Raw genomic sequence first — 576,716 nt, forward strand, 5'->3', positions numbered from 1 at the left:
AACTATCCCCAAGAACCAACTACAAAGGAATGCCACTTCATCACCCAGTACCATCACTGAAATAAGGGACATCCTCCCCAAGATCCTTCTGACCCCTTGTAAACTGGTGTTCCATATCCCATCCAACCTCCACAACATCCTAGTCCATCCCTACACTACTCCCAATACCAACTCCTTTCCGTAGGGATCATATACCTGTTGAAGAGCCAGGTGCAAAACCTGCCCAATCCAGCCACCCAGGAATAGACATTTTACAATTTGATGTTAAAAAAAATAGTAAAGGTTTACATTTTGTTAATCATGTGCTACTAAAATGTTTTATAAGGGAAATCCAGCATGGAGTAATAACAATATTATGAAAAGGATAGATTGCTCCTTATCGTGTAGTGGAGATGTTGAGTCACACTCAGGCACAACATAAAGACTGCAAAACACACCTTCATCTGAATTAGACAACATACACGCAAATAAAACTGACACACGTGTCCACTGCCTTTAGTTGTTGAGGCTAGACTGTGAGCAACAGCACCTGATGGGAGAAGCAATCCGATCTGGGCGGTGGGCATAAGGAGGAGGCTGGGGCAGGGAGGGGGAAGGATAGCAGGGTAGTGACGAGGGACAGTAAAGTGCTGCTTGTGAGAGCATACAGGGACAAGGTGGAGGGAGGGCAGGATTGCTTGATGCAATTGGGAGACTGGACAGGAGGCCGGAAAGGGGGTAATGGGAAAGAAGAGAAATAAAAAGACTGTTAAGTGTGTTGGTGGAATAGAAGGCTGTGTAGTGCTGGAGTGGGAACAGGGAAGCTGAGATGAGGATGAAGGACAATGACTAACGAAGGTTGAGGCCATAAGGGTTAGGGGAATGTAGGATATATTGCTGGGAAAGTTCCCACCTGCACGATCCTAAAAGCTAGTGTTAGTAGGAAGGATCCAAAATGCCACAGACTGCGAAATGAAGAACATTGGGCTGGGCAGTGTGCTCAGTAAGTTGGTAGTCCAGCTGTTTCTTGGCCATTCGTGCGGACAGACAGCTCATTGGTTATCATGCCCACATAGAACACAGCACGGTGGTTGCAGCCTAGCTTGTTGTTCACGACTGGTTTCACACATAGCCCTGCCTTTGATGGGCTAGGTGATGCTCGTGACCAGACAAGCGGGAGCACTGTAGTCTCTCCTTTTTCGGTACTGCAACAACAACAACAACAACAACAACATGATTTGTTACCCAACTTTGGGATCATTCTGTGTAAACTCAGAGTATATTTTGGTGGATCCTAAGGTGACCATTTCAAAACTTAGTCATATTTGGTACATGGACACCTACATAAAAATGCCTAGTAGCATTGTCATAATTCTAAGCATTTTTGAGAAATTCATGTTCAGTGGCTTAATGGTGTTTAACTGATCATTAGTCAGGCACCAATTTCCCCATTTTCAGAGATCTACTACTTAGTAATGAGTTGACCTAGAGACCTCAATTTTTCATGCCTGTAGTAGGTAGGCCCTAAGGTGACATAATGTATAGAAACTAGCATACATTTTTCAGATTTTGTATGAAAAATGTTTGCACAGTAACTCTTTAGTCCCAATATTAAGTAGAAATAGTAATCAAAAGCAGCTGGCACTGCTATTAACAGTTCCTACCTTCCCCGATGTAAAATGACTCCATTGGGAAAAAAAGTCAAATTTGACAAACTTCAAAATCCTGGGGGGAGATGGGGTTTGTAGGTAGACAATCAAATCTCAACTTGATTTTTTTTTGCTAAGTGTTTACATATCTGGTGGCAATCATAGGTGCAAAGAGGAATATCCTACCTCACTTTATTCATTGGCACAGAATAAAATGAAAATTCTACTTACACATACCATCCACATTCAGTACTGCAGAGAACTGATAAATAAGAACTATGTATATTCCATGAAACATAATTCATAAAATATTTTTACAAGCAATAATGAGAGATGTTAATAATTTTTTACATAGATACTGGTATATATAGACATAAAAATTCTTCACAGAACAGTTTCACAAATTCAGATATAAAGAAGGAAACTTTTTTTATGCCTCTTCCATGTTACATAACATTGTTTTCCTTCAAATCTTGATCCAAAAACAAAATAAGTTCACTTAAAAGTGAGAGATACGATCTTCTAATCAATTTTCAAGTGTGACATTGTGATGATGGGACATCCATCTGACACATAATATTGGAGAAGGGGGCTCAAACAGCATCTTTCCTACTGGGCCATGAAAGGATTGCGATTCAGCAGGAGACATGCTGCTAATCTCGAAATCTGAATAATGTGTCCTACTTTTCATACATTATGTCAACTTTGTGGCCTGTGTACTAGATTCATAAAAAGATTAAGGTCATGTAATGGCCCTCTGAAAAAAATCGTCTTCAGCATGTTGCCTGAGCTGCCATCATATGAAAGTGCAGTGAGAACTGCCGATTCCCCTGTCGCATTCAACGGAAGAGTGACTGACATTGAAGCTGAAATAGTTTCCTTTATTGAAAATGATAATTTGGGTTAATTTTGATACAAAAAATGTACAGTCAATAAAATATACAAGGTGTGATCAAAAAGTAACAAATTTTTTTTAAATTTTGCAGACTTTATACCTCTGATTTTCAAATTTTTTATCTTGTTGCTACACATGTTCCTGATGTACTTTGCATTTTGAGCTATTTTAAATATTTAGTTTATTGTTGACAGTCGAATAGGTTATATACTGTATGTTTTCGAGTGGTCAGCAAATTTTTACTTTAAAAAAAAATGGGCCAAAGAATTTGCACTAAATTTTACTTGAAAAATTGAATAAAGTGTGGAACCACAATGAAATATTGCTGTAACTTTTGACAAATCTACTATGATTAAGGCAACAATTTACAAGTGGTGCAAACATTTCAAAGATGGTTGAGATTATGTTATTGATGATGGCCATCCTGGACACATTAGTACATCAGTTCCTGACGAGAACGTGGAAGAAGTGAGGAAAATGGTTCTGGAAAGTCTCCATCAGAGAGGTTGCTGATGATTTCAGCATGTTCTTTGACTCATATCAAGCAAAATTTTTTTTTTTTTTTTTTTTTTTTTTTTTTTTGGGGGGGGGGGGGGGGGAGGAGACATGTAGCAGTTAAGTTCATCCTGAAATTGTTGAATTTCAACCAATAATGATATCACACTTATCTTAGAAGGAAGATTAAGAAAAGACAAACCTACGTTTCTAGCATTTATAGACTTGGAGAAAGCTTTTGACAACGTTAACTGGAATACTCTCTTTCACATTTTGAAAGTGGCAGGGGTAAAATACAGGGAGCAAAAGGCTATTTACAATTTGTACAGAAACCAGATGGCAGTTATAAGAGTCGAGGGGCATGAAAGGGAAGCAGTGGTTGGGAAAGGAGTGAGACAGGGTTGTAGCCTCTCCCCGATGTTATTCAATCTGTATATTGAGCAAGCAGTAAAGGAAACAAAAGAAAAATTCGGAGTAGGTATTAAAATTCATGGAGAAGAAGTAAAAACTTTGAGGTTCGCCGATGACATTGTAATTCTGTCAGAGACGGCAAAGGACTTGGAAGAGCAGTTGAACGGAATGGACAGTGTCTTGAAAGGAGGATATAAGATGAACATCAACAAAAGCAAAACGAGGATAATGGAATGTAGTCAAATTAAATCGGGTGATGCTGAGGGGATTAGATTAGGAAATGAGACACTTAAAGTAGTAAAGGAGTTTTGCTATTTAGGGAGTAAAATAACTGATGATGGTCGAAGTAGAGAGGATATAAAATGTAGACTGGCAATGGCAAGGAAAGCGTTTCTGAAGAAGAGAAATTTGTTAACATCGAGTATAGATTTAAGTGTCAGGAAGTTGTTTCTGAAAGTATTTGTATGGAGTGTAGCCATGTATGGAAGTGAAACATGGACGATAACCAGTTTGGACAAGAAGAGAATAGAAGCTTTCGAAATGTGGTGCTACAGAAGAATGCTGAAGATAAGGTGGGTAGATCACGTAACTAATGAGGAGGTATTGAATAGGATTGGGGAGAAGAGAAGTTTGTGGCACAACTTGACTAGAAGAAGGGATCGGTTGGTAGGACATGTTTTGAGGCATCAAGGGATCACAAATTTAGCATTGGAGGGTAAAAATCGTAGAGGGAGACCAAGAGATCAATACACTAAGCAGATTCAGAAGGATGTAGGTTGCAGTAGGTACTGGGAGATGAAGAAGCTTGCACAGGATAGAGTAGCATGGAGAGCTGCATCAAACCAGTCTCAGGACTGAAGACCACAACAACACGATATCACATAGACATCAATCAGGAGTTGCCGAATGAAGTCAACAATGATTCAAAACTTCTGAAGAAGGTTGTAACTTGTAATGAAACACAGGTAGACAAGTATGACATTGGAACCGAACCCCAATCATGCTAATAAAAACTGCATGAAAAATCAAGACCGAAAAAAATTCGACATGTTTGATCATATGTGAAGGTTCTTCTCTGGAAGTCGTGCACCATTTGCATGGAAAAAATTCAAAGAAAATGAACAGAATTGTTCCAAAACCACTAGTAGAAATTGCATCTTGATATCAAAATGCTCCTTCTCACCCCTCAATACTTGTTTGTGATTTTTTGGCAAAAAATAAAGCCGTTATGTTGCCTCAGCCACCATATTTGCAAGACGTATCCCTGCAACATCTTTCTGTTTCTGAGGCTGAAGTGAACCATGGAACGACATTGTTCTGCCATCATTGATGAGACAGAAACAGAATTGGTGAAGGAGCTGAATGTCATAATGAAAATTGAGTTCCTGAAGTGCTTCCAAGACTGGGAAAGTGCTGGCAAAAATATATCCAAGGGGGATTACTTTAAAGAGCAAAAAGTTGATGCTGAACAATAAATAAGGATAATTTGAAGCCATAGTGACTGTGACTATTTCAAAAATATGAAAAGTTTTTTCAGGTATACTGGTCTGACAATTTGCACAGCCCACCAGAGGGCATGGACGTAGATTACAGCCACTAGACAGCACCCATGTAACCTGTGAGGGCAGCTGTTGCTGGCACAGCACTGTGCGCAGGCCACGCCTGCCACACCAGCCTATTGGCACACACAAGGCCCCTTCATTGTTGTTCAAAGCTGTCTTTCTGTGGGTTTTGGCGACTCATTGTTGACGCCCCCAGCTGACCAGCCCGCATTTCCTGATCATGTCAGATTCTGGTTACTAAAATTGGCAGCAAGGTAAAATGTTAATGGTGCAATATGGACATGAAACCTGTACAGCTCATGGAACAGTAACAGCTGCCCATGCAGCAGCAATTGTAACAGCAGTTCAAACAGCAAACAGACCTTTGCATCAGGAAATTCAGCTGCTGTCAGACCGATTACAGGTATAAGGTTCATGCCCCATTCTGACAGTGGTTACCTTCCAGACGGAGTCCCACCCACCCATATTTCCACCATTTAACGATGCCAAGGTGGACTGGGACACATATTTGCAGTGGCTGAAACAGCACTTCGCCACATTTTGTGTTTCTGATGATGCTCTCCAATGGTCGCTCTTCCTTTCTTGGGCTTCCCAGAGATATTCTGAGGCATTCATCTTACTTAAGAAGTTGGCTTCCCTCTCGAACCTGGTTGCACTCACTTTTCAGGAAATGTGTTGGTTGCTGTCGACCTATTATTTATAACAGTTTCATGTGGCCGCATCACACCTGGAGTTCCATCAACACCACAAGCAAGCAGGACAGTCTTACAGATTGTGGGTGACAGATTTGCAAGTCCTGAGTTGTCGTTGCAATTTTACTTGTGCCAACCCATCTTTCAAAACCTCACATGCCAATTCCCTGACCCATTATTTAGTTGTCCAATTGGCTCCTGATCCAGAAGTTCATACTGCAGCCCTCAAGCTTGACAATCCTTCCTTGGATGACATACTGAAAATCGCACACTCTTTCGAGATTGTGTAGGCAGCAAATGAATGTAGTGCAACCATCACTGCAGTTCAGCCACCACCACAGGGATGGAATTCTTGCTGTCCTTCTTCCCAACGGCAACATCGTGATTTTTCACTTTCGCATGTGTCAGTGACCTCCAAGTAACCAGTGTAGCCATGTCGACGCAACCAGCGGTGTCTGCCTTTTTGTCCTGACAGTTTTGTGAGCCACCAACAGGCAGACTGCCCCGATCATTGGCCGCACTGCACTCGTTGTGGCAAGAATGGACATTTCTGAAGTGTCAGCCGTCTGGTCAATCTAACCCCACTCCTAACTTGTATCACAGGACGGTGTGCATGAGCTCCAGGCTATAGTTCCCCAGGGCAAAAATTGTGCCCCCACATTGTTTATGGATCTCATGCTTTCGTGTTAGGACGTTTGTTTCCAAGTTGACATGGGAGTGATGGTTTCCCTGGTCAATCTAGCGACATATACTTGTCTGGGTTACCTGGTGTTGGCCCCGCCCTCTCCCAAGTTTGTTGCATATGCTGACGGCTCTGTTCCTCTCAGAGGTCAGTTCATCACTACAGCCACATAGCAAAGTGGTTACATGGCCGCTAATGTCATATGTTGTCAACATTCATTCCACTGGCAACCTATTTGGTCTGGATGCTTTCTTGCTGTTTGGGTTCTCCATCATGGATAAAGTTCAGGTCATCTCAGACATGGTCTGCTTCCAGGAACTTGGTGACTTTTGTGTCTGTATTGTCCGTTTGAGCCATCGAAAATGAGGCACAGATTTCTTTACGTCCAGATGTGATGTCCCGTTTCTGTTGTGCATATCCTCTTCCTGTCTCCTTATGGATGGCCGTTAAGCTCAAACTTGATTGCCTTCATGACTCTGGGGTCATAGAACTGTTGAAAACTAATGCTTGGGCAACACCCCTGTTCATTGTCCAGAAGTCAAATGGCTCCCTCCGGCTTTGTGTAGATATTAAGACAACAATCAGTACCCAAGCTCTTGTGGAAACCTATGCCATACTATGTCAAGAGGAACTCCTCTCAAAACTCGTTGGAGGTGAATGTTTTTCTAAAATAGACCTTGCTGATGCTTGCCTACAGATTTCACTAGATGAGGAATCACAATGCATTGTTATCATCAATGTGCCTTTTGGCCTATGCAAATACAAGTGTTTGCCTTTTGGGATCTCTTCTGCTCCAGCAATCCTACAGAGATATCTGGAACAGTTAAACATGTCCATCCCAGCTTATACCAATTACTTGGATGACTTAATTGTTGTGGGTACTACACGCCAAGACCACCTGCGTAACCTATGTACCCTCTTTACTACGTTTGCATGATGCAGAGCTCAAGTGCCGTCTGCACAAATTGTGTCTCTCACTAGTATTTACATTGCTTTCATGAACTGTTTCCTGTTCTTGCGTTCACAATGCCATGTGCAAATAATCAAATGAAGTTTCGCTGTCGCACGCTTCAGTTTCGCTATTTGAAAAAATGTTTCCTGGTGAGAATTGAGAAATTGCCTCATTGAGCACCATAAAATTGACATCATGAAAGTGACATAATGATTAGTTATATTACCAGTGTCATCATTTTTTGATAGCGGGATGCCATTGTTTCGGTATCAGTCAGCCAGTTCATGAGTTGGCGTGTTACCTTCAAATGTTGCCAAGCTTGGATTTTCAACATCTTGTCATATTGCATTTTTTAAAGAATTTTCAACAATAGCCATTTCTTTTGACTCCATTGTGAATAGTATTTAACAAAATCATGAAAAAAATCTTTTTTAAATGAAATTCTGTCTATCAGTTCCTTCCAACTACAGTAGATTTATCTGCATATTCACTAATGAACCTGATTATTATTTAACACATTGTTATAGAATTTAATGACTGTATACAAATTTTCATCTTTTCTTTAGAAATGCACTTTCCATAAAGGATATTAATTGGAAGGAAAAGAGATTATCTACTGCCAAGCACTGCCATATAAGCATACAGTGTAGCAGCTTCCTACCTTTACCACTAAAACCAACTTTCTTGGTGCATATCGTTTGTAGGCAGATTTTAATTTTAATTTGCTCCTTCACAGTTTTTCTTATTTACAATCTCATGGACATGTAACAGATACAACAGAAGTCTCATTAATTTCTTGTGACAATAAAATTAATCATTTATCTTAAAAAATTTTTGTCTCAACAACTGAAAGGTCTGTTCATATTCCGCTCCGCACCATCCTTTAAACTGTCACCACTGAATAGTGACATATGAGTGGGGAGACAAAATAATGGAAACTGATTAATATTTGCTGCTTGAATAATTAAAGAAAAATTAATTGGAAAAATGAAAGAAATTGTACGGTACACATATCATGGGTGAACTTTAACTGGTACTAATATCAACAGACCTTCAGTGTTAATACGTATAAGATCAATACTAACCATTTAAAGTTATGTACTTCTTCTCATTAATACCATTGTGCATACGGTAGGTCTGGTACAGGATCGCCCCTCTGCTGCTCACGCAAATTCCTCTTGTCTTCATCGAACCTCCTGATGCAAGATTCTTGACGCAGGCGAAATGATGCAATTTGTGTAAATATATATATGAATAAACTTGCCTTTCTAATAACTTTTATAACACTTTTTAATATACGTTTGGAATACACATTTTTTTAACAATACTGGCATGGCAGAGGTGGTCATACATCCACCCCACTACCACTTATAGAAACAAACAGGTGAAGATACAGAAATTAATCAATTGAAGAGCATATCTCTTCTCTTTTTTGTATGAAAACATTATCTCTGGCACAAAGCAGTTCATTAATTCATGTTTGGTTTGACATGTATAAAAAGGAAGGAAAAAATATGATCCATTACAAAAGTCTTTTTCAGCTTCTCGATATATCAAATTAAGAATCTATAAGATAGTATTATACTGTTGTGCCAGATGTAATAACACTTGTTGGCACAATGATGGGTTGTTTGATGTACTTCTGGGGGAGGCCAAGTTCATATTATAACACATACAAAATATTAGATCACTTCATTATAACTTGAACAAGATGAACTATTTAACTTCAAAGGAATCCATTGCCACAGGAGTGTCATGTATATTTGTTACTCTTACTGCACATTAACAAGTCACTGGATACAGAACAGATAACTGTATTTTCTCTTGAAGTACAATTGTCTATAAACTTTGATGTATTGTTCTGTCAAATAGAATTCTTGCAGTTCTGACTGCAGTGAGACAATGATGATGTCTTCGGTGACAACTGCAGATTGTCCTGAACAGCATTCTGCTCTCCCATTAGCAAGCCTTCTGCAGCGGTGGTATACAGTAACTCTCAAGGGCACATCTGTGCCAAAGTCTCTCATTTGTCACTGTGTCTAGCAACGACTGCTTACATGTGCTGTGTTGAAAGCGGATTGGGGGAGGCCTGAATGTGGACTTAGTGGGGAGACGGAATGAAACCAAAGCCGACGGCAGCTCCTTGTCTGTACACTGGTATCCATCTCCTGAGGACTGGGAACAGTGGCTGAAAAACCGCCCACAGGTTGCACGTCTGCATCCAGTGACACAGACTGTTTGGTCAGACAGACGGTAAGGGATCTCCTAGGGTGGTGTGATGGCAGTCTGGGGGCAGTGCCTTCGTCAACTTTGGCTCACGCTGTAGGATGGATGCCAATGTCAGTGACAGCAATGGCCGCTGCTGCAGGGACACAATGTCAATCTTCATGGGCACCACTCTGGACAGGGCCAGCCACTTGCGAGACATTTGTTGTGCTGAATGAAATAACACTCATCTGCATAGTGGTGGGTTCTTTGATTTACTTCTGAAGGAGAGCAAGTTCATACTATAATACATACAAAATATTGGATCACTTTATTATAACTTGAACAAGACAGAACATTTAACTTTGAAACAATTCATTGCTGCAGGAATGTGATGTTTTTTTGTGAGTGTCACTCACTTGATACAGTACAGATAATAATCTCTTCTGTCAATATAGACTTATAAACTTTGCTATATAGTTCTATCTAATACAACTCTTGCACTGACAACTGTAGGGAGACAATGCTAACATCTTCAGCGATGGTCACAGAATGGGCCAAGGGGCACTCCGTTCTGACATAAGCCAGCCTTCTCCAGCAGTGGCACATGGAAACTCTTGATGGTGTGTGTACGCCAAACCTTCTTTTTCACCATTGTTTTCAGCAGTTACTGTGATTACTTGTGATTTTGTTGCAAGGTACCAATCTTTCCTTGGGACCTCCTGCTACAGACGGGATCAAATATAGGAAGAGCAAGAAATAAATTTGCAGTCATTTTGTTCAGTTCAAAGTAAAAATAAAATCATTTTGCTGTAATAAAGTGCCAATTTCATAAAAACATATCAGTATAATACCCTGCAGGGTAAAGAATATAATTCTGAAATGAAGTAAGAAATGTTGCCTACAGTAAATGTTATCAAATAGAAATGTTTATCGTGAGGGAGCCCTTCAGACATGATGAGAAGAAAATGAATATTGATGAGAAGAAAATGAGTATTTCAAAATAAAATTTCCTCGCCTAATGTACTGAAATGTGGGAAACAAACCTTTGTCTTTTATGTAATAGAGGATGAACTTTGTTAATTAATAATATTGGCTTGCTGCTGTGGAGTTTCATTTAGTAGACTCATTTTTTTGGTACAAGATGGAAATCAAGATTTTTATGGTTAACAATTATACAATATTGAAGCAATGGTGAGATATAATGAGATACGTTAAGCAACAAAATGTAACAGAGTATTTGAAGCAATGAAGAGAAATCTAAAAGGTGGCATGTGACGCAGCAGTGTTTGAGGACATTAGGGACCCTGCCATTTAGGTAATTTATTTTTGTGGATGGACCTCTACAGTCATAAAGGTTTGTTAAAGAAAATATTTAATGAGAACACAGGCATAAGTAAGTAAAAAAATCTGACTATGTGCAAATGAAAATAAAGACAGATGGGAAAAGTAAGTAAACTGTTCATTATTTCAAAAGTAATCACCATTACTGTTAATACAGTTACCCACAGTGAGGCAAGACAGAAAATATCTTCATGAAAAAATGTTTGTAGGTGCCTACGTCACCTTGATTGCACCCAGGTGTGCACCTCTTCACCTGAAGCAAATCAACAGTCATGAATGTCTTTCTTCAGGGCTTCAAAAATGTGGAAATTACACATGGAGAGATTGGGACTGTATGGAGGATGTGCACAATCTTCCCAGTGAAACTTCTGCAGTGTAGCTGAAAGATCCTTGGCAACATGCCTCACGTGCTGCCAAGGTTGTTTCAAGTACACCACAGAAGTTTTGCTGGGAATCTCTTACATATCCTCCACACAGTCCCATTCTCTCCCCATTTAGGTTAGGTTAATTCTTGGAGTCCTGAAGAAAAACATTCATGGGTGTCGATTCGATTCGGACAAAGAGGTGCATGCCTGCACACAATCATGGTTCTGTAGGCAACTGCGAACATTTTCCCATGAAGGCAATCTTGTCTCAAAGTGGGACAAATGTATTAACAGTTATGGCAGTTACTTCTGAAATAATGCACAGTTTAATTTACTTTTTTTTTCCCATCTGTCTCATTTTGATTTGCACTTTAGAGAAAAAGTTGAATGAATGTTGACAAAGTTGCTAGCTATGTACTGCTGCATATTTTATTTTCTGTAATGTTAATATTTGCTATTTATGTCTTTGGTACCAATGGTTTCGAGTAATAATGCACTAAAGAAACACCTACTGATAGTTAACCATTGTCAACAAATGAACAGAATATGTGGTATTCTGACAGAGATAAAAAAAATAATCATAATTTCAGGAACATGAGTTAATTTTGAGAATTTCAATAGTATTGACTTTTATTTCAAAATTACTGCAGGACTGAAGACAGTTTCCATCCACTCTGTATGGATTTATCCATGATTCTGTAAAACTTTCATATGTACGGTAGTTGGAATCTATATTTCATTTATAATAAGGAACCTCCCATCTATTCATATTGCACTTATACTAATAATTATTTTTTTTCCTGTATTCATTATTTCATTTTGATACAGTCACCTACACAGTGTACATATAACATATGAATTAATATTTCAAAACATTAACTAGGATCAGTTTTATACTTGGGCTTATTGTTCAGGGCCTTATCTGTAATGGGCTGATTGTAATATTCATGAAAAACTTGTTGATTAAAAAATATGTACAACTGAACGTTTTAATGCAACATACAATAATCAGTATCTTGTGAGCTGACCTGGAGCTCTGATCATACTGACACCAACCATACAAAGATGTTCTTGAAAGGCTCAGGAAAAGGGTGAATTGAGTGAGACCTCACATTACAGAGAAGTGGATGCTGCACTATTACAATGCCCCATGCTCATGGCCATTTCCATCACAGAATTTTTACCTCAAAAGGTATGACCGCTAACTTCTGCATCTAGCGTCTTCCTAGAGCCAATTGACACTACCACACTCTAGCGCAAAACTAGAATTAGATAGAGGCAAATAGTTAATAACAATTATGGCTAAATTGAAAACGTTTTAAGCTCAATAATTTTTCAATAATGAATATGTCAATGTTTTTTCTAAGTACCAAAAATAGAAAACGTATAAAAAGACTCTTAATTTGGCTTTTTTAGGTACTTGATACTGTGATATGACAAGGTACCAATCATGCTCGATGAGGGGATCCTCGAGAAAATTTTGTTGGGAACCCCTGACCTAATCTGAACCCTTGTGACATTTTCTTTTCCTGAAATTGAAAAATATCTTAAAAGGACATCATTTTGGGACTCTGGAGAACATTAAAATGAATGTGACCAACATGTTAAAGGCTCTACCAGTTGAAGCCTTTAAGCACTGCTACCAAGACTGGGAATGATGACTCCAATGGTGTCTGTAAAGCTGCCGAAAGGAACTACATACCAAATTACTGTTAATATTTACAGTTATTCCCAAGTAGCAGAATACAGTGTAGTTATTTTTCAACTGATTATGTAGTTCTCAAGATCAAGTTAGAAACCACACAAAATTTTCAGGATGACTAGCTGGCACTCACAGAACACATATGCAACATCTTGGGAAACTAAGGCTAGTCTGAGTTCTGTTAAAGCTGATTCTTGAGCTCGTGGTCTGTCACAATAATGCTGACTTCCAGATGGAAAAGTTGTAGAACACTACTACCATGTTGACATCTGTACAACTATTTAGTGTTCATCAAGTTGATATGTTAACATTTCTATGGAAATCTTTCGATTGAATGTATATGAAAACTATGTATGTGTGGATTATGTTATGTACTTTCATCAGGCAGTGATTATGTTAATTCTTTTGAAGTGCTGGATGTTGTTTAGTATGGACTGTTATTGTGTTTTATGCACTGGATGTTTGCCATCATCTCAGCAACTATCTTAACAACTCCAACATGTACACTGTACACATAATCTACAGCCACTGTGATCTGCAAATATTTTGTCTAAAAAGCATTTATGTTATTAATGCCATGGCTGTCTGTAGTGCAATGGAGAGGCAGAGGTACCTACTTGCATAAAAATGTGATGCGAAACTTGATCTGGTCACCACAATGTTTGTGGTGGTAATAAACTTGGGAAAAAGTCACATTACTTGACAATCTATGTAGAGAACATCATTTGTACAAACCACAGAAATTGATTCGTAAATATTCTACAAGAATTTTATTATCAAGACTCCAAGGGCTTGATGGATAAAATGTCACAACTTTCCTCATCCAGTCACATTCCTGGATGCATGAACCCTTGGCCGAGGGACTGCTGACTTTGCTGTTTAGTCCCCTCCCCCAACCAACCTTTAACAGATAATATTTTGAAGATTCTGTAGTTATTTTGTAGCACCTTTTCCTCTTACTATCAGCATGTAAGCAGTTACTGTTAAAATGTGTGTGATGTACAGTACTGTGGAAATTTAATATATATGTTACACACTTTTTTCCTAGCATTTTCCCCTGCAGTTGAGTTGTGAAGTGCCTTTTGTCTATGTCTTTTGAACCTGGGGCCAGCTGAATTGGCTCCTTGCATGCTTTGACATAGTCATCTGCCAAGAAGTACTTATAGGCTATTGATAAGGAGTACTCAGTTGAAACGGTTATAGCTATCAAACAATTTTATGTGAGTATTGGCTGAAATCAACTTTATAGTAAAAGTAATTTGGTTGCTGGGGCTCTCTCCCAATAAAATTGCTAATATGAACAGTGAGGCTGTTGTCAATATGGCCAATATTTAAAGAGCTGTCTACAAGAGATTGTAGACTGGACCCACTACATAATCAATATTAGATGCTTCTGCACAAAGAACATTTTCTTCCTTGATGAAAAATTGTCCAAGAATAAGATACCATAAGACATTAATTCATTACATTTTTGACAATTTGATCTCCAAAGTCTGCTGTTACCTGCAAAGTAAAAGTAGGAGTGCTTATAGATTTTTAGCAAGATTTACAAAATGCATGAGAAAAGTACCTCCATAGAACTCCTTAAATCTCCTCAAACATCCACCCTATCTTTCTACTTATTTCCCAAAATACAAAAAAAATAATCAACTCAGCCATCTAACTGTAGCAGGTTTCAAAGCATCCACCAAACGCTTTTCAGCCCTGGCAGACCACTACCTCCAAAGCACCATGTAGAGCCTTCCGTCATCCTTCTACACAACTACTCAACATTCAAGTGGCAAACCTGCAAAAATATCAGAGGGATCATTACCAGCAGGCCCAGTTTGAGAACAGACAAACAGATTGGATCATTTCAAGTTACAACTCCATACAGCCACCATGTGATTTTAACAGCACTTCAGCGAACTTGTGTTTTCAATGTGTGTTACAAAAATGGAACAGCAGAATTTAGTGTAATGTTATGCCATCAAGTTTTGTATTAAACTTGGGAAATATGTGAGTGTGACCTTTGGAAAGTTGAAGCAGGCATATGGGGAACATTCCTTATCAAAGGCACAAGATTTTTGAATGGCAAAAATAATTTTTGCAAACCAAGAACATGTTGAAGGTGATCCCCACTCAGGGAGACCTTCAGCTTCAAAAACTGACAAAAACAATGAATGTGTGTATGCTCCTGTGAGGTCAGATTATCATTTAACAATAAGAATGATGGGTAACCTGTTAAACACTTCCACCATACATCAAATTTTGATCAGAGTTTTGCACATATGAAAGGTTGTGAGAAGCCTAAATTTTTCAGTATATTCTACGGCTGAGAGTGGATGGGAGGAATGGGATCTTTAGGAGAAGTTATGTACATTGAAGTGTCAAAGAGTTCATGAAACTCCTCTGCCACATACTCCTTATGGTCAGGTACCACAATTTTGAAGCCAGTGTTCACGGAAGGAAGATGAAAGAGCAGTTTGCCTTCTTGCCGCCAATAGCTTGTGAGTTGTTAAGTGAGGTTTGAGGTTTTGGTGGTCTTTGACAGAAAGACTTGGGGGCAATGCTGGAAGCAAGGAAAACATGGTGTCAATGGATTTCAGAAAGAGGAAGAGAATCTCTTCGAGCATTGGCTAGGGGCTGTTCTTGGCAGGATTTGATGCACATTCTGTTGGTTGGGTTTTGTAACTATGTAGGGAAGTAGTATTTCCAATTGAGGTTTTAGGTGAATGAGAGGAGATTATTGCCTAGGGCAGTGTGTTTGAATTTAAATGGTGGGACTGAAGCTTAGGCCTTTCAAAGAAGCAGATGCCGTTAGAGCAGAGAGGAATCCAGATCAGAGTTTTAGGAGAGAATGGGGCCCAGGATTGTGAAGCATAGTAATTTGATTACCACTATTTTTGGCCTAAGATTAAGGAGTTACATAGGAAGGTCAGGCTAGGCTTGTTAGTTGGCTAACAGGGGTGGGGCCGGGGTGGGGATTGAGGAATTCGATGTGAGTGAGTTGTGGATGACGGTTGCAGGAGAACTGTAGAAGACACCACTTTCGATGTATTTGAAAACAGGATGGACAGCTTCCTCAGGTGGTGTGAAGCATTTTATTCAGGTTTGTGGCTGACTTAAAGGAGAATTACAGTGAATGTTCTTGCGGGTCCAGGGGCTTAAAAGCAAAGAACTTTGAAGAGAGACAACAGCTATTGGGAGTGTTTGGCAGAGACAATGTAAGGTCAAGGACAACTTGGGTAAGGGCTGATGATTAATCATCTTGGTACTTAGAAGGTATTTGTGTAAAGATGGAATGTTGCCAGATATGTGAACTTTAAAGGTGCAGCTTGTAGGAACAATTTCAAAGGTTAAGCAGGACTGGAGCAAAAGTATGTGCGAGTGTTGTTTGGCTGTTATAGCAGTAGAATCGATAATGAGTTGTATGATTAAAGGAACATTGTGAGAATAGTGAAAAAAGTGGAGAAGACTTGAAGCTAACACTATGAAGAAGAACAAGAATAGGACAAGGTAAAAATTTTCCATACATAAGCAAAATGGCTGGTGGGAGGTATGCTGAAAATAATTAATGCTAAAATAATTTTACAACAAGAGATAGTCATTAAATATAGTGTAAATATCACTGAAAAACAAATAAGATGGCAAGGAGACAGGAGAAGATTGGAAAAAGGGGGGGGGGGGGGAGGAGAGATAAAGAAAGAACAATCACCAACATGGAGAGAAGATGAGTCAACAGTGAAAGTAATTTAGGAACAATGGAAATACATTGTTAAATTCTGAAAGAAAGCCAATGAGTAATTGGAAGAAATCGACAAATAAATAAAAAACATTGCCAAATGACAGAAAAAGATTAAAGGCTAAAATCTCAGAAAAAATTGGACAAAAGGAGAAGAATGGCAGAAAGGGTGTTAACTGTATCCTTATCCCCTTGTAATTTTTCAGTTTCTCAAATAAATTCTTCTATTGATGCAGCTCAGGTTGTTATAAATATAATCACACAATAATGTAATATATTACTGATTTTATTCATCTACATCTACATCTACATTGATACTCCGCAAGCCACCCAACGGTGTGTGGCGGAGGGCACTTTACGTGCCACTGTCATTACCTCCCTTTCCTGTTCCAGTCGCGTATGGTTCGCGGGAAGAACGACTGTCTGAAAGCCTCCGTGCGCGCTCTAATCTCTCTAATTTTACATTCGTGATCTCCTCGGGAAGTATAAGTAGGGGGAAGCAATATATTCGATACCTCATCCAGAAACGCACCCTCTCAAAACCTGGCGAGCAAGCTACACCGCGATGCAGAGCGCCTCTCTTGCAGAGTCTGCCACTTGAGTTTATTAAACATCTCCGTAACGCTATCACGGTTACCAAATAACCCAGTGACGAAACGCGCCGCTCTTCTTTGGATCTTCTCTATCTCCTCCGTCAACCCGACCTGGTACGGATCCCACACTGATGAGCAACACTCAAGTATAGGTCGAACGAGTGTTTTGTAAGCCACCTCCTTTGTTGATGGACTACATTTTCTAAGCACTCTCCCAATGAATCTCAACCTGGTACCCGCCTTACCAACAATTAGTTTTATATGATCATTCCACTTCAAATCGTTCCGTACGCATACTCCCAGATATTTTACAGAAGTAACTGCTACCAGTGTTTGTTCCGCTATCATATAATCATACAATAAAGGATCCTTCTTTCTATGTATTCGCAATATATTACATTTGTCTATGTTAAGGGTCAGTTGCCACTCCCTGCACCAAGTGCCTATCCGCTGCAGATCTTCCTGTATTTCGCTACAATTTTCTAATGCAGCAACTTCTCTGTATACTACAGCATCATCCGCGAAAAGCCGCATGGAACTTCCGACACTATCTACTAAGTCATTTATATATATTGTGAAAAGTAATGGTCCCATAACACTCCCCTGTGGCACGCCAGAGGTTACTTTAACGTCTGTAGACGTCTCTCCATTGATAACAACATGCTGTGTTCTGTTTGCTAAAAACTCTTCAATCCAGCCACACAGCTGGTCTGATATTCCGTAGGCTCTTACTTTGTTTATCAGGCGACAGTGCGGAACTGTATCGAACGCCTTCCGGAAGTCAAGAAAAATAGCATCTACCTGGGAGCCTGTATCTAATATTTTCTGGGTCTCATGAACAAATAAGGCGAGTTGGGTCTCACACGATCGCTGTTTCCGGAATCCATGTTGATTCCTACATAGTAGATTCTGGGTTTCCAGAAATGACATGATACGCGAGCAAAAAACATGTTCTAAAATTCTACAAGAGATCGACGTAAGAGATATAGGTCTATAGTTTTGCGCATCTGCTCGACAACCCTTCTTGAAGACTGGGACTATCTGTGCTCTTTTCCAATCATTTGGAACCCTCCGTTCCTCTAGAGACTTGCGGTACACGGCTGTTAGAAGGGGGGCAAGTTCTTTCGCGTACTCTGTGTAGAATCGAATTGGTATCCCGTCAGGTCCAGTGGACTTTCCTCTATTGAGTGATTCCAGTTGCTTTTCTATTCCTTGGACACTTATTTCGATGTCAGCCATTTTTTCGTTTGTGCGAGGATTTAGAGAAGGAACTGCAGTGCGGTCTTCCTCTGTGAAACAGCTTTGGAAAAAGGTGTTTAGTATTTCAGCTTTACGCGTGTCATCCTCTGTTTCAATGCCATCATCATCCCATAGTGTCTGGATATGCTGTTTCGAGCCACTTACTGATTTAACGTAAGACCAGAACTTCCTAGGATTTTCTGTCAAGTCGGTACATAGAATTTTACTTTCGAATTCAATGAACGCTTCACGCATAGCCCTCCTTACGCTAACTTTGACATCGTTTAGCTTCAGTTTGTCTGAGAGGTTTTGGCTGCGTTTAAACTTGGAGTGGAGCTCTCTTTGCTTTCGCAGTAGTTTCCTAACTTTGTTGTTGTACCACGGTGGGTTTTTCCCGTCCCTCACAGTTTTACTCGGCACGTACCTGTCTAAAACGCATTTTACGATTGCCTTGAACTTTTTCCATAAACACTCAACATTGTCAGTGTCGGAACAGAAATTTTCGTTTTGATCTGTTAGGTAGTCTGAAATCTGCCTTCTATTACTCTTGCTAAACAGATAAACCTTCCTCCCTTTTTTTATATTCCTATTAACTTCCATATTCAGGGATGCTGCAACGGCCTTATGATCACTGATTCCCTGTTCTGTACATACAGATTCGAAAAGTTCGGGTCTGTTTGTTATCAGTAGGTCCAAGATGTTATCTCCACGAGTCGGTTCTCTGTTTAATTGCTCGAGGTAATTTTCGGATAGTGCACTCAGTATAATGTCACTCGATGCTCTGTCCCTACCACCCGTCCTAAACATCTGAGTGTCCCAGTCTATATCTGGTAAATTGAAATCTCCACCTAAGACTATAACATGCTGAGAAAATTTATGTGAAATGTATTCCAAATTTTCTCTCAGTTGTTCTGCCACTAATGCTGCTGAGTCGGGAGGTCGGTAAAAGGAGCCAATTATTAACCTAGTTCGGTTGTTTAGTGTAACCTCCACCCATAATAATTCACAGGAACTATCCACTTCTACTTCACTACAGGATAAACTACTACTAACTGCGATGAACACTCCACCACCGGTTGCATGCAATCTATCCTTTCTAAACACCGTGTGTACCTTTGTAAAAATTTCGGCAGAATTTATCTCTGGCTTAAGCCAGCTTTCTGTACCTATAACGATTTCAGCTTCGGTGCTTTCTATCAGCGCTTGAAGTTCCGGTACTTTACCAACGCAGCTTCGACAGTTGACAATTACAATACCGATTGCTGCTTGGTCCCCGCATGTCCTGACTTTGCCCCGCACCCGTTGAGGCTGTTGCCCTTTCTGTACTTGCCCAAGGCCATCTAACCTAAAAAACCGCCCAGCCCACGCCACACAACCCCTGCTACCCGTGTAGCCGCTTGTTGTGTGTAGTGGACTCCTGACCTATCCAGCGGAACCCGAAACCCCACCACCCTATGGCGCAAGTCGAGGAATCTGCAGCCCACACTGTCACAGAACCGTCTCAGCCTCTGATTCAGACCCTCCACTCGGCTCTGTACCAAAGGTCCGCAGTCAGTCCTGTCGACGATGCTGCAGATGGTGAGCTCTGCTTTCATCCCGCTAGCGAGACTGGCAGTCTTCACCAATTCATGTGTTAGTTCTGGTGATGGGACTTGGTCATGTGCATTTCGGAATTGATTGTATTGTGCTTCATCTAAGTTCAGTGACGGACATTTGCAGGGAACCAGTTAACGAGTATCAAAATTTTATTTGCTGCTTCAGGTGTTAAAGTTTCTCCATTAGGCTTGATTACAATGCTTCAGCTTCTTGGATAAATGATGGCTGATAATTTATACCGGGTGTCCCAAGAGGAATGGTCAGTATTCAGCAATATGATAGGATCTCTCATCTGAAATATAAAACTTCAGGTGTAGACAATACAGACGAGCTCATGAATGCAAGTCTCCTTCCTCTATTGTTTAAATCACATATCAGCTGTCTGCTAAAGTTGTCAGTCTGAGGGATCTTCAAAAGCAATTCTGTTCACTTTCTAACTCACCAGTACTAGCAAAAACTTCCATATACAATTCTGCAAAACAGCTTGTGGTTGCATCAAGAGCAGAACAGTTCACACATGGGAGTTTCCTCCTGGTACACCAGCTACAGGCCACTTGCCACCTCATGTCGGACACTATCCAGCCACGTGATGGTAGTGCAGCATTATGAGTGTATGTATCAAATGTTGTTTTCTTATTTTATAGTATATATCTTGCACTTATTTATTGGAATTTGCATCCGTGAAACTAATGAACATTATTTAAGCAAGTAGAGTTGCATGTGGAAAATGGTGTACCATTTGCGACATATTGTTTACTCTTGGTTTAATAGTGGGGTGGAGGCAGCTCAAAACATTTCTATTGTGTATGGGATGAGTGCTTTTTTTGCAAAACATGCCAGAAATGGATTTTCTTCTTTGAAGATTGGTCTGCAAGGAATGATTTTCACGTTCAGACAGTCTTGAAAACTGACAATATGGTGAACTGCGAACAGTTAAACACTGTGTAACATACATGTTCAACAGGCAATGTGAAAAAGTCGGGATTAAGAATACTACCTGCTCTAATTCAAAGCAACAAAAATCAATTTGATGACTGTTGCCATTAATTTCACTCTGTTACTCCTTAAACCTAGTTCTTGCGGCGAATCCTCACCCATCTCCATTCTGAACAATTGCGCGCCAAATGATCAAATCTCTTACAAATAAAACAATTCTTTGGCACCCACTTCGTACAGTGTAATCTGTTGCCTGACAGGTTACAAAAATTACATCGTTTAGGTGCTATGTTATCATGTCCCCTATTTCCCCTGAATCCAGATAAATCTACAGGCCCCTCCAGCCTTACAAAAGACGTCTTTAAAAAGTCCATCCTAATTAACAAAAGAATGAACCATAAATCAAACATCACTCACCCCTCCACATTGTGCTTCTGAGCACGTGAACAATTCTGCTTTCTTCCCTATACTGGTAATAAGATGTGGTAGTGGAAACCCGGTATCAGCATTGAAACCGGCACCACTTCTGACTCCACTTTTGTGGGGTCAGTGTGTCAAACCCGAGACTCCAGTTGGCAGAGCTGAAGCCAGGACTCACCACACTGCATTTTGTCAGGAGGCTGAGCAAGTTCAAGAGCATCAAGGGGCAGTGCAGAGTGATACAGTGGTATTCGTAACATTCGTTTATTTTGCTAATTTACAGTACTCGATGGGTGAAGTGTAGTGTCAGCATGACGCCCGCGCGCTGTCCCGCGAGTCCAGCCTGCTCAGCAGACTTCTGGTATGCCGATGCTGCTGCTGCCATCATCAAGGTCGCCAGCCGATGGACTGTGGCTCCGCTCTCCTGGTCGCTGCCTGCCAGGTCGTTTCGTCTGGTGCTTCTCTGCTGCCCGTGGTTTCAGAGACTGCTACAGTCCCTGGACCTCGCCGCCCTCCACCCCATTTGTCTTGCTCTGCCCGATCGTGGGACAAAGGTGGGTGTACTGGTCCTGTGGCCCTTGGGCCGCTGCTGCTTCCAGGACAGGACTGGACTCGAACCCATGCCCTCCTGCACGTTGTGCTTCAACTTGCTGCTAGTGGTGCTTGCCGAATGGCTACACCAGCCGCCGTCTCTGGCACTGCTGCAGTGCTGCAGTGCCTCCCGCAGCATACACCTCGGCCCGGATCCCAGTACTCCAGGTGGGAAGAGAACGTGGCCCGTAGACTCGAGTGGAACCGAGCCCCTCCTGGACATGCTGCAGACTGCTGTCACTGGCCTCTTTCAGGCATACCATGCGATCTCCATGTTCCAGGCTGCTGTTCCGTCCTGCCCCAGTGCTGTGTCCCCTGAGGCAGAATACAGCCCGAACAAGTTCATAGAAAACAGAATACAAGTTTATGCAGGATACTTATAACATGGCCTCCAAACTGGCCCCTATAAGCAAAGACCAGCACAGGTCCATCCCAACGTTAGACTGTCCCAAGCTAAAATTGCCCGTCTATTTATACAGTGGTACAGGTTTCATTTGAAGCTGAAGCAGGTAAAGTATGTACTGTAGTAGTAATAGACACCACTGCATCGGGGAATGACAGTTCTTGGAATTTGTTTAAACAAATATGTGAGAAGGGTACACCTCCCACATTACCACTCCAGAAATGTAGGATTCTGGTGCAATAGGCACCAGGTCAAAGAATATTAGCTGGCAGCCTCAGCTGGAAATATTGGAGCTTTTACAGCACATTCCTTGTGGTTGAGAATCTTTCAGCCAACTGTATTACTGGTGTAGGATTTCTGCAACAGAAGGACACAGAAATAGACTTCTTGGGTTTGCTCGAAACTAAAGCTTGCCATGGCAAATTCTGCCAGCGAGTGAAAATCAATCTTCTGGCAGGTGGTAGTTCAATTGCTCTAGCTGATGTAACCAAGTGTGCTAATGTTGACAACAAGAAGCAAGATCTCGAGGGAATATTTTTAGGCAGCATTTTAGAATCATATTACGTAAGTCGGCTGCAGAGAAATGAGCTTTTTATTATATTTATAAATTATCTTCCTCTCTGTATGGAATATTGTAGATTCACCATTTTCGCTGATGACACTACACTACTTGATAATTCAGTAGATAAACTTGAGGTAGCAGCAAATAAGGTTTTAAATGAAAAGGTGAACTGGTTTAACATTAATAGTCTTTCTTTAAATTACTGTAAAACAAACTACATTCAGTTCCACACAACATCCAAAGATGAGGAAATAGTAGTAAAAATAGGTGAGCAGACAATAACCAGGGTAGACTGAATTGGTCAAACCATATCCTGGATCTATGCAAAAGACTAAGTTCAGCAACATACGCATTGCGCATTGTTTCTTCTCATAGAAATACGGAAACCATGAAGTCAGCGTATTATGGTTGCTTTCATGAAATGGCATTTGGAATTATATTTTGGGGAAATCAGCCACTGGCTAAAGAAGTACTGTCTGTACAAAAAAGAGCCATAAGGATCATGTATGGAGTCCATCCTAGAGCCACATGCAGGAACCTTTTTAAGAAGCTTGAAATACTTACACTGGTATCAAAATCCTTATAACTTTAGTTTAGGAACGACCAGTTTCATGGGACAAGTCTTTAGGTACTTATAAGGACAGAATACAAACAAGGATGCATTATCGAAGTTTGCAAAGAGCTGAAAGAAGGCTTTGAACGGATGTGTGACAAAGACAGAGACGACTAAGGTAAGTACAAATCATTATTTTTTAAGTTAAACACAAAAAAAATTTACATCAGTGGCACAATAAATTTTAGATATTTCCCGTTTAACAGATCCCTCAGGTGTCATAAAATAATCCGCTACATTTTTCATACATTATTTGCAGAAATTCCACCACATACACATTCACTTCATGTTATACTTTCAAGTCCAGTTATGGACAGAGTATCCTCCATGCTGTAGCCTTATTTTCTAAGAATGGTATTGTGCTAAACAACACGAGCCTTGACAATGTCAAGAGCAAAATCGGGTTTTAAATTTATAGTAGTGTGGAAAATCCTCCATTTATTAGTCAGTATCCCAAATCAAATGTCTACGTACATCCAGGCTCTTGACAGGCGATAATTGAACACTCTTTAAACAACTGTTAATTGGTGTCCAGAGTATGGCCATAGTAGGTGTTGATGCAGTCTAAATGCATCACCACCAATTAAAAAATAAGGTACCTTTTGACTTACTGTACTACGAAGGCATCTGTCTTCAGGAATAACCATTTTTTTCCATCAGTGATTTCCACAAAGAACATTCTTTAAATATAGTAGAATCATTTTCTTTGCCATAACCTCTAGTTTCCCGCTCTATCAGAAACAACAAGCTACAAACGTTGCAGTAAGTAGTCAATCACCCACTACCGACACACAGTGTTGCACACAAGCAGTGGAACAATTTTCAGGAACATCTTCTGGATCCCCACGCTTCATAAGTCTCTGAAAATTCAGTACCGGGTCGCTTAATGTTTAATGAATGTTTTAATTTTTTAAGATGATAAAAAAAATTGTACATCTTTTATGATAATAATTTGTTTTCTTAAATTTTAGCTATTGTTTTCTTTCCCACTCACCTGATTGTAATTGCCAACATATGTATAGGTTGGATACATTCTCAGAAGGATGTATTACGGCGTTGAATGAAACTCTTCATTAGTGCATGTAGATCGCCAAAAGTTTGTAAACTCATCCGAAAATAATTAAAAAACTTATCTTCATCTCCCCTTAATTCCTCAAAAAGAAAAAAAGAATGCACCCACTTTGTCTCTTCTCATATTGAGTGGATGGACCCAATCCACTGTTCTTCTTCTTCTTCTTTTTCTTCTTCTTCTACGTCTTTTTCTGTTTTCCGAACGTCTGTACAGGAGATACCACACTAATAGCTGGTCTTGCTCCATTTGTAGTCAAGTTCAACCGAATATGCACAAGACACGGAAAGATGGCACGGCATGCCGTGCGGCTGTCGTCCACGTTTGCCTGAAGCGATTTAAGGAAATCGCGGAAAACTTACTAAATCAGCATGGCCGGAGGAGGGTTTGAACCGTTGTCCTCTCAAATGCGAGTCCAGTTTAATAACCACTGCGTCGCCTCGCTCGGTTTGGAAGTATGTTATTCTGGTGTATTAGGTATCGCCTTACTAAGTTACGTTAAATGAAACTTTAAAATATTCTAATGTATTAACATCCATCAACGATTTTCTTAATCACGCTTTAGGTACATAGTTTTTATTTCAAAAATCATGTACAGTTTCGCTGTACCTTTCTGCTGTGATAGTCGCGCTGTTAAAACGCGGTATGAAAATGATTGAGGCCACTTCCTGCCCTACTCTAATACGGAGCCGGAAATAATTATTTGGATAACATAGAAATAACGGTATCAAAAATCGTAGTGAAACACGGTTAAGAAGTGCTGAGAAATAGATTGTTCGCAATGTTTTTGATAAATTCGCAGAAAAAAACCAGCTTTGAAGTTTTCCGAGGGGCTATATTTGATACAGTTGAGACACGAACAGACATGGCTTGTAGAAAATAAACTAACGCTAAATCGCAGTAATACTCAGTTTTTACAGTTTCTAACACATGTTTTAATTTCACAAAATGGACATATGCTTAGTGAAACTGAACAGTTCAAATTCCTTGGTGTTCAGATAGATAGATAGTAAACTGTCGTGGAAAGCCCACGTTCAGGATCTTGTTCAAAGACTGAAGTAAGTGATTATTCGACACGAAAATTAGTCTGCTTTGCTTGTTTTAATTCGATTATGTCGTATGGTATTATATTTTGGGGTAACTCTTCCGCCTGGCAGAGTAAAACTGTGTGCTGGACTGAGGCTCGAATATATTCTTTACTGTCGCATGTTGTTAACAATATCGGCTTATTCCCAAGAATAAGCAGCTTTCACTCAGTTAATACTCGGCAGAAATCCAACCTGTATTTGGATCGGACTTCGCAGGCCGCGGTGGCCGAGCGGTTCTAGGCACTTCAGTCTGGAACCGCGCGACTGCTACGGTCACAGGTTTGAATCCTGCCTTAGTCATGGATGTGTGTAGTGTCCTTAGGTTGGTTAGGTTTAAGTAGTTCTAAGTTCTAGAGGACTGATGACCTCAGATGTTAAGTCCCATAGTGCTCAGAGCCATTTTTTTTTTTTTTTTTTTTTTTTTTTGTCAGACTTCTTTAACTCTTGTGCAGAAAGGTGTGCACTATATTGCTGCATCCATTTTCAATGAGATACCACGAGAATTCAAAAATATTAGCAGTAATCCACGCTCTTTCAACTCACAAACTGAAGAGCTTCCTCATGGGTCACTCCTTCTATTCTGTTGAGGAGTTTCTTGAAAAGTTAAGCTGATTCTTATGTTATATTGTTGATTGCGTCTGCTTAAACTTATAGCTTGACTTATTTTTGGGTTCATAAACATTTTAAGTTGTAATTTTATGTACTAAGGTGTTCCATGACCTTGGAGATTTGCTCCTCAATTTGGTCCTACAGAACTTTTTGACGTGTAAATAAATAAATAACATGGGATATATAGCGTAATCGTCAGCGCAGTAGGTTGATAATATGCTGCAATTCGTGGATCGATAGTTCAAATAGCGCTTTGGTAATCCTTGTTTTTTCGTTCAATTTGAAATGCCGGGTTCTACATCTTGTAATTGTAAAATTCATCATCATTTTTTATGAATAATGCATGCCTTCTTGTTTCTAATTACATATTGCACTCGAAATTCCTGTTTCCATTTCAATTATAAATTCTTAATTATCGATATTTTATGAAAGATTGAAACTTCCTGGCAGATTAAAACTGTGTGCTGGACCGAGGCTCGAACTTGGAACCTTTGCAAAGGTTTCATTTCAGCGCACACTCATCTGCAGAGTGAACATCTCATTGTGAAAGGTTGTTAATAAAGGATGCTTAAATTAAGAAAACAATAATTTGATTTTTTTGGAAAAATGAAAAATCAAAAAATCTTTATTTCAACTATGTCCATTGTAGTAGTCTCACACGAACCAGATTGATAAATATCGTAGAAACATTAAAACAATTTTCACAGCATCGAGCACACCATGCAAATTCTGCATTTTTACATTTGCCACTGTACTATTACAATATGAGCTCAACAGAACTGATCTGAAACCAAGTTAAGGGATTTGTCACGAGAAATAACAAGACCGTTAGGCTACCAGACGTACAGAACTAACGCACGCACTTTTTCTATGTCATTGCCGAACGCTGGCAGGATGGAGAAAAATTTGGAAATTAGTGTTAAGGTCTTACGGGAGCAAACTTCTGAGGTCATTGGTCCCTAAGCTTACGCACCACTTAATGTAACGTAAACTTATGCTAAGGACAACATACACACCCATGCCGGAGGGAGGGCTCGAACGCCCATTGGCGGGGAGGGGGGTGGGGGTACACGCTGTCCGCGACAATGCCCCATAGACCGAACGGCTCTTCTTAAAGAAGTGGAGAAAGTGTGGCACCTGGATGACTTCAAGGATTCTGTTATTGATCGGATCGTTATCAATGTAGAAGATGGCAGTTCCAGAACTGAAATGTATTTCTCAGATTCGGATAAGGAAGGAGCTGAGAGATTACCAGACGACCGGCTAATTAATGCCTTCAGTGGCTTCAGTATTCAACAATACGGTGAAATCCCTGCAGTATGCTTTTTCATCATACATAGCTCACTCAGAAAAATTTCCCTATGTTTAACTTAGGAATCAGTCTTGTTTGTAGTTAGAAAACTATATTAGGTGAGAAAGAGAGCATTTTATGCTTTACGTCTGTTCACCTAAGAAGCGTGCGGTAGTGCTGGAGTTTTGTCAAATGTTGTTTCATTCTCTTTAAAAATTAAATGACATTCGAAGCTGTATTGTTTTCTGCTCATCTCATTTTTTATGTCTGAACTTCAACTGCTCACATCATTGCGAGTCAGTTGAACCGGCTGGCTGGTCAGTACTGTCCAAGTTAAATGTGCCGGTGAAGCTGTTGTCCCCCATTATCACTGAGTCTACGTGCTTTTAACACAGCGTAAAAGGTATCCTTGTGATCATACTTGACTGCTGGACACAACTTGGCTTCAGCTCCACGTGGAATGAAATCCAATGAGATCCAAAGAAATGCGGAAGAATACATGATGTGATGTTTACATCAGGTTCACTCATATGATGAACACATGGTGTATCAGCGATATTGGTTGGCGTGAGAGACGACATCGTGACACATCATGACGTCGTCTCTCATGCCAACAATGACATCGTGATGTCTCTTTGGCAATGTCGACAAAATCTCTCAACAGGTGCTTGTGCATTCCACGAACATTCCGTGACCAGAATCATTAAATATCTACCCAGGCTTGGACGATATTACAGTGCTGAATGACATAGCAACAATGCTTTCATTGTTCGCCACATCTTCGGCCCAATCTCGCATTACTGCTGATGTCAAGCAGCAAACTGTGTCACAATGAGTGTCAAATTTACCAAGTGACTTAATGATAAACATTACAGATTTGCACTGAGTGAATCTATTTGTGGCACTTCAGGCAAAAGTGCTGCATTGAATCACAATGAACAATGGCTGCCCACCTCCATAACAAATGTTAATCTAAGTGCCTTTGACCTTCACACAGGACGAAAGATAGCATGTTCCAGTGCTAGTGATTATGAGCCTTAACGACCTGAACCATGTGGACACCTCTCACAGTGTCACTACAGTTGAACAGAAATGGCGCGTGCCATACTAGACCATCACTCTGTTTCGCCACCCATCTGTCAGTGGACTGTCGGATCAAGCTTTACATCATCTTTCTGTACCTGTGCTTATCAATTTATTAAATCTAGCCCTGGCAACTAAATGTGAGTTCCAGGAAACAGACTATGATATCATCCACATCCCAGCTGCACCAACTGTGCCAGGCATCGCAACCATCCATCTTCTGGTCCAGCACCATGCTTCGAATGAGCATCACCTGCACCAGCACCAAAACCAACTATAGATTCTGAGAAAATGTTTCTCACAGCCTTGCCTCAGCGAGGTCAGGTACCATTGCCTCTTTGTTTGAGTGAGGTCACACCCTTGTCAGCTGCGTCACGAATGACGGCACATTCACATGAATGCCACGAGATACTGCTTGTGCTGCTGGAAAACAAAGGGACCATGCCTTCCTTCTTTACAGTGCCATGACCTCATGCACACTCTTACATACATTTTCGACCATTTCAGATGTCTACACTGGAAAAGTCATACCTACTGGGTCAGCCCCATAACGTAACTCACACATATGGCCGTTCTTCGAACAGCCACCCAAGTTCTATGCACATCATTGCGTGACACCGTCACCACCAACACCGTGATATGAATTACCTCATCACACACCTCCCTACGTTGAGTCGCATTTCTTTCCTATCTTGCACACTGCTGCTTATGTGCCTCCTGCATCTCCCACACTGTGCCATTCCCACCATGCGATAGCGTCTTACAATCAAACCACTGACGGCCATCTTACCATCCACCACTGTCTAAAACTACAGTTGTTCCACATGGATTCTTTCCCGATATGGTTTGCCCTCAGTGAGTGTCTAATGTCAAACAGTGGCATCATTGGGGATGACAAGAAGTTCAACACTCTTCTTAACCACCTCAGAGACAGTGTTCACGTTATTAGTGACTTTCTTTTGGATGTTCTGGCTTTGCACAAATACGAAACTGTCAAGACACTACTGCTACAACAACTAATATGCATGCCTGAACAGCAGCTACATCTTGTCACCAACTCTGGGCAACAGCATGCTGTCTTCGCTCTGGCACTGCCTGCAATTTCTAATTGGACCAACACTACTGCCTGATCATATGCTATTATCACTTTGGCTCCTAAAACTGCCAGACAACGATGCTAGTGCATGAGGAGGCATCTCTGCAGTTTAAACTTCGCCTCACTGACAGAATGTAGGCACTATCACAACACTGCATTCTAATCAACAATCAGCAGTGCAGTTGGTACCCAATATGCCTGACTGAAACTGATCTCGCACAATCCCAGCTGAGCTGCCTCAACATTCTACACAGTTGCGGACTACTCGACGACAGCTGAACCAACCTGAACCAAGTCCTGCCTCCCACCTCTACCAACCCCAGCGCCTCTCACAGCTCTGGCATACAACAATGGCCTACCGCAACAGCCTAGGTTATTGTCCCCCAGTTAGCCGCTGTCCCGACTCTGTCCCGAGTCTGTTCATGAACAAAAGCCGGGCCAACCAAGTGCATTACCTGCTTCCACACCCACCAACGCTATTGCTGGTTTCACACCAGATTTGGGCAGGATGCACAGCCTGCAGACAATCCTGGGCCTACCCAAACTAGAATTGCAACCTGTCGTAGGTGGACCCGGCTGCTCTCCATTAACAAGATGTCTCTGCACACCACAACAAAACAGCACTGACACAGCATTTCAATGGGAAAACGGTTGTAAACTATTCATCCATTACAGGCACCTGCACACATAATTCCTCGTTGATACTGGGAATGATGTGAGCACTCTACATCCTGCTCTCACGTCTAGTAAACTGTAGCCTTCAACACTGCAACTGAGTGCAACCAATGACACTGTTATCGCAGTTGCTGGAACTGCACACATCACGCTTGGCCTCAGAACAGATACACAAATATGGTGGACATCCTAGTGGCAGAGATGGTTGAACCAGTCCTGGGAGACGATTTCCTCCAGTGCTAACAACTACTGCTGGATTTAAATCACATCCTCCTAATATGACGGGAAGGCTAGCAGCCGGTCCATTATGTGTTCAGTGATAGACTACCTGCCAGCACAGTAGCACTCTGGATCACACTGTGGCCACTTGATACAGCACTCAACCTGAAGTTACAAAGAGAAGCACTTTTCAACCAGCTACGCTTAAAGGCAGCTGAGTACTCATCATTACATCATAACAACGAGGTCATGTGCATCAATAACAAACAACTATGGAGACGAAACATGGATGCCACCACATCACTACATGCAGCTCAACAGTGTCTAAATTACCTTTGTCATCTCAACACCGATCACTATCATGGCATCACTACTGCAGACACTTCTCAGGTTAGTGAAGCATCACAATCACCACTCAAGTATGCACCAGAGACAGTGCCACCTGATATTAATAGCAATGGTGAATCACGTTGCCCCTCACCTTCTGGACTCACTCCATGCTCCCCCATTAGACCACATACAATCTGTGCTGTATGGGACAGTACAGTCCACCACATTACAACCACATCAGGTCCTCATGTCTGTCACCAACCCCATTGCCTAGTTTCCCACAAACTTAAAGTGGCTAAAGCTGAAGTGGACAAACTTTTGGCACCGTCAGACCTCCCAATTAAACTATTTTCTAAAAAGAATGGTACTTGATGCCTATGTGGTGTTGCTATATGTCCATACAGTCATTGACAACTACCCTGTTCCCAACTTGCACAATTTTTCCCATATCTTGGCTGGGGCAAAAATTTTCAGCGTCATCGATTGCAAAATAGCATACCTGCCAATTCTGATGGTGGTTGAAGATGTACCAAAAACTGTGATAATCACGCCATTGTGTCTCTTTGAGTTCCCCTACATGCCATACCGACTACAAACCGGCAAAGATTTATTGACAGCGTACTGTTCAATGGGTCTTTTTGTTAGACCTATCTAGATGACATAATCTTTTCACAAAACGAGCAAGACCACATTGATTGCCTGTGTATCATACTTGATAAGCTGGCCTCTCATGGGATCATGACAAATGGTGACAAGGGCCAGCTTCAGCAACCTCACGTGACTTTTGTCGGACACTGTGTCAACATGTCTGTGATTCATCCTACTCCTGAGAAAACTGAACAGATACACCTCCTCCCACCTCCCAACAACTACCAAGAACGGCATAGGTTTTTGGGGGTCACAAATCTCTACAGGAACCAATTGCCATATGCCACTGAATCTTTACCACCACGAACACAACCATTGCACGGCAAGAATACAACTGGTAAATGATGCCTTGACTGGACACCACAAATGCAGATGGCCTTTAATAACATAAAAGAACACTTGTTATATGTCATGACCCTCACCCACCCATCGTCCAATGCACATCTAGCTATTGAGTCCTATGCTAGTGATCACATGATCGGGGCTGCTTTACAGCAAGAGAGTGGTGCCATCACACAGCCTCTCAGGTTTTTCTCATGCAAACTTACTGATACCCAGAAAAAATGATCCACATTTGATCATGAACTAATAGCCATATATGAATCAGTCTGTCATGTTCAAGATGATATTGAGGGGAGACCCCGTACCATACCAGGGTGTTGGGGTTGCCATTTTTTCTATCTATAAATCAACTAAAGCCATAAATATAACAAAATATACTATAGAATTGAGCTTTGAAGCTACAGCACTGGAAACTAAAATTGCTGGGAATTTATGTTGTGTATTAGGTTTGTATCAGTCACCAAATGGTGTAATTAAAACCTTCTTTGAACAGCTGGAAGATATAATCCAACACCTCTCAAAAACATATGCTTATGTGATCATTATAGGAGATCTGAACATAGACACGAGTAAAAATACAGACAATACCAAGACCCTACTGGACTTATTGTGCATATACAATCTAAAAATAAAAATAGATAAACCAACCAGAGTAACAAAGCATAGTGAAACTATAATTGATCATGTAATAACAAATATTCCTACATGCTATTGTGACACACAGGTAATAAACTCCACATTAGCAGACCATTTTGCAATCATAATAGACATAAATATAAAGACTAGTGATTCAGTGCAGAAGATATGGGAGATGAGAAGACAGAACTACCCACATAACATAAATCTGCTAAAAAAGATGTTAGAGGCAGAAAACTCGGAAACAATATATGCAGCTAAAGATGCAAACACCAAATGGAACTAGTTTTTTTCTTTATTCAATTATTATTATTATGATGTTACATGTCCTGTTAGTAAAAGGCTTGTCAAAAAGCAACAAAAAAAGAAAAGCTGGGTGACTGGAGAAGTAATCCATGCCAGAAATAATCTGAGCGTGTATTATGACCTCTCCAAACAAAAAAATACTGAGGCCTACAACACACTGTATAAAATAAAAAGAAAGAGTACTGTAGTTTTATCAGAGAAACTAAAGCATCATTCATCAGGATGTCTATAGATAAGGGAAAGAACTACTCAAAAGGTTTATGGTCCTTCGTTAATGAAGAGAGAGGAAAAGTAACAAATCGGGCAGAGGACATCTGCCCACTGATGAGTGGGAAAAGCAACGCAAACCCTCTAGAAATAGCCAATACTTTTAACAGATATTATATTACTGTAGCAGATGAATTAATAAAACAAAATAAAACAAATGCAATAAGTGAATTGTTAACCCCCCCCCCCCCCCACATACAAATCATACTATGGTTTTCATACCTACAACAGATACAGAAGTGTCAAACCTAATAAAACAGCTTAAAATTAAACATTCATCTGGCTTGGATAGTCTCACATCACATCTCATAAAGGAATGCAGAGAATGTATATTAAAACCATTGACACACATGCTGAATGCTTTGATAGAAAAAGGTATATTTCCAGATTCACTGAAAGTAAGTAAAGTGAAGCCACTATTTAAGAAAGCAAACAGGGATGAATTAGGAAATTACAGGCCAATATCATTGATCTCAACATTTGCTAAAATCTATGAAATGATGATAAAGAATAGAATTGTAAGTTTTACAACAAAGTACAGTATACTGCATTCATCACAACATGGTTTCAGAGAAGGGAAGTCAACAAAAACAGCATCAACAGATATAATTGAGCACATTCTTAACTTACTTGACAGGCAACAAAAGACTTGTGGGATTTTTATGGACCTATCTAAGGTGTTTGATTGTGTGAACCACTCAAAATTAATGATGAAATTATATGAGTATGGAATTAGAGGAAAATGCAATGACATACTTAAATCATACATTACAAATAGGAAACAATGCACAGAAATCAGACATACTAGTGGGGGAAATATAACAAAATACATATCAGAATTGCAAACAGTTAAACACGGTGTGCCTCAAGAGTCTGTGCTTGGGCCAATACTATTTATACTCTACGTAAATGACTTCCCTAGCTATATAAATCAGAAACTTATAATGTATGCTGATGACACAACAATCATTTGCACAGCTGACGCAAAGGAGGAGCTTGAGAAGGAAGCGCTCCTGAATATCGAAAATGCAAATAAATATTTAACACAAAACAACCTGTTTATGAATCAGTCTAAAACAATGAATGTAGTATTTCAGACCAAGCATAGTGAAAATTATAATATAAATGGAAAGACTATTAAAGAAGTAACCAGCACAAATTTTCTAGGAACTATAATAGACAAACATTTGGCATGGGGGGAGCACATAGATGCACTGTGTAAAAAGATAAACAAACAGATCTTCATCATGCATAAAACAGCTAAGACTGTGGATGATGAAGTCCTCAGATCAATGTATTATGGACTTGTCTTCCCACATTTGTCTTATTCAGTTCATATATGGGGAAGTGCACAAGCTGGCTACTTAAAAAGAATATTCACAATTCAGAAAAGGGCAGTGAGATGCATTGCAAAAATACCACCAAGACAGACCTGTAGGCAAGTTTTTGTACACTATAATATTATGACAGTATATTCACTGTACATATACCAAAGCATAATGGCGGTAAGATCAAGCGATAAACACCTCCTAAATAAAGATGTACACAAACACGGTACAAGAGGAAATGAAAATTACTACATGATAAACAGAAATCTAAAACTGTCTATGACTGCCACTGAAGAAGCAGTCAAAAGGTTTTTTTTAATAAACTCCCCAAAATCATTAAAAAAGAAACAGACCTAAAATGTTTTAAAAATCGTTTGAAACTATATCTCACAGAGAAATGTATATACAATTTGAGTGAATACTAAGATGGTGTTTAAATATGTTATATCATTACTGAAATGTACCTTTAAAAATGATCATTTCTGTATGTTGTTTGGATTTGCGTGTATATATAATGTGAAACATGTAATACCTTTGTTTGCTTATGGACTATTTCTGTTTAATTATTTGTTTCATTTATAAATAATGAAATCAAGTTTGATGTTAATAGCCTATTGTATGACACACCCAATACTCTCAGCTGGATTTTCAGCTGGAGTCCATGGGCAAAGAACAAATAAATAAATAAATATATACAGGCCATTCCCTATTGACAGACACTTCCGCAGTCCATGGCGGATTTTCATCCAGGAGATCCCGCCACTTGGATTTCATAGCACGGTTCACCACTGATGTGTGATACGTCAAAGGTGCCAATAATATTGGGGTGCACTATCTTCCCTGTATCACAGCTACCTCTGCCCAGATGGACTTCGACAGGATCGCAGATGCACAAGCAACGGAGGTCGATCTCCACAGATTGTTTAACAAACGAGACACCGGACTCCAATTGCAGCTATTGCAAAGCCATCCAGCACTACCAAACAAGCTGGTGTGATGTTCCAAATGGTCATGTCAGACCAGTCATCAGAGCCGATTTCGTATTCAAAGCTATATAAACAGTAACATTAGCAATGTAAGTGGGCTTTAAATAATTACATTTGTCATGGCATCTCTCAAGTTCAAAGTAGGTGTTCTGCTCAAATTTGAGCATTTTTTGTGCTTTCTCTGTGTTTTGCTGATTTTTTTGTTTATGGTTTTGTCTGAACACTCTTTACACAAAGGTTGATTTTATCCAATGAATAGATGATATTGTCCTGGCCTATGTGCATTTTGGTACATTGAGAATGCCAAGATTTTATGAAACCAGCCCATAGTCATAAAGGAAAACTATTTTATTGGTTACAAAATCAAACAACCGAACACAATAAGGGAAATGCGACCATTGTAATGAAGACCGAAGATTATGAGCAAAAGATCCAGGACCTATTAGATCCAATGACATATCGAAAACCAAGCACAGATCTGACGCAGCTTATCACATGGAATACGAATCAATTAATCAAGACATCTTCTCTGCGGGCAGACATACTGTGGAGCCTGCACAACACAGAAGCCCTACCACCTTGGCTGTATGGATTACCTGAGATCCACAAGAACAACATTCCACTAAGACTGATTGTTAGCACTTCTGTCTCACCAACGTATAAACTGGCGAAAAACCTGGCCACTCTGCTCCAGTCGCACGTGGGGAAGAATGACACATACATAAAGGACTCAGGACATTTCATTGAGAAGCTGAAGAAACTAAAACTTGCACCAAACGACATCCTGGTCAGCTTCGATATTGTTTCTTTGTTTACGAAAGTGTCACTCGGTGACTCTCTGGAGCACATTGGCTCCATTTTCCTGCAAGACATCACAAAGCTCTTTCATGTATGGCTCACCATGAGCTATTTCATGTGGAATGGCAGTGTCTACGATATGCTGGAAGGCATTGCCTCATGTAGTCTTCTTAGTCCACGGGACTTGGTGACTTGTAAACCTAAGGTGTGGTACAGATACATAGATGATAGTTTTGTTGTATGGAGCCATTGTGAAGAACACGATGACTTCCTAAGACATTTGAACAATCTCCATGTGAACTTGAAATTTACCATTGAAGTAGAGAACAAAAAACTACCATTTCTAGATGAGCAGTCACAAGCATGGGCTAAAACCTGGGACACAGCATCTATCAAAAACCGACACACACGGACCGGTACCTGCACAAACTATCAAACCACCATCAGAGCTAGAAAAGAGGCATAATTAATATGCTCGTAACATGACCATGATGAATATGTGAGCCGCAGCACCTCAGACACGAAATGCAACATCCGGAAAGTGTTCTGAGGAGCGATGGGAACTCCGTAAGTTTTATTAGAAGTGGAACGGAGCCAAAAACTAAGCGAAATGACTAATCATAAAAGGAAATGTTGGGTATGGCCTTTGTACCTTACATTCCCAGAGTGATGGAAGGAATCGAACGTAATTCGGCAAATATGGAGTAAAGATAATTTTCAAGCTGATGAAGAAGACCAAAGAATGTCTTAGATTAGCAAAAGAGAAAAGGGACATACCACATACCATGCACCTGTGGAAAATTTTATGTCATAATGACTGAACAATGAATCATCACCAGGATCAAAGGACATAAACAGCATTGGAGGTTGGGGCAGGTGGAGAAATCGGCCATGGCAGAGCATGCACTGTTTGAGACCGACCACGTAGTAAAATTCAGTTCTGGCTGTAGAGGATCAGTATCACACCCACTTGTTCAGAGAAGCTATTGAAATACAAAAATACAGGAATAGATCAATAAGAAAGAAGAAAGCCTTATGGTAAACGGATCCTGGCTTCTCGTGCTGCACCAAACGAGTAAGAGGAGAACTGGACCGGAAATGACTGCAGAGAAGCCCTCGGATGTTGGTGTGCCAGGTACATATAGTCTGCAGCCAAGAACTCGGCTCCAGTTCACCACCTGCAATGGAGGGTGAAGCTCCGAAAATCCCAGTCACTTATGCTGGCAAAACGCCAGTAAACATCAGACGAATGTCGGCCGAAGAATCTAGACAGAAGCCAATAGACAGTTTGTCACCATCAAGTTAGTTCTGCTATAAGGTAGATGCATTAGGCAGTGATTATGTAGTGCTCTCAACTCAGCAAGCACATCTGTAGGAACCAAATGGCTAAATCCCAAATCAATACCTTAATATCCTCCGTTATCTTGCCAAGGCCTGGTACACTGATTCTTAGATTACCTGCAGCTGTTGGTCTACGTCTGTTCTGTGGCTGCTACTTTATACAATACCTTTCATTTTCAAAGCATTTTCTTACCTCTTTCTTAAATTCTTATTAATAGTCTGTTGATCCCAACTTCCTTTTCTCTTTTTACAGCTTTTTACAGCTTCCCTTCTACAGGTAACAAACAGACTGTAACTATGACTAAAATGAAAGTAAACAGAATTATGAAATGCACTGTGGTATGGACATAATACATTCAGCATTGCATTCTGATTTTGGGTGCTCAACTCTGTTTTGGTGCTCAGTTTAATGGTGGCCATTCATTCTGGTAGCTGGTTAATGGTCATGTCCAGATAAAAAGCTATACAGAAGTTACATCAAATTTGCAAATTTGGTATCTGATTTGACTGCTCTCCCATGAGCTCCTATGTCTGGTGGGATGGGATGGGAGCGGGCAACATGTGCTGGGTGGGTACATGGGATAAGTTTGCATCTGGGTCTTCCCAAGGGGAATGAGCCTTGTAGCAAAATGTTCAGAGTAGGTGTGGGGTAGTGATGGACCAGAATATTTCATAGATTTGGTGAGTGATGGAATACCTTTTTCAGAATGGTGGGAAGGACTGTGCATGGGTATGAGGCCATCTTTCTGAGAAAAATGATAAATAGTAAACTCCTAATAAAGAAAATGGTTGAGTTGTTCCAGTCTGTGGCGATGTTTTTATTTAGTTATTTTCATGTTGTGTAGATCATAATTTATGTGCTTTCTTAAGGTGCTTTTTGTTTCTCTTTTTCCTTACATGCATCCAGGGATTTATACGTCTGTATCGCTCTCTTAAACACACACGCAATCTACTACACATCCCGAAGTTCTTCATTCTATGAAACATTCAGAAAAGGGTCAAGGGATTAGGAGAATTTATCAAGAAGATATAATTTTCATTTGTGTATGAAGTTAATTTTATAACCTTTAAATTCTTTGTATCACTGAGAAGGTCAAAGCTTTTTATGGGTGCGTAAATAACTCCTCCTGAGCCACTCTGAGGGAGGGATAGTGTAAATCATTTCCCCTTCAGCAATTTTATTTATGAATGTTACTGTTGTTTTAAAATTATGCTTGATCGTTGATAAATTTAAGGAAGTAAATGAACTGTGAGGTTGTTGTCAGTATTCCCAACTCTTTAAATTACTATTCATAAAAGGCACTAGAGTAGACACAACACATTTATCCTTATTACATGCCTCTCTGTAATAAACACTTTTTCCCTCAGTTAAGGGTTTATGCCAGAATGTGATGCCATATGTTGTTTGTGAATGAAAATATGAAAAGTAAATAAACTTTTTTACATTTTCATCTACAAAATCTGCAAAAGTTCCATAACAATTAAGAAGATATGTAACATTTGATCAGGTTATGGGGAATATAAACACCTAAAAATATATAAAATTTTGTTTCATTTATTTATTGTCCTCATGCACTATTCCTATTGGTATGGTCAGGACTTGGGCAGCACTGCATTGTTGTTGTCGTCTTCAGTCTTGAGACTGGTTTGATGCAGCTCTACATGCTACTCTATCCTGTGCAAGCTTCTTCATCTCTCAGTACCTACTGCAACCTACATCCTTCTGAATCTGCTTAGTGTATTCATCTCTCGGTGTCCCTCTACGATTTTTACCCTCCACACTGCCCTCCAATACTAAATTGGTGATCCCTTGATGCCTCAGGACATGTCCTACCAATCGATCCCTTCTTCTAGTCAAGTTGTGCCACAAACTTCTCTTCTCCCCAATCCTATTCAATACTTGCTCATTAGTTGTGATCTACCCATCTAATTTTCAGCATTCTTCTGTAGCACCACATTTCGAAAGCTTCTATTCTCTTCTTGTCCAAACTGTTTATAGTCCATGTTTCACTTCCATACATGGCAACACTCCATACACATACTTTCAGAAACGACTTCCTTACGCTTAAATCTATACTCGATGTTAACAAATTTCTCTTCTTCAGATATGCTTTCCTTGCCATTGCCAGTCTACATTTGATATCCTCTCTACTTCGAACATCATCAGTTATTTTGCTCCCCAAATAGCAAAACCCCTTTACTACTTTAAGTGTCTCATTCCCTAATCTAATTCCCTCAGTATCACCCGATTTAATTCAACTACATTCCATTATCCTCGTTTTGCTTTTGTTGATGTTCATCTTATATCATCCTTTCAAGACACTGTCCATTCCGTTCAACTGCTCTTCCAGGTCCTTTGCTGTCTCTGACAGAATTACAATGTCATCGGCGAACCTCAAAGTTTTTATTTCTTCTCCATGGATTTTAGTACCTACTCCAAATTTTTCTTTTGTTTCCTTCACTGCTTGCTCAATATACAGATTGAATAACATCGGGGAGAGGCTACAACCCTGTCTCACTCCCTTCCCAATCACTGCTTCCCTTTGATGTCCCTCGACTCTTATAACTGCCATCTGGTTTCTGTACAAATTGTAAATAGCCTGCCGCTCCCTGTATTTTGCCCCTGCCACCTTTAGAGTTTGAAAGAGAGTATTCCAGTCAACATTGTCAAAAGCTTTCTCTAAGTCTACAAATGCTAGAAACGTAGGTTTGCCTTTCCTTAATCTTTCTTCTAAGATAAGTCGTAAGGTCAGTATTGCCTCACGTGTTCCAGGGTTTCTACGGAATCCAAACTGATCTTCCCCGAGGTCGGCTTCTACTAGTTTTTCCATTCGTCTGTAAAAAATTCATGTTAGTATTTTGCAGCTGTGGCTTATTAAACTGATTGTTCGGTAATTTTCACATCTGTCAACACCTGCTTTCTTTGGGATTGGAATTATTATATTCTTCTTGAAGTCTGAGGGTATTTCGTATGTTTCATACATCTTGCTCACTAGATGGTAGAGTTTTGTCAGGACTGGCTCTCCCAAGGCCGTCAGTAGTTCCAATGGAATGTTGTCTACTCCCGGGGCCTTGTTTTGACTCATGTCTTTCAGAGCTCTGTCAAACTCTTCACGCAGTATCGTATCTCCCATTTCATCTTCATCTACATCCTCTTCCATTTCCATAATATTGTCTTCAAGTACATCGCCCTTGTATAGACCCTCTATATACTCCTTCCACCTTTCTGCTTTCCCTTCTTTGCTTAGAACTGGGTTTCCATCTGAGCTCTTGATATTCATACAAGTCGTTCTCTTATCTCCAAAGGTCTCTTTAATTTTCCTGTAGGCATTATCTATCTTACCCCTAGTGAGATAAGTCTCTACATCCTTATATTTGTCCGCTAGCCATCCCTGCTTAGCCATTTTGCACTTCCTGTCAATCTCATTTTTGAGACGTATGTATTCCTTTTTGCCTGCTTCATTTACTGCATTTTTATATTTTCTCCTTTCATCAATTAAATTCAATATTTCTTCTGTTACCCAAGGATTTCTACTAGTCCTTGTCTTTTTACCTACTTGATCCTCTGCTGCCTTCACCACTTCATCCCTCAAAGCTACCCATTCTTCTTCTACTGTATTTCTTTCCCCCATTCCTGTCAATTGTTCCCTTAGGCTCTCCCTGAAACTCTGTACAACCTCTGGTTCTTCCAGTTTATCCAGGTCCCATCTCCTTAAATTCCCACCTATTTGCAGTTTCTTCAGTTTTAATCTACAGGTCATAACCAATAGATTGTGGTCAGAGTCCACATCTGCCCCTGGAAATGTCTTACAATTTAAAACCTGGTTCCTAAATCTCTGTCTTACCATTATATAATCTATCTGATACCTTTTAGTATCTCCAGGGTTCTTCCATGTATACAACCTTCTTTCATGGTTCTTAAACCAAGTGTTAGCTATGATTATGTTGTGCTCTGTGTAAAATTCTACCAGGCGGCTTCCTCTTTCATTTCTTACCCCCAATCCATATTCACCTACTACGTTTCCTTCTCTCCCTTTTCCTACACTCGAATTCCAGTCACCCATGACTATTAAATTTTCATCTCCCTTCACTATCTGAATAATTTCTTTTATTTTATCATACATTTCTTCAATTTCTTCGTCTTCTGCAGAGCTAGTTGGCATATAAACTTGTACTACTGTAGTAGGTGTGGGCTTCGTATCTATCTTGGCCACAATAATGCGTTCACTATGTTGTTTGTAGTAGCTTACCCGCATTCCTATTTTCCTATTCATTATTAAGCCTACTCCTGCATTACCCCTATTTGATTTTGTGTTTATAATCCTGTAGTCACCTGACCAGAAGTCTTGTTCCTCCTGCCACCGAACTTCACTGATTCCCACTATATCTAACTTTAACCTATCCATTTCCCTTTTTAAATTTTCTAACCTATCTGCCCGATTAAGGGATCTGACATTCCACGCTCCGAAATAGAGTATTCCAGTCAATATTGTCAAAAGCTTTCTCTAAGTCTACAAATGCTAGAAATGTAGGTTTGCCTTTCCTTAATCTAGCTTCTAAGGTAAGTCGTAAGGTCAGTTGCCTCACGTGTTCCAACATTTCTACGGAATCCAAACTGATCTTCCCCGAGGTCGGCTTCTACCAGTTTTTCCATTTGTCTGTAAAGAATTTGCGTTAGTATTTTGCAGCCGTGACTTATTAAACTGATAGTTCGGTAATTTTCACATCTGTCAACACCTGCTTTCTTTGGTATTGGAATTATTATATTCTTCTTGAAGTCTGAGGGTATTTCACCTGTGTCATACATCTTGCTCACCAGATGGTAGAGTTTTGTCAGGACTGGCTCTACCGAGGCTGTCAGTAGTTCTAATGGAGTGTTGTCTACTCTCAGGGCCTTGTTTCGACTCAGGTCTTTCAGTGCTCTGTCAAACTCTTCATGCATTATCGTATCTCCCATTTCATCTTCATCTACATCCTCTTCCATTTCCATAATAGTGTCCTCAAGTACATCGCCCTTGTATAGACCCTCCATATACTCCTTCCACCTTTCTGCTTTCCCTTCTTTGCTTAGAACTGGGTTTCCATCTGAGCTCTTGATATTCATACAAGTGGTTCTCTTTTCTCCAAAGGTCTCTTTAATTTTCCTGTAGGCAGTATCTATCTTACCCCTAGTGAGATAAGCCTCTACATCCTTACATTTGTCCTCTAGCCATCCCTGCTTGGCCATTTTGCACTTCCTGTCGATCTCATTTTTGAGACGTTTGTATTCCTTTTTGCCTGCTTCATTTACTGCATTTTTATATTTTCTCCTTTCATCAATTAACTTCAATATTTCTTCTGTTACCCAAGGATTTCTACTAGCCCTCGTCTTTTTACCTACTTGATCCTCTGCTGCCTTCACTACTTCATTCCTCAAAGCTACCCATTCTTCTTCTACTGTATTTCTTTCCCCCATTCTTGTCAATTGTTCCCTTATGCTCTTGCTGAAACTCTGTACAACCTCTGGCTTAGTCAGTTTATCCAGGTCTCATCTCCTTAAATTCCCACCTTTTTGCAGTTTCTTCAGTTTTAATCTACAGTTCATAACCAATAGATTGTGGTCAGAGTCCACATCTGCCCCTGGAAATGTCTTACAATTTAAAACCTGGTTCCTAAATCTCTGTCTTACCATTATATAATCTATCTGAAACCTGTCAGTATCTCCAGGCTTTTTCCATGTATACAACCTTCTTTTATGATTCTTGAACCAAGTGTTAGCTATGATTAAGTTGTGCTCTGTGCAAAATTCTACCGCGTGGCTTTCTCTTTCATTTCTTACCCCCAATCCATATTCACCTACTACGTTTCCTTCTCTCCCTTTTCCTACTGACGAATTCCAGTCACCCATGACTATTAAATTTTCATCTCCCTTCACTATCTGAATAATTTCTTTTATTTCATCATACATTTCTTCAATTTCTTCATCATCTGCAGAGCTAGTTGGCATATAAACTTGTACTACTATAGTAGGTGTGGGCTTCGTGTCTATCTTGGCCACAATAATGCATTCACTGCATGCTGTTTGTAGTAGCTTACCCACATTCCTATTTTCCTATTCATTATTAAACCTACTCCTGCATTACCCCTATTTGATTTTGTATTTATAACCCCGTATTCACCTGACCAAATGACTTGTTCTTCCTGCCACCGAACTTCACTGATTCCCACTATATCTAACTTTAACCTATCCATTTCCCTTTTTAAATTTTCTAACCTACCTGCCCGATTAAGGGGTCTGACATTCCACGCTCCGATCCATAGAACGCCAGTTTTCTTTCTCCTGATAATGACATCCTCTTGAGTAGTCCCTGCCCGGAGATCCGAATGGGAGACTATTTTACCTCTGGAATATTTTACCCAAGAGGACGCCATCATCATTTAACCATACAGTAAAGCTGCATGCCCTCGGGAAAAATTATGGCTGTAGTTTCCCCTTGCTTTCAGCCATTCAGCACTGCATGTGTTGTTAAAAAATCTACTCACCAAGTGGCAGCATGGGAACACACATACAAAACGATTTAAATTTTTACAAGCTTTCAGAGCCAGTGGCTCCTTCCTCTGGCACAAGAGTTGAAGAGGAAGGAAGAGGGGTGAAGGAAAAGGACTGGAGATGTTTAGGGAAAGGAAAGTCACCCAGAACCCAAGGTTAAGGAAGACCTGCCGGACGGGATGAGAAGGAAAGACTGATTGTTGAGAACAGCACCAGACAAAAGGTGGGTGGCAAGAATTAAGTACATGCTGTTGTGCTAGTTCCCACCTGCAGAGTTCTGAGAAACTGGTATCTGGGGGGAAGAATCCAGATGGTGTGGGTGGTGAAACAGGTGCTGAGGTCATGACTGTGGTGTTGTACTGCATGCTCTGCAACAGGATATTGTGTTTTGTCTGTATAAATCCTCTGACTATCCCCGTTTATCCTGACAGTTAAATGGGTGGTAGTCATGCCAGTGTAAAAGGCCAAACAGTGTCTACATAACAGCTGGTATATGACGTGTGTCGTTTCACAGGTGGCTCTCCCTTTGATAACATATGTTTTGCTAATTACAGGGCTGGAATAGGTGGTGGTAGGAGGGTGCATAGGGCAAGCCTTGCAGCAGGGACGGTCACAAAGGTAGGCGCCATGGGGTAGGGAGATGGGTGCAGAAGGAGCATAGGATCTGACAAGGATATTGTGGAGATTGGGAGAGAAACTAAAAGCTATTCTAGGTATGACGCGCAAAACCTCGGGCAGAATGGACCTCATTTCAGCGCGTGATTTTAGGAAGCCATGGCCTTGTTGAAGTAGCTGATTGATACATTCAAGACCAGGATAATACTGGGTGACAAGTGATGTGCTCTGAAGCTGGTTTTTGGAGGGACCAGCAGTACCAGGATTGGATGTGATGGCCGGAGAAATCTGCTTTTGAACTAGGCTGTTGGGATAATTACATTGAGTGAAGGCTGAAGTGAGGAGAGGTGATGTATTGTTGTAAAGAGTCTGCATGCAAACAAATATGTTTGCCTCGAATGCCAAGGCTGTATGGGAGGGAATGTTTGATATAGAAAGGATGGCAACTGTCAAAATGTAAGTAGTATTGTTTGTTAGTAGGTTTTATGTGGGCAGAAGTGTCTGGCCTTCATTGAGGATGAAATCAACATGAAGGAAAGTGGCATGGGATTCGGAATAGGGCCATGTGAAATTTAATTGGGAGAAGTTTTTTAGAGGTTCCAGGAATTTTAACGGGTCAGTCTCACCAGGAGTCCATACAGCAAAGATGCCATCAATGTATCTAAACCAAACCAGGAGCTGAAGACTTATGGATCCCAAAAAGCCCTCTCCAAGTGACCCATGACAAGGTTGGCATAGGAAGGAGCCATCCTAGTTCCAGTGGCCGAACCACTCATCTGTTTATATGTCCGCCCCTCACAGGTGAAGTAATTGTTGGTAAGTATAAAGTTGATTAAGGTTAGCAAGAAGATGTCATAGGATTGGCATCAGGTGGGCATTGACTGAAGAAATGTTCAGCAACAGAGAGACCATATACATGGGGGATATTGGTATACAGGGCGATGGCATGAAAGGTGGCAAGCAAGGTGTGTGGTGGGAGTGGCACAAGCAATGATTTCAGACCGTTGGACTTTGCCCACTCATCGCTTATAGGGTGCCTAAAGGATGCTGCATTCTTGGAATACTATACAACAATTAAAGCAAGTAACATTAGTAGTTTTATTTCAATAAAGCAATTGACCATACTTATAAGTTACATTGTTTAACTAGTAACATGCAAACAGTAATGTTCATTGCTATAGACAAAGTCCAAGTAAGCACTTGATATGGATCACTACAATCTGTTCTGCAAGTACCAGTCTACAATCATCCACTAATGTCCATATACGGAGCCAATCGGAGCTCTAATGTCAAGCCGAGGCTGGCAGGAGTGGCGCTTGTATTCAGTTCTTGCAGATGTCACTCCTGGTGCAGTGCGGTCCTTCTCAGTGGGCTATTGGCTGATGTTTTCTCACCGCCTTCTCTGGTCTTGCGCACTTTGTCTTCATTCCGATCTAGGATATGGTTGGTATCTTGAAATAGGAGGAAAGTCTTTGTACAACGGGTTGCAGGTGTTGATCAACTAAGGCAGATATACGTTCAGTGGGTGCTTTGAAGCCAACAACTATATAACAGCCAGGATGACAGGGTTTGTGTATCTTTGTAAGAAGGTAAAGGTTGGTGGTGTGTTGTTTGGGTGGGGTAAGAAGTTCTATGGACTGAGGTGTAAGTCCTTGAGTGGGGCCTGAGGTTTTTAGGAGGGTCTGCAGGTCAGTTTGAACCACAGGGATGGGATCTTGATGGCAGATGCTGTAAGTAGAGGTGTCAGACAGCTGGCATAGGCTTTCACTAACATACTCCTGTTGGTCAAGTACCACAGTGGTGCTGGGAGGATAATGATGGAGTCATCAGTTTTTAGGAAACGTAGAGTCTAGAGTTCTGCAGAGGACAGATTAGGGTCATGTAGGGACCTGAGGAAAGGTTGTGAAGCAATGTTGGATGTGAGGAAGGGATTATTCTGAGGTAGTGCTGGTGGATCAAGTTGGGATCACGGTCGGAACTGTTCAAGGCAGAGTTCAATGTCAGGTTTGCTGTTGGAAAGGTTTTGGGATTGGGTTGCAAAGAGATATTTCCGATTGACATTATGTGTAAAGGGAAGTATGTCCTTCTCTAGAGCAGCATGGATAAATGCAGGTTAGGGCTGAAATTGAGACCCTTGGATAATACAGATAATTCATAGGAGTGTGCTTTGGGTGAGAGGTTGAGAACACTGTACTATTGTAACTGGTTCTTGTGATTATGAGTTATTACAGGTCCGGGAGGAAGTGGTGAAGGCTGTAGGATGTTAAGGAAGTTGGCCAAGCCCTGTTTGTTGGAGAGGAGTGGTGGTTGATGGTGTGACTGTTTGGGGAGCTGCAGAGGCACAGGAAGGAAGACGCCACTGTTGAGGTAGTTTAGGAGAAGGTGGGGTAGCATTTTGAGGTGAAGTCTGGCATGTTGTTGCAGTCTGAAGTTGGCCTGGCAGATGATACTGTCCAAGGAAACATGACTGGCAGATAACTGCAGGATTTTGTAGAAGGAGAGTAGTCTGGTGGAGTGGGAACTCGCAGATGAGGCATACAGGTCGCAGATTAGTTGGGTAAGTGCAAGAGATTGCTGTATTTAAAACTGTAAAAGAGTATGTTTCCTGCCTAGTATTCCAATCGTTTATTTATCTGTATCCCCCAGATTAATCAACACTTTGGCCCTGCATCTATGCTACTACCGGTTTTCATGCACATAGATGGGCCCATTGTTATTTGCGAATTTGCATATAAGAGTTCCACTGTTATTTAGGAATTTTCCTACAGTTCACTACACTGCAAGGAATTCTCCCGATTGCCTCTCGCCAATTTATTTTAAAATTTGAAAACTATTTTCTTTGCTACCTTCCACTTTTCCTTTTTATACGCAATTCTTTCACATTTTTGTGCATTTGCCTTTCGCAAAACCGCTCTGATCGACTTTTACTGCCGTCTCCTACATTACTATATTTGCCAAGCAAAGTTGTTTACATTATCTCCTGTGACTTTCTCTTTCTGTCTGGCCAGTTTCTAAAATTATGCCTCCTTTCACGACTTTGCCAGTAGTTTTTTTTTTCCAATCTTTTTTTTTGGATGACACATACCACTCTTATGGCGAGAAGTTCTCGCTTATTCATTGCCCCTTGTTAACCATTGTCTCTTATCACGATCTTCGTGCGAATTTCTATGATTTTTCCAAATTTTTTTCCCTTACCCCACCCAAACCACGCACCACCACCCAATCATCCTGGCCATCATATAGTTGTTGGCTTCAAAGCACCCACTGAATGTATATCTGCCTTAATTGATCAACACCTGCAACCCATAGTACAGACTTCCCTCGTATATTAAAGATACCAACCATTTCCTAGATCATCTGAAATCTGGGCCTGTATTATTCCCACCACACACCTTGCTTGTCACCATTGATGCCATCTCTCCCTCTATACCAACATCCCCAAATACATGATCTGTCTGCTGCGGAACATTTCGCCAGCCAATGCCCACCTGATTCCAATCCTATGACATCCTTCTTGCCCACCTTAATCAACTTTATACTTACCAACAATTACTTCACCGTTGAGGGACAGACATACAAACATATCAGGGGTTCGCCCAAGGGAACCACGATGGCTCCTTCCTATGCCAACCTTTTCGTGGGTCACTTGGAGGGAGCTTTCCTGGTATCTATAAGTCTTCAGCCCCTGGTTTGGTTTAGATACATTGATGGCATCTTTGTCATATGGACTCCTGGTGAAGCTGATCTGTTAAAATTCCTGGAATCTCTAAAAAACTTCTTTGAATTAAATTTCACGGGTTCCTATTCTGAATCCCATGCCACTTTCCTTCATGTTGATCTCATCCTCACGAAAGGCCAGCTACACACTTCTGTCCTCAACAAACCTACTAACAAACAATAGTACTTACATTTTGACAGTTGCCGTTCTTTCCGTGTCAAACATTTCCTCCCCTGCAGCCTTGGCATTCGAGGCAAACATACTTGTTTGGATGCAGACTCTTTACAGCGACAGACCACACTCTCACTTCAGTCTTCACTGGATGTAACTATCCCAACAGCCTAGTTCAAAAGCAGATTTCTCCGGCCATCACATTTGATGCTGGTACTGCTGGTCCCTCAAAAAAACAAAGTTCGGAGCACACCACTTGTCACCCAGTATTATCCTGGTCCTAAATGTATCAATCAGCTACTTCAACAAGGCCATGACTTCCTAAAATCATGCACTGAAATGAGATCCATTCTGTCTAAGGTTTTGCCCACCACACCTAGAATAGCTTTCAGTCACCCTCCCAACCTCAGCAATATCCTTGTCAGACCCTATGCTCCTTCTGCACCCGTCTCCCTACCCTATGGCTCTTACCTCTGTGACTGTCTCCACATCAGGACTTGCCCTATGCAACCCCCTACCACCACCTATTCCAGCCCTGTAACAGGCAAAACATATACTACCAAAGGAAGAGCCACCTATGAAATGACACGTCATACACCAGTTGTTATGTAGACACTGTTCAGCCTTTTACATTGGCATGACTCCACCCAGTTATCAGTCAGGATGAATGGGCATTGGCAGAGGGTGTATACAGGCAACACACAATATCCTGATGCATAGCACGCTGTACAGCATGACAGCCATGACCTCGGTGCCAGTTTCACCACATGCGTCATCTGGATTCTTCCCCCAGACACCAGTTTCTCAGAACTTTGCAGGTGGAAACTAGCATTACAACATGTGCTTGGTTCTCGCCACCCACCTGGCCTTAATTTAAATTAATTCCTTTGTCTCAGCATTTGTTCACAGCACTTACTCCTTTCTTCGCTACATTTTAGTTTCCTACATCTTTCATTTTCTGACTTATCTTTTTTTCACTGTCCTCCCTCCCACCTCTGTTACATACAATGCATTTAGCTTTTCACTCTTATTAACTTGAGCATGATGTTTTAGTGGTAGTCTCTGCCTTGCATATTAGCCTGTCTTCCACCTTTAAGCTCTCAGGTTTTCAATTCTCATCTGGTGCAGTCCCCAACAGTCAATCTTTCCTCCTGATCCTGCTCAGTAAGTCTCCCCTGACCTGGTGTTCTGAGTGGCCTTTCTGAACTGTACTCCTTTCCCTAAATGTCTCCAGTCCTTCTCCTTCACCCCTCTTCCTTCCCCTTCAACTCTTCTCCTAGAGGAAGGAGCCACTTGCTCTGAAAGCTTGTAAAATTTTAAACCTTTTTGTTTGTGTTCCCCTGCCACTGCTTGGTGAGTGGTGTTTTTAGCTATCCATTTATATTAATCATCAACAATTGATTATTTTTGTTGTTATATTTGGTACATAAATTATGTTGGTTAATGAGTGAGTGTTGTCAGAGCATTAGAGGCATGTGTGCATATGGAATGGGAAATCTTTTAGAGAACTGTGTTTGGATGATAATCCTTGTCTGTGAAGGTGATCTTGATGATACTGGGAAGAGACTGCTCATCAATGCAGGTATTCTGTTCACAGGTATGGAAGAATTTTTAGTGTGGCTTCGATGACAGCTATAGAAATGGAGTTAGTGTTGATGGTTAGTGGGCTTGATGTGGACAGAGGTTTATATGCCACAAGGAGGGTACAGCGTAAGCAGCTGGGATTGAGTAACAGAGCATCAGTATGTGGATTCTGTCAGCTACAGAGAAGGGCTTGTGTGAAAGCTTACCAACATCTTCAGTCTTATTAATGTGCCTATTGACCATGTAATTCCTCATCTATACAGGGAGTTGTTATCATTACTCAACCCATTACTAACATTCCACCGTAAAATCAAAACACTACTATTAATTATTTTCATGGAAATTTAATTTTTACAATACCCAGAAACATATCTTTAAAATTCAGACACCGAGCGAGGTGGCGCAGTGGTTAGCACACTGGACTCGCATTCGGGAGGACGACGGTTCAATCCCGTCTCCGGCCATCCTGATTTAGGTTTTCCGTGATTTCCCTAAATCGTTTCAGGCAAATGCCGGGATGGTTCCTTTGAAAGGGCACGGCTGATTTCCTTCCCAATCCTTCCCTAACCCGAGCTTGCGCTCCGTCTCTAATGACCTCGATGTCGACGGGACGTTAAACACTAACCACCACCACCACCACCACCAAAATTCAGACATGAGAAAGACAGTTTTTACCTTATCATTACTTGGAGTTCATCCCTTGCATGAGTAATGTTACAGAATAAACAAACATGATTTATGAAACATAGTACTTTATACAGTGAATGTACACTGAAGAGCCAAAGAAACTGGTACGCCTGAGTGATACAACTTAGGGCCTCCGCGAGCTTGCAGAAGTGCCACAACACAACGTGACATGGACTCAACTAATGTCTGAAGTAGTGCTGGAGGGAACTGACACCATGAATCCTGCAGGGCTGTCCATAAATCATAAGAGTACAAGGGGGGTGGAGATCTCTTCTGAACAGCAACTTGCAAGGCATCCCAGATATGCTCAATGATGTTCATGTCTGGAGAGTTTGGTGGCCAGCGGAAGTGTTTAAACTCAGAGGAGTCTTCCTGGAGCCACTCTGTAGCAATTCTGGAAGTGTAGGGTGTCACACTGTCCTGCTGGAATTGCCCAAGTCCATCGGAATGCACAATGGACATGAATGGATCCAGGTGATCAGACAGGGTGCTTACGTTCGTCACCTGTCAGAGTCGTATCTAAACGTATCAGGGGTCCCATATCATTCCAACTGCACACGCTCCACACCATTACAGAGCCTTCACCAGCTTGAACAGTCTCCTGCTGACATGCAGGGTCCATGGATTCACATGGCTGTCTCCATATCCACACATGTCCATCTGCTCAATACAATTTGAAATGAGGCTTGTCCAACCAGGCAACATGTTTCTAGTCATCAACAGTTGAATTTTGGTGTTGACAGGTCCAGGCGAGGTGTAAGGCTTTGTGTCATGCAGTCATCAAGGGTACACAAGTGGGGCTTTGGCTCCGAACGCCCATATCAATGATGTTTCGTTGAATGGTTCATATGCTGACACTTGATGGCCCAGCATTGAAACCTGCAACAATTTGCAGAAGGGTTGCACTTCTGTCATGGTGAATGATTCTCTTCAGCCGCCATTGGTCCCGTTCCTACAGGATCTTTTTCCAGCCACAGTGATGTCGGAGATGTGATGTTTTACCAAATTCCTGATATTCACGCTACACTCGTGAAATGGTTGTATGGGAAAATCCCCACATCATTGCTACCTCAGAGATGGTGTGTCCTATCGCTTGTGCACCGACTAGAACACCACATTCAAACTCACGTAAGTCTTGATAAACTGCCATTGTAGTAGCAGTAACACCTGTGCCATACACTTGTCGTCTTATATAGGCATTGCCAACCACAATGCCGTATTCTGCCTGTTTACATGTCTCTGTATTTGAATATGAGTGCCTATACCAGTTTCTTTGGCACTTCAATGGAAAATACAATGAAGTGCAGGTCATGTATAGCACTGAACACACAGAATGGACAACAGTAATACAGGTTACACAATAGGCCACGCACTCGTCTGTGATCGCTTATAATACTGTTTCTTTGGGAGCTCACCAGGGCGTGCCATGGGGCTGAACCAGGTGGCCTCTATAAGTGGGTCTATGAACTGTATGGATGCGTGATCTGAAATCGCGCGCATCGCAAGTGAAGGTGCATCAAGTAACACCTTCATTTTGCCTGCACGATAGTTTTTGTGTAAGCCAACACTAACACTATTAAATACTGAGTGTGTGTGACAGACAATTTTTCCATGCAGATGTTCAGACAGTCCCACTATACAGTACACCACTGTTACATTCCTGGTCCTGTATGTAGCAACTTCATTTTGACTAGAGGACAAATGAATGTACATGGACACTATAATTCAGTGTGCGTGTGATGAGCCTAAAGTAACTTTTGCTGCTTCATTCATCACTCTAAAACCACAAACTTTATTTGGTGATGCTTAACCAAGACCTATTATCATTTCTATAGAAAAATCTGTCTGTTGCATTTTAATATATCATTAAAGATTGTTTACAGCCAGAAACATATCTTCGAAGTTCAGACGCAAGAGAGACAGCTTTTAACTTATCATTGCTTAATTCCTCATGTTTTACTTGACATTCAGATTTCTCAGCCTCTGCTTTCACCTTCTGGCATAGGTATCGGAGTGAACTGTACAATATCTGCCATTGTTTTGTACGACTTATTGTACTAGAATTTACATGCCTATTTGATTCACTATTATTTATTTATTTACATTTTCTTTGCATGGAGCCATCGTAATGATGGCTTTTGCAAACGTCAGACTTAATACTATGGTTATATTTATACTTATAAAATACACTATATTCTGTAGCTGTTACTTCTTATGTCTATTTTTTACATTTATCACATTACAACTGATATGCTAATGCCTCATGTTACAATTACTATCTTAAAATTCATTGAAAGAATATAAACATTTTTCTATTAAAAAAGATTTTAATTTTGTTTTAAAAACATTTCCCGTGTACGTTCTTAGAGAGTTTGGTAGCTTGTTATACCAAATCAGACCACTGATATATGGACTTCTATCAGTCTGTTACGGAAATAGTTACACTTTGTTCTAGTGTTGTGATCGTGTACATCACTGCCCTTGATTGCTTCTGTTGGTTGACTTATAAAAAATACAACTATTTTGAAGATGTACAGAGAATACAGGGTGATTCAAAAAGAATACCACAACTTTAAAAATGTGTATTTAATGAAAGAAACATAATATAACCTTCTGTTATACATCATTACAAAGAGTATTTAAAAAGGTTTTTTTTTCACTCAAAAACAAGTTCAGAGGTGTTCAATATGGCCCCCTCCAGACACTCGAGCAATATCAACCCGATACTCCAACTCGTTCCACACTCTCTGTAGCATATCAGGCGTAACAGTTTGGATAGCTGCTGTTATTTCTCGTTTCAAATCATCAATGGTGGCTGGGAGAGGTGGCCGAAACACCATATCCTTAACATACCCCCATAAGAAAAAATCGCAGGGGGTAAGATCAGGGCTTCTTGGAGGCCAGTGGTGAAGTGCTCTGTCACGGGCTGCCTGGCGGCCGATCCATCGCCTAGTCAACAGCACCTCAAGCGAACAAATGTACAACTAAATGAAACTTTATAGCTCCCTTAATTCGCCGACAGATAGTGCTTAGCTCTGTCTTTTGTCGTTGCAGAGTTTTAAATTCCTAAAGTTGTGGTATTCTTTTTGAATCACCCTGTATATTGTCAGATATTCGTGCTGCACAAACACTTCACGACATGAATCTCTATGTCCCATCCCATGTATAAGTCTTATTGCTCTTTTCTGTAGTAGTAGTATTCTTTTTAAATGTACATCAGCTGCACAGCCCCATAGTTCAATTCCGTAATTGAGAAAGGGGTAAAGTGTTCCATAATATACTAATTTCACTGCTTGGCTAGGAGCTATCTTTGCGAGCTGGCTGAGGAGATATATGGCACTACTGACTTTTCCGCATACGAAATTAATGTGGTATGTCCACCGCAAATTTTCATTAACATATACACCCAGGAATTTACAGTTACCATTTTCTGTTGCAGAGATATTACACGCACAATTCATATTGTTGAGATGAGAACTGCCTGTTTTAAATGTCAGTAGTTGAGATTTGGTGACATTCACCTTGAGTTCCTGATCATTGAAGTATTTTGTTACTTCTGTTACACCACTAGTAGCAAGAGATTCTAGCTCTTTAGATTCGCTCCCATAGAATAATATTGACGTTCATCTGCATAGCTTACAATGTGGGAGTTGATGGGTTGTGGAATGTTGTTAATATAAAGGAAAAGAAAGGGTCCAAGGATTGAGCCCTGTGGTACACCTTGTAATACAGGTTCCCTGGTGGACTGGGAGTTCATGATTTTATTATCTAGTTTGTATGACAATTTAGTGCTTTGCTTACGATTCAACAGGTACGTGGTTAAAAGATTCATGGCTTGATCCCCAATACTATAAGATTTTAGCTTTTTAAGAAGTACCCTATCGTTTACAGTATCAAATGCTCTTGTCAGGTCCAAAAATATACCTGCAGTCTGCATCTTCTGGTCCAACAGACAGTAAACTTCATGGGTGAACTGTGTAACTGCTGTGGTTGTACTTAGCTCTTTTCTGAAGCCATGCTGTGAATCTACAAGCAGTTCATGTTTTGTGAAAAAGGCACTTAGCTGAGAAAGGATAATGCTTTCGAATATCTTGCTAAAAGTGGGAATTAATGATATTGGTCGATAGTTGGAGACTTCTTCCTTACTTCCCTTTTTATACACTGGTTTCACTACACTCGAGGAGATCACGAATGTAAAATTAGAGAGATTCGAGCGCACACGGAGGCTTTCAGACAGTTGTTCTTCCCGCAAACCATACACGACTGGAACAGAAAAGGGAGGTAATGACAGTGGCATGTAAAGTGCCCTCCGCCACACACCATTGGGTGGCTTGCAGAGTATAAATGTAGATGTAGATGTAGAACCATTGGATACATTTTTCTCTAATGCTGCAATTAATCAGGTGAGTAAGAGGTTTAGAAATTCCTTTTAAGCATGCTTTAGTAACAGCACTGGATATACCATCCCATCCAGATGGAAATTTTTTCTTTAGCATGTATATTGCCCTGCGAACCTCCTGCTCATTCACTTCCACAAATTCAAATTTGGAACACTGGGTGAGATGGCACCGGATCTCTGTCTGTGAATCTGTAATATGCGTTGATTGTTCACCAGAAATGTAGTAGTTATTAAAAATATTACGTATAGTATCTGGGTTTTTTATAATGGTATCATCGTGTCTTATGCTGAGTGGTTCCATGTTCATCTTGTTGGGACCTTTTCAGTATTTGTCAATCAGCTTCCAAGATGCTTTGCTTATGTTGTCAGACTGTTCTATTGGTTGCTGTTAATCTGCTTCCTTAGATTGACAATTTCAGTTTTAAAAGTTTGCTTGGCCCTATTGTATTTTTCCTTGAAAACCTGCATAGTAGTAGCTTTATAAAGCTGGTTTAGATCATGTACTTGCTGCCTGAGCCTAACCAGATTTGTTGGGAGTTTTAGTCTAGGATTACTTCCATTTTGACAGTGTTTAACTACCTTCTGGATTTCTCTGACTGGACAACTATATTCATAATGATGCAATAGGGTTGAGTAGAATTCATTCCATTTCTCATCCGACCCTTTTACCTGGTACACAGAATCTCATTTCTCATTCGCTAGTTTGTCTTTAAGAGCATTAATATTTGAGGTATTCAGCATTCGTTTCTGTAGCACAATTTTTGTTATTTTAGGCACAACTGAATTTTTGTATTCTATCACCTGACAGAAGTGGTCAGAATAAAGAAAATCTAAGTTACTGTAATTTACCTTATCTATAACATCTTTGTTGATTATAGCACAATCTATTCTAGTGGAACATGTGTCCGTCACTCTGGTGTCAGAGTTCACTATATGTACAAGGTTGTATGAGGTCAGTACATCACTGAGTTTCAAGTCTACTATACTATTTGAGTTTGCATCTATATTAAAGTCCCATAATATAGTAAGGTCATTAGAACCAGCCTGACCAGCAACACTTGGCTATTAGGTCAGGGACATGGCCACTGATGTAAAACATGCTGCATAGAGTACCGTTACAAGAAAAGACATTGAAAGCAAGGTAAAACTTATTATTTGTGTAATTCATTTAGTAGATTGCCTTTAATGCACTCTTCATTTATTGTAGTAACCTATGTTCAAGAAACTTTTCCTCTGTATCAACATTTGTGGCAATCCATGTATATCATCACTGTTGGAGATAGATCTCAAGAAAGGTAATGTTGTATGTGTTTTTCTCTCCATGTAGGCATATAAGAGAAATTAGGGCTCATGTGGACAGTCATTTTTTCCCTCACTCTATTTGCGAGTGGAAGAGGAGGGGAAATGACAAGTATTAGTACAGGGTACCCTCCGCCACACACCTGACGGTGGCTTCTGGGGTATTATGTAGATGCAGATGTTGATGTTGATAAGTATTGCTGAGTGAGAATCTTGCATTCTTTGATGATGCCAGTAACTGTTATTTCGTTGTATGTATAACATCACTGCAGTTCAAGAACATTGTTTAATTAATATTTTTATCACCACTCAGTTACACCAAAACATACGAAGTACAAAGAAACTAATAATATCCCTCTTAACAATTTTTGTTCTTTTTAATTTTAACACTTCTCAATTCTTTGTTTGTGGAAGCTTCAACATCAAGTATCTTCCATGACATTTTCTGTGTTTCTTTCAGTCTACTTTTTTGTTGATGGTTTCAGTGTGACAAGAAGGGTCTTCAAGGTGTCATGTGTGATCAGATGAAGTTATGTACAAAGAATGACTAACCATGTTTTTACCTACAATATTTCAGTCAAATCACCCTCTAAAAATTGCCTTTCCATTGAGTAATATTACCTCCTGTATTTCTGCCATTGTTGACATGTTTTGTAGAAGACACACTCTTTGATGATCTGAAGTTTTTTAGATAATGAATGAATAGACTGTATTTTCTAGAATCTCTTCTATTCTTTGGTAATGAGTCTCTTTCAGTGTGGTTTTGGTTCTGCTGAATAAGAATATGTCTACCTCAAACATACCAAGATAATTGACTGAATGGACTATAACAAATACGAGTACATACCTGTCAGATGTGGCTAAGCCATTTCTCCGATATATCATTTCTCCCAGGAGTGCTACTCCTGCAAGGTATGCTGGAGAACTTGTTTGGAAGGTAAGAGTGGGTCACGAATCTGTGGTCATGCCTCCTGGTAAGTACTTTAAACACAGGAAAAACATCCTAGAATTGTTTGCACTAGCATCTTGTACTCACTTTGCTTTACAGAAGCACTGCACTGTGCCAGAAATCTTCCACAAATACGAGGCCTGTTCAAAAAGTAAGGTGACTTTTCAAATTCTGCGGGCAACACACATTTGATTATCTATTTTTTTTTTTTTTTTTTTTTTTTTTGTTATGATGGTACACATGTCCTGAACATATGTTCACAGTTTGTTTTTGACAGATGGAAAGGTTAGACGTGTTTTAGTGTGCTCAGCAATTTTTGATTATTGTAAATAATTTGTGTGAAAAATGGAATCAAGTGTTCTAAAACAGTAGTATTCGGTGTGTCTGCTTAAAAAAATGTTTACAGGTGGTACAAGTCCTTCCAAGATGGCCGAGGAGATGCCAATGACGAACTCATGCTGGATGCCCCAGCACATCAACAACAGATAACATTGAAGCTGTGAAGAAAATTGTTTTGAAAAATCATTGAATTACCATAAGAGAAGCTGCTGAGGATACTGGCATATCGGTCGGCTTGTGTCACGCAATTTTTGTGAGACGTTTTGGGCATGAGACGTGTCTGCAAAGTTTGTTCCAAAAGTTCTCAATTTTGAACAGAAGAACTGTCACATGAACATCACTCAGGAGCTCTTGAACAATGTCAATGATGATCCTGATTTACTCAAAAGGATTATAGCTGTAACAAAACATGGATTTACAGTTATGATGTCGAGACCAAAGCCCAGTTGCTCCAATGGAAGCATCCCAGAGATCCAAGACCGGAAAAAACCACGCCAAGTTCAATCAAATGTCAAATGTCAAAAGTTTTGCTCACTGTTTTTTTTTTCCAAATACCGTTGTGTAGTGCATCATGAATTTTTGCCTCAAGGTTGTATGGTCAATAAGGAGTATTACCTTGACATTATGTATAGTTTGTGAGAAGCAATAGGGAAAAGTGTCTGGAATTGTGGTAAAACAATTCATGGTTTTTGCATCACAACAATGGACCCGGCTCATTCATTGTTGCTTGTGAGAGATTTTTTGGCCAAAAACAACACGACAATCAAGCCTCAGCAACCATATTTACTGGATTTGGCTGATTGTGACTTTTTACTGTTCTCAAACCTGAAGAGAACTATGAAAGGATGAAGATTTTCAACGACTGAGCAAATAAAAACTGCACCACTGGAAGTACTCGAGGCTGTACCAAAAATTGTTTACGAGAAGTGCTTCGAGGATTGGAAGAAGCGTTGGCACAAGTGTACTGTATCTGAGGGGGATTACTTTGAAGGGAACAACATGAATATTGATGAATAAATTAATATATCTAAAAATAAAGATGCTGTAACTTACCAAACGAAAGCATTGGTATGTTGATAGGAGACAATAAAAAACACACAAACACATACACACAGATTTCAAGCTTTCGCAACCCATGGTTGCTTCATCAGCAAGTCTTTCCCCTCCCGGGGTTAGAATGACTCCTTACCCTCTCCCTTAAAACCCACATCCTTTTGTCTTTCCCTCTTTCCTGATGAAGCAACCGTGGGTTGCGAAAGCTTGAAATCTGTGTGTGTGTTTTTTATTGTCTCCTATCAACATACCAACGCTTTCGTTTGGTAAGTTACAGCATCTTTATTTTTAGATAAACTTTTCCCACGTGGAATGTTTCCCTCTATTATATTCATACCATGAATAAATTAATATTTTTTGATAAAAATATAAAGTCGCCTTACTTTTTGAACACTCCTTGTATCACTGTTCCATTTACCTTTCTTAATACTGATTTTTTCTTATCACCTCACTTCAGATCCCTTCTTAGTATTACCCCTGTACACTTATATGATGTGACATATTAAAGATTTTCATCAATAATCTTGTAGTAAGATACTATATGATTCTAGCTTTTCGTTATACGTATTACCTCACATTTAAATAGAGCTGTCACTCATTACAAGAGAAATTTCATCTTTCTGCAGTTTCTTGAGATCATCTAATAATGATAGTTTCCTGTGTATGACACCATCATCAGTCAACAATCTCATAGTGCTTCTCATTCTGTTTGATAAATTGTTTCCGTATACTGAAAACACTGGAGGCCCTATTATGCTTCCTCTCTGCTTTCTTCGGTTTTGACACCAATCACATACTTGTACAATGAATGGGAGGTATGGCTCCATTCATTGACTAAATGTGTGACCAGAATTGTGGAAATTATAGTTAGTGTTGCACATGGCCCCTCTTATAGGTGCACAATTTCAAAATAGTTTTTCTGTAAGAATCCTTGTAATCCCTTTTGTAGTGAAAGTGTAGAATCCTCTGTTTTTACAACATTCTGCAAATATTACCGTTGAACTAGGATAAGTCTTTGCGATGTTTTATGACTTCTCTTGGAATGTAATTATCCATATCAGGTTTGAAAACATATTTCTGCTTTAATCACAATTGTTCTGCATTTGCCAGATATTAACCTAATGTTCTCACTTCTTCCGTTAAACAAGTTGATAATGAAACTCTATGAATTTGAACAAATACACAACTTGTATAAGTTTGTGGATTCCAAAATAACCTCAAAGAGTCTGTAAAGAAGGGTCACTATCTGTTGAGGTTCAAGCCAAATGGATTGCTACCACTCTGAAATAATGAAATATCATTCTCCCTGCTTACCACATGCCACCATCCATCACTTCAATCCCAACCATCTAATACGTAAATTATATATCCAGTCCTGAAATGAGCTCAATTGGCTGAAAATTGTTTTGACACATCCCAGAATGATCTTACATCATACCTCTGTAAAGTGCAGGAGTTGGAAAAAATAACCGATTACTCTCATACAAACACCATATTACTGAAGCTTGCTTCCTGACTCGTTTGTAATGTCCTTACATAGCCATCTTTTTCCTCTTGACTACACTGATGTGTGCGCCTTATTACTGAAGCTTGTTGTCTGACTGATATGCAGTGCACAAAATTGTCATCTGTTTACCCCATATAATAGGAATATCTTTGGAGAGAGTATAGTGTACTGAAAATGTTGCCAACATCAAATGGAAATTGCTACATAACTTCAGTGTAATGTAATTTATTTGTAATTTGTGCTAACATTGAAACTATAATATTACCCTTATTTTACCTGTTTTTACACATTCATTAACAGCAGTAGTGAATAATGGTTGTAACTCATCTTTAAGGAAGAAAGTCTTCATTGCACAGAAATGTGTTGTAAGAATAATATGTGGTGGTCACTTGTGATCATTTTGTAGACATCTGTTTAAGGAGTTGGGCACTTTGATTATTGCTTCACAGTATATTCATTCTCGTAGGGGTAATTATGCTGTGAATGATATAATTACCACATAAACTCACACATGCAAGTGATCTCTAAGTCTCTTTATTGAAACTCAATCAGTAACTATTAAACATCCGAACACATAAATTCTACATTGCTAATAAACGTTCTATGCTGCAAGATAGATCCTTTCTTTGTCTCTTGCTCCATTCATGCACAGTACATAATGTAGCCACAACAGCCACCCTCCCCCCATTTTTAAAACTGAGTGCCCAAAAATAATGGGGTACTGGCTGATTGCTGTCGTCCCGTGTCACTTTATTGGCCTCTGCATTGTTTTTTGCTGAAGGTTTGCTGCAGGCTGGTGGCAAACTGCCAGAATTGTGTTGCTGAAATTCTTGTCTGTCAAGGTAAGCAGGTTTTGATCGCTCTACCGAGACACTTTCATGCCTGCCCCTTTGATCAGTGGTGAAGGTGTTTTTCCTTTTGCTAGCAGTTTGTATCAGAAACTACACTCCTGGAAATTGAAATAAGAACACCGTGAATTCATTGTCCCAGGAAGGGGAAACTTTATTGACACATTCCTGGGGTCAGATACATCACATGATCACACTGACAGAACCACAGGCACATAGACACAGGCAACAGAGCATGCACAATGTCGGCACTAGTACAGTGTATATCCACCTTTCGCTGCAATGCAGGCTGCTATTCTCCCATGGAGACGATCGTAGAGATGCTGGATGTAGTCCTGTGGAACGGCTTGCCATGCCATTTCCACCTGGCGCCTCAGTTGGACCAGCGTTCGTGCTGGACGTGCAGACCACGTGAGACGACGCTTCATCCAGTCCCAAACATGCTCAATGGGGGACAGATCCGGAGATCTTGCTGGCCAGGGTAGTTGACTTACACCTTCTAGAGCACGTTGGGTGGCACGGGATACATGCGGACGTGCATTGTCCTGTTGGAACAGCAAGTTCCCTTGCAGGTCTAGGAATGGTAGAACGATGGGTTCGATGACGGTTTGGATGTACCGTGCACTATTCAGTGTCCCCTCGACGATCACCAGTGGTGTACGGCCAGTGTAGGAGATCGCTCCCCACACCATGATGCCGGGTGTTGGCCCTGTGTGCCTCGGTCGTATGCAGTCCTGATTGTGGCGCTCACCTGCACGGCGCCAAACACGCATACGACCATCATTGGCACCAAGGCAGAAGCGACCCTCATCGCTGAAGACGACACGTCTCCATTCGTCCCTCCATTCACGCCTGTCGCGACACCACTGGAGGCGGGCTGCACGATGTTGGGGCGTGAGCGGAAGACGGCCTAACGGTGTGCGGGACCGTAGCCCAGCTTCATGGAGACAGTTGCAAATGGTCCTCGCCGATACCCCAGGAGCAACAGTGTGCCTAATTTGCTGGGAAGTGGCGGTGCGGTCCCCTACGGCACTGCGTAGGATCCTACGGTCTTGGCGTGCATCCGTGCGTCGCTGCGGTCTGGTCCCAGGTCGACGGGCACGTGCACCTTCCGCCGACCACTGGCGACAACATCGATGTACTGTGGAGACCTCACGCCCCACGTGTTGAGCAATTCGGCGGTACGTCCACCCGGCCTCCCGCATGCCCACTATACGCCCTCGCTCAAAGTCCGTCAACTGCACATACGGTTCACGTCCACGCTGTCGCGGCATGCTACCAGTGTTAAAGACTGCGATGGAGCTCCGTATGCCGCGGCAAACTGGCTGACACTGACGGCGGCGGTGCACAAATGCTGCGCAGCTAGCGCCATTCGACGGCCAACACCGCGGTTCCTGGTGTGTCCGCTGTGCCGTGCGTGTGATCATTGCTTGTACAGCCCTCTCGCAGTGTCCGGAGCAAGTATGGTGGGTCTGACACACCGGTGTCAATGTGTTCTTTTTTCCATTTCCAGGAGTGTATATGGTGCACATAATGGCGGTTGTACGGTGTTGTCTCTGAGCCAGACATGTGATGTTGCACCCAGATTTTTGTGAATGAAGACTTTCCTTTCTCCACACCTGATGGGTGGAGCCTTTGTAGTTGCGACATGTGAGAGCTCAACTGTCAAGTGAGAATTGTCATTACTTCTGTTGATATTGAGTGAAGTGTTGCCAGTACAATAAGTTCTCATCATACCCACAACTGTTCTCCACAGACCAGTCAGTCATGTAAACACTGAGGATTGGTCTTTACAGCTGTTCCCAGGCCCAGCAATACAAGTGGTAGAGCATCTGTTCACATTGACAAGTAGCACACCATTGCCGCCTTTAATGTGTGGTGTAGCCTACCAACATCCCATTACTAGTTGGGTGGTAGCTGGTGGTGCGAAGGTGTTTGCAACCAAATAGCTCAAGGAGTACCTGAAATAGCTGCGACATGAAATGACATCCACAATCAGCGAAAACCATGGAGTAACCGAGCTTTTGCTACCATTTCTGCAGAGATGTCTAGTATGGGAATAGCATCAGGCCTCATGGTGAAACGATCAACTGCCATGAGCCAACAGTGGTGGCAATCCAATAGAGTAATCGCCAAACAATATCAAAATGTATGTGTGAAAATTTCATCATTGGTCCTGGGCACTGCCCCACTGGAGGGAGAATGTGCTGGCCGATCTTGTTGTACTGACATTCCAGACACGAGTGCATCCACTGTTTAGAGTCCTCTTATATTCCTGGTCACATACCCTTGCTTGCTACTAATTTAGCCACTGTCCTAACTTCCGGATGAGCCAGATCACGAAATGCTCAAAACATTCCACATTGATGTTCTACAGGTATGTATGGGTGTTGCTAGTTACGTGCTGTGCTGCGCCAAATGCCCGTGGTACAATATGACACTGGAAGCCAATTCAGTTGCAAAGTTGTGCGCTCACACCTGAGTAAGTCACTTCTTGTTATGCTGCTATTTCATTCCATGGCACTGCCAGCCTGGCTACAATTTTGTGATAAGCAATCTGCAATAACATTATGACAGCCTGAAACGTGATGCACATCAGTTATAAATTGTGCAACATATTCCACCTGTCTACACTGACTTGATGATCTGTCGCACATTGGAAGAAACTAGTGAGTGGTTTGCAATTGGTAGAGACCGTAAAACGCCTACCTTCTACAGATGACCAAAAATGCTTGACTGATTCGTACATCACCGACAACTCACAATCAATAGCATTCCAGTTTCTTTGCTGTGGTGTAAGGTTTTGTAATAAAACGCGAGTGGTTGCCAATGGTCATCCACCTTCTGCTGCTGTACTGCTCCGACATTGGTTTGGTTTAAGCCTACCATGAGAGCCAGTGGTACGTTAATGTGCAGATGAGCCAACCGTGCCATTTGCGTTAAACCTTGTTTGACTTTGCGAAATGTCTCTTTACTTCCTGGCTTTCTGGTTAGCAAATAATTTTTGCCTGAAAGTAGTACATTTGGTTCCTGCTGCTTTGCCTATCCAGAAATGTGTCACAGATAGTAATTGACCATCCATAAAAACTTGCCAAGCCCTATGTAGATTGTCGGCAAAGGCACATATTACACTGCTGTGACCAGATGCGGAAGTGGCGAGACACCTGCTGACATCTGTCTTGCCAAAAACACACTTTGCTGCATTAATAACTATACCATATCCTTGTAGATGCTTTAGAAGTTGTCTTAGGTGTGAGGCATGTTCTTTCACAGCAGCAGAGAATATGAAAATGTCACCCACGTAACAGAACAGAAATGTCAAACTGTGCAGCACGTCATGCATGAAGCGTTGTTACATTCGTGCTGCATTCTACAACCCATAAAGTATGAAGTTGTATTGGAAAAGGCCAAAAGTTGTTGTTACTGTGGTTTTCTGCACATCATCTGGTGCTACTGGAAATTGTAAATGTCCTTTTTTACAGTCAACTGCACTAAATACCTGAGTCTGTGCGATGGCACACTTAAAAGTATGAGAGGTACGGGATACCGATCAGGAATTTTTAAGAGCGTTCAGAGGCCCTGTAAACCCTGCTCAATCACCAGGACCTGGCTTTTTTGTGCAGCATTGGAGTGGGGATGCCCAAGAACTAGATCTGTTTGCAATAGCTGCTTTTGGCATCTCTTTGAAACCTGCATGCACTGCTGAGAGCTTGTGAGGTGGGATCTTCTTCAGCCGAGCAGCCAAATGGGGGTAAGAGATGGAAATTTGTGTAGCAGCTGACTGAATACATCGCTGTCCAGAACTGCTGTGACGATTTCCAATTAATGAAAAATGTTCCAGTCTTGCTGTCAATTTTCATCTGACACTTCATTTACCAATACCTTGATCAGACTGGTTCACCACGTCTGGTGACAGATTGAAATGCAGCACAAAATCTGGGCTGAGTATAGGATCGGCAACAACAAACAACCACCTACTTTTGTGAGGAAATCCTAGACTCTCCGTAAGTGTCAATGTGAGATCATTAGCAGATGTGAGCATGCGCTGCATCGGTCTGTTTATAGTACTGCACAGTCATTTGGCATAGATGCTAACTTCCGATCCTGAATTGATGAAAAAATTTTGGCTAGATACGCAATCAAAAGAAAACAATTGTGGACACACACACACACACACACACACACACACACACACACACACACACACACACAGTTGGTAATGAATGTCAGCAGCCACTAATGTTCATCTACAGAGTTTGGCAAGCCACAGGCACTGGTGCATTGTCGAGCTTCCTCCCCAGAACCCCTGTGCTACCAGCAACATTGTCATGAAGTTGCATCAAATCTGTGATGATTATCCTTCTGATGCCTTATCTGATGTTCAGAACACTTGCAGTGATGTTGGAAAATGTTCTCTTGTTATGATAGCTTCAAATTTAGCTGTGCAATCTGACCTTCCAACAGTTCCACTGTTTTTTCATGTGCTGGCGCTTCTGCACTCATTGCACATGATTCTGCCTCTGTGTTAACGTTTGCTGCTTTACTATTTGTTACGTGACTTCTGTCAGTTACATTTTCTGTTTTAACAACTGCTGCACTTGCAGGCAGTATAGTCACTATTGCATCAGTTTCCATCCATAATTCCCATAATGGCAAATCTTGATGCACTGACACAACTGAGCAGATGCTGACTGGTAATTTACAGAGCCACACCCCTAGTGTCTGTTCTGGCAGTAACCCTGGAGTAGCGAGAGCACTTAAAGCTCGCAACAACTGCAATGGCAATCTGTTGCCAATCTGCTTCTCGTTAAAAGCTTTTTGCAGCTGAATCTCCAGTGCCAATGTATAACATCACACCATTGTCTACTTTATTGATGAGTGGGAACATTGCTCTAGGATACCTTCTGTTTCCTCTATAACTGTTCTTTCTAAGTGTGCTACAATTACCATGCATTTGTCTTCATCTGTGCACACTTCATGTTGCTGGAAGATGCATTCTATTTGTGCCAACCATGTCTGTGGACAATTATGTCAGAATGGTAGGAGCTTGAAGTGAGCCACTCAGTTTACACTATACCTACATTGCTAATTACTGTCACCTACTGCTCATTGCAGCATAGCTGAAGTCATGTTTCTGTCTCCATCAAAAGTGGTAGTGTATCTGCCATTATTGTTTACGAAGAAAACAATTTTTCAGATCTGGCTCACGCCTTTCAAATCACTTTGCAGTTACAACTATGGGTAGTTATGCTGCAAATAATATAATTACCACATAAACTCTCTCTCTCTCTCTCTCTCTCTCTCTCTCTCTCTCTCTCTCTCTCTCTCTCTCCCTCACACACACACACACACACACACACACACACACACACACACACACACACACACACACACACACAGATATACATAAAAACAAAGATGATGTGACTTACCAAATGAAAGTGCTGGCAGGTCGACATACACACAAAATTCAAGCTTTCGCAACAAACTGTTGCCTCATCAGGAAAGAGGGAAGGAGAGGGAAAAGACGAAAGGATGTGGGTTTTAAGGGAGAGGGTAAGGAGTCATTCCAATCCCGGGAGCGGAAAGACTTACCTTAGGGGGAAAAAAGGACGGGTATACACTCGCACACACACACACATATCCATCCACACATATACAGACACACGCAGACATATTTAAAAACCCATATATATATATATATATATATATATATATATATATATATATATATATATATATTCTATTTTTGACATAGACCTTGTTGACCCAGCTAACTTTCTGACAGTCGTTTTGTTGTGCCTGTCTGTGACTCAGCATCTCGATTATATGGTGAGTAGCAACTATAGTTTTCATTATATTGCTATGTTTTAGTAACCACATTTTTCAATGTTCAGCTGAGGTGTGAACAGCATGCTTGCTACAAACAACGATTACCTTTGCCTTTTAGGATGTGCAAGCAGAAATAAATGAAAATCGAGACATCTCATTAGCTGCACCTATCTGCTGGATTGAAAAATAAAGCCACAGCTTTATAATAATATAACAATAACAATAATAATAAACAACATACCTAAACATTTGTCATTAAAATTTGTTATATTTTCTGTTTAAAATATACAAAATAATAAATGATAAAGGAATGCACACTTTAATGTACATTTTGAAAGTCACAATCCTGATAATTATTAGCATCATGACGAGGTACACAGTACTCAGTATGTGTATATATATACATGTTTATGTTACATGCTTTATCTGAAACCAACGTTTAAAGATCAGGCTCCAAGAAACCTTATCATCTGCATGTGACTAATGCAGAAGTGCTTTGTCTGTCAATGTTCGGCACATGGATTCAAGACATACACGGGCAGCATCTGCTTTGGCTGCATTTTGGTTGTTACTGGCAACTGCCGACTTGAATTCCTGTCCATTTACACACACCTATGAGGAAATACAGAAATAAATCCATCAGTCCAGACAAAAGGAAACAGTACACACAATATAACATATAAATTTTACATTACTAGTTTGCTGGTACAGTGTAGGGCAAAAATGATCCCCATGTTAGGAGAGAAAACTCTTACATTTTGAAAGGCTATACAAACTGACAGAAGCCATAAGCTCAAATGATTCTTTCATTCATAAAAAAACCCACACACAATGCAATGTTTAACTTTTTTAGACACAACATAAATCAAGTAGGGGTCACTCTGAATTAAAATTTCTGACTGTTTTCATGGAAATTATTGGTACTTTTCAAAGGCATCATAGATGGAAAGATGACAATGTGTCATGTTTGGTTTCCTTTTATTTATTAAGGAAGTTCTCTGTGATAAAGATGCTGTGGTTCAAACTGCCATCTGGCCATCCAGATTTAAGTTTTTCACAGTTCTCTTGCATAATTTTGAGTAAATGTCATGATAGTTCCTTTCAAAATGCCACAACTGATTATGTGTGCTGTCCTTGACCAACCTGTAATTTTTTTCTCTCTCTTAACAATTTTGTTGCTAATGGGGCATTAAGCTGCAATCTTTCTTTCTTCAGAATAAGGTACACACATAAAATATTCAGGATCGCCCCCAAGTAAAAATTCAGACCAACAACAAGTAAGTGGGCAAGGCAAGCTATGCAATGTACAGAGATCAGATGATTACTGAAAGTAGCTCTCAAAAACTAAGAGAGAGGACAAAGTGTTGTACATGATGGTTTCATATCGGAGGTAATGCCAACTGCATCCGTAGCATTTGATAATGCTACACATACACCTTTGGGCATGCCACATCATGATTACCTCTGGGTATTCAATAAATTTTAGTTGTGTATGGGTTTGGTGAACTATGGGTTTCCGCACAGGGGCTGTCTCTATTAAACTCTGGGGCTCTTAAGCAGACAATCTGACAATGCAGCTGTTATTACCCATTAGGTAATCATCTTGATGGATTGCTTTGTGGAGAACAATAAGTGGGCTGCACACAAGTCTACCCTGCAGATAGTGTGATAAGCAATGTCACAACCCTCTCAAATGGAATGGTTCAAGGGTCACACAAAAACCGTCAGACTGTTAAATGATACTACTGACTTGACAACTGAGGAGTTTCTAGGCATGTGATCAATATGAGAACTGGACTTCTTGATCCCCACTTGAGACTGGGCTGAGACTGCAGAACAACATGGACCCTTCTATTAAGCGAGAAAAATTTCAGAGCATTAGGATTCAAAAGATTTCTCGTTTTGGAAGAAGAGTTCAAAATGGCTCTGAGCACTATGGGACTTAACATCTGAGGTCATCAGTCCCCTAGAACGTAGAACTACTTAAACCTAACTAACCTAAGAACATCACACACACCCATGCCCGAGGCAGGATTGGAACCTGCGACCATAGTGGTTGCGCGGTCCCAGACTGAAACGCCTAGAACCGCTCGGCCACTCCAGCCAGCAGGCAGAAGAGTAAAATAACATCAAATGCAATGTAGCGTAATTATCAGAAGTATTGGGAAGGTGGGTGGAGAGCAAATAGTACTAAAATAAGCATCTATCCACCAATATGCTCACACTCCTGACAAGGACGAAGCATGTACTGAAAATTCAGTGGTTCAGTGTGCGATCCAATGACATGCAATCATCTTGCTATTGTGAAACAAAGAAAAGTGGCGGGCAAAGAAGAAAAAAGTGGGAAACTAAAGAAAAAGAAAAAAAAAAAAGGTGGTCAGAGAAATGCAACACATTGTTCTGGCCTAGAATGAATAAAGCAATGTTTCACAAGGAGTATAATTTGTTGTGACTTGGCAAGACAGCCAAGTCACTATGAGAGGAAGCCGAAAGGCACGTGTTAAGCTCACGCAGACTGGCGTGAGGTCTGGAACAGTTAAGGGAATTTTTAGTAGCAAATAAAGTACGTAGTTGATGTAATACTTAACTTTAATCCATAAGTGGTGTACATCGGTCTGACGGTACACACATTACAAGTTAAATATCTATTGATAATGGCGCCTTGCTAGGTCGTAGCAAATGACGTAGCTGAAGGCTAAGCTAACTATCGTCTTGGCAAATGAGAGCGTATTTGTCAGTGAACCATTACTATTAACGTCGGCTGTACAACTGGGGCGAGTGCTAGGAAGTCTCTCTAGACGTGCCGTGTGGTGGCGCTCGGTCTGCAATCACTGACAGTGGCGATACGCGGGTCCGACGTATACTACCGGACCGCGGCCGATTTAAAGGCTACCACCTAGCAAGTGTGGTGTCTGGCGGTGACACCACATAATTGTCTTAAATCATTCCCACAATAAGGTCCACCCTATGCACTATTCTCATTGTAGCTACTAGATGAGACAATCCTTGCCTCTAAATAGCCATAACATCCCAATTACACACTATGCTCCAGTTCATATTATTTTCCTTCAGTATGGTTCACATAACTGAGCCTGCGGAGACCACAAAACTTATCTAATGCACCTTCCTATCATTACCTGCATCATATCAAGCCCACCACTGGAACACTATACGTTATCAGAGTCATCTGTAATGGTTGGTTGGTTTAAAAGGGAGGGAAGGGACCAAACTATGAGGTCATCAGTCCCTTGTTCCTAATAAAACAATGGCACAAGTGTGAGAATAAAACGGATGAGACATATAACACAAAACAGAAAGAATGTAAAAACCACAAGAACGAAGGAAAGGCAACGAACACTAGAAGGAACAAAAGAGGACAAGAAAACAACAGAGAGACGCTAGAAACAGAAGAGAGTAAAACAAGAAAGCAGATTACAGTGGCTGGCTGACCACGAGAATAAAAAGGAAAAGCCAGCCAGTCTGCAACACATTAAAACTTCCACCCTAAAAGCACTAGAGTGGAGGACACAGAGGGACAAAGGTCATGTGCTAAAACCTACATAGAAGTATAAAATCCACTCTCTCGGATAAAATGTAAAACTAAAGCTGCTGCAGAGGCACCATCGCCCAACATCGAAGGTAGGGAGCTGGGAAAGTTAAACGTTTGCTGATGAGCGGCCAAAAGGGACAGTCTACCAAGAGGTGGATGACTGTCATTTGGGAGCCACAGTGACACAGGGGTGATCCTCGCGACAGAGTAGGTAACCATGCATTAGCCGTGTATGACCAACGCGGAGCCGGCAAAGGACAACTGATTTCCTGTGAAACTGCATGGAAAACTTCCACACATTTGTCGTCTCCTTAGTGACATGCAGCTTGTTGTGCATACTGTTATGCCATTCCGTCTCCCAAAGCCTGAAAACCCTGCAGCATAAGACAGATCGCAGGTCAGCTTTGGAGATGCCCATCTCCAGAAGCAGTTTCCATGTCACCTGTTTGGCCAACCTGTCAGCTAGTTCATTGCCTAGGATTCTGACATGTCCTGGGGTCCACACAAACATCACTGAACGACGGGACCATTCCAGGGCACAGATGGACTCCTGGATGGTCGATACCTTGTGGGCTGCTCAATGAGTTGGTACACAGGAGAAATGACGCGTCAGGGCATGAGCGGATGTGCTCAAGAGCACGAGATATGACCACCCGCTCTGCAGTGAAAACACTGCAGCCATCTGGCAAGGAGTGCTGTTCAATATGTCCTCCATGAACATACGTAAAGCCTACATGAACATCAGCCATCAAGCCGTCAGTGTAAACCATGTCAGAGCCCCGGAGCAAGTCAAGAATCGAGAGGAAGTGACAGTAAGTAGAGAGCGGCGGGGTTAACGGAGTCCTTAAGGTCATGCAAAAGGTCCAGACGAAGCTGTGGCCAAGACGTATACCAAGGAGGTGTACAAGAACAGACCGCAAGTAGAGGTGGTAAAGGAAAGGACTCCAGTTCGGAGAGAATGGACCGCACACAAACCGCAATCGTTAGCCCCGACCTGGGCCACTGAAACGGGAGATGGACCACTGTGGGCGGGAAAAGGAGATGGTAATTCGGATGCTCAGGAGAACTACGAATGTGTGCAGCGTAACTGATGAGCAGTTGTGCACGTCTGATCTGCCATGGAGGGACCCCAGCCTCCACCAGTAGGTTGGTCACCGGACTCGTCCTAAAAGCTCCTGTTGCTAGTCGAATCCCGCAGTGGTGCACAGGGTCGAACAAATGCAACGCTGAGGGCACTGCCGAACCATAAACCACACTCGTATAGTCAATTCGGGATTGGACAAGGGCTGTGTAGACCTGCAGCAGCACAGAGTGACCTGCACCACAACTGGTGTTACTCAGGCAACGGAGGTCATTAAGGTGCTGCCAGCACTTCCACTTAAGCTGACGAAGATGAGGAAGCCACCACGTCAATCAAGCGTCGCAAACCAGTCCTAAGAATCGATATGTCTCCATTACAGGGAGTGGATCATCATGAAGGTAAAGTTCTGGGTCTGGATGAATGGTATGACGCCAACAGAAGTGCATGACACACGACTTTGCGGCTAAAAACTGGAAGCCGTGGGCTAGAGCCCATGACTGCGCCTTGTGGATGGCTCCCGTAGGCATCGCTCACCAACAACAGTACAGGAGCAGAAGTACGAAATGCAGAAGTCATCTGCATACAGGGAAGGTCAGACAGAGAGCCCGATAGCTGCTGTTAGACCATTAACGGCCACTAAAAATAAGGGACACTCAATACAGAGTCCTGTGGGACTCCATGCTCCTGGATATGGGTGGAACTACAGGAGGCAACAAATTGACATGGAAAATATGAAGCGACAGGAAGTTTTGGATAAAAATCGGGAGCGTACCCCGGTGACCCCACTCATACAATGTGCAAGGATATGATGTTGCCAGGTCATGTCGTATGCTTTATGTAAGTTAAAAAAGACGACAACCAGGCGTTGGCATCTGGAAAAGGCTGGTCAGATGCCAGACTCGAGGGACACAAGATTTTCAGTGGTAGAGCAACCCTGGTGGAAGCCGCCCTGACATGGAGCCAGTAGGCCACGTGACTCCAGGACCCAACCCAACCACCGACACACCATATGTCCCAGTAGCTTACAAAAAATGTTGGTGAGGCTGATGGGAGAATAGCTATCTACATCAAGCAGGTTTTTACTGGGTTTGAGCACCGGAATGGTGGCCCTCTCCCGCCATTGTGATGGAAAGACGCCATCGCACCAGATGCGGTTGAAGATGACGAGCATATATTGCTTGTAGTCAGATGAAAGATGTTTAATCATCTGGCTGTGGATCCGATCTGGATCTGGATCTGGCCCAGGAGCTGTGTCAGGGCAACGTGCAAGGGCACTGAGGAGCTCCTAATCTGTAAATGGGGTGTTATAGGATTCACTGTGGCATGCAGTGAGTGAGAGCACTTTCCCTTCCAATCGGCGTTTGAGAGTACAAAAGGCTGGCGGGTAATTCTCCGACACAGAAGCTCGAGCAAAGTGCAAAGTGCTCAGTAATCGCATTTGCGTCGGTAGATAACACGCCATTTATGGTAACACCGGGAACACCTGCTGGGGTCTGGTACACAAAATACGTTTGATCTTTTCCCAGACTTGGGAAGGTGGCGTGTGGCACCCAATGGTCGAGACATATCTCTACCAACAATCCTGTTTCTGTCATTTGATAAGTTAGCGAACGTGGGCACGGAGCATTTAAAGGCTATGAGGTGCTCCAGGGAAGGGTGCCGCTTATGCTGCTGTAGAGCTCGCCGATGCTCCTTAATTGCTTCAGCGACTTCTGGCAACAACCAAGGGCCTGCCTTATGCTGGGGGCACCCTAAAGAGCGAGGATCGCGTTTTCTGCCACATAAACAATTGTTGTAGTCACCTGCTCAACCATGATATTGATGTTACCGTGTGGGGGAGAGTCAACGGTGACAGCAGAGGTGAATGTTTCCCAGTCCACCTTGTTTGAAGCCCATCTCAGCAGGTGTCCGTGGGCCTGATGCCGGGGCAGTGGCAGAAAGACGGGGAAATGGTCACTACCACACAGGTCATCATGTGCTCTCCAGTGGATAGAAGGGAGAAGTCCTGGGCTGCAAATTAATAAATCAATGGCCGAGTAACTACCATGAGCAACACTGAAATGTGTGGCAGCCCCAGTATTTAAGAGGCAGAGGTCGAACGAGACAGCAAAGTTTCGACATCTCTGCCTTGACCAGTAAGCAGGGTGCCACCCCACAAGGGGTTATGGGCGTTAAAATCTCCCAAAAGTAGGAAAGATTTAGGGAGTGGATCAATCAGTGCAGTTAATACATTCAGGGATACTGAACCATCTGGAGGAAGATACACATTGCTAACAGTTATTTCCTGTGTCACCATTGTTCTGAGAGCGACAACTTCAAGAGGGGTTTGAAGGGGCACAGCGCCATTACAGATTGAGATTAGGACATAAACGCAAACTCCCCCTGACAATCGCTTATAGTTGCTACGGTTCTTGTAATATCCCTTACAGCCACGGAGGGCAGAGGTCCACATTGCCAGGAACCAGGTTTCCTGGAGGGCAATGCAGATGGCAGGTGTAAAGCTTAACAGATGCTGTAGCTCAGCCAGGCGGTGGAAAAAACCGCCCACCCATCCTCAGACACTGAGCTTCTAGGTAGCGGTGGTGTGGGTGCCACCGAAATTTCCTTGGTCTTAGGGGTCTTCTTTTTGGATTTCCAGTGAGATTCGGTGCAAGAATTACATGGGTTAACCATTTAGAATAGTGAAAATGAAAGTTCCAAAGCTAACTGCAATAAGGTAATGTACATTTTAATATTTTACACAACAGGTCTGTTACAGCTTATTGCTGTTATCAACTGACGTCTAGTCAGAAGTGGTGACCCTGCTGCATATATAGTAAATTTTTTCTGACACATCTTCATATGCATAATATTTTTTGTAATTACGAAATGTAAAAAGATGTTTTTGTCAGATATTTTGACAATTCAGTATTAGTTGTTCTTATGATGCTATATGAAACATACAGCACTATAGTAAAGAACTGTCAAAATATTGAACTGTCAAAACAATGAACTGTTGAAATATCTGACAGAAAGTATTTTTACATATTGTAACTGCACAAAATATTATACTTAACAAGACTTGACAGAAAAACTTTACTATAGATACAATATGAGAATCCCTTCCAACTAGATGTTACTTGATAATGGCAGTGAGCCAAAACAGACCTATTGTGTAAAATATTAAAAATAAATTACTCTGCTCATAGCACAGTGCATGTAAAAGCACCTGTTCATCTGGATGACAGTGAATCCAGACACTATCATTGGCATTGGGTAACAAGAAAAGTAATTCATCTGACTCAGCAACACATTACCACTGATTAACAGTCCAATCTGATCTTCTGCTCGCTGCAATTCTAATGATGTCGTTGCATCATTGTGGGAACGCGCAGGGGTCTGCTGTGGAGCCCATGTTCAACAACTTGCATTGAATGGCATGCTCTATAACATTTATGCCTGCACCAGCACTGTACTCTGTTGTCAAATCTGCAACAGACTGCTGCTTATCCTGCTTTACTGAGCAGGCAAGCTTCCAATTCCCATGTTTTGTGGTGAGGTGCGCAAGTCCGACACCTTGTTGCCTACTTGTGGTTTCACTGACCTTCCACCATGTTCCATAGATGCTCACTACAGCAGCAAACAAACATGTGACCAACTTTACCATTTGCGAGATCCTCTTTCCCAGGTGCTCGATTGTAACAATCTGTCTTTGTCAGTCAGTTACATTCATGGATTTATCCACTTGTGAACAACAGTCTCACTTGAATGACATCCTATTCACCTCTACTTTGCTTTTGTAGTAATCTTACAGGATTGTATGCCTTATGACACTATCAGACAGTGTTCAATGTCCGGGTGGGCAATGGTCATAATGAATTGACTCATAAGTGTATTTATGTGCATGTCTGCTGCCTCTTTGTAACTATAGGCTTTTCCTATCTGTGTTTGATTATAGCTCCAATTTGGAGACCATTTTCTAGATACATTTAATTCAGATAACCTAAAAAAGAAATATTTTTCAATCATAAGCCATATGCACTTCAACATGGTGCCATATGTAAACCACAAAATTACAATAAAATAACGTATTTTATTAGTAACAACTTAAAATTCGTGTGGCAGAAAGTGATGATACCTAAAACCCAAACTACACACAAAACTGTCAATGTAAAAATGAACAAAAATGGCATATAATATATAAACATTACCTAAAAGTAAAAATACATGGTTATTCAAAAAAGACAATACCACTTTAAATAACTTTTACTTTATCCAATATAAATTAGATATGAATAATCTATGCACTGTTGAAAAGAAGGGGGGAACTAAAGTACTGATAATCATTGCTAGAGCAGTTGCTAGAGCAGTAATAATGGTGTAAACAGACACTAGAATGCTAGTGCCTACAGACAGCTGTGAATAAGGTGGATACATGCAGTAGCATAAAGTGAAAAGATCTCCTGATTTCACACCACGTGACTTTGTCTTGTGGGACTTCCAAAAGAGGCAGTCTGGAAATCTATCCCAATTTCGAGGAGTGATACATATTCCTGCGTCTTCTTACCAACAAATGAGCCTCGCAACCAAAAAGTTATCTGTGTAATAAGAAAGCACAAGTAACATGTCGAACATGAATGTTCACGTATTGTATAATGATTTTATTTTTATTTTGCATATGGGAGCTATATCGAGGGATGATTGCACCACCTCTGCGAGAGAAAATATCGCTTGGATGTGGTAATAAGTAAACTAGTGTCATCCTGCCTAGGAGATATGAGAATTCCCTAGAACTGTTACATTAAGACTGAAATGTGTGGTTTGGGAAGGAAGACAAAAAATTATACTACTCTTGCATAAAGAAGGATGATCGCAGTGGTTTAATGTGGTTGATTAAGTACATGGTTATCATGTCACCAGTTAGCACTTCTAGCTGGATTACAGTAACGTCCCTGCAGCCATAATTAGGAGGTTCCCAATGATGTGGAACATGCCAAAAAACATAACATTTGCTTAAAAAAGAACTGATGCACTTTTGTTCAGTTATACAAATCGTAAGTGAAATAGTCCAAAAGAACACGCGATAAAATAGATAAACGATACATTTTTCATTTAGAAATTAATTAAACAACCTTGCTGCAAATATATAAATTTAAACAATCTAAAGTAAATAAGATAATTCCTAGGCCAGCAATGTCAACACAAAAAACAGGTTACATGGCTTACTTACAAAGACTGCGTCACTGTACTGATATCAGGCATTACTTAGCTTTCATGTTAGGTTATGTTATTAATTAATACATACAGCAGCTGGTTCTGCTAAAAAAGTTTATCAGTGAAGTAGGAGCAGTTGGCCACCAATACATACTTTTGGCCCCTCATTAACCATTCTGTTAGAAGCTGAACTCTCTGTGGTTGCGGCAGGCTATTGCAAATGCGAGTTGCTGGACTACAGTGGATGGTTTTAACACCAGATAAAATTTTTTCTCCTTGTTCTTGGAACTGATTTCATGAACTTAACTGTTGATCTGAATGACTGATATACATTCTATATAAAAAAAGAGAAAAAGAGAGAGAGAGAGAGAGAGAGAGAGAGAGAAAGACAACAATTTCAGAAAAATTGGATGAGCATCACAAATTGAGCAAGTCAATAATGCATTGGTTCCTTCCTGGCCCTTACGCAAGCTGTTAGATGGCTTGGCACTGATTGACAGAGTTGTTGGATGTCCTCTTGAGGGATACTGTGCCAAACTCTGTTCAACTGGTGCATTTGATTGTCAAAACCCTGCCCATAATGCTCGAAAGTTCTCAATTGGGCAACTGGGGAGTTAAGCGGTAAGCTTGCTGGCATGAGCAGGATTTGGCAAGCACAAAGACAAGAAGTAGAAACTCTCGCCTTGTGTGGGCAGACATTATCTTGCTGAAATGTAAGCCCAGGATGGCATGCCCTGATGGGCAACAAAATTGAGCGTAGAATATCGTTGATGTATCAAAGTGCTGTAAAGGTGACATGGATGACAAACAAAGGGGTTCTGCTATGAAAAGAAATGGCACCACAGACCATCACTCCTGGATGTTGGGCTGTATGGCAGGCGACAGGTTGGTACCCACCACTGACCGGAGTGTCGGAAAATCATTTTTCAATGGAAGTGCACATACGCACCCTCCAGCTGCTCTTGGTGCTTGGGCTGTTTGCGACCCCAATCTCTCTCTCTCTCTCTCTCTCTCTCTCTCTCTCTCTCTCTCTCTCTCTGTAAAGCTGTTGTAACATTCTGGGTCAAAGGAAATATCGATATAGGTATTGCACTTGCCCATCAGCTGTCCCAAGTATATACTTTTGACGTAAGTGAGTTGAAAAAAGCAGTTACGGTGATAGGAGTTCAACAAATGACAATCTGCAGCATGTTTACTATTCTGAAAGTTGGTGTAAATGGAAGCAAGCTGAGATGAACATGACACTGCATACTTTTGATCGTAAGCCACCACTGAGGAGTGACTTTATTGAAGATACTCCTATTGTGTATAAACATCTGACTGATGACAGTTTGGTGGAGAGATGCCTTGGAGCCTATTGCCGAACAACAATAAAGCTCTGAATTCTTTAATTTTGAATTATGCTCCGAAACATTTTTTTGAGTGCAAAAGTCATTTAAATTGATAACAATTAAGTATGTATAATTAAGAATGATGGATTTAAGGCTGTCTTGCATAACATGAAAGTTATAGTTGCTACTGTCACCACAGCTTCTTCATTCACCATAAAAAGGAATGAGAAATGCCTGAAAAGTTTAGACCAGCACTTGTTCCAGAGCAGCACTCAGGCTAGAATTGTGGATAGAGAGACTGGCACTTCAGAAAAATGAGATCTTCAAAGAAGAGGAAGGTTTAAAGTATGGCCTTGGAATAGCAGATTAGTGACAAGTTGAAACATTTTAAAGTTATATACACAAAAATTGGACTCAAAATTTTAAATGCATATTTCTTGAGATAATGCTTTTAAACTGGTTTGTATGATTTTTAAAAAAATGACTAATCAGTAAAATTAGATGCTGTTTCAGATTTAATAAAATAGAAACTTGTAATTTTGCCATAAACCTATTAAAAATTTATAATATTTGTTGTTTATTTACACTTAAAAGTGGCAAAAATAGGTTGATTTGCAATATCTACATTTCCAAGTAGCCACTATTTTTAAATGCACTTCAAGAAATTTGAGTTTCAAAGTACGCACCATATAATTTAATTCTGATAACGTATACACAAGATGTGATCAAAAAGTAAAAGAAATGTTTTGATTTTGTGGGCTTTATACATCCAACTTTCAAAAAAATTCTTTTCTCTTGTTGGTACACATGTTCCTAGTGTAGGTCTGCATTTTCAGCTGTTTTGAATGTCTATTTTATTCTTGACAGTCAAAAAGGCTGTATATGTTTTTTACAGATCGGTGAATTTTTACTTCCGAAAAAGATGGATCAAAAAATTTGCAATAAATTTTGCTTGAAAAATGGAATGAAGTGCAGCACTGTTGACTGTGGCTTTAGGTGAATCTACTATGAGTAAGACAAGAGCTTACAGGTGATATAAGCATTTCACAGATGGTCGAGAAGATGTCGAAGATGATGACTGCCCTGGGCATCGTAGCATATCAATTACTGGTGAATGTGGAAGAAGTAAAGAAAATGGTTCTGGAAAATTACTGAATCACCATCAAAGGTTTTTGATGATGTCGCCATTTCCTTTGGCTCATGCCATGCAATTTTTTCAGATGTTTTGGGCATGAAAAGTGTAGCAGAAAAGTTTGTTCCAAGATTGTAAAGTTCAACAAAAACAACATCATCGCCTACACATTGCTCAGGAATTCAATGATCCAGAACTTCTAATGAAGGTTGTAACAGATCAGTGAAAAACTTGGGTATATGAGTATGATGCCAAAACTAAGTCCCAGCCAACCTAATGGAAACTGCTTAAAGAGCCAAGACCGAAAACAATTTGATTAGTTGGATCACATGTAACAGTTCTTCTCACTGCTTTCTTCAATTACCATGGGATAATGTATCAATGACTTCTTACCTTCTGGTCGTACAGTCAGAAGCAGGAAGTTAATGTACCGTTTGTGTGAAGCAATCCAGGGAAAACAACCAGAACTGTGGTAAAACCATTTGTGGAAAATGCATCATAATGATAATGCTCCCCACCTCAATGCTTGTTCGTGATTTTTTTGGTCAAAAACGAAAACCATTATGTTGCCTTAACCACCATATTTCCTGTATGTCCCCCCCCCCCCCCCCCCCCCCCCTGCGACTTCTCTCTATTCGTACAGTCCTGGGACTAAAGAGAACCGTGAAAGGACATTGTTTTGTCACCATTGATGAGATAAAAACAGAACTGTCGAAGGAGCTCAACAGCATAGTGACAAGCGAGTTCCAAAGTGCTTACAATACCAGAAACGGCACTGACATAAAAGTATTATATCTACTGGGGATTACTCTTTAGGGGACGGAGTTAATGTTGATCAATAAATACAGTTTCTTCAAGAAAAACAAAAAATTTCCATTACTTTTTGATCACACTTCATATGTTTAATTTTGATTAAAGACTTGTACTTCACTCTCAACCACGCAAATCTAACACACAAAAACTCTTCTACCTGCAGACTGTCCTGTTTTATGCAGATGTTGGGTGAAAAACTCTCACAGCATTTGGAGCGCATGTAAGTTGTTTCCCCCTTTCTTAAGTTTAATGATAATGAAATGGCTAGAAAACTTATATTAACGTCCATGAAAATTTGATTAACAGCTCTTTTTGAAACTATACCTGACTTACTGTTTATTGCAAACTTTGTATCATCTGTAAGCAAAACCAACTTATCATCTTATAAATTTAGTGGTGGAAGATGCACAAGCGAAAGTAAAGGCCTAACACAGAATCTTGTGACACATGGTATGTAATTAATTCTAATTCAGCTAAAGACTGTTCATTTAGTACACAACTCTTTTCTACAGTTATTAGCTGCTTTAAGCATACTATGTGCTTTGTTAATGTTCCACAGTTTTTCACTATTTTGAGTGGGGTAATGAAGATTAGAGTTTAACATCCTGTTGACAGCTCAGTCATTGAATATGGAACACAAGGAACCACACTGGCATTTGTCTGGAGCAATTTATAGAAATCACAGAAAATAAAAATCTGGATAGCTAGACAGTGACGATTAGGACCATTGTCCTCCCGAATGTGAGTCCAATGTACTAACCACTACACCACCTTGGAATGGAGAAACTGACGCTACAATGTTCATCTTTGGTATGCTAGAGGGGAAGGTGTCACAAGTTCTGTGCATTTCACATGTTTATTTACGTGTGAGACTGCATGTGCCAGACAGTTTCAACTTTAAAAATTAGATTATAATATTTTACTGTTCATGTCATTTTCTCATAAACTCTCTCTGACTATGTTATCATTTATGTATATCATGATTTATTGCATCATATTTTTAAATGTTTGAGAGTGCCACACAAAATACGTATTATACTGAAGAGCCAAAGAAACTGGTACACCTGCCTAATATCGTGTAGGGCCCTCGTGAGCTTGCAGAAGTGTCGCAACACAATGTGGCATGGACTCGACTAATGTCTGGAGGGAACTGACACCATGAATCCATTAGAGTATGAGGGGGTGGAGATCTCTTCTGAACAGCATGTTACAAGGCATCCCAGATATGCTCAATGAAGTTCATGTCTGAGGAGTTTGGTGGCCAGCAGAAGTGTTTCAACCCAGAAGAGTGTTCCTGAAGCCACTTTGTAGCAATTCTGAATGTGTGGAGTGTTGCATTGTTCTAGAATCATATCTAGATGTATCAAGGGTCCCAAATCAGTCCAACTTCACATCCTCCACATCATTACAGAGCCTCCACCATCTTGAACAGTTCCCTGCTGAAATGTAGGGTCCATGGATTCATGAGGCTGTCTCCGTACCCATACATGTCCATCTGCTCAATACAATTTGAAATGAGACTTGTCCAACCAGGCAACATGTTTCCAGTCATCAACACTCCAATGTCGGCGTTGATGGGCTCAGGTGAGGCTTAAAGCTTTGTGTCATGCAGTCATTAAAAGTACGTGAGTGGGGCTTCGGCTCCGAAAGTCCATATCGATGATGTTTCATTGAATGGTTCGCGTGCTGATGCTTGTTCATGGCCCGGCACTGAAATCTGCAGCAATCTGTGGAAGGGTTGCACTTCTTTCATGCTGAATGATTCTCTTCAGTCCCAGAAAGATGATGCCCGGGATAAAACTTCCGTCTTTACGTAAATCATACAATGTCCTGTATTCAGGCAGTGTTCTGTAGTTGCTGACTTTTCCGGTTGATGAAGGCGTGTATGACGCTGATGTTCATCACAGCGATATTGTACTGTGCAGCATGTCTGGCCTTTATAACGCTGTCCAACACTGACAAGGAATCTTGCACACACCACATTTCCTCAGTCCAAGGTCATCCTTAACCAAACCCAACAGGTTTGTCAGTTTTGCAGATGGTTGAAAAACACACTTAAGTCTGTATCTTCCGAGGACTCTTCCGATTCTTGATGACATGGCACCAAAATATGGCAAAAAGGCCAAAGGGGTGGGTATCTTCATTCTGCTCCATAGATTGAACTCGTCTGGGCCTGAATGCATTATGTATCTGTCTCTCAGCATAACCGTTTTGTCAGAACACTGTCTTTGGCCTTTTTGCCGTATTTTGGTGCCGTGTCATCAAGAATCGAAAGAGTCCTTGGAAGATATGGAATTAAGTGTGTTTTTCAACCATCTGCAAAACTGAGAAGCCTGTTGGGTTTGGTTAAGGATGACCTTGGACTGAGGAAATGTGGTGTGTACAAGATTCCATGTCAGTGTGGGGCAGCGTGTATAGGCCAGACATGCCGCACAGTACAAGAACGCTGCGATGAACATCAGCGTCATACACACCTTCGTCAACCGGAAAAGCCAGCAATTGCAGAACACTGCCTGAATACAGGACATTGTATGATTTATGAAAAGACAGAAGTTTTATCCCCAGCATCATCTTTCTGGGACTGCATCATTAAGGAAGCAACACATATCTGTGCAGCTGATAATCTCATCAACCAAGATACAGGATTTCAACTGAGCACAGCCTGGAACCCTGGATTGGCTGCTATTAAATCACAATGCAAAAATCAAGATTCTTCTATAACAGGCCCGTCATAACACTGGCCTAGTATGGTCGTTGGTGAGTAACGTCTGGCCACACTGTTGACAAACGCAGCGTACAGCGCACGTGCGGGAGAGCCGCTCTGCGATTTTCGGCAGAGGGAGTTTGAATATGGCAAATCACCGCGCATGCACAATTTCTGCGACTGCACATTCTTCGCGCGCGTTCTAAAAATGGGGTGTCGGTGTGCGAATCCATCAGTCATACCTAGCCACGAGCAAGGTTGAACCACCTGAAGGTGTTGGACAGTTGCTCTGAGGAAATATTGTGAAATTTGCATAACATGATCTGGTGGCAAACCCATGAAGACTATTTACAACACATCCGCTGGGAAAGCTTGAAGAGTCACAATAAAATTGTTGTGGGTAGCAGCAGACTGCCATCAAGTTTTTCAATCTCTAAGTAGGCACATAATGAGCAAAGTATTTCTCTCAGTTGACCTCCTATGGCAGCCCACTAGCCGAGAGAACAATGTCTCATGTCTCCACTCGTAACTTTCGACAAACTTCCTTTTTACACTGTTCAGTACCACAAAGAAATAACAATAACATCATGCAAAATAAGAACTCCTGCAACAGTAAAAATGATAAGAAACGAAATCACAGTGTGCAACAAACACGCAGGACAGCAAACAGTTTGAAACTCCAGCACAGTATAAGAAGGAACCATTATGGTTGTGGGGGTGAAGATTTGGCAACTGCGAGTGCCTGCTGCGATTGCATGTGTCATGGGATTGGCAGAATGTGTACTGTGTATCCCAAACGTGTTCCCCCTCTAATGCTTCTGTTGTAACTGCCAATGTAAAGTCTTTTTGAACAGACTGTAGGTGGCTGACTATGTGTAGATTCCACACCAAGGTTTTTAGGTCCCTCACCATCCAATTCTGATAATATTGGCTGTAAGACATCTCAGAAGTATTAGTGTGCAACCCAATTATTAGTGTATGACCCAAGTATTAGCGTACAACCATAAGAAATCCCCCCCCCCCCCCCATACATGATACGTTTATGTGATCAACTGCTGAAGCATTTGCAATAAAGGCTCTGAGTCTGAAGCAGTCCTAAAGGGGTGTGGAGCTCATATAACACAAGGTACAGAAAAGTAGTTAAATGCCAAAACTGGCAGCAATGATATTTTTGGGGAATATCTAAGTGTATAGTAGAAGGATTAAGTTAAGTAAAGGGAAATGGAAGTGGTTATTTGTCGCAGTACACAAGAAATTAAAATCCATCACAATAGAAACTGAGGCTGCATGCCAGACTGTCTGGGCACGACTACACGGGGAAGGCCTCAGACATGGCCACTGATTTGACTCATATTTGGCAGGTCACTTCTTTACAACTTAAATGAAATGACTAATGTATTTTAGCTCAATCCCCCCCTCCATTTTTGAGAAAAGCACCCCAAAAGTTCATGACATGTTACAGCTCAAAGTTGATGTTATTGAAAACTGAGCGTTTACATCATCTTATACGGGTATACAAACACGTATCCCAAGAAATCGTGAAAGGAAAGAAACTACTTTGACTGAGGCTTATCTACCTGTAAGGTAAATGTTGTTCAATGAAAGCACTGTTGGTGTGGTGACCAAGGCATCTAGCTAGAATGCAGAGAACCTGCAAGTGATTCCCAAACGCAGTCTGGCATTTTTTTCTGAGCGTGACAGGAACAGGCGGGTTAATAACGTAAGTTACTGAGTACGGAATAGCAACAAGGTATGAAATGTCTAAAATGACTTGGTTTGGTAAAGAATTAAAATTTTAAGCCTCACTGTATGAAAATAATTCTGGGTAAAACTGCTACAAAGATGAGGAATCATCATGTGTTATTGCATAAGGATAGTTCGTAGTCTACCTCATGTGACCCATTCATACAGGGAGCAATATTCCATCACAGCCTAAACTCTTCCTGTGCTTATAAGAAACTAATGATTAATTTGGTCTACAGGGTATAGAAGAGGTCAAGCATTTAACTGACTCCTTAAAAATATCTTGAGAAAATTTTAAAACCATTCATTGTCGACAACAAGATTTCTGTGATATTGAATTCCTTGGACTGACCAAACCGTAACTGTCACTTATGATAGCATTTTTACATATGATGATGATCAACTAACTTGTACGACAGGTATTTTTCCATCTTGCCCACCATGAGATATTTATTTTTATTGCCAGGTTAAATACTTTATTTTGAAACTTTAAAATTGATAACTGCTTCTGGAAATCCAGTGAGAATTGCATAACCAAACAGACACAATAATGATTCCCAACAAAATTCATGATAAACTTTCAGTACCACTTTTTCAGGCCTTGTTATCATATGCGTGGTATGCAACAAAATTAAGTCACAAAAATAAAATAAAACATATGATGAATCTTGGGAAGGAACGATGTAGTTGCATGAAGGGATGTTCTTGTGTTCTTGGTGATGCAAATATATTTGCTCTGAATGTTTGTATGAGAAATACCTTCCATATAATTGTTTGAAGAAAATTGAGGACATTTAATAATGTGTGTGAAAGAACCACCACTGGGAGGAAATCAGGATTAAATTCTTAATTCTTTACTAATTCATGTCATTTGAGGAATTGGTTTGCCTACCTCGTTATTATTTCTTAACAATTTCTCACTTTATTAACCATCCTATTCCTATAATTTCAAAACGGGGAAAAGTCTGGAGAATTATTTTTGGGAATGAAACACAGGTTCTCTGCTCCACAGTCTGATGCCTTGCTTACTACACCAGCAGCACTTTCGTTGGAACAGCTTTCACCTTATGGGTACATCAGAGGTAGTTTTAGAAGTTTCTTTCCCCAAATTCTAGGAATGTGTTTTTGCAGACCCCATATAAGATGATGAAAAATGTTCAATTTTCAATTATTTATTGACCCCGTCAATTTGTAAATGACTGTGTGTGACGAACTTCATGGCTTATTCAAAAACAGGGAGGGAAGAGGGGATGTTGTGTCTAGAAAAGTATGTGGACATAATGTGAAGGAGGGTGCAAGCATGTCACAGTGCATGAGGTGGAGCAACAGGGTATTAAATGTTATCCAGCACATGATTTTGATTTCAAGAGTGTGCAAAAATGTACATTTTCAGACTGCTTTTAATTTGATCATTGTTTTGTTTTTATCTCAGAGTAAGTTACTTGTTCAGCTTCATAAGAATTATTCTTTCATTCTCTGCTTGCCTTGAATCCAACCCCACAAACATTCACAAGTATGCAAGTGGTGTAAAACATTTTGAGCAGTTTATACAACCTGGTTTACAAGTGAAGTCTTAACCTTATGGAGAAAACAAGGTAGTACAGTAGTACATGGTATAGACAGAGCTAGAAAAATATAAAATAACAACAAATTAAATTTCAAGACACATCGATAAATTAAGAGAAGAATGGCTACATATAAATGCAAAGATGTGGAAGGAAATTTGAATAGAGTATATGAACACTAGAAAATTCAGAAATTTTTAACACTTTTAAATAAGGGAAAAGCCATTAAAACATTACAAAGGAAAACACACAAAGTCAATAACTGAAAAATGGGGAGAGGTTTGAAAGCAGAAAGGATACACGGAAGAACTGTATGATGGGCTGATAAGCACTCTGATAAGAACTCGTAGAGGAAGAACAGGAGGCACAGGAAAGATGAGCTTGAACACCAGCAACAAAAGTGAATTTCTCCAAGGACTTATTGAGCTGAAGTAAAAGAAAGCAACAGAGTTACTTAAAGTAGTAGAGTCTAACAGTAAGAAAAACTTATACAACATAATAAAATGTGCTCAACTGGTTAAGTCATTTAAAGACTAAGAAACTGTTTTAGCACTAGGTGCAAAAGATTAAGAGATTAGATTATATTAGATTAGATTAGATATACTATTTGTTTCAGTTGATCCATACTGAGGAGATTCTGTGGGATGTGGAACACTTAGGTGCATATGATAATTCTTAGTCTACTGTAGCCACACATCATTAAAAAAAAAAAAAAAACCTAGAACAATAAAAGAAAATAGAAAAATAAAAAAAGTAGAAAAATAAAAAAAATAACATCTTACAGGACTTATTTACAATGATTGCATTACTGTGAAAATTTTATACAGAAGTCAGATTTTACAGTATGTCGATAATTTTTATTATCAAGTATGGACCGTCTGACAGCAACTGAATAAAACACAATTTTAGTGCCATACGCGTTTCGCCTTTATTTTCTGCAAGGCATCCTCAGTGGCCTGGAATATGTACATATGTTTGCTATTTATATAATGGAAGGAAACATTCCACGTGGGAAAAATTATATATAAAAACAAAGATGAGGTGACTTACCGAACAAAAGCGCTGGCAGGTCGATAGACACACAAACAAACACAAACACACATACAAAATTCAAGCTTTCGCAACAAACTGTTGCCTCATCAGGAAAGAGGTAAGGAGAGGGGAAGACGAAAGGAAGTGGGTTTTAAAGGAGAGGGTAAGGAGTCATTCCAATCCCGGGAGCGGAAAGACTTACCTTAGGGGGAAAAAAGGACAGGTATACACTCGCACACACGCACATATCCATCCACACATACAGACACAAGCAGACATATTTAAAGACCAAATATGTCTGCTTGTGTCTGTATGTGTGGATGGATATGTGCGTGTGTGCGAGTGTATACCTGTCCTTTTTTCCCCCTAAGGTAAGTCTTTCCGCTCCCGGGATTGGAATGACTCCTTACCCTCTCCTTTAAAACCCACTTCCTTTCGTCTTCCCCTCTCCTTACCTCTTTCCTGATGAGGCAACAGTTTGTTGCGAAAGCTTGAATTTTGTGTGTGTGTTTGTGTTTGTTTGTGTGTCTATCGACTTGCCAGCGCTTTTGTTCGGTAAGTCACCTCATCTTTGTTTTTATATATAATATGTTTGCTATTTAATTTACATGTTGGTCACTGTACCTATAGGTTATGAACAGTTCTGGTGGTTGGTATTTCCTATTAAGTAATAGTGTTTTGAACTGTACTTACAGGTTGCGTGGATGATTTCCTACATATTACGCTCCTGTTGCATCTTTGGTGGTGTTCTTCTTCTTATAAATGCCAATTTGCAGTTTTTTCCCCACATTTTGCTAATTGGCATTTATAAGAAGAACAACAACACCAAAAATGTAACAGGAGCGTAATATGTAGGAAATCGTCCATGCAACCTGTAAGTACAGTTCAAAATACTATCACTTAATAGGAAATACCAACCACCAGAACTGTTTATAATCTATAGGTACAGTGACCAAAATGTAAATTAAATAACAGACATACATACATATTTCAGGCCACTGATGATGCCTTGCAGAAAATAAAGGCGAAACGCATATGGCACTAAAATAGTGTTTTATTCAGCTGCTGTCAGACTGTACATAAGTAAAAATTATCAATATACCGTAATATTACACACAACTGAGGACTGCAAAAGTTGAAGAAGTCGGATTGTATGCAATATTCACATTATATGATATTGTTAATAACATACATGTATCAATTCATTCTACTAAGAAATTCATCAATGAAGTAGAAGAAGTTGGCCACCAATAAATTTTTAACACTATGCTCAAACTGAACTTTATTATTAGTTTTATGGCTGCTGATATGTTATTGAAAATGTGCATAGCTGAATAGTGGACACCTTTCTGAACCAAAGCAAGTGACTTGAAATCTTTGTGAAAATTGTTTCTAGTACTGATTCCATGAACTGAGCTGTTGGTTTAAAAAAAATATTTTTAATGACAAATTTCATTAAGAAATAAATATATTGGGAAACAGTATACCCAGTTCCTTAAACAACCCTTGCTGGATGTCTTGAGTTCACTCCACAAATAATTTGAATCACTTGTCTTTGGTCTCAGAAAACTTTACCTTGGCTTGACGAGTTGCCCCGGAAAAAAAAATTTTGTATGACATTGCGGAATGAAAGTAAACATAATACAGATTTTTTATTTTTATGTCTCTATCAACATTCGCATAACCAGTGGAGATTTGTTTAGGTGCTTCAGCACTTCTGTGGTATGCTCCTCCCAGTTAAATTTATTAAGTTGTAATCACAAGAATTTAACACTGTCAACTCCTTCTATCTGCTTGCTGTCATATTTTAGGCATATACTGGCAGGAAATCTTTTACAATTTCTGAACTTCATATAGTATGTTTTTTCAAGGTTTAGTGACACACAATTGGCTAGGAACGATTTATTAATGTCCAAGAAAATTTCATTAAATGACCTTTTAAGGCTATACTTGATTTACTATTTACTGCAATGCTTGTATAATCTGCAAACAAAGCAAACTTGGCATCTGGTAATGTTACTGATGAAAGGTCTCTGATATACCCAAGATGCTATTGGTTCCCAATCGGATGATACCTAGTAGCTTAACATACATCTCTTTCCTAGTGACACCCTTTATTTTCTGTCAGATGTAGGATTTGAATCATTTTGCAGTTTTTCCTGTTACATCATAACATTCTAATTTACTTAAAAGGTACTGTGATCTACACAGTCAAACGCATTTTGATAGATCACAAAATATACCAGTAGCCTGTAATTTTTGTCTAATGAATTAAGTACCTTCTCACTGTATGTGTAGATTGCCTTCTCAATATTGGAATCCTTTAGAAATTTGAATTGTGACTTGGATAGCATTTTATTCGTGGTCAGATGGTTAAGGTGATGCCTGTATTAATTGAATTCTGGCTGGAAACATATTTTAAAAAGGTTTGTTTGGGTGTCTGTGCTGGCCACACCCCCACTTTCTAAGCTGTGATCCATATCTTCTCTATGCTAGAAAGCTTTTGTGCGTAAATTTTTCGTACACACAATTGAAACAAACTGCAGATGAGTCTAGAAGGCTGTGAGAAAGATTACCTTTGCTTGTTTCTTTGTTTAAAATGTGTTTTTTAATAGCATGTGGTACAAACTTATTTCAGTTTTTAGTTTTGCATATATCAACCTGTTTTGCTTGAAATGGTTTGCATCAGTGGGCACAACCAGGGATAACTTACATAGTGTGAAAACAATGCAGCAAGCTGTGTGGGAAATATTCTTTCACAACATTCCCTTTGTGACATATTGTGGTGCAAATATCTTCAAGCAGAGGCCAGTGGAAAGCCATACCCTCACAAATATGGTTTACCACTTTCAATGTTATAAAACCAACTTTCAGGTACCCAGCCGATCCATAACTGCTGAAAAAAATGTCTATGTGGAAAAACACAGAATACAAATGAGAGCTGCAATCACCTTATATGGATATGTATTCTGAATACTATTCTGCAGAGGAAGGCCAACTGAATCAGACACACATCTAGACAGGAGGACACCTCATTAAAAAACCTTTGTACAGCTGGCCCGGATGACAGTACTTATGCAGTAACTGAAAATAAATTAAAATAAAGTCATGACATGTTTACACTTCTATAAGCCACAGGGTCAGAACCGACTCATTGTGTTTCTTCATTTTTCTGGAAACCAAACTGATCTCCTTTCTGACTGGCTTTTACCAGTTGTTCCATTCCTCTCTAGATAATTTGTGTTACTATGTGGCAACCATGGTTTATTAAAGTGACATTCAATAATACGCACAGTAGCTAGCATCTTTTTTCTTAGGTGATAGCTTATCACAGTCTTCTTGAGATCTGAAGGTACCCTGCCTGTCATATATTCTGCATACTAGATGAAACAATTTTGTCATTGTTGGTCCTTCCAAGAATCTTAATAATAGAGAAGTAATGTTGTGTACTCCAGATACCTCATTTTGACTTAGGTCTTTCTGTTCTCCGTCAAAACCTTCTCATCATATTGCATAGCCCATCTAATATGTTCAGTCACTACCTCTATGTTTTCCATAATATTCTCTTCAAAATTCTTTCTTTTTTATAGCTCTTCCACATATTACCTCTATCTTTCAGACTTATCCTCTCTGCATAGTGCTTTTCATTACTGCTGGTAATGCAACCTTTAATGTGAGCTTTAATCAAACCTATCAGATTTTAATTGGAGTGATAAGGTGGCAATCTAATGAATGCACATATGTTTTGCCATCTCTTTGATTTCATATCTGGGGAACTGTGGTTTAAGGAGAGATTAGTTCTGTGAGCTTTCCTTTTTTTTTAGATTGTCAATTACTGCAGCTTTTAGATGCCTCAGTCAATCAATCACCTTCCAGTTGGCCACAGCAGGCATCTTCTCAACAACTACAGAATGGTTAAAAGCATTATTGAGAACAATAGTTGACGGTGTCCACATATTTGATGTTGGCAAGTCTAAGAACCAATAAATAAAAATATTATGATTCCTTTCTCCATGATAATCTATTAGTCTTTTGGTAGCATCTTTGGCTAGTAATCAAAATGCTGTGGGTCCCAGGTATGACCCAGCCACTGCTTTAATTCTGAGTAAAAATCATCAGATGGCTGAAGATTTTCCGGCATAAGAAACCACCCTCATTCTGCCAAAGACCTTGTCAAAGAAGGCAGAAGAAGAAGGCAGATTTTTATGGCATCTTCTTTCCTTTGAAGTGGGAAACTGCCCCTAAAAGGCAGAAGAATCACCAATGATCAATGGCATATGGATGCAGAAGGCAATGGGAACCACTGCTTTAAAGGTTTAATGTGTATCCACAGGAAATGTGGCTTATGACTGAAAAAGAGAGTCATAATGTCTCTCCATTAGCAAAAGATTCTGGATTAGTTTCCCACTCGGATCTCTGTATGGGGACTGCCAGGTGTCATAAGAAAGAAACTGAATAACTATCAAAAGTTTAACATTCAAATGGAGTGTGGAATGCCACAAGTCTGTATTTGGTAGGAAAGTTAGAAAATTTGAAAGGGAAAATGGAAAGGCTCAATCTGTATATAGTGGAAGTCTGTGAAGTGAAATGAAAAAAAAGTAATGATTTCCGGTCATGCAAATGTAGAGTAATATCAACAACAACAGAAAATAGCATAACAGAAATCACATTCATTATGAATAGGAAGTTAAGTCAAAGAGTGTGTTTCTGTGAACAGCTCTGTGATAGCATTAGTCTCATCAGTATCAACAGCAATCCAAAGCTAACAACAATAATTCAGATATACATGCCAGCATCACAAGCAAGAAATGAATAGACATCAAACAATGGAAACTCCAGGAAAAGACATATTGCTACTTACTGTAAGGAAGACATGTTAAGTTGCAGACAGGCAGAATTAAAAGACACCTACATAAAGCTTTCGGCCATAGCAAAAGAGAAAAACACACCATTCACACACAAAAGCAAGCACACTTCATGCACACATGACCGCCAACTACAACATCTCGGGCTGGAAAGCAACTATCACTTGGGATGAAAGCAGCAATATGGAGATGGCGAGGAAGGGGAAGGGAAAGTAGTGTATGAGTGGGGAGAGAGATATGAACGCTGTCTGGTGGAGTGTGCAGGGACTAGACTGCCAACGAGTACAGCATGAGGAGGTTGTGTGGCAGGGGGGTGGGGAAGAAAGGAGCAAAAAAAGAGGGGGAGGGGGTGCATTGGCAAAGGACAGCAAATAAACAGTGTGGGAGACGAGAATGGGGAGGAGAGGATATGACAGAAGTGGTGGAAACTGTTGGGTGGAGGGTGTGTTATTGTAGGTTGAGGCCAGGATAATTAAGGGAGCAGAGAATGTGTTATAAGGATAACTCCCACATGTGCAGTTCAGAAAAGATGGTGGTGGCGGGAAGGGTGTAGATGGCTTGGTAGTGAAGCAGCCATTGAAATCAAGTATGTTATATTCGGCCGCAGGGTGGTCTATTTTGCTCTCAGCCACAGTTTGGTGGTGGCCCTCGATCTTGGTGGATAGCTGGTTGATAGTCATACCAATATAAAAAGCTATGCAATGATTGCAGCAGAGCTGGTAAATGACATGGCTGCTTGCAAAGGTGGCCCAGCTCCTAATGGGGTAGGATAAACAGTCATGTGTGAATGAGGTGTGCTTGCTTGTGTGTGTGAATGGTGTGTGTTTCTCTTTTGCTAATGATGGCGGTGGCCAAAACTTCATGTAAGTGTCTTTTAATTGTGCCGGTCTGCAACTTAACATGTCTCCTTTAAGGTAAGTAGCAATCTGTCTTTTCCTACATTGTTAAAAAATGAAGAGAGAGAGAGAGAGAGAGAGAGAGAGAGAGAGAGAGAGAGAGAGAGAGAGAGAGAGGGTATTGAATGGGTAACTCAGTCTGCAGAGGAAGGGAAGGAACTGAAGACGGATTTACAGAAGAACATGGGTTTGGCAGTATGAGTGAGGTAGGAGAAAGACTATAGAGTTTTACTGTGAATTTCAGCTGGTAATGGTGAATACACTGTCTCTGATCACAATTTGTAATGATCAAGAGTACTCTGAAGTTTGAGAGAAACATCAGGAAGAATCAATCTGCAAAGAAATGGGATACAGAACTACTGAAGAATGATGATGCACTTTAGAAGTTCTCTGAAGCTGTAAATACTGTGATTATGAGTCCACAGTAGGCAGTTCATTTGAAGAAGAATAAACATCCCTAAAATATGCAATAACAGACTTTTTTTTGTGGTTTTAGGGCACACAACTTGTTGTAACCGCAGGAACAAGCCAAGTCTAATTTCAGTACCTTAAGAATAGTACGTAGGAGGAAGTTAAAATTGTAGCGCTGGACGCCAGGCGTGGCAGAAGGGTTAGCCGAGGCGGCACTCAAACTGCTGGGCAGCTGGGTGCTTTGATAAGAAAGTAAACAGCCAGTAGATACAAACGAAGGTCTGTGCAGGGACTCATGATAAGCATTCAATTAAGAATATCAACAGAAAGCATTCCTGGCTAGAGAGAGAGGTCTGGGAGTGGAGAGAGAAAGAAAGAGGGCCCTTGGTGGGGACCGCACTACGTCATGAGGAGCCAATGAAGGGCTCAGGACGCAGTGCGTGACCATATAGGGAGAGGCGCCTCTGCCCCTCCACTCAGCCTCTGAAGAACAATAGCAACAACAATGTTTTAACGATACCAAATAAGGACACGTTGCCTTCGACGCTACGTCAGGCCAAGCGCTGGCGGGGTCGAAGGGGAAACGCTAACAAAACCCGAGAGCACGCCGCTCTGGGGTCTTGTCTTGTCGTGTCGGGTCTTGTCTGGTGAGGGCGAAGAGTTAGATAGCAGCAGCCGACTTGGGCTGGGGAACGGGCTGTAGGCAGGCAGCCGGAGATAGTCGCTGGAGAGCGTCAGGGCGTAGCCGCGGGACTCTAACGTAGGGTGTTAAGAAACGTTGCAGACCTTCTAGTAGGCAGTCGGAACGGTGGAGTCAGTCACTGTCTCTGTATTAGACTTGGCCTTCCTGTGAGTGCAACCACCGTCAGATAGGGCGATTTGTATTCACTTAGAATAAACTGCAATTTATTAAAGTTATCACGACTTTAATTTCTATCACCTTCCTAGCCTTGTGAAAACCAGGGATTATACATCTTAGCCAGATCAAAAGTCTCCCTCTCATTACGGTCAACCGGCTAAAATCCCATCCACGAACCATGTCGCTCAATCCCTCGCAATACCCACGCTTGGGACGCGACATAAATAAAAACTTTTTGGTGCCAGGTGTGGGCTGTTATCACAAAGGCGCATAGGCTCCTACCTCCAGGAGACATTAGATTTTGCTACAGCGACTGTGGCAATTGGCAGGAAGTTGTGGCGACTCGCAACTTTCAGCATTAGTAACACCAGTACGTCAGAGTCCAGAAAGGTAGTCCTCGCGGGTGCAGGGCGACGCAGGACAGCGGCAGCGCGACGCGGAGCGACGAGGCACAGAGGTGCCTGAGCAGCCAGCGTTCGAGTCCGAGGGTCCGGGCCGAGCAGCAGCAGAAGCGGCAGCAGCCGTAGCAGCGGCAACCGAGGAGAGCGACGGGGTCGGCACAGCCCAGCAGAGCGGCGGCCGGCGCATCGCAGCAGCGCGGGACAGTGCGGGCGCAGAGACAGCGCGGAACAGCGCGGGCACAAAGAGAGCACGGGACAACGCGGGCACAAAGAGAGCGCGAAGCAGCGCAGGACGACGCGAGCCAACAGAGCAGACGGCGCACCACACGAGAAGCGGTAATTGTAAAACTGTATTAAGAATATTGTATTTTGTTGTGTAAAGTGTTAACTTAGTTAAGATGCCCCTAAATAATGAAGTTGCGTCATCCTCCACTAGTGGTAAGATGTCAGTGAAAGAGGCCCTATGTATTGTGTCGAAAGTTTTCGAAGGGAACAAGAAGGATTTAAGAGAATTTATCGAAAACGTAGATGCAGCTTTTGAATTAGTAAAGCCTGAGGAACACGAAACGTTATTGAAGTTCGTGAAAGCAAAGATAACCGGTGAGGCCAGGTCGAGATTGCAGGTGCGTGAACGCACAGGTACGTGGCAAGAAGTGAAACACGTTTTAGAGGAAAATTATGCCAGTAAGCGTACTATAGACTACTACGCATGTAAAATTTTCCAAGCCAGACAGGGACAAGGGGAACCGATAGCAATGTGGGCAAGCAGAATTGATGAAATGCAGAGAGACTTTCGTGAAGCGGTAAATAGAGTTACGGCCAGAGAAAACTTGAAAGGTGCAATAGAACTAGTTGACTCCTTAGGAAGAGCGTGTTTTATACAGGGTTTAAGTAATGACAGAATACAAACAATAGTGAGAAGCAGAGGCGATGAAATCACGTTGGCAGCAGCAGTGGAGTTGGCACTGCAGGAGGAGAGTGTGATATTGTCCATGAGAGAGCGGGGACTAGCCCCGAGGGTAACGTACACTCGAAATAAGGAAGCTGTAAAAAACGTGAGAGAAAGTAAAGAGTTGAAATGTTTCAATTGTGGGCTGAGAGGTCACATAGCAAGCAAGTGTAGGAAAAGCAGGCCAGAGCATAGAGTACGAGCCATGACAGGTAAAGAATTTACAAACTTTTGCTATGGGTGTGACAAGCCGGGACACACAGACATGCAATGCAGGGTGCGGTTAAGGAAAGTTCACCCAATAGATGTAAGGGAATTCAGAGGGAATCATAGAGAAACCGATGGAGGGTTACGAGAGTGGAGATGTCCACAGTGTAATTTACCAGGGAACTGCGGAGTTCCGTGCACAAGAGTAAAAGATGTCGCGTGCTTTAAGTGTAAGCGGCAGGGCCACTACGCGAAAGACTGCCACGAAGGGCCCTGGCACGCCTGGAGAAAAGGCAGGGTGCCAGTATCGAGCAAAACAGGAAAGGTAGTACAGGGAAACTAAGAGGCGGCAAGGCCGCGCAGTCGGGCCTTGTTGCAATAGGTAAACCCACAGTGAGGGTAATCGACTGTGCAACAGAAAACGACGTGGTAATGTTGTACTGCGTAGAACTAAAGAAGTACTTAAAGTTGCTAATAGACACAGGAGCACAATTGTGTTTGTTAAAGAGGACGAGCATTCCGGTAAAGAGTAGGCTGGGAATCAATGAAACAGAAAAGCTTTGGTTAAAAGGTGTAACGAGTGAAGCCGTTAGCACAATAGGCACGGTACAAATAAACTTAAGTATAGACGGATCGGAAGAGGTGAAACAGAAATTTCACGTGTACGGTAGAGGTTTAGACATTCCGTACGACGGATTGATAGGAAGAAATTTCTTAACACAGCATAGAGCTAAACTGGACTATGCAGGTAAAATAATAAGACTAAAAGGGCGAGATATACCCTTAGTAGTAAAGGAAGAACCAAAGGGACAAGAGATAGAAGCAGATTCAGAAATAGGCGGGGAGATAGGGCCCCGGGAAGAAAGAATAATGTTGTTGAAAGTGGACGAAAAGGTACCACGGGGAATCGAAAGAGAAATGGTCATACCGAGGCAGGAGATTGCACGAGGGGTGCATGTACCAGAGTCCTTAGTAAAAGTGCGAAATGGGAAATGCATAGTAAGTGCATTAAACGTGTCAGAGGACAGAGTTCAACTAGGAAATGTCAGATTAATAACGGAAGAGTTAGAAAGAATAGTGAAAGTACGCGACGTAAAATGTAGCACTGAAGCAGTAGGTAAGACGGAAAGTCGTGCTAGTGTGTTGCGAAGGCAACTCAGAATAGATCATTTGAATGTCGAAGAAAAGAGCGCTCTAGCAGAGGTCTGCACGGAGTACGGAGATGTATTTCATCTACCAGGGGACAAACTGTCCTATACTTCTGCAGTGAAACATAGAATACCGATTGCGCCGGAACACGCGGGGAAGGTAGTGAACGCTAGACCGTACAGGATCCCTGAAGCGCAAAAGGAAGTGCTAAAAGAGCAAATAGAACAAATGCTGTAGGATGAAATAATTGTCGAAAGCAAGAGCGCATGGAACGCACCGTTACTGTTAGTTCCAAAGAAGTTGGATGCAAGTGGCAAACAGAAATTGAGAATAGTAGTGGACTACCGACAATTAAATGACATCACGGTAGGTGATGCATTTCCACTGCCGAATATCTCTGATATCCTGGATCAATTAGGGCAAGCCAAGTACTTCTCGATGCTTGACCTCGCAAGCGGGTACCATCAAATATTGACGGACGAGAAGGACAGAGAGAAAACGGCATTCAGCTCAAACTATCAGCATTACGAATACAAAAGAATGCCGATGGGACTGAAAGGAGCCCCAGGATGTTTCCAGAGACTAATGAACACAGTATTGGCAGGTTTACAAGGTGTTAAATGTTTTGTCTATTTGGACGACATAGTATGTTATGGGAAAAACCTGCAGAAGCATAACGAAAAACTCCGGGAAATATTTGACAGGTTGCGAGAGCACAATTTGAAGTTGCAACCGGACAAGTGTGAATTTCTGAGGAAGGAGGTAATCTTCCTAGGTCATTGTATCACGGACAAGGGAATATCACCGGATATGGCAAAGGTGGAGAAGGTGAAGTTCTTCCCACAGCCGAGAACAACAAAAGAACTAAAAGGGTTTCTAGGATTGATAGGGTACTATCGACGTTTCATTGCAAATTTCAGCAAAATTGCGAAACCTCTCCAGGAACTCTTAAAGAAAGGAGTAGAATACCAATGGGGAGAACGACAGAAGAATGCGTTCGAGGAACTGAAAGAGAAATTAGTGAATCCTCCGTTACTTCAGTATCCCGACTTTACGAAACCGTTTATAATCACAACGGATGCGAGTAACGCAGCGTTGGGAGCCATGTTATCGCAAGGGAAAAAGATTGGCGAAGACTTGCCGATTGCATATGCATCCAGAGCACTGAACAAAGCAGAACTGAACTATAGTACAACGGAAAAAGAGTTGTTGGCTATAGTGTACGCGGTAAAACAGTTTAGACCATACGTGTATGGGCGAAAAGTCACAGTGGTGACAGACCATAAGCCACTAACATGGATATTTAGTGTGAAGGATCCGAGTTCGAGGCTCCTAAAGTGGAGACTGAAGCTCGAAGAGTACGACTACGAGGTAGTATATAAGCCAGGAAGGCTAAACAGTAATGCAGACGTGTTAAGCCGGATAAGGCATGAAGGAAAGGAAGAGATAAGTTCAAAGCGAAATGCGGAGGCAGAAAGAACCTCCGTAGCACAAGCTGAGGTGGAACAGAGTTCCGTAAACGTGCGGCAAGCGCAAGTGTCAGGTGAGATAGACCAGGAAACAAATAGTAATGAGGAAATTAGCCCCGAAGAAAAGGAAAGTATATTAAAGGAGATGCACGATAATCCCTTGGGAGGGCACCAGGGAATGCATAGGACATTCGAGAGGATAAAAGCGTACAAGCAGTGGCGCAGAATGAAGCGGGACATTGAAAACTATATTAGGAAGTGTCCATCATGTCAAAAGAACAAAAACACACAAATGAAAACAAGGATGCCTTTAGAAATTACAGACACAGCTGAAACAGTATTTGAAAAATGTGCAATGGATATAGTGGGTCCACTAGATGTATCTAGTACAGGAAAAAAGTACATGTTAACATTCCAAGACGATCTGAGTAAATTCACAGTAGCAGTCCCTATTGACAAGCAAGACGCTGAAACTGTAGCAGAAGCATTTGTAGAAAATATAGTATTAAGGTATGGGATTCCATCAGTTTTGTTAACAGATCAAGGATCAAATTTTCTGAGTGATGTGTTTAAAAGTGTATGTAAATTGTTGAAGGTAAAACGTATAAATACTACAGCGTACCACCCTGAGTCAAATGGTGCTCTAGAAAGGAGCCATAGAACAATTGTAGAATATCTCAGACACTTTGTAACAGGAGATCAAAGTTCATGGGACAAATGGGTGCCGTATGCAATTTTTGTGTTCAACACTACACCACACAGTAGCACAGGTTATACACCATTCGAGTTAATGTACGGAAGAAAGGTTAACATACCAGGAGTACTGCAGCAAGAAACACCGCAGGTAAGTTACGATTATGATTCGTATGCAAATAAGCTAAGAGCACGAATGCAGGAAGCCCATAGAGTGGCTAAAGATTCTATTATAAGGAGTAAGATAATCAGTAAAGGACAGTATGATTTGAAACAGAATCCAAAAGAATTTACTGTAGGGGACAAGGTGTTATTACACGACGAATCAGTGAGACGTGGTAGATCTCGGAAACTAGATTCGCAATGGAGAGGTCCATTTGAAGTGTTAAAAGTGGAAGGTCCTAACGTAGTCATAAGAGTTAAGAGAAATAAGGAAACAAAAGTACATGCCAACAGGCTGAAACAGTTCTTTTAAAATTTCAGGTATGGCACTCAAGTGGCAAGTGATGCAACTCATCATAGTGGTAGCAACATACAGCTTCGTTGCATCAGGATACGAAACGAACGAATTCAAAGTAACCTCAATACCAAGTTCATCAGGACTGTATTACGATCACGCAGGACAAATAGAGATATACAGTACCACATGGAGAATAGTCACATATGTTAACTTAGATGTAATAACAGAAAGATTTCAAAAAGCAGAGAGGTACGGTAAGGCAGCGGTACAGAGGTGCCGTGACACATTGAAACAACTAAACGTTGGATTAATAGAATGTAGAGTATTAGATCAGCAAGTTACAGATCACGTAGAAAAGATTACAGGGTTACAGCAACTCGTACAGCAACTCACAAAACACGAAACCAAAAGAAAGAGAGGAGTATTCAACTTCGTCGGACAGGTAAGTAAGATACTGTTCGGGACATTGGACAAAGCAGACGCAGCATACTATAAGGAAAGAATAGATGCTATGGAAAAGAACTCGGAAGGGTTGCTGAGGTTAACTAAGGAACAAGTGGCAGTGGTAAGGGCCACATTAGCAGGAGTAAACAGAACAGTATATACACTAGAATCAAACGAACACATTCTAAGGACAGGCATGCAGAGACTAGAGAGGTTCATGAAGGAATACGTAAAGGAGACAGATATAGGTTTCAAACGAGTAGCAACTTTTGCCACTGTAACGGAACAAGTATTACAATTAGCGGCAGTGTTTGGCCAAATCGAAGAAGAGTACGAGCAAATGATAAATGCCATTGTAAATGCTCAAAAAGGAATACTTCAGCCTCACATCATTAATCCAGTACAAATTGTGAAGTATCTAAGTTTAATCCGAGACGAATTAAAGGACGTGAAGTTTCCTGTTCCTCTCGCGGAGTCATCAGGCTACCTCTTGTTAAGAATAATCGATCTAGATGTTTTTATTTCCCGTAGCATACTAGGGTACGTAATTAATATCCCCTTAATAGACAATAATAATTTCAATTTGTACAGAGTTCTTCCATTACCAAAGGAGATCCCAAATATGAAAGGGAGGTACATATACATACAGCCAGAGAAAGAATTTCTACTGATAGATGAATCCAAAAGGCAGTACGCGAAACTTTCTGCGGATGATTTAAAATGTAAAGAATTGAGTAAGAACAAAAGACTGTGCAGACAGTCATTCGCATTGCTATCGACATTCGACCATGAGGAATGCGAAGCCAAGTTATTACAACCGGTAAGAGAAATTCCGGAAGATTGTGTGCGAAAATTAGTCGCACTGAATCAGAGCCTTTGGACCCATCTAAACAGTAATGAATGGCTATATGTAGCTCCTAAGGAAGAAGGACTGACAGTATTATGTGGTAAAGAACCCCCGAAGGATTTATTAATGAAAGGGGTAGGAAAGATAAGTTTTTATAGCAAATGTAAAGGGTATGGAACGAGAGTGTTCATACAAACAGATAGAGTAATTCATAGTAACGTAACAAAGAAGGATATAATACCTCAAATTAATTTAGAATTTGACTGTTGTGTAGTAAATGAAGAAAAGAAGAATGTATCAATGTTAACGCTAGATTTACCACTAGAGCAGGTAGTAACACAATTAGACGACTTGAAAGTCGCTGGGAAAAGGTTGGACGATGTCCAGCGGATGGCCGAAAGGCAGGAGGAGGAACTAAAATACTCCAGATACTTTACCCATTACTCAGTAACTACATACATAGCTATAGCAATAGTCATTGTTATTGTAATAACATGTTGTTGTAAAAATTGTAAATGCTGTAAGGAATGCTTCAAAAGTTTATGGAAGTATTTTGACGACAGTAACTGTTGTTGAAAAGTATGTATAAGAAACACTATAGTAAATCAATATTCAGAGACTAGCTTAAGCAGAAGACAAGCTAATAAAGACACTGAAGAGGTAGTAATATACGAAAGATGTGGGAAAAACCAAGAAGATTCAGTTCTGTTCAGAAACAGGCGTTAAGTAAAATCAAAAGATAAAAAATATTAGAGGTGTCTTATGAAGAGGTGTAATCTATTTTAGTGTTTTGTCCATTTTTGAAACTGTACGTATTTGTTGAATGAAAATGGTAATTTGTATCAATGCTTTTAAAACATGTACCTTGATTGGAATTGTATCAATGACTTGACAAAAAAAAAAAATGTACCTTGATAAATGTATGTTTGATAAATAATTGTTGTAGCAATGAATTGAAAAAAAAAAAAAGAGAGAAGAAAAGTCTATCTTGATAAATGTATGTATAAAATGATTGTGTCTCACAAAGAACTTAATGGAATTAAGTGTATACGAAAGATAGAGAAACATATGAAGTGTTGATGTAACAAAGAAAATGTAATCAATTAAAATGAGAGAATCACAATTGACGGTACTCTGAGGAGTAACGCCAATTTCCCTGGCGGGGGAGGTGTTGTAACCGCAGGAACAAGCCAAGTCTAATTTCAGTACCTTAAGAACAGTACGTAGGAGGAAGTCAAAATATTAGCGCTGGACGCCAGGCGTGGCAGAAGGGTTAGCCGAGGCGGCACTCAAACTGCTGGGCAGCTGGGTGCTTTGATAAGAAAGTAAACAGCCAGTAGATACAAACGAAGGTCTGTGCAGGGACTCATGATAAGCATTCAATTAAGAATATCAACAGAAAGCATTCCTGGCTAGAGAGAGAGGTCTGGGAGTGGAGAGAGAAAGAAAGAGGGCCCTTGGTGGGGACCGCACTACGTCATGAGGAGCCAATGAAGGGCTCAGGACGCAGTGCGTGACCATATAGGGAGAGGCGTCTCTGCCCCTCCACTCAGCCTCTGAAGAACAATAGCAACAACAATGTTTTAACGATACCAAATAAGGACACGTTGCCTTCGACGCTACGTCAGGCCAAGCACTGGCGGGGTCGAAGGGGGAACGCTAACAAACCCCGAGAGCACGCCGCTCTGGGGTCTTGTCTTGTCGTGTCGGGTCTTGTCTGGTGAGGGCGAAGAGTTAGATAGCAGCAGCCGACTTGGGCTGGGGAACGGGCTGTAGGCAGGCAGCCGGAGATAGTCGCTGGAGAGCGTCAGGGCGTAGCCGCGGGACTCTAACGTAGGGTGTTAAGAAACGTTGCAGACCTTCTAGTAGGCAGTCGGAACGGTGGAGTCAGTCACCGTCTCTGTATTAGACTTGGCCTTCCTGTGAGTGCAACCACCATCAGATAGGGCGATTTGTATTCACTTAGAATAAACTGCAATTTATTAAAGTTATCACGACTTTAATTTCTATCACCTTCCTAGCCTTGTGAAAACCAGCCAGATCAAAAGTCTCCCTCTCATTACGGTCAACCGGCTAAAATCCCATCCACGAACTGTGTCGCTCAATCCCTCGCAATACCCACGCTTGGGACGCGACAAACTTCAACGGTCATTAGCGCCCAGACTACGTTAGGAATGCACCGCGAGTCACAAGTTTAAAACAGCAACAAAACGGAAAACACGATAAAAGACAGACTGACAGACATAGGATTAAAAAAACAGCATAATCAAATGTCCTTAGAGAGGTTTGTCAAGTTGATAAAACAAAGAAAGCGAGCAGCTGCTCGTGGGTCATCCGCTAAAATGGCATCTAGAGTACATGGCAGGCCAAGATCAAGACGCAGTGTGTTAAAATCTGGACAGGACGTTAAAATGTGGCGGACCATCAGCAATTGCCCACATGGGAAGAACAGCGCCGGCGCAGCCGTCAGCAGATGGCGATGGCTGAACCGGCAGTGTCCAATTTGTAACCGGGCCAAAACGACCTCCTCCCGTCGAGAAGGGTGGGAGGAGAACGTCCAAGCTGCGGGAAGAGGTTTCAAGGCCCGAAGCTTGTTGCCCGTAAGTGCAGCCCAATCGGCATGCCACAGTGATAAAATGCGCCGACAAATGACCCTGCTACAATCTGACGAAGGGACACAACAAGAAGCTGTCCGAGGCTGGAGGACTGCAGCCTTGGCCGCGGCATCTGCAGCTTCGTTCCCAGGGATACCGACATGGCCAGGAACCCACATAAAGCTAACCGGAGAACCGACGTCCACCAGCTGCTGAAGAGAGCGTTGGATCTGGTGCACGAAAAGGTGAACCGGATACGGATCACTGAGGCTCTGGATGGCACTCAGGGAATCGGAGCAGATGACATAAGCAGAATGTCGGTGGTGGCAGATGTAAAGAACAGCCTGGTAGAGGGCAAAGAGCTCAGCTGCGAAGACCGAACAATGGCCATGGAGCCGGTATTTGAAACTTTGTGCCCCGACAATAAAAGAACACCCGACCCCGTCATTGGTCTTGGAGCCATCTTTATAAATGAAGGTCATATTAATGAACTTCGAACGAAGTTCGACAAAATGGGAGTGGTAGACCGAACCGGGGGTAACCTCCTTTGGGAGCGAGCTGAGGTCAAGGTGAACGCGAACCTGAGCCTGGAGCCAAGGTGGCGTGTGGCTCTCGCCCACTCGAAAGGTTGCAGGGAGTGAAAAATTAAGGTGCTGAATGAGGCGACGAAAGCGAACTCCAGGGGGTAGCAGGGCAGAGACATACAACCCGTATTGACGGTCAAGAGAGCCGTCAAAAAAGGAACGATAAGACAGGTGGTCGGGCATTGACAGTAGCCGACAGGCATACCGACAAAGCAGTATATCGCGCCAGTAGGTGAGTGGCAATTCACCAGCGTCAGCATGAAGACACTCAACGGGACTAGTATTAAACGCTCCGATCGCAAGTCGTAAACCCCGATGTTGTATGGAGTTGAGGTGGCGTAAGATGGATGGCCATGCAGAGGAGTATACGAAGCTCCCATAATCCAGCTTGGAGCGGACGATCGACCGATATAGACGAAGTAGGACGGTTCGATCCGCTCCCCACGACATACCACTGAGAACACGGAGGACATTTAGAGAATGGGTACAACGGGCAGCCAAATATGACACATGTGGAGACCAGCTAAGTTTCCTGTCAAATGTAAGACCTAAAAATTTTGTTGTCTCCACGAATGGGAGAGCAACGGGACCGAGTCGTAAGGACGGTGGGAGAAACTCTTTGTAGCGCCAGAAGTTAATACAGACCGTCTTCTCGGCAGAAAAACGGAAGCCATTGGCGACACTCCAGGAGTAAAGACGGTCAAGAGAACGCTGAAGACAGCGCTCCAGGAAACATGTACGCTGCGCGCTGCAATAGATGGTAAAATCGGCCACGAAAAGGGAGCCTGATACATCAGCTGGGAGGCAATCCATTATTGGATTGATCGCTATGGCGAAGAGAGCAATGCTCAAAACTGAGCCCTGTGGCACCCCATTCTCCTGGCGAAAGGTGTCTGACAGGACAGAACCCACACATACCCTGAACTGTCGATCCATTAAAAAGGAATGAATAAAAAGAGGGAGGCGACCGTGAAGGCCCCATGTATGCATGGTGCGGAGAATGCCCGCCCTCCAACAGGTGTCGTAAGGCTTCTCCAAATCAAATAACACAGCCGCGGTCCGGCGCTTCCGCAAGAAGTTATTCATAATGAAGGTCGACAAGGTAACCAGATGGTCAACAGCAGAGCGGCGCCTACGAAATCCACATTGTACATTGGTAAGTAGGCGTCGAGACTCGAGCAGCCAAACCAAACGAGAGTTAACCATTCGCTCCATCACTTTACAGACACAGCTGGTAAGCGAGATGGGTCGATAACTGGAAGGCAAGTGCTTGTCCTTCCCCGGCTTAGGAATCGGGACAACAACAAACTCGCGCCAGCATGCGAGAACATGTCCCTCAATCCAGATGCGATTGTAAGTACGAAGAAGAAAACCTTTACCCGCAGGAGAAAGGTTCTTCAGCATCTGAATATGAATAGAATCAGGCCCTGGAGCGGAGGACCGTGACCGGCCAAGTGCGTTTTCGAGTTCCCGCATAGTGAATGGGGCATTATAACTTTCACGATTCGAGGAGCGGAAGTTAGGTGGCCTAGCCTCCTCTGCCTGTTTGCGGGGGAGGAAGGCAGGTTGGTAATGAGTGGAGCTCGAAACCTCTGCAAAAAAGCGGCCGAAGGCATTGGAGACATCCTCAGGGACCACAAGGACGTCATTCGCAACCGTCAAGCCAGAAACTGGTGAGTGGACCTTAGTGCCAGATAGCCGGCGCAGGCTACCCCAGACAACAGAAGAAGGAGTAAAACTGTTGAAGGTGCTTGTGAAAGCAGCCCAGCTGGCTTTCTTGCTATCTTTAATAATACAACGACACTGTGCACATAATCGTTTATAATTGATACAATTCGCCACTGTAGGGTGGCGTTTAAAGGTGCGTAAAGCACATCGACGAGCACGTAAAGCGTCTCTACATGCTGCGGTCCACCAGGGGACCGGTACGCGACGTGGAGAAGAAGTAGGGTGAGGGATGGAATATTCAGCAGCAGTGAGAATGACTTCCATGAGGTGTGCGACCTGACGATCGCAGCTTGTGAAGGTTTGATCCTGAAAGGTCGCCCTGGAAGAGAAGAGCCCCCAGTCTGCTTTGGAGATGGTCCAACTAGATGTGCACGGAGAGGGGGTATGCTGCAGGAGATGGATAACACACGGGAAGTGGTCGCTCGAATATGTATCAGAAAGTGCATACCACTCAAACCGGCATGCAAGTTGGGTAGTACATATAGAGAGGTCTAAATGGGAATAGGTGTGAGATGTGTCCGAAAGAAAAGTAGGGGCGCCAGTATTGAGGCAGACAAGATTGAGCTGGTTGAAAAGGTCTGCTAACAGGGAGCCCCTTGGGCAGGATGCTGGAGAGCCCCAAAGGGGATGGTGGGCATTGAAGTCTCCAGTTAACAAAAATGGTGCAGGTAGCTGAGCAATAATTTGCATCATGTCTGCCCTGGTAACGGCAGACGACGATGGAGTGTAAAAGGTACAAATGGAAAATGTAAAAGTGGGGAGAGTAATTCGGATGCAACTGCCTGCAGGCTGGTGTGCAACGTGATGGGATCGTAGTAAATATCATCCCGGACCAGCAACATAACCCCTCCATGAGCCGGAATACCTACCACAGGGGGTAGGTCAAAACGCACAGAGGTGTAGTGTGCCAAGGCAATTTGATCGCATGGGCGTAGCTTCGTTTCCTGGAGGGCTACGACGAGTGGACGGTGCAAGCGGAGCAGCAACTTCAAGTCCTCTCGGGTGGAGCGAATGCTGCGAATATTCCAGTGAATAAGTGCCATCGTAAGAAGAAAAGGAAGTTGAAAGAATGGGTCACCTCGAAGGCCGCTGAGGGCCTGGCTTCGAGCGAGCACTGCCGCCGCTATCAGTAGGTGGACAGTCATCGTCCATTGGTTCTATAGGTTCATCGGCCATCTTGGTAAGATGGCCAGGAGGGGGAGCTTCCTCCGCTGGTGAACGGCGAGATGTTCAGCTACCAGCGGTGCGGCCAGGCGAAAAGGATGACGGCATGGGGCGGCAACCGCTGGGTAGCGCAGGAGAAGAAATGCGCCGTGGCGGAGAAGGAGAACTGTGCTTCCTATGAGCCTTCTTGGAAGGTCGTTTGGTGGAAGTACTGGTCGATGGCTGGGAGGTCGAAGTACGTAGGAAGTCTGCACGGGACGGTTCCTTCTTGAAGGCCCGTGCATCTGACTTCTGGGTCTTCGTCTTAGCAGAAGCTGATGAAGGGGCTGGTGTCTGTGGGGTGATGGGAGGAAGAGGAGACGTCGACCGCGCGATCTTAGCACTGGCCGAACGGACGACCGTGGTGCTGAAGGTCAGATCGCACGTCTGGGTTGCCACCTCCCTGGTAGTCCAAGGAGAGGCGAAGACAGTACTGTATTTCCCCGCTGGGAGCAGCGTGGGCTTCCTACTAGCTAATAGCTTGCGAGCAGCCGAGGTGGACACTTTCTCTTTGAGCCGAATTTCTTGGATACAGCGTTCTTCCTTATAGATGGGACAGTCGCGGGAGGACGCTGCATGGTCACCCTGACAGTTCGCACAACGAGGAGACGGAGGTGGACAGTCACCCTCATGGGCATCCCTGCCACAAGTGACACATTTAGCCGCATTGGAACAAGACTGGCGAGTGTGACTGAAACGCTGACACTGGTAGCAGCGCGTAGGTGTCGGGACATAGGGGTGAACAGAAATAACCACGTAGCCCGCTTTGATGCGCGATGGCAGCTTAACACTATCAAAGGTCAAGAAAAGTGTCCGGGTCGGTACAAGGTCATTGTTGACCTTTTTCATGACCCTATGGACAGCCGTCATGCCCTGCTCAGCGAGGAAAGACTGAATCTCCTCGTCAGTCAATCCATCGAGGGATCTAGTATAGACCACACCACGAGACGAATTCAAAGTTCGGTGAGCCTCCACCCGGACAGGGAACGTGTACAGGAGTGTGGCTCGAAGCAGTTTCTGTGCCTGAAAGGCGCTCTCAGTTTCTAGTAACAAGGTACCATTATGCAGCCTGGTACAAGATTTGACAGATCCGGCTATGGCATCTACGCCCTTCTGGATAACGAAGGGGTTGACAGAGGAAAAATCCTTTCCGTCCTCAGATCGAGAAATGACGAGGAACTGTGGGGCAGGCAGTAGTACTTTTGTCACTGGGGGCTGGTCATGTTTCCGTTTGTGGGCAGAAGTCGAGAGAGAAGAAGAGAAATCCATTGCGGAGGAATCCCCCATGCTTGCCAGCGTCGCCGATGGCGCGCTCCTTCCTTATGGGGACCCTCTCAGAGGGCACTCCAGCCTTAGGTGAATGTTTACACCTCAGGTCACACCTCCCAAGAAACAGACGGAGGGACCAATCGGCATGGTCAGAAGGTATCAGCTCAGGCAGTCACAACCTCCCTGGGCCTGGCCTTTACCAGGGGGTACGTGCGTGCCTTACTTGTCTACCCAGGGTGGGGAATTACGCGTTACCCCATCACCGGCTACGCGTGCGAACGCGTGGGTCGGCCTTCAGGCGCGCACAGGGAGGAAGGAAGAAGAGGAAAAGGAAGAGAGAGAGGACAGACTGTCTCAAACGCCGAGGCGGAGACCAGAGAAGGCAAGGAGAAGAAGGCAAGGAGAATAAGGCAAGGAGAAGAAGGCAAGGGAAAGAGTAAGGAAGACAGTGAGATGGAGAAGAACAAAGAAAGGAACCAACCAAAGGAAGGAAGAAACGAGAAGTGAAAAACCAAAAAGACCACAAATATAGGTCATGGAACCGTCCGTCTCCGGATGCAGGCGCTAACTACCCCCTTGAGGGGGATGGACTCCTCTTAGTCGCCTCTTACGACAGGCAGGAAGACCTCGGGCCTATTCTAACCCCCGGACCCGCAGGGGGAAATAACAGACGTGTGACGGACAATTAGAGGTACAAGGAAGGTAAATGCTAAGAAACCCTGAGTAACAGAAGAAATGCTTCAACTGATTGATGACACAAGGAAGTACAAAAATGCTGAGGAAAACACAGGAATACCACAACATAAATCACTTGTGAATGAAGTAAACACGGAGTGCAAGGAAACTAAAGCAAAATGGCTACAGGAAAATCTATATCCACATCTACATCCTACTCTGCAAGCGCAGTATGTGGCATTATGTGGCGCAGAATACCCTGTAACATTACTAGTCATTTCCTTTCCTACTACACTGTTAGAGAGAGAGAGAGAGAGAGAGAGAGAGAGAGAGAGAAATGACTGTTTACAAACCTCCTTTAGAGCCAAAATTTCTTCTACCTTATCTTCATGGTCCTTAAGCAAAATGTATGTTAGCAGCAGTAGATTTGCTTTGCAGTCAGCTTCAAATATTCTACATTTTCTCAATGGTGTTTCTTGATAATGTGGTCTCCCCTCCATGGATTCCCATTTGAGTTCCTTAACACCTGCACATTGCTCAAACCTATTGGTAAGAAATCTAGCAGCCCACCTTTGAATGTGACCTGGTATGGATCCCACACACTTGGGAAGTACTAAAGAATAGGTTGAACTAGTGTCCTACATGTGGTCTTCTTTACAGATGAACCACACTTTCCCAAAATTCTCCCAATAAACTGAAGTAGACCATTCACCCTATTTAACATCACTTTGCAACACTATGCCAAATATTTAAATCACATGACTGTGTCAAGCAGGACACTACTAGTGCTGTATCTGAGTGTTACAGGTTTGTTTCTCCAACACTCCATATTGACTTGCATATTTATAAATTAGAGCTACCTGCCATTCATCACACCAACTAAAGAAAAGAAATTTTGTCTAAGTCATCCTGTACCCTCCTACAATCACTCAACTTCGACACCTTCCCGCGCACCACATCACCTTCAACGAACAAACATAGACTGCTGCTCGACCTGTTTGCCAGATCTTTTATGAACATAGAAAATTAAAGCAGTCCTATCATACTTCCCTGGAGCGCTTCTGAGAGTACCCTCATCTCTGACAAACACTCACCATAGAGGACAACACACTGGGTTCTATTACTAACGAAGTCTCTGAGCCACTCACATACCTGGGAACCTATTCCACATTCTAGTACCTTCATTACAGCCGTGTGTGGGGCACTGTGTCAAATGCACTGGGGATGTGGTAACCAAAAGACTTTCAAATTGGTGTGTAGAATCTATGAATCTATGTAGAATCTATGAATCTATCTATCAAACTTTCAGAAAAATATCATCCACACAATTCTGAATATCCAAGATCACATAAATGCAAAAATTATCAGACAACCAGAACACAGCTCATGCACCCAAATAGCTGACGTACAGAACAATGGAAAAGAAAATTGAAGATGTCTTAGATGACAATCAGCCATTTCTGATGTTGCAACTGATAATGGAAGCAAGACTTAAGAAAAATACAGATAGTATTATGGAAGTATAGTTATTACTCACCAAATAGCAGAAATGCTGAGACACAGATAGGCACAAGGAAAATACTGTCACAAAATAAGAATTTGGCCAACAAGGCCTTTGACACGCACGTGCCCCCCCCCCCCCCCCCCCCCCCCCCTCACACACGACCGCAGTCTCTGGCAGCTGAAGCCACACTATGAGCAGCAGCAATAGCAGTGCATGAAGAGGGGGAGGGGGCAATTGGGGATAAGGAGGAGGCTGAGATGGGGAGGGGGGAGGGATAGCAGGGTAGTGCAGGGATGAGGTGGAGACAGGGTAGGGCAGCTAGGTCCAGTTTGGAGGTTAGACAGAGCATGGAGGAGAGGTGAGAGGGGGGGTTATGGAAAAGGAGAGAAGTAAAAGGACTGGGCGCATTGGGGGAACAGAGAGCTGTGTAGTGCTGGAATGTGGAATGGGAACAGGGAAGGGGCTAGACGGGGGAGGACATGACATAATATTGTTACATTCCATCCTGGATTTTCCATTGTTTGAAAAATATAGATATGTGCATAGACACTGTTGACCTACAAAAAATGCTTGACAATGTAAAATGGAGCAAGAAGCTACTTAGAAACATGGGTAATATACAATGTGTATATGAACCAAAAAGGAACAATAAGAATCGAAGACCAAGAATGAGTTACTTGGATAAAAAAGCTGCGAGACAGGGATGCAGACTTTCTTCCTTATTGTTCAATCTGTACATCAAAGGAATAAAAGAGAAATTCAGAAGTGGGATTAAACTTTAGTGTGAAAGAACATCAATGATAAGATCCAATGATGATAGTGATATCATAAGTCAATGTGAGAACAAATTACAGGGCATACTGAATGGAATGAACAGTCTGCTGAGTACAGAATATAGGTTGAGAGTAAACCGAGAACAGATGAAAGTAGAGAACTGAAGTATTTAATACATGGTTTTAAAGTAGAGAATCAAAGCATTTAATACATGGTGTTATAGAAAGATGTCACAAATTAGGTGGACCGATGATCTTGTAGAGGGTAAAAATTTAAGGGGAAGACAGAGACAGGATTGTAAGGAAATTCCTGAATGGAGAAATACATAAAATAAAGGAAAAATAATCCCTCACCTATAGCAGATCAATGTGTGGAGCCCAGTAATATGTAAGAGAACAGCACTCACAATAGCATTCCAGCAATAGCTGTTTTTCTAGCACAAGGACACACATACAACCACACACACACACCCAAATACACATTCCTGCAGTCACTGATTATTGATACTAGATTAATGCACGCAGTTGCCTAGAGTTGATAGAGATGGGGAGGATATAGGGAAAGACGCAAAGAGGAGGTCTTTGGACAGATGACTCTGCAGGCACACAACAAGGCAAAAAGAGTACAGAGGGTACAGCAAAAAGAGTGAAAGGGGGAGATAGAGGAAGGAGGGAGAAAAATGAGAGAAAGGTGAAGGCGATGAGGCAGAAAGGTATGGGACAGAGAAGGGAGAGGGGTTGATAAGGGGAAGAAGAGAAGGAGATGGGGAGAAGATGGGGGGAGGGAGGGGGAGAGGGAGAGAATGCTCACAGGAGGGATGGCAGGAGAGTTGTGGGAGAAAATAGGACAGAGAAGGAGTGATATGGACAAAATAGAGAAGGGAAAAGGTAAAATAAGGCAAGGCAGTGGGAACAGGTCAGGCCAAGGGGATTGTGAGAACAGAGAATTCTCATCTCTGTAGTTCAGAGAAACTTGTACTGCAAGGGAGTATCCAAATGGCCCTTGTAATGAAGCAGCGATTGAAATCAGTTGTGTTGTGTTGCAGTGTGCGGCATGTATGGCAACTGTATAGTCAAGTTTGAGGTTTGTCACAGTTGGAGCAGTGACCATTCATGTGATTGGACTGTTGGTTACTTGTCACGTCCACATAGAATGCTGTATAGTATTTGCAACATACCTGATATAAGTAAAAACTGCTTTCAAATGTGCCCGGCCTTTTATAGGGTGGGAAATTCCTATGACTGGAGTGCTATAGGAGATGGCAGGTGGGTGAGCGGATGGGTGGGTTAGTTTGGGACAAATCTTGCACCTGGGTCAACCACAAGGGAATGACCCATTGTGTGCAGGACTGGGAGTACGATTGGAACAGGGATGGACAATAATATTCTATAGGTTGCGTCAGTGGTAAAACATTACTTTGGGGGATGTGGGTAGGGTTTTGGGTAAGATATCCTCATCTCAGGGCACGGTGACTGGCATTCGAAGCCCTCGTGGATATAATTGAGGTTTTCCAGATCAGGGCAATAGTGCATGATCACAGGAGAGCTGATAAGTGGCTGGTTAACAGGTTTGCTAGTATTGGAAGCACAGACGGCACGAGAGATTCGTTGATGGATGAGTTGGATAGAATATTGCCTGTCAGACTCTGGAAAGATATCATTAAATTTCCACTGCAGATGTGGCATCCAAGGATGACGAAGATGTCAGAAAGTCTCTTTCTTGGAATGGGTGGCATTTGTCAATGTGGAACTACTGTTGGTGGTTGGTGCACTAGATATGGGTAGATGTGTTTATGGTGGCATCTGAGAGGTGGAGATTGGCGTCTAGGAAGGTGGCTTCATGAACTGAGATGGACTAGGTGAAGTGATTTGGGAATAAATATTGAGATTATGGAGGAAAGAGCAAAGGCTGTCCTTGCTGATGTCCAGATCATGAAAATGTCATCAATGAAACTGAACCAAGCAAGAGGTTTTAAGTGTTGACTGGATAAGAAGGAATTCTCCAGATGGTCCATAAATAAGTTGGCTTACGATGGTGCCATTGCAGTACCATGGGCTTGTTTGTAGACAGCCTTTGAAAGTGAAATAATTGTGAGTCAGGATGTGCTCAGCTAGGAGGATTAGGAAAGAGGTGTCGGTTTACTGTCAGGATGACACTGTGGGAGGTAGTGTTCCCTTGGCTGTAAGGCCATGGCTGCACGGAGGTGCTGATGTAGAAAGACGTTGCATCCACAGTGACGAACAAGGAATCTGGTGGTAATCGGATACGAAATGTGGAGAGGCAGTGAAGGAAGTGAGCGGTGTCTTGAACATATGATGGGACGTTACGGAAAATAGGTTGGAGCAGACGGGTAACAAAAGCATAGGTTCGTTCTGTGGGAGCATTGTACCCAGCCACAATGGAAACAATTGTCTGCAACCTCCTATCCTACATTTAAGGCTTGCCTCTCCATTGTATCCATTCCATTACCACCAGATTTCTTGTGACGTCCTTCTACACCAGCATCTGCCATGCCCATGGCCTTGCGGTCAAAGAAAACTTAGTACATGCATAGGCATGATAATGTTGCTTCACTGCAGGGTCAGTGTGGATACATCTTGGGCTGACGGTGGCTCGATAATAGCTGGGAAACTGGACCCCTCAAGAGGAACAAGAATTATCTGTGTGAGTGAATCTACAGCAAGCAGAGTCTGAAACCACTTAGCAACAAGCACAGTGCATGGGTGGTGTGGACAGCCAAAAGCGAAGCACTCGGCATTACACATGGCATGATAAGCTAGATGAGGTCAGCAGTAGGCCAACAGTCTACTGCTGCCTCCAGGTAAACATCTCCGGCAATGGGCCTGCCCATACTGTGTGCTGCATGAGCCCTCCACATCCCACTGCACTACCCATGCCGCTGTTAGAAATACCCTCCCCCGCAAAGGCCAAGTAGGTAAAAAATGACCACGCTTGCGCCATGAGCTCCAGTGTAGAATCAGAGAGGCCACTGGAGAATCTGACAGTTGACCAAGCTCCAAAGGAGGCAACATCAACACCAGTGGCTCTGTCAGACGGGTGGAAGAGCATGGACATTACAGCAACGGTGGGTCTGCTGATGGTAACAGAGGTTAAGCCACTTCCATCAGCGAGGGGAGGGGGAGGAGAGCCGATCAAAATCCATGGGCTCCTCATCAGCAGGTAGAGGTGCGGGCTTCACTGGAAGCTGCTACTGCAGGCAATGGGAGGACAGTGGAACATGGTGACAAGGCGGCAATGGGGAAGCACACTGCTGCAAATGGGAGCGCTCACTTAGTACAACATTGTGACTCAACTTGTCATCCAGCAGACCACCAGACTGCAACAGTTATGTCCCAACAGGGTGCACGCATAGTGGACTTGCATGACAGGTCAGTTGTTTCGAACCAACATACACCACAAACAATTGCCACTCTTTGTGGCCTACTGTGATACCCAGCTGCCACCCCTGCCTATGAAGAAACGAGCCCAAATGGCATTCTGGGAGGAAAATCTGAGAGTTCCTAGTGGTTCATGGAATGTGACTCAGGGTGCAGCAAATCCAGGAGACTCCATGGATGGCAACCATACAGCTGTTCTTCCAGACTGTACCTGCTGACTAATATTGCCTGGTATATAGCCAGGACCTCCCCACGCGAACCATGAACCTTGCCGTTGGTGGGGAGGCTTGCGTGCCTCAGCGATACAGATAGCCGTACCACAGGTGCAACCACAACGGAGGGGTATCTGTTGAGAGGCCAGGCAAACATGTGGTTCCTGAAGAGGGGCAGCAGCCTTTTCAGTAGTTGCAGGGGCAACAGCCTGGATGATTGACTGATCTGGCCTTGTAACACTAACCAAAACGGCCTTGCTGTGCTGGTACTGCAAACGGCTGAAAGTAAGGGGAAACTACAGCCGTAATTTTTCCCGAGGACATGCAGCTTTACTGTATGATTAAATGATGATGGCGTCCTCTTGGGTAAAATATTCTGGAAGTAAAATAGTCCCCCATTCGGATCTCCGGGCGGGGACTACTCAAGTGGACGTCGTTATCAGGAGAAAACACTGGTGTTCTACAGATCGGAGCTTGGAATGTCAGATCCCTTAATCGGCCAGGTAGGTTAGAAAATTTAAAAAGGGAAATGGATAGGTTAATGCTAAATATAGTGGGAATTAGTGAAGTTCGGTGGCAGCAGGAACAGGACTTTTGGACAGGTGAATACAGGGTTATAAATACAAAATCAAATACGGGTAACGCAGGAGTAGGTTTAATAATGAATAAAAAAATAGGAGTGCGGGTAAGCTACTACAAACAGTATAGTGAACGCATTACTGTGGACAAGACAGACACGTAGCCCACATCCACTACAGTAGTACAAGTTTATATGCAAACTAGCTCTGCAGATGCCGAAGAAATTGATGAAATGTATGATAAGAGAAATTATTCAGATAGTGAAGGGAGACAAAAATTTAATAGTCATGGGTGACTGGAATTCGATAGTAGGAAAAGGAAGAGAAGGAAACATACTAGGTGAATATGGATTGGGGGAAAGAAATGAAAGAGGAAGCCGTCTGGTAGAATTTTGCACAGAGCATAACTTAATAATAGCTAACACTTGGTTCAAGAATCATAAAAGAAGGTTGTATACATGGAAAAAGTCTGGAGATACTGACAGGTTTCAGATAGATTATATAATGGTAAGACAGAGATTTAGGAACCAGGTTTTAAATTGTGAGACATTTCCAGGGGCCGATGTGGAGTCTGACCACAATCTACTGGATATGAACTGTAGATTAAAACTGAAGAAACTGCAAAAAAGGTGGGAATTTAAGGAGATGTGACCTGGATAAACTGACTAAACCAGAGGTTGTACAGAGTTTTGGGAGAGCATAAGGGAACGATTGACAGGAATGGGGGAAAGAAATACAGTAGCAGAAGAATGGATAGCTTTGAGGGATGAAGTAGTGAAAGTGGCAGAGGATCAAGTAGGTAAAAAGACGAGGGCTAGTAGAAATTCTTGGGTAACAGAAGAAATATTGAATTTAATTGATGAAAGGAGAAAATATAAAAATGCAGTAAATGAAGCAGGCAAAAAAGAACACAAACGTTTCAAAAATGCGATCGACAGGAAGTGCAAAATGGCTAAGCAGGGATGGCTCAAGGACAAATGTAAGGATTAGAGGCTTATCTTACTAGGAGTAAGATACAAACTGCCTGCAGGAAAATTAGAGAGATCTTTGGAGAAAAGAGAACCACTTGTATGAATATCAAGAGCTCAGATGGAAACCCAATTCTAAGCAAAGAAGGGAAAGCAGAAAGGTGGAATGAGTATATAGAGGGTCTGTACAAGGGTGATGTGCTTGAGGGCAATATTATGGAAATGGAAGAGGATGTAGATGAAGATGAAATGGAAGATATGAAACTGCGTGAAGAGTTCGACAGAGCACTGAAAGACCTAAGTCGAAACAAGGCCCCAGGAGTAGACAACATTCCATTAGAACTACTGACAGCCTTGGGAGGGCCAGTCCTGACAAAATTCTACCATCTGGTGAGCAAGATGTATGAGACAAGCGAAATACCCTCAGACTTTAAGAAGAATATAATAATTCCAATCCCAAAGAAAGTAGGAGTTGACAGATGTGAAAATTACCGAACTATCAGTTTAATAAGTCCTGGCTGCAAAATACTAACGTGAATTCCTTACAGACGAATGGAAAAACTGGTAGAAGCCAACCTTGGGGAAGATCAGTTTGGATTCCGTAGAAATATTGGAACACGTGAGGCAATACTGACCCTACGACTTATCTTAGAAGATAGATTAAGGAATGGCAAACCTACGTTTCTACAGGGTGTTTCAAAAATGACCGGTATATTTGAAACGGCAATAAAAACTAAATGAGCAGCGATAGAAATACACCGTTTGTTGCAATATGCTTGGGACAACAGTACATTTTCAGGCAGACAAACTTTCGAAATTACAGTAGTTACAATTTTCAACAACAGATGGCGCTGCGGTCTGGGAAACTCTATAGTACGATATTTTCCACATATCCACCATGCGTAGCAATAATATGGCGTAGTCTCTGAATGAAATTACCCGAAACCTTTGACAACGTGTCTGGCGGAATGGCTTCACATGCAGATGAGATGTACTGCTTCAGCTGTTCAATTGTTTCTGGATTCTGGCGGTACACCTGGTCTTTCAAGTGTCCCCACAGAAAGAAGTCACAGGGGTTCATATCTGGCGAATAGGGAGGCCAATCCACGCCGCCTCCTGTATGTTTCGGATAACCTAAAGCAATCACACGATCATCAAAATATTCATTCAGGAAATTAAAGATGTCGGCCGTGCGATGTGGCCGGGCACCATCTTGCATAAACCACGAGGTGTTCGCAGTGTCGTCTAAGGCAGTTTGTACCGCCACAAATTCACGAAGAATGTCCAGATAGCGTGATGCAGTAATCGTTTCGGATCTGAAAAATGGGCCAATGATTCCTTTGGAAGAAATGGCGGCCCAGACCAGTACTTTTTGAGGATGCAGGGACGATGGGACTGCAACACGGGGCTTTTCGGTTCCCCATATGCGCCAGTTCTGTTTACTGACGAAGCCGTCCAGGTAAAAATAAGCTTCGTCAGTAAACAAAATGCTGCCCACATGCATATCGCCGACATCAATCCTGGGCACTATATCGTTAGTGAATGTCTCTCGTGCAGCAATGGTAGCGGCGCTGAGGGGTTGCCGCGTTTGAATTTTGTATGGATAGAGGTGTAAACTCTGGCACATGAGACGATACGTGGACGTTGGCGTCATTTGGACCGCAGCTGCAACACAGCGAACGGAAACCCGAGGCCACTGTTGGATCACCTGCTGCACTTGCTGCGCATTGCCCTCTGTGGTTGCCGTACGCGGTGGCCCTACCTTTCCAGCACGTTCATCCGTCACGTTCCCAGTCCGTTGAAATTTTTCAAACAGATCCTTTATTGTATCGCTTTTCGGTCCTTTGGTTACATTAAACCTCCGTTGAAAACTTCGTCTTGTTGCAACAACACTGTGTTCTAGGCGGTGGAATTCCAACACCAGAAAAATCCTCTGTTCTAAGGAATAAACCATGTTGTCTACAGCACACTTGCACGTTGTGAACAGCACACGCTTACAGCAGAAAGACGACATACAGAATGGCGCACCCACAGACTGCGTTGTCTTCTATATCTTTCACATCACTTGCAGCGCCATCTGTTGTTGAAAATTGTAACTACTATAATTTTGAAAGTTTGTCCGCCTGAAAATGTACTGTTGTCCCAAGCATATTGCAACAAACGGTGTATTTCTATCGCTGCTCGTTTAGTTTTTATTGCCGTTTCAAATATACCGGTCACTTTTGAAAATACCCTGTACCATTTGTAGACTTAGAGAAAGCTTTTTACTACGTCAACTGGAACACACTCTTCCAAATTCTGAAGGTGGCAGGGGTAAAATACAGGGAGAGAAAGGCTATTTACAATTTGTTCAGAAACCAGATGGCAGTTATAAGAGTGGAGGGACATGAAAGGGAAGCAGTGGTTGGGAAGGCAGTGCGACAGGGTTGTAGCCTCTCCCCGATGTTATTCAATTCAATCTGTATATTTATTTATTTATGCATTTATTTTACCTGGCAAGATTAGAGCCTTCAGGCCCTCTCTTACACCTAACCAGGCATACTCATATTGAACGAATTACATTTTCTGCAGAACATTAAGCACATATAATGTGTTATACAGTATTAATGTTAAAGAAAAAAAATAGAGATTATAACAGTAGTACAATGATAATTATAACAAGCAAAAAATAATTATAACAATCAATAATAATAATAATAATAATAATAGTAATGAATATGTATATGAAAGTAAACATATTTTTCTTTTATGAATGTCAGTCCTATTGCTAGTTGGGAATTTTCTCGTTATGTTTTTGCAGCTTGTGAGTTATTCTCATTGAGCAGAGACATAAGACGATAGAATGGGGTGAAAGAAATATAGAAGAGGTAGACAGATTAGAGGAAGACAAATAGAATGGTAAAATTTGAAGCTGTGATGGAGAGGAGAAAGAAAGAGATGAGAGGGGCACAACAATGGTGGCTATACCATCCCTAATATATAAGTTTTGAGTTCCCTCTTGAATGCTGAGTGGTTCTGGATAAGACGCAGATCATAGGGGAGTGCGTTCCATAGTCGTATGGCTGAGATGGAGAATGAAACGGAGAAAGATTTTGTGTTATGTGAAGTTACAGCCAAGATGCTAGACGTATCCGATCTGGTATTCCGGGTGTGGAATGATGATAGGTGTTTAATGTGAGAAGATAAGTATTGGGGGCACCAGTGGCTAAGAAATCGATGAAGTAAGCACATTGTGTGGAGATCGCATGCCTTATGAGGGCATATCCAACATAGCTGGGAGTATGAAGGACTGATATGATCACACAACCGTATATTGCACACATATCTAACGCAAGCATTCATCACTAGCTCGAGGCATCTCGAATTTTCACTATTTGTGCCGTGTTGAACTACATCACAGTAGTAAAGATTAGGCAAGACCAGTGTTCGGATTAATTTTTGTTTAACATGGGTTGGAAATATTTTTCTAAATTTTTGAACTGCATGTAGGGAGGAGAGCGATTTCCGGCAAGCTGTGACTGTTTGTTCTTCCCAGTTCAGGTGTTCATCCAAGATTATTCCAAGGTCTTTTACTGTTTTTTGGTACGGTAGTTGGGTACCATTGAGGAGTATTTGAGGGACTGTTTCGCGAAAGTACCGGCTGATTAACTTTGGATGAGATATAAGTATGACCTGGGATTTCTTGGGGTTTATTTTCAGAGCTAGGGTCTGTGCCCATCAAGAAACAGAGCAAAGATCTGCGTTCATACTCGCTACTGCATCAGCAATGTACTTGGGGCTTGCACTTATGTACAGTTGGATGTCGTCAGCATATAGATGGTAGTTGCAGGAGTGAATCACTGAAGAAATATCATTAATGTGCAGTGAGAAGAGTAATGGACCTAGGACGGAGCCTTGGGGAACTCCAGAGTGCACGTTTTTCCATGATGACTTTTCCGACCCACAAATGACTTGTTGACTTCTGTTTTTGAGGTAGCTGTCGAACCAGTGTATTGTGCTGTTTGAGAAATTCAGCTGTTTCATTTTAATTACTAATATATCAAAGTCAACTGTATCAAAAGCCTTGCTTAAGTCAAGCAGTGTTAGGATGGTAGCTTCATGTCTGTCCATAGCATGTTTAATGTCATCAGTTACTTTGATTAATGCAGTTGCTGTACTATGGTGCTTTCGAAAGCCTGACCGATATTTGTCGTGGATGTTATGAGTTTTGAGGTAATCCGTCAGCTGTTCATGGACGATGTATTCTAGGGTTTTAGATATTGCAGGTAGTATGCTGATCGGCCTGTAGTCACCTGGCGATTAGGGTTGTCAGTCTTGGGTATAGGTTGAATTAAACTTTGCTTCCACTCAGTAGGATATGTACTACTGATAAGAGACAGGTTGAAGATGTCTGTGATAACTGGAATAATAGTGTCTACGACGTTCTTAATCATGCCAATGCTCACTTCATCATTTCCTACTACCTCGGAAGAGATTCTCATAATTGCCTTGTGTACTGTGCCGGTAGTGACATGTTTTAGGAAAAATTTGTCTCTCGAGAGATTGATATTTTCGGGCTGGTATATTGAGCAAGCAGTAAAGGAAACAATAGAAAAATTCGGAGTAGGTATTAAAATCCATGGAGAAGAAATAAAAACTTTGAGGTTCGCCGATGACATTGTAATTCTGTCAGAGACAGCAAAGGACTTGGAAGAGCAGTTGTATGGAATGGACAGTGTCTTGAAAGGAGGATATACAATTAACATCAACAAAAGCAAAATGAGGATAACGGAATGTAGTCGAATTAAGTTGGGTGATGCTGAGGGAATTAAATTAGGAAATGAGACACCTAAAGTAGTAAAGGAGTTTTGCTATTTGGGGAGCAAAATAACTGATGATGGTCGAAGTAGAGAGGATATAAAATGTAGACTGGCAATGACAAGGGAGGCGTTTCTGAAGAAAAGAAATTTGTTAACATCAAGTATAGATTTAAGTGTCAGGAAGTCGTTTCTGAAAGTATTTGTATGGAGTGTAGCCATGTATGGAAGTGAAACGTGGACGATAAATGGTTTAGACAAGAAGAGAATAGGAGCTTTCAAAATGTGGTGCTACAGAAGAATGCTGAAGATTAGATGGGTAGATCACATAACTAATGAGGAGATATTGAACAGAATTGGGGAGGAGTTTGTGGTACAACTTGACTAGAAGAAGGGATCGGTTGGTAGGACATGTTCTGAGGCATCAAGGGATCACCAATTTAGTATTGGAGGGCAGCGTGGAGGGTAAAAATCGTAGAGGGAGACCAAGAGATGAATATACTAAACAGATTAAGAAGGATGTAGGTTGCAGTAGGTACTGGGAGATGAAGAAGCTTGCACAGGATAGAGTAGTATGGAGAGCTGCATCACACCAGTCTCAGGACTGAAGACCACAACAACAACAACACAGTGTCACAGGAAGAATCAGACATGGAATTCTTCATTTGGATCTTAAATATACAGGCAAAGTGCTCCACCTCTGAGTTATTAATAGAAGACGGGTGAACCAGAGTGGTAGTCAGATACCACTGCAAATGCAAAAGTCCTGAAACTCTCGTGACATAAACTGCTGACTGTTGTGATACCAGGATCCTGAGGAATCCCTCAATGACAAAAATAACAGATAGTGTGCAAACCATGGCAGTCAACAACATGGAGGACATTCTGGCTAAGTATGGGGAATTAGACAATGTATCAGCCACAAAAAGACCACATGCTGTCCAAAACGGGGCTGGTGAAATAATCGCACACATGTCCCAAGGAATCTCCAGGACCAGCTAAGGAAACAACTGGCACTGCACTGCAGCCTGCTTCTGTGCACCAGTCCTGATAGGACAAACCAGATGTTCTCTGTCACAGTTGATTGTAGGCCAGTAGATATGACATCAGACCAATGTCTTTATACAACATCTGTGCGATGCATGCAGCAACTGGGGTATGCGAGGACACAACACCAGAGGAATGACCATACAACAGCATTGCCCCTCTGTGGCGAGCACGGGAACTCCTTGAACAAAATTAAGCCAAACATGTAGGAAGAAAAATGTATTCCCCACCTGGTCTGCAGCCAGACACACCCGCTACAGCCAAACCAACTGGACCACTGAAATGATATGCCATAAAAATGGGTCAGTGGCTGTGGCAGTCACAACCGTGCGTGCCATCAATGGAAAGTCCAACAGGGCTTGCTGCAAGGCAACATTCAACGTGAACAGAAGACCCTCCAACCAAACTCCGGATTGCGCCCCATCAGTAGCTGTGATAGCACATCAGCATTGACTTGCTGGGTGTTGGAGCCCTAATGAATAACAATAGTTACTGAGAAAGAAGGGCTCACCACAACCGTTGGGCAGCCATATCTGGCAGTTTGGAACAATGGCCAAATAAGGTAACTAACAGCTTGTGGTCATGGATGAGGATGAACTGTGCACCGTAAAGGAGGACGTGGAACTTTTTAACCCTGAAAATAATAGCCAGCACCTCTTTTTTCATCTTTGAATAATTAACACTGAGCAGCAGATAGTGTCTTTGACGTGTAATCAATGGGCTGTTGGAAGCTGTTTGGGTTCCAGTGGGACAGGACAGCACCAATGCCATACAGGGATGCATCACAGGAAAGGGTTAAAGTTATGTGGCATAAATAAAGCCACACAGGGAGCAGAGCACAACTGCTGCTTGAGAGACTGAAAAGCCTGCTGACAATCTGCAGACCAGACAGACATAACACCCTTCTGGGAAAGCCGGTTACATGGCTGACAACCGAGCGAGGTGGCGCAATGGTTAGGCACTGGACTCGCATTCGGGAGGACGACGGTTCAATCCCGCGTCCGGCCATCCTGATTTAGGTTTTCCGTGATTTCCCTAAATCACTCCAGGCAGATGCCGGGATGGTTCCTTTGAAAGGGCACGGCCGACTTCCTTCCCCATCCTTCCCTAATCCGATGAGACCGATGACCACGCTGTCTGGTCTCCTTCCCCAAACCAACCAAGGCTGACAGCTGTGTGTGGCCCGGGAGATGAACTGAGCATAATATGAAATCGTATCCAAAAAAAATTGGAGCTTTGCAAGTTCTTGGCTACTGATAGGTTGATAATGGCCTTGATGTGGTCGCCTGTGGCTAAAAGACCATCTTTACTAAGCACATGGCCCAAAAAATGCACCTTCAGAAAGGAAATACTGCACTTCTCCGACTTGCAACAAATGTCATTGTCGAGGAGGTACTGAAAAACTGATTGAAGGTTTCATAAATGTTCCTCCGGAGTAGGGCCTGCGATCCAGATATCAAGGTAACTGATGGAACAAGGAATGTCCTGAATCAACTGCTCCAAGTGTGATTCCATAATCCCTGGTGCAGTAGAGATCCCAAAAAGCAAGCGAGTAACCTGATAAATCCCAAAGAGGGTGTTGAGGACCAGAAAAGTCCGAGAAAGCAAATCCAATTGCGGGTAGGGATCATACAAGTCGATGTGGGAAAAATACTGAAATACTGTCCCCCCCCCCAGTTTATCAGGAACTCTGCCTGCCACAGAACGATTTGTGGTCCACTGATTTGACAAAATAGGAGAAACAATGCACTGATCCAGACATCTCTGAGATTCAGCCTTTACCTTATCACGCAAGGTGAAGGGAGTGGGGTCAGGGATGACAAAATTTGTGTACTGCAGATCCTTTACAACAAACGTGCATCGAAATTTTCTGCTCAACTCAAGGTTTCTCAGATAGCAGGCTGTAGGGCTGCTGTAAGGAGTCCAAATTGTGAAAAAAACAACTGTGACACTAATTGGACTTCACCAACAATATGGAATCCAAAACCAGAAATTGCATTGACCCCAAAGATATTTTGCTCCAACGGTGAGTTGACGACTAAAAAGGTAGGTTGCCATTCCACATAATTATAATGTGCAGAAACGGAGAATTGCCCCCACAATGGAATATGCAATGTTTACTATAAGACACAACCTGACAGAGAGGTCGTTGCAACTCTGTGCAGCCCAAGAGCTGACCTTCGCTCCCGTGCCTACCTGAAATCCGACCGATCGCCCATCCACTACCATCAGCCAAATATACCGAGAAGACACGTGCAGAACATTGGAGGCAGCTCCCAAGTCCAGTGAAAACACAGGGGCATCCAATAACTGAGCCACGACCCGCTGCTGTCTATCACAAACAGTTGTCAAATGACCTATCTGCTGGCATATCCCACACATGGCCTCCATATGCAGGTAGTTGCAGAAAATATGCAAAAAAGACAATCGGGGTATGACCACTGTCTTGCTCAACATGCAGAATGAGAAAGATGCTGAGGACGTAAAAAACATCTCTGGTAGGAATTACGATGCTACAAGTGGTGTAAATGTGCTGAAATCGGCACAGGTGAGGATGGACACGTACACATCCAACTGAGCCATTTGTCAGTCATCAGAAAGGAGGGGCAGGGGTAAGTGTCTACGACTGATACTGCAATGACTCCTGGCGGGACAGAATCGACATACCTCTGCTATGTGATCTGCTTTTTTATGAAAAGAGGCATGCCCACCCATGCTATGTGAAGCAAGAGGGACATGAACAAAGTGACATTCGCTGTTCCTCTTGCCAACAATGTGTTTGTACATGACGGAGCGGTAGTCTTGTTTGTACTGTGGTTACCTCTCCTCCCCCAGTGCACTGTGTTTCGGGTGCTGTGGCTGCATGCTGTCAACAACAGTGATGTCACTCCAAGCCTTAATTGGTGGCCCATAAGATCAGAGACCTTGAATGACCGTGCAATATTCAACACCTCTTCCAATGCAGGGTCCTCAAGTTAAAGAGCGTGTTGATGCACCTCTTTACCTGGTGCCAAGCAAATGATTGTGTCTCTGACCAAGGCATCTGCATATGACTCCTGAGATCTATCTGTGACAAATGGACACTTACAACTGAGGCCATGAAGCTCAGCCACACAAGGATGATATGACTGCTGTGGCTGTTTGTGACACTGCTAGAATTCAACACACACAATGATCAGATCTCATGTGTATGCCTGGGGTGATGGGAGGACAGCAAATTACACATATAATCAAAAAAAGCAACACTGGTTTCCGTAGAGGAGCTAAGTGGCACAGTACGTGATACACACGGGAGGATATCCATGACATAAAAGAGCTGTACACACTTCCTTGTCAACCAATCAGAATGCAATGGAATTTTGGTGAAGCTGCTTCTCGTAAGAGCCAAGTCTTCTCTGGATTCATTATAGGATGGAAAATATGCTGGGTGAACCACTGGCAAGTGAGCCTGAGTCAATGTAGCCAACAACTGTTCCAACATAGCTATACATGGCTGCTGTTGTTGCAAAAGTGATTTGAGTAATGCCTTCATAGTTGAGATGAATGGCACAAAAACCACAGAATCCAAAACACAAGAAAATTTGACCCTTACTCATTGCTATTATGTTCTGACTAAGAAAATGAGGAAAAACATGGCCATAAAAGAAGCACAATTTATTGGATCACGAAGTGGCAACCAAACAGCACAGTGAAAGTAGAGTCACAGAATGTACCAATGTTCAGTTAATTTATAAAATACCTCATTCTTAATCTTCAGCTCTGAGGGGTCTGTGAACCCTCGACTCATTGATAATTAGTCTTACGCATGTAGAAGAATTCAACTTCTACCAAAACAGGACCCACCAACTCTCATTTATAGGAAAATTTTCATTATACCTTTAATTACAAAATGTAATTATTGGTTAATCCATTTGATAATATCATTTTTAACAAACTCCAAACTTCCAAAGAAGAACATGAGTATCAACACATCAGTATTTACATTGTAACTATAACCTTCTAGTCATTGGTATTCCTTGATGCCAAGTTTCATGCAGAAGATTCTTTGTTGCCTTTGATTAGTTTTCATGTCATGACGCCAAGTACAGCTTTAATACTCCTGGGATGGCACAGAGCTCATGCAGAGTACCACAGACAAAAATAATGAAACATATGAAACAAGAATTGCTTCTTAACAAATCCACTTGCACAATAATTGAACTTTTAAGTTCTGGGCTATTTTTCTGTGTAAACAGACAGATCTTCTGCTAATATAGCTTGGTCATTTATAGTCATAAATGGTGCAAGATTTCACCATCAATCAACAAAATGATTTATTTCCCAAAACTTTATCTACAAAAAATCTGGGAACTCTTGTACTCTCATAAGTGACAACAAAAAGATTCAGAGGATGTAGTTACATGTCTCGAAGACATTGACAACTGCTGGCCTGGAGGCCTGTGCCTCATGTACTTGTGGGTGCACCATTTGAATACACACTACACTTTGCCCAACTTATGCCCATTGTGGGTAGTAGGGGTGTAGTAATGAGACTGACACAAAGTGCAAAATGGTAAATGCAAGGCTATAGAAGGATGAATAACTAGAGGAGGAAAGAGAAAGACTGCCAGTAAGAAAATTAAAGAGTCCTTTAGAGAAACTGTATACATATCAAGAGATCAGATGGCAAGTCAGTGCTAAGCAAAGATGGGAAAGATAAAAGGTAGAAGGAATATGTAGAGGGTCTTTATAAGGAGAACAAAATTGAGAACAATTTAATAGAAAGAGAAGATGAAACAGATGAAGATAAGGTGGGAGGTACAATACTGCAAGAAGAATTTGATAGAACACAAAGACAAAAGTGGAAACATTTCCTCAGAATTACTGAGATCCTTTGGAAAACCAGCCACAATAAAATCACTCTACCTGGTGTACAATATAGAAAAGACAGGTGAAATACCCCCAGTCTTGGAAGGATGTAATAATTCGAATTCCAAAGAAAGCACATCTCTGACAGGTGAGAATACTACCCAACCATCAGTTCAATAAGTCATGACCACAAAATATTGACATCAATTAGTTACAGGAGAATGAAAAAACTGTTAGAGGCTGACCACGAGGAAGATTAGTCTAGGTTCTGGAGAAATGTATGAGTATGCAATGCAATACTGATGCTAAAACTTATCTGCGAAGATAGACTGAAGATATGCAAACCTATTTTGATACATTTGTAGACTGAGAGAAAGCTTTTGACAATGTGGACTGTTCTACACTCCTTGAAATTTTGAAGGGAGCAGAGATAAAATACAGGGAACAAAAGATTATTTACAACTTGTACAGAAACCATTAGAGTCAAGGACATGAAAGCGACGTAATAGTTGAGAAGGAAGTATGCCTCTCCCTGAAGAGTAAGCAAGCAGTGAAGAAAAACAAAAAGAAATCTGGAAAGAGAATTGCCAATGAAATTGTAATTCTGCAAGTGATGGCAAGCGACTTGCAAGAGCAGTTTTTGAAATGGATAGTGTCTTGAAAAGAAGTTACAACTTCAAGATCAAGAAAAATAAAACATGAGTAATGGAATGTATTCAATGTAAATGTGGGCAGCAACTTAACTGAAGATGGCCGGAGTAAGGAAGGTATAAAATGCAAACTGTCAGTAGCAAAAAAATGTTTTTGAAAAGAGAAACTTCTTAATGTCTAGTATAAACTTAAATGTTTGGATGTGTTTTCTGAAGGTATCTGTCTGGAATGCAACCCAGTATGACAGTGAAATGTGGACACAGGGAAATCAGAAAAGATTGAGACAGAAACTTTTGAAATGTGGTGCTACAGAAGAATAGTGAAGATTAGACAGGTAGATCAAGCAACGAATGGAGATGTACTACACTGAATAAGGGAAAAAAGAAATTTATTGGGACAACTTGTCTAAAAGAAGGGATCTCTTGATAGGACACATACTGAGGCACAAGGAATTAATTTGGTAATGGAAGGAAGTGTGGGGGATAAAAACTGTAGAGGGAGACCAAGGCTTGAATACAGTAAGCAGTTTCAAATGGATGTATGTTGTTGTAGTTATGCACATATCAACAGGCTTGCACAGGATAGATTAGCAAGGACAGCTGCATCAAACCAGTCTTCGGACTGAAGACCAATTAAACAACAACAACAACTATTTTGAAGTCTTAAGTCAAATAATTTTATGATGTCATTCTGAATTTTGTTTGCATTATAACAATCATTTTGCTAATGCACTTTGGATATCCAAGCAACTTTTACCTTCAATTTTTTAAAAATATTATGGTTATTTGATCTGAAGGTTTACTGTGTATAGTATGGCATTACTTTAACTTCTTTTGAGTTTTTATCTGGTTTTGTAAATTATTCATTGGATAATTAAAAAAAAATTATTTTGTTTGGGGAAGTTAGTATATGATGTAACAATAGCATTTATTTATTTATTTTTGTGTCTGTTTCCTTATTTTATTTTTGCTGCACACAACAACTGTTTTGCACAGACTGAATATTCCAGAGTAACTGCACACAAACAAAAATTGGTTTCCATTGCTACCAATACTACTTTTTTAAATAACAATGCTAGCTGCGGGGAGACACTACTACAGGAGAGTGAGAAGGTAGTGGTAGTTGTCTAGCTTTCCTATGGTTAACATTGCATTTCCACATCTGGAACAGTTTTCAATGCTAAACTATTAACTTTGTGCCATATATTAGTCAGCAAAAAGTTGTAAATTGCAGAATGGCAAGTGGTATTCTCATTTGTGTAGTTGACTGGGAGTGTATCACAGTGCATTTCTGCTATTAGAAATATTTTGCAATCAAAAACTTGGTTTCAATATCTCTATTGACCCATTGTAAAATGTGTCTGAAACATTTGTGGTTAATTTACTTTAAAAGCACAGAGGCAAAATTTGAGGAGAAGATTAGTGTTTAACATCCCTTCGACAATGAGGTAATTAAAGAAGGGAGCATGATCTCGGATTGGGGAAGGATAGGGAAGGAAATCAGCCATGTCTTTTCAAAGGGACCATCCTGGTATTTGCCTTAGCGATTTAGGGAAACCTAAATCAGGATGGTCGGATGCAGGTTTGTACTGTCATCCTCCCAAACACAAGTCCAGTATGCCAACTGCTGTTCTCTCGGTGGTAAAATTTGATTCCTTGCATTAATAAGTCTTATGAATATTATTTTGACAATACAGCAGAGCCAAATAACTTTTGGGCTCCAGTAGTCTGTTGAGCCAAATGTGTAAGATTTCCTTTTGCAGTTCCAATAACATGGTAGGAACCTAAAGATCGTGTAACAGACTGCTACTTCTAAAATATTCAGTTATTGATAACCATCTTCAGCCCGAAAAAAGCACATCACTTGTTAGTATCGCCTCAACTCTTATTATTGATTTTTATGTGCTAGAAGAATGAAGACATTATGTTGTTTTAGGTATGTGACATTTGAGGGTTGAGAAAAGCTGTGTCCTGTCAAGTCTGTGAGTTTGCAATGCCCAGCCAATTGCTGCATCACGGCTTGCAGCAAAGATAACAACTACGATGCAGTTGGCCACTACGAACATTTGCCAGTGACTGCATAGAAGAAACACTTACTGTTAAAGAAAGAATTAGCGTGGTATGTTTGTTAGAAGAGAATGTTTCTTGGCTTGCCCTTTGAGAATTTCAGGAGTAGCATCTGAGTATCGTTTGAGTAGTGAGCCTCAAGAGAGATTACCTCAAGAGTGTAATGAGATCAGCTCATACATACGACACATGAAGTAGTCTGCAATGGGGATAAAAGTCAAATGTGTCTGTTTAGAATGAGAATATTATCGGCATATGTAGGAAATGATTATTAGGTCGATCTTTGGCAGAAAATCTCCGATTCATTGAAGTGCAAGACTAGTTTCTCCTAGTTGTGAGTAACGGTGCGTTGTGCTGTTTAATAGCCACGTGATGGTAGGCGAATCATATTTCAATATTTTTGTGAGATTTCCTGTTGGATGGTGTATGTGAAGAGACATGTTCACGCAAAGTCGTTTAATTGTTTTGGGGTCGAGATTAAAGCACACACTAAGAGATAGCAGCGTTGCATTGTGTTATTATGGTTGTATAGGTGTACACAGGTACCAAGGAGTAGTGACTTAGCAACATTCGGGTTAGGATTTATTGTGCAACTTCGGCGTCAGCGTCGCAATATAGTAAATTCAGAAAATCTCATTGGATGTACTGAATGTGTAGTCTATATTAAAGGAAACGGGCATCTTGCACCATAGTTATTTATTGAGAAACAATCAGAAGTTTATTGAGAATGTGATAGCTTTTCCCCTTGTCCCAAAGCAACAAATCAAGAATCATTTAAAAGAGAACATGCTAATTCTCTCTCAAAAAGAGATCATCGAGTGCTGTCTATTGAACTTTACATGTTAGTGGGTCGCGGTAGTCAAAGGCTGAAGTGGTTAAGTTTTGTCTGATTCTTTGTTCATATAGCTGTAAAGTGGCGCTGACACTCAGGTTTTTTGTTTTATTTATTTTTTTAATTACATTTCTGCTTATTGGAGTTTCGAACAGTGAACCAGCACTCAAAAAACAAAATGCTGACTTGTACTGGTAGTTTATTTAACTGCAGAAAATAAAGAAAACAGTTTTAAACTGCAAAAGTCAGTACCCGACTTGTCTCTTATCCCCAAACTATTTCAAAATAATTACAAGAAAAAATAATCAAAGTCTTATTTGAATGCAGACTAACATCTGGAAAATATCTTTTCAGAATAAAGTAAACCCAAAGGCCAATGAAGTAAAAGACTGGATTATTGGTAAAAGCAAAGTTTGAAGAAAATAAAGAAAAGGAATAATATTTTTCAGTGAACGACTTGTAATGAAAAGAAAGATAATTAATCTTTAGACGGGGAAAGCAAGTTTGCACGTTATGGAAAAGTGATTAAGTATAAATAAAAAGTTAGTCCATTTAATTTCTGAAGGGCCGAGATTAATGAAATAGTTTATTATGATAAAATTTCAATAGAGTCAAGCGTAGTATTCTGCCCACATGGCTAATACAGGGTGCCTACGAAGCTGTCTTCTAGGATTGCTAGACAACAATTCAAGCACAACGTATTAATGGAGTTTATCACAGTAAGTTAATTTGACAATACTCAAGTCTGCATATTCACAAAGGTGTGTCGCAAGCAAATGACGACAGGCAAGTAATCAATGTCCTTTGGTATATATAATTTCAATGCAAGCAAACAAAACAGTTCATAAGTCACTGCTGTAGCATTTGTATGACGGCTAGTCTTCCACTCCCGCCGCAGTTAGCTGGGGTGGCACTTATATTCTCTTCATGTAGCTGCCACTCCATTCGTGGTGTCATCCCAGTCAGTTCTGGTGAGTGATACTAGCTTTGGTGGTAGTTTACCTTTGAAACCTAGTGAACCCTGATAGTCAGATGTATTATTGTAATTAATATCCAAATAGTTATCACTGACCCCATTCTACTACGAAAGGTTTTTTTGTGTCCATCTTTTCGTACATGGTGGTGATGTAGCGAGATAGAGTGTAATTTACAGTGTGAGAAGATAAACATAAAACCTTATGTGACGTCATCGTGTTAACATGGGTGATTACTTCAAGTCACACAGATTACGTCATTGAGTAAAGGCAAGATCTTGTCAGGATGAATTGTAGTATTACGAGAGTGAGCTACATTGGCTGACATTGTTTTTCCCTACATATTGCAGTGCTATTAGAGCCTGTCATTATAGTATATCTCCTACGATTGAAACATATTACGAAGTTGGCATTAGTGGTATCTAAAAGGGTGGCGCAGTAAAACTGCTACTTCTGCTTGACAAATATATCTGTAATTAGTTCAAAGTCCAAACATGCTGTGAAACTTCTGTCTTCAGAATCAGCAATTTGACTACTGTCTCATGGATAATGCCATCCTACACCACCTCCATCAGACAGAAAAAAGGTGAAAATATTTTGGAAGTGTTGATGCCACAGAACGATCCAGATTTTATGGAAGGAGTTGATGATCTCAAGCTACCTAAAAAAGTGAAGTGGAGTTAGTTAGTTATTTACTTTAAAGATTCAAAGGCTGGTTCCAGAGTAAGTAATGTCAAAAGGATTGGATTGGGTTGTTTTGGGGAAGGAAACCAGACAGCGAGGTCATCGGTCTCATCAAATTAGGGAAGGAAGGGGAAGTCGGCCGTGCCCTTTGAAAGGAACCATCCCGGCATTTGCCTGGAGCGATTTAGGGAAATCACAGAAAACCTAAATCAGGATGGCCGGACGCGGGATTGAATCGTCGTCCTCCCGAATGTCAAAAGGAATTTGAGCATTTATTTTCTGAGGAGGAGGACCCAATTTTCTATAATACTATTAAACCTTGATGGAGTCCCTTGGTGTTTGTTCTATGACACCTCAAAAACTGGCTTGAAAGCAGTCTTGCGTCAGATTGGAAATAAGTTTCCATCCATTCTTATACCTTAAACAGTTAGTTTGAAGGAAAGTTCCATGAACATGCATCTCTTGTTTTTCAATATCCAATATGACTACTGCTGCTGGCAGGCCTGATTATAAAGTGAAGCTATTATATTTGGATTACAACTTGGCTACAAGAAATTTTGCTGCTTCTTGTGCATGTGGGATAGTGGTGATAGAAGTGATCATTATACAAAGATGGCTCATCCATCACTTGTAAGTTCTGTCTAAATCTCATTGCTTTCATTGCACATCAAACTAGGTTTGATTAAGAATTTTGTGAAATCAAGGGATAGTGGTGGAAAGTTCCCTAAGATCTGCGAAGCAAAACTAAAGGGGGGCATATTGGTGAGCCCTCAAATTATGGAACTTATGAAAGCCTGTTAAATACGCAAGAATCAGCTGCACAGTTCTTTCAAAAACATTACTGTAACCTTTCTAGGAAACTATGGGTCTGAACATTATAAAGAACTTGTCAGAAAGCTGACTGAGAACTACAAGGTGATGGAATGTAATCTGTGATTGAAAATACACACATTGGTCTCCCACAGAAATTTCTTCCCTTGGTGCTGTTAGCAACAAACATGGCAAGTGTATCCAACAGGACATCGCTGAAATGGGAAAATGCTTCCATGGAAAATGGGCTTTAAATATGATCGTACACTATCGTGAACACTCATAAGAGATGTTTTTCTAGCCAAGTAGCCAAAAATTTGCCTCACACACATTTTACATAAATAAAATATCTTCCAGCTTAGGTTTTACATTTACTCAAATGTATAATTACCAGAAATATTATCAGTGTGATTACTCACAAACTATGTGTGATGGAATACGCCTGTAAAATTATTTGAAACCAACACAAAAAACTCAATAACAATCACCCATTATACTTCTTTTAATATGAAAAGAAATAATTTTGTTGATCAGTGTAGTTATTAATATTCAGTATTATTATTATTATTATTGATTCCATATACTCTCTTATCTATTCTACTTACTTTGAAAATGTGTTCGTTTCCAGTAGTGGGGCAGCTCTCAAATTCCGGTGGTTTCCACTGACATTTTATACATAGTTCATTTAATGCCAAAACGTCCTGTTCTCCTCCACCTGAAAATATAATCAGAAACCAAGTTAAAATTCTCTCAATAGAAATGAGGGCCATTTTATATTCTTAAGAAATTGTAGATGACAGGTATGTTTATTGTTTCCTGTTATAAGCTAAGTGTAGATATATTTTCTGATAATACATGGGGTGGGTCCATGATTATGACACAAACTTTCAGGGATGATGGAGAAGGGTAAATGTATCAGTCTGAGGTACGGGACAGTCAAAAGTTATAAGCAAAAATCATTCTAATAACTCTGCAGAGGATCTCTTCTACTGCAAGCTTTTTGTTTTCCATGTCTTGGGAGGAGTTAGTATGGACCAAAACAAGAATAAGATGTCCAGTAAACATGGACCCTGAAGTGCATACATTGAAGAGCTATGAGCAATCGTTCATCTTTGCAACTGTGAAACACATATCTTCTACCGAACAGGTGCTCATAGCTCTTCAATGTATGTTTTAGAGCCCAAGTTTACTACAGAATGTTCTGGTCAGTACTACCTCCTCCCAAAATATGGAAAGCAGAGAGCTTGCAGTAGATGAGATCCATTGCCAAAAGTTTCAGAACAATTTTTATTTAGAGTAGATGCACCAAACAGCTGCTTATAATAAGTGATCTTTATTTATGACAGACTATTTCATCTTTATCAATGTTTTGGGACATTTGTTGATGGTGTTAGGACAGCAACCAGCCACAAATTTACTTTCAATTCCTTTATTCAAAGGAAACTGATACCAGTTTCGAATCGTGATTCATCCTCAGACAGTTTACACGCTTTCTTTATGACATTTGGTGTGTTTTTACAGATTAATTGTCCTAAAATATAAATAAAACATAATTATAAACACGCCACACACAGATGGTTGTGTAACATGCTGTATAATAAACACCAAAATCTGGCTGGAAACAGTATATGCAGACACCCCCGTCGACAATAAAAATTATAATTATATGAAAAAGAAGAGAAAATGTGAACATCAGTGGAAGAAACTGAAAAATAATTTCGAGGTAATAACAGGAGGAGATGTAGCTGAGCAGTGCCAGACTACACATATAAAGGTCCAAGGTTTGATCCCTGTTCAGCCCAACAATTTTTTCTATCACTTATTGCTCATTCAACATTTTTAATGTGAAAAATACCAGGTTGCTATAACTGGCTGTGTAAGTCGCTTCAAAGATCTGAGGAGGGCAAGAGCATACTACTATGAATAGGTCCATGCCTAGTAAAGGACTTTGGCATTCAAATTAATGGGCTGTGGGTAGGTTTAACTAGAAGGAGGAGACATATGGTTTTCATTGCTCATTACTTAATCTTCCTTGTAAGCAAATACGAGTAATCCACTGCATTACAGACACGTATCGATAATGGCGATTTTGGAACATAGACTGTGTTCAAACAATATGAGTTACCTTGAAGAAAATTATTTATTGACAAACAGCTAACACTTATTCTGAAAATATCGTTCCTGTGAAACACAACAAGCTCTTTATTTACATGAAGTAATGAGTGCTACTGACAGGTGATATCAAACTGATTCCATATTAATAGATTTCCAGAAGGTTTTAGACACCACACACTTCACAAGCAACTTCTAATCAAATTGCGTGCCTATGGACTATTGTGTCAGTTGTGTGACTGGATTCATGATTTCATGTCATGAAGGTCACATTTCATAGTAACTGATGCAAAGTCATAGAATAAAACAGAAGAAATACCTGGTGTTCCCCCAAGGCAGTGTTACAGGCCCTCTGTTGTTCCTGATTAACATAAATGATTTAGGAGGGCATCTGAATAGCACTCTTAGATTTTTTGCATATGGTGGTGTCATTTACCATCTCATAAAGTCAGCAGATGATGAAAACAAAATGCAAAATGATTTAGGCAACATATCTGTACGTTGTGAAAAGGGGCAACTGACTCTAAATAATGAAAAGTGTGTTGTCATCCAAATGAGTACTAAAAGGAATCTGCTAAATTTCGGTTACATGATAAATCGCATTAATCTAAAGGCTGTAAATTCAACTAAATACTTAAATTGGGACAATCATATAGATAATGTTGTGCATAAAGCAAACCAAAGACTACGACTTATTGACAGAATACAGAGAAAATGTAAAACGTGTACTAAAGAGACTGTCTACTCTACACTTCTATGTCCTCTTCTGGAGTATCTGAGTAGAGACAGTCTGCAGAAGATTCATATTCGCGTAAGCTGCAGCCTGCTACAATTTTTGTCATTAATATTGCTGTTACAGATACTACTGCTGTAACAACAAATTAGTTGTATTTTATGTCTCTGAATGTCTTTTTTTTTTTCAGAAGATTCAATCAAAGAACTAAACTAAATACAAAAAACTAAACCTTGAATCTTGGTTTTTTTTAGTGTTTATTACCTTTTAATATATATAAAATAAAATGTGCCTGCATCATTTTAAATAATGGCATAAATGGTTTATTTTCGGAACCCAAAATCTGTCTCATTTGCTAGACCTCAAAGTGTCAAAAGCAAGAAGGTGGAGATGGAGAGAGAATCTGGGAGAGGAGCGAGAAGAGGGATGGAATCTGGGTGGGGGGGGGGGGGGGGGGAGGTGTAGGAGAGGGAGCTGGTGGGAGAAGGCAGTATGCAATTTAGGCAGGGAAGGAATGGTGTCAACAATGACAGAAGACAAAAGGGAAAGAGAAAAGGTAGAGTGAGGCAGTGAGAAACAGGTTACCAGATGTTTAACCAGGGGGATTGCAAGAACACAGGACATGCTGGGGGCATGATTTGCACCTGCGTAGTTCATAGGAACTTGTGATGCAGTGTTATTGTGTCCAGCTGTTTGACAACTGTATGGTAAAGCCTGCAGTTGACCACAGTTTGGTGGTGGCCAGACATGTAAGTAGACAGTTTGCTACTTGTCATGCCCACTAGAATGCTGCACAGTAACTGCAGCATGGCTGATGTATAACATTGCTGTTGCCACATATAGTTCTCCCTTTTATAGGCTAGCAAATGCCTTCTTTCATTGCCTTTACATAGTTCCCCATTACTACCAGACTCCCTGTTAATCACTGTTGAGGTGACCTCCTTGTACACCAAGATCCCCCATGTCCACAGCCTTGTTGCTATGGAACATTACCTTTCCCTGTGACCCCATACACCAAACCCACTACCTATCTGCTATTCCTCTTGGCCAAATACACCCTGACCAACAATTATTTAACTTTAGAGAGCTAAATCTAAAAACAAATCTATGGTACTGCCATTGGTATTCACATGGCACAATCCCATCTGGAATAGTCCTTCCTATCCAGTTAACAACTAAAACCTCCTGTCTGGCTCAGATTCACTGATGATACTTTTCCATTATCTGGGCTCATGGCAGGGACAATCTTTACTCTTCCCTCCATAACCTCAACACGTCCTTCCAAATCACTTCAGCTCAATAAGTCACCTTCCCAGATGTCAACTTCCACCTCTCAAATGCTCCATAAATACATCTACTCATATCAAGCACACCAACCATCAGCAGTACCTCCACTATGACTCTCCACAACCATTCCATGCCAGGAAGGCTCTTCCTTACAGCCTCGATTCCCATGGGTGCCGCATCTGCAGTGGTAAGCACGAATCATCTAAATATTCTGATAACCTTACCAGAGCTTTTACAATATCCCATGCAGTTCATCCACAAACAGATCTCCTGTGCTATTTCTCTGACACCAGTAAGTGCATTAACCAGTCACTGAACAGCATTCCTCTGACCACTCACTATCACCCTGGCCTTGAAAAGCTAAGCTCTACCACATCCTTCACCAAGGGTTCAACTAACATCATACCTTGAGATGAGGGATATCCTATCAACGTCACCCAAATTACAGTTCCACCCTTCATCCAACCTATAGAATATCACTTTCTACCCCTATTCCAATCCTGCTGCCAATCCTGCACCTCATGGGTCATTCCCTTGTGGACAACCCAGGTGCAAGACCTGTCCCGTACACTGACCCATCACCTCCTATTGCAGTTCAGTCACAGGCATTTCCTACCCTATCAAAGGCAGGCACCCATGTGAAAGCACCCATGTTACATATCTGCTATGCTTCAGTTACTGTACAGCATTCCTTGTGGGCATGACAAGTAAGCAACTGTCTACTCACACGAATGGCCACCACCAAAACGTGGCTAACCGCAAATTTGACCACCTGGTTGCCAAGCAGCTGCACACAACTACACAAATGACAACAGCTGCTTCACTACACATGCCATTTGGACACTCTCTTCCAGAAACTTTCTCTGAACTATGCAACTGAGAAGTCTCTCCAGGATATCCTGTATTCTTATAATCCTTCTGGCCTAAACCTCCACTACGTGTTTCCCACTGCCACATCTTTCCTTTTCCCTTTTTTCTTCTGTCATTGTCCGTATCACTTCTTCCCCCCCCCCCCCCCACTCTTCCTCCTCCTCCCTCACACCCATGTGGGTGTTTCTCTCTTTCTCTCTCTCTCTCTCTGCCCCCTTCCAGACCTCCTCCCTTCTCTCTCCCATCCCTTACTCCTTCTCCATCTACAGCTTTGACTCTTTTAAACCCCTCCCCCTTCTACCTCTGCCTGTATCTCTTCCGCACTCTATCCCCCTCAGAACTCCTTTTGTCTTGCTGTGCAGCTGTTGAAGCCTGTGCCTTTCCCACTTTTTGGTTGCCTTCCTCACTACCCCTCATTGACTCAAGCATCCTTCCCTACCCTCTCTCCGAATCCATCAGCCCAGGAAACTGCTCTCAATGACTGACAGTCAATAATCAGTGTCACTATGATAATGGCTCCTGAGTTGGTTGATTGGTTGGTTGGATGCTTAAAGGGACCACACAAATAGGTCATCAGTCCCTTTGCCCTCGAACAGCCAGGTCTGTATGACTGAAAATCAGAGATAGCCTACTGCGCAAAACCCAGGGGAAGAAAACACCAAGGTTTACCAATGGCAGCAAAGCTGAGGTAAGGGACAAAAAGACAAAATGGAGACAGACAATGCGGTGACATACATCCCCCCCTCCCCCTCCCTGGGGTCACTTACCAGAGGCACTCTGCTCAAAGATTGCCTTGGAAAGACTAGCAACACAGACAGGGCAAGAGAAGCAGAGAGAGACAAAAGATGAACAAATCTAACAGACAGCTAGAGAGAGAGAGACGGGGGGGAGGGGGGAGAGGGGGGGGGGGGGGGAGTGAAAGGGCAGGCAGGATGAGGACCGGGCTGCAGACAGCTGCACTCGCTCTGGGCAGAGCAGGCAATAGTGTTCTGTCAGCCCCTCAAAGGGCCAATAATGTCAAGCGGCCCTCCCACAAAGAGAGTGGTAAAAGCCCACTTCATGAATAAACCATAAAATTAAGTCAGCTGCTAGGGCATCATCTTCTACCACCAGGGTAGTCAGCCAGGGAGATTAAGAGTCCACCGGAGGGTGGATAGGTTGGGACAGTCCAGTAAAATGTGGACCACCATCAAACAGACACCACAATGACAGCGGGGCAGATTCTTGCTATGGAGGAGATAAGCATGAGTCAGCCAAGTGTGGCCAATTCAGCTCCAGCAACGGACAGTAGAGTCCTTGCAAGAGTCCTACTTGGAGGACCTCCACACAGATATGTAGTCTCCTTGATTACCGGTAGTTAGTTTGGTGGTGTCAAGTCCACTCTGCTCAAGGGCATGCAGGGAATCCCGGATAGCAATGACCAAGAAGTGACAAGGGTAGCACGGGTTAAGAGCTTGCAAACTGCTCACAGTGTTGCTGCAGATGAGAAAGGACTCACCACTGCAGGAACAGATAGCTCAAGAGCACAAGTAATGGCTACCAGCTCTGCAATGAAAACATTACAGCCATCTAGCAAGGACAGAAGTTCAATACATCTCACAAGAGTATAAGCAAAGTCTACACGACCTGCAAACATTAAGACATCAGTGAAGATGACTTCTAAACCCTGGGATGTGCCAAGGATAGAGAAAAACTGGTGATGGAAGGCCTCCGGTTGGACAGAGTCTCTCAGACCTTGTGATAGGTCAAGATGAAGTGTGATCGAGAGATGTACCACAGAGGTGTACAGGAATGGGTCCAGAGGAGAGCTGGAAGAGGAAACAATTGAAACGGATACGGATTGTGATCATAATCTCTGATTGGGGCTGCCATTGCGGGAGATGGGTTACTGTGTTTGGAAAGAGGAGATGGTAGTTCGGATCCTTAGGAGAGCTGCAAATGTGATAGCATAACTGACAAACTGTTATTGATGCCTGATATGCAATGGAGGTGCACCAGCCTCCACAAGTAAGATGTCCACAGGGCTAGTTCAAAAGGCTCCTGTTGCAACTTACACCTGGCAGTGGTGTATCGGATCCAGTATCCACAATGCTGAGGGTGACGCCAAACTGTATGCCAGACTCCCATAATTGAGGCGGGATTGTATCAGGGCTTTGTAAAGATGTAGAAGGGTACTGCGATCTGCATCCCAGCTGGTGTTACTCAGGTAGCGAAGTGTATTAAGGTGCACCCAGCACTTTCGCTTAAGCTAGTGAAGATGGGGAATCCATGACAACTGAGAATCGAAGACCAGTCCTAGAAAGTGATAAGTCTCCACAACATTGAGTAATTGGTTGTTGAGGTAAAGATCTGGTTGTGAGTGAACGTTACAACATCGACAGAACTGCATGACCCAAGTCTTGGTAGCAGAAAATTGAAAGCCATGAGTGAGGCCCCATGCCTGTGCCTTTTGTATGCAACCTTGCAGTTGACATTCAGTGACATCCACACTAGAGCAGAAACAGTAGAGGGAAAAGTCACCATCATATAAAGAGGCTGATACTGAGAAAGAGAGGGACACTCAGTACAGAGCCCTCCGGGACATCACTGTCTTGGATAAGCGAGGGTACTGTGCGAAACACCAACTCGAACCCGGAACGTAAGGTGGGACAGGAAGTTCTGGAAGAAAATTGAGAACAGACCCCGGAGACATTAACCGTGTAAGGTAGTAAGGATGATGTGTTGCCATGTGGTGGCATGTGCCTTTTGCAGGTCAAAGAACAACGCTATAAGGTGTAGACACTGGGCAAAAGCTGTTCAGATGGCAGACTGCAGGTAAACCCAATTATCAGTAGTGGAATGACCTCAGCAAAAACCACCCTGGGGAGGAGGTAGAAGACCCTGAGACTCAAGGAGCCAACAAAGCCGCCTGCTCACCATGCTCTCATGCAACTTACAGAGAATGTTGGTGAGACTAATTGGGCGATAAATGTCCATCTCTAGGGGGTGCTTATCCAGTTTCAGTACTGGGACAATGATGCTTTCTCACTAATGTGATGGGAACTCACCCTCACTCCAGATGCAGTTAAAGATGGCAAAGATATGACACTGACAATCCACTGATAGGTGCTTGATCATTTGGTTGTTGTGGATGTGTCTGCCACTGAGGCTGTATCAGGGTAGTGGGCAAGGACACTGATGAGAATTCCCACTGACTGAATGGAGGATAACATGGTTCCAGGTGGTGTGTAGTAAAGGATAATTGCTTTCACTCAAATTGCTGGTTTAGGACACTGACGCTTGAGCATAGTGCAGACCAAAATGTTTGGTGACTGCGTCTGGATCAGTGCAGACAGTGCAATTGAAGGTAATATCAGATAAACCTGCAGGTGTCTGGTATCCATAGAGACATCTGATCTTATCCCAAACCCGCGAAGGAGAGGTAAGTGGTCTGATGCTTGAAATGTGTAATTCCCAGCATTCTCTCTTCTATCTTTTTGTTAGGTGGTGGCTCCGGGCACAGAACCACTTAAAGGTAATGAGGGTGCTGCTTATGTCATTGGAGAACCCGCCTACAATCTCAAATGGCCTCTGCAATTTCAGATGTCTGCTGCTGGGGTAGGTGCAAGGAACAGGGGATTGCTAAATCAGCTGCCGAAAAAGTGGCTGTAGTTGTATTTTGGACCGCCTCATTAATATCTCCATGCGGCAGAGAGTCAAGGTCAACAGCAGAAGTGAAAGCATCCCAGTCACCACTGTCGAGAGCCCGTCTGGGCAGGATTCCAGTCGAATGACACTGAGGGAGGGGCAGGAAGATCGAAAAGAGGTCACTACCAACTAATGTTACTGTGGACCCTCCAGTGGATGGATGGGAGAGGACAAGGGTTGCAAATGGAAAGGTCTATGTCTGAGAAGGTTCTGTGTGCCACACTGAAGTGTTTGGGGGTATCTGTATTCAAGAGGCAAAGATCATGTTGTGCCAGTAAATTTTTGAAGTCTTTACTATGACCAGTGACCATGTCTCCACCCAACAAAGGGTTAAGGGCATTGGAATCACCCAAAATTAGGAAAGGTGGGGGAGCTGAGAAACCAACGAAATTAGTATTTTCTGAGACACTTAACCTCCCAGAAGAAGATTAACATTGCAGATCGAAATATCCTGAAAAGCCCTTACCTGAACAGCCACAACCTCCAAAGGTGTGTTAAGAGGCACAGGTTAACTACATAGATTGTCCAGAACACATGTGCAAAAACTGCCCAACACCCTGTCATAGGCAGCACAATTCTTGTAATACCCCCGGTATCCACGAAGGGCTTGGGTCTGCATTGCTAGAAACCAAGTCTCCTTAAGGGGAATGCAGAAGGCAGGTGATTTACTTCAAAGATGTCATAGCTCAGCCACGTGGTGGAAAAAACTGCTACAGTTCCACTGGAGAATAATGTGGTCGAAGTACAGTGAGGCCATGAAGGGACCAAGGGGGCAGGTCATGCCTTTGGGTCACCTGCTACCACTGGCTGAAGGGTTATGACATCAATGCACATAAGTTACAGGTTACAATGTGTGGTGCGAACTGGGGCAGATGCTGGTATCTCTGCCTTGCCCACAGGAGTGGAACAGGCAGGATTTGGTCGCATGGGGGCCATCGGAATGTCTTTCTCCTTGGAGGACTTTTTCTTGCCTTTCCTCTCTTTAGAGGATTCTAATGATTGTGAGGGCTTCTCTGAATCAGTTTCATGTAAAGAGGACAACACAAAGCCCTGCGACCAGCAGCCTGTGGCTCCTTCAGCCGCTGGCTGGTGTCCAGCTATGAACCAGTGGAAACCTTGAAAGAAAGTGTCTCGAGGGACCCTTTCCTAGCCAGAGGCAGGTGATTTGTATCTAGCTGGGAGGTGGAGACCTGGCCCCAAAGCAGGTGCAGGGCAGCAAGAGGGGAGCTCCCAAGCATCACTGGAGAAGGTACGATTGAGTGGCCCTGAAGGACCACTGCAGGAGATGTAATGGGCAGGAGTATCTTTGCCAAAGTGGCCAACATCATTGTAGCTCTAGCATATGACATTATTTGACATGATGGATGCAACTGCTCATAGTTCTTCTTGGCCTCTTGGTAACTGAGTTTGTCCAGAGTCTTGCAAGCTTAAATTTTCTTTTTTCTCTGGAAAACAGTGCAGTGTGGTGAGATGGGAGAATGGTGTTTTCCACAGTTGAAACAGATAGGGGGTGACACACAGGGAGCATCTGCATGCAGCACTCATCTACAGTCTCTACAGATGGAGCTAGTGTTGCAACGCGAAGACATGTGCCCAAATTTCAAACACTTGCAGCACCGCTAGGAGGGGGAGTGGGGGGGGGGGGGGGGGGGGCAATGTACAGTTTACAATGAAGCACCCTATCACCCTCAAAGGCCAAAATGACGTCACCAGTAGCAACCCTATTGTCCTTTGGCCTCCTAGGTACATGACGGCCAAAGTGTACACCATATTGCTCCAAGTTGGTGCATGTCTCATCATCAGATTGTAAGAGCATGTCTCTGTGGAAAATAATGCCCTGAACTAGATTTAGACTCTTATGGGCAATGACAGTCACCAGTATGTCACACAGCTTGTTACAAGCGATCAGTGCCTGTGACTGTGACTTTTCATTTTAGAGATGGCTGCTACTTCCCCAAACTTATCTTCCAAGTTCTCCACAGAGACCACGGGCTTTAAGGCCATGAAGGAATCACCATCACTCCCTGCACAAAACAAGTATTGCAAGGAGTATTGGTCTGCCTGCCGTTTAGCCCTATATTCCTCCCGTGGTGTAGCCAGGGAAGGGAACATTTTAGGGTTTTATCTCTCTGCACTGAAAGAGGACTGTCCTTTCATAGAGACTGCTGAGGGTTTATGGCCACCAGTGGGAGGTAACTTCATCTGCTTCATTTGTGGCTCATCCGCCATGGTGCCACCCACTCCGAACAGGGGCTCTCCCCACAGGCACCACCCAGCCTCAGCAACAGCTACCTGGCCACTTATCCATTGCTTGGAGTCCCTGTGCTTCAGTCACAACAAACACATATTCCTTGGCATGCATGGGCAGTTTTCAGCTCAGACACCATCAGAGCGATCCCTGCATGATCAGGGGGCTACCACTGTGCAGGTACTTTATGACCTCCCCATAACGGGATGGCTACTGTGCTGAGTTTTGGGTGTACTACTGTATTAAAGGGAAAGGTGCACAGATAGAAACGCACAAAGGTGGAGCACACAAAACATTGGGCGACCACCTCTGCATGATCCACATTTCTGGAGAAACTTGAAAATTGGTGGCAGGTCAAGCCCAAAGATGTTCACCATGTGTTTATTTGATGAAAAGTTGTGGAATACAATGAAAGTGGAAACTCGAGGCCCAATCATAAACCATGTCCAAGCAGGGTTGGCACCAAGAAAGCCATTCAATGGAGAGGCAGAGGGGAGAAGAGATAGTGGAAGTACAATATGCAGCATGGAAAGGAAAGAATGATGCAAAGGCTGGGGCCCTGTGATAGCCAAACATGTACTCAAGAAGAGAGCTGTGAGACCCCTGGGGAAGAGGGGTGGAGGGTTGGCCCCTGGATGGAGGATGCTGGGAGCGGAAGGTTGTGATCGGTTCATAGCACGCTGGCTATTGACACAAGCCCTGCCTCCTCCTCCTCCTCCTCCTCCCAAAGCAGTTGGCTTGTAGGTCATAAAAGAAACAAATATGTAATGGATTAATGAATTGTAGAAGTGACATGAAAGTCGATGGCGAGCTGCTGAAGGACCAGATATAGCCTCTTCGTTTATTTCTGTATATAGTATTAACAATCACTATGTACAACATCACACACAGCTCAACACTATAATCACACCAGTTACTTACTGTTATGGCATTCAAAACTATTACATAGCTAAGGCTGGGAACGAATGTGAACATTCTGGAGTGGCATGCTGTCAGATGACTTCCACCATTTATAGAGGGGACAAGTAAAAGCAAATGACTAGTAAATATGACTACATGTTGACCATTTATTTATTTATTTATTTATTTTTTTTTTGTGAGATTGGATTGCCTTTATTGGTATATATTAGTTAGGGCTTTCCAAACCAAGATTCTGACAACAGACCTTTACTGCTCACAATCAAATTTTATTAAGATCAATGCTTCAGGTCACATTATACATTATTCAATACTGTGTGACAAACTTTATGACAGCAAAAAGGCATTTTCCAGGAAAATTTCATTATGTATCAATGTCCCTGTTGGAGCATAAGATTATTTGAAATATTTCTGAAAGTGTTTTTATTTATTATTTATTGTAATTTTGTTGATATGTATGTTATCTGAGTATTTTATCTACATCATTGTAAATGATCATGCCAATGTAGTTAGAAGATGTTACAGATGAGTGTTTTGTTTTGACTGTTTCCATGAACTGAAGAAATACTGGCTTTCAGCAGGAAAACTTATGTTAAGGAAGGAAGCAACATCTGATGAGAGGACATGAATGTTAGGATGACTGTGCATTGCCTATGGATGTGGGCAAGTGCTGTGTGACACTGAAAATTTTTCAAGGTACTTAAGAAAGTGCTTCCTGAACATCCCTCACCGAGGCCCTTGACAAAATGTAAGCTTGCTCTTTCTTCTTTTTCAAAGTGATGAACATCTTTGCTTGAAAATGTGATAATGTTCAGTGTTCCTTTTTTCCTTCTTGGTAGGATTGAAATTTTGTATGTTTTGAAGAAGGTCATGTATTTAGATTTTTAAGGGTGATGCTAGGACTGGAAAATTTTAAGTGAACTGTATTACGTATACTCAGGAATGTTACTGTGTTGATGCCAAACAATAATACGTAATAACTTCATAAAATTTTCTCAGGATGTTTAGCCAATGTAAGTAATAAAGAATTTGTAGTGATTCAAATTTTGTCATGACTCCACAATCATCGAGAATATTTTGTGAATAACCTATTGGATAGAAATTACATCTTTGCACAATTTTTGAGTCAAACTCTTAAACGAAGCCCCAACAGTCACAGGTTTTAATACTGACACTGAACCTGGTCTTGCAAATTCTAAAGTTTTTGATGAGTGTATTTCAATTATTTTTTTTTTTTTTGAACTTATTAAACTTTTCAATTTTTCATATTTTGTGGCTTATTGTTCTTTAATGAACATCTATTGCTCTTAATGTTCTTCTAATCTTAACTGCAGGTACATGCCGATGGCAGTAGTCGAAACAGCATCATAAATGAAGAAATTTTAATAAACTATCCAGATGATTTTATTCATGAAATACTGATGTCAGCCTGTTCGAAACCATCACTTTTGTTAAGATTGTTTTGTATGGGATCATCCAGCATACGATTAACATAATATTCTGAATGAACCAATGGAGGGGTACTGAAACAAGGCACATTTAATCCAACCACTTCCAACCACTTACTATGCTACAATCAGTCCTCATTATCTCAATATCACAAATAAAGGATCCTGATTGCACTATAATTGTTCATGATTTTATCCAACTCTCAAAATTGATAAAATTTTTCATATTTTTATTACGTCAGTTACAATGTCACCATCTATGAACATGGTGGGATAATTGTTTTCACTTAATTTTAATTGATACCTTATTGGAAGATGATATAATTTCATTACCATACAAAAATATACATGACAAAATTGAAACCTAGGAACCAACAACCTAGATAGATTTGTAGAACAATTTTTCGTGATACTGAGAAAGCTGTTCGTTTAGCTTCAATTTCAGTCATTCAAAAGTTATTGATTAACTAAGGTAAAACAATGGAAACTCCAGGTAGGACTATCAACAATTTCAGTAAAGATAAGACTGCTACTTACTGTAAAGCCAACATGTTAAGTTGCAGACAGGCTATACTGAAAGACACTTACACAGAGCTCTCAGCTGCTGCGTTCATCAGCAAAAGAGAAACACACACCAGTCATACACAGAAGCAAGCACACCTCATAGACATATGACCATCATCTCGGGCAACTCGGGCCAGAATGTACGAGGGTCACTCCAAAAGAAATGCACACTATTTTTGTAAAAATACAGTTTTCATTCTGCATGTGTGAAAGTTTTACAGTGTGTAGATAGATCCTTCCTGCTTGTTTTCAAACTTAGTTCAACCTGTTCCCGTGAGTGGGGCCGTCACAGCATGTCTTCAAGATGGCTGCTACACTTGACATCCGTCAGAAGCAACGTGCTGTCATAGAATTCCTGTGCTGTGAAAACGAGACAGTGGGAAACATCCACAAGAGGTTGAAAAACGTGTATGGAGATGCTGCTGTCGATCGCAGTACAGTTAGCCTGTGGGCACGGCAATATTGAGGATTGTCCACATACTGGCAGGCCTCGTACTGCACACACTCCAGACAATGTGCAGATAGTTAATGGATTGGTGAAAGCTGACGCTTAACAGTGAATGAATTGCCATGCTACATTGGGATAGCGGAACGAAGTGTTTGCAGAATACTGAATGTGTTAATGGTAAAAAAGGTTTGTGCCGTGCCAGGCGGGTTCCCAGGATGTTGACAGTGGCTCACAAAGAAACAAGAAAAATGGTATGCAGCGAACTTTAGGAACAGTACGAGAATGGTGGAGATAAATTTCTTGCAAGAATTGTGACAGGTGATGAAACATGGCTCCATCATTTTTCACCAGAGACAAGGAGGCAATCAATGGAGTGGCATCATGGAAATTCACCCAAGAAAAAAAAAAATCCAAACCACACCTTCTGCTGGAAAAGTTATGGCTATGGTGTTTTTTGATTCCGAAGGACTTTTGCTTGTGGACATCATGCCAAGTGGAACCACCATAAATTCCGATGCATATGTGACGACACTGAAGAAACTTCAAGCTTGACTGAGTTGTGTTCAACCACATCGGTAAAAGCAGGATGTTTTCCTGTTGCACGACAATGCACGGCCACATGTCAGTCAAAAAACCATGGAAGCGATCACAAAACTCAGATGGACAACACTGAAACACCCGCCTTACAGTCCTGACCTGGCTCCATGTGACTATCATCTCTCTGGGAAACTGAAAGACTCTCTTCGTGGAACAAGATTTGAAGATGACAACTCTCTTGTGCATGCTGCCAAATAGTGGCTTCAACAGGTTGGTCCAGAATTTTACCATGCGGGTATACAGGTGCTGGTTCCAAGATGGCATAAGGCAGTTGAGAGGGATGGAAATTATGTGGAGAAATGAAAATATTGTTCCTAAAGGATGTAACTACACACTGTAAAACTTTCAAACAAGTAGAATAAAAGATGGATTAAAAAAAAAAATAGTGTGCATTTCTTTTGGAGTGACCCTCGTAACTATCACATGGGATGGAAACAACAATCTGCAGAGGCAGGAAAGAGGATGCAATAGTAGTTTACAGGTGGTGGGAGAGAGGAATGCTGTCTAAATGTATAGCGATTAGAATGCCAACAGGCACACTATCAGGAAGTTGTGGGGGAAAAAATGAATGAAAAAGGAGAGGAAAGAAGATGGGTGGGTGCGATGGAAAAGGTTGGCAAACAAAGAGGGCAGGAGACGAGAATGAGGAGGAGATGATAAGACAGACAGGGTGGAAAATGTTGGGTGGAGGGTGCGAAGACAGTATGTTACTGGAGGTTGAGGCTGGGATAATTTCAGGAGCAAAGAATATGCAGCAAGGATAACTCCCACTTGCACCGTTTAGAAAAACTGGTGGTGGAGGGGAGCATCCAGATGGCTCGGGTAGTGAAGCAGCCATTGAAATTGAGCATGTTATGTTTAGCTGCATGTTGTGCCACAGTGTGGTATACTTTGCAGTTGTCCACAGTTTGGGGATGGCCATTCATCCTGGCAGACAGCTGGTTAGTTCTCATACCAATATAAAAAGCTGTGCAGTGACTGCATCAGAGGCAGTAAACAACATGGCTGATTTCATCGGTGGCCCATTCCCTGATGGGGGTATGATAAACCTTCGACGGGACTCAAAACAGCAAGTGCTGGGTGGGTGCATTGGGCAGGTCTTGCACCTGGGTCTTCCACACGGAAATGATTCTTGTGGGAAGGGTCTGGCATTGGAAATGACATAGGGATGGACTAGGATGTTGTGGAGGTTGGTTGGGTGGTGGAACACCACTTTAGGAGGGATGGAAACGTTCCTGGGTAGGATGTCCCTCATTTCATGATATAATGATAGATAATCAAAGCCCTGACAAAGGATGTGGTTCTGTTGTTCCAGTCCAAGGAAGTATAGGGTCATGAAGGGGGCATTCCTTTGTGGGTGGTTATTGGGAGTATTAGGAAGGTAGTTGAAGTGAGGGAAATGCCATGAGGATCTGTTTGCAGGTTAGGTCTTGGGGATGGTACGCATCTATTAAGGCATTGTTGAGACCCTCAGCATACCGGGCTACGGAGTTTTGTCACTGCAGAGATAGACCACCTCAGGTAGACACTCTGCATTGGAGGAATTTTTTGGTGTGAAAGGTATGACATTTGTTCAAATATAGGTAATGTTTGTGGTTGGTGGGCTTAACGTGGATAGAGGTGCAGATGGAGCCATCTGAGGGGAGGAGGTTAATGTCTAAGAAGGTGGTACGCTGGGTTGAGAAGGACCAGATGAAGTGGATGGGAGAGAGCATGTTGAGGCTGTGAAGGAATGAAGACAGGATGTCTTGGCCCTGAATCCTGACCATGAAGATGTCATCAATGAACCTAAACCAGACTAAGGGCCTGGCATTTTGAGAGGCTAGGATAATCTCCTCTAGGTTGCCCATAAAAAGGCTGGCATAGGAGGGTGCCATGGGGATAACCATGGCTGTGCTACAGATATGTTTGTATACCTTCCCCTCAAAAGAGAATTAGTTGTGTGTTAGGATAAAATCAGTAAGTTGTATACATTTACATCTACATGGTTACTCAGCAATTCACACTTAAGTGCCTGGTAGAGGGTTCATCAAACCATTTTCATACTACTTCTCTACCATTCCACTCTCGAATGGCGCATGGGAAAAAGGGACACCTACATCTTTCCGTTTGAGCTCTGATTTCTCTTATTTTATTGTGATTATCATTTTTCCCTACGTAGGTGGGTGTCAACAAAATATTTTTGCATTTGGAAGAGAAAGTTGGTGACTGAAATTTCCTAAATAGACCTCGCCACAAAGAAAACCACCTTTGTTTCAGTGACTGCCACGCCAACTCGCGTATTATATCAGTGACACTCTCACCCCTATTGTGTGATAACACGAAATGAGCTGCCCTTCTTTGCACTCTTTCGGTCCTAAGTCAATCCTACCTGGTAAGGATCCCACACTGCACAGCAATATTCCAGCAGAGGGCGGACAGGTGTAATGTAGGCTATCTCTTTGGTGGGTTTGTCACATCTTCTAAGTGTTCTGCCAACAAAGTGCAGTCTTTGTTTCACCTTCCCCACAATATTATCTATGTGGTCTTTCCAATTTAAGTTGCTCGTAATTGTAATTGCTAGGTATTTAGTCAAACTGACAGCTCTTAGATATGTGCATTTTATCATATACCCAAAATTTATCAGATTTCTTTTAGTAACAATGTGGATGACCTTGCACTTTTCTTTCTTTAGTGCCAATTGCCACTTTTCGCACCATACAGGAATTCTCTCTAGATCATTTTGTAATTGGAATTGATCGTCTGAGGATTTTACTAGACGGTAAATTACAGCATCATCTGCAAACAGTCTAAGGGGGCTGCTCAGATTATCACCTAGATCATTTACGTGAATCAGGAACAGCAGAGGACCTATGACACTACCTTGCGGATATAACTTCTGTTCTACTTGATGATTTACCGTCTATCACTACGAACTGTGACCTCTCTGAGAGTAAATCACGAATCCAGTCACACAACTGAGACGATACTCCATATGCACGCAATTTGATTAATAGTCACTTGTGAGGAACGGTATCAAAAGCCTTCTGGAAATCTAGGAATATAGAGTCGATCTGAGATCCCTTGTCAACAGCACTAATTACTTCGTGGGAATAAAGATCTCCCTGTGTTGCACAAGAATGATATTTTCTGAATCCATGTTGGGTATGTATCAATACGTCATTTTCTTCAAGTTGATTCATAATGTTCGAGTACAGCATATGCTCCAAAATCCTACTGCAAATTGAGGTCAGTGATATGGGTCTGTAATTCAATAGGTTACTCCTATTTCCTTTCTTGAATATTGGTCTATAAGGAATGAGATAGTGGATTTGGGATCTGTAGGACATCGGGAAAAGTAGTGTTCAATAACAGTAAGACCATGGGCACGAGGGGTGTTGGTGGATAGTGCGGGTGAAAGAACTGGTTGTAATATTTGATGTAGGAGGGTAGATTATAGGGGACTGGTTGTAGGTGTTGGACGATGAGGTCCAAAATTCTTTCAGTGGGGGCACAATAACCGGCCACAATGGGACATCCAGGATTGTTGAGTTTGTGGATTTTGGGGAGCATGTACAAGTTGCGTGTGTGGGGTTTCATAGTGGTGAAGAGAGAAGTGGATTCAAGGAGAGAGGTTCTGGGAAGGGCCCAAGGCTTTAAGCAGGGATTGTAGGTTGTACTGGACTTCTGGGATGGGACCACTCTGCTAGAGGTTTTAGTTGGAAGAGTCAGATAATTGATGGAGGCCTTCTGACAGATAGTCACTGTGATACATAACAACAGTGGTGGAACATTTTTCTGCAGGTAGAATTATTAGGTTAGGATTTGTTTTGAGGTTAGGTATGGCTATTCTTTTTTCCTGAAGGTGACCAGTGGTTGGTTAGGTGGGAGTGTGGGAGGATCATGGTGAATGGTGGTATGAACTGGGACAGGGACAGGGTTCAATGTTGGAATTAGGTTGGTTTTGGTTGGGGGGATTGGCTACGAGTAAGTGCTTCCATTGCCGGGATTGGGAGAAGGAGAGTCGATCTTTGAGAAGTCCAGGATGGTTAAATTTAGGTATAGGGCTGAAGGTGAGGCCTTTGGATAGGTCTGAAACTTCTGCAGAGCTAAGGATTTTGGTTGTTGTTGTTGTGGTCTTCAGTCCTGAGACTGGTTTGATGCAGCTCTCCATGCTACTCTATCCTGTGCAAGCTTCTTCATCTCCCAGTACCTGCTGCAACCTACATCCTTCTGAATCTGCTTAGTGTATTGATCTCTTGGTCTCCCTCTACGATTTTTACCCTCCACGCTGCCCTCCAATGCTAAATTTGTGATCCCTTGATGCCTCAAAACATGTCCTACCAACCGATCCCTTCTTCTAGTCAAGTTGTGCCACAAACTTCTCTTCTCCCCAATCCTATTCAATACCTCCTCATTAGTTACGTGATCTACCCACCTTATCTTCAGCATTCTTCTGTAGCACCACATTTCGAAAGCTTCTATTCTCTTCTTGTAGAAACTGGTTATCGTCCATGTTTCACTTCCATACATGGCTACATTCCATACAAATACTTTCAGAAACGACTTCCTGACACTTAAATCTATACTCGATGTTAACAAATTTCTCTTCTTCAGAAACGATTTCCTTGCCATTTCCAGTCTACATTTTATATCCTCTCTACTTCGACCATCATCAGTTATTTTACTCCCTAAATAGCAAAACTCCTTTACTACTTTAAGTGTCTCATTTCCTAATCTAATCCCCTCAGCATCACCCGATTTAATTTGACTACATTCCATTATCCTCGTTTTGCTTTTGTTGATGTTCATCTTATATCCTCCTTTCAAGACACTGCCCATTCCGTTCAACTGCTCTTCCAAGTCCTTTGCTGTCTCTGACAGAATTACAATGTCATCGGCGAACCTCAAAGTTTTTACTTCCTCTCCATGAATTTTAATACCTACTCCGAAATTTTCTTTTGTTTCCTTTACTGTTTGCTCAATATACAGATTCAATAACATCGGGGAGAGGCTACAACCCTGTCTCATTCCTTTCCCAACCACTGCTTCCCTTTCATGCCCCTCGACTCTTATAACTGCCATCTGGTTTCTGTACAAATTGTAAATAGCCTTTCGCTCCCTGTATTTTACCCCTGCCACCTTCAGAATTTGAAAGAAGAGTATTCCAGTTAACGTTGTCAAAAGCTTTCTCTAAGTCTACAAATGCTAGAAACGTAGGTTTGCCTTTTCTTAATCTTTCTTCTAAGATAAGTCATAAGGTTAGTATTGCCTCACGTGTTCCAACATTTCTACGGAATCCAAACTGATCTTCCCCGAGGTCCGCTTCTACCAGTTTTTCCATTCGTCTGTAAAGAATTCGCGTTAGTATTTTGCAGCTGTGACTTATTAAACCGATAGTTCGGTAATTTTCACATCTGTCAACACCTGCTTTCTTTGGGATTGGAATTATTATATTCTTCTTGAAGTCTGTGGGTATTTCGCCTGTCTCATACATCTTGCTCACCAGATGGTAGAGTTTTGTCATGATTGGCTCTCCCAACGCCATCAGTAGTTCTAATGGAATGTTGTCTACTCCCGGGGCCTTGTTTCGACTCAGGTCTTTCAGTGCTCTGTCAAACTCTTCACGCAGTATCATATCTCCCATTTCATCTTCGTCTACATCCTCTTCCATTTCCATAATATTGTTCTCAAGTACATCGCCCTTGTATAAACTCTCTATATACTCCTTCCACCTTTCTGCCTTCCCTTCTTTGCTTAGAACTGGGTTTCCATCTGAGCTCTTGATATTCATACAAGTCGTTCTCTTCTCTCCAAAGGTCTCTTTAATTTTCCTGTAGGCAGTATCTATCTTACCCCTAGTGAGACAAGCCTCTACATCCTTACATTTGTCCTCTAGCCATCCCTGCTTAGCCATTTTGCACTTCCTGTCGATCTCATTTTTGAGACGTTTGTATTCCTTTTTGCCTGCTTCATTTACTGCATTTTTATATTTTCTCCTTTCATCAATTAAATTCAATATTTCTTCTGTTACCCCAGAATTTCTACTAGCCCTCGTCTTTTTACCTACTTGATCTTCTGCTGCCTTCACTACTTCATCCCTCAGAGCTACCCATTCTTCTTCTACTGTATTTCTTTCCCCCATTCCTGTCAATTGTTCCCTTATGCTCTCCCTGAAACGCTCTACAACCTCTGGTTCTTTCAGTTTATCCAGGTCCCATCTCTTTAAATTCCCGCCTTTTTGCAGTTTCTTCAGTTTCAATCTGCAGTTCATAACCAATAGATTGTGGTCTGAATCCACATCTGCGCCTGGAAATGTCTTACAATTTAAAACCTGGTTCCTAAATCTCTGTCTTACCATTATGTAATCTATCTGATACCTTTTAGTATCTCCAGGATTCTTCCAGGTATACAACCTTCTTTCATGATTCTTGAACCAAGTGTTAGCTATGATTAAGTTATGCTCTGTGCAAAATTCTACAAGGCGGCTTCCTCTTTCATTTCTTCCCCCCAATCCATATTCACCTACTATGTTTCCTTCTCTCCCTTTTCCTACTGACGAATTCCAGTCACCCATGACTATTAAATTTTCGTCTCCCTTCACTACCTGAATAATTTCTTTTATCTCGTCATACATTTCATCAATTTCTTCATCATCTGCAGAGCTAGTTGGCATATAAACTTGTACTACTGTAGTAGGCATGGGCTTTGTGTCTATCTTGGCCACAATAATGCGTTCACTATGCTGTTTGTAGTAGCTAACCCGCACTCCTATTTTTTTATTCATTATTAAACCTACTCCTGCATTACCTCTATTTGATTTTGTATTTATAACCCTGTAATCACCTGACCAAAAGTCTTGTTCCTCCTGCCACCGAACTTCACTAATTCCCACTATATCTAACTTTAACCTATCCATTTCCCTTTTTAAATTTTCTAACCTACCTGCCCGATTAAGGGATCTGACATTCCACGCTCCGATCCGTAGAATGCCAGTTTTCTTTCTCCTGATAACGACGTCCTCTTGAGTAGTCCCCGCCCAGAGATCCGAATGGGGGACTATTTTACCTCCGGAATATTTTACCCAAGAGGACGCCATCATCATTTAATCATACAGTAAAGCTGCATGTCCTCGGGAAAAATTACGGCTGTAGTTTCCCCTTGCTTTCAGCCGTTCGCAGTACCAGCACAGCAAGGCCGTTTTGGTTATTGTTACAAGGCCAGTTCAGTCAATCATCCAGACTGTTGCCCTTGCAACTACTGAAAAGGCTGCTGCCCCTCTTCAGGAACCACATGTTTGTCTGGCCTCTCAACAGATACGCCTCCGTTGTGGTTGCGCCTACGGTACGGCCATCTGTATCGCTGAGGCACGCAAGCCTCCCCACCAATGGCAAGGTCCATGGTTCATGGGAGGGTTTTGGTAGAAAGGTTAATAAAAATATTATGGGGATGTTTTGGCTACGGATTTGGTGGAGTGTTAGTGTGGAATTTTGAGGGATGAGGTGAGTTAAAAATGTCAGCTCAACAAGGTTTAGGTGCTATAAGGGGTGGACGAGGAGGAACACTGTGGGAAGGACAGGAGGTGGTGTCTGGGATGCTCCTCCAGGTGCTGGTGAGTAAGGTAATCAATTTCAGAGAGCATTCCAGTCACCACCTCCATAAGTCATCCAACCTGCTGATATCCTACTCCCGCCTCAGAGCAACACTTATCCAACTCTTGACCTACCCACAGTGTTCCTGCTCATCCACCACTAAGGGCACCGAAACGCTGTTTAGCTGATGTTTTCAACTTGCAGCATCCACCAAGACTCCCTACCATCTTTCCACCAAATCCAGAGCCAAAACATTCCTGTAACACTGTTAACCTATCCACCAAAATGCTCCGTTCCACAGAAGTTTCAGTCTTATCCAAAGTCCTCACCTTTAGCCCTACACCCAAATTTAACCATGCTGGACTTACCAAAGACCTACTCTCATTCGCCCAGTACCTGCAATGGAAGCCCTTCTTTGCCACCAATCCCTCCAACCAAAACCAATCTAATTCCAACATTTAACCCTGCCTCTACCAGTTCATACCACCATCCACCATGATCCTCGCACATTCCCACCAAACCACCCACTGGTCACCTTCAGGCATTCCTTACTTACAATCCTTCCCCAGGACCCTTCCTCAGAACATCACCCTTTCAGCAGAAGAATAATAGCCATACACAACCTCAAAACAAATCCTGACCTAATCATCCTACCTGCAGACGAAGATTCCACGATTGTTGTTATGAAATGCAGTGACTACCTGGCAGAAGGTCTCCAGCATTATCTGACGCCTCCACCTATAAACTCTGCTAGAGCGATCCCACCCCACAAGTCCAACACAATCTCCAATCTCTGTTTAAAGTCGTAGGTCTTTCCCAAAACCTCTCCCCTGAATCCATTTACCTCCTCATCCCCATGATATCCCCACTCACCCACCTTCTACATGCTCCCCACAATCCACAAACCCAACAATCCTATACATCCCACTGTGGCTGGATATTGCGCCACCAATGAAATTAATGGTCTTACCATTAATGAACACTACTTTTCCCAATGTCCTGCAGACTCTAACGCCACTACCTCATCCTTTTTACACCTTACTAATTTTATCCTAACACACAACTTATTCTCCTTAGAAGAAAAGGTACACAAACAAATCTGTGACACAGCCATGGGCATCCCATGGCATCCTCCTATACCAGCCTGTTTATGAGCCATCTAGAGACCTTCATAGCCTCCCAAAACAGAAAACCCCTATTCTGGTTCTGGTTCGCTGATAATATCTTCACGATATGGACTCGGGGCCAATACATCCTATCTTCATCCCTAAACACCTCCCCCATCTGCTTCACCTGGGCCTCCTCAACACAAGGTGCTACTACCTTCCTAGATGTTGACCTCCACCTCTCTGATGGCTCCATCTGCACCTCTATCCACATTAAACCCACCAACCACCAACAATACCTGCATTTCAACAGCTGTCATGCCTTTCACACCATGAAATCCCTCCCACACAGACTGTTCACCTGGGGATGACCAATCTGCAGTATCAAGAGCTCCATTGCCCAGTATGCTGGGGGTCTCACCAAGGCCTTCACAGACATGCACTAGACCCTAAACCTAGTCTGCAAAGATCTGCCGAGCTATTTACCTCACATCCCCACTCCTCCCACAGCCCTCACCACCCAGACACAAAGGAATGCCCCCTTCCTCACCCAATACTACCTTGGACTGGAACAACGGAACCACATCCTTTTTCAGGGCTTTGATTACACCCTGAAATGAGGGACATCCTACCCAAGTTCCTTTCCATCCCTCCTAAAGTGGTGTTCCATGACCCAACCAATCTCCATAACATCCTAGTCTGTCCCTATTTCACTCTCAATCGCAGACACTTGCCACAAGGATTATATCACCGTGGAAGACAGAGGTGCAAGGCCTGCACAATCAACCAACCCAGGACTTTCTATTCCAGTCCTGTCAGAGGTTAATACTACCCTATCAGGGGCGAGGACACAGATGAAAGCAGTAATGTCATTTACTAGCTCTGATGCCACCACTGCATAGCTTTTATGTTGGTATGACTACCAAATTGCTGTCCACCAGGACAAATGGCCACTCCCAAACTGCAGCCTATTGTACCCTGTGGTACAACGTGCAGCTGAATGTAACAGCTTGATTTCAATGGCTGCTTCACTACCCCAGCCATCTGAATCCTCACCTCCACCACCAGCTTTTCTGAATGGTGCAAATGGGGGTTATCCTTACCACACATTCTCTGCTCCTGAAATTATTCCGGCCTTTACCTCCGGTAACATATTGTCCCCGCACCCTCCACCCAACAGTTTCCAGCTCCTCTGTCCTATAACTTCCTGCGATTCTCCACTCCTATCCCCTTAGTTTGCCACTATCTGCCAACACACCTGCCCATCTTTACCTGCTCCTCTCCTGTTTCACTCCTTTTATCCCCATCTCCCTGCCCCACAACCTTCTGATGGTGTGCCTGTTGGCATTCTAGTCACTGCACACTCCACCAGACAGTATTCCTCTCTTCCCCCTACCCGTACACTATTATCCCTTTCCTTTGCCTGCCCCCCTCCAGACTGCTGCTTCCACCCCATACAATAGTTGCATTGTCGTCTGAGCTGCCGGAGATGGCATTGTGTGCGTGAGGTGTGCTTACCCATGTATAAGAACAGTGTGTGTTTCACTTTTGCTGATAGGGGCTGTGGCTAAAAGTTTTGTGTAAGTGTCTTTTAATTGTGCCTGCCCACAACTTAATATTTCATCTTTATAGTACATAGCAATCTATCATTTCCTACACTGTTAATTATTTAAGATACAACTTCTAGACACCACTCAATTTTATACAATATTATATCAAGTGCATTCAAAAAGTATCAGGAATTTTGTAGTTTTGGTGGATGCACTATATCTACTCGCACAATTTTTCGTTGCTGTTGTGGTAAACCAGACTGAAACACATGTGTACACTGGTAGCCATATTGGCTGTTTAGTCTGTCATCAGTTGCCAAAAATGTTATATGCGTTGGCTTACAAGTGGCGATTACTGATTTGTCTTTAAAATAGATCACAGGATTTTCAGTAAATTGCTATAACAGGGTGTATACACGGATGAGGAAAAAAAATTCCCGGATTTTTCCCATATTTACTGGTTAAAAATACACTTTCTCCCAGATGCAAATACACGTTTTCCATGTTAAGTGACAGTATACTTTTCTCAGAACTGTAAAACTTATCAATCTTTTGAATGATTGTGGTTTTATACACCGGCGTAGAATTTCCCGGCACTTTAGAAAACGAAACCCAGGGAAAAAAACACGTTTTGGAAAGATGTCTGATGTGCATCAATTTGTACACTACATATTTTCGTATTAATTCGAATTCCACCAAACACCGCATGTTACTCTCCAAAGCATTTAAATTGAGATTGCAATGCACTTTTGTAAGCCAGTCATAGCTCATGTCACGTGATCTCGCCAACTTATGACAATGGCTATTCGTAGTATAGGACGTGATGTAGTCAGCCAATAGCAATGTAACTGTTAAGTAGCGCGAACACATAAATAGGAAAAATTAATGCTTTAAATTAATATACATAGTGTTGCTACAAGAAAAGAAAAGTTTCACGTATAATATTGGTCTCGAAGATTAATAAGCTGCAAGACAAGCTAAGCTTTCACATATAATGTTGATCTTTTTTGCGTGTGTTATGCTTTAAGCTACATCACACAAATGTGTCAGTAAAATTTTTAACAATGACATAAATGTCTTATCTTCTGGGCTCGAAATTATTCTAAATGGTACTCCTCAAAGAGTTGCTTTTTAAATGAGAGTCAAATGTTCTGTGATTTAAGAAATTCATCGTACATTCTTGCACATAGTTCATCTTGCGTAAAAGGAAATTTACTTTGAAAGTAACACTTTTCAAACAACCATTCGCAATATTTTCCCTTAACCTATTTAATAGGTTCATTTCAGAGAGTGCCAGATAACAGGCGTTACTGCGCTTGTGCAGCTACCATGACGCATGAATCCCATATGTTCGTACGTGTAAAACATTAAAAGATCTTACATTATGTCATAAAAAAAAACAAGGCATTAGAGGATGCCCCAGAGCATCAGAATTTCATGAATTATAGTAAAATTTGGCTTAAGGTGTACATTCGTAAGTCCAGATTCAGATGTAAATTTTCTTGGACTACCAGTACCATGTTATCTCATGTTTGGTTATTTATTATGGCATAATGCCATAGGTGTTATATGAAAATGTGTACTTGAAATGCAGCGAACAGTTGAAACTAGCCAATAGTGCAGAATTAAACACTTTGTTTCGGATAAATTGACTGCCTCGGCGGGAAAGATTAATCAAAGCCAAATTTCTTTAGCAAACCAACAAAAATAACTTTGTTGTTCTGCAAGGCAATTAATGCTTGACTGTCAGAAAGGTGAAAATGAAATAAAATCTGAAACTTAAAACATATTTCAGCCTTCCGTAATTATGTGAATGTATTTTAATTCACTTGATAGCTCCCAGCCATAGAAATTCGTTTTGTTTTCATTTGACGTGAGAGCAATGAACGAAGAGGAACCAGCAAAATCACTAAACGTAAACACAGGTCACATGAAGACTACCCACCTCAAGACTGCTCTGTTAATTAGTCCCGGACCTATGGTATTTCCGAACTGGGGCAATACTAGATAATGGCCCCCCCTCCCTCGAGGGTTTTAGGTAAGACATCAATAATTTAAAAAAAATCAGCTTTCAAAAATATGTTCAGTTTGTAGCACACACCTTTCTGAAGTGTGTTTTCTCAATGTTTGCTATTTAAATGAAACAGGCCTGCTTAATATTGCAACAATTTTAACACACATCAAATAAACGAGACTGTTTTGGCACAAATGGTCATTTTTATAACACAAATATAATATAATTCCCCAAGTACCAATATCAAATGCCTATTAGGTCTACCAAAAACAAAAGGTTTTATATTGGGAAATAGTTTCACATTTCTCTAGCTTCTGAAGCATGAGATATTTCACGAAATTTTTATATAAATTTGGAATCATCATATTCATCCATAATTTGTGTGATGTCCCTGTTTCTTCGCCATCCCCGTTCCAACAAATGATCTTCTCATCACTAATTCTGTAACTATTCCCGTCAGTGTCAAAACTTATTCTCCGGTTAACTTCACTAACCCTGCCACAATCACCGTTTTAGTTATCCAGTGTGTATTCTCCAGTTAGGCATTATTACCTGTTCGTACAATGCGTTTTCCGTGCTACTCCCAGAATAAAACTTTAGCAGCTGCTACCCGGGGCCTGTACAACTGGCCCTTACTAGTGTAGCGGTCTGGCCAAACATTTTCTGTCAAAATTTCATTTTCTTGGATACACCGAGAAGATAACATGTAACACTGCTTACTTGTTATTCCTGTTAGTCTTTTATTTCTACTCTGGTAGTCTGAATCTCTGGATTTCACTAGTAATTATAACAATGCTGATCATTCGCAAACCACCGACTCCATTGGCATTCACCCATTTGGCTTTATTCCGCTCAGCTCGTATAGCCCCGTCCCCTTTTGTCTGCAGTAAGGTTTATTTCTAGATGCCACTGAGATTCCCCTGGCAGAGACATCATGTGCACTGCTCATGCATTCAAAAATCAACCTACGATTCATTCAGAAATCAACATAGAATTTGTTCAAAAACCAACAGGGATGCTTTTCAAAATCATATGAATAATCCGATAAACCAACGTGCGCTGGATGCTAGGTGCTTTGTGAAACAAGGTCTTTTTCCTCGAGAATATGAATTTGCCACACCCCCACCCTCCCCATGAAATTGCCCCCCCCCCCCCCCCCCCCCCCCGAGATCCGGGACTGTTGCCCATGTATGAATCTGGCAGCTTAGGCGCACCAGTAAAATTTTTCCGGGTAGCATCTTGCTGCTATTGCTTATACAACTCACCTGCCACACTTGTGTAGCCAGAAGCAGGAGAAGATGCTAGTCACACGCGAATCTACAGCGCATGTGCATGAGCTTGCTCGCGACTGCTCAAATGAATCTAATGTAAGCAGTTGTGACATCATGCTCATCATAGGCAATTTGTTGTTATGAAGCATTGCATAGTCTTTCTAAAGCATTTGCCACAATTTACTGGTGGCAGACGCTTGTATAAGCACTGTGTTTTTTTGTTGTATATGGCGCATTTCCTTAGCAAGTTTTATTTTCATTTTTTTCTCTTGTTCATGTTTTATTGCTCCAGTATTATTCTGTAATAGCGAGATACAGTAATAGCCTTTGTTAGAGTATTGGTTCTAACCAGTTAAAGTTACAAAAACTTAACTGAAAACTAAAGCAAACAAAAATTCCTGGAATCCTGAAAAATTCCCGGGTTTTTCCCAGTTTTCTCCAGGATGAAAAAATTCCCAGGTTTTTCCCGGATCTCCCGGTTGTCCTGGGTCGTATACACCCTGTATAAAATGAAATAAAATGTAACAGAGTTATAGAAATGTTGAATACTGCTTTTGGTGAGTCTGCTATGCATAAAACAAGAGTTCATGAATGGTATATGCATTTCCAAGATGGCTATTAAGAAGCTGAGGATGACAAACATTCTGGACACTGCAGTACATCATCAACACATGGAAACAGTGCACGAAGTAATTATGAAAATTGCCGAATCACAATCAGATAAGTTGCTGATGATATTGACGTATCATGTGGCTCATGCCACAAAATATTTTCCTATGTTCTGGGTATGAAATGTGTGAGAGAAAACATTATGCCAAATATGTTGAAATTAGAGCAAAAAACAGTGGCAGGTAGAAGTTGCTCAGGGCAGGTAGAAGTTGCTCAGGAGTTGCTAAATGAAGTCAACAACAATGAAAACTACTGATATGTGTCAGAACAGGTGATGAAACATGGGTGTAGGGGCATGATATCAAAACTAAGGCTCAAATGTGCCACGGGAGGCATCCTGGAGTGTCAAGAGCAAAAGAAGTGCAGAAAAAATTGTGAGTGTGGTTTAACATGAAGGTTCTGCTCACTGTTTTCTTTGATTTTAATGGCATAGTACACCACAAGTTCTAGGCAAAATGTCAATCAACAAGGAGTATTAGCTGCAAGTTCAACGCAGTTTGTGGGAAGGAATTAAAAAAGCTCAGGTTTGTGGCGTAGCAATTTATGGCTTTTGCACCATGATAATGCACCTCCTCACACTTCACTTCATTGTTTGTTCATAATTTTTTTGGTGAAAACAACACTGCATTGATAATGATATTCCCCATACATGGCCCATGCAACTTTTTTCTGTTTCTTAAAAAAGAGAACCTTTAGGGCTATCGCTATACCAGCTTAGATGAGAGTAAATGTTAATTACTGAATGAGTGTTATCACAAACATCGAGTTTCAGAAGTGTTTCGGGGATTAGAAGAGTGCTGGCGTAAGAGTATAATATCTAATAAGGACTACTCTGAAGGAGATAACATAAGTGTAGATGAATAAATAAAATTATTTCCAAGAGATGAAAATTCCCGATGAATTTTTGTCTCATATCATATTTCAAAATCCTGTTCTAATAATACTGAAGCCCAAACTTTTCTGAACATGATAACGTTCTTGGGATTTCCATATTCACATTTTTAAAGGAAATATTCTAAGTTTAAACTTTTCTTAAATACATTATAAATGGCAGCAATTTACAAGTTATGTGTACTTGCTGCCTTGGCTTAAAAATAGCTGTCTGGTAGGAGCATAAGCAACAAACACATGTAACAACGCAACTTGCAGCATCTGAAGAAAATGACTTGGTTGGCCACAAAAAAACCACAGCTGTTACCTGGAAGTACATTATTCTACATCTCCATTTACATCTACATCTATACTTTGAAGGCCACCATATGGCGTGATGTGGATGGTACTATGTACCGCAACTAATCATTTCCTTTCCCGTTCCACAAGCAAACAGAGAGAGGAAAAATGACCATCTATAAGCCTTCATATGAGCCCTAATTTCTCTTATCTTCATGGTCCTTACACAAAATGTATGTTGATGGCAAGTAAAATTGTTCTAAAGTTAGCTTCAAGTCCTGGTTCTCTAAATTTTCTCAGTAGTGTTCCTCAAAAAGAAAATTGCCTCCCTCCAGAGATTCCGATATCAGTTCCAAAAGCATCTCTGTAATACTGGCGTGTTGATTGAACCTAAAGGTAACAAATCCAGCAACACGCCTCTGAATTGCTTCAATGCCTTCCATTAATCCGACCTCGTGGGGATCCCAAACACTTGAGCAGTACTCAAGAATGGGTTGAATTAATGTACTATTTACAATCCCCTTTGAAGATGATTCACACTTTCCTAAAACTCTCCCAATAAAATGAAAGTCAACCATTTACCTTCCCTATTACAGTCCCTATATGCTCGTTCCCTTCCATATCGCTTTGCAGTGTTATGCCTAGATATCTAATCGATGTGACTAAGTAGGACAGCACATTACTGATACTGTATCCATAAATTACGGATTTATTTTTCCTGCTCATCTGAATTAACTTAAATTTCTCTACATTCAGATCTAGCTCACATTCATCGTACCAACTAGAAATACTGTCCAGTTATCTTGTATTATACTGCATTCATTCAATGACGACACCTTCCCAAATATCACAGCGCACCAAACAGCCACAGACTGCTGTTCAAGCTGTCTGTCAGAACATTTATTTACATAAAGAATAGTAGTAGTCCTATCACGGTCCCATGGGGCACTCCTGGCAATACCCTTGCCTCTGATGAACATTCGTCATCGACAGCAACATACAGGGCCATCTTACTTAAGAAGTTGGGATCTGGATAAATTGAAAAAACCATTGGTTCTTGAAAGTTTTAATGGGAGCATTAGCAACAACTGTCTAAAGCGGGGGAAAGGAGTAAAACTGTAGATGAATTGGTAATTTTGAGAGATGAAATAGTGAAGGCGGCAAAGTATCAAAGATACCAAAAGACAATGCAAAGTAGAAATCCTTGGATAACATAAGATCAGACAATGGAAACCCCAGCATGGAATAATGTCAATACTATGAAAAGAACAGATTGCTACTTACCATATAGCAGAGATGTAAGTCGCAGATAGGCACAACAGAAAGACTGTCAAACAAGTAAGCTTTTGGCCAGAAAGGCTGTCAGCCAGGCCAGATAACACGAGATGTAGAATTTAACTGATGGAAGGCGGAACTACAAATAAGAGAAGGAAAAATAGTGAGAACATGAACTGAAGGAAACGAATGAAAGAAGAATCTGCATGGTAGAATTTTGCACAGAGAATACTTTAATCATTGCTAACACTTGGTTTAAGAATCATGAAAGAAGGCTGTGCATGTGGAAGACACCTGGGGACAATGGAAGCTTTCAGATTGGTTATATAATGGCAAGACATTCCGAAAGCTAATTTTATATTCTAAGATGTCTGCAGGAGCAGATGCTAACTCTTACAATAATTTACTGTTTATCAACTGCAAGTGCAGAAACTGCAGATGGCAGGAAATTAATGTGATGGGACTTGGATAAATTGAAGACACCAGAGGTTGTTGAGAGTTGCAGAGGGAGTATCAAGCAATGATGGACTGAAACAGAGGGAATTAATATAATAGAAAACAACCGGTTAGCTTTGAGAGATGAAATAGTCCAAGTAGCAGACGACCACATGGATAAAAAGACAAGACATAGTAGAAATCATTAGATAACTCAGAAGACATTGAATTTAGTTGACAAAAAGAGAAAATATAAAAATGTAGCAAATGAAGCAGGCGAAAGGGAATACAGATGTCTAAAATACGAGACTGACAGAAAGTGCAAAATTACTAATCAGGAATAGCTAAAGAAGAAATGCAAAGCCATAAAAGCATGTATAACTCTGGGGAAGACAAATGATACTCACAGGACAACTAAAGATACCCTTGGATAAAACAGCAGTAGCTATTAAGAGCTCAGATGGGTAGCCAATAGAAAGGAAAGAAGGGAATGCTGAAAAGTAGCAGGAATATACAGGGCGTAACAGGCAAAATGATGTAGTGAACATCACATCAGTATTTACATCATTTGCAGACTAATAATTGTAGCTATTAAGACTAGTATGGTTTTGGGTTGGTTAGTAGCTCCAAGTATGTGTAGTAAGAGCAAGCCATTAATGCTTATTTTTCCTGGGCAGCAGATAAGGTGCTGAAGTGTGGGTGCATGGATGCATAATGGGTAGCTACACTGACAGCAGGCCACTTATTGGTGCGGTTGCGACCATGCAGAAAACATCAATTCATAAAGATTGTGGTGAGTTTGTGGGAAGACTGTTTGATGCAGAGACAAAGTGACCAACACACTGGTGTATTTACAAATTAAGGTATCACATAAAAAAATATCTGCATTTATATCTGGTACACCCTGTATAAAAGAGATGTGCAAATGGAAAAAAAAGAAAAAACTTCAATATAATATCATGGAAGGGAAGAGAAAGTAGATGAAGATGAGATAGGAGATTGGTACTGCAGGAGTACTGAGATCCTTGGGAGAACATATAAATGACAAAACCATTCCATATGGTATGCATGATTATGAGATAGGTGAAACACACTCAAACTTCACAAAGAATGTAATAATCCCAATTCCAAACCAGGAGGGAGCAGATGACATGTGAATATTCCCAAGCCATCAGTTTAATAAGTCAATGTTGCAAAATACTGATCTGAATTATTTTCAGAAGAATGGAAAAACGGGCAGAAACTAACCTCTGGGAATCTCAGTTTGAGTTCCTGAGAAATGTAGGAGCACATGATGTAGTACCAGCCCCACAACGTAGCTTAAAACATAGATTGAAGAAAGGCAAACCTATGTTTCTAGTACTTTTGGATTTAGAAAAAGATATCGACACTGTTGACTGGAATTCCTTCCTTGAAATTCTGAAGGAAACAGATAAAACACCAAGAATGAAAGGTTTTCTACAACTAATATAGAAACCAGATTGCAGTTAATATGAGTCAAACAACATGAAATGGAGCCAGTAGTTGAAAAGGGAGTGAGACAGATTCATAACCTATCTGCAATGTTATTGAATCTGTACATTTAGCATGCAGTAATGGAAACAAATGAGAAGTTTGGAACGGGAATTAATTTAGTTTAGGGAGAAGAAATAAAAACTTTAAGTGAATTTTATCCACAGCGGATGCTGTTGAACTCCGTAACTGTTCCTTTATAGGAACCAGTCACAATAAAAGTTTATTTATTTGTCACATGACCGGTTTCGGGCTTACATATAAGTACAGATATATTTTCGACAAATGCTGCCTTGCCACTTACAATTGTCCCACTTGTATCTGTTTAGTCATCATGGAGTGTGTCTTGAAAAGAGGTTAAAAGATTAAGATCAAGAAAAGTAAAACAAGGTTAATGGAATGTGGTTGAATTAATCAGCCACAGCCTGGGGGATGTTTCCGGAATGAGATTTGCACTCTGCAGCAGAGTGTGCACAGATAGCTCAGTTGGTAAAGCACCTGGCCGTGAAAGGCACAGGCCCTGAGTTTGAGTCTCGGTCAGGCACTCAGTTTTAATCTGCCAGGAAGTATCATATCAGCACACACACTGCTGCAGAGTGAAAATCTCATTCTGGAAACATCCCCCAGGCTGCAGCTAAGCCATGTCTCCGTAATATCCTTTCTTTCAGGAGTACTGGTTCTGCAAGGTTCGCAGGAGAGCTTCTGTAAAGTTTGGAAGGTAGGAGATGCGGTACTGGCAGAAGTAAAGCTGTGAGGATGGGGCGTGAGTCGTGCTTGGGTAGCTCAGTTGGTAGAGCACTTGCCCGCGAAAGGCAAAGGTCCCGAGTTCGAGTCTCGGTCCGGCACACAGTTTTAATCTGCCAGGAAGTTTCATATCAGCACACACTCTGCTGCAGAGTGAAAATCTCATTCTGGAAACACCACCCAGGCTGTGGCTAAGCCATGTCTCCGCAACATCCTTTCTTTCAGGAGTACTAGTTCTGCAAGGTTTGTAGGAGAGCTTCTGTAAAGTTTGGAAGGTAGGAGACAAGGAACTGGCAGAAGTAAGGCTGTGAGGACGAGGCATGAGTCGTGCTTGGGTAGCTCAGTTGGTAGAGCAGTTGCCCGCAAAAGGCAAAGGTCCCGAGTTTGAGTCTCGGTCCGGCACACAGTTTTAATCTGCCAGGAAGTTTCATATCAGCGCACACTCTGCTGCAGAGTGAAAATCTCATTCTGGAATGTTAAACTTATCTACATACGTTTCTCATTGATGCTGTACTAATGTTTGCAAATGTATTACTGGTCATTAGCTCCTATGGCAACAAAAGCCACAGATGTCTGCAAGAAACAGTATGTTTCTACATGTGCTGTACTAAAATGCAAGAGTTCTTGACCTTCCACCAAAATGAAGCATTTCATGTTGCAAGTTTGTGTGACAAGCACATGGCAGGCACTGCTCTGGGTGTGGGAGGACCCACCAGTCCAGCTGTTTTAACAGCATATATGTAGCCTGTATAGTATGATTTCTTCTACAGTTAATTTTGTTATCTGTTAAGCATTTCACATTATAGAGCAGTTCATGGAAAACTTGTGTTGCAGCACAACTCATGCCTTTTGAGTCAAAGTTAGCTCTAAAGAAAAGTAATGAACACAATGTTGTTCTCTTTTTCTTTTCATATGCATTTAGATTTACATAAACTGAAATGTGATGAATTATTTACAATACATTTTATTTAGAACATAGATACTACATTATAAAAGATGTATTTAAAACTGCTTACTTGTCAAGAGATGTCTACAAGATGAACAAGGAGTACAACATTTTTATGGTGTATTTTTAAAATGACTGGAGGAAGAAAAGGACAGGAGTTTTGTTGAAAGAATCGTTTTAGACATCTGCTGGGGTCATTCAGAAAAATGTGGAATACTTTATCTACAATAGGAACACTGATTCTGTCAATGAGTTCCAATAGTGATAAGAATATTTTATTGGAACCTCAGACATGCCGTAACTAAATTTGGTGAATTGTTTACAAGACAGCCTCATTGCACAACTTTGCGAATAACTCCACAACTTTGCGAATAACTCCATGCTAGATCAGCACAGAGCCATAACAAAAATGTTTTTGTGCCACGTGATTAGGTACATAACTTGGCTCTGCTTGCAATGTTATTTATATACAATCATCACTCATTTATTTGTTTATAAGCAAATGCAGCAGCACACCATTCAAAATCTGAAGAGACTCGTTAAGAGTGACACACTGAAGTTGTATTGATGGTAACACCCGAGATGAGAGGTACTCATTAGAATTCGTATAAGAAATGACTGGCTGAATAAAATCTTCTCACTATTCAAGCCCCATAAATTTGAACAAAATCCTTCAGGTTTTGATAGCTGTCTCCACTACTGTACTCAGGAGTGCAACTACTTACTGCCAGGGCTGGTACTGCATTCTAATCAAGAAGCCAAGGTAGCAACATCTGAAACCTTCCAAAGTAAGACCAAAGCAATGAATGTGCATCAAGCTCCAGTTCACCATGAGATTAAATGTCAGGTGGCAAGAAGACACAAAGCCACATCTGAAACTGTTGCTGCAGCAGCCTTAAAAATAACAACGATCCATCTTCATTTTAGCTAGGTGTCCAAAGCCCGCCCCTATGTCCAACTGAGTGTGTATTCCTGATGAGTTAAAATGATTACAATTTATTCTATTCTGGGTCACCTCTTTTATTATGGAATTACAATATGACGCACACAGGCCATGACTCTTGTATTTTCAAGTCATATTTTGTGTGTTGTCCATCCAACATTCAGCTCTCCAACTCCATTTGCTCTATGTGGTTAGGAGTGTTCAGAACACAACTAGTGACAGTTGGAATTTTTCAGTTTATGCAGATGTTGCCAGTTTTAAAGGGAACATCATAAAACTGGGCACTCTTATACTTACAAGGTTTTTAATGGGGCATAACACCCCAGATCTTGGAGGTTGGCTGAAACACTGGTCTCAATCCATACCCCTGAAGCATAGGTAATATTTTGCTGTCCAACGCTGCACAGCACAGAAGAAATGCTGCAGGCTTGGTCTCTTCTGCTGAGTCACAAAGCATCCTTTGTTGATGGCACCTGAAAGTATCAGCAATATCCTCCTTTCTGTAACATTTTCTATGAATATGAGCCTCAAATGCTGAAGTACAGCTTGTAGATAGTCGCTGTCGGAAACCATTTGCTCTCTGTACCAACATTAATTTATCTGTGAGCATGATGACGAAAACTGTTTGCATTCCGATATTGGTCTGTGTGGGTTGGTTTTCTATACACTAAATAACAAAGCCAAGAATCTGCCTTCCACAACACTACGACATTCAAAAAAGGTAGCTCACCATCCCTCTCCATCTCAAGAGTAAATTTATTCTTGAGATGAATCCTGTTGACAAGGTCCATAAACTTCTGCAGTGTACTTTTACTGTGAAGTTTTATCACCTTCTTGATCTCACCTCCTGATCTATTAATCAGTTATATTTTTTGCCTTTTTTTCTTTTTCTCCTTATTTTCTGGAAAGGGATGCTGACACTGAGGAAACCAGGTTGCAGTATCTAAAAGTAATATGTAATCTTAGTTACACACAACTTTTTTGGGGGAAACATGAAAATATTCTTACCTGTGTTAGGATCCAGGTGCTTCTCCTGAATCTGCACATCATCTGATTTCAATACCATATCTGCAGCATGGCCTGATGACTGAAGTTTATCCTTTCTCACTGTGTCTTTCAGTTCAGATCTGACTGATATTTTAAGTTTTGATGACTGCACATTCTGTAGAAATCACCAACAGAAAGAAACATGATATATAAAATAATATGTGGCCACATTATATTATCATTTATATATTTCACTTACTAAGGATAAGGTACTTATTATAATAAATAATATTACTATGTTATGTTACAATGATTAATGGAATTATTGATGTAAGATAGCAGCATATGAAACACAAGATATGAACTCAGCATAATATGCACACACATCACTATGCTGCAGTCAACAATATGTTTAATGTAATAGGTAACACAGCTGGTAGCATACTGTCAATAAGAAGAGTAGTGAGACCTTTCATCAACAAGCCCATGAATACATGCATTTTTTAAAACTACTCGTTTTATACTGGCTTCTCTTAATGTGATTGTAAATCACGTGAACAACAACAGACACAAGAAAATTCTCGTAAATCTCGCCAACCAATGACTCACAGTGAGAGTCAAGTCTGGTTTATAATACCACTACTAATCACAGTTGATCATGGACATGCTCTGAGAAGTGCTTTATGAATAGCAGTTTATAATTTTTCTCTGTACGTGGACAGCAATAATTCAGTCCCTAAATTAGATTAGCTAACAAGTAATTTCCATTCCATTGCAACAAGTAATTGTCCTACTTGATTACTTACACCTGTAGAATTTATTACATCCATCCTCTCACCTTACCATCTCCAAGAACTATTGCCCCCTATTTTCCCAGCCTCCCCCCCCCCCCCTCCCCTCTTTCTCTCCTCCCCTCTTCTCCGACTAAATAGTGAGTGAGTCAGCACACTAGCATATGCATCAATCTCGGCAATAATAAGGAAAAGAGGGAAGAGTGGGGGTGGGACATTACTAGGCATAGATACAAACACATCAGAGAGGTATATTGTGAATACAGCATATCACATTCTACATCTACATACATACTCCACAATCCACCATACGGTGCGTGGCGGAGGGTACCTCGTACCACAACTAGCATCTTCTCTCCCTGTTCCACTCCCAAACAGAACGAGGGAAAAATGACTGCCTATATGACACTGTATGAGCCCTAATCGCTCTTATCTTATCTTTGTGGTCTTTCCGTTAAATGTAAGTTGGCGGCAATAAAACTGTACTGCAGTCAGCCTCAAATGCTGGTTCTCTAAATTTCCTCAGTAGCAATTCATGAAAAGAACGCCTCCTATCCTCTAGAGACTCCCACCCGAGTTCCTGAAGCATTTCCGTAACACTCGCATGATGATCAAACCTAACAGTAACAAATCTAGCAGCCCGCCTCTGAATTGCTTCTATGTCCTCCCTCAATCCGACCTGATAGGGACCCCAAACGCTCGAGCAGTACTCAAGAATAGGTTGTAATATTGTTTTATAAGCGGTCTCCTTTACAGATGAACCACATCTTCCCAAAACTCTACCAATGAACCGAAGACGACTATCCCTCTTCCCCACAACTGCCATTACATGCTTGTCGCAACTCATATCGCTCTGCAATGTTCTACATCTACATCCATACTCCGCAAGCCTCCTGACGGTGTGTGGCGTAGGGTACCTTGAGTACCTCTATCGGTTCTCCCTTCTATTCCAGTCTCGTATTGTTCGTGGAAAGAAGGATTGTCGGTATGCCTCTGTGTGGGCTCTAATCTCTCTAATTTTATCCTCATGATCTTTCACAGGATATATATAGGAGGGAGCAATATACTGCTTGACTCCTTGGTGACGGTATGCTCATCAAACTTCAACAAAAGCCCGTACCAAGCTACTGAGCGCCTCTCCTGCAGAGTCTTCCACTGGAGTTTATCTATCATCTCTGTAACACTTTCGCGATTACTAAATGATCCTGTAACGAAGTGCGCTGCTCTCCGTTGGATCTTCTCTATCTCTTCTATCAACCCTGTCTGGTACAGATCCCACACTGCTGAGCAGTATTCAAGCAGCGGGTGAACAAGCGTACTGTAACCTACTTTCTTTGTTTTCGGATTGCATTTCCTTAGGATTCTTCCAATGAATCTCAGTCTGGCATCTGCTTTACCGACAATCAACTTTATATGATCATTCCATTTTAAATCACTCCTAATGCCTACTCCCAGATAATTTATGGAATTAACTGGTTCCAGATGCTGACCTGCTATATTGTAGCTAAATGACATGGGATCTTTCTTTCTATGTATTCGCAGCACATTACACTTGTCTACATTGAGATTCAATTGCCATTCCCTGCACCATGTGCCAATTCACTGCACATCCTCCTGCATTTCAGTACAATTTTCCATTGTTAAAACCTCTCGATATACCACAGCATCATCCGCAAAAAGCCTCAGTGAACTTCCGATGTCATCCACAAGGTCATTTATGTATATTGTGAATAGCAACGGTCCTATGACACCCCCCTGCGGCACACCTGAAATCACTCTCACTTCGGAAGACTTCTCTCCATTGAGAATGACATGCTGCGTTCTAGATCTAGGAACTCTTCAATCCAATCACACAACTTGTCTGATAGTCCATATGCTCTTACCTTGTTAATTAAACGACTGTGGGGAACTGTATCGAACACCTTGCGGAAGTCACGCGGAATGTTACGCCCAAATATTTAATCGACGTGACTGTATCAAGCGCTACACTACTAATGGGAGTATTCAAACATTACAGGATTCTTTTTCCTATTCATCTGCATTAATTTGCTTTTATCTATATTTAGAGTTAGCTGCCATTCTTTACACCAATCACAAATCCTGTCCAAGTCATCTTGTATCCTCCTACAGTCACTCAACGACGACACCTTCCCGTACACCACAGCATCATCAGCAAACAGCCGCACATTGCTATCCACCCTATCCAAAAGATCATTTATGTAGTTAGAAAACAATAGCGGACCTATCACACTTCCCTGGGGCACTCCAGATGATACCCTCACCTCCGATGAATACTCACCATCGAGGACAACGTACTGGGTTCTATTACTTAAGAAGACTTTGAGCCACGCACATACTTGGGAACCAATCCCATATGCTCGTACCATAGTTAGGAGTCTGCAGTGGGGCACCGAGTCAAACGCTTTCCGGAAGTCAAGGAATATGGCATCCGTCTGATACCCTTCATCCTTGGTTCGCAAGATATCATGTGAAAAAAAGGCGAGTTACGTTTCGCAGGGGCGATGCTTTCTAAAGCCATGCTGATGCATGGACAGCAACTTCTCTGTCTCAAGGAAATTCATTATATTCGAACTGAGAATATGTTCGAGAATCCTGCAACAAACCGATGCTAAGGATATTGGTCTGTAATTTTGAGGATCCGTCCTTCTACCCTTCTTATATACAGGCACCACCTGCACTTTTTTCCAGTCACTCGGGACTTTACGTTGGGCAAGAGATTCGCGGTAAATGCAAACGAAGTAAGGAGCCAATGCAGTAGAGTACTGAATTGGAATCCCATCAGGACCTGGCGATTTATTTATTTTCAACCCATTCAGCTGCTTCACTACCCCAGGGATGTCTATCACTATGTACTCCATATACGGGAATCTGTACGAGACTCAAACGGCAGTATGTTTGTACGATTCTCCTGCGTGAGAGATTTCTCAAATGCTAAATTTTAAATTTCAGATTTTGTTTTGCTGTCTTCCGTTGCCAGGCCAGACTGATCAGTGAGTGAGTGGATGGAAGCCTTCGACCCGCTTACTGATTTTATGTAAGACCAGAATTTCCTTGCGTTTTCAGCAAGATCTTTTGCTAAGGTATGACGGTGGTAGTGGTTCAATGCTTTGCGCATCGCTCTTTTTACAGCAGCACGAATCTCTACTAACTTCAACTTCATCTCCGCATACCACCCAACAGTGTGTGGCGGACGCCACTTTACGTGCCACTGTCATTACCTCCCTTTCCTGTTCCAGTCGCATATGGTTCGCGGGAAGAACGAATGCCGGAAAGCCTCCGTGCGTGCTCGAATCTCTCTAATTTTACATTCATGTCTCCTCGGGAGGTATAAGTAGGGGGAAGCAATATATTCGATACCTCATCTGGAAACGCACCGTCTCAAAACCTGGACAGCAAGCTAAACCGTGATGCAGAGTGCCTCTCTTGCAGAGTCTGCCACTTGAGTTTGCTAAACATCTCCGTAACGCTATCACGCTTACCAAATAACCCTGTGACGAAACGCGCCGCTCTTCTTAGGATATTTTCTATCTCCTCCGTCAACGCGACCTGGTTCAGATCCCACACTGATGAGCAATACTCAAGTATAGGTCGAACAAGTGTTTTGTAAGCCACCTCCTTTGTTGATGGACTACATTTTCTAAGGACTCTCCCAATGAATCTCAACCTGGTACCCGCCTTACCAACAATTAATTTTATATGATCATTCCACTTCAAATCGTTCCGCACGCATACTCCCAGATATTTTACAGAAGTAACTGCTACCAGTGTTTGTTCCGCTATCATATAATCATACAATAATAGATCCTTCTTTCTATGTATTCGCAATATATTACATTTGCCTATGTTAAGGGTCAGTTGCCACTCCCTGCACCAAGTGCCTATCCGCTGCAGATCTTCCTGCATTTCGCTGCATTTTCTAATGCTGCAACTTCTATGTATACTACAGCTCCATCCGCGAAAAGCCGCATGGAACTTGCGACACTATCTACTAGATCATTTAGATATATTGTGAAAAGCAATGGTCCCATAACACTCCCCTGTGGCACGCCAGAGGTTACTTTAACGTCTGTAGACGTCTCTCCATTGAGAACAACATGTTGTGTTCTGTTTGCTAAAAACTCTTCAATCCAGCCACACAGCTGGTCTGATATTCCGTAGGCTCTTACTTTGTTTATCAGGCGACAGTGCAGAACTGTATCAAATGGGAAGTCAAGGAAAATGGTATCTATCTGGGAGCCTGTATCTACAATTTTCTGGGTCTCATGAACAAATAAAGCGAGTTGGGTCTCACACGATCGCTGTTTCCGGAATCCATGTTGATTCCTACAGAGTAGATTCTGGGTTTCCAGAAACGAAATGATACGCGAGCAAAAAACATGTTCTAAAATTCTACAACAGATCGACGTCAGAGATATAGGTCTATAGTTTTGCGCACCTGCTCGACAATCCTTCTTGAAGACTGGAACTACCTGTGCTCTTTTCCAATCATTTAGAACCTTTCGTTCCTCTAGAGACTTGCGGTAATTGGCTGTTGAAATGGGGGCAAGTTCTTTCGCGTACTCTTTGCCTGTCCTCATTCTCCCGATCTTTCTTGTACCGCGAACGCAACTGCCTTTGCTTCCTGAGCATTCTCCGAATTGCGCTGTTAAACCACGGTGGGGCTTTTCCGCCCGTAACCCACGTTTTCGGCACATACTTGCCCAATGCGTGATTTACAATGTGTTTAAAATTTTCCCATAATTCTTCCACGTCCATTGTACCGGAAGTAAATGAAGTCGATTCATTTACTAAGTTGGATGCTAACAACTGCTTATCTGCTCTTTCTAGTAGGAATATTCTCCTAGCCTTCTTGACCAACTTTTTAACTTTCGTAACCATAGTCGTAATGACATCATCATGATCACTAATCCCAGTCTCAACACTGACACTGTCGATGAGGTCTGGTCTGTTCGTGGTTACCACATCTAAAATATTTCCATTACGCGTTGGTTGTCGATTTAGCTGCTCAAGACAGTCTTTGGATAATGCGTTCAAAAGTAATTGTTGACAACAGTATGACAGTACAACTCTTTCCCATTCACGACAGTTGTAGTTAAAAAAAAATGATTCTGGTCATGTAGTTTAACCAAATACAACTGATCATCAAGGATATAACATCGACAATAGAATCAATCAACATGTATGTCCATAATGTGCATTCAGAAAGATGGAATGGTTGAGTTTTAACATTTTGTCACCATCACCAACAGAAATTCAGATTGGATAAAAATGAGAAGGGAAATTAATCTTGTTTTTAACAGAACATCCGAGCTTTTGCTTCAAACCACATATGAGAACCATAGAAAACCTTAATCAGAATGGCAACAGTTTTTGTTGAACTGAAAAACATAGGTACTCACACCAGATAAAGCTTACAATGAACAACTCTATATGTGGGTGAACTTTTAAGAATGACAAGGAACATTTTGGAAATGAATGCTAGGCAAATGATGTTCATGAGGGGGGAAAAAAGCTGGGGGGGGGGGGTGGTTGAAAGAAGCTCATTCTATCACAGCTAACTGATGGTGATATTTTCTTTTACATAAAATATATATTGTCTGTAGGACATTTGTAAAACTGGGTGTTCTGTTGCCCACAAATGTCAGGAATTTTGCTCAATAACTGGAAATCTATATTCACGTTACAAGATATGACTGGAGGGGTGTTCAAAAGAAAAGATATAACTGAAGTCGTTTTGTGTCACAAGCTGAAGGATTCCCTGTTCCCAGAATTCCTGTGTCTAACACAGGAGACAGTCCTCCACTGTGTCCTTCAGTTCAATGCCCGAGTTGAAGCACGTCACTTAGAAACGTTTCTTAAGCGAACCAAGCACTTGGAAGTCTTAGGGTGAAATGTTCGAGCTGTAGGGCGGATGCTCAAGTGCTCCCACTTGAAGTTGGCCATTACACTTCGTGTGACCTTGGAGAGGAGTGGAGACACGTTATTGTGCAGCAGAATCACTCCGTCCATGAGCAGCCAGGGCGTTTGCTCTTAATGTACTTGTGTATGCTACAGTGTCTCGCAGTATACATCACTGTTAATGGTTTTTCCGTGTTTGTGGAATTGGATGAGTATCGGACCTCGGACGTAGAAAAAAACGGGGAGCGACACCTTGCCCGCTGAGGCGACAGCTTTGAATTTTTCAGAGGGAACTGATGACAATAGATTGGCGCTCCTACATGTCTCACCATGTTACCCCAAAGGGGCATAAGCAGATTTAAAACGGTTTGTTTGTTACGATATTTCATACGTTTTCATCTGTACACTTCTTAAATTTTCAGGTAAAGGACATTTGTTTGTAAAATGCTACAATGGAAGAAAACAAGCAACAGCAATTGCATTATTTCATTGACTCTGAGGCAAGTGTAAACTGGTCAGCTGATGCTGGGAGAAGAAATCTCTCTCGGTCAGTTACATACTAACCGATTATTTTTATTCACATTGTTAATCCCTAGTCCATATCAGTTACCGGTCTGTAATGATGATCCAGGCAAAACTTGCTGTGAGTGCCACACGATTGTTCTTTAGACTGCCATTTTATTCCTTAAAGGATAAATAAGAAAATTTATATGTTTGTGTTATTTGAAGTCAAAGAGAAACTGCGTTTCCTGTTTCATGAATTCTATATTAAAATAAGAAATATTTTCTGTTGTGGTTGAATATATGGAGGATCATTTTCAGCACCGTTGATACTCAGATATGTAAGCTATAAACAGTCCTACAACCTTTAATTCATAGAAATATATTTCTATTCGACAACCGTCGCTCACGTCACATTCATTCCTGAAGAAGTTTGCATTTCATTGGGGTTTGAAATAAACCGTTTTCCGCCCTTTGTTTTGAGTACAGCCACCCTGTCTACCGAAACCGAATGAGTAAAACCTTCTTTGTTGCTTAAGGATCGTGAAATAGTTCTGATATATTTGTTTTTTCTTCTTTAGTACTGAAAACTGGAAGTTAAAAGCACACCGCCAGGTTTCAAAATTCGTTGTAAATTAAGAGTTTCTAAGCCATCCTCGGGCATCTCATTCCTTGCAAATGGCCTTGCCTCCCTAAATACTCCGTTGCCTACCAGATCATCAAAGTTCAGCAAAGCCGGGAGTGCACAGTACTTGGATGGGTAACCGCCTGGGTAAGCCACTTGCTTTCCCTTTGCGTTTATGGCAAAGGGGAGGAGGGGTAGTGTTTCAAATGGTTCAAATGACTCCGAGCGCTATGGGAGTTGACATCTGAGGTCGTCAGTCCCCTAGAACATGGAACTACTTAAGCCTGACTAGCCTGGGGACGGCGCACACATCCGTGCCCGGGGCCGGATTCGAGCCTGCGACCATAGCGGCGGCGCGATTCCAGACTGAAGCGCCTGGAACAGCTTGGCCACTGCGGCCGGTTGAGGGGTGGTGGAGTAAAGCCCTTGATCACCAGTCTTCGTGCCAATTACCTGGATTAAATTCCAGATCTCTCTGCAGCGTCCCAAGAAGAGAGGCTCTGTGACGCTGTTTATGTGATCCGTCTGCCGGATGAAGACATTAAGCTCAGCGGCCCCATTGATGCAACTCGAGGGGAATAGGTCATGTGCTGGCACTGGGTTTCAGCCTCTGTCTTCCCGCGTCATCATACAACACAAACACGACATGACACTATGCAAACAACCATTAATGTGCGTTTACACTTGTATGCCTTGTTGTTAGTCGCCGTGCGGCTGTAGCCTACCCCACACGGAAGTAGAGGCGTTAAGTGTGAACAAAAGTATGAGTGGAATCACTCGCGCACACATGTTGAGAAAGATGCATGTAACCTACACGCGTGCTTCTAATTGCGTGCTGGACAAGCACAGTCACACGTTTACTGGTTGCAGAGGCACAGCTGTAAACACACGTTTACACTCGCCTGTAGCTACCAGATACATTTAAACATACACCTCTCACATTTTTAGAAGAAAAGATGCCATTTTGCGCGAAGGATATGAAAAACCTTCCCAATACCGACGGCTGAACCTGCTCTACGGCGCCTCCCAGTCAATCATTCCATACGAATTTCTCTCTTTCTTTCAGAGCCGAATGAAACCCATTTTGTCCACACTTTTTGGCTGATCACAAAGAATCATTGCAATGCATTGGATCAGGGGGTTTCAAAATGTGCGTCGCGGCTCCCTGGGGCGTCGAGGCCTTACAATAGGGGTACTGCGGTGGTTTCATAAATATAACAACTCGCTTTCTAAGTAAAATAACGACAAGTGCGATAGTAGCGGTAATTGTCAGTGTATTCGTACTACATGACTTATTTGTTTTCATTCATTAACAACCAGATTGAAGGTTTTGTCGAACGCAAGTAGCTTTTAATTGTTGTTTCTCTTCTGTGATTTGTGTTTCTCTGTCAACATGGCCAGATTTTTAAATCTGACTGTCAAACAGGATGTTTCAAATCTATGATTACAGTTTCAATTATACAAATAGACGAAATAGCAGAAATTACGACGAGACTTCCTTGAATTTCGGTTTCAGGTGTGTGCTGAAAAAGCACTTCCTAACAAAATGAGCCCTTTACAGGCGAATGGAAAAACTGGTAGAAGCGGACCTCGGGGAAGATCAGTTTGGATTCCGTAGAAATGTTGGAACACGTGAGGCAATACTGACCCTACGACTTATCTTAGAAGCTAGATTAAGAAAAGGTAAACCTACGTTTCTAGCATTTGTAGACTTCGAGAAAGCTTTTGACAGTGTTGACTGGAATACTCTCTTTCAAATTCTGAAGGTGTCAGGGGTAAAATCCAGGGAGTGAAAAGCTATTTACAATTTGTACAGAAACCAGATGGCAGTTATAAGAGTCGAGGGACATGAAAGGGAAGCAGTGGTTGGGAAGGGAGTGAGACAGGGTTGTAGCCTCTCCCCGATGTTATTCAATCTTTATATGGAGCAAGCAATGAAGGAAACAAAAGAAAAATTTGGAGTAGGTATTAAAAGCCATGGAGAAGAAATAAAAACTTTGAGGTTCGCTGATGACAATGTAATTATGTCAGAGACAGCAAAGGACTTGGAAGAGCAGTTGAACGGAATGGATAGTGTCTTGAAAGGAGGATATAAAATGAACATCAACAAAAGCAAAACAAGGATAATGGAATGTAGTTGAATTAAATCGGGTGATGCTGAGGGAATTAGATTAGGAAATGAGACACGTAAAGTAGTAAAGGAGTTTTGCTATTTGGGGAGCAAAATAACTGATGATGGTCGAAGTAGAGAGGATATAAAATGTAGACCGGCAATGGCAAGGAAAGAATTTCTGAAGAAGAGCAATTTGTTAATATCGAGTATAGGTTTAAGTGTCAGGAAGTCGTTTCTGAAAGTATTTGTACGGAGTGTAGCCATGTATGGAAGTGAAACATGGACGATAAATAGTTTGGACAAGAAGAGAATAGAAGCTTTCGAAATGTGGTGCTACAGAAGAATGCTGAAGATTAGATGGGTAGATCACATAACTAATGGGGAGGTGTTGAATAGGATTGGGGAGAAGAGAAGTTTGTGGCACAACTTGACCAGAAGAAGGGATCGGTTGGTAGGACATGTTCTGAGGCATCAAGGGATCACCAATTTAGTATTGGAGGGCAGCGTGGAGGGTAAAAATCATAGAGGGAGACCAAGAGATGAATACACTAAGCAGATTCAGGAGGATGTAGGTTGCAGTAGGTACTGGGAGATGAAGAAGCTTGCACAGAATAGAGTAGCATGGAGAGCTGCATCAAACCAGTCTCAGGACTGAAGACCACAACAACAACAATATAAAAAAAAGTGTGTTTTTGCAACTTGAAGATTACAATTTAAGATATGTGCTGCTTTTAACCGATACACTCCAACGCTTACTGGCTGTTTAATGACTGTATAATGCAGTACACACAAGCTTCAAACATTGGAATGTGCTATGAATTTGGAAGCCCTGTGTTATTTCATACAGGTAGTTTCCACTCTGGCAGTAATGTGCATACAACTGCTTTTCAGAACAAAAGGCAAAACCGAAAGGTTATAAAATATTGAGATCTGTGTTGGCGTCACATACAAACATCTTAAAATGACCAGGAAAAAGAACAAGTAATAAGCAAATGACACATATGATGCAGACAGTATTGTGTGTTTAAAGTGTTTTGAATGTGCTGCAGACACCATATTCATATGAGGTCTACTGAAAGTACTGCAAATGAAATATCACTTAAAGTCTCAATATTTTCTAAACCAATACCTCCAAGGAAGACTATTTTTTTTAATGAATATAGAGAGAAGGAGTCATAAAAGTAATGATTGACTTATACTGTTAATAATATTAATTACAACAACATCCTCCATCAACATATCCTCTGTTAAATAATTACTATCTAAAATGATAGTGCTTTTATTGTTATGAATCCATTGTCACTATGTTCACCTGTTCTGTGTGTGTGTGTAATATTCTTCAGTCCAAAACAATACTGCTAAAAAATAACTGTTTTAATATCTGAGGGCTTTTTTGACAGTGAGGCTAAAATCATTTCCATTTGAGGGCTTATGACATTTTTTTGAGCAGTTCAGAATAGTATCACTTCCGCAAAAAATCTTTTGAAGTCAACGAGATATGTTTGTATACCACTAGCCTATAAACATTGTATTACAGTTTAAAAGGTGTCTGCATTGAGATGAAGCACTAACTATGTCAGAGGAAGCCAAGTGAGGGAATTAACTGCACCTTGAAGTGATTTAAAGAAATAACAGAAAAACTGAATCTATATGGCCTACCAAATACAAGTTGTATTAGCCACCACGACTGTAAGATTAAAGGATTTGCTCTTACATTATGTACATAGAAGGAATGTACTATAAGAACTGGAAGTTAGACAGCAGTTATAGTTACAGTGTTACTGATTCCTCCATGCGACTTTGTGAAATTTACTGATAACAGTACACAACAGAAAATAATGGAAAAACCTGATTTTCTTTAGAATCACTGTTGGTATGCACTATTATATCTCACAGGTTTGGGAAATTGTGTCTCTTTATCTGGGAGATACATAGGCTTTTTCTTACCTGGGAAATAATGAACAAGAGAAAGAATTTCTGAGAACAAGAGTTGTTATACGAAGCAAGAATAACATCCCATTAACAATGAGCTCAATGCATTTGGGAGCACAAGCTTGTACTGAAAACGAACATGGCAGGTAAGCAGTAGTGTCCTTTGCACAGAGACAGTTCCACTATTTTATGTAGGTGATTTAGAAAAAAAGCTGTATTTGGAATTTTAGTCATGGAACTGAATCCCAGTTCTCCCAAATGGAAGTAAAATATGTTAACTGCTACACAACCTCACAAGGTCAAAGTGTTTCTGCAAGCCACAGTGTGACACAGTTATCAGGGCAATATGTGGATTAATGGCAACACACTTTTCGCTCCGATTGATTCTACTCCAACTGTCAAGTAAACTAGTCACCTTAGTGTTTGAAGTCATGAAAGAGATGTGCAACATCACATATTTGTAGACATAAAGTACTCTGTGGCGCACAATGCATTAGTCTGGCAAGCTATCAATCAGAGTTGATTATCATCTCTTAAATCTTTGAAAAATGTGATTATTGCACAACAATTTGAAAATAAAGTTATACAACCCATATCTTCTACAATTTTATAGCATAACATACATTTTACTCCACAATCTTCGTATCACTACAAGTACCCAAAGCAGGCAGATGAGGTGACCCTCCTTTCTGGGGATTAAAAGAGAAGTGAACCATTGCCTTGTGATGGAGTAGTAACTCCAAAGACTACCATAACAAAGATTTCTTTGTAATTGATTGGCCTAGTAATTCAGCTTCTGAACAACCGACCCAGCAAATAGGATGAAATAATGTGGGACATGATGATGATGATGATGATGACGATGATGAATCATGTCAAATAAGGGCACATTTGGTGTCTAATGGGTTGACATATTCTCAATCATCAATGTACACAAGTACAAAATTGTCTCAATATGTACACTGCCTAGGAACAATCAGTTAACAAGCCATTATAGTGCGCACGTTACATAGCACATGGGATGAGTTTTATTAAGTCAAATAGCACATTTAGAAGGAGTGTAGAATTTTAATTCTTAGCACATTGAATCTGACCAGCTACTGAGGCAGATAGTGTAAAAACAGTAATAGTGGAAACACAGTTTTTTAAACTATACAGTTACTTGCGATTCACTGAAAAAGAATGTGTGATACTATGACATAAAACTGCACAGAATGAAGGTAGCTAACTGGTTTCAAATTCTGAACATTGCTGTTGTGCTTTCGTATTTGACACAGCATTGGTTACCATGAAACAGCTACACCCACAGAAGCAGGAACTGCTCAGGAAAATACAGCATCTGGCATATATGTATGGCATGAAACTAACACGTCCAACCTATAATTGCTACAATGCACCTAAGAGTCATCTAAATCTTCTAACTTGAATCTCATAGTCTCAAGCTGAGAATCACTCAGGAAGCACATCACTGTTTGCAGTTCTCCTTCCCAGACCCTTGCTGCACTGAGAACAGCCTCAGACTAAGAATTGTATTCCTTTTTATACAGCTCACAGACACTGTAATTAACAGCATAAGACATTATTGTTAAGTCTTATATTTTGCTTGCAATATCTAACTCACTTGTACCACATTTTTACATTTCATATACGTTCTACATTATAAAATAAATTATTTACCTACGGCGGTGATTTTGTTTTATTATTGTTGTGTGTTCTAAGCTTTAGGTAAGTTTCATCAGATGTGAAACAATTTTTTGAGTAACAATTATTTTTGTGAACTTCTTGGCAGATTAAAACTGTGAGCCAGACCGAAACTCCCAATTGGGACCTTTGCTTTTGCGGGCAAGTTCTCTACCAACTGAGATACCCAAGCACTACTCATGACCTATCCTCACAGCTTTACTTCTGCCAGTACCTCATCCCCTACCTTCCAAACTTCACAGAAGTTCTCCTGCAATTCCTGGAAGAAAGGACATTGTGGAGAAATGGCTTAGCCACAGCCTGGGGGATGTTTCCAGCATGAAATTTTCACTCTGCAGCAGGGCGTGTGCTAACATGAAACTTCCTGGAAGATTAAACCTGTGTGACGGACTGAGACTCATGAGTCATGCTTGGATAGTTTGGTTGGTAGAGCACAGGCTCATGAAAGGCGAAAGTCCTGAGTTCAATTCTCGGTCTGGTACACAGTTTCAATCTCCTAGGAAGTTTTCTATCAGTGTATAATCCATTGGAGAGTGAAAATTTCATTCTGGAAACATCCCCCAGGCTGTGGCTAAGCCATGTCTCTGCAACATTCTTTCATCCATGAACGCTAGTTCTGCAAGTTTCATAGGACAGCTTCTGTGAAGTCTGGAAGGTAGGAAATGTCGTACTGGCAGAAGTAAAACTGTGAGGATATCAGCAAGCACTCTGCTGCAGAGTAAAAATTTGATTCTGGAAACATCCTCCAGGCTGCGACTAAGCCATGTCTCTGCGATATCGATTTTTCCAAAAGGGTTAGTTCTGCAAGTTTCGCAGGAGAACTTCTATGAAGTTTGGAGGATAGGAGACAAGGTACTGGCAGAAGTAAACGAGGACAGGTCGTGAGTTGTGCTTGGTGCTCAGTAGAAAGGTCCCGAGTTTGAATCTTGGTCCGGCACACTGTTTTAATCTGTCAGGAAATTTCATATCAGTGCACACTCCGCTTCAGAGAGAAAATTTCATTCTCAAATTATTTTTGTGATTTTTGTTTGATGTGTGATAATCAGTGTATATGCGCCAGATAACCCCTTGTCTCTTACTTCAAAATTATTTACCTAGATTCCCACTCAATTACAAAGTTCAATGAAAGAAATTTCCTACTTTTGCTGCACAACTCAATGGCAACAGATGAAAATTTGTGCCACACTGGAATTTGAACCCAGATTTTCCACTTTAGGCGAGTGACCACCTTAACCATTTCGGCTGTCTGAAAATGTCTCCAGTCTGACCCAATCTCCATGTGCTGCAAACTACAGAGTAGTATCCCCTGTCCGTTTTTCCTCTTCCCTTGTAGCCCAACAGTATTCCTATGAGAGGTCGGACATTATTTTGCATCTGCACTGAAAGACTGATATGTATTCAGGTGCATATATATTATATGGACATCGAATTTGTTCTATCAATCATGCATGTGTGAAAGAACAGACGCCAATACTTACATAATTTATGTGCCTGACAGCATATTGATCTTTCAGTGCAAATGCACAATAACCTCCAACGTCTCACAGGAATACAGTAGGAATAATGAACAGGGGACACTACTCTGTAGTGTGTGGCATATGGAGTCTTGGGTCAGACAGGTGACATCGTCACATAGCCAAAGTGCTTAAGGTCACTGCTCATGTAAAGTGGGAAATCCAGGTTTAATCTGAGTCTGGCAAAAATTTCCATCTGCCAGCATTGAGCTATTTCAATGCCCTAACACAGCAAAATTTGGTAATATCTTTTGTCAAGTATATATATATGATGTTGACATAAAACTTGCACCATAATATTGCAGAAATGGACAGTGTTATCAATGTGTGGTTTTCACAGAATCGATTGCTAGTCTACGGCTCGTATTGTTAGCCAATCAACAGATTGTAATAATGAACCTGCAGCATGCTGCAGGTGAAAAATAGGTTCGCAACTAATCCTATAATTGAAATAAATGGCTGTAGCTCCATAATAAGTTGCACTTTGTCTCTACATTGTCAGTAATATGTCCTGTACAAATAGCCCATAATAATCAACTGATGATAGAAGTGAGCCATGTTAAATTCTTGGGCCTAAACCTTAATAAAAGTTTAAACTGGAAGACACATATAGACTTTGTTGCAAATAAATTCAATTCCCTAGTTTTAGTAACGTTTATTTTATCTGGTGCCAATCATATGGATACAAGAAAGACAGTCTACCACAGTTATTTTGAATCTGTTATTCGGCATGGGATAATTTTCTGGGGAAACTCTAGAAGCAGTACAAGGCTACTAATTCTTCAGAAGAAAATCATTAGAAACATGTACGCTGGCCACAAAAAATGAGTCATGTCACCCATTGTTCAAGAAATTAAAAATACTAACAATTACTTCATTGTACATTTTTGAAATTTTGATTTTTGTATATAATAATCAACATAATCTTGAAAAGTTCCATTTTAAGCATAGCTATGATACTCGTCACAAGGAAAACTTCAAATTTCCTTCACATCACTTAAAGCTTTATGCTCAGACACCACTGTACAGGGGGCTAAAATATATAACAAATTAAAAGGAAGAAACATATTAACAATGGACCTTGGTTTGCTGAAAAGTTTACTCCAAAATATTTTAATAGAGAAATGTTACTACACCAATGAAGAACTCATGGAAGACAGTCAGAGACTTTGAACAATAAAAATCTATAGCTAATATTGCAGTGTTGCCTGTGTACAACAAAGGAAATTGATAAACTGTTAATTTATAGTAAATATTGTAGTGTTGTCTTTATTGGCATTATTCTTAAAATAGTGTAAAAAGAATTTCTGTAAATCATTATACATTATATTTTTGCGAAACCTGACAAGTCTCCTGTACAACAGATCATATGATCAGTACAATGTATGTAATGAGACTAATAAATCACATTTACACTGAGACATACCTATTTTTTATTTCTTGATGTCTGAAACTATACACCAGCAAGAAATAAAGTACAGATACTTCTCAATGGAACTTGTGATGGGACAACTATTTATTTAAAGATTGTAATAGTACTTAGAAAGTTGTGCTCGGACATCTCCACTAAAATGCTAGCACATGTGCTGCAGTCATTCCATACCAGACTGGAAGGATGTATTGGCACTGCAAGTGGTCATGTTGAACATGATCTGTGATGATCAACTGTCTGTTACTGGCCAGAATCCACATAACTAGTATGCATTTGTGTTGTTCTTTAGTGTGTACTATCACAGGTGTTGTGCAAGTGTCGATGTGGAAACTTTTCAAACTATGGTATTTTGTAAAAGATTCACACTAGAATTCTGCAACAAACACCACTGACAATCTAATTTACCCTACTTTTAATTTCTTAATGTCAAAGGGCATTGTACCACTTAAAAAATGTATACCAGGTGTACTGGTATGAAATGAGCATTTTTTTTGTGGAAATGAAACACTAATTTTGAATTGAAAAGTAAACACATTTTATTCAAAGTACTGACCATTGCTTTCTATATATTTTGACCACTTTTCTGGCAATTTGTGGACACCACGCCAATAGAAATGTTTGTCTTTTGAAGCAAACCAATCAGACACCCAATTTTTGACTTCTTTGTAGGAAACGCAGTGTTCCTCAACCAATGCGTGTCCCATTGATGAAAACAAATGGTAGTCAGAAGGGGCCAAGTCTGGTGAATATGGTGGGTGGGGTAGCAGCTCTGAGCCAAGTGTTTTGATTGTATCCTGAACCAGTTTTGCTTTGTGTGCAGGTGCACTGTCGTGGAAAAAATTACTTTGCCATGTCTTCTGGCCCATTCTGGTCTTTTTTCGATCAGTGCATAGTTCAAATTGATCATTTGTTGTCTGTAGCGATTAGTATTCACAGTTTCACCGGGTTTTAGAAGCTCATGACACACTACACCTTTTTGATCCCACCAAACACAGAGCATTGTCTTCTTGCCGAATCGATCTGGTTTTGGAGTGATGTTGACTGTTGTGCTGGATTAATCCATGATTTTTCCCATTTAGGATTCTTAAAATAAATCCATTTTTCATTGCCAGTAACAATTCGATGCAAAATTTATTTTCTTTCATCTCTTTGAAGCAAAATTTGACAAATGGTTTTTCGGTTTTCCATCTGTCTTTCATTCAATTCATGTGGCACCCATTTTCCACACTTTTGGATCTTCCTCATAGCTTTCAAACGGTCAGAAATTGTTTGTTGTGCAACATTTAGCATTGCTGCCATTTGCTTCTGACTCAATCATCTTCATCCAATATTGGTTGCAATTCGGCGTCTTCGAACTTTTTTGGTGGTATTCCACGTTCTTCATTTCTTACATCAAAATCACTATTTCTGAACCGTTGAAACCATCTTTTGCATGGTGCTTCTGATAGAGCATGATCGCCATATGGCTCGACAAGCATTTGATGAGACTCTGCAGCACTTTTTTTCAAATGAAAACAAAAAATTAATGCTTTCCGTAAATCATCACTTTCTGGTACAAAATTCGACACTGTTAACATGATGAAAACATATGATGATGTTTGTTCCATGACTTGATGTTTACTAAATATCATTGACAGATGTCATACCAACCAAATAAAAAAAAAACTTAAGGCTCGCTCACAACAAATGTTCCCTATCGACACATTTGTATCTTAATGCTTATTTCATACTTGTACACCTGGTATTTGCACAAAAATACACTTTTCAAGTATTATTGCAATCTTTTCATTGGCTAACAATATGGGCCCTTGACTACCAATCCATTCTGTGAAACCCACACATCAGTAGCATTTTCCATTTCCACAATATTTGCAATGCAAGTTCTAAGTGATTCGCTCTGTATACACACCTGTGGATTGACACAACAGTTTCTGTTCTTTTGGACATGCATATGTGGAAGAACAGAAACCATACAGATGCAATTATTATGTTGTCCACATTTCTCTGTCATATACAGCAACACTTCGGAAAATAAAACTTTTCAGAAAAAGAAAAAAATTATTTATATTGTCTGTGTGTATTTTATATCCACATTATTTTTCTGCACGAACAGTAAAACTCATCTACTACTTTCCACATCTCATTTCCTAATGTATTTCCCTCAGCATTACCTGATATGAGATGACCATACTCCATTTCCCTTGTCTTGCTTATGTTGCTTTTCATCTTATATCCTGTTTTTCAAGACACAAAATCCATTGTGTTCAACTACTCTTCAAGTGCTTTCCCGCCTCTGACAGAATTATGTCGCCAGCAAACCACAAAGTTTTCATTTCTTCTCCCTGAACTTTAAATCCCTTTCTACATCTGTCTTTGGTTTCCTCTATTACTTGCTGAATCTACAGAATGAATAAATAGGGATAGGCTACAACCTTGTCTCACCCCCTTCTGAATTACTGCATCCATTTTTCGTCCTCCGATTCTTACAACTGCCATCTGGTTTCTGTACAAATACTGTATGATATTTCAAATTTGATAGCACAGCATATTAATGTTTATTCTCATATTATACTGACTCAAACCATATTCTACAATATCCTGTTGGCGAATAAACAGCCCGTTTCTAATAAACAAATATTAGTGGAACACACTGTTTGCTTTTCACTCTCAAATACATTGCACTTTCCTGGAAACGTACACCTAATGAAGACAATGTGACCTCCAGCTAAAAGGATGGACATACAAACAAAATGTTACAAGAGTAGAGACACTGATCACAACTCTTGAAATGAAACAGTATCAGATTCTTGTTCTTCATTATGGGTGGTATCTGGCAACTATTTACAAAGGGTAATCACAAATTTTTTAACTATCATCACAAAAAATATAGTTGTGTAAATACGTTTTTTTGTTTATTTGTAGCTATGTATCTGCAAACCTTGGTACACTGCTAGAGGAGCCAAAAAAAGAAAAGGAAGAAAAAAAGAAAAGGAAGAAAAAAAAATATGCACAGCCCACTGATAAAGTGGAATATCATGTGGTAACTGGTTTTATGCATTGGAAGGGGATCAACACTGCAACAATCCATGGAAATGTACAGCAACAATGCATCATATGATACAGGTTAGCTGATGTAGACACTTCCAGTGTATTCAAACAAATCTGAATGATAAAGAATGAAGTGACAGATTATCGCTCCATGAAAAATCAGCAATCACAACAGCAGTGGAGGCCCCAGTGCTTAAAGACTAGAGTACCACAACTGATACTACAACTGAGGCATTGGAGGACAATGTGAAAATCAGCCCCAAATCAGTTTTCAACATCTTGCACAACTTTTTTGAATAAGAAAAAGGTCACCACCCACTGCTCCCTCATATTCAAAAAGCCTGCCGACTTAAGGCAGCTACATAAAAGTTACAGATGTGACATTTCACCACCACTGAAAATAAAGGTGAATATCCGGATGACAAAGGGCAAGTGATGTCACTTGTTTTTTGGAGACTACCATGTGGTGGTGTTCCTACAGATTATGCTCATTAGGGGGGAAAACTGTCAAATCATTATCATATTGAAATCTTCTGATGAGATTATGCAAGGCATACGGTAAGCTGTTCGAGCAAGTATTTTGGCTCCACGACACTGGCATAGCTCGTGCTGCACAGGACATAGTCACACATGCTGCTGCTTTGAGCTATCAAATCATGCCTCACCTGCTGTATTTTCATAATGTGGCAACCAGTGATTTCTTCATCTTTCCACAGATGACAAAACCATTGCCTAGCAGGCATTTCCATAATGACAGTATGAAAATTTTCATGATGGAATATTTCTTGAACAGCCAAAACTCAGACTTCTACAACCAAGGTATAAGGCAACACATCAGTCACTGGGAATATGTACAAAAGGACTTAAATCACCATCAAATTTCATAGTTACCGCTAAAGCTTTTTCAGGAGACAATGAAAACTTGATGACTACCCCTCATACATTACAGACACAACCCCAAGTAAAAATATTGTCAAATGTAGCTAAGAGTCAATTCTTTTTCATATGTTTATCAACTTCTTTATGTCTCAGTTAAATGGTGAGGGGTTACTTTTACTTCTTCAATTGTTTGTATTCTGCTTAAGACTTTGCAGTAATGTATTACATTTACTAACAAAAATTAGTGATTCTATCACACTTTCTCAAGATATACACAGTACCACTTTCCTTTCTTTTTAATATTTGTCACCCAGTCCTTCACAATGACTTCTAATCACAAAAACTTATTTTAGGAAATAGCATATCTCTGAAGATACTGCGTATTTTTCTATTCTCCCTTTCAGTTGACAGTGTGACACAATATCGAACAACATTCTGATGTCTAACAAGGTGGGAGTTTATCACCAGTAACAAGTGTGTCATGCACAAGCACTGAACATACAGCTTTGTCCTGGAATGTCATAATGTCAGTGTGAATGTTAGTGGTATTTAGTCTCATGATTTTCCCTCTTCTGTAAACAGGATTGAACTGTGCCTTTATCAAGTCATGCTGAGATATCTTTTGTGTAAGCGATTCTTGCTAAACATGAGCCCAGTGTTGTAATATTTTCTCTTAAATATCTAACAGAGGTTCCATCAACACAAGGCAAATTTCCCATTTTGGGTAGTTTCAGTTAGCTGTTAATAATATATGTTTATAATATCACCCAACTGTGCATTTCTCTAGTAATAAGATCTACCAAAGACAACATTTGGGCACTTAAGCTATCTGACACAGCCAGATTATTGGTCTGTAATTTTGCAGGTCTATTCTTTTACCCTTATCATACACAGGAATAACCTTTTTTTTTTTTTTATCCAGTTGCTTGGGACTTCACACCGAGAGAGAAAGGCATGATAAATGCAAGATAAGCAAGGGACCACAGCCATTGAGTACTTTTTGTAAAATTGAAATGGGATTCCATCTGGACTGGGCGACTCATCTGTTCTCATTTTTTTCAGTTGTTTCTCTATGCCAGCAATGCTTATTACTGTGTCATCCACACAGAACTCTGTGTGATGTTCAAATGATGGCATGTGTGTATGATTCTCCTGCATGAGCAATTTCTTAAATGCGAAATTTAAAATTTTGGCTTTCGTTTTGCTATCTTCTACTGTTACAACAGACTGTATGCCTCATGTGTAGATCTTTTCACAAACGCACAAATCTGTACTAACCTTTGGCTGTCCTGATTTGTACGTCTCTTTTGAATCAAAAGTGCAACAGCATTTGCTTCCTCAGCATTTTCTGAATGCCTTTGTTAAACTATGGTGGGTCTTTTCCATTCTTAATCCACTTACTAGCCACATACTTCTCCATGGAACAATTTACTGCCTGGAACTTCCTGGCAGTTTAAAACTGTGTGTCGGATCGAGACTCAAACCCGAGTTTGAGCCTGTTTAAACTTTCCCCATAATTTAGCCATATCCATCATACTGGAACTACAAGACATCAATTCAATCTCTAAATGACATGCTATCAACTACTTATCAGCTCTTTCTAGCAGAAACACTGTCCTAGCGTTCTTGACTGATTTATTAATTTTTGTAACAGGAGATGCTATGGTGATATCATGGTCACATCTCTATATTGATGTCGTTGATAAGGTCCAGCTTGTTTGTAGCTACAAGGTCTAAATATTTTCACTGCATATGGGCTGGTGAACTGGCTGCCCGAGACAGTTTTCAGAAAATGTATTCATAAGTACTTTGCAAGACTGCCTGTCTCTACCCCTTGCGAGTGAATCCATAGATTTCTATGCTTGGTAAGTTAAAGTTGCCTCCAATTAGTGTCCCATGACCTGCTGCTGACTAGATTTTATATGAATAACTTCCAGAACAGTCAGAGTGGAAATGGGCGGCTAGTAAAAACCTCCTCATATTAACTTGGTTTCACCTAGACCTGCTACACATGACCGGAAAACTTCAATGTCACACTCAATTTCGATCTCAACAGGGACAATATTTTTGTAGACTGTAATGAACACTCCCATAACTCATTAAATATCTCAAAGCTTTCTACTTCGGGTTTCTGTCAGCTCTCAGAACTAAGAATAATTTGAACACAAGAATTTTCCTGGAGGGCAGTAAATTCAGGAATTTTGCTACGAATACTTGTGAAAATGTACTGAAAAAATTTTGACGGTTTATGCCTTTACTCTGAATGTGGTCTGATTCTGCTATCTGTGTATCGACTGGCAAGTGTTAAGCAGAGTACCTCAAACTATAGCACAGTCCCAAAACCCACCATGTGTACTCCACAAGTTCTCTGCTACCTGAATAGCTACTTCCTTTGTGCATTGCACATCTGACCTCTCAAGAGGAGTTTTACAATTCCCTACTCGACAATGCTGATCCAGAAATCTGACACAGAGTCAATGAAGGAGTCCATTCACTCGGCTTCAACAAAAGAACCCCGATCTACTCTGGGTAGACTGCTGCAATTTGGGAGCTCTGCTTACACCCCGTGCATGAGGCTAGCAACCTTCACTACCTCTGCCAGCTGCCTATATGAATGTAGGATGACCTCAGAAACACCTGACAGGCACTGTTGGTGCCAATGTGAGTCGTAACTTGCAGACGACTGCACCCTGCACATTTAATAGCTGCAGGCAAGGCCTCCTTCACATTCTGGATGAGGCCCCCAGCAGGCAGACTGGCTTTCTTTCCAGCCCTGTACGTCGTCTTCCTAAGTGGCTCCATAACACACTTGATGTTGGAGCTCTCAATAACTAGCAAACCCCTGCACATGTGTGCCTACTCAGATCCTACAGAAGGAATGGCCACCTGTTCACTCATGGGTTGAAGAGGCAAGGCCAGACAACCTGCCTCCACATTGGTCCTCTACCTTAAGCAACCTGAATACATTACCAGCTGCCACCTACCCTGCAGTGAGAGCAGGTCCACCACATTGGGTAAACTAAAAGATGCAGCAGCACAGTTCGTGGGTAAAACAAGTGACACATGAGGCATCCCATATCCCATGCAATGTGCCAGATTCTTCACTGCTGCTACACCCCAAGACAGCAGCCTGAAGGTGCCTGCCAATAGCCGAAAGGGCATTCAGCTTTTCACAAACAGTGCTCAGCTCCTACTGCATCTGTAAGCACCATGTACACATACTATCCAGCATAGCAAGCCTAACTGAAGTCGTAAACTATTACAGCAGACAGATACCTAGATATGCAACTTTCTACCCTCATGACGTGTGACAAATGGATGCTGATGCCTTAATAAGCTGTACTGCCTGGAAGTATGAAATGAGAGATTTAAACGAGAGATACGGAAACACATAAAAAATTTAAGAAATCTCCTATTAGGAAGACAGAGGAAATGCCAAATAGTAGAATATTAGCGACCATCAGTCGGTTCTACCAACTACAAATACTCTCCTAGTTTTGATTGTAACAGCATTCATTCATTCATTCATTCCCTTGTCCAGTCAGCATTTCCAAAATGGGCAAACTTCAATAGCCTCATTATTTGCCTTGATCAACTTTTGTGTTATGTAAGGTTGTTCCAGTAAGGGAATATGAGCAAGTGGCCTAGATCTCGTGTTGTTTTGCACTTGCAGGACACATCTCCATCAGTTGGGAGGATGCTCCATTTTTGCATGTTGGTCTTTGCAATGGGAGACACCTACCCTGAGATGACTGAATGATCTCCAAACAGGATAGGACAGATGCTTTCTGGGGCAGGCTTGTTTGCAGGTATATCAAACATCTGGTCATATGTTTACACTCCGATGTTGCCTATAGTGATCAAGTCCTTGTGATGAAGCTCTTTCTAGATTCAAATCGACAGACTACAGCTTGATGGTCATGCAATGAATGATGAGGCTGCCTGATCTGCTTTGTCTTCTCCACATCTGCATTGACGGCCATTCTGATAATGCAGGGGGGAGGGGGGAGTGGGGGGGGGGGGGGGGGGGAGAGGTATTCCAGCATCAGGTAGAGCTTGTCGACTAGAGGTGGCTTCACACATATCAACAGGATTTGGATAGAAAGTCTCATTGAATGGAATGTCAACCTGCTTGGTGCGAGCAGATGTATTCCACAAAGCTGAGACATACTCTGCAACTGGGACACACACAAAGCAAGACCAGTTTTTCTGCGGATATGAGGACTAGCTTCCCAGGTGGTGACTGTGAGCTTCCTCGAATTATTGCTCGTTGAACTGACCTACAGCCTGGTGGAGTAACGCCGAAATTTACAGGTGTTGGACAATGTTGAAGTCTTTAGCCTTGCCAAGTGATATCTAATTCATACTAATTATTTAATTCAAATTTAGAGAGAGAGAGAGAGAGAGAGAGAGAGAGAGGTTACAGAATCTTTGTTTTTAGATATAATTATTTAATTCGATAGATAAAAAATCTACTCACCAAGCCCCAGCAAAACACACACATAAAAAGACTGTTGGGACTGGCAAACGTTCTGAGCCAGTGGCTCCTTCTTCAAGCAGAAGGGTTGAAGGGGAAGGAAGAAGGGTGAAGGAAAAGGACGGGAAACGTCTAGGAAAAGGGGTAGATTTTGGGAAAGTCACCCAGAACTGCAGGTCGGGGAGACTTACTGTACAGGGTGAGAAGGAAAGACTGATTGTTAGGGACTTCAGCACTAATTCATACTAAGCTTCTCTATTCCACAAGTGAAATGCACACACAAGAGTATTGTTGGGATTTGAATTTAGATGATTGACCACACAGTAAATGCTAAGTGTACCCAATGATGAAGTCAACTTTTCTTGAGCAGCCACTCCTAGCTGAATCATCATGTGACTTATCCTTATTTGATGAGGTTTTATGAAAAACTTGGTTTGTTTGTAACCAGGAAGTCTAAAATGTGCAGTTTGTGGTTTACAGGTGCTCAGTGAAGAGATTATCAGCACCCAGGAGGTCTAAAATATTTCATTCTCATGCAGGCTATCATAACAATTGATGAAGTATGCATATAGTACTACCTCACAAGACTTTGTCTTTGTCTTTATTGCCAGTAATGTGATAGTGAATGTGTGGTTCCCTCAGATGATGCTAAGAAAATTAAAAGACTCTAATACTGTCCCATGAATAGGCTATTTCTGCATTAAGACTATTTTTAAAGTCTATGACTAATTTATTTGAACTGATGACCAACAACAACATTCAACTGTTAATATACATCCACTGCCATTCATTATGCTTATCCCAATGAGTCCACATGTGCATTAGTTTCAGACCTTACTAGAAATAATGGTTCTGCTTGTTGCCATAAACATTGCATCCTCTGGGAGATTCTGATCTATCTTCCCCAAATATATTTAACATATTGTTGACAATTTCTCTATTTGTATGAAGGATTTCAAACAACTTTCAATTCCTAATATTATGTGAAGGAGAGCACATTCTTGAAAAGAAATGGGTTATGAGATTTTGCTTTGAATTCTTTGGTAATTAACAACTAGTATCTAAGTAACAGGTTTCTGGGTTTTCACCAGGGGAACACAGAATCAGTCTAACTTGTTATTTTTCTTAAAGGGGTGAGCACTAGCCTAACTTCCAGGTCCCCAAAGATGGAAATGATATTGATTGACCATGAGAAAAGGCATGTCTACTGACTCTCCTTGTCTTTAGTGATGTCTTCCTTTCCGGTTTCTCTCCCCCCCCCCCCTTTTAGTGACTGGATCTTCTTTGGAGTCGTAAAGTGAGAAAAATACTAATTTGGTATTGTCTTTGTTCTTAAACTAACAATATTCTTCATTATTGTTCACATACTTTTGTAGTGAGAGCAGAGCTTGTAACGTCTCTGTTCCCATTTTTATTTTTAAAGTAGCATTCTTCTTCTCTGTAATTATTTTTCTTGAATACAGATCAGTATTCAGTTTTCTTAGGATTCTTGCATTCTTTTGAAAAACGTCCACGTACATCACAACTGCTAAAGTTTAGAGCCTTTCTTTTAGATTGGTTGAAATGAATATCCAAGGCAATAGTTTCTTCTTTGTTATTAGCTACCAATTGTTCATCTTTTCTTAAGAACCTTACCATTAGACTTTGCACAGTCTTCTCACCAATGAATGTTGAATCCCGCTTTGGAAAAACAGTGTCTTGGGTATGAGCACACTGTCTGACGTCTTTTCAGATTACAAATGATTCAGTTCAAAGGCTATATTCTGTTGTACACTTATATTACCTACCATGTCTCTAAGTTCAGGATGCCATTGCCGAGTTCTTTGAGAAGTGTCTCTCTTATATATCACTTTAAGTTTGTCATACACAGATTTGGACGTTTCAGAACACACGTGATGTTATGTTTTTGTCAGTTGTCCTCCATATACAAACTGTCAGTTTCCTACCCCATTGCAGCCATTACTTCTTTTTTCCTTGTGTGTCGCATTTTTCAAGTGATTCTGTTTCATCCACAATATCACACAAATCAAACGTAGTAAACAATATTTTCATCAGAGAGTCTCCTACGGTGAAAGTGCTGCTGTCCTTCAGCGCTCTTATTTCACAAAATTCTTCGTTTTCTTGCAACATTTTTGTATGTTTTTCTTATTTCTCAACATTTCTTGATTGTTCTAATCCTCCTTTGTTAATTTCACAATATTATTATGTCACTCATGTCCACTGTTTTTACCTTATTTACTTTTAGAGCTCTGGGCTCATAAACCATTGTTTTTATTTTTGTGTAGTTCACTTTATTACAAACTCATGAGATACACACTGAATTCACTACATAATTAATTTTATTTAACATCTTTGTACAGCAATGACACACAAGCACTGGTAGTTCATGTACTTTCAGACAACTTATTTTCTCTTATAACAAAGGTTGTAAATCTTTAAAAACCACACAGCAAACAATGTATTTCAAGCAAAGCATACAAGCAAAGTGGCACCAAATATGGACAAAATTTGATAACTACACACATAAAAAAAGTTTTGCATCACCTCGGTTCCAAGAGTTCTGGAATCTGTACAGAAAATTGGAATAGAGATCAACACAAACATCATTTCTGCCCTTTTTACTGCTCATGAAAACCACACATTGCATGTAGTATCACCACACAAGCAGACCTTCAAAGGTGGTGGTCCAGATTGCTGTACACACTGGTACCCATAATACCCAGTAGCACGTCCTCTTTCATTGATGCATACCTGTATTTGTCATGGCATACCACCCACAAGTTCATCAAGGAACTGTTGGTCCAGATTGTCCCACTCCTCAATGGCAATTCGGGGTAGATCCCTCAGAGTGGTTGGTGGGTCACATTGTCCATAAACAGCCCTTTTCAATCTATTCCAGGCATGTTCAATAGGGTTCATGTCTGGAGAACATGCTGGCCACTCTAGTCGAGTGATGTCATTATCCTGAAGGAAGTGCTTCACAAGATGTGCACGATGGGGACGCGAATTGTCATCCATGAAGACGAGTGCCTCGCCAATATGCTACCAATATGGTTGACTATCAGTTGGAGGCTGGCATTCACGGATCGTACAGCCGTTACAGAGCTTTTCAAGACCACCAGCGGCATACTTCGGCCCCCACATAATGCCACCCCAAAATAGCAGAGAACCTCCACCTTGCTGCACTCACTGGATAGTGTGTCTCAGGCATTCAGCCTGAATGGATTGCTTCCAAACACATCTCCGACGATTGTCTGGTTGAAGGCATATGCGACACTCATCAGTGAAGAGAACTTGATGCCAATCCTGAGCGGTCCATTTGGCATTTTGTTGGGCCCATCTGTACCATGCTGCATGGTGTCATGGTTACAAACATGGACCTCGCCATGGACATCGGGAGTGAAGTTGCGCATCATGCAGCCTATTGGGCACAGTTTGAGACGTAACACAACGTGCTGTGGCTGCACAAAAAGCATTATTCAACATGTTGGAGTTGCTGTCAGGGTTCCTCTGAGCCATAATCTGTAGGTAGCGGTCATCCACTGCAGTAGTAGCCCTTGGGCGGTCTGAGCAAGGCATGTCAGACTGTTCCTGTCTCTCTGTATCTCCGCCACGTCCAAACAACATCGCTTTGGTTCACTCCGAGATGCCTAGGCACTTCCCTTGCTAAGAGCCCTTCTTGGCACAAAGTAACAATGTGGACACGATCAAACCACGGTACTGACTGTCTAGGCATGGTTGAACTACAGATAACACGAGCCATGTACTTCCTTCCTGGTGGAAGACTGGAACTGATCTGACTGTTGGACCTCCTTCGTTGGTGCTGCTCACGCATGGTTGTTTACATCTTTGGGTGGGTTTAGTGATATCTCTGAACAGTCAAAGGGACTGTGTGTGTGATACAATATCCTGAGCCAATGTCTATCTTCAGTAGTTCTTGAACTGGGGTGATGCAAAACTTTTTTTGATGTATGTATTACTTGTTAAATGTTGTGAGATTCTGCTTTTCTGTTGATCATTTTAGCAGCAGGAAAAATGTGTGTTCTCTTTAAGACTGGTGACAACAGCAGTCAGCTCAGTTAATCCGGCTCTAGCAGCTGGCACTTGCCATTGCAACTTGCAGTTGTTTTCAGACATATAATAACCCATCCAACATGCCACTTTAATAATGATAATCCTGTACGTAGATCAGTTGATGGACTGTACGGCTGTTGTGAACTGGTTTGGTGGTGGATTGGCATAGCTGTCTGCTGTTATCATCAACCTTAAAGAGCATACCTGTTTCTCCTGCTAATAATACGATCCACACAAAACCAAGATCTGGCAACAATCACACAGTAACAGTTGGAAAATTCTAGCCATATTTGGTGCCTCTTTCACTGGAAAAGTAATATGTACCTCAAAAGCTAGTCCCATTGACTAGTCTATGGACTGGATATAGTACTGACTTGTCCAAAATGAGTCTATTTTGAGAAAAGTAGTTAAACTAAGGGAAATAAGTTAAAAGTTGAGTCTCATAAATTCCATCTCCAAATTCAGTATACTTTTGAATTATCTTGCATCTTCATGTGTAGCTCTTCTGAAGTCTCTTAGTGTTCTTTTACGGTGCAGCACTATTCATAATACAAACAATCAATTTTTCTCTTGTGTTTACCTCTTTGTAGACCGCACCTTTCAACTGTCCCCACAGGCAAAAATCTAAAGGGGTAAGGTCTGTGGACCTTGGTGGACATGAAATGTGACAATTTCTGCCGATGTGTCTTCCACAGATTGAAAAGTGTAAATGGACATATCCATTCACGTAGCCACAGAAAACGTCTTCAAACAACGTGGAAAGCTCATTTTAAAGGTCTAGATATGGGCCCTATTACCTGATCAGCTATCATATCACATTTTCAGAGAAGCATTCTTGAAAATGTTTTTCCACAAAGACATTGTGCTATGAAACTGTAATTTGTGACATGCCTAGTTTCTTGTCCCACCCTGCCATCTGCATTAGCACTGTTCTTGTGCTAGCACATTGATAGAAGGTGCTGTCGGTGGCACTGCTGGTGTCACTCTAAGCCTTGATGGACAACGTAAGATGAGAGTGGTGCAGCGACTTGCTCCGGTTCGAAGGCAGGATATCTCCTGAAGGCCACCAGCACAACCCCAGTCACATGCGTGTGATGCATCCTCAGCTGTCAGTTGGGGGCATGGTGGGCTGTGTCCATGACCAGGGTTGGTGGCTTAGGCTGCACTTGGGGATGGGCAATGAAGTGGAAGTCTGGCACTGGACAGCACATGAGTTGGAAGAGATGGATGGCAGTTCGATGGCGTTTCTGCTCACAGACAAAAGTGCTAGTTCTGGGTAGAGCCAAAAAGAAGGGCCTCAAACAAGGCTGGTAAGCTGTGGTGCAGTCACGACATCTGGGCATCACTGCTCTTTGGACACAACGGTCTGGTGGAGACATAGGTGTCTTTTCCTGGCCGAATGGACACCGATGCCCCCTGGTGGTTTAGTGCTTCATACTGTGAACTGTGTTGTGTACAAGCAGTGAACTGGGCATTTTTGCTAGTAAACAATGGTCTGCATGTAACACCATTGCTGTTGTGTGACAAGTTGTTGTTGGTAAAATATTGCGCAAAAGCTGTGAGATTGTGTGCGCTGTAAGCGAAAGCTATTAAATTTGTTACACTATATACTCTGAGTGAGAGCCATTAAATTGATTAAACTGTAAACTATGAGCGACAGCCATTAAATTTATTAAACTAGATGCTGTGAGCATGATTAATGGTATTAAGCTAAAAGTGATTTTATTTGAACTCATCGTGAAATAAACACAGTTGTTGACACAATCTGTACTGCAAATTCATTTTGTTAATTGTTCTATTTAGAGGGTTCCCTCAAAGTATTTTGTATAAGACTTTATGAAGACACTGTGTAGATAGCTGGTAGAGCACTGTGGGTGCTTGTTGGGGTAGCTGTCTGGTGACGGCAGTAGTAGTAGACCAGTTTGTAGCCATGTGTTATGTAAAAGATCCTAGCTTAATCTAAGAACTGGTTTAGCATATTTTCTTTAATTGCAGGAATGTCTCCATAATTATTACTGCTTATGTACAAGGGCCATACACAGTAAACTGTTAACGTTGTTACATATCTAGCAAAGGTTGTTTTTAATTCTGTTTATCCTATGGAATATATTTGTTTTACTGAGCTCTGTTTATGGACATTCATCGGCTACAGAAGGATATATTGTTTTACTGAAACTATATTTCTATTTTGTCATCCAGAAGGATGTTTAATAAATTCATTATTAAATTTAGCCCCAAGTCTGCACAACTCCAAGTCCGAAACCCACTACACGTAGATCTTGTGCAATAACTTTTACGTTTTCGGCTGACCATTGATGTGAGATAAGTGTATTATTGACACTGTCATTAGTGAAACTGGCTCCTTCAGTAAGCAGTATTAATGGTATTACTTAGTGGTTTGGATGAGCGAGTGACAAAATTCCATACAACTACCTTCTCGGAGGCACTGAATTTGCTGTAAATCATAACTACAGAGGCCATGCCTATGTTGTCTGCCATATTTTTGTGTGGAGCACCAATATGTGTGGATACTCTGTGTGCGCTTCTTGAAGGAATATGCTCTACCATCGGGGTAATGACTTCTACTTCTTTCACAACCTGTTCATTTGCACATTCACATGAGTATGACTGTTGGACACTGCACCACCCTCGCACAGTTTAGTGAAAACATAACTAAACACTGTTGAATTTAGTCCTCTGTTGTTAGGTGATTGTCTACTTTATTCCCTACAAGCAACAGCCACATATTCATTACAAGATCCGTTCACAGACAGTAAGCATTTGTAAATAGGTGTGGCATGCTTAAACGGTACAACTGAAAAGTTCAGTTTTGCAAACTCAAGCACAACTTAAAATTCAAAACAAGAATAACAACCGATACATTAAAAAAAACATGAACTGGAGTACCAACATGCAAAAAGAAACCTCTTCTCTGTAACAAACAAAAATTGGACACGTGATGTTTTATCTGAATTAGTCTTACTACCGATGCAAAACTCAGATTGTGCTCAAGTGGAATACTGTGCCTGAGTAATTCTAATTAATTTTGCAGTGAAACTTGGTCTTTTCAGGATATCATGAAGAAGTTATGCTGCAAAAGATCAGTAATATTTCAATACAGGAATGAAGAAAGAAAAGAGAAAAGGTATGGTAACAGTGAGCAGAAAGTGTAAGAGCAGTAAAAAGAATAGGGAAAAGGGGGCAAAACTACTAAATGATGCAACAAAATAAACTTGAATTCAATATCTACAATAAGGCAATACAAACAATAATAGTAATAAGTCTGAGGTGAGTAAAGCAATGAAGTGGGACCGAATCTAGCTACTGTGAAACAGCATTTCAAACTAAGGAGTAAGCTATAATCTCTCACTGTTATTCTGGGTAAAAGACTTACTTTGGCAGGTTTACCGTAAGTTCACAAACACAATGCTACTAAAATATTCATATCATTAAGCAATACTGCCTAATGGAAGAATTCACTTAGATTCAGCTGCTGCTTCAGAACAAGATATCAAGTTTGAAACAAGATGGTTGGTTGGTTGTTTGTTGGGAAAGGAGACCAGACAGCGAGGTCATCGGTCTCATCGGATTAGGGAAGGACGGGGAAGGAAGTCGGCCGTGCCCTTTGAAAGGAACCATCCCGGCATTTGCCTGGAGCGATTTAGGGAAATCACAGAAAACCTAAATCAGGATGGCCGGACGCGGGATTGAACCGTCGTCCTCCCGAATGCGAGTCCAGTGTCTAACCACTGCGCCACCTCGCTCGGTTTTCAAACAAGATTATTATATACACGTTCGGATATTGCTGCATGATGTGGCATCTGTAAGAGCATTTTTCATTTGGCACACTATACTTACAAAACTAAATGACACGCAACAAGTGGATCCCTCTCATCCTAGGGTCTGAGTAGCCTGCCCTTCCTTTCTAACTTTCCCCAGCCTAATCTTTTCTACTCCCCTGGGGAGGAACTGTTAGTTTCAAAAGCTAAGCTAGTGTATGTACTTTTATGTGCATCTATTGATAGTACTGAAATTCTATCTCCTTCAGAGGTAGTAGTACTCATAAAATAAAGTCTAATATACCTCTGGAAAAATTTACTGGCTGAGATACAAACATGTGTTCAAAGGTGTGGTGTGACGAAATTTTTATTCAAAACATTTGCCCAGAGAAGGTGATAAGCATGGCATCCACCCATAGGACTGTATCCTTTCGCTCTTTGGCATAGGAAATTACCGTATTTTACGGACTATAAGACACTACAGACTACAAGATGCACCTTAATTTTTGAGCTATTTTTTTAAACAACATTTTTATTGTTAGACTGCAAAGCCAGACTAAAAAAAAATCTTAGATCATAAAACTGAAGTGACCTTTAAAATCCCTGAAAATCATCATCTGAACTTTCTTCTCCCACTGTGTCACCATCACTGTCTTCATCATATACAGGGTGTTACAAAAAGGTACGGCCAAACTTTCAGCAAACATTCCTCACACACAAATAAAGAAAAGATGTTATGTGGACATGTATCCGGAAACGCTTAATTTCCATGTTAGAGCTCATTTTAGTTTCGTTCTTCCACCTACGCTCAATGGAGCACGTTATCTCAATTTCATACAGGATACTCTACCTGTGCTGCTAGAACATGTGCCTTTACAAGTACGACCCAACATGTGGTTCATGCACGACGGACCTCCTGCACATTTCAGTCAAAGTGTTCGTATGCTTCTCAACAACAGATTCGGTGAACGATGGATTGGTAGAGGCAGACCAATTCCATGGCCTCCACGCTCTCCTGACCTCAATCCTCTTGACTTTCATTTATGGGGGCATTTGAAAGCTCTTGTCTACGCAACCCCGGTACCAAATGTAGAGACTCTTCATGCTCGTATTGTGGATGGCTGTGATACAATACGCCATTCTCCAGGGCAGCATCAGCGCATCAGGGATTCCATGCGACGGAGGGTGGATGCATGTATCCTCGCTAACAGAGGACATTTTGAACATTTCCTGTAACAAAGTGTTTGAAGTCACGCTGGTACGTTCTGTTGCTGTGTGTTTCCATTCCATGATTAATGTGATTTGAAGAGAAGTAATAAAATGAGCTCTAACATGGAAAGTAAGCATTTCCGGACACATGTCCACATAACATATTTTCTTTCTTTGTGTGTGAGGAATGTTTCCTGAAAGTTTGGCCATACCTTTTTGTAACACCCTGTATAAGACGGTCTTCACTGCCATCGAGAGCATTACTATGTCGCACTTCTTGAAAGATTTAACATTAGTGTCTTCTCTCGTTCTACACCTTGACTGTTTTATTCACAGACACACTTTTTTGACTGAAGGTCATTGTAAAGCTCCCTTCAGCATGAATTCATGCTGGGTTTCATCTATCATCCAATTGTTCTTCCTCTCTCATGTACACTTTAAATTGTTTATTTTTTAAGACATCAAGAGGTTGCAATTGGTGAACAAGTCCTCTCGGAATAACAGCAGACTCTGTATTTCCCTATCTCAGTTTCTCTTTCACAGAATTTTTCAAATGGCTACTAAACTGATCTAATATGAAGAGAACCTTTCCTTCTCTCCCACAATCTGTTAATGCATAATTTCATACCAGCCTCTTCCATCCAACCCTTGTAACATAACTGAACACAGCCACCTGGCAGTATTTCATTTGGAAATGATCTTTGGATTACATTTAGTATTGTTAGCACAACATGAAAGGACAAGAGTGTAGTGTATTTTTTTATGTCCATTTGTTTTTATAGTTATATATAAATACAAAGATGAGGTGACTTACCGAACAAAAACGCTGGCAGGTCGATAGACACACAAACAAACACAAACATACACACAAAATTCAAGCTTTCGCAACAAATTGTTGCCTCATCAGGAAAGAGGGAAGGAGAGGGGAAGACGAAAGGAAGTGGGTTTTAAAGGAGAGGGTAAGGAGTCATTCCAATCCCGGGAGCGGAAAGACTTACCTTAGGGGGAAAAAAGGACAGGTATACACTCGCACACACGCACATATCCATCCACACATACAGACACAAGCAGACATATTTAAAGACCAAATATGTCTGCTTGTGTCTGTATGTGTGGATGGATATGTGCGTGTGTGCGAGTGTATACCTGTCCTTTTTTCCCCCTAAGGTAAGTCTTTCCGCTCCCGGGATTGGAATGACTCCTTACCCTCTCCTTTAAAACCCACTTCCTTTCGTCTTCCCCTCTCCTTACCTCTTTCCTGATGAGGCAACAGTTTGTTGCGAAAGCTTGAATTTTGTGTGTATGTTTGTGTTTGTTTGTGTGTCTATCGACCTGCCAGCGTTTTTGTTCGGTAAGTCACCTCATCTTTGTATTTATATATAATTTTTCCCATGTGGAATGTTTCCTTCCATTATATTGTTTTTATAGTTACAGTTTTAATAGCCCTCATGGCAACAGTTCTGTTACTTGGCGCATCAATTGTCAGAGGAATTTCATCCACATTCAGTATCTGGTTCAGTTCCATGTTGAATAATATAATGATGGAAAGATAATATTTCCTCTTCATACCCTTGTAGCACTTTCCGAGATATTTTGGTTTTGGTTCACCTGCTGAGCCCATGACACTTCATAAACCTGTAGCACCAACCAGCTTTACCCTTAAAGTCTGTTAAGTTCCACTGTAGCACTAGCTTATAAGCATGCATTTTAATATTTTTTGTGTTTATTACAATGCCATTTTGACAGTGTCCTTGAATCCATTTCAATACAATTTTATTTTGCATTCAGGCCTCTATTTGCACATTTAGACTTCCTCTTTTTTTCAAATTCTTCTTTACTAACTTGCCAATTGTGACTAATTCTTTCTGTTGATAGAGGGCCAAAATGTTGCTAAGCTGTTCTGTTTCCATGTTGTTCTGTATATGCTATTACTAGCAATTTATAGCCCGCATCATCTGAATGCTTTTATTTTTTCCATTACAAAACTGGCTACTAACAAAAATATTGTACTGTTGCTGATAAGACACATCACTTTCTATTCCAGTTCACTGGCACCATAGACTGCAATGACATATCACACACCAGGCAGTGTTTTGGGTTTGTGATGGTGCGGTGGGAGGGAGACAGTGTTAGCAAGCTTGTGAATTCCCACAATTCAACTCGTGTGTCGCATCGCTGCATTGCTGCTGTCAGTTGAATCCAATGCTGCCAAACAGAGATAGGTTTCCTGAGGCATTGAATAAATGCCCGTTTTTAAGAGTGGTGGGAATTTTAAGTAAAACTGGGATTTTTATATTTATTTCTAGCATAAGATGCACCTAAATATTGAAGGCAATTTTTCGAAGAAAAAAGTGCATCTCATAGTCCATAAAATATGGTATGTAATGTTTAAGAGATCTAGTTGTTGTACATGGTGAATTGCATGAAGACAGTATCTTGCCATGTCTACACATCACTGACTGAAGTGGCATAAACGGTTCCGCTTAGTGACCCCCCCCCCCCCCCCCTTTCACCAACCAAATGTTGGCAATGAGGAGGCCAACCCAATGAATCTTGTGATCCTGAAATGTCTGCGACATGTTTTCACACATTGCTGCAAAAAATGTGCTGACTGAAAACCCACATCCCTAGTCTTCGCAGACCTGGCATATGCTCCAGCAAGGAAAACAACACAGTAATGAGAAGGTCCTAATTACCAGCCCTATTTAACTTCTACAGCAGCACATATAGCCTCACTAACTGTCACCCACAAGACCTGCTTATGCATTGGCTGAGAAACAAATTGATGCCCTTGATTTGCAACTGTATGGAAATTTTCCTCAGCCTACTTTTTTTTATGTACACCTTCACTTATTCAACATCCATTAAGGTTCTCATTGAAGAGATCTGTTGACTATGGTGAATGAATGATTATGAAAATTCACAACAGCCCTTACAAACCTTGCTTCGGCAGAAAATAAAACTTCAGATGCAAACAGCAGAGCTGCAGTACACTTTTGAAGCAGCCATTGATAAAACTTGGAAAATGCAATTGTAGTCTTGTGACTTCATGGCTTGGAAATATTTAAGACGGTAAGGGTAGAGAGGACGTACGACCCCTGGTAAGATGACTCACACCCTGTGCTGATCCTAATCGTGCACTGATTCCAGAATTATTGTCCATAAAATGTAGCAAATGGTCCTCCGTGTCAGACTGAGCCAAGTCTTCCACTATTTACCTTTTGCAGTGCTAGATAACCTGTGTGCCTAAGTAATTTCAAAAGACATTCGAACAGTGTCTGAGATGGTACTCTGCAACAAGGATATTTTTTCAGCAACGAGGACAGGCCATTCCATTAGCTAAACAATAGGATAAAATTACATCACTGTTTCACCTGTGGTATGGTGGGCTTCCGTTGCTAAAAAGTAGAGGAAAAGATAAGAAAAAAAGGTACTGAAGTATTTGTACGTAATGAACAGCACAGTAACAGTACACCAATCAACTAGTATCACACGAAGACACACACCCAAACTTGCAAATAATTTACTTGGAATTGTTTTTTGTTTTGATTAATATGCTGTATCACAATATGTTCAACACATTTTTAAGCCCTTTATTTTCACCCTTAAACTAGTTTTATTCCAAGTTTCCTCCTACAAACATGCATGTATTTGGATTTGTAAAATATGTACCATACTGAATGGCAAGCAATGCATATCAACTAAAAATGCATTCAGCCAACACAGAAGAAATAATCTTGCTTCGTCTATTAGACCTTGACATAATTAAGTTTCAGTCAACATTATTCTTGTGATATTTTAAGAATGATTTTGAAATAACAGGATAGGCCCTAATACGTCCTTTTCCATTCCCCATAAAAACCCAAATGTTTGTATCTCACCATAACTTGCCTGCCACGCCTAATTTGATACATTCATTTTGTGAAGCATATAAGAGAAGGATTTTCTTCTGGACATTTACAGATTCTTGACAGCAGTCAACCAACATCTTTGTAAGACTTCTCTAGAATACTTGAGTAACAAATTATAATTAATCCTCAACACTTTTTTGTACAGGGTGCAGTCACATTAATGTGACCACCACCTATGTTCGACTATGGTGAAGGAAATCAGCCACGCCCTTTCACAGGAACCATCCCACATTTGCCTGGAGTAATTTAGGGAAATCACGGAAAATCTAAATCGGGATGGTCGGGCGCAGGCTCGAACCGTTGTCCTCCTGAATGCAAGTCCAGTGTGTTAACCACTGCGTCACCTCACTCAGTGGTTTCAGTGCAATAACCGTCCGTAGATGGCTTTAGCAATGAAAGGTATATGAAGTGTGTAGGAAGAACGCAGTAAACAGTACAGTCGGAAACAGCGTGATGTATCTGACTTCCATATGTGCTTGATCACTGGCTTTTGCATCAAGAGTGGAAGCATTTCCAAAGTGGCAAAGTTTGTAAACTGTCTGCTTGCTGCTGTGGTTAAAGTATACCATGCACGACGAAGTGGTGCAGCCCAAAACCGGTGCTGAGGCAGAGGCAACTGTGGTGCATCACAGTCCAGAGATAACAGGGGTAAATGATGGCTGCACACATGTGTATGGGTGGGCAGATGTGTAACTGTTGAGTGAATAACCACCCACATGAAACAAGGGGCTACTAACAGTATCTCTCCAATGGGCATTCAGTGAACATTGCTGCTTATGAGCCTCTGCATCAGGTGCCTGGTTCGTGCATAAATTCTGACTACACTGTTCATCAGCGACAAAGCCACTGAATGGAAAGATGGCCTTCCCCGATGAACGATGTTCTATGCACCACTGGACATTTGGCTGTTGGTATGAAAAGTGTGAAAAGTCTGAAAGCAAACACCCCGCAACAAGAGAGAACGTGTTATGGTCTGAGGAATGCTTCTGTGGCATTCCCTGGGTGATCTCACCATTCTGAGAGGCACAATGTATCAACACAAGTATGCATCTATCCTTGGAGACCATATCCACCCCTACATGCAGCTCGCTTTTCCTCAGCACGATGCATCTATGAACAGGAAAATGCAACATGTCATACAGCTCACAATCTACATGTGTGGTTCAAAGAGCAACAGGATAAGGTAACTGTACTTCCATGGCTACCAATCTCCCCAAATTTAAACCCAATCCAGAATCCGTGGGACCACCTCAATTGGGCTGTCCACGCCATTCATCCTCATCAGAGAGACTTATTGCAGCTGACCATGGTACTAGAGTCAGCATGGCTCCACATCCCTGTTGGTATCTTTCAGAACCTCATTGACTCTACTACTGTACATCTCACAGTGGTCGACCGAGCGAGGTGGCGCAGTGGTTAGACACTGGACTCGCATTCGGGAGGACGACGGTTTAATCCCGCGTCCGGCCATCCTGATTTAGGTTTTCCGTGATTTCCCTAAATCGCTCCAGGCAAATGCCGGGATGATTTCTTTCAAAGGGCACGGCCGACTTCCCTAATCCTTCCCTAATCCGATGAGACCGATGACCTCGCTGTCTGGTCTCCTTCCCCAAACCAACCAACCAACCATCACAGTGGTCCACACTGCAAAAGGAGGTTATTCAGGCTTTTGTGAGGTGGTCATATTATTGTGACTGGACATTGACAAAATCTGTAATGGATTGGAACCAATAAGTAGTCAATAAAACAAAATTTCTCTTAAGAGCAAATTACAACAGAATTATCAACATCTTTTATTGTGATTGTGCTCTAGTAATTCATAGCTCTCTCAGAAGAATGTGCTTTTCATAGTTACAAACAATGACAACCTCAACAGTAGCACGAGTCTCCAGCTCTTTATAAATATTGCATTTATTCACATAATTCAAATACCAGTGAGTTGAAGTAAACACTCTTCTGTGAACTACCGATAATGGCAATGAGCATTTCCATCCACGACCAACTTGTGCAGCCTAGAAACCACATAAACTTCGTTCTACACGTACAACATGCCACAGAAATTTAAAGCAATATAATTCTCCCATATGAACAGAGACAATACCACCTTTCAAACTAATTAAAGAACCGTGAACAAAAAATACAGCTTGGCACTTCTACATTTTATGATGTTGATTATTGATTAATACAATTATTTACCATGAAGATACAAGTGTGGTTACCAAATACTTTTAACAAAAGCAAATAGATAGGTAGATAGATAGAGAGAGAGAGAGAGAGAGAGAGAGAGAGAGAGAGAGAGAGAGAGAGAGAGAGAGAGAGAGAGAGAGAGGAAGGAAGGAGGGAGGGAGGGAGGGAGGGAAACAAACCTGATAAAACAGTGAGTAAGAACTGACTATGACTTTCAACAAGTCTTGACAAGAAAATTATGTAGAAGAACGGGCACATAAAACACAAACATGGTTATTATCTCAGCCTGACCTTCAACTAGGCAGTTTAGTATTGATTTACAGCTACATTTACTTCCACATTTGTCTTCCTGGAACATACAACTACACTCCTGGAAATTGAAATAAGAACACCGTGAATTCATTGTCCCAGGAAGGGGAAACTTTATTGACACATTCCTGGGGTCAGATACATCACATGATCACACTGACAGAACCACAGGCACATAGACACAGGCAACAGAGCATGCACAATGTCGGCACTAGTACAGCGTATATCCACCTTTCTCAGCAATGCGGGCTGCTATTCTCACATGGAGACGATCGTAGAGATGCTGGATGTAGTCCTGTGGAACGGCTTGCCATGCCATTTCCACCTGGCGCCTCAGTTGGACCAGCGTTCGTGCTGGACGTGCACACCGCGTGAGACGACGCTTCATCCAGTCCCAAACATGCTCAATGGGGAACAGATCCGGAGATCTTGCTGGACAGGGTAGTTGACTTACACCTTCTAGAGCACGTTGGGTGGCACGGGATACATGCGGACGTGCATTGCCCTGTTGGAACAGCAAGTTCCCTTGTCGGTCTAGGAATGGTAGAACGATGGGTTCGATGACGGTTTGGATGTACCGTGCACTATTCAGTGTCCCCTCGACGATCACCAGTGGTGTACGGCCAGTGTAGGAGATCGCTCCCCACACCATGATGCCGGGTGTTGGCCCTGTGTGCCTCGGTCGTATGCAGTCCTGATTGTGGCGCTCACCTGCACGGCGCCAAACACGCATACGACCATCATTGGCACCAAGGCAGAAGCGACTCTCATCGCTGAAGACGACACGTCTCCATTCGTCCCTCCATTCACGCCTGTGGCGACACCACTGGAGGCGGGCTGCACGATGTTGGGGCGTGAGCGGAAGACGGCCTAACGGTGTGCGGGACCGTAGCCCAGCTTCATGGAGACGGTTGCGAATGGTCCTCGCCGATACCCCAGGAGCAACAGTGTCCCTAATTTGCTGGGAAGTGGCGGTGCGGTCCCCTACGGCACTGCGTAGGATCCTACGGTCTTGGCGTGCATCCGTGCGTCGCTGCGGTCCGGTCCCAGGTCGACGGGCACGTGCACCTTCCGCCGACCACTGGTGACAACATCGATGTACTGTGGAGACCTCACGCCCCACGTGTTGAGCAATTCGGCGGTACGTCCACCCTGCCTCCCGCATGCCCACTATACGCCCTCGCTCAAAGTCCGTCAACTGCACATACGGTTCACGTCCACGCTGTCGCGGCATGCTACCAGTGTTAAAGACTGCGATGGAGCTCCGTATGCCACGGCAAACTGGCTGACACTGACGGCGGCGGTGCACAAATGCTGCGCAGCTAGCGCCATTCGACGGCCAACACCGCGGTCCCTGGTGTGTCCGCTGTGCCGTGCGTGTGATCATTGCTTGTACAGCCCTCTCGCAGTGTCCGGAGCAAGTATGGTGGGTCTGACACACCGGTGTCAATGTGTTCTTTTCTCCATTTCCAGGAGTGTATTTGCACGACTTGTTTGACACCGGTTATGATAGTGCTGTGATGCTATATAAAAAGAATTGTCCAGAAGACATCAATCTTGAATGGAATATTATCGATGAAGAGGGAAAAATTATGAGTGGGGGGGGGGGGGGGGGGGGGGGTGACTGAACAAAAATTTTAGCACTAGATGGTGCTTTAAGTGGCAGAATACGCAAAATAAAAGATGTAGAGTACATGGCTGTTCCTCAATTTCCATCCGAGATGCAAAGCACTGCAGGAAACATACTGATAGTAAAGCTCTTTTACAAGAACGAACAGTGACTGGGCAACAGCATCTCTGCTGAAGGGTATGAAAAAAGGGCACTGGTCCAATGTCTGTCAAGGATCTGGAGAAAATGATTAAGAAATTGGAAATAGTACATTCTTTTGAAAAGTAATGTGCCAGAGGGAGAAAAACAGTTGAACTGACATCAGTAGATGTGGCCACAGCACGTAGGTGGTGTATCAACTTCAGCGCATGAGGAACTGCTGAAACTTTGGCCATGGCTGTGAACACAGTGCATAAAATTCTATGTTACACCCTGCACTGTTATCCACACAAAGTTACCAATGTTCAGGAACTGCTACATGCTGACCTGCCAGTGAGACAAATGTCTGCTCTAGAATTTCTTGCTCATGAGGAAGTGGACAATGAATGTCTGTGGAACATTTTGAGGACAGACAAAGCTCATTTCCATATCCAAAGATATGTCAATACACAGAGTTGCACAACATTGGCAACAAAAAATCCACTCGCACATCAACCAGTATGATTTCATTCTGTAAAGGTAACTCCATGGTGCAAGTTCACAGCATCATTTATCATAGGCTCACATTTTTTCAGGAGAATGGATCACACTTTTTTGAGGGAATGAGTCCTGTTGCCTTTACCATCACTGTTAAATGCTACAAGCGTCTCTTGCATCACCCTTCAACAGGAAGGATGTGTGGGCAGTATTGCTTTTATGCAAGATGGCACTCCTCCACACAAGGCACAGCTGTGGAAGGAGCTGCTGCAGAGGCATTTTGGATGTTCTAGAATTATCAGCTGTCATTTTCCTAAAGCATGTCCATACAAATCATCTGCTCTTAATCCGTGTGGCTTCTGGCTATGGGGTTATATGGAAGCTGCTGTATTCAGTGCTCAGATTACAAACAAAGCTGAACTGACGGCACACATTGTGCAATGCAGTCTGAATATGACCCCTGAGGCACTGCAATTTGTTGTGGAACATGCTGTTTGTCAAGTTCAACTTGAGACAGAAAATGATGGACAGCATACTGAACATGTCTTCTGCCAGTCTCACGACAATTAAAAAGCAATTTCATTGTTATAATTTGTGTGTGTTTAGCCTCAAGACAATTAAAATCCATTATTCCCATCCAACGTGGTACTACCTTGCCATGGCGGATCGGCTTACTTAACTAACAGTGGCACAAATGTTGAGTGCCACAGTGCTATTTAGTGGTAAAATTTTTGTTATATAATAATGTTTGCCCCTTCTTTGATAGAATTCCGTTCAAACTGAACGTCATTCTGAGCATCAGTGGGTGGTTCCCCCACCACCTCACCACCCCCACCCCCTGCTCTGTGTAAGGATTAAGACTGAAACTAATATTATCCACCATATCACTAAGACATAACATGAACCATAGCAGCACTATTACACTTCCCTCAGCTCACTTAAAACAAAGAGGGTTGCCCAGAAAGTAATTCACTGCATTTTTTTTCTTCAACAATTCTTTACTGAACATAATAAGAATTACACACATGAAAGAATGGTGTTTTATCAACACCACCTATTTTTCCACGTAATCTCCATCCCATTCTATGGCCTTTCTCCAGCACAAAACAAGGGCATGTAGGCCCTGTCAGTACTAATCCTTGTCCTGGAGGCAGAGCCAATGCTTCATGGTGTGAATTATCTCCTTAACCTCTTCAAAATATCTTCCATGAACAGCATCCTTTAACACCCCAAACAAGTGGAAGTCCAAGATGGCTAGGTCACAGCTGTAGAGCGGATGGGTTAACACTTTCCAACCCTATTTTGCGATGTGTTCAGCATCCACACTTCCTTTGCTGACTGACAGATGTGGCACCATCTGCTGAGTCATAATGTGTCTGTTCTCATGAATGACAACTTCAGCTCACTGCAACATGTCGGTTGTGACAGCCGTGGATGGTCTCCCTGCTGCTGCAAATTGTGAAGCTCTGCCGAACTGCCATCTGATGATCTCAGCCTCCGTGCCCAGTGAGTAACTGTTCTTCTGTCGATGGCAGATGCTCCATAGACTTCGATGGCCATTATGAAACTGTACTGCAACTACGTTATCTGTCGAAGAGAAGGAAACTTGGCGTGCTAACTCAAGTGACTTTAAGTAATACATACGTAATGTCTCGCATTCATAGCACTGTTTTAGGCTGAGAGGAGGGGGGGGGGGGGGGGGGGGGGCGGGGTGCGTTACTTTCTAGACCACCCTCATATTTGTGGCTATTTATGTTTGTCCATCATGAATAACTTGATTTATTGTATGCTTTAAAAATGGCTAGATATCCAACATGCCAGTATTTTCAGTTACATGTGAACTATGAAATTTTGTTGTTGTAGATAATTTCTTGTAATTAAGAGATGCCGAAACCCCCATGAAGAGTGCAATGTCATGTAGAACTCATGACATGAGCTTAAAATATGTTGTTCCTGTGATAAAATGCAAATGTTTTGAGAGTAAAGTTCCAATTATCTTTTCGTATTCTCTCCCATTCATAGGGAACTAATTCTCCTCTGTAATGAATGATGGTCAAAGGAGGACCCAATCCATGAGGAATATGGCAAGGATCCATTCTTGCACTAAGGCCCGAGATCTTTTTTCACAATGATGTGTGTCTCAACAACAACACTGTCACTGATACCCTGAAGTTTTATTTTGGGAATGCTATTGCAACTGACTAGAAGCACTTGTCTTTAATTTCCCTTTGTGAAAGCATATTGGTTAAGGAGTTCAGCATATCTGTTTCCATTTCATAAACATATTTAATTTTTTTCACAAACAGTGGTTAGCACGTTAACAAAATCTATTACGATTTTATAACAGATCCTGTGATAATACCGAAGTCGGATTAGTGAAAGAGTGACTGAATGGTTCAAATGCACAATTAGGTAAAAAGTGTAACTGAGATTTATATTGTATGAAAGAAAGAGACTATAAAGTTTATATTTAGTTTCAAAACCTAAAACTTTTCAGTCAGAGTGAATTGTACACACTGATGTGAAATACAATGTAGGATTTCATAACCATGTTAAGAAAAAAATATATTATGAATAATAAGAAACAGGCCCTACTCTAAAGATGCGAGAATTCATTGGTAGGAAGTGGTACAAAAAGAAATCATTATGAGTCTCATTTTCTTTTTAAAGGGACAATTACTCTTCCAATGTGCACACCTTATGCCAGTTGTGTGAGATTTATTCAGTTGTGTGAGATTTATTTCTTATGTGAAATTAAGATCTTCATTATGAAGGCGCAATACCGATTTAGTTATTTTTTGACTCCCTCAATCTTTCTCGGCTAGAATAGTTCCTTTGCGAAGGAAAGACCACGCTATTTTGAGGAGGACACAACCAGTTTCCTTCCCCACCAATCCAGCAATATGATATTGCCTCCAGACAGAAATAGAGAGAAAAGAGGAAGATAGGAAAGAACAAGAAGAGAGCAAGACGTGGAAAGAGCAAGGTGCGGAAAAAGCAAGATGCGGAAGAAGGGTGAACAGGAAGAATGGAGGGGAGAAGGGGAAGAGTAGAGTGGGTCACTGACTGAGGCAAAAGGGCTTGATCGGGTCACTGACTGAGGCAAAAGGGCTTGATCGGGTCACTGACTGAGGCAAAAGGGATTGAGGGATAGCCACTGAGGCAGGGGGTGTTGGGGGGAGGGGGGGGGAGGGTGATTGGACTGGCAGAGAGGGGTATGTGTGAGTAGGGGTGATTGGCGGCGAGGTATGTTGGGAGGGGGCGGGCAGTCAAGGAAAGGAGTGCTGGGGGTGGTAGGGGCGACTGAGGCAGGGAGCCGTGAGGGGGCGACTGAGGCAGGGAGCCGTGAGGGGGCGACTGAGGCAGGGAGCCGTGAGGGGGCGACTGAGGCAGGGAGCCGTGAGGGGGCGACCAGGGCAAGAAGATGTGTTGGAGTATGTGGGGGGTGAACTAGACGGGGCGGGGTGGGGGTGACCAAGATGGAAAGGGGCGTGCACGACCGAGACTGAAAGGGGCGTGCACGGCCGAGACTGAAAGGGGCGTGCACGACCGAGACTGAAAGGGGCGTGCACGACCGAGACTGAAAGGGGCGTGCACGACCGAGACTGAAAGGGGCGTGCACGACCGAGACTGAAAGGGGCGTGCACGACCGAGACTGAAAGGGGCGTGCACGACCGAGACTGAAAGGGGCGTGCACGACCGAGACTGAAAGGGGCGTGCACGACCGAGACTGAAAGGGGCGTGCACGACCGAGACTGAAAGGGGCGTGCACGACCGAGACTGAAAGGGGCGTGCACGACCGAGACTGAAAGGGGCGTGCACGACCGAGACTGAAAGGGGCGTGCACGACCGAGACTGAAAGGGGCGTGCACGACCGAGACTGAAAGGGGCGTGCACGACCGAGACTGAAAGGGGCGTGCACGACCGAGACTGAAAGGGGCGTGCACGACCGAGACTGAAAGGGGCGTGCACGACCGAGACTGAAAGGGGCGTGCACGACCGAGACTGAAAGGGGCGTGCACGACCGAGACTGAAAGGGGCGTGCACGACCGAGACTGAAAGGGGCGTGCACGACCGAGACTGAAAGGGGCGTGCACGACCGAGAGTGAAAGGGGCGTGCACGACCGAGAGTGAAAGGGGCGTGCACGACCGAGGCTGAAAGGGGCGTGCACGACCGAGGCTGAAAGGGGCGTGCACGACCGAGGCTGAAAGGGGCGTGCACGACCGAGGCTGAAAGGGGCGTGCACGACCGAGGCTGAAAGGGGCGTGCACGACCGAGGCTGAAAGGGGCGTGCACGACCGAGGCTGAAAGGGGCGTGCACGACCGAGGCTGAAAGGGGCGTGCACGACCGAGGCTGAAAGGGGCGTGCACGACCGAGGCTGAAAGGGGCGTGCACGACCGAGGCTGAAAGGGGCGTGCACGACCGAGGCTGAAAGGGGCGTGCACGACCGAGGCTGAAAGGGGCGTGCACGACCGAGACTGAAAGGGGCGTGCACGACCGAGACTGAAAGGGGCGTGCACGACCGAGACTGAAAGGGGCGTGCACGACCGAGACTGAAAGGGGCGTGCACGACCGAGACAGAGTGGTGTTGGTGCAACCGAGGCAGTGGGGTGGCGGCAACCGAGGCAGTGGGGTGGCGGCAACCGAGGCAGTGGGGTGGCGGCAACCGAGGCAGTGGGGTGGCGGCAACCGAGGGAGTGGGGGTGGCGGCAACCGAGGGAGTGGGGTGGCGGCAACCGAGGGAGTGGGGGTGGCGGCAACCCGAGGGAGTGGGGTGGCGGCAACCGAGGGAGTGGGGTGGCGGCAACCAAGGGAGTGGGGTGGGGGTGACCAATGCAAAGAGAGGGGTGAGTAAGAGAGGTAGTGGGAGGAAGGGGGAGGGAGAGTTGGAGAGAGGGAGAGGGTGGGAGGAGAAGGTAGTGTGGTGGGTGAGAAGGACTGAGGGAGGGATGTGGGTGGCAAGAAAGGGTGACGGAGGGAGGTGAGGGCAAGACGGACAGAAGAGGTAGAGTGAGGGAGGCGGGGAGAGGGAGGCAGGGAGAGGGGGGGAGATAGAGTGGGGGAGATAGATAGAGTGGGGGAGATAGATAGAGTGGGGAGATAGATAGAGTGGGGGAGATAGATAGAGTGGGGGAGATAGATAGAGTGGGGGAGATAGATAGAGTGGGGGAGATAGATAGAGTGGGGGAGATAGATAGAGTGGGGGAGATAGATAGAGTGGGGGAGATAGATAGAGTGGGGGAGATAGATAGAGTGGGGGAGATAGATAGAGTGGGGGAGATAGATAGAGTGGGGGAGATAGATAGAGTGGGGAGATAGATAGAGTGGGGGAGATAGATAGAGTGGGGGGAGGGATAGATAGAGTGGGGGAGATAGATAGAGTGGGGGAGATAGATAGAGTGGGGGAGATAGATAGAGTGGGGGAGATAGATAGAGTGGGGGAGATAGATAGAGTGGGGGAGATAGATAGAGTGGGGGAGATAGATAGAGTGGGGGAGATAGATAGAGTGGGGGAGATAGATAGAGTGGGGGAGATAGATAGAGTGGGGGAGATAGATAGAGTGGGGGAGATAGATAGAGTGGGGGAGATAGAGTGGGGGAGATAGAGTGGGGGAGATAGAGTGGGGGAGATAGAGTGGGGGAGATAGAGTGGGGGAGATAGAGTGGGGGAGATAGAGTGGGGGAGATAGAGTGGGGGAGATAGAGTGGGGGAGATAGAGTGGGGGAGATAGAGTGGGGGAGATAGAGTGGGGGAGATAGAGTGGGGGAGATAGAGTGGGGGAGATAGAGTGGGGGAGATAGAGTGGGGGAGATAGAGTGGGGGAGATAGAGTGGGGGAGATAGAGTGGGGGAGATAGAGTGGGGGAGATAGAGTGGGGGAGATAGAGTGGGGGAGATAGAGTGGGGGAGATAGAGTGGGGGAGATAGAGTGGGGGAGATAGAGTGGGGGAGATAGAGTGGGGGAGATAGAGTGGGGGAGATAGAGTGGGGGAGATAGAGTGGGGGAGATAGAGTGGGGGAGATAGAGTGGGGGAGATAGAGTGGGGGAGATAGAGTGGGGGAGATAGAGTGGGGGAGATAGAGTGGGGGAGATAGAGTGGGGGAGATAGAGTGGGGGAGATAGAGTGGGGGAGAGGGAGGGAGTTTGCGGCAGGCATATTCCATCCTAAGTCTATGATGCAGGCCGCCTGCTGCCAAGTGTGAAACATGGCGTGGTTCGTTGAGGTTTTTGGCAGGTATTCCATGGGCCCCATACCCACTCTTCAAAGTCGCATTACTGCCAAGGATTATGTGACCATTTTGGATGACCAGGTTTATCCCATGGTCCAATGTTTGTTCCTCAGATGACAGGACTTCTATTTATCCATTTCGAGACGGCTGGAAGCTGTTTCAACAGCAAACGGTTTTCGTACACTGTATTTAAGCATGGTAATGTGTTAAGTTTCTGGTGTTCTGTAGTTTTGGCCACCCCCTGTATATCGGCCATTGCCTATCAGCCCAAAAGTTTTAACAGAAGTGGCCATCTGATTGTCATGAAAAGTTGTTGCCATCTTATCAGGGTGGGAGGGAGGTAGAGTGTGGGAGACGGTGGGAGGGAGGGAGGTAGACAGTGTGGGAGAAGGTGGGAGGGAGGGAGACAGTGAGGGGGAGAGGGAGGGAGACAGCGAGGGGGAGAGGGAGGGAGACAGCGAGGGGGAGAGGGAGGGAGACAGCGAGGGGGAGAGGGAGGGAGACAGCGAGGGGGAGAGGGAGGGAGACAGTGAGGGGGAGAGGGAGGGAGACAGTGTTGGGGAGAGGGAGGGAGACAGTGTTGGGGAGAGGGAGGGAGACAGTGTTGGGGAGAGGGATACAGATGAAGGGAGGGAGGGAGAAGAATCTGCAAGAACCTAGTACCACTTTAGATTTTTCTTCATCTTCATCAACCTAAAAAGGATTATATATGTTGTGAGAAGAAATCCTGACAAACCAAAAATATATACAGTATGCACTTACAACGAACCAGGTGTCATTAAAACTCACTGTCATGTTTACTGTGCACTATTTTTTTTTACTGTAGTGTCAGCCTTCAGATGATTAAACAGTTCTGACACCACGCAAGCAGTATTGTTTTTGACACTTATTGTTGCGGGTTACCATACCACAATGTGGAACTGCTACTGAGTATTCTTCTGGGGAATGCGAAATAAAAACAGGAAATATTGTCACGTTTCCCTCAAATAATTTATATAATTAACTTAACAAACACTGTTTTTGGCCTTGTTTCGCAATTTTATTTTTAATATTATTGCACAACCTAGGTTTCAGGTTATAAGCCCATTTTTAAGAACATTACCGATTCCCAAATATGATGTGCATTACCATCGTTGGGACTCAGTAATGTACTTGAAAATGACCTTCTAACCCGAAGCCTAGGTTGTGCAATAACATTAATAACAAATCTGTGAAACAAGGCCAAAAACACGGTTTGTTTAGCTAATTTACAATATTTCATTAAGAACCCACAGCTGATTCAAATAAAATAATTTATATAACTGCAGTCTGTATCTGGTCACATTTAATGGCCTGAAACCTTGTGTCACATACCCACATGTTTCATTCTCATTAGCTTTCCATTCTTGTTATGAAGGTTCAAACCACTGGTCCCAAGGACAAAAGAAAGATTTATGTTCCTGCAATATTTTGGAATTGATACATAGAACTGTTTCCAAATACCCATGCAACTAACAAAACAGCATAAAAAGGAACAACTTTACACCGCAATTAGAGTCATCATATTTTATCAACAACCAAAATATGTGAAGTTCTTCAGCAACGATTACAAACAATTCAGTCAAATATATGTCTGATATTCTACTGCTGTTAACAGATGACATTAAGGAGTTCTCTACACCCAGGAATCTAACAACATTTTGAAAATACTGGTTTATTGTGGCAGCAAAAGTTACCCTAGTTTTAGAAGTCACAAAATTGTACTGGTGTGATATTACAAGCTAGAGGTTGCAGAAACTCTACGATACAATTCAACGTATTGCACTGGTACCAAGAGCTACTGTGTTCATCTGTTAATCCCATCCTTTAAAGCAATACTTTCTTCATTTGCTAGCGAACTACATAACATTTACCATGCAGGAAGAAATGAATCTAAGAAATTCATATTAAAGGATGACAATAAAACTTCACATTTATCTGACATGTCATAAGACAAAGAAATTAAATTTTTCTCACGGGTCATGAACTGCATGCACATTTGGAAACTGTATGCTTTTTGAACTGACTTTCACAATATAATAAAGTTGTCAAGATAATTAAATAACTCTACCCAATGCTTAGAATTAATAATATAAAAATATACAGGGTCAGCACAAAGTCTTGCCTTGATTATAAAAATTTATAACAGAATAACCATTTGACATAATAACTTTCAGTTGATGCCATTACATAGGTTAATGTTAATAGTTGTTGTGACCAATAGATGGCGCTAGTGCTCTACAACACCGATGTAGTCTATTAGGCCACGTTAGTTGCTTGCGAAATGGCGTCGAAGCAGGAGAAAGCACAGTGTGTGCTTTGGTTTCACAAAACGAAATCGCCCATCAGTGTTCAGCGTACATTTCAGGCTTCTTATGGACACAGCCCTCCTGACATTTAATCAATAAAATGATGGTATGCAAAGTTTAATGAAACAGGCAGCTTTGCAGATAGTCCTCGAAGTGGCAGGCCTCGTGTGAATGATGCAACTGTTGATCATGTTTGGCAATAATTTCAATAGAGTACGTCTAAATCAACTCGTCAAGCATCATATAAACTTCAAATACCGCAAGCAAGTGTGTTGAAGATTCTTCATGAAAGGCTTAGGTTGCATGCTTACAAAGTGCAAATTGTGCAGGCCTTGCAACTGAATGATTTGCTGACACATGCTGTATTTGCAATTGAGATTGTCAACAATATTGATGGCGCTAACAATTACTTAAATCACATGTGCTTCACAATGAATCCACCTTTCATGTCAGTGGAATGGTAAGAAGGCATAATGTCTGTATATGGTGTTCAGAGTCTCCACACACTACTGTACAGTTACAGAGAGAGAGCGAAAAAGTGAATGTTTGGTGCGGCCTCATGCATAACAAGGTTTTTGTACAGTTTTTCTTTGCAGAAAAATCCATTGCCCCTAACATTTGCTTAGATGTTTTGCAACAGTTCATTGCCCCTCAGTTAGTGAAAATCAACCATGGATACTTTTCCAGCAAGATGGAGCAACCCCCCCCCCCCCCCTCCCTCTCCCCCTCCCCCTCCCCCTCCCACTGGGCTTTGATAGTGCACGATTTCCTGGATGAAACATTTCAGATTGGAAGGAACAGTCCAACACCCTGGCCACCCCGCTCCCTGGGCATTAAGCCCCTTGACTTTTTTTTCTGGGGCTGTATCAAGGACAGATTTCTCGTCACACCAGTTGCTAGCATCGACAAACTGAAGGCTAGGATACAAGCTGCTGTGGGTACTGTGATGGAACACATGTTACGAAACAGCTGGCGGGAACTGGCATACTGCCTCGACATTCTCCAAGCTACCCAGGGAGCACACGTAAGTGGTCTTAAAAAAAAGTAACACTAACCTATGTAACGGCATCAAATGTAAATTATAATGTCAAATGGTTATTCTGTAATAAATTGTTATAATCAGGGCAAGACTTTGTGCTCACCCTGTACTTTATGAGAGATGCTCTTAAACACTCTTGTGAAACGTCGAGACCATGACAGTATGTAGGTAATAATTTCAGAAATCGTCTAGCCACAAATAAGAAGATCAACATTACATTAAAATTTCCATGGTTGGTATTCTATGATGCAGATGGTAACTTTGGTGTCAGGAGCCCGAAAGTTCAACAGTGAGTTTCAAATCAGATGATGGAATGTCCTACAATTATGTGTATCACATTTTGCTCAAAGGTTTATTTCAAACATTCCACAAGTCACTGCTGCACATTCAGAGAACACACACACACACACACACACACACACACACACACACACAAATGTATGCACGTGAAGATGTATATAGTGGATGGTGTGGAAAGGAGAGACAGAGTACGCAGGATATAAGGAGAGTGGAAGGGAAGACAACAGTGATAAGAGAGAGGGTGGAAGGGAGGAGGACAGGGGAATAGTGCAGCGGTGAGAAGGAGTAAATGGGGGAATGAGAAGATGTTTTCGTATGAAAGAGTGGGGCAAAATAGGAAATGGTATTGTGATTTTCAGAGGAGGAGATGGGCTGAGGGAGATGGGAAGATGAAAGAGCAGAGAGTGAGGGAGAGTTGCAAAAGAGTGTAGGAAAAATAGGGAGAGAGAGTTCAAGATGAGGTTAAAAAAGATAGGGAGAGAGATGTGAAAGTATGTGAGAGAAAGAGTGTGTTCCATGAATTAGAATAAGTGACTGCAAGTCTAACTTCTCAAGTACAGCACCAGGACAGAATTAGAATGTTGGAGACATGCCAACACTGTCTGTGGCCCTAAACCAATTATCAAAACACCGCTACAAAGTTAAGTTACCTGTTTCTTTCCATTTGTCTAGAGAATTAGTAAGCACTATTTTGGGCAACTAACACCTTTTTCAGATACTGCAAAGGTAAGTCACAAAAAAGATGTTATTTACCAATCTCCCATAGTGGAATACTATAAAAAGTGAAACTTATTGAAACAGAGGTAGTGTATGTATGGACCAGCTGCCGAAATAAGAACAGCTGAGGAAAAACACAACATCTAGAATTTAAAGTGGCATTTTCACTCCCGTAGCACCTTTTTTTTCTATTTTTCACTTTTTACCTGATTAAGAAAATTGTAAGTAATCCAATATCTGTGTATACAAGCCATACTCCAGTTTGGGTAGTTAATGAATAGTCTCTACTGCCTCAGGGTTGGTGTTCCATTTTTTTTTTTTTTTTTTTTACTTTCATTTTCAAATCAATTAAGAAACTGATTAAAATAAAGGAAAAAAAAATTGATGGTCATATCTAATAATACCTCTAATATGATATAATATTTTCAACATAAATTCAAAAGACATCAATAATGAACACAGGAAAGAAGTATAAAATAGGCCCAGCACTTTTTTGTTGGCTATTGTCAAAATATTTTTACCCTTTTAAAAGTACTTGATAGCTACGAAATAGCAATTCCAAAAATTTCTATGCACAATTAATCACCAGCAGGTCATAATAATTAAACAATAATTTTTAAAAACATTGAGAATAATATGTTAGATGCAAAACCTTAACACACCAACAATAATAATCAGTACTCCAAATCAGTGCACCACACATTTGATAACCTTATTACTACTCATATAATTTCATAATGTGAAATGAATAAATTGAAAAGCATTTCAAAGACAAAGAGAATTATATGTGGTGCACTGATCAATAAAACTTGCCTGCACATTTACACACAAAAGATGTTTAATATGTTTTCACAAAAGCCCCCCGCCCTAGAGTGAACAGTTAACATTTATCATATAAGATGCTTCTCTTATATAAAAATATTTGCTTTTATATTAATTCTAAAATTATGCCTTTTAATTTATTCAAGCAATGAAAAGAGCAAGGTCAAAGCAGAGCAATAATCTGCTGATAATGCTCTCAGCCGGCTACTAGCAAAATTAACTTAATCAAACCACAACCTCACAAACATGTGAGAAAGAAACAGAACAGGAAATCAAGACTATTCAGGGAATTCCAATAGTCGGGAAACTTGGAGCTGCACACAAATGGCAGGTGGACAGATGTGTGCACTAACGTGCGAGCAGTCGTGTGCGTGAGTGATGCGCCCCTGCCCCCACTCCCGGGCACGGGTGGATCGCTGGCTGCTGTGTGAGGGGTGGTGAGTCACTGTGCCAGGACCGTTGACCATCGCGTCGATGACACTCGGGGTGCTGCGCTGACCTGCAAACCAGTAACCACATCTGCTGCTCCTCCTGCAATGCACAAGCGCAGTACCTACCGTAGCACAGTGGGTTCACCTCATGGAACCTTACACGTGATCCCCTGCAAGCCCTTAGCACCAGATGGTCTGAACTCTGCTAAGCCTTCCGCCGATGAGATGAGAATGCAACAATCTGAACAGCAGACCGACACTCTCTGTAGAACCCACTTAACTTTCCCGTCCCATAAAATGTTAATGTTTAAAATAGTGGAACTGAAAGATCAGTTTCCACTTATATTAATTTTTAGTATGAACTTGCAATCTTAAATGAGCACATTCAGCACCAGATTGTACTATTCATCTTGCATCTGACTTACCATTCCAAGGAAATAAAAGAAAGCAAAGCAACAATGCACATTTAAAAATACGCTGCAGATTTCATTAAAGTGATTCAAAATTATACACAGGACTGAAAGACTTAAGGCATACTGCACCTATTCAACTCTTAAAAACACAGAACGAGAGCAAAATATGGAGATATGTGCTGAACTATATGTAACTTTTTTTTATATCTGCTATTTCAATCCATGCAGACATCAGATAACTGTTATTTCCTTTCACAGCAGAGGACCTACATTATTTTTCAATAGGACTTAACACAGTAAATAACTTAACTATGTTTTATGAACTATCTGAATAAATTCATCTAATATATATATACATATACATACATAGTTTGCAAGGAATTATGACTTCAAGAAAATGTATGTAAAGTGAAATCTGTGATGCCCATTGTTTTACGCAGAGCAGAACAGGTAAGGACACTTCTATCACTGTAAAGCTATTTCAGATGCTCAAGAACAAGAGTTACAAATCTTTTATTCAATTCTGAATAATATTCTGTACATAAAAGTTACATAAAATTTAGCACATATTCCAGCGTGTACACAAAACAGGGCAAACATGAACTATTCAAATGGCACTTTCTACCCCAACCATTTATCTGTAATGCTGGCACTGAATGTGTTGTATAGAAATGAAAATAATTCCCAAACAATTACTGAAAACACAAAGGGTTTTTATTAACTACTAAGACAAAAATCTTTTGCAACCTAGCAACTCATATCCAGCCTCTGAGATGCCTACATCGAAGGGCAGATACCTGGTGATCCAGAGAACATCATCTACCCTCCCCATGACCTTCCTCCAGTGACTCACCTCGGATGCTGTGATGGGACGAGTGATCTGATGACTGCTAGCTGCTGTTGTCCTCCAGGTGAGACGCCAGCTCGCAGGCCGCATCTGCACACGACACATATGCGCTCCGCAACAACTGAACTCCTGCTAGCTCACATGCCTCACTCAGTCACCACACATTATTCACAAAGAAAACAAATTACTTTTATGTTTCAATTATGTTTATTTGAACTTAGTAACAATTGGATAGAAATACTTTAAACAATACAGTAACCATGTTTTGTCACACAACTTACTGACAAAATAGTTTTAATGGCCACTGTTTGTCATGTGCTTAATGCTGGGAATGTATATTACTTCTGTGTATAAAAATGAATCAGACACTGAATTTTCCTGATTGCTCGGAGAGAAAAAAAAAGAACACTGAAGGCCAAATACACACTTATTCAAATACTGTATTATATCTGATAACAACACAGTATAAATACCACTACCATAAATAATGAAACTTTAAGAACTTTCAATTTGTATTTATTTACATTTTTCCATGAAATAAAACATTATTTTATGAAAGACAGTAAAGATTTTTGTAGTTTACAAAATATTTGGATTTGCACTACACAAGAAAACTAAATAGCAGAAACTGTTTGAAAAATAATTTACATCTTGCTATTTTATATTGTTTGTGTGTTCTCCATATCTATTATAGATACTGATAGAAAAAAGCTCCAGAATGTAACATGCAAGGAGTAAAATGAACCTAACAAAGAAGAATTAAGGACAGTGATTATCTTAATTCATATGCAGTATGTATGATGGAAAGATGTTTACAATCGATAACTCAAAGTACAGAGAGAATTAGGATGAGAGAACAACAGACAACCCTTTATAACAAATTTTAAACAATTTTACAATTTTGCAGCCCTATGCGTGTGCAAGCAAACAAGTGTCCCAGTATTTAAGGATGAGCAATGAATGCAGTTAATGAGACCATTCAGAGTAAATACAGTTTGTAAAACATTGAGGCAAAGTAAATTCAGAAGCAGATTCGTGTGCTTTCTATTATTAAACCAATTACGCAACATTCCATTCTTCCACTAAACATTGCCTTTTATCTATTTATGTCAATTTTAAGTAAAATATAAAATGTCTCATTAGACATTCAGATCCTTTCATCAAATCAAGTTATTTTTGTCAGTAATTAAATGAAATAAAGGGAATTTTCAATGATTGTAGCAGGTATGAAAATAGTTTACGAGTACATAAAATTCCTGAAGTGGCTGCAACAGAATCCAGCACTTGGAAACATTTGTAGTATGGGCTGTAATCATACTCTTAAGGACATGAAACTTTTTTAACTAACTTGGCTAGCAGAAGAGTAGATGAGTTTTTCTTCATTTCTCAATAGCTATCTACCATTAAATCTTGAGAACTGTATTTGTGCCCTATGGTTTATTTAAAATAACACATGTCTTAATGGATTTGCAACTTCAGCATATGGAGTAGCATCAAATGACGATCCCTAAGTAGCTACCAACAAAGATGAACGCCAGTAATAAGACAAGAACCTAAAAGGTCAAACGTAAGTACCAAAATAGAACATAAATAAGAAAAGCTTCAGAGAAGTTTCATACTATCATGAGTGCCTGCAAAAAAATCAATGAAGAGAGACAAAATCCCATACATCTGGCTGTTCACAGCAACATTATTGAGAAAATGGTAACATATCAACAGATTATTCTCCTAGTTTTAAGTTGGAAAGGCAAGAATACAAAAATATTCAAAATTATATCCCTGTTTGACTGCTCACATTGCCCAGTAATGTGCACACACTGTGTGTGTGTGTGTGTGTGTGTGTGTGTGTGTGTCAGAGAGAGAGAGAGAGAGAGAGAGAGAGAGAGAGAGAGAGAGAAATGGGAGAGGGGGGGGGGGGGGGTTACGCACAAGAAAGTTAAAAAAAGACAGGCATCTATTACGAATAAAGGTACTTAACAAAGTCAGGATACACGGAAACAAGACAATATCAAAATATTTACATATTAATTTGCAGTCACAAAATTGGTCATCGAAAAGTTGCTTCTTCATGAGGGAAGAAAACAGGAAGGGAAAATAAAAAGAACACAGGAAAGAAATATATGGAAACATGGAGAAAATAACTGATTCATAATTCTTTCTTTTCTCAGTTAATTTTTTGGATAAAGTATAGTATTCCAAAAGCCCCAGTCCTACTATGTATTGTTTGTTCCTGTAGGACCAATGACAATTTGGTCATTAGTGAGCACAAACTTCGTTTCTCTCAATTAGGTTGCATTTTTACTTTCTTGTTTACACAATATCGCATTTTTGTACCATGTGTAGCCACTTACAAACTCTATTTGTGGAGGCAACTGTACACTGTGTAAAACCACAGAGACTGATAACACAGCCCATACAGAGGGAGGTGACAAGAGACAAGAGAGGCATCATGAAATGCACAATTTCTGAACTGCTAACTACTGTGGTGCCCTGCTGCATTAACTCTTGTGTTGCACTTCAACCACCTAAAGCTTACATCTCTCTGTGCTCGCTCTGCTTCCCCCAACCGACCCCCCTCGAAGCTGTTGCCGAGTTGAGGACTATCGCTGCTGATGGTGGTGCCAGTAGCGATGGCGCTGTCACTGCTGATGATGGTGCTCTTTTCATTCTGAACCTGTAACAAAAAATTGGCCAGGTGCAAGTAGGACCAATACTCTGAGGCATCTGTACAAACTTAATTATGTATACAGACTGTTCATCCATCCAAGAAACTGAGAATATCAATTATTTTTGCCAGTTATCGACATTGGTACTGGTAAGATATCGGACCCCGGAATTCCAAGACTTTAGAGAGTGTTTTAATTTCATAAGGAGAAATCAAGAAGTTTCTGTCTCAGGGCAATCCTGAAGTGAATATGCAACACAGTGCAACTCCAATGCAGGTATACAAGCACCAACATGTAGGCAAGGCATTATTGTGGAATTCATGTCTTTTCAACATGTGTGTGGTAAATGCGGAAATGTTAACTGTGGCGACATTTTTAACAAGTGTGTCCAAATGGGATCAACAAGCTGTTATTATTTTCTTAACTGCTGAAGGACAAAAAGTAGACATTGAGAATTAATAATGTGCAATTAATGCAAAACATAAAGCTAACTGAGACAAGGGGTGCTGCTGCTTCACGATAATGCTCGTTCCCATATCACAACTGTCATAACACAGAAGTTACGCCAACTCAAGTCAGAGACAGCCAAGCACCGATCCTACAGTCCTAATCTTTCCCCATGAGATTATTATACAATTGGCTCCTTAAAAAAGGCCTTGAAGGGTCGACAACCAGTGCTGGATGAGGATATGCAGCAAGCAGTAATGGACTTCTTCAAGCAGCAAGACATGGTATTATACTGAACATGTATCTTCACCCTGATGCATCGATGCATCAGTGGAATGATTGTCACAATGCTCACGGCACTTCTACATAATTGGTATACTGATACTGCACAGTATGGCCTTCGAATGGAACCTTTTTGATCACCCCTTCTGAGTTTGATGATGGATAACAAATGAAAAAGGAATTTTTTTTGTGATGCAATTACAAATTAGTAATTTACAGATTTTTTTCCTTTACTTGTTCTATTAAACCTTGGTTCTTACCAAATTTCATGATTCTAGGTTAACAGGAAGTGCCCTATATGTTTTAATGAGTGAGTTTGCAAGTATCAAAATTTCAAACTTTGCAACATAAATGGTAGATCACTTGATAGCAATGACTTACAAGCTTCTGTTTTTCACACAGCAAAGAGACCAAATACCTTAGTATGTGGCATTAATTTCAACTCGATATATTCCTGAGAAAAAGGATTGTAACAGTTGCACAGAGAGAGAGAGAGAGAGAGAGAGAGAGAGAGAGAGAGAGAGAGAGAGAGAGGGGGGGGGGGGGGGTAGATGGACAAAAAAGTAACCCTATAAGAATTCAGTTTTTTTACCAACTGTGGTATGGAATCTTAAAAAACATACCAATTACAGGACACAGCTAGCAAGACCAGCAGAAAAACTGCCATCTGCTTAAATTTTGATTGAAAGTTGTTTTCAAAAATTTACAGTTTGTAGAACAGAAAATGTGACCAGTAAATGCCATTCCTTTTTCTACAAAAATCTGGCTACAAACAAGTAATCTACTCTGGAACATCGTTTTTCATTTAGTAATGCAGCATTTGCAATATGCAAATACAGACACACCAATATTAATTAAACATACTGAGATCCCATAGTATATATGCCACAATTCTACAGAGATCATAGGTATGAATTAATAATGGTAGGTAAAGACAGAATGGTATGACAACTTTACGCCAAATATCATGGTAACTGTTATCAACAGCAAACCAAAAGAGATTACACACATTCAGCATCTGGCAAAATCTCTAATTAAGAATATTAAATTACCAAAACCATGTACTGCATGCATTGACTGAAATAAGAAATAGCTCTATTAACAACTAGTTTCAATGCAGAATTGGAATCTTATCAAATGCTGGTATGCAAATAACGAAGTAGGTATATGGAACCAGGTGCTTGAAAACCATGTTGGTCATTAATCAGCGCAATATAAAAAATAGTTGCTTGCACAGATTTTATAGTAAAAACTGTTAGTCTACGATGATACTATACTTTTGTCATCGATTTACACAACAATCTAAAACTGCCTAATTGACATAATGCTGCCTAACTCAGTAATAATAATATTGTGGCAACAGTTTATGACTTGTAGTTAGCATCATTAGCAAGAAGACCAGTATATCAAGGTTTTATTCCCAAACTAATGAGTGGCAATCTCTTTTGCTGGAAAATAGCCATCTTCAAAATGTGGTTCAAGAAATTTAAAATGTCAGTAATAATATTATTACATTATTATAGGTCATATGAAATCTGGTGCTCACATGGATCATGTGTTATTACAGTAAACGATGCTTCTCATAAGATAACCAGGGAGGACTATATAGTGATATCTGGCAATTCATCTGATGTCAAACACGACAAAGGTTTGTAGTCTGTTAACGCCTTAAGAACAGGTCTATACCAACTGAAGCATAACATAACTGTTCCTTGCATTTCCCACATGCATGAATTGATTCTCATGTATTAACAAGGTGTTAACATGTATTAACATGATTCTCATGTATTAACAAGGCAGCAAGAATTAGAAATTAGCATTATTCAGAAATATACAACATTAATTTCTTCGTGTGTGGGTCCACAGATTCAATGTAACTTCTAAATGAGGAAACTATGTTAAAGACCACCAGAGACTGCCAATTTTAATATGCAAAATGTGTTTATTCCACAATGTATGTGAATCAAAGGCCAGTTTCGGCCTTTGGTCATTTTCAAATATCTGTGAATACAATATATAAAATTAAATAAAAATAAAAAGTAAACAGGTTAGACACATTCATGAACATCATGATGTTTACATATTATAATTGTTTTAAGAATGAGGTTCGCAGGAGAGCTTCTGTAAAGTTTGGTAGGTAGGAGACGAGGTACTGGCAGAAGTAAAGCTGTGAGGACGGGGTGTGAGACATGCTTCGGTAGCTCAGATGGTAGAGCACTTGCCCACAAAAGGCAAAGGTCCCTAGTTCGAGTCTCGGTCCGGCACACAGTTTTAATCTATCAGGAAGTTTCATTATAATTGTTGTTAAATTACTTACATAGCACTGGTGATGTGTGTGACATTTAAAAACTGTATCTGTCCCCATAGCACAAAACAGGTTTTAAATGTGACTGACTGACTGACTGACACACACACACCACCACCACCACCACCACCACCACCACCACCAATGCTACGTGATACCAGTAATGTGATTATACACAACGTGCAACAAAGGCACCTAGCACAATAAACCTGACAGCCTGCACTGGTTTTTAAAATGGTTTCATCATTTAGTAATACATCTTAACTGACGAGGAAACACAAATTTAATTACCTTAATTTGTAAAAGTGCAGACAGCTGTAAGTGCCTATGATTGTCAACATGTTTGTACAAATGGCTTGTTAAAACTCAAGAAAATATTAAGAAACGCCATGGTTACGTACATGCTGCCTTGGGCAGATGGCTAGTGAAAAAACAAGTGTAAAACGTATTATAGGTGCCACTCTCAATCCATCAATCAACAGCTCTTTTTTAAAGCAAGGTGTGTAACCAATTATAGCAAGCAAAATTTGGAAATTGTACATCAAAGCATTACATGCCAGGATGGTACTCTCAACAAAATCTGAGTAAATGTGCATGACCAAAGAAGGTACAGATTGTGCCCATTTTCTGTTATGCAGTGAGCATTAGGTTACTATCAGTATGTCATAAATAATTATGACTTTGCAACTTCATTTTAAAGGAAAACTTAAGAAAAGGTGGTATTGCTATCTATGTCAAGAACAGCATCGCCTGTAATTTCACCATTTTTTTGCCTAGCATAACATTTTCAAGTTTGTGCCACAGAATCGTGTGTAAATAATTCTTGTTTACTGATTGTAAAAATTTGCAGAACACCATCAGAAAGTTTTAGTCTATTTTTAAAGAACTGTCTAGTAGAGTACATGTTTAAACATGAAACAAACCTAATACTTAGGGACTTCAACCTTCAGACACACACACACTTTGTGGCAGATAAGATCTGCAAAATTTGATGATCACATGAAAAAACCTTTCTCTGGTCAATTTCCACACTAGAATAACTTCCCATTGTAGTGCACTACTTAACAATACATTTATGGACCCAACAAAAATAACTGACATTACTGTTAACCCATGTTCTGAACAGTCTCTCAAATCATGATGGACAAATATGCACTAAAAATGACAAAAGTATTAGTGACAATCTGACTGAATCCCATTAGAATAAGAGGTGGAACAATAAATGAGGGACCCATCCATTGCATTAAATCATTTCACCAGTAAGTAGATTGGAGACCAGTGTGTGACAAAGATAATGTAAATTCCAAGTATTTGTTCGATGATGAAGAGTTACTAATATTTGAAAATATTTTTTATAAAGATGATTTATAGGGCTCAAGCCAAAAAGTCCACCAATGAATCATGGATCATCTTTGGTACATAGACTTCTTGCAAAATAAAGTAACAGCAATATGGAAACGATAGTGCAACCCACCAACTCTTGCATCCAAGACGGTTGCAAGTGTTATAGTGGGTAAAGTTGCTGTGGAAAAAAGCTACAGTTGTGTTGTGAGAAAGAGCGTGTAGTAATGATGACAGTAAAATATCAAAGCTTAATGAGCATATAGTAGGCTTCCATTAGTGTTGTGATTAATGGGAAAAGCACTAAAAAGTTTGTGTGTGTGTGTGTGTGTGTGTGTGTGTGTGTGAGGGAGAGAGGGGGAGAGAGAGAGAGAGAGAGAGAGAGAGAGAGAGAGAGAGAGTGCTAGGGTTTCTGGACATAAATTGCCATCATATTTTGCCAAACACGTCTCAGCTGTAGAGAAATATTCCTATGTCCGATCTAAAACTGGGAATAATAATTCATGCACAGACAAAAGTGAATTTCGTAAAAGTAACAACGATTTGGATGTGAATGTCAATCAAAATATGAAGCAGCAATCAATAAACAAAAAGGTGGCATGTCTTTCAAACAGACATTTATGGGAGAAAATTAATGGACATCTTGCAGGACATTAGTAATGACCTTCAAGGAAATAGTGTTATCAAACCTGATGCTGTAATGGAAAATGTTGTTGGTGTAAACTTTCAAAAGATCATGCTGCAACAAAATGATTTCGTTGTGAGCATTATTGGTACAAACGATAAAGCAAAGAACAAGTCAGAAACTTGTCTGATATCTCTACACAACTTTTTAAATATCAGTGAGTCTAAAAATACTATATGGGCCCTGTAGGTATGATTTAATTCACAGCTCTGGGATAAATAAAGAAACCAGAAAAGCATACATAGAAATCAGGAAGCTATGCTGCCAGTATGCAAACTGTGATGTAGTAAAAGTACATCATTTGAGCAGAAACCTTCACACTTGGCATATAACACATCTCAACTACGAAGGGAACGAATTTTTGTGCAACAGAATACATGAGGTAATTAAACATAGCTGCCATCGATTAAAACATCCAATGTCAAATGTCACATTTTCAACAACAAAAATGGAGTTCCTGTTTTTGGGGATGCTTAGAAAGGCAAATGTGTTCTTGTGTCTGATGCCGAGCTTAGTGTAAAGATTTTTTACCTGTTTCAATATGCAAAAATACTCCTCTGAATAATTTTGCGCACAAAACAAAGGTGACATCTTATTTCATATTCTAAGTTGTTAAAACAATCCTACAGAATCAAAAACTGAAAATAACGTATTTATTATCAAAAAATTCAGTCTGCAAGAAAGAAATTTTTGGAATTAGAAGTCTTCTGCTCAACTGTTATTCATAATGTAGGTCTCAACTGTCTCATTGAGGATGAAGAGTTAACTGATTATTTGTAAGTTAGCAAATTTAACAAAAAATGGGGTTAAATTCTGTAAATTAAACAAACCCAGTCACTTAACTGATGAGAAACACTTTGAATACTGTGTGCTTGAACTTATTCATAATAAAATATTCATTAAAATTGTGTATACAGATCATCTGACAGCATTTTGTCAAAGGTTTTAAGAGAACCTGGAATGTATTAAGAATGTGCACAGTTCAAAAGGAAACAAAATCATCTTATGTGGCAACTTAAATGTTCATTTCTCCACTGTTTCATTAAATTCAGTATGTAAGCAACATCATGGCTATATTTGATACACAAAATATTGAGAGCGAGCCTACCAGAATTACTGCTACCTCCAGTAACACTACTGATGAAGTTTTTGACAATAATTCTTTCACTCCTTTATTAAATGTTGAAAATATTTCAAGGGATCTTAATAAAATTGGAGCTGCCCTACTGTATCGCCTCTGACAAGCCAAAAGTTAAATACAGGCTTTTAATTAAGTTCCCAAAAATTCAGAACTGTTTAAATTAATGATGTATCACGACACCTGGAATGATGTATTCAGAGAGGTTGATACTAATATGAAAGCAAATATATTTCTTGACACGGTGGCCCATTATTTTAATATTGCATTTCTGCTTAACAGACTAGTAACTCATAGTACAAATAAATCAGTTTATAAAAACGAAACTATATGCGGCAAGCAGTTATCCTAGTTTTCGAATACTTTATACAAATACAAAAAGATAATTAGACAAGTTATAAGTAAGGTTAAGAAAATGGCAAATAATAATTACACAAAAGAGTCAGAATATCAGTAAGGCAACTTGGGATGTTGTTAGAAGTACCCTTGGAACTAGAGGTTTTAAGAAGGCCCATTTCATCTAATACACAATGGAATTAAATGTCGGATGCAAAGGAGATAAGTGAAACTTTTAACAAGCACTTCTCAAGAATGTCTTCTAATCTTGCATCACAGATTACTTCACCTGCATTGTCTTTTCTCACCAAGTTTATAAAATCAGGCACATCATGTTTCTAACATCAGTAACTCAAGATAAGGTGCTGAATATTATTAGTAAATGTAGCAACTCACATTCATCTAGTACTGATGGCATGTCTGATTTTTTGTTGAAAGTATTGTTCTAGTAATAATAATTCCACTTTGAGATGTAATTAACAGTTCTTTAATTACAGGCTGTTTCCCACATGTTTTCAAAATTGCTGCAGTTATTACTTTGTTTAAGAAAGGAAACATAAATGATGTCAACAATTATCGACCAATCTCTCTTCTTTTTGCCATACCGAACATCCTAGGAAAAGTAGTGCATTCTCATGAAATTCCATTCCTTTTTAAATATTGCCTACTCACAGTATGAAAGTTTGGTTTTCATATGAAAGGTGTAAATGAAGCTTTATTTTCTTTTACTGATCAAGTTTAAAGTCATGGTTGCCAGAAGTTTCCCCTAGTGAAATTCCCGATTTCCAGACAAGTTTTAACAGTTTTCCCTGACAAATTTCGAGATCTCACGTGTAAGTAAGGACATAAATTGACAAAAAAATGTAAGGACTTCTGTATTTCTAAACATCTGAGCAAAATTATTAAGTATGAACATCAACACCTTTGAAATGAACTGTCTTTAGATATAGAAACAAGCCAAATGTTATATATTTTTCATTAAGACCATTGATGTTATTTTATATCAATATAATGAAAGACATTTGGTGACAATAATATGCATTTCATTGGAAACACAAGACAGATTTAAAATACCTTCATTGATTTCTTTTATCACATCAAACATTTCTTCATTCTCTTCATCATCTGCAGAGCTAGCTGGCATATAAACTTGTACTACTGTGGTAGGCGTGGGCTTTGTGTCTATCTTTGCTATGATAATGCGTTCACTGCACTGTTCATAGTAGCTTACTCACTTTCCTATTTTTTTAATTCATTATTACACCTACTCCTGCATTACCCGTATTTGATTTTGTATTTACAACTTTAAATCAAATCAGAAATCTTGTTCCTCCTACCACCAAACTTCTCTAATTCCCCCTCTAACTTTAACCTATCCATTCCCCTTTCTAAGTTTTCTAATCTACCTGGGTTTCTCCTGATAACAGTGTCCTTGTGAGTAGTCCCTGCCCATAGATCCGAATGGGGGACAATTTTACCTCCGGAATATTTTACCCAAGAGGGCGCAATCATCATTTAAACATACAGTAAAGCTGCATTCCCTCGGGAAAAATTATGGCTGTAGTTTTACCTGCTTTCAGTCATTCGCAGGACCAGCAGAGCAAAGCTGTTTTGGTTGATGATATTAGGCCAATTCAATCAATCATCTATACTGTTCCCCCTAGAGCTACTGTAAAGGCTGCTTCCCCTCTTCAGGAACCACACGTTTGTCTAGCCTCTCAACAGATACCCCTCCATTCTGGTTGCACCTATGGTACAGCTATCTGTATTCCTGAAACACATAAGCCTCCCCACCAGCGGCAAGGTCCATTGTTTAAGAGGAGGCCCTCTGTCTTATGTCTATTATTTTACAAGTATAGTGTGTGTTTTTTTTTCCCCAAGAAATACGTGAGTACATAGTGTACAAATTGCCAGCGGCTGCCATTCTCTTGAAGATTATGAAACAGGTGTGTCCACATACCTGCTCTCAGACTATTTACACGGAACTGAAAATACTGCCTGTTCCCTGCATTTCTATATTACAAACTGTGACTTTTGTTAACAATAATTTGCATTTGTTTCAGACCAAAAAAATCTATTCATGGTCATAATACTCATATCAGTACAGAAATTCACCTAAATAGTCAAAAACTAACCAAAAGTTTGCTTGGTGTTACAAATATGAGTAATGTGCTGTACCATAAACTAATGCCATCGATTAGGGAAAATAGAAATGCATTTAGGAATAAAGTAAAAAAAATCTTACTTAAGCTTTCTCCCCCCCCCCCCCCCCTCCCCAATTCTGTTGATGAATATCTACAGTCGAATTTGTCCTAAAAGTTCCTGTGCTCTTAGTCTACAGTGTGGTTGTGCTATAGAATTACTATAAATTGATCTGAATTGTGCTGTTACGTTTTTGTGTTTTATTTTTAGTATTATGCATGTGCAGTTGACTGAATTTCTTAACTGTGATCTAGTCTGATGAGCTGTGCTGTGCTCAGTTATTAGCGTATTATCACACACAAGTTAATCTCTTCAGCACTGTTGTATAATTTATGGCTTAGAATTTGTATCATGTATCATAAAGTCAAGTTCTGTTCTAAAAGTTTTAAGTTTGTCCAACATCCTTGTATATCTTGTACATTTAGGATCTGGTGGAATAAATAAATAAATGAATAACTACAGAGGAGGTGCTGGGTCGCAGATAGGCACAATGAAACTTTCATACAAAGTCCGTCTTCTGCAATAGAAAAAGGACTTTGTTCGAAAGATTTAATATTTTAGTAGTCTTTTTCATTGTGTCTGTATGTGACTCAGTGCATCCTCTACAAAGTGAGAAGCAATCTACCCTTTCCATATCATTATTATTCCTTTCTGGATTTCTCATTGTTTGAAAATAAAATGACAGTTGTATACTAGACCAAAAATTTCAAACAACCTAGACCAACTAAATAACTAATAAAGTATTCCAAAATATTAAGTAAAGTTAAGAATCTAAAAGCCAGTATTTAAACTAAGTAATAAATAACTCTAGTAATAAAATCCAAGCAACATGGGAAGCAATAAGGAATGAAACTAGTGTTGCTCATTCAAGTAAAATGCAAGACGTGTTTATAAACACATTGAAAATTACAATATATGTAATACAGCAGCAGCTTTAATAAGCTTTTCTAAAAGGTGCTGATGAGAAAACAGTGTAACATGTCCAAACATCCATGTGCATCAGAATGCAGTTTCCAGGACTCGCGGGAGGTACACCAGCAACAGACTTAAACTGCAAGGTGGAAAAACAATGAAGACCGATGTGCTGGCCAGCCTTGATGTTGTTTTTAGGTGGTTTCCCAAATCTGACTATGTGAATATCATGCTTATACCAATGTTCCACATCAGTTACACAATTCACAAAAATTTATAAAATATTAACAGAATCTTCCGTCGGTTCTTGGCAGAACAACATTATAATAAATGAAAAGCATCAGTTTGTTTTTGTTCTACTACTTTTATTGTTAACCGGTTTTCGGCTTACAAGGCCATCTTCAGACATGTCTGAAGATGGCCTTGTAAGCCGAAAACCAGTTAACTTGTAGAACAAAAGCAAACTGGTGCTTTTCATTAATTTATAAAATGTTTGCACACTTTCACATGAGACAACACTAGATGCAGACAGTTGGGATACATAAATTACGTGCCCGAGGAGGATGGTGAGCAGAAGGGTATCTGCCACCCTCTACCACTACTCACTGAAAAATCCAAACTTTCCATGAAGATATGGGATTAAAAAGGACAGAGAGAGAGGAACTCGGAAAATAAGAGGGCAATAGTTCTATGAACATTTCCCTGATCCATTAGGACCATGTAAGTACAACCCCTACGAAAATAAATGAAGAAAGAAAAACCATCCTTTCTTAAAAAGCAGAAGATCCATAGGTGTTGACAATATTTCATGATTTAAATAAAATTCTGGCTCATTTATTCAGTACCTCCATGAATGAAGATGTCTCCCAGATAGGTTGAAATATGCAATTGTGAAGTCTACATACAAAAAATGTGATGTTGCAGATGCTACGAGGGTCATTTGAAAAGTTCTCGGAATCACCACGAGAGGTCAGTGCTAGTGCAACGAGCTGTTCACATGATATTCATTGGACTGTAGCCTGTAAACAAGTGCCACATCAGTGCTATTGGAAGAGAGCTGTGGCAATGACCTGGATCTGTTGTTCCCATGTAGTGATTTGCAAAGATGGAAAAAAATCGAGATTCGAGCAGTGATTAAGTACTTCATAAAGAAAGGTATGAAAGCAAAGGACATTCAAGCCGATTTCCAGAATACACTGGGGGTCTCTGCTCCTTCGTATTCAACCATTGCCAAGTGGACAAAGGAATTTAAATTTGGTCTGGAGATCTTAGGTGATGATCCGTGAAGTGGTCGGTGATCCGTGCAGTGGTCGGCCAAGACATGTCACAACTTCAGAAATCATTTCAGAAGTGCACAAAATGGTCATGGAGGATCACCAATTTGAAGTATGTGAAACTGCTCATGCTTGCCAAATGTCATCTGAATAGGTATACCACATTTTAACTGAAGAATTAGAAATGAGAATATTATCTGCAAGATGGGTACTGCGACTCTTGACGCTGGACCAAAAACTCTCAAGAATGGAAATATCGAAACAATGTTTGCCCTGACTCTGATGAAACGGACAAGATTTTTTGCACCAGTTTGTGACCACAGATGAAACCTGCTGATTCTCCACTACCAAAGAAAGCAAAGATAATTCCTTCGGTGGGAAAGGTCATAGCATCAGTGTTCTGGGATGCGAAGGGGCTTCTGTTTGTAGATTCTGCCCCCACTGGGCAACCAATTACTGGAGAATGCTATGCTAACCTCCTGGACAAATTGCAACAAAAGATACATGAAAAAAGGCCAGGTATAGCAAGGAAGAAAGTCATCTACCATCAAGACAATGTGCACCCACATAGATGTGCCGTCGCCATGGCAAAATTACATTAACTAAGGTATTAATTGTTGCCACACCCGCCTTATTCACCTGATATGGCTCCATCAGACTTCGATCTCCTCTCAAAACCGAAAATTTTTCTTGGTGGAGGAAGATTGAAGATTCACTTCAAACGAAGAATTGATAGCCAGAGTTGACAACTATTTTGCAGGCCTGGAGGAAACTCATTTTCGAGGTGGGATCAAGCAACTGGAACATCATTGGACCACATGCATTAATGTACAAGGAGACTACATTGAAAAATAAAAAGTTTCAGTGATATAAGTAGTTTTTTTCTATTCCATTTTGAGAACTTTTCAAACGACCCTCGTACAAATCATCATCCTATCTTCATTTGACAGTATTATCTAAAGTCCTTGAAGAAATCATTATATACGACCTAGCAAGGTGCCATATTCAGTTACTATTGATATTGTGAATCATGTACCGTCAAGAGCGACGTTCATCATTAATGAATTAAAGTTAAGTATTCCACCAGCTATGTCCATTTTTCTAAATTCTAATTTCCTTGTCCTGTTCCAGACCTCACGCCAGCCTGCGTGAGCTAAAATGCGTGCATTTCGGCCACCTCTAGTAACACGGTTTTGGCTCTCCTGCCAACTACAACATGAACCTGGAGTCTTAAACTGCGAATACTGCATTTTGGTTTCAGGATCATATCCATATACCCATGAGTCATCACCTGTAATTACCCTATTTAACAAATCTGGGTCATTTTTAGTCCCATTAACCAGTTCTTGGCACACTTCAAGTCAGTATTGTCTCTGATCACTTGACAACACTTCTGGAATGAATTTTGCGGCCACTTGACGCATGTCCACATCTTCAGTTAAAATTGACTGAACTTCATACAAACTTAAATTAAGATCATCAGCCATCTCGCTACTTTTAAGTCTACGAACAGAGCACACTAAATCGTGAACTTTCACAACATTTTTATTCGTTTTTGAGGTGGAAGGACGAGCGGACTGTGGATCATCTTCAAATAATTCATAGCCATTTTTAAATCTGTTGAACCAGACAAAAACAACTGACTGGCTCATACAATTATCTCCAAAAGCTGTTTTTAATAGTTCGTAAGTCTCAGAAGCTGATTTCCTGGTTTTAAAAAAACCCACACCCAACCAGCTGCCATAACGAACTGAATGAAGGAAAAACAGTTTCCTGTCAGAGGGCGTTCAAGGACAAGGCAATGACTATCTCTCCACCCTCCGCGTACCTGCCCGCCAAACAGGTAAGCAGTAGCAGATCAATTCTTAAAACTTTCCAATCACACCTCGAATGTATCAAAAATAAAATTAGTATACTCAACACAGTTCACACACGTCTTTTCATAACAATAACACAAGTAGCTGCTGGAAACCTCACATATATTGGACTAGGAACCTTTCTGCCTGCCTAGACAGGGTTATTAATCTATATTTTTCCACAATAGTTCAGTTTTTCAGAGGAATGTCAGAAGTGTTTATATTATGAACAATTCCATCACTTACCTAATGTAACTTTAAGGTTACCTAGTGTTAGTTAAAGAAAGAAACAGAAAATCTAAAAGGATAGTCAGGCACAGATTTGAAGGCATTCCTTGCACATCTGAGAGTGTACATATGTAGTAAGTTACAATGTTATATAAAAATTAAACAAATTCCTATGTTCTTCAATTGATCAACAGTCAGCAGTAACATTTGGTACACACATATCATTGAAATAGAATTATTTCAGAAATCAGTGTGAGGGACACCCAATGGTTATACTGATTTATCGGCAGAACAGTTACACAATGAGCTACAGGTATTGAGCTAAATTTCTTCTATGAGTGGCAAAGAAGATAAAATTCACTAAGGTAACTCACAGCAAGGGGACGGGGCAGGGTCAGGGGATTGGGATGGGTAAGGGCAAAATAATTCAGAAAACGGTGGACGTGAGAGATATGTCATTAGATAAACAGCAATAGAAGTAGACAACTGAAATGTTTAATTACACTGATGATTAGAAGTTCTGAGTAAATGTAGCAATTTACAGAAATTCCAAAAAACATAAATCAGGATGACCAATGGGAATTTGAACTGCTTTCCTCCCCAGTACAAGTCCAGTTCTTACCACTGCATGACCTCCACTAGGCTCAAGGACACTTATCTGAGATATGAAAGAGAATAAGAGGAAGAGAAAGTTTCTAGAGTTCATTTAGCTGTATTATAAAAAAGTGTAGCTTCACACTCCTTTTGTTAAATGCAGTTTTTGACACAGGAAGTTAAGCTGACAATGGTAAGACACTGTTTCGATGAAAGTGCAGAAATTAAACCCAAAACAACTTCGGAGTAAGTAGCAACTTCTACACACATACATTATCTGATCAAAAGTATCCGGACACTCCTTTGTAAAGCAGAATTGGCAATTACATGTCTTGTGAGGTGGATCCGCCAGTGTAAAAGGAGGTTAGCGACTTCGAACATGGATGTCACCTGCTTAACAAATCAATCAGGGAAATTTCGGCCCTTCTAGCACTGCCCAACTTGACTGCTGGTAATGGGATTGTGGAATGGAAATACAAAGGTACAACCACAGCTAAACCAAGGCCAGGCAGGCCTTATATATTGACGAACAGGGACCATCAAGCACTGGGGATGACGGCTGTAGCAAATCACATGAAATTAGCCGAAGCAATCAATTTCCAAACTGGTACTAGCAGTCCATCTACCACAATGAATGTGCGTAGGAAGCTAAAAAGAATGGGATACAATGGTTGAGTAGCTTTTCATAAGCCACAACTTTCTATAGTGAATGATGAGTAGCACGAGGTAGTATAAAGAGAGAGGCCATGGGACAGTGGATGACTGGAAACGAGTGATTTGGAATGGGAATCGGATGAAAGAGTTTGGGTTTGGCAAATGCCTGGAGAACATTACCTTCCATCATGTGTAGTGACAACAGTGAGATACGAACATATGAACAAGGTTAGTGTGTAGTCACATATTAAAACATTATGTACTGTGCACGGTAGATGAACAGTTCGGAGACGGTGACTGATTGTATCAGCGTGATAAGTCAATGCTATTTACCAATTAACCTATTCCTTGATGCAGCAGGATCTGCCTTATCAGTCCGTCCCTTCATACATAAAGCCACCCCCCTCCCTTTTCTTTCTTTTTACAAATTGATCCAGTAGTTATCCATCTACCAGCCTAATCTCCAGCATTCTTTTGGAACCTCACATTTCAAATCCTTCTATTCTCTTTCTGTCACTTCCACCTATGGCCCTTATTTCACTTCCACATATAAAGTAAGTGTGGTTCAGTGGTTCAGAAGGTAAGAGTTGACCAGCCACTCCAAGAACTGAGGTTTAAACCCTTGGCCAGTCATGACCATTCCCTTCACCTTGAAAATGATCTGTTACTGTGAAAAACACTGAGCTGCATCTTGTTTCAGCATCAGCAATAAATTCTGGGTCCCCCTGTAACTGATACTGCAGTTCAAAGGTCAGAGCATACCATCCCCAGTAGACTATGACCAGTAAAACTATGTGGTGATCAAACAAATCTTCAGTTTGAAAGGAGCTTTATTTTACTTAATATACACTGAGGAAAGAAAAGTCATGGGATACTTCCCAATATCATGTTAGACTTCCATTTGTCTGGTGTAGCGCAGCAGCTTGACGTTGCATGGGCTAAATGAGTCATCCGAATTCCCCTGCAGAAATACTGAAGCATGCTGCCTCTATAGCTATCTGTCACTGTGAAACAGTTGCTGGTGCACAATTCTGTATAGAAACTGACATCTCGATTACGTCCCAAAAATGTTTGATGGGATTCACGTCAGCCGATCTGGGTGGCCAAATCATTTGCACAAAACATCCAGAATGTTCTTAAAAACAATCGCAAATGTTTGTAGCCTGTTGACATGGTGCACTGTCACCTATAAAAATTCCATAGTTGACTGAGAACATTAAGTCCATGAATGGCTGCAAATGGTCTCCAAGCAGCTGAACATACACTACTGGCCATTAAAATTGCTACACCAAGAAGAAATGCAGATAATAAACGGGTATTCATTGGACAAATATATTATACTAGAACTGACACGTGATTACATTTTCATGCTATTTGGGTGCATAGATCCTGAGAAATCAGTACCCAGAACAACCACCTATGGCCGTAATAACGGCCTTGATACACCTGTGCATTGAGTCAAACAGAGCTTGGATGGCAGTACAGGTACAGCTGCCCATGCAGCTTCAACACGATACCACAGTTCATCAAGAGTAGTGACTGGCGTATTGTGACGAGCCAGTTTCTCGGCCACCATTGACCAGACGTTTTCTGTTGGTGAGAGATCTGGAGAATGTGCTGGCCAGGGCAGCAGTCAAACATTTTCTGTATCCAGAAAGGCCTGTACAGGACCTGCAACATGCGGTCATGCATTATCCTGCTGAAATGTACGGTTTCGCAGGGATCGAATGAAGGGTAGAGCCACGGGTCGTAACACATCTGAAATGTAACGTCCACTATTCAAAGTGCCGTCAATGCGAGCAATGGCTGACCGAGACGTGTAACCAATGGCACCCCATACCATCACGCCAGGTGATACGCCAGTATGGCGATGACGAATACACACTTCCAACGTGCGTTCACCGCGATGTCGCCAAACATTGATGCGACCATCATGATGCTGTGAACAGAACCTGGATTCATCCGAAAAAATGACGTTTTGCCATTCGTGCACGCAGGTTCGTTGTTGAGTACACCATCGTAGATGCTCCTGCCCGCGATGCAGCGTCAAGCGTAACCGCAGCCATAGTCTCCAAGCTGATAGTTTATGCTGCTGCAAACGTCGTCGAACTGTTCGTGCAGATGGTTGTCGTCTTGCAAACGTGTCCATCTATTGACTCAGGGATCGAGACGTCACTGCATGATCCGTTACAGCCACGCGGATAAGACGCCTGTCATCTCGACTGCTAGTGATACAAGGCCATTGGGATCCAGCACGGCGTTCCGTATTACCCTCCTGAACCCACCGATCACATATTATGCTAAAAGTCATTGGATCTCGATCAACGCAAGCAGCAATGTCACAATACGATAAACTGCAATCGCGATAGGCTACAATCCTACCTTTATCAAAGTTGGAAACGTGATGGTACGCATTTCTCCTCCTTACACGAGGCATCACAACAACGTTTCACCAGGCAATGCCGGTCAACTGCTGTTTGCGTATGAGAAATCGGTTGGAAACTTTCCTCACGTCAGCAGGCTGTAGGTGTCCCCACCGGCACCAACCTTGTGTGAATGCTCTGAAAAGCTAATCATTTGCATATCACAGCATCTTCTTCCTGTCAGTTAAATTTAGCATCTGTAACACATCATCTTCATGGTGTAGCAATTTTAATGGCCAGTAGTGTATATATATTTACAATCAATGATCAGTTCATTTGATCCACAGCATACAGTTCATTGCCTGTAAGCACAGCCCACACTATTATGGAGCCACCACCAGCTTGTACAGTGCCTTGGTGATAACTTGGGTACGTGGCTTTGCGGGGTTTGCACCACACTCAAACCCAACCATCAGCTCTTACCCCTAAAACCAGGACTCATCTGAGCAGGACATGGTTTTTCAGTTGTCTAAGGTCCAACCGAATGGTCATAAGCCCAGGAAAGGTGCTGCATGTGATATCGTACTGTTAACAAAGATGCTCGTGTCAGTCATCTGCTGCCATAGCCCATCAATGTGAAATCTCACTGCACTGTCCTAATGGATACATGCATTGTAGGTGTCACATTGATTTCTGTGGTTATTTCACACAGTGCTGCTTGTCTGTTAGCACTGACAACTCTACGCAAACGCTACTGACCTCAGTCATTAAGTGACGGCCATCGGCCAAACCATTGCCCATGGTGCGAGGTCACACCTGAAAATTGGTATTCTTGGCACACTCTTCACACTGTGGATCTCGGGATATTGAATTTCCTAACAATTTCTGAAGTGGAATATCCATGCGGCCATCTGCAAATACCATTCTGCATTCAAAGTTTGTTAATTGCCATTGTGCGACCATAATCATGTCAAAAACCCTTTCAAGTGAATCATCTGAATATCAATGACAGCTCCACCAATACACAACCCCTTTATACCTTGTGTGTGTGATAATGCCGCCATCCGTATATGTGAAGATCAATATCCCATGACTTTTGTCACCTCAGTGTAAGGTTATATCCTAAACAACTACATTTACAAAAAATTTCCTACCACTTGAATTTATATTTGATGTTTCATTTATCTTTTTTTCATAAAAACTTTTCTAGCTATTGGTGGTCTGAATTATATATCCTTGTTAGTTCTACCATTGGCTACTTTGCTGCCCAAACAAGAAAAGTCTTTTCCTATTTTTGACTCTTTTTTTAATCCAATTCCTCATTTAATCCAACTACATTCAGTTACCTTGTTTGTTTTTACTGATGTTTATTATATATTTTTTTCAAAACATTTTCCACTTCATCAGCTGATCTTGCAAGTCCTTTATCATCTCGGGCAGAATTACAATGTATTGGCAAATCTTATATTGTCATTTCTTCTTCCTGAGCTTTAATTCTTTTTGCCAAATATCTCCCTAATTCATCTTACTGGTAGTCCTGTGTTCAGACTGAATATCACAGAGGGTAGAATATAATCCTAACTTACTCCCTTCTCAATTCCTCACTTCCTTTCATGTCCTTCAACTTTTATAACTGTAATCGCTTTTCTGTATTTTATCTGTGGTGATTTCAAGAATTCAAGGTGTGTATTTCAGTCAACACTGCCTAAAGCTTTTTCTAGATCTGCAACTGCCATAAAAGTGAGTTTATCTTTCTTCAATCGATCTTCTAAGATAAGTGGTGTGGCCAGTATTATCTCACATGTCCACATACCGTATTTCTCCACAGCACAAACTGATCTCGTCCAGATCTGATTCTATCAATCATTCCATTTTCCTGTAGATAGTCCATGTTAGTTTTCTACAACAATTACTTGTTAAACTGATGCTTTGGTAATACTGGCAACTGTCAACACCAGCCTTTTTAGGAACTGAGATTAATACATTCTTCTAAAAGAGAGAGTAGTTTGCCTCTCTTATATCCCTTGCATAACAGGTGGAACAGCTTGTCATAGTTGGTTCACCCAAGGATTTTGATCATTGTGAAGGAATATTGTCCACCCCTTGCGCCTTTTTCCTACAAACAACTTTCACTCCCATGTCAAATTATTGCTGCAGTATCACATCACTCGCGTCAGCGTTTCATCTCTCAAAGCTACCTGTTCATCTTCTACTGTAATATTTTTCACTAATTACACTAGTCATTTCCCAATGCTCAATTTAAACTCTTAACAGTCTCTGGTTGTTTCAACATATCCTAATATCACCATCTTAATTTCCTACTGATCTTACCATCTTAATTTGCAACCTTTTTACAATTTCTTCAACTTTAGTCCACATTTCATAAATAAATTATGGTCAGAGTACACACTTGTCCCTGGAAATGTTCTGCACTATCCTCAAGCCTAGTCTAGTCTAGCATAGATCATCTATGCCATATTCACAAATGCTCCTAATTCTCCAATCACCCAAAAACTACCTGCAAAGAAGCAACCCACTCATGACACGACACTACCCCAGACTGGAACATCTCAACCATATCCTCCTGCAGAGCTTTGGAACATTTTCTGAAACTCATTCCCACTGCCCCATGGAGTGATATCCAATGCCAATCCAAATTACAAAATATTCTGCTTCATCCTAATGCACCAATGTTATATCCTTGTGAAACATCTAGGAGAAAGATCTGTTCTATGCAGTTATCCAGCACATCTTACTCTTACACTGTCATTGGCATAAGCTTTCGTAGATAGGTAGGGCAACCTGTGAAAGCAATGATGTCATACACCAACTTTCTTGTAACTTTGGCACAGCATTTCAACTGTGCATGACCAACTGCTTGTCCATCCTTCAACCTTGCAATCATCCTGGGCCTAATCTTCAAAAGACCCTGTCCCTTCCTCACCTCCTCCCCTCTCCACACACCTTCCACTTCACATCCTGTTCTGTACATACCCCCTTTCCTTTCCTCTTTCCCAACTCACTTCACCACTTCAATGTGTGCCACACACACCTTTTCTGCCTATGCCAGAGCAGGGTCATTTGTACCAAATTCCTGTTTCTCTCTTTTGCTGCTTCTCCCTTCCATCTGTCTCCTTTTCTTTCTCCTCCCTTTCTCCTTTTTACTCTAAACAGTCAACCAGATATGACCACTCACTACCATCAAATCACAAGGACACAATAATGTAATGTATATGTGTTTTTGTTAGTTTGTTAACTTCTAGGAAGGACATAGTCTAAAAGCTTAGCGATTCATTCAATTTTGTTTTTGTGTCTGTTAAGAACTCCACACTTCAATTGCATGGTAAATGGTTACCTTTACTGGTTTTTATTTGTATTTAAATTCCATATTTGACTTTCTAGTATCATATTAATCACAAACTTATGTGGGCTGTAAGGCAATGTAATACTTTCATCCTTGGAATTGTAAGGCAGTTTTAATTTTTTAATCCATATCCTGCCACCTTATGAAGGTGGCAGGGGTAAAACACAGGGAGCGAAAGGCTACTTACAATTTGTATAGAAACCAGATGGCAGTTATAAGAGTTGAGGGGCATGAAAGGGAAGCAGTTGTTGGGAAGGGAGTGAGACAGGGTTGTAGCTTCTCCCCGATGTTATTCAATGTGTATATTGAGCAAGCAGTGAAGGAAACAAAAGAAAAATTCGGAGTAGGTATTAAAATCCATAGAGAAGAAATAAAAACTTTGAGGTTCGCCAATGACATTGTAATTCTGTCAGAGACAGCAAAGGACTTGGAAGAGCAGTTGAATGGAATGGATAGTGTCTTGAAGGGAGGATATAAGATGAATATCAACAAAAGCAAAATGAGGATAATGGAATGTAGTCGAATTAAGTCGGGTGATGTTTAGGGTATTAGATTAGGAAATGGGACACTTAAAGTAGTAAAGGAGTTTTGCTATTTGGGGAGCAAAATAACTGATGATGGTCGAAATAGGGAGGATATAAAATGTAGACTGGCAATGGGAAGGAAAGCGTTTCTGAAGAAGAGAAATTTGTTAACATCGAGTATGGATTTAAGTGTCAGGAAGTCGTTTCTGAAAGTATGTGTATGGAGTGTAGCAATGTATGGAAGTGAAACATGGACGATAAATAGTTTAGACAAGAAGAGAATAGAAGCTTTCGAAATGTGGTGCTACAGAAGAATGCTGAAGATTAGATGGGTAGATCACATAACTAATGAGGAGGTGTTGAATAGGATTGGGGAGAAGAGAAGTTTGCGGCACAACTTGACTAGAAGAAGGGATCGGTCTGTAGGACATGTTCTGAGGCATCAAGGGATCACCAATTTAGTATTGGAGGGCAGCGTGGAGGGTAAAAATTGTAGATGGAGACCAAGAGATGAATACACCTAGCAGATTCAGCAGGATGTAGGTTGCAGTAGGTACTGGGAGATGAAGAAGCTTGCGCAGGATAGAGTAGCATGGAGAGCTGCATCAAACCAGTCTCGGGACCGAAGACCACAACTAAAACTACAACTACAATCCATATACATCTCAATTAAGTAATACAAAGAGAAAAACCTTTCACGTAACAAGTTCTACCAAATCCAAGGTAATTGCAGTGATACTAACATAGTAAATACAATAGGTGATCAAAACGTTTCCATTTGAAGGCCATATAGTCTCGAACTGGACGCCAATCAGGGAAAATCGCCATGAGCGTAGAGGCAATCATCCCACAGATGAACCAGGCTGAAGGTACCAGTTTGTTAAAACATTGAGTCCTGCTTTGTGAAGAAGCCTGTTAACTGCCTGCTGCACACCCTCATCTGACAGGAATCATCGATCCCTCAAGGCCTTTTTTTAAGGAACCAAAGGTGTAATAATTGCATGGGGAGAGATCAAGACTACAGAGTGGATGCTCAACTGTCTCCTGCTTGAGCTGGTGTACCGCCTGCATTACGACATTTACAGTATGGGGATGTGCATTACCATGAAGCATTACACAACACTGGTTTTTGACAGATATGCTGCCACATATACATTCTTCATTTTCCGATGAATGTCTACCAGCTTTTATCTTTCAGCAGATAAGAAAAGAATAACAGCACATTTGGACACATTTGGTAATAATGTTGGGATTGTTCACATACCTGCATCTATCACATGTACGTCAGAAACGAAACACACTAATTCCTTGCCTACACGTCGGTGCTTATATACCTGCATCGGAGTTGTGGTACGTTGCATATACACTGCAGCAATACCCTCAAACGGAAACTTTTTGAACACCCCTTATAGTTCAGCTTATAATAACTATATTTATCTTTTATGCTGATCACACACAATAAGAGGAACTGTTATCTCTTCTGGCAATAAGAACAATATATTATTCACTTTATAACAGCCAGTGTGTGAAAATGTTTAACATTTAAAGAATCTCGTTTTACTACGGTTTGAAGCTCCTCTTGATGTTGTTCTGCGTTTGTGATTTGAAAATTGGGTTGTTTTGAAAATCAACCTTATGCAAACACAGTTTATTTTTATATTTAACCAAGATATGTTTCAAGAGCTCAGATGGAAACCCAGTTCTAAGCAAAGAAGGGAAAGCAGAAAGGTGGAAGGAGTATATAGAGGGTCTATACAAGGGCGATGTACTTGAGGACAATATTATGGAAATGGAAGAGGATGTAGATGAAGATGAAATGGGAGATATGATACTGCGTGAAGAGTTTGACAGAGCACTGAAAGACCTGAGTCGAAACAAGGCCCCCGGAGTAGACAATATTCCATTGGAACTACTGACGGCCGTGGGAGAGCCAGTCCTGACAAAACTCTACCATCTGGTGAGCAAGATGTATGAAACAGGCGAAATACCATCAGACTTCAAGAAGAATATAATAATTCCAATCCCAAAGAAAGCAGGTGTTGACAGATGTGAAAATTACCGAACTATCAGCTTAATAAGTCACAGCTGCAAAATACTAACACGAATTCTTTACAGACGAATGGAAAAACTAGTAGAAGCCAACCTCGGGGAAGATCAGTTTGGATTCCGTAGAAATGTTGGAACACGTGAGGCAATACTGACCTTACGACTTATCTTAGAAGAAAGATTAAGGAAAGGCAAACCTACGTTTCTAGCATTTGTAGACTTAGAGAAAGCTTTTGACAATGTTGACTGGAATACTCTCTTTCAAATTCTAAAGGTGGCAGGGGTAAAATACAGGGAGCGAAAGGCTATTTACAATTTGTACAGAAACCAGATGGCAGTTATAAGAGTCGAGGGACATGAAAGGGAAGCAGTGGTTGGTAAGGGAGTAAGACAGGGTTGTAGCCTCTCCCCGATGTTGTTCAATCTGTATATTGAGCAAGCAGTAAAGGAAACAAAAGAAAAATTCGGAGTAGGTATTAAAATTCATGGAGAAGAAATAAAAACTTTGAGGTTCGCCGATGACATTGTAATTCTGTCAGAGACAGCAAAGGACTTGGAAGAGCAGTTGAATGGAATGGACAGTGTCTTGAAAGGAGGATATAAGATGAACATCAACAAAAGCAAAACAAGGATAATGGAATGTAGTCTAATTAAGTCAGGTGATGCTGAGGGAATTAGATTAGGAAATGAGGCACTTAAAGTAGTAAAGGAGTTTTGCTATTTGGGGAGCAAAATAACTGATGATGGTCGAAGTAGAGGGGATATAAAATGTAGGCTGGCAATGGCAAGGAAAGCGTTTCTGAAGAAGAGAAATTTGTTAACATCCAGTATTGATTTAAGTGTCAGGAAGTCATTTCTGAAAGTATTCGTATGGAATGTAGCCATGTATGGAAGTGAAACATGGACGATAAATAGTTTGGACAAGAAGAGAATAGAAGCTTTCGAAATGTGGTGCTACAGAAGAATGCTGAAGATTAGATGGGTAGATCACATAACTAATGAGGAAGTATTGAATAGGATTGGGGAGAAGAGAAGTTTGTGGCACAACTTGACCAGAAGAAGGGATCGGTTGGTAGGACATGTTCTGAGGCATCAAGGGATCACCAATTTAGTATTGGAGGGCAGCGTGGAGGGTAAAAATCGTAGAGGGAGACCAAGAGATGAATACCCTAAGCAGATTCAGAAGGATGTAGGTTGCAGTAGGTACTGGGAGATGAAAAAGCTTGCACAGGATAGAGTAGCATGGAGAGCTGCATCAAACCAGTCTCAGGACTGAAGACCACAACAACAACAACAACATGTTTCAAACACCTATGTGTCATCTTCTGTGAGTTCAATTTTTATTTCTGCAAAGCAGAATGTCAAATTTATAATAGTTTAACTGATGTAGGCCTAAGAATTACATTATGTGCAACTTGCTTTGTTTTATATAGACGCTCACCTACATGAACTGCATTATTATAATAATTATAATAATGCATTATTATAATAATTATAATAATGCATTATTATAATGACACAGTTCATTTAGCAATGTAATTTTAAGGTGAGTGTCAAGAGAAAACAAAGCAAATTGAACATATTGTAATTCTTAGGCCCACAACAGTTACATTATTACAAATTTCATATTGCACTTTACAGAAATAAAAATTGGACCCCACAGAAGATGAACATAGATGTCCAAACAAGTCTGGTTGAATATAAAAATAAACTAACTGTGTTTGCATAAGGCTGATTTTCGGAACAACCCAATATTTTAAAAATAATATTAAAGTTGTAAAATATACAGGAAGTTTCGGCAGCACAAAGTTACTATCCACAGGTAGTACAACAACATGCACTGAGCACACAGAAATGTAATTAATTTCACAGTGACATCAACATAAACAGTAAAGATTTCATGTGTATCAAAATTTTTTAGCTGAATAGTTCTTCTATGGCCAAGTTATTAATTTTATTTTTTATTACCTAATGGCAAGGAAAATTTATTAAATTGCTCTTACGTTAGTGTTTTAAACTTTAAAGTGTGGAAGAACAAGCAGACTCACTTCAAGCAACCTTCATCTTCACATTAAGTAGACTTTTACAGCAGACTAGTCCATTCCACTACAGGTTGTGCAGTATTTTGATTGATCAGAGAAAAGTTCTACTCACCTGACTACTCTACAGGCACAATATAGTAAATGACTGATGAAAATACGTGTTAAGGAAGGGCAAGTGTGGAACTAGGCACACAGATGAAACAAAATTGATAGTAAAACATTAAAAAGAAGTAAATTTTGCAAAAGAAGCAACCAACAATCAAACAAGAATGTACATATGTTGAAAAATTCAGAAAACAGATTAAAAGAATAAAGCACTTACTGAAAAGCAAGTACCTAACTGTTTAGCGTAGTACTGGAAATCCAAATTAAAAGCATAGTTAAGCAGTCAACAAACTGCAGGGTAAGCATATTGACAGGACACAAAGTACTACAAGCAGGGACACACTGTCTGCACACATTTTCACATAACTTATTTCTTTTTTTTATGCTGACATCTTACTGTTTCTCTATTCACCTAGTTCCAATGTGTCCTTCCTTCACATTTGGCTTTCCAACTGTACACCTGATACTTCTAACTTCACAGGTTTTAAAAATCTCATCTGTTGCTAACATTCCATTGCAATACCCCTTTCAAACCCCCCTTCTGTAGCTCCTTGATATTATCCAAAAGTCTAGGATCAGTTTCACCATCCTTTGTTTGCATCTGTGCCTACTGCTAGTAGGATACAGGATTTTTTCCTACCTTTATTTGACTGTAGTTTGTAAGGAGAGGATCATGTTTTGGAGACCAGTGTTGTCTCAGCTGCAAATTTCTTACATTAACCATTAAAAGTTTTGGCCCACTGCAGCATTTGGAAGGTAAATCAGTAACAGTGATGAAACATACCTTCATTACCAAGATCTACACAATAATCACTTGATGTCAGGGAGCTAATATGGGAAATTTTTCAGTGAAGACTTTGTTATTATTTGAAAGTGGGTTTCCATGCTTTGGAAGATTTACATTTGGATTTTTGCCCCCCATCCTCCTCCTCCTCCTCCTCCTCCTCCTCCTGTGGCCATTCGTTAAACTATCTGAGATATGAAGAAATTGTCATGAAGATGAAAGTCAATGATGGCATCTTATCTTGTACATGTAGAGTACTGCACCACGACATAATCATAGGGTCCTCAGTAACTGACAAAACATTTAATTAGTTACACAAAAAATTTGAAAGCTTATGATTGAAACTTTTCAAATAACCAAACAGTGTTACAAGAAGACTCTTTATGGCCTTAATACCTTGGAACAAACTAAATTAAAGCACTGAGTCATCACCTGGCTTTGAGACTGTGTATGGGTGCCAGAGATTGCCATTAAGAAGAATCTAGAATAGCAGCTCTGAGGAAGCACTGCCACAGCTATATTCGAATCAGTGTAAGGAGCACCTTGACAGTTGCAGTGGGTTGGGCATGGTAACTTTGTGCGCCAACTTCAACCCATCACAAACTGTGATTTTGCAAATGTCTCTATGGCAACACTCAGGTGTTGTCAGAGCTCTTTAGACACCACCGTTTTCATCTTCAGCTGTTTGAACTTTGCAACTGACAGCTGCCAACAGTACTGCCAGCTGTCAGGAATTATCTTATGCTGAATTGAATATAGGACAGGCTACAATGAGGAAGTGGCGTGTTGAGTATTGGAACCACATATAGTTGAGAGGTGATTTAAGTTGTGATTAATTACATGTCATTCATAACACAAGTCACTAGTTAGATGTCTGTGAAACCCAAGTCATACTCATTAACCAGTAGACTTATTTTAAAACAAAATCTGTCCTTAAATTGCAGGTTTGTTTTAGCACCATAGTGTTTTATGAGGTACAGTCCTATTTAAGGTTGTGTGCCTTAGTCTTCCTCTGACGACTGAACTGACTTCTCCAATGAGCTACAGAGGAGACTATAGTTTAAAGCAGACTTTCAACCATGTTGCAGCTTGGGGTGTTACACATCAACAAATCTTGATAAAGGTAAAATACATATTATGTGACAGAAAAAGTTTTAAGACCAACTGGGTGTCAGACACTAGATGTTTAGATTTGTGGTATGGCACTCACTGAGCCAGGTAAGATTTATATTAATTTGAACTGTGCACTACGGTCTTTATGACATCACCTTGAGTACAAGTCAACCAACCCCCCTCCTCCTTTCCTGAAGTTGTGTCCAACCATAAAGCAAACTACACTATCAGTACAAATATTTTCAATGTGCTTGAGGAATGAATCTCTCTCTCTCTCTCTCTCTCTCTCTCTCTCTCTCTCTCTCTCTCTCACACACACACACACACACACACACACACACACACACACACACAGTATAATCAATGCACAGAAGGTTTGGTATCTGAACTTTTGTAAACAGTTGCTTAATAGTCTGATGGTGTTACACAGCAGCTCCAAGCACCAACTCCTCGTGTGGTCTGCATAAAGTTTATTTTGCATTTTTTACTATGATTGTTTCATGCTTAAGATTCCACGTTGCATTTGCTATGCCATCTGCTGCTATGACTCATTTTTGTATTATTGCATTGATTATTGTAGCCAAAATTGATTACTTTCAGTACGATGAAAGTAAATTGCAACTTGGTCTGTTACTTTTTATTTATTATTTCAAGTACTATCACTAAAATTCCAACATTTCTCAATTCTGAATGATAATGATCAATAATCAACACACTAACTAGTGACAACATAGTTCTGCATATCTAACCCAGAGACAAAGCTTCAAAATTCCCTGTGGATCTTCACTAACGACACATAATGGAACTGCAGAGGGGGGAAAAAACAGACCACAGTTTCATTTTTTATATTTTTTTTCCAGCATGTGGTCACAGTGAAAAATAAACATTTCAGGAAAGAAAGAATGTTGTAACCCCAAGATGTCCAAGGACCCATTTATAATCAATTCTTAACTGCAGGAAGTTGATGCGCAAATGATAGTGGTAGCATACTGCACCTGAACAGATATACCTGTCACGATATAAGCTAAAGCGTTGATAATATTTAATATGTAATGGATGCAGGCAGCAGACATAAGAGTCGAAGGACATGGAAGTGACGCAATACCAGAGAAGGGAATGAGACAAGCCTGTAGCCTATACCAAATGTTATTCAATCTGCATCTTAAGGAAGCTGTAGAGGAACACAAGGACAAAAATGGAAAAGGCATTAAAATTCACAGAGAGGAAATAAAAGCTTTGAAGTTTAATTCAATAAGAGATGGCAAAGGACTTCAAACATCAGTTGAACAGAATTTACAGTCCTGAAAAGAGATTACAAGATAAATATCAACAAAGATAATGCAAAGCAGTCAAATTAAATAAAGCAATGCAGGAGGAGGAATTAGATTTGGAAATTAGACATTACAAGTAGCATACAAGTTTTACTACTTAGGTCACAAAACAACTGTCGAAGTCAGAAGTAACGAGGATGTCAAATGCAGAATGGTGATAGCACGAAAAGCATCTATGAAAAAGAGAAATTTTTGACACTGAATATAAATTTTTGTCTGAAGGTATTTGTCTGAGGTTTACACTTGTAGAGAATTGAAACATGGACAATAAAACAGTATAGATGGATACTAGAGTCATTAATGAAGAGGTAATGAATCAAATTAGAGAGAGAGGAAATTTATGTCATAATTTGACTAAAAGGAAGAATCAGTTGATAGAACATATCCTGAAGCTCCAAGGAATACTTAATTTGGTAATAGAAAAAAATCTGGGGAGTAAAAACTGTAGAGTGAAATCAAAGATTGAATAAAGTAAGCAGGTTCAAGCAGATGCAAGTTGCAGTAGTTATGCATAGATGAAAAATCTTGCACAGGATAGATTAGCATACATAGCTGCATCAAACTAGTCCTCACACTGAAGACCATAATATCACCAGCAACCACAATGCATCTTAACTCATGGGGGGGGATAATAACAACTGGATCATGGTGTAATGGGACAGAATTGTGGGACATTATTCTGATACTTGTATGCAAATAAGAAGGAAAGAAACCATGTAGATATGAGGACTTGCCCCCACTACGAGCTATTGTTCCACTGCATTGTCACTTTATGATGAAACATGGTAAGTACGCACTACACAGGAATTGCATTAGATATTGGGTAACCCAGTTCAAGACCCTTTAATTGTTACAGCAAGACAAAGAATTGGTCAACAATAAATTGTGGAAAAGAAGGCTGGTGACACAATCTGCACTGTTTTTGAAATAAGCCCATGGAATTCAATGGTATGCACTAGTAGGGAGCTGTAGGTGGCACAGCCCACAGTAAGAAATATCTTTTACTAGATATTTTACTAAACAGTCTGCACTGTAAAGGATGCAAAATGTGCCTATTACATGCATTGCAATCACATGACCACTTGAAATACCTTGACTTCTAAATTGAAATGGGGCAGATGTTGGGACACAATGGACACTATCTTCATTGATATGATACTGTTAAGACACTTGAACTTACTGGCAGAGTTAATTGCCATAACATGACATTCTGAACTCAGAGATTCTTGTGTTTGTTTGGAAATGTGAGACGCAACAAAAATGAAAATATTTTGTAGAACTGGAAAATGTAAAGTCTGTGGACTCTTATTTTTTCCATATGTGCAGCAAAGTGGTGCCATCTACCTGGCAATGTTAACAGAGGGCATGATGGTTCAGTTACTGGATGATCTTACAAACTTTGTTCCAACAGAATGCCATATGTCACAATTCCACATTGACACTGACAGTACCTCAGTAAATAATTGGATCTGTGGTGATGACATAATAATGCTGCCATGGTGTCTACGTTCACTGGACTTAATACTGAGCAACTCTTCTCTGTGGATTTTTGTCAATGAGGATGTCAAATTAAACACCTTTCATCAGTCTACTTTCCAACCTTATTTTACTTGGCAACCAGTTTCAGCATTTAAGTACGCTATCTTCAGGCCCCAGACCAACGTGTAGGAAGATTGTACCTCGGCCCTGTTTTGATCACAACCGGGGTACAATCTTCCTACACATCGATCAGGAGCCTGAAGATGGTGTAGTAAATCACTGAAACTGGTTGCTAAATACAGTAAGGTTGAAAAGTAGATGGCTGAAAGGTGTTTAATCGAACAGCTGAGTTCCGCAACCACAGATCAGTTTTTAGGAACTTAAATGCCCTTAGTTAGTTTCATGTTTCACAGATTATTTTCTGATTAATCAAATTGATGTGGAATGTGTTATTTTGCAGTCACATTGCACATTCATCAGTAAATGTAAATATTCTGACCATTTACAGGTGTTAGTAATTCCAAACCACCACCTTTTATGGATTACTAAGATAGAAATAGACAGAATTGGGGTGTTGTCAAGAAAAAACTTTTTCCCCCCCCCAAATTGATATCACAGGTATGTGATTAAAAATTTTGGTTGCAGCTTTGTGCACCCCCTTTCGTGCTAATGACGATCTAAATGTGGAGTAATGAATGTCATTTTTTCTTCTGGTATTGTAATTATGCACACCATTGTGCCTTTTCAACTGCAGTGGATTATTTACAAAAAAACTTCACTAGGGAAAATATATTCTATGAAGCAGTGATCAAAATGGCTAATTTCTTAAACAGATGTCTACAAGTATGCATACACCGATTTGCAGACAACAAGACCAATAAAATACAAGCTGCAAGATGATTGATGGTGAGCACCACATATTATTCTTAACCATATTTTTGAACAATGAAGATTTCCTTTCTTAAAGATGCGTTACCACAGAATATTATTCCGTATAACATTACTGATATGTCCCTCCCTAAGATTTACAAAGATTTGAAGTGCAAATGTGGCTGAACTAAGTTACTTTAGGAGTTCAAAAATGTGTTTTTCTCCAGTTAAATTCTCATCAGTATGGACACACAAAATTTTTGAAGTTTCCACTCTACTTATTTCTGCACGATGTGATATACTTATCATTGGCATAGTACCTCTAAATATGCAGTGCTGAATTAGTTGTGTCTTTTTGAAACTGAGAGTAAGACCGTTCACAGAAAATCACTCGACAATACGTATCTTTGCCATAATGGCCTGGAAGAGTTTGGGTAGATATAGACTACGAAGTTGACATTTTTTCACGTAACCAAATGTGTCCATAAGCAGTATTTATAATATGTGCAAACAAAAAGAGTTAATCTTTGTTTTTACTATGTAGGACTATCTGCTATTCAGTAACTATGTAACAGTTTGTTCAAGCAGCCTAAGCTGAATAAATATATCACTAAATAGAAACACAAATTGACAGGCTCCTATTCTTTTATCATTACTGTTTTATAACTGGGGAGAACAACTTTTGAACTGCTCATTCTCCTTAAAGTGCAGGACACCAGTTTGTGGAGCAGGAAGGCGAATCAGAAGAGCACCTAATAAACAACTAACAATCTTTTACACTGGCTACCTTAAGGGTATTTGTTGGACAATTTTTCACACATTCCTTAGGTAGTGCTAGACCGATCCTTCACCTCAGAAACAAAACACAGAAACAAATACTTAGTAACTGATGACTGCCTATCATAGGCAGACATCACCATGATGGACAACACTGAAGAAAAAGAGACAGCAGCAGCACAACTTTTAAAAAAAATCACTCAACTTCATATAGCAAATTCACATTTATAATACTAATCTTGCACAGTACTGTTTAGTGTAAATTATTTTTCAGACAGTAAAATAGTTCTATGTTAATTATGCCCAAGAGAGTTTTATAAACTGATAATGGTTCACAATTAAATAAGTTGCAACTTGGTACACATAGTGTTGCTTGGTCAATCTTACATGAAGAAGACTAATTTGTTTGAAAGCTACAGTGCATAATTTCGTGATAAGTACAGGTTTGTATTAAATGTCACGAATAAGATCAAACACATTTTTCAGTTCTAACTGCTGTGGCTGGAGTAAAATACTGAGAGATTTACAGCAGTGTCAAATTACAGAAAACAGAAAAATATCACAAATATGTGTGATGCAACTGGTATCTCTTTACCTTCCCCCCTTTTTATAGTAGTTCCTTGTACAACATTATCTCTAATTTATACAGTCCCCCTGTCCCCAACTATGTCTTCCTCTTCTGAAATATGAACATAGTTTTAAATACTCACATGTTAAAACAAATGTTACTTCAACCTGGAGTTGAGAAAGTCCATCCACGTTATCACAAATTGTTCACATGTGTGTTCCATCACAAAGGACTATTGTATGGAGGGTGCAGGGGCAGTGGGTTACCTTAGTTTGAGGCCCACACCCACCATCCAACAGTTTGCCCTTACTGTCCTGTCACCACCCTCCCAATTTATGTCCCCACATTGCCTTCTGTGTGCACTGCCTCCCACTGGCCTCTACAGTTGTGCATTACATGCCTAGCCCACATAACCACCACCATTCTCTCCCACTTTCCTAGCTGGCAAACCAACCGACGCCATCTGAGCCATTAGACGACCATCTCCAGTCACTCTCCCTGTTTCCTGCCTCCCTCTACCTACCTCATCTGATATCACCTCCACCACAGTGAGTCCAGCTACTGAGAAACAAAGCACTGGCACTAGCAGTCCAGCTGGCATCACGTAGGAGCAGGGCAGAGTCGTGACACATATAAAATAGAGGGGAACCTTCCACGTGGAAAAAATATATCTAAAAAAAAAGATGGTGTAACTTACCAAACGGAAGTGCTGGCATGTTGATAGACACACAAACAAACACAAACACAAAATTCAAGCTTTCGCAACCAATGGTTGCTTCGTCAGGAAAGAGGGAAGGAGAGGGAAAGACGAAAGGATGTGGGTTTTAAGGGAGAGGGTAAGGAGTCATTCCAATCCCGGGAGCGGAAAGACTTACCTTAGGGGGAAAAAAGGACGGGTATACACTCGCACACACACACACACACACACACACACACACACACACACACATATACAGACACAAGCAGACATATTTAAAGACAAAGAGTTTGGGCAGAGATGTCAGTCGAGGCAGAAGTGCAGAGGCAAAGATGTTGTTGAATGACAGGTGAGGTATGAGTGGCGGCAACTTGAAATTAGCGGAGATTGAGGCCTGGTGGATAACGGGAAGAGAGGATATATTGAAGAGCAAGTTCCCATCTCCGGAGTTCGGATAGGTTGGTGTTAGTGGGAAGTATCCAGATAACCCGGACGGTGTAACACTGTGCCAAGATGTGCTGGCCGTGCACCAAGGCATGTTTAGCCACAGGATGATCCTCATTACCAACAAACACTGCCTGCCTGTGTCCATTCATGCGAATGGACAGTTTGTTGCTGGTCATTCCCACATAGAATGCGTCACAGTGTAGGCAGGTCAGTTGGTAGATCACGTGGGTGCTTTCACACGTGGCTCTGCCTTTGATCGTGTACACCTTCCGGGTTACAGGACTGGAGTAGGTGGTGGTGGGAGGGTGCATGGGACAGGTTTTACACCGGGGGCGGTTACAAGGGTAGGAGCCAGAGGATAGGGAAGGTGGTTTGGGGATTTCATAGGGGTGAACTAAGAGGTTACGAAGGTTAGGTGGACGGCGGAAAGACACTCTTGGTGGAGTGGGGAGGATTTCATGAAGGATGGGTCTCATTTCAGGGCAGGATTTGAGGAAGTCGTATCCCTGCTGGAGAGCCACACTCAGAATCTGATCCAGTCCCGGAAAGTATCCTGTCACAAGTGGGGCACTTTTTTGGGTCTTCTGTGGGAGGTTCTGGGTTTGAGAGGATGAGGAAATGGCTCTGGTTATTTGCTTCTGTACCAGGTTGGGAGGGTAGTTGCGGGATATGAAAGCTGTTTTCAGGTTGTTGGTGTAATGCTTCAGGGATTCTGGACTGGAGCAGATTCGTTTGCCACGAAGACCTAGGCTGTAGGGAAGGGACCGTTTGATGTGGAATGAGAGTGGCAGCTGTCGTAATGGAGGTACTGTTGCTTGTTGGTGGGTTTGATGTGGACGGATGTGTGAAGCTGGCCATTGGACAGATGGAGGTCAACGTCAAGGAAAGTGGCATGGGATTTGGAGTAGGACCAGGTGAATCTGATGGAACCAAAGGAGTTGAGGTTGGAGAGGAAATTCTTTATTTTATTTATTGTTCCGTGGGACCACATTTAGTAGAAGTCTCCATGGTCATGGAACGAGTCAATATATGAAATTATAACACGATTGTAGAAACAGATAAAATGAAATATAAGAAACATATTCAGGCGACAAGTCGTTAGTTTAAATAAAGAAAATCAAGAATGTAACACTGGAATTTGCTTAATTTTTTTAGCTCTTCCAGGAGCTCCTCGACAGAATAGAAGGAGTGAGCCATGAGGAAACTCTTCAGTTTAGACTTAAAAGTGTTTGGGCTACTGCTAAGATTTTTGAGTTCTTGTGGTAGCTTATTGAAAATGGATGCAGCAGAATACTGCACTCCTTTCTGCACAAGAGTCAAGGAAGTGCATTCCACATGCAGATTTGATTTCTGCCTAGTATTAACTGAGTGAAAGCTGCTAACTCTTGGGAATAAGCTAATATTGCTAACAACAAACGACATTAAAGAAAATACATACTGTGAGGGCAATGTCAAAATTCCCAGACTATTGAATAGGGGTTGACAAGAGGTTTTCGAACTTACACCATACATAGCTCGAACAGCCCGTTTTTGAGCCAAAAATACCCTTTTTGAATCAGAAGAGTTACCCCAAAAAATAATACCATATGACATAAGCGTATAAAAATATGCGAAGTATACTACTTTTCGTGTTGAAATGTCACTTATTTCAGATACTGTTCTAATGGTAAATAAAGCGGCATTTAGTTTCTGAACAAGATCCTGAACATGGGCTTTCCACAACAGCTTACTATCTATCCGTACGCCTAGGAACTTGAACTGTTCCGTCTTGCTTATAACATGCTCATTCTGTCTGATTAAAATGTCAGTTCTTGTTGAATTGTGGGTTAGAAACTGTAAAAACTGAGTCTTACTGTGATTTAGCATCAAATTATTTTCCATGAGCCACGAACTTATATCATGAACTACATTATTCGATAATGTTTCAATATTACACACAAGATCCTTCACTACCAAGGTGGTGTCATCAGCAAACAGAAATATTTTTGAATCACCTGTCATACTAGAAGGCATATCATTTACATAAATAAGAAACAGCAGTGGCCCCAGCACCGACCTTTGGGGAACGCCCCATTTAACAGTGCCCCATTGGGACTGAACATCATTACCACTCTCAATATTGCGGAGGATTACCTTCTGCTTTCTGTTCTTAAAGTAGGAGGCGAACCATTTGTAAGCTACTCCCCTTACTCCATAATGTTCCAGCTTCTGCAGTAATATTTTGTGGTCAACACAGTCAAAAGCCTTCGTTAAATCAAAGAAAACACCTAACGTTCGCAACCTTTTATTTAATCCGTCCAAAACCTCACAGAGAAAAGAGACTATAGCATTTTCAGTTGTTAAGCCATTTCTAAAACCAAACTGTACATTTGACAGCAAATTATGTGAATTTAAATGCTGCAGTAACATTGTATATACAACCCTCTCGATAACTTTAGCAAACACCGATGGCATAGAAATAGGTCTATAATTGTCAACATTATCCCTGTCTCCCTTTTTATAAAGTGGCTTCACTACCGAGTACTTTAATCGGTCAGGAAACCGACCACTCCTAAAGGAAAAGTTACAGATATGGCTAAGTACTGAGCTAACATACGTGGAACAATACTTCAGTATTCTGCTAGATACCCCGTCATATCCATGAGAGTTCTTGGTCTTTAGAGATTTAATTATTAACTCAATCTCCCTCTTGTCAGTATCATGGAGGAGCATTTCAGGTAACAGTCTCGGAACACTTTTTTCTAAGAGCGCTATATGATTCCCTGCTGGGACTAGGTTTCTATTTAGTTCACCTGCTATATTCAGAAAGTGATTATTAAGTACTGTACATATATGCGACTTATCAGTAACACGGACATCCCCACTACACACTGATTCTATATTCTCGACCTGTCTCTGCAGACCAGCCACTTCCTTTACGACTGACCATATGGTTTTAATTTTATCCTGAGACTTAGCTATTCTATCTGCATACCACATACTTTTTGCCTTCCTAATAACTTTTTTAAGCACCTTACAATACTGTTTGTAATGGGCTGCTGCATTTAGATTTTGACTGTTTCTAATGTTTTGATATAATTGCCACTTTGTTCTACAAGATATTCTTATCCCATTAGTCAGCCACCCAGGCTGCCTGTTTGTGCTAGTACCCTGTTTTGAACGTTCTAATGGAAAGCAACTTTCAAAGAGCACGAGAAAAGTCTTGAGGAAAGCATTATATTTATCGTCTACTGTATCAGCACTATAAACATCTTGCCACTCTTGTTCCTTGATAAGGTTTACAAAAGTCTGTACAGCAACTGGATCAGCTTTCCTAAAAAGTTGGTAACTATATTTAACATGTGTTGCAGCACAAAAATCTTTTAGACTTAAAATTTGTGCATCATGATCTGAAAGGCCATTCACCTTTTTGCTAACAGAATGCCCTTCTAATAATGACGAATGAACAAAAATATTGTCTATGGTTGCTCTACTGTTCCCTTGCACTCTCGTTGGAAAGATTACGGTTTGCATAAGATTATATGAATTAAGGAGGTCTACCAGCATCCTTTTCCTTGCACAATCACTTATACAATTAATATTGAAGTCACCACATATAACTAACTTTTTGTATTTCCTATAAAGTGAACCAAGAACCTCCTCTAGCTTTAGCAAAAATGTTGTGAAATCGGAGTCTGGGGATCTATAAATAACAACAGTAAGAAGTTTAGCTCCACAAAATTTAACCACACCTGCACAACATTCAAACACCTTTTCAGTGCAGTACTTTGAAACATCAATTGACTCAAATGGGATACTGTTTTTCACATACATGGCTACTCCCCCACACCGCAAAGAGCTCCTAGAAAAGCTGCCAGCCAACCTGTATCCTGGTAAAGGAAGCCTCTGAATTATCTCCTTATTTAAGAAGTGTTCAGATATACCAATAATTTCAGAGTCAACATCTATAAGCAGTTCACTAACTTTATCTCTAATACCTTGTATATTTTGATGAAATATACTAATTCCCTCATTAATCGGATACCCAAGCTTTGTAGAAAGTGGTTTCTTTGTTAGAGAGACTTCCCTTAAGCAGGAATACCTATCACCTGACTTCAATTTAAAAAAGGTACAGCTCTAACACCCACAACTACCGGAATTTTCCCATGAGTGGTCCCACCACCCCCACCTATGCTGTCACCTATAAGTTTTGCCAACCTCCCCTTCCCATACCCGTTGAGGTGCAGGCCATGTCTAGTGAAACCCGTCCTACTGATAGACTCCACCGACACCACTGAAATGTGACTCATGCCTTCTGTCATCAGCGCACCCCCAAGTCTCATGTTATTACGCCTGACGGCTGTATTAAGATGAGGCCGATCGTGACGCTGAAACAGTTCCATGAAATGCACATTCGTGTTGCCAGTCTGAGTGGCTATCTTTTCCAGGTCACCATCTATGTCATACTCCCCATCCCTATCAATACTATTACCAGCCCCACCCACAATCACTACCTGATCCTCTTTAGTAAAATCGCTACATAACCCCCCTATGTTAAAAGTCACCTGAGCCAATCCTGCATTACGCATCACAATGCTGGTGACCTGGTACTCACTCCCCAAAACTTCCTGCAACTGCTGGCCTACACCTCTACCATGAGAACTACCTAACAGCAGAACCTTCTTCTTTCTGGAGTTCTTCTTCACTGTGAGTCCAGATCATTAAGATGTCATCAATAAATCTGTACCAAATTTTGGGTTGGGAGGCCTGGGTAACCAAGAAGGCTTCCTCTAAGCGACCCATGTACAGGTTGGCGTACAAGGGGGCCATCCTGGTACCCATGGCTGTTCCCTTTAATTGTTGGTATGTCTGGCCTTCAAAAGTGAAGAAGTTGTGGGTCAGGATGAAGCTGGCTAAGGTAATGAGGAAAGAGGTTTTAGGTAGGGTGGCAGGTGATCGGCGTGAAAGGAAGTGCTCCATCGCAGCGAGGCCCTGGACGTGCGGAATATTTGTGTATAAGGAAGTGGCATCAATGGTTACAAGGATGGTTTCCGGGGGTAATAGATTGGGTAAGGATTCCAGGCGTTCGAGAAAGTGGTTGGTGTCTTTGATGAAGGATGGGAGACTGCATGTAATGGGTTGAAGGTGTTGATCTACGTAGGCAGAGATACGTTCTTGGGGGCTTGGTAACCAGCTACAATGGGGCGGCCGGGATGATTGGGTTTGTGAATTTTAGGAAGAAGGTAGAAGGTAGGGGTGCGGGGTGTCGGTGGGGTCAGGAGGTTGATGGAGTCAGGTGAAAGGTTTTGTAGGGGGCCTAAGGTTCTGAGGATTCCTTGAAGTTCCGCCTGGACATCAGGAATGGGATTACCTTGGCAAACTTTGTATGTGGTGTTGTCTGAAAGCTGACGCAGTCCCTCAGCCACATACTCTCGACGATCAAGTACCACGGTCGTGGAACCCTTGTCCGACGGAAGAATGACGATGGATCGGTCAGCCTTCAGATCACGGATAGATTGGGCTTCAGCAGTGGTGATGTTGGGAGTAGGATTAAGGTTTTTTAAGAAGGATTGAGAAGCAAGGCTGGAAATCAGAAATTCCTGGAAGGTTTGGAGAGGGTGATTTTGAGGAAGAGGAGGTGGGTCCCACTGTGACGGAGGACGGAACTGTTCCAGGCAGGGTTCAATTTGGATAGTGTCCTGGGGAGTTGGATCATTAGGAGTAGGATTAGGATCATTTTTCTTCGTGGCAAAGTGATATTTCCAGCAGAGAGTACGAGTGTAGGACAGTAAATCTTTGACGAGGGTCGTATTCTTTCTTTTGTGTGTGCCTGTCAACAACTCAACATTTCTGCTTTTTATTTAATGGTCTATTTTAATACAAAAGTGTGTATTTTTTATTTTCATAAAGATAGATTCTGAGGTGCTGTTTTCTTATTATTTCTATGAAGAGTGAAAAAGTACTTCAGTCAATTTAGGGTCATCTACTACAGCTCATAAACTGGGCACTGTTACACCTGCCATGCCAGTCGAAGATTGTAAGGCGGCACATTTGAGTGTGTCACATTGCTACTACTCTCTTCTGCTTAACAATAACTTTTTTTGGTTCCACTGATAAAAGTTTGAAGAAAGAAATGTGAACATTTTGATATGCTCCATCGAGAGGTGCAATATTTATGAAGAAAAATATATATTAAAAATGTGGACTGCATTTTAAATTGTAACATTAAAGAAGACAAAATTTAATTTTTTTGCGAATTAGCTGCATTTTTATAAAAATAGCTGCAGAACTCACAACACGTAGAAGAGAATATTCAAAGAGAAACAATTCACAATGCAACTATAGGGTCAAAAGGAAGCCAGCAGAAAAAGAGATGGGAATGAAAGGTAACAGTTGAAAATATAGTCCTCTAAATTCTATTTAGCTCATACTTTTACCTGCTATCATGACTCTCCTTCACTCTGAGCCAAAAGGAAATATCACTCAAGAGGATGAGGAGGATGAAGAGGAGGAGGAGGAGGAGGAGGGAATGTATACCGACTAACTCATTTTCAGAATTATTAGCTCCTTCAATGAAGATGAGAGGGCAATTGAAGGGGAAAGCTTAAAAAGGAATGCAGGTCATTCAGAACCGACGGTGAGAGACCTTGGTCTCCAGTGATCCTCACAATAGGCTGGTTCTTCTCAGAATGGTGTCTGAGTAACCTGCCATTCCTTTTTAAACATCGCCTACCTATTCCCCTCTCCTTCCTGAGGAAGGACTAATAATTCTGAAAACAAGGGTGGTCTAATTTGGCAGTACTAAATATTTCATGTTCTGAAGGTGAGTACCAGCCATCAACTCTGTCTCAAAAGCTTTTTAAACAACTAACAAACTTACGCACCACCATTATAAATTAATATCTCACAATAAAGATAAAATTCCTCATCGTTCACTTGCTGCACACTTGTTCAACTCACTTTATGAGGGTGGCATGACACACAAATTACAATCTACAGAATGGCACAACAATTAGGTTGTTTTTGTTTGTAAGCAGCCCCTACCGAAACCTGCATACAAATTTCTAAATGGCTGTGTCATTACCCTATGTTTTGAAGCTTTTTACCAGAAACTTTCCACATACTGTGAATTTCTTTAAAAAATAAAATAAAATGAAAAAAATAATCAGGGAAAATACTGCATAGGAGAACAGACAGGAAAGGAGGTGAGGGATACACTGAAAGTGTCTAAAATAAAATGTTTGGGATCATTTCTATTAGTCATCTTGTGCTTAACTACAACACCAGTCCAAGTTGTTTTGGTGAACACTAAGATCAAACAGACAGTAACCAAGGTGAATATGTAATATATTGTAGCTGGGGTCAGACAGGTAGTGATGATGATGATGCAAGTTGGCCGGCAGGGCAGCAGGTACATGGAAGCAGGTGGAAGTCACACGCAAAGTCATAGAAGCAGTACAGTCATCAGTTCATTTATTCATTGTATTAGATACAGACGTAGTAATGTCTTGCTGTGATCAGCATCTAAGTATTCAGACTGGTTCCGGACAATGAGGATTGCGCATAGCTCAGCAGGTGGCTCCCAGAGGTGGCCAGCACACAGCATCGTCCAACCAAGCAGGCAGACTGTGGAGTTACATTATCAGCATTTCGGTGAGTGTAGAGCCACACCAGGCAGCAGATAGAAAGCCCACATACAGTGACAACAGCCACGTAGAAGTCGATCACATCAGCTGACGCAGACGAACAGCTCTGTGGAAGTAATACACAAGTGTGGAGGCAAGCCAGGAACTTCAGCATAGGATACAGCAACAGTGGCCCGGAGATTCAACCCTGCAGAAGTAGTGTACGCCTGCACAGAGCAGACGGTGACTCGGCAGCTGGTCAGGACCTGATGTGAGCCATGGAGCCCAGGGTAAGGGTCTTGAAGATGGCAGTAGTCAGCCAGCAGGTGGCACTCCAGCTGGAAGGCATCATTCAACTCCCAACAGAATCTGGATTTAGATACAGCCCATGTGGTGTAGAGTAACAGCAGGCTGGTCGATCAACATCAGGTTACTTACTATCACAGAGTATCTCTTAGAGTTGGCTGCAGAAGGTAACAGACACTGCGTAGCTGAAGTAGGCCATATTTATGGTGGCGTGATCTGTCTCTGTTTTGACAGGACACCATCATTCATCACGCACACCACGGTAGTGCCGTGGTGCCAGGCTCTGATGTGTGGCGAAACAGTTCACCACTGCTGCAGTTTAGCTCCCGTGCTTTGCTGTGCTGGCAATATTCCAGCCCTGGTGGCAGCATCAAGGTTGGATATTTGGTAACTGATTTATTGCCAGGGTGGAGCCTTCTATTACATCAGCTCAACCTTTTTGTGATACCTCACATCAATGTGCGGTGGCAGCTGTACACTAGTTTATCCAGAGCTTTTAAACGCCAAGCAAAAAGGCAGGCACACAACAATACAAGGTCCTTAAGTTTTTTCGGAAATTTACTCGTGGTGCAAAAGGTAGATAGAACATTAACTTTGCCCAAGTACAAGAATTAACAGTAGAAGCATGTGGATTCTGATACTTTTATCATTTGCCAAAGGGATATAAATGGGGAAAGCAGATGTTTTGATATGGACAGTTATTAACAAGAAAGTGTCCCACAGGACTATATTTGAAAACTAAGACAAAAGAGAGTTCCTGCAGTCAATAAAATATAAGCATGTCCACATCATAAAATTTAGTATCAGGACTCAGATATATCTGTTCTTCACAAACTAAAAGATATCAGTTTTAAGTTCAGGAAAGGAACTGAAGGCCAAAATTTCTGAAGTAATAAGAGGACATAGCCTCCTAAAAAGCTACTAAATTTTTAGCTGAGTAAGCACTTATGTGTTTTTTCTACACAAAAACAATGTTTTGTAAAATCATACAAATAAAAATATGTGCCACACCTCCAATTGAACAGTAGACTGAGGTTACCTACAGCCCCTTCTTCGTTCCTATTCCAGCACTACACAGCCTTCATTCCTCCACAGCACCCAGTCTTTTTACTTCTCCCTTTTCCGCTATCACTACCCACCTCTGCACTTCCTCTGTCTAACCTCCTGACTGTACATAGCTGCCCTACCCTCTTTCCACCTCGTCCCTCACACTCCCCACCAGCATGTCACTGTCTGCCACGCCTACCCTACTATCCCTCCCCCTCCCCGCCCCAGACTCCTCCTTACCCCCACTCAGTCACCACTCTCATCATGCACCGGTGCTGCTGCTCGCAGTGTGGCCTCAGTTACCTGAGACTGCAGTCATGTGTGTGTATGAGTTGCATTTGCACGAGTGTGTAGATGTGTGTTTGCCGTCTAATTCTCATGAAGGCCTTGCTGGCCAAAAGCTATTATTTGTGACAGTCTTTTTGTTGAGCCTATCAGTGACTCAGCATATCCGCTATATGGTGAGTAGCAACTTTCCTTTTCACAACATTGTTACTTTCCATCATGGATTTTCCACTGTTTGATTCATTATGCACCTCATATTGTAAATAACATTTTAAAAATATTTTACAACAGGTTAAACACTGCTCATGCTGCAGTTAAATCTTGAACTACTGCTGCTTGCGAAATGTACCTCTATTTAATAACAATGTTTCTTGTATTTGCAATCACTCTGAATAATCTTACTTAACGAATGTAGCTCACAATTCAAGTGCTGGTAATGACACAAAAATTACAACAGCGTTCATTGTAGTTGTAAACATAATGAACATGAAAACTGAAGTACCAATTTTTAATATCAATTATCAAGGATGGCAATAAAAGTTATACGATTCAAAAGGTACTTTGCCACAGACATGCACAAAGATAAAATCATTTGTACATAGTCTTAAGATTAGTAAAAGAAGTAGATGTTTGTTTATTTGTAACTCTGATGATACCTTCCACATCATGCATTAAAATCTCCAATGAGTGAACATTGACAATTGAACTGCTGTCTACTTCTGCGTAGCCCAACAATTAGGTTATATGCTAGAAATGATGGATGAAAGTAACGACATTTTGTGAAATCATATATTTTAGAGATGTTCATGTTTATTTGGTTCATTTGCGTAACACCATCATTCCAGGCAGCTACAATGTGACAACTGCTAGGTCGATTATACTGTCCGCAGTGAAAATCAAGGTATCGTACTAACGACTTCTGTAAATGGCGTTGTATATCAGCATCGTTATTTTGCTTACTTTTCTGTAAGAGTAACTTTGTAATCACTTGCCGCCGTTACCAGCAAATATGAATTAAGTTTGTAATTTTAAATTTCTTTATACTGAATAACTACTCGATTTCCAACTTTCCTTATTGTACGGAAACTATGTTTGTTTTAGGCTATGACCAGAAGGAGAACACTAAGAAAAATGCAGAGCCAGACAGACAATTTTTGTGTAGAGAAAGGAAGAGTAATGTCGAAATTTTAATGGTAATGTATCTGGGTTATTAAAGTATCATAATATTAATACATGAACATAACAAATTGAAGTACTGATATTTAAAATTAATTATACAAAGAGGCCAATAAAACTTACATAATTCAAAAGGTACTGTACCACAGATATGTACAAAAAGCTGTGGTATTTGTACACTGCCATTAAGAGAGGTAAAAGGAAGTCAGACATACACACATGAGAAAAGATAAAAGTTTTTCTCTGTCTCTCACATTGCTACTGACTTCTACCATACGTACTGATCAGGTGCTATGGTACAAATGACACACAAAAGTAACAACATTTTGTGAATTCGCATCCTAGGGATGTTCATGTTTAAATGTTCACTTGCAATAAAACTCTCTCTCTCTCTCTCTCTCTCTCTCTCTCTCTCTCTCTCTCTCTCTGTGGGCATTTGCAATGCCAGAACTGCTACTTTGTTGCTCTTGTTGGAGTCCAAAACGAAATTTAGTAATGAAGTCATCATGGGCAACAAATGCTGTTATTGGTGTCATTCACTTTAAGAATACTCATAGCTACAATGCAGTATTCACTATGGGTCACTTCTGATGCTTGGAGTGCGTAACTTTAACATACAACACATTTTTATGACAAATCTGGTCCACTGACTCAGTTAGCCAAATTACCTTAATTCTGCAAATAATTGCATAACAAATGTTACCGACTACTATGCAACTGAAATGACAGTCATTACACAGGTTCTATAAGTCACAGTTTGTTATGGATTGGGCTCGCTGCATGCCATTTCCACTGTTCTGAAATACACTGACCATTTGTTATTTGAATAAATAGGTGCTACACTCCGATTCACATATATGTATAAGCTAGCAGCAATTTGGCATCACGAATCAGGGATTATGGATAGTCCCTATAAATTCTAGAATAGCCTACCAATTTGTGGCATCTCATTACACCTTGATAGTTGTCATATAAATATTGCGTTAGCTTATGAAACTATCCGGGGCTACATGAATGACATGCTGCACTGACTGAGGTGCTGTGTAGGGAACCAGCACCAGGATCAGCTTGGTGAACCTGTAGTTATTTCAGATTCAGTCTGTCTTAAGCATACTGCAAGATGAGCTCTTCAACAAAGGCCTCTTTTGCTTTTATTGGCAAGGCATCAGCAATGGTCACGATGTAATCACTATGGGTAGATGATACATGTTGGGCTTTCGGTATTTATAGACTGAATGACACTTTTGCTTAAGGCTGACTTATTCCGGACATTATATTACTGTCAGCGTTTTGTGTTCCTTGTTCCATGTTCTTTAACAACTGCCTCTGCTTTCATATGCACCTCTGCTGGTATCATTTTCTTCACAGCTTCTTAAGCGCATTTTTCCAATCACTGTATATGGCTTTCTTGCAAAAGAGACTGTCTTGATTTGGAACTTTATTACTTGTACCTTACAAAGTCTTTTGTTGGTGACGATCTTTTGCAATCATTGCTATGGTTTCTATTCATTTGTGTTCCTCTGTTTTTAAGACAGTGTTAATGACAGTGATCTTAAGATAAACATTATAATTATCAAAAGATGTATTCCCCAACCCAAAGTCTGCAGTATAATCACTGGATATGCACCAAAAATGTGAAATGCATCTAGTGAATGAACTTTTCAGTTTTCAGTACGTTTAAGACAGAAAAATGAAAGTAATTGTGACAGTCATCAATTTATGGTGTTCAGTCTGCAGTTCAAGCACCTAAGTATCATTATAAACTGTGTTCTACTCCCTAAACCTAGTTACAGAAATGGAAATAAACCTTTAGGACATATACTTTTGGTAATCTGACCAGAGATGGCCACATCTTTGAGATGAGAACCGAGCTCACTTGCTCAGTGAACACATTGGCTGTAGAAACATTCTTCCTGCTGGTACTGTGACTAAAATTTGGCAACAACAAAGAATATGTTTGGCATCTCTTCTCAAAGTCACTTTCCAGATGGCAGAGAATTATCTTGCTATATTCACTTGATATTTTCCTGTAATTTCCATTGAACAATCTGAGTGACTTTCAGTTACAATGTAACACCAGGTTATCAATTTATGGTTTTAATTCCACGAAGGTCTTTAAACATGGACACTGCAACTAGTCTTGTCTCTTATACTGCAATTTGTCTGTTCCAATCACCCCTGAGGCAATACGGATGAGACATATGCCAAAGGTCTTCGCTAGCTCTAATATAACGGGACTGAGCAGTGCAGTGAAGGCTGAGTTGGCTCTTAGTTCCAGCCTCATTGGAGGCAATATTTGTAGCAGTTCTGTGACAGAGCTACAAGTAGACAGATCAAAAATCAGTACGGACTTTTTAAGAAAACTTATCTATCATAAGTCCTCTCGCTACTTCCAGCACTCCATACTGTGCAGGCATAAAACATATGGAACTAAACACAAGATAATTCTTTTTTCTTTTCTTTTTTTGCTGACATAATCTTTAGTTTTTCAATTTTATTTATGAATTACTACATTTCAACATTATTTGAAACAGCACATAAACATAGAGCATTTCAACATCCAAAGTGTGCAATATTTTATTAATATGTACTGATTTAGGCACATTCATGTTACAGATGCTTAACATTTTATTAAAATACACTTTCCCAGTAATTTTATCATGGGAAATTGTAATTCACTCATATTTGTACAGTGCACCTATCAATACCACTTTTCCATTAGTTTACTGAATGCCACAGTAAACATAAGAGATAAATTATTCATTAACAATATATTCTATCACATCACCTAAAGCACTTAAGACAATGCTCAGGCACTTTGCAGATTAATTCATAACCTACTACTTCCAAGTGACAGATGTCATCAAGCCACACATGAAGTGCATTTTCATGTGAAAAAGAATATTCTTGACAGTTGTTCCATAAGAAGTTGGAAAGGTAAACATGTGAAGGTGCAAAGTTAGGAGAATCAGTGAATGAGGGATGAAAATCCTAACAGTTTTCTAGGGATAGTTGTGTTTGTCAGCAATTTGCATTATCATGTAGTAGTAACACTTAATGCAGTGTTGTTGGTCATTTTTCTTATGTTGCAACTGAAAGACTTCTCAGCTGTTGGCAACAAATGCCAGCTGTGACAGACACATGCCAGGGGAGGAGTTTGTAGTGCCCTTTTTGTGCCACCAGATGCAACATGTTATTTCCACAATTCCCTTTGCTTCCGTATGCGTCTGTTGTCAGGGATCATAAAGTAATTTCTTCTTAAGAAGTTAACCTAAAACCATCATAACTTGGCAGCAGTAGCAATAATGCATATGAATGCTCAATTAGCAAACCAATGATGATTATGCAAAAATCGGTCTACTGGTGATAGATAAGACCAAGGGTTTTGGATAGCACTTGGTCTAGCATCCATTTGTATACCTAACAGAAGGGTCGTATTAGTGTCGCTATCCTACAGTACACGGTCAGAATATGAATATTACACATCTCCTCCTGCATAAGCAAATGGAGTGATTCGGTTGATTCTTTTTGCATTTTATGTGGTCCTTGGTGGGCCTTAAGGGGCTTATTGAGGCACCATTAGTTCACTGACAGTTCTTAGAAAATGCCAAAAATGTCTCTTTTTAACTTTTTTTTGTATCCAAACCAAGCTGTGGACTCCAAGGCGGCTATGCACAACAAACCACTGAAATTTTTACAATATATTCCTAAAATCCCAGTCTCTAACAATTTTGAAAATTTTATGGATATCTTTGTTTCTGAGGTACAAGAGGTTCAAAGTTACCTTACTTGTACAAATAAAATATGCACATAAAATACGGTGCAAGGTGAACACGTACTTTATAAAGTGACAGAGCATGGAGAAATATGCAGTAAAGTGTCTCCGTTATCATCAGAAAGGTTCTGAGAACCCCATTTTGTAGTACTGAAGTGCATGCAAATTGTATGTGAATGTAAAATCTGGTCAGCAGCGTAAAATTAGTAATGCATTATTTCAGTTTCACATGAGTAAATCATCAAAATTTCAATGACCCATAAATTTCTTTTCACATGAATGACATGCCCTGCTGTAGCAGGGAAAAGAAAAATGCATCTATTGGAGCACAAAATAGGTGAATAGTCTTCTGTTTAAAAGACCCTGACAAAGTAGGGTACCAGCTGCCTCATTTTATGTTTCTCAGCATTTTAAAAACATTCCCTAAACATTTTGGCTTGCAAACATATTCACACTTTTTTATGCTACGGGAGGAGACAGTGGCACTGAGAAAGTGACAGAAAAATAAGTAGTTGTGGCATACAAAGAGTGAAGAAGGCAATTGCAGTGTGACAGAAAGAGAGAGACATAGTGGCAGACGAACACAGTTAACAGTGACAGAACAGTGCTAGGAAAAGAGTGAAGGAGACGGTACCAGTGGGACGGAAATAAAGAGATGGAGAAAGAGGAAGTAGGTGACAGCCAGTGACAATGTGTGTGTGTGTGTGTGTGTGTGTGTGTGTGTGTGTGTGTGTGTGTGTGTGTGAGAGAGAGAGAGAGAGAGAGAGAGAGAGAGAGAGAGAGAGAGAGAGAGAGGGAGGGAGAGGGAGAGGGAGAGCGACTATGACAATGACCACAAGGAAGAGAGAAGCGTAGTGACAGAAGAGACAACAGCATTGGAGAGGAATAAATGAGACAGCAGCAGTAAGAGAGACCAAGAGAGTGACAGTGACAGGGGACTGGGGTAGTATGACAGAACGAAGGAGACTGTAGCTGAGAGACAGGGGATAGTGACAGTTACAGACAGGCAAAGAGATAATGACAATGAGCTGGGTTGAATGAGTGAATGAGAATGGGCAAGTGGGGGTGGACGGATATGAGCAACTTATAGTGATGGACTAGAAGGTGTGAGTTACACCTGGGGTTGCTTGTGCGTGTGAGAGGTGAGTCGCACGTTGGAAAGAGCGCAAATATGATAGCATGCCAAAAGTTTTTGGAAAATTTTTAAAGGTGCTGAGGAAGGTACATTGAGACAGCTAGTACCCCTCTTTCAGCCAGTGTGTTTTAGAAAGGAGCATATTTGCCTTTTATGTGCTCCAATACGAGCATTTTTGTCCTGGTGCAGTAACAGCCACCCCTCTGATTTTCGTCGCTTTGAATTACAGAATACAATACAGTACTCCTATACCAGAATTCTGAACATTGACAGTTGAATTCAAATGTCCCACAAAAGTTAAATGGTCACATTTCATCACATATGCCAATTACTGAGACTTTCTGATTGAGGGAAATTGATCGTGCTACAAAGATCTTCCTTGAAACAAGAAATTCCATTCTGATGTGATTTGCCTAATAGCTCTTGGCCTATACTCTATACATTTGTTTGACCTGCCTCTGCTGCTTTCAACCCTCTAGGAAACTCAAAGCAAACAATGTGCAGAAATGTTAAACCTTTCTCCACTTGCAACTATATTTGATAATGCTTAAGTGTTGAACATAAGTCTCAGGTACATAAAATCCAATATGTAACTGCAAGTCTAAGGTGCACAGCAACGCATTCGCCTTTTCTGATAGTGCCGGATGTCAGGCGTCGGTGGTGGATAGCCAGTGGCTACTGCAAGGTGAAGAAACTTTGAGCAAAACTCATCTGATCTTTACACAGCCATGTGTTCTTTTGCAAAAATATGTCTGGTAGTTTTTGCTATTACTGGTTGGTTAGAAAGTGAAGCAAATTATCTACGAGGTTCCATCAGATTGATACTCTGAGTACAGTTGAGATGCAGTTTAAAAAAATAAAAGGAGTGGACTTGAATTCATAACTTAATCTACTGTGCAATGTGCAATCACCAGTCTGGGAATATTCATGGATTTAGTTTAAAAAGCTTTTATTTTAAAAGGCCTGGCCAAGTCTTTACAAGTGCTCTCCCAACCAATGCCTATGTGCAAGCCTGCCTGCCTGCCTGCCTTTCAGGACACAGCTGGTTGAATCCACTACAAGCTGCTGAATCCAACATCATGCCTTTGCTGACTGAACTAGTGATTCCACGCCATCATTTGCCATTAGATCATGGGAGGTCAATCACATTTGTGGTAGCTGGAAGATCCTGAGGCACATAGGGCAGTTGCTTCAGTCTCTTGTAGTCCAGACATGCTTTCTTGTGCTCCAGATCCACAATGAGTGGATGATATAGTGTCACCTGACTGACTCTGTTCATCAGGACCAGCCACGAGCCATGCAGACGTTAACTGCCATCTCATCTGTACCCTCTTTAACTCAGACTGGCAGTCAGCCGGCACCTCTGTCCCAAGGTGAGTCCTCATGTACACCATACTGTTAGAATACAGTCAAAAGTTCATTTTAATTCTCTCTTTATTTCAAATCAGCATCCCTTCTGACACACACACACACACACACACACACACACACACACACACACACCCCTCTCCCAGCACCTAACACACTACAATGTGCAACATTTACCACTACACCATGAGTAGATACAGCACTATGAAGGCTCGAGCAGAAGACAGAACTTCGTAGAGAAACTTTCGCTGCTCTTATGGTGCTGCCAGTTCATGCATGGCTGGACTTAGAATTCTGAGAGGTGACTGGTTTTATTCACGTCTTAAGTGAACAATTCAGACTTAGTCTCTGCAGTGTATGCCTGGAGACCAGGTTTTAGGCCTAAGGCTTGTGGTGTAACATGGGATTCTTAGGAATAAAATAACAGAAGCTGTACAAGAAAAACACGTGCATAAAATACAGAATAGTTGGTGCAAAACTGTTTACATCATTTAATAACTTGGACAGACTGAAGCTCTCCTCTGACTCTTGCACAATGTAACAAGGTGAGAAAGTCTAATGGGACGGCTCCATGGCAATGCATAGCAGGACCATGAAAATAATTAACTTTATGAATGACAGCTGGAAATTATTTATGAGGTAAAGTTGACATACACGCACTATGATGACAGATCATACATGGAGTGCAACTGAAAAGTCAACCACATAACATTCCAGCCTATATGTAAACTGGCCCAACTTGGAACAGAAAGGGAGCTTGAAGAAGTGTGCCTTCCAATGTGTTAACGACAATGTAATTCAACTGAGCCAATATGGATCTATATAAAACAGTATATAAGAAAGATAAGCACAACCTTCAAGATTTCCAATGGGAACAGCTCACACACAAAGCTTTGGATTGTTTATTATGAAAAGAAAAACACACATACATGCACAGGAGATGCAGCAGTGGAAACAATTTTAGTATGCTGAAGTGGAAAGCACTTGACAGTGAATTTGAATCAGATGACTAACAGATCTAGGCATGCAGGAAACATTTTTTAAAACACCCTGAACTGTTTGTAAAATAATATTTCGTACAGTAAATATGTTTCGCATATGCTGTTCTGCATATTCAATAAACTGGACAAAATACTATTTTTGTGTATATTCACCAGAGCTGCAATTTATTATTTTTTATGCTTTTTTCTATTACTATCTTTAGTACGGCTCATTTCCAAGCAGTAACTGCATAAAACCAAGCCATCTCTCTCTCTCTCTCTCTCTCTCTCTCTCTCTCTCTCTCTCTCACACACACACACACACACACACACACACACACACACACACACGTTATTTATTGGACACTATTCACTTACATTTGTAGGGACATATTAAACATTATTTATGAACTATGACATTATTTTGCTTTGTCATATTTAAATGTAGTTGCAAAACTACCATATTACTGATGTACTTTTATGCCACAGATGCACGAGATAAAATTCAATTTTTGTTGAATATAAAACTAAAGGTTATCTTTTGTCCTGAAGTATCTATGCATTTTTGAAAACTAACGGAAAAAGCAGTGGACATCACCATATGTACATAGAATGTATGCAACTTTTATAAGGAAATATTGTTTTTTAATCTAAAAATATGAAAATGAAGAGGTTATTATGTATCCATGTTTACAGAATGACCACAGAATTTGCTTTATAAATAAAAGTGATATTAATTGCAAGAACCTGAGAGAGAATGACAGACAGATTATTAGGTGTAATGAGTGGCAGCTTGCTCTAAATGTAAAAAAATTGAAGTTGATGCAGATGAGAAAGAAAAACCAATCCTGTAATGTTAGAATACAGTATTAGTGCTGTCACATCAACTAAATATCTAGGCATAATGCTGCAAAACAGTACAAACTGGAATGAGCATGTAAGAATGGTTGTAGGGAAGGTGGATGGTCGAATTTTGGTTCAATTAGGATAGTTCTAGGAAAGTGTACCTTTATAAAGGAGACCACGCATTGAAATCTTTGGCAACCCATTCTTCAGTACTGCTCAAGTTTGTGGGATCTCTACCAGGTCTGATTAAAGGAAGGCATTGAAGCAAATCAGAAGCATGCTGCTAGATTTGTTAGTGGTGGATTCGATAAACATGTGATAGTTACGAAGACGCTTTGTGACCTCAAATGGGAATCCATGGAGGGAAGACAACTTTCTTTTCACAAAATGCTGTTGAGAAAGTTTAGACAACATGCATTTTCAGCTGGCTGCAGAATGATTCTACTGCTGCCAATGCAGATTTTACATAAGGACCACGATTACAAGATAAGAGAGATTAGGGCTAGTATGGAGGCATATAGACAGTCAATGTTCCCTCGCTCCACTTGCAAGTGGAATAGGAAAGGAAATGACTAGTAGTGGAAAACTGTACCCTACGTCGAACACTATGAAATGGCTTACACAGTATTTATGTAGATGTCAGCTTAAAATGGAAAATCCAATAATAACTGATTACAACAGATGCTGTGGAAAAAAGCCTGCGAAAAATCATGTAATAGAATGTAGTCACAGATATTTAAAGTAAACATGATTTGCATCCCATAGTGGTGTTACTATCACCACTCTTATGCGACTGGTGCGAAATTTGAAGAAATATCATCTTCCAGATGTAGAAACACTCCTGCCAACTTTCGGTTATGTCACACAACTCCTCCTAGGTGTTGCGATTTTTTTTTTGTCCGTAAGTGTATATGGACAAGAGTGCTGCTTGTCACATGTAGGTGACTCGTGTACGTATGTATTACAAGTATGTGGTAGTTGCAGGTATTAATAATAATTTCAAAGAACATGTAAGACATTAGTATTTTTCTACAGAATTTCACAAAGACTTTACGAAAGGAAATTTTCAATGACTCATTATGGAAGTAATAAAAGCTAATGTTACAAGACCAAGTGAGATGGCACTAATATAAGACACTAGACTTGTTTTTAGGTGGATGGTGGCTCAGATCCCTGTCTGGCAGTGCAGATTTAGGTTTTCTACGATTTCCTAAAATTGCTTAAGGCAAATGATAGCTTGTTTCCTTCGATAAAAATATTCCTTATCCTTCCTCAATCAGACCTTGTACTCCGAATCTATTGACGTTATCAACAATCGGTTCTTAAATGCCTACCTGCCTTCCCTGATATTGTAAGTAACTTACCAAAAAGTCTTTGTTTCTTCAGCCTGTGATACTGGAATGTGTGTGATAGGACAACTGCAGTATTTCAGAACCACAGAATCCAATAATAACTGATTACAACAGATGCTGTGGAAAACAGCCTGTGAAATCATGTAATAGAATGTAGTCACAGACTATACGTCAGGTACAAAAATAGATTGATAATGTAACAGTTGCAAAGTTAAACCATTAATATGAGAAAGTAAAATAATGTCATAATTCATAAACGCCTTTAAAACCCCAGTAAATATAAGTAAATAATGTCCATGCAGCCACCAAGTAGGATTGATTTTATACAGGTATCATATAAAAATTACTGCTCTGGTGACATATACATATAAATAAATGCATTCCATACATCATACCCTAGTGGCTAAGCTCATCCTTCACAAATATATTTTGTTATTCTGTGGTTCTGAAATACTGCAGTTGTCCTATCACACACATTCCAATATGCAGAGTGATGGGAACAATGATGAAAAGTTTGTAAGAGATGCATACACAATATTTTTGAGCACTGTGTTCTGTGAGTCCATGCAGCCTGTCCGACACAATCTCTCACAAATAATCACATTCCTAGGTGTCACATGTTATCAAAATTAATTTATGATTTTCTTAACAATATTCTCACTGCAAGTTTCTATGAGGCCCCAATGAACACAAATTCATAGGTGAGAACATTTTTTGTTATGTTTACAAAATAATATTACACTATTCTTAAAGTATTTTATTTTGAAAGATAGTTAAGTTTTCATGACAAAATACAAATTGTATGTGTCTCTTAATCATGAGAAGTTCCACGTATTTCTTCATTTCACATTAGTTAATTCCAAATTTTTTCTGACAGGCTGAAGAAACAAAGACTTTTTGGTAAGTTACTTACAATATCAGGGAAGGCAGGTAGGCATTTAAAAACCGATTGTTGATAACGTCAATAGATTCGGAGTACAAGGTCTGATTGAGGAAGGATAAGGAATATTTTTATCGAAGGAAACAAGCTATCATTTGCCTTAAGCAATTTTAGGAAATCGTAGAAAACCTAAATCTGCACTGCCAGACAGGGATCTGAGCCACCATCCACCTAAAAACAAGTCTAGTGTCTTATATTAGTGCCATCTCACTTGGTCTTGTAACATTGGCTTTTATTACTTCCATAATGAGTCATTGAAAATTTCCTTTCGTAAAATCTTTGTGAAATTCTGGAGAAAAATACTAATGTCTTACATGTTCTTTGAAATTATTATTAATAACTGCAACTACCACATACTTGTAATACATATGTACACGAGTCACCTACATGTGACAAGCAGCACTCTTGTCCATATACACTTACGGACCAAAAAAAAAAAAAAAAAAAAAAAAAAAAAAACGCAACACCTAGGAGGAGTTGTGTGACATAAACGAAAGTTGGCAGGAGTGTTTCTACATCTGGAAGATGATATTTCTTCAAATTTCGCACCAGTCGCATAAGAGTGGTGATAGTAACACCACTATGAGGATGCAAATCATGTTTACTTTAAATAGACACTGTAACGGTCATGAGCATTATTTACTTTTGAGATTCATTTTGGTGAATTGGAGTTAGTCAACATAAAACCATAACAAAGATGGCATTATCAGCAGCTCACTGAGTTTGAACGAGGTCATGTAATAGGGCTACAATAAGTTGGATGTTTATTCTGCAATACTGCAGAAAGACTTGGCAGAAACATAGTCACTGTACATGACTGCTGGTTGCAGTGGTCGCGAGAATGTACGGTCACAAGAAAACTGGGCTATGGACAGATGCCTCTGGTGCATCATACTGCATCTGCGGCAGTAATCTGAGCATCAATTGGCATGACAGTAACACAAGAAACTGTTCCAAATCAGTTACTTCAAGGAAAGCTCCAAGCCAGATACCCTGTAGCATGCATTCCACTGAACCCAAACCACCGCCATTTACAACTTCACTGGTGTCAAGCGAGAGATCATTGAAGGGCAAGGTGGAGGTCTGTTGTGTTTTGTGATGAAAGCTGGTCCTGTCTCGATGCCAGTGATGGTCATGTGATGGTCAGGAGGAGACCAGCTTAAGGGCTGCAACCAACCTGTCTCTGTGGTTGACACACTGGACCTACAACTGGAGTCATGGTCTGAGATGTGATTTCATATGACTGCAGGAGCACTCTTATGGTTGTCCCATGTACCCTGACTGCATGTTTGTACATCAATATAGTTGTTCGACCTGTTGTGCTGCCAACAGTGTTGATGTCTTGCCTTGGCCTGCTCGATCACCAGGACTCTCTCTGAATTGAGCGCACGGGGGACATCATTGGATGACAACTCTAGCGTCATCCACAGCAGCATTAACCATCCCTGTACTGTCTGAACAAGTGCAATAGGCATGGAACTCCACTCCACAAACTGACATCTGGCGCCTGTGCAAACAATGCATGAACATCTGCATGCTTATATTCAACATTTTGGTGGTTACACCACTTATTAATGTACCAGCATTTCAAATTTACAATGGCTTATCTTGCAGTGTTAATCACTTAAATATGTTTCCTAGACAAATGTATTCCTGAAGTTTCATTACTCTACATTTATTATTTTTTGATGTTGGGATTTTTTTTCCTATCAGTGTATTTGTATTTTGCGATGTATGCTTCAAATATGATGTATCGTGGTGGTCTCTAGTTTGTAGAGTGGCTGGATGCAACTCTCCGTGCTAGACTGCCTTGTGTCAGCCTATTCATCTCTGCATAATTACTGCAACCTAGACACATTTGAACCTGCTTTCCCTCTACAGTTTCTGACCCCCCCCCCCCTTCCCTCTCTCTCTCTCTCTCTCTCTCTCTCTCTCTCTCTCTCTCTCTCACCCACCCCCAACCCTCCCTCCCTCCCTCTCTCTCTCTCTCTCTCTCTCTACCCCATCACCAAATTAATGACTTCTTCATGCCTCTCAGGATGTGTACTATCAACCAATTCCTTCTATTAGTCTTTTAATCAGATTGGGCCATAAATTCCTTTACAGCCCAATTCAGTTCAGTACTTTCACATCTGTTATTCAATCTACCTACCTAATCTTCATGACTCTTCTGTAGCACCACATTTGAAAATCTTGTTTCCTTCTTGACAGAACTGTTGTGTCATTTCTGTTCAAGGCTACACTCTAGGAAAATACCTCCAGAAAAGACTTATATTTGACATAAACAAATTTCTAGTTTTTCAGAAACACTCTTCTTGCTATTGTCATTCTGCCTTTAGTTTCTGCTCTACTTCTGCCATCATCAGTTATTTTGCTGCGCAAATAGCAAAAATCATCTGCTCCTTTTGAGTGTGTCATTTTCTAATCTAATTTCCTCAGCATCATCTGATTTGATACGATTATGTTCCACTAATCTCCTTTTAATTCTACTGATGTTAGTCTTATAAAGTCTTTTGAAGACACTATCTGTTCCGTTCAACTGCTCTTTCAAGTCCTTTGTCATCTACAACAGCAAATGTCATCTTTTTATTTCTTTTCCCTCAAATTTAATTCCTTTTCAAAATCTCTCTCTCTCTCTCTCTCTCTCTCTCTCTCTCTCTCTCTCTCTCTCTCTCTTTTAGCTTGCTCAGTGTACAAACTTATTACTATTACTTGCAGTTATTACACTCGATACAATAACTTTAAACACTGTCTGCAACAAATTTCTAAGCCGGAAAACAGAAAGCATTTGAATGTTATTTTATGCATGTTGGTCTACTTTCTAAATTTAATCCTGCTGATCTGTTTGGATTTATATGAACCAGGATTATTACAAATTTTGTTTCTGATTATTTAAATACTAAGACAATTTTACAAAATTTTGTGAATTTGTCTGAAAATGCATAAGCAATGTGTGTACAAAAATACTTAAAATATTTTAAGTGTACATTAATATGGACACATGTAAAGTTCAGGTCATAAGGACCTGACACAAATATTATTATTCTAATGTCAATTTTTTTTAGTTTTCTGTTATATTTTACACTAATAATGATTTTTGTTGTTTAAACGTACTGTGAACAAGAAACAAAGCCTCTGCATTTACAACAATGAGTTTGTTTCTCGCTTTCTTGCTTTTTCCAAGAATCACTTGGAACTTCTCGATTATTTCAATCTTTAAGGGGACATCACAACAATTAGATCACTGACTGATGTTGCGCTGGAATAATTAGTAAATTCCTAAATAGATGAAGGAACACTTTTCCAAGTTTGAAGATCATGTCAGTAACGTATATGAAAGAAAGTGTTCTGATAAAAATGATGACAGTTTACAACCTTTTTTTTTTTTAAAAAAATTATAGAACAGCAGTTACACCCACCAGCACAACATGGCTCCTTATCGACTTTGACTGCCAAGAGTGCCCCAGAAGTTACCAGGTATGCAACCAGCAGAATGTGTGACATAAAAAGTTCATTTGAAGTAATACTTTGTACAGTGCTTCAAAATGAAATAATAGGACGAAAAATATTGAGGGGCAGTATAGTCTTGGATGAACTTGCAAAGTCACTGGTAGCAGAACAGATTGCATTAAGCATTTCCCAAAAACAGAAGATTCTCTGAGAATAGCAAGGCAAGTGACGATTAAACAAACATATTCTGCAGAAAATGTAATAAACATTTTACATGCTTGCAAAACGCAAGTCACCTATTTCTGTCCAAATAGCAATGAGTAAGAATAAAAGTTAAAAAACAAATGTTAATATGTTCAAAAATAATTACCTGTTTTGAGAACTGTTGTTCCATACTTATGACTTTGAACACATCACAGTCAATAAAGTGATAAGAAGTATCAAATGAAGGATACCTTACTCAAAACTGTACACTGTTTCGAATTTACCCTACGTGAACATTAAAAAAAGAAATTTCTTGAATATTGTTCTATCTATTATTATTATTTTCAACAACATACTGCTACATAACAATGTCAACAAGTGTACAAAAATGAGTGTTCACAGAAGTTTTTTCAAGTATCTTAAAGTTGGGCCATACTGACCTGAACAGTATAGTTGTAGAGTAATAGTGAACAGAACAGCAGGATTAGGCCAATATACAAAAACATTACAACTAAAAATGTCCCGGGTGCAGAAATACTAATATTCATCAAAATTATTATAGTAAGAAACAAGTGAAATATAGCATCAGAATGTGTACCTCAGATGGACAGTTCTGGCTGGGAGACACTTCACCCTTAGCTGTCTGACCACCATGTGACTTCTCGTCGGGGATGTTGGGACCAGCAACATCCGCAGCCTTCGGTGACACAGGGACCCATTCATTCTCTACACACAAAGAAATTCCTCAGCAAACATTTTACCTACTAATAAGCAGAATTAGAAAATGGAAGATAATGTGAATAAGTTTATTGTGCTGTTTTTGGATTGCAATCAATTATTGATAAAATTATTTAACTGGATACATAAAAAATCTACTCACCAAGAAGCGGCAGAACATAAACATAAAAGACTGTTGTGATTGACAAGCTTTTGGAGCGAGTGGCTCCTTCTTCAGACAGAAGGGTTGAAAGGGAAGGAAGAAGGGAGAAGGAAAAGGACTGGAGACGTCTAGGAAGAGGGGTAGATTTTGGGAAAGTCACCCAGAACTGTGGGTCAGGGAGACTTACCATACAGGATGAGAAGGAAAGACTGATTGTTGGGGACTGCATCAGATGAGATTTGAAAACTGAGAACTTAAAGGTGGAAGACATGGTAATATGCAAGACAAAGATTACTACTAAAACATTGTACACGAGTTAATAAGAGTGAGCAGCCAAGTGCATTGTATGTAGTACAGGTGGTAGGGGCCAGTGAAAAACAGACGGAAAACCTCTCATCTAAAGCACTCCTACCTCCTGAATTATCTGTATTACCTAAGGGCCACACTTTCAACCCTAAACCTGCTTTTGATCATGCTACTTTGGTGAAGGGCCTCCTTTCCTTCACACATAATATCCATCAGAAATTTCACTTCGCAACCCAACCCTAAAACCTTTCCAGCAGCAAACCTGGCATTGACCCATCTTTAACAGCTCAGACCATGAGCCCAACTTGACCCACCACCATTACCTCAACATCATCCCTTACAAGCCTTCCAAGAATTCCTCACACCCAGCATTGTCTCACAACCCTTCCTCAGGTCCATATAACATGACCTAACCTGTCCTCTGCAGAACTCCAGGCCCTACGTTCCCTAAAAGCTGATGACTCCATCGTTATCCTCCCAGCAGACAAAGGATCTACCACTGTAGTACTTGACCGAAAGGAGTACGTTACTGAAGGTCTACACCAGCTGTCTGACACCTCTACATACAGCATCTACCATCAAGATCCCATCCCTGTGATTCAAACTGACCTGCCATCCCTCCTTAAAACATCAGATCCCTCACAATGACTAACACCTCAATCCATAGAACTTCTTACCCCACCCAAACCACACACCACCACCTTCCTATAGTTGCTGCCTTCAAAGCACCCACTGAACGTATATCTGCCTTAGTTGATCAAAACCTGAAACCCATAATACAAAAACTCCCCTCCTACATCAAAGACACCAACCATTTCCTAGAGTGTCTTAAATCCATGCCCGTCCCACTCCCAACACACAACTTGCTTGTCACCATTGATGCCACCTCTGTCTATACCAACATCCCCCCCCATGTAAATGGTCTGTCTGCTGCTGAACATTTCCTCAGTCAGCACTCATCTGATTCCAAACCTATGACATCCTTCCTACTCACCTTAAGCAGCTTTATACTTACTAACAACTACTTCAGTTTTGAGTGGCAGACATACAAACAAATCATGGGCACGGCCATGAGAACCAGGATGGCTCCTTCCTATGCCAACCTTTTCATGGGTTGCTTGGAAGGGGTTTTCCTGGGATCCATAAGTCTTCAGGCCCTGGTTTGGTTTGGATACATTGATGACATCTTTGCCATATTGACTCATGGTGAGGCTGACCTGCTAAAATTCCTGGAATCTCTGAATACCTTCTCCCAATTAAGTTTCACATGGTCCTACTCTGAATCCCATGCCACCTTCCTTGACACTGATCTTGTCCTTACCAAAGGCCAGCTGCACACTTCTATCCACATTAAACCTACCAACAAACAATTTTGACAGCTGCCATCCCTTCCATGTCTAATGTTCCCTTCCATACAGCCTTGGCATCTGAAACTAACATATTTGTTTGGATGCTGAATATAAAATGAGATCCAGTCTGTCTGAGAGTTAGTTAGAATAGCTTTCCATCACCCTCTCAATCTCAGACCCTATTCTCCCTCTGCACCTATCTCCCTACTCTATATGGCTCCTACCCCTGTGACCGACACTGCTGCAAGACTTGCCCTATGTGCCCTCCAACCACCATCTGTGATAACACTGTAACTGGCAAAACATATACTTTGAAATGGAGAGCCACCTGCGAAACAACACGTAATATACCAGTTATTAACACTGTTCAGCCTCCTACATCAGCATGACTACCACCAAATTATCAATTAGGAGGAATGGGTATAGGCAACTCACAATATCCTGTTGCAGAGCATGCTCTACAACATGACATTCCTGACCTCGACACCTAATTCACCAGACGCGCCATCTCGATTCTTCCCCGAGATGACTGTTTCTCAGAACTCAGCATGTGGGAACTAGCACTACAACATGTCCTTGGTTCTCACCACCCACCTGGCCTTAATTTATGTTAATTTCTTCCGTCTCAGATTTTCTTCACTGCAACTACTCTTTGCTTCACTGCAACTACTCTTTGCTTCACTGCAACTACTCTTTGCTTCACTGCAACTACTCTTTGCTTCACTGCAACTACTCTTTGCTTCACTCCGTTTTAATTTCCTACATCTTTCATTGTCTTTTCCGTCTATTTTTCACCATCCCTCCCACCTCTGTTACGTACAATGCACTTAGCTTCTCACTCTTATTAACTCATGCACGGTATTTTAGTAGTAATATCTGTCCTGCATATTACCTTGTCTTCCACCTTTAAGCACTCAAGTTTTCAAATCTCATCCGATGCAGTCTGGGTGACTTTCCCAAAATCTATCCCTTTTCCTAGATCTCTCCAGTCCTTTTCCTTCACCCTTCTTCCTTCCCCTTCAACCCTTCTGCCTGAAGAAGGAGCCACTGGCTCTAAAAGCATGCCAATCACAACAGTCTTTTATGTGTGTGTTCTGCTGCCACTTGGTGAGTAGATTTTTTATCTATCCAGTTAAATAATGTTTTTGGATTGCATGTGCCAGTAATCATTAAACAGTCACTTGCTCTCACAGCTACTTCAAAATATAGAAAATATTACTTCATTACAGTTTCATGTACACAATTTCACGATTTTTTGGTATATAGTTCTACTCAGAAGATGTATTTCATAGGTTAGTTTTCCTCTATAAGTATTTTCCAATGGTTATATGGTATCAAAGAGGATTACAATCAGTTCTTGGCTAGTTGAAAGATTTATGCTGTGTGGCTTTGATTATTTGTCTGAACAATGAATAAATCATGATCTTGTTCACAGAGTAATATAATGTTCTAATTATACATACACTGATTAGTATGTGTTACACTGACACTGAAACATGTGTAGTTATTGGTTTTACATTTAGTTAGATATCATAACCAGATCCCTTTATCATTGTTCCGGCTCTCCCATAATGTAAATAAAGGATTTACATTCATACTGCCTGCACAAAACATACCCACAGCTCAAAATTTTGATTCTGACAAGTTTGATCTGTAAATCAGCTCGAGCTCTACGTTACACTGGGAGGCAATAATTTGTTGTGAGTTGGTGAAGCCAACAAAAGTAAATACAAAAAAAATGTTGTTGACAGACAATGGTCTGCAGCCTAGATTGAAGTCTAAGTTCACTCACTATTTAACACATTTTTTTGTTGAAAACTACAAGCTACATTCCAAAAAGCTGGATTGCATAACAGATAAACCTCTGATTAGTATTTTGATGCATACTTATGTAAATGTATCGAACATAAAATATGAAAAATGTAAGAAGGTAGAGGGGGATACTTTTACCAGATTCCAAGTGAGTTAAATGTCACAATATCAGGAAGTTATTTACTGTTTCTTGTAACATACTACTTCATATGCAGGGTTCTGTTTCCTGTTGGTGTACTATATTTATTGACAACACATTATAAGACAAAATCATCTGCGCCTTACCTAAGTGCAAAGCAAATCCTCTCACACAAAACGAGTACATAATGTGACACTGGAGCATCTCGGTGGAATAAAAACTATGTAAATAAGGAAAGATCACCATTCAGCACGTAGTGGGAGAGCTGAATTGTAGATGGGGAGCATACAGGGACCGTAAGTTGTTCCAAAAACAACGGAAGAAATGTTTTTGGTAGAAATCATTTTATTTTTTCTTAATATACATGACTTTTAAACGTATGCATTTCTGCATGTGACTGAAAAAATCCTGGAATTATTTTTCCACACTGATGGGGATACCTAAAAAGCATACTTTTGGTAGGATTCAACAGCTTCTTGAAGGGATGAAAATCATTGTCTATACATGTTTTCTTTGACATAACAGAGGTCATTAGAAGATAAACTAGGTGAATCTTACAATGTCATTATGAGTTCAATGTTTTTCAGCATCGAATAATCAACTGTTTCATGTTTTGTATGAATGCCGGCAGTGTCACAACCAAGAATGGCATGACTTTTCAACTGTTTTACCTCCTGATATGTGGCACATATGTTACTGTATACCACTGAGCATCAATGGTTCTTTGATCCTCTTAAGCAATGGTTGTGACATGTCTAGTGTAACCAAAGGAACAAGTATTCATTTTCTTAGAAATATTTCACCTAGAACCACTTGTATCATTTTGGTTCACAGTGGGACACCCAAACAACCGATTGCAACTCATAGGAATATATAGGAAGTTTCATCTACTACTGTGATGTCATATCCTGCTTTCACATTTCTTTAGTTGAATATTTTCAGCAAGCCGAATTTTGAGCTTTGGTCAAATTGCATGAAATCTGTTGGGAACAGAAGCTTTTCTTATCTAAATATTCATGTAAAACTGACTGCACTGTACTGTATATTCTGTTATCCTTTACCAGAGAAGGCATAACAGTGAATGATAATTCTTTCTAGTGTAAACAGAACGTGCATGGTGTTCGAACGTGCGCAGGTCGCATTCACAGGTGTTCACTTGTGATCTACTGGTTGTCAGTTTTAGAGCGAAGCATGAAAGGAAGTTTGTGACCTCTCCGTTTCAGCACTAGTTTCAGTATGATAAACACAGTGTATTCGGTTTGCCGCAATAAGGTATTTTTCAAACACACACTATATGTTATTGTTCACTAAAAGTATAATACAATTGGATGGATAAAAAACTCTACTTTATAAGTGGCAGCAGGAGAAAATACTGATATAATTCCCAACAATCTTTCTTTCTTTCTCAACCTATCCAATAAGCTTCGTTTGACCCAGGGTTGTAGGTGACTTTTCCAGAGCTCTCCCCATTTCCTAAAAGTCACCAGTCCTTTTTCTTCACCCTTCACCCTTCTTCCTTCCCCTTCAACCCTTCTGCCAATAGCAGTCAATGGCTCTGAAAACTTGCACATTTCCTTAACTTTTATGTGTGTTTTCTACTGCTGCCACTTGGTGAATACATTTTATATCTATCCAATTATATTACATTTTCAAAAACTGATTATTTTGTGTACTGAAAGTGATTTTTTTGGTGATGGGAGTGGCAGTGGCTCGATGACAACATACTTCAGTTGATGCAAGAGCACAGATCCCAACGGTGCCTGTGGGAACCTAGAGATGGACAACATAAAATATCTAGCAAAAAAATTATGCTTGACAAGAAATTGCCAGAGCGCTAACAATTCCAACAGAGGAAGTGAAGAAGAAAATGGACTCCCTACTATCTTCTTTTAGGCGAAAAAGGCGAAAAGGGCATACAACATTGGGAATGGATGCAGCAGAAAAGCGTAATTCCAAGTGGTTTGTCTTCTTATCACTGTCATTTCTCCTTGATACATACAAAGTGAGGAAAAGTAGATGTTTTGAGATTAGTCAAGTCATAAACATGTAGCGACAGTATTTTGCATTTATTTAGTTTAATGACAGCTGTACAAACAGAGTATTTACTCAGCTTAACAATGTTTATCCTGCCACTCAAGCCTCCCATTATCTGATTTAAAACATTGTGCTAAATCATTTCTTACTTCTTTGGTTTTTTATCAGTGTGGCACAGATCTCAGAGGCAAGAAAGATCTGCATATGTTCCTTGAGACCAGGTACCTGAAATCAGATTTCTTTCTTCTTTGTCAACTGTCACTGGAGGTGTGTTAAGTTAAGAAAATATTTTCTTTAAGGAACCCATTCAAGCAGGTGAGGAAGTGAAGGAAGATGCATCAGTTGCAGAAGTGGTGGAAGATGAAGTATGAAGTAGTGTCATATTTGTGCCTCAAACTGCATCAAAAGAGATACACGGGGAAGAGATAGTGGAAGTAAGTGAGCCACCACACGAGATAAAAAAGGTATAATAAACCAGACAGTGAATTGTCTGTTGCTCCAAAGATAATCAAAGGTATCAGTGACAACACCACAGAGAGCAGGAAACAGGAAACAAAATCAGCATGTGACAGCTTTGGTGAGTATGTTTGATCAAAAATTAAAAACTGCAGCTAAAACACTCAGGATATACTACAACATTAAGTGCAGGAAATCTTGTTCCAGGCAGATATGGACAATTTCAACTGCTCTTCTGAAGAAGACCTTTCTAGAGACATAATACATCCCTCTTCCCCACCACATCTACAGATACTGCATAACTGATAGATAATGTGGTGCACAGTCTTCTTGGTTTCATTTTTGTTCTTTTTGGTTTACTTTTGATTTGTTGCAGTATTTCCTAACAGAAAAATAAATGTTATCAAAATACAAACAGGCACTGTAGTTTAATGTAAAATAAAAACATGCAAAAGACCTGATCATTTTCATGGCTTAAATTCAAGTTACCTGTGTTAATTTCATGGTTTGGCCACTACTTTTCAAAATTTAAATACAGAAGAAACAGAGTAAGTGAAAATTGCTTTTCCTCCAACAATGACATCTCTTATCCAACAACTGTAAAATACATGTTATAAAATAGCCTATTATGCTGGTCTTTCTTTTATTTTTACATTACATTACTTAGTTTTATTGATAGTATGTCCCTCACGTATACATTAATAAAATCCACAGGTGTTTTACATATACTGCTACATACTTCAGGAATTTTGGAAAGAGATGTGGTTGAAATTCAAAATAGATATTTGAGGCTAGCCTGCCGCCTGTTGCTAAGAATCGCAGCATTAGTGCTAGCTTCTCTTCAGTTGCTAAGGTTTATTGATTACTTGTAGCTTGCCTTGAAATCTTCTGTTCAATTGCAGCTAGAAGCATGCAAAAATCATTTATAGACATGTAGGTGAAGTTTTGGAATAAAGCAAGCAATGGTTCCAGCTGCAGATCACTAGTCACAGCCAAACCACTTCATCCTTTACCACATTTTTCTGTGTCTTCACAATTTCGCTGACGACAGTGTGCTCGACATACAAAATAAACCAAGTTGCATGTTTCTGTTCTCTATAATGCTGCACAGAATACAAATTAATCAACTTAACCATGACAATGGAACCACCTGCATACTGCTAACAACTGCCGCACTGCTTGCAAATGCGCATTCCAATGTGTTTGCTTTGGTGTACAGGGGGCTGAAGGCTGCATCTATCTGACAAGAAGTCCTATGCCCATTGTCTTGAATCACATTGGTCCATAGCATTTAAAAAAAAAAAAAAAAAAAAAAAAAAAAAAAAAAAAAAAAACCCACAACGAATTCTGCTCAGATCTGCATGAAATTCATCAGTGATGGAACTGAGATATTTCTTTGTGACCTCTTCATAATCTTTAGTAAATATTGTATGTATACAAACAGGCATCATTTCATTTATATCCACGTAGCATCATTCTTTGTACAGAAACATCTAAGAATGAAGTATTTCAGTTTCTCTGATAAATTATTATGAATAAAGTGTTGTTTCCTACTGATGGCTAAGAAAGTTATATCTCATAGGCCCGGAACTTTTCATTATGTTTACTGAAAATGTTAAGATGAAATACAATCTTCGAGTAACTTACAGCAATGTAGCCAGGTGGCATCGTTGACAACAATCAATATTTTGAGAAGAGTACACCCTCTCATTTTCAAGGTAAAAATACAGCAAGAAAGTGTTGCGCAAGGGAATTAAAAACCTCAGTCAGCTGAGAAAATCTCCAATAGAAGAACATTCTTGGCACTAATCATCCTTTGGAGTTTAACAACATGGAGATTCTGGCATATTCCTCCAGCTGTTGGGGTAGTGTTATTAAGGAAGCAGTTGAAATTAAATTAGCAAATGACCTTGTAAATAGGTATGGAAGTTTATCTTTTAATTTAAATTCTGTGTGGAATCCTGCCCCTTCCCCTGTCGAAAAATAGAGGGAAAGAGTTAGTAGTACTGCACCTTTTGGTTATTAATTTTCACTGTCAATAACTTCTAAAATCAGTCATCTTTGTGTGTGTGTGTGTGTGTGTGTGTGTGTGTGTGTGTGAATAATTATTCTAATCTTATTCTCACAATCCTTAAAGGAGTGATACACAGGGGCCTGTAGTATATTCCTAGAGTCACTATTGAAAACCGGTTCTTGAAACTTTGCTAACAGACTTTCTCAGGATAGTTCACATCTCTCTTCAAGAGTCTTCCAGTTCAATTCCTTTAGTATCTCTGCGGCCTTCTCCCACAGATTAAACAAACCTGTAACCATATGTGCTGCCCTTCTCTGTATACATGCAATATCCTCTGTTAGTCCTGAACTCCGCCATAGCTGGTCCCAAGCCTGGTTGAGAAAGGAGAAGGGGGAGGAGTAACACCTCGTTAAAAAACCTTGGTTCACCTGGCCCAGGTGATAGAACCTCGTGAGGGCCCGTTGCCAGGTATACGGTGAAGACCTCAATGGCAGCGAAGGCGGAGAAGATGGACTTTTGTACAGCGGAGCTGGCAGAAGAGGCACCTTTTCTTTTTGGGTACAAAAAGAGTACAAGTAGTGGCTGAACACCAGAGGGGCGGCTACAGACTGCGTCTGTCTCACGATGAGCTGCTAACTTTAGGCTAGGCATCCTACTGCCTATGTGGAAAGTAACGGGAAACTACCACATTACATTCCCAAGCAGTACATGGTATGTCTCTCCATGTGAAAGATTCCAGAGTTAAAACTTCCCCTCATTCGGATCTCTGGGAGGGGAACACACTGAGAGTAGACATATTTGAAAGGAAGAAAGGGACAGTGAAAGGAGGAAAGATAAGGATTGGAACATGGAATGTGAGGCCACTACTGTAAGCAGGAAAGCTATAGAATGAAAAACAGGAGATGAAGAGGAACAGATTAGATGCCCTCGGTTTGTGTGAAATAAGAGGGGTAGAGAATGGGGAGATAGAAAGTGGAGATTACAAGCTCTTTTACTCGGGGGAAATCCAGAGTGGTGAAAACAAAGTAGGAATATGATAGGGCAAAAGTTGAAAAATAAGGTAATGAAGGTACGATATATTGACGGAAGACTGACGATGATACGACTGAAGGGTAGTTAAAAAGATTTGGTATTAATACAGTTATACGTGCCAACTAGCCAGCATAGGGATGAGGAAGTGGAAGAATATTATGAGAAAATACAAGAACTCATCGAGAAAGAAAATAGAAATGCCAGCGTTATCATGGGGGACTGGAATGCAGTGGTGGGTGAAGGAAGAGATGAAGATGTAGTAGGAAAATTTGGATTAGGAATAAAAAATGAGAGAGGTAAACAACTAATTAGTTTCTGTAAAGAAAATTCATTAGCAGTAGGTAACACATTATTTGAACACCACAAAAGGAGACGTTACACATGGATATCATATTTGAATAGGGAAATATATTAGTTGAACTACATCCTGAAACAAAAAAGATTTAGGAACTGTTTGAAGAATGCTAAAGCTTAATCAGGAGCGAATATAAATGGAGACCACAACCTAGTAATGGGAGAAATACAAGTGAAGTTGAAAAAAGTCTGGAGAGGTAAAGCAAAGGAAAGACTAAACATAGAAAGACTCAAAGAGGTAGGAAAGGCGTCAGATTTGGAGAACAGATTTATGGAAAAATGGCAAAGAGGTAGTGTTAATGACAAATGGATAACAATGAGGGAAGGACTCATGGACTCTGCCAAAGAAGTACTAGGAATTAGAGTATCCCAAAGCACCAGGAGAGAATGGATAACAGAAAACATGTTGAAAAAGATGGAAGAGCGGAGAAAGTGGAAAAATGTAGAAACTGAAGAAGGCAAAAAGAGGTACAGGAAACTGAATAATGAATTAAGAAGAGAAACTGAAGAAGCAAGAGAAAAATTGATGAAACAGAAATGCGACAAAATAGAGAAAATGGAGAAAGAGGGAAAGTATGAAATGATGTATAGACTGGCTAGTGAGATAGTTTTTGGATGTAAAAGAAAGAGGAATAACATGGAAATAGAAAGAGCGGATGGTACTCTAGCAGAAGAACCAAGGAGGTTTTGAACAGATGGCAAGAATATATTGAATTTCTGTATAAGGGGGATGAAATGCAAAGTGAAATTAAGGTTGAAGAGGAGCAATATGTGCCAAAAGATGGAAAGGGATTTACCGTCTTGGAAGCAGAAGTAGAAGTAGAAAAGGCGCTGAAGGAGATGAAGAATAGGAAGGCATGTGGAATTGATGATTTTCAGCAGAACTGTTGAAGGGTCTGGGAAACATGGCAAGAAAAGAAATAGTCTACCTCTGTAATGAGATATATGACAAAGGGGAATGGCCTGAGGCCTTCCTTGCAACAGTTATGATACCAACAGAGAAAAAGAGAAACACTAAAAAATGTGAAGTGCACCGAACCATCAGTCTAATTTCTCATGCACCTAAGTCTTGTTGAGAGTGTTGAATAGAAGGCTATATGGCAAGTTGGATACAGGAATTGCAGAGGAGCAGTTCAGATTTAGAAGAGGAAAAGGCGCAAGAGATACTGTCGGCCTGTTAAGAACTATAGGGGAAAGCTATATGGAAAAAGGTAGATAAATCTTAGCTGTTTTTATATATTTAGAAAAAGCTTTTGACAGAGCTCAGTGGAACAAGCTGACGGATATTTTGAAGAGGAAAGGAGTAGATTGGAAAGAGAGACGACTGATACAGAATCTATATTTACACCAGAAAGTAAGGATAAGGATTGGAAATGAAATGTCACAAGTAGGTAGCATTGGGCGAGGTGTTAGACAAGGCTGTTGCCTTTCCCCACTGTTGTTTAACATATACCTTGAAGAGATTATTGTGAAAGGCTTAGATGGGAAAAGAGGAATATGTATTGGTGGAAAGAGAACAGATTTCTTTATGACAGGGTAATACAATCAGAAAGTGAGTGGACAGTGAATAACATGCTGAAAGATCTGAATGAAGCTTGTGTGGAATATGGGATGCAAATAAGCACAGCAAAAACAAAGAGTATGGTCATCAGTACAAGACGCAGACTGACCAATATCAAAATAGGACAATCTACGATTAGCCAAGTAAGCGCATTTAAATATATTGGAAGCACAATAACTGAAGACTTGGGATGTCACCAGGAGGTGAAAACTCGAATTGCCATAGCGAAGGAGGCATTCAACAGAAAGAGGAGACTCTTATGTGGCAAATTAGGTAAAAGACTAAGGAAAAGGCTTGGCAAATATTTTGTCTGGAGTGTGGCACTATATGGGGCAGAAACATGGACGCTGAGACAAGAGGATGAAAAAATGTTATAAGCATTTGAGATGTGGATGTGGAGGAGAATGGAGAGAATAAGCTGGATGGAAAGAGTGAGTAATGAAAGAATATTGGGAAGGGTTGGTGAGAGAAGATGTCTGCTGAAGGTTGTAAGAGAAAGAAAAAAGAACTGGTTGGGACATTCATTAAGAAGGGAGTGCTTGCTAGGAGATGCTTTGGAAGGATTGGTTTGTGGGAGAAGACTGAGAGGAAGGAGGAGATACAAGATGATAGATGACATAAAGGGAAGAGTAAATTATGCAGACCTGAAGAGGATGGCTGGAGACCGGTCAGCCTGGAGAACTGCCATGTGAAAACCTGCCTTTTGGCAGAGCACTGATAATGAGTCCTATCTGGTACGGGTCCCACACACTTGAGCAATATTTTAGAACCGATCACACATGTGATTAGTAAACAATCTCCTTTGTAGACTGATTGTGCTTCCCCAAAATTCCACAAATAAACTGAAGTCTACCACCTGCTTTACCCACAACAGCCTCTATGACTATTCCATTTCTTACCCTGACAGTGTGTTACACCTAGATAGTTGTATAAGTTGGCTGATTCTAACAGTGACTCATTGATATTATAGTCATAGGATACTTTTTTTTTTTTTTTTTTTTTTTTTCGCTTTGTGAAGTGCACAATTTTACATTTTTGAACATTTACAGCAAGTTGCCAGTCTCTGCACCACTTTGAAATCTTATCAAGATCTGACTGAATATTTATGCAAATATGACAATGACTCTCCATCCAAGATAACATGCTGCATCCTCCCTCCCAAAAAGTCCTCAATCAAGTCACAAATTTCACTTCATACTCCATATGATCGTACTTTTGACAATAAGCGTAGGTGTGGTACTGAGTCAAATGCTTTTCGGAAATCAAGAAATACAGCATCTAACTGGCTGCCTTGATCCCAAGCTTTCAGTATGTTATGTGCGAGTGCAAGTTGAGTTTCACATAATCGATGTTTTTGAAATCCATGCTGGATGGCATGGAGGACGTCATTCTGTTCAGGATACCTTCTTACATTTGAGCTCAGAATACGTTCTAAGATGGTGGTGGTGGTTAGTGTTTAACGTCCCGTCGACAACGAGGTCATTAGAGATGGAGCGCAAGCTCAGGTTAGTTAAGGATTGGGAAGGAAATCGGCCGTGCCCTTTCAAAGGAACCATCCCGGCATTTGCCTGAAACGATTTAGGGAAATCACGGAAAACCTAAATCAGGATGGCCGGAGACGAGATTGAACCGTCGTCCTCCCGAATGAGAGTCCAGTGTGCTAACCACTGCGCCACCTCGCTCGGTAATATGTTCTAAGATTCTACAACAAACTGGATGTCAAGGATACTAAACAGTAATTTTGTGGATCACTTCTACTACCCTTCTTGTAAACAGATGTGACCTGTACCTTTTCCAAAGAACTGGACACGTTTTTTTTGTTCAAGGGATCTATGAGGGATTATAGTAGTGGTGGTGGTGGTGGTGGTGGTGGTGGTGGTGGTGGTGGTGGTGGTGGTGGTGGTGGGGGGGGGGTGGGGGGGGGGGTGGGGGGGGGGGGCTAACTCAGCTGCAAATTCAGTATATAATCTGACAGGGATTCCATTGGGCCCTGGGGCTTTGTTCAGCTTTAACGATTTCAGCGTTTCTCAGCACCACTGACACAAAAAAAACTTCTTTCATTCAGTTTTTCAATGGTACGAGAATTAAATTGGGACAGTTCTCCTGGGTTTTCTTTTGCAAAGGAACATTTGAAAATGAAGTTAAGTATTTCAGCTTTTGCCTTGCTACCCTCAATTTTAGTTCCCGTCTCATTTACAGACTGGACACTAACTTTGGTGCCACTAAAAGCGTTTACATATTGTTGTAACTGCGACTGGGACGGTCGCGGTGTTGAAATGGTGGAAAGCGCGGCTGGACCCGCAGAGAGGCTCACGAACAACAGCACAACGGGAGAGGATGGACACGACCAACGAAAGACAGAACGAGATCGAACAATGGAGTCACAAGGAAACGTAACAAACATGTCCACTCGTACACAGAGCAAGAAAGTAAGTAAGCTACTTAATGCGAGGCGATGTGCCCACAGACATATGCGATATTAGACTGGCTGGCAAAGATAGAGGCAAGCACTTAAGTACTCTATCGGGTGCGCCGCTATTGGCCGCTGGAACCACGTGTTCCACTGTGGTGCCCTCACACTAAAAGCGGGCCAGGAGGCACGCGTCGCCACAGCTTACAGTGCGAAGATGCAGAGATCTCTAGGGGTCTTCGACGTCCATGACGTCTGGCACAGATTCAAATTCCACGGCGCGTGGTACCAGATCCCTCCCCCCTGCAACTCGCGCGTAGGGGCGGAAATGCCGCGGACGGTGTCGAGGAGGGCGGCAATGGGAAGAGGAACTGGGCACATCAACCGCAATTGGTGCGGAGGAAGGGACGCCCGAGGTATCCATGGTAGCCGATCCAGAGTTCAGGGTGGAGGAGGGAGCCAACGATCCACCCGGAGGCGGAGAGGGCCGGAGTCAGGCCCGCAGGGAGACAGCAACCGGGGGCAGGGACGGTGACTTCAGGACCACATCCGTACCTGAAGGAGGTAGGGAAAGAGGCAGCAGTGAGAGTCCCATGGCAGCACGAGGGCAGAGCTGATTATGATGGCGGCACTCCAACCCTTTCGACGTCTGCACCGACGTCACATGCCGCCCATGGGCCACGACGACCGTGGCGGGTGTCGCCCATATTCACGAGCCCACACGGCCATGCCAGGGGCGTACCGCTGCGAGGGCAAGGAGTGGGGGCCGGAGGAGGATGGCATCAGCAAATGAAGCTGGGTCCGTGGCTGTCGCTCATGAAGGAGCTCTGCCGGACTGCATCCAGCAATTAGCGTAGTGCAATAGGTGCTCAAAAACAGGGTGAGGGCCGACGTGGTTGGAGATGTGTCGACCACCATAGTCAACTGGTGTTTAAAAGTGCGGACAAGCCTCTCTGCTGTGCCACTGGACGAAGGGTGGAAAGGGGGCTACGGATATGTTTGATACCGTTGGCCTGACAGAAGTAGTGGAAGGAGGACGCCATGAATTGTGGACCATTATTGGAGACCAATGTGTGTGGCAGGCCCTCAATGGCGAGAACCTGGGCCAGGGCCGTGAGTGTAGCCTCCGCAGTGGTGGATGCCATGCGGACAACATATGGGTATTTGGAGTAGGCATTAACAATGAGTAACCACATGGATCCCAAAAACAGGCCCATAAAATCAATATGGATGCGATCCTAGGGCCATCAAGGCACAAGCCAGGGTGCAAACGACTGAGGGGAGCTTGCCTGGTGACGAGCACAGACAGTGCACCCACGGACCAGGCGCTCAATATTGCCATCGACGCTGGGCCAATACACACGCTGGCGAGTCAAAACTTTCATACAGGACATAACTCAGTGCCTGCGGTGTAACAAACTGAGCACCCGAAGCCGCAATTCCAGAGGGACGGCCACCCGGTGGGCATCCGACTCCGTGGCCAACAGAAGGACATCATCGACCACGGAGAGCCTGTGGGACAGGTGGCGCCAGGGGCTGAAATCAGACTGCATCCAACGAGTAACATAGGACGGCCACCCGTGGACCACGTAGTTGAGAACCTGGCACAACACAGGGTCACTGTAGGTAGCCGCAGCAATGTGAACGGCCATAAGAGGGACCGTCCAACGCATCCCGGCGGGCAGAATCAATGTGAAAGCAGAGGACCTCCTGTTGGTCAAAGGGAGGGTTGGGGCCTTCTGGGAGACGCAACAAAGCGTCCGCATTAGCATGGTGGGCGGTGGGCTTATACCGGATGGTGTAAGCGTAATTACGTAAAAACAATGCGCAGCGCTGGAGACATTGAGCCGTCGGCCACTCTGGAAGGTGAGAGTGGGGTCCCAAAAGTGTAACCAAGTGTTTATGGTCTGTCAGGAGGGTGAACTTTGCCCCATAGAGATAGGTGTGAAATTTTTAGACGGCGAACACGATTGTCAGGACCTCCTTTTCAATCTGGGAGTAGTTCCGTTGTGCCGGGGCCAACGTCTTAGAGCAGAGGGGGGAGGGGGGGGGGGGGCGTGATGATGTTGCAAGGGAGGTGCGGGTGGAGGAATGATTCCATGAGACCTTCTTGTGTGGAATGCCAAATCGAGGAAAGCATGGTGCATTGAACGAGAAGCCAAAGGAATTTTTTGCTGCAAAATGTGATAATTTGAAACGGATGAAGTTGGACACTGCTGGATCCTTCGCTCAGACATCAGAAAAGGTACTGGAAGCCTCGTATGAGTTATCGCTACTTATTTCAAGGACCAAGAAAAGTCATATTATTGGAGAGACACTAGTGAAACCCTGTTGGTTGAAAGCTGCTGATATTGTTCTTGGGTCAGAAAGTAAACAAAAACTTTCACAAATACCGCTTTCTGACAATACTGTGAAACGTCGGATTGATGATATGGCCGAAGACATACAAAATCAATTAGTTACGGCCGTCAAACAATCGCAGTTTTTCGCAATACAGTTAGACGAGAGTACCGACTTTGCGAATTGTTGCCAACTGCTAGCTTTCGTTTGCTATATAGAAAATGAAGCAATTAAAGAAGAGTTGCTGTTTTCTACAGAGTTAAAGACAACTTCAAAAACAATTCATATAACGGCAGTCGTCTCTGAATTCTTTTGTAAAAATGAGTTATCATGGCAGAAACTGATAGGCGTATGCACAGACGGCGCCCCATCAATGCTTGGATGTCGCTCAGGATTCGTGCAGATGGTCAGAGGAGGGAGGGGGGGGGGGGGGGGGGGCAAACCGAGTGTTACTGCTATCCACTGTGTAATACATTGTCAAGCATTGGCATTCCAAAGGAACTCAATGATGTCTTGAAATTGTGCATCAAAATCGTGAATCATATTAAAAAGAGTGCATTAAATTCCAGGTTATTTACGGCTCTTTGTGAAGACTTGGGAGCAGAGTATAAAACACTTTTATTTCATACAGAAGTACGTTGGCTCTCAAAAGGAAATATGCTAGGAAGATTATTTGAACTTCGAGACGTGATGCAGTTTTTGGAAAATAACCAACAAACTGAATTGTATGTGGAATTTAGAAAGCCCGGTATTCATGTTGCATTGACTTATCTGTCAGATATTTTTGGATCTTTAAACACATTGAATTTGAAATTACAAGGTGGAGAGTCAAACATAATTTTTCATTGGGATGCCACCAAAGCGTTTACTGATAAGTTGCAACTATGGAAACGTAAAATTTTAGCCTGCAATTATTCCTGCTTTCCCAGATTGTTTGGAATCCTGGAAGAAGCCCAATTTCACAACGATTTTAAGGATACTGATACTAAGAGTAAAATATCAAACCATTTGCAGCACCTCATTGATGAATTCGAACGATACTTCCCTAACAGTTGTGATGATAAAATTTATTATAGGTTAGTGGCGGACCCATTTCACGTTGACGTGGATGTGTTGCCAGACAGACTACAAGAGGAAGTCTTAGAAATTAAAAATGATTCTGCAGCGAAGTATGACTTTGAGAAGATGGATAAGCCTTTATTTTGTGTGAAATATCTCACGGTGTATCCCAGCACAGCAGAACAAGCACTGAAATTGTATTTACCATTTTCAAGCACTTATTTGTGCGAAAGAGCATTTTCAGCGGTAGTGGCGATAAAAAATAAGCTTAGAAGCAAACTCAGCATTGCCAATGATTTACGTTGCGCAGTTTCTACTATTCAGCCAAGATTCAAAATCTTGTAAAAAATATGCAAGCTCATCCTTCACACTGATTTATTTGTTTGTTTCTTGCCATATGTGTATGGAAATAATATTTTTGTAATAAATACATCACATTATAAGAGAACTTTTTATTTTCTCCTAACTATCCTTACATGTAGGTAATACTGTAAAATTATAAAAACTATTTCGAAGAAACAATATAAAATAAACATAGTGAATCTGATTTAAATATAAATACTGCGTGTGATCCTTATGGATTCTGATGTTACGTGTGGTATGTTATTTTAACTAATAATAGCATTTCTTCTGGATGAAGAGACAGCGAAAGTTTATCTTATATATGGCAAGCGAAGAGTAGTCCCAAAATCGTATACTGGTGAAGAAATGGTGTGCAGCAAGGGAATGTAATCAAGGTAAGGAAGTTGTTTCACTCATTTTTTTTTTAAGTTCTGTGTAGTCTGCAAAATTATTTCGTAAAACTTATTTTTTATTTTTTGTCTGATTCTGAGAACTGGGCGTTTGTCGCCGTTCGGTAACTGTCATCGTTGACATAAATGTCAACCTATGCGCAATGACAATGGGGAGCGCTATAGGCGTACAAATCAGTGATGTTTGTTAACACAGTGACTGAGTGACTATTTTTGATAATGAGTGAAAGTAATAAGCTATACTCAACTCAAAATAATGGCCCGCGTCCACTAATCTGCAAAGGTCGCAAATATTTTTCCTTGTTTACCAAGGACTTTATTTACTTTAGGAATGGCTAATAATGACTCGACTAGACTGATGATGTAATAACTGCGACTCGATACATTAACAGCCCACCATGTTACATGATGTCACCATCACAAATTTTTCAAGTTTCTTGATAATTAATAAAAATCTCTATTTTTTTTTGGGGGGGGGGGGCTGCAAGGAAGTTTTCTTTTCGGCAGAAGGGGGGGCGTGACAAACAAAAGTTTGGGAACCTCTGTCTTAGAGGCATAAGCAATGGGCTGTTCGGAGCCATCGGCATCCCAGTGCATGAGGACGGCCCCAATGCCGTATGCCGACGCATCAGCTGCCACAACGAAGGGACGGTCCGGAGAGAAGGGAGTAAGGCAAGGGGCGGACTTCAGCATTGCCTTTAAACAGAATAAAGCCTGGTCACAGGCAGGAGTCCAAACAAAAGGTACCCCTTTGCGATGCAAGTGATTGAGTGGTTGAGCAACAGAGGCAGCCTAAGTCAAGAACTTTAAGTAATAAGTAACCTTGCCCAAAAACACCTGCAGTTCAGATAAGTCCTAGGAACAAGGAAGGGCCTCAATGGTGGCGACATTACGACCCGAAGGGCAAATGGCATCTTTGCTAAGCCAGTGGCCTAAGTATTCCACTTCCTGTTGAAAAAAACAATACTTGCCCAGCCGACAGCGTAGACCAGCAAACTACAGAGCGTGAAATAAGGCACTAAGGCTTTGCAAATGTTCCTGGCGGGAACGCCCGGTGACCAAGATGTCATCCAGATAATTCACACAGGCAGGGATAGGCTGTGAAAGCTGCTCCAGGAATCGCTGGAAAATGGCCGGCAACGAAGAGACACCAAAGGGAAGGCGCTTGTATTTATACAATTCGAAAGGCGTGTTGATAACCATGATGTTCTGAGATTCGGCATCCAAGGGCAACTGGTGGTATGCCTCAGCCAGGTCGATCTCGGAAAAATACTCTCCCCCGGCAAGCTTGGCAAGAAGGTCTTCCTGTCGAGGAATGGGGTAAGGGTCAATGAGGGACTGAGCATTGACTGTAGCGCCGAAATCCCCACACAGACGAAGGGACCCATTGGGTTTCCGTATGACCATCAGTGGTGTCGCCCATGCACTGTAAGTTACAAGCTCCAGCACGCCAGTGGCCTGGAGCCAATCAAGTCCCTGCTTGACAACTGGCCTCAAGGCCACCAGAAGGAGCCGAGCCTAGAAAAAGGTAGGCTGTGCATCCGGCCGTAGGGTGAAGTGCGCCTGAAAGCCGGAAGCACATCCGAGATCCGGTGCGAACAACGACGCAAAAGCGGAGAACACATCGTCCAAGTCCTGAAAGGGAACAGCCGTGGAAACAACCTTAACTTCGTCAGAAATTGAAAAGCCAAACAGTTGAAACGCATTCAGGCCAAAAATATTCGAAGCCGACGGATGGTCGACGACAAAGAGGGTAAGGAGCCGGGGAACACGCTTATACGTCACCTGGACGATGAACTGCCCACGAAGGGGAATGGAACCATCTCCATAGGCGACCAAACAGTGAGAGGGATGCGATAACACAGGAGAGCCCAGCTGGGCATATCGCCATATTAATCAGGGAGACGGTGGTCCCAGTGCCGACCTGAAAACTGACATCCTCTGTGAAAATGCAGAGTGCGAGGAAAAGCTTCCGCGCTGATGGGTCATCCTGTGGGACAACCGATTGCAGAGCATAGACAGTATCTTGAGGCCCAGGTGGGGCAGGACTGGAGCAGTCGAGCGACTATGACAAACTAATCGGATGTGGCCCTCCTTGTTACACAGCATGCAAGTTTTCCAGCAGTGGGAACAAGCAGCCCGCGAATGGGCAGTAAAGCACAATGGGCAAGATGGAAATGGGCTGCGCGGCCGGCGACGAGGAGCGACTGAAGGTGCTGATGCTGTAGAGACATTGGACAACGAGGAGACCCGACAGCGCTGGCCTCTGTCGGCCGGACCACGTCAATGTCACAAGAGTGGAACCTGCCATGACGCCGGGATCGCTGCCACCTGCGGTTGCGCCATAAGACTCTCGTTAGCCGCTTGAGCAATTTTAAAGGAGTGGGCAATGCGGAGAACCTCTTCCACGGAGGGGTTGTCGAGTTTTAACGCCGCGGTATGGACCTCCGGATCAGGATCCAGCTGAACCACCACATCTCGGATCAGGGAGTCCGCATATGAAACCTTACACAGGTGATTGGTGCACGTAAAATCTCATTGATGGCTGAGACCCTGCAAGTCCGTGACCCAGGAACGATACGACTGACCAGGCTGTTTATGGTACTGTTGGAACTCCAGCCGAGGGGCGACCACATGGTAGCGTTGGGAATAATAGTTTGTCAGCAAAAGGCAGATCTCCTGGAAAGAGAGAGCCACAGGATCGGACAATGGCGCCAACTTGTGGAGAAGAAGGAACGTGTCCAGAGAGGCCCAAGACAAAAACAACGACCGCTGCAAGGAGTCGTCCATGACTTGAAAAGCCGTGAAATGTTGTTTCAGCCGATGTAAGTAAATTTCCCAGTCCTCTTCAGCATCATTAAAGGGTGGAAACGACGGCGGACGCGGGAAAACATCAGACACCAGAGGGCTCTGAAGCTGTTGTGGTAACGTGTCCGGGGCATCGACTTTGTCCGTTAGCAACTGCAGCGACTTTTGTAAGATGTCTAACTGGAGCAGCTGCTGCTGCTGCATGAGCTGCTGCTGTTGCTCCAGCAGACAGACCAACTTCGCCTCCATACCAAAAACGACCACCGTTTACCTCGGCGCCAAAATGTAGCAAATGCGACCAGGAAGGTCATGGGGTTGAAATGACGGAAAGCACGGCGGGACCCGCGGAGAGGCCCGCGAACAACAACACAACAGGAGAGGATGGACACGACCAACAAAGAACAGAACAAACAACAACAAGATCAAACAACAGAGTCACAAGGAAACCTAACAAACACGTCCACTCGTACACAGAACAAGAAAGTAAGTAAGCTGTCTAACACGAGACAATCTGTCCACAGACGTACGCGATATTAGACTGGCTGGCTGAGAGAGAGGCAGGCGCTTAATTACTCTATAGGGGCCGCCGCTATTGGCTGCTGGAACCATGTGTTCCACTGTGGCGTCCTCATACTAAAAGTGGGCCAGGAGGCACTAGCCGCCAAGCTTATGGCACGATGGTTCAGAGACCTCTAGGGGTCTTCGACGTCCATGATGTCTGGCGCAGATTCAAATTCCGCAACGTGTGGTACCAGACATATGACCAGAATTTGTTTGGGTTCCGTGGAAGATCATTTGACAATACTTTGCTAGGAAAGTCATTGAAGGTATCACACACTGCTGTCTTGACAGCCAAAATGTATCACACAGCATCTCTCTATTTATGGCCCTACGCTTTGTTTTACATCTATTATGCAGTAATCTCTGTTTCTGAGATATGACACTACTGATTTTTTTTCTGCTTGTTTTAGTTGTCCTTTGCTCTTTGGTAATCATTGCTGCTCTAACTGCATCATGGTCATTGGTACCAGTTTCGATGTGGACATCCTCATCCTCATCCTCACATATATCAGGTTTCTTTGTTGCCATTAGATCCAATATATTTCCATCATGAGTAGGGTTCCTAATGTATGTTCTAGATAATTTTCAGAGAAGGGATTTAGTGAAGTTTCACAGGTTGTCTTATCATACCACCCCCACCCCCCCACTAACAAAACTTAATTTTACCAATTAATTGTTGGGTAATTAAAGTCAACCAATGATTACAGTAGTATGGGGCAACATACATACAAGCGAACTGAGGTTTTCTCTGAAGTTTTCGGTTACATCAGGAGATGGGTCTGGTGGGCAATGTAAGTATCCAATTATAATTTTATGCCCACCTCTGATACCGAGTCTTGCCCAAACAGTCTCACATGCAGCTTCAATTTCTATCTTAGTGGATTTGAGTTTATTGTCTACTGTGGCAACTACACCACCTCCATTTCCCCATTTGCCTATCCTTTCAATACACACTTAAATCTCCCACCCCAAAAAAAAAAAATAATAATAATTCACTGCTGTAAATTGCAGATTTCAACCCGCTTTCTGTACCTAGCATTAAGTCCACTTCACTGCCTTTCATGAGTGCTTCAAACTCTGGTGTGAATGCTTCAGCAGTTTACCATTAGGATTTTAATACTCTCACCTTTAGGTGTATCCTTGTGATATAGGACATTGGAACAAGTGATTTTTCATGTTATTATCTCTGCAATATCACTTTATGAAAAGTGAAGTGTGCAATGTGTACAAAATTTTAAAAAGCCACCTGTAACCACTGACTGGTGGTATGTAATTATGCAAGTATGCGGCTGTTGAATCATATACAGCTTACAGTTTTATTTAATACTTGGACTTGATGCCCAACTACATTCTGTAATATTCCAGTGTATTTGATGCTTTGAAAATCCATTTAACCCTTTTGCTGCTAGAGATAAGCTCTTTACATTCCACGCTGAGGCTGTACTGCTCGCCAAATGCTGGTGCCTGTGCTGGGAAATTGCGTTTTGGCTGATATTAAATACTTCTCATCTGATGTTTTGAAAACTATTACGCGAAAAAAAAATTATTTTTGCACATCTATAGTCTGGTACATTCACTCAATGAATAACCGAATTTCTTTTCGTTATCCATCATACTAAGTGCACTGCATTGAATTAAGTCAAACATTGCATGAAATTTTAAAGAGTTTGCAGAGGTAAAAATGTTGGTTGGTTGGTTTGGGGGGATTAAAGGGACCAGACTGTTACGGTCATCGGTCCCTTTTTCCAAATACAAAGAACACCCACAGAGAATAAAAACGAGGAACAGAAGAGATCACAGACGATACAGAACAAGAGAAACTGAGACAAAGACAAGACAAAACGAACTAAAACCACTCAGTGTGACGGTGGTTGGCCGACCATAGAAATAAAAAAGGAAAAGCCAACCACTTAGAAACACATTAAAAAATCAGTTTAAAATCAGAGGCCAAAGGCCAGAATCAACACAAAACAATAAAATAAAACAGAAACACTCAAGAGTAAATGATAAAATCCCCCTGCCCGAATAAAACGTAAAACTAAGTCAGCCATAGTGGAGTCGTCTGTTAAAAGGGCAGGGAGCATAGCAGGCAGCGCAAATGTCTGCCTGACCACAGCTAAAAGGGGGCAGGCCATCAAAATGTGGGCCACTGTCAAAGCCGCCCCACAGCGACGTAGAGGAGGGTCCTCCCGGCGCAGTAAATAACTGTGTGTCAACCGGGAGTGGCCAACGCGGAGCCAGCAAAGAACTACTGAGTCCCTGCGAGTGGCTCGCAGGGATGACTGCCACACAGCCGTCGTCTCCTTGACAGCACGGAGTTTATTGCGCATTGTCAGTTCCCGCCATTCATCGTCCCATAGCGCCAAGATTTTGCGGCGGAAGACTGCCCGCAAATCAGTCTCTGGGAGGCCAACGTCCAGAGATGGCTTACTGGTGGCCTCCTTCGCCAGGCGGTCAACATGTTCGTTACCCGGGATACCGACATGACCGGGGGTCCACACAAAGACCACAGAGCGGCCGCAACGGGCAAGAGTATGCAGAGACTCTTGGATAGCCATCACCAGACGAGAACGAGGGAAACACTGGTCGAGAGCTCGTAAACCGCTCAGGGAATCGCTACAGATAACGAAGGACTCACCTGAGCAGGAGCGGATATACTCTAGGGCACGAAAGATGGCGACCAGTTCAGCAGTGTAAACGCTGCAGCCATCCTGCAAGGAACATTGTTCGGAACGGTCCCCTAGAGTGAGCGCATACCCGACACGACCAGCAACCATCGAACCGTCAGTGTAAACAATACCAGAGCCCTGATACGTGGCCAAGATGGAATAAAAGCGGCGGCGGAAGGTCTCTGGAGGGACTGAGTCCTTCGGGCCCTGTGCCAAGTCGAGCCGAAGGCAAGGGCGACGAACACACCATGGGGGTGTATGCAAAGTAGCCCGGAAAGGAGGTGGAACAGTGAAAACCCTAAGCCCAGAGAGAAGCTCTTTGACGCGGACCGCTATTGTACAACCAGACCGGGGCCGACGTTCTGGAAGATGGACGACCGATCGCGGGAACAGGAGACGATAGTTTGGATGCCCGGGCGAGCTTAGAACATGGGCAGCATAAGCGGCCAGCAAACGGTGGCGTCGGAACCGCAGTGGAGGTACACCTGCCTCAACTAGTATGCTGTCCACAGGGCTGGTGCGGAAAGCACCAGTGGCAAGGCGTATCCTGCTGTGGAGAATTGGGTCCAGCACCCGTTACGCAGATGGGGATGCTGAGCCATAAGCCAGGCTCCCATAATCCAGACGGGACTGGATTAATGCCTGGTAGAGCCGCAACAGGGTAGAGCGGTCGGCGCCCCAGTGGGTGTGGTACAAGCATCTCAGAGCGTTTAAATGCCGCCAACACGTCTGTTTAAGCTGCCGGATATGAGGCAGCCAAGTCAACCGGGCATTGAAAACCACCCCCAAAAACCTGTGGGTCTCCACCACAGCAAGGAGTTCGTTGGCAAGATAAAGCCGCGGCTCAGGATGGACTGTTCGGCGCCGGCAGAAATGCATAACGCGGGTCTTGGCTGCCGAAAACTGAAACCCATGCGCTACAGCCCAAGACTGCGCCTTACGGATAGCGCCCTGTAGCTGACGTTCAACAGCTGCAATGCCAGTAGAGCTGTAGTAAAGGCAGAAGTCGTCAGCATACAGGGAAGCGGAGACAGAATTTCCCACGGCCGCAGCAAGCCCGTTAATGGCTATTAAAAACAGACAGACGCTTGAAACAGAGCCCTGTGGCACACCGTTCTCCTGGACGTGGGAGGAACTATACGAGGCCGTGACTAGCACGTGGAAGGTACGACACGACAGAAAATTGCGGATAAAAATCGGCAGAGGACCCCGAAGACCCCATCCATAAAGCGTAGAAAGGATGTGATGACGCCATGTCGTATCGTACGCCTTCCGCATGTCGAAAAAGACAGCGACCAGGTGTTGACGGCGGGCAAAGGCAGTACGGATGGCCGATTCCAGGCTCACCAGATTGTCGGTGGCAGAGCGGCCTTTACGGAACCCACCCTGAGACGGAGCCAGAAGGCCCCGAGACTCCAGTACCCAATGCAAGCACCGGCTCACCATCCGTTCAAGCAACTTGCAAAGAACGTTGGTGAGGCTAATGGGACGGTAGCTGTCCACCTCCAGAGGGGTCTTTCCAGGTTTCAAAACGGGGATGACAATGCCTTCCCGCCATTGCGACGGAAACTCCCCCTCGACCCAAAGACGGTTGTAAAGATCGAGAAGGTGCCGCTGGCAGTACACTGAAAATTGTTGCAGCATCTGACAGTGGATGCCATCTGGCCCAGGAGCGGTATCAGGGCAAGCAGCTAGGGTACTGCGAAATTCCCACTCACTGAATGGAGCATTCTAAGATTCTGGGTGGTTGGTGCGAAACGAAAGGCTCCGACGTTCCATCCGCTCTTTAATGGAGCGGAAGGCCTGGGGGTAATTCGCAGAAGCGGAACTCATAGCAAAATGCTCCGCTAAGCGATTTGCAATGACGTCGGAGTCAGTACAAACTGCTCCATTCAGTGAGAGCGCAGGGACACTGGCAGGGGTCCGATAGCTGTATACGCGTCGAATCTTGGCCCAGACCTGCGATGGAGTGACATGGAGGCCAATGGTGGACACATACCGCTCCCAGCACTCCTTCTTGCCTTGGCGGATAAGGAGGCGGGCCCGCGCACGCAGCCGTTTGAAGGCGATAAGGTGGTCTATGGAGGGATGTCGCTTGTGACGCTGGAGCGCCCGCCGGCGATCTTTAATCGCTTCAGCGATCTCAGGCGACCACCAACGCACAGCCTTCCGCCGAGGGGACCCAGAAGAACGAGGAATGGCAGATGCGGCGGCAGTAACAATGCCGGTGGTGACCGATTGAACCACCGCATCAATGTCATCAGTAGAGAGAGGCTCAAAAGCGGCAGTGGAGGAGAACAAATCCCAGTCAGCCTTATTCATAGCCCATCTGCTAGGGCGCCCAGAAGAGTGACGCTGTGGTAGTGACAAAAAGAGCGGAAAGTGGTCACTACTACACAGGTCGTCATGCACACTCCATTGGACAGACGGTAAGAGGCTATGGCTACAGATGGAAAGGTCAATGGCGGAGTAGGTGCCATGCACCACACTGAAGTGTGTGAAGGCACCATCATTTAACAGCGAGAGATCGAGCTGCGACAATAAATGCTCAACGATGGCGCCTCGACCTGTGGCCACTGACCCACCCCACAGAGGGTTATGGGCGTTGAAGTCGCCCAATAGCAAGAAAGGTGGCGGCAATTGGGCGACCAGTGCAGCCAGGACATGCTGTGAGACATCACCATCCGGTGGAATGTAAAGACTGCAGATGGTAACAGCCTGTGGCGTCCACACGCGTACAGCGACAGCCTCTAGAGGCGTCTGGAGAGGGACAGACTCGCTGTGCAGAGTGTGAAGGACATATATGCAGACGCCACCAGACACCCTTTCATAAGCTGCTCGGTTCTTATTATAACCCCGATAGCCACGGAGGGCGGGGGTTCACATCGCTGGAAACCAAGTTTCTTGGAGAGCAATGCAGAAGAAAGGGCGAAGGCTGATAAGTTGGCGGAGCTCAGCTAGATGGTGGAAGAAACCGCTGCAGTTCCACTGGAGGATGGTATTGGTCATGGCTGGGAAAGGCGTGACGGGACGGGGAAGGCAGATTACGCCGCTGGGTCACCTGCCGCCTCCAAGTGAGCACCTGTGCCAGTGCTTTCCATGGCGTCGGAGGGACTGGCGAGATCGAGGTCCTCAGCAGACTCCAGGATCTCCACCTCGTCCTCAGACGCAGAGTTTGAAGGTGGCGGTGGGACAGGTGCCACCGCAATGTCAGCATGCTTGGGAGCCTTTTTCTTCAACTGCTTCACACGCTGTGCCTTTGGAGGGTCTGGCTGGGAGGGCCCCACTGGGTCAGTCTCAGGGACGGACGACGACCGTGAAGCCCTATGACCAGCGACCGGTTGTTGTTTCAAAACTTTGCGGGTGTCCGCTTTGACACTGGGCAAAGCCTGGGAAGGGAGGGCCCCAAGGGACCCCTTCCTGGTTAGAGTAGCCGAAGAAGCCCCACGCTTCTCCGGCTGGGAAGGGGGTACGAATGTCCCCGATGGTGGGGGTGGTGTTGTTCCTGGAGGAGATGGAGCAACAGAGGGCGAAGTGCCCCCCACAACCAAGGGAGCCGGTTCATTGTGACATAGCTGAGAGGCAACAGTACGTGACGACACGGGAGAGGAGCGGACCGCTGTTGCAGCAGCGGCATAGGTGGATGTCATGGGCACGGGATGTAGCCGCTCATATTTCCGCCTTGCCTCGGTGTAGGTCAGGCGGTCCAGAGTCTTATATTCCATTATCTTCCTTTCTTTCTGGAAGATCCTACAGTCCGGCGAGCAGGGGGAATGGTGTTCTCCGCAGTTAACACAGATAGGAGGCGGGGCACATGGAGTATCAGGATGCGAAGGACGTCCACAATCCCGACACGTGATGCTGGAAGTACAGCGAGTTGACATGTGCCCGAACTTCCAGCATTTAAAACACCGCATCGGAGGAGGGATATATGGCTTCACATCACAACGGTAAACCATCACCTTGACCTTTTCGGGCAATACATCCCCTTCGAAGGCCAAGATGAAGGCACCGGTGGCTACCTGATTATCCCTCGGACCCCGATGGACGCGCCGGACGAAGTGAACACCTCGTCGTTCGAGGTTGGCGCGTAATTCATCGTCGGACTGCAGAAGAAGATCCCTGTGGAATATAATACCCTGGACCATGTTGAGACTCTTATGCGGCGTGATGCTAACTGAACCATCTCCCAACTTGTCACAATTGAGCAACCTCCGGGACTGGACAGAGGATGACGTTTTGATGAGCACAGAACCAGAGCGCATCTTGGACAAGCCCTCCACCTCCCCGAACTTGTCTTCTAAATGCTCCACAAAAAACTGGGGCTTGGTCGACATGAACGATTCTCCATCAACCCGCGTACACACGAGGTACCGGGGTGAATATTCTCCACTGCCTTCTTTAGCAAAACGTTCCTCCCATGGAGTAGCCAGGGAGGGAAACGATCTCTGATCAAATTTCTTCCCATTGAGGTTAGACCTTGATCGCTTAGAGACTGCTGGTGGAGGCCCACCAGCGGTAGATGATGTACCACGCTTCATTGCGGGTCATCCGCCCTGATGCCACCTACTCCGACCAAGGGCCCTCCCCACGGGCGCCACCCAGCCACAGCAATAGCCACCTGGCAGGATGGCCATTGCCGGGAGTCCTGATGCCCCAGGGAGATGGGCATCTACTCCTTGGCATACGTGGGGAGTGAACGGCGCAGGCATCAGTAGAGCGATCCCTGTGTTGTCAGGGGGCTACAACCAAGAGGGTACATGGCGGCCCCACCACAACGGACTGGCTACCGTGCTGGAAGTTAGGTGACGTGATCCATGGTCGCCGTCAGTGCAGAAAATGGCCCTGCACAGTGTTTGGCAGAAAGTGTACGCAGGAGCGTATCCACGCCCAAGCGATGGAGAGCGGGCAGGACTGCAATGCAACGACGAATAAGATGGCGAAAGTTCTCAACACAACATGGACACAGTGCACCAAGTAAGGCGCCCTTCCCCAATCGGCTCGGTCTTCGGAAAAATTTTGAGATATGGAGGTCAAACCCGACAGGGGACCATCACATAAGGTCGAAACGTTTGAGACTCCTTTTAGTCGCCTCTTATGACAGGCAGGAATACCGCGGGCCTATTCTAACCCCCGAACCCGGATGGGGGGGGGGGGGTAAAAATTTATTGCATATTGCTGATTTTAGCTCATTCATTGCAATCGATGAATGTAGATAAGATATTGAAATTTTATTTAAAATTGTGAGCAGAAGGATATCTCATTTCTTTCTCAAGTTATTGGGTTTTATATCCAAAGAACGGTTGCATGTGACGTGCCCATTCATACGTCCTTGCAAATCGCGAACCATGGGTCAAAACAATCATTATATCTCATAAACATTTCAAGATATCGAAACGAGGTTTTCTGTAAATGATAGCACACAATGAGGCATATGTGTTGTAAGATAAACGCTCAAAACTTTTTTATTCACCGGGATATGGAAGTAGTTCGTTCACAGCAGTGAGAGGTTGGCAGCTCAGGATGCCTTTACATGACCATAGCATTGTAGGAAAATCCAAGTGGCACATGTATATACATCCGCAACTCCCCGGGGAACAGCGTAGGACAACATGTATACGTGCCCATGGCAGTCAAAAGGTTAATTTGGACAGGCAACTTTGTTCAATTTTATCTTGTCTTAGAACACAAACACTGTCAATAACCAGTGTTGGATACTGCAAAAACTATTTCTATGATTTTTATTTCTGCTGAGTGCTTTATGTTTCAAACATGTGTGACCAGCTTCTTTCTGTCCTTTCTTCCCCTGTAATTAGCCACAAATTTAATTCCTCGTAAGATAAGAGTTTAGGGAAATGCTATGCTGCAAAATACTGAAGCACTATTATTAACTATGTTTATTTTTCTGAACTCCTTAATATTTCTTTTCTTGTACAAAAAGTCTTATTTCTACTTACCAGGAAGCTGAAGATGAATAGACCAATCAATCTTGAGAAATATGGTAGTTTTGGGGCTACAAAATTTTCCATCAAGCAAAAGAGATGAATGGGTTGGAAACAATTGAACTCTAGTGAGTGTTTGACAATTTAGCAAGATGTGGATGTAGGACAACAGAGTAAGACTTGGTGAAAGGAAACTCAATAATGATATGCCTTGAAAGTGTGAGATTTTTATCTTTTTCTGAGGTTTCATTTTGGACCTTCTCTGCTTTTTTAATACATTTCATATGTATTTCATTATGTCTAAAGTTTATAAATTTAATGAGCTATTCCAAATGGTTTATCAGTATTTCAGACTGGTTGCATACCTTTGCATGCAAAAACCATATTCAGCTCCGATAGGCTTCTCATCTAACTTTTACTCTCAATCACTTCAGTTGGTTTTGCTTTATGAATAGCAAAATTATCTCATCTCTCTTCCAAATTGCTATACTGATTTAAAATATGTCACACACATCATTTCATACCCATACCCTAGTTTTACATTAATTTCAACTGTTAGATTATACAGATTCTTGAAATAAATGTTTAAGTTAAAGCAAAAAACTATGTACAAATATACGTTCAATATATGATACGCTATATTTCACTGTTAATAACAATATTATAAAAAGGACTGACTGCTTCTCACCATGTAGTGGAGATGTTCAGTCACAGACAGGTACAACAAAAGGACTGCTAAACAAGTAAGCTTTCAGCCAATGGGCTTCCTTCTGAAGTAGAAAACACACACACACACAGAAGATGACCTTTTGGCTGAAAGCTTACTTGTTTAGCAGACTTTCTGTTGTGCCTGTCTGCGATTCAACATCTTCACAATATGGTGAGTAGCAATCTATCCTTGTTATGATACTTCATTATTCCATCCTGGATTTTCCACTGTTTCATATTTCAATGATACTGTCATTAATCCATCCTGGATTTTCCACTGTTTGATATTTCAATGTTAAGTTGATAGAATCAAGAATATAACAAAGCAAAAAATTTTTCAAATCAAACTGTGTGTCGACTTACCTGCATTACGTGGAATACTAGGAAATTCTATACTTAATAACTTGGGTGGCTCAGGCAACTGCTTCTGCTTCAAAGACATCAAACCCTGTAATAAGACAAGAAATAAGTTAGTAAACACCAGAAAAACTAATAGGTTCTAGCTCGCACAGTTCATCTTCTTAAAGGTAAACGTAAACACGGTACTTCCTAAAGGTAAATGTAAACATGGTACAAAACTGTACATGTACAACAAACATTTAGTTACTGATGCAGAATTACCATGAAAAGGGAAGAGCACAGCAGCAAATAATGAAACAAACAGGCAATATTACAAGAAACATAACATGCAAATACATTAACTGCAAGCATAAATTTCCACATGACATTGTTAAATGGTCCAAATATACGACAGCAGTGATAAAAGAAATTTTAAAATGAAGAGTAAAAAGAGTAACAGAACCTCATCTTAAAACAATCAATGTCTCAAACACACAAAAAATGCTATGAAAGTCAAGATTTATAATCTGTTACATCTGACAGAGGGAAAAACTGAATCTGAAAGCTGTAACCATATTTCAAATAAAACTCTTGCAAAGTGTACAGAAAGTCCCAATATCAAATGATTATACTCTATACCTGAACACACACACACACACACACACACACACACACACACACTAGCCTTTTCCCTGTGGAAGTGTTCCATATGTATATTGCACACATCTACTCTGTCCTCTCCCTGTCCATCCCCTACTCCCCCTTGCTGTCACCATCCCCAACTCCCCCCTTCTGACTATCCCTCTCCCCCCCCCCCCCCCACTTCAACCCATCCCCCCTCTCTCCCCCCCTTCCTCCCACCCCATTTTCTTCTGCTCCCCCCGCACCCCCCTGATCATCACTTCGTTTTCTTCCCCATGATGTGTAGGCTGCCGTGCAAAGCAAGTTGATAAGGCAGACTAATACTTTCCCCACACAATAAACTGTTGTGAAGGGCAGCCTACCTGTCAAGGACTGAAAAACCACTTTCTTATTGTACCTCTGCTCCTATGGGAGCTAAGAGGTTCAAACCCTCACAATGCTGACACCTGTGAAGTTTGCTGTTTGTGAACCAAATTTGGTTAAAGCCATTCCAGTGGTTTGGTAGGAGATGCAGACATATACAAAAACATGCTATATTTTATACACAGTAGCCTTTTTCCCCATGGCTTTGCCTGCATAAATATTCTACACATGTCTCCCCCCCCCCCCACCCCCCCACCCTCTCTGTGCCCACTTCTTCCTCCGCATTTCTCTCTGAGCACTTTATCCTCCCGCACTTGTCCATCTCTTCCTCCCCATCCACTCTCTCTCTCTCTCTCTCTCTCTCTCTCTCTCTCTCTCTCTCTCTCCCTGTGTGTGTGTGTGTGTGTGTGTGTGTGTGTGTGTGTGTTCCTCTATCCCTCTCAACCTGCTGCGAACTATGCCCATCCACACACGTAGCCCCTGCAAAACAGACTGATAGAGCAAGTCGCTACTACTACTACCCACACGTCGTGCATGGAAGCCTTGTCATGAAGGAGTGGGGCCCCCTGAGAACTGTTCCTTGGCCCTGACAAATAGGGTGCCCTACAAAGCACGTCGATAAGCCAGACTCTCCCACACTACATGCCTGTCATACAGGGCAGCATACACATCAGAGACTGAACCCATGTTTTTTGCCCATATGTCTGCTCCCATGGAAGCTGGGAATTTTGACAATCCATGAAGTGTAGTGTTTCCATGCCAAATTTGTTTGAAATCGATCCCCGGGTTTGGGTTTGGGAGGAGGTGGTGGTGGACTCACCCACCCACACACCCACCCACACACACACACACACACACACACACACACACACACACACAGCTTTACACATGTCTGCATATACAGATTTTATACTACTTTGTGATGTAAGCGTCTTATAGCATTAGATCATAAATGTAGTAATGGTGTTCTACACGGTAGCATTGAAGTATGTATTCACTGTTATGCTGCCAGTAGCATCAGTATTTGTGGAAGTTTATTGTTATACCACTGAAATTTTGCGATATCCCTATTTACATATTGAACTGCTGCGAAAAAGGCAAGTGTTTTCCATTAACAAATATTATTTATGTTATTTTTTTCAGATAAAATTATGTTAGCTTTAAAAATTTTAACTGTTTTGCATTATTCAATGTTATGTTTGACCATAAGCATTACTACTATTATTACATGATTATATGAATGAAATTCAGTTTGATTTTGTGATACTAGATAAATTATAAAAGACGAAATACTAGATAAATTATAAAAGATAAACACATTACTTATTCATTTGTTAAGAAGGCATCTGTAAAAACTGCATTCAGTTGACTTAGTAGATATAGATTTTAGCCTATTTCCAAAAGAGAGACTGACTGGAAAAGCGTAGCAGGTTCTCATACGAAATGAGGACAAAATTAAAACAATATTCAGTGAAAAATTTGTTGAGTTTCTCAAAATTTTTTTTAGTCAAAAGCTGTCATGAGCAGTTAAAATCTCAGGTATGGAGCACTTTATAAATGCTAACAACATATTCGCCTTAGACAAACTAAATTTCTGATGACAAAAATAATTCCAGTTCAATACTTAACCACTCTGTTCAGTGCCCATCGGTCACTAAACATTAAAGCTTCAAAATCTCTCTTGTACTTGGCCCATAACACCAGTGTTGAACAGTGAAAACCTCATGCTAATCAACTGCTAGACTGATGAGTGAGTCAAAGAAGTGGCAAGACGCCAAAAACTTGCATAAAAAGTTAAAATACAATATTTTCGTGTGTCCGAAGGCAATACAGCCAATAAAAACATACCACAGAACTTTCATGGATGGTTTATCTGTGGCTCCAATACGAGAGGAGTTTGAATTTCAGCATGCACAGTGCTTGCACTATTTGGTTGCACGCAGTTGGAAGATTGTCATTCTGTACTTGATTCTGAGTGTTTTCTGTGATAAACCAGTCTTCATATTTCTGCCCCATTTTGTGGTTAAGTAGTTGTTTACAAGCAGAAAATATTAAGGATTTTTTTGAAAATTTTCTTGTAAGAAAATTATGTATTTGTAAGTTCCTTCCGGCATATAGCTTCAGGTTTTTCCATGATGGGCAATGGCAAGAATGTTAAAAGACAAGGAGAGATTGGAGTTGTTCCAGGAGGATTTCCCACCTAATACCGATACACCAAATGGGGAAAGTAGTGGATCTGAAACAAATAAATTTATTGAATTCAGACTCTACAATTCACAGGCCAAACAAATGAAAAATCACACCACACCATATATATAAATGGCCAATAAGATACTTTTATATTCTCCAGAAGCTTAGAAATTCAATTTGAAGATAAGACTAATAACAAGACACATCTCCCAACTCTTTTCAGAAATAAAAGGAATTTTCAGTTTCAAATGAAATTCAAACCCAAAATCTTGAAGCTCATAACTAGGTTTTATTGCTAGTTGTGGAAGATGTCAAAGCTGTGCAATTTATAATATAGAATCACGACCACATACACTGTGATCCAATGTTAAGTGTCTTTATGTATCAATGAGAGAAAAAATTGTTTTACAAGTACCACTTTTTATAAAGTAAGGTTTTTCCATGACTGTACCTATTTGATTATTTCTTTGAGGTTATGTACAGCCTGTTGAAAACTTTACCAAACTTCTTCAAGAATTATTTATACCAGAAACATCCTTTTTTTAAATTCTTCTAAACCTAGATGCAGTACTTTCATATGGCCACTAGCACAGAACCTGATGGTATGTATACGTAGTGGACAGTCTCGCTGAACAACCAATTTGTACAGTTTCTTGTTGAGGGAAAAGATAAAGTGAAGTACTGAGCTGAAGCTATAGTTCCAAGTAAAATAATAGTGTGGGATTTTATGTCTTGGCATTTTTATATTTTCAGCAGCACCTGTAAGTTGTACAAGATTAGAAAATATACTTATGGTTTTATGCAGTTTCATTGCTACGGCTAAAAGACAACTTGAGGCAGTTTTCATTTACAGAACAACTAACTTTGCTTTAAATAGCACTCACAACAGGGCAGGTATAATTCAACACTGTGATATATATTTCGTCAGGCTCGTTCTGTCAAGTTTCCAACTACTGTTTGAAGGTAGCAAGCTTGGGTACATGGGCAGTGACAAATATTGGCAATTGCTGACGAAGACAATTTAACATAGTTCACGAAACTAGCAACAAATACCTGTAATTTTGGAACACTATTTGAAATAAAGTAGGAACTTCTGTCTTAGTCTTACAGTTAGAAAACCAACTGGGCAGCAACAATCACTGTTATAATGAACACCACCAGATTCAGACTGCTGTGAGTAACAAGTACAGCAAGATAAGCAATCAGTGACATTTCAGATGACAAAGTCCACAACTTCAGTACAGTGAGTTAACTGGAGGACTGCATTTTGTTAGTAAGAATTGTTACTTAATGATGGTAACTTGTACTATGCATGTGATATTTGCTATGACAGAGTTCAGTAGTGTGTCAGTAAAGAGAACTGGCAAAAACTAAAAAAAGCTTCACAACAACCAGCATTAGAACTGTAAGACATTTGTGTGTAGCCTGTGCTGCTTCAGAGTAACATTAAAGTTTTTCTTTTATTTTGAATGAAATTAAGTGAGAGGGTCTATAACTACAGACATCACTGTATAAGGGATAAATTTTAATTTGTAAAATATTTCACTGATATTTACAAACATACAAATGGCTACTTTGGAGGAGACTGAGAATTTTTTGAAGTATATGCTGCGACAAGAATGTGAAGAACAGGAACATGGATAGCAAGAACATAAAGAATGGCATTATTTAGCTGAACAGTGATGTAGAGAAAAGGAACACTTAGCTAAAAGGGAATATAAAATGACAGGAACATTAAGATCAAAAATTTAAAAAAAGGCAGGAAAAAGCAAAGGAAAGACAGAAGGATAAAAAGGCTTTTAATGCGATACTTAGCAAGTTGGGAGAACAAATGAGAGATCAGGTTCAAGTTGTCCAAATTGGTTTATGAAATACAGTATTAACACAAGTATCAGTGAACAAATGTTGGAAATAAACAAACTTCAAAAACTAAACAAGAGAATGAACAAATGACTGACATATTAACAGACACTGATACAAAGTACATACAAGCTATTGCAAATGCTCGGGGGATGTGTAGCACACAAGTTGTGCAGCTGTCATTTAAGTGCCAACAACGTGAATGTAACAAGTTTAGAAAAGCATTACCCATGCTGTCATGATAAACACACATCATTTAGTCCTACAGAGGATAACAAATCAACAGCATACCAAGAATTGAAGAGGAGAGATGTTTTTATACTTGCAACAGCCATGTATAAGGGTATAAGAACAATGATTTTATTAACCCACCATTGAACAATACCATGGATGACAGAGGAGGTACACAATTCTGGGATGGTTTCCACTTTGAAATAAATAAATGAGGCCACAGAAATTTCCCATGTTTCAATCCAGAGGCAAGATTCACCTAATAATATTTTAGAAAGCTTTTGAAAATGCTCTACCAAGTCATGAGATGACGACAGAAAATTCTACTTTACAGTAAACCATTTAGAAAATTCTGCAGTTCAGAGGAGGCTACTGAACTTAAACAGTTTCCAGTCCCTTGTACATTTTGAATGTTTCAAATCTAAGTTATTGTCTCAATGAGCTGAGAAGGTTATGAGACTAAAGTTACTAGGACCAGAACCATATTCTAAAAGTTGCTAGAGTCTTAGAGAGTTTACTGAATGCCACCTCAATCAGTCCGCATTTTTTAATGATTCTACACCAGAGGAACATGTGGTACAAGTTCTAAAACACCGTTTGCCTGCTGCAGTGTGACAGATCTTAGTTTTACACTCCTGGAAGAATACTTAAACCTTACTTGAGCTTTTAAGATTTACTTGAATGTTCAACATTATGGACCGATCAGTAAACAGGAGCAAGCTTCTGGGCCACCCGGCATTAGTTACAGGGAGGGCAGACAACAGAAACATAAATATAACATTAATTACAGACTGGTTGTATCATGAGAAAATCAATGCAACCAGTCTGGTAATCACGATGAATGGCAATGTAAATGCACTTGCTTAGGTCATAAAGGTCAGTTTCATACCAAAAAGAAGTTTTCAACAGAATCAAGTACAGATATCAATCATACAATAACTATCATTCTAATTTCAGACAGGTAAATATAAACAATATTCCTGAATTTGTACCTAGTGGTGAAACTAACAGATATCACCAATCCAAACAGCAACAATCTGCTGTAGTGATTAGAAAGATTTTAGACACTAGAACAGTGGATACATGAATAGGCGATGATTCAGGCATTAGTGACTTTTGTTACAATGTAAGGCATTAAGGGAAGAGGAAAAGAAGAGAAAATTAGTTACACAATGAACATAGAAGGGAAAGAATTGATCATTCAGGTCAACAATGGTAGTCAGATTAGCTTAGTTAATAAATGGTTCCTACAAACACGGATTTGTAAGTGCTTGAAATCAAGGATGTTATTTTGTAAGGAGTGGTCAGTAATAAATATAAAGGGATAGATAAATAAATTTTAATTTGCAAGGGTTGAATTTCAAACAAAGAATGTTCATCAGATCATGCAGACATACAGCTAGGAACAACCTGTGTACCAGATTTAACTCCCAATACCAAGAGCATATGGAAAGAATCTTTATATGATAATGAAGCAGTAGGAAATGTTAACACAAGTAGCTGTGGGAATAAACACAGCCAATGTGAGGGAAAGCCAGTGGCCGAGTTGATCTATTTGCAATCATCAACATTGACAACACCACAGACAGAACAATTAGGCAATGTATCAGACAATTATTTGGAAGTTTTTTCTCACAAACCAGCCACCATAAAAGGTTGTCTGTGCAAGTTGAAAACGAAATGTAACACCACACTGTTCATCTTACCCAATATCAATAAGAATGCAACATAAAGTAAGGAAAGAGATCAAGAGAATATTTAAGTGGAACATAACTGAACTTTCTACTAGCCCTTTTAACAACCCAACCATACCAGTAGAAAAGGCTAATGAAGTGGTCTGCTTTGTGTTTGACACAATAACAGTTAACTAGTTTACGGTAAGTGAAGAAGATTGACCTATAAACACTGATAAAGGGAAAAGATTAATGTGTATTTGCCTGGACCTCAGAGGAGGTAGTAATTATTCATGCAGAAAGTGCCATGAAGCATTACGTAAGGGGTGTTCTCACAATAAACAGTAATGTATCTGGGAAGATTTTTATTTTATTTAAAAGCAATTTGTTATTTTATTTTCAGTCTATTTGTTAATTGCACAGGGGTCATTACCTTGAACTGTAAGAAAAGCAGTGAAATTTATATATATGCATGTGAAACAAAAATTGAACAGGTTGTGATTATGTATCTCAAGTGAAGCTTGCACAGGATAGAGTAGCATGGAGAGCTGCATCAAACCAGTCTCAGGACTGAAGACCACAACAACAACAAAAAACAACAATCTCAAGTGAGTGATAAAATTTGGCAGGATAAGTCAACTATGTTGTGTAGGACAGGCAAATATATACACACACACACACACACACACACACACACACAAGCAATTATTAGGTACCATAGCAAGTCAGGTAAAATCCAGTTGTAAGGGGACTTGAGATTTGGTATGTGTTACATTTTAGTTGATGAAGAGCTATTTATTAAGTAAAAATCTGTTATCCTGTTCATGGGCTGGACAAAAATATGGAAACACTGGGAAAAATGAATTCCTGAACATAAATGCAGATGCTAGCCAAGTCTGTGGGTGACGCTGTTGTATTTGATAATGAATGGCACTTTGTGCAATGCCCTCAATATGTTGCAACCTTCAGTTGTGGTCACAGAGTTCTGTGTAGTTGAGAGTTCATTAAGTCACAGCTAAGTGACTTCCGTGGGCAAATTGTTCATTCTTGTGTGGTGGGTGTTTCTGTAACCATGGTAGCTGTAATGTTTGGTGTTTCAAGAGGCACAACCGAATCGAAGATTTATACGGCTTACAGGGAAAACAGAAGAATCATCAACTGCTTCATAACTGCATCATAACACAATTCACTGTGTGGTATGGGTTACTGTGTAAGAGTACAGGGCTGGGGCTATGAGTATTGCAAAGCTAAAAGAGGACGTACTAAAAGAAGCGCATGACCATGTAATGTCAGGACGTTGTGGTTATAGAACAGTGAATAATCAAATAGCAGGGTGCTACTGGTGGAAATGTAGCGAAAAGTACTTGGATTGGTATGTAAGTGGTTCATTACAATGTGCACAGTGGGCAAATGGAAGCAGCAAGTTATTACCACTGAAGAGGTTACCAGAAGCAACAGAGCCTTTCAGAATGATTGAGTTGGACTTCCTCGGGTCATCCAACAAGACTTCAGTTAGGAATAAATTTGTATTACACATTATTAATCATTTTTCTAGATAAGCGGAAATGGTCGTAATCTCTAACCAACAGCCAGACATAGTGGCACAAGCATTGGCCAACAGCTGGGTGCTCAAATTTGCGGTGCCAGAAACTATAATCAATGACCAAGAGAGAAACTTTATGTTGATTTGTTAAAGCAGCTGTGTAATTTGCTAAAGGTTAAGAAGTTAAGGGTAAGTCCATTGCAACCTCTGGCTAATAGTAGGGCAGAGGGGGTACATCACACGGTGGGGAAGATGCTGAGCCACTATGTAGGTGTACGCGATTATGAGACACATATTTGTCCTTCATTTTGAGTGCATATAATTCAAAAGCCCAGCCTGCAACAGGGTTATTACCATACAAAGTAGTTTTTGTTTGGTAAAAAAGATAAGGTAAATTTGTAAACATGTGCAGCAAGCGTACACCAGAGCCCTGTAATGCCAAGAGGGGTTGTGGAATCGTGAGGGCAGGTTGCCGCTGTATAAAATCGGTCAGCAGGTAACATTATCGAACCTGTCTGTTCCAATGGGTAAGACCAATTAATTTTTAACTCTCTACCAAGAGCCCTACCAGGTTGTTGAAACAACATTTCCAGTAAACATCTAGCTTCAATTATCAACTCATACAACTGTTGTTCATGTGGGGTGTCTGAAGCTATTTCAAGGAGAAATTTGTAACTGGTTACCAAGAGCCATAGCCGGCAGTTGAAACAATATCGCCAGTAAATCTCAAGCTTCAATTATCGACTTGTACAACTATTGTTCACATGGGGCACCTGAAGCTGTTTCGAGGATCTCCAGACGAGTTGACAAAGGTGTCAAAGACATAATACAAAAAATGAGAAATGTGTATGGTAAGTTGCACCTGTCATATGAGCGACTGCAAGGGCAAATGCAGCAGATAGTGATATTAGTGCCAGACTGTGTATTACATTGTAAGCGGGGTTGGTTAAACACATGGGGAAGGTAATTAAAAACAGTTTTTGCGACCTTAGATGTTGGGGCCATCTGCAAGCTGAATGATACAATTAGGAGAGTGAGTGACAGAGCAAACAAGAATAAGGTCACCATGGAATGGCACACTGCACAGTTAAAAAGTTTGAAACAAGGGGTATTGACCAACACAAGGGTATTGAGAAGGCTAGTGACACAGTTAACGCGCCTGGTTAAGTTGGGGAACTGGGACTTGGAAGTTCTTCAGGCTTGGGTGGATACTTTGTATAGGAGAATGGCAGTAGGAAGATTGTTGCAATCCTTGGCAGATAGTGTGTGGGATGCTCTCAGGTGTAGTAGAGAAATTGCCACCAAGACAACAGTAAAAACTGTGAACCAGGACCTGAAGTTATATAGGCTTGGGTGGAAACTTTGGACAGGAGAACAGCAATAACAAAACTGTTGCAATCTTTGGCTAATAGCTTGTGGAATGCTCACGTAGTAGTAGAGGAATTGCAAGAAGCAGTCTTATATGTGGTGCGTGGGCAGCAGCTGAGTCCAGTTCTGTTAATGCCGGATCAGTTTCGGTAGGCCTACACAAAAGTGCAGAAGGAGTTGCCACCAGACTCAGAAATGGTAGTTGACCCAGACAAGTTGAACCTAACACTGCATTACCATAAGGCAGTGATCAAGATCAAAACAGATCTACCACAACTCTATATACTGGCATGGTTCCCAATTAGCAATGAGCAAGTCAAATTCAAATGTTACATCATGCATGCATACCTACTAAAGTGGGGAACATTGGAGAAATTCGTCCAAGTACATCTACATCTACACCCATATTTAAACTCCGCAAGCCACCCAATGGTGTGTCGCAGAGGGCACTTTACGTGCCACTGTCATTACCTCCCTTTCTTGTTCCACTCGCAAATGGTTCACGGGAAGAACGACTGCCGGAAAGCCTCTGTGCACGCTCGAATCTCTCTAATTTTAGATTCGTGATCTCCTCGGGAGGTATAAGTAGGGGGAAGCAATATATTCGCTACCTCATCCAGAAACGCACCCTCTCGAAATCTGGACAGCAAACTACACCACGATGCAGATCGCCTATCTTGCAGTCTGCCACTGGAGTTTACTAAACATCTCCGTAACGCTATCAAGCTTACCAAATAACCCTGTGACAAAACGCGCCGCTCTTCTTTGGATCTTCTCTATCTCCTCTGTCAACCCGACCTGGTACGGATCCCACACTGATGAGCAATACTTAAGTATAGGTCGAACAAGTGTTTTGTAAGCCACCTCCTTTGTTGATGGACTACATTTTCTAAGGACTCTCCCAATGAAACCCAACCTGGCACCCGCCTTACCAACAATTACTTTTATATGATCATTCCACTTCAAATCGTTCCGTACGCATACTCCCAGATATTTTACAGATGTAACTGCTACCAGTGTTTGTTCCACTATCATATAATCATACAATAAAGGATCCTTCTTTCTATGTATTCGCAATACATTACATTTGTCTATGTTAAGGGTCAGTTGCCACTCCCTGCACCAAGTGCCTATCCGCTGCAGATCTTCCTGCATTTCGCTGCAATTTTCTAATGCTGCAACGTATACAGAGAAGTTGCAGCATCATCTACAGCATCATCCGTGAAAAGCCACATGGAACTTCCGACACTGTCTACTAGGTCATTTATATATATTGTGAAAAGCAATGGCCCCATAACACTCCCCTGTGGCATGTCTGTAGACGTCTCTCCATTGAGAACAACATGCTGTGTTCTGTTTGCTAAAAACTCTTCAATCCAGCCACACAGCTGGTCTGATATTCCGTAGGCTCTTACTTTGTTTATCAGGCGACAGTGCAGAACTGTATCGAACACATTCTGGAAGTCAAGGAAAATGGCATCTACCTGGGAGCCTGTATCTAATATTTTCAGGGTCACAAGAACAAATAAAGCGAGTTGGGTCTCACATGATCGCTGTTTCTAGAATCCATGTTGATTCCTACAGAGTAGATTCTGGGTTTCCAGAAATGACATGATATGCGAGCAAAAAACATGTTCTGAAATTCTACAACAGATCGATGTCAGAGATATAGGCCTATAGTTTTGCGCATCTGCTCGACGACCCTTCTTGAAACCTGGAACTACCTGTGCTCTTTTCCAATAATTTGGGACCTTCCATTCCTCTAGAGACTTGCGGTACACGGCTGTTACAAGAGGGGCAAGTTCTTTCGCGTACTCTGTGTAGAATCGAACTGGTATCCCATCAGGTCCAGTGGACTTTCCTCTGTTGAGTGATTTCAGTTGCTTTTCTATTCCTTGGACACTTATTTTGATGTCAGACATTTTTTCGTTCGTGTGAGGATTTAGAGAGGGAACTGCAGTGCAGTGCAGCTGTGAAACAGCTTTGGAAAAAGGTGTTTAGTATTTCATCCTCTGTTTCAAAGCCATTTTCATCCCAGAGTGTCTGGATATGCTGTTTCAATCCACTTACTGATTTAACGTAAGACCACAACTCCCTAGGATTTTCTGTCAAGTCGGTACATAGAATTTTACTTTCGAATTCACTGAACTCTTCACGCATAGCCCTCCTTACGCTAACTTTGACATCGTTTAGTTTCTGTTTGTCTGAGAGGTTTTGGCTGCGTTTAAATTTGCAGTGAGGCTCTCTTTGCTTTTGCAGTAGTTTCCTAACTTTCTCGTTGAACCACGGTGGGTTTTTCCCATCCCTCACAGTTTTACTCAGCACATACCGGTCTAAATGATTGCCTTGAACTTTTTCCATAAACACTCAACATTCTCAGTATTGGAACAGAAATTCTCGTTTTGATCTGTTAGGTAGTCTGAAATCTGCCTCCTGTTACTCTTGCTAACAGATAAACCTTCCTCACTTTTTTTTATATTGCTATTTACTTCCATATTCAGGGATGTTGCAACAGCCTTATGATCACTGATTCCCTCTTCTGCACTTACAGAGTCAAAAAGTTCGGAACTGTTTGTTATCAGTAGGTCCAAGATGTTATCTACACGAGTCGGTTCTCTGTTTAATTCAAATGATTCAAATGGCTCTGAGCACTATAGGACTTAACTTCTGAGGTCATCAGTCCCCTAGAACTTAGAACTACTTAAACCTAACTAACCTAAGGACATCACACACATCCATGCCCGAGGCAGGATTCAAACCTGCGACCATAGCGGTCGCGCAGTTCCAGACTGTAGCGCCTAGAACCTCTTGGCCACCTCAGCCAGCCTCTGTTTAATTGCTCAAGGTAATTTTCGGTTAGTGCCCTCAGTATGATGTCACTCGATGCTCTGTCCCTAACACCCATCCTAAACATCTGAGTGTCCCAGTCTATAACTGGTGAATTGAATGATTATAACATGCTGAGGAAATTTATGTGAAATCTATTCCAGATTTTCTCTCAGTTGTTCTGCCACTAATGCTGCTGAGTCGGGAGGTCAGTAAAAGGAGACAATTATTAACCTAGCTCGGTTGTTGAGTATAACCTCCAACCATAATAATTCACAGGAACTATCCACTTCTATTTCACTACAGGATAAACTACTACTAACAGCGACAAACACGCCACCACCAGTTGCATGCAATCTATCCTTTCTAAACACCATCTCTGCCTTTGTAAAAATTTCAGCAGAATTTCTCTCTGGCTTCAGCCAGCTTTCCATACCTACAATGATTTCAGCTTCGGTGCTTTCTATCAGCGCTTGAAGTTCCGGTACTTCACCAACGCAGCTTCGACAGTTTGCAATTACAATACAGATTGCTGCTTGGTCCCCGCATGTCCTGACTTTGCCCCACACCCTTTGAGGCTGTTGCCTTTTCTGTACTTGCCTGAGGCCATCTAACCTAAAAAACTGCCCAGTCCATGCCACACAACCCCTGCTACCCGTGTAGCCGCCTGCTGTGTGTAGTGGACTCCTGACCTATCCAGCGGAACCCGGAACCCCACCACCCTATGGCGCAGGAATCTGCAGCCCACACGGTCGCAGAACCGTCTCAGCCTTTGATTCAGACCTTCCGCTCGGCTCTGTACCAAATGTCCACAGTCAGTCCTGTCGACGATGCTGCAGACGGTGAGCTCTGCTTTCATCCCGCTAGCGAGACTGGCAGTGTTCACCAAATCAGATAGCCGCCAGAAGCCAGAGAGGATTTCCTTCGATCCATAGCGACAAACATCATTGGTGCCAACATGAGCGACCACCTGCAGATGGGTGCACCTTGTACCCTTCATGGCATCCGGAAGGACACTTTCCACATCTGGAATGACTCCCCCCGGCGTGCATACGGAGTGCACATTGGTTTTCTTCCCCTCCCTTGCAGCCATATCCCTAACAGGCTCCATTACGCGCCTGATGTTGGAGCTCCCAACTACCAGTAAGCCCACCCTCTGCGACCGCAGAAGATGGTCTTAGGCACACGGTGATGTCACTAACTGAACTCTTAACATTGTCAAAGGGAGAGTATTACTATCTGCCCGACCCAGGGGGTACATATGGGCACCAGGAGATGAGAGAGACAGTTGTACTTAGGTAAAGCAGGAGGTCAGGATTGTCCACGTAACATACTGGAGCCATGACCCTATTTTCAGCAAGCAGGTTCAAACTGGGTGTTACTTGTAAACTGTACTGAAATAGTTGTAGCAACTGCTCTGAACAATGTTGAAGTCTGGGAGAGCTGAACGTGTGGATTAGCACGGGAGTGACATAAGCAGGCAAATATTTCACCTGTCAGCTTGAGGGAAACCAAGTTGAACATTACACAGCCACATTTGTACTGGACTGAGAAGTCACTAGTGAACCATCCAGTGAAAACCCTGACCTACCTGTCTGAAATGTTGCATCCTAACCTAATCCTGTCCCTAAACAGATTCACAGACATGCAAGAGGGGCGTATTTCAGCGGAAGAAATACTTTTACATGTTCAGCAGTATCAGGAGGAGCAGCAGTACATGATCAAGACCCCTATCAGGGTGTATATGTGGACAAGAGAAAAAAATTTCCAAATTTTTCCTGGTTAAAAAAAACAGTTTCTCTAACTTTCCCTTGGAGCTGTAAAAACATCAATCCTTTGAATGGTAAAGGTTTACACACCAGTGTAGAACTTCCTGGCACTCAAAGAATGAAGAAATTTGGGGGAAAAAAAGCTTTTGGAAAGATCTTTGATGTGCTGCAACACTTACGCTACATATTTTTGTATTCATATTATGAAAGTATAGATTCAAATACCACCAAACACAGCATATTAGCTTCCGAAGCATTGAGATCGTAAGACTGCCTTAATAAAAGCCACATGTATTTAGCAAACCGACAAAAATTACTTCATTGTTCTGCAAGGCTTAACTGCCAAAAACGTGGGAATAATACAAAATCAGAAAACTGAAAGTAATGACATATCTTAGCCTTCTGTAACTATGTGAATGTATTTTAAGTCACTTGACAGCTCCCACCCACAGAAATCCACTATGCTTCCATTTGACTTGAGAAGTGTAAATGAGAAGGAAGCAGCAAAATCACTAACATAAACACGGCTCATGTGAAGACTAACTCCCTCCCTACTACCACCCAGACTCCTCTGTGCATGCGCGAATCTGGTAGCTCAGCCACACGACAAACATTTTTCTGGGTAGCATCTGCCTGCTTGTTACAACTGTTGATACACCTACAGCCACACTTCAAATAGCCCATACACAACTCGACTGTGCATGCACATGAGCCCGCCGGCAACTGCTCAAATGAACTTAAAACAGTTGTGACGTCTCTGCCATCGGCAGCAGTTTATTGTTACAAAGTATTCGATAGTCTTTGTCAAAAAGCCTTTGACACATTTTTCTGTTTATCAGTTCTTACTAGTTAAAATTACAAAAATTTAACTGAAGACTAAAACAATGAAAAACTCCCATAATTCTAATAAAATTCCTGCATTTTTCCCGGTTTTCTCTCGGATGAAAAAATTTTCAGGTTTTTCCTGGATTTCCTGGAGTATATACACCCTGCCTAAGTGTCACAAATACAGGCAACATGTTAATGTTGACTCTCTTTTGGGCAGCCTTTGTCTACCTTAGGTGGAGGGCCACTCAACAATGCACTCCTCCAGTACATCAGTTACTGTTGGACTGGTTAACCACTAATACACAAGAATGTACGGTGAATATGGAAACTGCATATACTAATAACAGAGAATTGTAAGATGTAATTAACTATTGATGCCTTGGGCAGTGATGAAATTAGCATTCTTGATTGCAGTACGGGACGCCACAGGGCGGCAAAATGGGAATATTCATATAAATAATTGCTTAATGTTTAAGGGGTAACTCAGGTGAGAATGGTGATTTTATGTAGTAGCATATGGACCGATGGAGCCATGGGCTGAGGTGCCCCACATACGGAGACTTGTTTCTGATGTAAGAGGAGAAAGTATAAAAGCCTACCGAATTTACTCGAATCTAAGCCACACTCGAGTCTAAGCCGCACCTGAAAAATGTGACTCGAAGTCAAGGAAAAAAAAATTTCCCGAATCTAAGCCGCACGTGAAATTTGAGACTTGAAATTCAAGGGGAGAGAAAAGTTTTAGGCCACACCTCCAAATCGAAACAAAGTTGGTCCTTTTTAATATGAGACTCAATTTAGGTCGAATGAATGACGATACAGCTACAGTAGTTTGGTTCGAGTCGTAAGCTTAGCACTTAAACTTTACCAGGTAGCCATTGCTACATGTCAGGTGCTCCGTCCGTATTTATACGGGTACCCTTCCTCTTTCACGTGCTTTGTCTGGTTTGAATCAATTGCTATATTTTGCTTTGATCTGGAAAGTGCCGTTCTCTTTGTTCTAGGTGTTTAACGTCACTCTAAGCTGAAAATGCATTACTGTACTGTGTCATGCACTGTTTGTCGCATTCTGATATTGCGTGTTTACGGCCTGTCGCCACTCGCGGCATGGCTTGCTTTTGTGCACGCTACCGCCGCTTACAATTTTTTTAAAAAAAAGAAAGAAATTGTCTCATTAGCAAAACAATGGCAAGAGACTGGTATTTGTTGTTACTTACACTGCTGCTTTCTTTGATAATGATCAACAAGAACCAAATAATAGACTGCGTATGAGAAGATGTTCTGAACGAGAGTTTAGCGAAAATTTTTCTCCGTTTGAAAATCTTTGCAGACTCCTCTGTAGTACATTAGAGTCATCTTAGATTTAAAAATCTAGTCAATTGCCGTGCTTGATTTCTGTCTGTATCACAATTAGGCATAAGAATAATACGAATATAAACATGACACGATATGTGTATTCTTCCGCATTTGCTGTTGTCTCACTCTAGTTTCGTAGTTTATTATGCAGACTGGATTTAAATGAGATACCAGCAAACATGAAAGAATACATGGCAAAATGTTTATATTCGTATTATTCTTATGGTGAAGAGAATACTGCATGTGATTCACAATTCATAAAAGTTCCTATTAGCAACCATCTCTTCTCACAGGTAGGAAAAAATTCAGAACGTAGAGTAGGCTGTATTGACAAACATCCCAAACAGTCTTGCCAGTCGGATTTTCGTAGTACATTGAAATGCTGCTACATTCGAAGATGAACAATACGGAATTTGTATTTACGTCGTTGGATAATGTATGAAAATGCAGTAGTCGAAACTTGGGGCGGAGAAAAAAAAGCTCGTCTTCCACTTTTTTTTTTTTAAATTTATTTACTGACGCAGAGGTTTTGGCGCCATTATTTATCTTTGTGCCTGCAAAGCATGCCTGTGTAGCGCTACATATATTCGACGGCAGAAGTTAGTTGTGGCGGCACCTACCAACTTTTTTCAGAACTTCCGCTTGCTTTGCACTTGATTCTAAGCCGCAGGCGGTTTTTTGGATTACAAAAACCGGAAAAAAAAGTGCGGCTTAGATTCGAGTAAATACGGTATGTTATAATTCTGTGGTGAAGTTTTCTGTTGCAGACTGGTAACAGGTGTAGCCCTGGGTTCCAGGTCTTCCTAAAAAGGGGTGGTATGTAACACCATCGCAAAATTTTTGGACGTTACTCAACTGAAGCAGCACCAAGGCAGATGAGTGCGACACAAGCAGGCTGGCACAGAGATGTTGGATATGTAATTTCGTAAGTGAGCTTGTTTGAACACATCACGGTGGCCAGGTTAAGTAGTGCAATCATGGTGACATCACAAAAAAGGTCAATAACCACACAATTAGGACACTGAGGTGTTGACCTGTATGTGCCTGGAATCAGTGTAATGGCACAAGTGTGCTACTAATCATTATAAATATACTCTGATTGTAACACAGTTAGGTGCAGTCTGGCAGCATCCACCGTGACACTGGGTCCATGTCCGTTGGCCACCCAGAACCTGATGCCAGTCTGGGCACCCTGTTTCACCATACCAGCTCACATGTCAGTTTCCAGCATGCTATGGGCCAGCCCACACCTAACACCAGTCTGGGCAGCGTGCTTCAACAGACCAGCTCATGATTCAAAGTCCACCATAGTGACTGACGTGACAATGGGGAGTCAGCCCTCAGAGGCCACAGCAGCATCAAACTTCTGTCTTGAACGATAGCAGTTCACAGCCAGAATGGTACTGTCACCAACCCTACATACCAGGGCAAGTTCCTAATTCATGAACTGTTACCACCTATGGGAATTCAGCAGACATATGTCACTGGCACATCCTACTTGGGGCCGCAAAGTGTTAACTCAAGCATGCACTGCTGAGTGAGGTAAAGGGTCAGCAACATGGGATGCCTCCCTTAATTGGCCATCACACCGTTGCGGCTTTCCAGTGTCATCGACATTGTCCTAGGACCACATGCCTACAGAGGGTATATACAGGGGCACCACAGCACTCCGACATTGTATACCAAGTTTTCCTTGCTATCCCCCTAAACCCAACCAATTTGCTCCACTTGCCTAAGTTGGAAAAAGTGTGTAATATTCGAACATTGACCTTGTACTGTAGGATAGCTGTAGTAAAACGGCCCTTCTGTTAGGTACACAAATGATTGCTAGCCCAAGGGCTATCCAAAGCACATAACCCTACCTTTCTTTCACCATTAGAAACCAAGGTGAAAAGTGAGCTCCACAAAAGCCAGTGTTTGCACGTAGCATTGTGGAACATACTAGGCAGTGCATGCTGTCACATATGAACCGATTTTGATGTTGCCAATTGCAAAATACATGGACCTGTCTCTGTGCCAGAGTGAGTGGGATGTGAAATGCAAGGTGTATGGCAAACAGAGCCTTTTGTGAGCTTATTCTCAGCCTCCAATACACAGTTTGTTGGGAAACAGCAACTCCTGAGCCAGCTAGCTGCAACCTCTGCAGCCAATTGCCTTGCAGGTGCACTCCAATTTCATCAAGCAGTTACCATCAGATATCAGTCCTACTAGGGGGTGGTTATTATCGTTCAAACTTAATCTGGTCCACTACAAACATCTGTGTCTTGAAACCATCACCAAAGCCTCAAAACAACACTTAGTGGCACATCCAAGGATACTGAGACTTCAGTCTGTGTCTGGCCTGCTTCCAGGCAGCGGAGTATTCTATCCTGCAAAACAGGGTCCAAATGACATCTTTGTTGCATTATGTTGTCAATTTCACCAGGAGACTACACTCTGCTCAATATGAACAAACATGAGTGGTTCTTACGCACTGTTTGTGTTTATGTTTTGGTTATGCCACTGTTCATAGCACAGAGTGCTCCGTTCCTATACAGAGTGAATGAGTAGGGTTTTTTTGGTAAATATTTATGGGAATTTCCGGTGATTTCTCATCTTCTCTCTTTCACCAAGAGCCAATTACAATGTCAATATTCTACCTATGCTCACTAACGTGTACAGCATTGAATGTTGTGGTTGCCAGATATCCTAGGACACTATCCTAACATTTACTGTGTGAGCTTTTGATACTGTATGTTTTTAGGATGGAGTGTTGGGAGTGAACTGAAGTCACCATTTATTCCATGTGTGTCATTTGGTTTGAAGTTTTGTATCACCTCACTTAACTACATATTTCAAGCACTATGAAGGTGTCTTTTGTATGTAACAATTGGAACATTGGTGTGACAGTAGGAGCAGACATAGTTTAATGTCATATATAATTTATACTTATAATAGAGGGAAACATTCCACGTGGGAAAATTATATCTAAAAACAAAGATGATGTGACTTACCAAACGAAAGCGCTGGCAAGTCGATAGACACACAAACAAACACAGACATACACACAAAATTCAAGCTTTCGCAACCCACGGTTGCTTCGTCAGGAAAGAGGGAAGGAGAGGGAAAGATGAAAGGATGTGGGTTTTAAGGGAGAGGGTAAGGAGTCATTCCAATCCCGGGAGCGGAAAGACTTACCTTAGGGGGAAAAAAGGACAGGTAAACACTCGCACACACACCCATATCCAACCGCACATACACAGACACAAGCAGACATTTTTTAATAATGATGATGCTGTAGTATATGGGTAAGTACTGTCACTGAGTAACTGTAGAAAGATTACAGGATGACTTAGAAAGAATTTCTGTTTGGGGTGATGAATCACAGCTTGCTCTAAATGTAAAAAAGAAATGTAAATTAATGCAGACAAGTAGGGGAAACATTTCTGATATGCTAAAATACAGTATGCATGGTGTGCTGCTTGAAACAGCTGTGACGATTACATACCTAAGTGTAACACGGCAAAGTGATATGAAGTGGAATGAGCAGGGGAGCAGTAGGGAATGTGAATGGTCAACTCCGATTTATTGGGAGAGTTTTAGGAAAGTGTACAACATCTACCCAGAAGCATACAGAATACTTGCATGATTCATCCTTGAGTACTGCTCAAGTGCTTGAGATCTCCACCAGGTCAGATTAAAGGAAGAAATCAAAGCAATTCATAGGTGTGCTGCTAGATTAGTTGATGGTAGGTTTGATCAACATGCAAGTTTTACAGAGAGAATTCATGAACTCAAATGGAATCCCTGAAGGGAAGACAACACTCTTTTCACCAAAAACTATTGAGCAAATTTAGAGAACAAGAATTTGCAGCTGACTGCAGAAAAAATCTACTGCCGCCAACGTATGTAAGGACTGTGAAGATAAGAGAAATTTGAGCTCTTACAGAAGCATGCAGACAATTGCTTTTCCTTCACTACATCTGTGAGTGGAATAAGAAAGGAAATGACTAGTGGTGGTACACGGCACTCTCCGCCATATGCAATACGATGGCTTGTGGAGTACGTATGCAGACATAAATGCAAACATTTTACTGTAATAAGTTTTGTGTTGCTTCCTTACAGTTACAGCGTCTAGTTTGAAGTGTGGTAGTAGTGTGGTGTCCTTGTATGATCATCAAAATGTAAGAATCATCACAAGATGCAGGTGAGATTCCATGTTTTAATCAGTCAGCTAAAAAGAAAAAAAATGACAGAATGATTAATGTTTGTAGGGACCTTAGGGCAATTTCGCATGATTTAGGCAGTGACTGCAAATGTCCATTGTCTGCGTGTTTCAAACAAATCAACCTCATGAAAGAGGACAGCTTATCAATTTGTTAGGTGACTGGAATGGCAAATCTTCCTACTTAATCAGCTTACTTTTGGTGATATTAATTACTCACAGAAAGGCCCGGGCATGACAATTCCAGTGCTAGAGATTGCTCTTCATGATACGCTGCAAGAATCTAATGAAATGATACCACGAATGAAAATCCTGTTTGCCAAAAGGTCTCCTTCACTTTGCATGGAATTATCGCTTTGCTGTTTCAACATTCATCAAATGTCCAAAAGTGATGCAATATTTTATACTTACATGGAAGATTGAGGAGATAAAGAAGCGAATGAAATTATAATTTTCTGCACTGTTATGTCAGTGAAAACCTTGATCCAAAAGAAATGCAGTGTTCATACACCGTCAATATCTCATTCATACAATTAAGAGATTAGATAGTGTCAAAATAGTATTTCCAATAGGAGGGCACTCTAACATGGAATGTGATAAAAACTTTGGTTTCATAAAAAAGAAAGTTATTGCAGAGTTCAACAAAATCCTTTCTAAATAGCAAGCGGGAATCCATGGCTTTACAAAGTCACTCCTGTTCAATGAGAAATTAGGCAAGATTGAACAACCTTCTTAAAACCATGTTAGAAACCTAAGTGTTCTCTGCTGAGAGAAGCTCTGAATGTGGAGCAGGATAAGCTGCTCAAATACAGGTTTACTTACAATGAAACCTGAACACCAGTACATTTGTAGCATTCTGGTGGTCTACAAGTAGACGTCAAGCCTGAATGTCAACTGCAAGGACCTGACGATTTCTTATGGCACCATTGAGCAAATAATGGTATTCTGTAATACGAAACTTTTTTAAAAGTGAACCTTGATTTATTTTTTTTTTTCCAAATTACTAATTCTGGGGATATATTTTCAGAGTTCCTGCCAATACCTTATGAAAAATATGCAGACTTTCAAGAACTTAAGCAGTTTTGTGTTTAAGGGGCAAGAAATTTCTATTGCGGTCTACCATATGATGAGCCAAAATCCAAGACCCACAAATAGAAACTTCCAATGCTAAACACCGCAAAGAAGGGACAAAAGTTTACCAAACATGATGGACTTCCAACATTCTTTTTGTGGTAAGATGTATGTCTTTAGCCTGTATGTTCGTTTTAATCATATAATTTCAACTGTCATTGTTTTCTAATGTACACCCTCTACAACCATTAAATCTGACATCATAATTATTTTGGTTATACTCGATTGGAGGGTTTTGTGTACCTTTTTCTAATCTTGAAAGTTTAAATCTCATCTCCTGAGAAATGTATAAAATGTGACTTCCCCATTTTTCCCATTGGCTCTTGATGTATTTTATGAGCGCATAAATTTATTTTCACTGCATTATGATGACAAATCCTACATTATTGTGAAATGATCCCTAGATGAATGAATAAATGAAATTAATTAATGCCTCATAAGTAACAAGCCCCCCCATGAACCATGGACCTTGCCGTTGGTGGGGAGGCTTGCGTGCCTCAACGATACAGATGGCCGTACCGTAGGTGCAACCACAACGGAGGGGTATCTGTTGAGAGGCCAGACAAACATGTGGTTCCTGAAGAGGGGCAGCAGCCTTTTCAGTAGTTGCAGGGGCAACAGTCTGGATGATTGACTGATCTGGCCTTGTAACAATAACCAAAACGGCCTTGCTGTGCTGGTACTGCGAACGGCTGAAAGCAAGGGGAAACTACAGCCGTAATTTTTCCCGAGGGCATGCAGCTTTACTGTATGATTACATGATGATGGCGTCCTCTTGGGTAAAATATTCCGGAGGTAAAATAGTCCCCCATTCGGATCTCCGGGCGGGGACTACTCAAGAGGATGTCGTTATCAGGAGAAAGAAAACTGGCGTTCTATGGATCGGAGCGTGGAATGTCAGATCCCTTAATCGGGCAGGTAGGTTAGAAAATTTAAAAAGGGAAATGGATAGGTTAAAGTTAGATATAGTGGGAATTAGTGAAGTTCGGTGGCAGGAGGAACAAGACTTTTGGTCAGGTGATTACAGGGTTATAAATACAAAATCAAATAGGGGTAATGCAGGAGTAGGTTTAATAATGAATAAAAAAATAGGAGTGCGGGTTAGCTACTACAAACAGCATAGTGAACGCATTATTGTGGCCAAGATAGATACAAAGCCCATGGCTCCCACAGTAGTACCAGTTAATATGCCTACTACCTCTGCAGATGACGAAGAAATAGATGAAATGTATGACGAGATAAAAGAAATTATTCAGGTAGTGAAGGGAGACGAAAATTTAATAGTCATGGGTGACTGGAATTCGTCAGTAGGAAAAGGGAGAGAAGGAAACATAGTAGGTGAATACGGATTGGGGGGAACAAATGAAAGAGGAAGCCGCCTTGTAGAATTTTGCACAGAGCATAACTTAATCATAGCTAACACTTGGTTCAAGAATCATAAAAGAAGGTTGTATACCTGGAAGAATCCTGGAGATACTAGTAGGTATCAGATAGATTATATAATGGTAAGACAGAGATTTAGGAACCAGGTTTTAAATTGTAAGACATTTCCAGGGGCAGATGTGGACTCTGACCACAATCTATTGGTTATGACCTAAAGATTAAAACTGAAGAAACTGCAAAAAGGTGGGAATTTAAGGAGATGGGACCTGGATAAACTGAAAGAACCAGAGATGGTACAGAGTTTCAGGGAGAGCATAAGGGAACAATTGACAGGAATGGGGGAAATAAATACAGTAGAAGAAGAATGGGTAGCTTTGAGGGATGAAGTAGTGAAGGCAGCAGAGGATCAAGTAGGTAAAAAGGCGAGGGCTAATAGAAATCCTTGGGTAACAGAAGAAATACTGAATTTAATTGATGAAAGGAGAAAATATAAAAATGCAGTAAATGAAGCAGGCAAAAAGGAATACAAACGTCTCAAAAATGAGATCGACAGGAAGTGCAAAATGGCTAAGCAGGGATGGCTAGAGGACAAATGTAAGGATGTAGAGGCTTGTCTCACTAGGGGTAAGATAGATACTGCCTACAGGAAAATTAAAGAGACCTTTGGAGATAAGAGAACGACTTGTATGAATATCAAGAGCTCAGATGGAAACCCAGTTCTAAGCAAAGAAGGGAAGGCAGAAAGGTGGAAGGAGTATATAGAGGGTTTATACAAGGGCGATGTACTTGAGGACAATATTATGGAAATGGAAGAGGATGTAGATGAAGACGAAATGGGAGATAAGATACTGCGTGAAGAGTTTGACAGAGCACTGAAAGACCTGAGTCGAAACAAGGCCCCGGGTGTAGACAACATTCCATTAGAACTACTGACGGCCTTGGGAGAGCCAGTCATGACAAAACTCTACCATCTGGTGAGCAAGATGTATGAGACAGGTGAAATACCCTCAGACTTCAAGAAGAATATAATAATTCCAATCCCAAAGAAAGCAGGTGTTGACAGATGTGAAAATTACCGAACTATCAGTTTAATAAGTCACAGCTGCAAAATACTAACACGAATTCTTTACAGACGAATGGAAAAACTGGTAGAAACGGACCTCGGGGAAGATCAGTTTGGATTCCGTAGAAATGTTGGAACACGTGAGGCAATACTAACCTTACGACTTATCTTAGAAGAAAGATTAAGAAAAGGCAAACCTACGTTTCTAGCATTTGTAGACTTAGAGAAAGCTTTTGACAATGTTAACTGGAATACTCTCTTTCAAATTCTGAAGGTGGCAGGGATGAAATACAGGGAGCGAAAGGCTATTTACAATTTGTACAGAAATCAGATGGCAGTTATAAGAGTCGAGGGGCATGAAAGGGAAGCAGTGGTTGGGAAAGGAGTGAGACAGGGTTGTAGCCTCTCCCCGATATTCAATCTATATATTGAGCAAGCAGTAAAGGAAACAAAAGAAAAATTTGGAGTAGGTATTAAAATCCATGGAGAAGAAATAAAAACTTTGAGGTTCGCCGATGACATTGTAATTCTGTCAGAGACAGCAAAGGACTTGGAAGAGCAGTTGAACGGAATGGACAGTGTCTTGAAAGGAGGATATAAGATGAACATCAACAAAAGCAAAACGAGGATAATGGAATGTAGTCAAATTAAATCGGGTGATGCTGAGGGAATTAGATTAAGAAATGAGACACTTAAAGTAGTAAAGGAGTTTTGCTATTTGGGGAGTAAAATAACTGATGATGGTCGAAGTAGAGAGGATATAAAATGTAGACTGGCAATGGCAAGGAAATCGTTTCTGAAGAAGAGAAATTTGTTAACATCGAATATAGATTTAAGTGTCAGGAAGTCGTTTCTGAAAGTATTTGTATGGAGTGTAGCCATGTATGGAAGTGAAACATGGACGATAACTAGTTTGGACAAGAAGAGAATAGAAGCTTTCGAAATGTGGTGCTACAGAAGAATGCTGAAGATAAGGTGGGTAGATCACGTAACTAATGAGGAGGTATTGAATAGGATTGGGGAGAAGAGAAGTTTGTGGCACAGTTTGACTAGAAGAAGGGATCGGTTGGTAGGACATGTTTTGAGGCATCAAGGGCTCACAAATTTAGCATTGGAGGGCAGCATGGAGGGTAAAAATCGTAGAGGGAGACCAAGAGATGAATACACTAAGCAGATTCAGAAGGATGTAGGTTGCAGTAGGTACTGGTAGATGAAGAAGCTTGCACAGGATAGAGTAGCATGGAGAGCTGCATCAAACCAGTCTCAGGACTGAAGACCACAACAACAACAAGTAACAAGCTTATTGGAGACTAAGCACAAGCTCAAACTGAGGAAGGAAATTAGCTGTGCTCTTTCAAAGAAACCATATCACCTTTAACCTTAAAATAGGTTTAGGAAATCACAGCAAAATTAATCTGGACAGATCGAATGGGATTTGAATCTCTGTCCTCCCAAATACGAGTTGAGGTTTTTCTTTATCACAATGCACCTGACATTGTTACATGCAACAGAAGACAAGTGCTGAGTGCTGTTGAACTGAATTACTTCAGCTACCAACCAATAACCTCTGTAAAAAGAAGTCAACTGAATTCATACTCTTGGGCTATGATTTTGATACTACCTTCACTTTGTTTGGTCAATGCTGTCACCTTTTGCTATGGGCTAATAAAGGGTGAACTGAAATGTGCACTATCAGTTTGCTCACCATCTCTGTAACAATGGTATAAGGCATGCAATACTCACATTTAACTCTTTAGTTATGATTAGTGTTATATCCTAGCCAGTAATGACACCCGAGCCCGCTGCCAAAAGGTTGGCAGCATCAAAGTCCGGATGCCGTCCGCATAAGCAGCGCCAGCAAGACAGCAAATCGCCGCAAGTCTGCGCGCGCCACCGCTGGCTTCTGGCTTCTTAAGCGCTGGAGTCGCGAGCGCTAGGACAGTTCTGTATTCGCCGCTCAGTTGTATACTCGCCACCGAATTGTGTACTTGCTAGTCAGTTGTGTGTTCATCGCAGCAGAGTTGTTGTTTGTCGTCAGCCGACGCTGACCTAGCCGCTCCGACTCGAACTAGACATATTTCTGTAGACACGGAGTTCACTACTGTTTCTGTATCTTCATTAATAAAGATAAGTACCGACTTTTATTTAATCAGAGTGTTTGGGGTTTCATCTTTCTGTTTACTGTTCCAGCGGACCGGTCGGCCCGCTATTAAAAGTGTCGCGGTGACTTCGTAAGCCATTTCTACAGCCAAGTGTTTGTCGCTACGAACACCGCCACAAAACTGGCGACGAGGACTTCCGAACTCGTGTGCAGGGCTGGTTCAACTTGTTCTTGTTATACTGATTATAGAGATAAAATTTTGGGGGCTGGTTTAATTTGTGTTCACTATGTCTGCCGAATTACAACAGTTGATCTTGTTACAGAGTCAGCAAATACAAAGTCTGGTGGAAGCTATCGCCAAACAAGCGGCTAATCCTCCAACACAAAAGGAACAAGCACAGGCAGCACCACAATTCCGTGCTTTTGATGCATCAAGAGAAGAATGGCGAGAGTATTTCGCGCAGTTGCAGGCGCACATGACAGTCTACATAATCACAGGTACTGAGCGGCAGCTTTATTTAATTTCCACTGCAGGCGTGGAAGTCTATCGACTACTTTGTAAGTTGTTCCCGGAATCACAGCCAGAAGCTTTAGACTATGACGTTGTTGTTAACAAGCTTGCTGAGTATTTCGAGTCGCGAGTTCATGTGGCAGCAGCCAGATTCAAGTTCTTCAGATTAAAGAAACTGCCACATCAATCTAATAAACAGTGGTTAACAGATTTACGGGGCCTCACCCGACAGTGCCGATTTAATTGTGTGTGTGGAGCTTCCTACAGTGATGTCATGTTACGAGACGCTATTACTCAAAACATTGCAGGTTCTCGTATTCGTGCTGCTATCTTAAAGTTGCCTGACCCGTCATTAGAGACTGGGATGAACATCATTGAAGCCCAAGATACTTTTGACTATGCTGAGTGTGAGTTAGATCAGCCATGTATTTCTCAAATTGCCTGTGCTAAGCAAGTTATGTCACGCCCGCGGCCCCACTGGCAGAGTCAGACTGTAAACACTAGCCGGCCGCGCCATGTTAAACACATTCGTCAGCCGCGTGTGCAAAATGATAGAGTTAAGTCTTGCCCTAAGTGTGTTCTTGCTCATCCTCGTGAACGTTGCCCGTTAAGAAACGCGGTTTGTCACTTTTGTCAAAGGAAAGGACACATCCAGACTGTTTGTTTGCGTAAACGCAAGAACAATTCTAGTGCTGCCCAGCCCATGGATATTCATGTTCTTCAAAGCCAGCCCGCCCAGAAGGTCGCGTTTAAAGACTCTTCCACGGTTCGTGTGGGTAATAAACTTGTTCGCAATAAGCCACCCACCCAGCCCTCTGCTATGCGACCCAAGCGTAATTCAAACGCTGTGAAAAGTGATGTACAGACTGCAAGTGACGCGGGAGTTGTTGTTCCACCCGCCCAACCCACGAGTTGTCGTAAGCAGCAAACACGCGCTAAACGCGCTGATTTTGTGTCTTCCGCCTCCACTGCACCGATCCAGAGACAGTGTAATAAACTATTTGTGAAGCTACGCATCCAGGATAAGACCTTCCATTTTCAATTAGACACTGGTGCGTCTGTGACTCTCATCAATAGTGCTACGTATGCGGCTATCGGCCGCCCTAAACTTTCAGCGGCAAAACATTCTTTGGCTACTTATAGTGGAGAACAAATTCCTGTGTTAGGTGTGTGTAGCGTGCCAGCCACATTCCGTGGCAATACAAAAACAGTTTCATTCACAGTGCTCCGCGCTACAGACAGTGTAAACATTTTCGGATTAGACTGTTTTGACTTGTTTGGCCTGTCTATCCAAGACAATGTGTTGCAACTTAATTCTGTTGTTGTTCCTCAAGACAGCATAACCGATTTGTGTAAACAATACAGTGACATATTTAAAGACGAACTAGGTTGTGCTGCGAACTTTGCCGCTCATATTACGTTAAAAGATAATGCTCAGCCTCGATTTTGTCGTGCTCGTCCAGTGCCTCACGCCCTCCGGGCACCTGTAGAAGATGAACTTCGTCGTTGGCAAAACAACGGTGTTATTCAACCCGTTTCAGCGAGCCAGTGGGCTTCTCCCTTAGTTATTATAAAGAAACCGTCTGGCAAGTTACGTTTGTGTGCTGATTTTAAGTCGACAGTTAATCCTCAGACTGTCATTGATTCTTTTCCTTTGCCTAGACCGGACGAGCTGATGGATAAGTTAGGGGAAGCTCGTTTCTTTTCCAAAATTGATCTCCGTGAAGCATATTTGCAATTGCCCCTTGACGAGCAATCACAACAGTATTTTGTCATAAACATGTCGTTGGGGTTGTTCCGTTTTCTGCGTTTGCCTTTTGGTTGTGCGTCAGCTCCAGCTGTTTTTCAGCGTTTTTTGTCACAACTTCTGGCTAATGTGCCATCGTGTTGCAACTATTTAGACGATATTGTTGTGTCCGGTCGGACCCCTGCTGAACATTTCCGTAATTTGGAGTGTTTGTTTAAAGTGTTGTCTCAGGCAGGCCTACGTTGCAACATCGATAAATGTTCATGTTTCCTTACGGAGCTGGAGTATCTGGGACATGTTATTAATGCTCAAGGCATTCATCCCTCCCAGTCACATTTAGCAGCTATTCGTGTTTTGCCCGCCCCTCGCAATCTGCATGAATTGCAAGCAGTTCTTGGCAAATTGACACATTATATTAGGTTTATACCTAATGCATCACAGATTGCTGCACCGTTGCATCGTCTCCGCCGTAAGAATGTTCCGTTTGTGTGGTCAGCTGATTGCCAATCAGCCTTTCAGCAGCTTAAAGAGGCTTTATTGAATGATCGTTGTCTGGTCCATTACGACCCTAACAAGCCTCTGGTGTTAGCTTGTGATGCCTCTTCTTTCGGCCTCGGTGCTGTGTTGTCTCACCGAGTCGGTAACACCGAACGTCCTATTGCGTTCGCATCTAAATTGCTAAACAAAGCTCAGTGTAATTATAGCCAATTGGACAAGGAAGCGCTGGCTATTGTGTTCGGTGTCACAAAATTCCATCACTACCTCTATGGTAGACCATTCTATTTAGTAACAGATCACAAGCCCCTGACGTCACTGTTTCATCCGTCTAAACCAGTTCCTCAGCGGACAGCTCAGAGACTACAACGTTGGGCTCTTTTGTTATCACAATACCAGTATGAGATACTGTATCGCCCTACAGCTCAGCATGCAAACGCTGACGCGCTTTCTAGATTGCCGATTGCTGCGGATGATGTCTTCGATTCCTCTGAAGACTCTTGCCATCAGATTGACGCCGATGAGCATCAATCCCTCCGGGATTTTCCGATTGATTATCGTCAGGTGGCACGTGAGACAGCTACGGATCCTCATCTGAGTTTACTATTACGTTTTGTTCAACGTGGTTGGCCGTCCAAGGCAAAGGACATATCGGATCCTGTGGTTCGTCGCTATTATCCGCAACGTCATCTGTTGTCTGTTTCGCACGGAGTTTTGCTGTTACGCACCGAGAATGACCAGCTTCGTGTAGTGGTTCCCCAAGTGCTCCAATCCAAGGTCCTCGACTTGTTGCATCAAGGTCATTGGGGAGTGGTCCGCACCAAGCAGCTTGCCCGCCGTCATTGTACATGGATCGGCATTGATAAGCAGATTACACAGATGTCTACAGATTGTTCGACGTGTGCCGAACACCAAGCTGCTCCGCCTCAAGGCTGTTTTGAGTGGGCACGCCCTGCCAGTCCCTGGCAGCGAGTACATATTGATTTCGCTGGTCCATATTGGAATTCTCGTTGGCTCATCGTGATAGATGCATTTAGTAATTTTCCGTTTGTTGTGCCCATGCAGTCTACAACGTCTGCACAAACTATACAGGCGTTGACTTCAATTTTTTGTATTGAGGGTCTTCCAGAAGTTTTAGTGTCTGACAATGGTCCACAATTTACCTCTGCTGAATTTGAAAGTTTTTGTTCTGCCAATGGCATTCGCCATGTTCTTACTCCGCCATTCCACCCTCAATCGAATGATGCAGCGGACCGTTTTGTACGCACATTCAAGGATCATATGGACCGCCTTCGTGCTACGCACTCTCGTCAGCAGGCCCTCATCACGTTCCTGTCGTCGTATCGGACCACGCCACGCGACGGCCCTTCGCCTGCGGAGCTTCTCCACGGCCGTCGTCATCGCACCCTACTACGGTTGTTGCACCCCCCGGATCGACCCGCCGCTTCTGAGTATCGCACGCGTTTTCAGCGCAACGACGCCGTTTTTTTCAGAGTTTATCACGGTCGCCGTCGTTGGGAACGTGGTACCGTGATAAGTGTCCAGGGTCGCGGTTTATACTGTTCAAGGTGCTACTGGGGTGCACAGGAGGCACCAGAACCAGTTGCGCCGCGCTGGCCGCCCGGATTCTGCCGCTCGTTCTTTGTCCACAGATTTGGTCCGCGGCGGGTTCCAGCCGCGCCTTCCGACTTCGCTGCCGCCCCCAGGGCAGCAGCAGCAGCCGTCGCCGCTACCACGCCGACAGCCCGTCCCGTTGATGCCTCCCGCGCAGCTTCATCCGGGAGCACCCCAGGTGGTCGCTCCGGCGCCTGCGGTCCCTCTTCAGTCGCCACCGCCTTCGGAGCTGATGGACATCGACCCCTCAGCTGGGCCGCCTTCCCAAGCGGTGGCTGTGCAGCCTGTCCTGCAGCCGCTTTCCTTGGGCACCCCCAAGGAGTCTGACACCGCAGCGCCTTGTCCGGCGCCCACTCAGCAGCCGTCGACGCAGCGTCAGGAGACGCTGCCTCTCTTTGTGGGTCCCGACGCTCCGTCGCGTCCAGTACCAGAAGCTGCGCCCGTGGTCACAGGCGTGCACCCTGACCTCGGTTTTCAGTCGGTGTTTCCCGAGGCCCCGCGCAGCCAATGCTGGGGTGCGGACCGGGGACTGCCACTGACAACAGCCTCCGCCCCGGTCTCTTCTGCTACGCCTGTGGCCCGACCCCTCCCCCGCCGTAGACGCTCGCCACGTCATTATTCAACGACGGTGCGACGATTTGGGGGGGAGGAGTGTTATATCCTAGCCAGTAATGACACCCGAGCCCGCTGCCAAAAGGTTGGCAGCATCAAAGTCCGGATGCCGTCCGCATAAGCAGCGCCAGCGAGACAGCAAGTCGCCGCAAGTCTGCGTGCGCCACCGCTGGCTTCTGGGTTCTTAAGCGCTGGAGTCGCGAGCGCTAGGACAGTTCTGTATTCGCCGCTCAGTTGTATACTCGCCACCGAATTGTGTACTTGCTAGTCAGTTGTGTGTTCATCGCAGCAGAGTTGTTGTTTGTCGTCAGCCGACGCTGACCTAGCCGCTCCGACTCGAACTAGACAGATTTCTGTAGACACGGAGTTCACTACTGTTTCTGTATCTTCATTAATAAAGATAAGTACCGACTTTTATTTAATCAGAGTGTTTGGGGTTTCATCTTTCTGTTTACTGTTCCAGCGGACCGGTCGGCCCGCTATTAAAGTGTGGCGGTGACTTCGTAAGCCATTTCTACAGCCAAGTGTTTGTCGCTACGAACACCGCCACAAAAATTAGAATCATTGCACAGTGATCTTTCTATTAAACACCCTGTTCGTTTGTGATCTCAGGTTACTCTCATATTTCTGGTAATTGTTCATACTGAGGCATCGTGCTTAATTTGACCTGACATTGTTACTTTATTACTTAAAATGATTTGTGTTGGAAAGTGAGCTATAACATGCAGGATTCATCCTCAGAATCAATCATGTGATATACTGTCATGTATGATCTGGAATCAAGTACTAAGATTCAACTGCTTAGTCATCAATAAGAACTAAAACTTCACATTGAAAGCATGTTTTCTGTACACATACAAAACTACAGACTGAACTGAATTGCTTGCCTATGCTCCTATTAATACCCAAAAAGAACTTTCTGGCATAGTACAATGTTCAACACATCATTAAACCACACACATGTTAAACAATAAATAACTGCGAGAGGTTGGAATTGAACTGACAGAGTTTAGAACTGCTACAACGTAGCAGATGAAGCATAGCAAATGGCAATATTACTTGATCTTCTTTCGCAACTACACACTGCCTGTGTACATGGCTGCTAAAAGAGGCCACTTTCAGTTAAAATACTTTTAACTGTTATAGTAAAAACAGTAAAAACTTATAGTAACAAGTACAGTGTTGACTGATAACTCTATGAAAAAACTTTCTGAGTGGTTTAACAAAAATGGCCTAGTTGTTAATAGTGGGAAAACTGTATGTATCAACTTCCATCTAATTCCCACATCCGATCAAAAAACTATCCAAGTAAAGTTAAATAATGATAAAATTGAAAATGTAAATGCAACAAAATTTTTGGATCTATGGGTCCAACAAAATTTAAAATGGGACACACATATAAACAACTTATCAAAGAAACTCTCATCATTGTGCTATGGACTAAGAATACTAAAATCTACTACAAGTAAATGCACACTAATGCAAGCATACCATGCGCAGTTTCACTCTTTGCTCCGCTATGGAATCATCTTTTGGGGAAATTCAACTCACAGCACAAATATATTTAAACTACAAAAAAGAGCACTGAGGATAATCTGTGGCCTCAAAAAGCTGGAATCCTGTAAATGTCAATTTATAAAACTTAATGTTCTAAGCATCCCATCCCTATTCATTCAAGAAACAATCCTATTCACCAGGGAATACCTCTCAAGAACAGGCAAATTAATCCAAAACAATGATATACACGCTCATTATACCAGAGGGCAATCTAATATCCATCAAATTTTTTCAAGGACATCATCATACCAAAAATATGTAACTCATCTGGGTGTCGTATTACACAACAAAATTCCAGAACAAATAAAAACTGATCCAGATCCAATATTTAAAAATAAACTAAAGGCATTTCTGACAAAGCACTGTTTCTATTCAGTACAAGAATTCCTGGAAATGAAAAATTATAAAGTTCCTTTGTAAAATACTGTGATTAGAGTAAAACATTCTGTAGGCAAAATAATAACCTAATTTCTACTATACACAACTATGTTTCAGTTTCACTTCCCCAATTTTTTTAACTTGCTTTTTGAATGTACAAGTACACATTCTATTAGTATTAAAACTTAATTGTCTGTGAAATCTCAATGTTAATTTCATGTTTAATGTAGTTTTTAAATGACATTGTCCTTCTGTTGTGTTTCCAGTTGACATTTTCACTATTCTGTAATCTCAGTGATTATCTATGTAAATTTAAAGTAGCACTACATTGCCTACATGTTTCTGTTGTGTTTCCGGTTGACATTTTCACTATTCTGTAATCTCAGTGATTATTTGTGTAAATTTAAAGTAGCACTACATTGCCTACATGTTTCTTGGTTCCCCATGTAAAGTGTTTGTATTCTCTGTATGTGAAGTTACTATATTCATCAATGAACAATTTTGTGTACATTTTTTTAAATGGCAGTCCATTCACTTTTTTTGTTTTCTCCAAACTACATATTTGTTAAGAAAAATGACTTGTCCTATATCATGTGTACTTTGTACAATATGTGATCCACAGGATAAATAAATAAATACAAATACAGAATTATAAAATGTTACAACATTTGATAAGTTTTCTAAAGAGAAAATCTGTTGTTTTCCTGAAGAGGTGTTGAGTCTTGTTTCAGTACACTACTTTGTCACTCAGATTACACACTTGAATGTTGGTTTACTTTTGGTAAAATATCACCAATGTAATCAAATGAATTGTATCTCAGTAAGTATTACAGGTAATTTTAATATCCTTCTACTTTGATAGGTAATGTTGACTTGACACAAAAGGTATAAGGGACCTTTTGAGCCTTCTCATTACTATAAGCATAAACCACTGTTTTATATAAGTACAACTAAATTCAGAATCTCTTTTTTATATTCAGTGTGCTAATGACTGACTAACTTGTGACTGTTTGCATGGGTCTTTTTACGAAAAGTAATGGTTACAGTAAGGCCAGAATAGGTGCTAGTCAGTCTAAATGTCATACTGGCTTGCATTACCATATAAATTATCATTATAAATGGTAATGTACAGGATCTAAATTATTAATCAATATGCAGTATATTACTAATAGTGTAAGATTATTCAATTAAGTGCTGTTTTTTGGTAGTAAATACAAATTTTGAGCAATGAGTATTGGTTCTCTTACGACTAATAGGATCTTATACTATTGGCATTAGTTGCCAGTTATTATCACTGTCGTGAATCATGTGCTTTATAGAGAAGACTTTAAAAGGAATCATTGTGAATATGTTTCAACAAATGCTTTAAAAACCTACATCTTTTTTAAATGTATCTGTAGACGGAGAAAGGAGAGGTAGAAAATTATATGAAATTGTGACAGATCTGAATGAATATCTTGCTTAAATTTTAACAAAGCAACAAGAATATGAAATTGCAAAGAATAAAATTCAAGGCCTTTTTTCAGATTTATATGTGGTGGTGGTGGTGGTGACCAAAGTTTTATTCCACAGAACATGTTCTTTATTACTTAAAATGATTTGTGTTGGAAAGTGAGCTATAACATGCAGGATTCATCCTCAGACTCAATCATGTGATATACTGTCATGTATGATCTGCAATCAAGTACTAAGTTTCAACTGCTTAGTCATCAACAAGAACTAAAACTTCACACTGAAAGCATGTTTTCTGCACACATACAAAACTACAGACTGAACTGAATTGCTTGCCTATGCTCCTATTAATACCCACAAAGAATTTTCTGGCATAGTACAATGTTCTACGTACCATTAAACCACACAAATGTTAAACAATAAATAACTGCGAGAGGTTGGAACTGAACTGACAGCCAGAGATTAGAACCACTACACTGTAGCAGATGAAGCATAGCAAATGGCAATATTACTTGTTCTTATTTCCGAACTACTATTTCATTTCAGTAACAGCAGTATTACAACTGACAATACTTGAGAAAGGAATGAGTCACAACTCTGATAAATAAACCATTCTATTACTTGCATGAAGTAAGCTAAGGATATCACAAAAATTCTGAAACACTGTACCACAATTGGAATTGCATGTAGGTCACCCAAAGTATGACACCTGTTACACTTTACTGCTGAAGCATCTCATTCTGTTACACATCATACATATTCACATTTCATTCAGTTTTCTCTCACTGCCACCCCCCCCCCCCCCCCCCCCCCCACACACACACACACACACACACACACACACACACACACACACACACACACACACACACACACACACTGACCATCCCAGCCACCACCACCTCACCCAATGCCCACCACCATAAACAATGCCCTTACCTTGGATGAGTTGTAGTAGGAAGGTAAGGGCTGTTGCTTAAGTTCGAATGGATGATGATATGGACGTTCCAAGTCAGTGTCATTCTCCGAGTCCGTGTCCGTATTACTCGAATGTAGGTTCTGTCGAGCCTCTTTTTCTGACAATTTCTTACAAAAATCTGTTGAAAAACATTAACCATTTTAGTAAAAAAATGTTTTATTTGGTGCATACATATGAACTGGAAGATAACAGAGAGTTCTGTAAAATGACAAAATGTGACACTTTATGGTACTTCTCAGCATCTGCAGATAATAATTTTTATCTAGTCTTTATCTTGTGATTATTAATCTCTTAAACATCCTAATTGTCAAAGTGATCAGTACGGACAAAAAATAAAAGTTTAAATTATCTGCTTTCATGTTTACAATGTGTTTATTTCATACGGCAGGCAAACAACAGGCAATGCAAATGTGTGAACTGTCAGCAAACTACTGTGTAGTATTAGATCAAATGCAATTTCTTCCCAGATACTGAGGTAGGCCTCACAAGAGTATGAAAGGAAAATGTCTAACTGTTAGAAACGTAATTAGTTGTCTAGAATGACAGGAGTGTAAGTAATACAGAAGAACCGCAAAAAGCCTGTGCAGGTAGAAGAGTCCACAAAATAGATGATACCACGATCATAAGTCATACTTAAAAATTCACGTCACAGTAACTGCACATCAAAAGACCAATTGTTCCGCAAATTTCACCTGAACAAGAAGTTTCTTTATCACTTTATGGGTCACAGTTTTTCATATTAACTGGTATCCTAAACAATCTGATGTCTAGCAAAGAAACATAGTGTGTGTCCTGTTTCTCAGATATGACGACAAAGAAGCAACAAAAATAGAAGAGAAATTACAATATTTTAATAATTTCCAAACAAACTGCTGCATGGAAACAAAATAGGTGTAGTACTTCACCACTGAAACCAATAACTGCTCCTCAATTTATATAATCAAGACCACAAAACTTAAAACCCACAAAGAAAATAAATTTATGATAACATTATAGTAGTGACTATTACCATGTACATATAAGGGCCACAGATAAGCTAGATCTATAGAAATAAGAAATGGGATAACTTGACACAGTTTTGACTGTTGTTTGTCCTACTAGTTCCTTCCCCAGCTCCAGGATAAAAGGGATCTACCTGCTGTGAGGAGGAGTGGAGATACAGATAATATGAGTGGGGTGGGAGAGGGAGGGAGGGAGGGAGGGAGGGAGGGAGGGAGGGAGGGAGGGAGGGGGAGAGAGAGAGAGAGAGAGAGAGAGAGAGAAGCAGATCAAAGATTGTACATTGATAAACACTGAGCCAATGATAGAAGCGTATATTGGAAAGTAAAGATGGATTAACCAGAAGAGGAATGAAGTGAATTAACAGTAGAAAGCAAAAAGGGGGGGGGGGAAATAAAAGTGTGAGAGTGGGAATGCCTATAACAGGTAATAGACAAAACCATCAAAACAAGAAAGAGAAGGGTATTGTAAATGGAGGTAAAGTCAAGCAGGGGGGCAGCATGCAAACATAGGAGGGGGGCAGCATGCAAACATATGTGGCAGACCAAGTTTCCATCTCCAGGGTCCGCAGAAACTAGTACCAGATGGGAGAATCAAGATGGATTGTGTGGTGTTGCAGGTACGTTGGTTCTTTGACGTGCAAAGTATTCTCAGCTATTGGGTACTGTGTGTCACCAAGGTGGTTGGCTAGGACAGCAATAAAGACACTTTTAGGGGACTTTCTGTTGGGCACTGGAAAAGGTAGTTTGCTAGGGTTAGGATGCTATGAGCATGTGGAATATTGATTTAGGTTTCATTGAAGTGACAAGGAGGGTTATTGGTGAGAATGGGGTGACAATTGATTTACAGGTAAGACGATCTAGGAAGTAGAGGAGGTCTTTTATATAAGATGAAAGGTTTTGTGCAATGGGTTGGAGTGCTGTCTATCAGCACTGAGATGTATTCCATGAGTGAAAGCCACAAACAATGAGAGGGCAAGGTTATTTTTGTATATTTTGAGCAGTAGATCAAAGGTAGTAATGTGTGGGTCTGGATGCATAGAAAGTTCTATAGAGGCAGCTGTGATGATTATTATGGTTTAAATAAGACTATATTACTTTGTTATCAGTCCTTCAATTCAAAGGAAAATGGCATAAAAAGATATGAAATGAGAAAAGGAGAGTTACCAGCTTCTGGGTGTGTGATCATGGCATTATGGCTGAAAATGTATGTGACACTTGCTGTAATCAGATGGTTCAAAATGAGAATTTTTTGATGTTGATGATGCTGTGGTGTATGGGAAGGCGTCAAAGTTTAGTGACTATAGGAGGATACACGATGACTTGACGACTCTCGTAAAATTTTTAGTTGGTGTGATGAATGGCAGCTAGCTCTAAATGTAGGGAAGTATAAGTTAATGTGGATGAGTGGGAAAAACCAAACCATATAAAGTTAGGGTACAGGATTGGTAAAAGAGATATGAAATGAAATGAGCGTGTGAGGATTGTTACAGGAAAATCGAATGGTCGACATTGGTTTATTGAGAGAATTTTGGAAAAATACGGCTCACCAGTAAAGGAGACTGCATAGAAATCAGAGGTGGGCTGCTAGATTTCTTACTGGTAGGTTCGAACATCATGTGTTACAGAGATGCTTTGGGAGTTCAAACAGGAATTGCTGGAGGGTAGGTGACATTCTTTTTGAGGAACATTACTGAGAAAATTTAGAAAACCGGAATTTGAAGCTGACTGCAGAATGATCCTACTGCTGCCAACAATCATTTTGCTTAAGAACCATGAAGATAAGATACGAGAAATTAGGATTATACTGACACACAAAGACAGTCAGTTTTCCCTCAGTTTATTTGTGAGTGAAACAGGAAAAAAACCTAGGCAGCTAACACTGTAGTAGCTGGTCACTGAAGGATACACCAAGAAGAGATGCTATAGCCAATACAATTAAAATGGGGCAAGAAATAAGATGTGGTGAGGAAAATGCAGACTGTAAGGACTAGAGAGCTCATTATACCAAACGAAAGCGCTGGCAGGTTGATAGATACATAAACAAACACAAACATACACACAAAATTCAAGCTTTCGCAACCAACGATTGCTTCATCAGGAAAGAGGGAAGGAGAGGGAAAGATCCATCATCATTCTTCCGGCGGACAAGGGCTCCACGACTGTGGTACTTGATCGTCGGGAGTATGTGGCTGAGGGACTGTGTCAGCTTTCAGACAACACCACATGCAAAGTTTGCCAAGGTAATCCCATTCCTGATGTCCAGGCGGAGCTTCAAGGAATCCTCAGAACCTTAGGCCCCCTACAAAACCTTTCACCTGACTCCATCAACCTCCTGACCCCACCGACACCCCGCACCCCTACCTTCTACCTCCTTCCTAAAATTCACAAACCCAATCATCCCGGCCGCCCCATTGTAGCTGGTTACCAAGCCCCCACAGAATGTATCTCTGCCTACGTAGATCAACACCTTCAACCCATTACATGCAGTCTCTCATCCTTCATCAAAGACACCAACCACTTTCTCGAACGCCTGGAATCCTTACCCAATCTGTTACCCCCGGAAACCATCCTTGTAACCATTGATGCCAAAACCATCCTTGTAACCATTGATGCCACTTCCTTATACACAAATATTCCGCACGTCCAGGGCCTCGCTGCGATGGAGCACTTCCTTTCACACCGATCACCTGCCAAACTACCTAAAACCTCTTTCCTCATTACCTTAGCCAGCTTCATCCTGACCCACAACTTCTTCACTTTTGAAGGCCAGACATACCAACAATTAAAGGGAACAGCCATGAGTACCAGGATGGCCCCCTCGTACGCCAACCTATTCATGGGTCGCTTAGAGGAAGCCTTCTTGGTTACCCAGGCCTCCCAACCCAAAATTTGGTACAGATTTATTGATGACATCTTCATGATCTGGACTCACAGTGAAGAAGAACTCCAGAATTTCCTCTCCAACCTCAACTCCTTTGGTTCCATCAGATTCACCTGGTTCTACTCCAAATCCCATGCCACTTTCCTTGACGTTGACCTCCATCTGTCCAATGGCCAGCTTCACACGTCCGTCCACATCAAACAGACCAACAAGCAACAGCACCTCCATTATGACAGCTGCCACCCATTCCACATCAAACGGTCCCTTCCCTACAGCCTAGGTCTTCATGGCAAACGAATCTGCTCCAGTCCAGAATCCCTGAACCATTACACCAACAATCTGAAAACAGCTTTCGCATCCACAACTACCCTCCCGAGCTGGTACAGAAGCAAATAACCAGAGCCACTTCCTCATCCTCTCAAACCCAGAACCTCCCACAGAAGAACCACCAAAGTGCCCCACTTGTGACAGGATACTTTCCGGGACTGGATCAGATTCTGAATGTGGCTCTCCAGCAGGGATATGACTTCCTTAAATCCTGCCCTGAAATGAGATCCATCCTTCATGAAATCCTCGCCACTCCACCAAGAGTGTCTTTCCGCCGTCCACCTAACCTTTGTAACCTCTTAGTTCATCCCTATGAAATCCCCAAACCACCTTCCCTACCCTCTGGCTCCTACCCTTGTAACCGCCCCCAGGGTAAAACCTGTCCCATGCACCCTCCCACCACCACCTACTCCAGTCCTGTGACCTGGAAGGTGTACACAATCAAAGGCAGAGCCACGTGTGAAAGCACCCACGTGATTTACCAACTGACCTGCCTACACTGTGAAGCTTTCTATGTGGGAATGACCAGTAACAAACTGTCCATTCGCATGAATGGACACAGGCAGGCAGCGTTTGTTGGTAATGAGGATCACCCCGTGGCTAAACATGCCTTGGTGCGCGGCCAGCACATCTTGGCACAGTGTTACACCGTCCGGGTTATCTGGATACTTCCCACTAACACCAACCTGTCATAACTCTGGAGATGGGAACTTGCCCTTCAGTATATCCTCTCTTCTCGTTATCCGCCAGGCCTCAACCTCCGCTAATTTCAAGTTGCCGCCGGTCATACCTCACCTGTCTTCCAACAACATCTTTGCATCTGTACTTCTACCTCGACTGACATCTCTGCCGAAACTCTTTGCCTTTACAAATGTCTGCTTGTGTCTGTGTATGTGTGGTTGGATATGGGTGTGTGTGCGAGTGTATACCTGTCCTTTTTTCCCCCTAAAGTAAGTCTTTCCGCTCCCGGGATTGGAATGACTCCTTACCCTCTCCCTTAAAACCCACATCCTTTCATCTTTCCCTCTCCTTCCCTCTTTCCTGATGAAGCAACCGTTGGTTGCGAAAGCTTGAATTTTGTGTATATATATATATATATATATAAAGATGATGTAACTTACCAAATGAAAGCATTCGTATGTTGATAGAGATACTAACACCCCCCCCCCCCCCCCACACACACACACACACACACACACACACACACACACACACACACACACATATACAGACATAAGCAGACATATACATTTTGCCTCAGGAAATACTCAGGGCATACTCTGAAAATCTGACCAATCATGAGATGACTATCATAGCTGCACTGGGGGAGTCCTCTTGATGCAAAAGGACCTTGTGGGTAAGCCTGGTGTGGCTGGTACACAACTGGCACAGTACGATGGCATCTTTCCAAAAGAGAAGCCTGGAGAGAAGCATGACGCACCATGATGGTCCCATAGATTTCTCTCCGCTTCATGAGGATAATGGTAGCATGCATTTAATATCTCAGATTTTCAAAATTTGATGCCTCAGTTGCAATTGTAAATCTGTGCCGGGTACTCAGAGTTCAAGTTTGTGTCCTGTGGTTGCTTCTTCAGCTAATTTGTCAGTGAGTTCATTTCCCTGAATACCCATGTGGCCTGATGTACAGATGAATGTTACTGTTGTCTGGAGCTGTGGAGATCAATTAATAGGTCTTGGATTTTAGTGATCACGATGGTTTTGGGGTAGCACAGAGATATACTTTGTAAGCAGCTCACTAAGTCGCTACAAACCAGGAGCTCCTTCGTGGAGAGAGTTTTAATGTACTGCAGAACCCTGGCGATCAACTCTACAATCTACACACTGCAGGCACTCGGCTGAGAATACTTCTTGTTCCCCTTGCTTGTACAAATGCAGGACCGACACTGTAACTGACTTCAAATCTGTTACAGCCTAACGACAAGTGCCAGTACAAGGATGAAGAATGCAAGAGCAGAGAAGGCTGTGAGATGATGTCAGCCAATAGCCTGCTGACTAGGACTGCACCACGACAGGAGCAGCCTCTATATGGAGAGAATATAAGCGCCGCTCCTGCCAGCCTTGGCCAACCAGTAGAAGATGGACACCAGTGGAGCAGTTATTCGTGATCCATGTCCATTGCTTATGTGGACATTGTATATAGTGAAGGACACTGACTTATTTGCATGTCGTCCATTGCTTGCGACAACTTGTAGTAAATCCAAAGTTAAGTATTGGCAATCTCCTTCATTGTAACAAAAGCTATTAATATGACTTTGTTGAATTGTTGTATAGCTATCCAAGAAAGCAGCATCATATAGGCAGCCTGTAAGAGACGAGTGGGCAGGACCCCACAAAATCCATCCATGTAGATGCCTGTCGAATTTTTTGCAGTCATGCAATACTAAATGGAACAGTCTTCTGAGAATGGTGGGATCATCATTTTTCTTAAGGCTAAAAAATGAAGTCCAACCAAATCAAAGGACTGGGTACATACCACAAGGGGTGCTGACAGGGATCTCTTATGAACACAGACAAGAGGGGGGCAGTTGGAGTTCCCTGCACAGAGCTTCCAAGTGTATCCGAGCTGGTCTACCCAGTTCTGGACGATTTGTAAACAGTCTGAACTCTTGGTTATGAAACAGAGTTGAGTAACATGAGTAAATGGGCATCTGATAGAGAGTAACCACATAGTTCGGCAACAGTTGCTGTCATCTGACCCTCTTCTGGCAGGAGACTGTCTACAGAGCTCATATGGAAGGCACCAGTTGCCAATCGCACACTACAGTGGTGGACCGGGCAAAACAAGCTCAGTACTGACTGTGCTGCTGACATGTAAGCAACTCATCCAGAGTACTGTCAGGACAAAATCAACGCTTTGCAAAATTGCAGAAGAACTGTGCAATCTGTTCCCCCTGTTTAGCAACAGTTAAAAGGAGACCAGACAAAATATCAAGCTGTTTAATGGTGTATTTTGAAAAAAATGACATCAAAGGTGAAAAGTTGATTGTGTTCTCCAACAACTGTGTCGGACAAAAAAATTATGTTAATGCACATGAGTAGCAAAAACTACCTGGTAATGTTCGAATACAACATTTGTAGCTTGCTACACGACAGTCGTTTCAATTAAATATCTAGGTGAAATGTTGCAAAGTGATATGAACTAGAACAAGCACGTAAGGATGATAGTAGGGAAGGCGAATGGTTGACTTTGGTTTACTGGAAGAGTTTTAGGAAAATGTGGTTCATCTGTAAAGGAGACCGTGTATAGAACATTAGTGCAACCCATTCTTGAGTAATGCTCAATTATTTGGAATACCCACCAGACCAAACAGAGGTGGGCTGCTACATTTGTTACTGGTAGAGTTGATCAACATGCTAGGAATATGGAGATTCTTTGTGAACTCATCCTGGAAAGAAGCCCACACTCTTCTCATGAAATACTACTGACAAAATTGAGAGAACCAACCAGAATCTGTAGCTGACTGCAAGAAGATTCTACTGCCGCCAACAAACATCTCACATAAGAGCCACAAAGATCAGAGAAATTAAGGCTCTTATGGAGACATATAGATAAGTCAATTTTCCCTTACTCCATTTGATTGTGGAACACGAAAGTGAGTGACTGTTGTTATACAAAGTACCCTCAGCCGTGCATCACACGCTGGTTTATGGAGTATGTACGAAGTCTGTTCAAAAAATTCCAGAACTTTGTCCACAATTTTTTTTTCTATTCTTACCTTTTACTTATGTCCCTTGAAAATACTCTCCTCCACAATTGATACACCACTCCCAACACTGTTTCCACTTCTGGAAGCTGTTTAGTACGCCTCTTGCTGGATCGCGCAAAGTGCCATCTGCGAATTTTCTTTTATCTCATCTATCATTGCAAATCTTCATCCTCTCAACTGGCTTTTCAACTTTGGCAATTAAAAAAAGTCCACAGGCCCAAGTCTGGATATTACAGAGGCTGAGGCAGCACAGCAGTTTCGTTTTTTGTGCAATAGTCACACACCAACAGGGATGAATGAGCAGGTGCATTATCGTGATGCAAGAGACATAAATTGTCTTGCCACATTTCAGGCCATTTCCTCTCAGGCATTGCAACATGTCCCAACAGTACAATTGATTAATAGTTTGTCCCTGTGGCACAAATTAATGATGAAGTAATCTTTCACAGTGAAAGAAAACTATCCTCATGACTTTGACATTTGACCTGACCTGATGAGCCTTTTTTGGTCCTGGAGAACCTTTCCTGACCCATTGTGAAGACTGAACCTTAGTCTCAAGGTGTGAAATTATGAATGTCCTGGAATTTTTTGAACAGACCTCATATGCAGATGCAGATGTCGCTAGGGGCATATCACTGGATTAAACATGAGATTCTTGGCCCGCAGGCTACAATATGGGGCAGAGTACGTTCCGTGGGTCATGCTGAAAAGTGTTGCAGCTCCAGTGTTGAGGAGGCCAAGTTCCAGTTCTGAAATTCCTGTGGAGGCTTGTGGCGATTGAAGTCCACCAGTACGAGTAAGGGGGGAGACAGCTGTTTCACTAGCTCCACCACCTCACAGTGTGTAATATATCTGTGGAGGAGCAGATATGGTAGTTATTAGACACTATTATCCTACATGACAGGAGGACACAAATGGCCACAGCTTTTAATACAGTGGTTAGTGGCACCTGTCCACTGAAAATATCTGATCTAATGTGCATGTAGATTCCTCCAGATGACCTCTCGGTGTGAACACAATTTGTACAGTAGGATTCGTAATCTTTAATAGTAGGTACTTGGGGTTCTGAAAACCATGTCTCCTGGAGTGCCATACAAATTGCACAGTAAGTAGTATCAACTGACTGATTTCTGCCAGGTGGCAATGTTAACCACAACAGTTCCACTGGAGACACATCAGGGTGAGATTTCAGAAATCAGCAAAGGCGGAAATTGGACTATGAATTATTTGCTGCCCAGCCATGCTTCACCTGGATGTTCACTTCTTCATCAATATTAATACACTCAACCTCGGGGGTGAATAGGGGCCAGATTTACCAAAGCATCAGAATTTGGTTAAACTTTCAATTTAGCTTCCTTGTCCCTGTGAGGTTGCAAATACAGTGAGGATTTTGCTTTCTTAATCTCTAGGGTAGAAGAGAACCGTTCTTTTCTATGACCCAAAGCCTGTGGTTCTGTCAGCCACTGGGTAATGGTAGACTTTTAGTCTGTTTCATCTGAGGAGGGTGAAAGGAGCCCTTCACAAGTGTCCTCTTCCATGCTGGTGCCAGAGGACGAAGAGTCAACTCCAGCTGCACTGATGGGGCAGTTACTACTGGTGCTGATGGTATGGATGTTGAGGGAGTTAGTATCCACTCCCCTGATTGCCAACTGAAAAACATGACACGTGGCTGGACCCAAGAGTTGCTGTACAATACCTTGTCATTGCACTAGTTGTGAATTTTGACACAATGTTTTCAATATCATATTGCCTGAGTGAACGCTTTCAAACTTTTTCTTCGCATCCTGATAACACAGGCAGTTTAGTGTTTTATATTCCTGGATTTTCTCTTCCCTCTTGAAAACTGGACATGTTGGCGAATAAGGGGGAAATGGGGTTCTAGACAGTTTACACGTGTCGGGAGTTATTCGCAAGGCCTGTCCTCATGTGTTGTCCTGACACACACCACAAGCAGCCTCATTATTACAGCAGGAGGATGTGTGTTCAAACTTCTAGCAACAAAATCATCTCATAGGAAAATGAAAATAGGGCTTGGCTTTACACCTTTATCAGGTAAACCATTTGCACTGTAGGCAAGGATAAAAGCTCCAATATCCACCCTATTATTCTTAAATCCTCTCCACACGCAGCTAACAAAATTGACTCCACACCCATCTAAATAAGTACGCAGTTCTTCATCCGTTTGTAGTATTAGGTCACAAAGGAAGATGACACCTGGAATTCTGTTGAGCTTGTTATGACAAGAGACAGTAAGTGGTATATCCCCGAGCTTGTCTCAGTCTTATTGTGCCTGTGATTGGTTAACCTTCAATGTTTTGATCAACAAAGATCCTTTTCTCATCTTCTCTATTGCAGCAACTTCTCCAAACAGATCCTCAATATTTTCAATGAAAAACAGTGGCTTAATTATTGCAAAAGATTCTCCACTGTTTCTGGAGCATACAAAAAACTGAGTGACCCTCCATTTCTCCTTGCCCGACTTTCATACCACAAGATGACCAAATACGAGGGGGTTTTTAAGCCTTGGCACAAAAATCTGGCTTTCTATCCACTCAGACAGCTGTGTTGGCATGGCCACCGGTGTGGCTGAGTTTGACTTGTTCCACTGTGGAATGTCCACCCTGATGCCACTCTCTCTGATTGGGGGCTCTCCTCATGCGCACCTATCTACCACGGCAAAGTCTACATTGCAGAGTAGTCACTCCCATGATTCCCGGTGTTCCAGGTTGGGCAGGTACCTATACCCAGGCATGCATGGAGAGGTTACAGCTCAGGCATTAGCCATGTGATCCTTGCATTACCAGGGGGCTACAACTGTGGCAGTACATTACAACCCTCCCAGGAAAGATGGGCTACTGTGCTGAATTTTGGGTGCAAACATAAATCCTTCTAACAGCAGGCGCAGAAGTTCACAGCGCATGCTGGGTAGATTATGCACCACCTAAGGTGCCTTGCCCCAGATGGCACACACATTTCTGTGATAACGGGGAAAGTGGAGGTCAAACCCTAAAAGGGTATGTAAAGTAATTAAGCCAAAAAGGTTGAGCTAAATATTGTGAAATTGGCTAAAACAGATGAGTATCCTAATAACGGTCGAGTTGTCAATGTAATAGCTTCCCTAAGTGTAAGACATCGCACATCTTAAAACAGCCATGGAATCACCACCAATCTATTCTCGCCCCTCAAGCAGCAGTGGCAGCGGGGGCAGTTGTGAGTCACTGTGAAGGGCCTATTGGTTTTTTAAGATTTTCTGCAGTCAGTGTGAATGGAGTGAATGGAATCATTACTAACAGTTTTCTATGTTGCAGTACTTCAACAGATGGCACAGCGACTCTGCCACATAGTTCCCATGACAACTTTTCTTTCTTGGCTGCCTCTTCTCTTTGCTCTCTGAATTATTTCAGTATTCTGAGACTTATTTTCAAGTTCTGAAGAAATACACTCATCATTTGACAATCTACATTCATTGGTTGGCATTCTACCAAAATTCATTGCCAAGCAATCTACAATTGCTGTTTGGCAATTTTCTTTCTTTCTTCGAAAGTCTCTCCCTGTCCAGCAATAATGTTTTCTTTGTTTAAAGCTAGTACAGATATTTTCTCCCTACTTCATCCAACAACATACTTAAAACGTCATCTACTGAAGATTATTGGTGCTTTAAGTACATGAATTTAAGCTGTTATATAGAAGATATCATAGAAGAGAGGTCTTACATTTGTTTATGGTGAAAGTGACTGATCTGATGAAAAATTTAAGTCTGATGAGCCCCAAGATCATGTAGTGAAGATCATTTATCAAAAGTGAGGTTCTTCTGTCATATGATTACCTACCTTAGCAAAAGTAATGGATCACCACATAAATATACACAACAATGTTCAAGATATTCAGCAAAACGATACAGTTTCTATCACGAGGCATTGAGTGGCAGACAGGGACATTTAAAGTATGCTATCAGACGAAGTTCATCATCACATTCAGAAAAACCCACACACATTCACATACACAAAATACACTGACACATTGTCACTGTTGTCTCTGGGCATTGAGGTCCAACTGTAGTGAATAGTGATCTCATTCAGGGTAGGTAGTGGGGGTAAAGGAGAGCTGTGCATAACAAGAGAGGACGGGATAGCACGGTAGGGGTGGGAGAAGATGATTTAGTGCTGCCTGTAGGATTGTGCAAGGATGTAGCAGAGACAAGATGGTGGGCTCCTAGGTACAGTGATGAGAGAAATAATGGGGAAAAAAGAGAAAAAAAGGAAAAGGACAAACACAGTGTGCTGGGGGGATAGAATATATGGATGAGATTGGGATGGGGGCAGGGAAGGGCATAGTGGCAAGTGAAGCCAGGCGATTATGGGACTGAAAAATATGTTGCATGGAGAGTTCCTACTTCTGCAGTTTACAAAATCTGATGTTGGTGGGGGGTTCTATGGATGGCACAGGCCGTGCAGCAATCACTGAGGTCAAGGACACCTTGCTGCATGGTACGCTTGGCAACTAGGTGGTTCCACCATTCCTTGGCCACAGTTTTGTAGTGACAATTCATGTAGATAGACAGCTTCTTAGTAGCCAGACTCAAACAGAATGCCACACAGTGGTTGCAGCTAAGTTGGTAGCTCACATAACTGCTCTCACAGGTGGCCCTGCCTTTAATTGAGCAGGAAATGTCTGTGACAGAGTGAAGTAGGTGATAGAAGGTAGGATGTATGGCACAGGCTTGCATCTATGATTTTTACGGGAATATGAGCCATGGGGTAAGTGATTGGGAACAAGGTTCAGAGGGGGCGGACAAGAACACTGCTAAGTTGGGTGGGCAGCAGAATACGTTGCTCCAGTCCTGGGTGGTACTGAGTCATTGCAGGGCCATCAGTGGCTAGGTGAGGGTTGACAGAGGACTGAGATCATGTGGATGAAGGTATTCATGGAGCCATCTGTCTGATAGAGGTCATTGGTGGCTGGATGGGCAGAGGAGGACTAGGCATAGCAAATGAGGGAGAAGGTGTTGAAGTTACGGAGGAATGTGGATAAGATGTCCTCGCTCTCAGTCCACACCAGAAAGATGTCATCAATGAATATGAACCAGCTGAGGGGTTTTGGATTCTGGGTGGCTGGGAATGATTCCACAGATGTCCTATGGTTACATTGGCAAACAATAATGCCATGTTAGTGTCTATTGCTGTACCAAAGATTTGTTTGTAGTTTATGACTTTAAAGCAAAAATAACTTTGAGTGAGGATATATTTGGTCATTGTGACCAGGAAGGTTATAGGTTTGTGTGGTGTCACCGCCAGACACCACACTTGCTAGGTGGTAGATTAAATCGGCCGCGGTCCATTTAGTACATGTCGGACCCGCGTGTCGCCACTGTGTGATCGCAGACCTAGCGCCACCACAAGGCAGGTCTCGTGATACGGACGAGCACTCGCCCCAGTTGTACGGACGACCTTGCTAGCGACTAGATGTACGAAGCCTTTCTCTCTCATTAGCCGAGAGACAGAATAGCCTTCAGCTAAGTTAATGGCTACGAACTAGCAAGGCGCCATTAGCCTTACAGTGATTGTAATTAAAGTCTCCTGTGTATCGTCAAGAGCGATGTACCACAATGATTGATTAAAGATAAGTATTAATCCAGCTACGTACTTTTCTTCATAGCATTAATTACGTAGCCTGTTCCAGTACTTCACGCCCGTCTGCGTTAGTCTAGCGTGCATTTTCAGCCATCTCGATCTACAAGGTGTTGGCCCAGCTGCCGACACATCAGTTTGGAGTTAGTTGGCATTGGTGAAGGTAGTATTCAATACTGGCAAGGACAAGAGCACTGGGTATGTAAGTGTAAAGGTATGTGGCCTCAACAAGCAGGACACTATGTGGTAAAGAGACAGAAACTGTGGAAAGTCATTGGAGGAAATAGTTAGTATCTTTTATATAGAAGGGCACATTACATGTAATAGGCTGAAGGTGCTGGTCCAAAAGGACAGAGGTCCTCTTTTGTAGGGGGCAATATATAGCCACAATGGGGCATCCTAAGTGGTGGGGTTTATGTATTTTAGTAAGCATGTGGAAGGTAGGAATGCAGGGAGTGGTTGGGTTGAGGAGGGAAATAGACTGAGGGTAGAGGTACTAGGGTGGACCTACGGATTTGCAAAGGGACTGGAGATCATGCTGCATTTCTGGAATGGGGTCACTATGGGAGGGCTTAAAAATGGACAAGGCTGACAGCTGGCAGAGCTCCTCAAACGGGGTAATCCCTGCAGTTCATAACCACAGTGGTGGAGGTTTTGTCGGCAGGTAGCATTCTAAAATTGACATACTAATTCATATCACTGTAATTCCATCCCAGATTTCTCACTGCTTTCTATCACTTAATTCCATTGTTGTTATAGTTGACTGTGAAAGGATTCCATCAATATGTTGTTGCAGTGGGAACTGATAGACCTAAAGCACAATTCACTAAACATTCTTTTACTAGATCATCATGCTATACATCAGAAGATAGTATGTACGGAAATCAGTTGAAAAATTTGAGAGAAACTACTGAGTCACAAATTTCCGCCATGCAGTCACTTCTTTTCTCACTTACACATAAATGTCTTGGGTATTCTTTATTGGCAAGACATTCTGTTGTAAAAGTAACAGAAATATGACACAATGTGCGAAAAAGTGAACCCACTACATCTCCATCTCTATTGTGCTGACCAGTTCAATCCCTTACATTGCAAAATAAATATGTAGCCAATGTAAAGATACTTTCTCAATTTCCTTCAAGTTTTTCCTCCTGACTTTCTCTACTAAGCAGTGAGGCATAACATGTCATTTTTGAGGAAAATGATGGGTTACAGTCTCGGTCCTTTTAAACAATAAAATATGATTATGATGTTTAACTTTTTTATTAGTGGTTACAGACAGAATATTGTTGGAGAAATGGTTTATTATTATGTGCAGGTAACGGAAGGTGCATGGGTGCAGCGCACCTGTAAGATGGCACTATGAGTTTTGCGTGTTCATCTGCTGTGGGCCACTCGGTCTCAGACATTGCACCTGGGAGGTGTGTCGTGGCCATGGAAGAATGGCACTAAAAATGACATCATAGAAGCACGAAAAGAAATTTTCAAAACCGTAATTCTGCCTTATGTTCTTGATTGTTTTGGTTGTCAAATTTTATACTCGCTGTACAAGATATTTGCATCCAAACACTTGTGATACAGCTGTAATATAGATATCTGAAGACAGTTAGCTCAATATATAAAGAAGTTCAAACATACTGGTGTTGAAAGAAGAAATACTGTTGGTCAACATGTAAAATTGAACAGTATTCCAGCTTCCTTTCAGCCTCTAACAATAAAGATATTGCAAAAGAGAAGAATTCTGCAAGCAAAAGCAGAAGCAGAAGCACACAATAATTCACAGCGTAAGCACTGTTAAAAAAAAACACTGCTCATAAATAGAGATATAAAATTATATGTAGCTAATCAATTAACAATTATTTTTTACTGCTACAACAGGTTCCAACTCTGAAGGAGTTTGATCAGTCCTCAAGTCAGAAGAACACCAACAGCAGTTTGTGCGATTTCCAACTGCCGGGACAGCTTTGCTATGAAGAATCTGTAGTGGTCTACTGTAGTGCCTCGCCACAACCCACAGCTGTTCCAGCTTTGGAGACACATTCAAGTCAGCCAGCAAGGTGTAAACACCAAAGGGTTACTTCACATCAGCAGTTCATCATCACTAGACATGCTCCTACACAACTCAGGCATGCTGTATCTATGAGAAACAATTTATTTTTCTATTATTTTGAATGTGGTTGTGTAATAGCAACTAAACCCTGAGCAATGTAATGGCTAGCTTTTTATTTATTTATTTATTTATTTACTGTATGTCTGTCATCATCTGTACCAGGAGGGCAATTTACAGGAAACATTTAATAATTTGAAGAATTAATTGGCTAGTCTACTACAGTGTTTCAAATGAATTAAGAAACGACTTTAAAACTTCCAGTGGCAAAAATTAAGGTTTCAGAATTACAGACTACTTCAAAAAGGTAGTTACATACAGAGGTGAACAATCAATGTGATATAGTATGAAATGAAGTGAATGAGCAACTTAGAGATATGAACAAGGACTTGAAACAATCAAAATAATCAACTGAGAAGGAATTTTACAATATTAATGAGCAAATCTTAGACACTCAGGTACAGTTGAATGTATTAGAGCAGACTAGGGACTCAAGTGTAAAGCTTATAGTTTGGCAGAAAGACCATACATAAGACACAGAGACTTAGAATCACAAAAGTAATTATCCTGTCAACGATCGATATGAACAATCACAAAATTAAAATCACATTAACTAATAATTATTATATATGTTTACTATATTTAATTCTAAGTAGCTACAGTTATTTATTCATGTTTATGATGTAATAAGTAAATATACACTGAAGTTGTTAAGTTCAAGATGATAACAAGCCATTAAATTATTTTCACAAAGTTAAATGGCACACGGTAGGTCAAACAGTTAATTTAAGTTATTTTGCTACTTATATAACTGCTAAACTGGAAACAAACATATCAACCTTTTCACATATTTTGCATATTTCCACTCAATAATGTTGTACAGAATAATTTTCTGGGGTAACTCATCATTTAGAAAGGAATTATTGATTTCACAAATGCAAGCAGTAAGAATAACATGTAGTGTTCATCCACAGACACCACGTAAGTAACTCTTCCAGGAGTTACGCACTTTAACTGTGCCGCCACAATATATTTTCTCTAATGAAATTCTTCATAAATAATCTTTCACAATTTGACAAGAACAGTGTTGTACATACCTACAACACTAGAGGGAAGAATGACCTTTATTACCCACTGTTAAAGGAGTTCAATATGCAGCAACGAAAATTTTTGATCATCTGCACAACAACATAAAATGTCTCAGGTAGAGAAGTAAGTTTTAAACATAATTTAAAATCATTTCTCCTGGATAACTCCTTTTATTCCATTGACACATTTCTACTTAAAAACTGACAGTCCGGAAAAAAAGGGAACTTCTTTTCAAATGCAGCTGCATGGGTAGGGGTAGCAATAAAATGATAATCTGCTCATTAATGTTAACAGTAATTAAGTATACATATCCCATAAAGCGACTCATTCTACATCATTTGTATAAAAGAATCATTCAAATGATCTATGGAGCATGCAACTAACTAACCAACCAACTAACTAACTAACTAACTAACAAGTATAGAATCCTGAATTTTTTTGAGAAATACAATCAATCTTGACTAGGTTATTAAACTGGAACTTAATTGTCTTTGAATGAACTTGTATGAGTGCCTCACCATACGTAAATATAAGAAAACACAGTAACTGGAGCATGAATATTTTCTGCTGGAGGATTTGATACTTTTTCTTTCCTGTTATGAATATTGTGGTTGGATTGGTGATAATTTTTGTAGGCGTGATTAAATATGGTAAGTGACTGGATAATTTCAAGACCCTAGTTTATCTTAAATGTTGAAAACATTTATGCTGGTAAGCATACAACTACACTAGCTATATCCTATTACTAAAACACACACACACACACACACACACACACACACACACACACACACACACACACACAAAAATCACTGTAGCCCATATTACACACTTTCACATCTTTAGTTACCATTTTGGGATTTTTTTGCATCAAAGGCATGAATATTGTAGAAAATCATATCAATGCATTTTGCTGTATATTAGCAACATCACACTCACCTGAGGAAAGAAAGGGAATTGGACCCATTCCCCAAAAATTCGTTATGACATGCTAAGATCATAGCAAAATGCTTACCGTTTGCCTAGGAGCACAGTGATAGCAAATCAGGCAATTAACATACAAGGGTATGACTATCCACCATACAGAAACACAGTGGGAACTTGTCTAGTGCAAAGGCAAGAGGACTCTGCCATTTGTAAATAGGTTTAATACATCTGAAGCGTTGCACTGTATGGAAAAGAACAAGGACCATGAGCAATATGACAAAAAAATACCTAGAAAGTTTTGAAATATGGTGGTGGAGAAGAACAGAGCAGATCAAGTGGACAGATCAGGTGATGAACGATGGTGTATGAAAAGAGTAGAAGAGAAAAAAACTATTCTGAATACTACTCTTCAGACGAAAGCTAATTGGATCAGACACACACTTGGACACGAGGGGTTCATACACAACATCATTGAAGGGAAGATCTAAGGAACTATAGAATGAGTAAGAATAATAATTCAACAACTGGATGACATGAAAGAGAGCAAAGCAGTAATCTTGCTTTCTCATTTGTCAAAAAACAGAGGGACAGAGTTTATATAACCTCACCATTGATTATTAATTTCACTATCAATTACTTCTAATGCCAGTCATAATTTTTTGCGATGGTACTCATGTTTACTGTGTGTGTGTGTGTGTGTGTGTGTGTGTGTGTGTGTGTGTGTGTGTGTGTGTGTGTTTTATCTTTATGAAGTTTCTCTGAAAATGGAGGTTCTTAATGCACTTACACAGCACTTACTTGCTGCAGTTTTGCCTCTAAAATGGCATGGTATGCTCCTGTCAAAATATCACCATTTGTCGATGACGTCATTTGGCTGCATTCCCATGTTATTTGAGTATTGTTTGCACTAGGAGAAAGTAAAGTACCCTAGAGTTGTATCATCACCAATCCTCCGTCAATATATTGCCCCTTCATTACCTTATTTTTCAATTTCTTTCCTATCAGTATTCCTACTCCATTTTCACAATTTGTGATTTCCTCTGAATAGAAAAGCTTATAATCTACAGTCTCTACCTCCTCAGTCTCTCCCCATCTCACTTCACACAAGCCAAATGAATCTAATCTGTCCCTTTTCATCTCCTGTTTTGCATTTTCTAGCCTTTCTGCTTGCAGCAGTGTGAAGACATTCCATGTTCCAATCCTTACCTACCCTTCCTTCATTCTCCCAATCTTCCTTTCAAATGTGCTTTCTCACAATATGTTCACCTCCTGGAGTTCCAAGTGAGGGGAGCTTAAACTTCGGATTCTTTCACGTTTAGAGACATACCACATAGTGCTTGGGATATTAAACTGGTAGAATCCCATTATAGTCCACATAGGCTATAGGTTGTCCAGCCTACATCAGCCACTCCCTATGAGTCAGACATTGCTTGTGGCTGTCCTTGTTGGGGTACAGTCAGCACCTGTACTATATATTCACCAAAGAGAAAAGGTGCCTCTTCTATTAGCTTCACCATTCTAAAAGGGCTCTTGTTCTGCTTCTGCTGCTGCTGCTGCCGCCATTGAGGTCATATAATATGTAAAAATATTGCTTATGAAACAAGGTGCATAATGAATCATTACACATGCAAAATCGGCACTGAAACAGGAGAGAGAAAGCATGAAGCAAGTTGGGCTGAGTAGTATCATTGTAAATAATGTCTCTTTTAATGGAAAAATGCATGCAGTTTCTCAGGAATTAACAAACAACAGTTAATGTCACTACAGATAAAACACCTTGTTACTGTCAACCGCATATTTCCCAAAAAAGCAGACAATACCAATAATAGGTTAAGTCGATTTTCCAGAGGTGATACATAGTTCAGGGCTACAGCCAAACTCTTTTCTTGCAGACAGAATGTTATATTTAATTATTCACTACATTACACACATTGCATTAACAATAACAAAATTATCGTCAAATGGCAATAGATGAGAAATCATTAATGATGGCAGTGAATGTCTGCTGTTGTATTGCAAACTCCTGGATAGTTTTGTTTGTGAAACCAACAGCGCATTATCATGTAATATCAAAAGCCAATGCAGTTTTTTCCTTACACTATGACCGAAAAGAGTAAGTTATTGGCAACAAATAGCAGTTATGATTGAGGCGCTCCTGGGAACAAAATCATAATGCAAAATACACTTTTTAAGCTACCAAACACAAAATATTATGTTCATACTGCCCCTTGTTCGATTATATGTCTTTTGTTAGGTCTCATTCATTAAGATGTTCTTAAGAAGTTAATATAAAGACATCATCACAACTCATCACCTGTAACAATACTGATTAGGAATGCTGAAAGAGTGAACTGATGTCATTCAACCAATAATGTAGTAATTCATAAGTCACCCTTTTGATTTTTATTGTTTTGAATTGAAGCAAGCAATACTCCTACACTCTGGGCAATTATGCCAGCTGCTACTTTTAGTCCTCTTGTTTGAGCACCATCAATCTCGCTGGCCTGTAAGCATTGTTGCAACCGTTACTGGTTGAGTACCACCTCCACGCTGCCGCCAACGCAAGCATATTCTGCCATCGGCCCTGAGCCTGAGCAACAACATAATCGCCAGTCATCATAATATCCTGGACAGCTACTGCTGGTGGAGCACACCCTCCCAGCAGTGGACTCCACCTGCCACCGCCAGCTCATCAGGCTATATGATGCTGTCAGTTGCACTGAGAGCCAGCCATGCCCCTTGCCACAGTATTAATCAGCAATGTCCTGCCTGGCATCAATGGGTGCCGAATGTGCCCTAGTTGTAGCACTATGCCAATGGCCCAAACCAATATCTGAAAAGCCTTCTATATGGTAATATCGTATGTCCCTGAAAGCCATGTTTTTAATTCCTGTGCTCTTCCTTTCAATGACATAAAAGCTGGTGATGCGGCAATTCCCCATTTCCCCAGCTGCTTCATCAAGCGGTATCACACTTGGACATGGCTGCTACTGTGTCCTACCAGCCGTTGCCCTTCCCCTTCAGTCGAGCACTTTTGCTCACCTGCCCAAGTTCCAACCATCCAACCAACTTCAAGCTCATTGGCATCATTGCATCCCTGACGGTTGATGGGAGGCAAGCCTGGCTGACAGTGGCCACCAGAGACCCAACAACACCAGTGGGCTCAGCCAGAATTTGAGAGGCCACAGGGACAACAGCAATGGCACCAACTGGCTCAGCTGGATTGGAACATTGTGCAATAAACCACTGCACATGTCAATGGTAATCATGGTTTAATTCCTGCGTCCATGCCACCCAGCAAGGACACAAAAATAATCATAAAATAAATTTTAAGCAATACACCCTAATGACAAATTCATAAATTTGGAAACCTAAAGCATTTGAAACTGAGCAGATGATTGAGGCACAAGATGAAGCATTTATGTACAGATCTCATAAAAGAACACATATCGACAAATTGCATGAAAACTGATGATGCAATTATTTGGCTGGGGAGGGTGGTTGGTAAGTCTCTAGGAAATTCTATGACAGGAGAGTAAGTGGTGGAAGTTACTGTAAAGCATTCTGGGAAGCGGATGAAAAAAGGCTAGAACAAGATAAAAAAATATTTTTACTGTATCAAGAATTTAGCTCAAAAAACTTGTCAAAAGCAGGAACAAATGAAGAACTGTTTGTTACTGCTTAAAAGGGAAAATACATTTTCAACAGCAAAATATTGTAAAATTGCTAATTATTAGCTTAAATTTTTTCCACACTACATGACTGAGTATGCAATACTATCACTGTGTAACGTACAGCACTTTTATTGTGTAGAGTCACTACCCAAACTTTTAGCAAAAGTAATAAGTCTTTCCACACAAGTACTAAGAGACAGTTTGTGAAGTATTGCATTACTGCATTAGCAGCCACAAGCTGGTAGCCATAACTGTGGCAACTTGTGGCTCAGAACAACACACACGTAAGGAGACTGCCAGATTGGGCTAGCTATTCTCAGAGCAAAGTTGCACCACAAAGCAGTAATGACTGCAGCAGGCTAGTTGATGTCACCACACCAGGGCAAGTCTCTTGTTATGGGCAATGTGATTAGGTGTCAAGTTTTAGTGAAACAAGTGCACCTTGGGAGTATAGAAATGTCTGAGTTTAGAGACAGAGTCATTCTTATCTCCAGAGTCAAGCAGCACCACCATGACTCCAGGGCCCCGTTGGGCAGTGGAATGTCGGGGCATTGCCAGCAGTAGCCATGGGTTCAAGACTGGACTGTGCCAGCTGCAATCGACACTAGCTTTCTCAAGGGACTTGGTGCCACAGCATCATCAACCTGCCATCCGTGCCTGCTGCTGAGTTCCTAGTGGGAGTCAGTGCCTCAGTGCCATCCGACTGCTGCCAGAGGACAGTGAGTTGAACCCCATGTGCAGCCATCTCCATGCACCACCACAGTGATGTATACAGAGCTGAGGGGCCACCAGGGGTCCATGTTGCCAAGGCAATAGGATGCCACTGACGTCAATGGCCCTGGCCCCAAGGCCGCCATCCTACCACGGTCCTGTCAACAGTGCCACAGAGTGCCTACTCAGCATCCAGGGTGGCAGCCGCCACCCATACGTCAGAGCTGGGCAGGTGCAACAGAGAGAGGACATGTCTGCCTCACTGAGCCACGACATGTCATGTCCTGTAATTATATAAGGGAATTCTTTACTATCACCCATTTTTCCGCTGGGCCTACTGACCAGTCACCACATCCACTCATCTCCCTGAGTGCGAGTGCGACTGCACTCTTCAGAATGTGTCCGAGAGGTCGTCACCACCAAGCACACTTTGATTGTGTGGACACACAGCCAACTGACAATACCAACGGATATTTTTAAAATGTGATCACTGTACAAAACGAACAATGATCAATTAACACAATGGGAATGTTAAACCAAAAGCCATATTTTCAAATACTTTCTGAACTTTATGCATGAAAACTATAAGGTTTGTCTTACATAGCAGCAAACAGATTGGTTTCCTACAAACATAGGCATACATATTAGTCTATTTCTAAGGTCCATCCACATTACTAACTTCATCCAAAAAATACATATATAATCATGTAAAGTCAGTAATTGGCTGTGTAAGAAGAAACTAAGTAGTAAGTAACAAAATGATGAGTTATATTACCTGTCAATTCAGCTACACTCTTGCCACCAGCTTGCATTGCCACTATTTTCCCATGGTTTATGACAGAACTTAACATCACCTCCTTCTGTAACATGGCCATAGCATTCTGCTTTGCAATTTCAAGCAGTTTTTTCTTATCTATATGTAGCCCTGAACGAGACCTGCAAGAAAAATACAACAATTTAATGTCACCAACAAACAGAAAATGACGTTCACAAAAATATGAAATAATACTATCCTCTCACATTACTTTTTATTGCAAGAGATGCACAAAGCATGTAATTTAAGTACAACAAAAATTTAGGACTATTATGCAAAATTTAGTGAAGAAATAATTTAACGAGAGCCGTCATAGCCCTCTGTCAGAAAGTGTTGCAATGTTAGAGAATGCAAGCTTTCTATTTCAACAACAACGCAATGGAAGGGCTCGAGAAGGGGAGGGAGGGGTACACCAATGCAAGTATATCACACTGGAAAAAGAGCTCAATTGCCTGAAGATAAGGTCTTAGTTACTTCAAAATCAATTGCAAATAAATTAAAACTATAAACACAACTGAATAGAAATAGTAAGAGGAGAACCTTTGCACCAACATTTGATTCACTCACACAGGAAGAATTTAAAGTTACTTTGAAGGAAACAAAATGAAATCATTCAACCAACAGAAGACCGAGATCCCTTCAAGCAGTTCTCATAAAGAAGAAAATGGTACATTGATTCTGTGACGATTTTTGCCATGGAGCAAAATTATCAAACAAGATTCTACCCATTGCCACAAATAATGACACTGTAGATCATTTGAAAAGAGCACAGTATTTCTGCTATGTAGACTACTTACTTGCAGAGGACCTAATTGACTGGGAAAAAACTACATCATTAACATCTGTCGTCCTTTACAAATTAAAAATTCTCTTGGTCTATGTAACATCCCATGTACCTTTAAATGTATGATGAACACTCTGCTTTGACGCCTCAAATGAAAGACATATCTTTCAATACATCACTTTTTAAAAAAGTCTGAACAGGATCAAAACACTGGTCTGTGGACAGAGAGAGAGAGAGAGAGAGAGAGAGAGAGAGGGGGGGGGGGGGGGGGGGGAGCTTATTTGTTGTCCACAAAAGACAACTCTTTAGTTATCTTGTTAAGGGAACATGAATCCAGCCCATAATAGAAAAACTAGCAGATGTAACACATTTTGCTACTATTCAGTACATGATAAGCTTTCTCAGACTATGCACCTACTACAAGTGTTTGTTAAGGATTTCAGTACCAAGACAGACTCATTACTAGGACTGCAGCAGAAAGCAAATTATTTTGGATGGAATAACAAGAAAGACCTTTCTACGTACTTAAGGTTCAAGTATCTAGATCCTCCACAAACCTGGCACTGTATAATGACAATAGCAAAACAAAACTGGTCGCTGGCACTATCAGTTATGGTAGAGGTGCAGTTCCAAGTGCAAATCTAGAAAGGAATTACTTGGACTTTTCTCAAGCCTCCAGTATAGCTTCCCTGACCCACAATAACTGCTTTATAACATAGAGGAGTGCCTCGCACTTGTTTGGGCAGGACGTTTCTACCACAGCTAGCAGATCAGCCAGTATGACAATGTATCCACATTCAATATGCTGGATGACATCCACAAAACAATTTTAGAATGAAAGGCATAAATAAGCAATAAGACAACAGGGGCACGGTATTATAGTGGTGTATGCCAACTAAGAGAAGCTTTATCATGTCCTAGTGACAGCTGTAGCTTTTTAAAATAAAAATAAATGCAATACCCTTTCGTGTCAACAGAGTATGTTCCAAATTTTTCCCATAGTAGCTTCCATCAACGGATTATAATTCTGGAAGATATTAAGAACACTCACTTAAGGCTGTTACAACATTTTTTTTAGCTCAAAATTGTGGACACCATACTGGTGAACAATTTTTTTTCTTTATAATCAAAGCTTCTATCTACAAAATCATTCATCCAACTGGTCTTTGAGACTTGGCAGTATTCACCAGTTTTTGTTTTGCCCTCTGTAAGGGAATAAAGTAAGAAGAATCAGATTTGCATTCCAGAAAATACTGGCCATAATCTTTAAGACTCATGGATCTGACCTCACTTTTCTTGATTATTGGCCACTATCTTCCACATGATGGATGATTGATTGATCTGGCCTTGTAACACTAACCAAAATGGCATTGCTGTGCTGCTACTGCGAATGGATGAGAAAAAGGGGAAACTACAGCTGTAATTTTTCCCGAGGGCTTGCAGCTTTACTGTATGGTTAAATGATGATGGCGTCCTATTGGGTAAAATATTCCGGAGGTAAAATAGTCCCCCATTCGGATCTCCGGGTAGGGACTATTAAAGAGGACGTCGTTACCAGGAGAAGGAAAACTGGCGCTCTATGGATCGGAGCGTGGACTGTCAGATCCCTTAATCGAGCAGGTAGGTTCGAACATTTAAAAAGGGAAATGGAAAAGTTAAAGTTAGATATAGTAGGAATTAGTGAAGTTCGGTGGCAGCAGGAACAAGACTTTTGGTCAGGTGAATACAGGGCTACAAATACAAAATCAAATAGGGATAATGCAGGAGTAGGTTTAATAATGAATAAAAAAAATAGGAGTGCGAGTAAGCTATTACAAACAGCGTAGTGAACGCCTTATTGTGGCCAAGATAGACACGAAGCCCACGCCTACTACAGTAGCACAAGTTTATATGTCAACTAACTCTGCAGATGATGAAGAAATTGAAGAAATATATGATGAGATAAAAGAAATTATTCAGATAGTGAAGGGAGACAAAAATTTAATATTCATGGGTGACTGGAATTCGATAGTAGGAAAAGGAAGAGAAGGAAACATACTAGGTGAATATGGATTGGGGGGTAAGAAATGACACAGGAAGCCGCCTGGCAGAATTTTGCACAGAACATAACTTAATCATAGCTAACACTTGGTTCAAGAATCATGAAAGAAGGTTGTATACATGTAAGAAGCCTTGAGATACTAGAAGGTATCAGATAGATTATATAGTGGTAAGACAGAGATTTAGGAACCAGGTTTTAAATTGTAAGACATTTCCAGGGGCAGATGTGGACTCTGACCACAATCTATTGGTTATGACCTGTAGATTAAAACTGAAGAAACTGCAAAAAGGTGGGAATTTAAGGAGATGGGACCTGGATAAACTGAAAGAACCAGAGGTTGTACAGAGTTTCAAGGAGAGCATAAGGGGACAACTGACAAGAATGGGGGGAAAGAAATACAGTAGAAGAGGAATGGGTAGCTTTGAGGGATGAAATAGTGAAGGCAGCAGAGGATCAAATAGGTAAAAAGATGAGGGCTAGTAGGAACCCTTGGGTAACAGAAGAAATATTGAATTTAATTGATGAAAGGAGAAAATATAAAAATGCAGTAAATGAAGCAGGCAAAAAGGAATACAAACGTCTCAAAAATGAGATCGACAGGAAGTGCAAAATGGCTAAGCAGGGATGGCTAGAGGACAAATGTAAGGATGTAGAGGCTTACCTCACTAGGGGTAAGATAGATACTGCTTACAGGAAAATTAAAGAGACCTTTGGAGAAAAGAGAACCACTTGCATGAATATCAAGAGCTCAGATGGAAACACAGTTCTAAGCAAAGAAGGGAAAGTAGAAAGGTGGAAGGAGTATATAGAGGGTCTATACAAGGGCGATGAACTTGAGAACAATATTATGGAAATGGAAGAGGATGTAGATAAAGATGAAATGCGAGATATGATACTGCGTGAAGAGTTTGACAGAGCACCGAAAGACCTAAGTCGAAACAAGGCCCTGGGAGTAGACAACATTCCATTAGAACCACTGACAGTCTTGGGAGAGCCAGTCCTAACAAAACTCCATCATCTGGTAAGGAAGATGTATGAGACAGGTGAAATACCCTCAGACTTCAAGAAGAATATAATTACTCCAATCCCAAAGAAAGCTCGTGCTGACAGATGTGAAAATTACCGAACTACCAGTTTAATAAGTCACGGCTGCAAAATACTAACGTGAATTCTTTACAGACGAATGGAAAAACTGGTATAAGCCGATCTCGGGGAAGATCAGTTTGGATTCCGTAGAAATATTGGAACACGTGAGGCAATACTGACCCTACAACTTATCTTAGAAGCTAGATTAAGAAAAGGCAAACCTACGTTTCTAGCATTTGTAGACTTAGAGAAAGCTTTTGACAATGTTGACTGGAATACTCTCTTTCAAATTCTGAAGGTAGCAGGGGTAAAATACAGGGAGCGAAAGGCTATTTACAATTTGTAAAGAAACCAGATGGCAGCTATAAGAATTGAGGGCCATGAAAGGGAAGCAGTGGTTGGGAAGGGAGTGAGACAGGGTTGTAGACTCTCCCTGATGTTATTCAATCTGTATACTGAGCAAGCAGTAAAGGAAACAAAAGAAAAATTCAGAGTGGGTATTAAAATCCATGGAGAAGAAATAAAAACTTTGAGGTTGACCGATGACATTGTAATTCTGTCAGAGATAGCAAAGGCCTTGGAAGAGCAGTTGAACGGAATGGACAGTGTCTTGAAAAGAGGATATAAGATGAAAATCAACAAAAGCAAAATGAGGATAATGGAATGTAGTCGAATTAAGTCGGGTGATGCTGAGGGAATTAGATTAGGAAATGAAACACTTCTAGTAGTAAAGGAGTTTTGCTATTTGGGGAGCAAAATAACTGATGATGGTTGAAGTATAGAGGATATAAAATGGAGACTGGCAATGGCAAGGAAAGCGTTTCTGAAGAAGAGAAATTTGTTAACATCGAGTATAGATTTAAGTGTCAGGAAGTTGTTTCTGAAAGTATTTGTATGGAGTGTAGCCATGTATGGAAGTGAATCATGGACGATAAATAGTTTGGACAAGAAGAGAATAGAAGCTTTCGATATGTGGTGCTACAGAAGAATGCTGAAGATTAGATGGGTGGATCACATAACTAATGAGGAGGTATTGAATAGAATTGGGGAGGAGTTTGTGGCACAACTTGACTAGAAGAAGGGATTGGTTGGTAGGGCATGTTCTGAGGCATCAAGGGATCACCAATTTAGTATTCGAGGGCAGCGTGGAGGCTGAAAATCGTAGAGGGAGACCAAGAGATGAATACACTAAGCAGATTCAGAAGGATGTAGGCTGCAGTACGTACTGGGAGATGAAGAAACTTGCACAGGATAGAGTAGCATGGAGAGCTGCATCAAATGGTCATCTCAGGACTGAAGACCACAACAACCACAACAACCACAACAACAACAACAACCACAACAACAACAACATCATCTTCCACATTCTTCTTAAACTGCTATATTGTTTAATGTGTGTAGCGGTCCACCCATACTTGATCCACAGTCACAAAACCAATGCATAAAATCAGTTGGATTCTTTCCGCAATGAATTTTTTGACTGTATTGGATTCCAGTTCATCCATTTGAATGAAATATGCACGAAATAATTCTTTAAAAAACCACAAAAAACTACTCCACAGATGCACAACTTTTACCAACAAACAGAAACAAAATTATTCTAATACTGGCACCATCTCCATATCAAGCAGAAACATTTTTTACTCTGTGATTTGCATAAGATCTATAGAATTGTTACCTCATTGAATTTTGTTCATTAAGAACTACACCCATCTCTCAGTATTCATGACTTCATTGTTCCAGGATTCAAGTATTTGCAAAATTAATTTTACTGATATATATTTAGTATCTATGAACCAATTATTTGCCTATTCACAAACAAAAGAAAACAAGCACTACAAGAAAGTGTGAGTTGTGTCGGCATGCAGACCAGCATGTTTACCGTTAAAGAGAGAGAGAGAGAGAGAGAGAGAGAGAGAGGGAGGGAGGGAGGGAGAGAGAGATGCATGAACGGACGAAGTTCACTCATGGAATGAAGTAGAAAATGTACAAGTAACATGAAAGTGGAGCACAAAGTACTAAGCACTGAGCAACAATACTTTCTGTTCTTATTTGTTAGTTGTAACTAAGCACTGTTTTATAACACACAGCCTCAATTTTATTTGTGAAGCTGAAAGTACTTTCCTATGTGACATCTGTCCAGTTACTTTCTAATACCAGTCACACAGATTGGTTTGATGGATGCCGTATCACTGTGTTTACACTATGTCAGTACCATTCTACTATTTCAACTGCATAACACGCACATATGTATTGGGTATGTTATGCATGTTCACATAAATTACATTTTCATGTTATTTATAAGAAAATGGTTCAAAATACGTTGAACTTAAGAAATAAAACAATGGAAAATCCAGGATGGAATTTTGTGTGTGTGTGTGTGTGTGTGTGTGTGTGTGTGTGTGTGTGTGTGTGTGAGGCCTTTTTGGCCGAAAGCTTACTTGTTTGACAGTCTTTTTGTTGAGCCTACTTAGGACTCAGCATCTCTGCTACATGGTGAGTAGCAACTGCCCTTTTCAATCTTGACCATAAGAAATAAAGTTACAAGCTATTTCATATCTTGACTGTTGGTCACATTTTAGTGTCAGTGAATACATTGCAAGGTAGTGGCTCACATCACTATGATAGCTGCGGACTTTTTTTTCTTTTTTGTTGGGAGGGGGGGTTTACAACGATAGTTAGATGCAAAAGATTTTTAAAAAAGTAACACACACCTTCTCAGCAATGTTGCTCTGTACGTAACTATTTTCTAAAGAAAATATATGCTGATCTACCCACTTTCCTATTCATTCAGTTCCCAGAATGGTGTAGAATTTACCTCATGGCCTTTATCAAGAAGATCCATCATGAACTTTGCTCTGGTTCTTAAGAAATCCTACCATCATTAGTAGTTCCTTAATGCTGAAGTTATGTACCCACTTTTAATGAAACAGATGGAACCTTAAACCTAACTTTCACAGTTAACAGTGTGATGTGTGATGATAACAATGTTCCATCTAGCAAAAACTGACTACCGGTGATATGTGATGACAACAATATTCCATCTAGCAAGAACTCACTACTGTCTGACAGAACAATGCCATGCCATGCCATGATGTGACACTCTGTTGATATCCGGTGTGAATCAGTCTTTTCTTTACCTTGGAGCTGGTGCAATAAGAGCCTCATTAAGTCTATAAGTGTATCTAGGTTAACTGTTTCATGCACTTCTGAGTAAACAAAGCATATCGCACCTTTGAAAGAGGCATGTGCTATCAGCATGTGAACAATAACTTTAACATGCCCACAGCTGTACAACTGAATAGGAAAGTGATAGTGGTGAGCTTTCCAGTGCAAGCATATGTTGCATAGCCAATGTGTTGAACTTGTAAGGAAAGGTCCTCAGAGGAGGGATCAACTTTTCAAAACAATCTATACAGTGATGTAGGTTAAGGTCCAAGGAATCACATCCTGCAGCCAGTCACCCCAATGTGCCCTCTTTTGCGAGTAATCGATGAAAAAATATTTCGGAATTTCGCATGATGCTGTATAACTTTAAAAATGGTAACAATCTGCAGACTGGTTGCAAAGTGTAATGGTTAAGGTATTGAGCTCACATGAAAAGGGTTATCAGTTCTAATCTCATCATATAAATTGAATTTTTTTATTTTTAAATCTTTATCAAAATGACTTTGATCATTATTTTTATTCAATTATCTGGTTTAAATGTAATTTTTTTTTATTGATTTGTCACATCAAGTTTGTTTTCATATGAAATACATCATTTGCTCCTATTTTTCTTCCTATCAATCTTTTTCCACTTGGAATCCTTGTTCATGTGATTTTCATTATTGTTATATAATCAAAACTTTTTCATCCATGTTATTGCAATCATTACTTCTATTTCTCATGTTGCTTGAATTTCATTTTACTTACAATCCCTGCTTTCATTTAAATCATAATCCATGTCATTTTCTCTGTAGCGCAATTTATGTTTTAAATGATTAAACAATGGAAAATCCAGGATGGAATGTAACAATATTCCAGCAATACACAGCCGTCATTCCACCACCACACCCAGTCTTTTTATTCCTCTCCTTTTCTGCCACCCCCCCCTCCCCCTCCCCGCCTCGCGCCTTCCCTCCGTCTAACATGCAGCACTTCACTGCCCGTCACCCCCACCACACTATCCCTCCCCTTCCCTGCCCCAGCCTTCTACTTACCCACACCCAGTCGCCACTCCCAACAAGCACTGGTGCTGCTGCTCACAGTGTGGTTTCAGTTGCTTGAGACTGCATTCATGTGTGTGTGTGTGTGTGTGTGTGTGTGTGTGTGTGTGTGTGTGTGTGTGTGTTGACGAAGGCCTTAATGGCCGAAAGCTGTAATTGTGAGTGTCTTTTTGTTGTGCCTATCTGCAATTCAGCACTCCACTATATGGTGAATATTGTTTTAAATGTTTGTATGATGATTGCCATCCAAAAAGATGTACATCTCTAAACGAACAATACATTCTTGACACCACTGCGCAGACAATATGAACAGATTATTTCATCTTTTGTTTTCTTAACTGGAAGATCAGCATTTTAAAATGTTTAAACTATATTATACATAAATAAAAATAATCAGATTCACATGCACAAATATTGCAAGTAGAAGAATAATGATAGGAAGAAAAAATAAGAGCAACTGAAACAGAAGTTAAAACGTTAATTAAAATGCTGTGACAAAGGAATACAAATAAGAGAAATTGTGTGTAAATCATTTAATAGTACCCGTTCAACATAGTCATTTCATTTAAATATCTGGGTGTAATGTTTCAACCGATATGAAATGGAACAAGCATGTGAGGATTGCGGTAGGTAAGGTGAATGGTGAACTTTGGTGTATTAGAAGAATTTTGAAAAAGTGTGGTTCATCCGTAAAGGATACCGCATACAGGATGCTATTGTGACCTATTCTTCAGTGTTGCTTGAGTGTTTGGGTTGCACAGCAGTTCGGCTTAAAGAAAGACATCGAAGTAATTCAAAGGTGGGTTGCTAGATTTGTTACTGGTAGGTTCAAACAACATGAAAGTGTTATGGAGATGCTTCAGGAATTCAAATGGGAATCACTGGAAGGAAGGTGATGGTCTTTTCGAGGAACATTACTGAGAAAATTTGGAGGACCAGCATTTGAAGCTTACTGTCGAATGATTCTACTGCCACCAACATAAATTTCATGTACAGGCCATTAAGATAAGATACAAGAAATTAGGGCTCATACAGAGACATATAAAAAGTCATTTTTTCCTCACTCTATCTGCAAGTGCAACAAAAAAGGAAATAACTAGTAGTGGTGCAGAGTACCCTCTGCCATCACCACACAATGGCTTGCAGAGTATGAGTGTTGATGCAGATGTAGAACTCCCTCATTTGCCTCTTAATAATGTTAAATACAATCACACATATATCTCTACGTCTATTGTGCTTGGAGACTATGACACCATGCTCCAGAGAACAGAAACAGTAATAACAATACTTACGGAATATTTCATCCTTTCTTGGAGGAACATGGTCTTATTAAAAACCTGAATACACAGTATTAATGTGCCACAATAATATTTATTTAATAGTTCGTTATGAAACAGCGTTGGACTTCCTAGGCCATCATCACATAACTTGAAGATAAACAGATAGTCCACCAACTTTGGTGAGAGTGCAAAGTTGTACAAAGATTGTTAATCAAAGATACAGACTATATCGATACAAAACCACAAGCATAAGATAATACCTAAAGAGAGTCTGAACAAATAAATATTATATTACAGAATATTCAAAGATTAAGAGTATATGAACATACCAGCCAAATTTGTTGTACAAGTGAGTAATGGCACATAGTACTATGGAATATTAAACTGGCAAATCCGGTTAATAGGCTGGGAGAAAAGGGGGGGGGGGGGGGGGGCGACAGAGGGCACAAAGGAGTCTTACGGAATTTGGAACAGTTATAACAAGCACTAACGTTAGTGACAGCATTTATTTTAGATGCACAGGAACAGTTATAACAAGCACTAACGTTAGTGACAGCATTTATTAACTTCTACAGACACAATAACACTTGTCAGTTCCCAGCATCCCATTACACACAAACATGCAACCCTCCACTCCATGGTGTACCACCTACTATCTATAGCACAAACCAAATCAGATCTTGATAACGAACTGAAAATAATTAAACTGACAACAGACGGAGGGAACAGCACTTCTTTATCGTCCTCAACAGCATAACAAGGGGAAGACATGAACAACCAATTCGGCTCAGATTTGGCAGATCGCTTGTGTACAACCTAAAACGAAGAACTCTTAAGATAGTTTCGCTCAATACTCCCCTGTTTTTACGAAAATCAGCCTCAAAAGTTATGATGAGCAACTGACTCAAAATTGGCGGGATCGATAGATAATTGTAAATAAGGCATTTTTCATCATCAGTTATAGGATTTGCAAACGCATACTTTTCGAGAAATTGAGGAAAGAAACTTTTACAACTGCTGCATATGTATCCAAGCACTTTTCGCCGAGAGTGCCAATAGCATGCCGGTATGGTAGATCAGCATGAGTTAATGAATCAACAATGAACTTGAACAACTGTCATAGGATGTCTGCCCCAAACAAATACAGCAATCAATAATGAATAAAATGAGATTAAAAAAAAAATAGTGAAACGGTCAAGCTAACTGGCTGGGAAGCAGCGAACCCAAGTTCGAATCTCGAGGAAACCGTACGGTTTCCATTTTTTAAAATTGTAGTTTTTCATATCAGAATTCTTGGAGATAATAATAGTAATAAGGCAGGCAAACGTATTTCCCAGATGACGTGAATTAGTACAGACTTAAAAGTTTAAGTCTTGTCACATGAAAACAACTCTGAGTATGAGTGCTGTGAATTCCTCACGAGGGATCACAGATAGCCAATCAGAAAGGCACAGGACAGAATGCACGTGGTGAGAGTTATGTTGTCCCGGTTGCCTGTTCATCATATCATAGTTGTGAATCTGTAAGAGTGAGGGTGTCCAGCACGAACCTTCTAGAAGACAATTGGAAAGAGTTGTTTTCCATCATTAGGCTGCCGTGAACGTCGAAAATACATGTAATCATTTTCCGTCGTTAATCCACCAAATAAAATACGTTTTGTGAAAGAATAAAGCAATCTTCCGTAAGTAACATATGACTTGTACTGTATATAGTTTGTAGTAATTAGCTTTTCTGTTTATGCCGTAGTAAGCAGTTATTGTTTGCTGTGTCATATCTTTCAGTTGCATAATCTAAATAATGGAGAATGTACACTCTTCGACCAGCACTGATATCCATAGTTGGGAGCCTGTCACAGACGATGGCAAGCGGGAAGTTACCGACACTGTGTTTTGGTTTGTAAAAGCGTTGCAAGACAGATGTATTATCAATGCACTACCGGATTCAGGTAGTTCTGTTTCTCAGCATTCCAGACTGATGGGGGTGGCTATCATTGAGCAATTTTTGGAGCTCACCAACAAAATTACTTTTTTTGATACTGAAGAACTATACCATGAAGTCAAAGCAGAATGTGATACAGTGGAAGACATCATGGCTAGTGAATTGCAAAATGGTCATAACACTTCGGAAATGTCCACATCATAGGCAATCTATGCTTAATCTGTTCCCAATGAGTACTACAAGCTGGTTACTAAACGACTGAACTTGGGCACTATACGCCTGGAAGTAAAAGTAAAGGCAGTAGTGCTAGCCAGGAATCATCCAAATTGGAACCTAGAAACACAGCAAAAGAATGGAGCAACAGCCCAGAAAAGGAAGGAAGATCTAAAATTGTGGGAAAATGATGTCGTTAAAGGAGGGACAAGATGTCACAAATACCAGGGGGTAAATAAGTGGACATATGACCAATTTGTCAAATATCGTCGTCGTAACGAGAACGTTAACAATGAGAACACTCCAGGAGTGGACTGCAAGTGCATCGCTTCTATATATGACCAACAAGGATATTATGTTCGCTGCATCATTATCTTAGGCATGGAATTTCAAATCAGAATATAAAATTCGTCAATGGCCCATCAGTAAATACGTCTCCCACAAGAAGGTAGAAAATATAGAAGATATATAGAAAGTGGCGGCTCTTTTCAGCATGCAAATGGCATCACTTATGACTGGTTTTAATCATCATTACATGATCAACACCGATCAAACAGGATTCAACTATCAGGTGAACATTCGACACACGTTATTGCATAAAGGAGAAAAACAAACCTTTGTCGCAGTTCGTAGTAAAAAAAAAAAAAAGATACTAACACATTCGTACATGGCGCATTAAGCCATCACAGCCTCTGGAAAAGCGTTGCCTAAGGTTTCCCTGTGCTTACAAGAAACGAATGTTACATTTGGTTCTTGGGTTACAGAAGAGGTCAGTCGCTTAACCGACTATGAAAAATGAGTACATTACTTGCTCCAAATCCGGGAAATTGACAAATGCTATTTACAGAACATTTCTTGAGGATGTTTTAAAATCACACATTGCTGATAAGAAGTCTTGCCTAATATTGGATTCCTAGGGTGGACAAACTAATATTCTAATGTATGACGCCATGTTTATAGATGCCGCCAAACTGCATACCTACGTGCAGCCGTGTGATGTTTATTTCTATCGCCAGGTTAAAAACATTATTTTGAGACTTCTGAATTGCAGTGTGCTTTTGGAAACCCAGCGAGAATTGCACAACTGCACGGATGGAATAACTATTCACAGCATAATTCATAACCAATTTTCAGCACCGATTTTTCAGGCAATGATATTGTATGCGTGGTACCCATCAAAATTAATTCCCGAAAAAGACATATTTTTAAATGTGAACCAAGTTTGTTTTCCATCGATTCTTCGGAAGGAACAGTGCAGCTGTCAAAAGATTACATTCATTAGATGTTCTTGATGCTGCGAGTATATTTGTTTCAAATGTTTCTATGACAATTACTATCCATCTAGTTGTTTGAAGAAAGGTGAGGACACGTAACTGTGACTGGAAAAGCCATTGTAAAGCGATCAGTCGTAATATTTCAATAGTTTACTATCCCAAGAGGTTTGAGAAATTAATTTTCCTACCTTTTTATCATTCCTTATTGATTCACTTACCTTCTTAAACCTCCTGTCGCTGTCAATTGACATACGGAAAAATACAAACAAGAAGAATAACATCCACTAGGTTTCCTCGAGATTCGAACCCAGGTTCTCCGCTTCCCAGCCAGTTACTCGGGTCATTGCACTCTCGGTGAAATGCATTTACCATGTGGGTACATAACGGGCAGTTGTAAAAGTTTCTTTCCTCGATTTCTGGGAAAGTATGTGTTTGCGGAACCCATACCTGATGATGAAAAATGCTCTATTTACAATTATTTATTGAACCCGCAAATTTTGAGTCAACTGCTCATCATAACCTTTAGGGGCGATTTTCTCAAAAACAGGAGGTTGTTGAGCCAAAACGTTTTAGACCAAAATGTCTTAAGAGTCCTTTGTATTAGGCTGTACATAAGTGACCTGCCAAATTTGAGTCAAATTGGTTGGCCATGTCTGAGGCCCTCCCCTTGTAAGCCTTGCTGATAAATGGACCACCATACTACATGTAGGTAGGACTTCACAGAAGCTTGCTGAGAAACTAAAGTAGAGTAAATTTACTCCAGTTTTTTACACTAGGAATGCTGTCTCCCACTTTCAGTTCAACAGTAAAGAAAAGATTTCATCTTTGGAACGTACTGGAATTTACAGGATTTCCTGCAATCTGTATGGCAAATTATATGTAGGTCAATCGGTAGGGCTATAGCTACTAGACTGACTGAGCATGAAAGAAATAGCAGACTGAAAAAGAAAGATTTCACCTTTACTGAACATGCTCTGAATGAATGTCATTTATATGACATGAAATGTGACGTTCTGCATAGAGGAACCAAAGGCAGAAAACAAACATTACTAAAAATTCTCGTCATTAATAAACATCAATCAAAGAATCTGGATGAGGTCCTAATGACCAAAACCAGTAACACCACTCATCTTCACGAAACTAGTGGTAGTCAGTTAATATTTCTCTCACCATTAGATAATACGCTTGTTGTAACTGTTCCACACCCACATTCCACAGACTACTTTCTCCCCACTGCCCTCCCCCCCCCCCCCCCTTTTTTATGGACTGTTCATCAAATTCACCAATTTGTAGCTATAACATAGTAGTCGTTTGTGCCATAACTCATTTCCACTACATATATAACTTACACATTCATATATTTTTAATCTTTGAGTATACCGTAATGTAAGATTTATTTGTTCAGGGCCTTTTTCAGTATTACATTATGCTCATGTTTTTGTATTCATATCGTTGTAAGATGTCACGTATCTTTGAGAAACAATCTTTGGACAACTGTGAATTGTGATTATGTGTGGACTACCTGTTTAGCATTAAGTTATCTGACAATGGCTTACGAAGCCAAGAGCCAGTTCATAATGAATTATTAAATAAATATTATTGTGCAACATTAATACTGTGTATTCATATAGGCCATCTTATGCTGCATGGAACATGCTGTGAACAATAAGGTTATTCTTTTGACAAAGCATGTTGGGCAGCATAGTAGACGGTGCTTCCCTTCTATTTATTGCCCAATGCAGAGTTATTGTGAGTGTATCTATGTAAGTATCTGGTCTGACAGCACTGTCGTAAATTTAGTTAGTAAATCTCACAAAGGCTTAGATAAACTAATGTTAGCAATCAGATGTTTTACTATCCACCTGATTCAGTTTTAACAGCTGTAGAATCATTCAATGAAAGTGCCACAGAAGTACCCCATCAATCTTACAATATTAGTTGGAAACAAGTTTAACCTAGCAAGTATAGAATGGGACGTCTTTGAATTCATAGCAGTTGGTTTGAATGGACAGTCTTGTGATACAACACACATCAAAAAAAGTTTTGCATCACATCAGTTCTGAGAGTTCCGGAACCTGTACAGAAAATTGGAAGAGAGATCAACATAAACATCATTTCCGCCCTTTTTATCGCTCATGGAAACCACACATTGCATGTTGTACCATCATCATATAGTGAGATCTTCAGAGGTGGTGGTCCAGACTGCTGTACACACCGGTACCTCTAATACCCAGTAGCACATCCTCTTGCATTGATGTATGCCTGTATTCGTCGTGGTATACTATCCACAAGTTCATCTAGGCACTGATGGTCCATATTGTCCCACTCCGCAACAGCAATTTGGCGTGGATCCCTCGGAGTGGTTGGTGGGTCATGCCGTCCATAAACAGTCCTTTTCAATCTATCCCAGGCATGTTCGATAGGGTTTATATCTGGAGAACATGCTGGCCACTCTAGTCATGCAATGTCATTATCCTGAAAGAAGTCATTCACAAGACATGCTCAATGGGAGCGCAAATTATTGCCCATGGAGCCGAGTGCCTCACCAATATGCTGCCGATATGGTTGCAGAGGATGGCATTCACGTTTCATGCAGCCGTTACGGCACCTTCCACGATCACCAGTGGAGTACATTGGTCCCACATAATGCCACCCCAAAAACAGCAGGCAACCTCCACCTTGCTGCACTTGTTGGACAGTGTATCTAAGGCATTCAGCCTAACAGGGTTGCCTCCAAACACGTCTCCGACAGTTGTCTGGTTGAAGGCATAAGCAACACTCACCAGTGAAGAGCACGTGATGCCAATCCTCAGCGGTCCATTCGGCATGTTGTTTGGACCATCTATACTGCACTGCATTGTGTCATTGTTGCAAAGATGGACCTCGCCATGGACTTGCAAGTGAAGTTGCACATCATGTAGACTATTGCGCACAGTTTGAGTTGTCACACGATGTCCTGTGGCTGCACAAAAAGCATTATTCAACATGGTGGTGTTGCTGTTGGAGTTCCTCCGAGCCATAATCCATAAGTAGTGCTCATCCACTGCAGTAGTAGCCCTTGGGCGGCCTGAGGCAGGCATGTCATCGATTGTTCCTGTCTCTTTGTATCTCCTCCACGTCCGAACAACATCACTTTGGTTCACTCCGAGACGTCTGGACACTTCACTTTTTGAGAGCCCTTCCTTGCACAAAGTAACAATGTGGACACAATCGAACCATGGTATTGACCATCTAGGCATGGTTGAACTACAGACAACACAAGCCGTGTACCTCATTTCTGGTGTAATGACTGGAACTGATCGACTGTTGGACACCTTCCGTCTAATAGACGCTGCTCATGCATGTTGTTTACATCTTTGGGCAGGTTTAGTAACATCTCTGAACATTCAAAGGGACTGCCAAGTACTCAAGAAAATTCTGGTCCTATGTAAAATCACTACGGAAATCAATGGCTTCTACCAAGTCACTCACTGACCAGTCCAGTATGGAAATACAAGACATCAAAAGGAAAGCTCAAGTTCAAAAAATCATCAATGCAGGAGGATCCTACAGACATACCATTATTTGATTGTCTCACAGATTCCCCTATGGAGGACGTAGAAAGATGTTTGCCTGGCATGGAGAAGCAAATGACAGAGCTTGAAACAAATAAGTTGCCATGTTGGATGGAATCCCAATTTGGTTTTACTAAGTGTACCCTTTGGTATTGGCTGCCCATTTAGCTTGCATTTATCATGAAGTTCTCATCCAGTGCAAAGTCCCAAACGTCTGGAGAAAAGCACAGGTGACCCCTATACATAAGAACATTACAGAACAATCTCCTTCACATCAGATTCCTGCAGAACTCTTCAGCATACTCTAAGTTTGAATATAACAAATGTCCTCGAGATAAAAAAGCTTCTGTCCACAAATCAGCATGGGTTTAGAATCGATACAGTACCCCATTGCAGACTGTTAACAAAGGTCCTCCTGCACGGAATAGGTTCCCAGATATTTGAGTGGCTCTGGCTCTAAGACCTCTTACGTAATAGAACCCAGTACATTGTTCTGGATGGCTAGTGCTCATCAGAGTAAAGGCTATCATCAGGAGTGTCCTAGGGAAGTGTTATAGAACCACTCTTGCCCACTATATGATCTGACAGACTGGGTGAGCAGCAATCTGCAACTGTTCGCTGATGATGCTGTAATGTATGGGAGAGTGACACTGTTGAGTGACTGTATGAGGAAACAGGTTGACTTAGAATTTCAGTATGGTGTGATGTATGGCAGCTTGTTTTAAAAGTAGAAATATTAAGTAAAAGCAGATAAGTAGGAGAAACAATTCCTTAATGTTTGAATATGGTATTTGACATGCGTTGATTGACACACAGTCATGCTGATTAAATATCTAGACATAAACTGTGAAGCGCTATGAAATGTTATGCGCTTGTAAGATCAGCAGTAGGGACTGCAGATGGTCAACTTCGGTTTATTGGGGGAATTCTAGGGATGTGTAGCTCATTTATAAAGTCGATCACATATAGGACAATAGTGCACGTACAACCCATTCTTGAGTACTGCTTAAACACATGGGATCTGCTCCATGTTGGATTAAGGGAAGACACTGACCTAATTCAGAGATGTGCTGCCAGATTTGTCACCAGTAGTGGAGTAGGAGACGGAAAAACTAGTAGTGATACAAGGTAACCCTTTGCCACACAGCATATGTAAGTTGCTGTACATGAAAGAGGTTTTGTTAATCAACCAACATTCTGATCAGTTATTTCGTGGCAGGTGTTCTTTTCACTGTTTTCATCTCACTTCATTTTGGTAGAATATTTTTAATATATATATGGTTGAAAATGAATGCACAAATATAACACAATGGACAACACATTAAGCAATACCACAAAGATTCAAAATTGTTTCACTTTCAAAGAAATTGTCATTTTGAAACTTCCTGGCAGATTAAAACTGTGTGCCAGACCGAGACTCGAACTCGGGCCTTTGCCTTTCGCGGGCAAGTGCTCCACCACCAGAGCCACCCAAACACAACTCATGACCCATCCTCACAGCTTCAATTCTGCCAGTACCTCATCTCCTACGTTCCAAACTTCACAGAAGCTCTCCTGCGAACCTTGCATAACTAGCACTCCTGGAAGAAAGGATATTGCGGAGACAAAATCTCGTTCTGGAAACTTCCCCCAGACCGTGGCTAAGCCATGTCTCCGCATTATCCTTTCTTCCAGGAGTGCTAATTCTAAAAGGTTTGCAGGAGAGTTTCTGTGAAGTCTGGAAGGTAGGAGACGAGGTACTGGCAGAATTGAAGCTGCGAGGACAAGTTGTGAGTTGTGCTTGGGTAGCTCAGATGGTAGAGCACTTGCCCACGAAAGGCAATGTTCTCTATTGAGATCTCAGGTTTCAAGCAGTGGTAATCAATCAAATCTCAATACCATAAAAAATATTACTGTCATGACAGCAACTACCATCTATTGTATGTTAGCAATGAGCAAAACTAATGACATTCAAATATCCAACTGATGTGAAAAAGCAACCAAGTCTGTCCCAAATGAATCCAATCTCATATGTTGCATAGAACAGAGTACCAATATGATACGAGATAACTGAAATACAAGTATCAAAATCAACCACTGAAGAGCCATCAAACAAATTGCTGATGCTGTAATAAGGATTAAAGCTGCATAACACAATTACTGTCAACACCTGAATTCACTTAATATAATGCCATTCTAAATGAAAAACCATTAAAAAAGAAACACAAAATAATAAGCAAATTAGTAGATTGTATAAAGTTTTAATAAACTGTAAATATCTTAAAATTAGGTAGCGATGGCTGGTTGAATACTGGTTAAGGTAAGTGTTCCTTCCAATATTTCACTCTGATGCTCTGATGGATCCCTTCACTAAAGAAAGAAGCCACTCATCCGATGGTAGTGCTCGATTTGGAAGAAAGTTATAAAGACAGTAGAGAATTTCAGCTACAAGTATTTGATGTCCGTCACTTCTAATCACTCTTCTCTAGGATACATAATGCTGTGCCTCAATAGTAAAGTCACTTCAAGCAATGGAACATTGCCCTGGTACCAAGCATAGTATCACCAACATCCCTAAGATGATGATGCTGACAAAGGGCATTTTTGGACTGACTGTACTGCTTTCATTGTTGATACCTGCACTGAACAGTTTTATTTAAAACAGATAAACGATTTCATTACGCTGAATCATAACATCTGCTCCAGTGTCCCCATAATCACATATACCTCAACATCAACATCACAGACAGTAAATTCATCCAGTAATCAAATCTCTCCAGCCCTAGTAAGGACACATTTTTTCCCTGAAGTGTCACAAGTTTGCTTTTGAGTAAATCATAATTTGCTTTGTTATTCTGTGTGTATTTGTGGATGTCATTTATATGTGTGAGTGCTTAACCAGGTAGAATATAGGTCATTGTGGATCAGATAATCTATATAAACGATATACAATGAAGAATTACAACAAATGAAGAATTACCACAGGATGGACAGTGACAGCGCAACATACAGACTTGAAAGGAGCTGGTCCTATAGCCCAGTCCATGAAGACCAAAGAACATCGATTAAAGAAAAAAAAAAATTTGTAGTTGCAAACTTTTCCACAATGCTAGGAGGTTACATCCTGAACAAAATACTAAAAATCCTGATCGGTGGGTTGTGAGCAATGGGGTGAGGGTGGGTTTAAAGGCCAATTTTTTAGGTTCTTCTCAAATAACTCAAAATCAATGCCATATATCAATAATGTTTCTCAGTACAAAATTAAATTACATTAAATCTCAAAAAAAAAAAAAAAAAAAAAAAAAAAAAAAAAGAAAGTCCTATTCATCTTTTCTGTAGGACTATTAGTTCCCACATTCAAGGAATGGGAAAATCACAGATTATTAAAAATACGGTTCTAAAATATAAAATTAATGTTTATCTTTAAAATGAAGTGGGGATCGTGGTGTAAAATTCCTGGGTATTTATAAGTTGCAGTGAGTGCCTACCAGAAATGCCTGGACAAATGCCCAAAATACATAAATGCCCAGGCATTTATATGTTTGTAAAAAATTTAGGAAGTTGTTCTCAATCACTATACCATACTCAAGCACTTTAAACAGGTCCTTTTTTCTTAACCATCTTGCAATTGTTCAATAAACTATTGTCTCTAACACATTAAATAACACAAAGACGAGATTATGCTGCTTCTCACTAAACCACATAGGTTTGAATAACTGTCAGATGATCAGATCTGTGTTGTCAATTCCAATTAACTAAATACCCACAGAATTGCACGAATTACCCGAAACTACTAGCCACTCACTCAAAATTTTATCTACTACCTAACAGCAATAAAAGCAGTAGCACTAATAATTACTTAGGATAAATGGAATTGGAGGAAAAAAACTTTATCCATAATGATTTTAGTTAGGGATGTGGCATGTACCTATTCAGATTCCACATTTCCAAGAATCTTGGATTCTCTAGAAATTTACTAATATCAGAATCAAATGATTCGAGCATATTAGGCATTGATTCATTGTTATCAAATATTTTTTATGTTAGTGTTCTCATTCTATCTTCACAGCAGTGCACTCTTACAAAAGTAGATAAAGAAAGGAGCACAATACAAAATTATTGTCTGTCTCTAATGTTGTTATATCTGACAATAAACCTTGCCCCCACGCCCCACTGAAAACAGTTTAACATTTAAGGATACATTTACCATCAAGAAACACATGCCAGCTGTTTAATATACTCAGTAATAATTTTGCTATCAATAATCATTCTTATACTCAGAGATTTGACACAGAGTATAAAGTGTGTTACATTACAAAGTTATTCAAGAAGCAACAATAGGGTGTTTCAAGAAGTTATACACGTCCTCCACAGCATACCTTATGAATCACTGGTGACACAGTGTGTAGGGACGCCCAGGGAGTGTTTGTTTCATGCAAAATGCATTAACACTACATGGAATTCAGATATGAATTACTAATAGCACTAATACAGGTGATGCATATGGACAGAATCTGGGGAAATCTATTCACACAGTTCTACACTGCTAGAGCAGAAATTTATTCTTACTCATCCTATATGGCAGCTTTAGTGTTCTTCTGAGAAAGGCAACTTCCCCCACCATGAGCGCTGCTCACTTTTCAGTTTACAGACAAGCTCATTCATGTTTATGCAGTGGAGTTATTTCCTGTTTCTTACGAAGTGATTATTTGCAGTCAAGTGAGCTATTACATAAAATACATTCTTATGTGTTTCATTTGTGTCATGTTCTCAGTAACCTATGCAGTACCGATAAGAAAAGGACTCGATTGGTAAAAGTGGCACCTTGCTGCTTTCTATTGTTAACAGCATATTGTAAAGCTGCGTAATTATGTTTTAGTCAAATGGTGGTGAATTAATGAATGACCAAATAACTATTGCACTTGTCTCACCATTAATTATGTTGCTGGCAGACTGCACAAGCCTTTTACATTCAGGAATTTCTGACACTTGTAGAATCAGCTGCACTGAGTACAGCCACTTACCACCCACACATCTACAGTATATCTTCCAAGATTGTGAATATGTCTGATGGAATGGGACTGATCATGTTCAAGCCTAGAAAAGTAACCTACTGTAACGCTTTGCTTGACTTACACTGAACTACACCTAGGTGACCTACTTCTGTTGCAGAGAGAGCCTCTGGTCCTCTTCAGATTTTGGAAGAGCTGAGGCCGAGCTGAAGCATCCTACTGTGAAAAGTACGAGGGTGGTTTGAAAAGTTCTTGGAATCACCACAAGAGGTCAGCGCGACCGAAATGAATTGTTCGAGTGATATTCGTAGGACTGTTGCCTGCAAACACGTGCCACGTCAGTACTCTCAGAAGAGAGCTATGGCTGTGACGTGGCTCTGTCGTTCCCGTGTAGCAATTTGTGAAGATGGAGGGAAAAAAAAAAGTCGAGATTCAAGCAGTGATTAAGTGCTTCATAAAGAAAGGTATGGAAGCAAAGGACATTCACGCTGATTTCTGGTGGACTCTGCTCCTTCATATTCAACTGTTGCCAAGTGGACAAATGAATTTAAATTTGGTCAGGAGAGCTTAGGTGATGGTTTGCGCGGTGGTCAGACAAGATGTGTCACTACTCCAGAAATCATTGCAAAAGAGCACAAAATGTCTTGGAATATCACCAACTGAAAGTGCGTGAAATTGTTTACGCCTGCCAGATGTCATCTGAAAGGGTATATTACATTTCAACTGAAGAATTAGAAATGAAAAAAAAAAATTATCTGCAAGATGGGTGTCGTGACTCTTGATGCTGGATCAAAAATGCACAAGAATGGACATATCGGAACAATGTTTGGCCCATTTTAGGAGAAACAAACAAGATTTTTTGCGCTGGTTTGTGACCACGGATGAAACTTGAGTGCATTATTATACCCCACACACAAATCAACAGTCAAAGCAGTGTAAACATGCTGATTCTCTGCCATCAAAGAAAGCAAAGACAATTCCTTTGGCAGGAAAGGTCATGACATCAGTGTTCTGGCATGCGAAGGGGATGCTGCTTGTAGATTATCTCCCCATGGGGCAAATAATTACTGGAGAATACTACCCTAACCTCCTGGACAAATTGCAATGAAAGATAAGTGAAAAAAGGCCAGGTTTAGCAAGGAAGAAAGTCATCTTCCATCAACACAATGCGTGCCCACACACGTGCCATCACCATGGCAAAATTACATGAACTAAGGTATGAACTGTTGCCACACCCCCGTTTTTCACTTAATATGGCTGTATCAGACTTCCACCTCTTTCCAAAACTGAAAATTTTTCTTGGTGGATGGAGATTCACTCCAAACAAAGACTTGATAGCTGGAGTTGACAACTATTTTGCAGGCCTGGAGGAAACTCATTTTCAAGATTGAATCAAGGCACTGGAATATCATTGGACCAACTGCATTAATCCACAAGGAGACTACATTTAAAAATAAAAAAGTTTCACTGCTGTTAAGTACTTTTTTTCTATTCCACTGACAGTGGAGATAATGAAATCAACAGTGTGGTAGACAGCTGACAGTCCCAGCTTTTTTTTTTTTTTTTTTGACATAACATCTCACTTAACAACCGCATTTTAATACATACTTAATGAACTGAAAATAACTCCACTGTACAAAAACAAGCTCGACGAAGTTATTTTGTCTGCACATATACAAGAACTGGACAGGAAGTACTAGAGAGGTTCTCTCCAAACTGGAAAGAGATCAGCACCCATAGTAGGGTGTGTTGCCTCTCCCAGAAGAACACTACAGTTACCACACAGGAAGACTAAGAATCAAATTCCCCTCTGGCAGTGTAGGACAATAAGCAAAAACTTACATAAATTATGTCCATATTCCTTACCTGCATTAGTGTTATTAGTAACTCATATCTTCATTCCATATAGTGTTAACACATTTTGTGCAAAGTAAACAGTCCCCGCGCATGTCTGTGCACTGTGTTGCCACTGATTCATAAGGTGAGCTGTGGAGGGGCCATAGATGAGGTCCGTTCAAAAAATTGCAGAACATTCATAATTTTGCATCAATGGTGTTAACTGCCCAGCACACTTCTGTGTATAATATGTAACTGCTGGAAGTTTTGTTGTTCTATGTCTTGTTAGTTATTGTTCAGTGCTGTATTGAGTAAATTGTTGTGTCACACAGTTTGTGAATTTCGAGATGGAAGAGTTAAGGGAGCAACGCATCAGCATTTTGTGTGAAACTCAGGAAACCTTTACAGAGACACACCAAATGATTCAGGAAGCCTATGGTGATGAGTGCTTAAGCCATACTTGGTGTTATGAATCATTCATACTGTTTAAAAATGGCCCGACGGAAGTTGAAGATGACCCTTGTTCAGGACGCCCTTCAATATCTACCAACGATGGTTGTATCAGGAATTTCAGCAAAATTGTGCATGCCAATCGAAGACTGGCTGTCCGAGAGATTGCAGAAGAAGGTAATATTTCAGTTGGATCATTTCATGAAATGAATCTAAGAATGCATTGTGCTGCCACCAAGTTTGTCCCACAGCTCAGAGCTGGTGCGTGACTATCGTACAAGAAAGGAAATTGTTGTGCGGCCTCATCCTCTGTACTTTTCCAGTCCTGGCCACTGCGGACTTTTTTTTTATTTTCAAAGCTGAAAACCTTGATGAAAGGATGAAGATTTGGGACGATAGATGAGACAAAAGAAAATTCGCAGACGGCGCTTCATGCGATCCAGCAAGAGGCATACCAAGAAAGCTTCTGGAAGTGGAACTGGCACTGGAAGCAGAATGTCAATTCTGTATTCAAGTATTTAGAAGGAGACCATGCACAATAAATATAGGGTAAGTGTAGAAAAAAATTGTGGACAAAGTTCTGGAATTTTCTGAACAGATCACTTATCTTTGTGAAACTCCCTGTAATCACTTCTTATGACATAGTAAGGTAGATAGAGTGGGGATCATCTGCACAACCTTCAGTTTGCAGACCTATGGAAGAGAGAAGTGCATGAACACAATCCAGCGACCTACTTTCCCTCACACTTCAGCCCCACACATCTCCCCCTCCACCCTGTTACATCCCCAGAACAAAATTTATTCCTTACTACAACTCTACTGAACTTGGATGCCGTACACACAATTAAAATTTATTTTTAACCCACTTAATTTAAAGATAAACATTTAATTTTATACAATTAGAACAATATTTTTAATAATCTGTGATTTTTCCATCCCCTGCATGCGACAACTTTTAGCACTACAGAAAAAAAATGAATTGGACATTTTTTGTAGGAAATTTAATGTACTTTAATTTTGTGCTAAAAAGAATTTTCACTTGAAGGAGTGGTTTTTGGGTATTTTCAGAAAAACCTAAAAGTTTGACTTTCAAATTCACTCCCACCACAATGCTCACGCCCCATTAGTCAGAATTTTTAGTATATTGTTCAGGACACTCTCTCCCAGCACTTTGTAAAAATTTGTGACTATATGATTTTTCCCCCAATTTTCCTTCCTTGACTGGACTATTAAAGGCACCTGTGACCAGTCAAATCTCCTAAGGGTGAACAGTGATGATGATATCCAGATGTGCTTGTCTCTGTAGGTGTTTGGGATCTCATTTCCAAATCCCTTAGGTACAATTTTAAATCAAATATGAAGCCCAACAACCTCATCAACACTTTCACACTCAGAACAATATTCCTCGTTATAAGTATATGTTGATTAAGTATCAATCATGACCATGGAAGTTCATATAATTTGGCATACTGCATAAGTGAAGCATACTTCTAACCTCTTTCATATCAGCTGCAACTTTCTTGTGGCTCTTGCACAATACAGTAAAACCATCCACGTAAGGAGCACTGTACTGGCTTTCCTGCCATAGGCTTTGCACTATTTAAGGCAATGACAATGACAGCAAAACATGATTCTTCATTGTGGTATCAGTCCTCCTGTTCAAACTAGTCCAATCACATCTTCCCCAGCACTAAATTTGAAATAATACAGAGAGGGGGCTGTTTTAAGATAGGGAGCTATCTAAGAACACTGTTTCTCCATGTATAATTAAAGCTAAAAAAAGATACCAATTAAGATTTGCTTGTGTTGGATAGCAAGTTGCACAAGTGTTTATCTCTAGCAGCATCTGGTTGTCAATGCCGGGTATCTCAAACTATTCTGGAAGTGATTTTGAAGTTAAAGCCCACTACATACTTGATACCTTTCCAGTGTGCTCTTGAAGGAAAAACTTTGATAACAAATGGAGAAAATAGTCTTTCCAAGACTTCAAATAAGGTATTTAAATCAATTCCATCCAAAAAACAAAGAAATATTTTTTCTTCCAGATTTAGATGAACAGAAACAAAATGAATTTATTTTGAATTTTGTGAGGTACTACAACATAGTGTTACATACTTTCTCATGGCCAGGTGGTGTGTCAAAAGCCAATGCAAGGGGCACTTCTGCATTGATGAAGTACTGCTTCAAGTGGCCCTCTCGGTGACTGCTCTGAAGTGCATCCCAGGTGGTGCAGACGTGACTTCTGAGACATGTTCCACCACTGTCTGGCTGTCTCTCCTGGGCTAGCGTAAGAGCTTCAGCTGCACTTCTGCCTGTAACTGGTCACCTACCACCTCTCTCTGATATCCCTTCTCATGAACCTCACAACAATAAGAACTTCATGAAACAAATAATAGCACTCAGAAATTTGTCTCTAATCAGTTCCATCTTTGTTGCTGGCTTAAATTCTTTGGAATGGAAGACTTAGTAGCTTGGAGGATAATAACTGTCTTAAGATCCACTCATTCCTGAATGCTGTGTGGATGTCAATTGACAATCAGTTAGCTATACAGTACCCAGTTAATATCCCTGAAACTCCATTTCAGTAGCTTCCTTTTCAGCACCAACTGAGTATCCAAATCAGGGTGTGGTGCAAATCATGTATCACTTACCACTGAGCAGTATCTGTTAACATAGGAGAATGTACTCAGAAATCAATGATACAAAGTGAATCAGTAGCATTACTCCAGCAGATGCTTTTTCTCTCTTCCCGTACTCGGGAGGACAACGTTTCAAGCCCACGTCAACCGTCCTGATTTAGGTTTCCCATGATTTCCCTAAATTGCTTCAGGCAAATGCCAGGATGGTTTCTCTGAAAGGGTACTGCCGATTTCCTTCCCCATCCTTCCTTAATCCAGTGGGACCGATGACCTCACTGTTTGATCCCCAGTGGGACTAATCACCTCACTGTTTGATCCCCTCCCCCCAAATCAACCAACCAATCCTCTCTCTCAGGAAGCCAAAATTTCAACTACTGGTTTTGTAAAAAAGCTTTCCTGGAAGTTCCGCTGAAGTTGATTGGTTGCCACTTAATAGTAAGGTAATCAGGCCCTTGGTAAAGAGAGAGACCATCTATAGTTAGCAATGACAGCGAGAAACCTGATCAAATTATGAAGGTATGTAGGAGTGGTAAAATCAAACAATAGTGATGCCAAAGCTGAGAAGTAAAGTGAAGTAAAAATAACATGTGTCAGGGTAGTGTGTAGGTCAGAGAAGACGAGGGGACTCTGTGACGAGGGAAATCCCACCCGCTTCTTATTTCCCATCAACCCAATTAAGAGTAAAGACTGTTACAGATTAAAGAATGCCTTTGCGTAGAGAGATTCATATTAGTAAAGGTGAGAAGGCTGAAAGCAATATGTTTATAAGTTGGACTGAAAGTAATAAAATAAGTTGAAAGAAATAATCGGGTCAGTACATCGGTGGGTCCAGATGAGTGTCCCCCAGGTCTCTATATGTGATGGTGACTATAACTCCTAAAGCCATCCAGCCACCAATCTGTTATAGTCTAAGTATTGTAGTGTAACAGGGGTTTCTGCAGAATAACATGTTCCATTCTTATCATCTTAGGCCGACAAAAGATGTTCATGAAAGTTGAAAATGTAGTTTAGGTAGCTGATAAGGGTAAATGTTCCACTGTGTGTGCTCTTATTTTTATGTTTGGGCAGATAAAATATAAGTCACATCACCTCCAGACATCGCCAAGGCATGACAGTGAATAGACTTCTCCACCTGCTGTGGCAGAGTGCTTTTCCCTTGGACATTGTGGCTTGGCAGTGACTTGGAGTTCAAGGCACAGAGAGATGAGTCCAAGAAAGTAAACTAGCAGAAGAACACATGAAAATCATTTTAAGATCTGTCATCTACTCAGAAATTGTTAGCTAATGGGAAGAAAGGCATGTACACCGAAACAATATGAGATCTGTTCATCCAGGATTGTCACTGAAGTTGTATACAGAGACAAAGTGAACATATAATACAGAAGAGTCAATGTTGAGCTGTTTATGTCATTTCATAAACAGTTGGTGTAGACCTGAGCTCTCTTGCAGCCCTTGACCGTCTGCAGATGGAGATGATGGCACATGACCAGAGATAGTGGCATTGCATAGCAGATCCACAGCATCAAGAATTTTACGAGAAGGAGATCATCAGGTTCAAATAAGGTAAAGGTGATCACACGCAAAGCATCAGGATGACAGACTGATCGCCCTCAGGACAACAGACTGATCGAGAAGTCAGGATTCAATTACAACCCATAATCAGAGACTCTTTTCCTTCACTTCATTTGGTGGCCAAGGTGATTGATGCAGATAAGAGGTACTGAAATAAGAGAGCTTTTGAGATACAAAAACAAATTTTCAAGAAATAATGGAGAAATAAGTGATGCTGTCTAGAGCAACTGAAGGAAACAATGAACAATATATAGGCAAACACATGCTGTAGTTTCACCCCATATAATAATTATATTTATGGAGCAGTTATTTTATGACTTGATAAAAATCAATCACGTGTGATGTAGCACAACAGATGGCATAAATGAGTTTAACTGACCATGGCAACCAGGTAAACAATAACAAATATTTATGTGCTGAAATAACTGTTAACATGTGAGTCAAGAAACAGTATGTCTACAAAATGGAAGATTTCGACATGCTGCTTCCGCTCCTATGCCTCTATGCCTGTAGCAGCGATCTATGAGTTCAACTTTGCGGTAGCCAACCAACTTTTTTTTTTTTTTTTGTTTTTTTTGCGCAAAGCTGCTATGGTCATTAGCGCCCGGTCTGTGACTTGGGAAGCAGTAAAAAACCGAAAATGGAAACCAGCAGCAATGGGAACGAAACTCAAAAAATTGGAGAAACTAAAAGCAGAAGGAAGGCTTAAAAATCCACTACAGAAAGGGGTTGGTTGTCCCCAAAAAAAGCTTCAAATGATTGACGTCATTTCACTGGCACTAATAAACTCGAGAACGCGATCGGCCGAGTGCGTGTCATCTGCTAAAATTGACGATATATCAGGCGACGGCTGTAGATGGGCGCGTAATGGAGTAAAATAGGGGCATTCAATTAAAAGGTGTCTTACCGTCCACAGCTGAGAGCAGTGGGGACAGAGTGGGGGAGGATCACCGCTTAAAAGATGTCGATGGCTAAAATGACAGTGCCCTATCCGGAGTCTATAGTTCAATTCTTTTATCTTGGCGGCTCGCGCATGCCCGCCCAGACGCGGGAGATTGCTGCGTTGCCAGTTGCACACGACGCACGCACCAACAGAAGCAGCGCCATAGTATAGCATAGTTCGCAAGCTTACGTTTAGGGGGGTGTGCGCAGTTCATGAAGTAAAGCCACCACGGCCGCATTAACCCTTTCGCTGCTACAAAGACGTGCACCCTGCATTCTGCACTGTGCGCAATTTTGTCACTGCACTGCTCGCCTGTGCAGACACATCGTGTTCCGACTGCTTTGACACTCTTATCATTCGATTCCACAAAAACTATTTGGCCCAAAAATTAGATTTTTACATGTCTTCTTGACTGATACCTTCCCCCCATAAATGACTTAATTTTGTTTCGATGTTCAACGCAGTTATTATGCAGCATTAAATATAGTAAACCATTGCACGAAATTTTGAAGAGTTTGCAGAGGTAAAAGTCCATAGAGTATACTTTCCGTATGGTCGATTTTAGTTGCCACGATGTTGAGAATGAAATGTGGACAAGATACCTAAATTTCATATAAAATTACTACATGTAATGCTGCATAATAACTGCGTTGAACATCGAAGCAAAATTAAGTCATTTATGGGGGGAAGGTATCAGTCAAGAAGACTTGTAAAAATAAAATTTTTGGGCCAAATAGTTTTTGTGAAATCGAATGATAAGTGTGTCAAAGCAGTGGGAACACCATGTGTCTGCACAGGCGAGCAGTGCAGTGATGACAAAATCGCGCACAGTGCGGAATGCGGGGAGCACGTGTCTGCAGCAGCGAAAGGGTTAATGAAGAGACAAAGCACTAGAAATTTCAAAAAAATTGCATTCAAACGAACATAATTCATGAAGTAAGGCACTTCAATATTGTTTTTAAATAATGAAAATATTAAGCAGTGCACAAGGTTTGAACTCATAACCTTTCGCTTAAGAAGCCCAACACCTTAACCGTTACGCTAACGCAGCTCGTCTGATGGCAGAACGCCATGAGGACTGTAACACATCATGCAAAATACTGACAAACACTGTTGGTATGACTATGAATTACTCACGCTTTGGCGAAGTACAATAGGAAATAAACAATTACCGCTGTTCTTTATTGCGAAAAAGCGGTTCGTGAAATTGATACCAGCACCTTTCCTTGCTATCGCCTGAATTAGCAGTCTTATTGCTTGTTTGGTTTAATTAATTAATAGAATATGAAGCAATTGGTATAAAGAATGCTTTTTCCAAACTTTCTATAAAAGAAAGTCTGCTATCAAGACATTACTTTTGTTCTATTACTTTATTTATGACTGAACGTTTCTAAAACTGAAGACACTCGTCCATGCTATGCACTGCAGTCGAGATCTGGCAACGTCGTTCTCTGTTCATTGGCTGACTGTGTTTTGTGACGACAGATGCGCAGAACGAACCTAAACTCGGCCGCCAACATAAATGATGCGCACTTTAGTTAAAATTACCTCCTCCCGACGACGCGTTCGGGAGGAAGAGGTCCAAGCACAAGGAAGAGCTTTCACGTCCCACAATTTATTATGGGGAAGTGTCGATCAATGTGCGTGCCATAAAAGAACAACACGACGACATAAAATGCTCCGTAGATCGGTGAAGGGAATCGATTGAATAGCTGGCCGAAGAAGAGAGACTGCAGCCTTGGCCGCTATATCGGCCGCCTCATTTCCACATTTCTACAGATACCAACGTGTCCCGGGAGCCAGAGGGACACCTCCGAGACGCCCCCCAGGTGGAGCAAGCGCAGACAGTCCTGAATCTGGTGGACCAGAGGGTGGACAGGGTAAAGAGCTTGGAGACTAAGGAGAGAGCTGAGAGAATCTGAACAGATAACATACTGTATCCGCTGATGGCGGCGGATGTAGTGGACAGCCTGGAGAACAGCGTAAAGCTCCGCAATATAAACCGAACACTGGTCGGGAAGCCGAAATTGATTTGGGGTGTCGCCAACAATATAGGCACTCCCTACACCAAACGATGTTTTTGAGCCATCAGTGTAAATAAATGTGGCTTCCTTTATTTGTGCACATAGAGCAGAAAATGCCCGACGTTAAACAAGTGAAGGGGTACCATCTTTGGGAAACTGACAAAGGTCACAGAGCAGGCAGATCCGGGGACGGAGCTAAGGCGGTGCTGTACCCCAAGTTGTCAAGAAGGTTTTAGGAAAGCGGAAGGAAAGAGAATGGAGCAGTTGACGGAAGCGGACTCCCGGTGGTAGTAGGGAGGAGGGGCGGCCTGCATACCCTACATCAAAGGAGGCGTCGAAAAAAATGTCATGGGCTGGATTAGCAGGCATGGAAGACAGATGGCTAGCATAACAACTCAGAAGGACTGCTCGCCGATTGGACAGCGGAGGTTCAGCAGTCTCAGCACAAAGGCTTTCCACAGGGCTGGTGTAAAAAGCTCCAGACACTAAACATAATCCACGGTGGTGGATAGAGTCGAGACGCCGAAGAATAGACGGCCGAGCAGAGGAGTAGACTATGCTTCCATAGTCCAATTTCGAGCGCACTAAGGCGCGATAGAGGCGGAGAAGGACCACTCGGTCCGCTCCCCAGGAGGTGCATCCAGTATTTTGAGATATGATCCATAAACCTGACATCCGTGCAGATGTGGGGGTCGCACAAAAGTCTTACGAAAATTGGAGCAGATGTGCCCTGTCGGCTCCCCAAGAGTTATGACTGACACATTTAAGGATGTTTAAGGCCTTGAGACATCTCAGTCTCAGTTCTTTAAGGTGTGGCAGCCATGTTAACTTCTCACTACCAATAAGACCCAGGTACTTCACCTTCTCATCAAAAGTGAGAAAAGTGTCCCCCAGTTTTAAAACTGGACAATTACAAAGAGAGCAGGAATAATTAAAATCAGCACAAATAGTTTCCTTCAAAGAGAGTTTAAAACCTGTGGTGTATGACTTCCTCCAACCACCTGATCATCAGTTGCTTTTGCCAAGTAGCCATTGCGATGCTGTAGGAAGACCAGAAGATGGAGAAGTCGTCCATAAACAAGGAACACAGTTCAGGATGTTGGACTGTCAACGTAATACTGTTTATTGCAGTGGCAAATGCCATGACACTCCCTTTAGGGACACCATTCTCCTGCTTAAAATGGTCAGACAGGACATTTCCAACCTTGTATCAAAAATATCTGACCAAGAGAAAGGACTGTATGAAGATGGGTTGATGTCCACAGGATCCCCACTGATAGAGATGCAACAAAATATTATGCCTCCAGGAAGTATCACAGGGCTTTTCCAAATGGAAAGCAGGCCCAAACCCACACTACGAGCAACTGAGTAGGGACCTGGTTTCGAGAACCCACACTAGGCACCGGTTGACCATGCACTCCATTGTCTTTCCTACATAGCTTGTCAGGCTAATACTATGATAACTACTGAGGCCTGTAAGTTGGGAAAGTCTCCGGTCATCCAAATTTCATTGAAGAGCTGGAGGAGGACCTCCCTCAACTGTGGGTCCAACTGTTTCAACAAGCTGTACATTCTCAGGTTGTTTCCAGGCATCGTATCACAAGCTACTGAAAATGCAGAATCCAACACCCACAGAGAGAAAGGCTGGTTGCATTCACCTATGTTGGTGGAACAGAAATCTTAATCAGCCTTCTCCTATGTCTCCTGACGTCGAAAGAAAGAAGGATCCTGGCCAGAATTGGCCGTAAGGGACTTATATAATCCAGCCATTGTCTGAGCTGTCTCTCAGTGATGTTAGGAGAAATCCCTGAATTTATACAGCTGTTACTGGTGATTGTAAGTTGCACCTTGAGATGCTTCTGATGGCTTCCCATACTTTATTTGCAGATGGGGACCTACTGATGGAGTTTAGGGACTGTTGCCAAGACCTCTGCTTACTGTCCTGAATTATTCACCTCACTTGCACATGCGGCATTTGAAAGGTTATAAGATTCTCATCGGTAGAACATCGACTGAATCTGCACATAGGCACCCTCCTGTCCCTGACTACATAATGACACTCATCTTTCCACTACGGGACAGGTGTTCCCGTTGATTTCGAGATGGATACATCAATGGCATGGTAACCATGGCTGTAATGTGATCCACCCAGTCTTGGACACCAGCACGTTGCTTGAAGACAGCTATCTGCCTGTAAAGCATCCAGTTAGCCTTTTGAACAACCATCTCGGCAACTTCCTTTCAGATCTGCTCCATTGGACAGGTGGATCCAGATAGGAAAGTGGTCGCTACCTTGAAGGTCATCGTCCACTCCCCACAGAGCACTGTGTGCAATGGCAAGTGAGCAGAAGGATAGGTCTAAGGCTATAGACAAACCTGCAGCACTGCTAAAATGTGTAGCTTGACCCACGTTCATCTGTATGACATCTGTTATGCATAACAGATTCTCAAGTATCTGATCCGTGGGGCAAGTGGTGTGAGAACCCCACAGCGCACTGTGTGCACTAAAGTCCCCTAATAGGAGAAAGGAATGGGGTAGTTCATCAAGAAGGCCCCACTGTCAAGAGGCTATGGGGCAGAAGGTACAAAGAGTACACTGTGACAGCAACATGGGCCACTATCCAAACAGCAACCTCTTGTAGCATTGTGGTTAAAGGCACAGTGAAGGCACAAGTGAAAAGTGTTCCTGATGAACACTGCTACCCCACCTTTCACCCTGTTACCACCTAAGGTCATCTTTCCTGTATAGGTGCTGTTTAAAACGTGTCTCTTGAAGACAGTGGTAGAAGGGTCTGTTCTGTAAAAGGAGTCTCAATTCCTCCTGAGAAGTCATGTATCCCTCCATATTCCACTGGAGTATGGGAGTCAGTTCATCAGCATGGTCTTGATTTACCCTTGTCCTTGTGGCAGCGTGGTGAGGTGCTTGTGGAGGGGCTGCCCAGGTCCAGTGATGAGGCATCAAAATCCATGATATCATCATCAGTCAGACATGCCAGAATGACATTTGATGGCACCTGGAACAGCTTTTGAATTGAATGCTGAGACCCCTTCCCAGCAAAGATGACAGGGGAAAGGGGGGTGGTGATGGACCCTTTTCTTTCATTTAAGTGAGCACTGAGAGGCACTCTGCTGCTGGGTTGCCTTTTATGATTCTCACCACAAAAACATCGCCAGTCTCTTCTGTCATAGATGCCTCTATCGCTTTGTCTTTACTAACTATGCTTTGGCTTGTACAGGTGCAAGTAAAGGTGCTAGTGGTGGTAGTTGCATGCTGGATGTCATCTGCATCGAAGTGTCAATGACATGTTTCTGCGTCACAGAGGCATAAGTGGTGGTGAAGACAGGATTTCGTTGCCCTATATTACTTTTTGGCTTCTGACTAGGGGATCTGCTTGGTCACTTTCAGTTCCTGATTTTTTTTGTTAATCTCCAAAAATAGGGCATTCTCAGCTCCAGACTGGGTGGCTCCCAGAGCAGTTAAACAGACTGCTGGAGACACACAGTCAGTCCCAGCTTCATGGACTGCCTTTCCACATTTCCCACAGGTCGTCTCAATCCCCAACTCAGCATGGTGTAACCAGAACACTGGCACTTGTTGCAACACACCCTAAGTCAGAAAAAACTTGCCATGATGTGTCCAGGCAGCATTGTAGAACTGAAAGTCACAATGAAGGTGGCGGTATTCTCAATTTGCTCCAAGTCCATCATACCCTGTGATGCCCACTCCTGTAGCCTCAGTTGGCTGAGACTGCAGTCGTGTGTGGGTTGCGTTTGGTGAGTGTGTAGATGTGTGCGTTTGCTGTCTAATTCTGACAAAGGCCTTACTGGCCAAAAGCTATTGTTTGTGACAGGCTTTTTGTTGTGCCTATCTGCGGCTCAGCATCTCCGCTATATGGTGAGTATTAACTTTCCTTTTCACAATATTGCTACATTCCATTCTGGCTTTTCCACTGTTTGAAATAAGCATACCTGGCATAGAGAAGCAACTTGAGACATGCCAAAAAATAAATAACAGGCCTGGATGGACTCCCAGTTTGATTTCGCAAAGAGTACTCTATGGCATTGGCCTCTTCCCTAGCTTGCACTTATTATGAACCTCTTGCCCAGCACAAAGTCTCAAGCAACTGGAAAAATCACAGGAGACTCCAGTATATAGGAAAGGTAAAAAAAAAACTTACCTGCAAATTTACACACCAACATCCCTAACTTCTGTTTGCTGCAGATCGTTGAACACATTCTCAGTTCAAATATAATAAACTTTCTTGATGCTAAGCAGCTTATTTCCATGAATCAGCATGGTATTACATAGCATTGCTTGTGCAAAACTCAGCTTGCCCTTTCCTCATGTGATACATTGAGAACTAGAGATGAAGGGCAACAGGCAGCCATATTTCTAGATTTCCGGAAAGCATCTGACATGGTGCCCCATTGCAGTTTGTTAATGAAGGTATGAGCATATGGAATAAGTTCACAGATATGTGAGTGCCTCAAAGACTTCTTAAATAATAGAGCCCAGTACGTTGTCCTTGAGGACAAGTGTTCATCAGAGACATTGATATAGACAGGAGTGCCCCAGGGAAGTGTGATAGGACTGCTCTTGTTCTCTATATACATAAATGATTTGGCAGACAGTGTGGACAGCAGTCTGCGGTTGTTTGCTGATGATGCTCGGAACACAGTAATGTGTCGAAGTTCAGTGACAGTAGCTAGATACAAGACGACATAGACAAAATTTCCAGTTGGTGTGATGAATGGCAGCTAGCCCTAAATGTGGAAAAATGTAAGTTAACAGGGTTGAACTTTTAGTGTTCAGATACAGTACTACTAGTGTCCAGCTTGACACAGTGAAGTCATTTAAATATCTGGGTGTAACATTGCAAAGCGATATGAGGTGTAACGAGCATGTGAGAACTGTGGTAGGGAACGCAACTGGTCAACTTTTGTTTATTGGGACAATTTTAGGAAAGAGTAGTTCACCTGTAAAGGAGATGGCATATAGGATGCTGGTGCAACCTATTCTTGAGTACTGCTTGAATGTTTGCGATCCGTACCAGGTCGGACTGAAGGGAGACATTGAAGCAATTCAGAGGGGGGCTGTTAGATTTGTTACCAGTAAGTTCGAACAACACACAAGTATTACAGAGATGCTTCGGGAACTCAAATGGGAATCCCTGGAGGGAAGGCAACATTCTTTTCAGGAAACACTATTGAGAAAATATAGAGAATTGGCATTTGAAGCTGATTGTCGAACGATTCTGCTCCCACCAACATACACTCATACACTGTGTGTAAGGACCACGAAAATAAGATAATGAGAAATTAGGGCTCATACAGAGATGTACAGATAGTCGTTTTTGCAGTCTATTTGCGAGTGGAACAGGAGGGGAAATGACAAGTACTGGTACAGTGTAGGCACTTTAGGGTGGCTTGCGGAGTATCGGTGTAGATGTAGATGTGGACGTAGAGCAGCAGATGCGTAACGCATAAGCAATCAACTGTTCTCGGGACCGAACCTGCAATGGTAGAACCCCTGCCTCTGCTAGGAGGCTGATCGCAGGGCTAGTCCAAATGGCACTAGCTGCCAGTCGTACCCCATAATGGTGTATAGAGTCCAGCATCTGTAACACTGAAGGTGGTGATGAGCCACATGTGAGACTACCATAATCCAGATGGAACTGCACCAATGCCATGTAGAGCCACATCAGAGAAGAGCAGTCCACACCCCAGTTGGTATTGCCGAGGCATCAAAGATCATTGATGTGTGACCAACATGTACGCTTTAATTGATGATTATGAGGAAGCCATGTCAACTGGGCAGCCAAGACCAGCCCCAAAAAACATTTAGAGTCCACCACTTTGAGGGACTAGCCATCAAGATACAGGTCTAGACGAGATGGACTGTACAGCAATGGCAGAAATGCATAATGCAGGATTTAGCAGCTGAAAAATACAAGCTGTGAGTGAGAACACAATTTGCATTTGGTGTATTGTTTAAAGCAGTCTGCATTCTGCAACACCCATTGCGGACAGCCACTAAAAAGAGAGGAATATTCAAAACAGAACCATCTGGAACTTCATTCTCCTGCAGATAGGAGGTGCTACGGAACGTGCCAACCAGCACCTGTAAAGTGTGACATGAAAGAGTTCTAGATAAAAATTGAGAGTTGGCCACTGAGGTCCTACTCATTTAAGGTGGCATGGGTGTGGAGGCAGCTTATGGTATCATAAGCTTTATGCAAATCAAAAAAGACTACAATACGGTGTTGATGCCAGGCACAAGCTATTCAAATAGCAGACTCGAAGTGGACTAAATTCTCTGCAGCAGAGCACCATCGGCGAGAACTATCTTGGATTGAAGCCAAAAGGTCTCAGGATTCAAGGATCCAATACGCCGCACCATACTATCAAATAATTTGGAGAGGGATTTTGCTGAAATTTTGTGTGAACTTTCGCATGTTCCCAACAAACACTGGTAAAGTTTTATCTTTGCCGATTAATACTTGCAGAGATATAATCATTTGTTTGACCCCATACCTCAGCTATCAACATTGCACCCGAGTTTTCGGCAACTTTTGAGATATAATACCTCCAGAAATATCTTTAAAGAAACAAAACTAGGCCATATTGTGCAACTTTTTGTGCACTCTTGAGCAAAATAATAAAAGGAGACATCTTGAACAATTTCTGTATGAACAATCTGAAGCAAAGTCGGTTGCAAAAATAGACACTTGAAAAACATGTAAGGCTTAGCTTTTTATACCTTCCAACGTGATTGACAGATAAACCTAAAACTTTGCATTTGATAACTTACCAATGCAGGGTCTTAGAATACAAAATTTCATTCCCCTACTACTTACCAATAGTTTACAAATTGAGGACAAAATTGACAATTTTTGTAAAAATGAGAAAAATAGATTTTTACAAAAAAACTTCCTGCAAACTCTTTTATGCCACTTTCATTAGAAAGAATCCGTTCTAAACCATTTAAACCACCTGGGAAAAACTACAAGGGGCATTCAATAAGTAATGTAATACATTTTTTCTGAAAGAGGTTCATTGTATTCAGGATTCCAATACACCACGTTAGTCCCCACTCCTTTGGCTACAAAAGCTTATTTTTCAACGTACTCTTCGTTCAATGTGACTACCTTACTGGGAGGGCCTGTATGCTGCATGGTATCATTCTACTGGTCTACGACAGAGCCAATGTCTTGCTGCATCAATAGACTCCCAATCATCCACTTACTGCAATTCCGGACAGATGGCCTTTGTTGCTCATTATGGCCTTCTGTTAGGTAGCGAGGAACCCAGCAGCATCCAACTGGCGGATGATTGTGTTAGCATTGCCAACAGACACATCCAATTGAGCAGCGAGGTGTTTTTTTAAATTGTGGTTAAGAGCATCCGCAGGTTCCAACACTGCAGGAGTCACAGCTGTGTGCAGCTGGGTGGCACATAGGAGATTGGACAGGTTCGCAAGATCCTCAACCAACAACTCATCTTGAGTTTTTTCACTGTCAGGTCTCCATAGACATTCTGCAAGCACCTATGAATATCTGTGATGCTCTGGTTTTCTGTCAAAAGAAACTCAATAACAGCTCTCTGCTTGGAAAACACCTCCTTCACAGTTGCTATTTTGAAGGCTACATATAGCGTCACCACCTATCGGAACTTCGTGAAACTATTGGGACTGAAGTGGGAATATTCAATGATATCCATAACACATTCTGAATTTTTTTCAACCGAAACCGGCCGAGAAAAAAATTGTATTGCATTACTTATTGAACATCTCTCATATAATTGGTTTTGCAATGCAAACATATAAGGCCCTAAAAAACAATGACAAGATGGAGGCCATTTAAAATACCTCCATATCCACTGGTCCTCAGAAAATATGACGTCTTAATTGTGTTCGTCAATTGTTTAATGCTCTCTGGGGAAGGTATTATCAAACGTCCTGATGGCTAGGAAGTGAGATAGAGTCAGAACAACTCGAAAAAGGGGTGTCTTGTCATGGCTCACCTTGACATATTTCAGTCTGTTTTTCTCCCATGATGTCTACATAACTGTATAAGCTGGCTTCATGTTTTATACCATTGTCACAGTGTTAAAATTTGGTGGAGTGCATAACAGTCTGCTTGACCTTTTGAGAGGATTCATGTTAAAGAGAATTTTGAGTATGTCTGCAATGTTACTGATGTGCTAGTTTATTTCCAGTTTAAAGTACAGCTTTTTTTCCCAGTATGGGTACGTAAAGATTACTAAAGCATACTTCTGTTCAGTGGAAGTCTCACAGATGTTTCCCAGCCAATACTCATAAATGCATGCAGCATACTACCCTGGCTGGAAGTCTGATCTCTGTTTTGCTTGCGCACTAACAGCAAATGGTTATTGATTTGCTGTCATCAGCAAGGAAGAAAATGTACAAAATAAAGTTTTACAAGAAGAGAGGTTTAAACATGGGCACCCTCTAGCAGAAACTAGAGAAATTCATCATTTTTGCCAACTGATGAATCAATAATTCAAGCCAGCAGAATTTCAAATGATGCTTCGCCTTTTCTGAGCAAACTTAGACAGTAAATGAAGGAGGATACATTAACATCGGACCTCCAGCCAGGACAATATGCTGCATGCATTTATGGAAGGTATGTTGGATTGGAAATACGACGGTAGTTTGAAAGTTCTCGGAATCACCCCAAGTGGTCAGTGCTAGCAAAACGAGTTGTTCACGTGATATTCACTGGACTGTTGCCTGTAAAAAAACACCGGCCATGTCAGTGCTCTTGGAAGAGCACTGCGGTGATGACATGGCTCTGTTGTTGTTCCCACATAGTGAGTTGCGAAGATGGAAAAAAATCAAGATTCGAGCAGTGATTAAGTACTTCATAAAGAAAGGTATGAAAGCAAAGGACATTCATGCTGATTTCTGCTGAACTCTGTTCCTTCATATTCAACTGTCCAAGCGGACAAATGAATTTAATTTGGTCGAGAGAGCTTAGATGATGATCTGTGCGGTAGACAGCCAAGATATGTCACTACTCCAGAAGTCATTGCAAAAGTGCACAAAATGGCCTTGGAGGATCACCGATAGAAAGTGCGTGAAATTGCTTACGCCTGCCAGATGTCATCTGAAAGGGTATATTACATTTCAACCGAAGAATTAGAAATGAAAAAAAATTATCTGCAAGATGGGTGTCGTGACTCTTGACGATGGATCAAAAAGGCATGAGAATGGACATATCGGAACAATGTTTGGCCTGTTTTAGGAGAAACGAACAAGATTTTTTGTGCCAGTTTGTGACCATAGATGAAACATGAATGCACTACTATACCCCAGAGACAAAACAACAGTCAAAGCAGTGTAAACATGCTGATTCTCCGTCATCAAAAAAGCAAAGACAATTCCTTTGGTGGGAAAGATCAAGGCATCAGCGTTCTGGCATGCAAAGGGGATTCTGTTTGTACATTCTCTCCCCACTGGGCAAATAAGTACCGGAGAATACTACCCTAACCTCCTGGACAAATTGCAATGAAAGATACGCAAAAAGAGGGCAGGTATAGCAAGGAAGAAATTCATCTTCCATCAAGACAATGTGCGCTCGCACACATGTACCATCACCATGGAAAAATTAGACAAACTAAGGTATGAATTGTCACCACACCCGCCTTATTTACCTGACATGGCTCCAGCACTCTTCCATCTCTTTCCAAAACTGAAAATTTTTCTCAGTGGATGAAGATTCACTACCAATAAAGAATTGATAGCCAGAGTTGACAACTATTTTGCAGGCCTGGAGGAAACTCATTTTCGAGATGGGATCTAGGCACTGGAACATCATTGAACCAAGTGCATTAATTGACAAGAAGACTACAATGAAAAATAAAAAGAAGTTTCAGTGAGGTAAGTACTTTTTTCCGTTCCACTCCATAAACTTTTCAAACCACACTAGTACCTTCAGACTCCTGCTGACCAGAAGGATGCTTTAATAAGTTTATGTACCCTCATGGCTCTGCAAATTTATTTCATTACCCATCAAAGAATGGCAAATGCTGTGCTCTGGTACAGCACATTATTGCAATTATTGCAGCACTATCAGTGAACTCCTCTGGCTGGCAGTATAGTTTTCATCATGACATTCTACAGCAAATTAATGAAATATAATATTCACGTAATCTGAGTAAACATCAGCTCAGGATCATAAAAAAGAGATCACTTCCAGCTTTGATCTGACATTTAAAGAAATGTATCATCAGGTTTGGAATCCTGTGTAAGGAAACACTCATCAGGCTTGAGAACCTGTGTATAGAAACCCACATGTGAGCCCTATGGAAATGGAGATGTTGGTTTCCTCATTTTGCAAGAAACCAGCAGTGGTTAAGCCCCTGTGAAGCATGGCAACACAATTATATAATTTTTCATCCATACACTATTGTTTCACATAAACTGCAGACTATGCAAACACAAAATATGTATACTTTAAACCAGAATTAAACAAGCACATCAATAGCATTGCATGATAAAAAAAAAACACACTCAAAATTTGTTATGTTTTCATAAGGTAAGGTTCAACACCCACAAAATGCATATTAACCATGAGCTGTTTATTTGTCCCATTTGTCATCTACCGGTTTCGGTTATTAATGATCATCCAGGATGCAGAGTACAACAGATTAGTTAAATGCATCCCATATCCCTTTGAAGCTAAACATATGCCTTATTCACTTACAAAGGGGGTATGGGGTGTTTTTAACTAATCCGTTGCACCCAACATCCTGAATGATAGTTAATAACCGAAACCGGCAGATGATTAATGGGACAAATAAACAGTTGATGGTTAAAAAGCATTTTATAAAATACTCAAAATTCTCTATAACATGAATCCTAAAAAAAAGAGAAAGAAAGAAAGAAAGAAAGAAAGAAAGGAAGGTCAGGCAGGCTGCTATGAACTCCACCAAAAATTTACAAAATGTGACAATAGTGTAAAATGTGAAGACAGTTTATACAACGTGTGTAGTAGCTGTTACACAACAGTTTTTCTACCATGATGTCCAGTGCCTTGGTAACACGAAGTTAAATTTTGAATTTTATTAGCAGTTTGATTCTATAGTTATCATAGCAGAAAAACAGGCTGAAATATGTCATGATGAGCCATGACAAAAGAAACCCCTTTTTCGAGTCGTTCTGACTATCTCACTTCCTAGTCAACAGGACATTTGATATTACCTTCCCCATATAGTACTAAACAATTACAGAACATAGTAAAAAATGTCAGACTATCGGCATATTTTCCACCCAACTCCACCCTGACATTTTTAAGGCCTTATAGACTCACACTGAAAACCAAATCTTATTTTATAGGTGGTTTAGAACATGGTCTTTCTTTGAAAATGGTTTAAAAGAGTTTGCAACAAAATTTTTTGTAAAAACTCATTTTTGGCATTTTTACAAAAACTGTCAATTTTGTCCTCAATTTGTAAACTATTGGAAAGCAGTAGGAGAATTAAATTTTAAATCCTAAGAGTTTATATTGGCACGTTATTATGTGCAAGTTTCATGTTTATCTGGCAATTACTTCAGAAGGTATAAAAAGGTAAACTTTACATCTTTCAATCATATATTTTTTACGTTGACTATGCTTCAAATCATCCGTATAAAAATTGTTCAAGAAATCATCTTTTGTTATTTATTCAAGAGAGTGCAAAAAGTTGCAAAAGACAGCCTAGTTTTGTTTCTTTCTACAATATATTTCCAGAGATAGTTGATGAAAACTCAAGGGTGCATTATTGATAGCTGCGCTATGGGGTCAATGTCAATGTCAAAAGCAAAACTTTGCTGATGTTCACTGGGAACATGCGCAAAAGTGTACACAAAATTACAGCAAAATCCAGATTTTTTTTCCAAAATTGACCACTTGGAACGGAATGGTTCAGTAGTTATTCAGCAACTGAGAGGCTTGCACAGCACTAACTAACATGGAGGGCTGCATCAAACGAGTCTTCAGACTGGAGATAAAACAACAACAACAAATGGTAACAAAGTAAGTGTTAAGCCAAGAAAACTGAAAAAAGAGGAGGGAGGGAGAAGGAGAGAGAGGATGTGATAAAGAAGCAACACGATAAATGAAAATGAGTTTCTTGTGCACCAAAAAGTAGACCCAAACCCCAATAAATACTGTGACTGCTGACATTTCCCAGTTTCTTATGATTGTGAAAGAACATGTTATTGCTCTCTCTCTCTCTCTCTCTCTCTCTCTCTCTCTCTCTAAGTATGTAACATACCTTGACCTCCTCCTCCTGCGCTTTTTCTCTTCATTACTTCTACTTCTGCGCTTTCTTTTCTTGCTTTCCTTGCTGCAACTACTGCTTCTCTTCTTCTCTTTACTATCGTTTTTGCTACTTTTCTCCTTGCTAAGACTCCTGCTTTTCACATCCTTGCTACAGCTCTTGCTCCTTTTCCTCTCCTTGCTGCTGCTTTTACTCTTCTTCCTTTCCTTGCTACGGCTCTTGCTCCTCTTCTTCCTCTCCTTGCTGTGGCTCTTGCTCCTCTTCCTCTCCTTGCTGCGGCTCTTGCTCCTCTTCCTCTCCTTGCTGCGGCTCTTGCTCCTCTTCCTCTCCTTGCTGCGGCTCTTGCTCCTCTTCCTCTCCTTGCTGCGGCTCTTGCTCCTCTTCCTCTCCTTGCTGCGGCTCTTGCTTCTCTTCCTCTCCTTGCTGCGGCTCTTGCTTCTCTTCCTCTCCTTGCTGCGGCTCTTGCTTCTCTTCCTCTCCTTGCTGCGGCTTTTGCTTCTCTTCCTCTCCTTGCTGCGGCTCTTGCTTCTCTTCCTCTCCTTGCTGCGGCTCTTGCTTCTCTTCCTCTCCCTGCTGCGGCTCTTGCTTCTCTTCCTTCTATCTTTACTTCGGCTTCTGCTCTTCCTTTTCCTCTCCTTGCTGTGGCTTTTACTTTTTCTCTTCCTCCTCTCTTTGCTGCGGCTACGGCTTCTCTTTCTTTCTTTGCTACGGCTCTTGCTCTTCTTCCTTTCTTTGCTTTGGCTTTCGCTCTTCCTCCTCTCTTTGCTGTGGCTGTTGCTCCTCTTCCTTCTCTCCCTACTTCGACTTTTGCTCCTCCCCCTCTCCTTGCTTTGACTCTTACTCTTTCTCTTCCTCTTCTCTTTGCTGCGGCTCCTGCTTTTTTTCTTTGCCTTGTCATTATTTTTGTTGGATTCTCTTTCTTTACTGCAACTCTTACTTCTCTTTCTTTCTTTGCTGTGACTCTCACCCTTCTTCCTTTCTTTATTGGCATTCACTACCTTCCTCTCTACCTCATTGTGACTGTTGTTATTTTCCTCTGTCTTGCTCTCTTTGTTCTCTTTGTCAGTAGTTTTATCCTTGCTATGACCTCTGTTCTTACTACAACTCTTGCTTGCATCTTCATTCTCATTGTCTTGTTTTTCTTCGTTATTCTTCTTCTCTTTGGCCTCGCATTCTTTTTCTTCAATTTCAGTAACACAGTCTATTTCCTCACAAAAGTTCTTCTCATCTTGAATGCAGTTTTCTACACTTGCAGTAATGGCATTAGACTTCTCATTCGTATCACTTACGAGTTGATCATGAGGAGTTTCACTGTTTTCCTCGCTGCTAGTTTTCTCTATAATACTGTCAACTGAGCCAATGACTCCTGCAGCTGCAGCAGTGCCCTGTCCTGAGGTATTATTTTGTTCTTGCAGAATCTTAGTGCCCTGTGTTTTAGTTGTTAATAAATTATCACTTGCCTCACTTTCTTTATTAGTACTTTCTACTTTACAAGAATCTTCATCCTTAGAGTCTGCTTCTATTTTTTTTGTTTTGGTCTTTGCATCTTTCCTTTCTTTGCTTTTGCTCTCATTACTGCTTTTTTTGCTTTCACTTCTACTTATACTCCGGCTTCCACTGCCTTTTCGATCTTTGCTGTTACTCCTGCTTCTGCGCCTTCTGTGATCCCTACTGTGGCTCCTGCTTTTGCTACTGTGCTTGCTTCTTTTACAATTTTTGCTTTCACTTCTCTTTCTGTCTTTACTACTTTTTCTGTCCTTACTGTGGCTTTTACTTCTCCTATTTGATTTCTTTCTGCTACTACTATGACTTCTTTCACTCCTACTTCTTTTTGCTGACTTTGCATGACATTTGCTTTCTTTGCTCTTCTCTTTCTTGTCTTTGCTGCAAGTCTTATCATCTATGTGGGCAGTATTTCTTTTTTCGCTGCTACCTGCAGATTTTTCATTCTCAGCACTATGACTCTTTTTAACTTCACTCTGACCAGCTGATGGTGGAGAATTTTGATCAGATTTAATGCACTCCAAAAGTTCTGAATTTTTTAGGTTAGACTGGCAATTTTCGGTCTTTTTCTGTTCACCTTCAAAATTTCTTTCTCCCATTTCAGGCTGGTCATCACAAGCAATAGATTCCATCTCATCTGTGTTTTCTAATATTCCTTCATAACTCGCTGCAATACTAATACACTCTTCTTCATCATCAACTACTTCCCTAATACAATCATTAGAACATTCCATTCTGTTCAAATTATTGTCTAACTGTCCTGTCAAAGTATGTGAAATTGACAATAATGTATTAACACTACAACTTCTCTGTTCATTACCAACAACTTCAGCTGCAAGATTATTCTGTTCATAATTTTCTCCACCATCACATCTTACAACCCCTAAATCTTCCTGACACTGATTTTCTGAATTAAATTTATTCCCATTGCTTTCAGTTACAGGTATAGCATTATTCGAACTAATGTGAGCATTACAGTTGGCCTTAGGGTCTAAAAGGTTGCTGCTTTCACTACCAGTATGTTCAATGCTCATAATGGTATTTTCCACTGCAGAACTAGACAGTTTTGGTATATAACAATCACTTGCTTCATTTTTCTTTGCATCACGAGTGCAGTTTGCATTGCACTTAGAGCCATCAGAAGAGCTTTCAAATTTAGCAACTATGGCTCCCTCACAATACCCCATATATGAACCATTTTCATCCTTAGCATGCGCTTCTCCATCAGAGTTCAGAGTTTCTTGGGCGTCAAAGTGCTGGGGTTCATTTATTTCCAACTGAGTCCTACCTGGTAAGCATTTACTGTGGATCAACATATTTGTATTACAGTCATCGGTAAGAAACTGGCTACCAGTAGCACTTATACAGTGTTCACTACTATCATCTTCATCCCTACTGTTGGGATCAGGTCTTTCTTGGCTATGTACATTGGAAGGCATTTCTTTCCCATGTTCAGTGTTAAAAGATTCTTGAGGAACAATTGTATGAGCATCATTAACAGGTTCTTGAGGAGTAACCGTTTGCACATTATCATCAATACATTTTGAATCTTGCCCATCTTGATCATCTGCTGGAGCCTGTGAATCCCTTTGAGGTGGAGATGAGTGACTATCATTTGTATCTGCATTACCTGATATACCACCACCAGCTGACCCAGGTTCAGAGCCCCCACCGCCAGCCCCACTGCCACTGCCACTACCACTAGCACCTCCTCCACCTGGACTTCCACCTTTGCTGTCTCTGTCTTCATTGCCAACATTTTTACCTTCATTAGAAGATTCTGATTCAGCTTCACGTTTCTTCTTACGGTCTCCACTTCCAGTGCCACTTTGGCTTCGACTACGGCTACAACTATGGCTTCGGCTGCGAGTTCGGCTATGTTTGGACTTACGACTCTTGCTATGAGAACGTGATTTTCTTCGAGACCTAGAGCGTCGCTTTCGACTCCGTGATCTTCGCCTACTCCGTGTGCGAGATCGTCGCCTGCTGCGACTACGGCTGACAGTTCGCCTCCGACTGCGTGATCTTCTCCTGTGACTTCGGCTTCTACTGCGTGTCCTGTGTCTACGACCGCGTGATCCACGTCTACTGTGTGACTGGCTACGCCTTCGGCTTCTGCTTCTACTTGGAGACCTTCTGCGACTTCGTGATCGTCTTCTACTGCGGGACCGTCTTCTACTCCGGGATCTTTTCCTACTACGAGATCTCCTTCTACTACGAGACCTCTTTCTACTACGTGACCTCTTTCTGCTTCTCGATCTCTTCCTACTCCTCGATCTCTTACGGCTTCTTGATCTCTTTTTGCTGCGTGATCTCTTCTTGCTTCTGCTAGAGGACCTTTTCCGGCTGCGACTACGTGACTTCCTACGACTTTTCCCACTTTTTCCACGGCTGCGGCTTCTTTTTCTGCTGTGACTCCGTTTTCTGCTGCGACTTCTCTTCCTGCTGCGGCTCCTCTTTCTACTACGACTCCTCTTTCTACTGTGGCTTCTCTTTTTGCTCACACTGCGTTTACGACTCTCTTTCCTATGCTTGCTGCTTCTGCTTCTACTGCGCTTCCTTTCTGTACTGCACACTTTATCTTCATCTTTCTCCTCATTAATTTTACTGTCCTCAGAAACCTCTTTACCATCAACAGTTTCATCTTTTTGTTCATCACTTCTCTCAGCCTCCTGCTCCACAGGACTACTATCAACCTTCAATATATCGCTATCATCCTTATTCGTTCCAGAACTATCTAAATAACTGTCTTCACAAACAAGAACTTCCCCATCAATGCAAGAATCTTCAGTCTTTTGATGCTCTGCATCTTTAGCAGGAAGGTCATTATCCCCATTCTTTTCATCTTGACTGTCTAACATTGCATCCACGTGAATGGTTACAGCATCATCACTTTTTTTAACTTCCTCTGGCAACTTGACATTTTCCTGAGTTGGAACACCTTCTGTAAATGTGTTTGTTGTAGTATCAGATGAATGCTCTGTCATATTTATTTCTTCATTTGCTATCATCTGAGATTCTAATGGTACACTGTCAAGCTCTAGAGTTTTGCTTTCTGTAATTGCTTCAGAAGTTTCCTCTGATGCATGTGGAATGGTTATGTCAGCCTCTGTTTGTTCGTTATTTTGTTGCGTCTGTTCATCTACTGTTTTTGGTTCTACATTAACATTCTTTTCAATAGCCTCAATATTTTCATGTTGTTTCTCCTCATGTTCTTCATCAATCTGAATTTTATCTTCATCTTCCACAGCTTTTTCATCATTTAAGATGTGTTCCAAAATAATTTTTGGTTTTTTCTCTTCGCTTGTAGATCTTTTTTTGTCTTTCTTAGACTTCTTTTCCTTCTTAGATTTCTTGCGCTTTCCAGATTTTTTCTTTTCCTTGTGCCCATCTTTCAGTATGTCTCCCTCTGCATTGGCTACTGCACTACAGTTGTTGGTTCTCATATGTTCTGCTGCTTCTCCTACAAGCTGTCCATCAGATTTCTCTTCTTTAATTCCACTACCACATTTCCGATCTTCCTCACACTTATGTCGCTTATTTTTTTTATTCCTTTTGTGTTTCTTTTCTTCCACTGTGCTCTTCCCACATTCTTGAATTGGTTTTCCTTCTTCCTTTGTACCACTTATTATTTCACTGCTCTGGTCATTTGTGATGTGATGTTCTTCAGTCACTAACCCCTGATTTTCAACACTGATACTACACTTTTCATCTGCTTCAACTGTAGATACGTCCCCAACAACCTGGCCAGTTTCAGTTCTACACACCACTAATGCAGATTCATTTTCTTGAACTGCATCAACTATTCCCTGTATTTTTGCTTCCTTCCTTTTATTTCGCTTCCTGTTGTGTTCTCCACTTTCCTGATTTTCAACGGACTGTGTTTTATTCTTCTTACGTTTTGCTTTTTTTATATCCTTCTCTCTTTGTTTCGTATCATTAGTTGCTATGACTGCAGCCAATGGAGTTTCAACTGATGCAGATAGCCCTTTATTAGAATCATGGTTCTCATTTCCAGCAGCATCTTGTACACTCTGTTGCTCTCCCTTACTAGCATTTTCTGCTTCATGTTCTACCTTTTTAGTTTGACTAACACATTCAGTATCATCTAACAATTTATTATTTCTTCTCATAATAGGTAAACTTTCTGCATTGTGGTTTTCGCACGTATTTGCATTAACAGCATCATCACCACCACTGTTCTGATTATCTGTATTGCAAGTGCCATTAACTTCCACCTTTTCACCATTCTTCATATCTTCCACTGCACTTTCTACTTTAATAGCAGTACTAGGTACTGCCCCAATAGTGTCGCCAAAACATGAAGAGTTTGGTGACGCAAGAGCCTGGACTGTAGGTTCAGCTGATTCATCCTCACTTAGCACTTCCTGTTTGATGAAGATCTCAGTAATTTTCTCGTTTTCCTCACCATTGGTTTCCTTACTTTGCTCTTCACTAGCAACAGAATTCTTACATGGTGTAAGGCTTTTTGTATTATGAGAGTTGTTCTTTTCACTGTGTGCACTTTGATGCTTCTGAGATCTGGAACTTTTCTGTTCTGCCGTCTTTTGACGAGCAGAGCTTCTGCTGCAACTTGGACTGTGCTCTGGACTCAAACTTCGCTTTCCACTGAAGCTACGTACAGGGCTTTCACTTAGTTTCCGACTAACACTACCTGTCAGGCTGGATTTCCTCACACTACAACTGCGTCTTTTACTTGAAGTATTCTGCTGAACTTGAGAATCGCTTCTTTTTCTGCTCTCACTCCTTCTTGGGGTAGGAGATACACTCCTGTTGTGACTTGAGCTTCTTCTCGAAGAAGGTGACTGACTCCTACCCCTACGTGATTTGCCGAGTGGTGTCGGAGAAGGACTATGCCTATTGCTAACACTGCGGTTGCGGCTCAAACTTCTTTTGCGGCTAAGGCTTCGTTTGCAGCTCGGGCTACGCTTAAGGCTTAAACTTCGTTTCTGGCTCGGACTACGTTTGTGACTCCGGCTCCGTTTGCCACTTATACTACGTTTATGGCTCAGGCTACGTCGTCTTCTGCGGATGCGACTTAGACTTCGGCTGATACTCTTTCTTAGCCTACTTACACTACGACTTACAGTTCGTCTTCGCCTCCGAATGCTTGGGCTTCGGCGCCTTCGTAGCCTGCTTGGGCTACGACTTACACTGCTCCTCCTACGACGCCGGCGGCTGCGACTACGGCTTGGAGTCCGTGCCCTGCGCAACCACCTGAGGCGACTTAGGCTGCGGGTCGGGGTTCTCCAGCGGCGGAGGCTACGACTGGGACTGCGTCTCTGCCTCCGTATTCTACTCAAACTCCGACTAACTTCCCTGCGAATACGACTCAGACTTCTACTACTGCGCCGTCCTCGAAGTTTTGGCCGACTACGGCTGCGTGTCCTGCTTACTCTTCTACGTATTCGACTCAAACTGCGACTAATTTGACGCCGAATGCGACTCAAGCTCCTACTACTTCGTCGACCAACACGACTTCTACTGCGACTGCCTCTCCGGTGTGATCGAGTTACACTGCGACTACTGTGCCGCCATGTCCTGCTCGGGCTGCGGCTACTAGCAGCTGAACTTTGTCCACTTGACGAGGTACCACTGCCACTGCTGCTCCTGCTTGCACTCCTATCTCTCCTCCTGCTCCTCTTTTTCTTGCTTTGGCTTCGCTTCTTTTTTTTACTGTGGCTCATACTTTTAGACTTCTAATCACTTTGCTGAATATACCTATCTTGTTCAGGTATTTGCTGTCGCACTTAATACTTTAGCTGTGCTACACAACTGTACTCGTTCAACTCCTGTGAAAAACAATTTCACACAGATGTATTTAGTATAACAATATTTTTTTACATAAACATTACAGCAATAAGATTAACAGTTGCCAATATAAGACATTAAATATTATGTTTTCTACAAGCAGCCTATAAGTGTATGGCCAAAGCTGTAAAATCTAACACTCTCAAAAAGTGCTGTCTCCAAAGACAACGACTTTGCTGCTCCAATAAGAAATCAACATAGTGATTAGTACTTCACTTTCAGATTGAATCTAGTGACAGTTACACGGTGGGAGCCCCAACCCCCTTGCATATTTCATAATTTGTGCATGAAAGGTGTACATAACATGCATAAAAATTCTCGGCAGGGACTTGTCCAGTAGCTAATACAGGTTTCCCGAATTAACATTGCAGTTTTATTTTTTTATGGTGAAAGGTGCATTAAATATGGCCAAGTGCATTAAATATGGTGTGAACATGAACATTCAGCTATGCTACAGATGATTCTGTTACAAAACCTTTATTTGGAATTCACATTCATTGGCTTCACCAACTCACAACCAAATTACCCTCTTCCAAGCTAACCTAGACCATAGGCTACACTACTAACAGTCTTTTGAGAGGGTCCAATACTACCTCTATACTTCAATCTGTGTGTCACAACAGGACTCAAAACTAGATCCTTCTCTATTTCAGAGGATTATCTAGCTGGACAGAAGCAAAGGCAGACTGAACTGTAAAACATGCAGGCATTCATGTGGTATAACTAAATATGCACAATAAGGCAACAAAACAATATAAAAATGCAGTATCAAAATTCAGTTCTACAGTTCTATTTTCTCCTAAGACAGTAAACAACCATCATTCCTCCAAACTTTTTTCACATATATGTTTTGTACAAACAAAATTACCTTCCAACTTTAGAACTAGTGACAAGTGCATATTTAAGTGAAAAAATTTCAGAGTGTGTCACTTTATAATTCAACAGAAATGTATGAAGTATTCGTGTCCATCAGACATTAGGTGGTACAGAATTTAACTGCTTTCCTTTGTTACTGAAAATGAAAAGTGCTGCATTGTCAACCAACTTAGTCATCGAAACATGGAAAGGAAATGGTTTAGTGAAATAATGTTGCCGTATTTCACACACAGCTTTGTGAAGCAACACCCTGTTACTATTGCTTAAATTTACTTCCAAAATAATAATTGGTTCACAGGGTGTAAATTTCATATCGAGCTTGCTTCAGAACAGATTGGGTAAGGCACGCAGGGAGTAGCCCTGCAAGGGGAAGTAACTCCTCCAGTGGTGCCAACATCCTTTACATTCTGCATATCTCACATACAATAATTTCATAGCTCATACACAATAATTCAAACCATTCTCCATGGATATGGTGGAATGGCAGCAGTGCGATAAGGCACGAAGTAAACTGACTTCTACCATGTCTAACAACCCAAACTAGGGCGCTTGAATCATCAACAAAATTTGCAAAATTCCTCATATGCCACAATTTGGACATAATTTGTCTGAAACGATATAGGTATACAAGCTGTGGCAGCTAAGAAAGGCGAGTCCGAATATATCCAGAATAAATGGACATATTATGGTGCAGTTTTCAGTTTTCAAAAAGTTATAGCAGAAAAGTAGCAAGTAATTTTTTTTAATTTTTTATTTTATTTATTTTTTTTTTTTTACATTAGCTGCCAAATTATGACATCTAATAATGCCAAAACTCACAATCTGTATTCACAACCATCAAAAAAAATTCAAGAAACTGGAAGTGTGAGAAATAAATGCACCAATGAAAGAGAGCAGCCACTAACAATACAACTTCAACCAACAATTCAGCAACAGCAACACTCAATCAGCATGTCACTACAATTATGCTTTAATGTACTAGTTCAACCAAAGAGTGTTCTGAAAATACTACATTTCAACATAGTTCATACTTTTCATATTTTGCTACAGCAACAATGACTTTCAAAATCGGTAACAGTCCTTTGAACAGTGCAGCTATGGAACATGCACGGTGATTTAAAGATTCTCTGGAAGATTTTGTGTACACATTAAAATTCATTACAAACATAGGGCGTATCAATCAGCATAATACGGACTACTTGTCAGCTGAGACTACACAGTGGTTGAGAAGAACTGGAAAAACAATGACCTTGGTCTATCAACATGTGGTGCAAGCTTTCGAGGAATTGCATCGCTTGTCTCTGTATTATTCACGAAATACAAAACTGTGACAAGCATTTACAGTTCCCATCAGATAGGTTTCTACAGTTATTCAATAACATCCCACTGGACTAAGACACGACAGCAACACAACGGATGTTCAATGCATTCCACAGAGGTAATTATAGTCCTCTGTAACAGAACGTCTGGAGACCATTGGAATAGTAGTTCAAGAAGCACAAAACAGCCTGCAAGTTTGCCAGATGTTTATCTGTGGGGAACGTTAGAAGAAGAAGAAGAAGAAGAAGAAGAAGAGGACTACAGTAAAGGGCCAAGGGAAGCATCTGATTCCACCCATCTGCTTTGACCCGTGATGTGTGTTGTGTGACATAATTGTGATGGGGTGTTCTTGAGTCACGTCATGTTTGTAAATAGTATGTTGTAATTTAGTGCCACATTCTTGTGCTGCATGTTCATGTTTGACGTTGTTTCGTACTGTGTGTGGTATTTGGTCATTAACTGTGTGTAACCATTTTGTGAAGTAATTGTTGGAAGAGCGTGCTGTGTTCCCAGTAAGTTACTTTGATTTATAGTTACAGCAGTTTGTACTTTGTTTGTTTTGCTTTAGGGTGCAAAAAACAACTGGGGTCATACGTGCCCAAGTCAAAACTATAGAACACGAAGACAGAGAGGAGTCAAAAAACAACTATACATCAGTCCCACTTGACAGAAGAGAAAACAGCGAAAACAGGGACATGGAGAAAGGGCTAAAAAGACACCAAACAGAAACGGAGGTCCATGATAAAAATTAAATGGCCTTCGCCATATTGCTTTGGCGGGTAAAAAGTAAAACGTGGTCTACAGCCCACGTGTCATTAGCTAAAATGGATGATAAATCAGACGGTAAATAGTTATAACTTAAGCGCAATGTGTACAAAGTGGTGGGGTAGCGCCACTTAACAAAAGACAATGGCCAAACTGGCAGTGCCCAATACGTAACCTAGTTCAAATGACCTCCTCCTGGTGGGAGGGCAGAGAGTAGGTGGTGGTGGTGGTTGTTGGGATGTTTAAGGGGGACTAAACAGCTAAGGTCATCAGTCCCCCATTCCAAAAACAAGCGAGACAAAGTCGCAGAGCAGATAAAACCCCAAGGGGAAGGAGACTGCCCCCCCCCCCCCAGGCGCTAAAGAACACAAATTAGGCAACGAACACTACAGAAAAGAAGAGTACAGACGAACACCAGACAGAAAGAAATAGAAGAAAAGAAGATGGCCGGAGACTGGTTGACTGACCACGACAACAAAAAAGGGAAAGAGTCAACCATCCGATGAGACACCAAAACAGCAACAAATATGGAGAGACGCGAGGACAAAAGACACAGAAATGGAAAAGTGCAGGACCCCCCCTAAATGGATCCATAAAAAGGACTAGCACGGATAAAATGTAAAACATTGTCAGCCATGGAGGCATCGTCGCATAAAATCAAAGGCAAGGTGCCCGGGAAATTAAAAGACTGCCGAAGGGTGCGCAGTCGGGGACACTCCAATAAAATGTGGGCGACCGTCAGCCGGGACCCACACCGACACAGGGGGGGATCCTCCTAACGCAAAAGATGGCCGTGCGTCAGGTATGTATGGCCGATGCGGAGCCGACACAGGATAACAGAGTCCCTGCGAGAAGACCGCAGGGAGGAGCGCCACACATCGGTCGTCTCCTTGACAGCCCGCAGTTTATTAGGCATTGTCAAGCCTCGCCACTCAGCAGACCACATCCCAAGCACCTTACGGCGCAACACCAGCTGCTGATCAGGAGCCGTGAGGTCGATCTCCAAAGCTGAGGCGTCGAGCGCCCCTTCGGCCAGCCTGTCAACACGTTCGTTCCCCGGGATGCCAACATGACCTGGCGTCCAAACCAAGACCACCGAACGTCCAGAACGGGCAATGGCGGAAACAGACTCCTGAATAGAGGACACCAGAGGAGAAGAGGGATAGCAGCGGTCGATGGCCTGAAGGCTGCTCAGGGAGTCACTGCAGATGACGATGGACCTACCTGAGCAGAAACGCATATGCTCAAGAGCGCGCAAGATGGCCACCAGCTCTGCAGTAAAAATACTGCAGCCAGCAGGCAAGGAGCGTTGCTCAACATGGGCAGCGTGAGCAAAAGCGTAGGCAGTGCGACCATCAACCAGGGAACCATCAGTGTAGACAGGCTCACAGCCCGGAAATGATTCGAGGAGCGCAAGAAAACGGCGACGGAGGGCCACAGGCGGAACCGAGTCCTTAGGTCCCTGTGCCAAATCCAGATGGACGGACGGCCGGGACAAACACCAGGGAGGCGTAGGTGTACGGACCCGGAAGGGAGGCAGAAGAGGGAATGACCGTAGTTCTGACAGCAGGGACTGGACACGGACAGCTACGGAAAGCCCAGACCTAGGTCGCCGTTCGGGCAGATGGAGGACCATGGCAGGGAAAAGCAGGCGACGATTGGGATGGTCTGGCGAGCAATGCACGTGGACAGCATAGTCGGCGAGCAGTCGATGGCGGCGAATCCGCAGCGGGGGAACCCCGGCCTCCACCAGTAGACTATCTACGGGGCCGGTACGAAAAGCGCCAGTTGCAAGCCGAACCCCACAGTGGTGTATGGGGTCTAACAACTTCAACACTGAGGGTGATGCAGACCGATAGGCCAGGCACCCATAATCAAGCCGGGACTGCACAAGGGCTCTGTACAATCGCAGCAGCGTGCAGCGATCTGCACCCCAAGACGTGTGGTTAAGGCAGCGGAGGGCGTTGAGGTGCCGCCAGCATTTTTGCTTCAGCTGAGTAACATGAGGAACCCATGTGAGCCGGGCATCAAACACGAGTCCCAAGAAGCGGCAAGTGTCCACCACTTCAAGCAGGTGGCCGCCGAGGTAAAGTTCAGGATGAGGGTGGACCGTCCGACGCCTGCAGAAGTGCATAACTCGAGTCTTGGCTGCAGAGAACTGAAAACCATGAGTCAGAGCCCATGATGCTGCCTTGCGAACGGCGACTTGCAGCCTGCGGTCGGCGACTCCCGTAGTCGTGGAGCTAAATGAGATGCAGAAGTCGTCGGCATACAAAGAAGGAGACACCGACGACCCCACTGCTGCAGCCAGACCATTAATGGCCACTAGAAATAAGGAGACGCTCAACACTGAGCCCTGCGGGACCCCATTTTCCTGTATATAAGATGAACTAGAGGTGGCACCGACTTGCACCCGGAAAGAGTGGTGCAATAAAAAGGTTTGAAGAAAAGCCGGGAGCCGACCACGAAGACCCCACTCATGCAACGTGGAGAGGATGTGATGCCGCCATGTGGTGTCATACGCCTTCCGCAGATCGAAAAATACAGCAACGAGATGCTGACGTCGGAGCCTCTTAAAGGTGATGAGGGTCTCAAGAGACGGGTGCCGCCTATGACGCTGGAGAGCCCGCCGACGGTCGCGAATAGCCTCAGCAACCTCCGGCGACCACCAGGGTACAGCCCTCCTCCGAGGGCGGCCAGAAGAACGGGGGATGGCAGCCTCGGCCGCTGAAATGATGGACGTGGTTAAAACACGCACCACCTCGTCAATGTCACCCTGTGGGGGAGACTCAATGGTTGCAGCGGAAGTAAAAGCCGGCCAGTCAGCCCTGTGGAGAGCCCAGCGGGGCAAGCGCCCAGAAGAATGACACTGGGGCAGTGACAAATAGATGGGAAAATGGTCACTACCACACAGGTCAGGATGCACTCTCCAGTGGAGGGATGGGACAAGTCCAGGGCTGCAAATAGAGAGATCGATGGCCGAGAACGAGCCATGGGCCACACTGAAATGCGTGGGAGCACCGGTGTTCAAGAGGCTAAGGTCGAGCTGAGCCAACACATGCTCCACGGCCCGACCGCGGTCATCGGAGACAGTCCCACCCCATAGAGGGTTGTGGGCATTGAGATCACCCAGCAGCAAAAAAGGTGGCGGCAGTTGGGCTATCAGAGCAGCCAGGACATGCTGCGCGACAGCACCATCAGGTGGAAGGTAAATACTGCAGACGGTAATAGCCTGTGGCGTCCACACCCGAACAGCGACAGCCTCTAAAGCTGTTTGTAGAGGTACAAACTCGCTGTGAAGAGAGTTAAGGACATATATGCAGACGCCACCAGACACCCTTTCATAAGCTGCCCGGTTCTTAAAATAACCCCGATAGCCACGGAGGGCGGGGGTTCGCATTGCTGGAAACCAAGTTTCCTGCAGAGCAATGCAAAGGAAAGGATGACGGCTGATAAGTTGGCGGAGCTCAGCTAGATGGTGGAATAAACCGCTGCAGTTCCACTGGAGGATGGTATTAGCCATGGATGGGAAAGGCGTGAAGGGATTGGGGAGGCAGATTACGCCTCCGGGGCCCCTGCTGCTACTGAGTCACCACCTGGACAACAGCTATCTATTGCATCCGAGGGACTGGCGAGATCCTTGTCCTCAGTGGACGCCAGAATCTCCACCTCATCCTCAGACGCAGAGCTTGTAGGAAGCAGTGGAATGGGTGCCACCGCAATGTCGGTAGCTTTTGGGGAGTTTCTTCTTCTTCTGCTTCTCGCACTGCGCCTTGGGTGGTTCAGGCTGGGAGGGCGTCACTGGGTCAGTCTCAGGGACAGACGATGACCGTGTGTCCCGACGACCAGGGACTGGCGGTTGTTTGAGCCACTTGTGGCTGTCGGCTTTGGAACCGGTCGGAACGTGCGAAGGGAGGTCCCCAAGGGACCCCTTCCTTACGAGAGTAGCCGAAGAAGTCTTACGCTTCTCCGGCTGGGAAGGGGGGACTGATGTCCCCGATGGTTGGGGGGTGTTGTTCCTGAAGTAGATGGAGCAGGAGCAACAGGAGGTTTAGTGCCCCCCACCATCAAGGGGGCAGGTGTGGGACATCGACTCTGAGAGCTGACTGGAGTGGATGGAATTGTAGAAGGAGTGACAGTTGCGCATAAGAAGCTGTCATGCGCACTGGATGAAGCCGATCATATTTCCGCTTCGCCTCAGTGTACGTCAGGCGGTCGAGAGTCTTGATTTCCATGATCTTCCACTCCTTCTGCAGAATCGGACAGTCTGGTGAGCAAGGCGGATGGTGCGCACCACAGTTCACACAGATTGGAGGCGGCGCACAGGGATGATCAGGGTGGGAAGGTCGACCGCAATCGCGACAGGCGAGGTCGGAAGCACAGCGTGAAGACATGTGGCCGAACTTCCAACACTTGAAGCACCGCATCGGGGGAGGGATATACGGCTTGACATCACAACGGTACACCATCACCTTGACCTTCTCAGGTAACTTGTCACCCTCGAAGGCCAAGATGAAGGCACCGGTGGCAACTTGACGATCCCTCGGACCCCGGTGGACGCGCCGGACGAAATGGACACCTCGGCGCTCCAAGTTGGCGCGCAGCTCGTCATCGGACTGTAAAAGGAGATCGCGGTGAAAAATAATTCCCTGGACCATATTTAAGCTGTTATGTGGGGTGATAGTAAAAGACACATCCCCCAACTTCGTACAAGCCAGCAAGGCTCGTGACTGGGCAGAGGATGCCGTTTTTATCAACACCGATCCAGACCGCATCTTGGACAAGCCCTCCACCTCCCCGAACTTGTCCTCTAAATGTTCGACAAAGAACTGAGGCTTCACAGACACAAACGAGTCCCCGTCAGCTCTGGTACAGACGAGATACCGGGGCGAGTATCTTTCGCTCTCATTCACAGCCTTTCGTTCCTCCCATGGTGTGGCCAGGGAGGGGAACAATTTGGGGTCATACACATTAGTCTTAAAGTGAGCTTTGGAACGCTTAGAGACTGCTGACGGCTGGCCGCCAGCGAGAGATGATGTACCACGCTTCATTGCGGGTCATCCGCCCTGATGCCACCTACTCCGACCAAGGGCCCTCCCCACGGGCACCACCCAGCCACAGCAAAGGCCACCTAGCAGGATGGCCATTGCCGGGAGTCCCGATGCCCCAGGGCGATGGGCATCTACTCCTTGGCATACGTGGGGAGTTAACGGCGCAGGCATCAGTAGAGCGATCCCTGTGTTGTCAGGGGGCTACAACCAAGAGGGTACATGGCGGCCCCACCACAACGGACTGGCTACTGTGCTGGATCTTAGGTGCAAAAATGGCCAAGGTCGTCGTCGCAGTTAAAAGAAACATTGCAGAGTGCAGCGTGGTAATCGCCCAAGAGATCGAAAACGAGCGGGACACCATTGCAACGACGAGAAAGACGGCTAAAGGTCTAATTGCATGACGGATACAATGCACCATGTAAGGCGCCCTTCCCCAAGTGGGTCGCTCTTCGGAATAATTTAGAAAGATGGAGGTCAAACCCGAGAGGGGACCATCACATAAGGCCGAAACATGTGAGACTCCTTTTAGTCGCCTCTTACGACAGGCAGGAATACCGCGGGCCTATTCTAACCCCCGAACCCGCAGGGGGGCCGAGAGTAGGTCGTTCAAACTGCTGGGAGAGGTAAGCCGGAACTTATTCCCATGAAGAGAGGACAAATGGCGATGCCAAAGGGGCACCACCTCCTGACAGACAGCAACACAGAGATCATCGGAGGGAATATAGGAATGAGTGGGCTGAGGTACGAGGACTGCAGCCTTGGCACCAGCATCAGTAGCCTCATTTGCTGGTAGACCGACATGACTAGGAACCAACATAAACATCACAGTGGCTCCACTAAGAGTAAGCAAGTGACAGTTTTAGTGGATCTGTAGCACTATGAGATGGGCGGTGTACAGCGCACAGAAACTTTGAAGGATGCTGAGAGAATCTGAGCAGAGGACACAATTGAAAAGTCTGTATTGTCAGATGTACTCTGTGGGCCAATATAGGGTGAAGAGCTCGGCTGTAAATACTGAGCAGTGTGTCAGAAGCCGATATCGAAAGACAATGGGCTGGAATGACGACGGTCAGTCTGAGGACCAACAGTGTACACAAAGGTACTATCGTGAAGTTACATGCGAAGGTTATGAAACTGAAATGATAAGAGTGAGACTGGAGTAGTGTCCTTAGGTAACGAATGAAGGCCAAGCTTAACATGGGCCTCTTCACAAAGCCAAGGTGGTGAAGGGTTCACACCCAGTGGTAAAGTGGCAGGTAGTATGAAGTCAAGCTGCCTTAGCAAGTGTTGAAAGCGGTCTCCAGAAGGTAACACAGAAGAGGGATGTGCCCCATACCGGTGATCAAAGGAATCATCGAAGAAGGAGACATAGGATGGGTGGCCATGTATGGCAGACAAATTGCATGCATACCTGCTGAGGAGAAAGTCATGGCAGCAGGACAGTGGTAGTTCAGCAGCTTCAGCATACACACTCTCAACCGGGCCAGTGTAAAAGGCACCAGAGGCCAAATGGATGCCACGATGGTGGGTGGTGTTGAGACATTGTAAAAGGGATGGACGTGCAGACGCACAAACAAAGCACCCATAGTCTAGTTTCAAACAGATGAGGGACCGGTACACACAAAGGAGGGTGGTTCGATCTGACCCCAGGAAGTACCATTGAGGACATGGAGGACAGTGAGGGACCGCGTACAGTAGGCTGCCACTTAACACATATGGGAGGACCAAGAGTGTTTCCTATCGAGCATGAGCCCCAGGAATTTCGTGGTTTCAACAAACAGAAGGGCAACTGGCCAAAGATGTAAAGATGGTGGGAGACGCCATTTGCACCGGCAGAAATTCATACACACGGTTTTGTCAGTGAAAAACAAAAGCCACTGTCGATGCTCCAGGAGTAAAGACAATCAAGACATCACTGAAGATGCCACTCAGTGAGACAGGTCCACGGAAAACTGCAATAGATGGCAAAATCGTCAACAAAAAGGGAACCAGAGATGCCCGGCGGGAACCAGACCATTAGAGAGTTAATGGTGATAGCAAAGAGGACGACACTCAAGATGGAACCCTGAGGCACATCATTTTCATAGATAAAGGTGTCCGACAAGCAAGAACTCACATGCACTTTGAAAACTTGATCTTTTGAAAATTCCTGAAGCAAACAGGGCAGACGGCCACGAAAGCCCCATGTGTAAAGAGTACAGAGGCTACCAGTTCTCCAGCAAGTGCCGTAGGCCTTCTCCAAATTGAAAAACACAGCCACAATCTGGGTTTTCCGCAGAAACCCATTCATGACATGCAGAACGCCACACTCGAAATTCACACTGTGCAGTTAGTAAATTGCGAGACCCGAGCCACCATACCAGCTGGGTGTGATTCATATGTTCCATCACCTTGGGAAATGCAGCTGGTGGAGATATGGGGCACTAGCTAGAAGGAAGGTTCTTGTCCTTACCGGCCTTAGGTATGGGAATGACTGTGGCTTCATGCCAACTTCTGGGTAATGTGCCTTCTGCCCAGATGCGGTTGTATGTGTTAAGTAGAAAGTGCTTGCCCACAAGAGAAAGGTGCTGCAACGTCTGAATGTGGACAGCATCTGGCCCTAGGATGGAGGATTGGGATGAGCTGAGAGCATGATCTAGCTCCCTCCTAGTAAAGGCAGCATTGTAGCAATCACGATTCTGAGAAGAGAAGGGTATCGCCCGAGCCTCCTCCATTCGTTTCCGATGGAGGAAGGCAGGATGATAGTGGGAAGAGCTCGAAATTTCTGCAAAACGGCAGCCCAAGGTGTTGGAGGTCACAATATGGTCCCCAATGCAATCATCTGCTACTGTCAGGCCAGAAATTGGGGAATGGGTCTTGGTCCCAGAGAGCCATCGGAGGATGGCCCACATGACAGAGGACATGGTAGACCTGTTAAAAGAGCTAGTGAATGAAATCCAGCTAGCTTTTCTGCTATCCCGAAGAAACACGACAACATTTTGCATGCATCTGTTTGTAATGAATGCAGTTTGCCATCATAGGATGATGGTTAAAAATGTGGAGAGCATGTCTCCATGCACAAATTGTGTTGCGGCATGCCTCGGTCCACCAAAGGACTGCGACACGGTGTGGTAAAGAGGAAGTGGGTGGAATGGAATGTTCTGCAGTTGTAAGGATAATGTTTGTGAGGTATTCCCCCTGGTCATCGCAACTGGGGAAATCTTGCTCTTCAAAGGGCGCCAGGGAGGAGTAAGGCTGCCAGTCAGCCTTAGTAAGCTTCCATTTGGGTGTGCACATAGTTGGGGTAGGAATCAGCAAACAGATAGCACATGGGAAATGGTTGCTTGAGTAGGTGTCAGAAACAACAGACCACTAGAGATGTAGGGCAAGCTGGGTAGTGCAGAACGAATTCCAAATGGGAATAGGTGTGCGAGGAGTCGGAAAGGAAAGTGGGTCCTCCAGTGTTAAGACAGAAGAGGTTGAGTTGGTTAAGTAGATCAGCCAAGAGGGCACCTCTCTGACAGGTCCTGGGAAACCCCCAAAGGGAATGATGCGCATTAAAGTCACCGAGTAGCAAAAATGGAGGAGGTAGCTGCCCAATAAGCTGAAGGAAGTCTGCCCTGGTGACAGCTAATGACGGAGGGACATAAATGGTACAGAGGGAAAAAGTCAGGTGGGGAAGGAAAAAGCGAACTGCAACAGCTTGAAGATGGGTAGCCAGGGAGATGGGTTGACTATCAGCATCATGCCATAAGAGTAGCATGACATCCCCATGAGATGGAACGCCAACCTCAGGGGGAAGGGCAAAACAAACCAGGAAGAAATGTGAAAGCTCAAAGCAGTCGTGAGGATGCAATTCGTTTCCTGAAGGCAGAGTACAAGGGGACACTGCAATGCTAAAAGTAGCCGTAAACCCTCTTTGTGGGACCGAAGGTTGTGAATGTTCCACTGGATGAGTTATGATGAGGAAGAGATGTAAGGAGTGTCACCTTGGCTGCTTTGGCTTGCATGTGCTGTCGGTCTGTGGAGTCCAATACTGAAAAACAGTTGGTGGTGCGCAACAGTGACACGGAGACCGGCCGGGCTAAGGTATCTCGTGGCAACACCGTCAAAAAGGATCTTCGAGTCAGCAAAGGAGAAGACCGTTTGCCTTTAGTGGACTTCTTCGAGCCTTTCCAGTTAGCAGAGGAAGACTCGGTGTTGTTTAGCTGGAGAGACATAGGAAGTCTTCACAGGAGTACTCCTTCTGTCCTTTCCAGCCTACCAGTTGTGAAAGTGGTGGTTTTGCCCCTTGAGGCAAGAGTTTGATGGCTTGTTGCACAGCTGAATGGGGGGACGCTGATGCTACCTTGACGCTGGGCAATTTTACAACCTCAGAGCAGAATTTGAGGTTGTATGTCTACGTGGCCATGTGCTTCATGGAGTGAGGGGTAACAAGAACAGAACTATAGGTGCCAGACAGGAGAACGCAGGGTTTGCAACTCGCCAATAACTTGCGAGTGATGGGCAAGGCACTTTTTCCTTTACCCGGATCTCTTGGACAGCCCACTCATCAAGATACATAGGACAATCCAGAGAGGAGGCAGCATGGCTGCCATTGCAGTTGATACGGCATGTAGGAGGAGGCAAACAATCATCCTTGTGCGCAGCCCTACCACAGGTTACAAATTTGCCTGGGTGTCGACAAGACATTCTAGGGTGGTTGAAACGATGACACTGGTAGCAGCACATCAGGTTCACAATGTACGGTCAAACTGTGATAATTTCATAGCCTGCTTTGATCTTGGACGGAAGCACCAATCTATCAAAGGTGAGAAAAAGAGTGCGGGTGGGCACTACGGAGGAATCTACCTTTTTCATCACATGATGGACGGCAATGGCACCCTGATCAGAGGGGTAAGACTGGATTTCGGTCTCCATTACACCATCAAGCAGCCCAGTGTAGATAACACCAGGGGAAGAATTCAGTGTTCTATGGGCCTCGACATGAACAGGGTAGGCATGGAGAAGCAAGGCAGCAAGCAGTTGTTGTGCTTGAAAATCAGAAGTAGTCTCCAAAAACAAAGTGCCATTCTGTAAACGAGAGCAGGATTTCACAGGGTCAGCAATTGCATCAACACCTTTCTGAATAACAATAAACGGATTTACCATGGCAAAGGACTGATCGTCGTAAGTACGCGAGACCACAAGTAAACATGGTGCAGCTGGCAGGGTCTTTGAATTGTTAGCCTCATTATGTTTATGTTTCGTAGATGTTGATTGGAAAGATGACTGGCTCATCACGAGAAAATCACCCATGATTGCCAGCATCTCCAATGGCATGCTCCTTCCAACTGGGGGCCCCTTCACAAGGGGGCACACCCGCCTTAGGTTATTGTTCACACCTCCCAATCATCTGACAGAGGGACCAATCGGCAATCTGGGAAGGTTGCAGTTCAGGCAATCACCTGTCCCTGGGCCTGGCCTGTACCAGGGGGTACGTGTGAAACCTACCTGTCGACCCATTCACCCTGTTACACATCAGAAACGTGGGCCAGCCTTCAGGAGCGCGCAGGGAGGAAGAAGAAAAAGGGGAACCTCAAATGCCAAAGTGGTGGAACAAGAGGAGAAGGGAAACAAAGAAAGTAAAAGGGAATGAAAAACAGTGGTGAGACTGTTGTGTCAGCAACAGACAGTGCAGAACATTCCCAATAACACCCCAGACATGTTCTCCAAGGAAGGGGTAAAAAGAATAGCAAGAGGATAGACATGCAGCACGGAAGGGGAAAGATGCTGCAAAAACTAGGGCCCCATGGCAGCCAAGCATGAACCCGCCGAAGAGTGACGAGATCCTGGGGATGATTATTCACTCCGTGTTGCAGCAGGCGAAGATACGACAATGACCTTAAGGTTTTTGCAACGGTTAATCTTGATTGTCAGCTGCATGAGGTGTCGTGCAACAAGATTAAAACTTTCGGGCTGAGAGGCTGTGGTCAATTTGTAAAACTACTACTTCCTGACATTTCATTGCAAACTGTGGGCAACATCTTCTGAGGTGAGTCAATGACTGGCTGCCAGGCCACGGAGGTCCCGTTTACATAGAGATTATAGAGGGCACCACCATACGTCACGTGGGGCAGACTGTAAGTCTATCTCTGACTAACGTCATTATTCTCGATTGAAGGTAATCGCTTGTCAAATCGTTGGTGCAAAGTCAAGCGCCATATCTTGTCTAACTTAAAGCCTTCCTCTTTTCTATTAAAATTGTTGCGGTGTTTCTGAATATCTATAGCTTCCCTATACATATGCGCATAATAATTGCGATGTCCTGGTTAGCACACTTGTCTCACTAAATTTTATTTCATGATCACCATCTTTAAAAACGTGTTCCGCTACAGCTGATTTGTCCGTGTGTCCTAGTGGACACTTCCTTTTGTGTTTGATTAAGTGGGTATTAACACTTCTTTTCATTGTCCGTTGTGAAATGACAATGAAAAGAAGTGTCGATACCCGCTTAACTGAACACAAAAGGAACTGTCGACTAGGACATACCGACAAATCAGCTGTAGTGGTTTTTAAAGATGGTGATCATGAAATAAAATTTAGTGAGACAAGCATGATAGCCATGGCATTGCATTATTATGCATGTATGTATAGGGAAGCTACAGAGATTCAGAAATACCACAACAATTTTAACAGAAAAGAGGAACAGGGAGCAACATTTTACAAATGGTGACGGTTAAAGAGACAGTACCCAATATGCAACCTAGTTAAAATGAGCTCCTTGCGGAGAGAGGGCCGAAAGGAGGTCATCCAAGCTGCTGGAAAAGGCTTGTTCCCATGAAGAAGGGAGGACCAATAGTGATGCCAAAGTGAAACCGCTTACTGACAGACAGCAACACAGAGATCATCAGAGGGAATACAAGAACTAGTGGTCTGATGTACGAGGACTGCAGCCTTAACAGCAACATCAACAGCCTCGTTTCCTGTCAGACCGATGTGACCAGGAACCCACAGAAATGTCACAGCAGCTCCATCAAGAGTGAGCAAGTGACAGCTTTCCTGGATGTGTTGCACTAAGGGATGGATGGTATGCAGCACACAGAGACTTTGAAGGGCACTGAGAGAATCTGAGCAGATGACACAATTGAAAAGCCTGTGTCACCAGAGTACTGTGTGGCCTGATACAGGGCGAAGAGCTCTGCTGTAAATACTGAGCAGTATTCTGGAAGCCAATACCAAAAAAGAGCCCCAATGAGGAAGGCACACCCGACACCATGGTCAGTCCGAGAGCCATCAGTGTACACAAAGATACTACCATGAAATTCCACGGAAAGGTCGTGAAACTGAAGGTGATAGAGTGAGGCTGGAGTAGTGTCCGTAGGATGCGAATGATGGCCACAGTGAACACAGGCCGTCATACGAGACCACACACCCACCGAGAAATATGCAGGGAGCATGAAGTTAAGTTGCCACAGCAAGAGCCAAAAGCGAACTCCAGGAGATAACAGAGAAGAGGGACGCGCCCCGTACTGGCAATCAAAGGAGTCATTGAAGGAGGTATAGGATGGGTGGCCACGCTTGGCACACAAACAACATGCATATCTGATGAGGAGAAGGCACGACGGTAGGACAGTGGTTGGTTGGTTGGTTGGTTGGTTTGGTTTGGTTTAAAAGAGGGGGGGGGGGACCAAACTGCTGGGTCATCAGTCCCTTGTTCCAAATAAAACAATGTCACAAGGGTGAGAATAAAACAAGAGTGACTGACAACACAAAATGGAGAAAAAGGAAAAACGACAAAAATGACAGAAGGGCAACGAACACTTAAATGGGCAAAATGGGACAAGAAAACCACAGAAATGCACGAAACAGGTAGAAGAGGTTATAATGACAAAACAGATTACCACACCTGGCTGAAAATGAGAATAAAAAGGAGAAGCTAGCCGCTCTGCAACACATTAAAACCTCCACCCTAAGAGCACTGGGGTGGAGGACACGGAGGGTCAAAGGCCATGCGCTAACACTTAGATCAAGTGATAAAACCCACTCTCACGAATAAAATGTAAAACTAAATCAACTGATAAGGCGTTGTCAGATAAAATTAGCGGCAACAAGTCCGGTAACCGAAGATTTTGTCGCAGGGCGATCAAAGTGGGACAGTGCACCAGAATATGGGCCATTGTGAACTGGGCGCTGCACCGACACCGAGGCGGCTCTTCACGGTGCAGGGGTCACCAGTGTGTCACCCAAGGGTGGCCAATGCAGAGATGGCGGAGAACCACAGAGTCCCTGTGAGAGGCCCGCATGGAGGACTGCCACACATTCATAGTCTCCTTAATGGCATGCAGTTTGTTGTGTGTACTGAGACTATGCCATTCCGTCTCCCAAAAGAGAAAAACCTGGCGGCATAAAAACCAAGGCAGGTCAGTTGTGGGACTGCCGATCTCCATAAGCGGTTTCCGTGTAGCCTGTTTGGCCTGTCTGTCAGCAAGTTCGCTGCCTGGGATTCCGACATGTCCTGGGGTTCGCACAAACACCACTGAACGACCGGACTGTTCCAGGGCATAGATGGACTCCTAGATGGTCGCTACCAAAGGATGACGAGGGTAGCACTGGTCAATAGCTTGTAGGCTGTTCATGGAGTCAGTACACAGAAGAAACGACTTCCCAGGGCATGAACAGATGCGCTCAAGAGCACGAGATATAGACACTAGCTCTGCAGTGAAAACACAGCAGTCATCGAGCAAGGAATGCTGTTCAATATGCCCTCCACAGACATAAGGGAAGCCGACGTGACCATTAGCCATCGAGCTGTCGGTGTAAACCACTTCATGGCCTTGGTACAAGTCGAGAATCAAGAGGAAGTGACAGCGGAGAGCCATAGGGTGGATTGAGTCATTTGGGCCATGTGGAAGGTCCAGTTCAGATAGAAGGGATCGGACGCGAACTGCAATTGTGAGTCCTGACCTAGGCCACTAATCCAGGAGATGAACTGCCATGGGTGGAAAAGGAGACAGTAATTCGGATGCATAGGAGAACTACAAACATGTGCAACGTAATTGGCAAGCAGTTGCGCATGCCTGACCTGCAATGGAGGGACTCCAGCCTCCGCCAGGACGCTGGTCACCGGACTCGTCCTAAAAGCTCCTGCTGCTATTTGAACACCACAGTGGTGCACTGGGTCGAGTAAAACGCAACGCTGAGGGTGCCGCCGAACCATAAACCAGCCTCCCATAGTCAAGGCACGATAGAACAAGGGCTATGTAGAGCTGCAGCAGCATAGAGCGATCTACACCCCAGTTGGTGCTGCTCAGGCAGCGGAGGGCATAGAGGTGCTGCCAGCACTTCCGCTTAAGCTGAAGAAGGTGAGGAAGCCAAGTCAATCGGACGTCGAAAAGAATCGATTTGTATCCACTACAGTGAGGGGATTGGCAGTAAGGTAAAGTTCTGATTCCAGATGAACAGTACAATGCCAACAGAAGTGATGACACACAACTTTGTAGCTGAAAACTGGAAGCCGTGGGAAGAGCACATGACTGCCCCCTGTAGATGGTTCCCTATAGGTGCTGCTCAGCAACACCACTACTGGTGGAGCAGAATGAAATGCAGAAGTCATCTACATACAAAGAGGGTGAGACGGACGACCCTACAGCTGCTGCTAGACCATTAATGGCCACTAAAAATAGAGATACACTCAATACAGAACCATGCGGGCCCCATTCTCCTGGATATGGGGGTACTATGGGAGGCCCCCCACGAACCATGGACCTTGCCGTTGGTGGGGAGGCTTGCGTGCCTCAGCGATACAGATAGCCGTACCGTAGGTGCAACCACAACGGAGGGGTATCTGTTGAGAGGCCAGACAAACGTGTGGTTCCTGAAGAGGGGCAGCAGCCTTTTCAGTAGTTGCAAGGGCAACAGTCTGGATGATTGACTGATCTGGCCTTGTAACAATAACCAAAACGGCCTTGCTGTGCTGGTACTGCGAACGGCTGAAAGCAAGGAGAAACTACAGCCGTAATTTTTCCCGAGGGCATGCAGCTTTACTGTATGATTACATGATGATGGCGTCCTCTTGGGTAAAATATTCCAGAGGTAAAATAGTCTCCCATTCGGATCTCCGGGCAGGGACTACTCAAGAGGATGTCATTATCAGGAGAAAGAAAACTGGCGTTCTATGGATCGGAGCGTGGAATGTCAGACCCCTTAATCGGGCAGGTAGGTTAGAAAATTTAAAAAGGGAAATGGATAGGTTGAAGTTAGATATAGTGGGAATTAGTGAAGTTCGGTGGCAGGAGGAACAAGACTTCTGGTCAGGTGACTACAGGGTTATAAACACAAAATCTGAACGCATTATTGTGGCCAAGATAGATACAAAGCCCATGGCTCCCACAGTAGTACCAGTTAATATGCCTACTACCTCTGCAGATGACGAAGAAATAGATGAAATGTATGATTAGATAAAAGAAATTATTCAGGTAGTGAAGAGAGACGAAAATTTAATAGTCATGGGTGACTGGAATTCAACAGTAGGATAAGGAAGAAAAGGAAACATAGTAGGTGAATATGGATTAGGGCTAAGAAATGAAAGAGGAAGCCGCCTGGTAGAATTTTGCACAGAGCACAACATAATCATAACTAACACTTGGTTTAAGAATCATGAAAGAAGGTTGTATACATGGAAGAACCCTGGATATACTAAAAGGTATCAGATAGATTATATAATGGTAAGACAGAGATTTAGGAACCAGGTTTTAAATTGTAAGACATTTCCAGGGGCAGATGTGGACTCTGACCACAATCTATTGGTTATGACCTGTAGATTAAAACTGAAGAAACTGCAAAAAGGTGGAAATTTAAGGAGATGGGACCTGGATAAACTGAAAGAACCAGAGATTGTACAGAGATTCAGGCAGAGCATAAGGGAGCAATTGACAGGAATGGGGGAAATAAATACAGTAGAAGAAGAATGGGTAGCTTTGAGGGATGAAGTAGTGAAGGCAGCACAGGATCAAGTAGGTAAAAAGACGAGGGCTAGTAGAAATCCTTGGGTAACAGAAGAACTATTGAATTTAATTGATGAAAGGAGAAAATATAAAAATGCAGTAAGTGAAACAGGCAAAAAGGAATACAAACGTCTCAAAAATGAGATCGACAGGAAGTGCAAAATGGCTAAGCAGGGATGGCTAGAGGACAAATGTAAGGATGTAGAGGCCTATCTCACTAGGGGTAAGATAGATACTGCCTACAGGAAAACTAAAGAGACCTTTGGAGATAAGAGAACGACTTGTATGAATATCAAGAGCTCAGATGGAAACCCAGTTCTAAGCAAAGAAGGGAAAGCAGAAAGGTGGAAGGAGTATATAGAGGGTCTATACAAGGGCGATGTACTTGAGGACAATATTATGGAAATGGAAGAGGATGTAGATGAAGATGAAATGGGAGATATGATACTGCGTGAAGAGTTTGACAGGGCACTGAAAGACCTGAGTCGAAACAAGGCCCCCGGAGTAGACAATATTCCATTGGAACTACTGACGGCCGTGGGAGAGCCAGTCCTGACAAAACTCTACCATCTGGTGAGCAAGATGTATGAAACAGGCGAAATACCCTCAGACTTCAAGAAGAATATAATAATTCCAATCCCAAAGAAAGCAGGTGTTGACAGATGTGAAAATTACCGAACTATCAGCTTAATAAGTCACAGCTGCAAAATACTAACACGAATTCTTTACAGACGAATGGAAAAACTAGTAGAAGCCAACCTCGAGGATGATCAGTTTGGATTCCGTAGAAACACTGGAACACGTGAGGCAATACTGACTTTACGACTTATCTTAGAAGAAAGATTAAGGAAAGGCAAACCTACGTTTCTAGCATTTGTAGACTTAGAGAAAGCTTTTGACAATGTTGACTGGAATACTCTCTTTCAAATTCTAAAGGTGGCAGGAGTAAAATACAGGGAGCGAAAGGCTATTTACAATTTGTACAGAAACCAGATGGCAGTTATAAGAGTCGAGGGACATGAAAGGGAAGCAGTGGTTGGGTAGGGAGTAAGACAGGGTTGTAGCCTCTCCCCGATGTTGTTCAATCTGTATATTGAGCAAGCAGTAAAGGAAACAAAAGAAAAATTCGGAGTAGGTATTAAAATTCATGGAGAAGAAATAAAAACTTTGAGGTTCGCCGATGACATTGTAATTCTGTCAGAGACAGCAAAGGACTTGGAAGAGCAGTTGAATGGAATGGACAGCGTCTTGAAAGGAGGATATAAGATGAACAGCAACAAAAGCAAAACAAGGATAATGGAATGTAGTTTAAATAAGTCGGGTGATGCTGAGGGAATTAGATTAGGAAATGAGACACTTAAAGTAGTAAAGGAGTTTTGCTATTTGGGGAGCAAAATAACTGATGATGGTCGAAGTAGAGAGGATATAAAATGTAGGCTGGCAATGGCAAGGAAAGCGTTTCTGAAGAAGAGAAATTTGTTAACATCCAGTATTGATTTAAGTGTCAGGAAGTCATTTCTGAAAGTATTCGTATGGAGTGTAGCCATGTATGGAAGTGAAACATGGACGATAAATAGTTTGGACAAGAAGAGAATAGAAGCTTTTGAAATGTGGTGCTACAGAAGAATGCTGAAGATTAGATGGGTAGATCACATAACTAATGAAGAAGTATTGAATAGGATTGGGGAGAAGAGAAGTTTGTGGCACAACTTGACCAGAAGAAGGGATCGGTTGGTAGGACATGTTCTGAGGCATCAAGGGATCACCAATTTAGTATTGGAGGGCAGCGTGGAGGGTAAAAATCGTAGACGGAGACCAAGAGATGAATACACTAAGCAGATTCAGAAGGATGTAGGTTGCAGTAGGTACTGGGAGATGAAAAAGCTTGCACAGGATAGAGTAGCATGGAGAGCTGCATCAAACCAGTCTCAGGACTGAAGACCACAACAACAACAACAACATGGGAGGCACCAACTTGGAAATAGGAAAGCACGAAGTAACAGGAAATTCTAGACAAAAATCGGGAGCGGGCCTCGGAGACCTCACTCGTACAACGTGGCAAGGATATGATGTTGCCAATTGGTGTCATACCCTTTTCGTAAATAAAAAAAGACAGCACAAGGTGCTGGTGTCTGGAAAAGGCTGTTCGGATGGCAGACTCGAGGGACACAAGATTATCAGTGGTAGAGCGACCGGCACAGAGCCAGTAGGCTATGTGACTCCAGGACCCAACCCAACCGCTGACGCACCACACGTTCCAGTAGCTTACAAGGAACGTTGGTGAGGCTGAAGGGCCAATAGCTATCCAGATCAAGCGGGATCTTCCCAGGTTTGAGCATTGGTATGATGGTGCTCTCCCACCAGTGCGATGGAAAGACGCCATCACACCAGATCTGGTTGAAGAACACAAGGGGATGTTGCTTATAGTCTGACGAGAGATGTTTAATCATCTGACTGTGGATCCGGTCTGGCCCAGGAGCTGTGGCAGGGCAATGTGCAAGGGCACTGAGTAGCTCCCACTCTGTAAATGGGGCAGAGGATTCACTGTGGTGTGCAGTGAACAAGAGGACTTTCCCTTCCATCCACCGTTTGAGAGTGCGAAAGGCTCGGGGGTAATTCTCCAACACAGAGAAACGAGCATAGTGCTCAGCAAAGTGCTTGGCAATCGCGTTTGCGTCAGTAGATAATACGCCATTTATGTTAACACCAGAAACACCTGTTGGAGTCTGGCACCCAAAAACTCGTTTGATCTTTGCTCAGACTTGGGAAAGTGACATATGGCACCCAACGGTCGAGAAGTATCTCTCCAAACACTCCTGTTTCTATCTTCTGATCAGCTGGCGAACGATAGCACGGAGGCGTTTAAAGACTATGAGGTGCTCCGGGGAAGGATGCTGCTTGTGCCGCTGTACAGCTTGCCGACACTCCTGAATTGCCTCAGCGACTTCTGGTGACCACCAAGGAACTGTCTTTCGCCGGGGGCACCCTAAAGAACGAGGGATCGCGTTTTCCGCTGCAGAAATGATCGCTGTAGTTACCTGCTCAACCAACTCAAAGATGTTACCATGTGGGGGAGATTCAATGGTAACAGCAGAGGTGAAAGCATCCCAGTGTGCCTTGTTTAAAGCCCATCTGGGCAGGCATCCGTGGGCCTGACGCCGGGGCAGTGACAGGAAGATGGGGAAGTGGTCATGTGCTCTCCAGTGGATAGAGGGGAGAAGTCCAGGACTGCAAACAGAGGGTTCAATGGCAGAATATGTGCCATGTGCCACACTGAAATGTGTAGGGACACGTGTATTTAAGAGGCAGAGCTCGAGTTGTGGCAGTAAATTTTCGACACCTCTGCCTCGGTCAGTAATCACAATGCCACCCCACAAGGGGTTATGAGTGTTAAAATCTCCCAAAAGTCGGAAAGGTTTAGAAAGTTGATCAATCAGGGCAGCCAATGCATTCAGGAGTACTGCACCATGTGGAGGAAGACGTATGTTGCAGACTGTTACTTCCTGTGTCGTCCTTGTCCTGACAGCCACAGCCACAAGAGGGGTTCAAAGGGGCATAGGTTCACTGCATGCTGAATTCAGAATATAGACACAAACTCCATCTGACACACTATTATAGTCACTATGGTTCTTGTAATATCCGCTATAGCCATGGAGGGCTCGGTCCGCATTGCCGGGAACCAGTTTTCGTGGAGGGCAATGCAGTAAGCAGGTGTAAAGCTTAAGAGTTGCCATATCTCAGCCAGGTGGTGGAAAAAAACGCTGCGATTCCACTGGAGGATGATGTTACCGTGAGGCTGGGAAGGCATGAAGAGCGCAAGGAGGCAGGTTATGCCTCAGGGTCACCTGCTGCCACCAATTGAGTATTTGTAGCCATTTCTATGGTGGATGAGGCATCAGTGAGATCCAGGTCCACTGGGGACACTACGATCTTCACCGCATCCTCCGATGCAGAATTGGTAGGGCCTGGTGGTGCTGGGGCCACCAGAGGGTCATTTTTCTTAGCAGACCTCTTTGTTTGCTTGCCCTCTCTTTAGGGGCTTGCTGGGAGGGCTTCTCTGAAGTAGCTTCAGGCACAGAGGAAGACTCTGAAGTTCTTTGTCCAGCAGTTTTTGGCTCCTGGAGCCACTGGCAAGTGTCCGCCATGGCATTAGTGGAGACCTAGGGAGAGATCCCAAGGGACCCCTTCTGCACGAGAGGAGCCGATGTCCCCTGCATTTGGGGGTGGCCTTACTCCCAAAGTAGGTGCTTTGGGAACAACGGAGGAAGATTTGCCCCCTACCATCAAGGGGGCAGATGTATTCTGGTGGCCCGGACGGCCCCATTTGTGGCACAGAGGAACCACTGGCGCTTGGGATGGCGATGGTGACGTAGCTGCAGCACATGTCAACATCAACCGAATGGGGTGTAATCTTTCAAATTAACATTTAGCCTCTGTGTAAGTCAACCAGTCCAAGGTCCTGTACTCCATTATTCTCCACTCCTTTTGGTGTACTGAGCAGTCTGGCGAGCAGGGGGAGTGGTGCTCTCCACATCTGATGCAAGTGGGAGGAGGTGCACATGGAGTATCTGAGTGCAGTGGACATCCGCAGTCTCGACATGTGGTGTTGGAAGTGCAGTGGAAAGACATGCCCGAATGCCCAGCACTTAAAGCACCACCTAGGGGGAGGGATGTATGGTTTAATGTCACAGCGGTAAACCATCACCTTGACCTTTTCAAGCAATTAATCAACCTCAAAGGCCAATATGAAGGCACCGGTAGCAACCCTGTTGCCTTTGGGTCCCCTGTAGACGCGCCGGATGAAATGAACACCCAGCTGCTCTAAATTGGAGTAGAGCTCGTCGTCAGACTCCAAGAAGAGATCATGATGGAAAATGATCCCCTAGACCATGTTGAGGCTTTTATGGGAAGTGATGGAAACAGGAATATCACCCAGCTTGTCACAGGCGAGTAACACTCGGGACTGGGCTGGGGATGCTGTCTGAATCAAGACTGCACCATTCCGCATCTTTGACAGCGCTGTCACTTCTCCAAACTTATCCTCTCAAGGTGTTAAATGAAAAACTGAGGCTTCGTAGGTAGAAAGGAGTCCCTGACAGCTCGCCTACAGACTAAAAACATAGGCGAATATGGCTCTCTCCGTTCTGTACCCCTATGTTCTTCCCATGGTGTAGCGAGGGAGGGAAACGATACCTGTCAGCATTGTATTCGATCTTACCCTTCTTAGAGACTGCTGGCGCTGTACGGTCACCAGCAAGAGATGACTTAGTCCGCTTCATTGCGGGTCATCCGCCCTGATTCCACCAATTAGGGGCTCTCCCCATGGGCACCACCCAGCCACAGCAAAGGCCACCTGGCATGACGGCTGTTGCCAGGAGTCCTGATGGTCCAGGAAGACAGGCATCTACTCCTTGGCATACGTGGGGAGTTTACAGCTCAGGCATCAGCAGTGTGATCCCTGTGTTGTCAGGGGGCTACCACCAAATGGGTACATGAGGGCCCCACCACAACGGACTGGCCCCTGTGCTGGATATTGGGTGCAGAGAAATCCAATAATGTCATGGGGGTGCAAGAGGACAGGAGACAATGGAAGAAGATGACATACCCCAGAAAATGTCCCTGCCCAATAGTTTAATCGCAGGTGGAGATGCAAAGCCATGACAATGGATTCAAGAGATCGAATCTAAGGGCACTATAGATAATTTGTGCACCACGTACGGCATCCTTCCCCATATGGCCCGCACTTCTGTAGAATTTGGAAAAGTGGCAGGCCAAACCATAGAATTGGACCTGAACTCACAGAGCTGAAAAGTGAGACTTCTTTTAGTCGCCTCTTATGACAGGCAGGAATACCTAGGGCCTATTCTAACCCCTGGACCCGCAGAGGGTGACAGTGGTAGTTCAGCAGCTTCTGCGTACAGACTCTCAACCAGACTAAATGGCACCAGAGACCAAATGGATACCTTGATGGTGGATAGTATTGGGATAGCGTAAGGAGGACGGATGTGCAGATGTATAAACGAAACACCCATAGTCTAGTTTCGAACGGACATGAGACTGGCAGAAATGGAGGAGGCTGATTCGATCTGCACCCTAGGAAGTATCACTGAGGGCACGTAGGGCAGTGAGGGACTGCATACAGCGTGCTGCCATGTAAGACACATAGGAGGACCAAGAGTGTTTCCTATCGAGCATGAGCCCCAGGAATTTTGTAGTTTTAACAAACAGAAGAGCAACAGGCCCAAGATGTAAAGACAGTTGAAGAAACCAACTGCACCACCAGCAATTCATACAAACAGTTTTGTCAGTGGAAAAACGAAAGCCACTGTGGTGCTCTCCACATCCATGAGTAAAGACAATCGAGACATCGCTGAACAAGCAGCACAATGAGACAAGTCCCTGGAGAATGCAATGGATGGCAAAATCATCTACGAAAAGGAAGCCGGAGATGCCCAGTGGGAGACAAGCCACTATAGGGTTAATGGCAATAGCAAAGATGCTCAGGACAGAACTCTGAGGCACATCATTTTCCTGGATAAAGGTGTAAGCCAGAACAAACACGTATCTTGAAACCTTGGTCTTTTAGAAATTTCTGAAGGAAACAGGGCAAACAGTGTATCGTGTGGGCTGGAAGTAGAGGTGTCCTCTGAGTCTTTCATGATGGCATCCCCTCAACAAAATCTATTCCGTCTCCAAGCCACGTCATTTCTAATAAAACACTCGAGCTTTTGACAGCTCTCTGTGCTATCATTATCAGGAGTTGAAATCACTGACAGTCAAGAAGTTAATTTAATTAAAAAAATTGTATAGCTGACGATAGATTATCTCTATTCTTAAAATGTGCTTCACAGATGGTGATTGACAGCTGTGAACAAAATTTTAAATCACAGACTGCTGACCCTGGCATGGTGTTCAGAGGGCCAGCCAGAGTGATGCATGTGTGGAAGGCAAGTTGGGCAGCTCTGTCCCACCAAAGGACCAAGTGATGCCAAGAGTCAAGCCTACACCTTTGCTTTCGCTCAATGTTGAAGCCCACCCCCCCATGCCTTATTAAGTGTGTACCCCTGGCCTGTGTTAGAACTGTTGCTATTTATTCTGATTTCATATTCTTGTTTGATAACAGGATCCCAGTATGATGTTATCTGATCCAAAACAACCGGTTTTTTTTTCCTTTTGTTTTTCCCAAATTGTATTTTGTGCTCATTTTCTAGGCAATATCCAACCACAACTGACTTCTACACAATGCTAGGCAACAGTATGAATTGTTTCACCTATGTAAACACAACATTCACAGGGAACACTATGCACATCAAGAACTCAAAGACCTATGTTGTCTTTAATGGGAGCATAACAAATCTCTTATCTTGGAGGCAGGCTGATACACTGGTTTCAGTCCATGTCTCTGCACTATGTGCCCTATCTTGATCATATTTCCTCCATGACGTGGAAGGAATGCCGCCATCTTGGCCTCTTCTGCTGATTTACGAGGTGTCTTCTGATGGTGGCTCTTTAACACTTTAGCAATTTTTCCCCTTGCTGTAATCATTTTCTCTGAAAATATGCATCAAACGCTGAAATTCAGACTCTAGATGGTCATGATCAGAAATAACTTTTGCCCTTTGTACTAACAAGTTGAGGACTGTTGTCTTGTGTACAGGGTTATGTAAACTGTTTGTGTTCAAGCAATGGTCAGTGTGCGTATATTCCCTGTACACTGAACAATGCACACTGACTGGTAGTTAAACGCCAACAGTCTTCACCACCCTGCAGACAAGAAAGCAGTCCTCGACGTGTTAGCACAAGGGCAAAAATTATTTCTGGTGACAACCATCTAAAGTCTCAATTTCAGCATTTGAAGCAAGTGTTTAGAGAAAATGGTTACAGCAAGGGGGAAAATTGCTAAAACATGCAAGCGCCATCAGTGGAAGATGCCTCATAAATTAGTGGAAGAGGCCACGCTGGCTTCATTCCTTCCATGCTGTGGAGCAACTACTAGCAAGACAGGGTGCGTGATGATGACATATGGACTGAGACCAGTGTTCCAGCCTGCCTCCAAGATAAGAGATATGTTATGCCCCGTTAAAGACAACCTAGGTCTCTGAGTTCCTGGCATGTACGGTGACCCCTGTGAATGTGGTAGTATTTACACAGGTCAAATCATTCGCACTGTTGCCAAGCATCATGCAAAGCATTCACGACGAGTCAAACAAAGGGTCAGTCATGGTTGAAAATTGCCTACAAAATGGGCATAAAATACAGTTTGAAAAAGCGAGAGTTTTGGCTCGGCCAACATTATACTGGGATTCTGTTATCAAAGAAGTGCTGAAATTACAACAAACAGCAAAATTTTTAACAGAGACTGGGGGCACAGGGAGTGGAATCTGGACACTGAGTGAAAGCAAAGACATGGGCTTGATGCTTGTGGGGACGTGGGAGCAGAAGTTTCAAATGTGACACTGGCTGCTCGCTCCATGTGACGTCACATGGTCCAACGGCATGATGGAGCTGCTAGGATCTGATCAACTTGCTTTTAGCGCATGCACCACACTGGCCCTCTCTGGAAAGTTCCAGATGCTGTCATTACACCTATATAAGTTGAACACTGTGCCAACTTAGTCAGCGATTTCGACTTCTGATGATGATGGCGGAGACTGCTGTCAAAAGCTTAAGTGCTTCATTTGAAATGATGTGACTTGTGAACACAGAAGTGGTTTTTTATGAAAGTAGATGTGTCCACCATTTTCATCACTTCATGAGTTGAAGCAGTCGGGTGGAATCTGTTACTTCCATAGAGACCAAGGAAACACCAACAACTCTTGAAGACACTGAATGCCATATGACATGGGCATGCTCTGTGATAAAAATTCTAAGGCCTACTGCCCGTCCAGATTTGCTTGTTAACACGTTTCAGTGCTCAATGTGGACATTTTGAGCATCTGATATGACTGTCACAATAAACACATGAAATGGACTTAAGTGCATACATTATGTCAAAAGTCATCTTTGAATGCTCTTCGGAAGGCCACAGATATAGGCTAGATTCAGTTACATAAACAAAAAGAAACATTTGGTATCACTAGTTGGCAGCTCTAAACATTAAAAATCACGTTCATAGGTCTACACAAGAAAGTCTATCATTCACTACAACTCAACAAAAACTACGTGTTGATACATTCACTCTTTTAGGATATGGTTTAGGTGCTTTTCTTAGCTGCTTGATGCTACAGAATCATTGATGTAGTTGGTGAAATAAGCTCAACGGTAACTTAATTGAAAGAGTAGGGCCAAATGTTCCTGAGAAGCTATGATCCACTTACTATGCTGAGCGGTACATCACATGCCACAAATGTTCATTGCAGAGTACAGACTGCCCCACAGCAATACTTTACTTCCAAAATATACTTCTCTGATTACCTTACACATTAAATCTTTCATTAAAGAGTCATAGCCTTTCATGTAATCAGAGATCTGTGGATACGAGGACACAAAAATAATGTAAAGACTACAACAAAACTTTCTAATTGCTTTTCTTTGTTTTTTAAGGACAGTGTACAGTTGATCGTGGAATAAACTTGATTGTTTACTACTGGCTTATGTTCCATTTTCACGGGTTAAGACACTGTGTGTTTCCCAATGGATGCAAAAGGTATACCCAAAGCAAACAGCTTGCATTTGATATGTGCCTGCCATATAGGGAACTGGGGTTTCGTTCGCAGCTGCAGGTGGCAGTCTGCTTCAGCTTTCGTAAAACTGAAGTAAACAGCATTCGCCAACCATTCCTTTTACAAACACAATCACAGAATAAATAATATGTGTTTGCCTGTGTTCACATCATTTAATTCTGACAAAGTTTATTTTAAGTTCATGATAATTTCAAACACAAACTACTAGTGTAAATGGACAGCTACTGCTAAATCTGAAGTGTGGAAATGGAATATTTCTTTAAATCAGTCAGTGTGTTCCAAATCAAGAACAGCCATGAAAACTGAAAATGATGAACTCCAAATATCTTAACATTGATTTAAAACCAAGTGCAATTCAATTAACATTAATTTCGTACTCTACCAAGCTGACAGTGCAACAACGGTAATTTCTTAAAAAATATAGTACCAATGAGGGAGTAAACGCTTCCATCACGCAATGATGCACCTTTACCTTCACTGGATATTATTCCTAGCTACAATGTTAATAGACGAAAGAAGAAATGTTCATTTTTTTAAAAATTTAATAACGGTAATTGGATATTAGGCAAACTAAAAAATACATTTAGACATAAAAAAATCTGGTGCTGTAATGACCTACACTACTATTTCTCTTAAACATTACACCATTAACGTAACCTAGGTACCTTTAAAGCCAGAAGATTGCCATTAGAGAACATCTCTAGTAGTATCATCATCGAGTACTGCTCGACGTTTCCGAGATACATCCAAAACAAGTCTTACATAAAAACGGAGTTTGGTTTGTCGACCACATAAAATAACCTTGTTTAACACTTGTTCGTCCATAAACTTCTAACTAAAGCCACAAAATGCTTGCATTCACCAATGCTAAGAAACTGTACACATAAAATATGCTCCAGATCATCACATAACGTTATCAGGCTAACAAAAGCCTAAATATTTAGTTAGGTACAATATTTCTTCCATTTTCCGATGTTTGCGTTCCATGAACTTCAAAGACATTACACGTTGAACATATTTTCGCCACAGAGTACATACAAAAATTGTCAGAACGAAGTTAAATTGCGTTTGCAGCAGTTCACGACAAGAACCATTGCAAATTATCTATATAGTAACATCTCCTTTCGATCACAATTAAATTGATTAAGAGTATAACAGATATTGTTGATGAATGAAGTAATCGTTGTATGCATGTCACTTGAGTTTAACGTGAAAGAGAAAATGTATCTACAATTCCCGCTCATACTTCTAATAATTCGCTGAGATAATTTTATTTCTTCTCTTTCTTTCACTCTTCAGCTATTGTGTTTGTCTTTCACTTGTAATTTGCTTGTAAAGTATGCATCTTTGGGTGAAGTACATTGTTTGTGAACTGCATCTTCTTTAAGTGCTTTGCCGCCGAGATATGACTGACGTATGACGTGACGTTTTCAAATTAAACGTGTGTAAAGGTTTATAATTTATTATATTCTGCTACACTAAAAACCCTACATGAGGCTAGTGGTACTATGGGAAGTATCCTCCCATGCTCTCTATATCGGTTTAACAAGAGGGATGTAGACGTAGGTTGTAACTATTTAGGAGTAAAGTCAGTGTTGGGAAACACCTCACCGAGTGCAAACGGCCTTGGGTCGTCGACAGACACTCGAAAGAAAAGTTGCTGGTAATACAAATAAACACACACTGAAACACATATTTATTTGGAAAGCCAGCAAGTTTTCTTCCCCTATTGTGTGTGCCGGTCGACGACTAGGCGCTTCTTCTGTTCGGTGAGCAGTCTCCTGTACGTGTAAATATTTACGTTCTACCACAACTTTAATTACCATACGGATGTGTACGTAGTTGTTTCACTAAAGACCCCATGACTTGAAGAAGCGCTTAAAGCACATTAATCGTGTGGGATATTCCGTAAAGCGCATTAATCGTGTGGGATATTCCGTGTAAGGTAGGGCACACGATATTTAAAAGTTTACAATTCGGTACTTTTTATATTTTTTTTGGAAAGATTGGACTTTTTAATGTATGGTAACAATAGTTTTTGGTCCATTATTGCTTTCCCTCCATAATTTGTAGCCATGTTTATAAGGCCATATGTTTTTAATACGATAAGAGTTTGAATTATTGGAGATTTTGGACCTTCATTTGAACTAATTGGCAGGTAAGAATTAGCATATCATTATTTATATTACTGTTACATACTCTAATGTATTTCAAAAAGAGTATAAAACTGAAGTAAGTAAATTATAGGTTAGGATAAATAATATAATACAACAGCATGAACTTTCATGCAACATGAGTCACTTTCATGTAATTAAGTTTTTATACCATGAGGCATGTTAGAGATAACTTTATATTGTTCAGTAATTTATTTCTTTGTATGAATGTGTAACTAATACCACTACTATAAATTTCCCAGTTTCAACCAATATTGTAAAAACAAAAAATTAAATGTGTAGCATGAGTCATGTAATCTGCATCACAGTTGTATTATTTTAAGGTTAGAAGAAGATGACGTCCTCAGCAGCAGCAGCAGGGAGACAGAGCAGGAGGCAAAAGTTAAAAAGTGAACGAAAATATGAAGAATTTAAGAAGCAGCTTGAAAAATTCAGCAGAAGCAGAAACAAAAGTTTTTACAATTGTGTCAACATGATCAACGACTGTTATTAGAAAAAGGAAGAGCTAAAGCTAGGGACAGAATTAGAAAACATAGGCAACATAAGATGCAAGATCAACACCCTAGTAAAGCAGGTTTGTCACCGTATAAGTCACATATTGCTCTGGTTAAAGCCATGGCTCGTGTGCTGCAGTTGTGTACATTAACAAGGCACTGTCTACTATACCTGAAATGTGAAGGTAGTTTCAATATGGTCAGATGGACTTGTCTCACAATTTAAAAACAAATATATTAACACTGCTGTACCTCAGTTTCAATCATTACATGATGGTGGAAATCGATTGGACCTTATTCACCACATACCATGCTAAAGGAGCTGTATGTAGATGGAATATGTGCAGTTGCAGAATAGCAAATGTGGAATGCAGTAAAAAAAGCGAAAATTCATAGTTGATGCATCATCTACTCATGCAGCTGCAAGTACCACAACTATGCAGGTTTTTCCTATGTCTCTTCATGAAATTCAAGGAATCAATGTCTAACTTAATCTGGCACAAATATTTTCTTCAGCACCATCGGTATCAAACATAAAAATCATTCACTGCTTTCACTTCAAGAAAGGAACACTAAAAAAATATCTGCTGTCACCAAAGAATTTCGCTGCTGCGGATACTGAAGAAACTATAGGAAGTGTGAAAATTGAAGACTGGTACAAAGTAGAATATGACAGTAAATTCAATGCTGCAAAAGTACATGCAATTTTTGGAAATTCTTACCTAATCTGTACAATGGAGTGTGGTGGTAACATTGGAAATGGCCTGTAAAATGTATTGAAATTTTAAAGAAAAGTAATCTGCCTGATGTTGCCAACGCAAGATAATATTTCCAGTTCTCTGACTCTTATAATTTTTCATAGTGAAATGTTAATGTTAAGTTTATCTTATTTGGCACATAATGTCATATTTTCATTTCCCTGCTTGCATGCAAAAAGTTTTTCCAACAATAAGTAGCATAACATGAGTCACGTAACATTGAGTCACACGCCTTTTTCAATATACTACAGTATTTCACATGGTATAAATATTTTTAGAAATCCGTAACTTTGCCATTTGAATGCAAACATAATATGCATTTTCTGTGATAAAAACCAGATCCATACTCCTAATAGTTTGAGGACACTTTTGCTCTAATATGTACATTAGTAGTAGGATGTTGCAAATTTTGTAACATGAGTCACAACATAAATTACATTCTTGTTCTTTAATTTTAATGCTCTTCCCTACTTAAATAACAATTCAAGATTTTTGCCTAAATAACCCAATTTATAATGATGATTTACAAAAGAAAAAATGGTTTTATAGATTGTTAAAAAATCAATCTAATAAAACACTGATTTCAAAATGTAACACGAGTCTCCATGGAATCTCCCAAGGATTTGAAAATAAGTAGTGTAAGTTAAGTATTGCTGTGTGTAACTGTTTACAAAGTAAGATAATTACTTATATGTTACATTACCTAGAAAAATTGGAACCATGAAGAAAATTAACTGTGCCCCCCCCACCGCGGTGGTCTACAGTTTGAACCTGGGACCATATGGCCACTTAGTTGCCATTGCTCAAGTGAGGAAACTCCTTGCTGTCTGCCTCTGCTAGTGTGGGCAGGCATTGTTATTGTGAGCTGTCTCAGCCAAGCTGTACCTATATATGTAATAGAAAGATAATGTAACTTTCAAATGGATTACTTAAGTTAAAATGACTAAATTAGAGGAAAATGTTACTTTTTTAAAGGTAGTAGTGTGAATATTTATTTTGACAATACTTTAGCAATGAGAGAAATTTTCAATGTATACCACTCTGACACAAAGGAGGAGGTTATGTAATGCTCTGTTTATGAACAGAGCAGTCGTATTGGGTGAAAATCTCAAATTTTAAGTTGTTCACGCCAGTGTCATAGACACTGAGGAAAGTGCACAAGAAGAGTGAATATTGTTATTGAAATGCATTTGTAATTGAAATGTTTCATGGTTATTTGGAGAGATGACATGTGGCCATTATGAGATTCATGATCTGGTTGGTGGCAGAGGTGATGGTGACTGACAGACACTGTGGAATCAGGCTTCATCACGCCTACGAGAAACACGCTTGATCCAAGACATAAATACCAGATATCTAGCCATAAATTGCAATTAATTAAGTTAAGCTGTGGTACAGTGAAGTACATTATCTTAAGAGGGCCAAAGCATTGCTCTTTTGATGTATTGAAATACTGAGAGTTGGTATATATATATATATATATATATATATATATATATATATATATATATATATATATATATATATATATATATATATATAGTCATACCTACTGTTCTACATCTAAAGAAGACATGGACCTGGCAAAGAGTCACTCATGTATAGCAGGTTGCGCTAAAATATAAGAGGCAGTCAAATGAAAATGAAGCAAATGGAAAAAATTAAGTAAACTGTTTATTATTTCAGAGATAATTCCCATAACAGTTAATACATCACACTGTGAGGCAAGATAGTCAATGCCTTCATGGAAAAATGTTTTCAGTGTCTATGGATTCATGACTGTAACCAGGCCTATACCTCTTTGTCCAAAGCAAATCAATGCCCACAAATGTCTTTCTTCAGGGCTACAAAAATATGGAAATTGCATGAGGAGAGATTGGGACTGTATGGAGGATGCGTAAGGGCCTCCCAGTGAAAATTTAGCAGCATACTCAAAAAACCCTTGGCGACATGTGGACCCACCCACCCTGGTGGTCTCCAGTTTGAAACTGCGACAATATGGCCACTTAGTTGCCATTACCCAAGTGGGGAAACTTCTTGCTGTCTGCTTCTGCTAGTGTGGGTAGGCATTGCTATTGTGAGCTGCCTCATCCATGGCTTGATTGTGTCCACTCTGGTGCATCCCCCAACCCGTGAGGGCATGCCTAGTCTTCATGGCCAACAGCCCAGGCTGTCGCATGTGCCCTACATCATCACCCCTGCTGAGTCACTGGCATCATCATTCTACTTGCTGCCAATGACAACAGTCTGCTTGCTAACAACAGCATATTTTGCTGGCTATGAACAGCTTATGCCTCAGGGGCTGCTAGTCCCTTAAAGCATCATAACTACTGTTGTAATTTGCTGATCAATAAATGAATGGTGTTGAGTGTGTGTTGTAAAATATTTCTGTTTTACTAGGAAATCAGCAAATGCTTTTTCTTGTAGTAGCAGAAAGCATTTTTCAGAACAAAGCTTCTTGAACTCTGTTAAATGCTTATGTTACAACTCAGCTAACAAATGAAAAGATAGATGTTCGTTTTTCATGTGTCTACATGTGTATATTTTATTGATGTGATCTCTTTGAGACAGGATGCAAGTTTTTAACCTCTTGTTGCACTGGAAACTAATAATGTGATTAATTGCACATAGTCATGTTAATCATTTTTTATTTTGCTACATTCCTTATCTCTATGTTATGGAAGTAAGTTAATTTATGTTTTGAGAATTTTTCAGGAGCTGATTGGGAGCAGTTGAAAGCAGATTGTTTAATGATGAAATGACCAAACTTTATTCATGTCTGTAAAGGAAATCTTGAGCATCTGTCATCGGAATGCTCTTTCTCATCATTCTTATTCTTTCCAATTCTGTGTAAGGTCACTTATTGAGAAATTTTCATTGAAATATCTCAGTACATGAGAAGTGGAACATCTCAACTGGCACCCAGCATAGGGCTCTAGATAAAATATTTATTTGTAATTACAACCATGTTGTTTTTCTGTTGCGTGTTCAATGACCAATACTGCATGGAAATTATAAAGTAATATGGTGATAATATATTGTATGGATAATTGTGAAAGAGAGGATTTTTGCATCTGAGCTGTTATAAAGATTTCTGAATTTGAGTGAAACTGAAATATATCTGTAATAAATGTAAGGGCACCGTCATTCTGTCATTTGCAATGCAGGGCATGATTTTTCAAACATTGTATTGAGTGATTCATTACCCATATCAAGTAATTATAAGTCTCAATTTGCAAAAAAGTTTTTAATTGATGGAATACACTGTTGTGAGGTCATGTACAACATTGCAATTTTTGCGTGGGGTGATGAATTGAAAATGCTTTTCTGTTGTTTCATTTAGTGGCATCCATCATGTAAATTTGCATATTAAGTTAATTCTGTTGCAGTTAATCTTATTAAATTATTTTTCTCTGTGTGACAAAATAGCTGATTTTGATAACTTTGTTGTAGTATGGTAAGACTAAATTTGAAAAAATAGTAAAAATGTATATGATAAACAATGTAGAGACTGAATCTACTGTCGATGGCAGCTGTGTTGTTGATCCAATATTGCAGGATTTGAATCCCACCACTTCTGAACGCAATTCAGGTATGCAGTCTCAATATTGTGAGGAAGTTCTGAAACTAGTGAAACTACAGATCAGTTTATGGAACTGCACTGGAAAATTGCAGCCATGCTAAATGCATGTGATCAGTTTCAAAAGCATTAGGACAATCCAAACTAAGGTAAGCACATAAAGAAATGGTGGAAGTGGTTAAACAGCTAACAGTTTATCAGGTACAGTAAAGATCATGCTGGAAGATAATGTCAAACAGTTGACTAAGCAATTTAATGATCTGACCACCAAATAGGAGACCAAAACAAATGAAAAGCTTGCTGCACAAGGAAAGGAATTTTTGGAAGACTTTAACCAATGGATAAACAAGAAAAATTCTCTGATCACTGAAAAGCTTGAGAGAGCTATGTGCAGCTGTACAATCTGTTAGCACTGAAGTCTCATTATAACTAGGTACTTCAGGTGAAGCTATCCAAGATGAATTAGGGCACATAAAAGGTGTATTAACGCCGGTCACACCCAAGTGATGTAATTGTGTGTGTGACTAACCATGACTGACCTACATCACGAAATTGCAGAAATGAAAGGCACTGTGCCTGATACACCACCTTTACCTGCTCATACTAGTGAAATGTGTTAGGCAAGAAGTCTATCTAATAGATTCTGTCATGAAGAAGCAGGGCAGGTTAGCCTGTACACCGAATATTCATCTGAATCAATGGGGCAGCACCTACTTTAACCCAGATACTTTTAGAAGAAAGTCTTCTAAAGCTTCAGCAATTTCAAATATTCTTTGCAGAGAAAAGGTCACCCCAACACACAGTTTTTATAAAGAATTAATTACACGTTCTGCCCAAGACTTGGGATGAGAGACAAAAGATTGCAACTGAAGTAGCAGAAAACTGCACTACATATGATCAGTTCAAAAAGGCATTCCTGGCTAAATACTGATCAGGATGCATACAAGTGCAACTCTAAAAAGAAGTCTTCAACCCTGAAGTGTACAAACCAAACAAGGCAGACCCAGGAAATATTTTGAGCGGTATATTGGCAAAGGATGCTACTAGGATGATCCTGTGGCATGTAAGGATATACTGTGAATATTGAAAGCCAAACAGCCTGTCAGTATACACGATAAATTGATCTCTATGTCAGATAACAATCTGGAATATTTCTTGTTAGTCCCTGATTCCATAGCTCTCGTGCAATATTGATATTAGGCAGGTGTGCAGGTTTCTTTGGCTCTTCAGTGTATAAATTCCATACCAGTTCTGTTTGCAGATAATAATTCTGTTTTAGCTGAAGATGATGATGCAGAAAGAATTCCAAGCTCCATCATAAGCACAGTGGATATCGTAGAAAACTGGTTCCAGTTAAATGTATCGAAACTAAACATTGCAAAAACACATATGGCACATTTCAAAACCAAACATTCGAAATGTTTGGAACATAAAATACAACATAACAATCAACTTTCATACGAGGATGACATGATCACATTCCTAGGACTAAACATGGACAAGAACTTATGCTGGAATACACATATTGACTTCCCATCAAATAATCTAAGCAGGTTTACAGTGCAAGTATTAGCATATTCCACTGATCAGTACATGAAAAATTATAAATCATAATTATTTTGAATCTGTCATTAGATATGGTATAATTTTCTGGGGATGTTCAGTGTATCTCGGATACTGAAACTGCAAAACAAAATTGTCGGATACATGTGTACTGCACAGCAAGCAGAATCTTGTCACCCATTATTTAAGAAACTATAAATTCTAACTGTTCCCTCCATATACATGCATGAAACTATGATCTTCCTACACTGCAGACAAAAATTGTTTGAGGGGGATCATCTTAACCATAAATACAACACTAGAAATAAAAAAGAAATGTGCTACCCACACACCAGTTTAAATTATATGGATGGACTCCACAGTATAGGGGATGACAAAAAAAAAGTCTGTGGGAGAAATGCTACTATTCAGCAGAAGAATTTATAGAGGATAAAATGATAAAATTGTTTGTAAACATCAGCTGATCTGTGTTTATGATGAAATTTTATCGCAATTTTCGTGTGCCTCCTGTACCTCAATCAAATGATTTAGATTACATATTTCATGAGACTAATAAATCACGATTCACAATAAAGATTGTGTAGTGTCTGGTGCTGTTGGTGCCTGAGGTCAAAATGTATACACACAGTAAAGTAGAAGTTGAGGATGGGGCCGTAAGATCCACGTTTCTCACAGTGAGAGTGTAGCTACCTCTACATACTTTGGCTGCTGTGGTCATGCACATTAGCTCCATTGGCACCATCCACAGATGCAGTTGTGGCAAGTGTTGAGTGACTGAGCACTGGCAAATGAATGGCATCAACCACTAAGTTTGTGTCCTCCACTTGGAGAGTTGTGTTAATGTTTATTACTTACTTCTTGGAGTTGTAACTCATTTACTTTATGTTTGCTCTCTTCTCTGCTTGCTGTATATTGACAAGTCACCTGTAGCAAATGATTCTTTCCCTTCTATAATTTTGCATTAATAAAACTGTTCAAGTCTATTCCAGCACGTGACCGAGGACTTCTTAAATTAGGGTAGCACTGTATGATCTAATATTCCTGTCAGTGCTAACCCTGATGTGATCAGTGCTGAGGAAACTGGTCCAAAATAATATTGATTATAGAATGAAACTGCCTACAGTATTGCAAATGGCCATTCACCTCCCATCATTTTGGCCGCATAATCCAGTTCTCGTTTCTCCAGGTCGATGCTAACTTTTGCTGTGCCAAAATTACGGTGAATGCAATTTAATTTGCTTTTATAGTGAGTCACCTCAGTCAACACTATGTTTCTGAAGTTCACGATATAATCACAGCTCTGCCAGTAGAAAACGCCTACTAGACATGAAAGGTCAAGCTTATTCATAGAGACACAGGAAGACCATATCAGACGTGCCGATTCTGGAATACATAGGCAACCAGAAACCATCCCAGTACCTGCATCACTTTTGCATCTAGGTGGTCATCGGAAGAGTCTCTGACAATCTCCTGCATACACTATGGAGCAACCATCTGCCGCATCGCTCCGAACCAACAAGTTAGTGCCATGACAATCTCTAGTAATGGTGTGTCTGTGACCCTTCCTGTCTGATGCTCAGACTACAATGATCTGTCCGCCAAAGTTGATTCACAGATTGGCGCATTGATGTGGCAAGGAGGTCTAGTTGCTAGAGAAGACATAGCTGCAGACGATCTTGGAGCTGTTCCTCAACTTAGTCCTTATCAGACACTGGTCTGCCAACTTCCTGGTACCACTGAAGATTCAGAGAGCAGGCTAAAAAATGCACTCGCCCCAGCGCCAAAACAAATGCAAATAGCGATCAGTCATAGGTACTACCAACTGGCCAACTATGTCTCAATGCCTGTTCATTACTGACAGTCTGCTAGGCCAGAAGTATTTCACAGTCACAGGATCCGACATCAGTATCTCACTGTTGCAGAGCACCTACTGTATTTAGCTCGTCCACTGCAAATAAATCAGCAATTGCTGTGTATGGCACATGTTGTAAAGAGTTGAATTTGGGACTCTGCCTTCAATTCATATGGGATTTTACCATAGTAGATGTGCTCAAAGCAGTTATAGGTCTGACTGCCAATCTCACTACCAGCTCCTGCCAGCAATCACTGGGTATCATTGTGATGCAAGAATGTCCCACACCAAGTACATACAGTTTGTGGATGAGGACTACCATCCATGGCTGCCTGAATTTCCAACCTTAGTGAGACCTCCAGGCACATCACAGCAATTTTTGCATGATACAGGCAACTACTTAAAAACCATGGATTGGCCACCTATGTCTTGCTAGCCAAGAATATTGGCTCCAGGATGCCTCGCCATTACCAGTATCCATGTGGTGATTTTTTGTTTTCATATTCAGACATGTTAGTGTATTCCTTGTCCAAGGATTAACGTCGCCAGCAGCTGAGAGAAGCTTTTTAGCATTTCAAAAAGTGTGGTGTGCTAGTGAACACTGCAAAATTTCTATCTGAACAACCCAAAGTTGAATTCCTGGGTCACTAAATATCTTCAGCAGGCTCATTATCACTCACTGAGATGGTTGAAGCAATATTGCAGTTACCTAAGTTGTCTATGATAAAAGAACTACACAGATACTTAGGAATTCTCAGTTTTTACCGCTGGCATTTACCATGCACTGCAAAACAACAGACACCACTGAATGCAGCACTGTCTGATCCCAAGGTTAAGATCAGTTCTGTACAGTGGACAAAGGAGATGAATGTGGCTTTTGAAGTGACCAAAAAGAGCCTAGCACAAGCAACATTGCTGGTGGAACCCATGCTCGAAGCTCTACTAGAATAATTAGAGGACACCAGTCAGTTATCCGTTAGTGCCACCCATTAACAATGGGTGGACAACACGTGGCATCCACAGGGTTATTTTTTGCACATGGTAGAACACATATAGGCAGGAACTGTTAGCTATACATCAAGTAATAAAATACTCCCAACTGCAGGTCGAGGCAAGAGAGTTCCTGCCATACACCAGCCGCAAGCCCTTAGCATATGCTTTCAAGAAAAATACTGACGCTTCCACTCCTCAGCAGTACAGCCAATTCATGCTGAGGTGCAACAAGAAGACCATGAGCTGCACACCACACTGCATGATAATACTGTGCCACTTACCTTACAGGTAGTCAACGTGCCCAGTGACAACATGAAACTGTATTGTGACGTGTCACATGACAGATCACATCCTTTCCTCTCTGTTGCAGTTTTACAGGCCAACGTTTGAGGCCTTACATAATCTACGTCATTCTGGAGTTTGGTCAACATTCAAGCCACTATGACAGTAGTTTATGTGACCAGGGAGAGAAAAAGACTGCTTTGAGGGGACAAGAACTTGCCAGCATTGACAATTTAGCAAAATCACACATACCTTCCTTCCCTGACCATAGATTTCCCAGACGCTTCTTCGTGCTTCGCTGAAGCTCGTCTTAACATGGTAGGACCATTTCCTCAATCAGATGGACAACGTTATATATTCACAATGATTGACAGATATACACAGTGTGAATGGGCCATTTAACACTGATCTCCTCCTCCTCAGCCTACTGTCAGAAATAGATGACCAACCAGAGTTCCTTTGCAGGTTACAGGAACATGTAAACCACATAAAACCTAGACCTCCAGGCATGGCTGTCCAACAAGTTTTGTGCACGGAAGTTTGACAGATGTTCGCACATCCTGTTACACACAGACTGCAACATGCCACCACTACAACCACCCTACACTGTGCAGCAACACACACACAATGATCATCATAGTGATTGGAAAACAGGCCACCATGTCTCTCAGCAGATTGAAGCCTGTTTATATTTTTGAGGAGTCATCACCCATCTTGCGGTCAAGAGCTCCACACCAGACAGATGCGACACCTGAACTTCCAACCTCACTGCCACAAGTTGACGCAAAATCTATGTGTGCCACCCACTTTAGACTATTCTCCACTTTCACAATGGGGGCTACTGTAGTGACCACCACACGTCGACTGCTGTGGTCACATGGGTTAGCTCTATTCACGCCATCCAGAGATGCAGTTGTAGTGTGAGTTGAGTGAGTGTGCAGAGAAAAATGAGTGATGTCAACTGCCAAGTTTGTGCTCACCGCTTGGAGTGCTGTGTTAATGTTTATTACTTACTCCTTGGAGTTGTAACTCATTTGCTTTATGTTTATTCTGTCTTGTGCTTGCTGCATATTCACACGTTGCCTACAGCAAATGATTCATTCCCTTGTGTAATTTCGCGTTAATAAAACTGTTCAAGCCTAATCTCAGTGTGTGTCTGAGCAGTTCTTAAGTACAGGTGGCACTGCACGATCTAATATTCCTGTCAAAAGGATTATCTGTGAGCTATTAGGAATGGATTTTCTGCAATGGGGAGCACTAAAATTAACCTCCCAAGCGGAAAATACGGTCTAATGATAGATGGAAAGGGAATTGTTTTATATTCATTGTGGACCAAGGCATGACTTGGCAGATTCTGCCAAAGGATAGAAATTAAGGTGGAGAAAGCTAAGGTTCAGTGTGCTCAGAATCACCAACCCTGCTCTTGTAGTGCACCAGTGTCACAAGATTGCAATGATGTTCAAGGTAACTCGGCTCACATAAGAAAACCTGGCATCGAGCTTTTGACCACAACATGGGTGATGCCTCCAACAAAGAGATGAACTAGCGAATTTACTATTATTATATTGCAAACTGGAATCTTAAAATTCCAGTAAAAGCGGAATCTTAAAAGGACACCAATATCATATGAAAGTTATTCCACATGAAATATACTTCAAAAAGAAATTTACTGCAAAACAACATATTCCATCCTGTGGATTAGAAGAGAGGTAGTGATATGAGAGGTACTGAAGAAGTGCTATATAGCAGCCCGTTACTGGCAGTGACAGAGCCTGGAAGAGTACATCTAGGGCCATTAATAAAATTATAGTTCAAGTCAGAACTAGGCCAGATGTGTTGGAAGAACTGTTACAAAAGTTTCATGAGGTGCAATTCCTAACCACAGTTGAGCTTTGACATCGTATTGGGAAATAGCCCTACCAAGTATTCACGTAAATATATAACCTTTATTTTTGCAGGAAGGTCATATCAGTATTACCATTTGGACTGAATGTTAGTCCAGGAGTTTTTATAATGGCTCTGGATACAGTACTTGGCCTGGAGCTGTCAGATAAAGTTACATTATATGAAGATAGTTTTCTGATAGTCCCTTTAGTTGGGGAATAGCAAGTTCAATTGTTGAAGAAGGTATTAAAGGGAATTCTCGACTAGTAGGATTACTATTAATTCATAGAAGTCGAGATTCACCAAAGAAACAATTAAGTTTCTTGGGCATTTTATGTCACCAACAGGAATTGAACCTGATCCTGAGAAAATAAAAACAATAGAGACTTCCCTTCCTCCCACTGGGAAAAAGCAATTAAAATCATTTTTAAGGCTCCCTTCTTTCTTTAGGTGATTCGTCCTCAATAACTCCCTGATTATTTATGAATTTCTAAAATTGTCACATGAAAATGTCACCTTGCTTTGTATAACATAATGCAGGAATCTTTCACATGATCAAACATGTTTTGGTTTCCTCAGAAATTCTGCATCATATAGATACAGAAAAGGATTTCTCTTTTGCACCATATGCATCATTTTCTGGATTAGGTGCATGTTTACATCTAGTCATAGAAAAGGATGACAGGACCATTGTGTACATTATCATTTTGCTAGTAGTGTACTAACAGAATGTGGAAGGCACTATTCAGAAACGCAGATAGAAGTTCTAGCCATTGTATGGTCTGTCAAAAAGTTTAATTATTACATATATGGGAAACTGATCATCAAGTTTTATGTTAACTTGCAAATCACTTTTCTTGCAAGAATATAACTACAAATCATACATTTAAAAGGCAAGGATAATGTGGTTGCAGAAGCTCTTTCAAGATTGTCGCTACGGGTTCCCAAATTTTCAGATCTGACAGAGCAGGTGTCAGACTTTAAGGTGTTGTTGGTGAAGAATCTGATTCATAGGCACTGTTATTTCGAAATGTGTAGGGACATGAAGGCTTTACAGGATGTTTACCTGAGATGGAGAAAAGTGAGACAACTTTTGTCATAACATCCCCATCTTAAGATATTGTAGTACTACAGGGTGCACAGCAATATCCTACTCCACTGGCATACTCCTGATTCTAATGTGTGGTGTATGCGTATTCCATCTCCTTACCAACACCATCTCATATACTGCACACATTTGACATGGGAGCATTTTGGAGTCAATGTGTGCAAGAGAAAAATAACTTTGCACTGTTGTCTACAGAACCTACATCGGCGTGTATGTTAGTTATTATGTACATATTTGATCTGTCTGAAGGTAAAACCTTTAAATATATCCAACACAATAGCATAACATTCGATTTTCACATCTAAACCTAGAGAAATGTTGCTATGTGTGCTAGCAGATCAACTAGGGTATGATAGAAGTGAAGTGGCGATATTACAGGAAGTGATGTTTCATGCAATAAATGGGTAACCGAGTCCAGTGTTGGGTGCACCTAGGGAATTCATGATGGAATTGCGTCGAACAGCAAAGCACAGATTAAAAAGGTTATGAGACAGGGATGCAGTCTTTTGCCCCTACTGTTCAATATATACCTTGAAAAAGCGATAGCGAAAATCAAAGTCAGTCATCATGCAGCTTGCTGAGTCCACTTACTATGTAATTTGAAGTGGATATTGATGTATTTAAGGATGTGATACCTCTCACTCAAGGAATGGGATGTATCTCTGCAAAGTTCCAAGAATATTTCTCCTCACTGTGTTGTAGAAAAAGGTAAAATGGTCTCTAAAGAATTCTGAGTAGTGTGTGAGGGATTTTTAGTCAATACCTGACGTAAAAATGGCGGAGATGTTGTGTGTACAAGTGAGTAGTGTTCCTGCGAAAAACGAAAATAATATCAGTAAAAGTACAATGTGTGTGAATTGTAAGGACGAAATTATTAAGTTAAATAAGAGTATTTCTAGCCTTCAGCAAATCGTCAGTATATTGAGTAATGAGATGTCAGAACTTCGAAAAGAAATAAGTGAGCATTAGTCAAACAAAAGGCCAGTTCTCTTCCGCAAAAAAACTCTAACGAGTGGACAAATATACCATTTGAACTTTTGAACAAACTTTGTAATCAGAATGGTGATACAGGCTCTGAATTCAGCATTAACGCAAACAATGAAGGTGCGAAATTGAGCATGCCATCTATTGTTCATAATAATGGGACATCTATTGCACGTAGTAATGAGAAAGACACTATCAATCAAAACGTACAACAGTGCAAAGACGAAAGTGATGTATTATTTTTAACGGACAGTCGCGGCAGAAAAATGACGAGACTATTCAAAGAAAACACGAAATACGACGCAACAGGTTTTGTGAAGCCTGGAGCAACAGCAAAAAACATTATTGGTGTTGATTTACAAGACAAAATGTCGGGAAAAAATAACTATGTCGTGTGTATAGCGGGTGCAAATGATGTTGCGAAAAACGAAGCAAATAACTGTCTCACTGAACTGAAGAAATTCCTACAACGCAGTAAACAAAAAAATACGATAGTTGCAACATTACCACACAGATATGATCTAATGTATCACTCGTGTGTAAATAAAGAAATTCGTAAAACTAACATTAAAATAAAGCAGATGTGTTCTTTGTTTGGAAAATGTAGCGTCCTTGATAGAGGCAAATTGGACAGATGCCAGCATACCAAACACGGAATGCATCTAAATTATGAAGGAAAAAACTTTGTATGTAAAATGATAAATTAAATCATTGCGAACAGAGAGAGAGCGAACAGAAAAATTCCATGTACCGGTATGGGACCAGTCTCAGCAAAAGAAAAAGAAGCATCCTCAAAAGCAGCAGAATCGTCAGTGGCGGAACCAACAGCTAAAACAACGTATTCAGCGGTAACTATTGCCCGTCCTATACGCAACAGAAAACAAACTCAGCGTTTTTCATGGTGAGTAACACGAGAGATGAGGATTCAAAGTTGGATGAAGCATCTCTTTTGTGTGTTCAATATGAGTTTTCCACACCCCAAGCCAGTACTATCAACTAATGTACTGAAAAATGCCACTACTAGGAAACACCACGCAAATGCAGAGGTGAGAAAAAAATCAAACTTTGTCTTTATTCCACCAAAATATATGTAGCCTCAAGAATAAAATAGACCAGTTGCTAATAAATTTAAAAGACGAGTGTGAAAGTGAGCCTGATATACTGTGTTTCTCAGAACATCACGTTATGAGTGGGATCCACATGATACAGATTGAGAACTTTAGTTTAGCTACTCATTACTGTAGATCTGTTATGGAAAAAGGTGGTGTTGCAATATTTATAAAAATAATATAGTGTATAAATCCCTAGATTTGAGCAAATACTGTGATGAACAACATTTTGAGGTGTGTGGCATTGAGTTAACAGCAGACAGTGCAACTGTTATTGTTCTGGCTGTTTACAGGGCACCTGCTGGAAATCTAAATGTAATTATAATACAAACTGAATCACTTCTGACCCACCTATGTAGGAAAACTAAATCTGTCATTGTTATGGGTGACTTCAATGCGGACCTTTTAACAGAAAATAGAAACAAGACAGATTTTGAACATTTAATGTACTGTTAAAATTTAGTACCAGTGGTGGACACTCCAACTAGAGTAACTGCCAGCTCTGGCACTTTAATAGATAATTTATTTGTAGATAAGGATATTTGCAATAATTTAACCATGAAAAATATTATAAATGGTCTCTCTGATCATGAAGCGCAATTCCTCACTCTAAACCAAATGAATGTGCAAAGAAAAGAAAATTTCATTTGGAAAACATTTGGGATTATAAACAGACACACCATTGAAACCTTTAATCAGCAATTACGGCTTGTGGACTGGTCTCCTGTACATGCTACAGTTGATGTTAATTCGAAATTTAATATATTTATCAATGAAGTTACAACCCTTTTAGAAGAAGCATTTCCTAAAAAATCAGTGAGAGAAAACCTGTTCAAATCTGAAAACAAGCCTTGGATTACTAAAGGCATCAAAATCTCTTGTAAAACAAGAAGAGAGCTATATGCTGCAGCCAGGAGTTCAAATGATAACAGTAGGATTACACTCTATAAAACATACAATAAAGTTCTGAATAAGACAATTCAGGCAGCAAAGAACATGTGCTTGAAGGCAGAAATTGACAACTCCAGCAATAAAGAAAAACTATCTGGAAATTTGTAAAGAAGGAAACGGGGAAAAATGCAGTTTGTAGTGAAAATAACCAAATCAAAAGTGAGGGTAATCTTGTTAGCGATCCAAAAACAGTTGCAGACACATTCAACAACAATTTTTAACAGTAACAGAAAAAATAGGTTTACAAGGGTCCATGAAGCAAGCTATCAATCTTTTGAAAGCTAGAGTACCTGGTTCAGTACAACACATGAAGGTAAAAACAGTCACTGTTCAAGAAATTGAAAGAGTTATTAAATCCCTGAAATGTAAAAACTCTGCTGGAATTGACAACATTTCTAACAAATTATTAAAATACTCTGCAGCCATGTAAGTAAAGTCCTTTGCCACATTTTTGATGTGTCACTTATGCAAGGAATAGTTCCTGAGAGGCTTAAGTACGCAGTTGTAAAACCGCTGTATAAGAAGGGGGATAAGACGGATACTGCTAACTATAGGCCAATATCACTACTGACAAGCTTTTCAAACTTTTTAGAAAAACTAGTTAAGCATCTCAGTGAACACAATAGCTTCAGCAAAAGTCAGTTTGGATTTCAGAAAGGTTTGTCAACAGAAGATGCAATATTTGCATTTACTGGCAAACTCTTGGAATCTATCAACAAAAAACTGAAAGTGATTGGCATATTTTGTGGCCTAACAAAAGCATTTGACTGTGTAAATCACCAAATTCTTTTACAAAAGGCTTCACATCTCAGTATAAGTGGTGCAGCAGGTAAATGGCTCGACTCATATCTGTCAAACAGGAAACAAAAAGTTGTAGTAGATAGTCAAGATGGTGTCCCAGTATCTTCAGAATGGGGTACCATCATATGTGAAGTGCCGCAGGGCTCAGTTCTGGGCCCCCTACTTTTTATTATATTTATAAATGATCTTCCTCTCTCTACGGAATATTGTAGATTCACCATTTTCGTGAATGACACAACACTACTTATTGATAATTCAGTACATAAGCTTGAGGTAACGGCAAATAAGGTTTTAAATGAAATGGTGAACTGGTTCAACAATAATGGTCTTATTTTAAATTACTGTAAAACAAACTACATTCAGTTCCACAAAACATCCAAAGATGAGGAAATATTTGTAAAGGTAGGTGAGCAGACAATAACCAGGGTAGATTCCTCAAAATACCTAGGCTTGCATATTGATAGCAAACTGAATTGGTCAAACCACATTGTGGATCTGTGCAAAAGACTAAGTTCAGCAACATACGCATTGTGCATTGTTTCTTCTTATAGAAATATGGAAACCATGAAGTCAGCGTATTATGGTTACTTTCATGCAATTATGGCATTTGGAATTATATTTTGGGGAAATCAGCCACTGGCTAAAAAAGTACTGGGTGTACAAAAAAGAGTCATAAGGTTCATGTGTGGAGTCCATCATAGAGCCACATGCAGGAATCTTTTTAAGAAGCTTGAAATACTTACATCTACTGCACGATATATATTCTCGTTGATGTGCTTCATAAGGAAAGAAAAATCCATCTTTAAGCTGAATAGTGCATATCACAGTCACAATACTAGAAGGAAACATGTTATCTACTATGAACAGCCAAATCCAAGTATGGAGCAGAAAGAAGTCCATTTCAGTGGCTGTAAGATTTTTAATGCCCTCCCTTCAAGAATTAAGTGTTTGGTAGATGATGATCTCTTGTTTAAAAAATCTTAAGGCAGTTCCAATTGCAAGGATCATTTTATACATTAGAAGAGTTCCTGAACTACAGTGCTTAACTTCTCTTGTATTGTAAATTGCAAATGTATGCCCAAATTTGTATTTGTAATGCCGAATATTTTTATTGTAAACATATATTTTGCAATATTTATTTCTCTGTAACGCTTATTATTTTGTAATCTTTATCTCTCTCTAAAACGTGTTTTTGGAGTGGGACCTTAGTTACTGTTTACTGTTTTTTTGTTTTGTAATCTCTATCTATATCTAAAACGTATTTTTTTTGTAGTGGGACCTAAGTTACTGTTTACTGTTTTTGTTTTGTTTTATGTATTACCATAAGTTCTAGCCAATAGCTTGTAAAATTGACATGTTCCATATCCTGTGATAGTGTCACAACATGGATCACCGGAACAAGAGATAAATAAATCAAAGAAAGGTTCAAAAGTGGTATTAAAATACAGGACGAAAGGGTATCAATGATAATATTTACAGATGACATTGCCATCCTCAGTGAAAGAAAAGAAGAGTTACAGGACCTATTGAATGGAAAGAACAATTCAGTGAGTACAGCATATGGACTGAGCGTAAACCAGAAAAGGACAAAAGTAATGAGATGTAGCAGAAATGAGAATGGCAAGAGATGTAAAACCAAAATTAGTGATCACAAAGTGGATGAAATTCAAGAATTATGCTACCTTGGAAGCAAAATTCTCACAACAGACCAAGCAAGGAGGACATAAAAAGCAGACTATTGCAGCAAAGAGAACATTCCTTGCTAAGAGAGATTTACTGATATCAAATGTAGGCCATAATCTGAGGAAGAAATTTCTGAGAATGTACATATGGAACACAGCATTGTATGGTAGTGAACCATGAACAGTGAGAAAACTAGAACATAAACGAATCTATGTGTTCCTGATATGGTGCTATAGAAGAAACTTTAAAGGTAACTGGACTGATAAAATGATGGATTAGGAAGTTCTTCATAGAATCGGGAGGGAAAGGAACATATGGAAAACACTGAAAAGAAGATGGGACTGGATGATAGGACACATATTACGACATCGAGGAATAACTTAAAAGGTATTAGAGGGGGAACATCAACAAAAGCAAAACGAGGATAATGGAATGTAGTCGAATTAAGTCGGGTGATGCTGAGGGAATTAGATTAGGAAATGAGACACTTAAAGTAGTAAAGGAGTTTTGCTGTTTGGGGAGCAAAATAACTGATGACGGTCGAAGTAGGGAGGATATAAAATGTGGACTGGCAATGGCAAGGAAAGCGTTTCTGAAGAAGAGAAATTTGTTAACATCGAGTATAGATTTAAGTGTCAGGAAGTCGTTTCTGAAAGTATTTGTATGGAGTGTAGCCATGTATGGAAGTGAAACATGGACGATAAATAGTTTGGACAAGAAGAGAATAGAAGCTTTTGAAATGTCTTGCTACAGAAGAATGCTGAAGATTAGATGGGTAGATCACATAACTAATGAGGAAGTATTGAATAGGATTGGGGAGAACAGAAGTTTGTGGCACAACTTGACTGGAAGAAGGGATCGGTTGGTAGGACATGTTCTGAGGCATCAAGGGATCACCAATTTAGTATTGGAGGGCAGCGTGGAGGGTAAAAATCGTAGAGGGAGACCAAGAGATGAATACACCAAGCAGATTCAGAAGGATGTAGGTTGTGGTAGGTACTGGGAGATGAAGAAGCTTGCACAGGATAGAGTAGCATGGAAAGCTGCATCAAACTAGACTCAGGACTGAAGACCACAACAACAACAACAATAACAATACACTAAAACATGGAAAATGTCGACTAATGACAATATTATGAAAAAGGGTAGTTGCTACTCACCATATAGCAGAGATCCTGAGTCACAGATAGGCACAAAAAATACTCTCAAACAAAACTTTTGGTCATACAGGCCATCAGAAAGACAAAACACACAAACACAATGCAAACACAGCTCCCACACACATGACAGTCTCTGGCTGCCAAGGCCCGACTGAGCGGCAGCACATCATGGGAGAAGCAAACTGGGTAGTGGGAATATGGAGAAGGCTGGGATGGGGAGTGGGATGGATAGCAGGCTAAGGGTGGGGGACATTAAAGTGCTGCTTGTGAGAGCATACACAGAAGAAGTGAGGAGTAGGTAGGACAGCTAGATGCAGTCGGGAGGTTGCACAGAGGGAAGGGGGGAGGCGAGCAGTGGAAAAGGAGAGAAGTAAAACGACTGTGGTTGTGTTGGTGGAATAGATGGCTGTGTAGTTCTGGAATGGGAACAGGGAAAGAGGTAGGTGGGTAAAGGACAGTGACTAACGAAGGTTGAGGCCAGGTTACAGGAATGTAGGATGTATTGTAGGGAGAGTTCCCACCTATGTAATTCGGAAAAGCTGGTGTTAGTGGGAAGGATCCAGATGGCACAGGATCTGAAGCAGTCATTGAAATGAAGAAGATCGTGTTGGGCGGCATCCTCAGCAATGGGGTGGTCCAAGTGCTTCTTAGCCACAGTTTGTCTGTGGCCATTCATGAGAGCAGAACTTGTTTGTTGTCATGCCCACAAGGAATGCAGCACAGTGGTTGCAGCTTAGCTTGCAGATCATGTGACTGGTTGGACAGGTAGCTCTGCCTTTGATGGGATACCTCTGTGGTATTCCACCACCAACTCCAGCATCACCTATCCCATCAAAGGTAGGGCTATGGGTGAAACCAGTCATGTGATCTATAAGCTAATCTGCAACCACTGGGTTGCATTCTATGTAGGCATGACAACCAACAAGCTGCTTATCTGCATGAATGACCACCGAGAAACTGTGGCCAAGAAGCAGCTGGATCACCCAGTTCCTGAGCATGCTGCCCATAATGATACTCTTCATGTCAATGACTGGTTCACAGCCTGTTCCATATTTATCCTTCCCACCAACAACAATATTTCTGTATTGAACAGGTGGAAACTCTCCCTACAATATATCCTACTTTCCTGTAACCCTCCTGGCCTCAACCTTCGTAAGTCATTGTCCTTTACCCACCTATCCCCTTCCCTGTTCCCATTCCAGCACTACATAGCTCTCTATTCCATCAACACACCCACATTCTTTTTACTTCTCTCCTTTTTGGTTGCCCTCCTCCCCCCTTCCCTCCATCTAACCTCCTGACTGTACCTCTCCTCACCTCGTCCCTGTGTACTCCCACAAGCAGCACTGTCCCCCACCCCTAGCCTGCTATCCCTCCCATTCCCTGTCCCAACCTCCTCCTTACCTCCACCACTCAGTTTACTCTTCCTATCATGCACTGCTGCTCACAGTCTGGCCTTGGCAGCCAGAGACTGTATCATGTGTGTATGGGTTGTGTTCATGTGAGTGTGTGTGTATGTTGTCCGTTCTGATAAAGGCCCACTTGGCCCAAAGCCTTACAGGTGAGAATAGTTCCACTCTTGTTTCTCCACAGCTACTTTCGATGCATTACATTTTGACACATAACGTGGGGCATCTTACTACTGCATTGTCACATTTTGATGACAGAAGCAGGTTGGTTTGGAGACTGATGTTTCAACGATGATGTAGATGGTACTCATAATACTGATGGCAGAAGACTGCAAATGGTGATTCAACTGGGTCAACAATATATGTGAGCAGCAGCAAATAGTTTTTATTTTAACCCAATGGATCCATAAATTCTGTATCTTTGTGTCATTGAAGCCTTGTATCCTTGTTGTTCTGTACATCAGGTGTAGACTCAGTTGTAATATTGACAAAGTGCAGAGGGCTGAATCTGTAAGACTGGTAACATGTATACAATGTAATTCACAATGGCATTCTGCCCTGTGTTTCAAGTTATACAAAGTGATTTGTTAGATTTGCCGTCAAAAAGGTCATTACACAAGCCAGAGCTGGGAGTGTACCTGGTTTAGACATGAAAACTATGAGCGTCGAGAGGAATTAGGAACAGGCCAAAACAACTGTAAGTTTATCTTGTAAATGGAAATTTTGCAGAGTAGATAGGAAACAGGCATCAGGAGCTTTTATGTTAGACATACAATTATGAAGAATGTGAGAATTTGGAACCTAGCGTGTTTAATATACGGTACATGTAACCAACGATAGTTCAGTACTGACCAATGCAATGAGATTTTCACTCTGCAGCGGATTGAGCGCTGATATGAAACTTCCTGGCAGATTAAAGCTGTGTGCCGGACCGAGAATCGAACTCGGGACCTTTGCCTTTCGCGGGCAAGTGCTCTACCAAGCACAACTCATGCCCCATCCTCACAGCTTAACTTCTGCCAGTACCTCGTCTCCTACCTTTCAAACTTTACAGAAGTTCTGCAAGGTTCTCTTCAATGTACCATTACAGTTGTAATTATATCCCATATTCAGTTAATATGTTAATTCGTGTTTATTAACTGTACAGTGCTCCACAATAGAGTGGAAATCATTAGTCATAGGCACATGATTCATTGTGCCAAGTTCTTTAATATTTCTACCAGATAATCACCCTTACTATGGACATGGGATTTCAAATAAGAAATCCTTATTACATGAAATGTATTCACAGTTACAAATACAAACGACTATCAGCTGTATAAGGGAATAACAACAATGAAAATTTGTTCCAGACCAAGACTCGAATCTATATTTCCCCCTTTATGTGAGCACTCACCTTAACTGCTTTAGCAATCCATACACAACTCATGGCCAGACCCAAACTTCCATATGTCATCTTTCTTGCATCACAACCTGTATTCATACACACATTACATAATTTCCATAGTGGGGAAGGGATTTTAATTGAAAGTCATTTAATGGTATCAGTGGATAAATAAGATACTGCGGTGTCTGATCAGCATCTGATATAGTGCCAGCCAATCAGAAAATGGTTTCCACATGCATAAATGAAAATTGTGCTCTTGTAAGCCAGAAGGGCAGAATTTTTATTTTGCGGACTCTATTTCCATTATTGTTTCAGCTGGTGCTGGGAACTATAGCAGTTTGGGGCTGTACAGCATTTCTAGCTGGCTGGAAACCTTAACAGTCTATCTTTACAGTATTAGTGTGAGGATCCATTGTGTAGTGCGCACAGCACGATGACAAAGAAAAAGAATCACTATTCAGTTTGGGGTCAACACTTTATGGGATGCTGAAATCATACTCTTCTATGTACAAGCTTGTTAATACAAATACTTTCTTGTGTCTTTTCACACCACACAGCAACATTAAATCCAGAACACGTTAAAAGAACAAGAGAGAGTGAAGAACATCATAATCAAAATACATAAAAGACAAAGATCACTTGCAGACTCTTAGATCAAACACTGTAAGCACCTTAATAACTTTCATCGACTTTATAGATTCTCAATGTGTCCACCACAGTGTATTCACTATCACCACAGTGTAATATAACAGCCATGACAGTCTGTCTCTTTTTTTTTTTTTTTTTTTTTGTTACCATTTGTGATAGAAGCGCACCAAGTAGCCGCCAAGTAACACCTCAGAATATATCAGATGAGAGCGAAAACTGTCGTTTATACTGAGTTGTAACGTAGTTTTTACAACAGGTAACGTTGCCAATAATTAAAAAATGAATACACATTTGTCATACTTTAGAATCCTAATTACCTTGATAGGTACGAAGCGGTACATTATGGGACAGTTTATTTACGATTCTCTTGTAAAGTTATAGATATTTATTGAAGAATGTCGTTTTTCTTTAATAACAAAAACTTACTACAGCTGAAGCCACAAACGATGGCGGTCGATTTTAAGCTTTCACAGCGCATCTACATCATGCATTCTCGACCAGCCAATAAGCGTTAAGTAGTGTTCCGAGCGTTCTGTTGATTGTCGTAGCCAATGCGAGCTTTAAAGCGTCTTATTTAGTGTATTTTTATTCCTTTTGTTGCGAGTTGTCAATCTGACGATGGTGGCAAACGACAAATTCTACATAAGCAACCGAGAAATAAAATTTGCAGGCTACACCCTTTCTTAAGGCGCAAAGCACGTGTACGCACGTACTGGAACTGTCGCTTGGAATCGGCAGCAGTGCAATCCCCGTCCTTGCCTCGACCTGCGAGAACCGCCATCGTTCGTAAATCGGACTATAGTAAACACCAAAAGACCTGACCTTTTGCAGAAAGACGTATATCTACCCAACAAAGCGAAGTTTTTCGCCATACTTTCTGCCAAATCAATGAATGTGGAACGTTGAAACATGTATGTAATATAATACCTACATTATTTAGCTTACCAAATAAGCCACCACACCTATAGCTCAAGGACAAATCACACAGACGTGACGACAAATCGTTAAAAGCAATAAAATGTTTCCCAACACAGAAGAAACCAGTTCCACAACTCTTGCTACATCTGAGTCACAGATGGCAGGAATGTCTAAGACACTCACTTTTGAAGCAAAAGTAATTACATTTCCAAATATATTTGTATATTAGAAAATCGCGTTAAGTGCAAGAGTGGGGTGAATCATTAGACTCAATAAAAAAAAATTACATGGTAAGGAAAGTGCCTACCATAATAAGAACAATCAACAACTGAAATACTGTATATGCTTGTCATGCATGAAATATGTTTTTTTTTCTAATAATTTCCGGGTATGCAGCCGGATCCCGTCGACATTCTGCCACGATATTTCGGCCCAGAGACGTCCGGTCATCATCAGGTGAGTACACAACTACTGAAGAGCCCAGGTGCAGTCGCGGTATTTATGCCGAATCTCGCGCATGTGAAATGTACTGGCATCCTACAGCGCATGCGTCAGGTGTTGACATGCGCAGCATAGCCGAGTTGTACGTGCTGCCCTCGGTGGTGGAAATAAAGGTTCATCTAGTCATTGAGTATCGAATGACACTGTCGATTCCGCTGTGATTGTATAATTTTAATAACAGGATTCCAATTTTTATCCAGCTGAAAGCCGTTGTCACGATTTATAAGATTATTGGCAAGACGTATTTCCACTGATTCCTTGATTACGGAATCCCAAAAACCGGAAACCGGGGATAAAATTTTTGTTACATCGTATTCCATTGAATGTCCCAAAGAAATACAGTGCTCTGCTACTGCCGATTTTGACGGTTGCCGCAGACGGGTGTATCTTTCATGTTCTATACATCGTTCATGGACAGTTCTTGTCGTCTGGCCAATATATGCAGAGCCACATTCACAGGGAATTTTGTAGACGCCTGCCTTCTTCAGTTGTAAATCGTCTTTAACGGATCCAACCAGGGCCCGGTTCTTTGCTGGTGGACGGAAGATAACCTTGATTTTATTTTTCTTCAGTAATCGGCCTATTTTCGACGACACATTCCCGGCGTATGGAAGGAACGCAGTTGATTTAAAGTCATCATCAGCGTCCTCAGTGCGTTGCTTCTTGTTATGATAGTTGCGCATGGCCTTCCTTATTTGGCGAGAAGTGTAGCCATTCTCTTTGAAAACCTTCTCCAAGTGTTCTAATTCTGCGTGGAGGTTTTCATCATCCGATATTATATGCGCTCGATGTATTAAGGTACTGAGAACACCGGCTGTTTGTGCTGGGTGATGGCAGCTTGACGCCTGGAGATACAGATCTGTGTGAGTCGCTTTCCTGTACACATAATGTGGAAATTTTGAGGTCCACCCATATCCAGTTACTCATATTTACATGTGACATCTGAGAATATTATGTCCATGCCACTGTACAACACAGCAAGTAGCCTCCTGCATTGACATTAGTATTGCATCAGTAAACCCTTGACTCTTTATAGAAATAAATTCTATGTATGAGCAGTTTAAATGTCTCATTACATTACAAACGAGTTAATACATTAAATATTTAAAGTTAAGCATGTAAGCAAGAAAAGTTTAGAAAAGATTTGAAACTATGCTTAAAGTTTGTTGGACGCCGTTAAGTTCTCTCATCATGCAACAGTGGGTGAATGTAGTCTGGGTAATTGAGCCCCATTTTAAGCAGAAGAACGTTTTCCACATCTCTAAATGTCTATGACGTCATATCTTGTGGTCTGTAAGCAGCACAATCATGTAATTCTGAACACACATTCACTGGTACGATGATGGAGCTTAGGATATTGTGCAAGTTTGTCTGATTGTCAGCATGAAGAACTGGAACTTCCGTCTGCTTTCTCATTTCTCTAAAAGGTCTGTTGTTGTTGTTGTTGTGGTCTTCAGTCCTGAGACTGGTTTGATGCAGCTCTCCATGCTACTCTATCCTGTGCAAGCTTCTTCATCTCCCAGTACCTACTGCAACCTACATCCTTCTGAACTAAAAGGTCTACACAGTCAAATTATGTCCTTAACATCGTCTGCTGCCGCTACAGGCTCTGGTTCTGTTGTGGATGTGGTAATCATTGCCTTTCTTTGGATGAGTCGAGAGATAGCTCCACCTACATGTGCGATAACTACACCAGATATAGACCATACAGTTTTGTTGCATCCTCCAAGGTCCACATTACTATAATTGTCTAATATGACACAGCATAAGCTCGATTTGTAAGTGAGGTCAGGTCTCATTCCAGGCATCAGGTACATCAGTGATCAAACTGCATGTCGATAGTGAAAGTTGCATGTCTTTGTAATCTTACTTTCTGTTTGTAATGTATATGATTCCTTTACAGCTGGTGTTGGGACAGGTTTGCACTCTTGAAAATTGAAATGCTCCAGAATCATATTTGTATAGGCTTGCTCACTTATCTCGACTGCACCATCATCAGAGTATTTTATCTCAAGTCTGAGGAAATATGATGCTGGTTTCACAGTACTCTTGAATTCAGCCATCAGTTCATCAACAAACTTGCTGGTGTCCTGGTGATCACTCAGCGTAACTAACCCATCGTCTGCACTAGAGGCGGACCCTGCCATCTCAGGCAGGAAAAAGGGCAGAGTTTGCGCTCTGGCGGAAGTTAATCTTGTAGCTGCTTGCACAGCTTGTCATAACAACTGGAATAGGGATGTGTGTCAAACCAAACTGGTGACATTGTTGTGTTGTCTAATGTCTCATACTATTCAGTGCATTAGATCATGCTGCTAAATAAATATGTTTAATTATATTCCTTTCATTAGATTATGCATAGGAAACAAAAGTAATTGCTTTAGCATGTGATTACTAAATAGTTCTTTGACTACTACCTGTGGCCATGAAAACACAGCAGGCCAACATAAAAGCTCATTGACAATACAGTGTAACCAATGAACAACAGAAATAAATAAATGAATAAATATAATTCACTGTCAAAACATAGGCTTATGTGTTCTTATATATCGGAAACATCATTCAGCAGATGCTGTGGAGGTCTGCGTCCCTTTTCGCTGAAAAAGAAGAGTTATATTTGATGCAATCGATCTTGCACTTGCAATTCACAGAACTGTAGTGAGATGTGCATCAGTTAGAGTGGCTCTTCGTGGAGTCTTATTTATCTTATTAGAAATAACAATTTTTCAAACAGATATGTTGCGCTGAATTTCGATTGCAGTTTGGCAGTCATTTTGTGCATATTTGCGAATTTTTTTGCAAACAATGTTTATAAAAATGTGATAGGCTTGTTTGTGATTCATATTTAGCCTTCAGATCACTATGACATCGAATTGTGAGCGTCTCGCACTTTAGAGCATTTGGAACGTCATTAGTTACCAAAGTACTTGAAAAGGGCACAGCAAACACGTCCAGATCCATCAATAAATCGTCCAGATTTGTAAATCCTACGGAAAATTCCTTCACAAGACTTGCAAGAGTACCTGAAAATGTCTGCAAGTGATCTTGAGTTAAACTATATTTCCACATTGACAATTTGGAAAAATGGGCTAACTCACCTTTCAACATCTGACACTGCCAAAGCTCCAACATTTGCTTGACAGCAGTAACACTGTCTACAAAATGTATAAGAAATATGTTGCTTCCCTGCAACTTAAGAGTAAGTTTATTCATGTTGCATGTGATGTCGGTGAGAAACGCTAACTCATTAATCCAGTTGGGATCAGTGAATTCATGGACGGGATGCCCCTTCATTTCCATCAATAAAACTGTTTCATCCAACAAATCAAAAGGCGATTCAACATATTACCTCTAATGAGCCAACGAACTTCACAAACGTATGCAACATCATCAAATTCGCACTCAATATCCTTGAATAGAGCTTTAAATTATTTATGGTTCAGTCCATGATTCTTAATAAAAGTAACTGCTCTCACTACTATGGCATTACATTTGCCATTGTGATAGTTCTTTGCGCACAGGTTTTATTGATGACTAAAACATTGCACAGGTATGAACCTCACTTTGTGTTGTAGTAGTTTGCTTCTCAGACGACCTATAAGCCCTGCTCTACATCTGACCATCCAGGCTACTTCATAAGTTTGTGTCAACAGCTGTAATAAATATTGCCAGCTGGGCTCTATCCGATAAGTCAGTACTCTCATTTAATGCAATAGAAAACACAAAGTCATTCGAAATGACATCCATTAACTGTTCCACAATATCATATGACAAACGTTCGAGACGAGTTATAATGCGCCACAATGGACTAAAACTTTCGAAAGAACCTGAGAATTGTGGGCACAATTCGTCCGCTATGATTTCCAAACTCTGCTTCATATATTCGCTGTCACTAAATGGGCGGGAAGAATGGGCGATCAGCAAAGCTATTCTGTAACTAGCATGGACAGCTGCGTCAGAAGAGGAGGCATCACATTAGTGAATAATAAATTGATGGATATGTCATTTCAAAGGAAAATTTGGTTTATTAGGCACTGTATTTAAGTTATATCGTATGTAGGTACAACATAATAATATATACAACTACTTAAGTTCCTTCCTCGTACAGGTTATTAAGAAGATTAAGTCGTATTTCACCCTCTACACTTCAATACTTGAAGTGATGCATTCTTTAGTGACGTTCTAAATTGTACTGTTTTTACCTAATATTTTAGCATGTACCAAATATTGTGTTCCTCCTCCGTTTTTGGTGAACAAATAATCACACTCCCAACTAGAGCTGAACTGTAAAATAGAACGCCGGTTCAGTGTGTTGCTTCGACTAACCATTTCATCTACACAACGCACTGAACCATAACATATGATACTTAGCCGGGTACATTGCTGTGGCTATGCGTGCACCTTGATTGTGCATATCGTAATCTAGTCTTTACATCACAAACCATGAGATAGATGTCAGCTGCTCTTGGCTCCTGGCTCTGCCCGCACTCATGCAGGTGGATCCGGGAGTGCAGCTCTCTCACTGCCCACTTATGGTCTACACAAAGAGCAACCAAGAGTTTCTAATCACCTTCTTTTCTAATATGTAAGCAAGGATCTGCATCACTTGCCTTGAAACCTACTGAGAAAAGAAATGCTCCTAACATTTACTCAAACATAAAATTGTTCAAATGGCTCTGAGCACTATGGGACTTAACTTCTGAGGTCATCAGTCCCCTAGAACTTAGAACTACTTGAACCTAACTAACCTTAGGACATCACACACATCCATGCTCGAGGCAGGATTAGAACCTGCGACAGTAGCGGTCGCGCGGTTTCAGACTGTAGCGCCTAGAACCGCTCGGCCACTCTGGCCGGCTCCTCAAACATATTAGGGCTTGCTTAAGCCCATACAAACTTCACGCTGCAAGTGCTGCTGCAGATATATCACTTCCTCTAATTCATCATACGAAAATGTTGTAGACTGTATGAGATGCATATTCTCAGCTGGAGCAAAACTTCACATTGAATGAGTTGTGCTCAGTTTAGTACTAGACTGCAGGTTTCACTGTAGTCCATGCCGTAGCTTTGAATAAACCCCTTGATGCCAAGACTTGCTTTATGCAGTTCTCAGTACTACCATTTGCATAAATCTTTAAACGAAAAACCCACTTAAATGGTATTGTTCTGGCTCCTTTTGGTAGAGTAGTCAGTTCCCATGTCTGATTCTCTTGTAATGACTTCATTTCATTTTTCATAGCTTGCTTCCAGTGAACACTTTGTGAACTACTTACAGGTTCTCCATATGATTTTGGTTCTTCGTTTGTTTCATTAATCATCCCTTCAGTTAGCATTTACCATGTATGTTCCATTAATTTTGAGCAATTTTGCAGTTGTTGATGAGACTGGATAGAGTGTTCCTCTTCTCTGGTATCAAGACTGTCCGCTTCAGCCTCTGATTCTTCAGACTATTCTTTGTTGGAGATTGCCTCACCTTCTTCTTGAGCTGCATAGTTTCCCTAATTATTTTGCTCAATATCCTCCAGCAGTAATTTGACGTGTTCTTCACAACATGCAGGTTTTTCACAGAAGATTACATCCCTGCTAAGAATGACATTATTTTCTTCTATCACCCAAATTCTGTAACACTCATCCCAGCATAGCTCATAAGATAACCCTTGACACCTTTTTATCCATTTTCTATCTTTGAACTGGGATTTGAGCATAGTATGTAGAATCAATTATATGTAAATGTTTTATTCTCGTCTTCTTACCTAACCACAGCTCAAAAGGACTGCTTCCTTCCACAGACGAATTTGCAGTTCAATATAGAATTTACATTGATGTTCCAACCAATTCTGCCCACATGACTGCTGGGAAATTAGCGTCCTTATTTGAGTACTTGAAGGCTCTTGCCAGTCCAACTATAATTCACATCTCATGCTCACTTCCACCATTTTGCTGTGGTGTGTAGGATACTGTCAGCCCATCTTTGTAACACCTTCTACATGCAGTATGTCCTGAACTTCCTTACTGTAGAATTCTCTAGCATTGCCACTTATCAACTCTTTGACTCTATGATTCGATATCTTTGAATGTTGAAGAACGTATTTCAAAGCAGCTTTATCTTCAGATTGTTTCCTTGTGATACAGCAATAACGAAATTTTGTGTAGCTCTCTGTGAAAACAACCTTCTGGAAAGAGTCATTAACAGGTCCACAGACATCAGTTCACCTGGCTTGGTTGCCATTTCTCTCTGAGCAAATGGTAAGCAATGTGCTTTGCCATAAATGTGTGGCTCACAAGATCCCTTTGCCAAGGGAACACTTATGCTTAATTCCCTTTCTAATATTCCTTTGCATGGTGTTTATTCTGATGTCCCCATCTCCCATGGTACAGCTGCAATAATGAAGTCTCTTCAGTGGCATTTACTACAGCAATTTGTTTGGGCAAAGTTTGATGAATATCTGTCTTGTACAAGGTTCCAGAGAGCTCGTGGGTTCCAGGCAGCGCTACTTTGTGGCTTGAATTCACTATTCAAATTCCAGTCTTCAGCAGTTAACACTGAAAACAATTTTGTAGATAGCTGTGAAACATACTATGCCTCCAGCAGTATCCTATTCTGCCCATCAGTCAGCGATGACAACTGAATATTGCCTTTTCACACTGCCATTAGAGTCTCTTTTCCTGCTGCCTTTACATCACATGGAGTGTCAAATTTCAGAGCCGGTGAAATACTCTCAACAATTAGTTACATGCCCTGTAGCTCCATTGTCCATCTGTCAGAAAGCTAAACCTGCTTCCACTGAATAGTCCTCCTCACAGACAGAAGCAACACAGCACTAGCAGCTGCACAACTTTTTTGTCTTCTGTTGCGATTTTTATTTGATTTCCAATCGAAAACCCACTTTCTGCAGTCCTTAACCCAGTGGCTCTTTCGTTTAGAATAACTGAAAATGTCACTTTTTTCGTGAACCATTCTTAACTAACTTGCCTTTGCCATCTGGTTTCTGTTTACTTACATTTACCATCAATGATTTATTTGGCGTTTCGTCACTGTTCGGATTATTCATGAAATTCCTTTCAAACATACATGACTGCACTGTCAGTTCATCAACTGTTCTTTTTTTCATGCACTGTCAACAACATACAACTTGATTGAAATGTTTGTAATTCACTTGGTAAAATATGCAATGCTTTGCAAATTAGTATATGATCTTGTAAAACATTTTCGTTTTTAGCTTTCAGCTCAATGTTTAACTCATTCCACAAACTTTCAAGTTTTGCTAAGTGGTTAGAAACATCTTTGCCTTTTCTCCAGCTAAAGCAGATACAGTGCGTGCAGATATTGAACAACTGATCCTTTGATGATGCTTCAAACTGCTGCTTTAAGGCACCCCGTGTATCACTGGGTGTTTCCTTGTCCATTACCTTTTGATACACTTCATCACTAATTGCTCTATTTATTATACATTTAGCATAACTGTTATCCTTTCAATACAAGTCAAATGGTTCTTTGTGCTTCTTGGTGCACTGTCTTCCACTTGTTTGGGCTTATCCCATATCAATGACATCTGATGCGCCTCCACGGAGGTTTGAGTCCTCCCTCAGGCATGGGAGTGTGTGTTTGTCCTTAGGATAATTGAGGTTAAATAGTGTGTAAGCTAAGGGACTGATGACCTTAGCAGTGAAGTCCCATAAGCTTTCACACACATTTGAACATTTTTTTTTTTTTGCACATCCAAGTTAACCCAGCAAATTTCTTATTTTCGTTTTCCACATTGGTCAATCCATTTCTCCAGTCAATGATTGACTTTTCTCTGACATATCCACTTCAGCAGAAATAAACCTGTAAATATTAGAAATTTAAATTTAATTCATGTACATTATTTTACTGTTTACTGACTGAGGATCATAAAATTTAATGAAACTCAAGTTGTTCTAATTACATTTTTGTAATGTGTTTATCTGACATGTTCCACACCCAGGAGGATTCCCTCTTTTATGGTTCTATGGAATGAATAATTAATCTAATCTGATCTAATCTTATCTCAGAATATAGCACAGTAACAGAACAGTCGCAACACTCACTGATGCAAAAGTTGTTACCATTTGACAGCTGGAGCGACACTAATGCTCCAAGCATCGAGATAGGAGAACTTCAGATGCGCCGTAAGCATGATGTTTGTTTTGCATCCTTTTCCTACTTGATTTACGAAATATTTAAATTATTGTTTTGCCTCCAAGAGTTTGTGTGATATCAGAAGACATAGACGTTTCTAAAAATGATTCTAAAATACGCCAAGTAGGGATAAAAATCATGATTCCAGTGGCACGTATATATCGTGTGAATGTGTGAGCGAATGGGATAAAAAAATTTAAAAAAATAAAAATAAAAAAGAAAAAATTTTAAAAAAATAAAATAAAAAATGAAGAAAAATTATCATCCAGTCAAATTCTTTTTAAACGGCAGGAACCAAATACCAGAATATTTGCTAGGATAGAAAATTATTTATGTTAAATGGACTTATTACCACATTTCTACATCTACATCAATACTCTACAAACCACTGTGAGATACAAGACAGAGGGTATGTCCCAATACACTATTATTAGGATTTCTTCCTGTTACATTCGCATATGGAGCGTGGGAAGACTGATTGTTTGAATGCCTCTATGCGTGTAGAAATTATTCTAATCTTATTTTCACGATCCTTGTGTGAGCGATGCGTTGGGGTTATAGTATATTCCTAGAGTAATCATTTAAGTCGGTTCTTGAAAGTTTCTTAACAGACTTCCTTGGAACAGTTTACTTCTATCTTCAAGAGTTTTCCAGTTTAATTCCTTCAGTATATCTGTGACACTCTCCCATGGATTAAACAAACCTGTGACCATCGTGCTGCCCTTCTCTGTACACGTTCAATATCATTTGCTAGTCCTTTCTGGCACGGGTCCCACACCCTTCATCAGTATTCAAGAGCTGGTCGTACGAGAGAATTGTAAGCATTCTCTTTTGTAGATTGACTGCACTTTCCCATTGTTCTACCAATAAGCCGAAGTCTACCACTTGCTTTAACTACGACTGAAGCTATGTGATCATTCCATTTCATATCCCTACAAACTGTTACACTCAGGTATTTGTTTGATTTGGCCGATTCCAACAGTGCCTAACTGATATTGTAGTCATAGGAAACTACGGGTTTTCGTTTTGTGAAGTGGAAAATATTACGTTTCTAGACATTTAAATTAAGTTGCCAGTCTCTGTACCACTTTGAAATCTTATCAAGATCTGACTAAATATTTATGCATCTTCTTTCAGATAGTACTTCATTATAAATAACTGCATCATCTGTAAAAACCCTGATTATATTATTATTATTGTCTGCTAGATCATTAATATACAACGTGAAGAGCAAGGGTTCCAACACACGTCCCTGAAACACACCCGAAATTACTTCTACATCTGATGCTGACTCTTCATCCGAGATAACATGTTGCATCCTTCCTACCAAAACGTCCACAATCCAGTCACAAATTTCACTTGATACTCCATATGATTGTACTTCTGACAATAAGCGTAGTTACAGTAGGCAGTTAAATGCTTTTCGGAAATCAAGGAATACAGCACCTATCTGGTTGGCTTAATCCAAATTTTTCAGTATGTCATGTGAGAAAAGTGCGAGTTGGGTTTCACATGACCGATGTCTTCGAAATCCATGCTGGCTGACATTGAGGAGATCATTCTGCTCAAGATAACTCATTATGTTTGAGCTCAGTATATGTTCTAAGATTCTACAACAAACCGATGTCAAGGATATTGGACGGTAGTTTTGTGGATCACTTCTACTACCCTTCTTGTAGACGGGTGTGACCTGTGCCTTTTTCCAAGAACTGGGCGTGGTTCTTTGTTTGAGGAGTCTACGATAGATTATAGTTAGGGGAGGGGCTAGCTCAGCTGCATATTCAGTATAGAATCTGACAGAGATTCTATTGGGGCCTGGAGCTCAGTTCAGTTTTAACGATTTCAGCTGCTTCTCAACACCAGTGGCACTAATACTTATTTCATTCATCTTTTCAGTGGTACGAGGAGTAAATTGGGGTAATTCTCCTGGGTTTTATTTTCTAAAGGAACATTTGAAAATGGAATTAAGCATGTCAGATTTTGCTTTGTTACCTCCAATTTCAGTTCCTGTCTCATTCACTAGGGTCTGGATACTAACTCTGGTGCCACTGTCAGCATTTACACACGACCAGTATTTCTTTGGGTTCTGTGAAAGATCACTTGACCATATTGTGCTAAGGTAGTCATTGAAGGCATGACGCATTACTCTCTTGACAGCCAAATTTCTTTCAGCATCTCTCTATCTACAGCACTTTGCTTTGTTTTCCACCTGTTATGCAGTAATCTCTGTTTCTTTAGAAGTTTCTTTGCGGTGACTGTATACCATGGAGGCTCCCTCCCATTATGAATTGTCCTATTGGGTACATATCTACCTAGTGCATGGTCAATTATTCTTTTAAACTATAGCTAGGTATCCTCTACATACTCCTGCACTGTGCTGAAAGTATCAAGTTTCTCACTGAGATAATGACACTACTGATTTTTTATCTAGTTTACTGAACATATATATCTTTCTGCTTGGTTTAGTTGTCCTTTGTACTTTTGTAATCATTGTTGCCACAACTGTGCCTTGGTCACTGATTACAGTTTCAATGTGGATACCCTCAAAGACATCAGATTTGTTCATTGCCATTGTATCCAGTATATCTCCATCGTGAGTGGGGTTCCTGAGTGTCTGTTCTACGCAGTTTTCAAAGAAGGCATTTAGTAACGTTTCACAGGATCTCTTATCACGACCACCACTAACAAAACTGTAATTTTCCCAATTAATTTCACTGAAGATTACAGTATGATTGGGGAACTTACAAGTGAACTGAAGTTTTCTCTTAAGTTTCCAGTTACAACAGGTGATGAGTCTGGTACTGATACTGAGTCTTACCCAGACAATTTCACATGCAGCTTCAACTTCTAATTCGGTGGATCTGAGTTTCTTGTCTACTGTGTGACACACACCACCTCCATTTCTCGTTTGCCTATCCTTTCGATATAACCTTAAATTTTCCCCGGAAATCTTAATGCTATCAACTTCAGGTTTCCAATACCTAGTATTATGTGAGTTTCACTGATTTTCATGACTGCTTCAAACTCTAGCACTTTGTTGCGAATGCTTCGGCAGTTAACCATAAGGATTTTAATACTGTCAGCTGTGGGAGGCATTGCTTTTGATCTTATGCTGATACTTCTGAGTTTCCCTCAGCTATCGTTATTTGGATTGGGTGGAGAATCGCCTAAACTAAAAATCCCTTGTGTGCACCTCACACACAGTCAGCTACATGAGTAGCAGCCTCTGATATGTAGTACACATCTGACCTATTTAAGGGGGTGCCCTACAGTTCTGAAAGCTATGGCGCAAGTCCAGGAAATCGCAGCCTAGCTTGTCACAGAACTTTTGAAGTTACTGGTTCAGTCCTTCTACTCAACTCACAACCAAAGGGCCACGATCAGTTTCGGGGAAATTGCTGCAAACTATTTCGTTGAAACTCCATGCACAAGGCTCATCTTCTAGGCCTTCTCTGCCAGTCGCTCAAGAATGACATTGGAACCCAAACGACATGCATCATTTGTTCCAACGTGCGCCACAATCCGCAGTTGGTTGCACGCTGTTCCCTCAACAGCCTCTTCAACATGTTGAATGAGGCCCCCAGTGCACCTAGTTTCCTTTCCTATTCCTTGCTGCTACTTCCCTAAGGGTGCCATCATTTGCCGTCCGTTTGAAGTGCCGATGATTAGTAGACCTCTACCCTTTTGTGTTTGCCTCCTCCTGACACTGGATAAAACAGGTTTCCCCAAAACGGGTGAAGTTAGTCCCACTGGACCAATTTCAGTTTCAGTGAAAGACAGCACCTCAAACTTACTGGTTAGGGAGATCGGTACAAAATCCTGGGTCTCCCTGGTCTCCATCCACCCTGTATATGACGCCTATATCTACCACTGACACACCACTCACAGTCAAGTGGACAAGTAATGACAGATCCTGTAATTTCTGCAATATCCTGGGTGGAGGTACGAGGGTAAGTGAATTATTATCCGCTTATTTAGTTATATTTTTGTTTATTTCGGTAGTATTGTCGTTTTACATTGATGACGCATGCTTTCTTTATTTATTATTATATCTTTGCAGTTTTCAACCTGCTAGGTTAGTTTCGTTATCGCTGCCGTGCTGAAAATCATGGCTGCTTCGCTGTCTGTTTGCACCAAAGAAGAGCAACGTTCAGTGATCCGTTTTCTGTGGTCGGAAAGCGTATCAGGGGCCGAAATTCATCCAAAGCTTTCGGTACAGAACGGGAACAGTATTTTGTCACAACAGAGTGTCTATGAATGTATTAAAAAATTCCGAAATGGTCGCACGAGTGTTACGCACGATGAAGGAGCTGGACGACAGTTTACCGCCACGAATGAAGAAACAGTTGAGCATTCACGTGAAGCCGGCCAGGGTGAACGATCGGTTCTAGGCACTACAGTCTGGAACCACGCGACCGCTACGGTCGCAGGTTCGAATCCTGCCTCGGGCATGGATGTGTGTGATGTCCTCAGGTTTTAGGTTTAAGTAGTTCTAAGTGATAGGGGACTGATGACCTCAGAAGTTAAGTCCCATAGTGCTCAGAGCCATTTGAACTATTCGCGTGAAATGATTCTCTTAGACAGACGATTAACTATTGACAAAGTGGCACATCGTCTGCAAATTAGTCACGGTTCTGCCTACGAAATCATTCACAACAGACTTGTGTTTCATAAAGCTTGTGCAAGGTGGGTCCCAAAACAACTGTCACAGCTGCATAAACAAACGCGCTTGGACATCTGCAAAAAACATTTGAATCGCTACGGTAACGAACGGCACAACTTCTTAAGCAGGATCATTACTGGTGACGAAACATGTATCCATCATTACGAGTCGGAGAGTAAACGGCAGAGTATGGAATAGAACACCCAAATCCGCCGTGCAAGAAAAAGTTCAAGACCCAACCGTCCGCAGGAAAACTGATGTTACGGATTTTTGGGACGTAAAAGATCTAGTACTGGAACATTATGTGGAAAAGGGCACAACAATAAACAGTGTGCGTTACAGTGAGATGCTTATTGCCAGGCCAAAACCTGCAATTCGAAACAAAACCGAGGATTGCTGTCAAAATGTGTTGTGTTGTTACACGACAATGCCCGTCCGCATACTGTTGCCCACACTGCTGCAACGCTACAGAAACTCAAATTTGAAGTACTGGACTATCCTCCATATAGTACCGATCATGTCCCGTCTGACTATCACTTGTTTGGTCCACTCAAACATGCATTTAAGGGGCCGGCGATTTGCCTCGGACGAAGCAGTGAAAGAAGCGGTGCATTCCTGGCTCGCAGCTCAACCGGAAACCTTCTTTTATGAGGGCATCAGGAAGCTTGTACAACGATGGACCAAGTGCGCTGTAACGCAAGGAGACTATGTCGAAAAATGATTTTCTTGTAAGTTTCCTATTTGATTACAATAAAATTTTATAACTACTTTGCGGATAATAATTGACTTACCCTAGCAGTTGAGGTACTTCTGGTGCAGGTACACGACTCTCTGGAGCTCTTCCTACAAACTATCTCGCAGTAGCTGCCAATCGTTTGACGGTAGTCAGGGAGATATCCAGCTGTATATGAATGTCAACCAATTCATCCTGTGTTCGAGAAGAGCGTTCACAGTGGGGCTGCATAAGGCAATGAACAGATAAATTCAAATTACGCTCACTGATTATCTTTCAATCTGTTGAACTAAAAAGTTGCTAGCTCCCTTTAAGAATAGAAGCAAAAACACAAAACAAGCTTTCTATTAATGCAACACAATAACCTTTGTCAGGTAGTGAAGGGAGACGAAAATTTAATACTCATGGGTGACTGGAATTCGACAGTAGGGAAAGGGAGAGAAGGAAACATAGTAGGTGAATACGGATTGGGGGACAGAAATGAAAGAGGAAGCCGTCTGTTAGAATTTTGCTCAGAGCATAACCTAATCATAGCTAACACTTGGTTCAAGAATCATAAAAGAAGGTTGTAAACATAGAAGTATCCTGGAGATACTAAAAGGTATCAGATAGATTATATAATGGTAAGACAGAGATTTAGGAACCATGTTTTAAATTGTAGGACATTTCCAGGGGCAGATGTGGACTCTGACCACAATGTATTGGTTATGAACTGTAGATTAAAACTGAAGAAATTGCAAAAAGGTGGGAATTTAAGGAGATGGGACCTGGATAAACTGACTAAGCCAGAGGTTGTACAGAGTTTCAGGGAGAGCATAAGGGAACAATTGACAGGAATGGGGGAAAGAAATACAGTAGAAGACGAATGGGTAGCTCTGAGGGATGAAGCAGTGAAGGCAGCAGAGGATCAAGTAGGTAAAAAGACGAGGGCTGGTAGAAATCCTTGGGCAACAGAAGAAATATTGAATTTAATTGGTGAAAGGGGAAAATATAAAAATGAAATAAATGAAGCAGGCAAAAAGGAATACAAACGTCTCAAAAACGAGATCGACAGGAAGTGCAAAATGGCTAAGCAGGGATGGCTAGAGGACAAATGTAAGGATGTAGAGGCTTATCTCACTAGGGGTAAGATAGATACTGCCTACAGGAAAATTAAAGAGACCTTTGGAGAAAAGAGAGCCACTTGTATGAATATCAAGAGCTCAGATGGAAACCCAGTTCTAAGCAAAGAAGGGAAAGCAAAAAGGTGGAATGAGTATATAGAGGGTCCATACAAGTGCGATGTACTTGAGGACAATATTATGGAAATGGAAGAGGATGTAGATGAAGATGAAATGGGATATACGATATTGTGTGAAGAGTTTGACAGAGCACTGGAAGACCTGAGTCGAAACAAGGCCCAGGGAGTAGACAAAATTCCATTAGAACTACTGACGGCCTTGGGAGAGCCAGTCCTGACAAAACTCTACCATCTGGTGAGCAAGACGTACGAGACAGGCGAAATACCCTCAGACTTCAAGAAGAATATAATAATTCCAATCCCAAAGGAAGCAGGTGTTGACAGATGTGAAAATTACCGAACTATCAGTTTAATAAGTCACAGCTGCAGAATACTAACGCGAATTATTTACAGACGAATGGAAAAACTAGTAGAAGCCGACCTCGGGGAAGGTCAGTTTGGATTCCGTAGAAATGCAGGAACACGTGAGGCAATACTGACCTTACGACTTATCTTAGAAGAAAGATTAAGGAAAGGCAAACCTACGTTTCTAACATTTGTAGACTTAGAGAAAGCTTTTTACAATGTTGACTGGAATACTCTCTTTGAAATTCTAAAGGTGGCAGGGGAAAAATACAGGGAGCGAAAGGCTATTTACAATTTGTGCAGAGACCAGATGGCAGTTATAAGAGTTGAGGGGTATGAAAGGGAAGCAGTGGTTGGGAAGGGAGTGAGACAGGGTTGTAACCTCTCCCCGATGTTATTCAATCTGTATATTGAGCAAGCAGTAAAGGAAACAAAAGAAAAATTCGGAGTAGGTATTAAAATCCATGGAGAAGAAATAAAAACTTTGAGGTTCGCCGATGACATTGTAATTCTGGCAGAGACAGCAAAGGATTTGGAAGAGCAGTTGAACGGAATGGACAGTGTTTTGAAAGGAGGATATAAGATGAACATCAACAAAAGCAAAACGAGGATAATGGAATGTAATCGAATTAAGTCGTTGATGCTGAGGGAAGTAGATTAGGAAATGAGACATTTAAAGTAGTAAAGGAGTTTTGCTATTTGGGGAGCAAAATAACTGATGATGGTCGAAGTAGAGAGGATATCAAATGTAGACTGGCAATGGCAAGGAAAGCGTTTCTGAAGAAGAGAAATTTGTTAACATCGAGTATAGATTTAAGTGTCAGGAAGTCGTTTCTGAAAGTATATATATGGAGAGTAGCCATGTATGGAAGTGAAACATGGACGATAAATAGTTTAGACAAGAAGAGAATAGAAGCTTACGAAATGTGGTGCTACAGAATAATGCTGAAGATTAGGTGGGTAGATCACGTAACTAATGAGGAGGTATTGAATAGGATTGGGGGAAGAGAAGTTTGTGGCACAACTTGACTAGAAGAAGGGATCGGTTGGTAGGTCATGACCTGAGGCATCAAGGGATCACAAATTTAGCATTGGAGGGCAACGTGGGGGGTAAAAATCGTAGAGGGAGACCAAGAGATGAATACACTAAGCAGATTCAGAAGGATGTAGGTTGCAGTTGATACTGGGAGATGAAGGAGCTTGCACAGGATAGATTAGCATGGAGAGCTGCATCAAACCAGTCTCGGGACTGAAGACTACAACAACAATAACCTTTGGCAAAAACTATTAGTTTCCTACAACGTTTTTAGGTTAATTATAGTTGTTAGCAATCTTGGCGAAGTTAATTTATGATATATGTAGATAATATTTACGCTACTCCTCTTTAAGGGAAAACTAGATGTAACAGAATATATTAGAAAATCTGCTATAGTAAGTAAATCACAAACGCCGATTTGCTACAAATTGCTCATATATTATGCAAAGGACAACGGTAGCTTCCGAAAGTTCTCAATAACGCGCGTTTATTTACGTCGATATACGATGAAGTTCACGGGTGATATATTCCTAGGCAGAGCTGTGTACCACAAGTACTCATTTACTATGAAATAATTGCATATCTACAACACTCGTACCAGTAACTTACGAAAATATAGCTCTGTAAGCGTCCGAAAATTCTCAAAAATAACCTGTTTCTCAGGTGATTGTACAATGAAATTAGAGAACCATTGTTTTGAACCACGGTAGGCTTACTGAACTCAAAAATTTTAAAAGAGCACAATTAAGTTTGAGCCTACAATTAACGATAACAGTATTAGTTTATCGAGGCACTCACAAATGTTCGAAATTTCACGGTATATCACAATACAAACGGGTATCACTTTTTAGGATTATGGTCTAACAGAAACACTATTAATGTGTGATTGTCATTTTCAAGCTTCTTTTTTCGCCAATCAAGTTCTACCAGCTTTCAATCAATGTATTTTTTGATCAACACATGGGAATATTCAGAACGAACTGTTTGCTTTGATGTCGCCAGAATTTGTCTGGTCATGTGGAATATTTTCTCGGATCCCTGACAAGTGAAATTTTCATGTAGGTCTGCTACAAATAGCGCTGGAATTCCTGTTGAGTGAATAATGTGGAAGGGAAAAGGATAGCCGTTCTGCACATATATAACAAGCTGGTTACTGCCTAACTAGTGAATCCAAGTGAATTGCGGACTGTAGGGTGAAAACATGTGGCAATGGCCAGCAGGTTTATGCATGTGAACATCCTCTGTCTTTACAGCTAAGTATGAACAAGGTGAAAGCCAAGAGACAGGTTACAGCATATCAGCATTTCCCAGTCACGCAAATACTGATCATGTTACTCACATGCTCTGATATCCGCTAAATGGTATTTAAGGGAACAGTTAGTAACAGCAATGGCTAGCCATTGGTTTGAGTGGAGTGACATCACACGACAGCTAGCACGCAGGGTGGTTTCACATGGCAGCTGCAAGTGACCACCATATGCAGTCAGCAGTGGAGAGTTGGGGAGGAGAATATTAGTGTAACATCATGCGATAGGCCAGTAGCAGACTTCCCTGCATGTTGGGCAACCAGCTTACTGTGAGTGCAGGTTGCGTGCGGGGGGGTGGGACCGACTGTGCGCTCTGGCATGCCCAGCGGTGATGGTGCAAATCACATATTCAGCTATGAGCTACATGCTGGAATGGCCTGGACTGGCTGTGCTCCTGCAGACAGTGCGATGGATGCACACATAGGCAGGGTGGCACTGGTGGCAATGTTGGTGGCAACAGTATGGGGCAGTGGGTGCAGGGACTGTGAGGGTAGAGAGAACTTCCCTTCCCTCACCAGTGTTTGTTTAAATGAAGATGCATCCAAACTTAGAGTATGCAGTGATCATACACCTCTCAGTGAATAGCAGCCTATAGTAGAGACAGTATCTCAAGTCAGGACCAGGATGCTGTAATTGTACACCATTATAAAAATAGACCAATGGATCTGAATTTGTTTCTGACAACATCGAGCTGACATCACAGAGCCAGGGCCAGTATTCCAGCTCTGGGCCAGTATGCTTCAGTGTCTCAAGTCTGCACTAGTAAGCCAAAATTCACTGTTATAAATAGCTCAACAGGACCGAGGTGGATTGTGACATCATAGAGCTGCATCAGTATACCTCAGTCCACCATGTTCTATCGCCATCTTGAATTTCAGATCAGCCATCTAAGATTCTGATGTCATACTTAGGCTTGTTACCCGAGTCTCGGATTTGATGTCATTAAGAGAGGGCCAGTATTCCAAGTCAGTTAGCATGATAATGCACCATTTTTAAGTTTTCCTTCAATTTATATTTAGAATAACAGCCCTACATCTGTAGCACAATAGTGCATTTGGCCATGTTTTAAATTTCCTGTCAACATTTTGAACTTCTGGCCAAAATTTGAATTCCCACCATTTTATACAAGTAGTGGGCAAGACACTATCTGGAACAGCTTACACTGTTGCAAAATATATTCAATATGGCGGATCCAACATGGCGGTCATAGATGCGGCAATGTCGCACTGGTGCTATGGTGGGGCATTCGAATTTTGGCGGGAAATTAGGTCAACTGTGCTACCTCCACTAACCTCACTTTCTTCGCCCATCATCCCACATCTATGGTTTCACCCTCCCCGCGACCAGCCCACCCCTGGAAATAGTAGGAAATGGTCAATCTCTGTCCATGTGCCCGAGAGGAAGTTGAAGTTAGCATATTTTATTTATCATTATTTTTGGTGGGAAACTGATTGCTGGACAGTACTCCACACTCTACCTCCTCCAACCTCAACTTTCCACCAGCCCCCATCCCGCACTTTCTGCCACCCTGCACCTACTTTTTCAGATCTCATGTGTAATATTCACCTCGATGTTTGAAGACTGACTGCTCTGTTCCAACCCATGGACACCAAAGGGTGCTCTAAACTGTACCACAATGACCCCTCCCCCGAAACTCGATCACCCCTGCCCCTATGTTCTGCCACCCTTGCCCTCTTTTGAGGATCAGGTGTGTATATTTTCACCTTGAAGTTTGAAGGCAGACTGCCCTAGTTCACAATACAGCCACCAGAGAGAGTTCAAATCATTCTGCAGCCCTCCCACTTCATCATCTCCTTCTTACACTTTCTGAGGCCCTTGTTCTCACTTCTTGCTGATCGTGAGTGTGACATAGGCAGCAAAACTACTCGAAACTGTTCTACAGTCACCCCACTGAGGAAAAAAGCTCAGCCCTTGGTACTAGTATTACTACACGTCGTAAATACAAAGTTACAGTGCTATAGAGTGGAGGGAAATGCTCTGTGTTTGTTCGCCTGAGATTCAGTCCCTAAAATTTTCTCTCTCAATTCATTCATTTGCAGTACTGTATTACACTACTGGCACTTAAATGTCGTTCAGGGCACTTAGTATCAAAGGATGGGACAGCAAACTATGACAGAAGTCCAGGAAGAGTTGCCTCCTGCCAATCTACATATGAACATCTGCTGAGGATGGGACATATACATAATTTCACACCTACCAACACACTCATACATCGTTCAGGACACTTGGCATGGAAGGAAGGGATAGCAATTGACTGGAAACCGCCTAATGCCACCTTCACTTTGAAGAGAACTCAGCCAGATAAAAGTTATCAGTCACAGTTTCAGCACCAGAAATTTGCCCTGGCTTGTCTACATGCCATTGAGAAAAGAAACCTAATGGATCTACTGGAATAACACACATAAAAGTTAGCAGTCATAGTTTCAGCAGCAGAGGCAGCAGAGATTGCTCTGGCTTGTAGGCAGACATGCCTCTGAGAAAGGAATCCTAACAGATGTACTAGAATAACTCACATAACAAATAAGAGTCATAGTTTCAGCAGCAGAAGCGCTATAGATTTGCCCTGGTTTGTCTACCTGTCACTGAGAAAAGAATCCCAAACAGACTTACTGAAATTAACGCAAAAAACAACCACTTGCCATCCTCAACATGTAAATAAGAAACCATAATGCAGCATACATCAGAGATTAACGAAAAAGCGTTGTAGTAACGTCACACAGCTACTGAAAAAATCCCTCGCCACCATAACTTTGTGTTCTCCCTGGACTGTGCTTGGAGACTAAGAACGCCAGAACCACCCCTACCTCCCTCCTCCTACCCCCTCTCCACCATCCCTCCCATCCATTAATCCTTGCAGAGGTAGAAACGGTTTTATAACATAGTTCTTAGAATCTGTCACTGATGTTAGAAAGACTTCCATCCCAGACAGTTGGAATGCTTTGTCCAGTGAATGTATTTTTAGACCCCCAACCAAAAAAGAAATTCCGGAGAACTCCCCAGAACGTTTTTTTCTAATGTTCACTGGTTGGGAGAAAGAGTCAGTGCCACCACCAGCCACTACCGCCAACTGCTGTAGCTGCAAACAGAGGCTTTGTTTCACTGCCGCAGCCGGCCGCGGTGGTCTAGCGGTTCTAGGCGCGCAGTCCGGAACCGCGCAACTGCTACGGTCACAGGTTCGAATCCTGCCTCGGGCATGGATGTGTGTGATGTCCTTAGGTTAGTTAGGTTTAAGTAGTTCTAAGTTCTAGGGGACTGATGACCACAGATGTTAAGTCTCATAGTGCTCAGAACCATTTTTGAACCACTGCCGCAAGCAGCCAAATGCAGCCTTAGCTGGAGACTCTGCGTCCCCAGCGAAACATGTGGATTGGGCAGCAGGTGCTATCAATGAAGGCAAAAGCTACACACACACACACACACACACACACACACACACACACAATAGGCCGCTGCTCGATGGGGCTGCAGAACAAAGCAAAATAAATGATGGCTGCCCCAAAGAAAGACAATCATGTGTTATTTGTGTGAAAGTCAGGCACTCGCCTTTCTGAGAGAAACATTTCAGCATAACAGTTGCATTTAACATCAATGCACCTCTTAAAAGCTAGTATCTATTAAGGATACAGGGTACATATAAATGGCGAAAAAATCGAATTTTTTATGGTTTTATTAAATTATATAGTCTTTCCTGGTTACATTAATATATACATTATAGGGTTTCAAATGAAAAATGACCTATATATATATAAAATTTTGAGTTAAAATTTCATAGAGTGGCTATAGGTCCGCCATGTTTGAAGCAAATTGAAGTTCTGGCCGCCATGTTTTCTTTAGTCAAGGCATTCGTCTGCTGTGTCCCGCCCCCTTGTAACTGTGTTTGACTTACTTGAAATAGCCCATACTAGCTTTATTTTTTCTAGAACAAGCAATAGACAGCAGTGATTTCAGTGTACACTGACAGCAAAAAGGGATGTTTTTGTCGAAATATGGCTAAATTTTTAGATGTAGATAACACTACAAGACAACTCAAATAAGTCTGTCAGTCCACTATAACGTTACTTGTTGCCCATAAATTAATGCAATTAGAGCAGGTACCACCAGAATATTACGGTGAAACTTCTAAACATGCTGTGGGTAACTATTAGAAACAGTAACGGGCGCAGAAATGCGATATTTTTGTCGCTATTTTAAAGTAAACAGTCGAAGCCTCAAAAACCAGTACACTGTGAACGAGAATTTATTTGAAATATGTCTTACAAGTAGTTAACACAAGCATAGTAATTCAATAACAAAGTCGAAGCGTTCTTGGGTGGGGTAATTTCACAAATTTTCGTAAGTAGCTGTATGCCTTGGCAGAATAAAAGTGTAGGGTCAGGGCAAATTTCCTTATTTGCTGAGAATAATGGCATACTTTAGCACTGCACTGAAGTTCCAATAGATCCTTCAACAAACCAACTACATGTTCACTGTTTAACATATCAGAAACTGAACTACATAGCATTCTTCTCAAACCAGCAACTAAAGTCTCTAACTGCACTATTCTTCTTTTGTGTCGTACACTAAGTTGCTTCATTTGCTTTATCCGCTTCTTTAGTCGCACATTCTCTGCTTGTACTCTGTTATATTGTGTTTTCAACTTCTTAGGGCTTGGTAGACAGTAATTGTGGTCAGCAGAAGCAGATGTGGGTCCGACAGGCACTGAAAGAATGTAGTTACATCATAAGTTTATAACAGAGTTACACCATAAGATTATAATAGAAAGTATGTAATTCAAAGTAATAAGAACACGGAGTAAAATTAAATTATTGAATTACTTTGTGCTAATGATGTCACTGTAATAGCACTATCTTGCAAATTGTCGAAAGATCGCTTTCTGGGTTGTGGTCGTAATACTTTATCTTGCTTTTGTAAATGTGGTGGAAAGTTAAAGATAGTAGGTACTGGTTTTGACAAAAGGCGCCTCTGGACATTTGTGTGGTACATATATTTCTCTTCAAAATGAGCTGAACAGAGGTAACTGGCTGTAGTAGGAAACCAGTTTTCTCGCTTCATATTTATAACCCATCTTTTTGTAATTTCCTTATCTTTTAAAGGAAATCTGTAATCAACGATAAATAAATTACTTCCTGCATTTGTCTTAAGCATAATTACAGTTCCAATGCAAATGACTCTTTAATAAACATTAAAATACGTGTGTCGTATTTCGGTACTAATATACTTACTTATAATATGAAATATTTGTTGTTTTATCGCTGCGATTTGTGCAGTAGAACGTTGAACACACTGCAGGGATGTTGACTTCATATTTTGTAACAAAAAAGTCAACTAGAAAAGTTAAATATTGCAGTAATATCACAACAGCTGACACACTTCCAACACAAACAACAGTAACGCTTTCCTAATGTTTTGACTAAGGAGAACATGGCGGCCGAGTTAGCGTTGGTTGCCGCTAGGAGCGCTGTAACTAGTATCTCAGCCACTCTATGAAATTTTAACTCGTTGGTGCCACCACCAGCCACTACCGCCAACTGCTGTAGCTGCAAACAGAGGCTTTGTTTCACTGCCGCAGCCGGCCGCGGTGGTCTAGCGGTTCTAGGCGCGCAGTCCGGAACCGCGCAACTGCTACGGTCACAGGTTCGAATCCTGCCTCGGGCATGGATGTGTGTGATGTCCTTAGGTTAGTTAGGTTTAAGTAGTTCTAAGTTCTAGGGGACTGATGACCACAGATGTTAAGTCTCATAGTGCTCAGAACCATTTTTGAACCACTGCCGCAAGCAGCCAAATGCAGCCTTAGCTGGAGACTCTGCGTCCCCAGCGAAACATGTGGATTGGGCAGCAGGTGCTATCAATGAAGGCAAAAGCTACACACACACACACACACACACACACACACACACACACAATAGGCCGCTGCTCGATGGGGCTGCAGAACAAAGCAAAATAAATGATGGCTGCCCCAAAGAAAGACAATCATGTGTTATTTGTGTGAAAGTCAGGCACTCGCCTTTCTGAGAGAAACATTTCAGCATAACAGTTGCATTTAACATCAATGCACCTCTTAAAAGCTAGTATCTATTAAGGATACAGGGTACATATAAATGGCGAAAAAATCGAATTTTTTATGGTTTTATTAAATTATATAGTCTTTCCTGGTTACATTAATATATACATTATAGGGTTTCAAATGAAAAATGACCTATATATATATAAAATTTTATAGTTATGGTCATGTATGCCGCCATGTCCCCTTTATTTCTGTAACAGAAACCAGTATTATTTAAAAAAGAACTGTGAAGTTTCTGTTTCCAGCGATTATACGTATGATACATTGTATATGTTGGTAATAGTGCAAGTTTCTAGTGTCTGTAAATGATTAACTTTCCTAATATTTACTTTTGTTTCGCTGAAACATTTTGTTTGCGTGTTACCGAATGTTTGTTGCCTAAGTCCTAGATATAATTGTGGGAGTGCATATTCTTTAGTGTGCAATAAATACAAACTATGCCATGCAGCAAGAAATTCAATAAAAGGAAATTCCGTGGTAGCCAGTTCACATACAAAGCAAGCTACTCTGTTGAAAGTAACCTATGTATCAGTTCTTCAGGGTAGAAACTCCCACATGGCACACCTCCTAGTGATTCAGATGTTTGTGTTAACAATGACGCTGTTTGTAGTGGATTTGCTGTTGTTGACGTGGGCATCTTATTTTCTTTGATAAAGGAAGTGGCGAAATGTAAACAATGTGATGGTGTGGGTTGTCTGGAAATAACTGAACAACAAAGTAGCAAGAACGGTTTTGCGCCAAAATTAGTTGTTCTGTGCAGATCCTGCAATAAATCTACCTCAAAAATGACTTCGAATATTGTGCATAATTCATATGGTGTAAATTTTAAGTTAGTGTATGCAATGCATGCAATAGGAAAAGGAAAAAAGGCAGCTCGAACGTTTTGTGGTTTAATGGACCTTCCTCCTCCTCACAGTAGTTTCAGCAAGTACATGAAAGTATTTTTAGGTGCCTTGACAGTTGTGTCTAAAGCATCTATGAAACGTGCAGTAGAAGAAAGTGTAAATATTATTGGAACCAGGGACATTGCTGTTGCATTTGATGGGACATGGCAATGTCGAGGACATCATTCCTGAATTGTGTTATTAAGTGCTACTTCTCTGGAGAATGGAAAAGCTGTTGATGTTGAGTGCTTATCTAAGTACTACCACACTTACCATGGTAACACTGAAGGACATATTGAACATCAGTGTTCTAAGAATTATGGTGGTTACAGTGGCGGTATGGCGTGTGATGGAGCTCTAAAAAGATTTCAGAGGTCGGTGCCCGCTTATAACATTAGATATACGAAGTACCTAGGCGATGCAGACTCTAAAGCTTTCAATAAAATTAATGAGTTCAATGTTTATGGTGATACCTTGGTAGAAAAACTGGAGTGTTGTGGACATGTACAAAAGAGGATAGGTGCTAGATTGAGGAAGCTACTAAGAGAAATCAAGGAAAATCTCTGTGTGGCCGAGGGAAATTGATAGAAACTGAAAGAGACCTCCTTCAGAGTTATTTTGGACTGTCCATTTGACGAACTGCACCTCTGAATGATGTTGCAGCAATGATAAAAGCTGTATGGGCCACCTACTTTCGTAAGTTGTCCACAGATGACCACCCTGTTCACAGACTTTGCCCTAAAGGAGCAGATTCTTGGTGTGGTTATTAAAAAGCAAAAGAAAGTGGTCAAATATACCATCATAAGCATTCTCTTCCTGATTCTGTTATGAATGAAATAAAACCAATTTTTAGAGACCTGAGTGAACCTGTTGTTTTAGTAAATGTCTTCATAGGGGCACTCAGAATACAATTCAACCATTGCATATGGGAGAGATTGCCCAAGAATGTTTTTGTAGGACTAAATACATTAAAAGTTAGTTTACTAGATGCAGTGATATGTTTCAATGATGGAGTGATAGGAAGGTTGGAAGTCCTGAGAAATTTAGGCATAAAATGTGGCTCCCACAAGTTGTATTTTTCAGAATTCAGGTACAAATATTTCCTGAAGTTTCTTCTTCTTTCGTTTCACCCTCTTTGGCGTATGCTGAATCAATCATTTCATTGTAACAGAATCTCCTAACGTCATCCTATTACATTTTACCGTTTTTCTCTTCAGATATATCGAAAAATAAATACCATCAATGTGCTGAAATCGGCCATATGTGTCATCGCCTGTACTGTAGGAGGAGGACCATATCCCACAGACAATACTATCAGTCACAAGAGAAAGTCCCTGCGTCATTGTTCGAAAAGTTTTGTTTTCTGCTGTAACACGGCCAAGCAGCGTATGATACAGCTTTGTACATTGCCATACATTTTGTTTTTCTTACCACAATTTCGAGGTCTGTGTCAGGTTCTAAACCGACATTAACACGTTTCAAGTCATTGGCTCTCACAGAAAACTAGACATTGCACGGTGTAAATAATGTTGTTGCTGCTGCTCCAACAACACCTGTCTGCAAGTGACTGACGGCCTCTATGTTTAAACTCATCTTTCACAGTAATGGGATAGCTGATGGCTTGGTGATCCATTTCGACTTATTCCTCATACTGCAGTCATGTACATGATCACTGTTTCAGTATTAGCCATCCCAGGAAGGTGTTGCCATTCCACCAGGACTCTATCTCAAACAAGTGATGCCCATCAATCATTTTATTGTAATCTACAGTGTACTAGTAGATGGATAGGATGGAAAAGACACCATTGACATACTGTAATAATAAGCATCACAGTTGACAGTGTGATCAATTTTAGCACTTTTAGCGTAATTTCAACACCGACCAAAGACGCGCCAGCATGCTTACCAGTTTCTGTATCATCATTAAACCGCCACTCCGCTACTTTGTGAGGTCCATATACAAGGTGTTTATAAATGAATATTGGGGTTTTGATGATTTATAATATTTATTATATTAAACTTACAGTTCATGGTTCATGGTGTAGGTTCCTGTAGTCATGTCCTAGTTCATGAACCATGGGCAACATATGAGTGGCCAAGTAAGTGGTTGGTTGGTTGGTTGGTTTTGGGGAAGGAGACCAGACAGCGATGTCATCGGTCTCATCAGATTAGGGAAGGATGGGGAAGGAAGTCGGCTGTGCCCTTTCAGAGGAACCATCCCGGCATTTGCCTGGAGTGATTTAGGGAAATCACGGAAAACCTAAATCAGGACGGCCGGACGCGGGATTGAACCGTCGTCCTCCCGAATAAGTAACTGGTCCCGACAGTCGGGATACCAGTTACTTTGGAATAAGGCTGGGCATCTCGGACATATTCTGAGTTGTGGTCACCTTTGTGCTCATACGGCAAAGACTACTAAATGCACCGGTTAGTCCCTCAACCATTAGGGGTAAAACTCAATGGGACTCGGGGCAAGTAAGGCTAGCAACCTGCTTCCCTGGTACTTTAAATATGATGCTGGCAACAATCAGAGCAAAATGCCTCGGACCTTTGGAGGTGACGGAGTCCCACCTCTAACTGACGAACCAGGGACTCCTAAGATACGACTCGGAAAACAAATGGTAGTGAGATGGGGAGCTATTAATATCAATGTGGGCTACTCTGGGAAGAAGGTAGAGCTGGCAGAGGCTGCAAGTAAGATGGGGCTGGATGTTTTAGCTGTTAGTGACATTCGGGTAAGGGGTGAGAAAGAAGAGGAAGTGGGAGAATACAAGGTCTACCTGTCAGGAGTCAAAGCAAGAATAGCACAATGGGGTGTAGGACTTTACATCAGGAAAGAAATGGAACCCAGCGTAGTTGCAATAAGGTATGTAAATGAACGACTGATGTGGATAGATTTGACAGTGTCTAGCAAGAAAATTAGGATTGTATCAGCATATTCGCATTGTGAAGGGACAGATCAAGATCAGATGGATAGTTTTTATGATGCACTCAGTGATGTAGTTGTTAGAGTAAAGGACAAGGACAGTGTTCTGCTCATGGGTGATTTTAATGCCAGGATTGGAAATCGAACAAAAGGATATGAAAAGGTTATGGGTAAATTTGGAGAGAATATGGAGGCCAACAGGAACGGGAAACAACTCTTGGATTTCTGTGCCAGTATGGGCTTAGTAATCACAAACTCCTTTTTTAAACATAATAACATTCACCGGTATACTTGGGAAGGCAAGGGAACCAGATCTGTCATTGACTATATAATAACAGATCAGGAATTCAGGAAGGCTGTGAGGGACACACGTGTATTCAGGGGATTCTTTGATGACACTGATCATTATTTAATCTGCAGTGAAATTGGTATTGTGAGGCCGAAAGTGCAGGAGGTCAGGTCCATATGGAGGAGGATAAGAATGGAGAAACTTCAGGATAAGGAAATCAGGCACAAGTACATAACAATGATCTCAGAAAGGTACCAGTTAGTTGAATGCAGTCAATTACAGTCATTGGAAAAGGAATGGACAAGGTACAGGGACACAGTACTAGAAGTGGCTAAAGAATGTCTTGGAACAGTAGTGTGTAAAGGTAGGATGAAGCAAACAGCTTAGTGGAATGACACAGTCAAGGCAGCCTGTAAAAGGAAAAAGAAGGTGTATCAAAAATGACTACATACTAGAACTCAGGTAGACAGAGAAAGTTATGTTGAAGAAAGAAACAAAGCCAAACAGATAATTGCAGCATCCAAGAAGAAATCTTGGGAAGACTTTGGAAACAGGTTGGAGACTTTGGGTCAAGCTGCTGGAAAATCATTCTGGAGTGTAATTAGCAGTCTTCGAAAGGGAGGTAAGAAGGAAATGACAAGTATTTTGGACAGGTCAGGAAAACTGCTTGTGAATCCTGTGGATTCCTTGGGCAGATGGAGGGAATATTTTGAAGAGTTGCTCAATGTAGGTGAAAATACGATGAGTAATGTTTCATATTTCGATGTACAATGGGATAGGAATGAGGATGGAAATAGGATCACATTTGAGGAAGTGGTGAAAATGGTCAATAGATTGCAGTGCAATAAAGCAGCTGGGGTGGATGAAATTAAGTCGGAACTCATCAAATACAGTGGAATGTCAGGTCTTAAATGGCTACACAGGATAATTGGAAAGGTCTGGGAGTCGGGACAGGTTCCATCAGACTGGACAAAAGCAGTAATCACACCAATCTTTAAACATGGAAACAGAAAAGATTGTAACAACTACAGAGGTATCCCTTTAATCAGCGTTGTAGGTAAAATCTTCTCAGGTATTGTTGAAAGGAAAGTGCGAGTATTAGTTGAGGACCAATTGGATGAAAATCAGTGTGGGTTTAGGCCTCTTAGAGGTTGTCAGGACCAGATCTTTAGCTTACGGCAAATAATGGAGAAGTGTTATGAATGGAACAGGGAATTGTATCTATGCTTTATAGATCTAGAAAAGGCATATGACCGGGTTCCTAGGGGGAAGTTATTGTCTGTTCTATGAGATTATGGAATAGGAGGCAAACTTTTGCAAGCAATTACAGGTCTTTACATGGATAGTCAGGCAGCAGTTAGAGTTGATGGTAAATTTAGTTCTTGGTTCAGAGTAGTTTCAGGGGTAAGACAAGGCTGCAACATGTCTCCACTGTTGTTCATATTATATATGGATCATATGTTGAAAACAATAGACTGGCTGGGTAAGATTAAGATGTGTGAACACAAAATAAGCAGTCTTGCATATGCGGATGACTTAGTTGTGATGGCAGGTTCGATTGAAAGTTTGCAAAGTAATATTTCAGAGCTAGATCAGAAATGTAAGGACTATGGTATGAAGATTAGCATCTCCAAAACGAAAGTAATGTCAGTGGGAAAGAGATATAAACGGATTGAGTGCCAAATAGGAGGAACAAAGTTAGAACAGGTGGACAGTTTCAAGTACTTAGTATGCATATTCTCACAGGATGGCAACATAGTGAAAGAACTGGATGCAAGGTTAGCAAAGCTAATGCAGTGAGTGCTCAGCTACGATCTTCTGCAAGAAGGAAGTCAGTACCAAGACTAAGTTATCTGTGCACCGTTCAATCTTTCAACCAACTTTGTTGTATGGGAGCGAAAGCTGGGTGGATTCAGGGTACCTTATCTATAAGGTTGAGGTTACGGATATGAAAGTAGCTAGGATGATTGCAGGTACTAGTAGATGGGAACAATGGCAGGAGGGTGTCCACATTGAGGAAATCAAAGAACAACTGGGAGTGAACTCTATAGATGTAGCAGTCAGGGCGAACAGGCTTAGATGGTGGGGTCATGTTACACGCATGGGAGAAGCAAGGTTACCCAAGAGACTCATGGGTTCAGCAGTAGAGGGTAGGAGGAGTCGGGGCAGACCAAGGAGAAGGTACCTGGATTCCGATAAGAATGATTTTGAAGTAATAGGCTTAACATCAGAAGAGGTACCAATGTTAGCACGGAATAGGGGATCATGGAGGAATTTTATAAACGGGACTGAACGCTGAAAGGCATAATCAGTCTTAAATGATGATGATGATGAAACTTACAGTCATAGATGATATGTCGAGTGAAAGAGCAACTCAAACAGTTTTACCAAGAACCTTATAAATGTTCAATGTGAGCACTATTTGTCACACAGCGCACATCAAGTCTATAGCCGAGTTCACTTCACTAATTCTTGGTCGTCCTGTGCTCTTTACAAAGGCAGCTGGTTTCTTCAAATTGATGATACCATCTATGAATGTTATTATCAGCTGCAGGATCACAACCGAACTTCAGTCGGAACGCGCTTGGCACAGTAACTACAGATTCGGTCTTTGCAAACTGCAAAACACAAAACGCTTTCTGTTCACTACTCATCATCTTCGCTACTACCACTGTCTAGCGCCGGCCGCGGTGGCCGAGCGCTTCTAGGCGCTTCAGTCCGGAACCACGCGACTGCTACGGCCACAGGTTCGAATCCTGCCTCGGGCATGGATGTGTGTGAGATCCTTAGGTTAGTTAAGTTTAAGTAGTTCTACGTTCTAGGGGACTGATGACCTCCGATGTTAAGTCCCATAGTGCTCAGAGCCATTTGAACCGCTGTCTAGCGGATTGCAGCGGAAACATTGCGTGCTGCGCATGTGCACTGGTGCCAAACACAACTGTTTGAGCTGCTCTTTCATTTGACATATCATTTATAACTGTAAATTTACTGTAATAAATATTATAAAGCGTTAAAACCCGAATATTAACTTATAAACAACCTGTATTTGATTGCAACTGTATATAGATAACTGTGGAGTATGTCCATTCATTGTCTTAGGAAAAATACAATGATCATGACATGAAGAAAAGGAGATGGGAGGAAATCACAAATATAGTGTGTGAGTAAAATATGACTAAAATGAAAAGAATGAATTTGGTAAGTCATTTTTTATTATGTTACAAAAATTTGTGATGAGTACAATAATAGAGAAGAGGGTATCATTCTACACTTAACAATAATAGGCTTTAATTCACATGGAAGCAGTAACAGTTACATATATAATCTAATTGACACATATAATTACTACCCTAATGACATTCTGTTTCGCATTCCAGTTGATTTTCAGTCATAAAATAATCCGCACATAAATTACTACATGCTCATGATTGGCACCCTCTCCTTGCAGGGCCTGGGAGAATTTCCAGTTATGGAGGGCTGTACAGTGTGTCTTCAGATTTATAGCGATCTCTTTTTGGCAATTAATTATGTAAAACACAGCTCGCTTTTGTTATGGTTATTGCAAATACTTCTCGAACATCCATTGGGCGAAGAAAAATTCTCCATTTATATGCCAGAATTCCAGACGTGCCTTCTAACGGATGTCTCACGAAAGACGCCTGGCGAAGGTCTACAGGTCGCGTGGTGCATTTGCCGTCTGTTGCTGCTGTGTGTGCCGGTTGTCGCTAGTTGCATGGTTCATGGACACTAATACTTTGCACGTTCCCCCTACTCTGTCCGACTGAGTCTACTGGTGTTTCCTTAATAGACTTTTTGTCAAGTTCAATCACTTTAAATATTGTTGCCAGGCATCATTATTGCAACTGCGCCGAGTCCTGGGATCTGGGTCCTGGGCACCGTCCCCAGACACAGAACACTGTGCGCGTGTCTTCTATACTCTGTGGCTGAGTGTTCGGATGTTTTGTTTTGAGTTTCGTGTCGAGGTTCCATTCGGAATGGTATACACAAAGGATCAACAAGTGATCTTGTGCTGAACTATGTAAAAACAGAATCGCATGTGGAACGTTGGCTTGAATTCATATGAAAATTTCCCAGTGTGCATGTTCCCAATGATTCGACGAGATGCATATTAGTGAAGAAAAGTCAAGAGACTGGGTCTGTGTTACACAAATGAAGGCCACAAGAACCTGGTGTTTTAACCAAAGATAAATTAGTCGAGATAGGGGAGGTCTTGGAAAGAAGTCCAAGGAAATCTCTGGCTGTTTGGCACTTCAGACTGGTGTGTCAAGAGCATCTGCTCACAGAGCTCTGCACAAACTGAAATTGAAACCATACAAAATAATAGTAGTGCAGATACTGTTGCTCGACGTCGCTATTACAACTGGCTGTTACAGTCCGTGCACAATGGGGAAATTGATCCTGAGATGCTTTTTTTCTAAAGAAGCATGGCTGCATTCTCATAAGAATCGACATTGGAGCTCTGAAAACAGGAATGTGGTGTGCAGTTAGCGCAAGACGAATTATTGGACAAATCTTTTTCCACGGAACAATTTGTGCTGACAGGTATGTGAACAACATACTACATCCTTGTTTTCGAGAAGTAACACTTAACGAAAAGATGTACGGTTATTTCATGCAGGACAATGCAACACGAAGTGTTTTTGATGATAGGGAAGTTGACTGACCTCTTCGTTCTCCAGATGTAAACCTTTGTGATTTTTATCTTTAGGGAATGTTAACAGACAAGATGTATGCAACCAATCTCCACATGCTCGAAAAGTTGGATGACAGAGTTCGACTAGTCATTTCCATGATTTCGGCAGCAGAAATTCGTCGAGTGTTTGCTAATGTGTTCAGCAGAAGTCAGGCTGCTCTTACCACAGAGGAACATCATTTTGAGCACCTACTGTAAATAATACTGCAATACTGACCTTTCGACTTATCTTAGAAAAAAGATTAAGGAAAGTCGAACCTACGTTTCTAGCATTTGTAGACTTAGAGAAAGCTTTTGACAATGTTGACTGGAATATTCTCTTTCAAATTCTAAAGGTGGCAGGGGTAAAATACAGGGAGCGAAAGGCTATTTACAATTTGTACAGAAACCAGATGGCAGTTATAAGAATTGAGGGGCATGAAAGGGAAGCAGTGGTTGGGAAGGGAGTGAGACAGGGTTGTAGCCTCTCCCCAATGTTATTCAATCAGTATATTAAGAAGCAGTAAAGGAAACAAAAGAAAAATTCGGAGTAGGTATTAAAATCAATGGACAACAAATAAAAACTTCGAGGTTCGCCGATGACATTGTTATTCTGTCACAGACAGCAAAGGACTAGTAACAGCGGTTGAACGCAATGGACAGTGTCTTGAAAGGAGGATATAAGACGAACATCAACAAAAGCAAAACGAGGATACTGGAATGTAGTCGAATTAAGTCGGGCGATGCTGAGGGAATTAGATTAGGAAATGAAACACTTAAAGTAGTAAAGGCGTTTTGCTATTTGGGGAGCAAAATAACTGATGTTATGTCCCGCAGGACATCAGAAAGCTCTTCCCGCATGTCTCACCACGAGCTATTTCACGTGGAATGGCGATTTCTACGAACAGCTGGAAGGCGTCGCCATGGGTAGTCTTCTCAGTCCAGTGGTGGCCAACTTCATGGAACAATTCGAAGCATACGCACTGGACTCGGCGACTTGCAAACCTAAGGTGTGGTACAGGTACGTCGATGAGACTTTCGTGGTGTGGAGCCATGGTGAAGAACAGCTTGGTGACTTCCTAAGACACTTGAACAGCCTCCATGCCAACATAACATTTACCATGGAAGTAGAAAAGGACAAGAAACTGCCATTTCTAGATGTGCTGGTCACAGGGGACGGCGAAACCCTGCGACACAGCGTGTATCGAAAACCGACACACACGGACCGATACCTGCACAAACTGTCAAACCACCACCCGAGCCAGAAAAGAGGCATGATTAGTACGCTCGTAACGAGAGCAGGACGAATATGTGAGCCGCAACACCTTAAACGAGAAATGCAACACCTGGAAACTGTCCTGAGGAGCAATGGGTACTCCAAAAATTATATTAGAAGTGTAACAGAGCCAAACACTCAGCGAAGTAAGGAACCAGAAAAAGAAATGTCGGGTACGGCCTTTCTGCCATACATTCCCAGAGTGACGGACAGAATCGGCCGTATATTGCGCAAACATGGCGTAAAGACGATTTTCAAACCGACAAGGAAGATCAGAGAGTGTCTTAGATCGGCGAAGGAGAAAAGAGACCCACTTGCAATGTCGGGAATATACCGTATGCCATGCACATGCGGAAAAGTTTATGTCGGAATGACTGGACGATCCATCAACACCAGGATCAAAGAGCATAAGCGACATTGCAGGTTGGGGCAGGTGGAGAAATCGGCCGTGGCAGAGCACGCACTGAATGAGACCGACCACGTAATAAAATTCGCCGACACGGAAGTTCTGGCTGTAGAGAAGCATTATCACACGCGCTTTTTCAGAGAAGCTGTAGAAATACAAAAACACGCGAACAGTTTGAACAAGAAAAAGGAAAGCCTTAAGGTCAACGGATCCTGGCTTCCCGTACTGCAGCGAACGACCGTCGCAGGTAGCAAGAGGAGAACCGCACCGGAAATGACCGCGGAGAATCCCTCGGACGTTGGCGCGCCAGGTACATATAGTCTGCGCCCGCGAGCTCGGCTCCAGTTCACCACTGGCAATGAAGGGTGAAGCTTTGACAATGCCAGCCACTCGTGCTGGCGAAACGTCAGAAAAATCATTAGATCAACGTCGGCTGAAGAACCCGAGACAGAAACCAATAGGCAGTTTATTTGTATGGAGTGTAGCCATGTATGGAAGTGAATAATGGACGATAAATAGTTTGGACAATAAGAGAATAGAAGCTTTCGAAATGTGGTACTACAGAAGAATGCTGAAGATTGGATGGGTGGATCACATAACTAATGAGCAAGTATAGAATAGAATTGGGAAGAAGAGGAGTTTGTGGCATAACTTGACAAGAAGAAGGGACCGGTTGGTAGGACATATTCTAAGGCATCAAGGGATCACAAATTTAGCATTGGAGGGCAGCGTGGAGGGTAAAAATCGTAGAGGGAGACTCCATACAAATACTTTCAGAAATGACTTCCTGACACTTAAATCTATACTCGATGTTAATAAATTTCTCTTCTTCAGGAACGCTTTCCTTGCCATTGCCAGTCTACATTTGATATCCTCTCTACTTCGACCATCATCAGTTATTTTGCTCCCTAAATAGCAAAACTCCTTTACTACTTTAAGTTTCTCATTTCCTAATATAATTCCCTCAGCATCACCCGACTTAATTCAACTACATTCCATTATTCTCGTTTTGCTTTTATTGATGTTCATCTTATATCCTTCTTTCAAGACACTATCTATTCCGTTCAGCTGCTTTTCCAAGTCCTTTGCTGTCTCTGACAGAATTACAATGTCATCGGCGAACCTCAAAGTTTTTATTTCTTCTCCATGGATTTTAATACCTACTCCGAATTTTTCTTTTGTTTCATTCACCGCTTGCTCAATATACAGATTGAATAACATCGGGGAGAGACTACAACCCTGTCTCACTCCCTTCCCAACCACTGCCTCCCTTTCATGCCCCTCGACTCGTATAACTGCCATCTGGTTTCTGTACAAATTGTAAATAGCTTTCGCTCCCTGTATTTTACCCCTGCCACCTTCATAATTTGAAAGAGAGTATTCCAGTCAACATTGTCAAAAGTTTTCTCTAAGTCTACAAATGCTAGAAAAGTAGGTTTGCCCTTCCTTAATCTAGCTTCTAAGATAAGTCGTAGGGTCAGTATTGCCTCACGTGTTCCAACATTTCTACGGAATCCAAACTGATCTTCCCCGAGGTCGGCTTCTACCAGTTCTTCCATTCGCCTGTAAAGAATTAGCGTTAGTATTTTGCAGCTGTGACTTATTAAACTGATAGTTCGGTAATTTTCACATCTGTCAACACCTGCTTTCTTTGGGATTGGAATTATTATATTCTTCTTGAAGTCTGATGGCATTTCGCCTGTTTCATACATCTTGCTCACCAGATGGTAGAGTTTTGTCAGGACTGGCTCTCCCAAGGCCATCAGTAGTTCCAATGGAATGTTGTCTACTCCAGGGGCCTTGTTCCGACTCAGGTCTTTCAGTGCTCTGTCAAACTCTTCACGCAGTATCATATCTCCCATTTCATCTTCATCTACATCCTCTTCCATTTCAATAATATTGTCTTCAACTACATCGCCCTTGTATAGGCCCTCTATATACTCATTCCACCTTTCTGCTTTCCCTTCTTTGCTTAGAACTGGGTTTCCATCTGAGCTCTTGATGTTCATGCAAGTGGTTCTCTTCTCTCCAAAGGTCTCTTTAATTTTCCTGTAGGCAGTATCTATCTTACCCCTAGTGAGATAAGCCTCTACATCCTTACATTTGTCCTCTAGCCATCCCTGCTTAGCCATTTTGCACTTCCTGTCGATCTCATTTTTGAGACGTTTGTATTCCTTTTTGCCTGTTTCACTTACTGCATTTTTATATTTTCTCCTTTCATCAATTAAATTCAATATTTCTTCTGTTACCCAAGGATTTCTACTAGCCCTCGTCTTTTTACCTAATTGATTCTCTGCTGCCTTCACTATTTCATCCCTCAAAGCTACCCATTCTTCTTCTACTGTATTTCTTTCCCCTATTCCTGTCAATTGTTCCCTTATGCTCTCCCTGAAACTCTGTACAACCTCTGGTTTAGTCAGTTTATCCAGGTCCCATCTCCTTAAATTCCCACCTTTTTGCAGTTTCTTCAGTTTTAATCTACAGGTCATAACCAATAGATTGTGGTCAGAGTCCACATCTGCCCCTGGAAATGTCTTACAATTTAAAAACCTGGTTCCTAAATCTCTGTCTTACCATTATATAATCTTTCTGAAACCTGTCAGTATCTCCAGGCTTCTTCCATGTATACAGCCTTCTTTTATGATGCTTGAACCAAGTGTTAGCTATGATTAAGTTGTGCTCTGTGCAAAATTCTACCAAGCGGCTTCCTCTTTCATTTCTTAGCCCCAATCCATATTCACCTACTACATTTCCTTCTCTCCCTTTTCCTTCTACCGAATTCCAGTCACCCATGACTATTAAATTTTCGTCACCCTTCACTATCTGAATAATTTATTTCGCCCGGTAAAGGACTGAATTTCTTTCTCGTTATGGTTACTTGCTGTATCGCTTCCAAGTAAACCACTACACGGAATTTTGTTCAGTTTTGCAGAGGTAAAAACGCTTTGCGTAGACTTTGCGTATAGTTCATTTTAGGTAATACATTATTGCGTATGAAATTTAGCCAACATATTGAAATTGTTTTTAAAGTTGAGAGCAGGCCGATAGCTGTCACCGTTCTTGAGATATTGAATAACATATCGGCGGACGGGCCGCGCGGTGGCCAAGCGCGGGTGGCCCTGCTCGTCGTAATCATGTCGTTGTAGCAGCATCAAATTTCGCAAACGGTTCGAGATATCGAAACGTGGTTTTTTGCAAATGATAACTCGCAAAGAGTCGCGTAATTTGTCGTACGGTAATTGATCGATGTACTTTTTAAACGCTATTCAACAGCATGTGAAATGAGAAGCACGGAGCGTGTTAATATTTACAATTATGTATATAGACCTACTCAGCTCAAACAGAAACCATTTTGCTGGTATGTCGTAAGATATAATTGCTACATATCAACAAGTATTAATTATTTCATTTTCCGTCAAGAAACTTTCTTTGTCTATAACATTTAGAATAATTTAGCAATACATGTAATAACACCAGCTGGTCAAATATTCTTTAAAGCAATGCTAAAACAGTCTTCACGGGCGGATATATATCCTCTGATAAGTCAGTTCTTTTACCAAAAGACTGTACATCACTGATCGCCTCCTGGCGAAACATCTTGGCATAAAGTACCAAATACAATATTGTGTGCACTGTCCTTAGTATCTACAGACTCTAGAAGTTATTTCCTAGTATAAGACTGTTTACAGTAATAGGACAATATACACAAATACTTCACAAGTGGACAAGTGATACGTTCTAGTTGCTATATTACAAAACATTCTCTGGAAATAAATGCACAACTGAGCTAGTTAATCAAAAGTGTTGCTAGCTGCAGCTGGTTGGCGTTAACAATAATACAGTTCCTTTATTTGTTCGCTCTGGTCTTCAGCTCGAAGACTGTGTTGATACAGCGTTGCACTGTAGTCTATTCTACGTAAGACTCTTCATCTTTGCCTAACTACTGCATCCTACATCCATTCGAGTGTACTTACCGTTGTCTCTGCAATATTGGTTCCATTACCAAACTGATGATTCCTCGATGGCTCAGAATATTTCCTGTCAACCAAGCGCATTTTAGACAAGTTGTGCTATTATTTCATTTTTCTACTGTCTATTTTCCTATTGTCTATTTAATTTAATCCTTTTTTATATTTGCTTATGTTGTCAATTCAAGTCAATACATCGTGTGTTATGCAAGGCTTTCTACTGCACCTTTTTCCTGTTTTTATCTTCTGCTGCTGTCAATACCTGTTCTATCAAAGGTACCGATTCGTCTTGTAGTGTTTTCCTTCCTCTCTTTCAATCATTCGTTGGCTAATGTTCCCTTTAAGAATATCGACAAGCTATGGTCTTAACTTATTCAGATTTCATCTCTTAATTCGCTACATTTAGCTGTCGGTTTCTTTGCCATCTGCAATAAATTATCTTCAGTCTGCATCTCCACCTGGAAATGTGTTAGAATTTAAAATCTTGTTTCGAAAAGTCTACTGTCTTCATGTACTTCTTTCATGATTCTTGAACAAAGATGTAGCGATGATTAACTTACGCTCTGCGAGAAATTTTATCAGGCAGCTCACCGTTTCATTTATTCCCTCTAGCCCATCTTCTCCTACTATTTCATCTTCCTGTCTCTGTTATCGAAATCCAGTCTTTCATTGTATTTCAAATTTTTGTCTTCCTTAACAATCTGAATAATTTTCTTTATTTTATCGTACATCTTTCAAAACTGTTCGCCGTCCATAGTGTTGGTAGACATGAAAACTTGTCTATGGTGGGTGAGTGTCCGTTTTATGTCTATATTTGATATGGTAATGTTAAAGGCAGTTTAGGATGGAGGTGACTATTGTGAAACTATTTCATTTATCGTTTCACTAACAAATACTCGCAGAGTGGATGAAATACGTGATCTTAATGGAGAAAATACTGAGAATCAACTTACAGACGTATTCAGTTACAAATAACTGCCTACCATATTAAATGTAATTTACTATCATTGTAAACCTAATATAGGTGCTGGAAACTGCAATGTTAAAAAATTGTTACAAGAGTCATGAGAAGTTGTTATTTTGGACTGGTCACTTTCCTAAATGTTGTCGACTACATTAGGGAACAATCATTGAATGTGTCTGAGTTTGGTGTGAGGTGTGACCCTCGGAGCTATGAGAATTTTCGACGAGGTGGTCTAGCGGACACGCCCGCTGTTAGGAAATACTTATCATCCGATTGTAACAAAGTTTCCCGTGAAAAAAAAATACTGTTTTCCATCTTAGAGCCTGATATTCTCGCTCGATAAAGGGCTGCATTTCTTTTCGCTATTCGTCATTTTACTGTGCTGCACGAAATCAAGTAGGAGACTGCGCGAAATTTTAAATAAGTTCCAGAGATAAAAGCGCATTGGGAACACATTGCAATTTGGTTCGTTTTAGGCAACGTATCGAAATTATATTTAGGCAACGTATCAAAATTATATTAAAGCTGAGAGAAGAGCAATACATCTTTTCGTTCTTGAGATACTGGTTGTTCAATGGATGGGTCGCACGTGGGGCGCCCACTTTCGTATGTTACAACGGAAGTAGGCGAGGTTGTCAATTAGAAGCTGAAGGGTCTCTACGTGAGCCTCTTCATCATTTTGTTTTCTAACCTATTGTACCCACCTCTGCCACGACAATTCTGGGCGTAAAAAAAAAAAAAAAAATCTCATCTGACATTTTCCTAAGATTTTGGTAATTATCGGCGCCCCGCATACCAATTCAGTCCATCTCTATGCAGTACGTCAGTATATACATGGTTTCCTCCTCTCTACCGCGTGACCGCTACGGTCGCAGGTTCGAATCCTGCCTCGGGCATGGATGTGTGTGATGTCCTTAGGTTAGTTAGGTTTAACTAGTTCTAAGTTCTAGGGGACTGATGACCACAGCAGTTAAGTCCCATAGTGCTCAGAGCCATTTGAACCATTTTTTTTCCTCCTCTCTCCTGATGAATGAAAATCATGAATAAGAGAGTACATGGTAAATTTTACTTTCTAGATCTGTTGGAGAAAAAGTAGTCCGTTACTGTGGCAGAATAGTCAACCCTATAAAACACGTACCAGGTAGGAAACAGGTTTTTGTTCGCCTCGGACGAAGCTCTTGTACAGGGTGGCACCACACAATAGGGAGCTCTCTGGGCATTTCCGGAAGAGCGGAAACCGTGGGTCCCAAAGGATTCGCTCGGCGGTGTTCCGGTAGACGCGAGACGGCCGACACCAAGTGTAAGTGTGCCTATTCATAGTTGACCCATTATATTATTTTTGTAGGTTTCAGCTCAAGTCAAAATTAACGTATTGCTCTCTTTGCTCAGCGCTTGTTCAGCGGGGTACGGAATTTTTCTTGCTATTGCGGGACATTTTGAGCAGTTGCATTTAGCCGCACATACAAGCCATTGTTCTGCTCTACCTCTGTTCAAACATGTGGACTCGTGATGTATCTTCTCAGTTCACTCCGATTTAGTTCGTTGTTGATCTCACGAGTGTAGTATAACTAAACAGATTTCTGAAACTTCGCTAATTTAGACTTCAGTTCGTAATCTAGTTTCCACGTGTCTTCGTCGTCTCAGCACGTTTTAAGTACGGATCTGAGAGCCTTAAGTTCGCAGATCGTATCTCACAGTAATATATCCTGTCCAATTTGATCAGCTATTCTGAGTTTTAGCACACATTTTATCCAGAATTTCTGTTTGTGACGACCACGTATTTGCGGATTGAGAGAGTCGTTAAATGTCACAGTTACTGATTCTCGGGGTAAAACTTCCAAATTAGTTTTAGAACCTCTTCTATGGTGCAACTATTAACAGTCTATTCTTATCGGTGAATTCTTGATCACTTGCTTTGAGACCTCAGCAATTTGGTCCCATAGGAACATAACATCACCAGTTGCTTCGTGCACTCGAGACAAGGGAACGACCGTCTGCCAACCACGTGCACACTGATAAAGTTTTTCTTCGTTCTTATATTTGTCCTGAATTTCTGTTTTATGTGCATGTGTGCGAGAATGTCGCGATTTAAAGATTCCCCTGACGTTTCCATAATTAATAACTGATAATAAATCGTGCTGGGGTCTCCAAGACGCAGTTGTAGATGTGAATTTGTAATTCAGCCGAGAGTGCTACGAAGAACAGCAACCATCACTCATTTATTAGCTGTTCAGCTTATTTTGTTCAGCTATCCTAGAATAAACGTGATATTTTTACCAGAGTGCATGATTATGTATTCCCACGCAGAGGTCCAGTTTACGTCCTACTGCTATCCGTTGTGCTACGGATATGTATGGCCAAGTTATTTATTTAATATTTATTGAACTATCAGGAGGGTGGCAGATCTGTCACCGATAAATACCCTTCAAAGCAAGATGTCGAACAACACGGAAGTCTTTATTAATGAACTCCGCCGTTATCCGTGGCTCTACGACCATCGCTGCCCAGAATATAAGGATCTGCAGCGGAAAAATAATGGATGGCAGACATTCTCCAATACTGTTGGGATGACAGGTATGTATTTAATAAGCTGATAGAATGCTATCCATTAATATAAAATCCCGTCACCGTAGATGCTCAATTTTATTCGTGGCTAATAAAATGGAAAATATTTCTGGCCACCAAATTAGTTTAGTGTAGTATGAGCTTAAAAATTCGTACTTACGCACAAATACACAGAGAAAACAGTTGTTAAAGTTAATTGTTAGGAAATCGAGGCGTTGTTACTAGTCACTGATATTAAGGTACGACTTAGGAAGCAATAATATTCAAATTATTATCTGCCAAAAACATTTGTCTTGAACGATATTATTTTTGTTGCCGCAAAAAGTGAAAACGAAAAATGTTTTGGTACCTCGATAGTAAAAATGTCTTCGTAATTTGTGCAGTTAAGGACTGCGTAGTAAGATATACGTTACTGCAATACATTTTGGAATTGCCTTCTTTTAACGAAAGCTGCGAAAATCTACTATACAGTATGTCCAAGGAGGAACTGTCAGTATTCAAGGATATGACTCTAACGATTTTCGATGCAAAACGTCTAGTAAATATGGGATCTAAAATGCTTGCCCTAAAAGTTATGACTTGTTCAGCAGAAGACGAGTTTCTCACGTTAATGAAGATGAAGTGTTCATTTCTATGAAGGTACGCACTTTGGAGCCCATTTTACTAGACTGTTTTCTTTCGAACGATCGTTCGTGACATGCCTGAATATGGACAATTCCTCCTGAGACATCCTGTACATCGTATGGACACGAGCTCTGTAAATAAATCGTTTCGAAAATAGTGTTAAGTATATTTGTTAAATTGCAACCTGTACAGTTGTGAAACTTTCCTGTATGTCATTCAACACAACTGTCATTTTATATATTACCTCATTTTGTACCAGCTTACTTACGTACGCGGGGCAACTTACTTGATCAAAAGCTTGTCACTGTTTGATCACATAACTTATGCTGTTCGCTAACATTCAGTGTTTCAAATATCCCTGCAGAGCGGTTAGTATTACTCGCTAGATCGCTGAAATTATACAATGTGTGAACTTCGGTTTGGCACCAGGGTTAGAACACGAAAGAAGAAAGTTCGGCCCACATCTTGATTCACACATGAAGAGCGGCAGTGTAGAGTTGGGGAAACAGTAGCTACCTCCCTCGCACTAAATGTGTGCTACGTATCGAGCATCTACGTACATGATTATGCACGCAAATAAAATGTACCTAATAGACATATTCATGTCAGAGATGCCGTTAATGGAGATTGTTCCGTGTCAGGACTCAAAGGACGTCTGCCTGTTCAGGAGCACTCAGGTCGAAATTAAAGTTAAGAAATAGTGCGTATACCGTATCTTGTAGGAACAGAGTTATAGCATATACCAATAAATTAACGACAAATAACAGTGGCATAACTAAGGTTGGGGGGTCCATTGCAAATGAATTTCGGGGGCCTTGTGTACTAATAAACTTTCTAAGAACGGATACGAATCATTAGACTTTTAAAAACAAATTTTACATGCAACGTCATCGAAGTTAATCTAATAACATGTTGTATGTGTATTACGTAGAACTATCGAAGCATATACTCTGGAGCCGGGCATTGAGTTTCTGAGGAACATTATGATTAGTTTTAATTTAGAAAATTAGAAGTAATTGGCAGAGTAAAGTAGAAAAAAGTTGTGTATATACCAGAGAGACAACGTCCATATATACCAGAGAGGATACGTCCAAGAAAAATAATTTCAACGAACAAAATTTCCGCGAAACTTTTCACTGACATTTTTCCTTCCTTTCCAAACTCCTTCGACATAAGTGTTTTTATGTAGACAATGTCATGTGAAAGATGTGCGGCAGTTTCTTGCCAGCTTTCCGGCTCTTTTCTGAATAGTTGTGAACTATAGTTGCAGATGCAAAAACTAAATGGAAGTGTTTACGCGATCGGTATTGCAAAGAAGTGCGTAAGCAGCAGCATCCCAGTGGATCTGGTGCAGAGATCACAAGCACATGGCCCCGGATGAAGCAAATGGAGTTTATGAGATGAGTGATACGCCATAAACCGGAAGATGAAAGTAGCGTGTTATTTAGCATTTAACTGCAAGGTCAATACTTCTACACCTGAGATACCAAGTAAACGATTTTTATTTTCAGAACCATTGGCAACTGCTGGGCCTCCACGTCCACTGCATGCGAATCAGAAGCCAACAATTCTGGATTGACAGTATCAGGTTAATACTAGCGTTTCAGTAAATTGCCGTTATTGAACTGGTGCTTTATAACTTATATGTTTTCTTGTTAAAGTAAAGATACCGTGGACAGCGAAGCTTCCAGTCTTGGTGAAGCAGATCAGGAATCAGGAGTTCTAAATAATAGTGCTTCTGAAGACCAGGCATTACTTTTCCCGATGTGCGAAGAATCAAAGGAGATGGCCCTAGCTTTCTCTAAAATATCAGATTTAGAAAATCCAACACCTGCAGCAGTATGCAGCGGAACACTTCGAACTCCAGGTACCGATCACAGAACGTCATCTCGAAAAAATAGTGGTACATGGCCTTCCTAAATGTTACTTTAGAATGATCGACACTGAACGTTAATTTAATAGCTGTATACATTTCTTTCTAATTTCTAGATGCAGTGAAAACCCCCAAAAGTAAAATGAACATCAAAACTGGTAGTAATCTCGACAGCATGCTGCAAGTATTCAATGAGAGCTTGTCTAAAACGTCCAACACAGAAGATGCAGAATACTATTACTGCATGAATATTGCTGCTGCCTTACGCCGGCTAGACCCACGGTCCTGCGCAAAGGCAAAAATTGAAATTGACAAGCTGCTATACGATTTAGAATTCCCTAGTGAAACTAATGAGACAACGTAAAACTAGTGGAAGGCCTATAATATGTTGTTTCAGTGAAAGAAAAAATAAAAGTTATTTCTTTCTTTTCCATTAAGTGTCATAGGCAATGTTTTTATTTCATTTAAAGTGTTAACAATCAGTACAAGCCTTGCCTTGCAACAATGTTTTTCCTTGCAAAAATGTTTTTAAGTCACCAATACTACAGCCTGCACAATAATGTGTTCCTTCTCGTTGCTAAAGTGCAGTAATATATTTCCTTTTCTTACCCAAGATTGCACCCCAGACTGTAATCTCGGAACCATCAAGTTGGTTTCTGGGACAAAAATTAACAATGTAGATATACGCAGAAATAGCAATAATTCAGTTTTCAAAAAGGAACCAGAACAGTGCAGTTGCGTAAATATGCCATGAAATTACAAATTACTGTAGGCAGCAGAAATCTTACTATAGAGTCACAATTATTCGTAATAATTACAACGATATTCTATGTAGGCCCACTGAGCTTTAACCGAAAAGAAGTTTACTACTATGTCACAGGATATGGATGCTAAATAATTACTAGTTTTACTTATTTCATTTTGTTTATTTTTAAATGTTACACTCCTTTACAGCCACGAGTAACAACACCTGCTTGCCAGCTGGTCTTCACAGCATCGCTATTAAAGTAGTCTCTGTAGGCAGTGCATACAGCTTCTGATACTCTGGTGTAATTTCTTTTTCCAAAAGATCGAACATCTCTAATTGCATCCTCTTGCGATACACCTTGACGCCAGGTGCCATGTATAATTTCTTCAACCCCATTTTCACTATCTACAAGTCCAGGTGAACAGTACAATCCGCTGGATGAACGTTCCTATTGGTCGCAGTCTTTCAAGTAATTGTGAAGGGCCACGGTTGTCATAATAATTAGTTTCACTGTTTCTGCGTCAGCCGTTATGGCACGGCGGAATATTCGCCATTTCGTTGTCAAAATGCCGAACGTATTTTCAATTAACCTGCGTGCCCGGCACAGACGGTAATTAAAAATTGCCTCACAAGGTGATAGGGCGTCCTTCGATCGGCCTGCATATGGTCGCATGATGTTTGGTGTCAGAGGGAAAGCTTCGTCCGCAACAAATACATGTGGCAGGACGACATCAGTACCAGGCAGCACAGATGGCGGAGGCAAGTTTAATGTTTGCTTCATGAGGCGATTTCCAAATTCTGTGTAACCAAAAATGCCCCCATCACTGTCTCTTCCTGCAGATCCAATGTCCACCCACGTAAACTTGTAATTGGCATCACATGCCGCCATTAACACCACACTGTGGGTCCCTTTATAATTGAAGTATTCTGATCCAGAATTTGCGGGGCACTGCATTACGACATGTTTGCCGTCGATAGCCCCTACACAGTTTGGGAACTGCCACTTTGTATGAAAATCGTAAGCAATGCTTAACCAATCGTCCGTTGTTGGTTTTTTAAGAAACTTCGGCTGGAGAACATTCCATAGTGTTTGGCAGGTCTTACGAATAATCCTGCATGCAGTTGATCGTCCAACACGGTAACTCAATGCAATCATTTGCTGTGTGTCTCCATGGGCGAGATATCTGTAAGTAAATAAAATTCAACTTCAGTTGACACGAACAAGACTGTTCCAGATTATTATATCATATGAGTGCACGGAAAAGTAATGGTAACCTAACTGCGATTTAGATGAAACGCAGAACTTATTTGTACAATATGTTATCAGCACCAGCTAGTAACTACACGGCGTTCCATGATCGTTAAAAGCAACATTAATTTGAGCTGCTGACATGTACTCAACACTGCTTGAGACAGTAGTAACTTATATGCTTCTGCAATTAACTCAGCGTGTATCTTTTGATTTGCAAAATTCATTGCAGGATGAATGCAGCGAGTAAAAATGGTGTACATTTCACATAACTGAACAGACTTATTACTAGTTTCAGCTAGATCGTAGTAACAAGAAAGAAAATTCGTCTCACAAACACATTTTAAAAATGCAGTAGTGTAGTACACTACATTACTTAACTGAGCTCTCACACATACGCAACTGCATACAAAAATAACGAACAGCAATTTCAGCTAACTCTATTTAAAACAGCTTCAAATATTGAAATTTCCTGTACCTGAGTGTCCTGTCAAGTTGTTCCTCTGGAGTGACTGGTTTTCTAAATTTTGTCATCTGTTTCGTGATGTGCGGAGCAATCATTGACAGCAATTCATCGTATCTATTAACACAAGACAAAAAAATTTTATGAAGTACATGAAAGAATATTATGTAAATAAGAAAATAACTAAAGAGCTTTAAAAATTGGTACGTCTTCACCTAGCCTTGTCTTTCACATAATACAATATAATTTATATGTTTTAGAAATAGGTAGCATGCCTCTTTAGCTGTTCTACAGACTTATCCTTTAATTTTTTTAAATATTGTTGTCTCTTGCATCTCTGTCATGGCATACTACAGCTTAACAGTTTAATTATGAATATCAAATGTGACATATATTTACCTCTGCGGTGTCATTCGAAAATATACGAGGGCAGTTCAATAAGTAATGCAACACATTTTTTTTCTCGGCCAATTTTGGTTGAAAAAACCGGAAATTTCTTGTGGAATATTTTCAAACATTCCCGCTTCGTCTCGTTTAGTTTCATTGACTTCCGACAGGTGGAAGCGCTGTATGGAGCTGTTAAAATGGCGTCTGTAACGGATGTGCGTTGCAAACAACGGGCAGTGATCGAGTTTCTTTTGGCGGAAAACCAGGGCATCTCAGATATTCATAGGCGCTTGCAGAATGTCTACGGTGATCTGGCAGTGGACAAAAGCACGGTGAGTCGTTGGGCAAAGCGTGTGTCATCATCGCCGCAAGGTCAAGAAAGACTGTCTGATCTCCCGCGTGCGGGCCGGCCGTGCACAGCTGTGACTCCTGCAATGGCGGAGCGTGCGAACACACTCGTTCGAGATGATTGACGGATCACTATCAAACCACTCAGTGCTCAACTTGACATCTCTGTTGGTAGTGCTGTCACAATTGTTCACAAAAATCTGAACGAACTTCTCCTTCTTCATGACAACGCAAGACCTCACACAAGTCTTCGCACCCGAGAGGAGCTCACAAAACTTGAGTGGACTGTTCTTCCTCATGCACCCTACAGCCCCAATCTCGCACCGTCGGATTTCCATAGGTTTGGCCCAATGAAGGACGCAATCCGTGGGAGGCACTACGCGGATGATGAAGAAGTTATTGATGCAGTACGACGTTGGCTCCGACATCGACCAGTGGAATGGTACCGTGCAGGCATACAGGCCCTCATTTCAAGGTGGCGTAAGGCCGTAGCATTGAATGGAGATTACGTTGAAAAATAGTGTTGTGTAGCTAAAAGATTGGGGAATAACCTGGTGTATTTCAATGCTGAATAAAAAACCCCTGTTTCAGAAAAAAAATGTGTTGCATTACTTATTGAACTGCCCTCGTATACAGAACTTCTGTATGTCCTTTTCCCTCATGTCCCGTATGAGGGTGTGAAACTCTCCTTCTTTACCTCTACTACGAAGGAGTGGGCATATCCAGTATCTGCGCCGGGACTTGTCACTGTGGTATGTTTCCAGAGCCTTGCACAGAATGTAGATGCACCACACTACGTGTTTCATTCTTCTTGTATTATGCGTGGGAACAGCAGACGCAAGTTCAGTCACTGCTGCTGTAAATGACACACGCGAAGCACGGGCCACAGTTTTGTTGTGTACACCATACCGCATAGTATGGTACTCTGTCACATCAAACCATTCCTCATGTTTCCTTTTTGTTCCTCTTTCGAATAATTTTAGAGTTTCGTTAATCATTTGCACTGCCGCATTTGCAGCAGATTTCATCTCATTTTTAGACTGCATGGACACATAAAAAAGCACTGCAACTGCACATTCCAAGTAACCGTTACGAGCCATGTTAGCAAATGAACCTGTCTCCAAGGTGAACATTGAAGCGCCTTTCAGTAGGCCCCCACCCGTACCTCACTGGCTGTCTGTCATTGGCTACTGCTTGCGACTGCCGCTTCCAGGGGGGAACGCCAATTCCGCGAGCCGCCGCATCAAAGCGGAAAACGCTTGTCGCTGCCTTTGCCGTTGCCGCACGCCGCGCTCTAGTGGGAACCGGCATTTAAGGCCGGTTCCCACTAGGGCCGCCGCGTGTCAAAACCGCGCGGCAGCGGCATGGTTGCCATGGGAACGCCGTCCGCAGCGCGGCGTGCTCTGCATCGCGGTTTGACCATGTCGAACCACTTCCGCTGCCGCATGCCGCGCTCCAGGTCCGCGCCGCAAATCACAGAACGCGCTGAGCGTGACGTCAGTTACGGAACCCCGGGCCACACGAACTTTGGCCGAACCGCTGGCACGGACGCGGCGGCAGCTATGAAATACTTATCATCCGATTCCAAGGAAACTACTCGGTAGAAAAATTTGATTCTTGTTCATGTTACAGACTGATATCTTCTCTCGATAAAGGACCGAATTTCTTTTCGTTATTCGTCGTGGTCACTTGCTGTATCGCATTTACGTAATCCTTTACACGAAATTTTAATGAGTGTGCAGAGGTAAAAACGCAATGCGTGGACTTTGTGTACAGTTCCTTTTAGATAATACATTATTGCATATGAGATTTAGTCAACATATCGAAATTGTTTTTAAAGCCGAGAGCAGAACGATAGCTATCACCTTTCTCGAGATATTGAATGATATGTCGGCAGACAGGCTGTGTGGTGGCTGCGCGCTTGTCGCTCGCGACGCGACCGAGACTTCGTCCTGCTCGTCGTAAACCATGTGGTTGTGTCAACCGCAAATTTCGTAAATGGTTCAAGAAATCGAAACGTGTTTTTTTGCAAACGATAACTTGTAAAGTCATTTATTTCGTCGCATGATAAATATCCAAAATCTGTTTACCTACCGAGATATGAAGGTAACTACAGTTTTTCGAAAGGGATAGATGAATTTTTTAAACGGCATTAAATAGCATGTGGAATGAGAAGTTAAACCGAAACTAATTTGCTGGTATTTCATAAGATGTAATTTGCTAAGTATCTAAAGCTATTGATTATTTACTTTGGTAAGTAACAAATGTTTTTTTCTTGATCCAGTGTACTTTATTGGTTCAAGATGCGTTTCGCCTTTTACTTTAAGGCATCTTCGGTGGAATCTAGAATAATTCAATTTGGTTTTGATATGTGATACTTGCAAAAAAAAAAATGGTTCAAATGGCTCTGAGCACTATGGGACTCAACTGCTGAGGTCATTAGTCCCCTAGAACTTAGAACTAGTTAAACCTAACTAACCTAAGGACATCATAAACATCCATGCCCGAGGCAGGATTCGAACCTGCGACCGTAGCGGTCTTGCGGTTCCAGACTGCAGCGCCTTTAACCGCACGGCCGCTTCAGCCGGCTGTGATACTTGCAGATTATAAAACAGTTCACATCTTTTTTTACGTGAATAGCTGATTACTTACAGTGAATTGAGTTTTTGGCGGACATATACGTTTCCCCTCACCTGGTCACATGCTGGAGGTTGAACTAAAACTTAGATTATGGAACATAAGCTCATTTTCATGTTCGCTCTTTTTTCTTATGTCACTAGCTGTAGACATTTTACTGGAAACTCTGATTTGAAGTCGTAACCACAGTGTGTCCATCTCATGTCCCTTCCTGTTTGGTTTGTTCATATACATGTTGCCAACCTAAAGAGTTATACGCTGAAAATTAACGTTTGTTTATTTCTGTTCTCTTTATATCTGTATATATGTGTGGCTAGCCAGTGATAGTTGTAGAAAGTTGAAAGTGAATATAGTAGTTGTCAGACAGTGGTTGAAAGATTTGATGTTCAGCTGATTTCAGTTTTGGTTTAAATGCTTTGTGGAGGAGTGCATGAAAGAGTAAATTCACTGCTTACATTAATAGATTAAATAGTAGAACAGCATTTCAACAGATGATTATTATCAGAATACTATCACCCAACCACTTTGTCCTCACTCTTTGACGCCTCATAATATGTCCTGTCAGCTAACCCCTCTTGTAGTCTGAGTTGTGCCGTAATTTCCTCTTCCTCCTCTGTTTAATTCCGCACCTCTTCTATAGTTACACAATCCTCATATCTAATCTTCAGCATTCTTATTGATCACCACGTTTTGAAAGCGTCCATTGTCTTCTTGAGAGAACTGTTCGTCATCCACGTTTCACTTACAAGGCTGCACTCCACACAAATACCTTTGTAAATCAGTATTAAACCATTAGAATTTATATTTGATGTGAACATATTTTCTTTTTCAGAACGCTTTTCTTGCTATTGACAGTCTTCATTTTATATCCTCCCTACTTCTGCCTTCCCAATTACTGTTTTCTCTTCAAGTAACTGAAGTCTTAGAAATGTAGTTTGGTTTCTTTACAAGTTGTAGATAATCTAATATACCTGTGTTTTATCGATGACATCTCCAGAGCTTCAAAGAATGTTTTAATTAAGATTGTCAAAACCTTTCTCTAAACACGCAAATGCTATAAACAGTTTCACAGGTCTTCAGTTGGTCTACTTAGCTAAGTGGTAGGATCAGTATTTCCTTGCATGTTCAGACATTTCACAGGAATCTAACATAGTGCTTATGTTACTTTTATAATAAAATAATGGAATAGATGATAATATAATGTTGAAATGCATGGCTTTTTAAAATGTATTGAATTAATGAGATTAATTTTTTGGCATGAATGACAAGCACAATAAGCTGAGCTGTTCCTGGAAATAAGTTTGTAATAGTTCATATTATTTTGCAGGGCGAAGTAGTTTCTTTCTCCGCTGTAGATTTGTGTTTACCAATCTTTATGATGCTATGTTTGGTCGCCGTGTTCACCTTTGAAGTCTTGACCGTGTTCCCATTAAGCTTATCGGATCTTCGTAATTTTCCAAAGTACACAGGTGGGCTTCAGTTTTTGTAATTCTCATACTATTTGAAATAACAATTCACACGACCTTTCTGTTAATAAAACAATACTGTATTTTTCTAAACGGTGCATGTATGAAATACATACTCCTCACTTATTCATAACGACCCCAAAATGGCGATCTACAATTACTCGCTAAAAATGGCGTCCTTCTAACTCGTTCACTAGCTGAGCACGAATCATTCCTTCCTCCTACTGGTACTAGAAAAAATCCTCTGTTTTTTTAACAACGTAAAGTCAAAAATACATAACGGTAGGCACAGGCTCTATGATGGGCTACCGCTTCATCTTCTCTCTTTGCCTTTAAAGAAGACCAAAACATAAAGGAAATCCAAAAGGTTTATCACACTTTGTACAACCCGTTCCCCCTCTCCTCTCTACATATTCCCTCCACTTTCTAGCCTTCTCTTATTTGCTTAGTTTTGGCTTGCCAAGTGAGTTCTTGAGAGTTGCTTCTCCTTTGAGCAAAGTTTTCTTTCTTATTTCTCGTTTTCATTCTCATTTTCATTGCGGTTTTGGACTTTCTGTCAACGTCATATTTAGAAATTTCTATTTCCCAGGGCCTACTTTATTTGCTGCATTTTTATATTTTTCCCTCTTGTCATATTTAATATATCACGTTTTATCTATCGATTTCTACTGTACCTTTTTCCCGTTCACATACTCTGCTGCATTCGCCACTTCTTCTCTCAAAGATATCCATTCGTATTCTAGCGGATTCCTACCTCTGTTTCAGTCAGTCGTTGCATTACGGTAACTTTAAGATTATCGAAAAACTGTAGGACTTGACTGATTCAAGTTCCATCTCCTTAATTTGCTACCGTTTATTGTCTCTTTAGTTGTAAACTGCAGCTCATAACCAATAAATTATTGTAGATTTGCGTCTGCACCGGGAAAAGTCTTACAATTTAAAATCTGGTTTCGAAAACTGTGTTCCAAATATATATTATTCTTTCGTAATTCTAAGCAATGCACTGGCAATGATTACATTATGCTCTGTGGGAAATTCTATCAGGTGGCTTCCACTTTCATCCCTTCCCCCTAGCCTTTGTGTTCTTACTGTTTTCGTGTACCTGCTACTGTATAACATCTAAAAAATTTTTCTCCCTTAACTATCTGAATAATCACTTTTATCATACATTGTTTCAATGTGTTAGGAGGTAGTAAACAGTCATGAACGTTAGTCATGAAATCTCTTTATGGTGAACTGAGAATACATGAATAATGAAATATGTGAAAGTGCACATTGTACAGAAAATGAAAAATTGGTATGTCTTCACCCAACTTCATCTTTCCTTCATGTAGGTGTAAGATATAGTTAATCAAACGCACCGGGTGTTTCTGTGTGTCCTGCCCAGTACCTCAGTGGCTGTCCGTCATTGGCTACCGCTAGTGTCTGCCGCTTCTAGATGGGAATGCCAATTCCGCGAGCCGCCGCGTCAAAGCGGAAAACGCTTGCCGCTGCCGTTGCCGCACGACGCGCTGCCATGCTCTAGTGGGAACCGGCCTTTAAGCAGCTCGCGGAATTGGCGTTCCCATCTGGAAGTGGCAGACGCTAGCGGTAGTCAATGATGGACAGCCACTGAGGTACGAGGTGGGACCCACCGAAACGACCGGTGTGTTTGAATAACTATATCTTACACCTACATGAAGGAAAGACGAAGTTGGGTGAAGACATACCAATTTTTCGTTTTCTGTACAATGTACTCTTTCACATATTTCTTTATTCATGTTTTCTCATTCCAACATAAACAGGTTTCATGACTACCATTCATGATTGTTCACTATCTCCTAACACATTGAAACAATGTACGATAAAAGAGATTATTCAGATAGTTAAGCGAGACAAAAATTTAAAATGTGATACGGTAGCAGGTACACGAAAACAGTAAGAATACAAAGGCTAGGTGGAAGGGATGAAAGTGGAAGCCAGCTAATAGAATTTCCTACAGAGCATAATGTAATCATTGCCAGCACCTTGCTAAAGAATCACGAAAGAATAATATATACAGGGCTATTACAAATGATTGAAGCGATTTCATAAATTCACTGTAGCTCCATTCATTGACATATGGTCACGACACACTACAGATACATAGAAAAACTCATAAAGTTTTGTTCGGCTGAAGCCGCACGTCAGGTTTCTGCCGCCAGAGCGCTCGAGAGCGCAGTGAGACAAAATGGCGACAGGAGCCGAGAAAGCGTACGTCGTGCTTGAAATGCACTCACATCAGTCAGTCATAACAGTGCAACGACACTTCAAGACGAAGATCAACAAAGATCCACCAACTGCTAACTCCATTCGGCGATGGTATGCGCAGTTTAAAGCTTCTGGATGCCTCTGTAAGGGGAAATCAACGGGTCGGCCTGCCGTGAGCGAAGAAACGGTTGAACGCGTGCGGGCAAGTTTCACGCGTAGCCCGCGGAAGTCGACGAATAAAGCAAGCAGGGACCTAAACGTACCACAGCCGACGGTTTGGAAAATCTTACGGAAAAGGCTAAAGCAGAAGCCTTACCATTTACAATTGCTACAAGCCCTGACACCCGATGACAAAGTCGATCGCTTTGAATTTTCGGCGCGGTTGCAACAGCTCATGGAAGAGGATGCGTTCAGTGCGAAATTTGTTTTCAGTGATGAAGCAACATTTTTCCTTAATGATGAAGTGAATAGACACAATGTGCGAATCTGGGCGGTAGAGAATCCTCACGCATTCGTGCAGCAAATTCGCAATTCAACAAAAGTTAAAGTGTTTTGTGCACTCTCACGGTTTAAAGTTTACAGGCCCTTTTTCTTCTGCGAAAAAACGTTACAGGCACGTGTATCTGGACATGCTGGAAAATTGGCTCATGCCACAACTGGAGACCGACAGTGCCGACTTCAACTTTCAACAGGATGTTGCTCCACCGCACTTCCATCATGATGTTCGGCATTTCTTAAACAGGAGATTGGAAAACCGATGGATCGGTCGTGCTGGAGATCATGATCAGCAATTCATGTCATGGCCTCCACGCTCTCCCGACTTAACCCCATGCGATTTCTTTCTGTGGGGTTATGTGAAAGATTCAGTGTTTAAACGTCCTCTACCAAGAAACGTGCCAGAACAGCGAGCTCGCATCAACGATGCTTTCGAACTCATTGATGGGGACATGCTGCGCCGAGTGTGGGAGGAACTTGATTATCGGCTTGATGTCTGCCGAATCACTAAAGAGGCACGTATCGAACATTTGTGAATGCCTAAAAAAACTTTTTGAGTTTTTGTATGTGTGTGCAAAGCATTGTGAAAATATCTCAAATAATAAAGTTATTGTAGAGCTGTGAAATTGCTTCAGTCATTTGTAATAACCCTGTATTTGGAACAGAGTTTGCGAAACCAGATTTTAAATTGTAAGGCATTTCCTGGTGCAGACGCAGACCTGACTGTCAATAGCAAGAAAAGCGTTCTGAAAAAGAAAATTTATTCACATCGAATATAAATTCTAATGGTTGCATACTATTTTACAAAGGTATTTGTGTGAAGTGCAGCCTTGTATGTAAGTGAAATGTGGACGATGAACAGTTCTCTCAAGAAGACAATGGACACTTTCCAAACATGGTGATCAATAAGAATGCTGAAGATTAGACACGAGGATCGTGTGACTAAAGAAGAGGTACGGAATTAAATAGAGAAGGAAGAGGAAATTACGGAACAACTTTGACAACAATAGGGGTTAGTTGACAGGACGTATTATGGGGCGTCAAAGAGTGAGGACAAAGGCGTTGGGTGATAGTATTCTGATAATAATCATCTGTTGAAATACTATTCTACTATTTTGTCTATTAGTGTCAGCAGTGAATTTACTCTTCCATGCACTCCTCCACAAAACATTTAAACCAAAACTGAAATCAGCTGAACACCAAATCTTTCAACCACTGTCTGACAACTACTGGATTCACTTTCAACTTTCTATAACTACCACTGGCTAGCCACACACACATACAGATATAAGGAGAACAAAAATAAACAAACATTAGTTTTCAGCATATAATTCTGCAGGTTGGCAACAAGTACATAAACAAACCTGACAGGAAGGGACATGAGGTGAACACACTGTAGTTACGACTTCAAATCAGAGTTTTTTGTAAAACATCTACTGCTAGTGACAGAAGAAAAAAGAGCGAACATGAAAATGTGCTTATGTTCCATAATCTAAGTTTTAGTTCAACCTCCAGCATGTGACCAGGTGAGGGGAAACGTGTATATCCGCCAAAAACTCGATTCACTGTAAGTAATCAGTCATTCACGTAAAAAAAGATGTGAACTGTTTTATAATCTGCAAGCATCACATATCAAAACAAAACTGAATCATTCTAGATTCCACTGAATATGCCTTAAAGTAAAAGGCGAAACGCGTCTTGAATCACTAAAGTACACTGGATTAAGAAAAAAAAAGTTTGTTATTTACCTAAGGAAATAATCAATAGCTTCAGATATTTAGTAAATTACATCTTATGACATACCAGCAAATTAGTTTCGGTTTAACTTCTCATTTCACATACTATTAAATGCCGTTTAAAAAAATTCATCTATCCCTTCTGAAAAACTGTAGTTACTTTCATATCTCGGTAGATAAACAGATTTAGGATATTTATCATGCGACGAAATACATGACTTTTCACAAGTTATCGTTTGCAAAAAAACACGTTTCGATTGCTTGAACCGTTTACGAAATTTGCGGTTGATACAACCACATGGTTTACGACGAGCAGGACGAAGTACTGGTCGTGTCGCGAGCAACCCGCGCGCAGCACGGCACAGCCCGTCCGCCGACATATCATTCAATGTCTCGAGAACGGTGATAGCTATCGATCTGCTCCCAGCTTTAATAACAATTTCGATATGTTGACTAAATTTCATACGCAATAATGTATTACCTAAAATGAACTGTACGCAAAGTCCACGCATTGCGTTTTTACCTCTGGACACTCATTAAAATTTCGTGTAAAGGTTTACGTAAATGCGATACAGCAAGTAACCACGACGAATAACGAAAAGAAATTCGGTTCTTTATCGAGAGAAGATATCACGCTGTAACATGCCGCATCTGCGCCAGCAGTTTGGCGAAAGTTCGTGTGGCCCGGGGTTCCGTACCTGACGTCACGCTCAGCGCGTTCTGCGATTGGCGGCACGGACCTGAAGCACGGCAGCGGAAGCGGTTCGACATGGTCAAACCGCGAGGCAGAGCCCGCTGGGCCATGCCGCTGACGCCGTTTCTATGGCAATCACGCCGCTGACGCGTGGTTTTGATGGGCGGCAGCCCTAGTGGGAACTGGCCTTTAAGGCTGGTTCCCACTAGAGCGTGGCAGCATGGGGTGCGGCAGTGGCAAGCATTTTCCGCTTTGACACGGTGGCTCGCAGAATTGGCGTTCCCATCTGGAAGCGGCAGACGCTAGCGGTAGGCAATGACGAACGGCCACTGAGGTACAGGGCAGGACCCACAGAAACGCCCGGTGTGTTTCTCTTACACTTATATGAAGGAAAGACGAAGTTGGGTGAAGACATACCAATTTTTCATTTTCTGTACAATGTACTCCTCATGATTGTTCACTATCTCCTAACACATTGAAACAATGTACGACAAAAGAGATTATTCAGATAGTTAAGCGAGACAAAAATTTAAAATGTGCTATGGTAGTGGGAACAGGAAAACAGTAAGAACACAAAGGCTTGGGGGAAGGGATGGAAATGGAAGCCACCTAGAATTTCGCACAGAGATTAATATAATCATCGCCAGCACCTTGCTTGAGAATCATGAAAGAATAATACATTCGCACAGAGATTAATATAATCATCGCCAGCACCTTGCTTGAGAATCATGAAAGAATAATACATATTTGGAACAAAGTTTTCGGAACCAGATTTTAAATTATAAGACATTTCCCAGTGCAGACGCAAACCTACAATAATTTATTGGTTAAGAGCTGCAGTTTACAACCAAAGAGACAGTAAATGGTAGCAAATTAAGGAAATGGAACTTGAATAAGTGAAGACCCACAGTTTTTCGATAATCTTAAAGTTACCGTAATGCAACGACTGACTGAAACAGAGGAAGGAATCCGCTACAATACGATTGGATATCTCTGAGAGAAGAAGTGGTGAATGCAGCAGAGTATGTGAACGGGAAGAAGGTACAGTAGGAATCGATAGATAAAATGTGATATATTAAATATGAAATGAGGGAAAAATATAAAAATGCAGTAAATAAAGTAGGCCATGGGAAACAGAAATGTCTAAACATGACATTGGCAGAAAGTCCAAAATTGCAATGCGATTTTGCACTTGGAAAACATAGGGGAATGAAAGTGAGAAAGAACAAAGAACACTTTGCTCAAAGGAGAAGCAACTGTCAAGAACTCATTTGGCAAGCCAGAACTAAGGAAATACGAGAAGGCTAGAAAGTGGAAGGAATATGTAGAGACGAGAAGAGGAGCGGTTGTACAAACTAACATAAGCACAATGTTAGATTCCTTTGAGACGTCTGAACACGCAAGGCAATACTGATCCTACCACTTAGCTAAGTATACACACTGAAGAACTGCGAAACTGTGTTGATAGCATTTGCATGTTTAGAGAAAGGTTTTCACAATCTTAATTAAAACATTCTTTGAAGCTCTGGAGATGTCATCGATAAAACACAGTGCCACAAGATTATCTACAACTTGTACAGAAACCAAACTGCATTTCTAAGACTTCAATGACTTGAAAGGGAAGCAGTAATTGAGAAGGAAGATGTAGAGAGGATATAAAATGAAGACTGTGAATAGCAAGAAAAGCATTCTGAAAAAGAAAATTTGTTCACATCGAATATAAATTCTAATGATTGGATACTATTTTATAAAGGTATTTGTGTGGGGTGCAGCCTAGTATGTAAGTGAAACATGGACGATGAACAGTTCTCTCAAGAAGACAATGGACGCTTTCCAAACATGGTGATCAATAAGAATGCTGAAAATTAGATATGAAGATCGTGTAACTAAAGAAGAGGTGCGGAATTAAATAGAGGAGGAAGAGGAAATTACGGCAACTTTGACTACAAGAGGGGTTAGTTGACAGGACGTATTATGAGGTGTCAAAGAGTGAGGACAAAGGGGTTGGGTGACAGTATTCTGATAATAATCATCTGTGAAATGCTATTCTACTATTTTATCTATTAATGTAAGCAGTGAATTTACTCTTCCATGCACTCCTCCACAAAACATTTAAATCAAAACTGAAATCAGCTGAACACCAAATCTTTCAACCACTGTCTGACAGCTACTGCATTCACTTTCAACTGTCTACAACTATCACTGGCTAGTCACACATACATACAGATATAAGGAGAACAGAAATAAACAAACATTAGTTTTCAGCATATAATTCTGCAGGTTGGCAACATGTACATAAACAAATCAAACAGGAAAGGACATGAGGTGAACACAATGTAGTTACGACTTCAAATCAGAGTTTTCGGTAAAATGTCTACAGCTAGTAACAGAAGAAAAAAGAGCGAACATGGAAATGAGCTTATGTTCCATAATCTAAGTTTTAGTTCAACCTCCAGCATGTGACCAGGTGAGGGGAAACGTGTATGTCCGCCAAAAACTCGATTCACTGTAAGTAATCAGTCTTTCGCATAAAAAAAGATGTGAACTGTTTTATAATCTGCAAGTATCACATATCAAAACAAAACTGAATCATTCTAGATTCCACCAAAGATGCCTTAAAGTAGAAGGCGAAACGCGTCTTGAACCAATAAAGTACACTAGATCAAGAAAAAAACATTTGTTACTTACCAAAGGAAATAATCAATAGCTGTAGATACATAGCAAATTATATCTTATGAAATACCAGCAAATTAGTTACGATTTATCTTCTAATTCCACATGCTATTAAATGCCATTTAAAAAATTCATCTATCCCTTCTGAAAAACTGTAGTTACTTTTATATCTCGGTAGATAAACAGATTTTTGATATTTATCATGCGACGAAATAAATGACTCTTTACAAGTTATCGTTTGCAAAAAAACACGTTTCGATTTCTTGAACCGTTTACGAAATTTACATGGTTTACGACGAGCAGGAAAAAGTCTCGGTCGCGTCGCGAGTGACCCGCACGCGATCACCGCACAGCCCGTCCACCGACATATCATTCAATATCTCGAGAAAGGTGATAGCTATCGTTCTGATCTCAGCTTTAAAAACAATTTCGAGATGTTGACTAAATTTCATAATCTCAGATCATCATATATGTTGTCTTGTTATCAAATAATCATATGAATTTTGGGAATTTGGCTGTTTTCAATTTATTCAAATTTATAACTTTGAAACTGAATGCCCAAACGGGAAAACGATGATAGTTGAATAATTTTTTCCAAAATTTTGGTGTTTTACTGTCATTTACCTTTTGTATTTGCACATTTTTTGCAACCATTGTTAGTCAGTGCCATAGACCTTGAGTGTTCTTAGTTCCCACAGAATTTTGCAAGAACAAATACTTTGTCTTTGTTTCAAGAAAGAACAAAGTAAATTTTGACTTATCGTTTTACCCCCTGATCCTTTAATTATTTTCAAGTGTTATGTACTCTGATGTATGTTTTTGTATGCCCTTTAACATAATCAACAATTTTTCTTTTAGAGTTCACAAGCTCACATACAAGTATCAGTATCAATAATAGAAGTTCTTAAAATTTTCCAATCAAATGATTCCACTGAGAGTCTTGTATAGCAAAAAAAAATCAATGTGAGTAGTTTCGAAGGCCCTTGAAGTAATTTTTAAATAAACCCTTTGTGTGTCACTCCAGAGGTAGAAGATGAATCCAATACCCTTTTTTCACTTTGCGTTTATTTTGAGACAAAAGGCAGACAATTACATCATCTTCCATATTTACTCACTTGGCTAATCAGTCACAGCTGACCCTCAGCAAGCTGCCACTAATTGGCTGCTCAACATTTCGGCTGCCTGTGCCCTGCTGCAACCTGGCTGCCTATTAATATGTTATAGCCCTTTTAGCTTTGATTTAGTGGCACTGTCGTCAGTGACACCACCATTGCTATTGCCCAGTGAAGGTATGGATTGCGTTTTCCTGCTGGTGTAATTTACATATGACCAGGATCTCTTTGGGTTTTCTGCCAGTTTCGTAACTGAGTTTCGTTGTGGAAACTATTAAAATCATCTTAAGTTGAAGTTTGCGCTAAATTTCTTCGCCAATCTTGGGGATTCTGTATTCTTTTAAATTTGGCATGCTTTTTCGTTGCTTCTGCAACAGTGTTCTGATCCATTTCGTTACCATCTCTTATTAACTTATTTGGTATGTATATCCCAATTGCTGTTAGAAGTGACAGGTGTTCACAGTATGCACTTTAATGAATCCTTGTTTACTTACCATAGCCGGCCGGAGTGGCCGAGCGATTCTAGGCGCTACAGTCTGGAACCGCGCGACAGCTACGGTCACAGGTTCGAATCCTGCCTCGGGCATGGATGTGTATGATGTCTTTATGTTAGTTAGGTCTAAGTGGTTCTACGTTCTAGGGGCTTATGTCCTCAGAAGTTAAGTCCCATAGTGCTCAGAGCCATTTGAACCATTTTTTTACTTACCACAATTTACTTCCCAACAAAAAGAGCACAACACAGGCACATTTTCACAGCAAGAGAAGATACAAAGCATAATCAAACAAAAGATACAACACAGAATATAATGTTCGACTTCTTGGTAATTGAATACTGCACTCGCCACATTAGCCCTCCTCCCCTCTCCCCCCCCCCCCTCCAATTTTGGAGAGCTATGCTCGAACAAATGAGACAGTGTCACTTTGGAAACCTGTAGTGCCCCATACCTCACATATCTGATGGAGCTGTTGGCCACACTCGCCCATTTCCCAATCACTCAAAGGAGATGAAGCAATAAAAATCACCGGGCACCTTCAATGCTTTGCTGTAGACTAATTGTGCTGAAGAACACCTCTTATCAGCCTTTAGCATGCTACAGATTCCCAACAAAACCACAGGCAAGGCAACTGTCCACACCCCAAGGTGGCAACTCACTGCTAAAAAGATGGTAGCTTGTAGTTTGCAGGTGTTTACAATCTGTCATATGTAGCAATTTATTAAATAATTGGGAATCAAATAGATGACCTCTGTCAGATGTAATTGCTGTAGGAATACCGGCCTGAGCAAACCATGTGGATATTATAGCTTGGGAAATGGTGCAAGCAAAATTTCGACAATGGACACGCTTCTGGCCACCTTGTAAACCTGTCAATTAAGGTGACAACGTAACGAAACCTCTCTGGGCAAGGAAGCGGTCCTAAAATGTCAACATGAATGTCGGTGAAACGACCGGTAGGCGCGGGGAATGCGTCAATGGGAGAGGTCGTCTGACGACTAATTTTGTTATGATACGATATGCAATTATGTGCCCAGCCCCAGCAATCTTTCCTCATTCCTGACCACATCATTTTGGAGGCCACAAACTCAGCAGAAGCATTGACACCAGGCTGTGTCAAGATGTGCAAAATATCAGCGATGGTGCACAGCCAGTGTAATGGAATTAACGGGCACAAAACATTCTGAAAAGTGTCACACCATAGGCGGGATTGGTAAATCTGTACTGGCAAATGTTCAAGTTTCAGACTAGTGAATGCCACATGGGGCTGACACTGTTGTAAAAATGCATCAGAATCTTGGTCTTTTGCGATAGCTGTCCAATCGATGCACATCAAAGATGCACAATTCAGATATAAGCAATCTGTGACAATGTTGTTGGACTTGGAGATGTGGTTGACATCAGTAGAGTATTGGGCAATAAATTCTGCGTAACGGATTTGATGTCAGGAGTTCGGTTCAAACTCCCACTGTTTTTACACCTTACAGGTACTGTAGAAAATGTTTGATAGGGAGATATATAGCAAGGAGCTCTCTGCCAAATACACTCCAGTTTTGTTTCTGTATAGATGGACCTTTTGGAAAGACAGCCAGAGGCTCCACACTCCTGATATTAATTGCCCCCACAGCCCACTGTCTGGCATGAACAAAACGAGCCGTCTGTGTACTGGAAACAGAGTAGACCAATAAAACAGTCTTTGCTAAAGCCAATTTTACAGACTTGAAAGCCTCTCAGCCAGACCCATCCAAGGGCTTTTCTGACACCGGAATTCTGTTTGCCGTTTAGCAGGCCATTGATAGTTTCAATGATTTCTGAAAACTTCGGCAGGTGGCGCCGGTAATAATTAACCACACCTAAAAACCTGTGTAACTCTTTATATGTGATGGAAAGGGGCATCTGCAAAATATCTGAGACTCTCTGAGGAGTAGTAGAAACACTGTCTCTTAATGCAAGGTAATCCAAGAATTACACACTTTGCCTTGTTAATTTTGAGCTGTATGCGTCAAGACGAGAGAAAACAGCGTTAAAATTGAAACTATGGTCACAAATGTTATCACAAAAAAACCAACACATGGTCAACATTGCAAAAAAACGTGCCTTAAACCATTCAGAATCTCGTCCATGAAATGTTGCAACATCTGAGCGGCGTTACGAAGACCAAAAGGCATGACGTTGTATTGAAATAGCCCGAAAGGCGCCATGATGGCGTTACATGCTTGTCTGTCTCTGCCATTGGAATTTGTACAAAAGCCTTAGCTCAGTTTATGAAACTGAACGCAGAGGCACCCTTTACACTGCAAATCCAACACATTTGGTATTGGTACCTGTCTAGCTAGGGCAGAAGTTCAGTCCCCTATAGTCACTGCACAAACGACAAGACTTAATCTTTTTGACAACCATTTGTAAGGGAGCAACCTACGCACTATTATTCTGTCTGTTAGCGTTGCTTCAAAAGCGGCTTTAGCCACCCTTAACGTCTCCAGAGGTATTTGGCGTGGGCAGAAAGTGACAGGCTGTCCCGGCATCGTGTGAATGTAATGGATAGTGGATTGTTCCTGCTGACTCAGTGGCGAAACCAGGTCTGTAATCAGGGGTAATTTTTGAAGCAACTGCTGAGCAATGTCGTTGGCCAGTTGGGCATCTTCAATGGGCGCTGTCAGTTAACATCGTAACTCTGGCTGAGGTTCTCCATGTCAGCGATCCGCTGCTTGAGTATGTCATTGCTGGCAGTTAGGCCTCTTACATATTATTCTTGTTTGATGAAAAGTTCATTGAGATGAGTGAGCTTCTGCTGTAGTGAAGCGCATTGCTGTTGAAGTGGAGGCTGATCCATATAGTCATGTGGAAGACATAACACAGTCTTCTTGTATGATATATGCATGTGCGCTTTGTAGCAAGGCAGGCACAGAATGAGCAAAAGTTGTTGCGACGCGGGAGATGCAGAAATCTTCATGCCTTCCGATCCAGTGGAATGGCATCTGGTGCCCAACATGGAAGGGAGCATGGATACAGCCAGAGACTGCACAAGAATATGATTACAGAGGTCCATAGACAATTTAAAAATTTTAAGAAAATTGGCACCCATTATGGGGCCACACACGTCGGCCACTAAGAAATGCCAAAAAGGTGAGAAACCACACACGCTATTGGCTAAAACCAATGGCGTGAATTCGCTAGCTGTTTCAGCTGAGGGCTCAAGGTGTCTTGTCAGCAGCTTTAACTGTGCAGAACTGCCTCAGTTCTGAAAGGCTAGCAACTTTTGTCACATAGGTACAGCGTAAGTTACTCTGCGGGAAAACTTGTAAGGATTTCACTGGGCCTTTGAAATGAATTTTTTAAACCAGTTCCCTAAAATATTTCTTGACTGGCTGCCACCCTGTACATTCCTTCCCCCTTCCAGAGAAGTGGTGACAAACATTGTTTACAAAACAGCGTCAGTCACTTCCCGGGAAGATGGTTTGCCCCAGTAGGGACCTTAATACTATGGGAGGGATCTGTTACAAGATTACATTTAGTGTAAGCAGGAGGGGACTAACATATAGTCAAGTTTATAAAATTTCATGAGTTAAGAAAATAGTAAAATATTAACTACTCAAATTACAATACAATATCTCCTGTAGTGGTTGAAATCATCACTGTCCATACAATCAGATCTAAAAAATTACGAAGTTAAAATCATACCAGAAAGCTTCACAAAACAGGAAACTATTTTGGTTTCCGTTAGGTTCAGGAAAGAAAAATATGTTATTAATCTGCTGTTGCAGTACAAACTCGTTGTCATAACGAGTAGATGGTGGCCAAACTGAATCAGCACTGATATTTTAATGATTTACAGACGTTGTTTGTATTATTTGACAAATATTAATCTCATTGCTAGATAGTGGAACTAATACCAAAAATAAAATGCGTCAAAAACATGACAGAATACTCAGTTCTAATATAATCAAAGTATTTGGGTAAAAAAAACGTAATTAATCAGTTCAATGCAATCGTTAACATCTGACTTGGGTAAGAACTGGGTGAAGTATATTTAAAAAGAGTGATAAAAAATGTAAAATTCTGCTATATCCTCCACATATTAGCCATGGGTAATAGTTGCACAAAGTTACACAGGCTACAAACTAATAACATATTTCAGTAGAATGGAGGATGCAGTTAGCAAACTGAAGAGATGATGTTCCATAAATCACATGAAAATCTTTAACCACATTAACTCATGTTAAAATACAAGGTATAAAAGTTTTCTTGTAAAATACTAGAATTATGGATGAATTCAGGGGATAACAAAGGCTACACATCAAAACCCATGAATATCTAATACCAAAGTGCTACTTTCTCACTTTAAAGTACCTTGAATCACTTGATAGAGCAATCGACCTTCAAAACATGACATACTGGAATACATACGAACACACAGTAAGGTAAGAAGACAGTGAATTATTACACCTAGGTCAAAATTACTCAGTAGATTCAATTGAAAAAATTGTAGCATAAAGTAGCCAGAGCATCTGATGTGCTGTTACTACCTTAACTTGGATACATCATTTAACATTATCCTCATCCTATTCATAAAATTTCACATGAAGAACGGAAAGAATGCACTGAGTTTGTAATCAGATCATAAAATACGATACGATTCACAGCTATAATGCGGTTCTGTGCAACAGAAGCACAGACACTGGTTGTAAACAGACTTCTGACTGACAGGAGAAGAGCACATGGCTTGTCTGGCGGGGAAGGAGAGATATGCGTGCGACGTTGACAAACTTAAATGGCGCTTCTCTCTAGTTGGGTGATGGAGGGGGTATTATCTGCGGCGTAACACACGTCTTGCAGGAGGGGAAAGAGAGGGGAGGTATGCGCAAGGGATGAGGAATGGCGAGAGGGGGGGGAGAGGTGGGGGTGGCACATTCAGCACTCGGCACAGCACACGTGTGCTTACTAAGGCTATCATGAAGCAAACGTTTTTTGAAGCACAGCTGAATCCAAGTTGATAGAAATTACTACTAGGTGTGGGGTGTACAACAGGTTATTCAACAGTTAGAACATAACTCCTGAATAGGACGGGTAATTCCGAAATGGTGGAAGGCCGACAACAATAGCAACAAGGGCGAGCACCAAATAATGTCATTGTGTGAACACACAGAAGAAGGCATTAAAACACTAATAGTGGGCGTCGTGGCGACAGGCGGTAGTAGAGTGCAGCTGGTTAGGCTTGAGTACCTATAAGCATGTATTAGTCTTGTTAGCTCCAGCTGGTACTTATGTTACGAAAGGGAAGTATTACAGTGGATGAAAAAGTAGTAAGAAATTACCTGAGGTTGTAGTGGCAGATGAAAAGTCGATGATTAACAGACTCGTGTGCAGTATGTCACTGGACAATGGAAATGGAAATGCCGTGTGGCTAGGGCCTCCTGTCGGGTAGACCGTTCACCTGGTGGAAGTCTTTCGAGTTGACGCCACTTTGCCAACTTGCGTGTCGATGGGGATGAAATGATGATGATAAGGACAACACAACAACCTGTCCCTGAGTGGAGAAAATCTCCAACCCATCCGGGAATCTAACCTGGGCCATTAGGTACGACATTCCGTTGCGCTGACTACTCAGCAACCAGGGGCGGACACTGGGCAATTGAAACTGGCGATTCCAAAGAGCAGCAGGGGTATAAGTTAGTGGCAGTGGGGTAATGAGGGAAAGAGGGGGATATGGTCATGCTGAAAAGAGGCTTACTCTTCATCCGGATCAGCAGGAGTGCAGAAATGTAGGGTAGCATTAATCAATGCCTGCAATCAATGCATAGGTGGAATTTGCAGCATTTAGTTGTTTTGTAGGTAATTGGCTGACTCGGAAGCTTTAGTAAAGGATGTTGTGGCTTAGGAGGAAAAGGGATATGACCAATGAGAAAATTATGTTGTGGTTAACACGGGGTTTTTTCTGGGTATATTCGTGGACAGCTGTCCACGATGGCAACGCCAGGGTAGCTCGACATATTGGCAATTTATGCCGAGTGACCCACCCGTGGCAAATCGGAAGGGTGCTCACGATAAAAAATAAGGAATTGGGTATAATCGCAGACAAGTTCAGGTAATGGGTTTCAGAATAAGATTGATTCAGCTGTGATATATCCACTAGTTGCAGGGTGTTTTCTTCCCCCACCCTCTGGGGGGGGGGGGGGGAGGCAATATGTCTGAGTAGTATTGACTACTGACCGGGGTGCAAACGTAGGCGAGTCTCGTCGTGATGTGTCAATGCAGCATAGATAAAAGAGATAGGTAGCTGATCAATTTATGAAAGCGAAAACTGAAAGAATAAACCGATCAGCTGGGCACTCAGCAGGTGCTAACCGCACTGTGTAAGGTACACAGTCCTAGAGGAGGGAGGTACAAAGTAATGGTTGAGGTTGGAACGAAAAACGAGCAACTCAGAGCAATGGTAGTAACCCAGTGCCATGCATGGGCCAGGGAGGTACTGTGCTGTCTCCATAGGGGCGATTACGTCTCGTGGGAGTTACCCACTACAAAATTCCCAAAATCCCTGAAGTAATAGGGTGAGCTACGACAAAAAAGGGGGCCGCTAACTACTGCGACATTGCACAATAAAACTTTTATTCATTTGGGTGGAAGTCTCTTGCTAACTATATTTCCAACAGGATAACTCATTACTGCGCTTGGGTGATGACGTCACGTGATGGGTGCTAATCATCAACAATCTAGTGCTTATTTCAGCGGGTGCTTCAATATTATGACGTCATGAGTGTATTTGTTTGAATAAACAAATGGGTATGTCTCAATTCCTAAACACAAGTCGGAGCACTGTATACAAATGGTAACAGTGCCGATGTCCGTGCTCGCTCGTAACATCTTCACATCATCATTAAATTACTTCGTAAGAAGTAGGGTGAACAATAACGAAACTTGTGTTCGTCTGGATGAATTCTTAAATCTGCAAAACGCACATGGAGTGCGAACTACAATTCTTCAACTTGGGTGAAACTTCTTTTGGTTTTATCCTATCACAAAATCTATATCGCTTACCGCTCTACAACGAGAGGGTAGCGCACTTCTCTTCAACTTCAGGGGCGTATTCGACTCTTCTCTATTGAGTATCCTAGATAACTCAGGTGCTTCACTTTCTTCTAAACATACCAGTCAGGCTCTGGGCACGAACATGGCGCATAATAGGATTCTGGTATCGCTAACTCACAAAATCATGTAACATGGCTGAAGGAGAATCTTATGTAATGGGAGTGTTGCTGTAGTGCAACATACCTAGAATCCAGGGGTGTGGTGGGTACGTAATTGTGAAACCATATAAGAATTTGGAAAAGGAGCAGGTAGTTGGTTCTTAAGATGCGTCAGGCTATACAGAAGGTGGTACTATACTTTGGAGGCGGCTCGGAAATGCGAAGCGCCACCAAACTAAATAGCTTCGCATTCCATCAGCTGGAGGTCGCTTGCTTCCAAACTTCCCTCGGAGTTATAGTCTGGTCAGTGGCATGAGGATGAAAAACTTGCAGTCATTTTTTAATCTTAGGCAGTTTGAAAGAAAACAGGGAAATAAATGCTTCTAAAACGACAATAGACTCAGATCATCTGCAAAGCAGTGGAGCATTAGTTCCATAAGTTAGATGAAGATCTGAAGTATCACAATCTATTAAACAATAAAAGACAAATAGAATAGACACTGCAAGGAGGGGATCCACATTCTAGGTTTCACTCCCAAACGAAACTTTCAATGACGTACGCTTTTAAAAAGTAGCATTGTAGAAAAACTTTAGTAGGGTAAACTTGATGCAGTCTTTCGAAAGGCAAAACAAAATATTTGTCAATAAAGGAGATCTTAAAGGGGAATACAGTACAATACAAAAATTCTACAACAAAGCTGAATGATGCAAATAGCTTAATATCATAGTCGGAAGAGGGTAGCTTTAAACACCACAAAATCTTCAGAAATATCTAAACTTTTCATATAATACAAAGAGGTATGGACTTGGTCCATCTTTCTCCTAAAACTATGAATGGTTACTTTCAACCATTTAATATTTATACTCTCAGTATACTGTCACTCAAAAAAATATGCAATAAACAACTTATAAATCAAATGAAAGTTAGACTTAATTTATGACAGACCAGATGAAGAATAGGGAGAGAAGTGGTAGCGTTTGGGGGCGTGACTGGCTTATCGCAAGGCGACAGCTGTGCCAGTCCACGTGTTTGCGCCATGCGGTGTCTGCTTATAGTAAGCATTCACTGGGAACATAGGCCACAGTTTAGACGACTGAAAAAACATTGTCTCAACTGGAAACTCGCTACATGGTAAAGTGAATCATGGTTAACTGTTCTGCTCTGACCTCTGGGGTGGCAGCATAAAACAGATTATTTAACATCACTTACAACAACACACACAGGACCTCGTGCCTGTAAGTAATTATCTTCAGCCACATGACCACACGACCTTGTGCCTGCTCGCAAATAACCTCAATAAAACAATGTAGTACATATCTTCATATCAACAAAACTTCGCTGCCCTCTGGGGGATAACAGCCGAAAGTCATCTATCCTCTCTTATTAACTTACAGGGGTAGAACACATCAGTTCTCTTTCATCATTATAACTCTTATTACGGTACATCACGTAATGAATTCTAGCTTCGTGTATTGAGTTAACCAATCAAGGAACTACCACTTACGAAAACTAGAAGGCATGGACAGAAAAAGAATAAATGGTCAGGAAAGAGACGAGAAAGAAAAGTAAGAGAAGGTGGAAAAAGTTCATTCCATAGTGCACCAACGATTTTGGAAACCTTGCAAATGTGGTATGATGGCACAGGGCGTTACAGAGCCCTTAAAACACTCACGTCTGTGGAGCAAGGAGAAGGAACATACTTTCATCATAGGGTGGAGAAATGATGCTTATAGGAAAGATGAAAGAAAAAAAGAGTTGATCACGACACGAAAACGAGACGGAAGAAAATGCCATGGACAGCTGGGAGACTGTGGTTGCCAAACACATTGTGCAAGCTGCACATCCCTGGAGATGGTCGTGTTGAAAGCTCTCAAAAATGTACCTTAAAAAACTTCTCATCACAACAACTAAGCACGACATATCTCGACGACAACAGAGTTTAACATAAGGATAAGAAATTTATGGCAGTACACATGTTCAATGGAAGTGTATTTTTAAACTAACATCCACCTAACATACATCTGAGGGTCTTATCTAGGAATTCAGTATACCTCATGGTAATTAGACCCACAAAAATTTAAAGTTCATGGACGCCTTGCGCGTTTTCTGCATGTCACGGTGCCCGGCTCAGAGTTGACGGGCAGCTACTGAGAAGCTGGGGCAACTGCGACCGTCAAATGGGGCTGGAGCGTATGCTGTGCACACGTACCCTGTGGAGCGCATCTCGGTGGACTCAGCAGACACGTGTAGGAGCGGCGTGCTGCAAGAGACAGGCAGTAGACATTCCCCCAGGCGCTGGTATGTGCAGACGCAGCATCTGATGCGGCTTCACAGCCGGCACGCTGCAGCACCCAGTCTCAGCTCATAGTGCAATAACAGCGGCGAATATTGACCGACCACACAACATCAAAAATGAACCAAAAGTAAATGCCACCCTATGGACCAAACTGTGGGAACGAATCGCGATTTGACACCAATGTTAGTGTATATGATCCCACTTCTCATTCCAATGTTAATGTATATGGGCAGGGAAGGGGGTAGAAGGTTGTTACATATGCCTCTTGATGACAGTGTACAGGAGGTCAGGAGTGGGCATCCAGGGCTGCCATTAAATGACAGAACAAGAAATTAGGTACAATAAAGAGGATATATTTCAATGTACAATATAGAAGGGGTGCGCATAGGGTCGGAAGTTACCAGGTTTAGCCAGTCTAGGAGGTCGAAAAATTAACTGAAATGGGCAACAAAAGGGGAAGTGGTTCATGTTAACTTACGTTGGTGGCCGGTCGTGAAGAGCAGAGCCAGTGGCTCTGCCTTCCGAAAAGACGTCTGTTCTGCTCGAGGTCTGGATTACAAAAGAGAGAGAGAGAGAGAGAGAGAGAGAGAGAGAGAGAGAGAGAGAGAGAGAGAGGTAACTGTGTTCCACACCGCAGAACAATCCAGCATCCACACACGTGACCTGTATCCCAAGCACACTATTGGCTAAAACCAATGGCATGAATTCGCTAGCAGTTTCAGCAGAGGGCTCAAAGCGTCTCTTGTCAGCAGCTTTAACTGGGCAGAACTGCCTCGGTTCTGAAACGCAGGCAACTTGTGTCACGTAGGTACAGTGTAAGTTACTCTAGGGAACAACTTGTAAAGATTTCACTGGGCCTTTGAAATGAATTTTTTAAACCAGTTCCCTAAAATATTCTTTGACTGGCTGCCACCCTGTACCCATCACTCGCTACATGTTTGAAGTGCCGACGATTAATAGACCTCTACCCTTTTTCGTTTTCCTCCTCCTGACACTGGACAAAACAGGATTCCCCAAAACAGGTGAGTTTAGTCCCACTGGATCAGTTTCAGTTTCAGTCAAAGACAGCACCTCAAACTTATTGGTTAGGGAGATCGGTGCAACTCCCTGAGTCTTCTTAGTCTCCATCCACTGATTACAGGACGCCTAGACCTACCACATATACACCACTCACAGTCAAGTGGACGAGTAATATTCTTCTCGGGTGTGCAGGCGGGTCATAACGTAATCTTGACACAATATTTCAGCGGTGCATCTGGCCACCATCTTCAGGTGAGAGTGCTGGTGCACGATCTCGCCAGATCTGATTTCTCAGCGCAAACGGCAGCCCCTATATAGGCTGCGCAAGGCCCACAATGCATGCGCGAGAAGATGCCGTAACTGCTCGCTAGTGCAAGTAAACATACAGCGCTCCAGTGGTGGAAACAGGAGAAATCGAGATATCGCTATCAAAAATTAAAAATTATTCTGACGATCTAAAAAACATACCGTTATTTTTTAATCTCTGATAACATCGGGTTCCAAGTCTTACTTAAAAGGTAACCCTTGCCTCTATTAACAAGATTATCAGATAATCGAATCTCTATGGATTCTTTTAAAACAGAGCGCCGAAAGTGTGATGCAGGGGCAACCATGTGTCTTGTCATACTGCATTCTACGTCCTTTGGTGAGACAGTGCTCCGCCACTGCAGATTTCTTAGGCTGAAGCAACCGTGTGTGCCACTGGTGCTCAACAACACATCGGCCTTGAATGGTCCGGATTGTGTGACCAACATAAGCCTTTCCACAGTGGCAAGGGACTTGTACACACCTGGCTTCCTCAAACCCAAGTCACCCTTAACTGAGCCAAGAAGCGCTTTAATCTTGGCTGGCAGACGAAAACTACTTTTGATATGATATCTTTTTAGAATTCTTCCTATTTTCGAGGAAATGCTCCTAGCAAAAGGTAGAAAAGCCACCGATTTGTAGATATCTTCTGGTGGTTCAGGCGAAGGTCGAAATGGAAAGTACGATGGATCTATTTAGCTGTATAGCCATTCTGCTTGAACACAACCTTGAGATGGTCCACTTCTTGTGTCAAGCTTTCACCACCTGAAATGGCATAAGCTCTTCTCGCCAACGTCTGCAGGACCCCCGGAATGTTTGGAACGATGGATGACAGCTAGAAGCATGCAGGTAACGCTCCATGCGGGTAGACTTTCGATAAACACTGTGTGTGTCCCAGTGTCCCATCATCCTTTCTGTACACCAGGACATCCAGAAACGGAAGGTTTCTATGACTTTCCACCTCCATGGTAAACTTGATGCTAGGATGCAGGGAGTTAAAATGATCTAGGAGTCTGTCAAGAGCTTCTCTCCCATGAGGCCACACCATAAACGTATCGTCGATGTACCTCCAGAAACTGGTTGGTTTTAAAGACGCCGTCTTCAGCGCCATGTCCTCAAAATCCTCCATAAAAAGATTGGCTACTATTGAGGACAATGGGCTCGCCATATCCACTCCGTCAGTCTGTTCAAAATATTTGTCATTGAATAAAAAGTACGTCGACGTCAGCACATGGCGACAAAGCTTGGTTGTTTCCTCATCCAGTTTCTCACCAATTAATATCAAGGATTCTTCCAGAGGAGCCCGGGTAAAAAGCGGCACGACATCAAAACTCACAAGTAAATCCCAGGGATTAAGAAACAAGGACTTTAGTCTTTGAATAAACACCATAGAATTGGGAATATGATGTTCACATTTACGGACGTGAGTGCCAAGAACAGTTGCTAAATACTTGGGTAGATTGTAGGTAGGAGCACCCAAATTACTCACGATCGGACGAAGCGGGACCCCTTGCTTATGAATCTTTGATAGACCGCATAATCTCGGCGGAACGGCAGCATCAGGACGAAGTTTTTTGTGAACATCGTCAGGTAAAGAACTGTTCTTCAGACGTGAAAGCGTCTTCCGTTTTATCCGTTCAGTTGGGTCGTCCTGCAATCTTCGGTATGCTGAGTCCTCAAGCAAGTCATCCATCTTTCCCAGATAGTCATCCCGTGACAGAAGAACCGTTGTGTTGCCTTTGTCCACTGGTAGAATTATCGGATCTTTGTCTGGACCAGACTGCTCCCCCTTTCGAGAGAGCACGTTACTCCATGGAGGCGGCGCCCTACGCAATCTATGTGAGACCTCTTGCCTAATCTCTTCAACTTGGTCATCAGAAAAGCTGGACACCGCTTGTTCGACTGCGCAAATGAATTCGGTGATAGGCACATTCCTCGGTGTAGGGGCAAAATTCAGGCCTTTCTCCAACACTGAAAGCATGGCGACGTCCATTTCTCTACTCGTAAGGTTAATCACTGTCCGTCGACCGATGTCGTCATCAGATATCATGGGTTGAGAACAAAGTCGTTGAAACTTCGATGACTGTTTCATGACGGCTCTCCTATGCATCCAATTTGACAGTGTCCAAGAAGAACTATCCGCCCATTACCAGCATGTAGCCGACAGCAACGACGATACCTCCAAGTGTAAGAAAAGTAAATCCTTGGATATGAGATCCATTTGTCTTCGAGTGAAGCGAATGCTCTCCTTTACTAAGGCGAAATGGGACGCTTCTTGATACTGTTGGCCGTTTTCTTATCAATAAAATGCACAAATCTAGCAAACTTAGGTATTACTCTTCCATCGTGACATCTCAGCAAAAAAGCGAGGGCACTCAGCAACTTCTCTTTCTTCTTACGAAGTTTATCAAACTTCTTCACAAGTTCCACCATCTTCTCCCTGTAGAGGCTTCTGATGTGACTACGACGGCTTTCCCGGCGTAATAATTGATAATATTCTTCTTGGGTGTGCAGCTGGATCATAACGTCATCTTGACACAATATTTCAGCGGCCCACCTGGCCGCCATCCTCGCGTGAGAGTGCTGATACACAATCTCACCGGAACTGGGAAAGATGGATGACTTACTTGAGGACTCAGCATACCGAAGATTGCAGGACGACCCAACCGAACGGATAAAACGATAGACGCTTTCACTTTGAAGAAGAGTTCTTTACCTGTCGATGTTCTCAAAAAACTTCGTCCTGGTGCTGCCGTTCCGCCGAGATTATACGGTCTACCCAGGATTCATAAGCAAGAGGTCCCGCTTCGTCCGATCGTGAGTAATTTGGGTGCTCCTACATACAATCTAGCCAAGTATTTAACATCTGTTCTTGGCCCTCACGTCCGTAAATGTGAACATCATATTCCCAATTCTATAGAGTTTATTCAAAGACTTAAGTCCTTGTTTCTTAGTCCCTGGGATTTGCTTGTGAGTTTTGATGACATGTCGCTTTTTACCCGGGTTCCTCTGGAAGAATCCTTGAAATTAATTGGTGAGAAACTGGATGAGGAAAAAACCAAAGCTTTGTCGCCATGTGCTGACGTCGACGTACTTTTTATTCAATGACAAATATTTTGAACAGACTGACGGAATGGCTATGGGGAGCCCATTCAAATGGCTCTGAGCACTATGGGACTTAACATCTATGGTCATCAGTCCGCTAGAACTTAGAACTGCTTAAACCTAACTAACCTAAGGACAGCACACAACACCCAGCCATCACGAGGCAGAGAAAATCCCTGACCCCGCCGGGAATCGAACCCGGGAACCCGGGCGTGGGAAGCGAGAACGCTACCGCACGACCACGAGATGCGGGCCGGGGAGCCCATTGTCCCTAATAGTCGCCAATCTTATGGAGGAGTTTGAGGATATAGCGCTGAAGATAGCGTCTTTAAAACCAACCAGTTTCTGGAGGTACATCGACGATACGTTTATGGTGTGGCCTCATGGGAGAGAAGCTCTTGACCGACTCCTAGATCATTTTAACTCCCTGCATACTAGCATCAAGTTTACCAAGGAGGTGGAAAGTGATAGAAACCTTCCGTTTCTGGATGTTCTGGTGTATAGATAGGATAATGGTACACTGGGACACAGTGTTTATCGAAAGCCTACCCACATGCATGCTTCTAGCTGTCATCCATCGTTCCAAACATTCCGGGGGTCCTGCAGACGTTGGCGAGAAGAGCTTATGCCATTTCAGGTGGTGAAAGCTTGACACAAGAAGTGGACCATCTCAAGGCTTCAAGGTTGTGTTCAAGCACAATGGCTATACAGATAAACAGATCCATCGTACTTTCCATTTGGACCTTCACCTGACCCACCAGAAGATATCTGCAAATCGGTGGCTTTTCTACCTTTTGCTGGGAGCATTTCTTCGAAAACAGGAGGAATTCTAAAAAGATAACATATCAAAAATATTTTTCGTCAGCCAGCCAAGATTAGAGCGCTTCTTGGCCCAGTTAAGGATGACTTGGGTTTGAGGAAGCCCAGTGTGTACAAGTCCCTTGCCACTGTGGGAAGGCTTATATTGGTGAGACAATCTGGAGCATTCAGGACCGATGTATTGTTGAGCACCAGCGGCACACACGGTTGCTTCAGCCTAAGAAATCTGCAGTGGTGAAGCACTGTCTCACCAAAGGACAAAGAATGCTGTATGACGAGACACAAATGGTTGCCCCTGCACCACACTATTGGTACAGTGTTTTAAAAGAATTCATAGAGATTCGATTATCCGATAATCTTAATAATAGAGACAAGGGTTACCTTTTAAGTAAGAATTGGAACCCGATGTTATCAGAGATGAAAAAACAACGGTATGTGTTTCGATCGTCGGAATAATTTTTAAGTTTTGATAGCGATATCTCGATTTCGCCTTTTTCCACCACTGGGGCGCTGTATGTTTTCTTGCGCTAGAGGGCAGTAACAACACTTCTCGCGCACTAGTTGTGGGCCTTCTGCGGCCTATATAGTGGCCGCCGCTTGCCCTGTATCCACTGCTAAACCCGCAGTCGTCATTGCCACCGCAACACTGTATCACGCTTTACCTAACATTGGTTCGCCCACTGTTAAAGAGTATGCAACCGTGGTCTGGGGGAAAGCCGCAGATGATCACATTGTGACTCTGCAGCAGATACAGAACCGCGCCCTGATGACTGCTATGTATCTTCCGAGGCGCTTCTCGACGCGCCAACTCCACGAGGACACCAGGATCCTGCCTCTCCGAGACAGGTTTCGCGCCATCGCCAGGAAGTTCTACGAGAAGACGGGACGCTCCCACAACCAGCTCATCTGTGGACTGAGCCAACAACCTCATTACAGGCCAACCACACGTTGGCCTGACCTGCTGAGGGATTAAGTTTTACTAATCCCTCACCAGAGTGTGTCTTTCTCTTTTTTCAGGTTACACCAGCTAGGACCAATCAACAAGAGTGGTAATATATCTTTCTCTCTTTTACAGGAACCGCAGGAATGACAAATTTTCTCTAAACTGCACCACCTTGAGCCAAGTATAGGCTCGTCTTTCAAGCGTCAGCGTCAGCTGAGAAGTCAGTTTTGGCGAGATCGTGTACGAGCACTCTCACCTGAAGATGGCAGCCAGATGGACTGCTGAAATATTTTGTCAAGATGACGTTATGATCCGGCTGCACACCTAAGAAGAATATTATCAATTATTACGCCGGGAGAGCCTTCGTAGTCATAAGTGGACGAGTAATGGGAGATCCTGTACTTTCTGCAGAACAAACAGAATCCGCAGGAGGAGATAGTACTTGGGGTACTTCTGGTACTGACTATTGGGAGCTCTTCCAATATACCGATTCGCAGCACCTGCCAATCGCTTGACAGTGGTTAGGACGATTTCCAGCTGCTTATGAATGTCAACCAACAGATTCCATGTTTGTGAACAGGGTTCATAGTGTGGCTGCATTTTGGGTCATGCAATGTACTACAAGGCAGTTAATGAATAACTTTAAAGTAAACCTGTTGTTTAACTTTTAATCTGTTGAGCTTCAAAGTTGCTAATATTCTACAAGAATTTAAGCAAACACACTGAATGAGATTTCTATTAATGCAACACAGAACCCTTTCTAAAAACCACTAGTTTCCTATAACATTTTTATGTTGACAATAGTTGTTAGCAAACTCAAAAACAGACTTAGTTTAATATAAATGCAGATAATATATAGGGCTACTCACCTTTAAGCGAAAACTATATTAAACACAATGTCAGTCAGAAAATCTGCTACGGTAACTAAACCACAAATGCCAGTTTGCTCGTAGGTTATGCAAAGGACAACGGTAGCTTCCTAAAATTTTCAAAAACGCACGTTTATTTGCGTTGGTGTACAATGAAATTCAGGGATGGCGTATTCTTTATCTGAACTGTGAACCACAAATTCTTCCAAATATATAGTTTTGTAAGCGTCCAAAAATCTGAAACTAATCTATTTCTCACGTATTGTACAACGAGATTAGAGAGAGATTGTTTAGAACGAGGATAGGCCTACTACTCTCAAAAATTTTAAAACTACACAGTTTAGTTTAAGCCTACAGTTAACGGTAACAGTACTAGTTTATCGCGGCACTCGCAAATGTTCGAAATTTGGTGGCTGGCTCTGAGCACTATGCAACTTAACTTCTGAGGTCATCAGTCGCCTAGAACTTCGAACTAACTGAACGTAACAACCTAAGAACATCACGCACATCCATGCCCGAGGCAGGATTCGAACCTGCGACCGGAGCTTCGAAATTTCACAACATATCACAATACGCACGTGTTTGCACGAAACAGGCGACGCGCCACAGATGCAGCCGGTGAGGGCAGAATTACGCTTCGGGGTACAATGAGTTAGACAGCAGTGAACTGCGTGAACATTATTGTGGACTACCTGCAACGCTTCGTGCTTGAAGTTTCCTCCTACGGGGATATCTTCCAGCAGGATAAACGTCCGTGTTGCGAGCTCAGCATCGTGCTACAGTGGTTTGAGGGGCATTATAGTGAACTCACGTTGATGTCTTGGCCAACAAACGTGCCTGACCTGTACCCATTAGAACACACATCGGGTGCCAGCTGCGTACCCACAGACCAGCATGTCGTAATTTGCGGGAACTGCTTGGCCTGTGCGTAGACATCTGGTGCCACATAGTTCTGGAACCCTGTCAAGGACTTGAAGAATCCGTGACAAGCAGTCCTTGTTCTGCTGTGTTTGAAAAGTGGAACAACACGCTACTAAACTGGTGATCGTAATGTTTTGGCTCATTGATTTTTAATCCCTGAAAACGGACAAATTAACACGAAAAATAGAGTTCTTAAACTTCAGTTTTCTCTCTTCAGCACTGATACCTCGTAATGCCCAAATAGTTTTATGATCCCCGATTACAATATGATTTTTGAGTAGAGTTCCAGAAAGTTTTTTTTTACCACTTTCCGAGAAAAGAGGCGAATAATGGCCAGTCTAAGTTTTCCTTTATTTGCTTGTTTTATGTTTCGATTCTGTCTCTTGAAATTGATAGTCGAACTATTTCAGTCTTTGTTAGATTTCTGCGTTCATTGAAAATCGGTTGCATCAGAGACCAGTGATTTTGAGCGGTTTTAACAGAGTAATCTGACATGGAAAAAACCGATGTAGCCGAAAACGGGTCGTTTCTGCTATAACCGCCATCCTAGTGCTCCATCTCTAATGACCTCTATGTCGACGGGTCCGCAGCTCGTGGTCTCGCGGTCGCGTTCTCGCTTCCCGACAGGGTCGCCGGTTTGATTCTTGGCGGGGTCAGGGATTTTCATCTGCCTTCGAGATGAATGGGTGTTTGTGTTGTCCTCATCATTTCATCATCATTCATGGAAGTGGCGAGATTGGACTGAGCAAAGGTTGGGAATTTGTACGGGCGCTGATAACCGCACAGTTGAGCGCCCCACAAACCAATAATAATAATAATAATAATAATCATCATCATCATCCATGTCGACGGGACGTTGAACCGTAATCTTTCTTCCTTCCCTTAGCCGAGCGGTGTAAGGCGCTGCAGTCATGGACTGTGGTGTTGGTCCCAGCGGAGGGTCGAGTCCTCCCTCGGGCTTGGGGTGTGTGTGTTTGTCCTTAGGATAATTTAGGTTAAGTAGTGTGTAAGCTTAGGGACTGATCACCTTAGCAGTTAAGTCCGATAAGATTTCAGACAAATTTGAACATGTTTTTCTTCCTTCCTCAACCATGTGACACTAGGATGCTTAAGACATCAGGTAACATATCAGGAATACCACTACCATGGAGAGTGTGTGTATTGTGTATTGAAACGGGGTCCTAGAAACGACGGAGAGGCTTCGTCCCGCCGTAGCCCTCAGTGGCCCACAACCCCACAGCATTCCACCCATCTGACCGTCGCCTCACACCGAACCCAGGGTTATTGTGCGGTTCGCCCCCCCCCCCCCCCCCCCTTTCCCGGGAACGTCTCATAACACATGAGTGTAACCCCAAATGTTTGCGTGGTAGAGTAATGATGGTTGACGCGTACGTGGAGGCAGTGTTTCCGGCAGCAATCCGTGACATAGTGTAACTGAGGCGGAATAAGGGGAAGCAACCCGCATTCTCCGAGGCAGGTGAAAAACCGCCTTAAAAACTTTCCACAAGCTGGCCGGCACACTGGACCTCGACACAAATCCGCCGGCCGGTTTCGTGCTGGGGACCAGGCGCTCCTTCCCGTTCGGGAAGCAGCAAGTTAGACCGCGCGGTTAGCCGGGCGGGTTTACTATCGAGTACCAGTACTTCGGCAGCAACTGCCGGCGTATTACGTTATCCAGTCTAGATTTTCTGAAGAGTAGGTATCCAGCTCTAAACCAGTTGTATGAGAACAAAGAACAGTACTGAATGATGAACCTCCTGACATCGCTACAGTTCCAATCAGAGCAAGCAACATTTACAAAATAGCGGTAGTTTATTACCTTTGTACCGTTTATTAAAGAAAAGTTAGTTTGTTAATTATTTTTCAGTGCGTATGCAAACTATGTGATTCAGATAATTCAGGCTAAATACAGTCTGTCATGACTGAATTACGTCACGCAAAGGCAAAGTAAACGAAATATTTGCCGAACTACAATACAGGCGCGCGATACGAGTACTGTGTCGTCGCGCCACGGACGCTAGTGACAAAATTCACTATGACAGGCGAGACGTGAATCTGAAATAAAAGTTTTCGGATCACCCAGCAAGCATCTCGTTGGCAGGTTTTTGTTCTCCATCCTGTGAGACGACAACGCAAGTGTTAAGCGCCTCTTCAGTCTCGCAGAACGTAAACTCAGAAAGGCGAGCGTAGCGACCGTCTGTGCTCAGAGGTAGTACCTTTATTGTGGTGCTGTTATTAACGCGGGACTGATGACCGCGTAGTTTGGTCCCTTCTCCGCCCAACCAAGCAACCGTTATTAACGCTACGCTGTTGTTTGTGGGGCTACAGCCTCTAACATTTGCTACTGCACGATGTATTTAGCGACACGCTGTAGCCTTTCTGTGACGGACTCGACCTGTTGGTCCGAGCCTTTTCCTCTGGCATGCTAATGTCGGCTTCGCCTTTGTGCCGTTTCCGCCCAGGGCCGGCTCGGTCTTCATCTGTTGGCAGTGGGCTTCCATCCAGTTCCGTTTTCGTCGTTTACTAGCTGGTTATCTGCTGTTGTCGTTTACGTTTCAGTCTTACGTTAGACATCAAAAGGATTGAAATTTCTATATAGTTAAAAACAAATTTAATTTCCATTTTTTCAAAGTATAAATAAAGTAGATAAATAAATTTAAAATCCTGCGCAAAACACATAATATGCTGTGGTTTTTGTCGGTTGTTTTCAGTCGTTTTTACTCCCTCCCATATCATGGCTCGTGAAATGTAATAGCTGTACCAATCCACGTAGCGTCCTCCAAAACTTTTGATTTGGTACTAATTCGTCAATTTCGATAATTTTTGAATGGCACCCCCTTTCCCCTCCGGTCTCCTGCCAGTTGGAATGTTGAGGTTGCGTGTCTCCTCTTCTCTTCCTCCCCTCTTCCCTCTTCCCTCTCCCCCCTCCCCCTCCCTACTCACTCCTCCATCGCCAACCTAATTTCTCGGTAGTAGTGCTAGATGTGTCATCAGACTCGCGCAAATGCTTTTTTTCCAGACAATATAATGTGTGTAAATTTCGGTTGAAATTAAATCACGCGTTCCACAGCTATGATGGAACAACCTATATTACACCCCCCCTCCCTCCACACGCACGCGCACGCGCGCACACACACACACACACACACACACACACACACACACACACACACACACGCTGGGCACATGAAGGAATGACTTGCTGTGGTGGACATAAATCACATGCGAAACAAAGGGAATTACCTAATACATCAAATGAATCCGCTTATTAAAGGCAATTCATTCTCCATCAAGGCGAAACTACAAAGTCTTTTTTCTCCCTATGAACCATGAACCATGGACCTTGCCGTTGGTGGGGAGGCTTGCGTGCCTCAGCGATACAGATAGCCGTACCGTAGGTGCAACCACAACGGAGGGGTATCTGTTGAGAGGCCAGACAAACGTGTGGTTCCTGAAGAGGGGCAGCAGCCTTTTCAGTAGTTGCAAGGGCAACAGTCTGGATGATTGATCTGGCCTTGTAACAATAACCAAAACGGCCTTGCTGTGCTGGTACTGCGAACGGCTGAAAGCAAGGGGAAACTACAGCCGTAATTTTTCCCGAGGGCATGCAGCTTTACTGTATGATTACATGATGATGGCGTCCTCTTGGGTAAAATATTCCGGAGGTAAAATAGTCCCCCATTCGGAGCTCCGGGCGGGGACTACTCAAGAGGATGTCGTTATCAGGAGAAAGAAAACTGGCGTTCTACGGATCGGAGCGTGGAATGTCAGATCCCTTAATCGGGCAGATAGGTTAGAAAATTTAAAAAGGGAAATGGATAGGTTGAAGTTAGATATAGTGGGAATTAGTGAAGTTCGGTGGCAGGAGGAACAAGACTTCTGGTCAGGTGACTACAGGGTTATAAACACAAAATCAAATAGGGGTAATGCAGGAGTAGGTTTAATAATGAATAGGAAAATAGGAATGCGGGTAAGCTACTACAAACAGCATAGTGAACGCATTATTGTGGCCAAGATAGATACGAAGCCCACACCTACTACAGTAGTTCAAGTTTATATGCCAACTAGCTCTGCAGATGAAGAAGAAATTGAAGAAATGTATGATGAAATAAAAGAAATTATTCAGATAGTGAAGGGAGACGAAAATTTAATAGTCATGGGTGACTGGAATTCGAGTGCAGGAAAAGGGAGAGAAGGAAACATAGTAGGTGAATATGGATTGCGGGACAGAAATGAAAGAGGAAGCCGCCTGGTAGAATTTTGCACAGAGCACAACATAATCATAACTAACACTTGGTTTAAGAATCATGAAAGAAGATTGTATACATGGAAGAACCCTGGAGATACTAAAAGGTATCAGATAGATTATATAATGGTAAGACAGAGCTTTAGGAACCAGGTTTTAAATTGTAAGACATTTCCAGGGGCAGATGTGGACTCTGACCACAATCTATTGGTTATGACCTGTAGATTAAAACTGAAGAAACTGCAAAAAGGTGGAAATTTAAGGAGATGGGACCTGGATAAACTAAAAGAACCAGAGGTTGTACAGAGATTCAGGGAGAGCATAAGGGAGCAATTGACAGGAATGGGGGAAATAAATACAGTAGAAGAAGAATGGGTAGCTTTGAGGGATGAAGTAGTGAAGGCAGCACAGGATCAAGTAGGTAAAAAGACGAGGGCTAGTAGAAATCCTTGGGTAACAGAAGAAATATTGAATTTAATTGATGAAAGGAGAAAATATAAAAATGCAGTAAGTGAAACAGGCAAAAAGGAATACAAACGTCTCAAAAATGAGATCGACAGGAAGTGCAAAATGGCTAAGCAGGGATGGCTAGAGGACAAATTTAAGGATGTAGAGGCCTATCTCACTAGGGGTAAGATAAATACCGCCTACAGGAAAATTAAAGAGACCTCTGGAGATAAGAGAACGACTTGTATGAATATCAAGAGCTCAGATGGAAACCCAGTTCTAAGCAAAGAAGGGAAAGCAGAAAGGTGGAAGGAGTATATAGAGGGTCTATACAAGGGCGATGTACTTGAGGACAATATTATGGAAATGGAAGAGGATGTAGATGAAGATGAAATGGGAGATACGATACTGCGTGAAGAGTTTGACAGAGCACTGAAAGACCTGAGTCGAAACAAGGCCCCCGGAGTAGACAATATTCCATTGGAACTACTGACGGCCGTGGGAGAGCCAGTCCTGACAAAACTCTACCATCTGGTGAGCAAGATGTATGAAACAGGCGAAATACCCTCAGAGTTCAAGAACAATATAATAATTCCAGTCCCAAAGAAAGCAGGTGTTGACAGATGTGAAAATTACCGAACTATCAGCTTAATAAGTCACAGCTGCAAAATACTAACACGAATTCTTTACAGACGAATGGAAAAAACTGGTAGAAGCCAACCTCGGGGAAGATCAGTTTGGATTCCGTAGAAACACTGGAACACGTGAGGCAATACTGACCTTACGACTTATCTTAGAAGAAAGATTAAGGAATGGCAAACCAACGTTTCTAGCATTTGTAGACTTAGAGAAAGCTTTTGACAATGTTGACTGGAATACTCTCTTTCAAATTCTAAAGGAGGCAGGGGTAAAATACAGGGAGCGAAAGGCTATTTACAATTTGTACAGAAACCAGATGGCAGTTATAAGAGTCGACGGACATGAAAGGGAAGCAGTGGTTGGGAAGGGAATAAGACAGGGTTGTAGCCTGTCCCCGATGTTGTTCAATCTGTATATTGAGCAAGCAGTAAAGGAAACAAAAGAAAAATTCGGAGTAGGTATTAAAATTCATGGAGAAGAAATAAAAACCTTGAGGTTCGCCGACGACATTGTAATTCTGTCAGAGACAGCAAAGGACCTGGAAGAGCAGTTGAACGGAATGGACAGTGTCTTGAAAGGAGGATATAAGATGAACATCAACAAAAGCAAAACGAGGATAATGGAATGTAGTCTAATTAAGTCGGGTGATGCTGAGGGAATTACATTAGGAGATGAGGCACTTAAAGTAGTAAAGGAGTTTTGCTATTTGGGGAGCAAAATAACTGATGATGGTCGAAGTAGAGAGGATATAAAATGTAGGCTGGCAATGGCAAGGAAAGCGTTTCTGAAGAAGAGAAATTTGTTAACATCCAGTATTGATTTAAGTGTCAGGAAGTCATTTCTGAAAGTATTCGTATGGAGTGTAGCCATGTATGGAAGTGAAACATGGACGATAAATAGTTTGGACAAGAAGAGAATAGAAGCTTTCGAAATGTGGTGCTACAGAAGAATGCTGAAGGTTAGATGGGTAGATCACATAACTAATGAGGAAGTATTGAATAGGATTGGGGAGAAGAGAAGTTTGTGGCACAACTTGACCACAAGAAGGGATCGGTTGGTAGGACATGTTCTGAGGCATCAAGGGATCACCAATTTAGTATTGGAGGGCAGTGTGGAGGGTAAAAATCGTAGGGGGAGACCAAGAGATGAATACACTAAGCAGATTCAGAAGGATGTAGGTTGCAGTAGGTACTGGGAGATGAAAAAGCTTGCACAGGATAGAGTAGCATGGAGAGCTGCATCAAACCAGTCTCAGGACTGAAGACCACAACAACAACAACATCACAATACTTACGGGCATTAATACAATCAATGAATGATTATGCAGAAGCACCGCCGCAAACATTAAAATATGCCAATCTAGAACTTTAAATCGACACATGATCTTGTACGAGAGGTATCGCACAAGGGAAAATGCTTAAGTCGGTTTTTATGTGTACATAAACTTGTATATTGCAAGCATTTTTCACTTAGCTGATTCTGTGCGCACTTCTACACAGGCGTGCCGAAGAACAACAATTTCTGTGGTTTCCCGAGACACTCTAACCTAACCTGCTAGTCCACTTTCTTCTAATTGTGGCACGACTTCCGAGAGTGGGGTTAGGCAAGAATCTAAGAGGACACAGAGCGATAACAAGAATGACAATTCTGAAAGAGCACTACACATATGTACCTACTGCAAAAACGCGAAGAATGACAAACCATGAAATCGATAACTAGAACTTTCGTAGAAGCACAGAACTCAGACGTAAGATGGCAGCCCTTGGAGCGAGAGGCCGGGCTTATTCCTCTCGGGTAGTCGAATTTCTCGTTTGTTTACGGTCGTGGCCGACTGCCACGATGTGATACCCGCAGAATACATTCGTTTGTTAACGAATAAGCGTTGTCGTTTTTCAGCTACTGCCTCTCTGTATGACCTGTGAGTTAGCTATGACGTCATTGACATTGTTGTTGTTCTTGTTGTTGTGGTCTTCAGTCCTGAGACAGGTTTGATGCAGCTCTCCATGCTACTCTAACCTGTGCAAGCTTCTTCATCTCCCAGTAACTACTGCAACCTACATCCTTCTGAATCTGCTTAGTGTATTCATCTCTTGGTCTCCCTCTACGATTTTTACCCTCCACGCTGCCCTCCAATACTAAATTGGTGATCCCTTGATGCCTCAGAACATGTCCTACCAACCGGTCCCTTCTTCTAGTCAAGTTGTGCCACAAATTTCTCTTCTCCCCAATCCTATTCAATACCTCCTCATTAGTTATGTGATCTACCCATCTAATCTTCAGCATTCTTCTGTAGCACCGCATTTCAAAAGCTTCTTGTCCAAACTATTTATCGTCCATGTTTCACTTCCATACATGGCTACACTCCATACAAATACTTTCAGAAACGACTTCCTGACACTTAAATCTATACTCGATGTTAACAAATTTCTCTTCTTCAGAAACGCTTTCCTTGCCATTGCCAGTCTACATTTTATATCCTCTCTACTTCGACCATCATCAGTTATTTTGCTCCCCAAATAGCAAAACTCCTTTACTACTTTAAGTGTCTCATTTCTTAATCTAATTCCCTACACATCACCTGACTTCATTCCATTATCCTCGTTTTACTTTTGTTGATGTTCATCTTATATCCTCCTTTCAAGACACTATCCATTCCGTTCAACTGCTCTTCCAAGTCCTTTGCTGCCTCTGAAAGTTTTTATTTCTTCTCCATGGATTTTAATACCAGCTCCGAATTTTTCTTTTGTTTCCTTTACTGCTTGCTCAATATACAGGGTGGTCCCGAATTCATGGTACAAACTTTAATGGTAGGTACAGGACATTGTAACAAGGATTTATTGTATAGGAATGTATAGTCGCAGGTGACGCGGTGAGGCGTAAACAGGGGAAAGAGAAATGGAGTGATCGGTTGGTGTCACTGCCGGTAGAGGGCAGTAGATGAACATGATGTATCGCAGTAGGGACAAGCGCCATTCACAATTGTGCTGCCGTAGACGATGGGTGACTTTACGTATGCAGAAAAAGCAGACATGAATTACATGTACGGCCGTGCAAATGGTAACGCCAGAGCTGCGTTACGAATGTATCGCGCGGAGTATCCTAATCGACGAATGCCGGATCATAGAATTTTTCAACGGTTACATCGTCAACTTTGTGAAACAGGTACGTTCGACGTCAACAGACATGACGCTGGTCGATTAAGAGCTGTACGCACTCCAAGACTGGAAGAACGCATCTTGAACATAGTGGCTGATAGACCCGAGTCAAGCACAAGAACTGTTGCGCGTGACGTACATGTGAGTCATCAGACTGTATGCAGAGTGTTAAATGAAAATCGCTTACACCCCTTCCATTTTCAAAAAGTACAAGCATTGAATCCGGCAGATTATCCTCTTCGCGTGAACTTCTGCCAGTGGTTGTTGCAGCAATGTGCGTTGCAGCCGGATTTCGTAGGTCATGTGCTATTTACAGATGAAGCGACATTTTCACGCGAGGGTGTCTTTAATGCGCACAATTCCCATGTGTGGGCAACAGATAATCCACATGCAACGCGTCCACATGCGTATCAACAACGTTTCGGTATTAATGTGTGGGCTGGTATTGTGAACGACTTTTTGATTGGGCCATACTTACTACCCACGCGACTCTGTGGCGAAAGCTATCTTATTTTTCTGCAAGAAGTGTTACCAGAACTGCTGCAAGATGTTCCGCTCGCCATTCGTAACCGCATGTGGTTTCAGCACGATGGAGCGCCAGCACACTTCAGCACTGCTGTACGGAATTACCTGAATGCCACGTTTGGTGCTAGATGGATTGGGCGTGGTGGACCAGTCCCTTGGCCACCCCGATCTCCTGATTTCTCTTGCCTCGATTACTTTTTATGGGGACATCTTAAGAGTCTTGTTTATGAGACTCCAGTTGACTCAGATGAGGATCTCGTTGCTCGCATATCTGTAGCTGCTGCAGGTGTGCGTGAAATACCAGGCATCTTTGAACGTGTACGCCAATCGCTGCACCGACGCTGTCAAGCATGTATCGCTCATGGTGGACGCAATTTTGAACACTTACTGTAAACATGACACTTGTCAACAACGATTTCAATAAAATCTTTCGTTTTCCTTTCGGCCGTTATTTCCCCTGTTTACGCCTCACCGCGTCACCTGGGACTATACATTCCTATACAATATATCCTTGTTACAATGTCCTGCACCTACCATTAAAGTTTGTACCATGAATTCGGGACCACCCTGTATAGATTGAATAACGTCGGGGAGAGGCTACAACCCTGTCTCACTCCCTTCCCAAACACTGCTTCCCTTTCATGCCCCTCAACTCTTATAACTGCCATTTGGTTTCTATACAAATTGTAAATAGCCTTTTGCTCCCTATTTTTTACCCCTGCCACCTTCAGAATTAGAAAGAGAGTATTCCAGTCAACATTGTCAAAAGCTTTCTCTAAGTCTACAAATGCTAGAAACGTAGGTTTGCCTTTCCTTAATCTAGCTTCTAAAATAAGTTGTAGGGTCAGTATTGCCTCACATGTTCCAATATCTCTACGGAATCCAAACGGATCATCCCCGAGGTCGGCTTCTACTAGTTTTTCCATTCGTCTGTAAAGAATTCGCGTTAGTATTTTGCAGCCGTGACTTATTAAACTGACAGTTCGGTAATTTTCACATCTGTCAACACCTGCTTTCTTTGGGATTGGAATTATTATATTCTTCTTGAAGTCTGAGGGTACTTCGCCAGCCCTGCATAGTGCAGTAAATAAAATCAACAAAAGAGGCACCATATTTATGAAAACTAGCCAGATATGTGCATGCACTGATGACATTGCTATAGTAGGAAGAAATACCAATACACTTCTAGAAACATACCAGGCAATGGAAACAGAAGCCTTAAAAATTGGCCGCATAGTAAATGAAAACAAAACAGAATATATGGTAATGTCACAATCTGAGGCCAGAAGAACCCCTAAAATCCTAAACATCAATGGGAAATGCTTCAATGGAGTGTCCTCTTTTAACTACTTGGGAGCCCTAATAACAAATGATAACCGTATTGGACAGGCTATAAGGGAAAGAATACAAGCAGGAAACAGAGCTTACTTTGCAAATATGCAGCTTTTCAAAAATAGCCTTGTTACAAGAAAAACTAAACTGCTAATATATAATTCCCTAGTCCGCCCAGTTATCACATACGGCTCAGAGGTATGGATGTTGACAGAACACGATAAAAATGCTCTAAGAAGCATTGAGCGGAAAATACTATGCAAAATCTATGGGTCAATAAGAGAGGAAAGAGGCTGGAGAATACGCTACAATGCCGAATTACAAGAGTTAATACAAGGTAGGTACATAGTAAAATTTGTGAAATCACAGCGAATACGATGGCTAGGACACTTGGAGAGAATGGCAGAGGATAGAATTCCGAAGAAAATGATGAAAGGTATGATCCATTCGGTTAGGCGAAAAGGGAGACCTAGAAGAAGATGGATCGATGAGGTAATAATGGATATCAGCAATATGGGAGTCCGGGGGTGGAAAAGAGCAGCAAATAACCGAGAAGTGTGGAGGAAGATTGTTGAAGCAGCCAAGGCTCACCAAGGGCTGTAGAGCTACTGAAGAAGAAGAAGAAGAAGAAGAAGAGATATATCTTGCTCACCAGATGGTAGAGTTTTGTCAGGACTGGCTCTCCCAAGGCCGTCAGTAGTTCTAATGGAATGTTGTCTACTCCCGGGGCCTTGTTTCGACTCAGGTCTTTCAGTGTTCAACCTTCACATACCATCAAGGAATATTGCACCGATTATTCCGTGACGACACTGCACACGACAGAGTCGCCCGGGACGAAGAGAGTTCTCGATCGCGAAATGCGGATTCTCAGGACCTATCCAAATGAAAGTGGGCTTCATTGCTAAACCAAACCGTACGGTGCATACTTATTCCCATCATGCCCTATGGCCAACCGTGCAGCTTGAATGTCCCAACGCAAACCTTTCAGAAGTTATGACGATTTTATTTCATATAGTTCAATAACTGTCACCCTGTATGTTGATCCCAGTGGAATCCCATTTTAAGTTAGGCAGAGACAGTATGCTGCTTTCAAGTTTTTGGGTCACCTTCGTTACTACCATTCTGTTGAAATAGAAAATGGTTAATCTTTCAAAGTTTCTACGATTTCTTCCTATATTTGTGACAAGTTTTTGTTGTTGCACTGCTGCATTTTTTTGCTATATTGTTATCCAGGAACATTTTCCATAAAGGGTGAGTCACATGGCCATCGCTGTTGATTGGAAAATTGCGTTCTAAAATAAATGATGGAAATAAACATTCAGCATTTATTAGCTCATGACTTTCACTTTTAACATGAATTCTAGTTTTTTATTGTTATTCACACCCCTAACACTTTCTTGGGGCTTTTTTGTTTCCATGTGTTTTGAATCATCGCTTTTTCCACCATTTGGTATACAAATGCTACACCACCAAATAGTACAGAATGCAACAACAGACCTTTTCTAGACTGCGCCGAAACTGTGCCGAGTATTGCTTCAAGGAAACACGTTGATGTATAATATGGGAGATTGTGCTACAGAATTACGTTATAGGTAGCTTTGAAGCTGCGCCACGTCAGATACCACAAAACATTAGCAGACTGTTTACGATTGCTTCTTGCTCTTAATTTCTCATGTGAGCATGCTACATCTGTTTTAGATAGGAAATGTTACAGTGTTTCCGCGATATCAGTGTGTCAGGATATCATTTTCAGACATTTCTCTGGTCTTGCATGCATATTTGATGCAGTAATACAACACTTTGTCCTAATTGATGTAACTTTTTGTTATACAAGAAGAGAATTTTGTGATATGAAAAGGCTGCTGCCATAATCCAGCATTTACTTTAATACAGACTGATGAAACTTGTGATCAGTGTGTGTACTCTTTGCGATGCTGAAAACGTATTTTGCCATGTTTGGTCGGGTTCCACTCTTTCGTTCTCACAGATTTCACCCAGGCGAGTTTGACTGATTGGAAATCTGGTCAAATGACAAAAATAAAACCACTACAGGAAAAGTAAACAGTAAATTCAAGCACTTAAAAGAAAATATCACTTGAACGAGTCCACTTACAAATGAAATGGATGCCTTTGCACTTTCGACTTGAATGATTAACACACTCGTAAATGATGCAAGCTGGAATTTTTATCCACTTCCACCAGAAACTAAGGTTTTGGCAACTAACATAGCAGATGTTGGCTTCAGGCTAATGACATCATGATGGCTCCCCTTATTACACCTCCACGAAAAAAAGTTACAATTTTTTGTCATATAACAAAAAACCGAATCTAAATTCTACAAATGACGAATGATAAAGGTGAAATAAGGGATTACACAAAAATAAAGCCTTCAGGGTTTTAGGTAACAAAATGACACCAAAACCATCCTAAAGATTTATACGGTTATGAAAAACACTTAAGCACAATGACAACACATGACAACGGGTCCAAACAGAACACAAAACTGAACAACATGAACTCTGTGAATACAAATATACATTTACAAAATGTGCAGGGGCGTAGAAAACTAACAATTGATATACAGGTCGTGCGTGACTCCTAATCTCTTTAAACTTCGATATGTAGATCAATGAAACATCATCATTGATGGATTGATGGGGTTAAAGGGACCAAATTACGAGATCATTGAACCCTTACTCCTTTGTGTGTCAAGATGGGAACAGCCCCACAGAGGAACGACACAAAAGACAAATCATGAAGGACTTGATTGTAGCTGAGAACTGAGAAAACCAATAGATGGAAGCAAGTATAAATAAGACAGTGGTAAAAGAGTGAAGGTGGGAGAGTTGCCCCACCTAGAAAACAGCTGGAGACATCCGCGACACATTATGTGACTGGAGGCTCCCTATACATCCGATCAGTACTTCCACACCCTGCATTACTGCAATAAAAATAGCGATAAAATCTCAGGAAAGAGAACAATGATGACGAGTCTGTCACCAAACGACAGATGTAAAAGAGTAAGAAGAATTGAAAGGTTGAGAAGGCTGAGCACCAAGTAAGGGCAGCCATTGGCCTCTTTGGGTCAGAGACAGGGATGGGGCAACCCTCTGATCTCTCAAGTGGTTGACGAGCTTAATGTGCGCTGCGCCATATAGAGAAGTAAAAACACTTTCATGGACAAAATTTAGTCAGCTATTTTGACCTTATCCACTAGTACCAGAGGTAGCATGTCAGAAAGTTTAAGGTTTCTCCATATGATGGCCAAATTAGAGCAGTTCAGTAGGATGTTGGCCATTTGAGGTGGGTACGACACTGACAGTGGGATGGATCCTAACATAAGTGGTTGTGGCCATGGGTCAGCCAAGTGTGGTCAGTGTGGAGCAGACAGAGGACAGTAGATTTCCTGTGAAAAGCGTGAAGGGATGCATAGGTGTGGTCTCCTTTATGGTTCGCAGTTTATTTGGAGAAACCAGGACATTAATCTGCATTACAAGGTTCCAACAATTGTCAGTGCAGAGTTGACTGAAGGTCCAGTTTCAGTAGTTCCTCAGGATGCCAATGTGTCTCGGGGTCCATCTAAAGACAACTCTTCAGTGATGGGGGTCTTACAGGAGATCACGGATAGAACTAATCAATGGCTGTGAAGGGTAGCACCAGGTGACAGCCTGAAGACTACTCAAGGAGGCACTGCTGATTAAGAATGACTCGCCAGTGCAAGAATGAAGGTGGCTGGGGGCTCAAGCAACGGCCACCAACTCTGCAGTGAATACACAGCATCCATTCAGCATGGAGTGTAGTTGACTCTATCTTGCTCATGTGTAGTCAAAACTGGCTGGCCTGTCGACCATATATCGCATCTGAGCCTGGAAATACATCAAGAACATTCATGAACAGGCAGCAAAAGACCATAGTGTCTATTGAGCTTTTTGGTCCAAAGGAGAGGTCAAGGCAGATCCATGGACGGGGTACACCCCATGAGGGTGCACTCAGTTTCTCCCTGACAAGAGGAGACAGTGAGAAAATATTGAGTTCGGAGCAGAGACTCTGATGGTAACTGTGATCGTAAGTCCAGACCTTGGCTTTTACTGAGGGAAGAAATTCTCCCTATCAGGAAAGAGAACAAGACAGTTTGGACACTAAGAGTAACCGCGAATGTATATCACATAGTTGAGCAGCAGTTGTTGGCACCTGATCTGTAGGGAGGGATGTCAGCCTCTGCAACTAGGCCATTCACAGGGCTGGTCTGAAAGGCACTTGTAGCAAGTTTGACTCCACAACAGTGTACCATGTCCAGCATCCGCAATTCTGAAGGTGATGTTGAGCCATTGTATGCTCCCATAATCAAGATGGCAACAGCATTGGAGCTTTTTAGAGCTGTGAAAGTGTAGAGCTGTTTCCACCCCAGCTGATGTTGCTGAGATAGCAAAGAGTATTAAGGTGTGACCAGCAAATTCGCTTGAGTTGGCAATGAAAGGCAAGCCACATCAACAGGACATCAAGGGCCAATCCCAAAAAATGATAAACCTCCATGACACTGAGCATTTGATCATCGAGGTAGAGTTCTGGTTGGGGATAGATGGCACAACACTGAAGTGCACGACACATCTTGGCAGCAGAAAAACAAAAGCCATGGGCGAGACACAAAGACTGCGCCTTTCATGTCACACCCTGCAACCAGTATTCAGCATCACCTACAGCTGAGAAGCAATAGTAGATGCAGAAGTCGTCAGCATTAAGGGAAGGTGACACTAGACCCCACGCCTGCAGCTAGACCATTGACAGCCATTAGAAAAAAGAGAATACTCAATGCAGCACTCCGTTGGGTCCCATTCTCTTGTATATGGGAAGCACTGTGGAAAGCACCAAGTAGAAGCCGGAGAATATAACAAGGGAAGAAGTTCTGGACAAAAATCGGGAGCTGGAATCTGAGACCCCTCACAAGGAGAGTAACGAGAATGTTGCCCTATGCAAGTCGAAGAAGACAGTGATAAGATATTGACACCGGGCCAAAGATGAATACATAGCAGACTCGAGGCAATAGAATGGCCTTGGCGAAAACTGGCCTGAGATGGAGCCAAAGACCCTGAAACTCCAGCTGTCAACTCACCATATGTTTAAGCAACTCGCAGCGAACATCAGGGAGGCTAACAGGGGAACAGCTGTCCATCACAAGGGGTTGTTTATATGGTTTCAGTACTGGACGATCACGCTTTCTCATCTCTGAGATGAGAACTCACTCTCACTCCAGGTACAGTTGAAAATGGCAAGGATGTGACATTGGCAATCCTCTGATAAGTGTTTCAGCATTTGGCTGTGGATGCAGCCTGTCCCTGGAGCTGTGAAAGGGCAATGAGGAATTCCCACTCACTGAATGTAACATTACAAGATTAAAGGCGATATGTACTAAATGGTATAAGGAAGCTGGATCTAGGCATAGAGCCGCTTAAAGGCAATGAGATGCTCTATCAGTGGTTGTTGTTTATGGTGTTGGAGAGTCCACCTACAACTCTAATGGTCACAGTGGTTTCGGTGGTTTATCAATGTTCTGTCTTTGACAGAGGGATCCCAACTAAGAAGGGGTTGCTGAGTCAGCTACCAACAGCTGGCACTGAAGTCACCCAATATTAAGAACAGTTGGGAGAGCTGAGAAAACAGTACAGACATCACATTCAGGGACACTTCATTGTTGGGTGGGTGAAACACATTACAGACAGTACATTCTACAGATGTCTTCAACATAAACAGCCAAAGCCTCCAAAGTCATATTGTGCTTTAGACTGAGACCAGAATGACCATGCAAACTCTATCTGACCTGCGATTCTTGAAATAGCCCCGACAGCCATGGAGGGTTTAAGTCCACATTGCTGGGAAACAGGTTTTGGGAGTGCAATGCAAAAATGATGGGAAATTCACAAAACACATCGAGGTTAGCCAGGTGATGGAGAAAATCGCCACAGCTCCATTGGGGGATCACACTATCAGTATCCTGTGGAGGGGACAGGGGGGACGGGGGGGGGGGGGGGGGGGGGGGGGGAAATTGTGAAGCATCCAAGGAGGTAGGTCATACATCAGGGCCAACTGCTGCCATTGGTTGTGAAGATACATCATCAATACACCTTTGTGTGTGTGTGTGTGTGTGTGTGTGTGTGTGTGTGTGTGTGTGTGTGTGTGTGTGTGAGGGGGGGGGGGGGGTTCAAGGCTGTAGGCACTACCAGGAACGCGTGTCTGTTGCCATGGGGGCCATCAGAATCTCCCTTCTTTTGGAGTACTACTTCTTGTCTTTAGATCATTTAGTCTTCCACTAGGGCTTGTCTGTCCCTGATTCTGGGACAGAGCAGGAATGTCACTTCTTGTAACCTGCCACCAGTGGCTCTTTCAGCCATAAGCTGCCATCCAGTTGCAGGCCGGCAGTCCTGGGAAAGGACAGACCTCTTCCTGGTAAGAGATGCTGGAGGAGGATGTTGCTTCTCCAGGTAGGGATTGAG

General features: G+C 41.5%; 2 protein-coding genes and 1 long non-coding RNA gene across 3 annotated transcripts; 1 reads left to right on the forward strand and 2 right to left on the reverse strand.

Moving 5' to 3' along the window:
• Nucleotides 1–67,522: 67,522 nt before the first annotated feature.
• Nucleotides 67,523–456,395, reverse strand: LOC124795000 (serine/arginine repetitive matrix protein 2-like). The gene is made up of 11 exons (XM_047258754.1): nt 456,081–456,395; nt 419,918–426,737; nt 376,265–376,414; nt 353,378–353,535; nt 317,569–317,653; nt 286,618–286,745; nt 228,658–228,795; nt 226,128–226,211; nt 170,368–170,521; nt 133,847–133,956; nt 67,523–67,864 (listed from the first exon to the last, which is right to left on the reverse strand). The coding sequence occupies exons 2-11, from the start codon at nt 426,630–426,632 to the stop codon at nt 67,733–67,735; spliced, it is 7,854 nt and encodes a 2,617-aa protein (XP_047114710.1). The 5' UTR covers nt 426,633–426,737; nt 456,081–456,395; the 3' UTR covers nt 67,523–67,732.
• Nucleotides 456,396–456,817: 422 nt separating this feature from the next.
• On the forward strand, nt 456,818–458,352 carry LOC124794998. Its single transcript, XR_007016635.1, has 2 exons — nt 456,818–457,573; nt 457,913–458,352. It is a non-coding gene; the product is annotated as an uncharacterized LOC124794998 (long non-coding RNA).
• Nucleotides 458,353–526,885: 68,533 nt separating this feature from the next.
• LOC124796136 (protein ANTAGONIST OF LIKE HETEROCHROMATIN PROTEIN 1-like) lies at nt 526,886–551,828 on the reverse strand. Its single transcript, XM_047260228.1, has 3 exons — nt 551,815–551,828; nt 528,165–528,266; nt 526,886–527,621 (listed from the first exon to the last, which is right to left on the reverse strand). Exons 1-3 carry the CDS (start codon nt 551,826–551,828, stop codon nt 526,886–526,888), a joined length of 852 nt encoding a protein of 283 aa, XP_047116184.1.
• Nucleotides 551,829–576,716: the final 24,888 nt, after the last annotated feature.

The sequence above is a fragment of the Schistocerca piceifrons genome, chromosome 4 (assembly GCF_021461385.2).
Source record: "Schistocerca piceifrons isolate TAMUIC-IGC-003096 chromosome 4, iqSchPice1.1, whole genome shotgun sequence".
NCBI lineage: Eukaryota > Metazoa > Arthropoda > Insecta > Orthoptera > Acrididae > Schistocerca > Schistocerca piceifrons.

Bases quoted from the DNA above. Each gene is read 5' to 3' on its own strand.
- LOC124796136 (XM_047260228.1), bottom strand. The intron at 527,622-528,164 runs GTACAGGAAATT...ATTTACTTACAG, and splicing joins CAACTTGACAGGACACTCAG to ATATCTCGCCCATGGAGACA.
- LOC124795000 (XM_047258754.1), bottom strand. From the start codon at position 426,632: ATGAGCCACAGTAAAAAAAAGAAGCGAAGCCAAAGCAAGAAAAAGAGG. The intron at 228,796-286,617 runs GTACACATTCTG...TTTTTGTTACAG, and splicing joins GCCAGAACTGTCCATCTGAG to GTTCAGAATGAAAAGAGCAC. The intron at 133,957-170,367 runs GTAAGAATATTT...TTATATTTTCAG, and splicing joins GCACCTGGATCCTAACACAG to GTGGAGGAGAACAGGACGTT.